Source organism: Heterodontus francisci, chromosome 1 (assembly GCF_036365525.1).
Source record: "Heterodontus francisci isolate sHetFra1 chromosome 1, sHetFra1.hap1, whole genome shotgun sequence".
In the NCBI taxonomy this organism is placed as follows: Eukaryota; Metazoa; Chordata; class Chondrichthyes; order Heterodontiformes; family Heterodontidae; genus Heterodontus; species Heterodontus francisci.
The window spans coordinates 233284132-233817660 of record NC_090371.1 but is presented as its reverse complement, the minus strand read 5'-3'; the positions used below and the strand labels follow the sequence as shown (position 1 = coordinate 233817660).

General features: G+C 46.2%; 1 protein-coding gene and 1 pseudogene across 19 annotated transcripts; one reads left to right on the top strand and one right to left on the bottom strand.

The window, feature by feature from the left end:
• Window positions 1–38292: 38292 nt before the first annotated feature.
• Window positions 38293–39427, top strand: LOC137371607 (neuropeptide Y receptor type 2-like; annotated as a pseudogene).
• A 72870-nt stretch (window positions 39428–112297) lies between these two features.
• Window positions 112298–462730, bottom strand: map9 (microtubule-associated protein 9). 19 transcript variants are annotated; one of them, XR_010975969.1, is made up of 20 exons: window positions 462540–462730; window positions 451639–451766; window positions 436546–436764; window positions 434993–435056; window positions 427406–427520; window positions 410715–410812; window positions 399091–399175; window positions 368602–368943; window positions 359461–359675; window positions 334797–334920; window positions 285966–285995; window positions 269700–269950; window positions 241295–241374; window positions 216544–216787; window positions 187341–187430; window positions 170911–171075; window positions 154164–154309; window positions 122826–122961; window positions 121789–122154; window positions 112528–112606 (listed from the first exon to the last, which is right to left on the bottom strand). XR_010975969.1 is itself a non-coding variant. In XM_068042247.1 (15 exons), the coding sequence occupies exons 1-15, from the start codon at window positions 448767–448769 to the stop codon at window positions 112484–112486; spliced, it is 2169 nt and encodes a 722-aa protein (XP_067898348.1). In that variant the 5' UTR covers window positions 448770–448813; the 3' UTR covers window positions 112298–112483. The 19 variants fall into 19 exon arrangements, 1 of the variants encoding a protein (XP_067898348.1); XR_010975968.1 differs by lacking the exon at window positions 427406–427520; XR_010975972.1 differs by lacking the exon at window positions 436546–436764.
• Window positions 462731–533529: the final 70799 nt, after the last annotated feature.

The window sequence follows — 533529 nt, the reverse complement described above, 5'->3', positions numbered from 1 at the left end:
GTACTCAATACCCCGTCCGATGAAGGAAAGCATGCCGTATGCCTTCTTGACCACTCGATTGACCTGCGTTGCCACCTTCAGGGAACAATGGACCTGAACACCCAAATCTCTCTGTACATCAATTTTCCCCAGGACTTTTCCACTTACTGTATAGTTCACTCTTGAATTGGATCTTCCAAAATGCATCACCTCGCATTTGCCCTGATTGAACTCCATCTGCCATTTCTCTGCCCAACTCTCCAATCTGTCTATATTCTGCTTTTTTCTCTGACAGTCCCCTTCACTATCTGCTACTCCACCAATCTTAGTGTCGTCTGCAAACTTGCTGATCAGACCACCTATATTTTCCTTATTTGTTTTTATTCTCTGTTGTGAATTTAGAGCAGAGGGGATGGAAGCTTGGGCAGCTGCATGCTCCTCTTGCAGGATGTGGGAGGTAAGGGTCACCACTTGTGTCCCTGCTGACTTCACCTGTGAGAAGTGCACCCAACTCCAGCTCCTCACAGACCGCGTTAGGGAACTGGAGCTGGATGAACTTCGGATCATGGGGGAGGCTGAGGGGGTGATAGAGAGCAGTTATAGGGAAGTACTGACACCTAAGTCACAGGATAAAGGTAGTTGGGTGACCGTCAGGGGAGGGAAAGGGAATAGGCGCACAGTGCAGGGATCCCCTGTGGCCGTTCCCCTCAATAATAAGTATACCGTTTTGGATACGGTTGCGGGGGGGGGACCTACCAGAGGAAAGCCACAGCGGCCAGGTCTCTGGCACTGAGCCTGGCTCTGCGGCTCAGAAGGGAAGGGGGGAGGATAGTGACAGGAGATTCAATGGTTAGAGGAACAGACAGGAGATTCTGTGGTCGCGAACGTGACTCCCGGATGGTATGTTGCCTCCCGGGTGCCAGGGTCAGGGATGTCTCGGATCGAGTCTGCAGGATTCTTAAGGGGGAAGGGGAGCAGCCAGAAGTCGTGGTACACATCGGTACCAATGACATAGCTAGGAAAAGGGATGAGGACCTGAAAAGCGAATATAGGGAGTTAGGTTGGAAGCTAAAAGGCAGGACGAGCAGAATAGTAATCTCAGGATTGATACCGGTGCCACCGGTGCTAGTGAGGCTAGAAATAGAGAGCGAGTGCAGCTGAACACGTGGCTACAGAGCTGGTGTAGGAGGGAGGGCTTCAGTTATGTGCATCATTGGGATACCTTCTGGGGAAGGTGGGACCTGTACAAGAAGGACGGGTTGCATCTGAACTGGAGGGGCACCAATATCTTGGGTGGGAGGTTTGCTAGAGCTCTTCGGGAGGGTTTAAACTAGTTTGGCAGGGGGATGGGAACCGGAGCTACGGAACAGTAGATGGGGTAGCTGTTGAACAGGCAGGTACAGAGTGCAGAGAGTCTGTGAGGAAGGTTAGACAGTTGACAGGGCAAAGTTCCAGCCAGTATGATGGGTTGAAGTGTGTCTATTTTAACGCAAGAAGGGTCAGGAATAAAGGTGATGAACTTAGAGCATGGATCAGTACTTGGAGCTACGATGTTGTGGCCATTACGGAGACTTGGATATCACAGGGTCAGGAATGGATGTTGGATGTTCCGGGGTTTAGATGTTTCAAAAGGAATAGGGAGGGAGGTAAAAGAGGTGGGGGAGTGGCATTGCTAATCAGGGATAGTATCACAGCTGCAGAAAGGGAGGTCGTCGAGGAGGGTTTGTCTACTGAGTCATTATGGGTGGAAGTCAAACAGGAAAGGAGCAGTCACTTTATTGGGAGTTTTCCATAGACCCCCCAATAGCAACAGAGACACGGAGGAACAGATTGGGAGGCAGATTTTGGAAAGGTGCAGAAGTAACAGGGTTGTTGTCATGGGTGACTTCAAGTTCCCTAATAGTGATTGGAACCTCCTTAGTGCAAATAATTTGGATGGAGCAGTTTTTGTCAGGTGTGTCCAGGAAGGTTTCCTGCCTCAATATGTAGATAGGCCGACTAGAGGGGAGGCTATGTTGGATTTGGTGCTTGGCAACGAACCAGGCCAGGTGGCAGATCTCTCGGTGGGAGAGCATTTCGGTGATAGTGATCACAACTCCCTGACCTTTACTATAGTCATGGAGAGGGACAGGAGCAGACGGGATGGGAAAATATTTAATTGGGGGAGGGGGAATTACAATGCCATTAGGCAGGAACTGGGGAGCATAAATTGGGAACAGATGTTCTCAGGGAAATGTATGACAGAAATGTGGAGGTTGTTTAGGGAGCACTTGCTGCGACTGTTGGATAGGTTTGTCCCGATGAGGCAAGGAAGGGATGGTAGGGTGAAGGAACCTTGGATGACAAGAGATGTGGAACAGCTAGTCAAGAGGAAGAAGGAAGCTTACTTAAGGTTGAGGAAGCAAGGATCAGACAGGGCTCTAGAGGGTTACAAGGTAGCCAGGAAGGAACTGAAGAATGGACTTAAGAGAGCTAGAAGGGGACATGAAAAAGTCTTGGCGGGTAGGATTAAGGAAAATCCCAAGGCGTTCTACGCTTATGTGAGGAACAAGAGGATGGCCAGAGTGAGGATAGGGCCGATCAGGGATAGTGGAGGAAACTTGTGCCTGGAGTCAGAGGAGGTGGGGAGGTACTTAATGAATACTTTGCTTCAGTATTCACTAGTGAGAGGGACCTGGTGGTTTGTGAGGACAGCGTGAAACAGGCCGATATGCTCGAACAGGTTGATGTTAAGAGGGAGGATGTGCTGGAAATTTTGAAAGACATGAGGACAGCTAAGTCCCCGGGGCCAGACGGGATATACCCAAGGATATTAAGGAAAGCAAGGGAAGAGATTGCCGCGCCTTTGGCGATGATCTTTGCGTCCTCACTGTCCACTGGAGTAGTACCAGATGATTGGAGGGTGGCAAATGTTACTCCCTTGTTCAAGAAATGGAATAGGGATAACCCTGGGAATTATAGACCAGTCAGTCTTACGTCGGTAGTGGGTAAATTATTGGAGAGGATTCTGAGAGACAGGATTTATGATTATTTGGAAAAGCATAGCTTGATTAGAGCTTGTGAGGGGCAGGTCATGCCTCACAAGCCTTATCGACTTCTTTGAAGATGTGATAAAACACATTGATGAAGGAAGGGCAGTGGATGTGGTGTATATGGATTTTAGCAAGACCTTTGATTAGGTTTCCCATGGTAGGCTCATTCAGAAAGTAAGGAGGCATGGGATGCAGGGAACGTTGGCTGTCTGGATACAGAATTGGCTGGCCCATAGAAGACAGAGGGTGGTAGTAGATGGAAAGTATTCAGCCTGGAGCTCGGTAACCAGTGGTGTTCCGCAGGGATCTGTTCTGGGACCTCTGCTCTTTGTGATTTTTATAAATGACTTGGATGAGGAAGTGGAAGGCTGGGACTGACGCATGAGGAGAGATTAAGTCAGTCAGGATTACATTTGCAGGAGTTCAGAAGAGTGAGGGGGGATCTCATAGAAACCTATAAAATTCTAACAGGACTTGACAGGGTAGATGCAGGAAGGATGTTCCCAATGGTGTGGGAGTCCAGAACCAGGGGTCATAGTCTAAGGATACGGGGTAAACCTTTCAGGACTGAGATGAGGAGAAATTTCTTCACCCAGACAATGGTGAGCCTGTCCAATCAGTGTAAATTAATAATTTTGGAAAGTTGAACTTCAGAAGTCAAGTACACACAGGGAAATTCCATGTGCACATTCAGACAACTGAATTAATTTCAAGCCAAATAAGATTTAGTTTCGTTTAGTTTAGAGATACAGCACTGAAACAGGCCCTTCGGCCCACCGAGTCTGTGCCGACCATCAACCACCCATTTATACTAATCCTACACTAATTCCATATTCCTACCACATCTCCACCTGTCCCTATATTTCCCTGCCACCTACCTATACTCGGGGCAATTGCTAATGGCCAATTTACCTATCAACCTGCAAGTCTTTGGCATGTGGGAGGAAACCGGAGCACCCGGAGGAAACCCACGCAGACACAGGGCGAACTTGCAAACTCCACACAGGTCGTACCCAGAATTGAACACGGGTCGCTGGAGCTGTGAGGCTGTGGTGCTAACCACTGCGCCACTGTGCTAATGATAATTGATGCTAGATCAATTGTTAATTGTATAACTGAAATTGACAGATATTTGTTAGCCAAACATATCAAGGGATATTGGCCGTCGGTGGATTTTTGGTGCTAGGTCACGGATTAGCCGTGATCTCATTGAATGGCTAAAGGGGCATACTCACAATGTTCACGCCAATGTTTCATAATAATTCACAATGGTAAAAAGGACAAGAGGTTTGTTTTTAGCTATGACTAGATTTTTGATGTGCTCCTCAAAATCAATAAGGATCTTGAAATGATGAGGTTAAGCGTTCATAGATTTATTAACTATAGGAAGATAGGAAAGATAGGAATATACCTTTAGCCATTCAATGAGATCACGGCTAACCCGTAACCAAGCACCACATATCCAACGTCGGCCAATATCCCTTGATATGTTTGGCTAACCAATATCTGTCAATTTCAGTTATAAAATTAACAATTGATCTAGCACCAATTACCGTTTGCAGCAGAAAGTTCCAAATTTCTACCACTCTTTGCATGAAAAGTGCAGAAATAAAATCATGCTGCCTTTTGGCATAAAGATTTTAACATACCTGCAGCGCTGACTGTGAAAAGAAAACAAAGCCAGCTATCGCACAACAGACCCATGTAGATTTTGAGTCAATTCAAAGAAACTTTGCCAAATTGAAAAGTAAATAATCAATTTAAATCTCAAATCACAGAGACATGAATTAGTAATTGTGGGTGGAACTTTCAAAACTTAGTCCTTGCCAAAATGGTGAAACCTATTCAAATCTCCAGCGGGCTTTGCTCAACCATGGCATTAGCATCCCACTTCCTCAATTCGAATCATAGAAAGTTTAAAGCACAGAAAGAGGCCACTTGGCCCATCATGTCTGTGCCAGCTGAAAAACGATCCACCTCTTCTAATCCCATCTTCCAGCATTTGGGCCGTAGCCCTGCAGATTGTGGCACTTAAGGTGCATATCCAGACTCCTTTTGAATGAGTTGAGGGTCTCTGCCTCAACTACCCTTTCTGGCTGTGAGTTCCAGACGATCACCACCCTCTGGGTGAAAAGATTTTTCCTCATCTCCCCTCTAATTGTTCTACTAATCACTTTAAATCTATGTCCCCTCGTCACTGACCTCTCTGCCAAGGTGAATCGACCCTTCAGCTCCACTCTATCCAGGCCCCTCAAAATTTTGTGCATTTCAACCAGATCTCCCCTCAGCCTTCTCTGTTCCAAGGAGAACGATCCCAGCCTCATAGCTGCATTTTTCCAGTCGTAGCATCATCCTCGTAAATCTCATCTGTACCCTCTGTAGTGCAATTACATCCATTCTGTAATGAGGTGAACAGAACGGCGCACAGTACTCAAATTGTGGCCTAACCAATGAGTTATACAGTTCCAGCGTAACCTCCCTGCTCTTGTATTCTATCCTTCGGCTAATAAAGGAAAGGATTCCATATGCCTTCTTACCACCTGATCAACCTGTCCTGCTAGCTTCAGGGATCTGTGGACATTCACTCCAAGGTCCCTTACTTCCTCTACACTTCTCAGTATTTTCCCATTAATTATGTATTCCTTTGCCTTGTTTGACCTCCCAAAATGCATCACCTCACATTTCTCCAAGTTGATTTCCATTTGCCACTTTTCTGCCCATCTGACCAGACCATCAATATCTTCCTGCAGCCTACAGCTATCCACCTCGCTATCTATCACACGGCCAATCTTTGTGTCATCTGCAAACTTCTTGATCATGCCCCCTACATTTAGTCCAAATCGTTAATATACACCACAAAAAGCAGGGGACTCAGTGCTGAGCCCTGCAGAACGCCACTGCAAACAGCCCTCCAGTCGCTAAAACAGCTGTCAACAAGTACCCTTTGTTTCCTGCCACTGAGCCAATTTTGTATCCACCCTGCTACATTTCCCTTGATCCCATGGGATTTTATTTTTTTAACCAGTCTGCCACGTGGGACCTTGTCAAAAGTCTTGCTAAAATCCATGTGGACCACATCAACTGCACTACCCTCATCCATCTTCCTTATTACTTCTTCAAAAAATTCAATCATGTTTGTCAAACAATGTCTTCCCTTAACAAATCCGTGCTGACTGTCCTTGATTACCTGTGACTTTCTAAGTGACAGTTTATCCTGTCTCTCAGAATACATTCCAATAATGGAATAGTTAGACTGAGTGGCCTGTAATTATTCAGTCTATCTTTCGCTCCCTTTTTAAACAGAGGCACAATGTTAGCAATTCTTCAATCATCCAGCACCACACCGATATCCAGTGAGGACTGGAAAATGATAGTCAGACCTCTGCTATTTCCTCTCTTGTTCCTTTTAACAGCCTAGGATACATTTCATCTGGCCCTGGTGATTTATCATCTTTCAAGGATGTTAATTCCATTAATACATCATCTCTCTCTATGTTTATCACATCCAATACTTCACATTCTTCCTCCTTAACTACAATATCTGCATCGTCCCCCTCTTTTGTGAAGACAGACGCAAAGTATTCATTAAGAACCATACCAACATCTTCCGCTCCTTCACATAGGTTACCTTTTTGGTCTTTTATGGGCCCTACTCTCTCCTTAGTTATCCTTTTACTTTTAATGTATTGATAAAACATCTTTGGGTTCACCTTGATTTTGCTTGCCAATATTCTTTCATGCCTTCTCTTTGTTTTCCTAATTTTCTTTTTTATTTCACCCCTCCACTTTCTATACTCTTCTCGGCTTTCTGTAGTATTGAGTTCTGAGTGTTGGACATAAGCTTTCCTTTTCTGCCTTATCTTACCCTGCAGGCTCCTTGACATCCATGGGGCTCTAGATTTGCCCACCTCACCCTTTTCTTTGTGGGAACACGTTTACCCTGAACCCCTTGAATCTCCCCTTTGAATGCCTCCCACTATTCTGACACTGATTTACCTTCAAGTAGCTTTTTCCAGTCCACTTTCGCTAAATCGCTTCTCAGTTTAGTAAAATTGGCCTTGCCCCAATTCTTGTTCTATTCTCTGTCCTTTTCCATAATTATGTTAAAACCGACTGAATTATGATCTCTACTACCAAAATGCTCTCCCACTGCCACTCCTTCCACCTGCCCATCTTCATTTCCTAAAACTAAGTCTAAAATTGCAGCCTCTCTTGTTGGACTTGCTACATACTGGCCAAAAAACTTCTCCTGAATGCACCTCAAGAATTCTGCTCCCTCAATTCCTTTCACACTAAAACTATCCCAATTAATATTGGGGTAATTAAAATCCCCTACTATTACTGCCCTATTGTTCTTGCATTTCTCAGAGATTTGCCTACATATCTGCTCTGCTACCTCCCTCTGACTGTTTGGGGATCTGTAGTACACTCCCAGCAGTGTGAATGCCCCTTTTATATTCGTTAGCTCAATCCCTATGGCCTTATTTGATAAACCTTCCAAAATATTATCCCTCCTCACAGCTATAATAGTTTCCTTGACCAAAATTGCCACTTCCCCTCCTTTTTTATCTCCTTCCCTATCGCGTCTGAAAATCCTGCAACCAGGAAAGTTGAGCTACCATTCTTATCCCTCCCAAAGCCATGTTTCTGTAAAAGCTATGATATCATACTGCCACGTATCTATTTGTGCCCCCAGCTCATCTGCTTTATTTGTTATACTCCTTGCATTGAAGTAGAAAGCCTTGACCACTGCCAAACTTTTTTTTTTATCTTCTAAGCTAAAATTTAGGATGCGTAGGATGGGGAAGGAAACTGCAGGGGATGGGCACAATCGAAATGTGGAGCTTATTCAAGGAGAGCTGCTGCGTGTCCTTGATAAGTATGTACCTGTCAGGCAGGGAGGAAGTTGTCGAGCGAGGAAGCCGTGGTTTACTAAAGAAGTTGAAGAGCTTGTCAAGCGGAAGAAGAAGGCTTATGTTAGGATGAGACGTGAAGGCTCAGTTAGGGCGCTTGAGAGTTACAAGCTAGCCAGGAAGGATCTAAAGGGAGAGATAAGAAGAGCAAGGAGAGGACACGAGAAGACATTGGCGGATAGGATCAAAGAAAACCCTAAGGCTTTCTATAGGTATATCAGGAATAAAAGAATGACTAGAGATAGGTTAGGGCCAATCAAGGATAGTAGTGGGAAGTTGTGTGTGGAATCGGAGGAGATAGGGGAAGTGTTAAATGAATATTTTTCGTCAGTATTTACAGTGGAGAAAGAAAATGTTGTCGAGGAGAATACTGAGATACAGACTACTAGGCTAGATGGGATTGAGGTTCACAAGGAGGAGGTGTTAGCAATTTTGGAAAGTGTGAAAATAGATAAGTCTCCTGGGCCAGATGGGATTTATCCTAGGATTCTCTGGGAAGCCAGGAAGGAGATTGCAGAGCCTTTGTCCTTGATCTTTATGTCGTCATTGTCGACAGGAATAGTGCCGGAAGACTGGAGGATAGCAAATGTTGTCCCCTTGTTCAAGAAGGGGAGTAGAGACAGCCCTGGTAATTATAGACCTGTGAGCCTTACTTCGGTTGTGGGTAAAATGTTGGAAAAGGTTATAAGAGATAGGATTTATAATCATCTTGAAAAGAATAAGTTCATTAGAGATAGTCAGCACGGTTTTGTGAAGGGTAGGTCGTGCCTCACAAACCTTATTGAGTTTTTTGACAAGGTGACCAAACAGGTGGATGAGGGTAAAGCCGTGGATGTGGTCTATATGGATTTCAGTAAGGCGTTTGATAAAGTTCCCCACGGTAGGCTATTGCAGGAAATACAGAAGTATGGGATTGAAGGTGAATTAGTGCTTTGGATCAGAAATTGGCTAGCTGAAAGAAGACAGAGGGTGGTGGTTGATGGTAAATGTTCATCCTGGAGTATAGTTTCTAGTGGTGTACCGCAAGGATCTGTTTTGGGGCCACTGCTGTTTGTCATTTTTATAAATGACCTGGATGAGGGTGTAGAAGGGTGGGTTAGTAAATTTGCGGATGACACTAAGGTCGGTGGAGTTGTGGATAGTGCCGAAGGATGTTGTAGGTTACAGAGGGACATAGATAGGCTGCAGAGCTGGGCTGAGAGATGGCAAATGGAGTTTAATGCGGAAAAGTGTGAGGTGATTCACTTCGGAAGGAGTAACAGGATTGCAGAATACTGGGCTAATGGGAAGATTCTTGGTAGTGTAGATGAGCAGAGAGATCTTGGTGTCCAGGTACATAAATCCCTGAAAGTTGCCACCCAGGTTAATAGAGCTGTTAAGAAGGCATATGGTGTGTTAGCTTTTATTAGTAGGGGGATCGAGTTTAGGAGCCACGAGGTCATGCTGCAGCTGTACAGAACTCTGGTGCGGCCGCACCTGGAGTATTGCGTGCAGTTCTGGTCACCGCATTATAGGAAGGATGTGGAAGCTTTGGAAAAGGTGCAGAGGAGATTTACTAGGATGTTGCCTGGTATGGAGGGAAGGTCTTACGAGGAAAGGCTGAGGGACTTGAGGTTGTTTTCGTTAGAGAGAAGGAGGAGAAGAGGTGACTTAATAGACATATAAGATAATCAGAGGGTTGGACAGGGTGGATCGTGAGAGCCTTTTTCCTCGGATGGTGATGGCAAACACGAGGGGACAGAGCTTTAAGTTGAGGGGTGATAGATATAGGACATATGTCAGAGGTAGTTTCTTTACACAGAGAGTAGTAGGGGCGTAGAACGCCCTGCCTGCAACAGTAGTAGACTCGCCAACTTTAAGGGCATTTAAGTGGTCATTGGATAGACATATGGATGAAAATGGAATAGTGTAGGTCAGACGGTTTCACAGGTCGGCGCAACATCGAGGGCTGAAGGGCCTGTACTGCGCTGTAATGTTCTATCAGCCTTGTTTCCTCTGTCTTCCAGACTCATCCATTAATTTTCCACCTTCCATTTTAATTTCTGATTTTGTCCCAGCTGAGTCTACCCTCAGGTCCCGAACCCCCTGCCAAACTAGTTTAAACCCTCCCCAACAGCACTCGCAAAACGTCCCGCAATGAACTCAGTCCCGGCTCTGTTCAGGTGCAACCCATCTGGCCTGTAAAGGTCCCATCTCCCCCAGAGCCAGTCCCAAGTCCCAGGAATCTGAAGCCCTCCCTCCTGCACCATCTTTCCAGCCATGCATTCATCTGTCTTATCCTTCTATTTCTATACTCACTTGTGCTCACTCCGGAGTGATCCGGAGGTTACTACTTTTGAAGTCTTGCTTACTAATTTCTTATCTAGCTCCCTAAATTCTGACTGCAAGACCACATCCCTCTTTCTACCTATGTCGCTGGACCATGTTAATCTACATTTATCCAAGTGACTGTTAATGTTCTCCTTACTTATTGTTTCTAAAAGATTTCCCATCACCTCGGTTAAAATTACTGACCTGTAATTGCTGGGCTTATCCTTATACCCTTGTTGAACAAAGGTGTAACATTTGCAATTCTCCAGTCCTCTGGCACCATCCCTGTATCTAAGCAGAATTGGAAGATTATGGCCAGTGCCTCTGCAGTTTCCACTCTTACTCAGTATCCTTTGATGCATTTTATGGGATCCTGATGACTTATCAACTTTATCAATTTTTTTTATTTTATTACTTTAATAAATCAGCAATTTAAAATAGATAAACCAATTAATATAACTAAAATAACTGATTCATTTCAAAAAACTCAGTAACTAATCAAATAAATAAATAATAGATAAACATCGCAGGTGGTGTGCCATAAACTGCAGCATGTGGGAGTTTGTGGAAAGCATTGCTGTCCCAGGGAACAATGTTTAAGGTAATCTGCAGCTTGAGGCACTTCAGCTCAAAGTTGTTTACTGGAATATGAGCTGCAGGCATATAGCAGGGCAGAAGGGAGGTGAATAGTTACCTGGACACTTTATTCCAGGAGGCAGTTACACACCTTGGGCTGAATTTTGCCGGCCCCTCGATGGCGTGGGATGCAGTGCAGGGGCCAGTAATATGCTGCAGGGAGAGGCCCGCCTCAACCCGCGATGTCGCAAAAGGTCTCTCCCCTCAACACATTACCAGCGGCGGCGGCTGGACCTCGGTGCGGCCTCCCTGCCGCACGGCGGCGGCACCACAATTAATATCTGGTAAAGAGTACTTACCTTTGCTGATTATGCAGCCCGCCGCCTCTCCACTGACACTTCCAGATTTTTCACTGAATGGCCGGCCGTCACTTGCCGTCCCGTTCACGAATTAAAAAGCCGGCGGGTCCTCAGAGGCAGAAGTTGTTGCCAGCAAAGGTAAGTTCTGTTATTCAGGGATTTCACTCTGCATTACAGAAGGGAGGAGGGAGGGGGCATATTCAGGGGTCTAACTGTGCATTCCTAAAGGGATGAGGGAGGTGGGGGGGGTGGGGATACACAGGGGTCTAACTCTGCATTCTGAAAGGGAGGGGGTCTGGGATTGCTGGAGGGAAAGCTGTACAGGCATGAAGGAAGGTACCGTGTACCATCCCTCCATTAACAGTGTACATTCTGTGTTTGTGAGGGGGCAGTGGCACACTAGGCACCTGTGTGAGGGGAGGGTGCCAGAAAGGGCAGGAGCATTAAGGCTATATGGATGGAGGGGGCAATTGATTCAGCTGGTAGGATCTTGATGTGGTCATGCTGTGCCACTCGGAGTGGTGGCCAAGATGTGAAATGCCATGGCACATCACACAGTTGATCCAGGAAAGCAGCTGATGTGCCCATTAACACCAATCCATACCCTGCTAGGAATCTTCGAAAACATGCAGGCTTCAACTTTATTTATCACATGGAAATAGGTATGGCTCAACCTACATTGTGTGATCCTCTGCACATGAGGATCCGTATGCGCCAGAGGCAATACCAACAGGCAGGTGCGATCCACGTACAGGCCCCCAGTCGCAAGCAGCAGCTCCCAAGGGGAGCTCGCCATTACGTTTGCCATGCATCTACAGGCCCCATATGACATGCCATCAGATGTTAGTGCACCAGTGTCAGAGGAGATTGAGCACATAGAGAGGGTGGTGACACGTCTCTGTGCCCTGCTCAAGGATGACCTGCAACCCATGGGCTCCAGTGGACATCCCATGCCTTTGTTCCTCATAGTGGCAGCGTTTCTCAAACCTGATGCCTCTGCAGCTTTTTAGGGGCCCACCAGAGACCTTTGTGAGGGTCACACAATCAGCAGTGCACCGCTGCATCAGCGAGGTCACCAATGCCCTGCACCGGAGGGCCAGTGAGTATGTCCGCTTCAGGACGAACTCTCACAGCCAGGCCCAGAGGGCCATTGGTTCTGGCTCCATTGCCGAAGAACCATAGGTTGTAATGTTCATAGACTGCACTCATGTGGCCATCAGGCCTACTGCTAGCCAACACCTGCAGACGTCACCATTAAAGGAGCCCTTTCAATCTAGGTGAAGCTGGTATGTGAACACTGCAGATGCTTGTAGTGAATGTGTGACTGCTTCTCAGGCAGCTGCCATGACACCTGGCTCTTGCACCAGTCCAGGCCGCCACCACTGTTCACTGAACTGGCTCAGATGGAGGGCTGGTTTCTTGGAGATAAGGGCTATCCTTTACAGACATGGCTCCCGACACCAGTGAGAGACTCCACCACTGCTGCAGAGGAGACATACAACACCAGCACTGAACTACATGAGCCACCATTGAGTAGGAGGTCAGCATGCTGAAAAAGCGCATCCAATGCCTGGATGGATAGGGTGATGCCCTGTACCATGGGCCGAAAAGGCCAGCTCCTTTCTTTGCTGCTCTGCACAACTACGCACCCAATAGGGGCCAGCCTGGCATGATGAGGAGAGACATAGAACATAGAACAGTACAGCACAGCACAGTACAGGCCCTTCAGCCCACGATGTTGTGCCGAACCTTTAATCTACTCTAAGATCAAACTACCTTCATTCTACTATCATCCATGTACCTATCCAAGAGTCGCTTAAATGTCCCTAATGTATCTGCTTCTACTACCACCGCTGGCAGTGCATTCCACGCACCCACCACTCTCTGTGTAAAGAACCTACCTCTGACATCTCCCTAAACCTTCCTCCAATCACCTTAAAATTATGCCCCCGGTGATAGCCCTTTCCGCCCTGGGAAAAAGTCTCTGGCTATCCACTCTATCTATGCCACTCATCATCTTGTACACCTCTATCAAGTCACCTCTCATCCTTCTTCGCTCCAATGAGAAAAGCCCTAGCTCCCTCAACCTTTCTTCATAAGACATGCCCTCCAGTCCAGGCAGCATCCTGGTAAATCTCCTCTGCACCCTCTCTAAAGCTTCCACATCCTTCCTATAATGAGGCGACCAGAACTGAACACAATATTCCAAGTGTGGTCTAACCAGGGCTTTAGAGATGCAGCATAATCTCGCGGCTCTTAAACTCAATCCCCCTGTTAATGAAAGCCAACACACCATACGCCTTCTTAACAACCTTATCAACTTGGGTGGCAACTTTGAGGGATCGATGGACGTGGACCCCAAGATCCCTCTGCTCCTCCACACTGCGAAGAATCCTGTCTTTAAGCCTGTATTCTGCATTCAAATTCGACCTTCCAAATGAATCACTTCACACTTTTCCAGGTTGAACTCCATCTGCCACTTCTCAACCCAGATCTGCATCCTGTCAATGTCCCATTGCAACCTACAACAGCCTTCCACACTATCCACAACTCCAGCAACCTTTGTGTCATCGGCAAACTTACTAACCCAGCCTTCCACTTCCTCATCCAAGTCATTTATAAAAATCACAAAGAGCAGAGGTCCCAGAACAGATCCCTGTGGAACACCACTGGTCACCGAGCTCCAGGCTGAATACTTTCCATCTTCTACCACCCTCTGTCTTCTATGGGCCAGCCAATTCTGTATCCAGACAGCCAACTTTCCCTGTATCCCATGCCTCCTTACTTTCTGAATGAGCCTACCATGGGAAACCTTATCAAACGCCTTGCTAAAATCCATATACACCACATCCACTGCTCTTCCTTCATCAATGTGTTTTGTCACATCCTCATAGAATTCAATAAGGCTCGTGAGGCATGACCTGCCCCTCACAAAGCCATGCTGACTATCTCTAATCAAACTATGCTTTTCCAAATAATCATAAATCCTGTCTCTCAGAATCCTCTCCAATAATTTGCACACCACCGACGTAAGGCTGACTGGTCTGTAATTCCCAGGGTTATCCCTATTCCCTTTCTTGAACAAGGAATAACATTTGCCACCCTCCAATCATCTGGTACTACTCCAGTGGACAGTGAGGACGCAAAGATCATCGCCAAAGGCGCGGCAATCTCTTTCGTGGCTTCCTGTAAAACCTTGGGTATATCCCGTCTGGCCCCGGGGACTTATCTATCCTCATGTCTTTCAAAATTTCCAGCACATCCTCCTTCTTAACATCAACCTGTTCGAGCAAATCGGCCTGTTTCACGCTGTCCTCACAAACGATAAAGTCCCTCTCACTAGTGAATACTGAAGCAAAGTATTCATTAAGGACCTCCCCTACCTCCTCCATCTCCAGGCACAAGTTCCCTCCACTATCCCTGATGGGCCCTACCCTCACTCTGGCCATCCTCTTGTTCCTCACATAAGTGTAGAACGCCTTGGGATTTTCCTTAATTCATGTCCCCTTCTGGCTCTCCTAAGTCCATTCTACAGTTCCTTCCTGGCTACCTTGTAACCCTCTAGAGCCCTGTCTGATCCTTGCTTCCTCAACCTTAAGTTAGCTTCCTTCTTCCTCTTAACTAGCCGTTCCACATCTCTTGTCATCCAAAGTTCCTTCACCCTACCATCCCTTCCTTGCCTCATCGGGACAAACCTATCCAGCAGTCGCAGCAAGTGCTCCCTAAACAACCTCCATATTTCTGTTGTGCATTTCCCTGAGAACATCTGTTCCCAATTTAAGCTCCCCAGTTCCTGCCTAATAGCATTGTAATTCCCCCTCCCCCAATTAATTATTTTCCCATCCCGTCTGCTCCTGTCCCTCTCCATGACTATATTAAAGGTCAGGGAGTTGTGATCACTATCACCGAAATGCTCTCCCACCGAGAGATCTGCCACCTGGCCTGGTTCGTTGCCAAGCACCAAATCCAACATAGCCTCCCCTCTAGTCGGCCTATCTACATATTGAGTCAGGAAACCTTCCTGGACACACCTGACAAAAACTGCTCCATCCAAATTATTTGCACTAAGGAGGTTCCAATCAATAATCATGTCACCCATGACAACAACCCTGTTACTTCTGCACCTTTCCAAAATCTGCCTCCCAATCTGTTCCTCCGTGTCTCTGTTGCTATTGGGGGGTCTATAGAAAACTCCCAATAAAGTGACTGCTCCTTTCCTGTTTCTGACTTCCACCCATACTGACTCAGTAGACAAACCCTCCTCGACGACCTCCCTTTCTGCAGCTGTGATACTATCCCTGATTAGCAATGCCACTCCCCCACCTCTTTTACCTCCCTCCCTATTCCTTTTGAAACATCTAAACCCCGGAACATCCAACATCCATTCCTGCCCCTGTGATATCCAAGTCTCCGTAATGGCCACAACATCGTAGCTCCAAGTACTGATCCATGCTCTAGGTTCATCACCCTTATTCCTGACACTTCTTGCGTTAAAATAGACACACTTCAACCCATCATACTGGCTGCAACTTTGCCCTGTCAACTGTCTAACCTTCCTCACAACTCTCTGCACTCTGTATCTGCCTGTTCAACAGCTACCCCATCAGCTGATCCGTAGCTCCGGTTCCCATCCCCCTGCCAAACTAGTTTAAACCCTCCCGAAGAGCTCTAGCAAATCTCCCGCCCAGGATATTGGTGCCCCTCCTGTTCAGATGCAACCCGTCCTTCTTGTACAGGTCCCACCTTCCCCAGAAGGTATCCCAATGATCCACATATCTGAAGACCTCCCTCCTACACCAGCTCTGTAGCCACGTGTTTACGGAGATGTGGTTGCAAAGTGATCAAGTTTGGGAACTACAGAGTGCAGTAGGATATTTGAAGAGATTGGCAAAATAGAAAAGGAGGAGGTAGTCAAAGATAGGATAACGACAATAGAATGTTATCTCAGAAAATCAATAAGTAGAATCAGTTTGGGTGGAGCTAAGAAACAACAAGGGACAGAAAACATTGGTGGGAGTAGTTTATCGACCCCCAACAGTTGTTTAGTGTTGGATAGAGCATAAATTAGGAAATTAAAGGTGCATGTAATAGGGGTAATACAATCATCATGGGGGCCTTTAATCTTGATATCGATTGGGCAACCAAATTTGCAGTAGCATTGTGAAGGACAAGTTCATGGAATGTATACAAGATAATTTCCCAGATCAGTATGTTGAGGAACCAACCAGGGAACATGCTACTTTGGATTTAGTATTGTTTAATGAGATAATAATAACCTTGGAGTAAAGTGGCCTGTCAGGAAGAGTACACATAATATGATAAAATTTTATGTTGAGTTTGAATGTGATTTAGTTAAGTCTAAAACTAGAGTCTTAAATCTTAATAAAGCAAACTACGTAGGTATAAGGGGTTGGCTAAGGTAGATTGGGAAACTATGTTAAAAGACATGGCAGCAGTCAAGCAATGGCTAGCATTTAAAGAATTAATACATAATGGGGCGGCACAGTGGCGCAGTGGTTAGCACCGCAGCCTCACAGCTCCAGCGACCCGGGTTCAGTGTGGAGTTTGCAAGTTCTCCCTGTGTCTGCGTGGGTTTCCTCCGGGTGCTCCGGTTTCCTCCCACGTGCCAAAGACTTGCAGGTTGATAGGTTAATTGGCCATTATAAATTGCCCCTAGTATAGGTAGGTGGTAGGGAAATCTAGGGACAGGTGGGGATGTGGTAGGAATATGGGATTAGTCTGGGATTAGTATAAATGGGTGGCTGATGGTCGGCACAGACTCGGTGGGCCGAAGGGCCTGTTTCAGTGCTGTATCTCTAAACTAAACTAAACATAATTTGTTACAAATATACATTCCCTTAAGGCACAAAATTTCCACAGAAAAAGTGGTTCAATTGTGGCTAACAAGAAAAATTAAAGATCGTATTAGATCAAAAGAAGGGGCTTATAATGGTGCCAAAAAGAGTAGTAAGCCTAAGAATTGGCAAGATTTTAGAATTCAGCAAAGGAAGGCCAAGAAATTGATAAGTTGATTGAGTGGTAGGCGACAGAGAGTGGGAATAATGGATATGTACTCCGATTGGCAGGAAGTGACTAGTGGTGTCCCGCAGGGATCTATGTTGGGGCCTCAATTATTCATATTATTTATTTACGACTTGGATGATTGCATAGTAAGTCATATATCCAAATTTGCTGATGATACAAAGTTAGGTGGCATTGTTGACAGTCTAGATGATAGCATAAAATTGCAAAGAGATATTGACAGACTAGGTGAGTGGGCAAAACTGTGGCAGATGGATTTCAATGCAGGCAAGTGTGAGATTATCCATTTTGGACCAAAAAAGGATAGAGTAGGGTACTTCCTAAATGGGACGAGATTGAATACAGTGGATGTCCAAAGAGACTTGGGGGTTCAGGTTCATAGATCTTTAAAATGCCATGAGCAAGTGAAGAAAATAGTCAAAAAGGCTAATGGAATGCTAGCCTTTACATCTAGAGGATTGGAGTACAAAGACACAGAAGTTATGCTGCAGCTGTACAAAACCCTGGTTAGAGCCCACTTGGAGTAATGTGAGCAGTTATGGGCAGCACACCTTAGGAAGGATATATTGGCTTTGGAGGGGGTGCAACGTAGGTTTACAAGAATGATACCTGGACTACAGGGGTTAAGTTACGAGGAGAGATTACAGAAATTAGGCCTGTTTTCGCTAGAATTTAAAAGGTTAAGAGGTGATCTGATCGAAGTCTTCAAGATATTAACAGGAAAAGACAGGCTAGATAAAGATAAACTATTTCCACTGGTTGGAGATTCTAAAACTAGGGGGCATAGTCTAAAAATTAGGACCAGACCGTTCAGGAGAGATGTTAGGAAGTACTTCTTCACGCAAAGGGTGGTAGAGGTTTGGAACTCTCTCCCACAAACAGCAGTTGAAGCTAGAACAGTTGTTAATTTTAAATCTGAGATAGATAGATTTTTGTTAAGCAAAGATATTCAGGGATATGGGCCAAAGGCAGGTATATGGAGTTCGGCCACGGATCAGTCATGATCTCATTGAATGGCAGGACAGGCTCAAGGGGCTGAATGGTCTACTCCTGTTCCTATCTTCCTATGTTCCCACAAGTAGAGACAATTTTTTAAAAATTCATTCATGGGATGTGGGCGTCGCTGGCCAGGCCAGCATTTATTGCCCATCCCTATTTGCCCTTGAGATGATGGTGGTGAGCTGCCTTCTTGAACCGCTGCAGTCCATTTGGGGTAGGTTAACCCACAGTGCTGTTAGGAAGCGAGTTCCAGGATTTTGACCGAGCGACGATGAAGAAACGGCAATATAGTTCCAAGTCAGGATGGTGTGTGACTTGGAGGGGAACTGCAGGTGGTGCTGAATCCATGCATTTGTTGCCCTTGTCCTTCTAGTTGGTAGAGGTTGCGGGTTTGGAAGGTGCTGTCTAAGGAGCCTTGGTGCATTGCTGCAGTGCATCTTGGAGATGGTACACACTGCTGCCACTGTGCGCAGTGGTAGAGGGAGTGAATGTTTGTATTTGGGGTGCCAATCAAGCGGGCTGCTTTGTCCTGGATGGTGTCGAACTTCTTGAGTGTTGTTGGAGCTGCACCCATCCAGGCAAATGGAGAGAATTCCATCACACTCCTGACTTGTGCCTTGTAGATGGTGGACAGGCTTTGGGGAGTCAGGAGGTAAGTTACTCGCCTCAGGATTCCTAGCCTCTGTCCTGCACTTGTAGCCACGGTATTTATATGGCTACTCCAGTTCAGTTTCTGGTCAATGGTAGCCCCTATAATGTTGATAGTGGGGAATTCAGCAATGGTAATGCCATTGAATGTCAAGAGGAGATGGTTAGATTCTCTCTTGTTGGAGATGGTCATTGCCTGGCACTTGTGGGGCGCGAATGTTACTTGCCACCTCTCAGCCCAAGCCTGGATATTGTCCAGGTCTTGCTGCATTTCTACACAGACTGCTTCAGCATCTGAGGAGTCACGAATGGTGCTGAACATTGTGCAATCATCAGCGAACATCCCCACTTCTGACCTTATGATTGAAGGAAGGTCATTGATGAAGCAGCTGAAGATGGTTGGGCCTCGGACACTACCCTGAGGAACTCCTGCAGTGATGTCCTGGCGCTCAGATGATTGACCTCCAACACCACAACCATCTTCCTTTGTGCTAGGTATGACTCCAGCCAGCAGAGGGTTTTCCCCCGATTCCCATTGACCTCAGTTTTGCTAGGGCTCCTTGATGCCATACTCAGTCCAATGCTGCCTTGATGTCAAGGGCAGTCACTCTCACCTCACCTCTTGAGTTCAGCTCTTTTGTCCATATTTGAACCAAGTCTGTAATGCTGTCAGGAGCTGAGTGGCCCGGGCAGAACCCAAACTGAGCGTCACTGAGCAGGTTATTGCTAAGCAAGTGCTGCTTGATGGCACTGTTGATGACACCTTCCATCACTTTACTGATGATTGAGAGTAGGCTGATGGGATGGTAATTGGTCGGGTTGGACCTGTCCTGCTTTTTGTGTACAGGACATACCTGGGCAATTTTCCACATTGCAGGGTAAATGCCAGTGTTGTAGCTGAACTGGAACAGCTTGGCTAGGGGCGCGGCAAGTTCTGGAGCACGGGTCTTCAGTACTATTGCCGGAATATTGTCAGGGCCCATAGCTTTTGCAGTATCCAATGCCTTCAGTCGTTTCTTGATATCACGCGGAGTGAATCGAATTGGCTGAAGTCTGGCATCTCTGATGCTGGGGACTTCAGGAGGAGGCCGAGATGGATCATCACTCAGCACTTCTGGCTGAAGATTGTTGCAAATGCTTCAGCCTTATCTTTCGCACTGATGTGCTGGGCTCCCCCATCATTGAGGATGGGGATATTTGTGGAGCCACCTCCTCCAGTTAGTTGTTTAATTGTCCACCACCATTCACGGCTGGATGTGGCAGGACTGCAGAGCTTACATCTGATCCGTTGGTTATGGGATCGCTTAGCTCTGGCTATCGCATGCTGCTTACGCAGATTGGCACGCAGATAGTACTGTGTTGCAGCTTCACCAGGTTCACACCTCATTTTTAGCTATGCCTGGCATGCCCTCCTGCACTTTTCATTGAACCAGGGTTGGTCTTCTGGCTTGATGGTAATGGTAAAGTGGGGGATATGCCGGGCCATGAGGTTACAGATTGTGGTTGAGTACAATTCTGCTGCTGCTAATGGCCCACAGCGCCTCATGGATGCCCAGTTTTGCATTGCTAGCTCTGTTCGAAATCTATCCCATTTAGCACGGTGGTAGTTGCACACAACACGATGGAGGATATCCTCAATGTGAAGGCGGAACTTCATCTCCACAAGGACTGTGCGGTGGTCGCTCCTACCAATACTGTCATGGACAGATGCACCTGCGGCAGGCAGATTGGTGAGGACGAGGTCAAGTAGGTTTTCCCCTCTTGTTGGTTCCCTCACCACCTGCCGCATACCCAGTCTAGCAGATATGTCCTTTAGGACTCGGCCAGCCCGGTCAGTAGTGGTGCTACTGAGTCACTCTTGGTGATGGACATTGAAGTCCCCCACCCAGAGTACATTTTGTGCCCTCGCCACGCTCAGTGCTTCCTCCAAGTGCTGTTCAACATGGAGGAGTACTGACTCATCAGCTGAGGGAGGGCAGTATGTGGTAATCAACAGGAGGTTTCCTTGTCCATGTTTGATCTGATGCCATGAGACTTCATGGGGTCCAGAGTCAATGTTAAGGACTCCCAGGGCAATTCCCTCCCTACTGTATACCACTGTGCCACCACCTCTGGTGGGCCTGTCCTGCTGGTGGGACAGGACATACCCGGGGATGGTGATGGCAGTGTCTGGGACATTGTAAGGTATGATTCCGTGAGTATGACTATGTCAGGCTGTTGCTTGACTAGTCTGTGGGACAGCTCTCCCAACTTTGGCACAAGCCCCCAGATGTTAGTAAGGAGGACTTTGCAGGGTCGACAGGGCTGGGTTTGCCGTTGTCGTTTCCGGTGCCTAGGTCGATGCCGGGTGGTCTGTCCGGTTTCATTCCTTTTTATTGACTTCGTAGCGGTTAGATACAACTGAGTGGCTTGCTAGGCCATTTCAGAGGCATGGAAGAGTCAACCACATTGCTGTGGGTCTGGAGTCACATATAGGACAGACCAGGTAAGGACAGCAGATTTCCTTCCCTAAAGGACATTTGTGAACCAGAAGGATGTGGAGGCTTTGGAGAGGGTAGAGAAGAAGTTTACCAGGATGTTGCCTGGTCTGGAGGGTATTAGCTATGAGGAGAGGTTGGATAAACTCAGATTGTTTTCACTGGAACGACAGAGCTGGAGAGGCGACGTGATAGAGGTTTACAAAGTTATGAGTGGCATGGACAGAGTGGATAGTCAGAAGCTTTTACCCAGGGTGGAAGAGTCAATTATTAGGGGACATAGATTTAAGGTGTGAGGGGCAAAGTTTAGAGATGTGCGAGGCAAGTTCTTTACACAGAGGGTGGTGAGTGCCTGGAACTTGCTGCCGGGGGAGGTGCTGGAAGCAGGTACGATAGCGACGTTGAAGAGGCATCTTGACAAATACATGAATAGGATGGGAATAGAGGGATACGGACCCCGGAAGTGCAGAAGGTTTTAGTTTAGACAGGCATCAAGATTGGTGCCAGCTTGGAGGGTTGAATGGCTTGGTCCTGTGCTGTGCTGTTCTTTGTTCTTTTGTAACTAGTAAGGTAACAGGGAAGTAACATGAGACCGTGACATTTCTTTGTGAGATGGCGGCAGTGGATGTTGCCTCAAACTGCCTTGGTGGCCATCCAGTGTCGATCGCTCTAAAGGTGACCATCGCCCTTAACTTTATGCATGTAGCTCTTTCCACGCTTCGACGGCAGACTTGTGCGGAGTCTCCCAAGCAGCTGCGCACCACTGCATAAAGGTTGTGACGATGCACTGTTCAGACGTGTGAACAATTTCATTAGTTTCAAAACGGACAACACCAGCCAGGCTGAAAGAGCAAGAGGATTCAGCGCAATGGTTCAGGGCGTGATGGACTGTACGCATGTGGCAATTAGATCACCAGCAGGTCATTCAGGGGAATTCATCATCTGAAAAGGCTTCCATTCATTGAACGTTCAGCTTGTATGCGATCATCGCAAGAGAATCATGCAGGTTTGTGCACGGTACCCAGGGAGTTGCCACAATGCTTACATTCTCAGAAACTCTCAGGTGTCTGCTCTTTTCAGTCCCCCGGACAGACTGGAAGGTTGGATACTTGGTGACAGGGATTATCCTGTGAAGACGTGGCTGATGACACCTGTGAGAATCCCAAGGGGTCATGCTGAGGAACGCTTTAATGAGAGCCATGCAGCCACCAGAGTGACAATCGAACAAATGGTTGGCCTGCTTCGGATGAGATTTAAGTGTCTGGACCGCTCAGCTGGAGCACTGCAGTACGCGCCAGCCTGGGTATCCAGAAATATTGTCATTTGCTGTGCCTTGCATAACCTGAAGATGGAAAGGGGAGACGCCGTTGAGGAGGTCCAAGGTAACCGTGAGGCGTCATCAAATGAAGATGGAGTTTCTGATGAGGACGATGGGCAACACCCACACGATGGCAAGGGAGAGGAAGCAGAACGTCCTCTGGAATTAAGAGCAAGAGAGACCCGGGATGCCCTCATAGGCAAGCGTTTCTCCTGAGAGGATCGCTCCATGCAAAGATTTCACATTGTGGCATGCACTGAGCCATTGTGGGATTGCGAGAGGGGAAAGACACGCACATCCAAGGGAAGTGATCATCAGATGAACAACAACATCATGTCACGATGAACCCAACCCAAGTGTGTGACATCATATATAACCGCTTCAGCAGCGCAACGATGTCCAATGCTACCTCATGGATGACATATGCAAAGTTAAATGTTCAAAGCATAAATTTATTTACAGTGATCTGATGTCCAATTCAAATAAATAATCGGAAGGTAACCCAGTGAACCAGGAAATGTTAGTGATTTCTTAAAATGTTTGCGGATGATCTTCCATGTGGATGATCCCTTGCCACCAGACTCACCAGAGGCAGGTGGCTGATCGTGCTGCCGCCCTGCTCTTGATGACTTTCGCGGACGTCCTCTGCCTGCTCATGGCCATGTAAGCCGCGGCATATCAGGGTGCTCATGAGAAATATCAGGTGCACACTCTAACATCTTGAGAGTTTGCAGTTGACATGTCACTAGCGGAGAGAGCAAGGGGCTGCGTGATGCATCAGGAGCGTCCTGAGAGGAGCTCCTATGTGCTATCGGCTGCTGCCCCTGTGCCCTCCTGAGGCTGGACTGTTCCTCAAAGCTGACCTCAGAGGGATGAGCAACCTCGGCCTGCCACATGCGCATCTGAGTTTGCGCCATCTGAGATGGCCTGGTCCAGGGAGGCTACACTCCCCCTGAGATCACAGATGGCTTCCAGTACTGGCTCCTCTGCTGCAGCCGCCAATCTGTCAACAGAGGATGCCAGATGGATAAATGCCTGAGAGTTTGCAGCTGACATGCCGTGGATGGAAGTTTCCAGAGTATGTGCTATGGCTCGCAGCGTCACTGGCACTCTGCCAGATGTTCATGCACCACATGTTGAACCTGCAACGTCTCCCGCCAAACGGATGCTCTGAGAGGCACGTCATCAGCTTGCGGTTCTGCACTGTCCTGGCCTCCCCCATTCCTCCAAGTGTGTGAGGCATCGGCCAGTTCTGCCTCTGGTGGCTGGTCCGGCGACTGTGCTGTGCTAACACCCGGAAGTGACTTTGTCTCCGTGGAAACAGTTAATCCCAACCGTGGTGGAAGTCTCTGCGTTGGTGCTTGGTGAGGTGCGATGATGTGACGATGCACCCTCTGAGGCGATCTCCTCATCCTCAGAGGTAGACTATTGAGCCCCCGAGACCCCTCCTGGCCGCTGATGTGTTTCACCTGCAGAGAAAATCAAATTGATCAGCACCACAGATTTAAGCACATGTCCCTTACTGCAGTTTTCCCACATTTGTGGGAATCAACTTTTATTAGCACACCTCAGTACATGAGACAATTACCACTTCAACTGCCCCACCAAACCGCCACCCCGCCCCCCCCCCCCCCCACACTCTCCCACCACATTATGGATCACTCACTCTGACGACTCTGAAGGGAGAGGGTGAACAGTCAGAGGTTGTGGTACACATTGGTACCAATGACATAGGTAGAAAGAGGGATGAGGTCCTGCAACAAGAATTTAGGGAGCTAGGTAGCTGATTAAAAAGCAGGACCTCAAAGGTTGTAATCTCTGGATTACTCCCAGTACCACATGCTAGTGAGTAGAGGAATAGGAGGATAGAGCAGATGAATGCGTGGCTGAGGAGGTGGTGCAGGAGGGAAGACTTTAGTTTCCTGTATCACTGGGTCTGTTTCTGGCAAAGTTGGGACCTGTACAAGTTGGGCAGGTTGCACCTGAACCGGAACGGGACGAACATCCTTGCTGGGAGGTTTGCTAGTACTGTTGGGTGGTGGGGGGGGGGGGGGGGTTTAAATGAATTTGCCAGGAGGATGGGATACAGAGTAGAGTTACAGTAGGGGTGATGCACAGTCAAATATAGAAGACAAAATGAGTCAGTCTGAAAGGCAGAGCAAATATACACCTGTTCAGGTACAAGTGAAAAATGCAATGCTGGTTGCATCTATTTTAATGCAAGGAGTCTTACTCGTAAGGCAGATGAATTGAGGGCATTGATTCGCGCATGGCATTATGATATTATTGCTATCACAGCAACATGGTTGAGGGAGGGGCAGGACTGGCAGCTCAATATTCAAGGGTATAGAATCATCAGGCATGACACACAGAATGGTGGGTATCTGGAATGAGCTGCCTGAGGAGGTGATGGAGGCAGGAACAGTAGCGACATTTAAGAGGCATCTGGACAGGTACTTGAATGAGCAAGGCATAGAGGGATATGGAATTAATGCAGGCAGGTGGGATTAGTATAGATAGGCATTATGGTCGGCATGGAAGCGGTGGGCTGAAGGGCCTATTTCTATGCTGTACGACTCTATGACGGGGGAGGGGGTAAAAGAGGAGGTGTCATTGCACTGTTGATCAAGGTGTCAATTACTGCAGTAAGGAGGGATGATAACTTAGAAGGATCCTCAAATGAAGCCATATGGGTAGAGCTCAAAAACAAAAAGGGGGCAATCACTTGGCTGGGAGTGCACTACAGGCCGCCAAACAGTCAGGGAGGGTTAAAGGAGCAAATATGTTGGCAAATTTCAGAGAGGTGTAAAAATAAAAGGGTAATAATAGTAGGGGATTTCAACATCCCCAATATCAACTGGGATAGTCTTTATGCAAAAGGCTTAAAGGGGGCGGAATTCTTAAAATGCATACAGGAGAGCTTTTTGAGCCAGTACGTAGATAGTTCTACAAGAGAAGGGGCAGTACTGGACCTAATCCTAGGGAATGAAGCCGGACAAATGGTAGAAGTGTCAGTGGGGGAACATTTCGGGGATAATGACCATAACTCTGTAAGATTTAAGGTAGTTATGGAAAAGGACAAAGATGGACCTTAAAGGTACTGAATTGGGGGAAGGTCGATTTTAAGACTGGGAGCAGCTACTTGTAGGAAAGTGGACATCAGATCAGTGGGAGTCATTCAAAGAGGAAATAGTGAGAGTTCAGAGCCAACATGTACCCATTAAGCTGAAGGGTAGGACCAACAAGTCCAGGGAACCCTGGATGTCAAGGGATATGGAGGATTGTATCAGTAAAAAAAGAGGCTTATGGCAGATTCAGAGTGCTGAAAACAGTGGAGGCACGACAGGAGTATAGAAAATGTAGGGGGGTTACTTAAAAAAGTAATTAGGAGAGTGAAGAGGGGACATAAAAAAACACTGGCGGGCAAGATAAAGAAAAATCCAAAGGTGTTTTATAAGTATATTAAGGGCAAGAGGATAACCAGGGAAGGAGTAGGGCCCATTGGGGACCAAAGTGGCAATCTGTATATGGACCCGGAGGACAGAGGTGAGGTTTTAAATGATTACTTTTCAAGCAGGGATGTCTTGCTGCAATTATACAGGGCCTTGGTGAGGCTACACCTGGAATATTGTGTGCAGTTTTGGTCTCCTTATCTGAGGAAGGATGTTCTTGCTATCGAGGGAATGCAGCGAAGGTTTACCAGACTGATTCCTGGGATAGCGGGACTGACATATGAGGAGAGATTGAGTCAGTTAGGATTATATTCGCTGGAGTTCAGAAGAGTGAGGAGGGATCTCATAGAAACCTATAAAATTCTAACAGGACTTGACAGGGAAGATGCAGGAAGGATGTTCCCGATGGAGGCGAGTTCAGAACCAGGGGTCATAGTCTAAGGATACGGGGTAAACCTTTCAGGCCTGAGATGAGGAGAAATGTCTTCACCCAGAGAGTGGTGAGCCTGTAGAATTCGCTACCACAGAAAGCAGTTGAGGCCAAAACATGGAATGTTTTCAAAAAGGAGTTAGATATAGCTCTTGGTTCTAAAGGGATCAAAGGGTATGGGGCGAAAGCCCGAACAGGCTACTAAGTTGGATGATCAGCCGTGATAATAATGAATGGCGGAGCAGACTCGAAGGACCGAATGGCCTACTGCTCCTATTTTCTATGTAAGCATCTGTCTGTGTTCACGACGGAGAAGGACAATGTAGGTATAGAGGTCAGGGAGGGGGATTGTGATGAACTTGAACATATTAGCATTGAAAGGGAGGAAGTATTAGCTGTTTTAGTGGGCTTAAAAGTGGATAAATCCCCAGGCCCAGATGAGATGTATGCCAGGCTGTTATGTGAGGCAAGGGAGAAGATTGCAGGGCCTCTGACACAAATTTTCAAATCCTCTCTGACCACAGGAGAGGTACCAGAGGATTGGAGGACAGCGAATGTGGTACCATCATTTAAGAAGGATAGCAGGGATAAATCAGGTAATTACAGGCAGGTGAGTCTGACATCAGTGGTGGGGAAAATATTGGAAAAAATTCTGAGGGATAGGATTAATTTCCACTTGGAGAGGCAGGGATTGATCAGGGATAGTCAGCATGGCTTTGTCAGGGAGAGATCGTGTCTGACTAACTTGTTTAAGAAGGGTGGTAAGGATAATCCAGGAAATTATAGGCCGGTGAGCCTTACGTCAATGGTAGGGAAACTATTAGAGAGGATTCTTCGGGACAGGATTTACTCCCATTTGGAAACAAACAAACTTATTAGCGAGAGACAGCATGTTGTTGTGAAGGGGAGGTCGTGTCTTACTAATTTGATTGAGTTTTTTGAGGAAGTGACGAAGATGATTGATGAGGGAAGGGCGGTGGATGTTGTCTATACGGACTTTAGTACAGCCTTTGACAAGGTCCCGCATGGCAGACTGGTGCAAAAGGTGAAGTCACACGGGATCAGAGGTGAGCTGGCAAGATGGATACAGAACTGGCTCAGTCACAGAAGACAGAGGGTAACAGTGGATGGGTGTTTTTCTGAATGGAGGGATGTGACTCGTGGTGTTCCGCAGGGATCAGTGCTGGGACCTTTGCTGTTTGTAGTATATATAAATGATTTGGAGAAAAATGTAGCTGGTCTGATTAGTAAGTTTGCGGACGACACAAAGGTTGGTGGAGTTTCAGATAATGATGAGGATTGTCAGAGGATACAGCAGGATATAGATCAGTTGGAGACTTGGGCGGAGAAATGGCAGATGGAGTTTAACCCGGACAAATGTGAGGTAATGCATTTTGGAAGGTCTAATGCAGGTGGGAAGTATACAGTAAATGGCAGAACCCTTAGGAGTATTGACAGGCAGAGAGCTCTGGGCGTACAGGTCCACAGGTCACTGAAAGTGGCAACGCAGGTGGATAAGGTCGTCAAGAAGGCATACGGCATGCTTGCCTTCATCGGTCGGGGCATAGAGTATAAAAATTGGCAAGTCATGTTGCAGCTGCACAGAACCTTAGTTAGGCCACACTTAGAATATTGCGTGCAATTCTGGTCGCCACAGTACCAGAAGGACGTGGAGGCTTTGGAGAGGGTACAGAGGAGGTTTACCAGGATGTTGCCTGGTCTGGAGGGCATTAGCTATGAGGAGAGGTTGGAAAAACTCGGATTGTTTTCACTGGAAAGACGGAGGTGGAGGGGGGACATGATAAAGGTTTACAAAGTTATGAGCGGCATGGACAGAGTGGATAGTCAGAAGCTTTTTCCCAGGGTGGAAGAGTCAGTTACTAGGGGACATAGGTTTAAGGTGCGAGGGGCAAAGTTTACAGGGGATGTGAGAGGCACGTCTTTTACACAGAGGGTGGTGAGTGCCTGGAACTTGCTGCCAGGGGAGGTGGTAGAAGCAGATACGATAACGACATTTAAGAGACATCTTGACAAATATATGAATAGGAATGGAATAGAGGGATATGGGCCCAGGAAGTGCAGAAGGTGTTAGTTTAGGCAGGCATCAAGATCGGCGCAGGCTTGGAGGGCCGAATGGTCTGTTCCTGTGCTGTACTGTTCTTCTTTGATTGAATTTTTTGAGGCGGTGATGAAATATGTAGATGAGGGTAAAGCAGTTGATGTAGCCTATATGGACTTCAGTTCTTTTGGGCCTCCTTATCTCGAGAGACAATGGATACGCGCCTGGAGGTGGTCAGTGGTTTGTGAAGCAGCGCCTGGAGTGGCTATAAAGGCCAATTCTGGAGTGACAGGCTCTTCCACAGGTGCTGCAGAGAAATTTGTTTGTTGGGGCTGTTGCACAGTTGGCTCTCCCCTTGCGCCTCTGTCTTTTTTCCTGCCAACTACTAAGTCTCTTCGACTCGCCACAATTTAGCCCTGTCTTTATGGCTGCCCGCCAGCTCTGGCGAATGCTGGCAACCGACTCCCACGACTTGTGATCAATGTCACACGATTTCATGTCGCGTTTGCAGACGTCTTTATAACGGAGACATGGACGGCCGGTGGGTCTGATACCAGTGGCGAGCTCGCTGTACAATGTGTCTTTGGGGATCCTGCCATCTTCCATGCGGCTCACATGGCCAAGCCATCTCAAGCGCCGCTGACTCAGTAGTGTGTATAAGCTTGTTTAGTGTGAGTCAGCGGCGCTTGGGACTTCAGTAAGGCTTTTGATAAGGTCCTGCATGGGAGATTGGTTAAGAAGGTAACAGCCCATGGGATCCAGGGAAATTTGATCGAAAATTGCCTTAGTGGCAGGAGGCAATGGTCGAGGGTTGTTTTTGTGAATGGAAGCCTGTGACCAGTGGTGTACCACAGGGATCAGTGCTGAGACCCCTGCTGTTTGTAATTTTTTTATTGTATTGATACAGCACTGAAACAGGCCCTTCAGCCCACTGAGTCTGTGCCGACCAACAACCACCCATTTATACTAACTCTGCAGTAATCCCATATTCTCTACCACCTTCCTACACTAGGGGCAATTTACCTCTCAACCTGCAAGTCTTTGGCTTAATGATTTAGACGTGAATATAGGAGGTATGATCAGTAAGTTCGCAGATGACACAAAAATTGGTGGTGTCGTAAACAGTGAGGAGGAAAGCCTTAGATTACAGGACGATTTAGATGACCTGGTAAGATGGGGAGAACTGTGGCAAATGGAATTTAATCCTGAGAAGTGTGAGGGGATGCATTTTGGGAGGACTAACAAAGCAAAGGATGGTCGGAACCTAGGAAGTACAGAAGGTCAGAGGGACCTTGGTGTACTTGTCCATAGATCACTGAAGGCAGCAGCACAGGTAGATAAGGTGCTTAGGAAAGCATATGGGATACTTGCCTTTATTAACTGAGGCCTAGAATATAGAGCAGGGAGGTTATGATGGAGCTTTATAAAACGCTAGTTAGGCCACAGCTGGAATACTGTGTACAGTTCTGGGCACCACACTATAGGAAGGATGTGATTGCACTGGAGAGGTTGCAGAGGAGATTCACCAGGATGTTGCCTGGGCTGGAGCATTTCAGCTGTGAAGAGAGACTGAAAAGGTCAGGATTGTTTTCCTTGGAACAGAGAAGGTTGAGGGGGAACAGATTGAGGTATACAAAATTCTGAGGGGCATTGATAGGTTAGATAGGAAGAAACATTTTCCCTTAGTGGAGGGGTCAATAACCAGGGGGCATAGATTTAAGGTAAGGTGCAGGAGGTTTAGGGGGGATTTGAGGAACATTTTTTTTACCCAGAGGGTGGTTGGAATCTGGAACGCACTGCCTCAAGAGGTGGTAGAGGCAGGAACCATCACTACATTTAAGAAGTATTTAGATGAGCACTTGAAACGTCACAGCATACAAGGCTACGGGCCAAGTGCTGGAAAATGGGATTAGAATAGTTAGGTGCTTGATGGCCGGCACAGACACGATGGGCCGAAGGGCCTGTTTCTGTCCTGTATAACTCTATGACTCTATGACTCGGGCCGCCAACCTCGTCATCTGGCACGGCACGTCCTTTGTCCTCCCCTGCCAGCATCAAGGCATCCTCCTCCATTCTTGTCAGGTATGTGTGATTGCCATGGCTACCACTGGTCTGGGACCTCTCTCAGGCATTGTGAGCCCTCTTCTCCTATTTAAACAAGCACACCTAGTTAAGATATATGATTTGGTATCTCACACCCTCACCCATTGGGTTTGTTGTTCCATTTCAGTGCTACTGCAATGCAGTGCCCAATTTAAACACGATTGGATCACCATGCATCCCAGACCTGCCCATCCTGCATCCCAATACAGTGCAACAGGCAAGGATTGCTCATTGCTGGTTTCGACCTTGCATTGTTAGGACAGACTGACCCTTCCCTGACATATTCACAATGAGATTAATGAGGAGTACCCCTTACCCGGGCAGAGCGAAGCAGGTCATTGAGCCGCTTGCGGCACTGGAGCCATGTCCTCTGTAACACACAGCAACCTCCGGCCAGGCCCTTTTGGTCACTTCTGCGGGCCTTCTTCGGCCATCAGCATTGAATAATATGTCACGCCTCGCCTCCACCGCCTGGAGGAGGACCTGCAGAGATTTCTCTGAGAATCTGGGGGCTGTGGTGAACCTTCTCCCCTCCATCACTCTGGATTCCTTCTGCAACTGTTTTCCCCTTTCCTGCCCCTGGGCACTGTCAGTCTTCCTTCACTCTTGACTTTCCAGTCAGTTGGTCCCCTCAGCAGTTACATTCACAACTCCTCCTCCGATGTATTCCCCTGAGCGGCTGCTCCACTGTAATGCTGTATGCCTTTTTAAAGGGCTGACATTGGTCTGCCCCCAAATCCACTAAGTCAGCCGGCTGCGCGCGCCGTGTCAGGTGTTGAATACGCCGAGGGGCCGCTAATTGGCTACCCCACGCGTGATACCGGTGGGCGGGCGGCACGGAGCGGATTCGGTTTACTCGTCCGCTTCCGACCCGGCCGCCACGGAGTCACCAGGAGCCGGAAAATTCCGGCTAATAGGTTATTGCACAACATTAGGACTCATGGAATAAATGGGACATTTCCAGGTTGGCAGGCTGTAACAAAAAGAGTACCACAAGGATCAGTATATGGGCCTGAACCATTTACAATCTACATTAATGACTTATATAAGGGGACTAAGTGTAACGTATCCAAGTTTGCTGACAATGCAAAGTTAGTTCGGAAAGTAAGCAATGAGGAGGACGCAAAAAGTCTGCAGAGGGATATAGACAGGTTGGGTGGGTGGGCAAGAACATGGCAGATGGAATACAATATGGTGAAGTGTGAAGTTATCCACTTTGGTAGGAAAATTTAAAAAGCAGAATATTTTTTGAATGGTGAAAGATGAAGGAATGTTTGCCCTTGTACATGAATCACAGAAAGTTAACATGCAGATACAGCAAGCAATTAGGAAGACAACTGTTGTGTTAGCTTTTGTTACAAAGGGATTGCAGTCTAAGAGTAAAGAAGTCTTACAACAATAATGCAGGGCATTGGTGACGCCACACTTTGAGTATTATGTACAGATTTGGTTTCCTTACTTAAGGAAGGACATACTTGTCCTAGAGGAAGTGCAACGAAAATTCACTAGACTGGTTCCTGAGATGAAGGAATTGTTCTCCGAGGAGAGTAGACCAGACCTACATTCCCTGGAATTTAGAAGAATGCGAGGTAATCTAATTGAAACATATAAAATAAACAGGCTTATTAGGGTAGATGCTGAGAAAATGTTTTCCTTGCCTGGAAGATCTAGAACATGGGGTCACAGTCTCAGAATAATGTGTCAGCCATTTAGGACTGAGCTGTGGAGAAATCGCTTCACTCAACAGATGTGAATCTTTGTAATTCTTTACCCCAGAAAGCTGTGAATGCTCAGTCCGAAAGTATATTCAAGACATAGGCTGATAGATTTTTGAGTACAAAGGGAATTAAGGGATATGGGAAGGTGGAGTTGTGGTAGAAGATCAGCCATGATCTTATTGAATGGCAGAACAGACTCAAATGGCTAAACAGCCTACTCCTAATCCTATTTCTTATGTTCTTTTGAGGGAAATTGTAGAGCAGCAGTGGGAAATAGTTGAGGTGAGAGGGACTACCCTTGACATCAAGGCAGCATTTAACCGAGTATGGCATCAAGAAGCCCTAGCAAAACTGGAGTCAATGGGAATCAGGGGGAAAACTCTGCTGGTTGGAGTCATATCTAGCGCAAAGGAAGATGGTTGTTGGAGGTCAATCATCTCTGCTCCGGGACATCACAGCAGGAGTTCCTCAGGGTAGTGTCCTAGGCCCGACCATCTTCAGCTGCTTCATCAATGACCTTCCTTCAATCAAAAGATCAGAAGTGGGGATGTTCGCTGAAAATTACACAATGTTCAGCACCATTTGCGACTCCTCAAATACTGAAGCTTTCCGTGTAGACTTTGGAGAGGGTACAGAAGAGGTTTACCAGGATGTTGCCTGGTCGGGAGGGCATTAGCTATGAGGAGAGGTTGGATAAACTCGGATTGTTTTCACTGGAACGACGGAGGTGGAGGGGCGACATGATAGATGTTTACAAAGTTATGAGTGGCATGGGCGGAGTGGATAGTCAGAAGCTTTTTCCCAGGGTCAGTTACTGGGGGACATAGGTTTAAGGTGCTAAGGGCAAAGTTTAGAGGGGATGTGCAAGGCAAGTTCTTTACACAGAGGGAGGTGAGTGCCTGGAACTTGCTGCCAGGGGAGGTGGTGAAAACAGGTACGATAGCGACGTTTAAGAGGCATCTTGGCAAATACATGAATAGGATGGGAATAGAGGGATACGGTCCCCAGAAGTGCAGAAGGTTTTAGTTTAGAGAGGCATCAAGATCGGCGCAGGCTTGGAGGGCCGAATGGCCTGTTCCTGTGCTCTACTGTTCTTAGTAACATGGAAGATGAATTTGTAGAGTGCATCAGGGATTGTTACTTAGAGCAATTTATTGCAGAGCCTACCCAGGATCAGGCTATTTTAGATCTAGTAATGTGTAATGAGGTAGGATTAATAAGAGATATCATAGTTAAGGATCCTCGAGGGGTTAGCAATCACAACATGGTAGAATTTCAAATTCAGTTTGACAGCATGCAACCCGGGTCTCAAACCAGTGTCCTCAACTTAAACAAGGGCAATTATTGAGGCATGAAGAAAGAGTTGTCTCAAGAGGGCTGGGGAAATAGACTAAGGGGAAGGTCAGTGGATGAGCAGTGGCAGACATTTAAGCAGATATTTCGTAACGCTCAGCAGAAATCTATCCCGGTCAAAAAGAAGGACTAGATGAGAAGGATGAACCACCCATGGTTAACAAAGATGGTCAAGGAGAGTATCCAATCAAAAACTAAAGAATGCAAAGCGGCGAAAACTAGTGTTAGGCCAGAGGATTGGGATTTCTTTAGGAACCAGCAGCGGATGACTAAAAAGCTAATAAAGAGGGAGAAAATTGATTATGAAAGTAAATTGGCAAGAAATATAAAAACATCAGGAATATATAAAAAGAAAGAGCGTAGCTGAAGTGAGCCTGGGACCCTTGGAGGATGCGACTGGAGAATTGATAATGGGGAACAGGGAAATGGCTGATAATTTAAACCAATATTTTGCATCGGTCTTCACGGTGGAGGACATGATAAACATCCCACAGATATCAGAAAAGCAAGGAGCTAATGGGAGGAAAGATCTTGCAACAGTCTCTATCACGAGGGACAAAGTATTTGACAAACTAATGGGACTAAAGGCAGACAAGTCGCCAGGACCTGATGGCCCGCATCCAAGGGTTTTAAAGGAAGTGGCTGCACAGATTGTGGAGGCATTGGTCGAAATGTTGCAGAACTCACTGGATTCTGGGAAGGTCCCAACGGATTGGGAAACCGCTAATGTGATGCCCCTGTTCAAGAAAGGAAGGAGACAAAAAGCAGGAAACCATAGGCCAGTCAGCCTAACATCGGTCGTTGGGAAAATGCTAGAGTCCATTATTAAGGAAGAAATTTAGAAAAGCTTAACGCAGAGTCAACATGGTTTTCTGAAAGGGAAATCATGTTTGACAAATTTGCTAGAGTTCTTTGAGGATATAACAAGCAGAGTTGATAAAGGGGAACAGGTAGATGTAGTGTATTTGGATTTCCAGAAGGCATTCGATAAGGTGTCACATAAAAAATTATTGCACAAGATAGGAGCTCACGTATTGGGGGTAATGTATTAGCATGGATTAAGGATTGGTTATCTCACAGAAGACAGAGTGTTGGGATTAATGGGTCTTTTTCAAGTTGGAAAGACATAACTAGTGGAGTGCAACAAGGATCAGTCTGAGGGCCTCAATTATTTACTATCTATATTAATGACTTGGAGGAGGGGGTAGAGTGTAATATATCCAAATTTGCTGACGATACAAAAATAGGTGGGAGGGCATGTTGTGATAAGGAATAAGGAATTTGCAAGGGGAGAGATAGGTTGAGTGAGTTGGTCAAAAACTTGGCAGATGGAGTTTAATGTAGAAAACTGTGAGGTCATGCAATTTGGTAGGAAGAATCAAAAAGCAGACTATTATTTAAATGGAGAGCGACTCCAAAAAAGTTCAGCACAGAGGGATCTGTGTGTTCTTGTGTATGAAACACAAAAGGTTAGCATGCAGGTGCATCAAGTAATTAAGAAGGCAAATGGAATTTTAGCCTTTATTGCCCGGGGGTTGGAGCTTAAAAATGGGGAAGTCTTGTTACAACTGTACAGGGTGTTGGTGAGGCTGCACCTGGAGTACTGTGTACAGTTTTGGTCCCCGTATTTAAGAAAGGATATACTGGCATTGGAGGCAGTTCAAAAGAGATTCATTCGGCTGATTCCTGGGATGAAGGGGTTGACTTATCAAGAACAGCTAAACTGATTAGGTCTTTATTCATTAGAGTTTAGAAGAATGAGGGGTGATCTTATTGAAATGTACAAGATTCTGAGGGAGCTTGACAGGCTGAGAAGATGTTTCCACTAGTGGGGGAATCTTGAACAAGGGGGCATAGTTATAGAATAAGGGGTCACTCATTTAAAACTGAGATGCAAAGGAATTCTTCTCTCAGAGGGTAGTGAATGTCTGGAATTCTTTACCCCAGAGAGTTTTGGAGGCTAGATCAGTGAAGGTATTTAAGGAGGAGGGAGATAGATCTTTGAAATATCGGGGAGTTGAGGGCTATGAGGAGCTGGCACGAAAGAGGAGTTGAGGTCTGGGGCAGATCAGCCATGATCTTATTGAATGGTGGGGCAGGCTTGAGGCTTGAATGGCCTACCCCTGCTCCTATTTCTTATGTTCTTATGTAACCTCCTCCAGCTCCACAACCCTTCAAGATACCTGTGCTCATCTAATTCTGGCCTCTTGAGCAGCCCGATTTTAATGGCTCCACCATTGGTGGCTGTCCTTCAGTTGCCTTGGCCCTAAGCTCTGGAATTCTCTCCCGAAACCTCTCCCCACTCTACCTCTCTTTCTTTCTTTAAGACCCTCCTTAGAAACTACCTCTTTGATGAAGCTTTTGGACCATTTGCCCAAATATCTCCTTACATGGCTCAGTGTATAATTTTGCTTTATAATGCCCCTGTGAAGTGCCTTGGAACATTTTACTATGTTGAAGGCACTATATAAATACAAGTAGTTGTTGTTTGATTCCCACAGCTACCTCCACAGCACTTCCTTATTCTGTTTCCTGTAGGAACTCTATTCCATTCTTCCAGTTTCTCCCTCTGTTGTTATTGTTGATCTGGAATGTACTGCCTGAAAGAGTGAATGAAGTAAATTCAATAATAACTTTCAAAACGGAATTGGATAAATAATTGAAGGAGAAAACTTTTGCAGGGCTATGGGGAAAGGACAGCAGAATGGGCCTATTTCGATAGCTCGTTCAAATAGCCTACATTCACCGTGGGCCGAATGATTCGATAGGTTACCTAGGTGGAACAATTTACGTTACAGTGCAATTCGCAGTCGAAATTAGCTCAAAGCTGATCGTTCGTTATCTATGTTTGCTGTTAAAATTTTTCAGCTTGTCTTACTTGAACTTCTTCAGTAAATATCGTGACGAACGTCCTGCCGCCAGCGTTGGATATCAGTGCACAGCTCGCCACAGTTCTTAACATGTAGAATGCAACACATCACGGCGCTAAGCAAACTGCACTCACTCTCAACATCGTCGCTTTCCGTCAAGGGTTCAGGTCAGTTTACGTACAAAATACGCGATGCTTTATGTAACCTTTTTTTAATTTCTTCTATTTTCATCATTTTATCATAGTTTTACATTCATTTCGGTCTCACTTGCCTTCAATTTGTGTTTCTTTAAGATTCTCTAACGTGTTATGTGCTCGACTTCTGTAGTTCGGTACATTCACTTTGTGCCTCAGATCTTATATCCATTCATATCTTATCAAATCTATGCTGGTGTATTGATTATTATTTCCACATGTCGCAATATGTGTTAAGTCCTTCGGTTGTGATTTTGCCTTAACTTGACAGTGTATTTCACACCCTCCATTTCACACCCTATAACAGTAATTTCTTTCCTGCTGTATGCAGTAATTTACTCCAGAAATCGCGAGCGGTTGGCGGTCAAGACCTGCTGTTCACAGCAATTTGTATTAATCAATCTGCAGCATTGTTGTTAAGTCGCTCAATGTTTACAATGGACTGACATGATAGTTTGCAAACTTCAACTCTGCGGTGTAAATATTTCAGTACTATAGCCATGTGACGTGTTTAACCAAGAGGACAAAATTCAAGTCATGCTACTCATGGAAGCCACATTTACAGAAGCGAGAGAAGTAAACAAAATCGCAGGCTACAGGATCTCTGTCCTTTTCTCGGTTTTTGTTACTTTGGAACATTTTATTTTGTTTTCCAAACGTCACACACCCAGAAACGTTACGGTATTAAAAATACCGGAGTGAAATGATTTGGAAATAAATCTCACAGGCTTTCCGTTCAGTTCCTTATTGTTCAATACTTTCGATGCCTATCCCGCTCCTGCTGCACATCAATCACATGTGATATGATTTAAACAATAACACCAGTATCCCTGTTATTTGAAACACATTTCTGCAATATATTAGGTGTTACTGAGATATAAGAAAATAACAAGCTTGAGATGATTCAGAACATAGAAGGGACGCATCCAGTCATTCAAAACGTTGATTTTCGTATTTATATATTTGTTTACATTTAGATTTTGTTGATTCCAGGTCATAGAAGTCACTGCCAGTGACTTATGATCCACTAGTGTTCCCACCGTGTCCTTACCAGCGTTGTAATCTGATCCAACTGAAAGGGTCAAAGAGGATTAAAGAATAGTTGAATTGGATTTATATTCTTTTAACAGGACAGAGCTTTATTCGCCAAATATATAACCTTTTCAACAATAATGTTACATAGGTAGCATTAGTCAGGTACTACAGCAAAAGCAACATACTGCGGATATTCGAAATGTGAAATGAAAACAGAAAATACTGGAACCTGTCTGGCAGCACCTGCGGAAACAGAAACGGAACTCAATAATGAAAGGTCATTGAACTGAAACGTTAACTCTGTTTCTGTCTTCATAGATGCTGCCAGACCTGCTGAATATTTCCAGAGTCAGGTACTGATATGTTTATTTTTGGTTTACTTTTAGAGAAAATTAAAGAGTGAACATCTGAAATGCATAGTAAAAATGGGCTCTTTAGAATAAGAAAGTAGGGCCAACATAACGAAGAGAGAGCAGGAAGCAGAAATGGATCTAAAGGATGGGGAAGACGACATAGTCCTACCATTTAAAAAGCTGTATCCTGCTGACTTCTCCATTAATGACAGCACTAAATTACTTGGGGTGCAAATAACTCTCATCGTAGCCTCCTGTTGCATCATCGTCTTAGGGGTTGTGGGTAATTCACTGGTAATATATGTCGTCATCAAATATAAAAATATGGGAGCAGTGACCAACTTCTTTATTGCAAACCTTGCAGTGGCTGACTTAATGGTGAACACGTTGCCTTTTACACTGGTGTACACCCTACTGGGTGAATGGAAGTTCAGGCCAATCTTGTGTCACCTGCCCAAGCTCTCAGTGTCCACGTATCTACAACAACTCTCACTGTCATCGCCCTGGACAGACAGCGATGCATCGTCTATCACCTAGAAAGCAAAATCTTTATCATCATAAGTATCACCTTGTTCGCTAGCGCAGCTTTGGCTTGCCCTCAAGCTATCTTCGGAGAGTACTCAGAGGTAGAACTTGACGATCTAAAATTGCAAGTATGTTCAGAAAAGTGGTCTAATGGCAACGACAGTGATGGGACCCTTTACAGCGTCTCCATGTTACTCTTGCAGTACGTGCTACCCCTGGTGATTATATACTTATGCTTACATTAGGATCTGGACCAAACTAAAAAAACATGTCAGTCCGGGAGGAGGAAACGAACGGCACTGTAGGAGAAGAAAAAGAACCAAAATGCTGGTGATGGTGGTCATTGCCGTTTCACGTATTTCAGCTTGCAATTGACATTGACAAGAAAGTTTTAGCTCTAAAAGAGTACAAATTACTATACACCATATTTCATATGATAGCCATGTGTTCCACCTTTGTCAATCCACTCGTCTATGGGTGGATGAATACAAACTACCAGAACTCATTCCTCACAGTGTTCAAGTGTGAGCAGGGAGTTGACTCCATTCATCCGGAAGGTATAGAAAAATTCAAAACCAAAGAATGTACAGAGTTGAAGAAAAACATGGAGGCAAAAATCTGCCTATCGCCCCCAATACCCAGTTTAATTAATCCAACCAGTCAACCACTGAGTATTTCATAGCACAATATGAACTTTCATCGTCCAGCATCTGATGAGCACTAATTTCCTAGTCTCTTTTCAGACAATTCTTTTGGGCCTCCTTATCTCGAGAGACAATGGATACGCGCCTGGAGGTGGTCAGTGGTTTGTGAAGCAGCGCCTGGAGTGGCTATAAAGGCCAATTCTGGAGTGACAGGCTCTTCCACAGGTGCTGCAGAGAAATTTGTTTGTTGGGGCTGTTGCACAGTTGGCTCTCCCCTTGCGCCTCTGTCTTTTTTCCTGCCAACTACTAAGTCTCTTCGACTCGCCACAATTTAGCCCTGTCTTTATGGCTGCCCGCCAGCTCTGGCGAATGCTGGCAACTGACTCCCACGACTTGTGATCAATGTCACACGATTTCATGTCGCGTTTGCAGACGTCTTTATAACGGAGACATGGACGGCCGGTGGGTCTGATACCAGTGGCGAGCTCGCTGTACAATGTGTCTTTGGGGATCCTGCCATCTTCCATGCGGCTCACATGGCCAAGCCATCTCAAGCGCCGCTGACTCAGTAGTGTGTATAAGCTGGGGATGTTGGCCGCTTCAAGGACTTCTGTGTTGGAGATATAGTCCTGCCACCTGATGCCAAGTATTCTCCGAAGGCAGCGAAGATGGAATGAATTGAGACGTCGCTCTTGGCTGGCATACGTTGTCCAGGCCTCGCTGCCGTAGAGCAAGGTACTGAGGACACAGGCCTGATACACTCGGACTTTTGTGTTCCGTGTCAGTGCGCCATTTTCCCACACTCTCTTGGCCAGTCTGAACATAGCAGTGGAAGCCTTACCCATGCGCTTGTTGATTTCTGCATCTAGAGACAGGTTACTGGTGATAGTTGAGCCTAGGTAGGTGAACTCTTGAACCACTTCCAGAGCGTGGTCGCCAATATTGATGGATGGAGCATTTCTGACATCCTGCCCCATGATGTTCGTTTTCTTGAGGCTGATGGTTAGGCCAAATTCATTGCAGGCAGACGCAAACCTGTCGATGAGACTCTGCAGGCATTCTTCAGTGTGAGATGTTAAAGCAGCATCGTCAGCAAAGAGGAGTTCTCTGATGAGGACTTTCCGTACTTTGGACTTCGCTCTTAGACGGGCAAGGTTGAACAACCTGCCCCCTGATCTTGTGTGGAGGAAAATTCCTTCTTCAGAGGATTTGAACGCATGTGAAAGCAGCAGGGAGAAGAAAATCCCAAAAAGTGTGGGTGCGAGAACACAGCCCTGTTTCACACCACTCAGGATAGGAAAGGGCTCTGATGAGGAGCCACCATGTTGAATTGTGCCTTTCATATTGTCATGGAATGAGGTGATGATACTTAGTAGCTTTGGTGGACATCCGATCTTTTCTAGTAGTCTGAAGAGACCACGTCTGCTGACGAGGTCAAAGGCTTTGGTGAGATCAATGAAAGCAATGTAGAGGGGCATCTGTTGTTCACGGCATTTCTCCTGTATCTGACGAAGGGAGAACAGCATGTCAATAGTCGATCTCTCTGCACGAAAGCCACACTGTGCCTCAGGGTAGACGCGCTCGGCCAGCTTCTGGAGCCTGTTCAGAGCGACTCGAGCAAAGACTTTCCCCACTATGCTGAGCAGGGAGATTCCACGGTAGTTGTTGCAGTCACCGCGGTCACCTTTGTTTTTATAGAGGGTGATGATGTTGGCATCGCGCATGTCCTGGGGTACTGCTCCCTCGTCCCAGCACAGGCATAGCAGTTCATGTAGTGCTGAGAGTATAGCAGGCTTGGCACTCTTGATTATTTCAGGGGTAATGCTGTCCTTCCCAGGGGCTTTTCCGCTGGCTAGGGAATCAATGGCATCACTGAGTTCCGATTTGGTTGGCTGTATGTCCAGCTCATCCATGACTGGTAGAGGCTGGGCTGCATTGAGGGCAGTCTCAGTGACAGCATTCTCCCTGGAGTACAGTTCTAGGTAGTGCTCAACCCAGCGGTCCATCTGTTTGCGTTTGTCAGTGATTATGTCCCCCGATTTAGATTTGAGGGGGGTGATCTTCTTGATGGTTGGCCCAAGAGCTCTCTTCATGCCATCATACATTCCTCTGATGTTTCCGGTGTCTGAGGCCAGCTGAATATGACTGCATAGGTGTTGCCAGTAGTCGTTTGCGCAACGCCTAGCTGTTCTTTGTGCAGTACTTCTGGCTGCTTTAAGTGCTGCGGATGTTAAATCGCTGGGGGCTTTCTTGTAGTTCAAAAGTGCAATGCGCTTAGCGGCTATGACAGGTTCCAGCTCTTCATTATGAGATTGAAACCAGTCTGCATTTCTCTTCGCACTTTTGCCGTAGGTGGTCAAAGCTGACTCATAGATGGCGTCTCTGATGTGGGCCCACTTGGTCTCAGCATCCCCTGTGGGAGTGTTTTGAAGGGCTGTTACAAGTGAATTTAGAAATTTTTGTAACAGCTGTGGGTGAGAAATTCTGCTCGTGTTGATGCGCGGGTGGCCCTTCTGCTTGGAATGATGCAACTTCTTTGGTCTGAGTCTAACCTTGCTGCACACCAGGGAGTGGTCGGTGTCGCAGTCCGCACTGTGGAAGCTGCGTGTGATTTGAACACTGTTTAAGGCGGCTCGCCTTGTGACAATGAGGTCTAGCTGGTGCCAACGACGTGATCTTGGGTGCCTCCATGAAACCTGGTGACAGGGTTTAGTGTGAAAGAACGAGTTGGTGATGCAGAGGTTATGATAGGTACACAACTCAAGCAGTCTCTGCCCGTTCTCATTCATCCTTCCAACGCCATAGCGCCCAAGGCAGGAGGGCCATGAGTCATGGTCGGCCCCAACCCTGGCATTAAAGTCCCCCAGCAGGAATAGGTGTTCGGTGTTGGGGATGCTGCTAATGATGTTATGGAGTTGTTCATAGAACTGGTCTTTAGCTTCAGGTGCGGAACAGAGTGTTGGAGCATAGATGCTGAGTAGGTGTACTGGACCAGAGGTGGTGAGCAGTCGGATGGACAGTATGCGTTCCGAGCCATTTGAGGGAGGCTCTATCATGCTGAGCAAGGAGTTTCTGATGGCGAAGCCCACACCATGCTGTCTTGGTTCTTCAGGATCCCTGCCCTGCCAGAAGAAGGTGTAGTCTTGCTCTGCTAGAGAGCCACTCGCGGGGAGGCGAGTCTCCTGAAGTGCTGCAATGTCCACATTGAGTCTACTGAGCTCGTTGTTAATGATGGCGGTCTTCCGAGAATCGTTGATTTGTGTAAGGTCTTCCGACAGGCCAGGACACATAGTTCTGACGTTCCAGCTTGCAAAGCGAAGGGCTGGTACCTTCTTTCCTTTTTTCATGTTGTTTGGTGCGGTGTATCAGTCCACCTTTCGGGCAATGACCCTGAGCTCCAAGCACCCATTGAAGCAGGCAGACTGTGGCGGGACAGAACCTTATTGACCGGGGGCTGCCCGGTTTGAGGCGGGCGGTAGCTGTCCAGTGAGGTGCAATGACCTCTCCCACCGACAAAGGCAACCCGTGGCGCCCAGTTTCTACGCCAATTTATCTGGACTTATAACCCGTAACTGCTGCCTTCCGTGTTGTTTCAGTCGCTGTGAGGCAACTATGGAGTGACCTCTCCATGGCGCATGCCTGGGCAAATTTATGGAGGTTGAGAGTTGCCCAGTCGTCAAAACCCCCCTCTCGGCCTTTCTGGTGGGGTCCAAAGGAGTGCAGGACACGACGTTTGGCACCAGTATGGCTGCAGGAACTGCCGGAAACATGCCAAAGGTGACACATGACCGCCTACGGGGTTCCGCTCCGGATTTTCTGTTAGGGTTTACTCCCTTAGCCTTGGACTCTCCCGAGACGCCCACAAGGCAGTGGGGTTGTTGGGGCCCCTACACAGGTGTAGGATGGTGCCGGTGGGAGGAGGGGATGCAAGGGGGAGGGGTAGAGGGAGGGGGTGGGGGGGGTGCAGGGGAAGGGGGTGCGGGGTGAAGATGGTGCGAGGGGGGGGGCGGGCTGGGACGGGGTTGTGAGGGGGTGAGCTGAGAGGGTGGAGCAGGGAAGGGGACGGGGGTGGGGGGGGTGGAAGGGGGGTAAAAGGGGGGGGGAGGGGGGGGTGGAATCTGGTGCAGGTAATAAGCCATTTCCTCAGTGCCCACCATCGACGTCCGGAAAGCTCATCCACGTCCTTCGGGAGGTGAAGCATCATTTGGCAGACTTAGAGGTGATTACATTTGCTAAGGGTTTTTTTTTGCAGTGGTTTAAATAAAGGCATGCAGCATTGCCGACAGTGCGCTGCAGATGCTCTCCGAGCCATCTCCCGCGGGCGCTTTGAAGTTGCGGCCGGGGGGGCCGTTCGTGGATGTTTTGGGTGTTCGGGGCACCTTTTCACAGGACTTGTCTCGGGTCCCGCAGCTCCTTCTTCACCTCAATGGACTTACCGCATGCCGTGGCTGCAGACACTCTGGACTGTGAAGACAGCAGGATCGGAGATTAAAGTATCGGCAGCTGTTCTCGTCAGTTTCATCCGGATCAATTTCATTGAGAAAACAAAGAGCAGGTGTGGCTGGGGGAGGGCAGTGGGCCCAGGTAACATACACTAAACTAACTGTTAACTTTTAGATAGGGCTAAAATGAACTGATTTAAAGAGCCAGGGGAATTTAAACTGTTTAAGAGGGCAGATTGGGGGAGAAAACGTTAGGGATGGGAGCAGATGGCCATGGATAGAGTTGAACAGCAAGGGAGCTTCCTAGGGAGCTTCCAGCCCAGGAGCCATCTTGAAAATATATATATATGAAAATATATATATAGAGGCAGAATTTAAGTGGGTTTTTAGGCGTAGGGCCGTAAAATCAGGAGGGAAGGCGTGAGGTGGATGGTGGCGGTGGTGGAGTGTCCATTTTATCTGCGGTGCGGTAAGTTGGGGACCACCTTCCCATTCAGAGACCAACTGATGCCCTTAAATGTGCCTCTTCCTGCCACAACTGGTATTTTACCTGTAGCAGGGGGTCCTTTTGCCACGTTTGGAGACTGCTCAGTAAAAGCTGGTGGCCTCCCTGTGGGCTTGGGGATCCCTTCTGATTGTGCACCCTGTGGCCCACGGAGAGCGCCCCCCATCCCCATGGCAAGGCCTGCCGCCACCAACGACCCCTTTCCCCCACCTGGCCAGGGTCCACCTGACTTCTGATAGGACTGACCCCACTTACCTGAGTTCTGGGGCGGCGTCCAAACTGCTTCTCTGGCCTGATTGCAGTCCCAGAAGTGGCCACTGCTCCCAGTAGTGCTGCTGGGACTTAAGAGCTGCCAGCTCTCTGAATGGCCAGCAGCTCTTGGAGGTGGCTCTTCTCACCTCCAAGAACCCACCCCCCCTCCAGGCAGTTAATTGCCTAAGGGGCATAGAATCGTGTCAGGGTCGGGACATCGCTGTTGGCACTAAATTCAGCCCTTGTGTCGGAAAACCTTGACCATTAACAATCATAGTCGACAGTAAATTTCAGTACTAGCTTCTAGTGAGCATACAGCATGGATACCCCATACTTGACCATGAAATTCAGCTTAGTGATCAATGGTGAATAATTAGTATGTGGGGGGAATAAGGTGTACTCAAAATTTTCACAAAATGTATATTTGACAAAATCTGGCTAGTGCTGCACTAAGAAATAGATCTTTTATTACATATCTCAGATTTCAGAGCACTTCTGAATGCTTAGTGTAATATTTCCAATTTACCTACTTAAGTTTTAGAGATACAGCACTGAAACAGGCCCTTCGGCCCACCGAGTCTGTACCGACCATCAACCACCCATTTATACTAATCCTGCACTAATTCCATATCCCTACCACATCCCCATCTGTCCCTATATTTCCCTACCAGCTACCTATACTAGGGGCAATTTATAATGGCCAATTTACCTACCAACCTGCAAGTCTTTTTTTGGCTGTGGGAGGAAACCGGAACACCCAGAGAAAACCCACACCGACACAGGGAGAACTTGCAAACTCCACACAGGCAGTACCCAGAATTGAACCCAGGTCGCTGGAGCTGTGAGGCTGCGGTGCTAACCACTGCGCCATTGTGCCGCCCCTAACTAATGTGACTTGGCCAGTGTCAATGTGACTTTTGCAAAAGTAAACAAGGTTAGTTAGAATATGCTACATTGTATTATTGTATAATTGTGTAACTGTTGCAGCACATACTGGTGGCTAATTTCAGTATCTTTTTTTTTGAAAACCTAAAGGACTTGAAAGTCTATACCATAGAAATGAAAATACCCAATGTGCTTGTGTCTTTTGTGAAGGACAGATTACTATACCACATTAACTGTAATTTCTTGTCACAAATGTTTTTATTTAAAATGAAATATTATTTGATATGTCATGCAAATGATCTGAAACATTTTTAAAGAAGTGTTTAAATATCTTGGATGTGAAGCATGAACACCATTGTGATGTTGAATATGTGTGAAGCATCGCATACTTATTTCTGATGTCAAGCTGTTTATAATCGAGATCACAAAAGTAGCATTTATATTTAATGTATAGAATATATGTATTTGCTATTTTTGCATGGTGATCTGTAATAATTAGAGCAATGCTCTCAGACACACACAAAATGCTATAACTCCTAAAGGGGCGGCACAGTGGCGCAGTGGTTAGCACCACAGCCTCACAGCTCCAGCGACCCGGGTTCAATTCTGGGTACTGCCTGTGCGGAGTTTGCAAGTTCTCCCTGTGTCTGCGTGGGTTTCCTCCGGGTGCTCCGGTTTCCTCCCACAAGCCAAAAGACTTGCAGGTTGATAGGTAAATTGGCCCTAGTACAGGTAGGTGGTAGGGAAATATAGGGACAGGTGGGGATGTGGTAGGAATATGGGATTAGTGTAGGATTGGTATAAATGGGTGGTTAATGGTCGGCACAGACTTGGTGGGCCAAAAAATGCAAAGGATCTGAGTTCATAAAATCCATGCTTAATTACTATTGTGAAATTTGGTGTGGTTTTGTTACCCGTCATAAGAAATCACTAGAATTCATTATTTCCCCTATAGGTTATTATTTAGTAATGATAATGTTTCATCAGTTTCCAAGAGATATAATGCAAATGAGAGCCAGGCTGAATATAGAAGGCTCAGAAGGGAAGTGAAAATTCAAATAAGATAAGCAAAGAGAGAGTATGAAAAGAGACTGGCAGCTAACAGAAAAAGGGAATCCTAAAGTCTTCTAAAGGATATAAATAGTAAAAGGTTTTAAAAGGAAGAAGGAAGATTAGGGACCAAAAAGGGCATTTACTCATGGAGACAGGGGGTATGTTTGACATTAAACAAATACTTTGCATCTGTCTTTACCAAGGAAGAAGATGCTGTGCAGGTCATGGTGAAAAAGGAGGGAATTCAGATACCTGAAGGGTTAAAATTGATAAAGAGGAGGTATTGGATGTCTGTACTTAAATTTGATAATGCACCAGGATTGAATGCAATCCAAGGTCTGCATCCAAGGATACTGAGAGAAATGAGAGTGGAAGTCGTGGAGATATTGGCCATTATTTTCCAGTCTTCCTTAGACTCAGGAGTGGTGCCAAGGAGTGGAGGATTGCAAATGTTACATCCTTGTTCAAAAAAGGGTGTAAAGATAGGCCCAGCAAACACAGATCAGTCAGTTTAGCCACGGTTGAGGGCAAGCTTCCAAAATTTTTACAATAATTTGGGACCAAATTAATAGTCACTTGGACAAATGTGGGTTAATTAAGGAAAGCCAACACAGATTTATGAAGGGCAACTAGTGTTTAACCTCAATGGAGGGGAAGCTTCTGGAAACAATAATTTGGGACCAAATTAATAGTAATTTGGGCAAATGTGGGTAAATTAAGAAACGCCAGCACAGACTTAGGAAGGGCAAATAGTGTTTAACTAACTTGCTGGAGTTTTTGGATGAGGTAACAGAAAGGGTTGTTGAGGGTCATGCTGTTGATGTGGTGTACATTGACTTCCAAAAGGAATTGATAAAGTGCCACACAACAGACTTGTGTGCAAATTACAGCTCATGGAATAAAAGGGACAGTAGCAACATGGATACGAAATTAGCTGAGTGACAGGAAACAGACAGTAATGATTGAAGGATGTTTCTCGGACTGGAGGAAGGTTTATAGTGCAGTTCCCCAAGTGTCAGTGTTAGGACCCTTGCTCTTCCTGATACATATTAATGGCCTAGACTTTGGTGTACAGGGCACAGTTTCAAAATTTGTGGATGATAGAAAACTTGGAAGCATTGTGAACTGTGAGGAGGATAGTGTAGATCTTCAAAAGGTTGGTCGAATGGGCAGAGATGTGGCAGATGAAATTTAATGCTGAGAAGCCTGAAGTAATTCATTTTGGCAGGAAGAACGTGAAGAGACATATATATAAAATAAAGGGTGCAATTCTAAAGGGGGTGTAGGAGCAGATGGAAGGACAGGTTGAGAGTGTATACTGCAACCTAGATTTATTTATAGGGTCAAAGAGTACAAAAGCAAGGAAGTTATGTTAAACTTGTATAGAGCACTAGTTTAACCTCAACTGGAGTAGAACAAAGAACAAAGAACAAAGATAATTACAGCACAGGAACAGGCCCTTCAGCCCTCCAAGCCTGCGCCGATCCAGATCCTCTCTCTAAACATGTCGCCTATTTTCTAAGGTTCTGTATCTCTTTTCTTCCTGCCCATTCATGTATCTGTCTAGATACATCTTAAAAGACTCCATCGTGCCCGCGTCTACCACCTCCGCTGGCAACGCGTTCCAGGTGCCCACCACCCTCTGCGTAAAGAACTTTCCACGCATATCCCCCCTAAACATTTCCCCTTTCACTTTGAACTCGTGTCCTCTAGTAATTGAAACCCCCACTCTGGGAAAAAGCCTCTTGCTGTCCACCCTGTCTATACCTCTCATGATTTTGTACACCTCAATCAGGTCTCCCCTCAACCTCCGTCTTTCTAATGAAAATAATCCTAATCTACTCAACCTCTCTTCATAGCTAGCGCCCTCCATACCAGGCAACATCCTGGTGAACCTCCTCTGCACCCTCTCCAAAGCATCCACATCCTTTTGATAATGTGGCGACCAGAACTGTACGCAGTATTCCAAATGTGGCCGAACCAAAGTCCTATACAACTGTAACATGACCTGCCAACTCTTGTACTCAATGCCCCGTCCGATGAAGGAAAGCATGCCGTATGCCTTCTTGACCACTCTATTTACCTGCGTTGCCACCTTCAGGGAACAGTGGACCTGAACACCCAAATCTCTCTGGACATCAATTTTCCCCATTTACTGTGTAGTTCACTCTTGAATTGGATCTTCCAAAATGCATCACCTCGCATTTGCCCTGATTGAACTCCATCTGCCATTTCTCTGCCCAACTCTCTAATCTATCTATATTCTGCTGTATTCTCTGACAGTCCCCTTCACTATCTGCTACTCCACCAATCTTAGTGTCGTCTGCAAACTTGCTAATCAGTCCACCTATACTTTCCTCCAAATCATTAATGTATATCACAAACAACAGTGGTCCCAGCACGGATCCCTGTGGAACACCACTGGTCACACGTCTCCATTTTGAGAAACTCCCTTCCACTGCTACTCTCTGTCTCCTGTTGCCCAGCCAGTTCTTTATCCATCTAGCTAGTACACCTTGGACCCCAAGCGCCTTCACTTTCTCCATCAGCCTGCCATGGGGAACCATATCAAACGCCTTACTGAAGTCCATGTATATGACATCGACAGCCCTTCCCTCATCAATCAACTTTGTCACTTCCTCAAAGAATTCTATTAAGTTGGTAAGACATGACCTTCCCTGCACAAAACCATGTTGCCTATCACTGATGAGCCCATTTTCTTCCAAATGGGAATAGATCCTATCCCTCAGTATCTTCTCCAGCAGCTTCCCTACCACTGACGTCAGGCTCACCGGTCTATAATTACCTGGATTATCCCTGCTACCCTTCTTAAACAAGGGGACAACATTAGCAATTCTCCAGTCCTCCGGGACCTCACCCGTGTTTAAGGATGCTGCAAAGATATCTGTTAAGGCCCCAGCTATTTCCTCTCTCGCTTCCCTCAGTAACCTGGGATAGATCCCATCCGGACCTGGGGACTTGTCCACCTTAATGCCCTTTAGAATACCCAACACTTCCTCCCTCCTTATGCCGACTTGACCTAGAGTAATCAAACATCTGTTCCTAACCTCAACATCCGTCATGTCCCTCTCCTTGGTGAATACCGATGCAAAGTACTCGTTTAGAATCTCACCCAGAGTACTGAGTCTACTTCTGGACTCTACACTTTAGGAAAAATGTGAAGGCATCAGAGAGAGAGTACAGAAAAAATTCACAGGAATGGTTCCTCAGATGATGAACTTCAGTTACATAGATAGATTGGAGAAGTTGAGACTGTTTTCCTTGTAGAAGATAAGGATGAGAGGAGTTTTGACAGAGGTATTCAAAATCATGAGGGGTCTGGACAGAGTAGATAGGGAAAAATTGTTCTCATTGGTGGAAGGTTGAGAACCAGAGGCCATAGATTTAAGGAAATTGGCAAAAGAAGCAATGCGACATGAGGAAAAACATTTTCATACACCAAATGATTAGGATCTGGAATACACTGCCGAAGAATGTGGTGGAGGCAGGTTCAATCGAGGGATCCAAGAGGCAATTGGATTGTTAGCTGAAAAGAATGAATGTGCAGGGTTACAAGGAGAAAGCGGGTGACTGACACAAGGTAAATTGCTCTGTCGGAAAGCCAGTGCAGACACGACGTGCCAAATGGTCTACTTCTGTGCTGTAACAATTCTGTGAAGAGATTCAGATAAAAGGGCTGATGAAAGGCCATCGACCTGAAACATTAGCTCTGTTTTTCTCTCCACTGATGCTGCCTGCTCTGTTGAGTATTTCCAGCATTTTATGTTTTTATTTTATAATTGTAAGTGTTGTTGCCTACCAAATCTATGCCTATCATTCCGATAGCTCCCACTTTGAATCTCTCCAATCGGATTTCCTTGTCTGCCAGAACACTGAAATGGCTTTAAAAAAATCATAAATGACATCTTCTGTAAATCATAGGATTGTCATGCAAAGCCCCCACCTGCCAAGACTGAGGCACACATTATTTTGCCACATGACCAAAAACTTAAAATTGCAAGCCCTGACTGGAAGGACATTTGCATATTACCAGACAATGTTGAAACAATGGGGACGCAGTAATTGCTTCCCCAATACACAGAAGTGGTCAAGCCAGTTTTAGTCACATGACTAGCTGGCTGGAGTTTTCGAATTTGAACTTCCAACAAAAGATTTGAACTCAGAACGCCGTGTGCTCATAGACTGAGAGCACCTCCTCTCCCGTCTGCCTACCTTCATCTCTTCCCACGGAACTGAATCTTGTTAAAACATGTGAAACTCAAAGAAAGAAAGGTTTCTGATGTGAACAAGATTTAACCAAGACTACTGGGCCCCAACGAAACACAAGACCATATCTTCAACCAAGGACTACAGCGAACTTGAGAAACAGTAACAAGGCGGCACAGTGGCACAGTGGTTAGCACTGCAGCCACACAGCTCCAGCGACCCGGGTTCAATTCTGGGTACTGCCTGTGTGGAGTTTGCAAGTTCTCCCTGTGTCTGCGTGGGTTTTCTCCGGGTGCTCCGGTTTCCTCCCACAAGCCAAAAGACTTGCAGGTTGGTAGGTAAATTGGCCAATATAAATTGCCCCTAGTATAGGTAGGTGGTAGGGAAATATAGTGACAGGTGGGGATGTGGTAGGAATATGGGATTAGTGTAGGATTAGTATAGATGGGTGGTTGATGGTCGGCACAGACTCGGTGGGCTGAAGGGCCTGTTTCAGTGCTGTATCTCTAAAAAAAAAAGATATTGCCTCAAACTGTTCTACTTATCTTTTCTTCTGCTCTGTTCTAGAAGAGGGCGGCACAGTGGCGCAGTGGTTAGCACCGCAGCCTCAAAGCTCCAGCGACCCGGGTTCAATTCTGGGTACTGCCTGTGTGGAGTTTGCAAGTTCTCCCTGTGTCTGCGTGGGTTTCCTCCAGGTGCTCCGGTTTCCTCCCACAAGCCAAAGACTTGCAGGTTGATAGGTAAATTGGCCATTAGCAATTGCCCCGAGTATAGGTAGGGAAATATAGGGACAGGTGGGGATGTGGTGGGAATATGGAATTAGTGCAGGATTAGTATAAATGGGTGGTTGATGGTCAGCACAGACTCGGTGGGCCGAAGGGCCTGTTTCAGTACTGTATCTCTAAACTAAACTAAACTAAACTAAAACTAAAAAACAAAGAACAGTACAGCACAGGAACAGGCCATTCGGCCCTCCAAGCCTGCACCGATCTTGATGCCTGCCGAAACTAACACCTTCTGCACTTCCGGGGCCCATATCCCTCTATTCCCTTCCTATTCATATATTTGTCAATATGTCTCTTAAACGTCGCTATCGTATCTGCTTCCACCACCTCCCCTGTCAGCAAGTTCCAGGCACTCACCACCCTCTGTGTAAAAAAACTTGCCTCGCACATCCCCTCTGAACTTTGCCCCTCGCACCTTAAACCTATGTCTCCTAGTAACTGACTCTTCCACCCTGGGAAAAAGCCTCTGACTATCCACTCTGTCCATGCCGCTCATAACTTTGTAAACCTCTATCATGTCGCCCCTCCACCTCCGTCGTTCCAGTGAAAACAATCCGAATATTTACAACCTCTCCTCATAGCTAATGCCCTCCAGACCAGGCAACATCCTGGTAAACCTCCTCTGTACCCACTCCAAAGCCTCCACGTCTTTCTGGTAGTGTGGCGACCGGAATTGCACGCAATATTCTAAGTGTGGCCTAACTAAGGTTCTGTGCAGCTGCAACATGACTTGCCAATTGTTATACTCTATGCCCCGACCGATGAAGGCAAGCATGCCGTATGCCTTCTTGACTACCTTATCCACCTGCGTTGCCACTTTGTGACCTGTGGACCTGTACACCCAGATCTCTCTGCCTGTCAATACTCCTAAGGGTTCTGCCATTTACTGTATACTTCCCACTTGCATTAGACCTTCCAAAATGCATTACCTCACATTTGTCCGGATTAAATTCCATCTGCCATTTCTCCGCCCAAGTCTCCAACCGATCTATATCCTGCTGTATCCTCTGACAATCCTCATCATTATCCGCAACTCCACCAACCTTTGTGTCGTCTGCAAACTTACTAATCAGACCAGCTACATTTTCCTCCAAATCATTTATATATACTACAAACAGCAAAGGTCCCAGCACTGATCCCTGCGGAACACCACTAGTCACATCCCTCCATTCAGAAAAACACCCATCTACTGTTACCCTCTGTCTTCTGTGACTGAGCCAGTTCTGTCCCTATCTGCATGTTTATATCATGTGTGGCTGCTAGCATGGGCACATCGTATATCTGTGGGCATGCACCGTATTAGAGTTTAAGTTTAAGGTTTAATAAATTTCATCTTTCTTCTTTAAACCAAGGATAGCCTGTTTGTGCTCATTTCTTTGCCTTATAATTGGAAAGTGGTGAACAAGAGTTCACAAAGGGGGTGCTCAAAACACAGTGTGTTTAAAATTAAACCCTGCTCCAATCAGACCAGGTAAAGACATCAAAAGACCCCCAAACACATTTCTCGTTTGGTCGTAACAAAAATTGGGTGCTAGCATCCGGATTGTTACCCACAGACAAACAAGTTAAATTGGAAGTGGAAAGACAAATTGCTCCCAATCAAAAAGAGCAAAGATTTATTCCAGATTTTCTTGTGGTTGTGTGTGATTGCGTACCAACATATCTGTAACTGAAACGAGTAGCTCTCCAAGCCAAGTTGAAGTAACTTGGGATAAGTTAAAAGTACTATCTACGGAGGAGTTGAGGAAAATGGCTGAGCAGCGTGGCACTGTACATGGCAAGGCCGGGAAGTCTGAACTCCTAAGGCCCACCATTTTTCCCTTGAATCTGAAAAAGTAGAAACAGGCTTAGAAGCAGAATCTGGCAGGGTAGTGTTCGCAAGGATACAACTGGAACACAGGAAACTTGAATTAGAGGAAAGAGATAGAGAGAGAGGCAGGAGAGGGAGAAAGAAAGAGCCTTTCAAAAGGAATGTGAAGAAAGAGAAAGACAGGAGAAGGAATTGGAGAGAGAGGAGAGACAGAGAGAGAGAGAGAGGGCAGAGAGAGGACAGAGTGAGAGATAGGCCAGAGAGAGAGGGGGCAGCAAGGGCAGAGAAAGAGAGAGCAAAAAGAGGGGCCAAGAGAGGGGCAGAGCGAGAGGGAGGGGGCAGAGCGAGAGGGAGGGGGCAGAGAAAGAGAGAGGGGGCAGAGAAAGAGAGAGGGGGCAGAGCGACAGAGGGCAAAAAGAGAGAGAGGCAAGAGAGAGGGGCAGAGAGTGTGAGGGGGCAGAGAGAGAGTGCAAGGGGGCAAAGAGAGAGAAAGGGGTGCAGAGAGAGAGGGGAGGCAGAGCGACAGAGGGAGGGCAGAGAAAGAGGGCACAGAGAGAGTGCACAGACAGAGAGAGAGACAGGGCAGAAAGAGAGAGAGACAGGGCAGAAAGAGAGAGAGACAGGGCAGAAAGAGAGAGAGCAGAGAGAGAGGGGGCCGAGAGGGCAGAGAGAGCGAGAGAGAGGGCACAGAGAGAGAGAGAGACGGCGCAGAGAGAGAGAGCAGAGAGGAAGAGAAAGGGGGGACAGAGAGAGTGCACAGGGAGAGAGGGCAGAAAGAGCGACAGAGACAGTGCAAAGAGAGAGGGGGCGCAGAGAGAGAGAGGGCAGAGGAAAGAGAGGGCAGGGGAAGAGAGGGCAGAGAACGAGGGGCAGAGAGAGAGGGCAGAGAGAGAGGGAGCAGAGAGAGAGAGAGGAGGGGCAGAGAAAGAGAGAGGGGCAAAGAAAGAGAGAGAGAGGGGATAAAGAGAGAGAGGGGGGCAGCAAATAGAGAGGGAGAGGGGGCAGAGAGAGGAGCATAGGGCGAGAGAAGGAGAGTGGGCAAAAAGAGCGAGACGGGGACAGAGAGAGAGGACAGAGTGAGAGGGCAGAGAGAGAGAGCAGAGAGACAGAGATGGTGGGGGGGGGTGGGGAGAAAGAGGGGGAGGCAGGGAGGGAGAGGGCAGAAAGAGAGGGCAGAAAGAGAGGGCAGAGAGAGAGAGCAGAGAGAGAGGGGCAGGCAGTGAGAGAGAGGGGCAGGCAGTGAGAGGGAGGGGCAGGCAGTGAGAGGGAGGGGCAGGCAGGGAGAGGGAGGGGCAGGCAGGGAGAGAGAGTGGGCAGAGAGAGTGAGGTGGGCAGAGGGTGAGGGGGCCGAGAGAGAGGGGGAGCAGAGAGAGGTGAGAGAGTCGGAGGGCAAAGGGAGAGTGAGGGCAAAGAGAGGGGGCATTGAGAGAGAGGGCAGAGAGACTGGGCACGGAGAAGGAGAAAGGGCAGAGATGGGAGAGAGAGACAAGGCAGAGAAAGAAAAGGCACAGAGAGAGGGTGCAGAGAGAGATTCAGGGGGCAGAGAGAGCAGAGAGCGGGCTGAGAGAGAGGGCTGAGAGAGAGGTCAAAGAGAGAGAGGGCAGAGAGAGATGGCAGAGGGAGAGACAGAGGACAGGGAGAGAGGACACAGAGAGAGATGAAAGGGAGAGATGGCAGAGAGAGGGGGCAGAGAGAGACAGCAGAGAAAGGGCACAGAGAGACTGCAGAGAGAGGGCAGAGAGATCGAGCGAGGGGGGCAGAGAGAGCAAGAGAGAGAAGGGGCATTGAGAGAGGGGAGAAGGGGGCAGAAGGAGTGAGAGATGAGGCAGAGAGAGAACAGAGTGAGAGTGAGAGAGAGAACAGAGTGAGAGAGAGGGCAGAGAGAGAGAAAGAGATGGCAGAGAGAGAGAAAGAGATGGCAGAGAGAGAGATAGCAGGGGAGGCAAAGAGAGAGGGGGCACAGAGAGAGAAAGTGGGCAGAGAGAGGACAGAGAGTGAGGGGGCAGAGAGAGAGAACAGAGAGAGAAGGCAGAGTAAAGGGCCAGAGAGTGAGGGGGCAGAGAGAGTGAGGGGGCAGAGAGTGAGGGGGCAGAGAGATAGAGAGGGAGAGGGGGCAGAGAGAAGGGGCATAAGGAGAGAGAAGCAGAGGGGGGCAGAAGGAGCGAGAGAGGGGGCAGAGAGAGAGGACAGAGTGAGAGAGAGGGAGAAATGGGAGAGAGAGAGAGAGAGAGATGGTGGGGGGGGGGAGGGGACAGAGAGAGAGGGGGAAGAGAGAGATAAAGGGGGCAGAGAGAGAGCGCAGAGTGAGAGGGCAGCAAGAGAGAGGGCAGAGAGAGCAGACAGAGAAGGGCAGAGAGAGAGTGGGCACAGAGAGTGAGGGGGTAGAGAGAGGGGCGGCAGAGTGATGGGGCATAGGGAGAGAAAAGGAGAGATGGGGAGAAGGAGCAAGAGAGGGTGCAGAGAGACAGGACAAAATGAGAAAGAGAAATGGCAGAGAGAGAGAGAGAGAGATGGGAGGGTCAGAGAGAGAGGGGGTGCAGAGAGAGACAAAGAGATGGCAGAGACAGAGATAGCAGGGGAGGCAAAGAGAGGGGGGGCACAGAGAGAGAAAGTGGGCAGAGAGAGGGCAGAGAGTGAGGGGACAGAGAGAGAGGGCAGAGAGAGAAGGCAGAGTAAAGGGGCAGAGGGAGAGGGGGCAGAGAGATAGAGAGGTAGAGGGGGCAGAGAGAAGGGGCATAGGGAGAGAGAAGGAGAGGGAGGCAGAAGGAGCGAGAGAGAGGGCAGAGAGAGAGAGGGCAGAGGGGGGGCAGAGAGAGTGAGAAAGGGAGCAGAGAGAGAGGGGGCAGAGAGTGAGGGCGGAGGGATAGTGCAGAGAGACGGGGGCAGAGAGAGGGCACAGAGAGAGGTCAAAAGAGAACACAGAGAGGGAGAGAGAGAGAGGGCAGTGAAAGAGAGGACAGAGAGAGAGAGGGCAGAGAGAGAAGGCCAAGAGAGAATGCAGAGAGGGAGAGAGAGAGGGCAGAGAGAGAAGGCAGAGTAAAGGGGCAGAGGGAGAGGGGGCAGAGAGAGTGAGGGGGCAGAGAGAAGGGGCATAGGGAGAGAGAAGGAGAGGGAGGCAGAAGGAGCGAGAGAGGGGGAGAAATGGGACAGAGAGAGAGAGATGGTGGGGGGGGGGGTGCAGAAAGAGAGGGGGAAGAGAGAGATAAAGGGGGCAGAGAGAGAGGGCAGAGTGAGAGGGCAGCAAGAGAGAGCAGAGAGAGAGCAGACAGAGAAGGGACAAGGAGAGAGGGGCAGAGAGAGAGAGAGTGAGCACAGAGAGTGAGGGGGTAGAGAGATAGAGAGGGGGCAGAGAGAAGGGGCATAGGGAGAGAAAAGGAGAGATGGGGAGAAGGAGCAAGAGTGGGTGCAGAGAGAGAGGACAAAATGAGAAAGAGAAATGGCAGAGAGAGAGAGAGAGATGGGGGGGGGGTGCAGAAAGAGAGGGGGTGCAGAGAGAGAGAAATGAGGCAGGGAGAGAGAGGGCAGCAAGAGACAGGGGCCTGGAGAGAGAGGGAGGGGCAGTGAGTGAGAGAGAGTAGGCACAGAGTGAAGGGGGCAGAGAGTGAGGGAGGAGTGGAGAGATAGAGAGAGAGGGGCCAGAGAGAGCGAGAGAGAGTGGGCATATAGAGAGAAGGAGAGGGGGCAGAAGGAGCGAAAGAGGGGGCAGAAGGAGCGAAAGAGGAGGCAGAAAGAGAGAGGACAGATAGAGGGGGCAGAGAGAGTGAGAAAGGGAGCAGAGAGAGAGGGGACAGAGAGTGAGGGCGGAGGGATAGTGCAGAGAGAGACAGGGGGCAGAGAGAGGGCAGAGAGAGATGGCAGAGAGAGGAGGGCACAGAGAGATAAAGGAGGCATAGAGAGAGGGCATAGAGAGGGGACAGAGGGAGGGGCAGAGAGAGAGAGTGGGCACAGAGAGTGAGGGGGGCAAAGTGACAGAGAAAGAGGGAAGAGAGAGAGAGATGGCAGAGAGAGAGAGATAAAGGGGGCAGAGAGACAGGGCAAAGAGAGAGGTCAAAAGAGAACACAGAGAGGGAGAGAGAGAGAGGGCAGTGAAAGAGAGGACAGAGAGAGAGAGGGCAGAGAGAGAAGGCCAAGAGAGAATGCAGAGAGGGAGAGAGAGAGGGCAGTGAAAGAGAGGGCAGAGAGAGAGTGCAGATAGAGAGGGTAGAGAGAGAGAGGGTAGAGGGAGCAGAGACAGAGGGGGCAGAGACAGAAGGCAGAGAGAGTGAGGGGTAAGAAAGCGAACAGGCAAGGGGAGAGGGGCAGAGAGAGTGAGGGAGCATAGAGAGAGGGGGGAGAGAGAGAACAGGCAAGGAGAGAGGGGCAGAGAGAGTGAGAAAGGGAGCAGAGAGAGAGGGCGGAGGGAGAGTGCAGAGAGAGACAGAGGGCAGAGAGAGAGGGCATAGGGAGAGAGAAGCAGAGGGGGGCAGAAGGAGCGAGAGAGGGGGCAGAGAGAGAGGACGGAGTGAGAGAGAGGGAGAAATGGGAGAGAGAGAGAGAGATGGTGGGGGTGCAGGGAGAGAGGGGGAAGAGAGAGATAAAAGGGGCAGAGAGAGAGCGCAGAGTGAGAGGGCAGAGAGAGAAGAGGCAAGGAGAGAGGGGCAGGGAGAGAGGGCACAGAGAGTGAGGGGGTAGAGAGAGGGGCGGCAGAGTGATGGGGCATAGGGAGAGAAAAGGAGAGATGGGGAGAAGGAGCAAGAGAGGGTGCAGAGAGACAGGACAAAATGAGAAAGAGAAATGGCAGAGAGAGAGATAGCAGGGGAGGCAAAGAGAGGGGGGGCACAGAGAGAGAAAGTGGGAAGAGAGAGGGCAGAGAGTGAGGCGACATAGAGAGAGAGGGCAGAGAGAGAAGGCAGAGTAAAGGGGCAGAGGGAGAGGGGGCAGAGAGAGTGAGGGGGCAGAGAGAAGGGGCATAGGGAGAGAGAAGGAGAGGGAGGCAGAAGGAGCGAGAGAGGGGGCAGAGAGAGAGAGAGGACAGAGTGAGAGAGAGGGAGAAATGGGACAGAGAGAGAGAGATTGTGGGGGGGGGGGTGCAGAGAGAGAGGGGAAAGAGAGAGATAAAGGGGGCAGAGAGAGAGGGCAGCAAGAGAGAGCAGAGAGCAGACAGAGAAGGGACAAGGAGAGAGGGGCAGAGAGAGAGAGAGTGAGCACAGAGAGTGAGGGGGTAGAGAGATAGAGAGGGGGCAGAGAGAAGGGGCATAGGGAGAGAAAAGGAGAGATGGGGAGAAGGAGCAAGAGTGGGTGCAGAGAGAGAGGACAAAATGAGAAAGAGAAATGGCAGAGAGAGAGAGAGAGAGATGAGGAGGGGTGCAGAAAGAGAGGGGGGGCAGAGAGAGAGAAATGAGGCAGGGAGAGAGAGGGCAGCAAGAGACAGGGGCCTGGAGAGAGAGAGATGAGGAGGGGTGCAGAAAGAGAGGGGGGGCAGAGAGAGAGAAATGAGGCAGGGAGAGAGAGAGGGCAGCAAGAGACAGGGGCCTGGAGAGAGAGGGAGGGGCAGTGAGTGAGAAAGAGTAGGCACAGAGTGAAGGGGGCAGAGAGTGAGGGAGGAGTGGAGAGATAGAGAGAGGGGCCAGAGAGAGCGAGAGAGAGAGTGGGCATATAGAGAGGAGGAGAGGGGGCAGAAGGAGCGAAAGAGGAGGCAGAAAGAGAGAGGACAGATAGAGGGGGCAGAGAGAGTGAGAAAGGGAGCAGAGAGAGAGGGGACAGAGAGTGAGGGCGGAGGGATAGTGCAGAGACAGACAGGGGGCAGAGAGAGGGCAAAGAGAGAGGGCAGAGTGAGAGGGGACAGAGGGAGGGGCAGAGAGAGAAAGTGGGCACAGAGAGTGAGGGGGGCAGAGTGACAGAGAAAGAAGGAAGAGAGAGAGAGATGGCAGAGAGAGAGATAAAGGGGGCAGAGAGACAGGGCAAAGAGAGAGGTCAAAAGAGAACACAGAGAGGGAGGGCAGTGAAAGAGAGGACAGAGAGAGAGAGGGCAGAGAGAGAAGGCCAGGAGAGAATGCAGAGAGGGAGAGAGAGAGGGCAGTGAAAGAGAGGGCAGAGAGAGAGTGCAGATAGAGAGGGCAGAGAGAGAGGGTAGAGGGAGCAGAGACAGAGTGGGCAGAGACAGAGTGGGCAGAGACAGAGTGGGCAGAGACAGAGTGGGCAGAGACAGAGGGCAGAGACAGAGGGCAGAGAGAGTGAGGGGTAAGAAAGAGAACAGGCAAGGGGAGAGGGGCAGAGAGAGTGAGGGAGCAGAGACAGAGGGGGCAGAGAGAGAACAGGCAAGGAGAGAGGGGAAGAGAGAGTGAGAAAGGGAGCAGAGAGAGAGGGCGGAGGGAGAGTGCAGAGAGAGAGAGATGGCAGAGAGAGAGGTGAGAGAGAGGGGGCAGACAGAGAGAAAGGGGGCAGAGAGCGAGCAGACAGAGGGCGGAGAGAGAGTGCAGAGAGAGAGTGCAGAGAGAGAGTGCAGAGAGAGAGGGCCGAGAGTGAGGGCCGAGAGTGAGGGCCGAGAGTGAGGGCCGAGAGTGAGGGCCGAGAGTGAGGGCCGAGAGTGAGGGCCGAGAGTGAGGGCCGAGAGTGAGGGCCGAGAGAGAGGGCCGAGAGAGAGGGCCGAGAGAGAGGGCCGAGAGAGAGGGCCGAGAGAGAGGGCACAGAGAGAGAGAGATGACAGAGAGAGAGGCACAGAGAGAGATAAAAGGGGCCGAGAGAGAGGGCCGAGAGAGAGGGCCGAGAGAGAGGGCCGAGAGAGAGAGATGACAGAGAGAGAGGCACAGAGAGAGATAAAAGGGGCAGAGAGAGAGTGCAGAGTGAGAGAGGTTAGAGTGAGAGGGGGAAGAGTGCGAGAGTGAGGGGGCAGAGAGATAGAGAGGGAGAGGGGGCAGAGAGAGGAGCATAGGGCGAGAGAAGGAGAGTGGGCAAAAAGAGCGAGGCGGGGACAGAGAGAGAGGACAGAGTGAGAGGGCAGAGAGAGAGAGCAGAGAGACAGAGATGGTGGCGGGGGGGAGAAAGAGGGGGAGGCAGGGAGGGAGAGGGCAGAGAGAGAGAGCAGAGAGAGAGGGGGCAGAGAGAGAGGGAGGGGCAGGCAGTGAGAGGGAGGGGCAGGCAGGGAGAGAGAGTGGGCAGAGAGAGTGAGGTGGGCAGAGGGTGAGGGGGCCGAGAGAGAGGGGGAGCAGAGAGAGGTGAGAGAGACGGAGGGCAAAGGGAGAGTGAGGGCAAAGAGAGGGGGCATTGAGAGAGAGGGCAGAGAGACTGGGCACAGAGGAAGAGAAAGGGCAGAGATGGGAGAGAGAGACAAGGCAGAGAAAGAAAAGGCACAGAGAGAGGGTGCAGAGAGAGATTCAGGGGGCAGGGAGAGCAGAGAGCGGGCTGAGAGAGAGGGCTGAGAGAGAGGTCAAAGAGAGAGAGGGCAGAGAGAGATGGCAGAGGGAGAGACAGAGGACAGGGAGAGAGGGCACAGAGAGAGATGAAAGGGAGAGATGGCAGAGAGAGGGGGCAGAGAGAGACTGCAGAGAAAGGGGGCAGAGAGAGATGGCAGAGAAAGGGGGCAGAGAGACTGCAGAGAGAGGGCAGAGAGATCGAGCGAGAGGGGGCAGAGAGAGCAAGAGAGAGAAGGGGCATTGAGAGAGGGGAGAAGGGGGCAGAAGGAACAAGAAATGAGGCAGAGAGAGAACAGAGTGAGAGAGAGAACAGAGTGAGAGAGAGGGCAGAGAGAGAGAAAGAGATGGCAGAGAGAGAGATAGCAGGGGAGGCAAAGATAGAGGGGGCACAGAGAGAGAAAGTGGGCAGAGAGAGGACAGAGAGTGAGGGGGCAGAGAGAGAGAGCAGAGAGAGAAGGCAGAGTAAAGGGCCAGAGAGAGAGGGGGCAGAGAGATAGAGAGGGAGGGGGGCAGAAGGAGTGAGAGAGGGGGCAGAGAGAGAGGACAGAGTGAGAGAGAGGGAGAAATGGGAGAGAGAGAGATGGTGGGGGGGCAGAGAGAGAGGGGGAAGAGAGAGTTAAAGGGGGCAGAGAGAGAGCGCAGAGTGAGAGGGCAGCAAGAGAGAGGGCAGAGAGAGCAGACAGAGAAGGGCAGAGAGAGAGTGGGCACAGAGAGTGAGGGGGTAGAGAGAGGGGCGGCAGAGTGATGGGCCATAGGGAGAGAAAAGGAGAGATGGGGAGAAGGAGCAAGAGAGGGTGCAGAGAGACAGGACAAAATGAGAAAGAGAAATGGCAGAGAGAGAGAGAGAATGGGAGGGTCAGAGAGAGAGGGGGGGGCAGAAAGAGACAAAGAGATGGCAGAGACAGAGATAGCAGGGGAGGCAAAGAGAGGGGGGGCACAGAGAGAGAAAGTGGGCAGAGAGAGGGCAGAGAGTGAGGGGACAGAGAGAGAAGGCAGAGTAAAGGGGCAGAGGGAGAGGGGGCAGAGAGAGTGAGGGGGCAGAGAGATAGAGAGGGAGAGGGGGCAGAGAGAAGGGGCATAGGGAGAGAGAAGGAGAGGGAGGCAGAAGGAGCGAGAGAGGGGGCAGAGAGAGAGAGAGAGGTCAGAGTGAGAGAGAGGGAGAAATGGGACAGAGAGAGAGAGATGGGGGGGGGGCAGAGAGAGAGGGGGAAGAGAGAGATAAAGGGGGCAGAGAGAGAGGGCAGAGTGAGAGGGCAGCAAGAGAGAGCAGAGAGAGAGCAGACAGAGAAGGGACAAGGAGAGAGGGGCAGAGAGAGAGAGTGAGCACAGAGAGTGAGGGGGTAGAGAGATAGAGAGGGGGCAGAGAGAAGGGGCATAGGGAGAGCAAAGGAGAGATGGGGAGAAGGAGCAAGAGTGGGTGCAGAGAGAGAGGACAAAATGAGAAAGAGAAATGGCAGAGAGAGAGAGAGAGAGATGAGGGGGGTGCAGAAAGAGAGGGGGGGGCAGAGAGAGAGAAATGAGGCAGGGAGAGAGAGGGCAGCAAGAGACAGGGGCCTGGAGAGACAGGGAGGGTCAGTGAGTGAGAGAGAGTAGGCACAGAGTGAAGGGGGCAGAGAGTGAGGGAGGAGTGGAGAGATAGAGAGAGAGGGGCCAGAGAGAGCGAGAGAGTGAGTGGGCATATAGAGAGAAGGAGAGGGGGCAGAAGGAGCGAAAGAGGAGGCAGAAAGAGAGAGGACAGATAGAGGGCAGAGGGGGTGCAGAGAGAGTGAGAAAGGGAGCAGAGAGAGAGGGGGCAGAGAGTGAGGGCGGAGGGATAGGGCAGAGAGAGAGATGGCAGAGAGAGGAGGGCACAGAGAGATAAAGGGGGCATAGAGAGAGGGCAGAGTGAGAGGGGACAGAGGGAGGGGCAGAGAGAGAGAGTGGGCACAGAGAGTGAGGGGGGCAGAGTGACAGAGAAAGAGGGAAGAGAGAGAGAGATGGCAGAGAGAGAGATAAAGGGAGCAGAGAGACAGGGCAAAGAGAGAGGTCAAAAGAGAACACAGAGAGGGAGAGAGAGAGGGCAGTGAAAGAGAGGACAGAGAGAGAGAGGGCAGAGAGAGAAGGCCAAGAGAGAATGCAGAGAGGGAGAGAGAGAGGGCAGTGAAAGAGAGGGCAGAGAGAGAGGGCAGAGAGAGAGTGCAGATAGAGAGGGCAGAGAGAGAGGGCAGAGAGAGAGGGCAGAGAGAGAGGGCAGAGAGAGAGAGGGTAGAGGGAGCAGAGACAGAGGGCAGAGAGAGCGAGGGGTAAGAAAGAGAACAGGCAAGGGGAGAGGGGCAGAGAGAGTGAGGGAGCAGAGAGAGAGAGGGGGCAGAGAGAGAACAGGCAAGGAGAGGGGGGCAGAGAGAGTGAGAAAGGGAGCAGAGAGAGAGGGCGGAGGGAGAGTGCAGAGAGACAGAGGGCAGAGAGAGAGGGCAGAGAGAGAGATGGCAGAGAGAGGAGGGCAGAGAGAAGGAGAGGGGGCAGAAGGAGCGAGACGGGGGCAGACACAGAGAGGACAGAGTGAGAGAGACAGAGAAATGGCAGAGAAAGAGATGGCGGGGGCGGAGAGAGGGGGGCAGAGAGAGAGAAATGGGGCAGTGAGAGAGGGCAGAGAGAGGGGCACAGAGAGTGAGGGGGACAGAGGGTGAGGGATGGGCAGAGAGATAGAGAGAGGGGCAGAGAGAGAGGAGAGAGAGTGGGCATAGAGAGAGAAGGAGAGGAGGCAGAAGGAGCGAAGGAGGGGGCAGAAAGAGAGAGGACAGATACTGAGGGGAGAGAGGGGGGGCAGAGAGAGACAAAGGGGGCAGAGAGAGAGGGTAGAGAGAGAAAAAGGGGGCAGAGAGAGAGGGCAGAGTGAGAGGGGACAGAGGGAGGGGCAGAGAGAAAGAGTGGGCCCAGAGAGTGAGGGGGGCAGAGAGTGAGGGGGAGTGGGGGAAGAGAGCGAGAGAGAGTGGGCACAGAGAGTAAGGGGGGCATAGAGTGAGGGAGGAGTGGAGAGATAGTGAGAGGGGGCAGAGAGAGCGACAGAGAGAGGGGAGGGTGAGAGGGGACAGAGGGAGGGGCAAAGAGTGAGAGGGCAGAGAATGAGGGGGCAGAGAGTGAGGGGGCAGAGAGATAGAGAGGGAGAGGGGCAGAGAGAAATGGCATAGGCAGAGAAAAGGAGAGGGGGCAGAAGAAGCGAGAGAAGGTGCAGAGAGAGAGAGGACAGAGTGAGAGAGAGAGAAATGGGAGAGAGAAAGAGATGGCGGGGGGTGGAGTGAGAGAAATGGGGCAGTGATGGAGGGCAGGGAGAGAGAGGGAGGGGGCACAGAGAGTGAGGGAGGGGCAGAGAGATGGGGGGGTGCCAGAGAGAGTGAGAGAGAGTGGGCATAGAGAGAGACGGAGAGGCTGCAGAAGGAGCGAAGGAGGGGGCAGAAAGAGAGAGGACAGAGAGAGAAGGCAGTTTGATTGGGCAGAGAGAGAGGGCAGAGAGAGAGAGCAGAGAGAGAAGGGGCAAGGAGAGAGGGGCAGAGAGAGAGTGTGCACTGAGAATGAGGGGCAGAGAGATAGAGAGGGAGAGGGGCAGAGAGAAGGGGCATAGGGAGAGAAAAGGAGAGGGGGCAGAAGGAGCGAGAGAAGGTGCAGAGAGAGGACAGAGTGAGAGAAGGAGAAATGGCAGAGAGAGAGATAGCGGGGGGGGGTGCAGAGAGAGGGGGCAAAGAGAGAGAAATGGGGCAGGGGAGAGAGGGAGGGGGCAGAGAGCGAGAGAGTGTGGGCACAGAGAATGAGGGGCGCAGAGAGTGAGGGAGGAGCGGAGAGATAGAGAGAGAGGGGGCAGAGAGAGCGCGAGAGAGACAGTGGGCATAGAGAGAGGAGAGGAGGCAGAAGGAGCGAAGGAGGGGGCAGAAAGAGAGAGAGGCCAGAGAGAGAGGGCAGAGAGAGACAGAGGGCAGAGGGAGAATGCAGAGAGGTGGGCAGAGAGAGATAAAGGGGGCAGAGAGAGAGCAGAGAGAAGGGGCAGAGAGAGAGAGTGGGTACAGAGAGTGAGGGGGCAGAGAATGAGGGGGCAGAGTGATGGAGAGGGAGAGGGGCAGAGAGAAGGGGCATAGGCAGAGAAAAGGAGAGGGGGCAGAAGGAGCGAGAGAGGGTGCAGAGAGAGAGGACAGAGTGAGAGAGAGAGAAATGGGAGAGAGAAAGAGATGGCGGGGGGCGGAGTGAGAGAAATGGGGCAGTGATGGAGGGCAGAGAGAGAGGGCAGCAAGAGAGAGGGGCAGGGAGAGAGGGCAGCGAGAGACAGGGGCAGGGAGAGAGGGAGGGGGCAGAGAGCGAGAGAGAATGGGCACAGAGAGTGAGGGAGGAGCGGAGAGACAGAGAGAGGGGGCAGAGAGAGCGAGAGAGAGAGTGGGCATAGAGAGAGAAGGAGAGGAGGCAGAAGGAGCAAAGGAGGGGACAGAAAGAGAGAGGACAGAGGGGGGCAGAGAGAGAGAGAAACGGGGCAGAAAGAGAGGGCAGAGAGAGAGGGCAGAGAGAAAGTGCAGAGAGAGACAGAGGGCAGAGAGAGAGCACAGAGAGAGGGGGCAGAGAGAGAGGGCAGAGTGAGAGGGGACAGAGGGAGGGGCAGAGAGAGAGAGTGGGCACAGAGAGTGAGGGGGGCAGAGAGACAGAGAAAGAGGGAAGAGAGAGAGAGATGGCAGAGAGAGAGATAAAGGGGGCAGAGAGAGAGGGCAAAGAGAGAGGTCAAAAGAGAACACAGAGAGGGAGAGAGAGAGAGGGCAGTGAAAGAGAGGGCAGAGACAGAGGGCAGAGACAGAGGGCAGAGACAGAGGGCAGAGACAGAGGGCAGAGAGAGTGAGGGGTAAGAAAGAGAACAGGCAAGGGGAGAGGGGCAGAGAGAGTGAGGGAGCAGAGAGAGAGGGGGCAGAGAGAGAACAGACAAGGAGAGAGGGGCAGAGAGCGTGAGAAAGGGAGCAGAGAGAGAGGGCGGAGGGAGAGTGCAGAGAGAGACAGAGGGCAGAGAGAGAGGTCAGAGAGAGAGATGGCAGTGAGAGGAGGGCAGAGAGAAGGAGAGGGGGCAGAAGGAGCGAGACGGGGGCAGACACAGAAAGGACAGAGTGAGAGAGACAGAGAAATGGCAGAGAAAGAGATGGCGGGGGGCGGAGAGAGGGGGCAGAGAGAGAGAACTGGGGCAGTGAGAGAGGGCAGAGAGAGGGGCACAGAGAGTGAGGGGGACAGAGAGTGAGGGATGGGCAGAGAGACAGAGAGAGGGGCAGGGAGAGCGAAGGAGAGAGAGTGGGCATAGAGAGAGGAGAGGAGGCAGAAGGAGTGAAGGAGGGGGCAGAAAGAGAGAGGACAGATACTGAGGGGAGAGAGGGGGGGGGCAGAGAGAGACAAAGGGGGCAGAGAGAGAGGGTAGAGAGAGAAAAAGGGGGCAGAGAGAGAGGGCAGAGTGAGAGGGGACAGAGGGAGGGGCAGAGAGAAAGAGTGGGCCCAAAGAGTGAGGGGGGCAGAGAGTGAGGGGGCAGAGAGTGAGGGGGAGTGGGGGAAGAGAGCGAGAGAGAGTGGGCACAGAGAGTAAGGGGGGCATAGAGTGAGGGAGGAGTGGAGAGATAGAGAGGGGGCAGAGAGAGCGACAGAGAGAGGGGAGAGTGAGAGGGGACAGAGGGAGGAGCAAAGAGTGAGGGGGTAGAGAATGAGGGGGCAGAGAGTGAGGGGGCAGAGAGATAGAGAGGGAGAGGGGCAGAGAGAAACGGCATAGGCAGAGAAAAGGAGAGGGGGCAGAAGGAGCGAGAGAAGGTGCAGAGAGAGAGAGGACAGAGTGAGAGAGAGAGAAATGGGAGAGAGAAAGAGATGGCGGGGGGTGGAGTGAGAGAAATGGGGCAGTGATGGAGGGCAGAGAGAGAGGGCAGGGAGAGAGAGGGAGGGGGCACAGAGAGTGAGGGAGGGGCAGAGAGATGGGGGGGGGGGGCCAGAGAGAGTGAGAGAGAGTGGGCATCGAGAGAGACGGAGAGGCTGCAGAAGGAGCGAAGGAGGGGGCAGAAAGAAAGAGGACAGAGAGAGAAGGCAGTTTGATTGGGCAGAGAGAGAGGGCAGAGAGAGAGAGCAGAGAGAGAAGGGGCAAGGAGAGAGAGGCAGAGAGAGAGTGTGCACTGAGAGTGAGGGGCAGAGAGTGAGGGGGCAGAGAGTGAGGGGGCAGAGAGATAGAGAGGGAGAGGGGCAGAGAGAAGGGGCATAGGGAGAGAAAAGGAGAGGGGGCAGAAGGAGCGAGAGAAGGTGCAGAGAGAGGACAGAGTGAGAGAAGGAGAAATGGCAGAGAGAGAGATAGTGGGGGGTGCAGAGAGAGGGGGCAAAGAGAGAGAAATGGGGCAGTGAGAGAAAGGGGCAGGGGAGAGAGGGAGGGGGCAGAGAGCGAGAGAGAGTGGGCACAGAGAATGAGGGGCGCAGAGAGTGAGGGAGGAGCGGAGAGAGAGAGAGAGAGGGGACAGAGAGAGAGAGAAACGGGGCAGAAAGAGAGGGCAGAGAGAGAGGGCAGAGAGAAAGTGCAGAGAGAGACAGAGGGCAGAGAGAGAGCACAGAGAGAGGGGGCAGAGAGAGGGCAGATGAGAGGGGACAGAGGGAGGGGCAGAGAGAGAGTGGGCACAGAGAGTGAGCGGGCAGAGAGTGAGGGGATAGAGAGGGAGAGGGGGCAGAGAGGAGGGGCATAGGGATAGAGAAGGAGAGGGGGCAGAAGGAGTGAGACAGGGGCAGAGACAGAGAGGACAGAGTGAGAGAGAGAGAAATGGTGGGAGGGTGGAGAGAGAGAGATGAGGCAGAGAGAGAGAGAGAAATGGGGCAGAGAGAGAGAGAAATGGGGCAGAGAGAGAGAGAAATGGGGCAGAGAGGGGGGCAGGGAGAGAGATGGCACAGAGAGTAAGTGGGAGAGAGAGTGAGGGAGGGGAAGAGAGATGGAGAGATGGGGGGCAGAGAAAGTGAGAGAGAGTGGGCATCGAGAGAGGAAAGGGGGCAGAAGGAGCGAAGGAGAGGCAGAAAGAGAGCAGAGAGAGAAGGCAGAGAGAGAGCAGAGAGAGAAGGGGCAGGGAGAGTGGGGCAGAGAGAGAGAATGGGCACAGAGAGTGAGTGGGCAGAGAGACAGAGAGGGAGAGGGGGCAGAGAGAAGGGGCATAGGGAGAGAAAAGAAGAGGGGACAGAAGGAGCGAGAGAGGGTACAGAGAGAGAGGACAGTGAGAGAGAGAGAAATGGCAGAGAGAGCGAGATGGCGAGGGGGCACAAAGAGAGAGGGGGGCAGAGAGAGAGGGTAGAGAGAGAGTGCAGCAAGAGAGAGGGAGGGGGCAGAGAGAGAGAGAGGGAGGGGGCAGAGAGAGAGAGGGAGGGGGCAGAGAGAGAGAGAAATGGGGCAGAGAGAGAGAGAAATGGGGCAGAGAGAGAGGGGGCAGGGAGAGAGATGGCACAGAGAGTGAGTGGGAGAGAGAGTGAGGGAGGGGAAGAGAGATGGAGAGATGGGGGGCAGAGAAAGTGAGAGAGAGTGGGCATCGAGAGAGGAGAGGGGGCAGAAGGAGCGAAGGAGAGGCAGAAAGAGAGCAGAGAGAGAGAAGGCAGAGAGAGAGGACAGAGAGAGAGAGCAGAGAGAGAAGGGGCAGGGAGAGTGGGGCAGAGAGAGAGAATGGGCACAGAGAGTGAGTGGGCAGAGAGATAGAGAGGGAGAGGGGGCAGAGAGAAGGGGCATAGGGAGAGAAAAGAAGAGGGGACAGAAGGAGCGAGAGAGGGTACAGAGAGAGAGGACAGTGAGAGAGAGAGAAATGGCAGAGAGAGCGAGATGGCGAGGGGGCACAAAGAGAGAGGGGGGCAGAGAGAGAGGGTAGAGAGAGAGGGCAGCAAGAGAGAGGGAGGGGGCAGAGAGCGAGAGAGAGTGGGCACAGAGAGTGAGGGGGCAGAGAGAGAGCGGGTGAGGGGACCGAGAGAGAGGTGTGAGAGAGTGGGCAGAGAGAGTGTGCACAGAGAAAGAGAAAGGGCAGAGAGAGGGGGAGAGAGACAAGGCAGAGAAAGAGAAGGTGCAGAGGGAGGGCAGAGAGAGATTGAAGGTGCAGAGGGAGGGCAAAGAGAGATTGAAGGGGCAGAGAGAGCAGAGAGAGTGGGCTGAGAGAGAGAGATGGCGCAGAGTGGGCAGAGAGAGAGAAAGTGGGGAGTAGAGAGTGAGAGGCAGTGAGTGAGAGATGGGGCAGAGAGAGGGGACAGAGAGAGAGGGCAGAGCGATATGGCAGAGAGAGAGGGCAGAGAGAGGGCAGATAGAGGGAGAGAGATGGCAGAGTGAGAGAGAGGGCAGATAGAGGAGGCAGAGAGGGGGGAACAGAGAGAAAGTGATGGCAGAGAGAGAGATGGCAGAGGGAGAGACAGAGGATAGGGAGAGAGGACACAGAGAGTGCACAGAGTGACGGGGAAGGGAGAGAGTGCACAGAGTGAGGGGGAAGGGAGAGAGTTTTGGTGACTGCAGCTTTGACAGTAGCGAAGGTGCGAGAGCGAGCTTACAGCTAGGAAGTCAATTTCAGTGGAAGTTTAAAAGTTAATTCCCTTTTGTTTTCGGAGGACCAGGGTACTGCTGGTTTTGGTGACTGCAGCTTTGACAGCAGCGAAGGTGCGAGAGTGAGCTTACAGCTGGGAAGTCAATTTCAGTGGAAGTTTAAAAGTTAATTCCCTTTTGTTTTCGGAGGACCAGGGGACTGCTGGTAGATTTGTTGGGAATTTAGTATAGTGGGAATGGAGGTTAAGGCAGTTGTATGTTCCTCCTGCAGAATGTGGGAGGTAAGGGTCGCCAAGACTGTCCCTGCTGACTGCATCTGCGGGAAGTGCACCCAACTCCAGCTCCTCGAGAACCGCGTTAGGGAACTGGAGCTGGAGCTGGATGAACTTCGGATCATTCGGGAGGCGGAGGGGGTTATTGAGAGGAGTTATGGGGAGGTAGTCACACCTCAGGTAAAAGAAGTAGGCAGATGGGTTACCATCAGGGGAAGGAGAAGGAACCAGCAGGCAGTGCAGGGATCCCCTGTGGCCGTTTCCCTCAACAACAGGTATACCGTTTTGGATACTATTGCGGGGGACGACTTACCAGGGGGAAGCAATTGGGTATAGGTATCTGGCACAGAGTCTGTCCCTGTTGCTCAGAAGGGAAGGGGGAAGAGGAGCAGAGCATTAGTCATTAGGGACTCCATAGTTAGGGGAACAGATAGGAGGTTCTGTGGGAACGAGAGAGACTCATGGTTGGTATGTTGCCTCCCAGGTGCCAGGGTTCGTGACGTTTCGGATCGTGATTTTGGGATCCTTAAGGGGGAGGGGGAGCAGCCCCAAGTCGTGGTCCACATAGGCACCAATGACATAGGTAGGAAGAGAGATAGGGATTTAAGACAGAAATTCAGGGAGCTAGGGTGGAAGCTTAGAGCGAGAACAAACAGAGTTGTTATCTCTGGGTTGTTGCCCGTGCCACGTGATAGCGAAGCGAGGAATAGGGAGAGAGAGGAGTTGAACACGTGGCTGCAGGGATGGTGCAGGAGGGAGGGTTTTGGTTTCCTGGATAATTGGGGCTCTTTCTGGGGTAGGTGGGACCTCTACAAACAGGATGGTCTTCACCTGAACCAGAGGGGTACCAATATCCTGGGGGGGAGATTTGCTAGTGCTCTTCGGGGGGGTTTAAACTAATCCAGCAGGGGAATGGGAACCGAAAATGTAGTGCCAGTGTACAGGATGTTGAAAGTAGTGAGGTCAGGGATAAGGTTACAAGGACGCAAGAGGGCACTGGCAAGCAAGAACCTGGTTTAAAGTGTGTCTACTTCAACGCCAGGAGCATCCGGAATAAGGTGGGTGAGCTTGCAGCATGGGTTGGTACCTGGGATCTCGATGTAGTGGCCATTTCGGAGACATGGGTAGAGCAGAGGCAGGAATGGATGTTGCAGGTTCCTGGATTTAGATGTTTCAGTAAGAACAGAGAAGATGGTAAAAGAGGGTGTGGCATTGTTAATCAAGGAGAGTATTACAGTGACAGAAAGGACGTTTGAGGACTCGTCTACTGAGGTAGTATGGGCCGAGGTTAGAAACAGGAGAGGTGAGATCACCCTGTTGGGAGTCTTTTATAGACCTCCAAATAGTTCCAGAGATGTAGAGGAAAGGATAGCGAAGATGATTCTCGACAGGGACGAGAGTAACAGGGTAGTTGTTAGGGGGACTTTAAACTTTCCAAATATCGACTGGAAATACTATAGTTCGAGTACTTTAGATGGGTCAGTTTTTGTCCAGTGTGTGCAGGAGGGTTTTCTGACACAGTATGTAGACAGGCCAACCACATTGGATTTGGTACTGGGCAATGAACCCGGCCAGGTGTTAGATTTAGATGTAGGTGAGCACTTTGGTGATAGTGATCACAATTCGGTTAGGTTTACCTTAGCGATGGGCAGGGACAGGTATATACCGCAGGGCAAAAATTATAGCTGGGGGAAAGGAAATTATGATGCGATTAGGCAAGATTTAGGATGCGTAGGATGGGGAAGGAAACTGCAGGGGATGGGAACAATCGAAATGTGGAGCTTATTCAAGGAGCAGCTACTGCGTGTCCTTGATAAGTATGTACCTGTCAGGCAGGGAGGAAGTTGTCGAGCGAAGGAGCCGTGGTTTACGAAAGAAGTTGAAGCACTTGTCAAGAGAAAGAAGAAGGCTTATGTTAGGATGAGACGTGAAGGCTCAGTTAGGGCGCTTCAGAGTTACAAGCAAGCCAGGAAGGATCTAAAGGGAGAGTTAAGAAGAGCAAGGAGAGGACACGAGAAGTCATTGGCGGATAGGATCAGGGAAAACCCTAAGGCTTTCTCTTGGTATATCAGGAATAAAAGAGTGACTAGAGTTAGATTAGGGCCAATCAAGGATAGTAGTGGGAAGTTGTGTGTGGAATCAGAGGAGGTAGGGGAAGTGTTAACTGAATATTTTGCGTCAGTATTTACAGTAGAGAAAGAAAATGTTGTCGAGGAGAATACTGAGATTCAGGCTACTAGGCTAGATGGGATTGAGGTTCACAAGGAGGAGGTGTTAGCAATTTTGGAAAGTGTGAAAATAGATAAGTCCCCTGGGCCAGATGGGATTTATCCTAGGATTCTCTGGGAAGCTAGGGAGGAGATTGCAGAGCCTTTGTCCTTGATCTTTATGTCGTCATTGTCGACAGGAATAGTGCCGGAAGACTGGAGGATAGCAAATGTTGTCCCCTTGTTCAAGAAGGGGAGTAGAGACAGCCCTGGTAATTATAGACCTGTGAGCCTTACTTCGGTTGTGGGTAAAATGTTGGAAAAGGTTATAAGAAACAGGATTTATAATCATCTTGAAAAGAATAAGTTCATTATCGATAGTCAGCACGGTTTTGTGACGGGTAGGTCGTGCCTCACAAACCTTATTGAGTTTTTCGAGAAGGTGACCAAACAGGTGGATGAGGGTAAAGCAGTGGATGTGGTGTATATGGATTTCAGTAAGGCGTTTGATAAGGTTCCCCACGGTAGGCTATTGCAGAAAATACGGAAGTATGGGGTTGAAGGTGATTTAGAGCTTTGGATCAGAAATTGGCTAGCTGAAAGAAGACAGAGGGTGGTGGTTGATGGCAAATGTTTCATCCTGGAGTTTAGTTACTAGTGGTGTACCGCAAGGATCTGTTTTGGGGCCACTGCTGTTTGTCATTTTTATAAATGACCTGGAAGAGGGTGTAGAAGGGTGGGTTAGTAAATTTGCGGATGACACGAAGGTCGGTGGAGTTGTGGATAGCGCCGAAGGATGTTGTCGGGTTCAGAGGGACATAGATAGGCTGCAGAGCTGGGCTGAGAGATAGCAAATGGAGTTTAATGCGGATAAGTGCGAGGTGATTCACTTTGGAAGGAGTAACAGGAATGCAGAGTACTGGGCTAATGGGAAGATTCTTGGTAGTGTAGATGAACAGAGAGATCTTGGTGTCCAGGTGCATAAATCCCTGAAGGTTGCTACCCAGGTTAATAGGGCTGTTAAGAAGGCATATGGTGTGTTAGCTTTTATTAGTAGGGGGATCGAGTTTCGGAGCCACGAGGGCATGCTGCAGCTGTACAAAACTCTGGTGAGACCGCACCTGGAGTATTGCGTGCAGTTCTGGTCACCGCATTATAGGAAGGATGTGGAAGCTATGGAAAGGGTGCAGAGGAGATTTACTAGGATGTTGCCTGGTATGGAGGGAAGGTCTTACGAGGAAAGGCTGAGGGACTTGAGGTTGTTTTCGTTGGAGAGGAGGAGGAGGAGAGGTGACTTAATAGAGACATATAAGATAATCAGAGGGTTAGATAGGGTGGATAGTGAGAGTCTTTTTCCTCGGATGGTGATGGCAAACACGAGGGGACATAGCTTTAAGTTGAGGGGTGATAGATATAGGACAGATGTGAGAGGTAGTTTCTTTACTCAGAGAGTAGCAGGGGCGTGGAACGCCCTGCCTGCAACAGTAGTAGACTCGCCAACTTTAAGGGCATTTAAGTGGTCATTGGATAGACATATGGATGAAAATGGAATAGTGTAGGTCAGATGGTTTCGCAGGTCGGCGCAACATCGAGGGCCGAAGGGCCTGTACTGCGCTGTAATGTTCTAATTCTAACTCTAATTCTAAAAAAAGGTGCAAAGAGAGAGATGGCAGAGAGAGACTGCAGAGAGAGGGCAGAGAGACCGAGAGAGAGAAGGGGCATAGGGAGAGAAGGCACAGAGAGAGGGCAGAGAGACAGGCGCAGAGAGAGAGGGGGCAGAGAGAGCAAGAGAGAGAAGGGAAATAGAGAGAGACAAGGAGAGCAGGGCAGAAGGAGCGAGCAATGGGGCAGAGAGAGAGGGCAGAGACAGGGGGGAGAGTGACAGAGAAAGAGGGAAGAGAGAGAGAGAGATGGCAGAGAGAGAGATAAAGGAGGCAGAGAGGGCAAAGAGAGAGGTCCATAAAGAACACAGAGAGGGAGAGAGAGAGAGGGCAGTGAAAGAGAGGACAGAGAGAGAGGGTTGAGAAGGCAGAGACAGAGGGGGCAGAGAGAGTGAGGGGGCAGAAAGAGAACTGGCAAGGAGACAGGGGCAGAGAGAGTGAGGGGGCAGAGAGAGTGAGGGGGCAGAGAGATGGGGAGGGGGCAGAGAGAAGGGGCATAGGGTGAGAAAAGGAGAGGGGGCAGAAGGAGAGAGAGAGAAATGGCAGAGAGAGAGAGTTGCCGGGGGGGGCAGAGAGAGAGGGTAGCGAGAGAGAGGGGTAGGGAGAGAGAGGGAGGGGCAGTGAGCGCGAGAGTGTGGGCACAGAGAGTGAGGGGGCAAAGATCATAAGAACTAGGAGCAGGAGTAGGCCGTCCGGCCCCTCGAGCCTGCTCCGCCATTCAATAAGATCATGGCTGATCTTTTCGTGGACTCAGATCCACTTACCCGCGCTCTCACCGTATCCCTTAATTCCTTTATTGTTCAAAAAGATATCTACCTTAGCTTTAAAAACTTTTACTGAAGTAGAGTCAACTACTTCACTGGGCAAGGAATTCCATAGATTAACAACCCTCTGGGTGAAGAAGTTCCTTCTCAATTCAGTCCTAAATCTGCTCCCTCTAATCTTGAGGCTATGCCCTCTTGTCCTAGCTTCACCTGCCAGTGGAAACATCCTCTCTACTTGTATCTTATCTATTCCCTTCATAATTTTATATGTTTCTATAAGATCCCCCCTCATTCTTCTGAATTACAATGAATATAATCCCAATCTACACAGTCTCTCCTCATAAACCAACCCCCTCAACTCCGGAATCAACCTAGTGAACCTCCTCTGCACCCCCTCCAGTGCCAGTACATCCTTTCTCAAGTAAGGAGACCAAAACTGCACACAGTACTCCAGGTGCGGCCTCACCAGTACCTTATACAGCTGCAACATAACCTCTCTGCTTTTAAACTCAATCCCTTTAGCAATGAAGGACAAAATTCCATTTGCCTTCCTAATTACTTGCTGCACCTGCAGACCAACCTTCTGCGATTCATGCACAAGGACACCCAGGTCCCTCTGCATAGCAGCATGCTGCAACTTTTTACCATTCAAGTAATAATCCTTTTTACTGTTACTCCTACCGAAATGAATGACTTCACATTTATTAACATTGTATTCCATCTGCCAGACCTTTGCCCACTCACTCAATGTATCTATGTTCCTCTGCAAAGTTTCACAGTCAGCTGCACACTTTGCTCTGCCACTCATCTTAGTGTCATCTGCAAACTTTGACACCCTACACGTGGTCCCCAACTCCAAATCATCTATATAAATTGTAAATAATTGCGGTCCCAACACCGATCCCTGAGGCACACCACCAGTGACTGATTGCCAGCCAGAATAGCACTCATTTAACCCCACTCTCTGCTTCCTGTTAGTCAACCAATCCTCTATCCATGCTAATACTTTACCCCTAACGCCATGCATCCTTATCTTATGCAGCAGCCTCTTGTGCGGCACCTTGTCGAAGGCTTTTTGGAAATCTAGGTACACCACATCCACTGGGTCCCCATTGTCCACCTTGCTCATAATGTCATCATAGAATTCCAAAAGATTTGTCAAGCATGACCTGCCCTTCATGAACCCATGCTGCGTCTGCCCAACGGGACAATTTCTATCGAGATGCCCAGCTATTTCTTCCTTGATAATAGACTCAAGCATCTTCCCCACTACAGAGGTTCAGCTAACCGGTCTATAATTCCCCATCTTTTGTCTACCTCCCTTTTTAAACAGCGGCGTCACATCTGCTGTTTTCCAATCTGCTGGGACTACCCCAGAGTCCAGCGAATTTTGGAAAATTACCGCCAGTGCACCTGCTATTTCTCTTTTAGTACCCTGGGATGCATTCCATCAGGGCCAGGAAACCTGATTGAGGTGTACAAAATCATGAGAGGTATAGACAGGGTGGATAGCAAGAAGCTTTTTCCCAGAGTGGGGGATTCAATTACTAGGGGTCACGAGTTCAAAGTGAGAGGGGAACAGTTTAGGGGGGATATGCGTGGAAAGTTCTTTACGCAGAGGGTGGTGGGTGCCTGGAACGCGTTGCCAGCGGAGGTGGTAGACGCGGGCATGATAGCATCTTTTGAGATGTATCTAGACAGATACATGAATGGGCAGGAAGCAAAGAGATACAGACCCTTAGAAAATAGGCGACATGTTTAGATAGAGGATCTGGATCGGCGCAGGCTTGGAGGGCTGAAGGGCCTGTTCCTGTGCTGTAATTTTCTTTGTTCTTTGTTTGTTCTTAGCTCCATTAGCTTGCCCAACACTACCTCTTCCGTGGTAATGATTGTTTCTAGGTCCTCACCTACGTTCGTCTCTGTCAATTACTGGCATGTTATTAGTGTCCTCCACTGTGAAGACCGATACAAAATACCTGTTCAATGCCTCGACCATTTCATCATATTTCTCATGTTCTATCTTACTTTTCTTTATAGCTCTTTTTGTGGCTTTCTGTTGACCTTTAAAGTTTTCCCAATCTTCTAGTTTCATGCTGTTTTTGGCCACTTTGTATGCCTTCTCTTTCAATTTGATAGCCTCCCTTATTTCCTTAGACACCCATGGCAGATTACCCCTTTTCTTCCAGTCCTTCCTTTTCACTGGAATATACTTTTGCTGAGCACTTTGAAAAATTGCTTTGAAAGTCCTCCACTGCTCGTCAACTGCCCCACCATAAAATCTTTGTTTCCAATCTACTTTAGCCAAGTCCTCCCTCATTCTATTGTCGTCCCCCTTGTTCAAGCGCAGGACCCTGGTATTGGATTTTATCTTCACACTCTCCATCTGTATTCTAAATTCAACCATACTGTGATCACTCCTTCCAAGAGGATCCCTAACTATGAGGTCATTAATTATTCCTGTCTCATTACACAGGACTAGATCTCGGATAGCTTGCTCCCTCGTCGGTTCCATTACATACTGTTCAAGAAAACTATCACGGATACACTCAACAAACTCCTCCTCAAGGCTACCCTGACTGAGCTGGTTCAACCAATCTACATGTAGATTAAAATCCCCCATGATAATTGCCGTACCATTTTTACAGGCATTAGTTATTTCTTTGTTTATTGCCCGCCTCAATGTGATGTTATTATTTGGTGGCCTATAGACTACGCCTATCAATGACTTTTTCTTCTTAGAGTTTCTAATTTCCACCCAAATAGATTCAACCTCATTCTCCATAGAACCTATATCATCGCTCAGCACTGCCCTGATATCGTCCTTGAATATCAGAGCTTACCTTCCTGTCTGTCCTTCCGAATAGTCTGGTACCCCTGGATATTTAACTCCCAGTCATGACCAACCTGTAACCATGTCTCTGTAATGGCTACCAAAGAGATAGAGAGGGAGAGGGGCAGAGAGAAGGGGCATATGGGGAGAGGAGGTGAGGTGGCAGAAGGAGCGAGACGGAGGCAGAGACAGAGAGGACAGAGTGAGAGAGAGAGAAATGGCAGAGAGAAAGAGATGGCGGAGGGGGCAGAGAGAGAGAGAAATGGGGCAGGGAGAGAGAGTGAGGGGGACAGAGAGTGAGAGGGGGACAGAGAGTGAGAGAGGGACAGAGAGATAGAGAGAGAGGGGGACAGAGAGAGTGAGAGAGAGTGGGCATAGAGAGAGGAGAGGGGGCAGAAGTAGCGTAGGAGAGGGCAGAAAGAGAGAGGGCTGAGAGAGAGAAAGGGGCAGAGAGAGGACAGAGCGAGAAGGGGCAGGGAGAGAGCGAGTGGGCACAGTGAGGGGGCAGAGATATAGAGAGGGAGAGGGGGCATAGGGATAGAAAAGGAAAGGGTGGCACAAGGAGCGAGAGAGGGTGCAGAGAGAGAAGACAGAGTGAGAAAGAGAGAAATGGCAGAGAGAGAGATGGCGGGAGTGTGCAGAGAGAGGGGGGGCAGAGAGAAATGGAGCAGAGAGAGAGGGCAGCGAGAAAGGGGGGCAGGGAGTGGGATAGGGCAGCGAGAAAGGGGGGCAGGGAGTGGGAGGGGGCAGAGAGCGAGAGAGAGTGGGCACAGAGAGTTAGGGGCGCAGAGAGTGAGGGAGGAGCGGAGAGACAGAGAGAGGGGGCAGAGAGAGCGAGAGAGACAGTGGGTATAGAGAGAGAAGGAGAGGGGGCTGAAGGAGCGAAGGAGGGGGCAGAAAGAGAGAGGAGAGAGAGGGCAGTGAGCGAGTGCAGAGAGACAGAGGGCAGAGAGAGAGATGGCAGAGCGAGGGGGCAGAGGCAGAGTGGGGTGGAGAGAGATAAAGGGGGCAGAGAGAGAAGGCAGAGAGAGAGGGCAGAGTGAGAGGGGACAGAGTGAGAGGGGCAGAGAGAATGAGGGGGGCAGAGAATGAGGGGGGCAGAGAATGAGGGGGGCAGAGAATGAGGGGGGCAGAGAATGAGGGGGGCAGAGAGTGAGGGGATAGAGAGGGAGAGGGGGCAGAGAGAAGGGGTATAGGGAGAGAGGAGGAGAGGAGGAGAGGGGGCAGAAGGAGCGAGGCGGGGGCAGAAAGAGAGAGGATAAAGTGGGAGAGAGAGAGAAATGGCAGACAGAAAGAGATGGCGGGGGCGGAGAAAGAGGGCACAGAGAGGGGGCAGACAGAGAGGTGACAGAGAGAGAGGGCAGAGAGAGAGTGCAGAGAGACAGAGGGCAGAGAGAGAGAGATGGCAGAGCGAGGGGGGGCAGAGGCAGAGTGGGGCAAAGAGAGATAAAGGGGGCAGAGAGAGAGGGCAGAGTGAGAGGGGACAGAGAGAGGGGCAGAGAATGAAGGGGCAGAGAGAGAGAGCAGAGAGAGATGGCAGAGAGAGAGGGCGGAGAGAGAGGGCGGAGAGAGAGGGCGGAGAGAGAAAGACGGCAGAGGGAGGCGGGCAGAGAGACAGGGGGCAGAGAGAGATAAAGCGGGCAGAGAGAGAGAGAAAGGGGCAGAGAGAGGACGGAGTGAGAGAGAGGGCAGAGAGAGGGATAGAGATGGCAGAGAGAGAGAGATGGCAGGGGGGGGCAGAGAGAGAAGAGGGGGCAGAGAGAGGGGGCAGAGAGATGGAGCAGAGAGAGAGGGGGCAGAGAGACAGGGGCAGGGAGTGAGAGGGAGGGGGCAGAGAGCGAGGGAGCGAGTGGGCACAGAGAGTGAGGGGGCAGAGATAGAGAGGGTGAGGGGGCTGAGAGAGAGGCAGAACAGAGAGAGGTGAGAGAGAGCGAGGGCAAAGAGAGAGTGAGGGGGCAGAGAGAGCAAAGAGAGCAGGCTGAGAGAACAAGGGCAAAGAGAGAGGGCAGAGAGAGGGGGGAGAGAGAGAGAGAGAAAGGGGGCAAAGAGAGAGAAGACAGAGAGAGGGGAGTAGAGAGTAAGAGGCAGTGAGTGAGAGAGAGGGCAGTGAGTGAGAGAGAGGGCAGAGAAAGAAAGAGGGCAGAGAAAGAAAGTGGCCAGAGAGAGGGAGAGAGAGTGCAGAGCAATAGGGCTGAGTTGGGGCAGAGACTGAGAGATGGCAGAGAGAGATGGCAGATGGATGGGGGGGGAAAGAGAGAGATGGCAGAGGGAGGGGGGGGAGAGAGAGATGGCGGGGGGGGGAGAGAGAGAGAGATGGCGGGTGGGGAGAGAGAGAGATGGCGGGGAGGGGGGGAGAGAGAGAGATGGCGGGGAGGGGGGGAGAGAGAGAGATGGCGGGGGGGAGAGAGAGAGATGGCAGGGGGGGAGAGAGATGGCAGGGGGGGAGAGAGAGAGATGGAGGGGGGGAGAGAGAGAGATGGCGGGGGGGAGAGAGAGAGATGGCGGGGGGGAGAGAGAGAGATGGCGGGGGGGAGAGAGAGAGATGGCGGGGGGAGAGAGAGAGATGGCGGGGGGAGAGAGAGAGATGGCGGGGGGAGAGAGAGAGATGGCGGGGGGGAGAGAGAGAGATGGCGGGGGGGAGAGAGAGAGATGGCGGGGGGGAGAGAGAGAGATGGCGGGGGGGGAGAGAGAGAGATGGCGGGGGGAGAGAGAGATGGCGGGGGGAGAGAGAGATGGCGGGGGGAGAGAGAGAGATGGCGGGGGGAGAGAGAGAGATGGCGGGGGGAGAGAGAGAGATGGCGGGGGGAGAGAGAGAGATGGCGGGGGGAGAGAGAGAGATGGCGGGGGGAGAGAGAGAGATGGCGGGGGGAGAGAGAGAGATGGCGGGGGGAGAGAGAGAGATGGCGGGGGGAGAGAGAGAGATGGCGGGGGGAGAGAGAGAGATGGCGGGGGGAGAGAGAGAGATGGCGGGGGGAGAGAGAGAGATGGCGGGGGGAGAGAGAGAGATGGCGGGGGGGGGAGAGAGAGAGAGATGGCGGGGGGGGGAGAGAGAGAGAGATGGCGGGGGGGGGAGAGAGAGAGATGGCGGGGGGGAGAGAGAGAGATGGCGGGGGGGGAGAGAGAGAGATGGCGGGGGGGGGAGAGAGAGAGATGGCGGGGGGGAGAGAGAGAGATGGCGGGGGGGGGAGAGAGAGAGATGGTGGGGGGGGGAGAGAGAGAGATGGTGGGGGGGGAGAGAGAGAGATGGTGGGGGGGGGGAGAGAGAGAGATGGTGGGGGGGGGAGAGAGAGAGATGGTGGGGGGGGGAGAGAGAGAGATGGTGGGGGGGGAGAGAGAGAGATGGTGGGGGGGAGAGAGAGAGATGGTGGGGGGGAGAGAGAGAGATGGCGGGGGGGGGGGAGAGAGAGAGATGGCGGGGGGGAGAGAGAGAGAGAGATGGCGCGGGGGGAGAGAGAGAGAGAGATGGCGCGGGGGGAGCGAGAGAGATGGCGCAGGGGGAGAGAGAGAGATGGCGGGGGGCGGAGAGAGAGAGATGGCGGGGGGCGGAGAGAGTGAGATGGCAGGGGGCGGAGAGAGATGGCGGGGCGGGAGAGAGAGAGATGGCGGGGCGGGGGCGAGATTGATGGCGGGGGGGAGAGATAGGTGGCGGGGGGGGGGAGAGATAGATGGCGGGGGGGAGAGATAGATGGCGGGGGGGGGAGAGATAGATGGCGGGGGGGCAGAGATAGATTAGATTAGATTAGATTAGATTTACAGCACTGAAACAGGCCCTTCGGCCCACCGAGTCTGTGCCGAACATCAACCACCCATTTATACTAATCCTATATTCCTACCAAACATCCCCACCTGTCCCTATATTTCCCTACCACCTACCTATACTAGTGACAATTTATAATGGCCAATTTACCTATCAACCTGCAAGTCTTTTGGCTTGTGGGAGGAAACCGGAGCACCCGGAGAAAATCCACGCAGACACAGGGAGAACTTGCAGGGGGGGCGAGAGAGTGATGGCGGGGGGACGAGAGATAGATGGCAGGGGGGGGGAGGGAGAAAGAGAGGGGGAGAGAAAGAGAGGGGGGGAGAAAGAGAGGAGAAAGAGAGGGGCCAGAGAGGGCTGAGGGAGAGAGAGAGAGGGGCAGAGAGAGAGAGAGGGAGATAAATGGGGCAGAGAGAGTGAGAAAGGTGGCAGAGAGAGAGAGGGAGATAAATGGGGCAGAGAGAGAAAGGGGCAGAGAGAGGAATGGAGGGAGAAAGACAGGGCAAAGAGTGAGAAAGCAGAGATGCGGGGCAGAGAGAGAGAGAGTGTAGAGAGAGGGCGGAGAGAGATTCAGTGAGAGAGGGCACAGAGTGGGAGGAAGGTGGCAAAGAGAGGGCAGAGAGGGAGAGAGAGGAGAGGGAGAGAGAGAGAGGGCAGAGAGTGAGAGAGAGAGGGGAGAGAGAGAGAGAGAGAGGGCAGAGAGAGAGACGGCGCAGAGAGGGAGAGAGAGAGAGAGGGCAGAGAGGGGGCAGAGAGAGAGAGAGAGAGAGCAGAGAGAGAGACGGCGCAGAGAGAGAGACCAGAGTGAGGGCAGAAAGAGAGAGAGCAGAGAGAGAGGCAGGGGGTAGAGAGCGAGAGAGAGAGATAGTGGGCAGGCAGAGAGAGTGGGGAAGGGGGCTGAGAGAGAGAAAACAGAGAGTGTGTGCAAAGAGCGAGAGAGTGGGGCAGAGAGAGAGAGCAGAGAGAAAGACAGGGCAGAGAGAGTGGGGAGGGATAGAGAGAGAGAGGCAGGAGGTAGAGAGCGAGAGAGAGGAGGGCAGAGAGAAAGAGGGCGAGGCAGCAGAGAGAGAGAGAACAGAGTCAGAGAGAGACAGTAGAGTGAGGGCAGAGATAGAATGCAGAGTGGGAGACAGAGGGCAGTGAGAGAGAGGAAAGTAAGAGAGAAGGCAGTGAGTGATGGCAGAGAGAGTGAGGGGGCAAAGAGATAGAGAAGGAGAGGGGGCAAAGAGATAGAGAAGGAGAAGGGGCATAGAGAGAGGAGAGAAGGCAGAGAGCGGACAGAGTGAGAGAGAGGGGGTAGAGAGAGAGGGCAGAGACAGAGAGAAAGGGGCGGAGAGACAGGGCAGAGAGAGAGAAAGGGGGCAGAGAGAGAGAAAGGGGGCAGAGAGAGAGAAAGGAGGCAGAGAGAGAGAAAGGAGGCAGAGAGAGAGAGAGAGAGAGAGAAAGACAGGGCAAAGAGAGAGAGAGGGCAAAGAGAGAGAGAGAGGGCACAGAGAAAGAGGGCAGAGTGACACGGGAGAGAGAGGGGAGAGAGAACGAGGGCAGAAAGAGAAGAAAGCGAGGGCACAGTGAGAGAGAGAGAGGGGATGGGCAGAGAGAGTGGGGGAGGGGGCTGAGAGAGAAAACAGAGTGAGAGAGAGAGGGCAGAGAGAGAGCGCGGTGAAAGGGGGCAGAGAGAGAGAGGGAGGGCAGAGAGAGAGAGAGAGAGAGGGAGGGCAGAGAGAGAGTGAAGGCAGAAACAGAGGGGCAGACAGAGAGTGAGCGGGAGCAGAGAGAGAGAGAGAGAGGGGCAGCGAGAGAGGCAGGGGGTAGAGAGCGAGAGAGATAGTGGGCAGGCAGAGAGAGGAGACAGAGAGAGAGGGCGAGCGGCAGAGAGAGAGAGAACAGAGAGTGAGAGAGGGCGGAGAGAGACAGTACAGAGAGAGGGCAGCGATAGAATGCAGAGTGGGAGAGAGGGAGGGCAGTGAGAGAGAGGGCAGAGAGAGTGAAAGGGGCAGAGAGAGAGAGAGAAAGCAGGAGAGAGAGAGGAGACGGCAGAGTGAGAGGGGCAGAGAGACAGAGAGGGATGGGGGCAGAGAGAAGGGGCATAGAGAGAGAGAAGGAGAGGACGCAGAAGGAGCAAGAGAGGGGGCAGAGAGAGAGGACAGAGTAAGAGAGAGGGAGAAATGGGAGAGAGAGATGGTGGGGGGGTAGAGAGAGAGGGGGAAGAGAGAGATAAAGGGGGCAGAGAGAGAGAGGATGGAGAGAGAGACAGAGTGCAGAGAGAGAGAGAGAGAGATGGCAGAGAGAGGGGGCAGAGAGAGAGAGGACAGAGTGAGAGAGAGGGAGAAATGGGAGAGAGAGATGGTGGGGGGGGGTAGAGAGAGAGGGGGAAGAGAGAGATAAAGGGGGCAGAGAGAGAGAGGATGGAGAGAGAGACAGAGTGCAGAGAGAGAGAGAGATGGCAGAGAGAGGGGGCAGAGAGAGAGAGAGAGAGAAAGGGGTCAGATATAGAGAGAAAGGAGCAGAGAGAGAGGGAGAGAGCGCCGAGAGAGAGGGGGAATAGAGAGAGGCGAGAGTGAGGGAGGGCAAAGAGAAAGGGAAAGGGCAGAGTGAGAGGGAGAGAGACAGGGCAGAGAAAGAGAAGGCGCAGAGAGAGATTGAGGGGGCAGAGAGAGCAGAGAGTGAGGGGTAGAGAGAGGGAGGGGCAGAGAGGGAGGGCTGAACGAGAGAGGGCAGAGTGAGAAAAGGTAGAGAGGGTAGAGAGGGTAGAGAGAGCGAGAGAGAGGGAGGGGGCAGAGAGAGAGAGAGCGAGGGTTTGGGGGGCCAGAGAGAGAGAGAGGCGCCCAGGGAGAGAGAGAGAAGATATAGACAGAGAGAGAGAGGGACAGAGAGAGAGAGGGGGGCAGAGAGAGAGGGGGGCAGAGAGAGAGAGAGTGAGAGGGGGCAGAGAGAGGGATAGAGCGGGCAGAGAGTGTGAGCGGGGCAGAGGGAGAGAGGGAGAGGGTAAAGAGAAAGAGGGGCAGATAGAGTGAGAGAGGGGACAGAAAGAGAGAGAAGGGGCAGTGAGAGGGCAAAGAGAGAGAAGGGACAGTGAGAGGGCAAAGAGAGAGAGGGGACAGACAGAGAGGGCGAGGGCAGAGAGACAGAGAGAGAGAGAGATGGCAGAGTGAGAGGGGGCAGAGGGAGAAGGGGGTGGCGAGAGAGAGATGGGCAGAGAGATAGTGAGAGGGAGCATAAAGAGAGAGGGCAGAGGGAGAGAGAAGGGGCAGAGAGAGCAAGAGAATGGGGGCCGAGAGAGAGTGAGTGAGTGGGGGCAGAGAGAGATGGGTGCAGAGAGAGGGAGAGGAGGCAGAGAGAGAGCGAGAAGAGGCAGAGAGAGGGGGAGGCGGCAGAGACAGAGCAAGAGGTGGCAGAGAGAGAGAAGGGGTCAGAGAGAGAGAGAGCGAAGGGGAGGGGGCAGAGAGAGAGGTGACAGAGAGAGAGGGCAAAGAGAGAGGGCAAAGAGAGAGGGCAGAGAGAGTGAAGGGGCAGAAGGACAGGGGGCAGAGAGAGAGGGCATTGAGAGAGAGGGCAGAGAGAGAGAGCAGAGAGAGAGTGAGCGCAGAGAGGGCTGAGAGAGAGGAGAAAGAGAGAGCAGAGGGAGAGTGAGAAAGAAAAAGCAGAGAGTGAGAGAGCAGAGCGTGAGAGAGTGGGGGGCAGACAGAGCGAGAGAGAGAGGGGCGAGACAGCGGGGGCAGAGAGAGAGAGAGAGAGGGTAGAGAGAGAGAGATTGGGGGCAGAAAGAGGGGTGGCAGAGAGAGGGGAGAGAGAGGGCAGAGAGAGAGGGCAGAGAGAGAATGCAGAGAGGGAGAGAGAGAGCAGAGAGAGGGGGCAGAGAGAGAGGGGGCAGAGAGAGAAAGAGATGGAGCAGAGAGAGAAAGGGGGCAAAGAGAGAGAGAGATGGCAGAGAGAGAGGGGGCAGAGAGAGGGGGGTCAGAGAGAGAGAGACGGGGGTGGCGAGAGAGAGATGGGCGGAGAGATAGTGAGAGGGGGCATAGAGAGAGAGGGCAGAGGGAGAGAGAGAGAGAAGGGCAAAGAGAGAGAGAAGGGGGGCAGAGAGAGAGAAGGGGGGGCAGAGAGAGATGGGACAGAAAGAGAAATGGGCTAGAGAGAGAGGGGGGAGGGGGCAGAGAGAGAGAGGGGACAGAGTGAGCGAGACAGAGAGGAGGCAGACAGAGAGAGGGGGCAGACATTACACAATGTTCAGCACCATTCGTGACTCCTCAGATACTGAAGCAGTCCATGTAGAAATGCAGCAAGACCTGGAAAATATCCAGACATGGGCTGATAAGTGGCCAGTAACATTCGTGCCAGGCAATGACCATCTCCAACAAGAGAGAATCTAACCATCTCCCCTTGACATTCAACGGCATTACCATCGCTGAATCCCCCCTATCAACATCCTAGGGGTTGCCATTGACCAGAAACTGAATAGTAGTCGCCATATAAATACCGTGGCTACAAGAAAAGGTCAGAGGCTGGGAATCCTGAAGCGAGTAACTCACCTCCTGACTCCCCAAAGCCTGTCCACCATCTACAAGGCACAAGTCAGGAGTGTGATGGAATACTCTCCACTTGCCTGGATGGGTGCAGCTCCAACAACACTCAAGAAGCTTGACACCATCTAGAACAAAGCAGCCCGCTTGATTGGCACCCTATCTGCAAACATTCACTCCCTCCACCACCGACGCACAGTGGCAGCAGTGTGTACCATCTACAAGATGCACTGCAGCAATGCACCAAGGCTCCTTAGCCAGCACCTTCCAAACCTGCGACCTCTGCCAACTAGAAGAACAAGGGCAGCAAATACACGGGAACACCACCACCTGCAAGTTCCCCTCCAAGTCACACACCATCCTGACTTGGAACTATATCGCCGTTCCTTCACTGTTGCTGGGTCAAATCCTGGAACTCCCTTCCTAATAGCACTGTGGGTATACCTATCCTAAATGGACTGCAGCGGTTCAAGAAGGCAGCTCACCACCACCTTCTCAAGGGCAATTAGGGATGGGCAATAAATGCTGGCCTGGCCAGTGATGCCTACATCCCATGACTGAATAAAAAAAAAGACAGAGAGAGGGGGCGACAGAGAGAGGGGGCAGAGGGGGGAAGGGGCAGTAAGGGAGAGTGAGAAGTGGCAGAGAGAGAGAGGGGCAGGGGAAAGCGAGAGGGGGCAGAGAGAGGAGACAGAGAAAGAGGGCAGTTAAGGATTGGAGAGAGGGCAGAGAGAGTGGAGAGAGAGGGGGGGCAGAAAGAGAGAGGGGGGCAGAAAGAGAGAGGGGGAGGGCAGAGGGAGAGAGAGTGGGTTAAGAGAGAGGGGGCAGAGAGAGAGCGGGGAAGGGGGCAGAGAGAGAGGTGACAGAGACAGAGAGGGGCAAAGAGAGAGGGGCAAAGAGAGAGGGGCAAAGAGAGAGAGGGGGCAGAGAGAGAGAGGGGGCAGAGAGAGAGCGAGGGCAGAGAGAGAGCGAGGGCAGAAAGAGAGTGCGAGCAGAGAGGGCTGAGAGAGATGAGAGCGAGCAGAGGGTGAGTGAGAGAGAAAAAGCAGAGAGTGAGAGAGAGAGGGCAGAGCGTGAGAGTGTGGGGGGCAGACAGAGCGAGAGAGAGGGGCAAGAGAGCGGGGGCAGAAAGAGAGCGATGGTAGAGAGAGAGAGATTGGGGGCAGAGAGAGAGAGGGCAGAGAGAGAGGGCGGAGAGAGAATGCAGAGAGGGAGAGAGAGAGCAGAGAGGGAGAGAGAGGGCGGAGTGAGAGTGCGGAGAGGGGGGGCAGAGTGGGAGAGAGAGGGCAGTGAGAGAGAGAGAGGGCAGAGAGGGGGGCAGAGAGGGAGACAGAGCAGAGAGAGAAAGGGGGCAGAGAGAGGGCGGAGAAAGAGGGCAGATAGAGAGAGAGAGATGGCAGTGAGTGAGATGGCAGAGTGGGGGCAGAGAGAGAGGGGGCAGAGAGAGAGAGAGAGAAAGTGTCAGAGAGAGGGCAGATTGGACGCAGAGCGAGAAAGGTGGCAGAGAGAGAGGGCGTCGAGAGAGGGCGGAGAGAAACAGCAGAGAGGGCAGAGAGGGAACAGAGAGAGGGAGAGAGAAAGGGCATTGAGAGAGAGGACAGTTAGAGAGGGCAGAGAGAGAGAGAAAGTGGGCAGAGAGAGCAGTGAGAGAGAGGGGACGGAGAGAGAGGGCAGAGAGAGAGAGAGGTGGCAGAGAGAGGGGGGAGAAAGAGATAAATGGAGCAGAGAGAGAGCGGCAGAGAGAGGGCAGAGAGAGAGAGGGCGGAGAGTGAGGGCAGACAGAAAGAGAGAGATGGCAGTGAGTGAGGTGGCAGAGGGGGCAGACAAAGAGAGAAAGGGGGCAGAGAGAGAGGGCACAGAGAGGGCAGAGAGAGAGGGCAGACAGAGAGAGAGAGATGGCAGTGAGTGAGGTGGCAGAGGGGGGCAGAGAGAGAGGGCGGAGAGGGCAGAGAGAGAGAGTGCACAAAGAGAGAGGGCAGGGGGTAGAGAGCGGGAGAGAGATAGTGGGCAGAGAGAGTGGGGGAGGGGGCTGAGAGAGAGAGAACAGAGCAAGAGAGAGAGTGCAGAGAGCGAGAGAGAGGGCAGAGAAAGGGAGCAGAGAGAGAGACAGGGCAGAGACAAGAGAGAGAGAAGGAAGAGACAGAGGGAGAGAGGGGAGAGAGAAGGAGGGCAGAGATAGAGAGAGAGGTGGGGGGCAGAGTGAGAGGCAGGGGGTAGAGAGCAAGAGAGAGAGATAGTGGGCAGAGAGGGTGGAGAGAGGGGGGCAGAGAGAGAGAGGGCAGAGAGAGAGCGAGGGCAGAAAGAGAGCGAGGGCAGAAAGAGAGCGAGGGCAGAAAGAGAGTGCGAGCAGAGAGGGCTGAGAGAGATGAGAGCGAGCAGAGGGTGAGTGAGAGAGAAAAAGCAGAGAGTGAGAGAGAGAGGGCAGAGCGTGAGAGAGTGGGGGGCAGACAGAGCGAGAGAGAGGGGCAAGAGAGTGGGGGCAGAGAGAGAGCAAGGGTAGAGAGAGAGAGATTGGGGGCAGAGAGAGAGAGGGCAGAGAGAGAGGGCGGAGAGAGAATGCAGAGAGGGAGAGAGAGGGCGGAGAGGGGGGGCAGAGAGAGAGAGGGCAGGGTGGGAGAGAGAGGGCAATGAGAGAGAGAGAGGGCAGAGTGAGAGGGCAGAGAGGGAGACGGAGCAGAGAGAGAAAGGCGGCAGAGAGAGGGCAGAGAGAGGGCAGAGTGGGGCAGAGAGAGAGAGGGCGAAGAGGGCAGATAGAGAGAGAGAGAGATGGCAGTGAGTGAGATGGCAGAGTGGGGGCAGAGAGAGAGAGAGAAAGGGTCAGAGAGAGGGCAGATTGGACGCAGAGCGTGAAAGGTGGCAGAGAGAGAGGGCGTCGAGAGAGGGCGGAGAGAGACAGCAGAGAGATGGCAGAGAGGGAACAGAGAGAGGGAGAGAGAAAGGGCATTGAGAGAGAGGACAGTTAGAGAGGGCAGAGAGAGAGAGAAAGTGGGCAGAGAGAGCAGTGAGAGAGAGGGGACGGAGAGAGAGGGCAGAGAGAGGGGGGGAGAAAGAGAGGCCGCAGAGAGAGATAAATGGAGCAGAGAGGGAGTGGCAGAGAGAGGGCAGAGAGAGAGAGGGCGGAGAGTGAGGGCAGACAGAGAGAGAGAGATGGCAGTGAGTGAGGTGGCAGAGGGGGCAGACAAAGAGAGAAAGGGGGCAGAGAGAGAGGGCAGAGAGAGCAGAGAGGGCGGAGAGAGAGGGCAGACAGAGGGAGAGAGATGGCAGTGAGTGAGGTGGCAGAGAGAGAGGGCGGAGAGGGCAGAGAGAGAGAGTGCACAGAGAAGGCAGAGAGAGAGGCAGGGGGTAGAGAGCGGGAGAGAGATAGGGGGTAGAGAGCGGGAGAGAGATAGTGGGCAGAGAGAGTGGGGGAGGGGGCTGAGAGAGAGAGAACAGAGCAAGAGAGAGAGTGCAGAGAGCGAGAGAGAGTGCAGAGAGCGAGAGAGAGGGCAGAGAAAGGGAGCAGAGAGAGAGACAGGGCAGAGACAAGAGAGAGAGAAGGAAGAGACAGAGGGAGAGAGGGGAGAGAGAAGGAGGGCAGAGATAGAGAGAGAGGTGGGGGGCAGAGTGAGAGGCAGGGGGTAGAGAGCAAGAGAGAGAGATAGTGGGCAGAGAGGGTGGAGAGAGGGGGGCAGAGAGAGAGAGGGCAGAGAGAGAGCGAGGGCAGAAAGAGAGCGAGGGCAGAAAGAGAGCGAGGGCAGAAAGAGAGTGCGAGCAGAGAGGGCTGAGAGAGATGAGAGCGAGCAGAGGGTGAGTGAGAGAGAAAAAGCAGAGAGTGAGAGAGAGAGGGCAGAGCGTGAGAGAGTGGGGGGCAGACAGAGCGAGAGAGAGGGGCAAGAGAGCGGGGGCAGAGAGAGAGCGAGGGTAGAGAGAGAGAGATTGGGGGCAGAGAGAGAGAGGGCAGAAAGAGAGGTCAGAGACAGGGCAGAGAGAGAGGGCGGAGAGAGAATGCAGAGAGGGAGAGAGAGGGCGGAGAGGGGGGGCAGAGAGAGAGAGGGCAGGGTGGGAGAGAGAGGGCAATGAGAGAGAGAGAGGGCAGAGAGGGAGATGGAGCAGAGAGAGAAAGGCGGCAGAGAGAGGGCAGAGAGAGGGCAGAGTGGGGCAGAGTGGGGCAGAGAGAGAGAGGGCGAAGAAAGAGGGCAGATAGAGAGAGAGAGAGATGGCAGTGAGTGAGATGGCAGAGTGGGGGCAGAGAGAGAGGGGGCAGAGAGAGAGAGAGAAAGGGTCAGAGAGAGGGCAGATTGGACGCAGAGCGTGAAAGGTGGCAGAGAGAGAGGGCGGAGAGAGACAGCAGAGAGATGGCAGAGAGGGAACAGAGAGAGGGAGAGAGAAAGGGCATTGAGAGAGAGGACAGTTAGAGAGGGCAGAGAGAGAGAGAAAGTGGGCAGAGAGAGCAGTGAGAGAGAGGGGACGGAGAGAGAGGGCAGAGAGAGGGGGGAGAAAGAGAGGCCGCAGAGAGAGATAAATGGAGCAGAGAGGGAGTGGCAGAGAGAGGGCAGAGAGAGAGAGGGCGGAGAGTGAGGGCAGAGAGAGAGAGGGCGGAGAGTGAGGTGGCAGAGGGGGGCAGACAAAGAGAGAAAGGGGGCAGAGAGAGAGGGCAGAGAGAGCAGAGAGGGCGGAGAGAGAGGGCAGACAGAGGGAGAGAGATGGCAGTGAGTGAGGTGGCAGAGGGGGGCAGAGAGAGAGGGCGGAGAGGGCAGAGAGAGAGAGTGCACAGAGAGCGGGAGAGAGATAGGGGGTAGAGAGCGGGAGAGAGATAGTGGGCAGAGAGAGTGGGGGAGGGGGCTGAGAGAGAGAGAACAGAGCAAGAGAGAGAGTGCAGAGAGCGAGAGAGAGTGCAGAGAGCGAGAGAGAGGGCAGAGAAAGGGAGCAGAGAGAGAGACAGGGCAGAGACAAGAGAGAGAGAAGGAAGAGACAGAGGGAGAGAGGGGAGAGAGAAGGAGGGCAGAGATAGAGAGAGAGGTGGGGGGCAGAGTGAGAGGCAGAGGGTAGAGAGCAAGAGAGAGAGAGATAGTGGGCAGAGAGAGAGGGCGGAGAGAGAGGGGCAGAGAGAGATGGCAGAAAGAGGGGCAGACAGAGAGAGAAGGAGGGCAGAGATAGAGAGAGAGGTGGGGGGCAGAGTGAGAGGCAGAGGGTAGAGAGCAAGAGAGAGAGAGATAGTGGGCAGAGAGAGAGGGCGGAGAGGGGCAGAGAGAGATGGCAGAAAGAGGGGCAGACAGAGAGAGAAAGGGGGTAGAGAGAGGCAACAGAGTGAGCAGGGGCAGAGAGAGAGAGAGAGAGAAGGGGGCAGAGAGGACAGAGAGAGGGGGGTCAGAGAGAGGGGGGTCAGAGAGAGGGAGGAGAGGGAGGGCAGAGAGAGAGGAGGGCAGAGAGAGAGGGAGGGCAAAGAGAGAAAGGGGGCAGAGAAAGGGGGCAGAGTGAGCAGGGGCAGAGAGAGCAAGAGAGAGATAGTGGGCAGAGAGGGGGCAGCGAGTGAGAGAGAGGGTGGAGAGAGACAGTAGAGAGAGGGGGCAGAGATAGAACACAGAGAGGGAGAGAGCAGAGAGAGATGGCAGAAAGAGGGGCAGACAGAGAGAGAAAGGGGGTAGAGAGAGGGAGAGAGGGCAGTGAGAGAGAGGGCAGTGAGAGAGAGGGCAGTGATAGAGAGGACAGTGAGAGAGAGGACAGAGAGAGAGGGTAGAGGGCAGAGAGAGGGAGCAGAGTGAGAGAGAAAGGGAGCAGAGTGAGGGAGAAAGGGAGCAGAGTGAGAGAGAAAGGGGACAGAGAGAGAGAGAGGGCGGCAAGAGAGGGCAGAGACAGAGAGGGGCAGGAAGAGGGGGGGCACAGAACAAAGAGAACAAAGAACAAAGAAAATGACAGCACAGGAACAGGCCCTTCGGCCCTCCAAGCCTACGCCAATCCAAATCCTCTATCTAAACCTGTCGCCTATTTTCTAAGGGTCTGTATCTCTTTACTTCCTGCCCATTCATGTATCTGTCTAGATACATCTTAAAAGACGCCATCGTGCCTGCGTCTACCACCTCCGCTGGTAACGCGTTCCATGCAACCACCACCCTCTGCGTAAAGAACTTTCCACGCATATCCCCCCTAAACTTTTCCCCTTTCACTTTGAACTTGTGTCCCCTTGTAATTGAATCCCCCACTCTGGGAAAAAGCTTCTTGCTATCCACCCTGTCTATACCTCTCATGATTTTGTACACCTCAATCAGGTCCCCCCTCAACCTCCGTCTTTCTAATGAAAATAATCCTAATCTACTCAACCTCTCTTCATAGCTAGCGCCCTCCATACCAGGCAACATCCTGGTGAACCTCCTCTGCACCCTCTCCAAAGCATCCACATCCTTTTGGTAATGTGGCGACCAGAACTGCACGCAGTATTCCAAATGTGGCAGAACCAAAGTCCTATACAACTGTAACATGACCTGCCAACTCTTGTACTCAATACCCCATCCGATGAAGGAAAGAATGCCGTATGCCTTCTTGACCACTCGATTGACCTGCGTTGCCACCTTCAGGGAACAATGGACCTGAACACCCAAATCTCTCTGTACATCAATTTTCCCCAGGACTTTTCCATTTCCTGTATAGTTCACTCTTGAATTGGATCTTCCAAAATGCATCACCTCGCATTTGCCCTGATTGAACTCCATCTGCCATTTCTCTGCCCAACTCTCCAGTCTATCTATATTCTGCTGTATTCTCTGACAGTCCCCTTCACTATCTGCTACTCCACCAATCTTAGTGTCGTCTGCAAACTTGCTAATCAGACCACCTATACTTTCCTCCAAATCATTTATGTATATCACAAACAACAGTGGTCCCAGCACGGATCCCTGTGGAACACCACTGGTCACACGTCTCCATTTTGAGAAACTCCCTTCCGCTGCTACTCTCTGTCTCCTGTTGCCCAGCCAGTTCTTTATCCATCCAGCCAGTACACCTTGGACACCATGCGCCTTCACTTTCTCCATCAGCCTACCATGGGGAACCTTATCAAACGCCTTACTGAAGTCCATGTATATGACATCTACAGCCTTTCCCTCATCAATCAACTTTGTCACTTCCTCAAAGAATTCTATTAAGTTGGTAAGACATGACCTTCCCTGCACAAAACCATGTTGCCTATCACTGATAAGCCCATTTTCTTCCAGATGGGAATAGATCCTATCCCGCAGTATCTTCTCCAGCAGCTTCCCTACCACTGACGTCAGGCTCACCGGTCTATAATTACCTGGATTTTCCCTGCTACCCTTAAGCAAGGGGACAACATTAGCAATTCTCCAGTCCTCCGGGACCTCACCCGTGTTTGAGGATGCTGCAAAGATATCTGTTAAGGCCCCAACTATTTCCTCTCTCGCTTCCCACAGTAACCTGGGATAGATCCCATCCGGACCTGGGGACTTGTCCACCTTAATGCCTTTTAGAATACCCAACACTTCCTCCCTCCTTATGCCGACTTGACCGAGAGTAATCAAACATCTGTCCCTAACCTCAACATCCGTCATGTCCCTCTTCTCGGTGAATACCGATGCAAAGTACTCGTTTAGAATCTCACCCATTTTCTCTGACTCCACGCATAACTTTCCTCCTCTGTCCTTGAGTGGGCCAATCCTTTCTCTAGTTACCCTCTTGCTCCTTATATATGAATAAAAGGCTTTGGGATTTTCCTTAACCCTGTTTGCTAAAGATATTTCATGACCCCTTTTAGCCCTCTTAATTCCTCGTTTCAGATTGCGCCTACAATCCCAATATTCTTTCAAAGCTTCGTCTTTCTTCAGCCGCCTAGAACTTATGTATGCTTCCTTTTTCCTCTTAGCTAGTCTCACAATTTCACCTGTCATCCATGGTTCCCTAATCTTGCCATTTCTACCCCTCATTTTCACAGGAACATGTCTCTCCTGCACGCTAATCAACCTCTCTTTAAAAGCCTCCCACATATCAAAAGTGGATTTACCTTCAAACAGCTGCTTCCAATCTACATTCCCCAGCTCCTGCCGAATTTTGGTCGAGTTGGCCTTCCCCCAAGTTAGCACTCTTCCTTTAGGACCACTCTCGTCTTTGTCCATGAGTATTCTAAAACTTACGGAATTGTGATCACTATTCCCAAAGTAGTCCCCTACTGAAACGTCAACCACCTGGCCCGGCTCATTTCCCAACACCAGGTCCAGTATGGCCCCTTCCCGAGTTGGACTATTTACATACTGCTCTAGAAAACCCTCCTGGATGCTCCTTACAAATTCTGCTCCATCTAGACCTCTAACACTAAGTGATTCCCAGTCAATGTTGGGAAAATTAAAATCTCCTATCACGACCACCCTGTTGCTCCTACATCTTTCCATAATCTGTTTACATAGTTGTACCTCTATCTCACGCTCGCTGTTGGGAGGCCTGTAGTACAGCCCCAACATTGTTACCGCACCCTTCCTATTTCTGAGTTCTGCCCATATTGCCTCACAGCTCGAGTCCTCCATAGTGCCTTCCTTCAGCACAGCTGTGATATCCTCTTTGACCAGTAATGCAACTCCTCCACCCCTTTTACCTCCCTCTCTATCCCGCCTGAAGCATCGGTATCCTGGGATATTTAGTTGCCAATCATGCCCTTCCCTTAACCAAGTCTCAGTAATAGCAATAACATCATACTCCCAGGTACTAATCCAAGCCCTAAGTTCATCTGCCTTACCTACTACACTTCTTGCATTAAAACAAATACACCTCAGACCACCAGTCCCTTTGCTTGCAGACAGGGAGTGGGGGTCAGAGAGAGAGGCAAGGAGGGGGGTCAGAGTGGCAGGGAGCGGGGGCAGAGAGAGAGATGGCAGGGGAGGCAGAGAGAGAGATGACGGGAGGCAGAGGGGGCAGTGAGAGAGAGAAAGGGGGCAGAGAGAGGGAGAGAGTGCTGAGAGAGAGGGGGAACAGAGAGTGGTGAGAGAGAGGGAGGGCAAAGAGAGAAAGAGGGCATTGAGAAAGAGAGGGCAGAGAGAGTGGGCACTGAGAGAGAGAGAGACAGGGCAGAGAAAGAGAAGGCACAGAGAGAAGGCAGAGGAAGTGCAGAGAGAGATTGAGGGGGCAGAGAGAGCAGAGAGAGAGGGCAGAGAGAGGGAGGGGGAGAGAGAGGGGGCAGAGAGAGGGGGCAGAGAGAGAGGGCAGAGTGAGAAAAGGCAGAGAGAGAGGGCAGAGAGAGCGAGAGAGGGGGAGCGGACAGAGAGAGAGAGGGGGGCCCATGAAGAGAAAGAGAAGAGGGAGACAGAGAGAGAGAGCGGAGGCCGACACAGAGAGGGGGGGGGGGCAGAGAGAAAGAGGGGGGCAGTGAGAGAGGGGGGAAGTGAGAGAGAGAGAGAGAGTGTGAGGGGGCAGAGAGAAAGAGGGGCAGAGAGAGAGATAGAGGGGGCAGAGAGAGTGAGCGGGGCAGAGGGAGAGAGCAAAGAGAGAGGGGCAGATAGAGTGAGAGATAGGGCAAAGAGAGAGAGGACCAGACAGAGAGGGTGAGGGCAGAGAGAGAGTGAGAAAGAGATGGCAGGGAGAGAGGGGGCAGAGAGAGAGGGGGCAGAGAGAGCAGGATCAGAGAAAGAGACAGGAGTGGCGAGAGAGAGAGAGATGGGCAGAGAGATAGTGAGAGGGGGCATAGAGGGAGAGAGAGAAAGAAAGGCAGAGAGAGAGAGAAGGGGCAGAGAGAGCAAGAGAGAAGGGGGCCGAGAAAGAGCAAGGAGGGGGGGCAGAGAAAGACAGGGGGCAGAGACAGGGAGGGGGGCAGAGAGAGAGAGAGAGAGACAGAGAGAGAGAGAGACGGGGCAGAGACAGGGGCTGCAGAGAGAGGGGAGGCAGAGAGTGAGCGAGAAGAGGCAGAGAGAGGGGGAGGGGGCAGAGAGTGAGCGAGAAGAGGCAGAGAGAGGGGGAGGGGGCAGAGAGAGAGCGAGAAGAGGCAGAAAGAGGGGGAGGGGCAGAGAGTGAGCGAGAGGTGGCAGAGAGAGAGAAGGCGTCAGAGAGAGAGAGAAGGGGGCAGAGAGAGAGAGAGCGAGGGGAAAGAAAGAAAGAGAGGGGCTAGATAGAAAGAGGGGGAGGGGACAGATAAAGAGGGGGGGGGTGCAATGTGAGCGAGACAGGGAGAAGGCATAGAGAGAGAGAAATGAAGCAGACAGAGAGAGGGGGGCAGAGAGAGGGGGGGGGGCAGCAAGAGAGAGAGAGATGGGGCAGAGAGAGTGAGAAGTGGCAGAGGGAGAGCAAGAGGGGGCAGAGAGAGGAGGCAGAGAGAGGGCCAAGGGAGAGGAGAGAGGAGGCAGAGAGAGAGGGCAGAGAGGGAAAGAGAACAGAGAGAGAGGGCAGAGAGAGAGGAGAGAGAGGTGGCAGAGATAGAGAGAGGGATGGGGTAGAGAGAGATGGGGTAGAGAGAGAGGGGGCAGAGAGAGAGCGGGGAAGGGGGCAGAGAGAGAGGGAGGGCAAAGAGAGAGAGGGCAGAGAGAGAGCGAGGGGGCAGAGAGCGAGGGGGCAGAGAGCGAGGGGGCAGAGAGCGAGGGGGCAGAGGGGGAGAGAGAGAAAGAAAGGCAAAGAGAGAGAGAAGGGGCAGAGAGAGCAAGAGAGAGGGGGGCTGAGAAAGACAGGGGGCAGAGACAGGGCGGGGGGCAGAGAGAGAGAGATGGTGCAGAGACAGGGGCTGCAGAGAGAGGGGAGGCAGACAGTGAGCAATAAGAGGCAGAGAGAGGGGGAGGGGGCAGAGAGAGAGAGCGAGAAGAGGCAGAGAGAGGGGGAGGGGCAGAGAGTGAGCGAGAGGTGGCAGAGAGAGAGAAGGCATCAGAGAGAGAGAAGGGGGCAGAGAGAGAGAGCAAGGGGGCAGAGAGAGAGCGAGGGGAAAGAAAGAAAGAGAGGGGCTAGATAGAAAGAGGGGGAGGGGGCAGATAAAGAGAGGTGGGGGGGCAATGTGAGCGAGACAGGGAGAAGGCATAGAGAGAGAGAAATGAGGCAGACAGAGAGAAGGGGCGACTAAGAGAGGGGGGCAGAGAGAGGGGCAGAGGGAGAGCGAGAGGGGGCAGAGAGAGGAGGCAGAGAGAGAGTGCAGAGAGAGGGCCAAGAGAGAGGAGAGAGGGGGGTAGAGAGAGAGCGAGAGGGGGCAGAGAGAAGGGGCAGAGAGGGAAAGAGAACAGAGAGAGAGGGCAGAGAGAGAGGAGAGAGAGGTGGCAGAGAGAGAGAGAGAGGGATGGGGTAGAGAGAGAGGGGGCAGAGAGAGAGGGGGCAGAGAGAGAGGTGAGAGAGAGAGCGAGGGCAAAGAGAGAGGGCAGAGAGAGAGAGAGGGCAGAGAGAGAGCGAGGGGGCAGAGAGAGGGGTAGAGAGAGAGGGCAGAGAGACAGCGAGGGTAGAGAGAGAGTGAAGGCAGAGAGAGAGGGCAGAGACAGAGGAGAGAGAGAGCAGAGGGAGAGTGAGAGAGAAAATGCAGAGAGAGAGAGAGGGCAGAGAGTGAGAGAGGGCAGAGAGAGACGGGGCCGAGAGCGTGAGAGAGTGGGGGTCAGAGAGAGGGGCGAGAGAGCCAGCGCAGAGAGAGCGGGGGCAGAGAGAGAGAGCGAGGGTAGAGAGAGAGATTGGGGGCAGAAAGAGGGATGGCAGAGAGAGAGAGGGAGGGGCACAGCAAGAGAGGGAGAGGGAGAGAGGGGCAGAGAGAGAGGGAGAGGTGGAGAGAGGGAGAGTGGGGCGGGACGAGAGAGAGGGGGGCTAGAGAGGAGGAGAGGGAGGCTGTGGGCAGAGCGACGGGGAAGGGCAGAGAGAGGGAGGGGGGATGTGGGGCAAGGGACAGGGGGGGGCCAGAGAGATAGAGAGAAAGGGGCAGAACGAGTGGGAAGAGAAAGTTAGGGTGCAGACAGAGAGAATGGGGCAGGGAGAGAGGGGCGAGAGAGAGTGGGCAGAGAGAAAGAGAGGAAGGAGAGTGAGAGAGGGGCAGACAGGGAGAGTGAGAGTGAGGGGCAGACAGGGTGAGGGGGTCAGTGAGAAAGGAGCAAAGAACAAAAGAACAAAGAAAATCACAGCACAGGAACAGGCCCTTCGGCCCTCCAAGCCTACGCCGATCCAAATCCTCTATCTAAACCTGTCGCCTATTTTCTAAGGGTCTGTATCTCTTTACTTCCTGCCCATTCATGTATCTGTCTAGATACATCTTAAAAGACGCTATCGTGCCCGCGTCTACCACCTCCGCTGGCAACACGTTCCAGGCACCCACCACCCTCTGCGTAAAGAACTTTCCACGCATATCCCCCCTAAACTTTTCCCCTTTCACTTTGAACTCGTGTCCCCCAGTAATTGAATCCCCCACTCTGGGAAAAAGCTTCTTGCTATCCACCCTGTCTATACCTCTCATGATTTTGTACACCTCTATCAGGTCCCCCCTCAACCTCCGTCTTTCTAATGAAAATAATCCTAATCTACTCAACCTCTCTTCATAGCTAGCGCCCTCCATACCAGGCAACATCCTGGTGAACCGCCTCTGCACCCTCTCCAAAGCATCCACATCCTTTTGGTAATGTGGCGACCAGAACTGCACGCAGTATTCCAAATGTGGCCGAACCAAAGTCCTATACAACTGTAACATGACCTGCCAACTCTTGTACTCAATACCCCGTCCGATGAAGGAAAGCATGCCATATGCCTTCTTGACCACTCTATTGACCTGCGTTGCCACCTTCAGGGAACAATGGACCTGAACACCCAAATCTCTCTGTACATCAATTTTCCCCAGGACTTTTCCATTTCCTGTATAGTTCACTCTTGAATTAGATCTTCCAAAATGCATCACCTCGCATTTGCCCTGATTGAACTCCATCTGCCATTTCTCTGCCCAACTCTCCAATCTATCTATATTCTGCTGTATTCTCTGACAGTCCCCTTCACTATCTGCTACTCCACCAATCTTAGTGTCGTCTGCAAACTTGCTAATCACTCCACCTATACTTTCCTCCAAATCATTAATGTATATCACAAACAACAGTGGTCCCAGCACGGATCCCTGTGGAACACCACTGGTCACACGTCTCCATTTTGAGAAACTCCCTTCCACTGCTACTCTCTGTCTCCTGTTGCCCAGCCAGTTCTTTATCCATCAGGCTCGTACACCTTGGACCCCATGCGCCTTCACTTTCTCCATCAGCCTGCCATGGGGAACCTGATCAAACGCCTTACTGAAGTCCATGTATATGACATCGACAGCCCTTCCCTCATCAATCAACTTTGTCACTTCCTCAAAGAATTCTATTAAGTTGGTAAGACATGACCTTCCCTGTTGCCTATCACTGATAAGCCCATTTTCTTCCAAATGGGAATAGATCCTATCCCTCAGTATATTCTCCAGCAGCTTCCCTACCACTGACGTCAGGCTCACCGGTCTATAATTACCTGGATTATCCCTGCTACACTTCTTAAACAAGGGGACAACATTAGCAATTCTCCATTCCTCCGGGACCTCACCCGTGTTTAAGGATGCTGCAAAGATATCTGTTAAGACCCCAGCTGTTTCCTCTCTCGCTTCCCTCAGTAACCTGGGATAGATCCCATCCGGACCTGGGGACTTGTCCACCTTAATGCCTTTTTGAATACCCAACACTTCCTCCTTCCTTATGCCGACTTTACCTAGAGTAATCAAACATCTGTCCCTAACCTCGACATCCGTCATGTCCCTCTCCTCAGTGAATACCGATGCAAAGTACTCATTTAGAATCTCACCCATTTTCTCTGACTCCACGCATAACGTTCCTCCTTTGTCCTTGAGTGGGCCAATCCTTTCTCTAGTTACCCTCTTGCTCCTTATATATGAGGAAAAGGCTTTGGGATTTTCCTTAACCCTGTTTGCTAAAGATATTTCATGACCCCGTTTAGCCCTCTTAATTCCTCGTTTCAGATTGCGCCTACATTCCCGATATTCTTTCAAAGCTTCGTCTTTCTTCAGCCGCCTAGACCTTATGTGTGCTTCCTTTTTCCTCTTAGCTAGTCTCACAATTTCACCTGTCATCCATGGTTCCCTAATCTTGCCATTTCTACCCCTCATTTTCACAGGAACATGTCTCTCCTGCACGCTAATCAACCTCTCTTTAAAAGCCTCCCACATATCAAATGTGGATTTACCTTCAAACAGCTGCTCCCAATCTACATTCCTCAGCTCCTGCCGAATTTTGGTATAGTTGGCCTTCCCCCAATTTAGCACTCTTCCTTTCGGACCACTCTCGTCTTTGTCCATGAGTATTCTAAAACTTACGGAATTGTGATCACTATTCCCAAAGTAGTCCCCTACTGAAACGTCAACCACCTGGCCCGGCTCATTCCGCAACACCAGGTCCAGTATGGCCCCTTCCCGAGTTGGACTATTTACATACTGCTCTAGAAAACCCTCCTGGATGCTCCCTACAAATTCTGCTCCATCTAGACCTCTAACACTAAGTGAATCCCAGTCAATGTTGGGAAAATTAAAATCTCCTATCACCACCACCCTGTTGCTCCTACAGCTTTGCATAATCTGTTTACATATTTGTACCTCTATCTCACGCTCGCTGTTGGGAGGCCTGTAGTACAGCCCCAACATTGTTACCGCACCCTTCCTATTTCTGAGTTCTGCCCATATTGCCTCACAGCTCGAGTCCTCCATAGTGCCTTCCTTCAGCACAGCTCTTTGACCAGTAATGCAACTCCTCCACCCCTTTTACCTCCCTCTCTATCCCGCCTGAAGCATCGGTATCCTGGGATATTTAGTTGCCAATCATGCCCTTCCCTTAACCAAGTCTCAGTAATAGCAATAACATCATACTCCCAGGTACTAATCCAAGCCCTAAGTTCACCTGCCTTACCTACTACACTTAGATTAGAGATACAGCACTGAAACAGGCCCTTCGGCCCACCGAGTCTGTGCCGAACATCAACCACCCATTTATACTAATCCTGCACTAATCCCATATTCCTACCAAACATCCCCACCTGTCCCTATATTCCCCTACCACCTACCTATACTAGTGACAATTTATAATGGCCAATTTACCTATCAACCTGCAAGTCTTTTGGCTTGTGGGAGGAAACCGGAGCACCCGGAGAAAACCCACGCAGACACAGGGAGAACTTGCAAACTCCACACAGGCAGTACCCGGAATCGAACCCGGGTCCCTGGAGCTGTGAGGCTGCGGTGCTAACCACTGCGCCACTGTGCCGCCCTCTCTTGCATTAAAACAAATACACCTCAGACCACCAGTCCCTTTGCTTGCAGACAAGGAGTGGGGGTCAGAGAGAGAGGCAAGGAGGGGGGTCAGAGTGGCAGGGAGTGGGGTCAGAGAGAGAGGCAGGGAGGGGAGCAGAGAGACACAGGGAAGAGGAGCGGAGAGAGATGGGGCAGAGAGAAAGAGAGAGGGGTGTGCAGAGGGAGGGGGCAGAGGGAGTAAGAAAGAGGGGTGTGGGGCAGAGGGAGAGGGGTTTGGGGCAGAAGGACAGAGAGGGGGACAGAGAGAGACAGAGGGAGCAGAGTGAGTGGGGGGCGAAAGAGACAGTGTGAGCAGAGAGAGGTCGCAGAGAGATGTGAGACAGGGAAGGGGCCATAGAGAGAGAGAGATGATGGACATGGAGAGAAATAGGGGAACAGAGAGAGAGGACACAGAGTGGGGGCTTGACAGAGATTAGGGACGACACAGAGGGCAGGATGACACATACATTTTGGGGGGGAATGACACACTGAGAAGGGATTGACAGAGTGGGGAGGAAAAAATCCAGAATGGGGGGATGATGGGGGAACAACAGAAGGGATTTGCAGTGAAGGGAGCCCAGAAAGGGGGAGAAAGTCAGACAGAGAGGAAGAGAGAGCGATCAAGATCACTCTGGACTGATGGACATTTATTCGGAATACTCCGCATTGCTACAAGAAGTGTGCAGATAGACACTGACTCTTGTGCAAGCGGAAACATGTCAGGTATCTCACTCAATCAGTGTCCAACAGTCCAACATAGTGAAGAGAAAGTAAGTCAATAAATTAGTCTTCTCATTTAAAGGGTCTTCACAAAAATGCACATTTGTATTGTTTTGATGAATAGTCAGATTAATTTTTAATGCCTTTATCTTTCTGACATTGTCTCACCGGCTCCCTATATAAAGCAAAAATTGCAATGTGGCCCCCTACATAAAAAAGGTTGGACAAACCTGGTGTCATGTGTCAATCCTCTATCACTGCGCTTTGATTTGTAAGGACATTTGTTGACTGTTGGAATTAACGGGGCAAGAATGGATAGTTCCTGAAAACTGACGTAATGATCACATGCTTCCTACTCTTCCTTCTGAGGTCATTGCCATATCCATTGTGGCAAGAGCTGTGCTCTTGTGATTTTCAGATTCTGGAAAATGCAGCACGGCACCAGAAATTGGAACTTGAATGCGGGAGGGCTCCTCCACAATTGTGTCTTAAGCACCAAATCGCAGCTCAGTGATGTTTCTTGTGGTAGCGTGGGCGCAATGGGGGCTGGTGATGGGTTGTGGAGGGAGACATCAGCCAGGTTTAAAATGGATAGCCATTATTGTCCAGCATGAATCCTCTGTCTTGACGGTGTGGCCAAAAGATTGCTGAAATAGCCATCTGGCACAGGTGAAAGCATCATGCTGCTGCTAGGGTAACAGACATGTACCAGCATGATGAGCTGGGTGTAGTTGCTCACCAGTAGCGCATTGAGCCAAAGTAAACTTCGCAGCACCAATACGTCTCAGTATTGAGAGGCAGTTCTCACAAAGCCACCTCTCCTGGCATGCAGCCTCTGTCGCCTCCCAGATGCGGCACTGGATGGCAAACCTTGTAAACTGTGGTACTGGTGCCCTTGTGCAGCTGAATGCATGTTTATATGAGGGTTGTAACTCAATCATCAAGATCTGAAGAGGCAGCGCTGTCATCACAACAGCATTAGGTTCTGACTGATGACATGATCTGCCTATTCTGCATACACACGGGCCAAACTTGGAGCACCTACTCTCCTGTCTGGCTCCATGCTAGAGGTGGGTAGAAGCGGCATGAGCGTCACTGTGTTTCTAAACTGGCGCCATAGCCTGAAGTACTGCCGCTACAGTACTTGTGCCCTTTACCTATTGAGTCAAACATAACATGATGCGATCATAGGTGCCTGATTTCTTGATATTAAGCATGACTCCAGAGTTCCAACACCACAGCCAGCTAAATCGCAACAGGAAGGAAGGGAGAGAACTGGCCATGAATCGTGAATGCAGCAGCAAGGAGTGGGGTCTCTGTAACACAAGCAGGAATTGGTGAAAATTTCTGAATGTGATCTCATAGGAGGTGTGGTGCTCAAAGAGGCCTTTTCTTTCAATTTGATATTATCCGTAACTTCTTTAGTTAGCCACAGATGGTGCATCCTTCTCATAGTCTTTCTTTCTCAATGGAATATATCTTTGAGAGTTAGGAAATATCTCCTTAAGTGTCTGCCACTGTTTTTCGACTCTTACCTTTTAACCTATTTTTCCAGTCCACTGTAGCCAACTATATCTTTATTTCCTTGCAATTGCCTTTATTTAAGTTTAAGACACTAGTTTCAAATCCAAATTTCTCACCTTCAAACTGATAGAACATAATTGTGAAATTCTAAGAATATGTACTGTGTTGTGATTCATTTATCCATGCACATCTGTCAATCAAGTGCCTTTTGAAATTTTGCTGCCATATCTTATACACCATTGTCAGGCAAACCTCCCACCTGCCAAGACTGAGGCACACATGATTTCGCCAGATGAACATTAAAACTTAAAATTGCAAGCCCCTGACCAGAAGACATTCCCACGGTATCCGACAGTGTTGGATCAAGGGACAAAGCCCCTGACTCATTCAACCAACAATGAACTTTTGATTACCATACGTTGAAAGTGGGTGGAGCTAACATTCCAGGGACTGCTAAGGTACAATCCACAAACCTTGCAGGAGAGAGACAGTTCGATATAAGGAGCTAGTCACATGATTAACCTGCTAGGCAACCTGGGAGTTTTTTTGAATTTGAACTCCCAACAAAGGAATTGGAACGGGAACCAAATGTAGTATTTCCAAGTTCGCAGATGACACAAAACTAGGTGGGAATGCGTGTTGTAAGGAAGATGCAAAGCGACTTCAAGAGGATTTGGATAGATTTAGTGAGTGGGCAAGAACATGGCAGATGGAATATAACGTGGAAAAATCTGAGGTTATCCACTTTGGTAGGAGGAATAGATGTGCAGAGTATTTTTTAAATGGTAAGAGATTAGAAAGTGTAGATGTACAAAGCGACCTGGGTGTCGTTGTCAATAAGTCACAGAAAGCTAACATGCAGGTGCAGCACGCAACGAGGAAGGCTAATGGTCTGTTAGCCTTTATCTCAAGAGGATTTGAGTACAGGAGAAGTGAAGTCTTGCTTCAATTGTACAGAACCTTGGTTAGACCGCACTTGGCGTACTGTGTGCAGTTTTGGTCCCCTTATCTTAGGAAGGATATTATTGCCATAGAGGGAGGGCAATGAAGGTTCACCAGACTTGTTCCCGGGATGGTGGGACTGTCCTATGAAGAGAGATTGGGGAAACTGGGCCTGTCTTGTCTAGAGTTTTAAAGAATGAGAGGGGATCTCATTGAAACCTACAAAATACTTAAAGGGGATAGACAGGGTAGATGCAGCTAAGATGTGTACCCTGGTTGGGGAGTCTGGAACAAGGGGAAACAATTTCAAAATAAGCGGGAAGTCACTTAGGATAGAGATGAGGAGAAATTTCTTTACTCAGAGGGTTGTGAATCTTTGGAATTCTCTACCCCAGAGGGCTGTTGAAGCCCAGTCATTGAGTATGTTTAAAGCAGAGAGTCAGTCAGACCACCCAACCTGCGAAGGATGAGGCACATTAATTTTGTCATATGAACATTGATTTAAAAACTGTTGTTGAAGTGAAGAAAGGACTTGTGTAAAAAAGAAATCACCTGGCCCTTGGCTGGAAAGACATTTGCATATTAACAGACAGTGCTTGTGGAGACAAAGGGGTTACTTCCCTTATCCAATTTAACTCACAATGGACTTTGAGCACCAGACATTGAAGGTGAGTGAGCTCAAATTTCAGGATGACTGCTGGATGGCCGAATCCACAAACAAATATGGTCAGACAAGCTGGTCACGTGACTAGCCTGCTTGGTAACCTGTTTTTCTGAATTGTACAAAGATTTTGAACAGAGTGTCTGTTTACACCTGGACTGAACAAAGAAAATTACAGCACAGGAACAGGCCCTTCGGCCCTCCAAGCCTGCGCCGATCCAGATCCTCTATCTAAAATACCTCTCCTGGCTGGCTCGCCACAGCCTCTCCTATCTGCTCCCATCTCTTTCTCACGGAACTCCGAATCCACTGAAGACACATGACCCCCAAGAGAGAAAAGTCTCCGACAGCGAACAAGGTTTAAGAAGAATACTGGGCCCCAAAGAAAAGCAAGATCTACCTACAATCAAGAATTCTACAGTGAGCTTGAAGATCCGTAACAAAAACCCTCTTCAAAGATTGCCTCAAATATTCGGCTCTGTCCTGTCCGTATCAGGAGTGTGTATCGCATATGCATGCTAGCACTAACTGAATTAGAGTTTAAGTTTAATAACTTTCAACCTTTCTTCTTTAAACCTAAGAAAACCTGTTTCTGCTGGTTTCTTTGCCAAAGTAGTAGTCTCGCCGATGAGATAGTGGAGGTTAAAGCAAGCAAGTCCAGTAGGCAGGCCGGGCAGGGGCATGACAGGGAGCGTGGAAGGTTTGGTAGGCTAAACTGCATTTACTTTAATGCAAGAAGCCTTACAGGTAAGGCAGATGAACTCAGAGCATGGATCGGTACATGGGATTGTGATATTATAGCTATTACGGAAACATGGTTGAGGGATGGGCAGGACTGGCAGCTCAATGTTCCGGGGTACCGATGCTTCCGGTGTGACACAGCTGGATGTAAGAGAGGAGGGGGATTTGCACTATTGAATAGGGAGGACATCACGGCAGTACTTAGAGAGGATATCCCAGGGGGAATGTCCAGCGAGGCCGTATGGGTAGAACTTAGAAATAAGAAAGGGGTGATCACTTTGATGGGATTATACTATAGGCCCCCCAATAGTCAGAGGAAATTGGAGGAGCATATATGTAGGGAAATCACAGATAGGTGCAGGAATTATAGGGTTGTAACAGTAGGTGATTTTAACTTCCCTAATATTGACTGGGACTGCATTAGTGCTAAGGGATCAGATGGGGAAGAATTTGTTAAGCGTGTCCAGGATAGTTTTCTGAAGCTGTATGTGGATGGCCCTACTAGAGAAGGGGCTACACTCGACCTCGTCTTAGGAAATGAGGCTGGGCAGGTGGTTGATGTGTCAGTGGGGGAAGCACTTTGGGACCAGTGACCATAACTCTATTAGCTTCAAGATAGTTATGGAAAAGGATAGGACTGGTCCTCAGGTTGAAGTCCTAAATTGGGGGAAGGCTAATTTCGATGGCATCAGATAAGAACTCTCAAAAGTTGAATGGGAGAGGCTGTTTACAGATAAAGGGACGTCTGGCAAGTGGGAGGCTTTTAAAAGCGAGATAGGAAGAGTTCAGGGCCGGCATGTTCCTGTTAGATAGAAGGGCAAGGCTGGCAAGTTTAGGGAACCTTGGCTGATGAGGGATATTGAGGATCTGGTCAGGACAAAGAAGGAGACATATGTCAGGTATAGGCAGCTGGGATCAAGCGAGTCCCTCGAGGAGTACAGGGGATGTAGGAGTACACTTAAGAAGGAAATTAGGAGGGCAAAAAGGGGCCATGAGATTTCCCTGGCAGATAGGATAAAGGAGAATCCTAAAAGATATTTAAGTATATTAAGAGTAAAAGGGTAGCTGGGGAGAGAGTAGGTCCCCTTAAGGATCAGTGTGGTAATCTATGTGTGGAGCCACGGGAAATGGGCGAGGTCTTAAATGAATACTTCTCATTTGTATTTACCATGGAGAAGGTCATGGAAGCTAGTGAGTTCAAGGGAGGGAACAGTGATATCCTGGAGCATATCAACATTACAAAGGAGGAGGTGTTGGTGGTTTTGAAGTGCATTAAGGTGGATAAATCCCCAAGCCTGACCAGGTGTATCTTAAGATGCTATGGGAAGCAAGGGAGGAGATTGCTGGGGCCCTGGCAGAGATTCTTGTATCATCGTTAGCCACGGGTAAGGTACCGGAAGACAAGAGGACAGCTAATGTTGTGCCTTTATTCAAGAAGGGCAGCAGGGTTACGGTGAGCCTTACATCAGTGGTGGGAAAGTTATTGGAAGGGATTCTGAAAGACAGGATTTACATGCATTTGGAAAGGCAAGGTCTGATTAGGGATAGTCAGCATGGCTTTGTGCGTGGGAAATCATGTCTCACGAATTTGATTTGAGTTTTTTGAGGTGACCAAGAGGATTGACGAGGACAGGGCGATGGACGTTGTCTGCATGGACTTTAGCAAGGCCTTTGAAATGGTCCCGCATGGTAGGCTGGTCCAGAAGGTTTGAACATATGGGATCCAGGGCGAGCTAGCCAATTGGATACAAAATTGGCTTGGTGACAGGAGTCAGAGGGTGGTGGTGGAGGGTTGTTTTTCAGATTGGAGGCCGGTGACCAGTGGTGGGCCCTCTGTTGTTTGTCATACATATTAATGACTTGGATGTGAATGTAGGGGGCATGATTAGTAAGTTTGCAGATGACACCAAAATTGGTGGTCGAGAGGACAGTGAAGAAGGTTGTCTCGGGTTACAACAGGATATAGATCAACTGGGAAAGTGGGCAAGGGATGGGCAAATGGAATTTAATGCAGACAAGTGCGAAGTGATGCATTTTGGAAAGTTAAACCAGGGCAGGACATATACAGTGCAGGGCCCTGGGAGTCTTCTTGTGCAGAGACCTTGGGGTGCAAGTGCATAGTTCCCTGAAAGTGGCAACACAGGGAGACAGGGTGGTGAAGAAGGCATATGGCACGCTTGCCTTCATCGGCCGAGGCACTGAGTACAAGCATTGGGACATCATGTTGGTTAGGCCGCATTTGGAGTACCGTGTGCAGTTCTGGTCGCCGCACTACAGGACACATGTGATTAAGCTAGAGAGGTTGCAGAAAAGGGTGGCAGAACTGGAGGGGCACCAATATCCTGGGAGGGAGGTTTGCTAGCGCTCTTCGGAAGGGTTTAAACTAGTTTGGCAGGGGGATGGGAACCGGAGCTAGGGATCAGTGGATGGGGTAGCTGTTGAACAGGCAGATACAGAGTGCAGAGAATCTGTGAGGAAGGTTAGACAGTTGACAGGGCAAAGTTCCAGCCAGTATGATAGGTTGAAGTGTGTCTATTTTAACGCAAGAAGTGTCAGGAATAAGGGTGATGAACTTAGAACATGGATCAGTACTTGGAGCTACGATGTTGTGGCCATTACGGAGACTTGGATATCACAGGGGCAGGAATGGATGTTGGATGTTCCGGGGTTTAGATGTTTCAAAAGGAATAGGGAGGGAGGTAAAAGAGGTGGGGGAGTGGCATTGCTAATCAGGGATAGTATCACAGCTGCAGAAAGGGAGGTCGTCGAGGAGGGTTTGTCTACTGAGTCATTGTGGGTGGAAGTCAGAAACAGGAAAAGAGCAGTCACTTTATTGGGAGATTTCTATAGACCCCCCAATAGCAACAGATACACGGAGGAACAGATTGGGAGGCAGATTGTGGGAAGGTGCAGAAGTAACAGGGTTGTTGTCATGGGTGACTTCAACTTCCCTAATATTGATTGGAACCTCCTTAGTGCAAATAGTTTGGATGGAGCAGTTTTTGTCAGGTGTGTGCAGGAAGGTTTCCTGACTCAATATGTAGATAGGCCGACTAGAGGGGAGGCTATGTTGGATTTGGTGCTTGGCAACGAACCAGGCCAGGTGGCAGATCCCTTGGTAGGAGAGCATTTTGGTGATAGTGATCACAACTCCCTGACTTTTACTATAGTCATGGAGAGGGACAGGAGCAGACGGGATGGGAAAATATTTAATTGGGGGAGGGGAAATTACAATGCTATTCGGCAGGAACTGGACAGCATAAATTGGGATCAGATATTCTCAGGGAAATGTACGACAGAAATGTGGAGGTTGTTTAGGGAGCACTTGCTGCGACTGTTGGATAGGTTTGTCCCGATGAGGCAAGGAAGGGATGGTAGGGTGAAGGAACCTTGGATGACAAGAGATGTGGAACAGCTAGTCAAGAGGAAGAAGGAAGCTAACTTAAGGTTGAGGAAGCAAGGATCAGACAGGGCTCTAGAGGGTTACAAGGTAGCCAGGAAGGAACTGAAGAATGGACTTAGGAGAGCTCGAAGGGGACATGAAAAAGTCTTGGCGGGTAGGATTAAGGAAAATCCCAAGGCGTTCTACACTTATGTGAGGAACAAGAGGATGGCCAGAGTGAGGGTAGGGCCGATCAGGGATAGTGGAGGGAACTTGTGCCTGGAGTCGGAGGAGGTAGGGGAGGTCCTAAATGAATACTTTGCTTCAGTATTCACCAGTGAGAGGGACCTGGTCATTTGTGAGGACAGCATGAAACAGGCTGATATGCTCGAACAGGTTGATGTTAAGAGGGAGGATGTGCCCAGGGCCAGATGGGATATACCCAAGGATATTACGGGAAGCGAGGGAAGAGATTGCCGCACCTTTGGTGATGATCTTTGCGTCCTCACTGTCCACTGGAGTAGTACCAGATGATTGGAGGGTGGCAAATGTTATTCCCTTGTTCAAGAAAGGTTTAGTTTAGAGATACAGCACTGAAACAGGCCCTTCGGCCCACCGAGTCTGTGCCAACCATCAACCACCCATTTATACTAATCCTACACTAATCCCATATTCCTATCACATCCCCACTTGTCCCTATATATTTCCCTACCACCTACCTATACTAGGGGCAATTTATAATGGCCAATTAACCTATCAACCTGCAAGTCTTTGGCATGTGGGAGGAAACCAGAGCACCTGGAGGAAACCCACGCAGACACAGGGAGAAGTTTAGTTTAGATTAGTTTAGAGATACAGCACTGAAACAGGCCCTTCGGCCCACCGAGTCTGTGCCGACCATCAACCACCCATTTATACTAATCCTACACTAATCCCATATTCCTACCACATCCTCACCTGTCCCTATATTTCCCAACCACCTACCTATACTAGGGGCAATTTATAATGGCCAATTTACCTATCAACCTGCAAGTCTTTGGCATGTGGGAGGAAACCGGAGCACCCGGAGGAAACCCACACAGGCAGTACCCAGTATTGAACCCGGGTCGCTGGAGCTGTGAGGCTGCAGTGCTAACCACTGCGCCACTGTGGAGAACTTGCAAACTCCGCACAGGCAGTACCCAGAATCGAACCCGGGTCCCTGGAGCTGTGAGGCTGTGGTGCTAATAGGGAATACCCTGGGAATTATAGACCAGTCAGTCTTACATCGGTAGTGGGCAAATTATTGGAGAGGATTCTGAGAGACAGGATTTATGATGATTTGGAAAAGCATAGTTTGATTAGAGATAGTCAGCATGGCTTTGTGAGGTGCAGGTCATGCCTCACAAGCCTTATTGAATTCTTTGAAGATGTGACAAAACACGTTGATGAGGAAGAACAGTGGATGTGGTGTATATGGATTTTAGCAAGGCGTTTGATAAGGTTCCCCATGGTAGGCTCATTCAGAAAGTAAGGAGGCATGGGATACAGGGAAAGTTGGCAGTCTGGATACAGAATTGGCTGGCCCATAGAAGACAGAGGGTGGTAGAAGATGGAAAGTATTCAGCATGGAGCTCGGTGACCAGTGGTGTTCCGCAGGGATCTGTTCTGGGACCTCTGCTCTTTGTGATTTTTATAAATGACTTGGATGAGGAAGTGGAAGGCTGGGTTAGCAAGTTTGCCGATGACACGAAGGTTGCTGGAGTTGTGGATAATGTGGAAGGCTGTTGTAGGTTGCAACGGGACAACGGGACATTGACAGGATGCAGAGCTGGGCTGAGAAGTGGCAGATGGAGTTCAACCTGGAAAAGTGTGAAGTGATTCATTTTGGAAGGTCGAATGTGAATGCAGAATACAGGCTTAAAGACAGGATTCTTGGTAGTGTGGAGGAACAGAGGGATCTTGGGGTCCATGTCCATAGATGGCTCAAAGTTGCCACCCAAGTTTTTTTTTAGAGATACAGCACTGAAACAGGCCCTTCGGCCCTCCGAGTCTGTGCCGACCATCAACCACCCATTTATACTATAATAAAAACAAGAAATGCTGGAACCACTCAGCAGGTCTGGCAGCATCTGTGAAAAGAGAAGCAGAGTTAAAGTTTCAGGTCAGTGACCCTTCATCGGAACGGCCATTTATACTAATAGTACACTAATCCCATATTCCTACCACATCCCCACCTGTCCCTATATTTCCCTACCACTTATCTATACTAGGGGCAATTTATAATGGCCAATTTACCTACCAACCTGCAAGTCTTTGGCTTGTGCGAGGAAACCGGAGCACCCAGAGAAAACCCACGGGGAGAACTTGCAAACTCCACACAGGCAGTACCCAGAATTGAACCCAGGTCGCTGGAGCTGTGAGGCTGCGGTGCTAACCACTGCGCCACTGTGAAGTTGATAGGGTTGTTAAGAAAGCGTATGGTGTGTTGGCTTTCATTAACAGGGGGATTGAGTTTAAGAGCCGCGAGGTTATGCTGCAGCTCTATAAAGCCCTGGTTAGACCACACTTGGAATATTGTGTTCAGTTCTGGTCGCCTCATTATCGGAAGGATGTGGAAGCTTTAGAGAGGGTGCAGAGGAGATTTACAGGATGCTGCCTGGACTGGAGGGCATGTCTTCCGAAGAAAGGTTGAGGGAGCTAGGGCTTTTCTCACTGGAGCGAAGAAGGATGAGAGGTGACTTGATAGAGGGGTACAAGGCATAGATAGAGTGGACAGCCAGAGACTTTTTCCCAGGGCGGAAAGGGCTAAAACCAGGGGGCATAATTTTAAGGTGATTGGAGGAAGGTTTCGGGGAGATGTCAGAGGTAGGTTCTTTACACAGAGAGTGGTGGGTGCGTGGAATGCACTGCCAGCAGTGGTAGTGGAAGCAGATACATTAGGGACATTGAGCGACTCTTGGATAGGTACATGGATGATCGTAGCATGAAGGGTATGTAGGTAGTTTGATCCTAGAGTAGGTTAAAGGTTCGGCACAACATCGTGGGCCGAAGGGCCTGTACTGTGCTGTACTGTTCTATGTTCTGAAAGATTCACAAGGATGTTGCCTAGTTTGGAGGGCTCGAGTTATAAAAAGAGATTGGAGCGGCAGGATTTGTTTTCCCTGGAGCGAATGAGGCTGAGAGGGGACATGATAGAGGTATATAAAATTATGAGAGGCATAGATAGGGTAGATAGCCAGAGTCTGTTTCCCATGGTAGTGGTGACTAAAACTAGAGGGCATAGATTTAAGGTGAGAGGGAGGAGGTTTAAAGGGGATCAAAGGGGTAAATTTTTCACACAAAGAATAGTGGGTGTTTGGAATGAGCTGCCAGAGGAACTGGTGGAGGCAGGAACAGTAGCAACACTTAAGAGGCACCTGGACAGGTACTTGAATGAGAAAGGCATAGAGGGATATGGAATTAATGCAGGCAGGTGGGATTACAATGGATAGGCATTATTGTCAGCATGGACGTGGTGGGCCGAAGGGCCTGTTGCTATGCTGTCCGACTCTATAATTGAAAAGCAGTGGACAAGGATTCACCAAGGAGAAGCTAAAAACACGATGTGTTTCAAATTAAACCCTGTTACGGTAAGCCCAGGTGAAGGTTGAAAGGGAACCCCTTTCTAAATGCAAATGACATAAGGGGATGTGAGGGTAGTGTGAGAAAAAGGTATTGAAGTGATGCCTTTTCAGCCATGATCATATTGAATGGTGAGGCAGGCTCGAAAGGCTGAATGGCCTCCACCTGCTCCTATGTTCCTACAGAAATCACAAATTTTTGATTTAAATTTGGAAAATAAATGCTCAGTAATTATATACATATTTGAAAACTGCTTTATACACTTTTTATTTGATAAAATATGATGACACTCCATAATAACAGATTATTCTAAGCAAATATTTTCCACATAAATGTTTTTGGTTAAAAGTTACAGATCAAAATTTACTCTATTCATCTAGTTCCCCAAAGCAAAACTTAAAAGTTTATTCACCACTGATGTGTAGTATTCATTTTCCAAATGGTATTGTTTTATTAGGGGGGCTCCAGGGAGGTAGTGGCACATCATGCTGAAAAATGCTCCTGATTTTCCTTTGCTCCTTTTCACACTTTTTCTGCTTTTCTTTCTCTTCCTGTAAACAGCACAACATTAAGAAATCAGCTTTTGTTAAGATTAATATTCAAATTATAATTGCTCAAATCAGGCAAATGCAATGGTAATCGCCAATGTTTTCCACCACTCATGGAAAAAAGGTAGGACCAAGTAGGCGAGGTTTAAAAAACAGGTTGGCATGAGTATAAGAGAGAATTTCCTTTTATTTTGTGCTGCAACCACGGCGGGAACAATGCACTGTCAATTCAGTCCCGTTACTCCACAGGCCACAGCATATTATCCAGTTTTCACACCCAATCGCAAAACAGGTAAATTGGGGCGGCACAGTGGCGCAGTGGTTAGCATCGCAGCCTCACAGCTCCAGCGACCCGGGTTCGATTCTGGGTACTGCCTGTGTGGAGTTTGCACGTTCTCCCTGTGTCTGCGTGGGTTTCCTCCGGGTGCTCCGGTTTCCTCCCACATGCCAAAGACTTGCTGGTTGATTGGTTAATTGGCCATTATAAATTGCCACTAGTTTAGGTAGGTGGTAGGGGAATTTCGGGACAGGTGGGGATGTGGTAGGTGGGGATGTGGTAGGGATATGGGATTAGTGTAGGATTGGTATAAATGGGTGGTTGATGGTCAGCACAGACTCGGTGGGCCGAAGGGCCTGTTTCAGTGCTGTATCTCTAAACTAAACCATGGCCATCTGCTCCCATCCCTAACGTTTTCTCCCCCAATCTGCCCTCTTAAACTGTTTAAATTCCCCTGGCTCTTTAAATCAGTTCATTTTAGCCCTATCTAAAAGTTAACAGTTAGTTTAGTGTATGTTACCTGGGCCCACTGCCCTCCCCCAGCCACACCTGCTCTTTGTTTTCTCAATGAAATTGATCCGGATGAAACTGACGAGAACAGCTGCCGATACTTCAATCTCCGATCCTGCTGTCTTCACAGTCCAGAGTGTCTGCAGCCACGGCATGCGGTAAGTCCATTGAGGTGAAGAAGGAGCTGCGGGACCCGAGAGAAGTCCTGTGAAAAGGTGCCCCGAACACCCAAAACATCCACGAACGGCCCCCCCGGCCGCAACTTCAAAGCGCCCGCGGGAGATGGCTCGGAGAGCATCTGCAGCGCACTGTCGGCAATGCTGCATGCCTTTATTTAAACCACTGCAAAAAAAAACCCTTAGCAAATGTAATCACCTCTAAGTCTGCCAAATGATGCTTCACCTCCCGAAGGACGTGGATGAGCTTTCCGGACGTCGATGGCGGGCACTGAGGAAATGGCTTATTACCTGCACCAGATTCCACCCCCCCTCCCCCCCCTTTACCCCCCTTCCACCCCCCTCCCCTTCCCTGCTCCACCCTCTCAGCTCACCCCCTCACAACCCCGTCCCAGCCCGCCCCCCCCTCGCACCATCTTCACCCCGCACCCCCTTCCCCTGCACCCCCCCCTCCTCCCTCTACCCCTCCCCTCCTCCCTCTACCCCTCCCCCTTGCATCCCCTCCTCCCACCGGCACCATCCTACACCTGTGTAGGGGCCCCAACAACCCCACTGCCTTGTGGGCGTCTCGGGAGAGACCAAGGCTAAGGGAGTAAACCCTAACAGAAAATCCGGAGCGGAACCTCGTAGGCGGTCATGTGTCACCTTTGGCATGTTTCCGGCAGTTCCTGCAGCCATACTGGTGCCAAACGTCGTGTCCTGCACTCCTTTGGACCCCACCAGAAAGGCCGAGAGGGGGGTTTTGACGACTGGGCAACTCTCAACCTCCATAAATTTGCCCAGGCATGCGCCGGCGCGTATCCATTGTCTCTCGAGATAAGGAGGCCCAAAGAAGAAGAAGAAGGTATAAATGGGTGGTTGATGGTCAGCACAGACTCGGTGGGCCGAAGGGCCTGTTTCAGTGCTGTATCTCTAAACTAAACGCACTAATAATCCCAGAATGAAACAGACCAAACCAGGTATCTTTAGACAACAAATTAACTATTTATTACAAAAATAATTATTAAACACTATTAAGATGAACTTATGTCTAAAGACCTCATTTATATATAAAGATTATAGAAAGACGGTAAAGGAATGATTGTATGGAATGTTTATGTACGAATATATGAATTAGGAGCAGGAGTTGGCCACTCGCCCCTTCATGCCTGCTCCGCCATTCAATAAGTTCATGGCTGAACTGATGACTCCACAGTTCCACCCACCCCCGATAACACCCCCTTGCTTACCAAGAATCTATCTACCTCTGCCTTAAAAATATTCAAAGACTCTGCTTCCACCGTCTTTTGAGGAAGAGAATTCCAAAGAAGCACGACCCTCTGAGAGAAAAAAATTCTCCTCAACTCTGTCTTAAATGGGCGATCCATGATTTTTAAACAGTGACCCCTCATTCTAGATTCTCCAACAAGTAGAAACATCCTTTCCACATCCACCCTGTCAAGACCCCTCAGGATCTTATATGTTTCAATCAAGTTGCCTCTTACTCTTCCAAATTCCAGCGGATACAAGCCTAGCCTGTCCAATTTTTCCTCATAAGACAGTCCGTCCATTCCAGGTATTAGTCCAGTAAACCTTCTCTGTACTGCCTCCAACGCATTTACATCCTTCCTTAAATAAGGAGACCAGTACTGTACACAGTACTCCAGATGTGGTCTCACCAATGCCCTGTATAGCTGAAGCATAACCTCCCTACTTTTGTATTCAATTCCCCTTGTGATAAACGATAACATTCTATGCGCTTTCCTAATTACATGCAGGGAGGTAGAGTGAAAGCAGGGAATTGTAGACCAGTCAGCCTGACGTCGGTAGTGGGGAAAATTCTAGAGTCCATTATCAAAGATTTTATAGCAGAGCACTTGGAGAACAGTGTCAGCATGGATTTACGAAAGGGAAATCATGCTTGACAAATCTACTAGAATTCTTCGAGGATGTAACTAGTAGAGTTGATGAGGGGGAGCCAGTGGGTGTGGTTTATTTGGACTTTCAGAAGGCTTTCGACAAAGTCCCACATAAGAGTTTAGCGTGTAAAAATTAAAGCACAAGGGATTAGGGGTTGTGTATTGCGATGGATAGAAAATTGGTTGGCAGACAGGAAACAAGAGTAGGGATAGATGGGTCTTTTTCTGAATGGCAGGCAGTGACCAGTGGGGTACCACCGGGATCGGTGCTAGGACTCCAGCTTTCACAATATATATTAATGATTTAGATGAGGGAACTAAATGTAATATCTCCAAATTTGCTGATGACACAAAACTGGGCGGGAGGGTGAGTTGTGAGGAGGATGCAGAAAGGCTTCAGGGTGATTTGGACAAGTTGAGTGAGTGGGCTAATGCATGGCAGATGCAGTATAATGTGGATAAATGTGAGGTTACCCACTTTGGTAGCAAAAACAGGAAGGCAGATTATTATCGGAATGGCTATAAACTGAGAGAGGGGAATATGTAACGAGACCTGGATGTTCTCGTACACCTTCACTGAAGGTAAGCATGCAGGTCCAACAGGTGGTAAAAAAGGCAAATGGTATGTTGGCCTTCATAGCAAGAGGATTCGAGTACAGGAGCAGGGATGTCTTGCTGCAATTATACAGGGCCTTGGTGAGGCCACACCTGGAATATTGTGTGCAGTTTTGGTCTCCTTATCTGAGGAAGGATGTTCTTGCTATAGAGGAGTGCAGCGAAGGTTTACCAGACTGATTCATGGGATGGCGGGACTGACGTATGAGAAGAAATTGAGCCGGTTAGGATTATATTCGCTGCAGTTCAGAAGAGTGAGGGGGGAGTCTCATAGAAACCTATAAAATTCTAACAAGACTTGGCAGGAAGGATGTTCCCGATGGTGGGGGAGTCCAGAACCAGGGGTCATAATCTAAGGATATGGGGTAAACCTTTCAGGACTGAGATGAGGAGAAATTTCTTCACCCAGAGAGTGGTGAACCTGTGGAATTCGCTACCACAGAAAGCAGTTGAGGCCAAAACATTGTATGTTTTCAAGAAGGAGTTAGATATAGCTCTTGGGGCGAAAGGGATCAAAGGATAGGGGGTGAAGGTGGGAACAGGTTACTGAGTTGGATGATCAGCCATGATCATCATGAATGGCGGAGCAGGCTCGAAGGGCCAAATGGCCTACTCCTGCTCCTTTGTTCTATGTTTCTATTAACCTTTTGCGATTCATGCACTAGGACACCTAGATCCCTCTGCACCTCAGAGCTCTGCAATCTCTCACCATTTAGATAATATGCTTCTTTTTATTCTTCCTGCCAAAGTGGACAATTTCCCACTTTCCCACATTATACTCCATTTGCCAGATTTTTGCCTACTTACTTAACCTATCTATATCCCTTTGTAGCCTCCTTATGTCCTCTTCACAGGTTACTTTCCTACCTATCTTTGTGTCATTAGCAAATTTAGCAACCATACCTTCGGTCCCTTCATCTAAGTCATTTATATAAATTGCAAAATTTGTGGCCCCAGCACAGATCCCTGTGGCACACCACTCATTACATCTTGCCAACCAGAAAATGCCTGCTCTCTGTTTCCTTTTAGCTAGCCAATTTGCTGTCCATGCCAATACAGCATGAGTTTTTATTTTCTGCAATAACCTTTGATGTGGCACCTTACACCTTATCAAATGCCTTCTGGAAATCTAAGTACAATACATCCACCGGTTTCCCTTTATCCACAGTACATCTAGCTCTCTCAAAGAACTCCAATAAATTGGTTAAACATGATTTCCCTTTCACAAAACCATGTTGACTCTGCCCGATTCCCTTTAATTTTTCTAAATGCCCTGCTATAATGTCTTTCATAATAGCTTCTAACATGTTCCCTAAGACAGATGTTGAGCTAACTGGCCTGTAGTTTCCTGCTTTCTGCCTCCCTCCCTTTTTGAATAAAGGAGTTACATCCACTATTTTCCAATCTAACGGAACCTTCCCCGAATCTAGGGAATTTTGGGAAATTAAAACTATCCCATCAACTATCTCACTAGCCACAGGACCCAGGGACTTGTTAGCCTACAGCTCCAACAATTTGTTCAGTACCACTTCCCTGGTGATTGTAATTTTCTTGAGTTCCTCGCTCCCTTCCATTTCCTAACTTACAGCTAATACTGGGATGTTACTTGTATCCTCAATAGTGAAGACTGATGCAAAATATCTGTTCACTTCAACTGCCATCTCCTTATTATCCATTATTACTTCCCCGAACTCACTTTCTATAAGACCATCGCTCACTTGGTTAACTCTTTTCTTTTTTAAATATCTATAGAAAGTCTTTATATTTTTAGCTAACTTTCTCTTATATTCTAATTTTACCTTTCTTATCAAACTTTTAGTCATTCTTTGCTGTTTTTTATATTCTGTCCAATCTTCTGACCTGCCTCCCATCTTTGTGCAATTATAGGCTTTTTCTTCAAGTTTGATACTTTCTTTAACTGTTTTAGTAAACCACAGATGGCGGGTCCCATCCTTGGAATTTTTCTTTGTCATTGAAATGTATCTATTCTGTGTATTCTGAAATATCCGCTAGATGTCTGCCACTGCATCTCTATTGCCCTATCCCTTAACCTGATTTGCCAGTTCACTTTAGCTAGCTCTGCTTTCATGCCCTTATAATTGCTCTTATTTAAGTTTAAAATACTACTCTTGGACCCACTCGTCTCTCCCTCAAACTGAAGGTAAAATTGAATCAAATTATGATCGCTGCTACCTCGGGGCACCTTAACTATGAGGTCATTAATTAATCCTATCTCGTTGCACAATACCAGGTCTAGTATAGCCTGCTCTCTGGTTGGCTCCAGAACATACTGTTCCAAGAAATTATCCCAAAAACATTCTGTGTACTCCTCATCTAGGCTATCTCTGCCCATCTGATTTTTCCAGTCTATTTGTAGGTTAAAATCCCCCATAATTATCACTACTTTTCTGACGAGCTGCCATTATTTCTTCCTTTATACCCCATCCTACAGTGTGGTTAATGTTAGGTGACCTGTACAACACTCCCACAAGTGACTTCTTGCCTTTTTCTCATTTTTAGCCAAACTGTTTCTACGTCCTGGTTTCCTGAACCTAGGTCATCCCTCTCTATTGCACTAATACCATCATTAATTAACAGAGCTTCCTGTCCATCCTAAATGCCATATACCCTTCAATATTCAGGCCCCAATGTATGTCGTCCTGCAGCGGCTATCAGATCGTGCTTATTTATTTCTATTTGCACTCTCTGCTCATCTGTTTTGCTTCGAATGTTACGTGCATTCAGATACAGAGCCTTTAGTTTTGTCCTTTTATTATTTTTGTAACCTCTAGCCTTATCTGTTGATTTACTCTTAGATTTGTACACTCTGTCCCTTCCTGTCACAGTCAGTTTACCATTTCCCATGTTAATATCTTTCTCTCTTGCCTGTCTCTACTCATTGATTTACCTTATCTTCACAAATTTGATCCCTTGCCCCCACTATTCAGTTTAAAACCCTTTCTACTTTCTTAGTTATGCAGCTCGCTAGAACAGCTCAGGTGTAGACCGTCCCAACGGTACAGCCACCACTTTCCCCAGTACTGGTGCCAGTGCCCCACAAACTGGAACCCACTTCTACCATACCACTCTTTGAGCCACGCATTAATTTCTCTAATCTTACTTGCCCTATGCCAATTTGCACGTTATTTATTTTATTTAGAGATACAGCACTGAAACAGGCCCTTCAACCCACTAAGTCTGTGCCAACCAACAACCACCCATTTATACTAATCCTAGATTAATCCCATATTCCCTACCATATCCCCACCATTCTCCTACCACCTACCTACACTCGGGGCAATTTACAATGGCCAATTTACCTATCAACCTGCAAGTCTTTGGCTGTGGGAGGAAACCAGAGCACCCAGCGGAAACTCACACGGTCACAGGGAGAACTTGCAAACTCCGCACAGGCAGTACCCAGAACTGAACCCGGGTTACTGGAGCTGTGAGGCTGCGGTGCTAACCTCTGCACCACTGTGCCACCCTGTGTTTAGTTTAGAGATACAGCACTGAAACAGGCCCTTCGACCCACCGAGTCTGTGCCGACCATCAACCACCCATTTATACTAATCCTACACTAATCGGATGAAACTGACGAGAACAGCTGCCGATACTTTAATCTCCGATCCTGCTGTCTTCACAGTCCAGAGTGTCTGCAGCCACGGCATGCGGTAAGTCCATTGAGGTGAAGAAGGAGCTGCGGGACCCGAGAGAAGTCCTGTGAAAAGGTGCCCCGAACACCCAAAACATCCACGAACGGCCCCCCCGGCCGCAACTTCAAAGCGCCCGCGGGAGATGGCTCGGAGAGCATCTGCAGCGCACTGTCGGCAATGCTGCATGCCTTTATTTAAACCACTGCAAAAAAAAACCCTTAGCAAATGTAATCACCTCTAAGTCTGCCAAATGATGCTTCACCTCCCGAAGGACGTGGATGAGCTTTCCGGACGTCGATGGCGGGCACTGAGGAAATGGCTGATTACCTGCACCAGATTCCACCCCCCCTCCCCCCCCCCTTTACCCCCCTTCCACCCCCCTCCCCTTCCCTGCTCCACCCTCTCAGCTCACCCCCTCACAACCCCGTCCCAGCCCGCCCCCCCCTCGCACCATCTTCACCCCGCACCCCCTTCCCCTGCACCCCCCCCTCCTCCCTCTACCCCTCCCCCTTGCATCCCCTCCTCCCACCGGCACCATCCTACACCTGTGTAGGGGCCCCAACAACCCCACTGCCTTGTGGGCGTCTCGGGAGAGACCAAGGCTCAGGGAGTAAACCCTAACAGAAAATCCGGAGCGGAACCTCGTAGGCGGTCATGTGTCACCTTTGGCATGTTTCCGGCAGTTCCTGCAGCCATACTGGTGCCAAACGTCGTGTCCTGCACTCCTTTGGACCCCACCAGAAAGGCCGAGAGGGGGGTTTTGACGACTGGGCAACTCTCAACCTCCATAAATTTGCCCAGGCATGCGCCGGCGCGTATCCATTGTCTCTCGAGATAAGGAGGCCCAAAGAAGAAGACACTAATCCCATATTCCTACCACATCCCCACCTGTCCCTATATTTCCCTAGCACCTACCTACACTAGGGGCAATTTATAATGGCCAATTAACCTATCAACCTGCAAGTCTTTGGCTTGTGGGAGGAAACAGGAGCACCCGGAGGAAACCCACGCAAACACAGGGAGAACTTGCAAACTCTACACAGGCAGTACCCAGAATTGAACCCGGGTCGCTGAAGCTGTGAGGCTGCGGTGCTGACCACTGCGCCGCCTCTCAGATAATAATCCAGAGATCATTACATTTGAGGTTCTGCTTTTTAATTTGGCACCTAGTTCCTCAAACTGACTATGCAGAACCTCTTTCTTTGTCCTGCCTGTGTCATTGGTGTCTACATGAACCTTGCCGACTGGATCCTCCCCCTCCCACTGTAAGTTCCTCTCTAGCCCTGAGCAGATGTCCTGGACTCTCGCTCTTTGTTACAGAGAGTAGTGTCAATCCCCCTAACACTATTGCCCCCTACTACCACAACATTCCTTTTTCTCCCTCCACTTGAATGGCTTCCTGTACCATGGTGTCATGGTCAGGTTGCTCATCCACCCTGCAGCTCCCACTCTCATCCAAACAAGCTGAAAGAACCTCAAAGCTGTTGGACAATCGCAAAGGCTGAGGCTCCTGCATTCCTGCCCTCTGGATCCCCTTAACTGCCTCAGCTGCAGCCACACTCTCCTGTCCCTGACCAAATCAGAAGACGCTATCCTAAGACCGCCTCTTGGTACAAAATGTCCAGGTAACTTTCCTCCTCCCTGATGTGTTGCAGTGTCTGCAGCTCACACTCCAGTTTAATGACTCTGAGCCGAATCCCTTCGAGTCGCAAACACTTACTGCAGATGTGTTTGCCCTGGGTCACATTGGCATCCAGTTCATTCCCACATGCTGCAGCCATGACACATCACCTGTCCTGCCATACTTAATGTATTTTAATTAACTATTTAATTATTTTATTAAATCATTTATTTTATTTTCCTTTTTTTATATATTTTATTAAGCTTACCACTAGTTCCTTTACTATTTTAAACGTTAGGATTAGAATGGACCTTAATCACTTATCAGATAGTCCACCAAACAGGTAGCTTCTTCCCAAATCAATCACCTACCTGCTTGCCTGTGATGTTTGATTTAAATTAAATTAAATTAAAAGCTTACCTGTCTACTCACCCTGACAGCTCTCTGTTTCCCTGCTCTCACTGTTGATTGTGACGTCACTCTAATGTCACTTTTCGATTTTTCCCTGCTCCGCTCCTGCCGTGCTCTCTCTCTCTCTCACTCTGTCTGTTTCTGGCCTCCGACTCATAGCTTTTGGCGCGCTTTTTAAACCTCCGCTCCCGTGGTGCTCTCTCTCTCTCTCGCTCTGTCTGTCTCCGGCCTCCGACTCTGGGCTTTTGGCGTGCTTTTTAGATCTTCGCTCCCGCCGTGCTCTCTCTCTCGCTGTCTGTCTGTCTCTGGCCTCCGACTCTGGGCTTTCGGCGTACTTTTTAAACTTCTGCTCCTGTCATGCTCTCTCTCGCTCTGTCTGTCTCTGGTCTAAAGTTGAACATTAAATCCAAGATTAAAAAATAAGAAAAAAATAGTCTTGCCTCTGTGTCAGAAGGTCATGGGTTCAAGCATAATCTAGAATGACACTCCAGTGCAGTACTGAGGGAATGTTGCACTGTTGAAGTGGATGAGATGTTAAAGTAAAGCCTTTACTGCTCTCTCAGGTGGATGTAAAAGGGCAATATTTATGCCTCAATCAACATCACTAATACAGATTATATGGTCATTATCTCACTGCTGAGTGTGGAAGATTGGTGCATGTAAATTGGCTATCGCGTTTCCTGCATTACAACAGTACAAAGTGCCTTGAGATGTCATGAGGCTGTGAAAGGTGCTATATAAATACAAGTCTTTTTTTCTTACGTACTAGTCACACATCATCCTGACTTGGAACTATATTGCCTTTCCTTCACTGTCACTGGGTCAACATTCTGGAACTCCCTCCCTAACAGCACTGTTGGTATACCTACCCCACATGGACTACAGTGGTTCAAAAATGCAGCTCACCACCACCTTCTCAAGCACAATTAGGGATGGGCAATAAATGCTGGCCTTGCCAGCGATGCCCACATCCCATATGAATGAATAAAAATATTGAACTGAATTGGAGCTTTTTAAACTTTCTTCAAAATCTTTCCAGTATACACTCCAACTCTTACCAGCCACTTCTCATATGTTGTTGATGCCATCTCTTCTCTCTCGTATTTCATGTACTCTTCTTCAGTTTTCTTCTTCTGCTTTTCCTTTGCATTTTCCTTCATCTTTTGCTTCAATGCTACTTCTTTCTTTGCATTCCTTACATTGTCACAAAACATTGCAGAACAAATGATTAAAAACAGAAAATTATTGAAATACTCAGCAGGTCTGACAGCATCTGTGGGGAGAGAAATAGAGCGAATGTTTCAGGTCGATGACTACATATAATGAACAAAAGTTATAATTATAAACAAAGATTATATGAATGGGAAAATCAGTTTTGGCAGGCTGAAGAAAAAGGATCTATTCAGTTACTTCTTGTTACAGACACAAAGAAGAACAGATAACCATAGCAATTTGCAGAACTTGGCTCCACACCAGTTGGAGACCTACGTAACTTGACTACATTGAAGACTCTGAAAGAAAACAAATGAGGTCTCAATCAGTCTTGATGTTATACTTAAAGAAACCTGTTGTTGGCAAGCAACTGACCCAGAGGTGTCATGCCAAAATAACAGGACCAAAATCCCAACCCACAGCTCACTTTCTACCTGGATTCAGCCCTCCAGATTGCTTCTGGATTTCCTGACATGAACATGAAAGAAAACCATGTGCGAAAACTGTGTCTATCAAATATTGTATGATTGCCTTTAAGAGTAATGTCCATTTATAATCTTAGTATGTCAATGAGCTAAGTACCAGGGTGCAGTCATGTGACTCAGAGCCAGTCATTCTGCAACTGTAATACCTGGAGGCAGGTTTTGTAAATAGTTAGTTCTGTACTATGAATAATAGTTAGATTCTTAATCATTCTTAATATTTGGGATCTTCAGCAACCTAGATTCCACGCATCTCATTTATGTTACATCAGACAACATAAAAGAACTCATTACATCAAGATCTTTAAGAACAAAGAACAAAGAAAATTACAGCACAGGAACAGGCCCTTCTGCCCTCCAAGCCTGTGCCGATCCAGATCCTCTATCTAAACATGTTGCCTATTTTCTAAGGGTCTGTATCTCTTTGCTTCCTGCCCATTCATGTATCTGTCTAGATACATCTTAAAAGACGCTATCGTGCCCGCGTCCACCACCTCCGCTGGCAACGCGTTCCAGGCACCCACCACCCTCTGCGTAAAGAACTTTCCATGCATATCCCCCCTAAACTTTTCCCCTCTCACTTTGAACTCCTAACCCCCAGTAATTGAATCCCCCACTCTGGGAAAAAGCTTCTTGCTATCCACCCTGTCTATACCTCTCATGATTTTGTACACCTCAATCAGGTCCCCCCTCAACCTCCGTCTTTCTAATGAAAATAATCCTAATCTACTCAATCTCTCTTCATAGCTAGCGCCCTCCATACCAGGCAACATCCTGGTGAACCTCCTCTGCACCCTCTCCAAAGCATCCACATCCTTTTGGTAATGTGGCGACCAGAACTGCACGCAGTATTCCAAATGTGGCCGAACCAAAGTCTTATACAACTGTAACATGACCTGCCGACCCTTGTACTCAATACCCCGTCCGCTGAAGGAAAGCATGCCGTATGCCTTCTTGACCACTCTATTGACCTGCGTTGCCACCTTCAGGGAACAATGGACCTGAACACCTAAATCTCTCTGTACATCAATTTTCCCCAGGACTTTTCCATTTACTGTATAGTTCACTCTTGAATTGGATCTTCCAAAATGCATCACCTCGCATTTGCCCTGATTGAACTCCATCTGCCATTTCTCTGCCCAACTCTCCAGTCTATCTATATTCTGCTGTATTCTCTGACAGTCCCCTTCACTATCTGCTACTCCACCAATCTTAGTGTCGTCTGCAAACTTGCTAATCAGACCACCTATACTTTCCTCCAAATCATTTATGTATATCACAAACAACAGTGGTCCCAGCACGGATCCCTGTGGAACACCACTGGTCACACGTCTCCATTTTGAGAAACTCCCTTCCACTGCTACTCTCTGTCTCCTGTTGCCCAGCCAGTTCTTTATCCATCTAGCTAGTACACCTTGGACCCCATTCGCCTTCACTTTCTCCATCAGCCTACCATGGGGAACCTTATCAAACGCCTTACTGAAGTCCATGTATATGACATCTACAGCCCTTCCCTCATCAATCAACTTTGTCACTTCCTCAAAGAATTCTATTAAGTTGGTAAGACATGACCTTCCCTGCACAAAACCATGTTGCCCATCACTGATAAGCCCATTTTCTTCCAAATGGGAATAGATCCTATCCCTCAGTATATTCTCCAGCAGCTTCCCTACCACTGACGTCAGGCTCACCGGTCTATAATTACCTGGATTATCCCTGCTACCCTTCTTAAACAAGGGGACATTAGCAATTCTCCATTCCTCCGGGACCTCACCCGTATTTAAGGATGCTGCAAAGATATCTGTTAAGGCCCCAGCTATTTCCTCTCTCGCTTCCCACAGTAACCTGGGATAGATCCCATCCGGACCTGGGGACTTGTCCACCTTAATGCCTTTTAGAATACCCAACACTTCCTCACTCCTTATGCCAACTTGACCTAGAGTAATCAAACATCTGTTCCTAACCTCAACATCCTTCATGTCCCTCTCCTCGGTGAATACCGATGCAAAGTACTCGTTTAGAATCTCACCCATTTTCTCTGACTCCATGCATAACTTTCCTCCTTTGTCCTTGAGTGGGCCAATCCTTTCTCTAGTTACCCTCTTGCTCCTTATATATGAATAAAAGGCTTTGGGATTTTCCTTAACCCTGTTTGCTAAAGATATTTCATGACCCCTTTTAGCCCTCTTAATTCCTCGTTTCAGATTGGTCCTACATTCCCGATATTCTTTCAAAGCTTCGTCTTTCTTCAGCCACCTAGACCTTATGTATGCTTCCCTTTTCCTCTTAGCTAGTCTCACAATTTCACCTGTCATCCATGGTCAGTCACATGACCACCTGCTGGCTAACTAGGGGAGTTTTAAACTGGAAAAACAGAATTTGAACTCAGAACGCCGTGTGCTCCTGGAACTGAAGCAAAGATTACCTCCTCTCCTGTCTTCCCTCATCTCACTCTCATCAGCTTCGGAAACCATTGAAGACACGTAAACTCAAAGCGAGAAAAGTCTCCTATGTGAATGATGTTTAAGAAGAATACTGGGCCCCAACGAAACACAAGACCATATCTTCAATCAAGAACTACAGTGAGCTCGAAGCACAGCAACAAGATATTGCCTCAAACTGTTCCACTTTTTTCTTCTCTTTTCTGTCCCTATCTGCATGTGTATATCGCGTGTGCATGTTAGTGTGGGCTCGTCGTATATCCGTAGGCGTTAACCGTATTAGCATTTAAGTAAGTTTAATGAATTTCACTTTTCTTCTTTAAACTAAAGAAAGCCTGTTTGTGCTCATTTCTTTGCCTTATAATTGGAAAGCTGTGAACAAGAATTCACAAATGGGGAGCTCAAAAAACAGTGTGTTTAAAATTAAACCCTGTTACAATAAGACCAGGTGAAGATAGTGACAGACCCCTTGGCACCTTTCTCACCTGGTCGTAACAATTAGTCTAAAAATACCTTTGTTTTCCAATAAGGTATGCATTGTGGGGGGGGGGCAGATTTTTTTTTTACTGATGTTCTAAATTCAAAATTGTGCTTGAACTGAAGATGTTATTTAATTGTAATGCTTTTTTTCCAGTATATCATTAATTATTGCTTTCTTGACAAATTTCAGTTTTATGCCTGAAATTTCTTTTGGAAAAAGAAACCATTAAGTTAAAATTAAATTGCGTGGAGCTCAAAAGGCATTTCCCCAAATTAAAGAATATCACACTAACCTTTTTATCGCTACATAGCCAAGTGGTAAAAACATACATATATAAAACTATTTATCAGAAAATTAGTAACTATAAAAGTTGTGAAAAAGTAGATGTGACAGCGATAATAATTTCCTCCCCTTGAATTTTACAGCATAGAAAAAGACCAATCCGCACCTGTGTTGGTTCTCTGAAAGGGCTATCCACAGTCCCATTTCGTGTTCTTTCTTCAGGCACTGTTAACTTTGAAAAGTTTTCTTACATTTATTCCCCTTCCTTTTAAAAGTTATTTTACTTTCACTGCTCCTCTGATAGGGTATTCCATTTCCAAACAACTCTCTATGATAAAAAACTCATAACCTCGCCCTTCGCTCTTTTGATCTTGAACTTAATTTTATGACCTGTAGTTAGTGGCATATCAATAAGTTGAAACAGTTTGTCCCTATTTAACTTACAAAAGCATCTCAATTTTAAATACCTCTATCTGATTTCCTCCTAACCTTTTCTGTTCGACTGAAAAAAGACTCAACAGTTTTCCTTATAACTATATTCTCTATTCACTACATCACCTTGGTGAATCTCTTCGAAGCCCTCTCCATGGCCTTGACATTCTACCTAGTGTGCCCAAAACTGGACCCAACAGGGCTGAATCTGTGTTGCCAAGCCTCTGATTTTTTTTATCTGTGAACTTTAATGGATGAAAAAACATGCATGATTCACCTGCCATTTCCAATAATGCATTTCTTGATCGCACAGCTCCCTACTGGGTGCACTGGAGTGTGTAACTGGTCCTATTATTCAAACTGTGGTGTAATCAATGACTACACGGCACAGTGGCGCAGTGGTTAGCACCGCAGCCTCACAGCTCCAGGGACCCGGGTTCGATTCTGGGTACTGCCTGTGTGGAGTTTGCAAGTTCTCCCTGTGTCTGCGTGGGTTTTCTCCGGGTGCTCCGGTTTCCTCCCACAAGCCAAAAGACTTGCAGGTTGATAGGTAAATTGGCCATTATAAATTGTCACTAGTATAGGTAGGTGGTAGGGAAATATAGGGACAGGTGGGGATGTTTGGTAGGAATATGGGATTAGTATAAATGGGTGGTTGATGTTCGGCACAGACTCGGAGGGCCGAAGGGCCTGTTTCAGTGCTGTATCTCTAATCTAATCTAATCTAGTATAGATTTAACATTACTCCTTTGCCTTTGTACTTGATGACCATTACCCTAATGATTAATATGGAAATATATATATATATATATATATATATAAAATATATATATATAAAGCTATTTTTCTCATTTTAACAGAAATTTTAATTAAAAAGTCAGGGTTGTCCAGAAATTCTACTATCCACGACATTCTAAGCTGCGGTACATAACTGGACTCTGTGAATATTTCCCAAAATTAAGTACAGTATTACAGAATAATATGCAGGCAATGGCATTAATTTATGAAAAGTAATCTGTTCAGAAACCGGGATTGGAACAATGTAAAGCAGGTCTGGAGCAGTGTGAAGCAGGCCAGGACTGGATCAGTGTGAAGCAGATTGGGAGCAGTGAGAAGGAAACTGGGATTGGAGCTGTGTGAAGCAGACCGGGATTGGAGCAATGTGAAGCAAGTAAGGAGTAGTGTGAAGCAAGTTAGGATCACTGTGAAGCAGGTCAGGAGCAGTGTGAAGCAGGTCGGGAGCGGTGTGAAGCAGATCAGTATCGGAGCAGTGTGAAGCAGACTGGGAATATTGTGAAGCAGATTGTGATTGGGGCAGTGTAAAGCAGACAGGGATCACTGTGAAGCAGGTTGGGAGCAGGGTGTAGCAGACTGGGATTGGGGCAGTGCGAAACAGCCTGGGATTAGTGTGAAGCAGTCAGGATCACTGTGAAGCAGCTCAGGATCACTGTGAAGCAGATCAGGGATCACTGTGAAGCAGATCAGGGATCACTGTGAAGCAGATCAGGGATCACTGTGAAGCAGATCAGGGATCACTGTAGGGCTGGAAGGCTAGGAACAGACAAAGCACTTGAGGAATATAAAGACAGTAGGAAGGAATTTAAGCAAGGAGTTAGGAGGGCTAAAAGGGGTCATGAAAAGTTATTGGCAAACAGGATTAAGGAAAATCCCAAGACTTTTTATACATATATAAAGAGCAAGAGGGTAACCAGGGAAAGGGTTGGCCCACTCAAGGACAGAGATGGGAATCTATGTGTGGAGCCAGAGGAAATGGGCGAGGTGCTAAATGAGTACTTTGCAGCAGTTTTCACCAAAGAGAAGGACTTGGTGGATGATGAGCCTAGGGAAGGGAGTGCAGATAGTTTCAGTCATCTCATTATCAAAAAGGAGGAGGTGTTGGGTGTCTTGCAAAGCATTAAGGTAGATAAGTCCCCAGGGCCTGATGGGATCTACCCTAGAATACTGAGGGAGGAAAGGGAGGAAATTGCTGGGGCCTTGACAGAAATCTTTGCATCTTCATTGGCTACAGGTGAGGTCCCAGAGGACTGGAGAATAGCCAATGTTGTTCCTTTGTTTAAGAAGGGTGGCAAGGATAATCCAGGAAATTATAGGCCGGTGAGCCTTACGTCAGTGGTAGGGAAACTATTAGAGAGGATTATTCGGGACAGGATTTACTCCCATTTGGAAACAAACTAACTTATTAGCGAGAGACAGCATGGTTTTGTGAAGGGGGGGTCGTGTCTTACTAATTTGATTGAGTTTATTGAGGAAGTGACGAAGATGATTGATGAAGGAAGGGCAGTGGATGTAATCTATATGGACTTTAGTAAAGCCTTTGACAAGGTCCCGCATGGCAGACTGGTACAAAAGGTGAAGTCACACGGATCAGAGGTGAACTGGCAAGGTGGATACAGAACTGGCTCGGTCATAGAAGACAGAGTGGATGGGTGTTTTTCTGAATGGAGGGATGTGACTAGTGGTGTTCCGCAGGGATCAGTGCTGGGACCTTTGCTGTTTGTAGTATATATAAATGATTTGGAGGAAAATGTAGCTGGTCTGATTAGTAAGTTTGCGGACGACACAAAGGTTGGTGGAGTTGCGGATAGTGATGAGGATTGTCAGAGGATACAGCAGGATATAGATTGGTTGGAGACTTGGGCGGAGAAATGGCAGATGGAGTTTAATCCGGACAAATGTGAGGTAATGCATTTTGGAAGGTCTACTGCAGGTGGGAGGTATACAGTAAATGGCAGAACCCTTAGGAGTATTGACAGGCAGAGAGATCTGGGCGTACAGGTCCACAGGTCACTGAAAGTGGCAACGCAGGTGGATAAGGTAGTCAAGAAAGCATACGGCATGCTTGCCTTCATCGGTCGGGGCATAGAGTATAAAAATTAGCAAGTAATGTTGCAGCTGTACAGAACCTTAGTTAGGCCACACTTAGAATATTGCGTGCAATTCTGTTCCCCACACTACCAGAAGGATGTGGAGGCTTTGGAGAGGGTACAGAAGAGGTTTACCAGGATGTTACCTGGTCTGGAGGGCATTAGCTATGAGGAGAGGTTGGAAAAACTCGGATTGTTTTCACTGGAACGACGGAGGTGGAGGGGCGACATGATAGAGGTTTACAAATTTATCAGCGGCATGGACAGAGTGGATAGTCAGAAGCTTTTTCCCAGGGTGGAAGAGTCAGTTACTAGGGGACATAGGGTTAAGGTGCGAGAGGCAAAGTTTCGAGGGGATGTGCGAGGCAAGTTTTTTACACAGAGGGTGGTGAGTGCCTGGAACTTGCTGCCAGGGGAGGTGGTGGAAGCAGATACGATAGCGATGTTTAAGAGACATCTTGACAAATACATGAATAGGAAGGGAATGGAGGGATATGGTCCCCGGAAGTGCAGAAGGTGCTAGTTTAGGCAGGCATCAAGATCGGCGCAGACTTGGAGGGCCGAATGGCCTGTTCCTGTGCTGTACAGTTTAGATTAGATTAGAGATACAGCACTGAAACAGGCCCTTCGGCCCACCGAGTCTGTGCCGAACATCAACCACCCATTTTATACTAATGCTACACTAATCCCATATTCCCAACAAACATCCCCACCTGTCCCTATATTTCCCTACCACCTACCTATACTAGTGACAATTTATAATGGCCAATTTACCTATCAACCTGCAAGGCTTGTGGGAGGAAACCGGAGCACCCGGAGAAAACCCACGCAGACACAGGGAGAACTTGCAAACTCCACACAGGCAGTACCCGGAATCGAACCCGGGTCCCTGGAGCTGTGAGGCTGCGGTGCTAACCACTGCGCCACTGTGCCGCCCAAAGTTCTTTATTCTTTGTTCACTGTATAGCAGACCGGGATTGGGACAGTGTGAAACAGGCTGGGATGAGTGTGAAGCAGATCAGGATGAGTGTGAAGCAGATCAGGAGTACTGTGAAGCAGACCGGGATTGGGAGCAGTGTGAAACAGAACGGGATTGGAACGGCGTGAAATGGATTGGCATCACTGTGAAGCAGGTCAGGATCACTGTGAAGCAGATTGAGTGCAGCCGAAAACAGACTGGGATTGAGAGCAGTGTGAAGCAGATCGAGATTGGAATAGTGTAAAGCAGTTTGGGATCAGGGCAGCATGAAGCAGACTGGGATTGGAGCAGTGGGAAGCAGACCAAGATCGGAGCAGGGTGAAGCAGGTCAGGATTGGAGCAGTGTGAAGCAGACCGGGATTGGAGCAGTGGGAAGCAGACCAGGATTGGAGCACTGTGAAACATATTTGGAGAACTGCGAAGCATTCAGAGATTGGAGCAGTGTGAAGCAGTCTGAGTTCAGAGCAGGTGAAGTAGCACAAAATTAAGTTGGAGTTCTGCTTTGACATAGTGTTTAAGTCGGGAATTTGGTGAGTGAGTGTGGGAATTCAGTGCACTGAGGGAAGAGTGCTGTTCTCGTCTTTTGCAGAACAAGATGTGGTCCGGGAGAGGGAGCAGGACACAGCGACACCTGAGAATTTAAGTCCAGTGGCATTAAATAGGTAAGCAGGCAGGTGATTGGTTGATGAGTTTTAAGATTTCTTTTATTTTCTCTAAATTGGGACAGTAGTTTGAGCTAGTACTGGGGAGATAAAATTTACAGGTTAACTGATTAAACTACTCAATATTACTACAGATTGAATGATATTTCTAACCCTGAACGCCTAATTAACTAAATAAAATACAATAAAGATGGCAGGGCAGGTGATGTGTTGCAGCTGTAGTATGTGGGAGTTGGTGGACACCAGTTTGATCCACAGCAACTACATCTGCAGCCTGAGGAGCTTCAGCTCAGAGATGATGAGCTGGAGTCTGAGCTTCAGACACTGCTACGCATCAGGGAGGAAGAAAGTTACCTGGACACTTTGTTCCAGGAGGAAGTCATACCCTTAGGTTAAACATGTCAGATTTGGTTCGTGGTCAGGGACAGGAGGATGTGACTCTGAGTGAGGCAGGTAAGGGGATCCAGAAGGTAGCACTGGAGAAGGTTAGACATTCTTGTAGTCTGTGTGAACGAGAGCAGGACTGCAGGGAGGATGAGCAAACTGACCACACCAAAGTGGTGCAGGGGGCCATTCAAGTGGAGAGAGTTAAAAGGAATGTAGTATTAATTGTGGACAGTATAGTTAGGGGGATAGATGCTGTTCTCAGCAGCCAAGAGTCTGAGTCCCAAAGGCTGGTGCCAGGATAAAGGACATCTCCTCAGGGCTGGAGAGGAACTTGGAGTGGGAGGGGAAGGATCCAGTTATCATGGCCCACGTAGGTGCCAAAGACATCGGTTGGACTAAGAAAGAGGTTCTGCGAGGGGAATATAAGCACCTAGGGGCTAAATTAAAAAGCAGAACAACAAAGGTAATAGTCTCTGGATTAGAACCTGAGCCATGAGCAAATTGACATAGGGTAAATAAGATCAGAGAGTGTCTCAAAGATTGGTGTGGGAGAAATGGGTTTTGATTCATTGGGCACCAGCACCAGTCTTGGGGAAAGAGGGAGCTGTACCATTGGGATGGCCTTCACCAGAACTGCGCTGGGACCAGTGTCCTGTTGAATTGTTTAGTTTAGAGATGCAGCACTGAAACAGGCCCTTCGGCCCACCGAGTCTGTGCCGACCATCAACCACCCATTTATACTAATCCTACACTAATCCCATATCCCTACCAAACATCCCCACCTGTCCCTATATTTCCCTACCACCTACCTATACTAGTGGCAATTTATAATGACCAATTTACCTACCAACCTGCAAGTCTTTTGGCTTGTGGGAGGAAACGGGAGCACCCGGAGAAAACCCACGCAGACACAGGGAGAACTTGCAAACTCAGGCAGTACCCAGAATTGAACCCAGGTCGCTGGAGCTGTGAGGCTGCAGTGCTAACCACTGCGCCACTGTGTATAATCAGGGTGGTAGGGAGGGCTTTAAACTAAATAGTGGGGGGAGGGTTCACATGAAGGGAGATTTGGAAAGTTAACAAGAAAAGACAAGACAATAGTGCAGGGTAGCAATATGGGTAATGATAAAGAGACTGACAGGAAGGGACAGAGCACACAAATGTAAGAGTGCAAAGCAAATAGGGTCAGACTAGAAAATTTGGTAAAAAGGCAAAATTAACTCCTCTTTATATATTTGTAACAATATGGATATCATGATATCATATCATGATATGATATGATAGCCATTACAAAGACATGGTTGAGGAGTGACCAAGGCTGGGAACTGAATATTAAAGGGTATTTGACATTTAGGAAGGTTGAGTAGAAAGGAGATAGGGTAGCTCTGTTAATAAAGGATGAGATCAGTACAGTTGTGAGAAATTATCTTGGCTCAGAAGATCACGTTTGGGTGGAGATAAGAAATAGCAAGGGAAAGAAGTCACTGGTGGGAGAAGTTTATAGGCCACCTAAATAGTAGTAATAATATAAACCAAGAAATAATGAGGGCTGATAAGAATGGTACTGCAATAATCATGGGTGATTTTAAAAATCGACTGGACAAATCAAATTAGCAAAGGTAGCCTTAAGGATGAGTTCCTGGAGTGTATTCGGGACAGTTTCTTTGAACTGCAGGTTCTGGACCCAACTGGAGAACAGGATATTTTAGACCTGGTAATGTGTAATGAGACAGGATTAATTAATTATCTTACAGTAAGGCATCCTCTATCATAACATGATAGAATTTCATATTCAGTTTGAGGGTGAGAAACCTGGGTGTGAAACTAGTGTCTTAAACTTAAACTACACAGGTATGACAACAGAGTTAGCGATACTAGACTGTGAAAATAGGTTAAAAGGTAACACGGTAGATAAGCAGTGGCAGACATTTAAGGAGATATTTCTTAACTCTAAACAAAGATATATTCCATTGATAAAGAAGGATGCACCATCCATGACTAACTAAGGAAGTTAAGAATGGTATAAAATTGAAAGAAAAGGTGTACAATGCTGTGAAGATTAGTGATAGGCCAGAAGAATGGAACAATTTTAGAAACCTGCAAAGGATGACTAAAAGAAAGTGGGAGGAATGAGAATATGAGAGTATACTAGCAAGAAATATAAAAACAGCCAGTAAGAGCTTTCACTTGGTCCCTCGGAGGATGAGACTGGGAATTTAATATTCAGAAACAAGGCAATGGCAGAGATTTTGAACAAATATTTTGTGTCTGTCTTCATAGAAGACAGAAAAAAAAACTTAAGAGTAGAAAATTAAGGGGCAAAAGAGAAGGAGGAACTTAAAACAATGGCTAGAGAAAAAGTGCTAGGAAAACTCCTTTCAATTGGTTCTCCCCAGAGCTATTTCAGATGAGGTGAAAGATGAGGTGTGTATATGCAATCCAGGTCATGTGACTCCAATTTGTCTGTGGTACAGGTGTCCGTGTTCTTGTAGTTCAGTTTAAAAGTTGACTTTTAGTCTTCATTGTTCCTCCAATTCATTGTTTATTTCATTACAGCTCCTTCCGAGCACGACACCTTCCCACAAAAGGGAAAAAATGAAATTCCTTGGTATTTCATTTTTTGTTGTTTCGTGTTTTTTCCAGAAAGAAGAAAAGTAAGACAGCACACATTGTACACATTCATCCCATGCACTCCTCAGGCTTTTAGTCAGGATTTTGGTACAGGCTTTTTGGTTGTACTAAGTGGTATATTCTAGACAAAACATCTGCTGTATAATGTTGTTCCTCCCAGCAACTTTCAGGTCGAATGGCTGGAGAAGTAAGCTCCACTGAAACAGTCAGGCATTAACTTTGAATTTTTCCAGGAATGTTAGGGGGTTGTGGTCATGTAATTTGAATTTCTCTGAGTCCATTATTGGCATAGACTTTGAAATATTGAAGGGCTAGTAGCAGGCTTAATTCTTCCAATTCCATTGTGGAATATTTTGTTTGATTTTTTTTTTGAGAAATAGCCACTTGGCCTTTCAAGGTCTGAATCATCATCTTGGAGTAAAATTGCTCCCACTCCGACATCACTGGCATCAATAGACATCTTAAAGGGCTTGTTGAAATTTTGGGCTGCCAATCTGGGTCATTTGTTAAGATTGCCTTCAACTTTTTGAAAGCTATCTGACCACACCACTTTTACACTTTTCTTTAACAATTCAATTAAAGGTGCAGCTAGAGGTGCTGAAATTTGGAACAAATTTTCAGTAAAATCCACACATTCCCAGGAAATGCATTATTTCCCTCTTTGTTTTGGGAATGGGGAAATCTACCAGGGCCTGCACTTTTGCTGCTCTTGGCAGCACCCGACCTTGGCTGACAATGTGACCTAAATAGCTTAGTGAACTCACTCTTTGCTAAATTGGCCACTGGATGAGCTCTCTGTAAATCCTTAAAGAGTTTCCTTAAATGGTGCAGCTGGTCTTCCCAGGTATCACTGTAAACTAACAGGTCATCCAGGTAGACAACACAGTTGTTTTGAACTAGCTACTACCTGGTTCATGAGTCTTTGGAAAGTTGCTGGGTTGTTCTTTAAACCAATGGCATTACTTTACATTGGGATAAGCCATTGAGTGGTCATCTGGACTTGCCAATATGCTTTCAATAAGTCAATTTTACTAATGTAGGTGCTGCTTCCTACTCAGTGTATGCAGTTCTCAATACAGGGGATTGGATCTGACTCTGTTTGGGTTACTGCATTAATTTTGTGGTAATCAATGCAAAGTCTGGTTGATTTGTCAGGTTTCGGTACCAGTACAATAGGGGAGTTCCAACTGCTTTGGTTGGGTTCAATTAAATTGTTGTCCAGCGTTTCTGTTCAGACCTGAGCCAATGTGTCAGGACTCAAATTGTTTTATTGGTGGAGAATCTCCTACATCGACATTGTGTATTGTTAAGGTTGTGCAACCCTGTTTATCCCCGCAAATTTCCTCAAACTCCCTGAGCAGTGTTGCTGGATCCTGTCTCTGCTGGTCAGAAAGATAGTTGAAAATGGTTTCCAATTTCCTTAATATTTCTGTATTTTCCAATTTTATGGTGAGGGGGCTTCAATTTGAGAATTTTCTGGGTTCTGTTCCTTGCTTAGTTCGTCTTCATTAGGACTGTCTTCCTCAACTGCTCTTACTGTTTGACATACACTTACTGGTCTATCTGGTTCCTGACTGTGGTATTGTTTTAGTACAATGATGTGGCACAATCTTTGCTATTTTCGCCACTCTGGGATATTAGTTAATTAATTCACATCACTGACGTTTTCCCCTATACTGTATGGGCCACTGAATCTGGCTTTTAGAGCTTCACCTTACAGTAGAATTAGAATTAGTACATTACAGCGCAGTACAGGCCCTTCGGCCCTCGATGTTGCGCCGACCTGTGAAACCATCTGACCTACACTATTCCATTTTCATCCATATGTCTATCCAATGACCACTTAAATGCCCTTAAAGTTGGCGAGTCTACTACTGCTGCAGGCAGGGCGTTTCATGCCCCTACTACTCTCTGAGTAAAGAAACTACCTCTGACATCTGTCCTATATCTATCACCCCTCAACTTAAAGCTATGTCCCCTCGTGTTTGCCATCACCATCCGAGGAAAAAGACTCTCACTATCCACCCTATCTAACCCTCTGATTATCTTATATGTCTCTATTAAGTCACCTCTCCTCCTCCTTCTCTCCAACGAAAACAACCTCAAGTCCCTCAGCCTTTCCTCGTAAGACCTTCCCTCCATACCAGGCAACATCCGAGTAAATCTCCTCTGCACCCTTTCCATAGCTTCCACATCCTTCCTATAATGCGGTGACCAGAACTGCACGCAATACTCCAGGTGCGGTCTCACCAGAGTTTTGTACAGCTGCAGCATGACCTCGTGGCACCGAAACTCGATCCCCCTACTAATAAAAGCTAACACACCATATGCCTTCTTAACAGCCCTATTAACCTGGGTAGCAACCTTCAGGGATTTATGCACCTGGACACCGAGATCTCTCTGTTCATCGACACTACCAAGAATCTTCCCATTAGCCCAGTACTCTGCATTCCTGTTACTCCTTCCAAAGTGAATCACCTCACACTTTTCCGCATTAAACTCCATTTGCCATCTCTCAGCCCAGCTCTGCAGCCTATCTATGTCCCTCTGTACCCGACAACATCCTTCGGCACTATCCACAACTCCACCGACCTTAGTGTCATCCGCAAATTTACTAACCCACCCTTCTACACCCTCTTCCAGGTCACTTATCAAAATGACAAACAGCAGTGGCCCCAAAACAGATCCTTGCGGTACACCACTAGTAACTAAACTCCAGGATGAACATTTGCCATCAACCACCACCCTCTGTCTTCTTTCAGTTAGCCAATTTCTGATCCAAAGCTCTAAATCATCTTCAACCCCATACTTCCGTATTTTCTGCAATAGCCTACCGTGGGGAACCTTATCAAATGCCTTACTGAAATCCATATACACCACATCCACTGCTTTACCCTCATCCACCTGTTTGGTCACCTTCTCGAAAAACTCAATAAGGTTTGTGAGGCACGACCTACCCGTCACAAAACCGTGCTGACTATCGCTAATGAACTTATTCTTTTCAAGATGATTATAAATCCTGTCTCTTATAACCTTTTCCAACATTTTACCCACAACCGAAGTAAGGCTCACAGGTCTATAATTACCAGGGCTGTCTCTACTCCCCTTCTTGAACAAGGGGACAACATTTGCTATCCTCCAGTCTTCCAGCACTATTCCTGTCGACAATGACGACATAAAGATCAAGGACAAAGGCTCTGCAATCTCCTCCCTAGCTTCCCAGAGAATCCGAGGATAAATCCCATCTGGCCCAGGGGACTTATCTATTTTCACACTTTCCAAAATTGCTAACACCTCCTCCTTGTGAACCTCAATCCCATCTAGCCTTGTAGACTGAATCTCATGATTCTCCTCGACAACATTTTCTTTCTCTACTGTAAATACTGACGCAAAATATTCATTTAACGCTTCCCCCATCTCCTCTGATTCCACACACAACTTCCCACTACTATCCTTGATTGGCCCTAATCTAACTCTAGTCATTCTTTTATTCCTGATATACCTAAAGAAAGCCTTAGGGTTTTCCCTGATCCTATCCGCCAATGACTTCTCGTGTCCTCTCCTTGCTCTTCTTAGCTCTCCCTTTAGATCCTTCCTGGCTAGCTTGTAACTCTCAAGCGCCCTAACTGAGCCTTCACATCTCATCCTAACATAAGCCTTCTTCTTCCTCTTGACAAGCGCTTCAACTTCTTTAGTAAACCACGGCTCCCTCGCTCGACAACTTCCTCCCTGCCTCACAGGTACATACTTATCAAGGACATGCAGTAGCTGCTCCTTGAATAAGCTCCACATTTCGATTGTTCCCATCCCCTGCAGTTTCCTTCCCCATCCTAAATCTTGCCTAATCGCATCATAATTTCCTTTCCCCCAGCTATAATTTTTGCCCTGCGGTATATACCTGTCCCTGCCCATCGCTAAGGTAAACCTAACCGAATTGTGATCACTATCACCAAAGTGCTCACCTACATCTAAATCTAACACCTGGCCGGGTTCATTACCCAGTACCAAATCCAATGTGGCATTGCCCCTGGTTGGCCTGTCTACATACTGTGTCAGAAAACCCTCCTGCACACACTGGACAAAAACTGACTCATCTAAAGTACTCGAACTATAGTATTTCCAGTCGATATTTGGAAAGTTAAAGTCCCCCATAACAACTACCCTGTTACTCTCGCCCCTGTCGAGAATCATCTTCGCTATCCTTTCCTCTACATCTCTGGAACTATTTGGAGGTCTATAAAAGACTCCCAACAGGGTAACCTCACCTCTCCTGTTTCTAACCTCGGCCCATACTACCTCAGTAGACGAGTCCTCAAACGTCCTTTCTGTCACTGTAATACTCTCCTTGATTAACAATGCCACACCCCCCCCTCTTTTACCATCTTCTCTGTTCTTACTGAAACATCTAAATCCCGGAACCTGCAACATCCATTCCTGCCCCTGCTCTACCCATGTCTCCGAAATGGCCACTACATCGAGATCCCAGGTACCAACCCATGCTGCAGGCTCACCCACCTTATTCCGGATGCTCCTGGCGTTGAAGTAGACACACTTTAAACCAGGTTCTTGCTTGCCAGTGCCCTCTTGCGTCCTTGTAACCTTATCCCTGACCTCACTACTCTCAACATCCTATACACTGGCACTACAATTTAGGTTCCCATTCCCCTGCTGAATTAGTTTAAACCCCCCCGAAGAGCACTAGCAAATCTCCCCCCCAGGATATTGGTACCCCTCTGGTTCAGGTGAAGACCATCCTGTTTGTAGAGGTCCCACCTACCCCAGAAAGAGCCCCAATTATCCAGGAAACCAAAACCCTCCCTCCTGCACCATCCCTGCAGCCACGTGTTCAACTCCTCTCTCTCCCTATTCCTCGCTTCGCTAGCACGTGGCACGGGCAACAACCCAGAGATAACAATTCTGTTTGTTCTCGCTCTTAGCTTCCACCCGAGCTCCCTGAATTTCTGTCTTAAATCCCCATCTCTCTTCCTACCTATGTCGTTGGTGCCTATGTGGACCACGACTTGGGGCTGCTCCCCCTCCCCCTTAAGGATCCCAAAAACACGATCCGAGACATCACGAACCCTGGCACCTGGGAGGCAACATACCAACCGTGAGTCTCTCTCGTTCCCACAGAACCTCCTATCTGTAAAAGTGCTAGAACCTGGACCCCTGGTTTAAATTCTTAGGCTGCAGCTTTTTTGTCTGCCTGCCTTTTCATGGTCTGCTGAGATACTTTCAGATGTTCTTCAGCTGCAGCACTGGCTTTAAAAAGTCTCTCTCAAAAAGTGAACACGCAATTTAGTAGTGAGGTTTCCTCCCTTTAATCCAGGAATTTTTCTTTAACCAATTTCAGGGGGCCTCTCACCTCCTGTCCAAAAAACAGTTCACATCGGCTGAAGCCTGCGGGTTCATTTGGTAAATCTTTGGTAGTGAATAGCAAGAAAGCTATTCCTGGGGGCAATCACAGCAATATGCCCTTATCATGGTTTTCAGGGTTTGATGGTACTGTTCCAGAGACCCTTGAGATTCTGGGTGGTATGCTGAAGATTTCAGTTGGTCAATACCAAGGCTATGCACTACTTCTTGGAATGTTTAGGACATGAAATTAGTTTTTTTTAAATTTTTTTATTTCAGAGAAACAGCACTGAAACAGGCCCTTCGGCCCACCGGGTCTGTGCCGACCAACAACCACCCATTTATACTAACCCTACAGTAATCCCATATTCCCTACCTACACTAGGGGCAATTTACAACAGCCAATTTACCTATCACTTGCAAGTCTTTGGCTGTGGGAGGAAACCGGAGCACCCGGCGAAAACTCACGCGGTCACAGGGAGAACTTGCAAACTCCGCACAGGCAGTACCCAGAATCGAACCCGGGTCCCTGGAGCTGTGAGGCTGCGGTGCTAACCACCGCGCCACTGTGCCGCCCATTGTGCCACTGTGGCGCCCATTCCTCAATTGGACTGAATTTCTGGGGGAAAACCATGTGAAAAATTGGATCAGCCCTTCAACTACGGCTTTGGCAGTAATCTTTCTTCAGGCTGTGACTTCTGGGAATTGGGTGGTCATATCCATGCCAGTTAGGAGGAATTGGTAATCTGTTCTAGTTTTAGGTAAAGGTCCCACACAATCTACCATAACTCTGGTGAAGATTTCCTCGAAAGCAGAGATAGCGATTAGTGGAGCAGGTTTGATTGTGGGTTGTTCTTTCCCAACAAACCTGGCAGGTATGGCAGGTCTGGCAAAATTTAACCACGTCCTTGTGGATTTGAAACCTGTAAAAGTGTCATCTTATCTGTGCCTGGATCTTTCTGATACCCACGTGCCCAGTCATAGGAATTTCATGGATAATCCTGATATTTATGGAGCGCTATAATTTGGTGGACCACTGCAGGGCCGCTGCGGGCGTCTTCATTTTGTCATTATTATTCAATTTTTGAAGTAATAACATTTATGCATTTTCTCTGCCTCAGAATAGGCTGTCTGCTCGATTCTTTTTAACTCAGGGTCTGCCTGCTGGGCTTCAATTAAAGAAGATGTGTCTGCGTGGGTTTCCTCCGGATGCTCCGGTTTCCTCCCACATGCCAAAGACTTGCAGGTTGATAGGTTAATTGGCCATTATAAATTGCCCCTAGTATAGGTAGGTGGTAGGGAAATATCGGGACAGGTGGGGATGTGGTAGGAATATGGGATTAGTGTAGGATTAGTATAAATGGATGGTTGATGGTCGGCACAGACTCGGTGGGCCGAAGGGCCTGTTTCAGTGCTGTATCTCTAAACTAAACTAAAGATTTACTGTATACTTTCTTCTCTTCCCCTGAATCTCCAAAAAATGTTTCAGCCAGCCAGACCTCAGGGTCAACTGGCTGAATTACTGGTTCAGCTTGCTCTGTTGGAACTTGCTTAGCTGTGGACCTAGTTACTGCACAGTCAAGGAATATTTGAGGGACTTCTTCCTTTATTTGTCCTGTCTCCTTGGCCTCATTTGGCTGGTCTAAGACCACTGGGGCTGCTACCACTTTACCTCCAGCCAAATCATTTCCTAGCAGCAAATCTATTCTGGCCACAGGCAAACTATGAAAAATCCCTGGTCCAGATACTATGTAACACTGCAGATGGACCCAATACAAGGGCACTGACATGTATCCTCCTTCAAAGCCTCTTACCAGAACCTTGAGTGAGTTCTGTGGTGGAAAGGATTGAGTGGCCCCTGTATTTCAGAGCAGCGCAATGATCTGCATATCTCATTTAGAGGGGTATGAGAAGACCTTTCCCTTTAAAACAAAATCCTGATCACCTTCAGGAAGCTTTTCTACTTCTGCCACATCTAGGGTGATATTCTTTGAGGGGTCCATTACTGTGGTTAGGGTCACAGCCTTGTCTGGCTTGCTGCCTGCTTGGGCATCCTTTTCTAGGTTAGCTCTGTGAACGCCTACAAACGTTATTGGCTTTGCTTTAACTCCCAGCAGTTGGCTTTCACATGCCCTATTTTACTGCAATGGGAAAACACAGGTCTTGGAAAACATTCCTGTTTGGAAGGCTCCTTGCTTTCTCACTTTTGGTTCCCTTTTCACTAGCACCCCATCTTTTAACATTATCCCACTTTCTGTCGTTCCCAGACCTCTGGGAACTATTATGAAAAGGATTTATAAGTCAGCTCATAATTGTCTGCCACTGCAGCAGCTTCACATACCCTTGCAATTCTTTGCTCTCAATGTGAGTCTTTATATTAAGCGGGCTGCAATTTTTAAATTCTTCTGGTAAAATCTCTTCTCTCAAATTTTCATAGAGAGCCTAACTTGAGAGATCGGATCCAGCAATTGATAGCCATGTATTTAACTCTTTCAAATTTAATAACGATTTGGGCAGGTCTTTTCCTAGCATTTCAAAACTGTTGCTGATTGGCTTTGGAGACAAAGAACAAAGAACAATACAGCACAGGAACAGGCCATTCGGCCCTTCAAGCCTGCGCCGATCTTGATGCCTGCCTAAACTAATACCTTCTGCACTTCCGGGGCCCATAGTCCTCTATTCCCTTCCTATTCATGTATTTGTCAAGATGGCTCTTAAACGTCGCTATCGTATCTGCTTTCACCACCTCCCCTGGCAGCAAGTTCCAGGCACTCATCTCCCTCTGTGTAAAAAACTTGCCTCGCACATCCCCTCTAACCTTTGCCCCTCGCACCTTCAACCTATGTCCCCTGGTAACTGACTCATCCACCCTGGGAAAAAGCTTCTGACTATCCACTCTGTCCATCCGCTCATAACTTTGTAAACCTCTATCATGTTGCCCCTCCACGTCCGTCGTTCCAGTGAAAACAATCCGAGTTTTTCCAACCTCTCCTCATAGCTAATGCCCTCCAGACCAGGCAACATCCTGGTAAACCTCCTCTGTACCCTCTCCAAAGCCTCCACATCCTTCTGGTAGTGTGGCGACCAGAATTGCACGCAATATTCTAAGTGTGGCCTAACTAAGGTTCTGTACAGCTGCAACATGACTTGCCAATTTTTATACTCCATGCCCTGACCGATGAAGGCAAGCATGCCATATGCCTTCTTGACTACCTTATGCACCTGCGTTGCCACTTTCAATGACCTGTGGACCTGTACGCCCAGATCTCTCTGCCTGTCAATACTCCTAAGGGTTCTGCCATTTACTGTATACCTCCCACCTGCATTAGACCTTCCAAAATGCATTACCTCACATTTGTCCGGATTAAACTCCATCTGCCATTTCTCCACCCAAGTCTCCAACCGATCTATATCCTGCTGTATCTTCCGATAATCCTCATCACTATCCGCAACTCCACCAACCTTTGTGTCGTCCGCAAACTTACTAATCAGACCAGCTACATTTTCCTCCAAATCATTTATATAGACTAAAAGAGCAAAGGTCCCAGCACTGATCCCTGCAGAACACCACTAGTCACATCCCTCCATTCAGAAAAGCACACTTCCACTGCTACCCTCTGTCTTCTATGACCGAGCCTGTTCTGTATCCATCTTGCCAGCTCACCTCTGATCCCGTGTGACTTCACCTTTTGTACCAGTCTGCCATGAGACACCTTGTCAAAGGCTTTACTGAAGTCCATATAGATAACATCCACTGCCCTTCCTTCATCAATCATCTTTGTCACTTCCTCAAAAAACTCAATCAAATTAGTGAGACATGACCTCCCCTTCACAAAACCATGCTGCCTCTCGCTAATAGGTTTGTTTGTTTCCAAATGGGAGTAAATCCTGTCCGAAGAATCCTCTCTAATAATTTCTCTACCACTGATGTAAGGCTCACCAGCCTATAATTTCCTGGGTTATCCTTGCTACCCTTCTTAAACAAAGGAACAACATTGGCTATTCTCCAGTCCTCTGGGACCTCACATGTTGCCAATGAGGATGCAAAGATTTCTGTCAAGGCCCCAGCAATTTCTTCCCTTGCCTCCCTTAGTATTCTGGGGTAGATCCCATCAGGCCCTGGGGTCCTATCTACCTTAATGCTTTGCAAGACACCCAACACCTTCTCCTTTTTGATAATGAGATGACTGAGACTATCTACACTCCCTTCCCTAGGCTCATCATCCACCAAGTCCTTCTCTTTGGTGAATACTGATGCAAAGTACTCATTTAGTACCTCGCCCATTTCCTCTGACTCCACACATAGATTCCCATCTCTGTCCTTGAGCGGGCCAACCCTTTCCCTAGTTACCCTCTTGCTCTTTACATATGTATAAAAAGCCTTGGGATTATATTTAATCCTGTTTGCCAATGACTTTTCATGACCCCTTTTAGCCAACCTGACTCCTTGCTTAAGTTCCTTTCTACTGTCTTTATATTCCTCAAAGGATTTGTCTGTTCCTAGCCTTCCAGCCCTTACGAATGCTTCCTTTTCCTTTTTGACTGGGCTCACAATATCCCGCGTTATCCAAGGTTCCCGAAACTTGCCAAACTTATCCTTCATCCTCACAGGAACATGCTGGTCCTGGATTCTAATCAACTGACTTTGAAAGACTCCCACATGTCAGATGTTGATTTACCCTCAAACAGCCGCCCCCAATCTAAATTCTTCAGTTCCTGCCTAATAAAGTTATAATTAGCCTTCCCCCAATTTAGCACATTCACCCGAGGACTACTCTTATCCTTATCCACAAGTACCTTAAAACTTATGGAATTATGGTCACTGTTCCGAAATGCTCCCCAACTGAAACTTCGACCACCTGGCCGGGCTCATTCCCCAATCCCAGGTCCAGTACAGCAGCCCCATCCCTAGTTGGACTATCTGCATATTGTTTCAAGAAGCCCTCTTGGATGCTCCTTACAAATTCTGCCCCATCTCAGCCCCTAGCACTAAGTGAGTCCCACCACTACAACCCTGTTACCTTCGTTTAACAGTTGACGTTTATTTTTCATTATTCCTAAAATTCATTGTTTGTTTATTTTAACACTGCTCCTTCTAAGCATGACACTATATTAATGAGTTGGATGAAGGGACCAAATGTATTGTAGCCAAATTTGCTAATGATACGAAGATAGGTAGGAAAACAAGTTGGAAGGAGGCGACAAAGTCTGCAATGGAACATCGATAGGTTAAGTGAATGGGAAAAAATTTGGCAGATGGAGCATGATGTGGAAAAAAAGATGAAGTTATCCACTTTGGCAGGAAGAATTGAAATATGGAATATTATTTAAATGGAGAGAGACTGAAGAATGCTATAGAGCAGGGTTGTCCAACGTGTGGCCCTTGGGCCAAGATCGGGCCCATCAAATGTTTCCATCCGGAGCACGGATGTAAACTATTCCCGGGGCCGTTCCCCATCCTACCGTGACTGGAGATGCAAAATTTCCCTTTGTCTTCTTCTTACAGAGCGGCCTTTTTAAAAACATTGCGCTGTCAGTTTCACAGCTGACAGATGCTGACATCAGGAACAGACGTTTCCCAACAGACTCGGGTTTTCCAGTGGGTTCTGACTTATTTTTAAAAGCGGGAAGACAGAACAAGACATACACACACACATGCATACGCACAGACAGCACGGGGAGAGTGGGGAGAGAGATCAAGGTCTCTCCTGACAGATGGACTTAGTTTTAGGAAATGAAGATGGGCAGGTGGAAGGAGTGGAAGTGGTCGAGCATTTTGGTGATAGTGATCATAATTCAGTCAGGTTTTTTTTCAGTTTTTTAAGTAAACAAATTGAGTCCTAACAACGCAGCTGGCCACTGACGTCATCAGGCTGCACCAAGGTGCGCACACGCGCAGACGGGCTCCTGCTCTCTGCGCGTGCGCTGCGTTCCGACTTGCCAGGACATGATAGCACACGCGCCGATGACGTCAACGCGTGACGTGTGCATCTTCGGGCAATGTGCCTGGTCGGCCTCTGCGCATGCGCTTCAGGCGTACAGCAATGCAACGCCAATGGATATTCACGCATGCGTCAACCGTTGGATATTCACGCATGCGTCAAGCTTCAGTGTGAGTTTCTGAAAGTGGAAGGAGGAGAGGTTTCGTCGAGCATTTTCTGGCATTTTATCGCGATTATTTAGCCATTTTGGAGATTTCAGTCTGCTTCATTTTTATTAGAAAGAGGAGATTGCACCAAGGTAAGTTGCTCTGCTGTTGTAAGTTGCTCTGAAAACATTTCCATTGTCTGTGGCATTACATGTACACAGTAATCACTTTCATTAGAGAATTACAATAGAAAACCATTGTGACATCACTCCCAATCACCATCTTTACTTGCCCCCCATCCCTCATTAGCATGGAGCTGTGGAGTTGTCTATTTAATCCGCACTTGAAAGTAGTTTGGTTTATTTCTGTGTCTGAAATTGAGTTTGAAGCTGGTTGAGGAGAAGAAGAAAGCAGCTTCTAAGAAGGCGCCAAGAAAACCTTAAATAAACCAAAGTGATTACTGACAATGCAGCCAGCAGCTTACATCAGCCGACAGCACCAATCTGGTTCCTACCCTATGCGCATCGCTGCGTTCCGCAGTGCCAGGACTGGTTGGCGCATGCGCAGATGACGTCATCGCGTAATGTGGGCAGATGGGGGGATCTGGGCCGGAGAGAGCAGGGAAGATGGATACAGAACTGGCCCGGTCATTGAATGTAGCAGTGCTTTTCTGAATGGAGGGCTGTGACTAGCGGTGTTCTGCAGGGATCAGTGCTGGGACCTTTGCTGTTTGTAGTATATATAAATGATTTGGAGGAAAATGTAGCTGGTCTGATTAGTAAGTTTGCGGTCGACACAAAGGTTGGTGGAGTTGCGGATAGTGATGAAGATTGTCAGAAGATACAGCAGGATATAGATCGGTTGCAGACCTGGGCAGAGACATGGCAGATGGAGTTTAATCCAGACAAATGTGAGGCAATGCATTTTGGAAGGTCTAATACAGGTGGAAAGTATACAGTAAATGGCAGAACCCTTAGGAGTATTGACAGGCAGAGAGATCTGGGCGCACAGGTCCACAGATCACTGAAAGTGGCAACGCAGGTGGATAAGGTAGTCAAGAAGGCATACGGCATGCTTGCCTTCATCGGTCGGGGCATAGAGTATAAAAATTGGCAAGTCATGCTGCAGCTGTACAGTACCTTAGTTAGGCCACACTTGGAATATTGTGTACAATTCTGGTCGCCACACTACCAAAAGGATGTGGAGGCTTTGGAGAGGGTACAGAAGAATACAGGATGTTGACTGGCCTGGAGGGTATTAGCTATGAGAGGTTGGATAAAGTCGGATTGTTTTCACTGGAACGACGGAGGTGGAGGGGCGACATGATAGAGGTTTACAAAGTTATGAGTGGCATGGACAGAGTGGATAGTCAGAAGCTTTTGCGCAGGGTGTAAGAGTCAGATACCAGGGGACATAGGTTTAAGGTGAGAGGGGCAAAGTTTAGAGGGGATGTGCGAGGCATGTTCTTTACACAGAGGGTGGTGAGTGCCTGGAACTTGCTGCCGGGGGAGGTGGTGGAAGCAGGTACGATAGCAAAGTTTAAGAGGCATCTTGACAAATACATGAATAAGATGGGAATAGAGGGATACGGACCCCAGGAGTCCAGAAGGTTTTAGTTTAGACAGGCATCATGATCGGCGCAGGCTTGGAGGGCCGAATGGCCTGTTCCTGTGCTGTACTGTTCTTTGGGTGGGGGGAGAGGGGGTCTGGGGAGCAGGTAGAGAGTGGGTGCGGGGAGAGCGCGGCCAAAGACCTTGCTGGTGGCGGGTGTGCTCTCCTCCTTCCCCCCGCCGCCTGCTCCCGACCCCTGCCGCCCGCCCACTCGCTCACAGCCCCCGGCCCGCTCGCCACACCCCCGACCGCTGGCTCACCGACCCACCCGCTCGTCACTGCACACCCGCCCTCTCCCTCCCCTCCACAGTTCTCTCGCTCCCTCCCCTCTCCGGCCCACTTGCTCCTTCCCCTCTTCGGCCCACTTGCTCCCTCCCCTCTACGGCCCGCTCGCTCGCTCCCTCCCCTTCCCGGCCCGCTCGCTCCCTCCCCTCCCTCCGGCCATTGTGTTTAGGTTACCATGGTGTGATTATTTGATTATTTGAGCAGCGCCGTCTTTAGTCCTGGCAGCTGTCTGACGTCTCAGACTGTGACGTATTTGTGGCACAGGTTGCATTTGTGCATGTGTCATTGCAGTGCCACCTAGTGGTGGCATTGTCAGCAACGCAGCCTTATGTCAAAGGACAGAGGTAGAACAGGAGTGCGTGTTTTCAACTGGGGCAAGGCCAATTTTACTAAACTGAGGAGTGATTTCGCGAAAATGGACTGGAAACAGCTACTTGAAGGTAAATCTGTGTCGGAACAGTGGGAGGTATTCAAAGGGGAGATTCAAGGGGTTCACAACAAACAAAGAAAAAGGGTGAGACAGCCAAATCTAGAACCCCATGGATGTCAAGAAACTTACAGGGTAAGATAAGGCAGGAAAGGAAGCTCATATCCGACACTGAGAACTCCATACTCCAGAAAGACGAGAGGAGTATAGAAAGTGGAGGGGTGAAATCAAAAAGGAAATTAGGAAGTAAAGAGAGGGCATGAAAGAATATTGGCAAGCAAAATCAAGGTGAACCCAAAGATGTTTTATCAATACATTAAGAGTAAGACGATAACTAAGGAGAGAGTAGGGCTCATAAAAGACCAAAAATGTAACCTATGCGTAGGGCGGAAGATGTTGGTCTGGTTCTTAATGAATACTTTGCGTCTGACTTCACAAAAGAGGGGGACGATGCCGATTTTGTAGTTAAGGAGGAGGAATGTGAAGTATTGGATGTGATAAATATAGGGAGAGGGGAAGTATTAATGGGATTAGCATCCTTGAAAGTCGATAAATCACCAGGGCCAGATGAAATGTATGGCTATTAAAAAAAGCATGAGAGGAAATAGCAGATGGTCTGACCATCATTTTCCAGTCCTCATTGGACACAGGTGTCGTGCAGGAGGATTGGAGAACTGTTAACGTTGCATCTCTGTTTAAAAAAAGGAGCGACGGATAGACTAAATAATTACAGGCCACTCAGTCTAACCTCAGTAGTGGGCAAAATATTGGAATCTATTCTGAGAGACAGGATAAACTGTCACTTAGAAAGGCACAGGTTAATTAAAGATTTGTTAAGGGAAGATCTTGTTTGACCAACTTGATCGAATTTTTTCAAGAAATAACAAGGAAGATAAATAAGGGTCGGGCAGTTGATGTGGTCTACATGGACTTTCGCAAGGCTTTTGACAAGGTCCCACATGGCAGACTGGTTAAAAAAAATAAAGTCCCATGGGATCCAGGGAAATGCAGCAAGGTGTATACAAAATTGGCTCAGTGGCAGGAAACAAAGGGTAATTGTTAATGGATGTTTTAGCGACTGGAGGGCTGTTTCCAGTGGCGTTTTGCAGGGCTTAGTACTGGGTCCCCTGCTTTTTGTGGTATATATTAACGATTCGGACGTAAATGTAGGGGTCATGATCAAGAAGTTTGCAGATGACACAAAGATTGGGCGGCACAGTGGCAAGCACCACAGCCTCACAGTTCCAGTGACCCGGGTTCAATTCTGGGTACTGCCTGTGTGGAGTTTGCAAGTTCTCCCTGTGTCTGTGTGGTTTTCGCCGGGTGCTCTGGTTTCCTCCCACCGCCAAAAGGCTTGCAGGTTGATAGGTAAATTGGCCAGTATAAATTGCCCCTAGTATAGGTAGGTGGTAGGGGAATATAGGGACAAGTGGGGATGTGGTAGGAATATGGGATTAGTGTAGGATTAGTATAAATGGGTGGTTGATGGTCGGCACAGACTCGGTGGGCCGAAGGGCTTGTTTCAGTGCTGTATCTCTAAATAAAATAAAATAAAAAATAAAAAATTGGCTTGAAGGTAGCAGGACAGGTTGATAAGGTGGTTAAGAAGGCATATGAAAACCTTTCCTTTACTAGCCAAGGTACAGAATATAAGAGCAGGGAGATTATGCTGGAACTGATTAACTTATTAGCTAGGCCACAACTTGAGTACTGTGTGCAGTTCTGGTCACCTCATTACAGAAAGGATGTAATTGCACGAGAGAGGGTACAGAGGAGATTTACAAGGATTTTGCCAGGACTGGGAAAATGCAGCTATGCGGAAAGATTGGATAGGCTGGGGTTGTTCTCCTTGGAACAGAGAAGGCTGAGGGAGATCTGATTGAAATGTACAAAATTTTGAGGGGCCTGGAGAGAGTGGAGGTGAAGAGTCTATTCACCATAGCAGAGAGGTCAGTGACGAGGGGGCATAGATTGAAAGCAATTTGTAGAAAAATTAGAGGTGAGATGAGAACCAAGAACAAAGAACAGTACAGCACAGAAACAGGCCATTCGGCCCTCCAAGCCTGCGCTGATCTTGATGCCTGCCTAAACTAACACCTTCTGCACTTCCGGGGCCCATATCCCTCTATTCCCTTCCTATTCATGTATTTGTCAAGATGGCTCTTAAACGTCGCTATCGTATCTGCTTCCACCACCTCCCTGGCAGCAAGTTCCAGGCACTCATCACCCTCTGTGTAAAATACTTGCCTTGCACATCCCCTCTAAACTTTGCCCCTCGCACCTTAAACCTATGTCCCCTAGTAACTGACTCTTCCACCCTGGGAAAAAGCTTCTGACTATCCACTCTGTCCATGCCGCTTATTACTTTGTAAACCTCTATCATGTCGCCCCTTCACCTCCGTCGTTCCAGTGAAAACAATCCGAGTTTTTCCAACCTCTCCTCATAGCTAATTCCCTCCAGACCAGGCAACATCTTGGTAAACCTCCTCTGTACCCTCTCCAAAGCCTCCACGTCCTTCTGGTAGTGTGGCGACCAGAATTGCACGCAATATTCTAAGTGTGGCCTAACTAAGGTTCTGCACAGCTGCAACATGACTTGCCAATTTTTATACTCTATGCCCCGACCGATGAAGGCAAGCATGCTGTATGCCTTCTTGACTACCTTATCCACCTGCATTGCCACTTTCAGTGACCTGTGGACCTGTACGCCCAGGTCTCTCTGCCTGTCAATACTCCTAAGGGTTCTACCATTTACTGTATACTTCCCACCTGCATTAGACCTTCCAAAATGCATTACCTCACATTTGTCCGGATTAAACTCCATCTGCCATTTCTCCGCCCAAGTCTCCAACTGATTTATATCCTGCTGTATCCTCTAACAATCCTCATCATTATCCGCAACTCCACCAACCTTTGTGTCGTCCGCAAACTTACTAATCAGACCAGCTACATTTTCCTCCAAATCATTTATATATACTACAAACAGCAAAGGTCCCAGCACTGATCCCTGCAGAACACCACTAGTCACATCCCTCCATTCATAAAAACACCCATCCACTGATACCCTCTGTCTTCTATGACCGAGCCTGTTCTGTATCCATCTTGCCAGCTCACCTCTGATCCTGTGTGACTTCACCTTTTGTACCAGTCTGCCATGCGGGAACTTGTCAAAGGCTTTACTAAAGTCCATATAGATAACATCCACTGCCCTTCCTTCATCAATCATCTTCGTCACTTCCTCAAAAAACTCAATCAAATTAGTAAGACACGACCTCCTCTTCACAAAACCATGCTGTCTCTCGCTAATAAGTTTGTTTGTTTCCAGATGGGAGTAAATCCTGTCCCGAATAATCCTCTCTAATAGTTTCCCTACCACTGACGTAAGGCTCACCGGCCTATAATTTCCTGGAATATCCTTGCCACCCTTCTTAAACAAAGGAACAACATTGGCTATTCTCCAGTCCTCTGGGACCTCACCTGTAGCCAATGAGGATGCAAAGATTTCTGTCAAGGCCCCAGCAATTTCGTCCCTTGCCTCCCTCAGTATTCTAGGGTAGATCCCATCAGGCCCTGGGGACCTATCTACCTTAAAGCTTTGCAAGACACCCAACACCTCCTCCTTTTTGATAATGAGATGACTGAGACTATCTGCACTCCCTTCCCTAGGCTCATCATCCACAAAGTCCTTCTCTTTGGTGAATACTGATGCAAAGTACTCATTTAGCACCACGCCCATTTCCTCTGGCTCCACACATAGATTCCCATCTCTGTCCTTGAGTGGGCCAACCCTTGCCTGATAACCCTCTTGCTCTTTATATACGTATAAAAAGCCTTGGGATTTTCCTTAATCCTGTTTGCCAATGACTTTTCATGACCCTTTTTAGCCCTCCTAACTCCTTGCTAAAGTTCCTTCCTACTGTCTTTATATTCCTCAAGTGCTTCGTCTGTTCCTAGCATTCCAGCCCTTCCAAATGCTTCCTTTTTCTTTTTGACTAGGCTCACAATATCCCGCATTATCTAAGCTTCCTGAAACTTGCCAAACTTGTCTTTCTTCCTCACAGGAACATGCTGGTCCTGGATTCTAATCAGCTGACATTTGAAAGACTCCCACATGTCAAAGAAAAACAAAGAACAAACAAAGAACAGGCCATTCGGCCCTCCAAGCCTGCGCCGATCTTGATGCCTGCCTAAACTAAAACCTTCTACACTTCCAGTGTCCGTATATCTCTATTCCCATCTTATTCATTTATTTGTCAAGATGCCTCTTAAACGTCTCTATGGTACCTGCTTCCACCACCTCCCATGTCAGATGTTGATTTACCCTCAAACAGCCGCCCCCAATCTAAATTCTTCAGTTCCTGCCTAATATTGTTATAATTAGCCTTCCCCCAATTTAGCACCTTCACCCGAGGACTACTCTTATCCTTATCCACAAGTACCTTAGACCCCTCTGAGGTGTCATCCCGCAGTACAGCTGTGATATTCTCCTTAACCAGTAATGCAACTCCCCCACCCCTTTTACATCCCCCTCTATCCCGCCTGAAGCTTCTAAATCCTGGAACATTTAGCTGCCAATCCTGCCCTTCCCTCAACTAAGTCTCTGTAATAGCAACATCATCATATTTCCAAGTACTAATCCAAGCTCTAAGTTCATCTGCCTTACCTGTTATACTACTCGCATTGAAACAAATGCACTTCAGACCACCAGTCCTGTGAGGAAAAACGTTTTCACCCAGAGAGTGGTGGGGGTCTGGAACTCACTGCCTGAAAGGGTAGTTGAGGCAGAAACCCTTAAGTCATCTAAAAGGAATCTGGATATGCACCTCAAATGCCGCAACCTGCGGGGCTGTGAACCAAATTCTGGAAGGTGCAATTAGAATAGGTGGATCGTGTTTCAGCCGGCACAGACACGATGGGCCAAGTGACCTCTTTATGTGCCTTAAACTTTCTATGATTCTATGATCTATCCAGAATACTCAGCATCACTATATCAAGTGTGCGGGCAGAGATTGAGTACTTATGCAAGCAAAAACAATGCTAGGTATGTCACTAAATCAGTTTTCAACATTGTAACGAGAAAGTAGTCAATAAATTAGTCTTCTCATTTAAAGCTTCTTCACAAAAATGCACGTTTGTTGTTTTTATTAGTAAGATAAATTTTTAATGCCTTTCCCTTTCGAAATTTGCTCACTGGCCCCCTCGGGCCGAGTAAAAATCGTTCCGCGGCCCTCCGCCTGGAAAGGTTGGACAACCCTGGTACAGAGGGATCTGGGATTTCTCGTACATGAATTACAAAAGTTTAGCATGCACATTTAGCATGCAATTAGGAAGGCAAATGGAATGTTGGCCTTTACTGCAAGGAGGATGGAGTATCAGAGTCGGGCAGTCTTGCTACAACTGCACAGGACATTGGTGAGACCACACCTAGAAAAAGACATCTCCCATTTAAGACAAAGATGAGGAGAAATTTTTTCTCTCAGGGGGTTGTTAATCTTTGGAATTCTCTACCCAAGAAAGCAGTGGAGGCTGGGTCATTGAATATATTCAAGGCTGTGTTAGACAGATTTTTTATCTACAAGCGAGTAGAGGGTTATGGGGCCAGGCAGGAAAGTAGAGTTAAGGCCACAATCAGAGAAGACATGATCTTATTAAATAGTGGAGCAGCTTACTACTGCTGCTATTGTTTATGGTCTAATGTGCATCTGCAGTGCACTATTGTACAATTTTAATATAGCACGAGGACATAATTTGCCTACCATTTTACAAATGCTGCAACATTTTCTTCTTTCTTTTCAGTTACTTGTTCCTTTTCCTTACTTTTCTTCTCTTTTTCAATTTGTTTTTGCTTCTTAAGTATTTCTGTTAGACGCATTTCCTTTTCTTCTTTCCATTTCTCAAATGCCTAATGGAGAAAGGATGATTAGTTACATTTCGGTTTGTGTAACTACTATATTAAGACATTTCTGGTTAGTCCTGTATGGCTACATAAAGATAAAAATGGTTTGGAAAAAGATTAATTTCCCCATTTGGGCAGCACAGTGGCGCAGTGGTTAGCACTGCAGCCTCATAGCTCCAGCGACCTGGGTTCAATTCTGGGTCCTGCCTGTGCGGAGTTTGCAAGTTCTTCCTGTGACTGTGTGGGTTTTCGCCGGGTGCTCCGGTTTCCTCCCACAGCCAAAGACTTGCAGGTTGATAGGTAAATTGGCCATTATAAATTGCCCCGAGTATAGGTAGGTGGTAGGGGAAGGTGGGGATGTGGTAGGAATATGGGATTAATGTAGGATTAGTATAAATGGGTGGTTGATGGTCGGCACAGACTCGGTGGGCTGAAGGGCCTGTTTCAGTGCTGTATCTGTAAATAAATTGTGTTACATATTTATGAACAAGCAAGTACTAGTGTCTTCTGAGGACCAGATACAATTTTCAGTCATATTTAATACAGGAATTAAAATTTTGAAACAATGGGCAAAATTTAATGGAACTGACCTGCTTCCAGCAAGGGGGATGGGGTGGTGGTGGTCCCCACAGCTGGTCAGGAACCCATTTGCTAGGGAAGTAGGCTTTGTCTTGGCTGTTTAACTCAGCATCCTGCCTGTATAAATTGCCCCTAGTATAGGTAGGTGATAGGGAAATATAGGGACAGGTGGGGATGTGGTAGGAATATGGGATTAGTGTAGGATTAGTATAAATGGGTGGTTGATGGTCGGCACAGACTCGGTGGGCTGAAGGGCCTGTTTCAGTGCTGTATCTCTAAACTAAACTGTAGGTTTCCCGACCAATCACAGAGTGTGGGAGTGATAACGATTTGCATATGTCAATGGCAGGATTTCTAGTTTCGGGACTCTGGTGGGGTCAAAATGGCTGAATTCTACAGTGATTCTTCAGACTTCAAACACAGGAATGAAAAGGAGACATGGGAGCCTGCCCTCTCCCTGCCTCGGTTTTCTAATTCTTCCTTGGAGATCCTGCTGTGGAATGTGAGGGAATGCAGTGAAGTTTTGTTTCCCGTGGATGGGAGAAAGAGGCCAGCCTCTCAAACCAAGCAGGAGTGGACATAAGTGGCCGAAGAAGTGAGCAGCAGGTGTGTGGTCCTTCGAACCTGAGTATAGTGCCCCGGGAGGTTCAATGAGAGTTGCAAAGGTGACTGGCATTCCACTCAGGTGACATACCCCACACTTGGACTTCCCTAGCATTCTCTTGCACAGCACTCTGTTGACTAACACAGCTTGCAGCTCCACTCATTTCTCTCTGTCTTGTGGCACCTCCTCATATCCTCATCTGAACAGCCAACAGACACTCACCCTAATCTTTGTGCCACCTCAGACCCATGCCTCACAGTTACCCTGCACAGATGTTGTCATTCTATCCTTTCCTCACATTCCATTTCTCACACTCACAATTCTGTTTTCTCACCTTCCTGGAGAAGAAATCACATAACTCCAGTGACAGCCACCCTAACCACTGCAGAGAAGGCAGCCATGGAGATCAGCAGGGTGGTGGAGTGCATGGCTATTGGCGATAGAAAGATGGGGGTCTCCCAAATTAGAAATCGCACTACCAATTGGCACATAACAGTCTCTAATTTAGGAGGAGATGATGGCATAGTGATAATGTCACTGGACTAGTAATCCAGAGGATAAAAACAAAATAATGCAGATGCTGGTTAAGTGGACAATTAATAGTCACTTAAAGGCTTCTTCCCACTGCCACTGGTATTTTACCAGCGGCAGACAGCCACATCGACAGCTGAGGAGGCCGCCCAGCAATACCTGGGGGCCTGCTTGCAGACTGGGGGGTGGTGCCCTCTTGATTGTGCACCCTGCGCCCCAAAAAGGACCCCCAGCAGTACGGGCCACCCTGCTAAAAATACACCCCTGCTCTGCCCTCCGATCCATAGTCGTCCTTGCCAGGGCCTAGCCGATTGTCCCCGGCGAGGCCAGACACCCCCTTAGATCTTTGAAGGCCGACATCTATGTTGCTCCTCACGCTGGGTGAAGTCCCAGCAGTGACTGCCAATGGCGCTGTTGGGACTTAAGAGCTGATGGCCCACTGATTGGCTGGCCGCTTTTGGAAACAGGACTTTCTGCCTCAGAGGAGCAGAAGCCCAGACTTCTTCCAATTAAGGGCCTAGGCCACACAAAATAGAAGCGTGGCTTCCAACCCGGTAGAGGCAAGCACACCCTCGACTTTTCATTTGGTGGGCAGGGCCGGTGCCTCCTCATGAAATACCCACCAGTGGATGCACTGGTTGTAATCTTCCAAAATTCCCTAGACTCTGGAAAGGTCCCAGTGTATTAGAAAGCCACAAATGTAACACCTCTGTTCAAGAAAGTAAGGAGATAGAAAGCAGGAAGCTACGCGCCAGTTAACCTAATATCTATCATTGGGAAAATGTTCGAATTCATCATGAAGGAAGTAGTAGCAGGTTGTTTGGAAAAACAATGCCAACATGGTATTGTAAAAGGAAAATCGTGTTTGACAAACTTATTAGAGTTTGCTGAGGATGTAACAAGCAGGGTGGATGAAGGGGAACCAGTAGATGTACTTGAATTTTCAAAAGACATTTGATCAGGTGCCACATAAAAGGTTACTGTACAAGATAAGAGCTCATTGCATTGGGGGTAATATGGATAGAGGTCTGGCTAACGAGCAGGAAACAGAGTTGGAATAAATGGGTCATTTTCAGGTTGGCAAACTGTACTAGTGAGGTGCCCCAGGGATCATTGCTGGGGCCTCAACTATTTACAATCTATATTAATGACTTGGATGAAGAGTCTGAGTGTATTATTGACAAATTTGCTGATAATACAAAGATAGGTAGGAAAGCAAGCTGTGAGTAGGCCACAAAGTCTGCAGAGATATTGATAGGTTGAAAATGGGCAAAAATTTGGCAGATGGAGTATAATGTAGGAAAATGTGAGGTTATCGGCTTTGGCAGGAAGAATAGAAAAAAGCAGTATATCATTTAAATGGAGAGAGACGACAAAATTCTGCAGTATAGAAGGATCTTGTACATGAATCACCAAATGTTAGCATGAACATAGAGGAAAGAATTAGGAAGGCAAATGGAATGTTGGGCTTTATTGCAAGGGGGATGGTGGGTAAAAGTAGAGAAGTCTCGCTACAACTGTACAGGACATTGGTGAGACCACACCTTTTTTAAATTCATTCATGGGATGTGGGCTTCGCTGGTTAAGCCAATCCCTAATTGCTCTTGAGAAGGTGGTAATTGATTGAGCTTGGCATCAAGGAGCCCTAGCAAACTGGAGTCAATGGGAATTGGGGGAAAACTCTCCGCAGGTTAATGTCATACCTAGCACAAAGGAAGATGGCTGTGGAGGTTGGAGGTCAATCATCTCACCTCCAGGACATCACTGCAGGGGTTCCTCAAGGTAGTGTCCTCAGCCCAACCATCTTCAGCTGCTTCATCAATGACCTTCCTTCAATCATAAGGTCAGAAGTGGGGATGTTCGTTAATGATTGCACAATGTTCAGTATTGGTGACCCCTCAGGTACTGAAGCAGTCAATGTAGAAATGCAGCAATATTCAGGCTTGAGCTGATAAGTAACATTCGCACCATACAAGTGCCAGGTAATGACCATCTCCAGCAAGAATCTAACCATCTCCCCTTGACATTCAATGGCATTACGATCGGTTAAACCCCCACTATTAACATTCTGTGGGTTTACCATTGACCAGAAACTGAACTGGAGTAGCCATATAAATACCGTGGCTACAAGAGCAGATCAGAGGCTAGGAATCCTGTGGTGAGTAACTCACAAAGCCTGTCCATCTAGAAGGCACAAGTCAGGAGTGTGATGGAATACTCTTCACTTGTCTGGATGGGTGTAGCTTCAACACTCAGAAGTTCGACACCATCAAGGACAAAGCAGCCTGCTTGATTGGCACTCCATTTACAAACATTCACTCCCTCCACCACCAATGCACAATGGCAGCAGTGTGTACCATCTCCAAGATGCACTGCAGCAATGCACCAAGGCTCCTTAGACAGCACCCTTCCAAAGCCGCAACCTCTACTCCCTAGAAGGACAAGGGCAGATGCATGGGAACACAAGTTCCCCTCCAAGCCACACACCATCCTGCCGTTCTTTCACTGTTGTTTGGTCAAAAGTCTGGAACTCCCTTCCTAACAACACTGTGGAAGTACCTACCCGACATGGACTGCAGCGGTTCAAGAAGGCAGCTCGCCACCACCTTCTCGAGGGCACTTAGGGATGGGCAATAAATGCCAGTGATGCCCACACCCTATGAATGAATTAAAAAAAGGGAGAATTTAAAACTCGGGGCCAGAGCTTCAACATAAAGGGTCTCCCATTTAAGACGGAGATGAAGAGGAATTTCTTCTTTCAGGGGTCGTTAATGTTTGGACCTCAAGGCTGATAGATTTTTGATCTACAAGGGAGTTCAGTGTTGTGGGAGCAGGCAGCAAAGTGACGTTAAGGCCATAATCAGATCAGCCTGGTGGAGTAGGCTTGAGGGCCAAATGGTCCACTTCTGCTCTTATTTCCTATGTTCTAATTGTTCTTATGTAATCAGACGCAGCAGGCAACCAAGTGCTTGCTTGCCCTAAACAATGGGCTGCATACTCAATTAACTGGATGGAAGAAAGCCTGGCCTTGGCCATTTGAAACCTAACTGAAGTGCAATGGATTGCTCTCAACCTCTTGGCTGGCAAGGAAGTGAGAGTGGGTCATGTGATGGAAGATGGAGAAAGGGGACATGGAAGTTGGGCCTCTAGATAAGAGCTTCCACTGATCATCCCTTGCCCCCTGCCCTTCAAACATAGCCCTCCATGCTGCCTGCTGCCCCGATGACCAATCCTGCCTCTGCATAGGTGAGGATGGTGTAGTCTTTGGTGTGGACTTTGGGGCCCCCAAAACCCAGAGTACGGACACCACAGGTTTCTTAGCGGACTGAGCAGGGGAGCAAGCAGCCTGCCTCTAGTTTTGCTGAAGACACAGGGGTAGCAAACACAATAACTTTTATTTAACCAGCGCCTTTAAGGCAATCCTTTAAAACATCCCAAGGCAGTTCATAAAGGCATGATTAAAAAAAAGATTCTGAGCCACATAAGGAGATATTAGGGCAGATGACCAGTAGCTTGGTCAAAGAGGAAGGCTTTAAGGTGTGTATTAAAGGAGGAAAGCAAGGTAGAGAAACAGAGAGCTTTAAAGGACAACATCAAGTTTATAGTGGGTAGAATTTTTTTTTATTCATTCACGGGATGTCGGCATCACTGGTTAGGCCATAATTTATTGCCCATCCCTAATTGCTCTTGAGAAAATGGTGGTGAGCTGCCTTCTTGAACCGCTGCACTCCTTGGAGTGTAGGTACACCAACAGTTTGGAAGGTCGCAAGTGTCACCCCACTATTTAAGAAGGGAGGGCGAGAGAAAACAGGGAATTACAGACCTGTTAGTCTTACATCAGTCGTTGGGAAAATGCTAGAATCTAGAGTCATAGAGTCGTACAGCATACAAACAGGCCCTTCGGCCCACCGCGTCCATGCCGACCATAATGCCTATCTATACTAATCCCACCTGCCTGCATTAATTCCATATCCCTCTATGCCTTGCTCATTCAAGTAACCCGTCCAGATGCCTCTTAAATGTCGCTACTGTTTCTGCCTCCACCACCTCCTCAGGCAGCTCATTCCAGATACCCACTATTCTTTGTGTGAAAAATTTACCCCTTTGATCCCCTTTAAACCTCCTCTCTCTTACCTTAAATCTATGCCCTCTAGTTTTAGTCAACCCTACCATGGGAAACAGACTCTCGCTATCTACCCCATCTATGCCTCTCATAATTCTATATACCTCTATCATGTCCCCTCTCAGCCTCCTTCGCTTCAGGGAAAACAGACCCAGCCTATCCAATCTCTTTTTATAACTCAAGCCCTCCAAACCAGGCAACATCCTTGTGAATCTTTTCTGCACCCTCTCTAGCTTAATCACATCTTTGATCTGATCCGTTTGTTGTGTGATCACTTAATCTTGTCTAAAGTAGGCTGCTTCTGCTGTTTTGTATGCATGTAGCAGTGTTGTAGCTTCAGCAGGCTGACACCTCGTTTTGAGGTATGCCTAGTGCTGCTCGTGGCATGCTGTCTTGCACTCTTCATTGAACCAGGTTGTTCCCCCAGCTTGATGGTAATGGTACAGTGCGGGATATGACGGGCCATGAAGTTATGGTTTAATACAATTCTGCTGCTGCTGATGGCCCACAATGTCTCATTGATGCCCAGTTTTGAGTTGCTGGATCTGTTTGACATCTATTCCATTTAGCACGTTGGTAGTACCACACAACACGATGGAGGGTGCCCTGAATGGGAAGACAGGACTTCATCTCTACAAGGACTGTGCAGTGGTCAGATGTATCTGTGACAGGTAGATTAGTAAGGTCAAGGTCAAGTAGGTTTTTCCCTCTTGTTGGTTCCCTCACCACGTGCCGCAGACGGCAGGTATGTCCTTTCGGACATGGCCAGCTCGGTCAGGAGTATAACTACCGAGCCACTAAGTGATGGACATTGGGAGAATGTGGGAGGCTGACCAGTAGTGCATTAGAAAAATCAATTCCAGAGGTAATAGGCATGCATGAGGATTTCAGGAACAGAACAGCTGAGGTAAGGGCAGAGTCAGGCGATGTTAGAGGTGGAAATAGGTGGTCTTCGTGACGGTGGGGATATGTGGTTGAAAACTTATCCTGGGGTCAAATATGGCTGGTTCAGCCTCTGACAGTTTCGAAGGAAAGGGATGAAATCGGTGACAAGGGAGCAGATTTTGTGGTGGGGACTGAAGCCAATGGCTTTATTCTTTCCAATACTTAATAGTAGGAAACTTCTGCTCATCCAGTACTGCATGTCAGACAAACCGTCTACCATTTTAGAGACAGTGAAAGGATTGAGAAAAATGGTGCTGAGTTGAAGCTAGGAGTCATCAGCGTACATGGGGAAACTGATATTGTGTTTTTGGATGATGTTGCCGAGGAGCAGTATGTAGATGAGAAAAAGGAAAGATCCAAGGATAGAGCCTTCGGGGACACCAGAGGTAACTGTATGGGGATAGGAAGATAAGCCATTGATGGGAATTCTCTGGCTATGATTAGACAGATAAGTGTGAAACCAGGCAAATGCAGTCCACCCAGCTGGATGATGGTGGAGAGGTGTTGGAGGTCGATGGTATGATCAACGGTGCCAAAGGCTGTAAACAGGTCAAGAAGGACAAGAATGGATAGTCACATTTGTGACATTGATGGGAGCTGTTTCGGTACTGCGGCAGGGCAGAAACCTGATTGAGGGATTCAAACATGGAGTTCTGGGAAAGATGGGCCTGGATTTGGGATGTGACAGCACTTTCAAGGACTTTGGAGAGGAAAGGGAGTTGGAGATGGGGTGGTAGTTTGCAAGTACGGAAGGGTCAAGCAGTTTTTGAGGAGAGGGTGATGCCAGCAGATTAGAAGGATGGACAGAACCTGAGGAGACAGAACAGTTAACAGTGTTAGCTAAAATGGGAGCCAGGATGGAAAGTTAGGTGATCAGTAGTTTAAGGAAATAGGATTGAGAGAGTCTCATGGGCAAGATGGGAAGTTTTTTTGATGAGGTAACAGAGAGGGGTGAAGGAGGTAATATGGTTGATGTGGTGTAATTGGACTTTTAAAAGGCATTTGATAAAGTGCCACATAACAGGCTTTTCAGCAAAGTTAGAGCCCATGAAATAAAAGGGATAGTAGCAGCCAGGATATGAAATTGGCTGAGTGACAGGAAACAGAGAGTGGTTGTGAATGGTTGTTTTTCAGACTGGAGGGAGGTATATTGTGGGGTTCCGCAGGGGTTGGTGTGAGGACCAAGACTTGGGTGTACAAGGCACAATTTAAAAATTTGCAGATGACACAAAACCGGGAAATGTTGTGAAATGTGAGGGCAATAGTGATAAACTTCAAGAGGAAATAGGATGGTGCAATGGGTGGACAAGTGGCAGATGAAATTTAATGCAGAGAAATGCATTAAATTCATTTTGATAGGAAGGACAGAGAGAGGCAATATAAATTAAAGGGTACAATTCTAAAGTGGGTGCAGGAGCAGAGGCACCTGCATAAATCATTGAAGCTGGCAGGGCAGGTTGAGAAAGTGCATATAGGCAGGATCCTGGGCTTTATAAATAGGTACAAAAACAAATAAATTATTACAAACTGGTATAAACCACTGGTTTGGCCTCAACTGGAATATCCTATCTAGTCTGGGCACCACACTTTAGGAAAGATGTAAAGACATGAGAAAGGGTACAGAAAAGATTGATGAGAATGGTTCCAGGGATGGGGAAATTCAGTTATGTGAATAGGTTGGAGAAGCCTGTTCTCCTTGGAGAAGAGAAGATTAAGAGGAAATTTGATAGCAGTGTTCAACATCATGAGAGTAGATACAGAAGAACTGTTCCCATTGGATGAAGGATCCAAAAGCAGAGAACACTGATTTAAGGTGATTAGCAAAAGAAGCAACGGCGACATGAAGAAAAACTTTTTTACGCAGTGAGTGGTTAGGGGATCTGGAATGCACTGCCTGAGAGTGTGGTGGAGGCAGATTCAATCAAAGCCTTCAAAAGAGAATTGTATAATTATCTGAAAAGAAAAAAAATCTGCAGGGCTATGGGGAAAAGGCGGAGGAGTGGGATTAAGTGAGTTGCTGTTGCAGAGAGCTGGCTGAATGGCCTCCTTCTGTGCTGTAACCATTCTATGATTCTATGAGCTTGTGGAGGGCTTGAGGGGAGATAGGAGAGAAACTAGAGAAGGAAACAAATTCAGGGTTAGGGCTGGAGTAAGCTTCAAAGGAAGTCTGGCCTGGTGGACTAGGAGAAGGGAGGAAAGTGACAGAGGCAGTTGATCAGATGGTCTCAATCCTGCTGACAAAGAAATCCATGAACACCTTGCATTGGTTGTTGAAGGTGAGGTTGAACGAGACGAGGGAGAGACGTTTAGGAAGACGGCTTGCAGTACAGAAAAGAAGCTGCTGTTTATCTTTGCATTACATGTAGAGATAATTAGAAAAGCAAAGACTTTTTAGTTGCAAGTTTCCATTGTCCATTCATCTCCATTATTGACAACTGCAATTGACATTAGCCTTCAGGGGAATTGTATGACCAGAACAGGAGGCAAATAAAGGGTGTGAATGGGATGGAGGGATTTCTGACTGTGGGAATGATTTGTGTTGGTGTTTGCAGGGTGTTGGATGGGGGTGGGGGGGTAGCGGTGACAGTGGAAACAGTGGGGTGCAGCATTGTTTTGCCATAAAGCTTCACTCACTCAGGTTAACTGAATAGGGCCTGGATGAGTTTGTTGCAGGCTTCTCTGGATGCTGGTGAGCAGCTGCAAGCACCTTGGCCACATCAGGCAACCCCTCATCCTGTTCCTTCTCCTCCTTTTTTCATTCATGCATGGGATGTGGATGTTGCCGGCAAGGCCAACTTTTATTTCCCATCCCTAATTGCCTGAGAAGGTGGTGGTGAGCTGCCTTCTTGAACCGCTGCAGTCCACGTGGTGTAGGTACATCTACAGTGCTGTTAGGGAGGGAGTTCCAGGTTTTTGACCCAGTGATACTGAAATCAAGTATTTCCAAATCCAAGTGTGATTTAGAGGGGAACTTGCAGGTGTTGGTGTTCCCATGTGCCTGCTGCCCTTGTTCCTCCGGGTGGTAGAGGTTGTGGGTTTGGAAGATGCTATCGAAGAATCCTTGATGAGTTGCTGCAATGCAACTTGTAGATGGTACACATTGCAGCCATGGTGGGCCTGGGCTGGAGGGAGTAAATGTTTAAAGTGGTGGATGAGGTACTGATCAAGCAGGCTGCTTTGTCCTCGATGGTGCCAAACTTCCTGAGTGTTTTTGTAGCAGCAGTCTTCCAGGAAAGCATATTCCATCATACTCCTGACTTGTCTCTTGTAGATGGTGGTCAGGCTTTAGGAAGTCAGGAGGTGAGATATTTGCCACAGAATTTCCAATCTCTGACCTGTATTTATGTGGCTGGTGCAATTAAGTTTCTGGTCAATGGTGTCCCGCAGGATATTGATGGTGGGGATTCAGCAATAGTAATGCTGTTGAAGGTCAAGGCAAAGTGGCTAGGTTTTTTTGTTGGAGATGGCCATTGCCTGGCACAAGTGTGGAGCAAATGTTACAAGCCACTTATGAGCCCAAGCCTGAATGTTGTCCAGGTCTTGCTGCATGCCAGCATGGACTGCTTCATTATCCGAGGAACTGTGAATAGAACTGAACAGTGCGCAATCATCAGCGAACATCCTTATTTCAGACATTCTGATGGATAGAAGGATAGATGAAGCCGCTGAAGATGATTGGGTCTAGGACAGTACTTTGAGGAATTCCTTAAGCGACGTCTTGGGACTGAGATGACTGACCTGGAACAATTACAACCATCTTCCTTTGTACCAGGCATGACTACAGCCAGTGCAGTTTTCTCCCTTATTCCCACTGACTTTATTTTTACTAGGGCTCCTTGATGCTACACTTGGTTAAAATCAACAAATGGCTTTGGAAGGCAGAGGAAACAAAGGCTAGAAAATAGACAACAAGGGAGTTTGACACTGCTATATGGTATATTCTTCAATGCAAGAAGTCGAGAGAATAAGGCCGATGAGCTGAGAGCAGAAAATGACAATTGGGAGTATGATATTGTAGCTATTACTGAGACATTACTGAAAGAAGGGCAGGAACAGCAGCTCAAGGTTCCTGGTTACAGAGTTTTCAGACAAGATAGAGAGGGAGATAATAAAGGAGGGGGGGAGGTCGCAATATTGATCAAAGAAACAATTATAGTCGTGAGGAGGGATGATATGGTAGAGAGATCATCAAATGAGGCCATATGGGTTGAACTGAAGAGCAAAAAGGAGCAATCGCACTACTGGGTGTGTACTATAGACCCCAAACATTCAGAGGGAGATAGAAGAGCAAATCTGGAGGCAAATCTCTGAGTAGTGCAAAAACAATACGGCAGTCATAGTGGGGGATTTCAATTCACCTCATATTAACTGGGATAGAATTAACGTGAAAAGTACAGAGGGAGAAGAATTCTTAAGATGCATTTAGTCAATGCGTAGCAAGCCCAACAGGAAAGAGGGTGGCTCTGGACTTAGTTTTAGGGAATGATGCTGGGAAGGTTGTGGATAGTGCCGAAGGATATTGTAGGGTACAGAGGGACATAGATAGGCTGCAGAGCTGGGCTGAGAGATGGCAAATCGAGTTTAATGCGGAAAAGTGCGAGGTGATTCACTTTGGAAGGAGTAACAGGAATGCAGAGTACTGGGCTAATGGGAAGATTCTTGGTAGTGTAGATGAACAGAGAGATCTTGGTGTCCAGGTGCATAAATCCCTGAAGGTTGCTACCCAGGTTAATAGGGCTGTTAAGAAGGCATATGGTGTGTTAGCTTTTATTAGTAGGGGGATCGAGTTTCGGAGCCACGAGGTCATGCTGCAGCTGTACAAAACTCTGGTGAGACCGCACCTGGAGTATTGCGTGCAGTTCTGGTCACCGCATTATAGGAAGGATGTGGAAGCTATGGAAAGGGTGCAAAGGAGATTTACTAGGATGTTGCCTGGTATGGAGGGAAGGTCTTACGAGGAAAGGCTGAGGGACTTGAGGTTGTTTTCGTTGGAGAGAAGGAGGAGGAGAGGTGACATAATAGAGACATATAAGATAATCAGAGGGTTGAATAGGGTGGATAGTGAGAGTCTTTTTCCTCGGATGGTGATGGCAAACACGAGGGGACATAGCTTTAAGTTGAGGGGTGATAGATATAGGACAGATGTCAGAGGTAGTTTCTTTACACAGACAGTAGTAGGGGCGTGGAACGCCCTGCCTGCAACAGTAGTAGACTCGCCAACTTTAAGGGCATTTAAGTGGTCATTGGATAGACATATGGATGAAAATGGAATAGTGTAGGTCAGATGGTTTCACAGGTCGGCGCAACATCGAGGGCCGAAGGGCCTGTACTGCGCTGTAATGTTCTAATTCTAATTCTAATTCTAAAAAGGTGGAAGGGGAACATTTTGGTGGAAATGATCATAATACAATTAGATTTAGAGTGGTTATGAAAAGCGGCAAAGATAGAACAGGAATAAAATTTCTCAATGGGGCAAATCTAATTTTACTAAGCTAAGATGTGATTTAGGTAAAGTGTACTGGAAACAGCTACTTGAAGGTAAATCAGTGGCAAGCATTCAAGGAAGAGGTAGCTAGGGTTCAGAGCAAGCATATTTCCTTCAAGGAAAGGGTGGGACTAACAAATTCAGAGTCCCCTGGATGTCAAGGGGCTTAAAGGAGAGGATAAAGAAAAAAAGGGAAGTTTACAACAGATACTGATGACTCAATACTGCAGATTAAAAAGAAAATTAGGAAAGCAAAGAGAGCATGAAAAAAATATTGGCATGTAAAATCAAGAAAAACGCAACGATTTTTTATAAATACATAAAGAGCAAGAGGATACTAAAGAAAGAGTAGGGCCTATTAAGTGTCAAAGGAGTAACTTGTGTTTGGAGACGGAGGACATTGGTTTATTTCTTAATGAATACTTTACATCTGTTTTCACAAAAGGGATGATATAGACATTGCAATCAGGGAGGGCGAGTGTGAAATATTAGATGGAATTAACATAGTGAGAGAGGAAGTGTTAAGGGGTTTGACATCTTTGAAAGTGGATAACTCCCCAGGCCCAGATGAAATGGTCTGGAAGGTATTAGCTATAGAACATAGAACAGCCCACGATGTTGTGCCGAACCTTTAACCTACTCTAAGATCAAACTAACTACCTACCCTTCATTCTACTATCATCCATGTACCTATCCAAGAGTCGCTTAAATGCCCCTAATGTATCTGCTTCTACTACCACCGCTGGCAGCGCATTCCACGCACCCACCACTCTCTGTGCAAAGAACCTACCTCTGACATCTCCCCGAAACCTTCCTCCAATCACCTCAAAATTATGCCCCCTGGTGATAGCCCTTTCCACCCTGGGAAAAAGTCTCTGGCTATCCACTCTATCTGTGCCTCTCATCATCTTGTACCCCTCGATCAAGTCACCTCTCATCCTTCTTCGCTCCAATGAGAAAAGCCCTAGCTCCCTCAATCTTTCTTCGTAGGACATGCCCTCCAATCCAGGCAGCATCCTGGTAAATCTCCTCTGCACCCTCTCTAAAGCTTCCACATCCTTCCTATAATGAGGCGACCAGAACTGAACACAATATTCCAAGTGTGGTCGAACCAGGGCCTTATAGAGCTGCAGCATAACCTCGCGGCTCTTAAACTCAATCCCCCTGTTAATGAAAGCCAACACACCATACGCTTTCTTAACAACCCTATCAACTTGGGTGGCAACTTTGAGGGATCTATGGACATGGAACCCAAGATCCCTCTGTTCCTCCACACTACCATGAATCCTGTCTTTAAGCCTGTATTCCGCATTCAAATTCGACCTTCCAAAATTAATCACTTCACACTTTTCCAGGTTGAACTCCATCTGCCACTTCTCAGCCCAGCTCTGCATCCTGTCAATGTCCCGTTGCAACCTACAACAGCCTTCCACACTATCCACAACTCCAGCAACCTTCGTGTCATCGGCAAACTTGCTAACCCAGCCTTCCACTTCCTCATCCAAGTCATTTATAAAAATCACAAAGAGCAGAGGTCCCAGAACAGATCCTTGTGGAACACCACTGGTCACCGAGCTCCATGCTGAATACTTTCCATCTACTACCACCCTCTGACTTCTATGGGCCAGCCAATTTCGTATCCAGACAGCCAACTTTCCCTGAATCCCATGCCTCCTTACTTTCCGAATGAGCCTACCATGGGGAACCTTATCAAACACCTTGTTAAAAATCCATATACACCACATCCACTGCTCTTCCTTCATCAATGTGTTTTGTCACATCTTCAAAGAATTCAATAAGGCTTGTGAGGCATGACCTGCCCCTTACAAAGCCATGCTGACTGTCTCTAATCAAACCATGCTTTTCCAAATAATCATAAATCCTGTCTCTCAGAATCCTCTCCAATAATTTGCCCACTACCGACGTAAGACTGACTGGTCTATAATTCCCAGGATTATCCCTATTCCCTTTCTTGAACAAGGGAACAACATTTGCCACCCTCCAATCATCCGGCACTACTCCAGTGGACAGTGAAGACGCAAAGATCATCGCCAAAGGCGCAGCAATCTCTTCCCTCGCTTCCCGTAATATCCTTGGGTATATCCCGTCTGGCCCCGGGGACTTATCTGTCCTCATATCATTCAAACTTTCCAGCACATCCTCCCTCTTAACCTCAACCTATACGAGCATATCAGCCTGTTGCACGCTGTCCGCACAAACGACCAGGTCCCTCTCACTAGTGAATACTGAAGCAAAGTATTCATTTAGGACCTCCCCCACCTCCTCCGACTCCAGGCACAAGTTCCCTCCACTATCCTTGGATTGTTTTCACTGGAACGACGGAGGTGGAGGGGCGACATGATAGAGGTTTACAAAGTTATGAGCGACATGGACAGAGTGGATAGTCAGAAGCTTTTTCCCAGGGTGGAAGAGTCAGTTATTAGGGAACATACGTTTAAGGTACGAGGGGCAAAGTTTAGAGGGAATGGGCGAGGCAAGTTCTTTACACAGAAGGTGGTGAGTGCCTGGAACTTGCTGCCAGGGAGGTGGTGGAAGCAGGTACGATAGCGACATTTTAGAGGCATCTTGACAAATACATGAATAGGATGGGAATAGAGGAATACGGACCCCGTAAGCACAGAAGGTTTTAGTTTAGACAGGCATCAAGATCGGCGCAGGCTTGGAGGGCCGAATGGCCTGTTCTTGTGCTGTACTGTTCTTTGTTCTTTGTATCCTAGGCTGTTAAGGGAGTCACGAAAAGAAATAGTAAAGACTCTAACCATCATTCTCCAATCCTCTCTCACTGCAAGTATGGTGCCAGAAGACTGGAGGACAGCTAACGTTTAAAAAGGGAGAAAGGGTTCGACTGAGTAATTACAGGCCAGTCAGCCTAACCTCGGTGGAGGAAAAATTATTGGAAAAAGTTCTGATGGACAAGGTAAATCTTTATTTAGAAAGATGAGGATTAATCAAAGATAGTCAGCACAGATTTGTTAAGGAAAGGTCGTGTCTGACTAACATGGTTGAATTGTTTGAGGAAGTAACAAGAGGGGTGGATGAGGCTAATGAATTTGATGTATTGCATATGGATTTTAGCAAGGCTTTTGATCAGGTCCCACATATGGCAGACTGGTCACAAAAGTAAAAGCCCACAGGATTCAAGGCAAAGTGGGAAATTGGATTTAAAATTGGCTCAGAGGCAGGAACCAAAAGGCAATGGCCAATGGGTGTTTTTGAGACTGGAAGGATGTTTCCAGGGGGTTCCGCAAGGCCCAATACAAGACTTGCTTTTTTGTAGTATATATCAATGATTTGGACTTGAATGTGGGGGTTATGATTAAGAAGTTTGCAGACGATACAAAAATCGGCTGTGTGGTTGATAATGAAGAAGAAAGCTGTAGACTGTCGGAAGATATCAATGGACAATCAGGTAGGCGGAACAGTGGCAAATGGAGTTCAATCCGGAGAATTGTGAGGTAATGCATTTGGGGAAGGCAAACAAAGCAAGGGAATACACAATAAATGCTAGGATACTGAAAACTGTAGAGGAACAGAGAGACTGCATGTCCACAGATCCCTGAAGGTGGCTGCATGGGTAGAACAAGGCATATGGAATACTTGCCTTTTATTAGCAGAGGCATAGAATAAAAGAGCTGTGAGGAAATGTTAGAACTGTATAAAACACAAGTTAGGCCACAGTTGGAGTACTGCAGGCTGTTCTGGTCATCACACTGTAGGAAAGCTGTGAAATGACTTCCAAAAAGTTGGAAACACTTGGAAAGCAGTGAAAGCACGCTCTCAGAACCAGTCCTGTAGGCACAAGCCTTTCACATAAACAGGGCAGCAGCTATGCAGTTTCACTTTTTAAAGGCTTTTGAGCCCTTCAGTTTAGAGTCAAAGAGAGATACAACACCAAAACAGGCCCTTCGACCCAACGAGTCCGCCCGTCCAGCAACCACCCATTTATACTAATCCTACATTAATCCCATTTTTCCCTCTCACATCCCCACCTTCCCTCAATTCTAATTAATCAGTGACTCTTCACTGTGCTCTCGCCTTGTTGACCCTGGCAAGTTTCACACAGCTCAGGAAACCCATGTGCTGGGTTTCATAAAGGCACAATTAATTGGCTATTTGCATATTTAAATTATTGACCCGACAGCGCCACAGGGCTTCCTGCAAGCCTCCATAGGTGCCTCAGTAAAAGCCTGAAGTTTTCTGATACACCAGCATTTTTCGGGGATTTAACCCGCTGCCCACACAAGAACCTGCACCGCCCCCTTGGCAGTTAAAATTCTTCCCAATATGCTTTATAATGTATCTAAACAAATATTTCTCACTGCCTTTTTTGCTACTTCCTTCCGCTGCTCGTTCTCTGCTTCTGCTTGTTGCTTTTTCTTTTCCTCTTCTTTCTTCTTGCAAAAGGTTTCTTTAAGCATGTCATTTTTCCTTGCCTTCCAGGCCTCAAATGAAGCCTTTGCTTCTTTTTTGCTTTCAATCTTCTCCTTTAAAAAGAAACAAAGAAACCCTTGGCTAAAACATTCAGACATTAGAGATAACAGAATTTTTAAAAAATGTAATTAAATCAAAAAAATTATTGCAAATGATTTCAAACATGATTTCCCAACTAACATTCCCTGTGACCACTGATCTTCATAGGAGCCCCTGAACAGGTAAGAGCCCCGTGATTAATGAATTTTGTATTTACTCTACATCTCTGCACTTTGTTTATTTTCCTTCCAATTTTCTTCCCTTCTGCCTCTTTCCTTGAAGGCTGTGGTGCAGTTTCATGGGTGGCAGCAGCCTTTCAAGCCCTCTCCTTCTCTAATGAAAGGTCACAGACCTGAAATGTAAACTCTGTTTTTCTCTCCACAGATGCTGCCTGACCTGCTGAGTATTTCCAGCATTTTCTGTTTTTATTCCTTGCATTTTCATCATGTGTAAATCTTGACAATGAACGTCAAAAACTATTTGAGTATGGAAGCATTGAAGCAAGATTTGATGCTGTCTTCATCTGACATTCACACATGTGCAATTCTGGCAAGGGGGATATAAATCAGGAGTGAAAATCCTGGCAGATTTTTTCCCTTTCTAGCCTAGGGACAATGTAGCAGGTATTCTTTGTGTAACAGAGTCAGAGAGGGCTGATTTTTCTTATTCATTTATGGCAAGTGGGCAACACTGATAAGGCCAGCATTTATTGCCCATCCCTAATTGCCTTTGAGAAGGTGGTGGTGAGCAACCTTCTTGACCTGCTACATTCTGAGGGGTGAAGATACTCATACAGTACTCTTAGGTAAGGAATTGCAGGATTTTGACCCAAATATTCTGAAGAAATGGCAATATATTTCCAAGTCAGGCTAATATGTGACTTGGAGGGGAACCTGCAGGTGATGGTGTTCCTGCCTGCTGCCCTTGTCCTTCCTGGTGGTAGAGGCCAAAGGTTTGGGAGGTGCTGTCGGAGAAGCCATGGCGAGATGCTACACAAGCAGACACGGTGCATCACTGGTAGAGGGAGTGAATGTTTTAGGCGATGGATGAAGAGCTAATCAACCAGCTGCTTTGTCCTGGATAGTATTAAGCTTCTTTTCAGGCGAGTGCAGAGTATTCCATCACATCTCTAACTTTTGGGAGTTAGGATGTGAGTCACTCGCTGATGAATACCCGACTGCTGATCCACTCATGTAGAACAATATTTATGCAGTTGGTCCAGTTACATTTCTAGTCAATGATGACCCTCAGGATGTTGATTGCAGGGTCTTCGGTGAAGGTAATGCTGTTGTATTCAACAGGAGGTGATGTTATGACTGAGGTGGGAGGAGTACGCTGTTAATTCAGCCCCACTTCTCCACAGGTTACAGCATATCAGTAAATTTTTGCCACTTGCCGAAACAGCCAATTAGATATTCTATTTGTTCCCAGCATACCAACCAGATTTCTTTAATCAACAACAAAATTAACCATTTATTACTAAACCAATTCTTAACCAATAATGAAGTAAATCTATATGGGAATTGAGATATTTAAGCTCCTTATTTTCCCTAGCCCTCATGCACATGCACATACATTAAGAGCATTTAAGTGGTCATTGGATAGACATATGGATGAAAATGGAATAGTGTAGGTCAGATGGTTTCACAGGTCGGCGCAACATCGAGGGCCGAAGGGCCTGCACTGTGCTGTAATGTTCTAATTCTAATTCTAATACATCCAAAAAACGGTTAACTGGGAAAAAAAGGGATTTTGTTTTACAGCTGTTTCATAGGAATGAAAGGAATTTAAAAAAACTTCGACTGTCATGATCTGGTAGGAAGTTTTTCGGTTTGGCGAGCTGTCCCAAAGTCGAATCGTTGGATGCCATTCGAAGTCTTTCCATGCGAGGTGAAATTAATAGTCTGTGATGGGTAGGCGTTCAATAAATGTCAACGGTAGAAGGCTTCAAATAGGTCTTCCATCAGGGGTGTAGCAACAAGCATTTTCTTAGGTCTTACAGCAGCAGTATAGCAGTAAAAGATTTCTTCAAATATTCAGAATTTCTTAAAAAAAATAGGAGGCAACAGGAACCACACTTGATGCAGGGATTCTTTACAGAGAGGTAACACTGGGTCTTCTTCTGATCTCCAAGCAGATCAAAATCAAATTTCAATTGCCTGCTGTTGTTCAAACACACTGGCTTTTAAAGTTCAAAACTGAAACCAAAACTTCAATAAACAAGTCACATGCCCAGTCATAAATCTCTCCTGTTTTTCAAAGGATAGCTCTGAGGTCAAACCCCCTGCTAATTTCCTTGAAATTACCTGCTTTCTAGTCCTTGTTTACAAGTTCAACTTTTGTTGAACTTGCTTTCAAAACATCCATAAAGTTCAGCTATTTCCAGATGTCTCAATGTCCACTGAAACCCTGTTCAGTTTTTTAAAAACACAGAAACCTAAGTTTAAATACAAAAAAATACTGCCCTTGGCAAAATGAAATGCCATTTTTGAATGCGTTTCATTACAACGTAATAAAAACAGAAGTTGAAAACATTTCAAACACATTCTCACACTCATTCCCCCCCCCCCCCCCCACCTATTCACTTTACTGGTAGTTAACACAATTTTGCCTTGTGCCATCTTTAACAAAGTTAAATTCATGACAAAGCATTGTGATAACATTATTTTTTCCTGAAATATGAACAATCTTTAAGTAATAAGGCTGTAACAGTATACTCTATCAGAATATTCTAGCATTCTATGTTTTAAATGTTTCCATCAAGGTTATTCAAATCAGCCAATTGCAACTTTCCAAACATAGCCTCCCAGTTGTTTCATATGTTCCTTCCAAGTGTCCCTTCAGCACTTCAGCAAGGTAAACTGCACAATTAGGAACGGGTTCACTCGTCTCTGAGAGGTTTTTCGTGTACCATTAACCTGTATAGTATCAATTGACACTGAAAAAAGCCATCCAGTGTGACAGAAGCTGATATTTCTTTAGCTTGGGTTGTTAAAAGAACTTTCCAGTATCCCTTTAACAAATCTATCTTTGTAAGAAACATGACATTGCCCATTCTGTCAATACAGTCTTCCAAGCGAGGAACTGGGTAGGAGTCTGTCTTTGTTACTGCATTAATTTTTATGTCATCTATGCAACATCTGGTTGACCTGTCAGGTTTAGGCAGTAATACTGTTGGTGAGCTCCAGCTGCTTTGACTAGGTTCAATTAAGCTGTTTTCCAAAATGTATTGGATTTCTGCTTTTACTTGGGCCTGTTTGTTTGGACTTAAATGGTAAGGATGCTGTTTGATAGGAACGGATTCCCCTACATCCACATCATGTGTGGCGAAGGTTGTACATCCTGGCTTATCCTTACAATGCTGTGAGTAGCCTTGTTAGGTCTTCTCATTGTTCTGCATCTAAATACGAAAGCATGGTGTCCAATCTTCCTAGCCATTCCTTGTTAGCTAACCGGATAGTAGGAGACTCAATTTGAGAATTGTCTAGGCCTCCTTCTGCCTCATCCTCACTATCCCTTTCATACTTAACTGTCCCTATTACCTGACATACCTGTACTTGCTTATCCTCCTCACTGCGATAACATTGCGTTAACATATTGATATGACACAGTTGACTCTTTTTCTGGCAATCTGGGGTATCAATCAAATAATTTACCTTACCAATTTTTTGACCACTTTATATGGACCACTGAACTGTGCTTTTAATGGTTCACCCTGTAAAGGTAATAATACTGACACTTCATCCCTTGGTTAAAATATTCGTGTCTTAGCATGCTTTTCTGCCCATTTTTTCATAGTAGTTTGGGATGCTTTAAGCCACATTGCAAGCTTTCATGAGCTTTTCCTGGAACACGGATACATCGTCCAGTACAGAAGATTCACCCCTCTGTTCTAAAAACCCTTCTTTGATTAGTTTTAGAGGACTTTTTATCTCATGTCCGTAAACTAATTCAAAAGGACTAAAATATGTAGCCTCATTCAGTGAATCTCCAGTAGCAAATAAAAGAAAGTCTAGCCCTTTATCCCAACCATGGGGATATTCATGACATTATGCCGTCATCATTGTTTTGAGAGTTTCATGGTACCTTTCTAAAGCTCCCTCTGTCCATGGGTGATATGCTGAAGACTTTAACTGTTTGATACGCAAATTACCCATAATTTCTTGAAATATCTTGGACATAAAATTGGAACCTTGATCCGATTGAACTTCAATTGGTAATCCATATCTAGTAAAGAATTGGGTTAACTTCTCTACTACTACACAAGCAGTAATTGTCCTCAAGGGTATGGCCTCTGGGAATCGAGGTGCCATATCCATGACAAGGAGTATATATTGGTGTCCCGCTTTTGTTTTCAGCAAGGGTCCTACACAGTCTACCAATAGAACAAAGAACAAAGAACAGTGCAGCACAGGAACAGGCTATTCGGCCCTCCAAGCCAGCGCCGATCTTGATGCCTGCCTAAGCTAACACCTTCTGCACTTCCGGGGCCCATATCCCTCTATTCCCTTCCTATTCATGTATTTGTCAAGACGTCTCTTAAAAGTCGCTATTGTATCTGCTTTCACCACCTCCCCTGGCAGCAAGTTCCAGGCATTCACCACCCTCTGTGGAAAAAACTTGCCTCGCACATCCCCTCTAAACTTTGCCCCTCGCACCTTAAACCTATGTCCCCTAGTAACTGACTCTTCCACCCTGGGAAAAAGCTTCTGTCTATCCACTCTGTCCATGCCACTCATAACTTTGTAAACCTCTATCATGTCGCCCCTCCACCTCCGTCGTTCCAGTGAAAACAATCCGAGTTTTTCCAACCTCTCCTCATAGCTAATGCCCTCCAGACCAGGCAACATCCTGGTAGACCTCCTCTGTACCCGCTCCAAAGCCTCCACGTCCTTCTTGTAGTGTGGCGACCAGAATTGCACGCACCATTCTAAGTATGGCCTAACTAAGGTTCTGTACAGCTGCAACATGACTTGCCAATTTTTATACTCTATGCCCCGACCGATGAAGGCAAGCATGCCGTATGCCTTCTTGACTACCTTATCTACCTGCGTTGCCACTTTCAGTGACCTGTGGACCTGTACGCCCAAATCTCTCTGCCTGTCAATACTCCGAAGGGTTCTGCCATTCACTGCGTGCCTCCCACCTGCATTAGACATTCCAAAATGCATTACCTCACATTTGTCTGGATTAAACTCCATCTGCCATTTCTCCGCCCAAGTCTCCAACCGATCGAAATCCTGCTGTATCCTCTGACAATCCTCATCATTATCCACAATTCCACCAACCTTTGTGTCGTCCGCAAACTTACTAATCAGACCAGCTACATTTTCCTCCAAATCATTTATATATACTACAAACAGCAAAGGTCCCAGCACTGATCCCTGTGGAACACCACTAGTCACATTCCTCCATTCAGAAAAACACCCATCCACTGATACCCTCTGTCTTCTATGACCGAGCCAGTTCTGTATCCATCTTGCCAGCTCACCTCTGATCCCATGTGACTTCACCTTTTGTACCAGTCTGCCATGAGACACCTTGTCAAAGGCTTTACTAAAGTCCACATAGATAACATCCACTGCCCTTCCTTCATCAATCATCTTCGTCACTTCCTCCAAAAACTCAATCAAATTAGTGAGACACGACCTCCCCTTCACAAAACCATGCTGTCTCTCGCTAATAAATTTGTTTGTTTCCAAATGGGAGTAAATCCTGTCCCGAAGAATCCTCTCTAATAGTTTCCCTACCACTGACGGAAGGCTCACCGACCTATAATTTCCTGGATTATCCTTACCACTCTTCTTAAACAAAAGAACAACATTGGCTATTCTTCAGTCCTCTGGGACCTCACCTGTAGCTAATGAGGATGCAAAGATATCTGTCAAGGCCCCAGCAATTTCTTCCCTTGCCTCCCTCAGTATTCTAGGGTAGATCCCATCAGGCCCTGGGGACTTATTTACCTTAATGCTTTGCAAGACACCCAACACCTCCTTCTTTTTGATAATGAGATGACTGAGACTATCTACACTCCCTTCCCTCGGCTCATCATCCACAAAGTCCTTCTCTTTGCTGAATACTGATGCAAAGTACTCATTTAGCACCTCGCCCATTTCCTCTGGCTCCACATATAGATTCCCATCTCTGTGCTTGAGTGGGCCAACCCTTTCCCTGGTTACCCTCTTGCTCTTTATAGATGTATAAAAAGCCTTGGGATTTTCCTTAATCCTGTTTGCCAATGACTTTTCATGACCCCTTTTAGCCCTCCTAACTCCTTGCTTAAGTTCCTTCCTACTGTCTTTATATTCCTCAAGTGCTTCGTCTGTTCCTATCCTTCCAGCCCTTACAAATGCTTCCTTTTATCTTTTTGACAATATCCCGTGTTATCCAAGCTTCCCGAAACTTGCCAAACTTGTCTTTCTTCCTCACAGGAACAGGTCCTGGATTCTAATCAGCTGACGTTTGAAAGACTCCCACATGTCAGATGTTGATTTACCCTCAAACAGCCGCCCCCAATCTAAATTCTTCAGTTCCTGCCTAATATTGTTATAATTAGCCTTCCCCCAATTCAGCACCTTCACCCGAGGACTACTCTTATCCTTATCCACAAGTACCTTAAAACAATACCCTACTAAATGGTTCTCCAATAACTGGTATGGGAATTAGGGGTGTCAGCTTTATGGTTTTGTGGTTTTCTCGCAATCTGGTACGCATGGCATGTTTTACAAAACTGCACCATGTCCATGTTCTGCACCATCAGCATGTTGTGCTGTGATTGGAGAAGATTTGTTAAACATCTCATTTGGATTATCTAAATCCCCAAGGAAAGTTTCAGATATTTGGCTATCTGTCTGTGGGGCCAATTTTACCTCCAACAATGGAACTTCTTTAGCCATTGCTCAGGTTACTACACAAGGAAATATTCCTGGATCCTTTTTCTGTAATTGTTCTGTTTCTTTAACTGCACTTGGTTTCTCTGTGACTACAGGAGAAACTGATACTTTTGCTCCAGCCAAATTATTCCCTAGGAGTGGGTCAATCCTATCTACCGGCAAACTATGGACAACTCCCAGACATTAGATCACATTCTCAGTGCACTTGATACAAAGGTACGGTATATACTCCCCACCAATACCATTAACTAAAACTTTAGCATTCAGCGTGCTATCTGGAGGAAATGTAACGCCTTTCCCCAGCAAATGAGTTTCAGTTGTTCCTGTATCCCAAAGTATAACTATAGATTTGCTTGCCTCACTTGAGGGATATGGAGTTACTTTTCCTTTCCAGAAGAATTCTCTATAACAAGAATTCCTCCGGGTGCTCTGGTTTCCTCCCACATGCCAAAGACTTGCAGGTTGATAGGTAAATTGGCCATTAGAAATTGCCCCTAGTATAGGTAGGTGGTAGGGAAATATCGGGACAGGTGGGGATGTGGTAGGAATCTGGAATTAGTGTAGGATTAGTATAAATGGGTGGTTGATGGTTGGCACAGACTCGGTGGGCCGAAGGGCCTGTTTCAGTGCTGTATCTCTAAATAAATAAAATTTAAAAAAAATAACTGTCAGGGATCTTATCCTGAACCTCTCTACTCACATTGGTTTTTATATCTGGTTTTACAGCCATCAATGCTACAACCTGATCTGCTGTACTCTCAGTCAGAGCCCCTTTCTCTGCATTAGCTTTGTGTACCCCAACAAGTCCCTTGGGTCTCCCTCTCAATTTCCAGCATTCTGACGAAGATGACCCATCTTGTGACACTGATAACACTTTGGCTTGTGGACCACATTTCCACCCTCAGCACCTTCTTTTCTGGCCTGAGGTGGAGAGCCTGGGGCATTCCCAACTATCCCCAGCTACTTGCCTTCCTTTCACTCTCCCACCTTCTATCCTTCTCGGGTTTGTGGGGAGACGGACAGAGGGTTTGGGCTTATACACAAGCTCAAAATCATCAGTGATTCCTGCTGCTTGTCTGACTCTTGAAACCTCTTGGTTTTCTACATGAGTTCTCACTATTGGAGGGCGTGAATTTTTAAATTCTTCCAGGAGAATCAGTTCTCTGAGGTTCTCATACATGGCTTCCATCTTTACTGCCTGCATCCAGTGATCAAAATTAATTTGCTTTACCCTCTTAAATTCTACATAGGTCTGCCCAGCCAATCTCCGGAGTTCCAAAACTTATGTCGGTAAATTTCAGGGACTAACACATATGCAGTGAGAATAGCCTTTTTTGCCATCTCATAATCAGCAGAAGCCACTTCAGAAAGCATGGCATAAACTTCATGAGCTCTACCCATCAACCTGCTTTGCATAAGCTGTGTCCAGCTTTCCTTTGGCCATTTCATTTGTTTGGTTATTTTTTCAAAAGAAATGAAAAATGCCTCGACGTCCCTTTCTTCAAACTTAGGGAGAGCTTGTATAAATTTAAACAGCTTTTTGCTGTATCCTGGGCTGGATTCAGATTCTTCCTGAACAGAATTTTCCTTGGAGTCAAGACCACTCCTTTATCTTAGTTCCATCTTTCTTAATTTGAATTCCCTTGCTTCTCTTTCACTTTCTCTTTGAAGTGCTCTCTCTGCCTTTCCTCTTTTACAAATTCAAGTTTTTTCAATTGTTTTTCCTGTTGAAGCTCCAGTTGCCTCATCTGTAACTGAAGTTTGGCTAATTCAACTGCATTACCCTCTAATTTACTGTCCTCTTCTTTCAATTTCAAATGTTGGGCTTCAATTATCTCTGCTTTTTTAGCACCCGATTTCAATCCTAACCCCAATTGTCCTGCCAAATCTTTGAGTTTAACCTTAGTTAAGATTCCAAAGTCACATTCTCCTTCCCCAGAAAAGGGCGGCACAGTGGCGCAGTGGTTAGCACCGCAGCCTCACAGCTCCAGGGACCCGGGTTCGATTCCGGGTACTGCCTGTGTGGAGTTTGCAAGTTCTCCCTGTGTCTGCGTGGGTTTTCTCCGGGTGCTCCGGTTTCCTCCCACAAGCCAAAAGACTTGCAGGTTGATAGGTAAATTGGCCATTATAAATTGTCACTAGTATAGGTAGGTGGTAGGGAAATATAGGGACAGGTGGGGATGTTTGGTAGGAATATGGGATTAGTGTAGGATTAGTATAAATGGGTGGTTGATGTTCGGCACAGACTTGGTGGGCCGAAGGGCCTGTTTCAGTGCTGTATCTCTAATCTAATCTAATCTAAAAGTTTTAACAACTGCTACCAATATTCTGGTGGTATAGACTTTACCCTATTGCACAAGAAACCCGGTTCTTTTATTTTCCTCTTTCAATTATTATTCTCCATCAATTAAACGTTATCAGCATTGGATTTAAGCCCAACAAAAGCCCCCAATTAATATGTTACGACCGAGGCAGGAGGAGTGCACTGCTAATTCAGTCCCACTTCTCCACATGTCACAAAATATCAACACATTTTTCCCATGTACCGAAACAGCCAATTAGATATTCTATTTGTCCCCAGGATAAAGCACACCAACCAGGTTTCTTTAATCAACAACAAATTAGCCGTTTATTATGAAACCACGTTTTAACCAATAATCCATATACGAATTGAGATATTAAAGCTCCTTATTTTCCCTAGCCCTCATGCATCTAAAAACTGGTTAACCAGGAAATAAAAGGGATTTTGGTTTTCAGCTGTTTCATAGGAATGAAAGGAATAAAAAAAACTTAGACTTTCATGATCTGGAAGGAAGTTCTTTGATTTAATGAGGTATCCCAAAGTCGAATAGTTTGATGCCATTCGAAGTCTTTCCAGGCGAGGTTGATGAACAGTCTGTGATGGGTAGGTGTTCAAAGGACTTCAATGGTAGAAGGGCTCACATTGGTCTTCCATCAGAGGTGTAGCAACCAGGATATTCTTAGGTCTTACAGCAGCAGTATAGCAGTAAAAGATTTCTTCAAATATTCAGGATTTCTTAAAAAATAGGAGGCAATAGGAACCACACTTGACGCAGGGATTCTTTACAGAGAGGTAACACATTTTCTGGGTCTTCTTCTGATCTCCAGGCAAATTAAAATCAAATTTCAATTGCCTGCTGTTGTCCAAACACACTGGCTTTTAAAGTTCAAATAGAAACCAAAACCTTCGATAAACAAGTCACATGCCCAGTCATAAATTCTCTGTTGTCACTCAAAGGATAGCTCTGAGGTCAAACTCCCCTGCTGATTTCCTTGAAATTACCTGCTTTCCAGTCCTTGTTTACAAGTTCAGCTTTTGCTGAACTTCCTTTCAAAACATCCATAAAGTTCAGCTGTTTCCAGATGTCTCAATGTCCACTGAAATCCTTTTCAGCTTTTTAAAAAACAGAGAATCCCAAGTTTTAATATAAAAAAAGTCCTCATAACAGTGATTAAACTCTTCTTCGAGATAAACATTGCCTAGCACTAGAGTCTGCTGCAAATGTTACTTACCGTTTACCAGCCCAAGCCTGAATGTTGTCCAGGCCTTGCTGCATGTGGGCACAGATTGCTTCATTATCTGAGGATTACGAATGGTACTGAATACTGTGCAATCATCAGCCAACATCTTCCCTTCTGACCTTATGATGGAGAGAAAGCTATTGATGAAGCAGCTGAAGATGTTTGACACTGTCCTGAGGAACATCTGCAGCGATGTCCTGGGGCTGAGATGATTGGCCTTCAACAACCACAACCGTCTTCCTTTGTACTAGGTATGACTCCAACAGTGGAAATTTTTCTCCCCATTTCCATTGATCTCAATTTTGTTAGGGATTCCTGATGCCACACAAGGTCAAATGCTGCCTTGCTGTCAAGGGCAATCACTCTCACCTCACCCCTGGAATTCAACTCTTTTGTTCATGTTTGTACCAAGGCTGGAATGAGCTCTGAAGCCAAATTGTCCTGACAGAATCCAAACTGAGCATCGATGAGCAGGTTATTGCTGAGTAGGTGCCACTTGATAGCACTGTTGACAAAACTTTCCATTACTTTGCAGATGATTGAGAGAAGACTGATGGGATGATAAATAGCTGGAACTCTCACCTCACCTTTGGAATTCAGCACTTTTGCTCATAATTGGACAAAAACTGCAATCAGGTCGGGAGCCAAGAGGTCTTTGCAGAACCCAAATTGTGCACTGTTATGTAGGCTATTAGCGAGTATGTGCCACTTGATAGCACTGTCAATGACACTTTCCACCACTTTGCTGATGATTGAGAGTAGACTGATGGGGCGATGATTGGCCGGATTGGATTTATCCTGTGCTGAGCCGTTTCTTGATATCATTTGGAGTAAAGCAAATTGGCTGAAGACTAGCTTCTGTGAATGTGGGGACCTCAGGTGGAGGCTGAGATGGATCATCCATTTGGCACATCTGGCTGAAGATGGTTGCAAATGTTTCCACCTTGTCCTTTGCACTCACATGCTGCGTTCTGCCATCATTGAGGATGGGGATTGTCCTGAAGCCTCCACCCCCCATTAGTTGTTCAATTGCTCACCACCATTTACGACTGCATGTGGGAGGATGTGCAGAGTTTTAATCTGATTTCTTGGTTGTGACATTGCTTAGCTCTGTCTAGAGCATGAATGTAGGCCTGTGTTGTACCTTCACCGGTTGGCATCTCATTTTGGGTACACCTGGTGCTGCTCCTGGCATGCTCTTCTGCATCCTCATTCAAACTCTGGCTTAACTCTAATGGCAGATGAAAGATATGCTGGCCCAGTTGTTGCTGCTGACCCATAATGTGAGCATATGAATTAGGAGCAGGAGTAGACCACTCGGCCCCTGGAGCCTGCTCCACCATTCAACAAGATCATGGATGATCTGATTGTAACCTCAACTCCACATTCCCACCTTCCCCATAACCTTTCACCCTCTTGCTTATCAAGAATCTATCTACCTCTGCCTTAAAAATATTCAAAGACTCTACTTCCACCGCCTTTTGAGGAAGAGTTCCAAAGACTCATGAATTACAGAGAAAATCTTTTTCCTCATCTCTGTCTTAAATGAGTGACTCCTTATTTTTAAACAGCGAGCCCTAGTTCCAGATTCTCCCACAAGATTCAGCCTCATGGATGCCCATTTTGAGCTGCTAGACCTGTTCTGCATCTATCCCTTTTTGTATAGCAATAGTGCCACACAATGCGATGGAGGGTGTCCTCAATATGATTGTGGGATTTTGTCTCCATAAAGACTGTGTGGTGGTCATCCTACCAATACTGTCATGGACAAATGCATCTGCAACAGGTAGATTGGTGAGGAGGAGGTCAAGAAAGTTTTTCCCTAGTGTTGCTTCACTCAGCACCTGCTGCAGGCTCAGTCTAGTAGATATGTCCTTTAGGATTTGATCAATTCCATCAGTAGTGGTGCTATCGAGCCACTCTCGGTGATGAACTTTGTAACCTCCCCACCCAGAGTACTTTCTGTGCCCTCAGTACATATTCCAAGTGCTGTCCAATAGGAGGAGTACTGGTTCATCAGCTGAGGGAAGGCAGCAGTACGTTTTCTTGCCCAATGGCTTGTCCTGATGCAATTTCTTGAAAGGTCATCAACCTGAAATATTAACTCTGTTTCTCTTGCCACAGATGCTGCCCGAACTGCTGAGTATTTCTAGCATTTTCTGTTTTTATTTCAGATGTTCAGCATCCACAGTATTTTACTTTTATATCAGTAATCCAGACCTAGTCCAGTAACATAACCACATGCTGATATGTGAACCATAGGCTTTTGAGATCTTGAGAGCTGCTATAGGCAGGAAAAGGACAGTCAAATGAAAGATAGGTTTGATTTCGAATCAAAAAGGATATCTCATGGAGGCAGAGGGCATGACTGCGTACTAAATGAGTACTTTGATTTGTATTCACTAAAGAAAAGGTGCTGTCAATGTCATAGTAAAGGAGAAGGTAATAGAGAAATTGGATAGGATTAAAGTAGATAAATAGCTGGGGGGGGGGGGGGGGGGGGGCAGTGAAATTAAAATGTTGGCAGTGTTCAATATAGAAAACACACCTGGTTCTAAGGAGGTGTACTCTAGGTTGCTGAGGGAAGTGAGGGTGGATATTGCAGAGCCTTTGGCCACAATCTTACAGCCCTCTTTAGATATGCGAGTGGTGCCAGAGGACTGCAGAATAGCAGATGCTACACCTCATCCAAGAAAGGGGAGAGGGATAAACATGGTAATTACAGGCCAATATACCCAATGTTGGTGGTGGAGAAACATTTAGAGACATTAGTTCAGGACCAAATTAATTGGAACTTGGAAAACTATGAGTTGATAAATGAAAGCCAGCATGGATTTGTTAAAGGCAAATCACGTTTGACTAACTTGAGTCCTTTGATGAAATAACAGGGAGGGTTGATAAAGGTAGTGTGTTGTTGATACTATGTTTGTGGACTTGCAAAATGTATTTGATAAAGCACCATATAATAGATTTGCTAGCAAAATTGAAGCCCATGGGGTTAAAAGGGCACTAGCAGCCTGGATACAGAACTGGCTAAGAGACGGGAAGCAGAGAGTAGTGGAGGATTGATTTTTTTCAGTCTGGAGGGAAGTGTGCAGTGACGTCCACTAGGGATCGATATGGGACCACTATTTTTCTTGACATACATTAACGATGTAAATGTTGGTAAACATAAAGTTTGTAGGTGACATGAAACTCAGAAATGTAGTGAACTGTGAGGAGGATAGAACTGACTTCATGACACCATACACAGACTGCTGAAATGGGCAGACACATGCCAGGTGAAATTTAACACAGAAACATCTGAAGTGATTTATTTTGTTCAGATGAATGATCAGAGGCAATATATATTAAATGGTTCAATTTTAAAGGGGGTGCAGGAACAGAGAAGCTGAGGCCATCTGTACAGAAGTCTTTAAAGAACCAGTTCAACAGCCTGTTAAAATGGCATATGGGATCCTTAGCTTCTTAAAGCAGAAATAGAGTACACTGGTTAGGCCCTAACTAATTCTGGGCACCACACCTTAGGAAGGATGTTAGTGCTGTAGCAAGGGCACTGAGGAGATTTACTCGAATGGTACCAGAGATGAAAGACTTTATTTACTTAGAGATATGTGAGAAACTATGGTTGTTCTCTGTAGAACAGGGAAGGTTAAGGGGAGATTTGATAGAGGTGTTCAAAATCTTTAAGGGTTTTGATAGACTAAATAAGGAGAAGCTGTTTGCAGTTGCAGAATGGTCGGTAACCAAAGGTCACAGATTTAAGTGAATTAGCAAAAGAACTAGAGGTGACATGAGGCAAGAAAATTATGTAGAAAGTTATGATCTGGAATGCACTGCCAGAAAGGGTAATGGAAGCAGATTCAATGAAAACTTTAAAAAGGGAGTTGAATGATTACTTGGAAGGAAAAAAAAATGCAGGGGAATAGGAAAAAATCAAGGAAGTGGGACGAATTGGATAGCTGTTATAATTTCTAGCACAGGTACAATGGGCCGAGTGGCCTCCTTCTGTGCTTTATGATGCTCTGATTCAATGATTTTTTTTCTTTTCTTCTTTGGCCTCCTTATCTCGAGAGACAATGGATAAGCGCCTGGAGGTGGTCAGTGGTTTGTGAAGCAGCGCCTGGAGTGGCTATAAAGGCCAATTCTAGAGTGACAGGCTCTTCCACAGGTGCTGCAGAGAAATTTGTTTGTCGGGGCTGTTACACAGTTGGCTCTCCCCTTGCGCCTCTGTCTTTTTTCCTGCCAACTACTAAGTCTCTTCGACTCGCCACACTTTAGCCCCGCTTTTATGGCTGCCCGCCAGCTCTGGCGAACACTGGCAACTGACTCCCACGACTTGTGATCAATGTCACAGGATTTCATGTCGCGTTTGCAGACGTCTTTAAAGCAGAGACATGGACGGCCGGTGGGTCTGATACCAGTGGCGAGCTCGCTGTACAATGTGTCTTTGGGGATCCTGCCATCTTCCATGCGGCTCACATGGCCAAGCCATCTCAAGCGCCGTTGACTCAGTAGTGTGTATAAGCTGGGGATGTTGGCCGCCTCGAGGACTTCTGTGTTGGAGATACGGTCCTGCCACCTGATGCCAAGTATTCTCCGGAGGCAGCGAAGATGGAATGAATTGAGACTTCGCTCTTGGCTGACATACGTTGTCCAGGCCTCGCTGCCATAGAGTAAGGTACTGAGGACACAGGCCTGATACACTCGGACTTTTATGTTCCGTGTCAGTGTGCCATTTTCCCACACTCTCTTGGCCAGTCTGGACATAGCAGTGGAAGCCTTTCCCATGCGCTTGTTGATTTCTGCATCTAGAGACAGGTTACTGATGATAGTTGAGCCTAGATAGGTGAACCCTTGAACCACTTCCAGAGCGTGGTCGCCAATATTGATGGATGGAGCATTTCTGAAGCCCTGCCCCATGATGTTCATTTTCTTGAGGTTGATGGTTAGGCCAGATTCATTGCAGGCAGCCGCAAACCTGTCGATGAGACTCTGCAGGCACTCTTCAGTGTGAGATGTTAAAGCAGCATCGTCAGCAAAGAGGAGTTCCCTGATGAGGACTTTCCGTACTTTGGACTTCGCTCTTAGACGGGCAAGGTTGAACGACCTGCCCCCTGATCTTGTGTGGAGGAAAATTCCTTCTTCAGAGGACTTGAACACATGTGAAAGCAGCAGGGAGAAGAAAATCTCAAAAAGTGTGGGTGCGAGAACACAGCCCTGTTTCATGCCACTCAGGATAGGAAAGGACTATGATTAAGAGGGTATAAAATGTCAGAATGATCATAAAGAACGAGAGAGACTATAAATACTGGAAAGTAATTTCTTTTCATTGCTGCACTTAAAACCATAACATCTGTGGGTGAATAAACTTCACTTGATTTAAGGTCTCATCTAATTAACGACTGGATCCTGAGCCTGATTCACCATGTGACTTTTATAATCACCAAAAGATGTTAGTCAATTGGTTATATTGTTGAAGCAGATCAATGCTATAAAATGGATGGAGGTGGGATCACCTTTTAATGAAGCTGTGCTTACTGAAAGTTAATTTAAATAACATTTAGAAATTCTCATCTCGAATACTGTCATTTCTCATATGTAATGCACTTTGCTTAACATGGAAAATGGGATTAAAATCCATATTTCACCTTATATTTGAACATTTTTTGCAGGCATGATAAAGTAAGTTGTAAAACATTACAGTGAACCATTTTCAGAATTGTTAAATTTGAATAATTTACTAGTCCCATACATTTCAAAATTTAACAAGCTAAAGTTATCAAAGCAACAAATTTATGAGGGTAAATGTATACTGAAACATTGAAGACAAATAGGGAAACCTGCTCTCTCCTCTCATTTTCCTGCTGTTCTTTCAGTATTTGTTTATTTTGTTCTTCATGAAGAATTTGTTTTTTCTTTTCTAGCCACACCTATGAGACATAAATAAACACATATATATTGTTGGTAATCACAATCATTCAACATTCCAACAGATTCATAGTTCCTGTGTAAAGGTCCATCTTATTCTAATAAAAGGAATATTTAGAGCGATGAGGATTGGACTGAATGCTTCATCAAAGGCAGAACACAAGGGCCAGGCAATGACCATCTCAAACAAGAGAGAATATAACCATCTCCCCTTGATGTTCAATGGCATTACCATCACTGAACCCTGCACTGTCAACATCCTGGGGATTACCATTGACCAAAAACTGAACTGGACCAGCCGCATAAATACCGTGGCTACAAGTGCAGGTGACAAGCTAGGAATTCTGCGGTGAGTAACTCACCACCTGACTCCCCAAAGACTGTTCACCATCTACAAGACACAAGTCAGGAGTGTGATGGAATACTCTCCACTTGCCAGGATGGGTGCAGCTCCAACAACACTCAAGAAGTTCAACACCATTCAGGACAAAGCAGCGCGCTTGATTGGTACCCCATCCACCACCTTCAACAAAGAACAAAGAACAGTACAGCACAGGAACAGGCCATTCGGCCCTCCAAGCCTGCGCCGATCAAATTCACTCCCGTCACAGCAATGCACAGTGGCAACATATGAACATGCAAATTAGGAGCAGGAGTAGGCCACTCGGCCCCTTGAGTCTGCTTCGCCATTCAACAAGATCATGGCTAATGTGATTGTAACCTCAACTCCACATTCCTGCCTACCCCCAATAACCTTTCATTCCGTTGTTTATCAAGAATCTATCTACCTCTGCCTTAAAAATATTCAGACACTGCTTCCACCGCCTCTTGAGGAAGAGTTCCAAAGACCCACGACCCTCTGAGAGAAAATAATTCTCCTCATTTCTGGCTTAAATAGGCTACCCCTTATTTTTAAACAGTGACCCCTAGTTCTAGATTCTCCCGCAAAAGGAAACATCCTTTCCATGGATCTTATGTCGTACTTTTATGCCCCAAAGAGAGAAGGCTGGTGGCGGGGGTTGGGGGGGGGGGGGGGGGGGGCGTAACATGGAGTGGGAGGCTGGGGGGGGGGGGGTCCCTTCCCCACCTGCTCTCCTCTGCTGTCAATTTACGCGGGGCAGCAGCGGCAAGAAACAGCCAGCCCGCCCCAGGCAATCAAGGCCTTTAACTGGCCAATTAATGGTAATTTAAGGGCCTCCGCCCACCGCCACGGGGATTTTGTGGTTGGCTAGCAAGCGGCTGAGGCCTCAGAAAAGCTGCCTGATAAAGCTAGTCGGCCTTCTGGCAGCCATCCAGATCGGACACCTTGTGCCCCATGGAGGGCCTCCCCTGAAGTTCCAACCTCCCCCAAAAACCAACACGTCCCCCTAACCAACTCCACTTGCCTCGCCAGGCCCGGGTGAGGCCCCAAAATTACTTCTTTTCCAGTGCCGTCTATCATCTTCATCCTGAAGCTGGGTTGCAGACCCAGCAGTGGCCACCACACCCAGTGGCGCTGCTGGGACTAAGAGCTGCAGATTGGCCAGAAGCTCCATTAGACAGGACTTCCGGCCTCAATCATGTGGAAGTCCCACCCATGACCATTTAAGGGGCTGGGGACCGTAAAATCCAGTCTGGATCCCTAGGCCTGGCAGAGGTGGGATCGCCACTGACTTCTCGGCCAGTGGACGGTTCCCCCCAGCGCACCATAAAATCCAGCTGTATATGTTTCAACAAGTTGCCTCTTACTCTTCTAATCTTTCCTCATAAGACAACACGCCCATTCCTGGAATTAGTCTAGTAAACCTTCTCTGAACTGCTTCCAACACATTTACATCCTTCCTGAAATAAGGAGATTAGTACTGAACACAATACTCCTGATGTGGTCTTACCTATGCCCTGTATAACTGAAGCAGAACTTCCCTACTTTGGTATTCAATTTCCCTCACAATAAACGATAACATTCTATTAGCTTTCCTAATTACTTGCTGTACCTGCATACTAACCTTGTGCGATTCATGCACTAGGATACCCAGATCCCTCTGCATCTCACACCTCTGCAATCTCTCACCATCTAGATATTCTTCCTTCCAAAATGGGCAATTTCACATTTTCCCACATTATACTCCATTTGCCAGATCTTTGCCCAATCACTTAACCTATCTATATATACCTTTGTAACCTCCTTATGTCCTCTTCACAACTTATTTTCCTATCTTTGGGTCATCAGCAAATTTAGCAACCATACCTTCGGTCCCTTCATCCAAGACATTTACATAAATTGTAAAAGATGGAGGCCCCAGCACTGATCCCTGTGGCCCACCACTCGTTACATCTTGCCAACCAGAAAATGACACATTTTTACCTACTCTCTGTTTCCTGTTAGCTAATCAATCTTCTATCCACACCAATATGTTACCCCCTACACCATGAGCTTTTATTTCCACAATAATCTTTGATGTGGCATTTTATCAAATGCCTTCTGGAAATCTAAGTACAGTACATCCACTGGTTCCCCTTTATCCGCAGCATATGTTACTTCTTCAAAGAACTCAAATAAATTGGTTAAACCCTTTCACAAAACCATGTTGACTCTGCCTGATTACCTTGAATTTTTCTAAGTGCCCTGCGATAATGTCTTTAACAATAGCTTCTAACATTTTCCCTATGACAGATGTTAAGCTAACTGACCTGTAGTTTCCTGCTTTCTGTTTCCCTCCCTTTTTGAATAAAGGAGTTACATTGGCTATTTTCCAATCTAATGGAACCTTCCCCGAATCTAGGGAAGTTTGGAAAATTAAAACTAACGCATCAACTATCTCACTAGCCATTTCTTTTAAGACCCTGGGATGAAGTCCATCAGGACCTGGGGACTTGTCAGCCCGCAGTTCCAACAATTTTCTCAATGCCACTTCCCTGGTAATTGTAATTTTCTTGAGTTTCTCCCTCCCTTCCATTTCCTGATTCACAGCTATTTCTGGGATGTTGAAGACTAATGCAGAATACCTGTTCAATTCATCTCCCATCTCCTTATTATCCATTATTAATTCCCCGGACTCACTTTCTATAGGACCAATGCTCACTTTGTTAACTCTTTTTAAAATATCGATAGAAACACTTGCTATCTGTTTTTATATTTCTAGCCAGCTTCCTCTTGAACTCTAATTTTTCCCTCCTTATTAATCTTTTAGTCTTTCTTCATTTTTTTAATGTTCTGTCCAATCTTCTGACTTGCCACCCATCTTTGAGTAATTATATGCTTTTTCTTTACGCTTAATACTACCTTTAACTTTTTAAGTTAACCATGGATGGTAGATCCGCACCATGTAATTTTTCTTTCACATTGGAATGCATCTATTCTGTGTATTCTGAAATATCCCCTTAAATGTTTGCCACTGAACCTCTATTGACGTACCCCTTAACCTACTTTACCAGTTCACTTTAGCGAGCTCTGGTTTCATGCCCTCATAATTGCCCTTATTTAAGTTTAAAATACTAGTCTTAGACCCACTCTTCTCTCCCTCAAGCTGAAAGTAAAATTCAATCATATCATGGTCACTGTTGCCGAGGGGTGTCTCCGCTATGAGGTCATTAATTAAGCCTATCTCGTTGCACAATACCAGGTCGAGTATAGCCTGTTCTCTGGTTGGCTGCAGAATGTGCTGTTCTAAGAAACTATCACGAAAACATTCTATGAACTCCTCAATTAGGCTACCTTTGCCCATCTGATTTTTCCAGTCTATATGCAGATTAAAATCCCCCATGACTTTTGCCATACCTTTCTGACAAGCTCCCATTATTTCTTCTTTTATACCCCATCCTACCATGTGGTTACTGTTAGGGGGCTTGTACACCACTCCCACAAGTGACTTCTTCCCTTTATCATTACTCATCTCTACCAAAACTGCTTCTACATCCTGGTTTCTTAAACTTAGGGATCCCTCTCTATTGTGCTAATATCATCATTAATTAAAAGAGACACCCCTCCACCTTTTCCTAGTTTCCAGTCCTTCTTAAATGTCATGTACCCTTCACTATTCAGGTCCCAATCTACGTCATCCTGCAGCCATGTCTCTTTAATAGCTATTAGATCATACTTATTTATTTCTATTTGCACTATCAGTTCATCTGTTTTGTTTCAAATGCGATGTGCATTCAGATACAGAGCCTTAAGTTTTGTCCTTTTATTATTTTTGTAACCTCTCGCTTTATCTGCTGATGCACTCTTAGATTTGTAATTGCTGTCCCGTCTTGTCACAGTCTGTTTATCATTTCCCATATTAATACCTCTCTCTCTTGCCTTGTCTCTACTCTTTGATTTACCACATCTTCCCAAATTTGATCCCTTGCCCCCACTATCTAGTTTAAAAGCCTCTCTACTTCCCTAGTTATGTGGCTCTCTCAAACATTGGTCTGAGCACAGTTCAGGTGAAGAGTGTCCCAAATGTACAGCCCCAACTTTCCCTAGTACTGGTGCCAATGCCCCAGGAACTGGACCCACTTCTACCATACCAGTCTTTGAGCCATGCATTAATTTTTCTAATCTTATTTGCCCTATGCCAATTTGCATGTGGCTCAGGTAATAATCTGGGACAGAATTGTATTTGGGTGTCGCGCTTCGCGGTGGCGCCCTTTGAGCTTGGTGGGGTGCCCGCATTCAGCGGCCACCGAGGAGCCCCTGCGATATTTTGCACAGCAGCTCATTTAAATAGTGCGGGTGCAGCGCTCGCCCCCGATGACGTGTAGGGGCAGATTCGGCGTTCCCGGTCATGGTGTCCGGCGCCACTGCGCAGGTGTGGCGCCATTTTCAAAGGGCTTTAAGGCCTTACAATTAATTTAAATTTTTAAATGGAAAACATAAAAAAGGCAAATGTTGGCCTTCATAGCAAGAGGATTTGAGTACAGGAGCAGGGATATCTTGCTGCAATTATACAGGGCCTTGGTCAGGCCACACCTGGAATATTGTGCGCACACCTGAAATATTTGGTCTCCTTATTTATTTTTTATTTAGAGATACAGCACTGAAACAGGCCCTTCGGCCCACCGACTACACTAATCCCATATTCCTACCATATCCCCACCTGTCCCTATATTTCCCTACCACCTACCTATACTAGGGGCAATTTATGATGGCCAATTTACCTATCAACCTGCAAGTCTTTGGTGGTGGGAGGAAACCGGAGCACCCGGCGAAAACCCACGCAGACACAGGGAGAACTTGCAAACTCCGCACAGACAGTACCCAGAATTCAACCCGGGTCGCTGGAGCTGTGAGGCTGCGGTGCTAACCACTATCTGAAGAAGGATGTTCTTGCTATAAAGGGAGTGCAGCAAAGGTTTACCAGACTGATTCCTGGGATGCGGGACTGACGTATGAGGAGAGATTGAGTCCGTTAGGATTATATTCGCTGGAGTTGAGAAGAGTGAGGGGGTGGGGGGGGGGATCTCATAGAAACAGTGGCGCAGTGGTTAGCACCGCAGCCTCGCAGCTCCAGCGACCCGGGTTCAATTCCGGGTACTGCCTGTGTGGAGTTTGCAAGTTCTCCCTGTGTCTGCGTGGGTTTCCTCTGGGTGCTCCGGTTTCCTCCCACATGCCAAAGACTTGCAGGTTGATAGGTAAATTGGCCATTAGAAATTGCCCCTAGTATAGGTAGGTGGTAGGGAAAATATAGGGACAGGTGGGGATGTGGTAGGAATATAGAATTAGTGTAGGATTAGTATAGATGGGTGGTTGATGGTCGGCACAGACTCGGTGGGCCGAAGGGCCTGTTTCAGTGCTGTATCTCTAAACTAAACTAAACTAAACTAAACTAAACTAAACCTATCAAATTCTAACAGGAATTGACAGGGTAGATGCAGGAAGGATGTTCCCGATAGTGGGGGAGTCCAGAACCAGGGGTCATAGTCTAAGGATACGGGGTAAACCTTTCAGGACCAAGATGAGGAAAAATTTCTTCACCCAGAGATTGGTGAGCTTGTGGAATTCGCTACCACAGAGAGCAGTTGAGGCCAAAACATTGTATGTTTTCAAGAAGGAGTTCGATATAGCTCTTGGGGCGAAAGGGATCAAAGGATATGGGGGGAAAGCAGGAACAGGTTACTGAGTTGGATAATCAACCATGATAATAATGAATGGCGGAGCAGGCTCGAAGGGCTGAATGGCCTACTCCTGCTCCTATTTTCTGTGTTTCTATGTTTCTAATATTGATTTTTATTAAATATGAAATTACGTGATCTCGGCCCTTCCCCAATTGCTCGAAATGACCATCAATTGATATTTCAGATACCCGAACTTTCCCCTCCAACCTTCAATCTTTTGCCCTTCAACCCCTTCCCACCATCCCCACATCCAATAAAAATTGATTTCCCTAGTCCTGCACCTGTCCCACCCTGACATTTTTATTACACCTCCCTCCCCACCAGGTTTCGAAGGCCAAACGGAGGCTGTAAAATCGGTGTGGGACCAGAGGTAAGTTAATTTGAATATAATTACTGTTGATTTAAATATGCAGATGAAGAACCCACTGCCAGGCAGTGGGGGAGTCTGCATCGAGGTCCCCCCGCCAACGGTAATACGCAGTGGGCCCTTCTCAACATCGCAAGTCGAGATGGGCCTTTCCCCACAACATTTTACCGAACCCGTGGCGTCGAGACGACGGTAAAATTAAGCCCCCAGTGTGAACCATCTACAAGATGCACTGCAGCAACTCACCAAGACTCCTTTGACTGCACCTTCCAAATCTGCGATCTCTACCACCTAGAAGGACAAGGGCAGTAGATGCATGATAACATCACCACCTGCAAGTCCCTTCCAAGCCAAACACTATTCTTACTTGGAACTTTATTGCCATTCCTTCACTGTCACTGAATCAAAATCCTGGAACTCCCTTCCTAACAGCACTGTTGGTATACCTACACCACCAAGGACTTGCAGTGGTTCAAGAAGGCAGTTCACCACCACCTTCCCAAGGGCATTTAGGGATGGGCAATAAATGCTGGCCTAGCCAGTGGCGCCCACATCCCATGAATGAAGTAAAAAAAAAAGGAAGCTAAAGGAATCTAGTGTTGCTCGGCCAAAAATGGTTAAATAGAAAACTAAAATCATTGATTGCAGGTTAGTTGTTGGGATGGGGAACAGTGATGCGGGGACTACAGGTTCTAGTATATATTGTGATTAATTATACATATTGATAGTTGTGTAAATAGCAACCACATGGATTTCAAATGACAATTTTAAGACTTTATTAAAAAATGCTTTGCCACTAGTTGCAACAGGATGCCTTGGAACAACTTTGATCCTATCTTATGTTTAGGTTACTTATTTTAATTAGTTTTCTTTGAGAAATATTTTGTTGGTGCTTTACCGTCTGCTCTTCATGGTACAAATAAATATCCCCATAAGGTGTTCAATATTTCAAGAATGGGCATGCATGTGAAGGCAGTGTTGATCTAGTTTTGAAATATGAGATGAAAATTACAAAAGGTTAATGTTAGAAAATAGCTCTGTGGTTGGCTTTCTGTTGAAGTCGGGGGAGGAATCGGTTATGGGTTGCCTTGCATCGTGGGAGAGGATACATCTTTCTTTAACCTCGGATCCAATGTCTCACCCACTTGTGAAGCTCCAAGAGTAGAGTGGCAGCAACCAGCAATGCCAAGAACAAACAAACAAAGAACAGTAGTGCACAGGAACAGGCCATTCGGCCCTCCAAGCCTGCGCCAATCTTGATGCCTGCCTAAACTAAAACCTTCTGCACTTCCGGGGTCCGTATCCCTCTATTCCCATCCTATTCATGTATTTGTCAAGATGCCTCATAAACGTCTAGAACATAGAACAGTACAGCACAGTACAGGCCCTTCGGCCCACGATGTTGTGCCGAACCTATTAAGATCAAACTAACTACCTACCCTTCATTCGACTATCATCCATGTACCTATCCAAGAGTCGCTTAAATGCCCCTAATGTATCTGCTTCTACTACCACCGCTGGCAGCGCATTCCACGCACCCACTATGGTGCCTGCTTCCACCACCTCCCCCGGCAACAAGTTCCAGGCACTCACCACCCTCTGTGTAAAGAACTTGCCTCGCACATCCCCTCTAACCTTTGCCCCTCTCACCTTAAACCTATGTCCCCCAGTAACTGACTCTTCCACCCTGCGAAAAAGCTTCTGACTATCCACTCAGTCCATGCCGCTTATAACTTTGTAAACCTTCATCATGTCGCCCCTCCATCTCCGTCGTTCCAGGGAAAAGAATCCGAATTTATCCAACCTCTCCTCATAGCTAATGCCCTCCAGACCAGGCAACATCCTGGTAAACCTCTTCTGTACCCTCTCCAAAGCCTCCACGTCCTTCTGGTAGTGTGGCGACCAGAATTGCACGCAATATTCTAAGTGTGGCCTAAGCTGCAGCATGACTTGCCAATTTTTATACTTAATGCCCCGACCGATGAAGGCAAGCATGCTGATGCCTTCTTGACTACCTTATCCACCTGCGATGCCACTTTCAGTGACCTGTGGACCTGTACGCCCAGATCTCTCTGCCTGTCAATACTCCTAAGGGTTCTGCCATTTACTGTATACTTCCCACCTGCATTAGACCTTCCAAAATGCATTACCTCACATTTGTCCGGATTAAACTCCATCTCCCATTTCTCCGCCCAAGTCTCCAACCGATCTATATCCTGCTGCATCCTCTGACAATCCTCATAACTGTCCGCAACTCCACCAACCTTTGTGTCGTCTGCAAACTTACTAATCAGACCAGCTACATTTTCCTCCAAATCATTTATATTGACTAAAAGAGCAAAGGTCCCAGCACTGATCCCTGCGGAACACCACTAGTCACATCCCTCCATTCAGAAAAGCACCCTTCCACTGCTACCCTCTGTCTTCTATGACAGAGCCAGTTCTGTATCCATCTTGCCAGCTCCCCTCTGAACCCATGTGACTTCACCTTTTATATCAGTCTGCCATAAGGGACCTTGTCAAAGGTTTTACTGAAGTCCATATAGATAACATCCACTGCCCTTCCTTCATCAATCATCTTCGTCACTTCAATCAAATTAGTGAGACATGACCTCCCCTTCACAAAACCATGCTGCCTCTCGCTAATAAGTCCATTTGTTTCCAAATGGGAGGGCCTACCCATGCCAGAGCGTGTAGCAGACTCGCCTCGACTGCTTCCAAATGTCCTTCCTATAGTGTGGTGACCAGAACTGTCCACAGTACTCCAGCTGTGGCATAACAAGCGTTTTATACAGCTCCATCATAACCTCCCTGCTCTTATATTCTATGCCTCGGCTAATAAAAGCAGGTATGCCTGTGCTGCTACCTATGTGCTGTGATCTATGGACAAGTACACCAAAGTCGCTCTGACCCTCTGTACTTCCTCAGGTCCTACCATCCATTCTTTATTCCCTTGCCTTGTTAGTCTTCCAAAAATGCATCACCTCATGCTTCTCAGGATTAAATTCTATTTGCCACTGCTCCACCCATCTTATCAGCCCATGTATATCATCCTGTAATCTAAAGCTTTCCTTCTCACTATTTATGACTCCACCAATTTTTGTGTCATCTGCGAGCTTACTGATCATACCTCCTATATTTACGTCTAAATCATTAATGCACACTACAAACAGCAAGGGTCCCAGCACCGATCCCTGCGGTACACCACTGGTCACAGGCTTCCACTCACAAAAACAACCCTCGACCATCACCCTCTGCCTCCTGCCACTAAGCCAATTTTGGATCCAATTTGCCAAATTGCCCTGGATCCCATGGGTTCTTACCTTCTTAACCAATCTCCTATGCGGGACCTTATCAAAAGCCTTGCTGAAGTCCATGTAGACTACATCAACTGCCTTACCCTCATTGACACATCTAGTCACCTCCTCAAAAAATTCAATCAAGTTTGTTAGACACGATCTCCCCCTGGCAAAGCCATGCTGACTATCCCTGATTAATCCCTGCCTCTCCAAGTAGAGATTAATTCTGTCCCTCAGAATTTTTCCAATAGTTTCCCTACCACTGATGTTAGACTCACCGGCCTGTAATTACCTGGTTTGTCCCTGCTACCCTTCATGAATAATGACAACACATTTGCTGTCCTCCAGTCCTCTGGTACCTCTCCTGTGGCCAGAGAGGATTTGAAAATTTATGTCAGAGTTCCTGCTATCTCCTCCCTTAGCTCACATAACAGCCTGGGATACATCTCATCTGGGCCTGGGGATATATCCACTTTTAAGCCTGCTGAAGCAGCTAATACTTCCTCCCTTTCAATGCTAATTTGTTCAAGTATATCACAATCCCCCTCCCTGATCTCTACACCTACATCGTCCTTTTCCATAGTGAACACAGATGAAAAGTAATCATTTCAAACCTCACCTATGTCCTCCGGCTCCACTCACAGATTGCCACTTTGGTCCCTAATGGGCTCTTTCCCTGGTTATCCTCTTGCCTTTAATTTACTTATAAAACGCCTTGGGATTTTCCTTTATCTTGCCCGCCAGTGTTTTTTCATGTCTCCTCCAGGCTCTCCTGATTATTTTTTTTTTTTTTAAGTACCCCCCTATACTCCTCTAGGGCCTCCGCTGTTTTCAGCCCTATGAATCTGCCATAAGCCTCCTTTTTTTTCCTGATCCAATCCTCTATATCCCTTGACATTCAGGGTTCCCTGGACTTGTTGGTCCTACCCTTCACCTTTACGGGAACATGTTGGCCCTGAACTCTCATTATTTCCTTTTTGAATGACTCCCACTGATGTGATGTAGACTTTCCTTCAAGTAGCTGCTCCCAGTCCACTTTGGCCAGATCCTGTTTTATCATATCGAAATCAGCCTTCCCCCAATTCAGTACTTTTATTTCCGGTCCCTCATTGTCCTTTTCCATAACTACCTTAAATCTTACCGAGTTATGATCACTATCCCCGAAATGCCCCCCCACTGACACTTCTACCACTTTTCCGGCTGCATTCCCTAGGATTAGGTCCAGTACCGCCCTTCTCTTGTAGGACTTTCCACGTGCTGGCTCAAAAAGCTCTCCCTGACTGTTTGGAGGCCTGTAGTTAGGTTTTTTTTTTAAGAGATACAGCACTGAAACAGGCCCTTCGGCCCACTGAGTCTGTGCCGACCATCAACCACCCATTTATACTAATCCTATACTAATTCCATATTCCTACCACATCCCCACCAGTCCCTATATTTCCCTCCCACCTACCTATCCTAGGGGTAATTTATAATGGCCAATTTGCCTATCAACCTGCAAGTCTTTGGCATGTGGGAGGAAACCGGAGCACCCGGAGGAAACCCACGCAGACACAGGGAGAACTTGCAAACTCCACACAGGCAGTACCTGGAATTGAACCCGGATCGCTGGAGCTGCGAGGCTGCGGAGCTAACCACTGCGCCGCATCAAAAGGTTGGAAGCTAAAAGTAAGGACGAGCAGAATAGTAATCTCAGGATTGATACCGGTGCCACGTGCTAGTGAGGCAAGAAACCGAGAGCGAGTGCAGCTGAACACGTGGCTACAGAGCTGGTGTAGGAGGGAGGGCTTCAGGTATGTGGATCATTGGGATACCTTCTGGGGAAGGTGGGACCTGTACAAGAAGGACGGGTTGCATCTGAACTGGAGGGGCACCAATATCCTGGGTGGGAGGTTTGCTAGAGCTCTTCGGGAGGCTTTAAACTAGTTTGGCAGGGGGATGGAAACAGGAGCTACGGATCACTGGATGGGGTAGCTGTTGAACAGGCAGATACAGAGTGCAGAGAGTCTGTGAGGAAGGTTAGACAGTTGACAGGGCAAAGTTGCAGCCAGTATGATGGGTTGAAGTGTGTCTATTTTAACGCAGTGTGGAGGAACAGAGGGATCTTGGGGTCCACGTCCATAGATCCCTCAAAGCTGCCACCCAAGTTGATAGGTTTGTTAAGAAGGCGTATGGGGTGTTGGCTTTCATTAACAGGGGGATTGAGTTTAAGAGCCACGAGGTTATGCTGCAGCTCTATAAAGCCCTGGTTAGACCATACTTGGAATATTGTGTTCAGTTCTGGTCGCCTCATTATAGGAAGGATGTGGAAGCTTTCGAGTGGGTGCAGAGGAGGATGCTGCCTGGACTGGAGGGCATGTCTTACGAAGAAAGGTTGAGGGAGCTAGGGCTTTTCTCATTGGAATGAAGAAGGATGAGAGGTGACTTGATAGAGGTGTACAAGATGATGAGAGGCATAGATAGAGTGGATAGCCAGAAACTTTTTCCCAGGGTGGAAAGGGCTATCACCAGGGGGCATAATTTTAAGGTGATTGGAGGAAGGTTTCGGGGAGATGTCAGAGGTAGGTTCTTTACACAGAGAGTGGTGGGTGCGTGGAATGTGCTGCCAGCGGTGGTAGTAGAAGCAGATACATTAGGGACATTTAAGCGACTCTTGGATAGGTACATGGATGATAGTAGAATGAAGGGTATGTAGTTACTTAGATCTTAGAGTAGGTTAAAGGTTCGGCACAACATCGTGGGCCGAAGGGCCTGTACTGTGCTGTACTGTTCTATGTAGTACACTCCCAGCCAAGTGATTGCCCCCTTTTTTGTTTTTAAGTTCTGCCCAAATGAAGGGGAGTTGCACAATACAATGGCAACAACTCAAAAACAATTTCAATCCATTAGCAGTCTTCCTCAAGGCTGGAGGCTAGGAGATTAAAAAGAAGCAGTCAACAATGAAGGAAAAACAATCTAGAAGCAGGTATGATTTGCAGATAAAAAGCCTTGCATTTACGCAGCGTTTCGTATTGACCTCCAGACATCTCAAAGTGCTTTACTGTAAATTAAGTACTGTTGAAGTGTAACATTGTAACATAGGAATTGCCAAATGCTAGAGCAACTTTGTCCAATGGCTGCTAAAGTCAAAGTGATGCTGCAAGAGGTGATTGTGAGGAGGGTTGCCCTCTGTAGTACTAGCCCCAATAGGTCAGTAATATAACATGCCTGCAAAAGGTACAGGCTAGTAACCCAAGGGCATAGTTCAAGATCATAATGAAAGAAACACATTTAGAGGGTTGGAGAATATTTTTTATGCAGAGGGTTGTTAGGATATGGAATGCCTTAATAGAGACAATGGTGGAAGCAGAAACCATTATAATGGCTTTTAAAAGAAAGAAAAATTAATAAATAATTGAAAATTTTAAAAAACAGTATGCGGTAAGGACAAGGAAATAACAGGAATAAGTAGATAGCTCTTTTAGAGAGTTTGCATAGGCATGATGGGCTGACTGACTTTTTCTTGTGCTGCAAAATTTCATAAGTTTCAGACCACATCTGACCATTACTGTTCCTGCATATGCCAGTTCTGTTGAGCATGGTAGCTGCAAATGTCCTTGCAGCAAAAACCACAACTTTGCATCTGCCTCTCTGTTGATCCAGACCTTAAGCAGATGGTTTCCTATGGTAAATATCCCAGATCTGAAACAATGGTTGGTGGCATCTTTGTGGGATCTTGTAATTGAAAGTCAGGAAAGGGCAGACTTACTAAATAGCCACTTTGTATTGGACTTCACAGTTGAGGATGAGGATAAAGTACAAGAGATACAACTAGACTATACTACCTGGTGCTTAAGTGGCTGGACTGTCCACAGAAGGAAGGAAAGAAGAAAAAGAGGAGAGCATTTTGAAAGAGAGAGGGAGGGCAAATAAGAGAGATATAATCAGAAACAGGTCGGAAAGGACATATTTTCTAATTTACTGAAAGCAATGCCATAACAATATATTAAAATTTTGGAGGTGGTAATACTTTAATAATTCCATTTCCATTACATTGATATCACAGAAATTTGCAGCATGGAAGGAGGCCATTCGGCCCATTGTGTCCACGCCAGCCAACAAGGAGCCATCCAGCCAATCCCACTTTCCAGCTCTTAGTCCGTAGCCTTATAGGTTACAGTACTTAAAGTGCATATCCAAGTACTTTTTAAATGTTATTAGGGTTTCTGCCTCTACCACCCCCTCAGGCAGTGAGTTCCAGATCCCACCACCCTCTGGGTGAAAAGATTTCCCCTCAAATCCCCCTAAACTTCCTACCTCTTACCCTAAATCTATGCCCCCGGGTTATGGACCGCTCAGCCAAGAGGAATATCTAGACCACTCTACCTAGACCCCTCATAATTTTATGCAGTTCCAAAGAAAACAACCCTAACCAATCCAATATTTCCTCAGAACTAAAATTTTCCACTCCACGCAACATCCTCATCAATCTCCTCTGTACCCTCTCTAATGCAATCACATCCTTCTTATAGTGCGGTGACCAGAAATGCATGCGGTACTCAAGCTGTGGCCTAACTAGTGTTTTATACCGTTCCAGCATAACCTCCCAGCTCTATGTTCTATGCCTCAGCTACTAAAGATAAGTACCCTATATTCTTTCTTGACCACTTTATCAACTTGCCCAGCCGCCTTCTGTGGACATGCACTCCAAGGTCCCTCTGTTCCTCTGTGCTTCTCAGTATCCTCTCATTTATTGTGTACTCCCTTTTCTGAGAGTCATAGAGTTATACAGCACAGAAACAGGCTCTTCGGCCCATTGTGTCTGTGCCGGCCATCCAGCATCCAACTATTCTAATCCCATATTCCTGCACTTGGCCTTGTATGCTATGGCGTTTCAAGTGCTCATCTAAATACTTCTTAAATGTTGTGAGGGTTCCTGCCTCCACCACCTCTTCAGGCAGTGCGTTCCAGATTCCAACCACCCTCTGGGTGAAAACATTTTTCCTCAAATCCCCCCTAAACTTCCTGCCCCTTACCCTAAATCTATGTCCCCTGGTTCTTGACCTCTCCACTAAGGGAAAAAGTTTCTTCCTATCTAACTTATCAATGCCCCTCATAATCTTGTAGACTTCAATCATGTCCCCCCTCAGCTTTCTCTGCTCCAAGGAAAACAACCCTAGCCTTTTCAGTCTCTTCATAGCTGAAATGCTCCAGCCCGGGCAACATCCTGGTAAATCTCCTCTGCACCCTCTCCTGTGCAATCACATCCTTCCTATGCTGTGGTGACCAGAACTGTCCACAGTACTCCAGCTGTGGCCTAACTAGCATTTTATACAGTTCCATCATAACCTCCCTGCTCTTATATTCTGTGCCTCGGCTAATAAAGGCAAGTATCCCATATGCTTTCCTCACCACCTTATCAACTGTGCTGCTGCCTTCAGTGATCTAAGGACAAGTACACCAAGGTCCTTCTGACCTTCTGTACTTCCTAGGATCCTACCATCCATTCCCTTGCCTTGTTAGTCCTCCCAAAATGCATTACCTCACATTTTTCAGGATTAAATTCCATTTGCCACTGCTCCGCCCATCTATATCTCCCTGTAATCTAAGGATTTACTCCTCACTATTTACAACACCACCAATTTTCGTGTCATCTGCGAACTTACTGATCATACCTCCTATATTCAATTCCAAATCATTAATGGACACTACAAACAACAAGGGTCCCAGCACCAATCCCTGTGGTACACCACTGGTCACAGGCTTCCAATCGCGAAACCAGCCCTCGACCATTACCCTCTGCCTCCTGCCACTAAGCCAATTTTGGATCCAATTTGCCAAATTGCCCTGGATCCCATGGGCTCTTACCTTCTTAACCAATCTCCTATGTGAGACCTTATCAAAAGCCTTACTGAAATCCATGTATACTACATCTACTGCTTTACCCTCATCGACACAGCTAGTCACCACCTCGAAAAATTCAATCTAGTTAGTTCGACATGATCTCCCCCGACAAAGCCATGCTGACTATCCCTGATTAATCCCTGCCTCTCAGAATTTTTTCTAATATTTTCCCAACCACTGATGTCAGACTCACCACTTTGTAATTACCTGGTTTATCCCTACTACCCTTCTTGAATAATGGCACCACTTTCTCTGTCCTCCAGTCCTCTCTGTGGCCAGAGAGGATTTGAAAATTTGTGTCAAAGCCCCTGCTATCTCCTCCCTTGCCTCACATAACAGCCTGGGATACATCTCATCTGGGCCTGGGGATTTATCCACTTTTAAGCCTGCTGAAGCAGCTAATACTTCCTCCCTTTCAATGCTAATATGTTCAAGTATATCACAATCCCCCTCCCTGATCTCTACACCTACATCGTCCTTCTCTATAGTGAACACCGATGAAAAGTAATCATTTCAAACCTCACCTATGTCCTCCGGCTCCACACAAAGATTGCCACGTTGATCACTAATGGGCCCTACTCTTTCCCTGGTTATCCTCTTACCCTTAATATACTTATCAAACGCCTTGGGATTTTCCTTTGTCTTGCCCGCCAGTGTTTTTTCATGTCTCCTCTTCGCTCTCCGAATGACTTTTTTAAGTGCCACCCTACACTTTCTATACTCCTCCGCTGTTTTCAGCGCTTGGGATCTGCCGTAAGCCTCCTTTTTTTTCCTGATCCAATCCTCTATATCCCTTGACATCCAGGGTCCCCTGGGCTTGTTAGTCCTACCCTTCACCTTAACGGGTACATGTTGGCTCTGAACTCTCACAATTTCCTCTTTGAATGATATCCACTGATGTGATGTTGACTTTCCTACAACTAGCTGTCCCAGTCCACTTTGGCCAGATTCTGTTTTATCATATCGAAATTGGCCTTCCCCCAATCCAGTACCTTTATTTCTGGTCCATCTTTGTCCTTTTCCATAACTACCTTAAATCTTACAGAGTTATGGTCACTATCCCCGAAATGCGCCCCCACTGACACTTCTACCACTTTTCCGGCTTCATTCCCCAGGATTAGGTCTAGTACTGCCCCTTCTCTTGTAGGACTTTCTACAGACTGGCTCAAAAAGCTCTCCTGTATGCATTTTAAGAATTCTGCCCCTTTTAAGCCTTTTGTACTAAGACTATCCTAGTTAATATTGAGGAAGTTGAAATCCCCTATTATTATTACCCTATTATTTTTACACTTCTCAGAAATTTGTCGACATATCTGCTCCTCTATCTCTCCCTGACTGTTTGGAGGCCTGTAGTATGCACCCAGCAAAGTGATTGCCCCCTTTTTGTTTTTAAGTTCTGCCCAAATGGCCTCATTTGAGGAACTTTCTAAAATATCATCCCTCCTTACTGCAGTAATTGACTCATAGATCAACAGTGCAATGCCACCTCCTCTTTTATCTTTCCCCAAATGCATTATCTCACACTCCTCTGGACTGAACTCCATTTGCCACCGTTATGCCCACCTGACTAGTCCATTGATGTTTTCCTGCAGTCTACGACTTTCTTATTCATTATCAACCACACAGCCAATTTTTGTATCGCCTGCAAACTTCTTAATCAAACCCCTTACATTCAAGTCTAATATACACCACAAAAATCAAGGGATCTAAAACTGAGCCCTGCAGGCACCCACTGGAAACCGCCTTCTAATCATAAAAACACTCCTTGCTTCCTGCCTCAGAGCCAATTTTGGATCCAACTTGCCACTTTGCCTTGGATCCCAAGGGCTTTTACTTTCGTGACCAGTGTGCCATATATGGCACCTTATCAAAAGTTTTGCTAAAATCCATATTCACCACATCAAATGCATTACCCTCATCCACCCTCCTTGTTACCTCCTCAAAAATTCAATCATATTAGTCAGACTTGTCCTTCTCTTAATAACCCCATACTGACTGTCTTTGATTAATCTATGTCCTTCTAAATGAAGGTTTATCCTGTCCCTCAGAATTTTTCGAATAATTTTCCCACCAGTGAGGCGAGGGGGACTGGCCTTGAATTAATTGGTCTATTCCTTTCTCCCCTTTTAAACAATGGGGAGAATGTTAGCTATCCTCCAGTCCACTGGTACCATACCTGTAGCCAGACAGGATACAAAAATGATGGTCAAAGCCATATTTCTTCTCTTGCTTCCCTTGACAGCCATTTTGGCCAGGCCCGGGGATTTGTCCACTTTCAAAGATGTTAAACTCCTTAATACTTCCTCGCTCATTTTGTTAATTTCATCTAATATTTCACACTCGTCCCTGATTGCAATGTCTGTATCATCTGTATCAATTGGTAACACTATAATGGTAATGTCAGGAAATATCAGGAAAGGATGAAACTGGCAGGGTCTCTTTTCTCTGGGGAAAAGGAGGCTGAGGGTTGACCTAATAGAGATCTTCCTAATGATGAAAGGCTTTAATAGAGTGGATACAGACAGAACGTTTCCACTTCTGGGGAAGAGCATAACTAGAGGCCATCAGTATAAGATAGTCACCAAAAAATCGAATCGGGAATTCAGAAGAAATATTTTTACCCAAAGACTGGTGAGAAGGTGGAACTCAATACCACAGGCACTAGTTGAAACGAATAGTATAAATACATTTAAGGGGCAGCCAGACAAGCATATGAGGGTGAAGGGAATAGAGGGTTACAATGATAGTTTTATATGAGGAAAGATGAGGGGAGACCCGAATACAGCATAAACACCTGCATGGACTGGTTGAGTCAAATGGCCTGTTTCTGTACTGTACATCCGACGCAATCCTGTGTAATGTCTGATATTCCAACCTGCTTCAAAGGTGCTGCTGTAACATCTCTACATCTGTTACAATGAAACAGTTCAAAGGCACAGGATGAAATTGTATGCTCTCCCCCATGGTGGATTTGGAGGTGGGGAGAGCATAAAATCGGATAGGATGGTGGGGGGGGGGGGCTGTTCCCGCCACCATCCTGCGTCCGTGGAAATTTAGTGCAGGGCGGGAAGGCCTGTGAATGGTCACCAATTGAGGCCCTTAACTGGGCAATTAACTGCCAATTAAGGGCCTCTTCCTGCCGCAGCTGCAATTACCCAAGCGGCGGGTGGCCCTGTCACTGCACGGGAAGCGCAGTAGGAGAAACTGCTTCCCGGCTCCGGGGCGTTGGGATGGATTCCTCGTTAAATGGCACTTAGTGTCTGAATGAGGGACCTGGCAATGGGAAAGTGGGGGCCTGTTGAGGGTTAATGGTCGACATTCCCGCCACCAGGATAAAATTCCCCCCATACATTTCCTCCATCTGTCAGCAATAACACAGAAGATTCACAAGTACATTTTTCTAATTCCCTTGTGTGAGAATAAGAAATACTGAAATGTTGTTTCTACAGCTTGTGGAAAATTACCAAGAAGTCATTTCTACACAACATAATGAAATCACTGAAAAAGAGAACTGATAAGGGTATGTAAGTAAAGACCTTGAGACAGTACAGCAGTTAAAAATTGTGCTTAGGCAGAGAAAAGAGAAACAGCAAGAGTTAGAACAAAGGATGTAGTGAATAAGAAACTGCCCCACTAAGATAAAGGCTGACAGCTGCAAGTTAAAACACACAATGGAGAGCCAAATAAGGTAAAACAACAACAAGAGTTAGGGGCTAGAAAGTTAGAGTAGGGGGAGAAGTAAACAGAGGAGGAGACTGTAGCAACTATTGGATAGGTTAGTGTCATAATATGTTATAACCAATAATGTAAACTAAAGGCGTGGAAAAATGGATTTGTATTGTATAAACATGAACTGAATATGTTGATCGGTGTGCCTGCTTGTAGGACACCCGATCTTGCAAGAACGTTAAATAAACTTACTTATTCAGAGTTTGACTTGGTGTAAATTATTATTAAGTGGGCTATGTTTCTCACAATTGGGGGCTCGTCCGGGATCTCTTCATCATTGCCGGGACTGCGGCCGACGACAGACGAGAAGACGCGTCCCGTTAATTTAAAAACGGTCTTGTTTCTCTCGTCGGTAGCGGACCCGAGTAATCGACTGAAAACGATCCTAGGGAAGTCACTCTGAACGAGTATTTAGTGCGGCAGGTACACACGTGAAGTCAGGCAACTCTGTGCACGGACCAAGGTAAGAAAAACGACTTTTAAGTATTATCTTGGTGACTTATGGTTAACTGTAGGATAAGAGCTTCTAAGTACTAAAAGTCCTTGAGGAGTGAATTTTACAGTCCTGCAGTATAAGACCCTTCAGCTAGGAGGTGAGTACTGTATGGTATAAGACCCTTCAGTTAGGAGGTGAGTACCGTAAGGTATAAGACCCTTCAGCTAGGAGGTGAATACCGTAGGGTACAAGACCCTTCAGTTAGGAGGTGAATACTGTGGGGCAGTATAAGGCCCTTCATCTAGGAGGTGAGTACTGTATGGTATAAGACCCAAAGTCCTTGAGGAGTGAATTTTATAGTCCTGCAGTATAAGACCCTTCAGCTAGGAGGTGAATACCGTAAGGTATAATACCCTTCAGTTAGGAGGTGAATACTGGTTAACTGTAGGATAAGACCTTCTAAGTACTAAAAGACTGTAGGATAAGACCTTCTAAGTACTAAAAGTCCTTGAGGAGTGAATTTTACAGTCCTGCAGCATAAGACCCTTCAGCTAGGAGGTGAGTACTGTATGGTATAAGACCCTTCAGTTAGGAGGTGAATACTGTCGGGTATAAGACCCTTCAGCTAGGAGGTGAATACCGTAGGGTACAAGACCCTTCAGTTAGGAGGTGAATACTGTCGGGTATAAGACCCTTCAGCTAGGAGGTGAATACCGTAAGGTATAAGACCCTTCAGCTAGGAGGTGAATACCGTAGGGTACAAGACCCTTCAGTTTACCATGGGAAATAAATCGTCTAAAAAGGAAGACGATGGGAGACAAGGAAAGTCTGCCGGCAACATCCCTCCAGAAAGTCCATTGGGACGGATGTTGGAGTATTGGGATTTAGAGTCAAAAACCAAGGAGAAAAAGACCCAAATATGATCTAAGGACAGCAAGAAGGACCACCCCTAAACCCGACGATAACGACGACGATAGAGACAGAGAGTCTCCTAAGACAATGATGCCCTTGAGAGAGGTACCAATAGGAAATAATGAAATTGGATTTGTTAGTGCACCATTAACGTCAGGAGAGGTAAGAGCATTTAAAAAGGAAATGAAAGTCCTCATAGAAGACCCCTGAAAATTTGGGAAAGAGAAAACCCTCCCGGGGTAGGGGGAAAACGAACCAGCCGAACAAAAATACCCTAATCAAGACCCGCAGTGGCAGAACAATAACGTCGGCCATAGGGGCCAGATGAAAGACCTTAGAAATCTGATAGTAAAAGGCATTAGGGAATCTGTCCCAAAATCACAAAATTTGAATAAGGCCTTCGATGTAAGACAGGAAAAGGATGAGACTCCCTCAAATTTCTTACAGAGATTACGGGACACAATGAGGAAATATTCAGGTTTCGATCCAGAAGACCCGGTTGCCCAAGGACTCCTTCGAGTCCATTTTGTAACAAAATCATGGCCAGACATCCAAAAGAAAATTCAAAAGATAGATGGATGGAGTGAAAAACAATTGGACGAACTGCTCAGAGAAGCGCAGAAAGTTTTCGTTAATAGAGATGAAGCCAGAGAAAAACAGTGAAGCTTAAATGAGATGGTAATTGTACAAGTGTTCCACCCTTTTATGTTGTAAACAAGTAGTTGAAGCCCCTGCAAAACTTATGCCTTTACAGAGTTACCGCAGGCCCCTCTTATGGCACAAGCAGGCGGCGTATTGAGTGCGACCCCTCTGGGTGTTGAAGGCTGTTTCTAGACAAATAGAGACCATTAAAGGCACCTAGGTGGGATCAAAGGATTGATTTTTTAAAAGACCGCAATTGTTGACAACGCGATCGGTAGGTGCCGCTGTTTTGGCACATGCGCAAATACAGCATGTGCCACGAAAACGTCACTGCTTGCGACTGTAGCAGCTGCCAGGACTAAAGATGGCGCTGCTCAAAGAATCACAGAGATGAAACCTGACAAACACGTGGCAGAATACAATGGCCAGAGTGAGAGAGTGGAGCGGGCTGGGGAGAGCAGCGCGGGGGCTGGGGACAGCAGCACGGGGGCCCGGGAGAGCAGCGCGGGGGCCGGGGACAGCAGCGCGGGGGCCGGGGACAGCAGCGCGGGGGCCGGGGACAGCAGCGCGGGGAGACCAGCGGTAGCGGTGCCGGGGGGCGAGGGGAGGGAGAGGGAGGAGAATGAGGGAGGGGGGGAGAAAGAGGGAGAGGGAGGGGTAAGGAAGGGGGAGGGGGAGAAAGAGGGGGGAGAAAGAGGGAGCGGGGAGAAAGAGGGAGGGGGAGGGGGGAGGGAGAGGGAGAGAAAGAGGGAGAGAGAGGGGGAGGGGGGAGGGAGAGAGCTGGGGGAGAGGGCGGAAGGGGAGAGAGTGGGGGGGGGGAGCAGCGGAACGGAAGAGGAGCGCCTTTTTCTGTGCATGCGCCATAAACACAACAGCAAAAGACTTACTGGCCAGTCCCTGGACCCGGTGACACCAAGGTCTTCGCACGCTCGCTCCCAGCGGCTCTCTGCGGCCTCTCGCTTCCGGCCCTCTCCATTCAGCCGTTCCCTCCAGCTGCGGATGCCCAATCCAGTTGCTTTCTCTACTCCTCCACAGTACTTCAGGCACTGCAACTGTTTGGTCCCTGCATTTTGCATGCTCCCTCTCCCCGCTCTCCCCACCCCTCCCCCTCTTCACCCACCCCTCCCTCTACCCCCCCACCATAGTTGAATATCTGAAGTGCAGTTGCAAAGTCGGGGAAATAGCATGCAAAACAAAACCTCAACAATTCTGTGTTTAATTATTGAAAAGTTTTATTAAGTTCATTAAGTATCCGAGGAACTGCTGTGCATGGATACATGAGTGTTGTGTCCAGCATTCCCGTTAGACAGACAGGCCGAGTCTCTGCTATGCACAGCTAAAGAGGTTGTTCCTGGAGAGCCTTGTGGTGAATGAACGCTTGGCTCTCTATTCCATTACTGTATTGTCCATGTGAAGAAGGCAAAGTCACAAGAGTCTGAGCTCAGTCTATTCTTGGTGCATGTTCCCCAAGCGCATCCCAATGTGCATTCCCAATTCATCCATAAATGCAATGTTCCTTTCCACGTCGTGATGAGCTCCGCAGCATGATCTAGTTGCCTTCGTTGCTTGAATGCTGACCTTAAGTCTCAAGGATTGTTTTCTCGACGGCATGTTTTACATGAAAAGAAATAAAGCAAATCAGAGTCAGAGCTTGCCTCCCTCCATCCACTGAAATTACTGTTGTGCACACCTTTTTAAGTTCTGCAGTGAAGGCACCAATTGATAACGTCGCCAATGAAGCACTTATTACCCACCTCAGATGCAGGAATCAGCACATCCTTGCATCCTCTCCCTCACTGCCACCTTTGCTTGAATGCCGTCCTTAAGTGTCAAGGATTGTTTTCTCAAGGGCACGTTTTACATGAAAGAAAATAAGGAAAGAACATCAGTGTCAGAGCTTCCCTCCCTCCAATGAAATTACTGTTGAGCATGCTTTGTGTTCTGCGGTAAAGGCATGTACTGATAACACCGCCAATGAATCACTTAGTACCCACCTCAGCTGTAGGAGGCAGGATGATGTTACTGCCCCTATCTCGTGATGGTTCAATGCTGCTCTCAGGGAAAACATGAATGATGTGAGGGTGCTGGAAAAGAAGCACATTTCTTTTGGGCTATGAACATAAAGCTGTCCATTTAGCCCAGCAGTTCCCTGCCAGTGGTTATGTTACTCGTGCGTCTTTCCACCCATTCCCATTTAATCCTGCCTACTACTATCACCAGTTGTGTTCACAGCAAGAGCATTCACATTTCTGCTACCACTGGACACGGCATGCTTGTTTCTTTTAGTGCTCAGTCTCTTCTTGCTGAATGTTCCCCAAGTGCTTGACCCCTTTGGACGCCCTCTCTGCTTGACAGGCAGCAACTGGCAATTGCGGAGTCTCACAAGGCTCTGCATGGTTGTTTCAACGTCGGATGGGGAAACAGGTGGCTGTGTGTCCATGAGCACTGCCCTGATGGGTGTAGGAGCAGGTAACTGTGTGCCCATGAGCACTGCCCTGATGGGTGTAGGAGCAGGTAACTGTGTGCCCATGTGCACTGCTCTGATGGGTGTAGGAGCAGGTAACTGTGTGTCCATGTGCACTGCCCTGATGGGTGTAGGAGCAGGTGACTGTGTAACTGAGCAGCAAGGAGAGGGTACCGCAGGTAGGGGAAGTGGAGATTTGAACAGGCAGGCATATGTATGGTCCATCAGATCATTAGGCCAGGGGGTGAGACGCTCAGGATCCAGGGTTTGTGACACGTGACTGATGTCCAGCGCGCGGCCACCTCCATCCGAAGGTGCTTCCGGGCAATTGTTGGGCATAGTAAATGGCTCCATCTCATCAGCCAGTCCTTGCTGCCAGCGGAGAGTCTGTTGCCGCAGCCAGTCCAGTCTCCTCATGAATGCTGCCGTTCCACTCTGCAGAACGGCCTGTTGTAGCTGGTACAATTGATCTGAAAGCAAGCGGTATTTTTCATTGTGGCTGAGGGGCCTTGGCTGTTCATCTGTAATCACAATGGCAGCAGCCATGCCTGTCGTCGTTGGTGTCTGAGATGCACGCCAGCGACAATTGGGGGCGAGCCTGTCCAAAGGCAGACCCAGATGCCTCTGCACAACAACAGCATGTTTGCAGGGCAACAAAGTCTGAATGGAGAAGATGCAGCTGCAGGTAGCCTGGCCATCATGTATCTGCAGTGTGTACTGTTTGGCGCCAGAAATCACAGTCACTGTGCCTTCATCCTGCCACATGCGGTGGCCCAGACAATGGAAATGTTTTCAGAGCAACTCACAACAGGGACTGGAGAACATGCGGTGGCCCAGACAATGGAAGTGTTTTCAGAGCAACTCACAACAGGGACTGGAGAACATGCGGTGGCCCAGACAATGGAAATGTTTTCTGAGCAACTCACAACAGGGACTGGAGAACATGCGGTGGCCCAGACAATGGAAATGTTTTCAGAGCAACTCACAACAGGGACTGGAGAACATGCGGTGGCCCAGCCAATGGAAATGTTTTCAGAGCAACTCACAACAGGGACTGGAGAACATGCGGTGGCCCAGACAATGGAAATGTTTTCTGAGCAACTCACAACAGGGACTGGAGAACATGCAGTGGCCCAGCCAACAGAAATGTTTTCTGAGCAACTCACAACAGGGACTGGAGAACATGCGGTGGCCCAGCCAATGGAAATGTTTTCAGAGCAACTCACAACAGGGACTGGAGAACATGCGGTGGCCCAGACAATGGAAATGTTTTCACAGCAACTTACAAAGGCAGAGCAACTTACCTTGGAACAATCTCCTGTGTCAAATAAAAATGAAGCAAGTCTCCAAAACGAATTAATAATTCAGATAAAATGCGAGAAAATGCCCGACGAAACCTCCCCTCCTTCCACTTTCAAAAAGTCGCGCCGGAGCTTTGACGCATGCGCAGAGGCCAAACTGGCGCGTCGGCGAGGAAGACCAAATAACGCGATGACGTCATCTGCGCAAGCGCACAACGGTCCTGGCAGGTCGGACCGCAGCGCATGCGCAGTGATGAGGAGACGGTGTGCGCATGCGCGTACTGTGTAATCTGCGCATGCGCAAAGCGGTCCTGGTAAGCCGGACCGCAGCGCATGCGCGGGGGCTTGAGACCGTCTGCATATGTGCGCACCGCGGCGCATCCTGATGACATGTCCGATGAAGTAGCGTTGTCATGAATTACTTTGTTTTTAAAAATGTTTTGAAGAATCAAAAGGGGGACTGTGAGAACAGAATTTAGATTTTAGAAATTTTAAGAACAGAATTACATGGGAACATTTAAGATGAAACAATTAATCAGTCATGTATTGCTAACAAGCTTCATAACTTCAGGGCTGCAGAGGCAACTTGGCCTTGCAGCTGGTACAGCGAGAGAGAGAGAGAGAGACACACATTGTACTTCAACAGCACTCTTCTTATCACCCAGACATGACAATCCCAGGGGAAAGTTAGAATGAAAAACATACCGACCAGGCTAATACACGCCCCCTTGTTAGAGGGTGGCTCAGCCTACCCTTCTGATTCAGCAGTTGCTGAGTTTTTTATATTTGCTTTAATATTATACTGTTTAAATGTTATTTGAGTAAATAGATCCACATAATCCTAGTGAATATCAGTAGAGAGAAGGTTATCATAGAATGATAAAAGGGGGGAATGTGGAAGTGAGCAGAAAGGCACGGCACTGGTACTTGAAACAAGGGTACCCTGGACCAAATGTTTACCTATAGCGATACTCAGAATTCGGACAGCCCCTAGAAAAGATGTGGGACTGTCCCCCTATGAAATGCTATTCGGATTACCCTATATGGGAACCAGGGGCGAGATGCCAACCTTAGAAACTAAAGATTCGTTTCTAAAGAACTATATACTGGCGTTGTCTTCCTCATTGTCATTCCTCAGGAAGCAAGGCCTGTTAGCACAGACCCCACCTCTCGAATTTGCAGTACACAAGATCCAACCAGGAGATTGGGTTCTGGTGAAATCGTGGAAAGAGACTAAACTACAACCGAACTGGGAAGGACCATACCAGACTCTCCTAACCACTGAAACAGCCATAAGAACGGCAGAAAGAGGTTGGACCCACTACACAAGAATCAAGGGGCCGGTACAACCCCCCCGGCCGAGGAAGGAACTTGGACAACCGAATTAACAGGACCATTGAAACTAAAGCTAAAAAGACTTTGAGTAACGAACTTTTTTTTATATAGCGGCGCGAGCGCGGAAATACTGTCTGTAATATTGTGTGCCTTCTCTCTTTCTCTTCATAAGTAGCCAGGAGATAAAATGGGTTGGATGTTTTTGTATGCAGTATTAGTCATCCCAGTAATGGGAAAAATAACAATGTGGGACGGAACTGCCGGGGACAACGGTACACGAATTGAAATCCCCAGGAGCCAGGACCCTCAGGTGGTAGAAGTAGACTTATGTTTCCTAATCCCATGTGGGGGCATACATAACCAAAGAAATTATTATGTGGAGTCCCTCCATTATTATGGGGATGGACGACTAACAGGAGACCCACTCCCACCGATTATATCCATTCACCAGAGCCCCATAAAACCAGGCCCAGATTGTCCAGATAAGGAATGCAACCCTATTTGACGATAAAAAGAACCGAGTGGACAGAAACGCCTGGTGGAATATCCATCCAACGCCAGCGGAATGGCTCAATAACAGAAGAACGACAAATCAAAAATACCCACTTCCAATTCGACAACAAGGTGTTTGGAGTAACAGTTAGAGAAGGGAAAAAGAAAGGTGAATTAAAATGTTGTTTTCAGGTAACAATAGATAAGACTGGTAAACCATCTAACAAACTAAAAGGGACCTCTCATAACGATCCTAACATAGTAAAAATAATAGAGGTAAAGGACCTGAGAAATACAATTGAGATAGAAACCGGTTACGGGGACACAAATGCCTGGGTAGAATGGATAAAATATACTGTAAAAAGTTTGAACAAAAACAATTGCTATGCTTGTGCATCTGGTAGACCGATAGCTCAAGTAGTACCTTTCCCGCTGGGGTGGGAGCATGACCGAAAGGGCATGGAATGCATGTTAGCCCTATATCAGGATAAGACGGCTTGGGGTATTCAAACTTGCATATCCTTGTCAATAATGTTCCCTCCCCTAGAGAAAAAAGATTCAAGGACTCCCCCTTCATTTTTAGCCACCAGTGTGAATCACACATCATGCGTAAGTCGACACGGTGCGGAGCTAACCAGAAGTATGGGAGAGTTGAAGTCATGCATAGAGACTGAGGACGTAACTGGAAGAGTCAGGGGAGGGAACTACTCATCATTGAATGTCCCCAGAGTGGATTTATGGTGGTATTGCGGAGGAAAAATCCTGAGACAGACCCTACCCTCCCAGTGGAAGGGGACGTGCGCAATTGTTCAATTGGCAATACCATTCACCTTGGCATTTGAGAAAAAAAAGATAATAACGAGGGAAAGGGGTAAAAGGGAAGCGATAGCGAATTCTTTTGACGACCAGGTATACATGGATTTCATAGGGGTCCCAAGAGGGGTACCTGATGAATTCAAGGCCCGAAACCAAATAACCGCCGGTTTCGAGTCTTTGTTTTGGTGGGTCACGATTAACAAAAATGTAGATTGGATAAATTATATTTAAAACAACCAACAAAGATTTATAAATTATACTAGAGATGCGGTAAAAGGTATAGCTGAACAATTAGATGCCACTAGTAGAATGGCTTGGGAAAATCGACTGGCTCTAGATATGATCTTAGCAGAAAAAGGAGGTGTGTGTATAATGTTAGGAGGGAAATGTTGCACATTTATCCCAAATAACACAGCACCCGATGGTTCAATCACCCGAGCACTGCAAGGGTTAACAACCTTAGCAGAAGAGATGGCCGAAAATTCAGGAGCAGACACTTCCCTGACGGGGTGGCTTGAATCCTGGTTTGGAAAATGGAAAGGCATGATAATCTCGGTTTTTACCTCCCTGATCACGGTTGTCGGAATACTAATAGCCATCGGGTATTGTATTATTCCTTGTGTAAGAGGGCTGACACAGCGATTGATTGAGACAGCTTTGACGAAGCAGATGTCAATACAAAGAGGCCAGGAAGAGAGTATGTACCTGTTAGGTAATGACAAAGTGGATAGTATCAACGGAAATACAGACATTGAAAAGGCGCTGAAATAATGCTCAGAGAATTTGAGAGGACATATGAGAACCCTCCGCAGTATGTAGAAAACAACAAGGATTAAGTAAAAGAAAAGGGGGAATTGTGAGAATAAGAAATACTGAAATGTTGTTTCTACAGCTTGTGGAAAATTACCAAGAAGTCATTTCTACACAACATAATGAAATCACTGAAAAAGAGAACTGATAAGGGTATGTAAGTAAAGACCTTGAGACAGTACAGCAGTTAAAAATTGTGCTTAGGCAGAGAAAAGAGAAACAGCAAGAGTTAGAACAAAGGATGTAGTGAATAAGAAACTGCCCCACTAAGATAAAGGCTGACAGCTGCAAGTTAAAACACACAATGGAGAGCCAAATAAGGTAAAACAACAACAAGAGTTAGGGGCTAGAAAGTTAGAGTAGGGGGAGAAGTAAACAGAGGAGGAGACTGTAGCAACTATCGGATAGGTTAGTGTCATAATATGTTATAACCAATAATGTAAACTAAAGGCGTGGAAAAATGGATTTGTATTGTATAAACATGAACTGAATATGTTGATCGGTGTGCCTGCTTGTAGGACACCCGATCTTGCAAGAACGTTAAATAAACTTACTTCTTCAGAGTTTGACTTGGTGTAAATTATTATTAAGTGGGCTATGTTTCTCACACTTGCATCGATCACCTGATAAACGGACGCTCTGATTGTGTCTGCAGTTTCAGGGTTAAAGGTTGCATTTCCGGAAGACTTTGTGTCCAAGATTTTTAATGTCCCCAAGTACCGAGGTTCTGCTGTTCTGGGACGTGGGCTTTTTCCAACAGAAGGTCTATCTAAGGTCTGTATTGCAGAACTCAGAGGCCTGTGAAAAAAATATAAATATTAATTTACTGTAATATACAAGTGCATGTCACATGGACCACAGACACGCTTTAAGGTTATGCAACTCAAGATATGAATGAACAATCTGGTGTTACACACATCGGAGGTGCAGCGGTACAACATTCACACAATGACCATGAAGAGTTATGACAAAATGGACTTTGTCTTTAAAAAATTAACCTTTATTTTTAAAAAGTGAACAATGGTCCAAAATAGCTGTTGAAGAGAAGTGGATTAACCTGTTGTACATTTAAATTGCCTGGCAAAGACAAAGGGTAAATCTTCAAAGCCAAGAGGTGATAATAAAACCCATCTCATACATATTGGGCTGAATTTCATTAGCGCGCTGTAAATCGCAGCGGTGCACTTTGAAGTCAGTGGTCTTCAGGCACAGATGCGTCATCGCTGATTCTCCACGATATTTCACGTTGCGCTCATTTAAATAGAGGGGGTGGAGCGACTGCCACCGATGACGTAGCAGGGGCCGCCGCTCCAAACCCGGCAATGGCGTCCAGCACCACAACACAGGCGCCTGCACCATTTTTAAAGGGCTTCAAGCCCTTAAATGAAAGTTACATTTTTAACGTCATATTAAGGTGATTGTTGTTAAAAAAAATTAAATGAAAGCTGGAGGCCCTTTCCCATCCCCCCGCCCTCACCCCCAATGTTTGCTTTCTGGGCCTTTATCACCAAAAGTATCTTTATTCATGATCCGAACTTCTCCTCCCAAACCTCGTAACATTTGCCCTTTAATCCCTTCCCACCATCCCCACAGTCAATACCAAGTGTTTTCCCCACTCCCCCCTTCCTGCCCTGATAATTTCACTCCTCCCCCTCCCTACCAGTGTTATGCCTCGGAACTCCAAACGGAGTAAATAGCATGTACAAAGCATGGGAGTTCTGGCTTGTGGCCAGAACATTGGCACGGGACAGCTGCCCGGATAAGGTAAGTTGATATGCATCTTTTTAACTTAATTTTAACATTGAAATGAAGGCCCCTCCGCCGAGTGGCGGGGGGTGGGGGGGCCGCACTGAGACCTCGCTGCCGCCGGTAAAATGTGGCTGGGCCTTCACAACATTGGGGATCGTGGTGGGCTTCTCCCGGAAGAATTTTCCCGGCCCCCCTGCTACGACCCCTGATGCCGGAGGCCTCATAAAATTCAGCTCATCATAGAAACATTCCAGAATTGAATGTCTTCTTCGAAAGAGGTTGACGTAGCCATGTCTTGGGCCATTGCGCGATGGGAATGAAACCAGAATGTCTCTTAACAGGAGGTGAGAAGTGAAAATTTGATCTATAAAAAAAGACAGCCAGAAGGAGAGTGAGAGAGAGAGAGACTGACCCAGAAGGTGAAGCTACTTGTAACTACTGGCATTCCAGAAAACCAGAAACCACACGCCCTGCTGGAAATAAATCTGACATCTACATCATACAACAGACAGAGAGCTAGAAATGACCCACAATCTTCAACAGAACCTTCAATCAAGAGAGAAATTTCCAATCATCACAGACTTGCAACCCACTATAACTCGAGTCTCAAGAGAATTCAATAGATTTATCGTAACCCCCCGCTAGAACCCACCTATCTCTTTCCCTTCTATATCTGTTTCTTATGTGTATGCGCACGAGTGAATGGGTGGGTGAATGCAGTTACCACAATTTCGTGATAAGGCGTTTTGATCAATGAACAAATGACTTTCTGTTTTTTTACAACCTACAAGAAAATCTGTCGCTGTGTATTTAATTGAAAAATAAAACACATGGGCTAAACTCTTTATAATACACTTGCCGCAGTCAGGTGGGAAGTTGAACAGTGGGAACCACCCACATCACGCCACGTGGCCGCAACACTGAAATGAATTAAAAATAAAAATAGGAAGTGCTGGAAATACTCGGCAGGCTTGCAGCATTTGTGGAGAGAGAAACAGAGGTAATGCTTCAGGTCTGTGATCTTTCATCTGAGCAGAAATGTCCTCCAATTAAATACTGGGAAGACAGAAGCCATTATTTTTGGTCCTCACTCTCAACTCCAATCACTGGTTACCCACTACATCCCTCACCCTGGCAACAGTCTGGGACTAAACCAGTCTATTTGCAACCTTGATGGCACAGCGGCACAGTGGTTAGCACCGCAGCCTCACAGCTCCAGCGACCTGGGTTCAATTCTGGGTACTGCCTGTGTGGAGTTTGCAAGTTCTCCCTGTGTCTGCGTGGGTTTCCTCCGGGTGCTCCGGTTTCCTCCCACAAGCCAAAAGACTTGCAGGTTGATAGGTAAATTGGCCATTATAAATTGCCCCTAGTGTAGGTAGGTGGTAGGGAAATATAGGGACAGGTGGGGATGTGGTAGGAATATGGGATTAGTGTAGGATTAGTATAAAATGGGTGGTTGATGGTCGGCACAGACTCGGTGGGCCGAAGGGCCTGTTTCAGTGCTGCAGCTCTAAAAAAATATATATTTGACTGAGATGAATTTCAAACCATATCATTAAAATGCCTATTTCCATCTCTGTAACAACTTTGACTTTGCCCTGTCTCAGTTCATCTGCTACTGAAACTCTCATTCTTCCTTTGTTAGCTCTGGACTTGACTACTGCAATGCACTCCTGGCTGGCCTCCGACATTCTACTCTCCATAAACTGGAGGTCATCCAAAACTCTGCTGACAGTGTAGTAATCTGCACCCAAGTCCAGTTCATCTAACACCCCTGTGCTCACTGGCCCAGCTTGCCAAGCCAAGCAACGTCTTCATTTTAAAATGATCATCCCTGTTTTCAAATTCCTCCATGGCCTCGCCCTCCCTATCTCTGTAATCTTCTCCAGTCCCAAAAAACCACACAGATTTCTGTACTCATCTAACTCTGGCCTCTTCAGCATTCCTGATTTTAATCACTCCACCATTGGCGGCCACGCTGTCATTTCCCTCGACTTTTAAGCTCTGAAATACCCTCCCTACACCTCTCCACCTCACTTCCCTACCTCTCTGATCTAATATCTGCTTATGTGGCTCGGTGTCATACTTGGTTTTATAATGCTGCTGTGAAGTGTCTTGGAATGTTTTGTTACGTCAATGGTACTATATACTATCATTGAGTCATTACGGCATATATGGAGTGAGTTCCAGGTCCTTCCCACTTGCTGCGCAAAAAAGTTTTTCCTCACATCCCCCTTGCATCTCTTGCCCAACCACGTAAGTCTGTGTCCCTTAGTCCGACCATCGACTAATGGGAACAGCTTTTATTTTGTCAACCTTATCTAAACCTGTCATAATCTTGTACATCCCTGTCAAATTTCCCCTCAATCTCCTTTGCTCCAAGAACAACCCCAGCTTCACCAACCTAGCCTTGTAGCTGAAATCCCTCATCCCTGGAACCATTCTGGTAAATCTCCTCTGCACCCTCTCAAGGACCTTCATATCCTTCCTATTGTGTGGTGACCAGAACTAGATGCAATACTCTAGTTGTGGCCTAACCAGAGCTTGAGAAAGGTTCAGCATAACTTCCTTGCTTTTGTACTCAGTGCCTCTATTTATGAAGCACATAATCCCATGCTTTGCTAACCACTCTCTCAATATGTCCTGCCACCTTCAAAGATCGATTCACATGAACCCCCAGGTCCCTCTGTCACTGAACGCTCTTTCGAACTGTACCGTTAAGTCTATATTACCTCTCCCTATCCCTTCTGCCAAAATGCATCACCTCACACTTCTCTGCATTAAATGCCATTTGTCTGCCCATACTGCTAACCTATCTATGTCCTTTTGCAGCCAATTGGTATCATCGTCACTGCTTGCCACACCTCCAAATTTGGTATTATCTGCAAATTTTCAACGTTTCCTCTGTATTCCAATATCCAAGTCATTTATATATAAATCAAAAAACAGTAGTCCTTGCCCCGACACTTGGGGACACCACTGTCTACCATCTACCAGCCTGAAAAACAACCATTTACCACAACTCGCTGTTTTCTGGCCTTAGGCCAATTTTTTTAAATCAAAGCTGACACTGACCCTGCCAATCCACGAGCTTCAATTTTGTTAACTAACCTTTTATCTTTGACAAATTCTTTCTTAAAATTCATCTGGACAACATCCATTGCATTCCTTTCATCAATCTTTTCTGTAACTTCATCAAAAAATTAAATTAGATAATCAAGCACAATCTGCCTTTTCCAAATCTGTGCTGGCTCCCCTTGAAACTTCTCCAATGCCTGTTGATTTTTTGCCTGATTATTGTTTCTCAAACTTTACCCACCACTGATGTTAAACTGACCAGCCTGTAGTTACCAGGAATGTCCTTACACCCTTTCTTGACTAAGTGTGTCACATTTACCATTCTGCAATCCTCTTGCACCTCCCCGATATCGAGGGAAGACTACAGAATTATATAAATATAAGTTGTTGTGGTTGTTGATGTTGTAAATAGTTCCCTGTTCAGGTACTGCCCCTCTCCCTTTCAAATGTGTCGGCATCACCTCTTACTCAAAAAATTCAAGCTTGAACCTCTGCCCTTGAAAACTCAAACTTCCATTCCCTCTTCACAGTCCTTGAACCTGTTATTGCATCCCAAATCTGTGCCCAACTTTCCCACACTCTTTGAATTTCTACAAATAGTTTTCCTTTCCTGCTACAGCATTGAAAAGGCCCTAATCAAAGTCACAAATGACATCCTTTGTGATTGCGGCCATGGTACACTATCCCTCCTCATCCTTCTCAACCAGTCTGCAGCCTTTGACATGGTTGACCACACCATCTTCATCCAAAGCCTCTGCATTGTTATCCAACTGAGTTGGACTGTCCTAATCTGGTTCCACACTTACCTATCCAATTATATAGAATTTGTGAACGATACAGCACAGAAAGAGGCCAATCAGCCTATTATTCTTGTACCGGCTCTTTGAAAGAGCTATCCATTTAGTCCTATACCTGCCCTTAAACATAGGTTTAAGGTGAGAGGGGCAAAGTTTAGAGGGGATGTGCGAGGCAAGTTCTTTACACAGAGGGTGGCGAGTGCCTGGAACCTGCTGCCAGGGGAGGTGGTGGAAGCAGGTATGATAGCGACGTTTAAGAGGCATCTTGACAACTACATGAATAGGATGGGAATAGAGGGATACGGTCCCCGGAAGTGCAGAAGGTTTAGGTTTAGGCAGGCATCAAGATCGGCGCAGGCTTGGAGGGCCGAATGGCCTGTTCCTGTGCTGTACTGTTCTTTGTTCTTTATCATACTGAATATTTTTCCTCTTCACGTCTTTAACCAATTCCCTTTTGAAAATTATTATTGAATTTTTTCATTCTTACATGGGATGTTGGCGTCGCTGGCTAGGCCAGCATTTATTACCCATCCCGAATTGCCCTTGAGAAGGTGGTGGTGAGCTGCCGTCTTGAACCACTGTAGTCTATGTGGTGTAGGTATACCCAGGGTGCTGTTAGGAAGGGAGTTCCAGGATTTTGACCCAGCAACAGTGAAGGAAGGGTATAGTTCCAAATCAGGATGGTGTGTGGCTTGGAGGGGAACTTGCAGCTGGTGGTGTTCCCATGCATCTGCTGCACTTGTCCTTCTAGGTGGTAGACGTCACAGGTTTGGAAGGTGCTGTCGAAGGAACCTTGGTGTGTTGCTGCAGTGCACCTTGCATATGGTACACACCGCTTCCACTGTGCGTCGATAGTGCAGGGAGTGAATGTTGAAGATGGTGGATGGGGTGCCAATCAAGCAGGCTGCTTTGTCCTGAATGGTGTCGAGCTGCTTGAGTGTTGTTGGAGCTGCATTCAACCAGGCAAGTGAACAGAATTCCATCACACTCCTGACTTGTGACTGGTAGATGGTGGACAAGGTTTTGAGGAGTCAGGAGGTGAGTTACATGCTGCAGAATTCCCAGCCTCTGACCTGCTCTTGCAGCTACAGTACTAAAATGGCTAGTCTGGTTCAGTTTCTGGTCAACGGTAACCCCCAGGATGTTGATAGTGGGGGATTCAGCGATGGTAATGCCATTGAACGTGGTTGGATTTTCTATCGTTGGAGATGGTCATTGCCTGGCACGAATATAACATGTCACTTATCAGCCCAAGCCTGAATGTTGTGCAGGTCTTGCTGCAAATGGACTCAGACTCATTCAGTATCTGCGGAGTTGCAAATGGAGCTGAACAATGTAATTATCAGTGAACAACCCCACTTCTGACCTTACGATGGAAGGAATGTCATTGATGAAGCAGCTGAAGAGAGCTGGGCCGAGGATACTAACCTGAGGAACTCCTACAGTGATGTCCTGGGACTGAGATGATTGGCCTCCAACAACCACAACCATCTTCCCTTGAGGTAGGTATGACTCCAACTAGTGGAGAGCTTTCCCCGCACCCCCCCACCCCCACATCCCCTGAATGTTGTCAGGGCCTCTAGCCTTTGCAGTATCCAGTGCCTTCAACTGTTTCTTGATATCTAGTTTGGCAGGGGGATGGGAACCGGAGCTACGGATCAGTGGATGGGGTAGCTGTTGAACAGGCAGATACAGAGTGCAGAGAGCCTGTGAGGAAGATTAGACAGTTGACAGGGCAAAGTTGCAGCCAGTATGATGGGTTGAAGTGTGTCTATTTTAACGCAAGAAGTGTCAGGAATAAGGGTGATGAACCTAGAGCATGGATCAGTACTTGGAGCTACGATGTTGTGGCCATTACGGAAACTTGGATATCACAGGGTCAGGAATGGATGTTGGATGTTCCGGGGTTTAGATGTTTCAAAAGGAATAGGGAGGGAGGTAAAAGAGGTGGGGGAGTGGCATTGCTAATCAGGGATAGTATCACAGCTGCAGAAAGGGAGGTCGTCGAGGTGGGTTTGTCTACTGAGTCAGTATGGGTGGAAGTCAGAAACAGGAAAGGAGCAGTCACTTTATTGGGAGTTTTCTATAGACCCCCCAATAGCAACAGAGACACGGAGGAACAGATTGGGAGGCAGATTTTGGAAAGGTGCAGAAGTAACAGGGTTGTTGTCATGGGTGACATGATTATTGATTGAAACCTCCTTAGTGCAAATAGTTTGGATGGAGCAGATTTTGTCAGGTGTGTCCAGGAAGGTGTCCTGACTCAATACGTAGATAGGCCGACTAGAGGGGAGGCTATGTTGGATTTGGTGCTTGGCAACGAACCAGGCCAGGTGGCAGATCTCTTGGTAGGAGAGCATTTTGGTGATAGTGATCACAACTCCCTGACCTTTACTATAGTCATGGAGAGGGACAGAGGCAGACGGGATGGGAAAATATTTAATTGGGGGAGGGGGAATTACAATGCTATTAGGCAGGAACTGGGGAGCTTAAATTGGGAACAGATGTTCTCAGGGAAATGCACGACAGAAATGTGGAGGTTGTTGAGGGAGCACTTGCTGCGACTGCTGGATAGCTTTGTCCCGATGAGGCAAGGAAGGGATGGTAGGGTGAGGGAACCTTGGATGACAAGAGATGTGGAACAGCTAGTCAAGAGGAAGAAGGAAGCTAACTTAAGGTTGAGGAAGCAAGGATCAGACAGGGCTCCAGAGGGTTACAAGGTAGCCAGGAAGGAACTGAAGAATGGACTTAGGAGAGCTAGAAGGGGACATGAAAAAGTCTTGGCGGGTAGGATTAAGGAAAATCCCAAGGCGTTCTGCACTTATGTGAGGAACAAGAGGATGGCCAGAGTGAGGGTCGGGCCGATCAGGGATAATGGAGGGAACTTGTGCCTGGAGTTGGAGGAGGTAGGGGAGGTCCTTAATGAATACTTTGCTTCAGTATTCACTAGTGAGAGGGACCTGGTGGTTTGTGAGGACAGCGTGAAACAGGCCGATATGCTCGAACAGGTTGATGTTAAGAAGGAGGATGTGCTGGAAATTTTGAAAGACATGAGGTTAGATAAGTCCCTGGGGCCTGACGGGATATACCCAAGGTTATTACGGGAAGCGAGGGAAGAGGTTGCCGCGCCTTTGGCGATGATCTTTGTGTCCTCACTGTCCATTGGAGTAGTACCAGATGATTGGAGGGTGGCAAATGTTATTCCCTTGTTCAAGAAAGGGAATAGGGATAACCCTGGGAATTACAGACCAGTCAGCCTTACGTCGGTGGTGGGCAAATTATTGGAGAGGATTCTGAGAGACAGGATTTATGATTATTTGGAAAAGCATAGTTTGATTAGAGATAGTCAGCATGGCTTTGTGAGGGGCAGGTCATGCCTCACGAGCCTTATTGAATTCTTTGAGGATGTGACAAAACACATTGATGAAGGAAGAGCAGTGGATGTGGTGTATATAGATTTTAGCAAGGCGTTTGATAAGGTTTCCCATGGTAGGCTCAGTCAGAAAGTAAGGAGGCATGGGATACAGGGAAAGTTGGCTGTCTGGATACAGAGTTGGCTGGCCCATAGAAGTCAGAGGGTGGTAGAAGATGGAAAGTATTCAGCCTGGAGCTCGGTGACCAGTGGTGTTCCACAGGGATCTGTTCTGGGACCTTTGCACTTTGTGATTTTTATAAATTACTTGGATGAGGAAGTGGAAGGCTGGGTTAGCAAGTTTGCCGATGACACGAAGGTTGCTGGAGTAGTGGATAGTGTGGAGGGCTGTTGTAGGTTGCAACGGGACATTGACAGGATGCAGAGCTGGGCTGAGAAGTGGCAGATGGAGTTCAACCTGGAAAAGTGTGAAGTGATTCATTTTGGAAGGTCGAATTTGAATGCAGAATACAGGCTTAAAGACAAGACTCTTGGCAGTGTGGAGGAACAGAGGGATCTTGGGGTCCACGTCCATAGATCCCTCAAATTTACCACCCAAGTTGATAGGGTTGTTAAGAAAGCGTATGGTGTGTTGGATTTCATTAACAGGGGGATTGAGTTTAAGAGCCACGAGGTTATGCTGCAGCTCTATAAAGCCCTGGTTAGACCACACTTGGAATATTGTGTTCAGTTCTGGTCGCCTCATTACAGGAAGGATGTGGAAGCTTTAGAGAGGGTGCAGAGGAGATTTACCAGGATGTTGCCTGGACTGGAGGGCATGTCTTACGAAGAAAGGTTGAGGGAGCTAGGGATTTTCTCATTGGAGCGAAGAAGGATGAGAGGTGACTTGATAGAGGGGTACAAGATGATGAGAGGCATAGATAGAGTGGATAGCCAGAGACTTTTTCCCAGGGTGAAAGGGCCATCACCAGGGGGCATAATTTTAAGGTGATTGGAGGAAGGTTTCGAGGAGATGTCAGAGGTAGGTTCTTTACACAGAGAGTGGTGGGTGCGTGGAATGCACTGCCAGCAGTGGTAGTAGAAGCAGATACATTAGGGACATTTAAGCGACTCTTGGATAGGTACATGGATGATAGTAGTATAAAGGGTATGTAGGTAGTTTGATCCTAAAGTAGGTTAAAGGTTCGGCACAACATCGTGGGCCGAAGGGCCTGTACTGTGCTGTACTGTTCTATGTTCTATATCATGTGTAGTGAATCGAATTGGCCGAAGCCTGGCATTTGTGATGCTGGTGACTGCAGGAGGCAGCTGAGATGGATCATCCATTCAGCACTTCTGGCTGACGATGGTTGCAAATTTAGATTTAGAGATACAGCACTGAAACAGGCCCTTCAGCCCACCGAGTCTGTGCCGACCATTAACCACCCAGTTATACTAATCCTACATTAATCCCATATTCCTACCACATCCTCACCCAGAATTGAACCCGGGTCGCTGGAGCTGTGAGGCTGCAGTGTTAACCACTGCGCCGCCCAAATGCTTCAGCATTTTCTTTTGCACTGATGTGCTAGACTTCCCCATCATTGAGGATGGGATATTTGTGGAGCCTCCTGCTCCTGCTGGTTGTTTAATTGTGCACCACCATTAATGACTGGATGTGAAGGGACTGCAGAGCTTGGATCTGATCCATTGGTTGTAGGGCATCGCTTAGCTCTGTCTATTGCATGCTGCGTCTGCTCTTTGGCATGCATGTAGTTCTGTGTTGTAGTTTCACCAGGTTGACACGTCATTTTTTGGTAGGCCTGTTGCTGCTCCATACATGCCCTCCTGCACTCTTCACTGAACCAGGGTCAATCCACCATCCACCGGCTTGATGGTAATAGTAGAGGGGGGGATATGCCGGGCCATGAGGTTACAGATTGTGGTTGAGTACAATTCTGCTGCTGCTGACGGCCCACAGCGCCTCATGGGTGTCCAGTTTTGAGTTGCTAGATTTATTCAAAATATATCCATTCAGCACAGTGATAGTGTCACACAGCACGAAGGAGGGTATCCTCAATGGGAAGACAGGACTTCGTCTTCAACAGGACTGTGTGGTGGTCATTCAAAGAACAGTACAGCACAGGAACAGGCCATTCGGCCCTCCAAGCCTGCGCCGATTTTAATGCCTGTCTAAACTAAAACCTTTTGCACTTCCGGGGACTGTATCCCTCTATTCCCATCCGATTCATCTATTTGTCAAGATGCCTCTTAAACCTCGCTATCGTACCTGCTTCCACCACCTCCCCCGGCAGCAAGTTCCAGGCACTCACCACCCTCTGTGTAAAGAAGTTGCCTCGCAAATCTCCTCTAAACTTTGCTCCTCGCACCTTAAAGCTATGTCCCCTAGTAACTGACTATTCCACCCTGGGAAAAAGCTTCTGACTATCCACTCTGTCCATGTCACTCATAACTTTGTAAACCTCTATCATGTGCTGTATCTCTAAACTAAATGTCACCCCTCCACCACCGTCGTTCCAGTGAAAACAATCCGAGTTTATCCAAACTCTCCTCACAGCTAAGACCCTCCAGACCAGGTAACATCCTGGTAAACCTCTTCTGTACCCTCTCCAAAGCCTCCACATCCTTCTGGTAGTGTGCCGACCAGAACTGCACGCAATATTCTTAGTGTGGCCTAATCAAGATTCCGTACAGCTGCAGCACGACTTGATAATTTTTATACTCTATGCCCCGACCGACGAAGGCAAGCATGCCGTATGCCTTCTTGACTACCTTATCCATCTGCGTTGCCACTTTCAGTGATCTGTGGACCTGTACGCCCAGATCTCTCTGCCTGTCAATACTCCTAAGGGTTCTGCCATTTACTGTATACCTCCCACCTGTATTAGACCTTCCAAAATGCATTACCTCACATTTGTCCGGATTAAACTCCATCTGCCATTTCTCCGCCCAAGTTTCCAACCGATCTATATCCTGCTGTATCCTCTGACAATCCTCATCACTATCCGCAACTCCACCAACCTTTGTGTCGTCCGCAAACTTACTAATCAGACCAGCTACATTTTCCTCCAAATCATTTATATATAACACAAACAGCAAAGGTCCCAGCACTGATCCCTGCGGAACACCACTAGTCACAGCCCTCCATTCAGAAAAGCACCCTTCCACTGCTACCCTCTGTCTTCTATGACCGAGCCAGTTCTGTATCCATCTTGCCAGCTCACCTCTGATCCTGTGTGACTTTACCTTTTGTACCAGTCTGCCATGAGGGACCTTGTCAAAGGAAGCAAAGAGATACAGACCCTGAGAAAATAGGCGACATGTTTAGATAGAGGATCTGGATCGGCGCAGGCTTGGAGGGCCGAAGGGCCTGTTCCTGTGCTGTAATTTTCTTTGTTCTTTGTTCTTTACTGAAGTCCATGTAGACAACATCTACTGCCCTTCCTTCATCAATCATCTTCGTCACTTCCTCAAAAAACTCAATCAAGTTAGTGAGACACGACCTCCCCTTCACAAAACCATGCTGCCTCTCGCTAATAAGTTCATTTGTTTCCAAATGGGAGTAAATCATGTCCTAAAGAATCCTCTCTAATAATTTCCCTACCACTGATGTAAGGCTCACCGGCCTATAATTTCTTGGATTATCCTTGCTACTCTTCTTAAACGAAGGGACAACATTAGCTATTCTCCAGTCCTCTGCGACCTCACCTGTAGCCAATGAGGATGCAAAGATTTCTGTCAAGGCCCCAGCAATTTCCTCCTTTGCCTCCCTCAGTATTCTGGGGTCGATCCCATCAGGCCCTGGGGACTTATCTACCTTAATGCTTTGCAAGAGGCCCAACACCTCCTCCTTTTTGATAACGACATGACTCAGACTATTACACGCCCTTCCCTAGTCTCATCATTCACCAAGTCCTTCTTTTTGGTGAATACTGATGCAGAGTTCTCATTTAGTACCTCGCCCATTTCCTCTGGCTCCATGCATAGATTCCCTTCTCTATCCTTGAGTGGGCCAACCCTTTCCCTGGCAACCCTCTTGCTCTTTATATACGTATAAAAAGCCTTGGAATTCTCCTTAATCTTGTTTGCCAATGACTTTTCATGACTCCTTGCTTAATTTCCTTCCTACTTTCTTTATATTCCTCAAGTGTTTCGTCTGTTCCCAGCCTTCTAGCCCTTACGAATGCTTCCTTTTTCTTTTTGATGAGGCTCACAATATCCCTCATTATCCAAGGTTCCCGAAACTTGCCAAACTTATCCTTCTTCCTCACAGGAACATGCCGTTCCTGGATCCTAATCAACTGACGTTTGAAGGACTTCCACATGTCAGATGTTGATTTAATACTGTTATGGACAGATGCATCTGAGACATGTAGATTGGTGATGATGACGTCAAGTAGGTTTTTTCCTCTTGTTGGCTCCCTCACCACCTGCCACAGACCCAATCTAGCTGCTATGTCATTTAGGACTCCGCCAGCTTGGTCAGTAGTGGTGCTGCCAAGCCACCCTTTGTGATGGACACTGAAGTCCATCTGTCCACTGAAGTCACTGAAGGGGCGGCACAGTGGCGCAGTGGTTAGCACCGCAGCCTCACAGGGTTCAATTCCAGGTACTGCCTGTGTGGAGTTTGCAAGTTCTCCCTGTGTCTGCGTGGGTTTCCTCCCACATGCCAAAGACTTGCAGGTTGATAGGTAAATTTGCCATTATAAATTGCCCCTAGTATAGGTAGGTGGTAGGGGAATATAGGAAAGGTGGGGACGTGGTAGGAATATGGGATTAGTGTAGGATTAGTATAAGTGGGTGGTTGATGGTCGGCACAGACTTGGTGGGCCGAAGGGCCTGTTTCAGTGCTGTATCTCTAAATAAATAAATAAAGTCCCTCACACAGAGTATATTCTGTGCCCTTGCCACCCTCAGTGCTTCTTCCATATGGTGTTCATCATGGAGGAGTACTGATTCATCAGCTGAAGGGGTGGGGGGCGCGGTATGTGATAATCAGCAGGAGGTTTCTGTGCCCATGTTTGACCAGATGCCAAGAGACCTCATGGGGTCCAGAGTCAATGTTGAGGACTCCCAGGGCAACTACCTCCTGACTGTATCGCACTGTGTTGCCACCTCTGGTGGGTCTGTCTTATCGGTGGGATAGGACATAGCCAGGGACGGTGATGATGGTGCCTGGGACACTGTCTGTAAGGCATGATTCTGTGAGTATGACTATGTCAGGTTGTTGCTTAACTAGTCTGTGGGTCAGCTATCCCAATTTTGGCACAATCCCCCAGATGTTAGTAAGGAGGACTTTGCAGGGTCAACAGGGTGTGCTGCTGTCATTTCTGGTCGATGCCAGGTATTCTGTCTGGTTTCATTCCTTTTAGACTTTTCTCCAGTGGTTTGGTGCAACTGAGTGACTTGCTAGGCCTTTTCAGAGGGCATTTAAGAGTCAATCACGCTGCTATGGGTCTGGAGTCACATGTACACCAGACCTGGTAGGATGGCAGATTTCCTTCCCTAAAGGACATTAGTGAACCAGATGGGTTCATAATGACAATCGATAATAGTTTCTTGGTTACCATTACTGAGAGTAGCTTTTTTTAATTCCAGATTTTTTATTCATTGAATTTGAATTCCACCAGCTGCCATGGTGGAGATATGAACCCCTGTCCCCACAGCATTAGCCTAGGCCTCTGGATTGCTAGTCCAGTGACATTACCACTATGCCATCGCTTCCACCACCCTTTCCGAAAGTGCTTTCCAGATCATGACAACTCACTGTGTAAAAAAGAAAATCTCCTCAAGTCACCTCTGTTTCTTTTGCTAATTACTTTGAATCTGTGTCCACTGTTTACCAATCTGTCTGTCACTGGAAATAGAGAAGATCAGGAAAAACTATCAAAGCCCCTCATTAGCTTGAACAAGTCCAATTAATTTCCTCTAAGCCTTCACCGCTCTCTCCAGACAACTGAAATCCCTGATCCCTTTCTAGTAAATCACCTCTAAGGCCACCATCTCTAAGGTCTTGACGTCCTTTCTAAAGTGTGGTGCCCAGAATTGAACACCATTTAACTCTGTGTAAGTCAGGGTTGTCCAACATACAGCCTGTGCGCCAGCATCTGATCTGCCAAAGGTTTCCATCCGGCCTGCGGGTGTAAACTGTACCCGGGACCATTTCTCATCCTCGCCAGGGGTCCGTGACCGGAGATGAGAAATTTCCCTTTGTCAGATTGACTTTTAAAAAACATTGCACAACAGTTTCAGAGCTGACAGATCCTGACATCGGGAACAGCAGTTTCTGAACTTCGGACAGATTTGGGGTTTTCCAGAAGGCTTTTAAAAAAACTCCGAGTCTGTCCGAAGTTCAGAAACTACTGTTCCAGATGTCGGGATCTGTCAGCTGTGATACTGACTTGAGATTTTAAAAAAAAACTGATCAACCATCTGCTAAGCGTTCCTGCTCTCGGCAACTGACAGAGCAAGAGATAGAGAGAAGGGGGGACAGAGAGAGAAGGGGGGAGAGAGAGAGAGAGAACTGGGGACAGAGAGACAGAGAGAAAGGGGAACAGAGGGAGAGGGAGGAGGGAACAAAGAGAGAGAGAGAAAGGGGGTCAGAGAGAGGGAGGGGAAAGAGGAGAGAGAAAGGGGACAGAGACTGAGAAAGGGGGACAGAGTGAGAGAGAGCAGAGAGAAAGAAAGGGGGACAGACAGCGAGAGAGGTAGGGGCAGAGAGAGACAGGGGTTGCTGAGAGAGAGGAGCCAGAGAGAGGGAAAGGGGGACTGAGAGGGGGAAAGGGGGACAGAGAGAGGGAGAGAGAGCAGAGGGCTGCCGGGGGTGGGGGGGGATGGGGGGTGGGTTTGGTGGTGTTGCAGAGAGAGGGAGAGAGAGTGATCAAGATCTCTCCTGACAGAACGACATCTATCTGCATCACTACAAGTGTGCAGGTAAGCAATGACTACTTGTGCAAGCAATAAAAATGCCAGGTATCGCACTAAATCAGTGCCCAATATACTGACCAGTAAGTAAGTCAATAAGTTAGTCTTCTCATTTAAAGCTTCTTCACAAAAATGCACCTTTGCTGTTGTTTTGATTAATAGTAAGATAAATTTTAATGCCTTTATCTTTCCGGAATTGTCTCACCGCATCCCTGCACCCCCCCGCCAACACCCCCCCCCCCATGTAAGACAAAAATCGTAATGTGGCCCCCAAGTGTAAAGGTTGGACAACCCTGGTGTCAGTGAATGGGTGTTGAGTGAGTTTAAATCTAGCCTATCCTTGCAGAGGTCTAACCAGTGAGTCCAATCAGAGAGAGGGAGAGAGAGCAGAGGGCGGGATTGCGGATAGATGACATTCTGTCAGGAGAGATGTTGATCGCTCTCTCTCCCTCTTTCTGTGCACCCCTCCCCACCCCCCGCCCACTGCTCTCTCTCCCTCTCTCTGTCCTTCTTTCCCTCTCTCTGCCCCCTCTCTCTCAGCTAACTTCCTTGCTTTTCTACTCTATTCCTCTATTTATAAAGCCAAGCATCCCGCATGCTTTAGTAACAGTCTTATCAACTTGAACTGTCACCTTTAAAGATTTGTATATATGAACCTCAGGTATCTCAGTTCCTACACCCTGTTAAAATACCTCTGGGAGGGAAAGGAAGAGCTTCAAAAACTAGGGTGTAGGAACTGAGATGCCTGGGGTTCATATGTACAAACTAGAGCCCCCAGATGGCTCGACAGATTGAGATTAACATGAAACAGAAAAAGGAGGTTTATGAGAAATGTTAGGTTAATAATATGGGAGAGAATCAAGAGTGCATACGGTAAGTGTAAAGTGAAATAAAAAAGCGTACGAGAATAGGTTAGTGAATGGAGGACTCTGATGTCTTTAATAAACATGTGGATAGCAAAAGGGAAGGTGGAGTCAATTAAGGGCCTATTCTGCCTTGCCTCATTTTCCCCTCCAAAATGCACCACCAGATTCTCTGCCTTAAAATTCATCTGCCATGTGTCTGCTCATTTCACTATCTCCTGAGGTCTGTTATTACCTCCTCATTTTCAAGCTTTGTGTCACCGGCAAACTTTGATTGATGCCATTTATGCCCAAGTCTAGGTCATAATTATATATGAAAAAGAGCAATTGTCTGAGTACTGATGACTGGGGGACGACACAGTATTTTTCTCTCCATCTGAAAAACAATTGTTCACCACTTCTCTCTGCTTTCTGTCTCATAGCCAATTTCATAATAATGCTGCCCCTTTAATCCCACGGGTTTCAATTTTGTATATCAATCCTATTATGTGACACTTTATCAAACATCTTTTGAAATGCTATAGGCAGCATCAACTGCATTACCTCCATCAACTCAATCAAATACAATTTGCCATTAACAAGTTAACTGAGCTTTATTAACCAATATTCTTCAAAGTGACAATACATTTTGTCCTGGATTATGGTCTCTAGAAGCTTCCACACCACCAATGTTAGGTTGACCGGCATGTTGTTACATGGTTTTTTGAACAGAGCTGTAACATTTGCATCCCTCCAATCCTCCTTTCATCCTATGCAATTTCTCTGCCCCCTCCCTCTTTCACTGCAACACTGGTAGCATCCTCTTTAGTGAAGTCAGATGCAAAGTACTCAGAGTACATCAGCCATGCTCTCTGCCTCCACAAGTTTGTTTTAGGCCCTTAATTGACTCCACCTTCCCTTTGGATACCCTTTTGCTATCCACATGTTTATTAAAGACATCAGAGTTCTCCATTATGTTATTCACTGATCTATTTTCATACACTTTTTTATTTCCTTTTTCACTTATATTTTTATTTTATTTTTATATTTTAGAGATACAGCACTGAAACAGGCCCTTCGGCCCACTGAGTCCGTGCCGACCAACAACCACCCATTTATACTAACCCGACAGTAATCCCATATTCCCTATCACTTCCCTACACTAGGGGCAATTTATAACGGCCAATTTACCTAGCACCTGCAAGACTTTTGGATGTGGGAGGAAACCGGAGCACCCGGCGAAAACCCACGCAGACACAGGGAGAACTTGCAAACTCCGCACAGGCAGTACCCAGAATCGAACCCGGGTCCCTGGAGCTGTGAGGCTGTGGTGCTAACCACTGCGCCGCCCACTGTGTATCTTCTGCACTCTTGATTCTCTCCCATATTATCAACCTGACATTTATCATAAACCTCCTTTTTCTGTTTCATGTTAATCTCAATCTGTTGAGTCATCCGGGGGCTCTAGTTTTTGAAGCTCTTCCGTTCCCTTCACAAGCTATGTGGCTAGTCTGCCTCAGGTGGATTGGAAACAAAGATTGGCATGTAGGTAAATGTGCAATGGGAGGGCTTCAAGTAAAGTTATTTTGAGTACAGACGAGGCACATTCCTATGAGGGGGAACACAACTCCTTCCCCAACTTGGAAAACCTGTCCCAGTCAAAATCAGGGCCAAAGAAACAAATAGACACCAAACCAAGGAAAGTTACTGAGAACTATACGGAGAAAACAAAATGGATGTGTAGCAGAAAAATATAGAAAGATTTAGAGCACAGGAGGGAATATAAATAACAGGAAGGGAAAGACAATTTGTTCTCATTTTTCTTCTGGAACAAAGGCACATGATTTCATGTGTTATATAATGAATTGTTTTCATTTCCATCATATTAAATTTTTAATTAAAAATTAATATGCAATGCAAGTATGATGTTCCAAGTCATAAAAAATACATTGTACAGTCGTTTAATTTATTACACTGGTGTGATAGCTCTGTGTCTAGTGCTTCAGTTATATACCAATTAAAATGCCAAAATTATGCATCAAAACAGCTATTGCAGCTGCAATCAGCAAATCGGTTTCATAATTAGCTGAACGTACTGCCTTGTTATTATAGTGATACATGGGTGAATTTCCTTCATGCTTCTTCAGTACCTTAACCTTGGAGGAAGCATTGAGCCGGATTTTAATTGTGGGCTGGTTTTCAGTGTGCGAGTAGCATTGTGGGTTAGAAACTCAATCGCTCCTCCTGGCCTTTATTTAAATCCCAATTACTAACTTCCTACCTGTGGGAAGTTTGCAAGAAGCAATGGAAAATAACAAAGCATGGGGGCAACCTGCTTAGCTCAGGCTGCCAGAGTCATCCCATTAGGAAGGGGAGGGCGAACCTAAGGCACTGCTGCTCCTCTGGGCTCCACAAGTAAAGTTAAAAATGGTGGCTTTTTTGGGCCTCTTCTATCTACTAGCTTCCACCCTACTAAATTGGCATGGTAGAAAGCTTATTGTGGCTTCCCACTCAGCCACTGAGTTAAAAGTTCAGTCCAGTCCTGATGACATCATTGGGACCAAACATGTATATGTCAAAAATGACTCTGGTGTCTTTGGGTGAGTGTTCATGTCACCTGCTTAATTGAACATGAAAAAAGTGGGAAACATTTGCTCCTTTTGCCTCCAAAGTGGGTAAGTAACCAGGGTAATATTAAGAACATAAGAAACAGAAGTCTGCTCTGCCATGATCTGTGGCAGGAATGTCAAGGAACTGGATAGTGTTATCAGGAAGGAACAAAGACGGTCCAATTAAAGGAGATATCTGTTCAAATTAATGAACAACAGGACCTTGAGAAATCCTACAAGAGTGAGATAACACAGAACATAATGATCTGATAACATCTTCTACAAAACACCTTTATCTGGAAGTTGGCTCAACGGATGAGACTTGCAACCACTCCACAACCCCCAACTGTTGCAGCTGTTCTTCACATGATGGAAAATTACTGAATGAAGCCAAATAAGATGGATGGCATCAGGGTGGACTTTCTCAAACAAAGGGGTCAGCATGTGGTTGGACATTTGGCCTAAGACAAATACCAATTTGACAATAAGCCACTTGTCAAGATGATGTCTTTCCCCTCCCTAAAATTAAGGGATAAAAGAAACTGTTAGAGAAACTTTGATGTTGCAACCGGAGGGGAAGGAGTGACTTTGTCAGTCACTAGGAAACTACAACCAATGTGAAGAAGTGATTGTATGTATCCCACTTGCTTCACATTTCGGGAATAAATAAGTAGTCCACAGTCGGGTAGAGCATTGTATTGCATGATTTTAAGATCTCAGGAGTGACTGAATAAAGTTTGATATCTGACTCAGTGGAGTGTATTCCACTTTTCCTGTTATTATTATATTATTCCATTACCCAAACCAGAATAAGCAGACTAAAAAGTTCTACAGTTAATGACAAACTAGATGGAACATGAGTAAGGAATAATAGTGCAATCAAATCTTAACAGGAAAACTATGGATGAGTTAGTCATTAAATATGTTGTAAGGAAGTTGCCTCTAAAAGAGAGGCGAGTCCAGACCATTATAGATGGTATGGGGCTGTGTATGGGGCTGATCAGTGGAAGCAGGGATCCACTTGCAGGCCAGGAATAGTCACAAAATATGTGACAGGAAGTTTACCCTCAGGTATGGGTTAATCCCAGGGACTGTGTGTCTGCTTGGTTACAAAGTATGTGACAGGGAATATATCCCTCTGGGAGGGATGGGTACTCTCTGGTTAATAGCATACCAGAGACAGGTTAAAAATGATAAGGATTTCCATACCGGGTGTGATAGAAATAGACAACATCTAAAGTAGGGTGGACATGGGGATCCACGGGCCATCTCGAAAGGATGGTTAGGATTAAAAGAATTAAGTTAAAAGGGCCCACGGCAAAACTAAAACCTGCTGTGAAAAAAATGGTGCAGTTACTGTATATGTGAATGCTGCGTGGGAATTCCTGATCTGCGAATGACAGCATTTCTTTTCTTTGAAGGTTTGTTTTAAAAAAATCTGCCAACTTCACTGTACTGTGCGCAGAACTAAAAGTTGTTTAACCCTTTGTGGTCTTGTCTTGGATGTTGTTTTAAGTTTGTCGAATGTTCTATATGTATACACACTCATCTTACTGGTCAGATTTTGAACTGGTTGTAGCTTTAAATTTTTCTTTGGGTCCAAGACTTAGGATTGGCACAAAACTTGGCACTTTTGAGTATATAACTCATTACAGGGATCAATATTTCAAAGTTACATAGAAATATGTAAGTTTGAATGTGTTTGTTGAGTGTTTTCATTTCAATTTAAGATTGTGCACCCAGAAATGGGATATAAAAACATTTTAAGTTAAAGATGGTCTTGTGGATTTAAGTTGATTAAAATTTAGTTTTGCAAAGGCACGAAGAGTTTGTTTAAAAAAATAAGCTTCAGCCTTGAAACTATGTTCGCTAAGAAGTCAGGTGGAAATCCAATTTGAAATATTCAAAACACTTTGCTTGAAACTAGTTTATGCTTTTTTGCAGTGGAAATTAGGACACTTCTTACTGACTGTTTTTTCCAAATGAGGTTAAGTAGCAAACATCAGAAATTGAAAATTGGTTTAAGGGGGTGGAAAGGATAAATAAAGGAGTTATTGTAAAGACTCTGTCCCCTTTTCTACTGTTAATGAATGTGTTGTCTCTTTAAGAAGCTGGTGGTACCATCTTAGGGCTCACAAGCTATGGGAAGCTCCACCCTGTTTAACACTTTATGGTGTAAGAACGTTGAAGATTTTATTTAACTGTGAAAGCTAACTTTTTCTTTAGTTTTATTAGTGACTTGGAAGGTGCCTGAAAAAAAATTATCTAATTTATATTTTCCTCTTAACGCACGTGCTGTGCTCTGTGTTTATTTCAGAAATATTGGTTTGAATTAAATTGGAAGTATTAAGATTAACTAACTTGTTAAGCTGTGAAAACTCGAATTTCATTGGGGCCACAGTAAAATTCTGGTTATTAAGGTATGTGGGGTCTTTAGATCTGAACTTTAGACTTTCACATGTAAAATTGGCAGTATTGAATTTATGAATGTTCAATAATGTGAATTGAAATTTGAGGTGATTCTGGTTATTTATTCATCTTGGTTGTACCATAAAAATCTTAGGAAATCTCTTACAAGAAGTGCTAAAAAGTTTGGAAACAACTGGAGTTTAATCTAAAATGCCGCCTGCCCTGATGAGAATCTTTTTCCTTTGAAATATGTTACTAATGGTTTTTGTTGTTTTCAATTCTTAAGGATAAAAAAAATGTGCAAGTTCAAAAAGGTACCAAATCATGGAAAGATGGTTTTAAAATGCTGTTTGATTTGTCTTCAATCAGGAAAAAAAATTACATGAAGTGACGCAATTGCGTGCAAATGGAGATTTTCCTCCACCCTTGCAAACCAGCAGAGAGGTTAATCCGTTTTGCTGACAGCTGTTTTTTAAAAATTTAATTTACCACACAACCTTTGCACTGCTGAGTGTATGATTGGACAAATTAACCCATTGGGTTCCTGGGCAGAGCCACAATAGATTCTTTGTTTCTTTAACAGGTGATGACGGTTTCCAGCCACATGAGTACTGACACCACAGCAAGAAATTTAGCAGCTTAAAGAATTTAAAAACTTATCTGCAGACATCAAGAGACAGATTTTCAAAGCCCACTGGGAGTGGCAGTAGGTGCGTGCTTGATTTGAAGATCGCCATCTTGGAGACTGGCAGTGGGTTCTGCCGCCGGCGGAACGCAAAGTTATTTTTAAAGGGATATCAGAAGGGAGGGAACGGCAAGTCCGCACACCTCCAATTAATTGGTTGTTGATCTCACTAACAGGCTCGCCAGCAGCAGTTTGGAATTTTAAGTGGCAGGGCGCAGGTAAAATGCCATGTCTGGACCAAGGCAGGGTTTAGAAGATGCGAACTATGTAGCGGGCCATGAGACTATGCGAAGGGCTGATTAATATAATGCAGAAGCCCAAAATAAAGCTCAATTGCTCCAAAGGTGCCACAGAGTAGCCACTGCTGGAGCTGTAAGACTTGATTTTCTCAGTGGTGAATGGTAGGAATCTGGTGAGGGATTTGAAGCTGCTGGCATCACATGGACAGCTGGTGTTGACAGGGGAAGGCCTAGTGAATGAATGAATGAACTCCAGCTGAGGGAGTTCAGATGAGAACAGGCTGTTCTGACATTGGATAGAAGAGCCAAGACGAGCTTCAGCAGATGCCACCTCCTGGCAGCAGGAGCCCAGAGGAGCTCAGCAAGGGAGCTGCAAAGGGAAGAAGGCTCTACCCTAGACATCGGGTGTACCTCCCAAGAGTCAGCTATGTGAAAATGACAGAGTGCTAGTGTCGTGGAAGGCTAGACCTATGCAGACAGATGGTCTTGTACCTTTGTGCTCTTAAGTACAATGACCTGAGGCCTCACAGCCCTCATGGCAGTTCCTTACCTGCAGCCGTCAAGGGCACTGTTGCCTTGAATTTTATGCAACCAGGTCATTCCAGGGATCATCTGCTGACCAAGATGGCATCTCACAGTCAGCAGCTCATCATGCATCAGGCCATAGATGCCATATTCTGGAGAGTGGGGGGCTACATCCACTTTTGACACAAATGGGCCAGCGCAGGCAGAGAGGGCTTTTGGCTTTGCCACTGTTGATGGATTCCCTCAGGTTCAAGGGGTCATCAACTGCATCCATATCGCCTTCAAGACACCGACAGACCAGCCAGTCAGATTCCTTAATAGAATGGGCTACCACTCATTGAATGTCCAGCTGATCTGTGATCACAGGAAGAAAATCTTGCAGGTCTGTGCCTGGTTCCTGGACAGCTGTCATGATTCCTTTATCCTGTAGCAGTTCCAGGTGCTGTACCTTTTCAGCTCCACATCCAGACTCCATGGGTGGCTGCTGGGCAATTAGGGTTAACCCCTGAAGGGGTGGCTCCTTTTGCTCAATCAAAACCCAGACATCGATGGAGAGAGGCACTGCAACCAGAGACATCTCCTAATATGGGCCTGCACTGAACAGGAACTCCACCTGGAGTGTCCCGTATCATGGTCGTCTGCTGTGCCTTCCACAACATGACACTGCAAAAATGCCTGAGATGGATGAAGAGGAGGAGCTGGAACATCACTCCACCTTGGAGGAGGACCCGGAGGAGGAAGAGGAGGAGGAAGGGATCACTCAAGAGGTGGCCTTGCCCAGGCAGCACAGGATGCCTGTTAACACCATTGCAGACCTCAGGGTGAACTTCAGGCTGGCATGGCAGCAAGGGCCATGTTGATTCAGCAGTGCTTCACCTAATTGCCCATGAACCCTAAACTGACCTTGCAGCATAGTTATCGTACTGTTATGACCCTTAACTGCGAGGTCCCTTGCTAGCCATGTGCATGGGAATTGAAAGTTCCTGTGCCAACATTCTCCAACATTATAACATGCACATAACATTCCCAGGACCCCATGTCCCTGCCATCTGCTCAACCATGTTACGTCCCCCTTCTGAGATGGCACTTCAAAACACACCCGTCAGAGTGATGCCATAAAAAGTTATATTGTGAGGCAAACAAAGTAACAGACAGATGGATAACTAATGAAAGAATAGGGCCCATACAGGACCAAAAAAGTCAGCTATCTGTTGGGACAGAAGATGTTGGTATGAATCTTAATGAATACTTTGCACCTGTCTTCATAAAAGAGGGGGCGATGCAGATATTGCAGTTAAGGAAGAGGAGTATTGCATGTGATAAACAGAGAGAGAGAGGAAGTATTAATGGGATTAGCACCCTTGAAAGTGGATATATCACCTAAGCTGGATGACATGTACCCCAGGCTATTAAAAGAAGCCAGGAAGGAAATAGCAGATGCTCTGACCATCATTTCCAGTCCTCACTTGGTACAGGTGTAGTGCTGGAGGATTGGAGACTGCTAACATTGTACCTTTGTTTATAAAAGGAGCAAGCAACAGGCTATGTTATGGAGGTGGAAATAGTGATGTTGCAGATATGTGGTTGAAAGCTCATCTTGGAGTCAAAAACGACCATGGTTGCAAACAGTCTGGTTCATTATCGGGGAGAGGGATGGTGTCAATGGTGAGGGAGTGCAGTTTCTGGCAGGGACTGAAGACGATGGCTTCAGCCTTGCCATATTTAATTGGAGGAAATTTGTGTTCATTAGTGGATGTCAGACAAGCAATCTGACAATTTAGAGACAGTGGAGGGGTCAAAAGAGGTGATGGTAAGGTAAATCTGGGCACTCCAACGTACATATGGAAACTGACGCATTTTCAGATGATGTCACGGAGGGGCAGCATGCAGATAAGAAACTGGGTGGGGGACAAGGATAGATCCCTAGGGGACACCAGAGATAATTGTGTGAAAATGAAGCCATTGCTGGTGATTTTATGGCTACAATTAGATAGATAAGAATGGAATGGAATCCACCCAGCTGGATGATGGTGTGACCAACTAAGTCAAAGCATGAAAATAATTTTTTTCATTACCTGTTACTTATTGATTTCCGAGATGATTCTGTCTTTTGACTGTTGCTTCCATTCCGTACCATATTAGATTGGTCTTTTTCCTGTCACGTACAACAGTAAATAGTTTCAGTTCTAAAGCAGCTTTATTTATGTACCATGCATTAAAATTATCATATGAGAATATGTAGATACAACAAAAGATGGAAATTTGACTGAACAATCATTTGAATTATCTGTTGCTTCGTCAAGCATTACATTTAAAAAACACAGGTGATTTTGTAACTCTAAACTCTCAGAGCAGGAATTTCCTTCCGGGGCAGGGAAATGGATTTCAGGACTGTTTCTGGGTACCGATCTTGCCCCTGGGGGAAGCAGTTAGCACCCCTGATTTTCAATGGGATGGACTGTTAATTGGCTGGAGGGTGGATTTGGCAGCCAATTAGCAGAGGCGGAGCGAGAACGGAGAGGGACCGAAAAAGAGCGGGCTTGATTTAAACCCATAATGGCAGCCCTTAATATGACTGCCGTTTTACAGATTTATTGCTGGAATAGACACAGAGCAGGAAAGGCAGAGGGCTGGAACCCAGGACAGAACTGATCCTTGCTTTGTGGATACCAATCTGGAGGTCCTTCTGGTGGTAGTGAGGGAGAGGAAGAAGGTCCTCTTTCTGGAGGGTGGCAAGAGATGGCTATCCTTTCAGAACAAGGAGGCCTGGAGAGAGGTGATGGAGACAGTGAGCAGATGGAATGTGGTCCGGAGGAAGCAGTTCCAGTGCTGGAAGAGGTTCAATTATTTGTTCTGGCAAGATAAGTACAATGCCATACCCTCATGACATGCCTCTGGGTCTTAACACTCCAGCAGACAGACCAGCTGAGGAACCTGAGGGCGCTTGCCACTTCTGAACATGGGAGGAATGTGTGACAGTGAGAACTCTGAGAAAATGTGCATCCTTCATTGGTGAGGAGTTCCAGACCATGCTGTTCCTCCTGGGTCATAGGGGCTCAGCTGAAAAGAGCCTGAACCAGATGATCCTTGACGTCAATGACATCCTTTTTTATAGAAAGTTTAAAGCACAGAAAGAGGCCACTTGGCCCATCATGTCTGTGCTGGCCGAAAATGATCCACCTTCCTGCCCTGCAGATTATGGCACTTGAGGTGCACATCCAGACTCCTTCTGAATGAGTTGAGGGTTTCTGCTTCAACTACCCTTACAGGCAGTGAGTTCCAGACCCACACCACCTTCTGGGTGAAAAAGGTTTTCCTCAGCTCCCCTCTAATTTTTCTCAATCACTTTAAATCCATGCCCCTTCGTCACTGAACTCTCTGCTAACCTGAATAGACCCTTCACCTCCACTCTATCCAGGCCCCTCAAAATTTTGTACATTTCAATCAGATCTCCCCTCAGCCTTCTGTGTTCCAAGGAGAACAACCCCAGCCTATCCAATCATTCCTCATAGTTGCATTTTTCCAGTCCTGGCAACATCCCCGTAAATCTCCTCTGTATCTTCTCTAGTGCAATTACATCCTTTCTGTAACGAGGGGACCAGAACCACACACACTACTCAAGTGGTGGCCTAACCAATGAGTTATACAGTTCCAGCATAACCTCCCTGCTTTTATATTCTATACCTCGGCTAATAAAGGAAAGGATTCCATATGCCTTTTTAACCACCTTATTGACCTGTCCTGCTCCCTTCAGGGATCTGTGGACATTCACTCCAAGGTTCCTCACTTCCTCTACACTTCTCAGTATTTTCCCATTAATCATGTATTCCTTTGCCTTGTTTGACCTCCCCAAATGCATCACCCCACATTTCTCCAGGTTGAATTCCATTTGCCACTTTTCTGCCCATCTGACCAGACCATCAATATCTTCCAGCAGCCTACAGCTATTCCCCTCGCTATCTACCACACAGCCAATCTTTGTGTCGTCTGAAACCTTCTTTTTTTTTTAAGAGATACAGCACTGAAACAGGTCCTTCGGCCCACCAAGTCTGCGCCGACCAGCAACCAGGCATCTATACTAATCCTACATTAATCCCATATTCCCTACCACATCCCCACCATTCTCCTACCATCGACCTACACTAGGGGCAATTTACAATGGCCAATTTACCTATCAACCTGCAAGTTTTTGGCTGTGGGAGGAAACCGGAGCACCCGGCAGAAACCCACGCGGTCAGAGAGAGAACTTGCAAACTCCGCACAGGCAGTACCCAGAACTGAACCCGGGTCTCTGGAGCTGTGAGGCTGCGGTGCTAACCACTGTGCCACCCAATGATGATGCCCCCTACATTTACATCCAAATTATTAATATATATTACAAAAAGCAGGAAACCCAGTACCGAGCCCTGCAGAACGCCACTGAAAACAGCCCTCCAGTCACTAAAACAACTGTCACCCTTTGTTTCCTGCCACTGAACCAATTTTGTATCCGAAGAAGGGTCACTGACCCGAAACGTTAACTCTGCTTCTCTTTCCACAGATGCTGCCAGACCTGCTGAGTGATTCCAGCATTTCTTGTTTTTGTTTCAGATTTCCAGCATCCGCAGTATTTTGCTTTTATATTTGTATCCACTTTTGTTGCATTTCCCTAGATCCCATGGGATATTATTTTTTTAACCAGTCGGACCTTGTCAAAAGCCTTGCTAAAGTCCATGTAGACCACATCAACTGCACTACCCTCATCCTTCCTTGTTACTTCTTCCAAAAATTTGATCAAGTTGGTCAAACAAGATCTTCCCTTAACAAATCCATACTGATTATCCTTGATTAACCTGTGCCTTTCTAAATGACAGTTTATCCTGTCTCTCAGAATAGGTTCCAATAATTTGCCCACGCTGAAGTTAGACTGAGTGGCCAGTAATTATTCGGTCTATCCTTCGCTCCCTTTTTAAAGAGGCACAACGTTAGCAGTTCTCCAATCCTCTGGCACCACACCTGTATCCAGTGAGGACTGGAAACTGCAATTTCCTCTCTTGCTTCTTCTAACATTTCATCTGGCCCTGGTAATTTATCAACTTTCAAGGATGCTAATCCTATTAATACTTTCTCTCTCCCTATTTTTATCACATCCAATACTTCACACTCCTCCTCAACTACAATATTTGCATAGTTCCCCCTCTTTTGTGAAGACAGACGCAAAGTATTCATTAAGAACCATACCAACATCTTCTGTCCCTTGATGAGACCCTTGAGCCACATGCCAGGCCCTACGACCTCTCTGCACAGCCAGGGAACCTCTGTGTTCTGCATCTTCCTCCTCCTTCTCCACTGCCTGCTCCTCCTCTTTCTCCAATGAGCAGTGTCCATCTAGCGCTTCACCCTCCTCAAGGTCCACACCTCTCTGGAGACCCATGTATGGAGAGCACAGTAGACTATCACAATGCACGAGACCCTTTCAGCAGTAAACTGCATGGGTGCCAGGCCCCAGAACTGCATCTTCAGAAGCCCAATGGTCTGCTCAGTTGTTGTTGTAGTGAGCTTGGGTTGTAGCGTCTCTGCCTCAGTCTCGGAGTCTCGTAGAGGGGTGATTAGCTCTCTCTTCAAGGGATACTCCCAGTCCCCTTGAATCCATCCATGGAGTTTGGGGAAGGAATGAAGAGCTGCGGCAGCTTGGACTGGCAGAAGAAGAAGGAGCCATGGCAGCTGCCAGGAACGTGAATGCACAGATGCAGGAAGCTCTTGCTGTGTTCACAGACCAGTTGAATGTTGAGTGAGTAGAAGCCCTTCCTGTTGATTAATTTCACTGGGCGGTCAGTCGATACCTTGATGTCCACATTGGTACACTGATGATATCCAGCACCTGGGGGAATCCAAAGATACAGGCGAAACCCACTGCCCTTCGTGCCTGGAGGCCCCATCTGTCTGGAATTGAATGCACAGTCCAGCTCTCGCAAAAAGAGCTTCATTGCTAGAAGTCAACAGGGTCTGCTGCTGCACTTTTGAAGGAGCCAGTGGCAAGGAAGTTCAAGGTCACAGTGACTTTTACAGCTACAGGCAGGGCATGGCAAGCAGTACTGCGAGGTGTGCGGTTTTCTGTGATGAGGGCACAAAGCTCTGTGACTATCTACCTGGAGAGTCGCAGTCTCCTGCGGCACTGGTTTCCGGTCATCTCAAGTTTATGCTGTGGGTATGGCCTCCGCTGCTCTCATGCCCCTGGTCCCTCTCCTCTGCACTCCTGTGCTGTTGGGGCAGCCATGATTGACAGCCTGCTGTGTATCTGCCTCCATGCACCTGGTCTGCCCCAGACCCAACTTGGAACCCGTGTGCTTCCACCAATATCTCAACATATCCCTCAACAAATGCCCCTAAATGAGCTCTTTAACAATCTTAATTAGATTTATTAAGAAATCCAGCAGTGTTTCATAGTCACCCACAACCCCCCGCCTCTGCCCTGGTGAAAACGACTGGTGCCAGGAACAGCGCTGGGAAATTGGAATGCCAGCCGCAATTATGTTATTCTTATATTACTCGTGGTGAGACCAGCAGATCATGCTGCAGAGAGGGGCAAAACACAGATCATCAGAGTAGTGTAGTAAGGAGAGAAAGGCACTGATTACCTGTGGGGACCAGTGACGGGCAGCACTGATTACGTTGGGGAGCAGTGAGGGGGCACTGATTATCTATGGGGAGCAGTGAAAGGGGGAATACTGATTACCTATGGGGAGCAGTGAGAGGGGCACTGGTTACAGATGGGGAGCATTGAAGGGGGCACTGATTACCTGTGGAGAGCGGTGAGGGGCCCCTGATTACATGTGGGGAGTACTGAAGGGGGGGGCACTCATTATTTGTGGGGAGCAGTGAGCGGGGCCACAGATTACATGTGGGGAGCTGTGAGAGAGAGGGGGAAGGGGGGTGAGAGAGGTGAGTGGGGAGAGGGGGAGGGGAGTGAGAGAAGAGGAGAGGGAGAGGGAGAAGGGGATGGGGAATAGGGGGGAAGGGGTGGGGGAGAGAGAGGGAAGAGGGAGGGAGAAAGAAGGGGAGGGGAGAGGGAGAGATGGGGGGGGATGGAGGGGGAGAGGGGGGATGAGAGAGGGAAAAGGGGAGTGGGGCGGGAAGAGGAGAGAGAGAGGTGGAAGGGGAGAGGGGGAAGCAGGGTAGAGGGGGAGAGGGGAGAGATATAAAGGGGGAGAGAGGTGGAGAGAGAGGGGGCAGGGGACAAAGGGTGGAGAGGGAAGGGGCAGAGCTAGGGGGAGAGAGGGAGGAGGGTAGGGGGAGGGACACGGGTGTAGAGGGGGTGAGAGACACAAGGGAAGAGAGGGGGACACAGAGGGGAGGTGAGAGGGTGTGGAGGGGGGAGGAACACTGGGAGAGAGTGGGACACAGAGAGGGGAGAGAGAGGGGAACACAGGGAAGAATGATGGGCACAGAAAAGGCGTAAGGGAGAGGCATGGGCACAGAGGAGAGAGGGAGAGGAGTGAAAGATAGACACGGAGAGGGGAGAGGGATGGAGAGAGAGAAAGAGATCAAGATCACTCCTGACACATGGACATCTATCCGAATTCTTCTCATTGCTATATCAAGTGTTCAGGCAGACGTTGACTACTTAGGCAAGCAAAATCAGTGCCAGGTATATCATTAAATAGGAAAAAAATGGATTGTGTTTTGATGGCATTAGCTTGGCTATACACATTATATACAGATTAATTGTCCCCATGTCCGTGGCTGAGTCAATAACTTTGTCAAATGTCCATGGTGCAACATGTTGGTGCATATCGCTGATCCTGTGAGGAGCAGTCGGGGGGGCATGGCACACTAACTGTGGGGAGCAGTGAGGAGGGGCACTGATTACCCTGTGGGGAGCAGTGAGGAGGCGGCAATGATTACCTGTGGGGACCGGTGAAGGGAGGCACTGATTACCTGTGGGGAACAGTGACTGAAGGCACTGATTACCTGTGGGGAGCAGTGAGGAGGCGGCACTGACTACCTGTGGGGACCAGTGATGGGAGGCACTGATTAACTGTGGGAAGAAGTGAGGGGAAGCAAGAATTACCTGTGGGGAGTAGTGAGGGGAGGCACTGATTATCTGTCGTGAGCAATGAATGGGGCACCAATTATCTGTTTAGAGCAGTGAGTGGAGGTATTGATTACCAGTGGGGAACAGTTAATAGGGGATCTGACTAACTGTGGGGAGCAGTAAGGGGCGGGGGGAGGGGGGGCGAGTGGTGGCACTGGCTACCTCTGGGGAGCAGTGAGGAGAGGGCTCTGATTAGCTGTGGGGAGCAATAAGCAGGGTCATTTAATACTTGGGAAAAGACATGAGGGGGCGCTGACCACTGACTGTGGGGATTTGTGAGGGGATCCCTGATTACCTGTGGAGAGCAGTGAGCAGAGGCCACTGATTAGCTGGGGGAGCAGTGAGAGTAGATACTGAAAATTCATTCATGGGATGTGAGCATCGCAGGAAATTCCAGCATTTGTTGCTCATCCCGAACAGCCCTTGTGAAGGTGCTGGTGAGTGGCCTTCCTGAACCGCTGAGGTTCATGTGGTGTAGGTACTTCCACAGTGCTATTAGGGAGGGAGTTCCAGGTTTTTGATCCAGCAACAGTGAAGGAACAGTGGCATAGTCTCAAGTTAGGATAGTGTGTGACTTGGAAGGGAACTTGCAGTTGGTGTTGTTCCTATTATGTCTGATGCTTTTGTTTTTCTAGGTAGATGTCTTGGCTTTGGAAGGGGCCTCTTGGCGAGTTTCTGCAGTGCATCTTGAAGACGTTAACACTGCTGGCACCGTGTACCCATGGTGAAGGGAGTGAAAGCTTATGGTGGTGGAAAGGGTATCAATCAAGTGGGCTGATTTGTCCTGGATGGTGTTGAGTTTCTTGAGTGTTGTTGCAGCTGCGCTCATCCAGGTAAGTGGAGAGCATTCTATCACACTCCTGACTTGTACCTTGTAGATGGTGAACAGTCTTTGGGGACTCAGGAGTTATTCGCTGCAGAATTCCCAGCCTCTGACCTGCTTTTGAGCCACAATATTTACATGGTTCGTCCAGTTAAGTTTCTGGTCAATGGCAACCCCCAGAATGCTGATGCGGATTTCAGCAATGGTAGTGCTGTTGAACATCAAGGGGAGATGATTAGTTTCTCTCTTGTTGCAGATCGGCATTGGCTGGTACTTGTGTGGCACAAATGCTACTTGCCACTTTACAGAATCGCAAATTTGCTACAGTGCAGAAGGAGGCCATTCGGCCCATCATGTCCACACGGCTCTCAAAAAGAGAAATTCACTCAGTTCCATTTAGCTGCCATCTCCACATAACCCTGCACATTCTTCTTTTTCACATAACAGTCTAATTCCCTTTTGAATGTTTCAATTGAACCTGCCTCCACCACATTCTCAGGCAGCACATTCCAAACCTCTGCGTGAAAAGGTTTTCCTCGTGTCACTTTTGCTTCTCTTACCAAATACTTTAAATCTGTGCCCTCTTGTTCTCGATCCTTTCATGAGTGGGAACAGTTTCTCTCTATCTACTCTGTCCAGACCCCTCAAGATTTTGAATCAAATCCCTCTCAGCCTTCTATTCTCCAAGGAAAACAGTCCTAATTTCTCCAATCGATCTTCATAACTGAAGTTCCTCAACCCTGGAACCATTCTCCTGAATCTTTTCTGTACTCTCTCCAATGCCCTCATGCCCTTTCCAAAGTGCGACGTCCAGAACTGGATGCAATACTCCAGCTGAGGCCGAACTAGTGTCTTAGACAAGTTCAACATAACTTCCTTGCTCTTGTACTCTATGCCCCTATTAATAAAGCTCAGGGTACTGTGTGCTTTATTAACCACTCTCTCAACCTGTCCTGCCACCTTCAATGATGTAAGCACATATACATGCAGGTCCCTATGTCCTGCACCCCCTTTAGGATTGTACCCTTTATTTTATATTGTCTCTCCATGTTCTTCCTACCAAAATCAATCATTTCACATTTCCCTGCATTGAACTTCATCTGCCACCTGTCTGCTCATTCCACCAACTTGTCTGTGTCTTTTGGAGTTCTACATTATCCTCCTCACAGTTTACAGTGTTTCTAAGTTTTGTATCATCCGCAAACTTTGGAATTGTGCCCTGTACACCAAGGTCTAGGTCATTAATATATATCAGAAAAAGCAAGGGTCTTTGTTTCCTGTCACTCAGCCAATTTTGTATCCATGTTGCTACCATCCCTTTTATTCCATGAGCTATAAGTTTGCTCACAAGTCTGTTGTGTGGCACTGTATCAAACGCCTTTGAAAGTCCATGTACACCACATCAACAGCATTGCCTTCATCAACCCTCTCTGTTAGCTCCTCAAAAAAACTCCAACAAGTTAGTTAAACATGATTTTTCCTTAAGAAAGCCATGCTGGCTTTCCTTAATTAACCTGCATTTGTCCATGTGACTATTAATTTTGTCCTGAAATATATTTTCTCGAAGTTTTCCCACCAGTGAAGTTAAACAGACTGGCCTGTAGTTGCTGGGCTTATCTTTCCACCCTTTTTATGAACAAGGGTGCAATGTTTGCAATTCTCCAGTCCTCTGGCACCATCAACGAGTCTGAGGAAGACTGAAAAAGTATGGCCAGTGTCTCTGTGATTTCCACCCTCACTTCCCTCAGTAGCCTTGGATGCATCTCATCTGGTCCTGTCGCTTTATCCTCTTTAAGTACAGACAGCCTATCTAATAAATCCTCTTCATCAATTTTAAACCCCTCTGGTGTCAGACTTACCTCCTCTTTCACCCTTGCCTGTGTTGTATCTTCTTCCTTGGTAAAGACAGATGCGAAGTATTCATTTAATACCTCAGCTATGCCCTCTGCCTCCATGTGTAAATCCCCTTTATGGTCCCTAATCGGCCTTTTTACTATTTATATGTCTATTTAAAACTTTGGGATTTCCTTCAATGCTAGCTGCCAGTCTCTTTTCATGCTCACTCTTTGCTTCTCTTATTTGCTTTTTCACTTTCCCTCTGGACCTTCTGTTTGGTTCTCAATAGTATTTTCTATCTGGCATCTGTTTTAAGCACACTATTTCTTCTTTATCTTAATCTCTACCGTTTTGTCATCCAGGGAGCTCTGGATTTGTTTGCCCTACCTTTCGAGGGAACATACTTTGACTGTGCCCAAACTATCTCTTCTTTGAAGGTAGCCCATTGTTTAGTTACTGGTTTTCCTGCCAACCTTTGACTCTAATTTATTCGCCCCAGCTCCATTCTTACCCCAGTGAAGTTGGCCTTCCCCCAGTTAATTATTCTTACCCTGGATTGCTCTTTGTCCTTTTCCATAGTCAGCCTGAACCTTATGATACAATGATCATTGTCCCCTAAATGCTCTCCTATTTATACTTGATCCACTTGGCCCACCTCATTCCGAAGAACCTGGTCTAGCAGTGCCTCCTTTCTTGTTGGAATAGCAACAGACTGCTGTAGAAAATTTTGCTGAATACACTCTCGGAACTCTTGCACCTTTACATTCCTACTATCCCAGTCTATGTTTGCATAATTAAACTCCTCCATTATAACTACCCTATAATTTTTCCACTTCTCTAACTTCCTTGCAAATTTGTTCCTCCACGTCCTTCCCACTAGCTGGGGGCCGATAGACAACACCAAGCAATGTAACTGCACCTTTTTTGTTCCTTAGCTCTGGCCAAATCGATTCTGTCCTCCACTCCTCTGGGACATCCTTTTTCTCCAGCACTGCAATACTCTCCTTAATCAATACCGCCACCCCTCCCCTTTTTTCCCTTTCCTATTTTTCCTTAACACCTTGTATCCAGGAATATTTAACACCCAGTCCTGCCCTTCTATGAGCCAGGTCTCTGTTACAGCCACAACATCATATTTCCACATGGCAATCTGCACCTGTACCTCCCCAACCTTATTAACCATACTTCGGGCATTCACATCCATGCACAATATCCCAGATTGAGACTTTATTACTTTCTCCCTACTCTGACCCCACCTAATAACTTAATATTCCCTACTGTAGTGCTTCTGTGCACCTTGGTATTCCTCTCTGATATTTGTTCCTGGTATGCACAACCCTGACAAGTTACCAATTTTGCTTCCCTCCAATCTGAGCTCCATCACAAGATCCCATCCCCCTGACAATTTAGTTTAAACACTCCCCAACAGAACTAGCAAATCTCCCTGAGGATATTAGTCCCAGTTCTGCTGAGATGCAACCCATCCATCTTGTACAAGTCCCATCTGCCCCAGAACCGGTCCCAATGCATCAGAAATCTGATGCCCGCCCTCCTCCACCAGTTCTCCACATGTTCAATCGCTCAATTCTCCTATTCCTATGCTCACTCACATGAGGGACTGGGGTAATCCTGAGATTACTGCTTTTGAGGTCCTGCTTTTTAATCTCCTTCCCAGCTCCCTAAAATCTGCTTTCAGGATCTCATCCCCCTTCCTACCTACGTCATTGGTGCCAACGTGGACCACGACCTCTGGCTGTTCACCCTGCCCCAGAAGAATGTCCTGTAGCCATTCCGTGACATCCTTGACCCAAGCACCAGGGAGGCAACACACCATCCTGGAGTTACGTCTACGGCTTTAGCAAATGTCTATCTGTTCCCCAAACAAATTAATCCTCTGTCACAAGAACAGAAGAAATAGGAGCAGAAGTAGAACAAATGGCCCATCGAGCCTGCTCCACCATTCAATACAATCATGGCTGATTTGGGCTACAATTCCACTTTCCTGCCGCATTCTATATCCCTTGATTCCCTGCGAGACCAAAAAACTATCTATCCCAGCCTTAAATGTAGTCAATGATGGAATATCCACAACCCTCTGGGGTAGAGAATTCCAAAGAGTCACAACCCCTTGAGTTAAGTAATTTCTCCTCATCTCAGTCCTGAATGATTGACCCCTTATATCCTGAGACTGTGTCCCTGTGTTCTAGATTCCCTGACCAGTGGGAACTATCTCTCAGCTTTTACCCTATCAGGCCCTTTCAGAATCTTGTATGTCTCAATTAGATCGCCTCTCATTCTTCGAAACTCCAGAGAATATAGGCCCAATTTACTCAGCCTCTCATCCAAGAGGATTTTCAAGGGCAGGGCGATGGACATTGTCCACATGGACTTTAGCAAGGCCATTGACAAGGTCCCGCATGGTAGGCTGATCCAGAAGGTTTGAACACATAGGATCCAGGGTGAGCTAGCAAATTGGATACAAAATTGGCTTGGTGATAGGAGGCAGAGGGTGGTAGTGGTAGTGGAGGGTTGTTTTTCAGATTGGAGGCCGGTGACCAGTGGTGTGCCGCAGGGATCGGTGCTGGGCCCTCTGTTGTTTGTCATATATATTAATGACTTGGATGTGGAGGGGATGGAAGCTAGGGCAGTTGCATGCTCCTCTTGCAGGATGTGGGAGGTAAGGGTCACCACTCGTGTCCCTGCTGACTTCACCTGTGAGAAGTACACCCAACTCCAGCTCCTCACAGACCGCGTTAGGGAACTGGAGCTGGATGAACTTCGGATCATTCAGGAGGCTGAAGGGGTGATAGAGAGCAGTTATAGGGAAGTAGTGACACCTAAGTTACAGGATAAAGGTAGCTGGGTGACCGTCAGGGGAGGGAAAGGGAATAGGCGCACAGTGCAGGGATCCCCTGTGGCCGTTCCCCTCAATAATAAGTATACCGTATTGGATACGGTTGGGGGGGGGGAACCTACCAGGAAAAAGCCACAGCGGCCAGGTCTCTGGCACTGAGCCTGGCTCTGTGGCTCAGATGGGAAGGGGGGAGAATAGGAGAGCGATAGTGATAGGAGATTCAATGGTTAGAGGAACAGACAGCAGATTCTGTGGTCGCGAACGAGACTCCCGGATGGTATGTTGCCTCCCGGGTGCCAGGGTCAGGGATGTCTCGGACCGAGTCTACAGGATTCTTAAGGGGGAGGGGGAGCAGCCAGAAGTCATGGTACACATCAGTACCAATGACATAGCTAGGAAAAGGGATGAGGACCTGAAAAGTGAATATAGGGAGTTAGGTTGGAAGCTAAAAGGCAGGACGAGCAGAGCAGTAATCTCAGGATTGACACCGGTGCCACGTGCTAGTGAGGCTAGAAACAGAGAGCGAGTGCAGCTGAACATGTGGCTACACAGCTGGTGTAGGAGAGAGGGCTTCAGATATGTGGATCATTGAGATACCTTCTGGGGAAGGTGGAGCCTGTACAAGAAGGACGGGTTGCATCTGAACTGGAGGGGCACCAATATCCTGGGCGGGAGGTTGGCTAGAGCTCTTCGGGAGGGTTTAAACTAGTTTGGCAGGGGGATGGGAACCGGAGCTACGGATCAGTGGATGGGGTAACTGTTGAACAGGCAGATACAGAGTGCAGAGAGTCTGTGACGAAGGTTAAACAGTTGACAGGGCAAAGTTGCAGCCAGTATGGTGGGTTGAAGTGTGTCTATTTTAACGCAAGAAGTGTCAGGAATAAGGGTGATGAACTTAGAGCATGGATCAGTACTTGGAGCTACGATGTTGTGGCCATTACGGAGACTTGGATATCACAGGAGCAGGAATGGATGTTGGATGCTCTGGGGTTGAGATGTTTCAAAAGGAATAGGGAGGGAGGTAAAAGAGGTGGGGGAGTGGCATTGCTAATCAGGGATAGTACCACAGCTGCAGAAAGGGAGGTCGTCGAGGTGGGTTTGTCTACTGAGTCAGTATGGGTGGAAGTCAGAAACAGGAAAGGAGCAGTCACTTTATTGGGAGTTTTCTATAGGCTCCCCAATAGCAACAGAGACACGGAGGAACAGATTGGGAGGCAAATTTTGGAAAGGTGCAGAAGTAACAGGGTTGTTGTCATAGGTGACTTCAACTTCCCAAATATTGATTGGAACGTCCTTCGTGCAAATAGTTTGGATGGAGCAGATTTTGTCAGGTGTGTCCAGGAAGGTTTCCTGACTCAATATGTCGATAGGCCGACGAGAGAGGAGGCGATGTTGGATTTGGTGCTTGATTAGATTAGAATTAGAACATTACAGCGCAGTACAGGCCCTTCGGCCCTCGATGTTGCGCCGAGCTGTGAAACCATCTGACCTACACTATTCCATTTTCATCCATGTGTCTATCCAATGTCCACTTAAATGCCCTTAAAGTAGGCGAATCTACTACTGCTGCAAGCAGGGCATTCCATGCCCTTACTACTCTCTGAGTAAAGAAACTACCTCTCACACATCTGTCCTAAATCTATCACCCCTCAACTTGAAGCTATGTCCCCTCGTGTTTGCCATCACCATCCGAGGAAAAAGACGCTCACTATCCACCCTATCTAACCCTCTGATTATCTTATATGTCTCTATTAAGTCACCTCTCCTCCTCCTTCTCTCCAACGAAAACAACCTCAAGTCCCTCAGCCTTTCCTCGTAAGACCTTCCCTCCATACCAGGCAACATCCTAGTAAATCTCCTCTGCACCCTTTCCATAGCTTCCACATCCTTTCCATAATGCGGTGACCAGAACTGCACGCAATACTCCAGGTGCGGTCTCACCAGAGTTTTGTACAGCTGCAGCATGACCTCGTGGCTCCGAAACTCGACCCCCCTACTAATAAAAGCTAACACACCATATGCCTTCTTAACAGCCCTATTAACCTGGTTAGCAACCTTCAGGGATTTATGCACCTGGACACCAAGATCTCTCTGCTCATCTACACTACCAAGAATCTTCCCATTTGCCCAGTACTCTGCATTCCTGTTACTCCTTCCAAAGTGAATCACCTCACACTTTTCCGCATTAAACTCCATTTGCCATCTCTCAGCCCAGCTCTGCAGCCTATCTATGTCCCTCTGTACCCTACAACATCCTTCGGCACTATCCACAACTCCACCGACCTTCGTGTCATCTGCAAATTTACTAACCCACCCTTCTGCACCCTCTTCCAGGTCATTTATAAAAATGACAAACAGCAATGGCCCCAAAACAGATCCTTGCGGTACACCACTAGTAACTAAACTCCAGGATGAACATTTGCCATCAACCACCACCCTCTGTCTTCTTTCAGCTCGCCAATTTCTGATCCAAAGCTCTAAATCACCTTCAACCCCATACTTCCGTATTTTCTGCAATAGCCTACCGTGGGGAACCTTATCAAACGCCTTACTGAAATCCATATACACCACATCCACTGCTTTACCCTCATCCACCTGTTTGGTCACCTTCTCGAAAAACTCAATAAGGTTTGTGAGGCACGACCTACCCGTCACAAAACCGTGCTGACTATCTCTAATGTACTTATTCTTTTCAAGATGATTATAAATCCTGTCTCTTATAACATTTTCCAACATTTTACCCACAACCGAAGTTAGGCTCACAGGTCTATAATTACCAGGGCTGTCTCTACTCCCCTTCTTGAACAAGGGGACAACATTTGCAATCCTCCAGTCTTCCGGCACTATTCCTGTCGACAATGACGACATAAAGATCAAGGACAAAGGCTCTGCAATCTCCTCCCTAGCTTCCCAGAGAATCCTAGGATAAATCCCATCTGGCCCAGGGGACTTATCTATTTTCACACTTTCCAAAATTGCTAACACCTCCTCCTTGTGAACCTCAATCCCATCTAGCCTCGTAGCCTGAATCTCAGTATTCTCAACAACATTTTCTTTCTCTACTGTAAATACTGACGCAAAATATTCATTTAACACTTCCCCTATCTCCTCTGATTCCACACACAACTTCCCACTACTATCCTTGATTGGCCCTAATCTAACTCGAGTCATTCTTTTATTCCTGATATACCTATAGAAAGCCTTAGGGTTTTCCCTGATCCGATCCACCAATGACTTCTCGTGTCCTCTCCTTGCTCTTCTTAGCTCTCCCTTTAGATCCTTCCTGGCTAGCTTGTCGCTCTCAAGCGCCCTAACTGAGCCTTCACGTCTCATCCTAACATAAGCCTTCTTCTTCCTCTTGACAAGCGCTTCAACTTCTTTAGTAAACCACGGCTCCCTCGCACGACAACTTCCTCCCTGCCTCACAGGTACATACTTATCAAGGACACGCAGTAGCTGCTCCTTGAATAAGCTCCACATTTCGATTGTTCCCATCCCCTGCAGTTTCCTTCCCCATCCTACGCATCCTAAATCTTGCCTAATCGCATCATAATTTCCTTTCCCCCAGTTATAATTCTTGCCCTGCTGTATATACCTGTCCCTGCCCATCGCTAAGGTAAACCTAACCGAATTGTGATCACTGTCACCAAAGTGCTCACCTACATCTAAATCTAACACCTGGCCGGGCTCATTTCCCAGTACCAAATCCAATGTGGCATCGCCCCTGGTTGGCCTGTCTACATACTGTGTCAGAAAACCCTCCTGCACACACTGGACAAAAACTGACCCATCTAAAGTACTCGAACTATAGTATTTCCAGTCGATATTTGGAAAGTTAAAGTCCCCCATAACAACTACCCTGTTACTCTCACCCCTGTCGAGAATCATCTTCGCTATCCTTTCCTCTACATCTCTGGAACTATTCGGAGGTCTATAAAAGACTCCCAACAGGGTAACCTCACCTCTCCTGTTTCTAACCTCAGCCCATACTACCTCAGTAGACGAGTCCTCAAACGTCCTTTCTGTCGCTGTAATACTCTCCTTGATTAACAATGCCACACCCCCCCCTCTTTTACCATCTTCTCTGTTCTTACTGAAACATCTAAATCCCGGAATCTGCAACATCCATTCCTGCCCCTGCTCTACCCATGTCTCCGAAATGGCCACTACATCGAGATCCCAGGTACCAACCCATGCTGCAAGCTCACCCACCTTATTCCGGATGCTCCTGGCGTTGAAATACACACACTTTAAACCAGGTTCTTGCTTGCCAGTGCCCTCTTGCGTCCTTGTAACCATATCCCTGACCTCACTACTCTCAACATCCTGTACACTGGCACTACAATTTGGGTTCCCATTCCCCTGCTGAATTAGTTTAAACCCCCCCGAAGAGCACTAGCAAACCTCCCCCCCAGGATATTGGTACCCCTCTGGTTCAGGTGAAGACCATCCTGTTTGTAGAGATCCCAGAAAGAGCCCCAATTATCCAGGAAACCAAATCCCTCCCTCCTGCACCATCCCTGCAGCCACGTGTTCATCTCCTCTCTCTCCCTATTCCTCGCTTCACTATCACGTGGCACGGGCAACAACCCAGAGATAACAACTCTGTTTGTTCTTGCTCTAAGCTTCCACCCTAGCTCCCTAAATTTCTGTCTTAAATCCCCATCTCTCTTGCTACCTATGTCGTTGGTGCCTATGTGGACCACGACTTGGGGCTGCTCCCCCTCCCCATTAAGGATCCCAAAAACATGATCCGAGACATCACGAACCCTGGCACCTGGGAGGCAACATACCAACCGTGAGTCTCTCTCGTTCCCACAGAACCTCCTATCTGTTCCCCTAACTATGGAGTCCCCAATGACTAATGTTCTGCTCCTCTTCCCCCTTCCCTTCTGAGCAACAGGGACAGACTCTGTGCCAGATATCTGTACCCCATTGCTTACCCCTGGTAAGTCATCCCCCGCAACAGTATCCAAAACGGTATACCTGTTGTTGAGGGAAACAGCCACAGGGGATCCCTGCACTGCCTGCTGGTTCCCTCTCCTTCCCCTGACGGTAACCCATCTACCTACTTCTTTTACCTGAGGTGTGACTACCTCCCCATAACTCCTCTCAATAACCTCCTCCGCCTCCCGAATGATCCGAAGTTCATCCAGCTCCAGCTCCAGTTCCCTAACGCGGTTCTCGAGGAGCTGGAGTTGGGTGCACTTCCCACAGATACAGTCAGCAGGGACACTCTTGGCGACCCTTACCTCCCACATTCTGCAGGAGGAACATACAACTGCCTTAACCTCCATTCCCACTATTCCAAATTCCCAACAAATCTACTGAACAACAAAAAAAACAACAAAAAGTCAAAACTTGTTAGGTTAGCAATCCAACGGACAGAACTTCCCAAATAAAAAGCTTACCTTATCAACACACCAGAGTCCTTTTTTTTTGGTTAGAGGAGGAGGGTGGGTGGGAGACACTACGCGTGTAGTGTCTCGGGTACAGCCACCACACAAATATATACCTTTTTCCTTACCCAGCAGTCCCCTGGTCCTCCGAAAACAAAAGGGAATTCACTTTTAAACTTACGCTGAAATTGACTTCCCAGCTGTAAGCCCGTTCACGCACCTCCGTTGCTATCCAAGCTGCAGTCACCGAAACTAAAAGAAAGAGATTCTAAACCACACAAATATATACCTTTTTCCTTACCCAGCAGTCCCCTGGTCCTCCGAAAACAAAAGGGAATTCACTTTTAAACTTACGCTGAAATTGACTTCCCAGCTGTAAGCCCGTTCACGCACCTCCGTTGCTATCCAAGCTGCAGTCACCGAAACTAAAAGAAAGAGATTCTAAACCACACAAATATATACCTTTTTCCTTACCCAGCAGTCCCCTGGTCCTCCGAAAACAAAAGGGAATTCACTTTTAAACTTACGCTGAAATTGACTTCCCAGCTGTAAGCCCGTTCACGCACCTCCGTTGCTATCCAAGCTGCAGTCACCGAAACTAAAAGAAAGAGATTCTAAACCACACAAATATATACCTTTTTCCTTACCCAGCAGTCCCCTGGTCCTCCGAAAACAAAAGGGAATTCACTTTTAAACTTACGCTGAAATTGACTTCCCAGCTGTAAGCCCGTTCACGCACCTCCGTTGCTATCCAAGCTGCAGTCACCGAAACTAAAAAGGAACGAATCAGGCCAGGTGGCAGATCTCTCGGTGGGAGAGCATTTCGGTGATAGTGATCACAACTCCCTGACCTTTACTATAGTCATGGAGAGGGATAGGAGCAGACGGGATGGGAAAATATTTAATTGGGGGAGGGGGAATTACAATGCTATTAGGCAGGAACTGGGGAGCTTAAATTGGGAACAGATGTTCTCAGGGAAATGCACGACAGAAATGTGGAGGTTGTTTAGGGAGCACTTGCTGCGACTGCTGGATAGGTTTGTCCCGATGAGGCAAGGAAGGGATGGTAGGGTGAAGGAACCTTGGAAGACAAGAGATGTGGAACAGCTAGTCAAGAGGAAGAAGGAAGCTTACTTAAGGTTGAGGAAGCAAGGATCATAAAGGGCTTTGGAGGGTTACAAGGTAGCCAGGAAGGAACTGAAGAATGGACTTAGGAGAGCTGGAAGGGGACAGAAAAAGTCTTGGCGGGTAGGATGAAGGAAAATCCCAAGGCGTTCTACACTTATGTGAGGAACAAGAGGATGGCCAGAGTGAGGGTAGGGCCGATCAGGGATAGTGGAGGGAACTTGTGCCTGGAGTCGGAGGAGGTAGAGGAGGTCCTTAATGAATACTTTGCTTCAGAATTCACTAGTGAGAGGGACCTTGTCGTTTGTGAGGACAGCGTGAAACAGGCCGATATGCTCGAACAGGTTGATGTTAAGAAGGAGGATGTGCTGGAAATTTTGAAAGACATGAGGATAGATAGGTCCCCGGGGCCAGATGGGATATACCCAAGGTTTTACGGGATGCGAGGGAAGAGATTGTCGCGCCTTTGGCGATGATCTTTGCATCTTCACTGTCCACTGGAGTAGTACCAGATGATTGGAGGGTGGCAAATGTTATTCCCTTGTTCAAGAAAGGGAATAGGGATAACCCTGGGAATTACAGACAAGTCAGCCTTACGTCGGTGGTGGGCAAATTATTGGAGAGGATTCTGAGAGACAGGATTTATGATTATTTGGAAAAGCATAGTTTGATTAGAGATAGTCAGCATGGCTTTGTGAGGGGCAGGTCATGCCTCACGAGCCTTATTGAATTCTTTGAGGATGTGACAAAACACATTGATGAAGGAAGAGCAGTGGATGTGGTGTATATGGATTTTAGCAAGGCGTTTGATAAGGTTTCCCATGGTAGGCTCAGTCAGAAAGTAAGGAGGCATGGGATACAGGGAAAGTTGGCTGTCTGGATACAGAGTTGGCTGGCCCATAGAAGTCAGAGGGTGTTAGAAGATGGAAAGTATTCAGCCTGGAGCTCGGTGACCAGTGGTGTTCCACAGGGATCTGTTCTGAGACCTCTGCTCTTTGTGATTTTTATAAATGACTTGGATGAGGAAGTGGAAGGCTGGGTTAGCAAGTTTGCCGATGACACGAAGGTTGCTGGAGTTGTGGATAGTGTGGAGGGCTGTTGTAGGTTGCAACGGGACATTGACAGGATGCAGAGCTGGGCTGAGAAGTGGCAGATGGAGTTCAACCTGGAAAAGTGTGAAGTGATTCATTATGGAAGGTCGAATTTGAATGCAGAATACAGGCTTAAAGATAAGACTCTTGGCAGTGTGGAGGAACAGAGGGATCTTGGGATCCACGTCCACATGGTGGGTGCGTGGAATGCACTGCCAGCGGTGGTAGTAGAAGCAGATACATTAGGGACATTTAAGCGACTCTTGGATAGGTACATGGATGATTGTAGAATGAAGGGTATGTATGTAGTTTGATCTTAGAGTAGGTTAAAGGTTCGGCACAACATCGTGGGCCGAAGGGCCTGTACTGTGCTGTACTGTTCTATGTAGTACACTCCCAGCCAAGTGATTGCCCCCTTTTTTGTTTTTAAGTTCTACCCAATTAAAGAGGAGTTGCACAATACAATGGCTTTATTAATAGGGGCACGATGTTGTGCCGAACCTTTAACCTACTCTAAGATCAAACTACCTACATACCCTTCAGGAGTTTAATCCGGACAAATGTGAGGTAATGCATTTTGGAAGGTCTAATGCAGGTGGGAGGAAGACAGTAAATGGCAGAACCCTTAGGAGTATTGACAGGCAGAGAGATCTGGGCGTACAGATCCACAGGTCACTGAAAGTGGCAACGCAGGTGGATAAGGTAGTCAAGAAGGCATACGGCATGCTTGCCTTCATCGGTCGGGGCATAGAGTATAAAAATTGGCAAGTCATGTTGCAGCTGTACAGTACCTAAGTTAGGCCACACTTAGAATATTGCGTGCAATTCTGGTCGCCACACTACCAGAAGGACGTGGAGGCTTTGGAGAGGGTACAGAGGAGGTTTACCAGGATGTTTGCCTGGTCTGGTGGGCATTAGCTATGAGGAGAGGTTGGAAAAACCCGGATTGCTTTCACTGGAACGACGGAGGTGGAGGGGCGACATGATAGAGGTTTACAAAGTTATGAGTGGCATGGACAGAGTGGATAGTCAGAAGCTTTTTCCCAGGGTGGAAGAGTCAGTTACTAGGGGACATAGGTTTAAGGTGCGAGGGGCAAAATTTAGAGGGGATGTGTGAGGCAAGTTTTTCACAGAGGGTGGTGAGTGCCTGGAACTTGCTGCCAGGGGATGTGGTGGAAGCAGATACAATAGCGACGTTTAAGAGACATCTTGACAAATATATGAATAGGAAGGGAATAGAGGGATATGGACCCCGGAAGTGCAGAAGGTGTTAGTTTCGGCAGGCATCAAGATCGGCGCAGGCTTGAAAGGCCGAATGGCCTGTTCCTGTGCTGTACTGTTCTTTGTTCTTTACAGACTATTCATGATAAGTAGAATAGCTTACCAGTTACTCACCAACCAGCTTCTTCCACTGCACCGAAGCAAGAACCAAATACTGGAGGAGTAAAAAAAGGAGCAGCTCCTCCTCCCTTCATCGAACTTGCCACTCACCAAACCCGAATCTCCGCACTCCGCTTGCAATCTACACACCATTTGCAGGCTGCACCTAAACCTCTGATTTTATACTTTTTGATGCTTAAACTGCAGCAACCAAACTGGACTGGTCAGTGACTTAACTAATCAGCTCTATGCTGTACAGTTTGTTAATGCCTGCCTAAGGCTGGAAGAAACTTACTTTACTTTCTCATCCCTACTTTATTTTCTTAACCCTACTTTGTCTTGTTACGACCAGGTGAGAAAGGTGTCTAGGGGTCTGTTACTGTCTTCACCTGGTCTTATTGTAACAGGGTTTAATTTTAAACACACAGTGTTTTGAGCTTCCACTTTGTGTATCCTTGTTCACAGCTTTCCAATTATGAGGCAAAGAAATGAGCACACAAGGTTTTGTTAAGTTTAAAGAGTGAAATTTATTAAACCTTAAACTCTAGTATTGTTAACGCCTACGGATATACAATACGGATAGGGACAGAAAGGCAGAAGAAAAATAAAATGGAGAGGTTTGAGGCAGTCTCTAAAGGGAGTTTCTTGTTACTATTTCTGTGTTTCCAGCTCCCCGTCGAGTCCTTCATTGTAGACAGTTCTTACTTTTCGTTGGGGCCCAGTATTCTTCTTAAACCTTGTTCACTGTTGGAGACTTTTCTCTCTTGGTGTTCATGTCTTCAATGGTTTCTGATGCTGGTGAGAGCGAGATGACAGCAGACAGGAGAGAGGTCTTCTCAGTCCAGGAGAAAAGTGCCTTCTGATTTCAAAAAACCAACATCCGGCTCGTCATGTGACTAAACTTTGCTTCCCCAATACACAGAAGTGGTCAGACCAGTTTTAGTCACACGACTAGCTGGGCTGTTGGTTTTTTGAACTTGTTCCAACACTGTCTGTTACTATGCAAATGTCTTTCCAGTCAGGGCTTGCAATTTTAACTTTTAATATTCATGTGGCGAAATAATGTGTGCCTCAATCTTGGCAGATGGGGGGGTGGGGGGGGGGGGGGGTTGCCTGACAATCTGGAGGGTAAATCCCAGTTAAATGCTAACTGTAGGTCAGAGTTTAAGAAAGATACTCACCAAACTCGAATCTCCACACTCTGTTTGCAATCTGCACGCCGTTTCTACCAGCCTAAGCCTGAATTTCGACCAGGTCTTGCTGTATGTGGGCACGGACTACATCAGTATCTGAGGATTTGTGAATGTACTGAACACTGTGTAATGACCTTGTGATGGAGGGAAGGTCATTGATGAAGCAGCTGAAGATAGTTGGGACGAGGACACTACCCTCAGGAACTGTTGCAGAAATGCCCTAGGGCTGAGCTGACTGGCCTCCAACAATCACAACCATCTTCCTTTGTATTAGGTATGACTCCAGCTGGTGAAGATTTTTCTCCTGATCCCCATAGACAGTAATGTTGTTAGGGTGCCACACTCGGTCATACGCTGCCTTGACCTCATCTCTGGAATTCAGCTCTTTTGTCCAAGTGTGGACCAAGGCTGCAATTAGGTCCAGAGCCGAATAGCCCTGGCGGAACCCAAACTGAGCATCAGTGAGCAGGTTATTTATAAGTAAGGGCTGCTTGATAGTACTGTGCTGACGAGGGGGAGCAGGGATCATCTGTGGGGTGCAATAAATGGGGGCACTGATCATCTGTGGGGAACAGTGAGGAAAGACACTGCTAACCTGCGGGGAACACTAATTATCAGTGAGGAACAGTGAGAGAGGGCATGGATCATCTCTGGGGGGGCAGTAAGGAGGGTCACTCATCATCGGGGGGAGCAATGAAGGGGGGTCATTGATTGTCTGTGGGCAGCAATGAGGCATGGAGCACTGATCATCTGCAGGGAGCAATGAGGGGCAGTGCACCTATCAGCGAGAGATTGCAGTGAGGGGAAAGGGCACCCTATCTGTGGAGGGGGAGCACGAATCCTCTGTGGGGAGCAATGAGGCATGGAGCACTGGTTATATGTGGGGAGCAATGAGTGGGCACACTGACCATCCAGACGTTGCAATGAGGGTGGGAGGTGCACTGATCATATAAAAAAGGCAAGATAGAAACATAGAAAATTTACAAACACAGAAGAGGTCATTTGACATATCATGGCGGCACAGTGGGCGGCACAGTGGTTAGCACCGCAGCCTCACAGCTCCAGCAACCCGGGTTCAATTCTGGGTACTGCCTGTGTGGAGTTTGCATGTTCTCCCTGTGTCTGCGTGGGTTTCCTCCGGGTGCTCCGGTTTCCTCCCACATGACAAAGACTTGGCCATTAATTGGCCATTATAAATTGCCCCTAGTATAGGTAGGTGGTAGGGAAATATAGGAACAGGTGGGGATGTGGTAGGAATATGGGATTAGTGCAGGATTAGTATAAATGGGTGGTTGATGGTCGGCACAGACTCGGTGGGCTGAAGGGCCTGTTTCAGTGCTGTATAAGAACAAAGAAAATTACATCAAAGGAACAGGCCCTTCAGCCCTCCAAGCCTGCGCCGATCCAGATCCTCTATCTAAACATGTCGCCTATTTTCTAAGGGTCTGTATCTCTTTTCTTACTGCCCATTCATGTATCTGTCTAGATACATCTTAAAAGACGCCATCGTGCCCGCATCTACCACCTCCGCTGGCAACGCGTTCCAGGCACCCACCACCCTCTGCGTAAAGAACTTTCCACGCATATCCCCCCTAAACTTTTCCCCTTTCACTTTGGACTCGTGTCCTCTAGTAATTGAATCCCCCACTCTGGGAAAAAGCCTCTTGCTATCCACCCTGTCTATACCTCTCATGATTTTGTATACCTCAATCAGGTCCCCCCTCAACCTCCGTCCTTCTAATGAAAATAATCCTAATCTACTCAACCTCTCTTCATAGCTAGCGCCCTCCATACCAGGCAACATCCTGGTGAACCTCCTCTGCACCCTCTCCAAAGCATCCACATCCTTTTGGTAATGTGGCGACCAGAACTGCACGCAGTATTCCAAATGTGGCCGAACCAAAGTCCTATACAACTGTAACATGACCTGCCAACTCTTGTACTCAATACCCCGTCCGATGAAGGAAAGCATGCCGTATGCCTTCTTGACCACTCTATTTACCTGCGTTGCCACCCTCAGGGAACAGTGGACCTGAACACCCAAATCTCTCTGGACATCAATTTTCCCCAAGACTTTTCCATTTACTGTATAGTTCACTCTTGAATTGGATCTTCCAAAATGCATCACCTCGCATTTTCCCTGATTGAACTCCATCTGCCATTTCTCTGCCCAACTCTCCAATCTATCTATATTCTGCTGTATCTCTAAACTAAACATGTCTGTCAGACAGAAAAGAGCTATCCAGCCTAATCTCCCTTTCCAACTCTTGGTCCATAGCCTTATATGTTATGGCACTTCAAGTAAATAATCCAAGTGTTTTTTAATGGATGAGGGCTTCTGCCTCTAGAATCCTTTCAGACAGTGAGTTCCAGATCCCCACCATCCTCTGGGTGAAAAAAATTCTCCTCAACTCCCTTCTAAATCTTTCTACCAATTACTTCAATTCTATACCCCTGGTTACTGACCTCTCTGCTAAGTGAAATAGGTCCTTTCTATCCACCCTATCTAGGTCCCTCATAATTTTGTACAGCTCAATTAAATCACCCCACAGCCTCCTCTTCTCCAGGGGAGGTGGTGGAAGCAGATACAATAGCTACGTTTAAGAGACATCTTGACAAATATATGAATAGGAAGGGAATGGAGGGATATGGGCCCCGGAGGTGCAGAAGGTGTTCGTTTAGGCAGGCATCAAGATCGGCGCAGGCTTGGAGGGCCGAATGGCCTGTTGCTGTGCTGTACTGTTCTTTGTTCTAAAGCAAAATACTGCAGAATCTGAAATAAAAACAGCAAGTGCTGGAAATACTCAACAGATCAGGCAGCATCTGTGGATTGAGACAGAGTTAACGTTTCAGATCTGTGTACCTTTCATCAGAACTTTGTGTTTTTATTACTCAGTCTATCCCTTCCTCACCTTTTAAACAATGGCAGAATGTTAGCAGTCCTCCAGCACCACAATTCTAGCCAGAGAGGATTGGAAAGTGATGGTCAGAGCCTCCACTATTTCCTCCCTTGCTTTTCTTAGCAGCCTGAGATACAATTCATCTGGAACTGACGTTTTATCTACTTCCAGAGATGCTAAACTCCTTAATATTTCCTCTCTCACTATGTTTACCCCATCCAATATTTCACAGTCGCCCTTAACTACAAAATCTGCATCTCCCCTCTCATTTATGAAGACAGACCCAAAGTATTCGTTAAGAACCGAGCCCCCATCTTCTACCTCCACACACAGTTTCCCTTTTTAGTCTCTAATAGGCCCTACTCTTTCCATTGTAATCCTCTTGCTCTTTATGTATTGATAAAACATCTTTAGGTCCTTGATTTTTTATTGACAATATTTTTTTTAACACCCTCTCTTCGCATGCCTCATTTTCTTTTTAATTTCACCCGTGGACATCCTGTACTCCTCTTGACTTTCTGCAGCACTCAGCTCTTGGTACAAGCTTCCCTTTTTTGTGTTATCCTACCCTGTAAGCCCTTTGACATATGGGATGGGGGTGGTGGTGTGGTCTAGATTTGGGAGACCCACCTATTTTCTTTCTCGGAACATATTTGTTCTGAACCCTTTGTATTTCATTTTTGAATGCTACCATTGCTTTGACCGTGATTTATTTTCAAGTAGTTTCCACTCTAGTTTTGCCAAATGACAGCTCAGATTAATAAAATTGGCCTACCACCAATTTAAAGTTTTACTCTGTCCTTTTCCATATTTACACCAAATCCAAGTGAATTACGATCACTACCAGCAAAATCTTCTCCCACAAATACCCTTTCCACCTGCCCAACCACATTCCCTAAAAATGAGTCCATACCCCTTCTCTTGTCATACTTGCTCTGTACCAGTTAGAACAGTTCTCCTGAATGTCAAGCTGACATTCCTGCCCTACTTTAAATCATGTGTCAGTAAAGCTGTGATATCATATTTCGAAGTGTTTATCGGTGTCCTCAGCTCATCTGCATTATGCACTCAACTTCTTGCATTGAAGTATATACCATTAATCAATGAACACTCCTTTGTTGTCTACTTTCTGGCCTTTGTTTCCTCTGCCTTCCATGCTTGCTTACAAATGTTCTGCCTTCCCTTTCCAGCTTTGCTTCTTTCCCATCTGAATCTCTTCTCTCATTCCCATTCCACTGTCAAACTAGTTTAAATCCTCCTCAACAGCAGAAGCAAACCTCCCCGCCATGATATTGGACCTACCTGTGTCGAGGGGAAATCCAGCTTGTACAGATCCCACTTCCCCCAGAACCAGTCACAATGCCCCAGAAATCTGAAACTCTCCCTCCTGTTCCATCTCTCCAGCCACCCATTCATCTGAAATATCCTCCTCTTTCTGTACTCACTAACACATGGCACCAAGAGTAATATGGAAATGACTAGTTTTCAGGACCTGATTTTTATTTCTTTCGTAGCTCCCTAAAATCTACATCTGTAGGGAGCAGTGAGGGTGGGTGTGGTGTGTGTGGCGGGGAGGGAAGGTCAGAACTGATCACCTGTAGGGAGCAGTGAGGGAAAAGTATTGATCACCTATAGGGAGCAGTGAGAGGGGATCACTGTGGACAGCAGTGAGTGGGAAGCACCGATTTGCTGTAGGGAGCAATGAGGGCAGAGCACTGATCATCCATGCGGCACAGTAAGGGGGGAATACAGATTGTTTCTTGGGAGCAATGGGGAAGGGGATATTGATCACGCAGAGGGGGAGCAGTGAGGTGGGGGGGGAGGGGGGTCATTGAACATCTGTGGGGAGCAGTCAGGGTGGGCATTGATCACCTGTAGGGAGCAGTGATTGGTGGGAGCACTCATCATCTGTAGGAAGCAGTGAGGGTGAAGATAATCTGTGAAAAGCAAAGACAGGGTAGCAGTGATCATCCAGACGGAGCAGTGAAGATAACACTGTTCATCTTTGAGGAGCAATGAGGAAAAAGTGAAAAGTGAAAAACAATAAATTACTGGTATGGTAGGGTTTTCTTCAGTTTAATGTGAAGACTCTCACACTTCCTGCAGGCCTGAGTGCAGGCCACTACAGAAAAAAAATCAAGGGGTAATCTGGATTTACCACCCAACGACTGGATATCTACTACCCCTAAAAGATGATTTTGATCTTGTGGTGTCATGACACCAAAATGTCACCTATATGGGCGGCACAGTGGCGCAGTGGTTAGCACTGCAGCCTCACAGCTCCAGGGACCCGGGTTCGATTCTGGGTACTGCCTGTGTGGAGTTTGCAAGTTCTCCCTGTTTCTGCGTGGGTTTTCTCCGGGTGCTCCGGTTTCCTCCCACAAGCCAAAAGACTTGCAGGTTGGTAGGTAAATTGACCATTATAAATTGTCACTAGTATAGGTAGGTGGTAGGACAGGTGGGGATGTTTGGTAGGAATATGGGATTAGTGTAGGATTAGTATAAATGGGTGGTTGATGGTCGGCACAGACTCGGTGGGCCGAAGGGCCTGTTTCAGTGCTGTATCTCTAATCTAATCTAAATCTAATCATGACCATTTTCCTCCCCAGAGGAACCGACATTCATCAGCAACACTGTGGAGATGGTAAGGCATTGGGTTGCTTTAATTTGAAAAATAAAATGATTGCAACGTATAGATAACTCTTTTTTTTGGTCATTCTTGCAGCTTTGATAAAATATTGATCCAGGAGGAAGTAGGTCTTGGTATGGTGTTTTTACATTACAGGATCAGACAACAAAATGCTTGTAGGCAATGTCCCCTCTAACCTTTTCTTGTTGTACGCAGCCTATTCATGTAAGCATGCAGAACCTTTTAAATTTTCTTTGAGCGGCTGTGTACACATGGTACCTTAAAGGGCACGGCTTGTGTGTGGCCTGCGTGGCAACTTCCAGGTCGCTGCATAGAGGGAACATTGCTTATAGGCCTCTCTGACAGGTGCATTCCTTATAATAAGCATCACAGTTTTTAGGGAGCTTATAGAGTTATAGATACTCAGAAATGGTGATCTACAACTAAACCAAAAAGCTAAGGAAACTGGTTTCTGTAATGTAAATGTGAGGATTCTATCCTTGTTACCCTTGTAACACTAATAAACAGTTGGATTTTAACACTGAATAGTGGAGCCCAATGAAGCTGGCAACCTGGTGAAAACAAAAAATGGAGACCGCTACAATAAAGGTACAAGGGGGTCATTTTTGCCTTCATCACTTGGGCAATAAACTAGTGAAGTAGATTACTATCCATTAGAGAGTCCACCTGATTTTTATTATCTTTGATTATAATGGAATTAACAATTGTCTGTGTTCGAAACTGGTCAAGTTTGCACTTCACTGGTTTATCACCCAAGTGGTGAAGGTGAAAAATTACCCCCGCTATCCCTGACCAATGTACAAGTAATTATAAGTAAGACAGATTTACCATCTCAGTTTTGTCTTTTGAAGGTAAAACCAGACATTTAATAAAGGGGAGAAGATTGCTCCAGGTAGCTGTCTTGAGATGCTCTCAACTGAGACTCTTTTGAGCTTGGCCCAAGAAATGAAAGCTAACTTAGCATTTTAATGGTATAAACATAAATTCTGATGTGAATTTCCTGATGAAAATATCCTTGATAGCATACATAAAAATGAGGTTTATTTTATGAGAAAAGTGTAATTTTAAACAGTGTGATATTGGTAAAAATATGATAGGCAGTAATTTGTAAAGTATCATTGCAATTTTAAGGGCATAGCATTTGAAAATAATTACCTTGGGTTTTAAAGAATTCTTCTGTAAATGTTCTCTTATGGCATGATCAGTGGCACATTGCACCATGCATTGGTTGGATTTAAGAGATGAAGATTCCCAACTATCTCCATCAGCTTCTTCCTGTGAGAATTGCTCTGTTTTTTTTGTGTTCATTTCATCTATTGTGTTTCCGCCATTATTATCTTTAATTAACTCCTTGGTGGATGATTTCTTTTCACTGCTTTTACTGTTGGTACCACTGTCTGTGAGATCTGTATCAAACATAATTATGATAAAATTACCAATAAGCTTAATAAATACATCAGTTAGCTATTGGCAGAATGTTCAACTAACAATTGTTGTTTCTCCCGAGAAGTACACGTCAGCTTTTAACATAACAACCTTTGCATGCCCAGTGACACTTTCATTTTGAAGCTTTCAAGACTATGCCAGGATTTTACCTTTTAGAAAAAGGTTTGCCAGTTCTGATGAAAGGCCACAGACCTGAAACGTTAACTCTGTTTCTCTCTCCACATATGCTGCCAGACCTGCTGAGTATTTCCAGCACTTTCTATTTTTATTTCAGATTTCCAGCATAGTATTTTGCTATTATTAGATTTGACATTACTTGATTAGTGCTCACAAAACCATTATCTGTAGTTTAAATGCAACGTTACTTGCTTTAAATGCAATCAATGATATGTCATCACTTGTGTAGTTTTAGGGTTAAGTATTAATGTTAGAGAGGTTGCAGAGAAGATTTACCAGAATGATGGGAGTGACATCAGATCGATAAGGCCCAAAAATGGACACAGGGATCGTGATTTGTGATTAACCAGTGCCCGTTACTTCTGATGCAGGCAACATGCAAATCTTGTGCTGCCTCCTCATTTACATGATTGCAGTGTGTAGCCAGTGCTAGGCATGTTGCGGAGTGGCTGGACACCTGTGCAGGGGGTGCAAAATCATGAGAGGCTAGCATGAGTTCAAGCTAAGCTCTATTATTTGAAGCTAGCCTGTACCTCTTAAAGTGGAGGTGCATTTTGACTGAAGTAGGTGCTGGAAGTCATTCTAGAAGTGGCTAAACCTGGGAAAGAATGGTACAATATAGCAGAGAGAGGACTGCAAGGTTCTCCAATACAGCACTGGAGGCCTTGGTGTAAGAGGTGGACAGGAGAATCGATGTCTTCTAACCACAGAGTATTAGGAGATCCTGCAAGCAGACATTGTGAAGGCAGTGAGACCAAACAGCCACTATGATCAACGCCAGCAATCAAGCCCCGAGGACCTGGATGCAGTAGCATAAGAAGTTGAATGACCTCACAAAAGTGATCTAGGTCATGACTGGTTCTTCAAATACCATATCAATTGTGCCACTACCCTGAACCACTGCTCAATGCACCACAACCCTCACTCACCTACCAACAATCTCTTATGAATGACACATGCTTCACATTCAAAGCTGCATCTCACCCTCACATAATTATAATAAATAAATGAGTTCTGATGAAAGGTCACTGACCTGAAACGTTAACTCTGCTGCTCTGTCCATGGATGCTGCCAGACCTGCTGAGTATTTACAGCACTTTCTGTTTTTATTTCAGATTTCCAGCATCTGCAGTATTTTGCTTTCATTTTACTCACATAATTAAGATTGCTGCAAGTCTCATATATGTATCTCCCAGCTTGCACACATTGCAAGTTATTCAACCATGAAGGCCACATCACCCAAAGATATTGCACCGCACTCACTGACACACTTCACTCTCTCTTGCGGGACAAGGTGGTGCACAATTGCAGGCAAAGCACCCAACCAGCAGGAGACAGCATCGAAGATGGTGATGTGCTCACACCTAATCCTCCTTCACAAATTCCACTCCTTCCTCATCCCACTATCTCTTCTGAACTAAAAGCTCCAGATCTTGCTTTTCCCCAACTCATCCACACATGCAACCCTACCCTTGTGCCTTTCTTCTTTCAGATACCCAAGAATTACAACAGGTCAGGCAGTGGTGCAGGACTAAGAAGTGGATGAGGAGGAAGAGATTAATGGTGAAGAAATATTGTCACTCGCTCTCACACTTGCAGCCACCAGCTCAGGTACTAACATTGTGTGTACTTTAGAAGATAGCTTAGAGGTGAAATCTGTAATGACATATGGGGCAGCAGCAGCCTACAGCCAAGGCAGGGGACAAAGGGAGCACAGCTGCCAGCTTGCCGGAGAACAAGATCGCACATGACTTCTGCTGCAGAGGACCCAGATCAAGACTTTGATGGGCCGATGTATAGAAAAAAGATGGGTATGCATACAGAAATCCTCCTAGCTGCATTGCAGTATTTTCAGAAAGTCTGGGGTCAATGTCCAGGAGCATGGAGGAATCTGGCACTAACCAACTGACATCCTTTCATATCTTCTCTTTTCCTTCAAGAATTAGCAAGTATTTGGCCAAATAATTTTTTTTTGTCCTTTTTTTGTAACAGAGCTCTGCAGAGGATTTGTATGTGGGGAATTTAAAAAGGGAACTTGTATATTTCAATCTGCATGTTAATGCTTTGCTTCGTTACTGGATAAGTCTTGTTTTATAATAAGCTGATAGTTTTGTTGTTTATTAAAGAAATCTGGTTGGCATATTTTATTCTGGAATAAAGAGTATATAATTGACTGTATCGGTAACTGGGTAAATATATGTTGTGACCTGTGGAGAAGTCGAACTAGAAAAGTGACTGCACTCCTCCGGCCTCAGTCGTAACAACTAAGATTGCCAATTTCCATCTTAATAGCACACAACTCTGCATTTGTCACAGTTCTTCAGCTGCTGAAACCCTCATCCATGCTTTTGTTACCTCTAGACTTGTCTATTACAACACACTCTTGGTTGGCTTCCCACATTCTACACTCCATAAACTTGAGGTTATCCAAAACTTTACTGCCTGTGTCCTTACTTGCAGCAAGGCCATTCATCCATCACCCATATACTCGTTGACCTACATTGGCTCCCAGTCAAGCAACACCTCAATTTTAGTAGTCTCATCCCTGTTTTCAAATCCCTTTGTGGCCTTTGTAATCTCCTCCAGCCCTCCAACCCTTCGAGATGGGCGGTTGATGGTCGGCGCGGACTCAGTGGGCCGAAGGGCCTGTTGCGGTGCTGTATCTCTCTATGACTCTATGAGATACCAGCTCCTCTAATTCTGGCCTCTTGAGCATCCCGCTTTTAATCGCTCCACAATTGGTGTTTTCAGCTGCCTAAGTTTGCAATTCCCTCTCTAAACATCTCTACCTCACTTTCCTCCTTTAAGGTGCTCCTTACTTTTTTGACCAAGCTTTTGACCATATGCCCAAGAATTGCTTTATGTGGCTTGCTGTCAAATTTTGCTTCATATCGCACCTGTAAAGCAACTTAAGATGTTTTATTATGTTGTAAGTGCTATATAAATAAAAGTTATTGTTGTTTGACTCCCACAGCTACCTCGACTGCACTTAGTCACCATTTCCTGAAAAGACTCTATTCCATTCTCCCAGTTTCTTTGTCACATCTCTTCTGATGATGCACCCTCCCATACCAACGCCACCGAAATGTCTTCCCTTTTCCTCCACTGAGGATCCTCCACCATAGTTGATAGAGCTCTTGTCCGTTTCCATTTCCCGCATTTCTGCTCTCACCCTTCCCCACATTCACAATAGAGTTCGCCTTGTCCTCACCTGCCATCCCACCACCTCCATATTCAAAGAAGAACAAAGAACAGGACAGCACAGGAACAGGCCATTTGGCCCTCCAAGCCTGCGTAGATCTTGATGCCTGCCTAAACTAAAACCTTCTGCACTTCCGGGGACCATATCCCTCTATTCCCATCCTATTCATGTATTTGTAAAGATGCCTCTTAAATGTCGCCATCGTACCTGCTTCCACCACCTACCCCGGGAGCAAGTTCCAGGCACTCCCCACCCTCTGTGTAAAGAACTTGCCACGCACATCCCCTCTCAACTTTGCCCCTCGCACCTTAAACCTATGTCCCCTAGTAACTGACTCTTCCACCCTGGGAAAAAGCTTCTGACTATCCACTCTGTCCATGCCACTCATAACTTTGTAAACCTCTATCATGTCGCCCCTCCACCTCTGTCATTCCAGTGAAAACAATCCGAGTTTATCCAACCTCTCCTCATAGCTAATGCCCTCCAGACCAGGCAACATCCTGGTAAACCTCTTCTGTACCCTCTCCAAAGCCTCCACGTCCTTCTGGTAGTGTGGCGATCAGAATTGCACGCAATATTCTAAGTGTGGCCAAACTAAAGGCCTGTACAGCTGCAGCACGAACAAAGAACAAAGAAAATTATAGCACAGGAACAGGCCCTTCGGCCCTCCAAGCCTGCGCCGATCCAGATCCTCCACCTAAACATGTCGCCTATTTTCTAAGGGTCTGTATCTCTTTGCTTCCTGCCCATTCATGTATCTGTCTAGATACATCTTAAAAGACGCTATCGTGTTCGCATCTACCACCTCCGCTGGCAACGCGTTCCAGGCACCCACCACCCTCTGCGTAAAGAACTTTCCACGCATATCCCCCCTAAGCAGAGGAGATTTACTAGGATGTTGCCTGGTATGGAGGGAAGGTCTTACGAGGAAAGGCTGAGGGACTTGAGGTTGTTTTCATTGGAGAGAAGGAGGAGGAGAGGTGACTTAATAGAGATATATAAGATAATCAGTGGGTTAGATAGGGTGGATAGTGAGAGTCTTTTTCCTCGGATGGTGATGGCAAACACGAGGGGACATAGCTTTAAGTTGAGGGGTGATAGATATAGGACAGATGTTAGAGGTAGTTTCTTTACTCAGAGAGTAGTAGGGGCGTGGAATGCTCTGCCTGCAACAGTAGCAGACTCGCCAACTTTAAGGGCATTTAAGTGGTCATTGGATAGACATATGGATGAAAATGGAATAGTGTCGGTCAGATGGTTTCACAGGTCGGTGCAACATCGAGGGCCGAAGGGCCTGTACTGTGCTGTAATGTTCTAAAATTCTAAAAAACATCTAAACTTTTCCCCTCTCACTGTGAACTCGTGACCCCTAGTATTTGAATCCCCCACTCTGGGAAAAAGCTTCTTGCTATCCACCCTGTCTATACCTCTCATGATTTTGTACACTTCAATCAGGTCCCCCCTCAACCTCCGCCTTTCTAATGAAAATAATCCTAATCTACTCAACCTCTCTTCATAGCTAGCGCCCTCCATACCAGGCAACATCCTGGTGAACCTCCTCTGCACCCTCTCCAAAGCATCCACATCCTTTTGGTAATGTGGCGACCAGAACTGCACGCAGTATTCCAAATGTGGCCGAACCAAAGTCCTATACAACTGTAACATGACCTGCCAACTCTTGTACTCAATACCCCGTCCGATGAAAGAAAGTATGCCGTATGCCTTCTTGACCACTCTATTTACCTGCGTTGCCACCTTCAGGGAAGAATGGACCTGAACACCCAAATCTCTCTGTACATCAATTTTCCCCAGGACTTTTCCATTTACTGTCTAGTTCACTCTTGAATTGGATCTTCCAAAATGCATCACCTCGCATTTGCCCTGATTGAACTCCATCTGCCATTTCTCTGCCCAACTCTCCAATCTATCTATATTGGTTATCTATCTACCCAGGTTAATAGGGCTGTTAAGAAGGCATATGGTGTGTTAGCATTTATTAGTAGGGGGATCGAGTTTCGGAGCCACGAGGTCATGCTGCAGCTGTACAAAACTCTGGTGAGGCCGCACCTGGAGTATTGCGTGCAGTTCTGGTCACCGCATTATAGGAAGGATGTGGAAGCTTTGGAAAGGGTGCAGAGGAGATTTACTAGGATGTTGCCTGGTATGGAGGGAAGGTCTTACGAGGAAAGGCTGAGGGACTTGAGGTTGTTTTCGTTAGAGAGGAGGAGGAGGAGAGGTGACTTAATAGAGACATATAAGATAATCAGAGGGTTAGATAGGGTGGATAGTGAGAGTCTTTTTCCTCGGATGGTGATGGCAAACACGAGGGGACATAGCTTTAAGTTGAGGGGAGATAGATATAGGACAGATGTTAGAGGTAGTTTCTTTACTCAGAGAGTAGTCGGGGCGTGGAACGCCCTGCCTGCAACAGTAGGAGACTCGCCAACTTCAAGGGCATTTAAGTGGTCATTGGATAGACATATGGATGAAAATGGAATAGTGTAGGTCAGATGGTTCCACAGGTCGGCGCAACATCGAGGGCCGAAGGGCCTGTACTGCGCTGTAATGTTCTAATTCTAATTTTCTGCTGTATTCTCTGACAGTCCCCTTCACTATCTGCTACTCCACCAATCTTAGTGTCGTCTGCAAACTTGCTAATCAGACCACCTATACTTTCCTCCAAATCATTTATGTTTATCACAAACAACAGTGGTCCCAGCACGGATCCCTGTGGAACACCACTGGTCACACGTCTCCATTTTGAGAAACTCCCTTCCACTGCTCCTCTCTGTCTCCTGTTGCCCAGCCAGTTCTTTATCCATCTAGCTAGTACACCCTGGATCCCATGCGACTTCACTTTCTCCATCAGCCTACCATGGGGAATCTTATACTAATCCTACACTAATTCCATATTCCTACCACATCCCCACCTGTCCCCTATATTTCCCTACCACCTAGCTATACGAGGGGCAATTTATAATGGCCAATTTACCTATCAACCTGCAAGTCTTTGGCATGTGGGAGGAAACCGGAGCACCCGGAGGAAACCCACGCAGACACAGGGAGAACTTGCAAACTCCACACAGGCAGTACCCACCTGTATACTTCCCAAATGCATTAGACCTTCCAAAATGCATTACCACACATTTGTCCGGATTAAACTCCATCTGCCATTTCTCCGTCCAAGTCTCCAACCGATTCATTTTCTGTTGTATCCTCTGACAATCCTCATCACTATCCGCAACTCCACCAACCTTTGTGTCGTCCGCAAACTTACTAATCAGACCAGCTACATTTTCCTCCAAATCATTTATTTACACTACAAACAGAAAAGGTCCCAGCACTGATCCCTGCGGAACACCACTAGTCACATCCCTCCATTCAGAAAAGCACCCTTCCACTGCTACCCTCTGTCTTCTATGACCGAGCCAGTTCTGTATCCATCTTGCCAGCTCCCCTCTGATCCCATGTGACTTCACCTTTTGTATCAGTCTGCCATGAGGGACCTTTTCAAAGTCTTTGCTGAAGTCCATATAGATAACATCCACTGCCCTTCCTTCATGACCATGGCTGATCATCCAACTCAGTAACCTGTTCCCACTTTCTCCCCATATTCTTTGATCCCTTTTGCTCCAAGAGCTATATCTAACTCCTTGAAAACATACAATGTTTTGGCCTCAACTGCTTTCTGTGGTAGCCAATTCCACAGGCTCACCACTCTCTGGGTGAAGTAATTTCTCCTCATCTCAGTCCTGAAAGGTTTACCCCGTATCCTTAGACTGTCACCCCTGGTTCTGGGTTTCCCCACCATCGGGAACATCGTGCATCTACCCTGTCAAGTCCTGTTAGAATTTTCTAGGTTTCTATGAGATCCCCCCTCACTTTTCTGAACTCCAGCGAATATAATCCTAACTGACTCAATCTCTGCTCATACATCAGTCCCGCCATCCCAGGAATCAGTCTGGTAAACCATCGCTGCACTCCCTCTAGAGCAAGAACATCCTTCCTCAGATAAGGAGACCAAAATTGCACACAATATTCCAGGTGTGGCCTCACCAAGGCCCTGTATAATTGCAGCAAGACATCCCTGCTCCTGTACTCGAATCCTCTTGCTATGAAGGCCAACATACCATTTGTCTTTTTTACCGCTTGTTGCACCTGTTTTAGTTAACCACGGATGGCGGGTCCCACCCTTGGAATTTTTCTTTCTCATTGAAATGTTTCTATTCTGTGTATTCCGAAATATCCCCTTAAATGTCTGCCACTGTAATTGTCTTGACCTATCCCTTAACATGATTTACCAGTTCACCTTAGCTGGCTTTGCTTTCATGCCCTCATAATTGCCCTTATTTAAGTTTAAAATACTCGTCTTGGACGCACTCTTCTCTCCCTCAAACTGAATGTAAAATTCAATCATATTATGATCGCTGCTACCTAGGGCTGCCTTAACTATGATGTCATTAATTAATCCTATCTCGTTGCACAATACCAGGTATAGTATAGCCTGCTCTCTGGTTGGCTGCAGAACGTATTGTTCCAAGAATTTATCCCAAAAGCATTCTATGCACTCCTCATCTAGGCTACCTCTGCCCAACTGATTTTTCAAGTCTATATGTAGAGTCAGAGAGTCATTCAGCACAGAAACATGACCTTCGGCCCATCGTGTCTGTGCTGGCCATCAAGCACCTAACTATTCTGATCCCATTTTCCAGCACTTGGCCCATTGCCTTGTATGCTATGGCGTTTCAAGTGCTCATCTAAATACTTCTTAAATGTTCCTGCCTCTACCACCCCTTCAGGCAGTGCATTCCAGATTCCAACCACCCTCTGGGTGAAAAGATTTTTCCTCAAATCCCCTCTAAACCTCCTGCCACTTACCTTAAATCTTTTCCCCCTGGTTATTGACCCCTCCGCTAAGGAAAAAGGTTTCTTCCTCTCTAATCTATCAATGCCCCTCATAATTTTGTATACCTCAATCATGTCCCCCCTCAGCCTTCTCTGCTCCAAGGAAAACAACCCTAGCCTTTTCAGTCTCTCTTCATAGCTGAAAGCTCCAGCCCAGGCAACATCCTGATGAATCTCCTCTGCATCCTCTCCAGTGCAATCACATCCTTCCTATAGTGTGGTGCCCAGAACCGAACACAGTACTCTAGCTGTGGCCTAACTAGCATTTTATACAGCTCCATCATAACCTCCCGGCTCTTATATTCTATGCCTCGGCTAATTAAGGCATGATCCCATATGCCTTCCTAACCACCTTATCTACCTGTGCTGCTGCCTTCTGTGATCTATGGACAAGTACACCAAGGTCCCTCCGACCTTCTGTGCTTCCTAGGGTCCTGCCATCCATTGTATATTCCCTCGCCTTGTTAGTCCTCCCAAAATGCATCGCCTCAAACTTCTCAGGATTACATTCCATTTGCCACCGCTCCGCCCATCTTACCAGCCCATCTGTATCGTCCTGTAACCTAAGGCTTTCCTCCTCACTATTTACGCCACCACCAATTTTCGTGTCATCTGCGAACTTAAAATTGGTTAAGTAGGTTAAAATCCCCCATAATTATCACTGACCACTTAAGGGCCTTGATTGGCCTGGGGTGGGCAGGCCATTTATCGCCACCGCCACCCTGCGTAAAATGGCAGCAAAGGTGGGATCGGGTCGGGAAGGGCCCCCTAAGCTCCATTTTACACCCCCCACCCTCGCCACCATCCCGCTCTTTAGGGAGGCGTAAAATTCCAGCCCTCATGATATTGAACACCTCTATCAAATCTCCTCTCATCCTTCTCTAAGGAGAACAACCCCAACTTCTCCAATCTATCCACATAACTGAAGTCTCTCATCCCTGGAAGCGTTTGCAGAAATCTTTTCTGCATCCTCACATCCTTCTTAAAATGGTGCCCAGAATTGGACACAAAGTCCAATTGAAGCTGAACCAGCATGTTATGAAGGTTCATCATAACTTATTTACTTTTGTACACCATGTCTCCATTTATAAAGCCCAGGATCCCATATTCTTGTTTAACCACTTAATTAACATGCCTTGCCACATTTAACGATTTGTGCAAATCAGTTCCCAAGTCTCACTGATCTTGCACCTCCTTTAGAATTGTGCCCTTCAGTTTACATTGCCTCTCCTCATTCTTCCGACAAAAATGTATCACTTCATTAGAATTAGAACATTACAGCGCAGTACAGGCCCTTCGGCCCTCGATGTTGCGCCGACCTGTGAAACCATCTGACCTACACTATTCCATTTTCATCCATATGTCTATTCATTCTTCTGTGCAATAAATTTAATCTGCCACATGTATGCCCATTCCACCAGCCTGTTCTCTTGAAGTCCATTACTATCCTCAGTTCACAATTCATCCAAGTTTTGTGTCATCTGCAAATTTTGAAATTGTGCCCTGTACACCCAAGTCTAAGTCATTAATATAGATCAAGAAAAACAGAGTGGTCTTAATACCCCACTATATACCTTCCTCCAGTCTGAAAAATAACATTCACTATACTCTGTTTCCTGTCACTGGACTTTAACCTTGCTGACAAGCCTATTCTATAACACTTTATCAAGCACCCTTTGGAAGTCTGTGTACATCACATCAATCACATTACCCTCATCAACCAGTTCTGCTGCCTCATTAAAAAACTCAGTGAAGTTGGGTAACCATGATTTTCTGTTAACAAATCCATGCTGGCTTTCCTTAATTAATCCAAACTTGTCCAAGTTTTTTGAACCAGGGTGCTAGATTTGCAGTTCTCCAGTCCTCTGGCACTAACCCCATATCCAAGGAGGATTGGAAGATTATAGCCAGTACTTCGCAATTTACATCCTTACTAACCTCAGCATCCTTGAATGCATCCCATCCGGTCATGTTGACTTATCCATTTTAAGTACATCCAGCCTTTCTAATATCTCCTCTTTATCAATTGTTAGTCCATCCAGTATCTCAGCTACCTCCTCTATCACTATGACTTTGGCAGCATCTTCTTGCTTGGTAAAGACAGATGCAAAGGACACTTTCCAAACCTGCGACCTCTACCACCAGAAGAGCCAGGGCAGCAGACGCATAGGAATATCACTATCTGCCAGTTCCATCCAAGTCACACACCATCTGACTTGGAAGTATATTGCAGCTTATGCACTGTCGCTGGGTCAAAATCCTGGAACTCCCTCCCTAACAACACTTTTGAGTGTACCTACACCACATGATCTGCAACAGTCCACCTTCTCAAGGGCAATAAATGCTGGACTTGCCAGTGACACTCAGATCCCAAGAATGAATAAAAGAAATTCATTTAGTACCTCTGCCTCCATGCATGGATCCCCTTTTTGGAACCCTAATCCGTCCCCACCCTCTTACTACTCCTTTACTATTTATATTCCTGTAGAAGGCCTTTTATGTTAGCTGACATTCTCTGCTCATACTCATTCTTTGCCTCTCTTATTTCCTTTTCCACTTCCATTCTGAATTTTTTATATTCAGCCTGGTTTCCCATTGAACTATCAATCTGACATTTGTTGTTTTGGGCCCTACCAAATTCATGGCTGTGAAAAATGTGTCACGGGCCATGAAATTTTGAGTCCTCCGTGAAATTGGCCATTTTGTGAACTTTGCGTGTTTCACTGATTGATACAAGGCTGAACTCACTGATTGCTGGTCATGTTGTGAACATTGTGCACTTTCTTGATCGATACAAGGCTCACCTCGCTGATTGCTGGGCATATTGCGAACATCATGTATTTTATTGATTGACAAAAGGCTCAACTCGTTGAAAGGTAGATGTGGGAGGAATTCTGGTGCAATTTTGAGAGCACCACATGGCCATACGAATTAGCAGCATAAGTAGGCCATTCAACCATTTAATAAGATCATTGCTGATCTGTTTCTGTCCCAAATTTCACACTCCCATCTAACCCCAATAATCTTTGATTCCTTTGTCCAACCAGAATCTATCTACCTCTGCCTTAAAAATATTCAATGCCCCGCTTCCACCACCTTCTGAGGGATAGAATTCCAAAGTCGCACAACCCTCTGAGCGAAAAAATTTCTCCTCTACTCTATCCGAAAAGGGCGACCCCTAATTTTAAAACAGTGCCCCATAGTTCTGGACTCACCCACAAGAACAAAGAACAAAGAAAATTACAGCACAGGAACAGGCCCTTCGGCCCTCCAAGCCTGCGCCGATCCAGATCCTCTATCTAAACCTGTCGCCTATTTTCTAAGGGCCTGTATCTCTTTGCTTCCTGCCCATTCATGTATCTGTCTAGATACATCTTAAAAGACGCTATCGTGCCCGCGTCCACCACCTCCGCTGGCAACGCGTTCCAGGCACCCACCACCCTCTGCGTAAAGAACTTTCCACGCATATCCCCCCTAAACTTTACCCCTCTCACTTTGAACTCGTGACCCCTAGTAATTGAATCCCCCACTCTGGGAAAAAGCTTCTTGCTATCCACCCTGTCTATACCTCTCATGATTTTGTACACCTCAATCAGGTCCCCCCTCAACCTCCGTCTTTCTAATGAAAATAATCCAAATCTGCTCAACCTCTCTTCATAGCTAGCGCCCTCCATACCAGGCAACATCCTGGTGAACCTCCTCTGCACCCTCTCCAAAGCATCTACATCCTTTTGGTAATGTGGCGACCAGAACTGCATGCAGTATTCCAAATGTAGCCGAACCAAAGTCTTATACAAGTGTAACATGACCTGCCAACGCTTGTACTCAATACCCCGTCCGATGAAGGAAAACATGCCGTATGCCTTCTTGACCACTCTATTGACCTGCGTTGCCACCTTCAGGGAACAATGGACCTGAACACCCAAATCTCTCTGTACATCAATTTTCCCCAGGACTTTTCCATTTACTGTATTGGATTGGATCCAATTGGATCTTGAATTGGATCTTCCAAAATGCATCACCTCGCAATTGCCCTGATTGAACTCCATCTGCCATTTCTCTGCCCAACTCTCCAATCTATTTATATTCTGCTGTATTCTCTGACAGTCCCCTTCACTATCTGCTACTCCACCAATCTTAGTGTCGTCTGCAAACTTGCTAATCAGACCACCTATACTTTCCTCCAAATCATTTATGTAAATCACAAACAACAGTGGTCCCAGCACGGATCCCTGTGGAACACCACTGGTCACACGTCTCCATTTTGAGAAACTCCCTTCCACTGCTACTCTCTGTTCCCTGTTGCCCAGCCAGTTCTTTATCCATCTAGCTAGTACACCCTGGACCCCATGCGACTTCACTTTCTCCATCAGCCTACCATGGGGAACCTTATCAAACGCCTTACTGAAGTACATGTATATGACATCTGCAGCCCTTCCCTCATCAATCAACTTTGTCACTTCCTCAAAGAATTCTATTAAGTTGGTAAGACATGATCTTCCCTGCACAAAACCATGTTGCCTATCACTGATAAGCCCATTTTCTTCCAAATGGGAATAGATCCTATCCCTCAGTATCTTCTCCAGCAGCTTCCCTGCTACTGACGTCAGGCTCACCGGTCTATAATTACCTGGATTTTCCCTGCTACCCTCCTTAAACAAGGGGACAACATTAGCAATTCTCCAGTCCTCCGGGACCTCACCCGTGTTTAAGGAAGTTGCAAAGATATCTGTTAAGGCCCCAGCTATTTCCTCTCTCGCTTCCCTCAGTAACTTGGGATAGATCCCATCCGGACCTGGGGACTTGTCCACCTTAATGCCTTTTAGAATACCCAACACTTCCTCCCTCCTTATGCCGACTTGACCTAGAGTAATCAAACATCTGTCCCTAACCTCAACATCCGTCATGTCCCTCTCCTCGGTGAATACCGATGCAAAGTATTCGTTTAGAATCTCACCCATTTTCTCTGACTCCATGCATAACTTTCCTCCTCTGTCCTTGAGTGGGCCAATCCTTTCTCTAGTTCCCCTCTTTCTCCTTATATATGAATAAAAGGCTTTGGGATTTTCCTTAACCCTGTTTGCTAAAGATATTTCATGACCCCTTTCCGCGCTCTTAATTCCTCGTTGCAGATTGCGCCTACAATCCCGATATTCGTTCAAAGCTTCGTCTTTCTTCAGCCTCCTAGACCTTATGTATGCTTCCTTTTTCCTCTTAGCTAGTCTCACAATTTCACCTGTCATCCATGGTTCCCTAATCTTGCCATTTCTATCCCTCATTTTCACAGGAACATGTCTCTCCTGCACGCTAATCAACCTCTCTTTAAAAGCCTCCCACATATCAAATGTGGATTTCCCTTCAAACAGCTGCTCCCAATCTACATTCCCCAGCTCCTGCCGAATTTTGGTATAGTTGGCCTTCCCCCAATTTAGCACTCTTCCTTTGGGACCACTCTCGTCTTCGTCCATGAGTATTCTAAAACTTACGGAATTGTGATCACTATTCCCAAAGTAGTCCCCTACTGAAACTTCAACCACCTGGCCGGGCTCATTCCCCAACACCAGGTCCAGTATGGCCCCATCCCGAGTTGGACTATTTACATTCTGCTCTCGAAAACCCTCCTGGATGCTCCTGACAAATTCTGCTCCATCTAGACCTCTAACACTAAGTGAATCCCAGTCAATGTTGGGAAAATTAAAATCTCCTATCACCACCACCCTGTTGCTCCTACATCTTTCCATAATCTGTTTACATATTTGTACCTCTATCTCACGCTCGCTGTTGGGAGGCCTGTAGTACAGCCCCAACATTGTTACCGCACCCTTCCTATTTCTGAGTTCTGCCCATATTGCCTCACTGCTCAAGTCCTCCATAGTGCCCTCCTTCAGCACAGCTGTGATATCCTCTTGGACCAGTACTGCAACTCCTCCACCCCTTTTACCTCCCTCTCTATCCCGCCTGAAGCATCGATATCCTGGGATATTTAGTTGCCAATCATGCCCTTCCCTCAACCAAGTCTCAGTAATAGCAATAACATCATACTCCCAGGTACTAATCCAGGCCCTAAGTTCATCTGCCTTACCTACTACACTTCTTGCATTAAAACAAATGCACCTCAGACCACCAGTCCCTTTGCATTCATCATCTGCTCCCTGTCTACTCTTTCCCTTAGTCACGCTGACTTCATTATCTAGTTCCCTACAGGCTTTAGTTACTACCTCCTTACTGTCCACTGACCTCATTTGGTTCCCATCCCCTGCCACATTAGTTTAAACCCTCCCCAACAGCGTTAGCAAAAGCACCCCCAAGGACATTGGTTCCAGCCCGGCCCAGGTGTAGACCATCCAATTTGTAATAGTCCCACCTCCCCCAGAACCGGTCCCAATGTCCCAAAAATCTGAACCCCTCCCTCCTGCACCATCTCTCAAGCCACGCATTCATCCTGACTATTCTTTCATTTCTACTCTGACTATCACATGGCACTGGTAGCAATCCTGAGATTACTACCTCTGAGGTCCTACTTTTTAACATGGCTCCTAACTCCCTAAATTCTGCTTGTAGGGACCTCATCCCGTTTTTTTACCTATATCATTGGCGCCTATGTGCACAACGACAACTGGCTGTTCACCCTCCCCTTCCAGAATGTTCTGCAGCCGATCTGACACTTCCCTGACCCGTGCACCTGGGAGGCAACATACCATTCGGGAGTCTCGTTTTCGACCACAGAACCGCCTATCTACTCCCCTTACAATCGAATCCCCGATGACGTTTGCCCTTCCACTCTTTTTGCCGCCCTTCCGAACAGCAGAGCCAGCCACGGTGCCATGAACCTGGCTACTGCTGCCTTCCCCTGGTGAGCCATCTCCCTCAACAGTATCCAAAACGGTATACCTGTTTTGGAGGGAGATGACCGCAGTGGACACCTGCGCTGCCTTCCTGCTCTTTCTCTGCCTTTTGGTCACCCATTCCCTTTCACCCTCAGCAATCCTGATCTGCGGTGACCAATTCGCTAAACGTGCTATCCACGACCTCCTCAGCATCGCGGATGCTCCAAAGTGAGTCCATCCGCAGCTCCAGAGCTGTCATGCGGTCTAACAAGAGCTGCAGCTGGACACACTTCCTGCACGTGAAGGAGTCAGGGACATCAGCCGTGTCCCTGAGCTCCCACATTGAGCAAGAGGAGCATAACACGGGTCTGAGATCTCCTGCCATTTTCAATCTTAAGCTTAAGTTAGTCTTAACTTGGATAAACGAAAAAGGAACGAAAAGTTTTTACCAATCACACGAAAAAAAAAATAGAAAAAGCCTTACCTTATCTGCACACCACCGAGTCCTTTTTTTTGGTTAGAGGAGGAGGGCGGGTGGGAGACACTACAGGTGTGGTGTCTCGGGTTCAACCGCTGCCCAAATATATAGGACTTACTTACCCAGCTGCCACCTCGCTCTCCCTGTCGCCGCTGCAAAAAGAAACCGCCAAAACAAAAAGGTAAGTTTATATAAGTTGTAAACTCACTGACCCAGCTGCCACTCCCCCGTCGCCGCTGCAAAAAGAAACCGCCAAAACAAAAAGGTAAGTTTATATAAGTTGTAAACTCACTTACCCAGCTGCCACCTCGCTCTCCCTGTTGCCGCTGCAAAAAGAAACCGCCAAAACAAAAAGGTAAGTTTATATAAATTGTAAACTCACTTACCCAACTGCCACCTCGCTCTCCCTGTCGCCGCTGCAAAAAGAAACTGATCTTAAAGGTTGGAAATCAAAGCACATTCTAGCATTTCTGAAAGTTAGTTGAAGAGGAAATGAAGAGTGGGTGTATGTGGAGCTGAATTGGCATTGATAAGTTCCTTAGTGGGATACCTCAAAGATCAGTGCTGTTTAGAATGTACATAAATAACATTGAAGTGAGGACAAAAACAAAATGCTCCAAGTTTGGAGATGAAACCAAACTAGGAAGCATGCCACACAACCAGAGATAGGCTGATTTCTGGAACATGGACAGATTTGGGAGCCTACTGAGTGGCAGATGTCATTTAATTTTAACATTTGCAAAGTCATACTTTTGGGATAGGAGACTAAACAACTGGAGTCCAAAATGGCATGATTTTTCTGGTATGGGCACCAGAATTTGAGACACTGTTAAAACATTCTGGAGTCAAATATGTTCCAAAATATACTCTTCCAGAAATCTTGGCATTTACAGCAGAACTGCACCTAATTTGACTTTAGCCGATAGAAGAGGGATCAGTTAATGTATGACTTGTCAAACTAGAAAGTGTTTGTGTTCACAAATTTTATCTGAAATATTATCTTTGACTGAAGCAATTGGAAAAATCATTAAGCTTTCAAGCTGGGAAATATTTTTGTTTCCATTCTTCTGTTGTGGAGCACTTACCACGGAGTTCACCATGGCTACTCCCAAATATGTCCTTATGATGGAGACATAAGAATTGAGATGCAAGCAGTATAAATCTACACCAAAGGAGAAGACCAACTAAGAGTTCCTCTTCTATCAGAATTGATAGATCATGCTGCTTCCACAAGAATGCATCAGAAGAGATTTGCTTAAGAAGGCAACATTGTATTAAAGGGGTTTAAAAGGAACTTTATGTCTCATTGCAACCTGACTTCCAAAAATCCTTTCAAACACAAATAAAATGCATACCTTGGAACATGGGACTTTATAGCAACAAAAGGCTATAGTGTTATTTAGGTGACATAAATAAAACAGGTGCTACATTTTTTTCCACTATCCCTATCCTACTGTGCTGTTCTTAAAGCTATCCTGATACTCCGCTGAGGTATTACCTAATGGCCAGGTGTACCAGTGATGTTTGTTTGCGCTGAGGTATCTTGAGCCTCTTGGGACTAAGGTAAGCCTCGTCTTGGGGCTTCCGAGATCCTAGAGAACATCTAAACAGGTGCTTGGGCAGACTGGTCATGTATCTTGACATCTGCAGAAGCAAGCATCTAAGAAGGCCGGTGGAAATGTGCATGTGAACTGTTAGCAGGACAGAAAACAGCGTCATGTAGCCAAACCACTTATCTTGGATCTGAGTACTGACTGATCAGGAGAGGGCAGAGTTAAAAAAAAATGCTTGCATTTATATGGCAGCTTTCACCACCTCAGGACGTCCCAAAGCACCCCAGATTAGAGTAGTCACAGTCAGAATATAATGTGACAGTAGTGGTTAGATCTTGCAAACCTTGAAAAGTGACAGCCCAAATCTCTAATGACCCCCTAAGGCTTGAAGGCCAGTGGTCAAAGCATCCATATGGGATGCACTGGCTTGTCTGGAAGCTTCTCCATTAGAGCTGACAGATTCAGTTGTTCCTCATGTGGCCCTTTAAGGTAGGTAGTGCTGCATGTCAAAATTTTCTTTGATAATGGTACTGATGATGAAATTAGACACTATTGTGTTTCCTACCAACTGTCTCAGGTCCTCAGGGACCATCCTTTATTTCCACATGTAAGGAGGCATGGGATTCAGGGAAAGTTGGCTGTCTGAATACAAAATTGGCTGGCCCATAGAAGTCAGAGGGTGGTAGTAGATGGAAAGTATTCAGCATGGATCTCGGTGACCAGTGGTGTTCCACAAGGATCTGTTCTGGGACCTCTGCTCTTTGTGATTTTTATAAATGACTTGGATGAGGAAGTGGAAGGCTGGGTTAGCAAGTTTGCCGATGACACGAAGGTTGCTGGAGTTGTGGATAGTGTGGAAGGCTGTTGTAGGTTGCAACAGGATTGACAGGATGCAGAGCTGGGCTGAGAAGTGGCAGATGGAGTTCAACCTGGAAAAGTGTGAAGTGATTCATTTTGGAAGGTCGAATTTGAGTGCGGAATACAGGCTTAAAGACAGGATTCTTGGCAGTGTGGAGGAACAGAGGGATCTTGGGGTCCATGTCCATAGATCGCTCAAAGTTGCCACCCAAGTTGATAGGGTTGTTAAGGCGGCGTATGGTGTGTTGGCTTTCATTAACAGGGGAATTGAGTTTAAGAGCCGCGAGGTTATGCTGCAGCTCTATAAGGCACTGATTCGACCACACTTGGAATATTGTGTTCAGTTCTGGTCGCCTCATTATCGGAAGGATGTGGAATCTTTAGAGTGGGTGCAGAGGAGATTTACCAGGATGCTGCCTGGACTGGAGGGCATGTCCTACGAAGAAAGATTGAGGGAGCTAGGGCTTTTCTCATTGGAGCGAAGAAGGATGAGAGGTGACTTGATCGAGGGGTACAAGATGATGAGAGGCATAGATAGAGTGGATAACCAGAGACTTTTTCCCAGGGTGGAAAGGGCTAGCACCAGGGGGCATAATTCTAAGGTGATTGGAGGAAGGTTTCGGGGAGATGTCAGAGGTAGGTTCTTTACACAGAGTGGTGGGTGCGTGGAATGCGCTGCCAGCGGTGGTAGTAGAAGCAGATACATTAGGGGCATTTAAGCAACTCTTGGATAGGTACATGGATGATAGTAGAATGAAGGGTATATAGGTAGTTTGATCCTAGAGTAGGTTAAAGGTTCGGCACAACATCGTGGGCCGAAGGGCCTGTACTGTGCTGTACTGTTCTACGTTCTAAGTAGGATATTAATCCAACAGCCTTTTTAGAACAGATTCAAAGATCTAAGCCCGAAGCCTATACAGTCAGGGTCTGAATTCTGCGGATCCTCTGTTCCCCACTAGGAGATATCATGCACAACTCTGACTTCCCAGGCAGCCTAGTGTGCTGGGTTTCGCTCAATGAAAAACCCTTACTAGCACTATATACATCCCTCTCGAGCACAGTGAGCTAACAAATGAGGAAAAGCAACAAAAATAAAGAAACTGCAACTAAATAGGTAGCTTAATGGCTGCTTGTGGGATTGTTCTTCCTGCACTGTAAAAGTGCCACTGTGGCATCCCTTCACAAAGTGTGAATGCCCATATCCCCAGCTCCACAGGATATACAGGTACTCCTTGAAGTTTGGACCCCCTTGCTTTGATTTGCTCAGGTTGCCTACTTGCGACAGAGTTGTCATTTCCCTTTAAGCTGCAAGTAACATTTGCGCCACACAAGTGCCAGGCAATGACCATCTCCAACAAGAGAGAATCTAACCATCTCCCCTTGACATTCAATGGCATTACCATCGCTGAATCCCCCACTATCAACATCCTAGGGGCTACCATTGACCAGAAACTGAACTGGAGTAGTCATATAAATACCGTGGCTGCAAGAGCAGGTCAGAGGCTAGGAATCCTGCGGCGAGTAACTCACCTCCTGACTCCCCAAAGCCTGACCACCATCTACACGGCACAAGTCAGGAGTGTGATGGAATACTCTCCACTTGCCTGGATGGGTGCAGCTCCAACACTCAAGAAGCTCGACACCATCCAGAATAAAGCAGCCCGCTTGATTGGCACCCTATCCACAAACATTCACTCCCTCCATCACCAACGCACAGTGGCAGCAGTGTGTACCATCTACAAGATACACTGCAGCAATGCACCAAGGCTCCTTAGACAGCACCTTTCAAACCCGCGACCTCTTACCACCTCAAAGCACAAGAGCAGCAGACGCATGGGAACATCACCACCTGCAAGTTCCCGTCCAAGTCACACACCATCCTGACTTGGAACTATATCGCTGCTCCTTCACTGTCGCTGGGTCAAAATCCTGGAACTCCCTCCCAAACAACAAAGTGGGTGTACCTACCTCACATGGATTGCAGCGGTTCAAGAAGGCAGCTCACCACCACCTTCTCAAGGGCAATTAGGAATGGGCAATAAATGCTGGCATAGCCAGTGACGCCCACATCCCATGAATGAATTAAAAAAAAAGTGAAAAGCTTGAGCACAAAAATCTACCTGCTAGGGGGTAAGGAGACCACAGAGGCAGCTGCTGCACAGCATGGGGGAGGAGATCGTGTGGGATGTCACAGCCAGCAGCCCTGACCCCAGGACATGGCTCCAGTACCACAAGAAATTTAATGAATTGACAAGAGTGGACAAGGCAAGATTCCATTTCGCAAACACTTTTTAATTACTGTACCACCACCACCGCCAAAATCACAACTTCAACACAGTTCATGTAACTATGCACTGACATTACAAACCCCACACTACTGCATCTATCACATGCACTACTCATTCCTCAGGCACACTTCACAGCTCTTCAACCATGTGAGGTATCACACACATAAATACACCTATCAATACACTCATTCACAACCACCATTCTTTCGCAACCACATCTCCATGAGATCACTCCCCTTGAGGAAATAGTGCTGGTCATGATCGGGAGGGTAATGGGAGATGCTTTGGCCAGAGGCAGAGCAGGGAGCATATCGCCTACAGGCATGTGGCCACTCCAGCTTCCTTACAGATGCACAACTATCCCTGACCCCTATTCACCCAAAGCTCCTCACTCCCAAGCTCCATCTGGTCTCATCACACACATCCTTCTATAGTGGCCACAAACTCTGCACCCTAACCCTTCTAGCTTTATCACTGCAAGCTCCCAGGAGTGAGCTCCATCTTGCCCCGTGCCACGGAGAAAGTTCACAATGAACAACAGTCATCTAGCACTCACCTGCCCCTCCTCTTCTAGGATGAACAGAAATATGAGAGGGAGGAAGAATGCACTGCATTGATGCCTACCACTGTGCAGGCACCAACTCAGAGACCGGCACTACATATAGCTTAGAAGAGAGATCCTCACAGTAGGACACACCAGGCACTACCGGGCAGTAGCCACGCAGGATGGAAGGCATACCACAGGTGCCACTTTTCTGGGGGGCAAGGCCATATACTAGTTCTGTTATACAGGAGTCAGATGAGGACCTTGCAGGGCCAAGCTTCAGAAGAAGTCTGTTGGCTGTGAAAAATAAATGTTTGGTGCAATGAATAGACTGCCTAAAAGCCTATGGATTGTGGCTAGGGGGATGGAGGAGTCCACCTCCAGAGCCACCTCTACCTGAGTCCATGACTTAATGCAGAGCTTGGAACCCATGCTCTCCAGCGTGGAGAGGCTGGTCAATTCCAGCCAAAAACCTGTGCAGCCCAATATCATGCAGCATTTGATGACTGAGTTTGCAGTTTCAAGTGCAGTCATTTCAGCTTCCTTGGAATGCCAAATTGCTGCAATGGAAGATCACATAGCTGCCATTATGGCCCTGGGCTCCTCGACTCAGCATCGGGTCTCTGACACTTTGAGACCTGTCTTCCACCAGTGCACTGGGTGGGCTGAAGAGAGGTCCCGAGCAGTGGGAATCATGGAGCAAGATCCTAATGGCCTCTCTCTGAATACCAGTATCGCTGTTCCCTCCCCTGCCACTAAACCATTGCCTTTGCCTGGCAACTAGGCGGACTAAACTGCTGATGCCCATGCTGAGCTGGTGCAGTCTGAGGTGGGACCATCACTGCCCACAGTCCTTCGAGGGCATCCCAGGAGGACATTGGAACCTCTTCAGATTTGCACCTCATAGAAGCACTAGCACTGACATCTAGCCACTAAGTGTAAGCGCCAGGGTGAAAAGTTGAATATTTATCAGTGCTGTTGGTTGTGCCATGTTTACATCCTTTTTCATGCATATAAACAGTGATGATGGTAATTGGCTACTGGTTGAATTGATGGTCTTTTTTATGACGAACAGGTTGAAAGAAATGAATGCAGATGATGAACTGCCTGTTACATCCTAAGTCGTGGAAGGTACATCATGCAGGGCTCTGAAGCATATTTTTCAAAAGCACTCTTCAATTAGATGGTGGCAAGTGCTGCACCCTAGATGCGGTTTATCTACCTGAATGCCCTGGTGCTCCCCTATCCCCTTCCACTTCATCCTCACCTTGACTCTCTGCCACAACTGTTGATGGATTGACAAGCATGCAGCAAATCACCAATAAACTGGACACCCTCTCGGCCGAGTACCGCAGGACACCTCCAGACCGGTTAACGCATCTAAATCTCTGGGTTTGAAGACGCCAGTGGTCTGCTCAATGATATTCGTTGTGGCTGAATGCTTCTCATTGTGTAAATCCTCAGTTGGTGTCCGAGGTTTTCTCAGGGAAGCTATGAGTCATTTTTAAAAAATTCATTGATGGGATGTAGGCGTCGCTGCCCAGGCCAGCATTCATTGCCCATCCCTAATTGCCCATGAGAAGGTGGTGGTGAGCTTATTGAACCGCTGCAGTCCAATTGAGGTAGGTACATCCAAAGTGTTGTTAGAAAGGGAGTTCCAGGATTTTGACCCAGTGACAGTGAAGGACCGGCAATATAGTTCCAAGTCAGGATACTTTGTGGCTTGGAGGGGAACTTGCAGGTGATGGTACGCCCATGCATCTGCTGCCCTTGTCCTTCTAGGTGGCAGAGGTCACAGGTTTGCAAGGTGCTGTCTAAGGACCCTTGGTACAATGCTGTAGTGCATCTTGTAGATGGTACACACTACTATCATTGTGCATCGGTGGTGCAGGGAGTGAATGTTTGTGCATGGAGTGCCAATCAAATATGCTGCATTGTTCTGGATGGTGTCGAGCATCTTGAGTGTTGTTGGAGCACTTGCGCCTTGTAGATGGTGGACAGGCTTTGGGGAGTCAGGAGGTGAGTTACGCGCCACAGAATTCAGAGAACCATAGAAAGAATCATAGAAAGTTTAAAGCGCAGAAAGAGGCCACTTAGCCCATCATGTCTGTGATGGCCGAAAAACAATCCACCTACTCTAATCCCACCTTCCAGTATTTGGTCCGTAACCCTGCAGATTACGGCACTTGAGATGCACATACAGACTCCTTCTGAATGAGTTGAGGGTCTCTGCTTCAACTAACCTTTCAGGCAGTGAGTTCCAGACCCACACCACCCTCTGGGTAAAAAAGGTTTTCCTCATCTCCCCTCTAATTTTTCTACCTATCACTTTAAATCTATGCCCCCTTGTCACTGACCTCTCTGCTAACCTGAATAGACCCTTCACCTCCATTCTATCTAGGCCCCTCAAAATTTTGTACATTTCAATCATATCTCCCCTCAGCCTTCTCTGTTCCAAGGAGAACAACCCCAGCCGATCCAATCTTTCCTCATAGCTGCATTTTTCCAGTCCTGGCAACATCCTCGTAAATCTCCTCTGTACCCTCTCTCATGCAATTACATCCTTTCTAATGTTGAGGTGACCAGAACTGCACACAGTACTCAAGTGGTGGCCTAACCAATGAGTTATACAGTTCCAGCATAACCTCCCTGCTCTTGTATTCTATACCTCAGCTAATAAAAGAAAGGATTCCATATGCCTTCTTAACCACCTTATCAACCTGTCCTGCTACCTTCAGGGATCTGTGGACGTTCACTCCAAGGTCCCTCACTTCCTCTACACTTCTCAGTATTTTCCCATTAATCATGTATTCCTTTGCCTTGTTTGACCTCCCCAAATGCATCACCTCACACCTCTCAAATTGAATTCCATTTGCCACTTTTCTGCCCATCTGACCAGACCATCAATATCTTCCAGCAGCCTACAGCTATTCTCCTCGCTATCTACCACACTGCCAGTCTTTGTGTTGTCTGCAACCTTCTTTATCATGCCCCCTACATTTACATCCAAATCGTTAATATATACCACAAAAAGAGGGGACCCAGTATTAGGTCCTGCGGATTCCTAGCCTCTGACCTGCTCTCATAGTCACGGTATTTATATGGCTACACCAGTTCATTTTCGGGTCAATGCTAACCCGCAGGATGTCGGTAGTGGGGGATTCGGCGATCGTAATGCCGAGGGGAGATGGTTAGATTCTCTCTTGTTGAAGATGGTCATTGCCTGGAACTTGCGTGGTGCCAATGTTAAAAAAAAAGTCATGTCACCTAGTAGCCAGCCATGCACATTGTGTTAGGATTCAGATCTGTGGGATGGATGACTGTCACATTACAAACACATCATGGCAGCTCCCTGGATAGTAGGCATTCACCTGCATGATGTGCTGCCAGTGGTCACAGGAGGTTGAGGGGGGACCTGATTGAGGTGTACAAAATCATGAGAGGTATAGACAGGGTAGATAGCAAGAAGCTTTTTCCCAAAATGGGGGATTCAATTACTAGGGGTTACGAGTTCAAAGTGAGAGGGGAAAAGTTTAGGGGGGATATGCGTGGAAAGTTCTTTACGCAGAGGGTGGTGGGTGCCTGGAATGCATTGCCAGCGGAGGTGGTAGACGCGGGCACGATAGCGTCTTTTAAGATGTATCTAGACAGATACATGAGTGGGCAGGAAGCAAAGAGATACAGACCCTTAGAAAATAGGCGACAGGTTTAGATAGAGGATCTGGATCAGCGCAGGCTTGGAGGGCCGAAGGGCCTGTTCCTGTGCTGTAATTTTCTTTGTTCTTGTTCTTTTGTTCTTTGTACATATTGAGGGAACGGAATAGCTTCCTGTCCTGAACACCTCAGAGTTTAAATGGGGGGCTTGCATGGGCACATGTGTGCATGTTTGCTAGACCATGGGGAATCCTGCAATTCTGTTGAATCCCAGAGTTTTCTGCCTTTGATCTTGTCTGGCGATAGGGAATGATATATAGGCATTCCTCATTGTATAGAGCTACAGTGACCTCCCTTATGCAGAAGTGTGTAGAGAATTATAATATGTGATTAATATCACCCCTGGCAGCCTGGAAGGGTCCAGTAACATAACAGTTAAGTGCTACTGTGATCTTGATTGCCACAGGCAATGGGGCCTGACTGTATTGCGACATGCAGCCTTTGTTTTATAAGGTCACAGATATCTGTAATGACCTCCTCATGCACTGGTCATTGGCCATGTGCTCTCTGAAACCCTGGGTGAACAGGCCCCCTGCTGAGAGCTCTCCTCGTCCTCCTGCCCCTCTCCCCTGCAGCAGCTAGTGCTGCTCTGTTTGGCCTCATCTCCTTCTCTAGTCTCTTGTGCAGACCAAGGGGATCTCGAGCAAGATGCCCATGACCAAGCACTCCATTTCTCCTGGTGACTCCAACAAAGCTTCCAGTAAGGTAGAACAGCACAGCACTCACTCTTTTTAGTGAAGTCCTGAGAGATTGTCACCCCCATGGACTTTACAAGGCTTCTAAAGTAGGTTAAATTTAAATTTCACTTTTCTGCACTACTTAGCAACACAAGACAACCATTTTCTATGGCAGCGATTTTCATCCAGCATGAATGACTATGCCTCTAATGATGGAAATAGGATATATGGCAGCACTACATCATTACCACATCATTTAGGTACTCCCAACCATTTCAGAGCAGTTCGTCTGGAATCAACCAGACATTGTGGCATAAAAGCAGTGGCCTTGAAAACTGGTGGGTCCCTGTCCTATTCTTCTGCCACCTGCTAGAATACTGCCCAACTTTCAAGCAGCAGTTGCACGAAAATACAAAAAAAAAGTCCAAATGCTGGAAATCTGAAATGGGCACAAACATTGCTTGTTCAGCAGCTTGGCAACATCTGTACAGCAGATGGTTAATATTTCTGGCGCATACCCCACTTCAGAACTAAAACTAAAAAACAGCAAACAACTGAAAAAGGGCAGGGGAGAAAAGGAAATGTTAAAATAGATACTCCAATTGCTGAGAAAATGTTAACTGGTTGAATGATCTGCAAATTTCTTCATAGGAAGCTAGGAATCTGTTAAATGATATAAAAACATAACTGAGGCAATTAAAAGGCATTAGTAGAATAAAAGGTACAAATAAATAAGGTCACAAAGTCTGAGATGGATTAATAAATGACAGCCAACACAGATATGTTAAAAGTAAATGGTGTCTGAAAAACTTACTTGAGTTCTTCAGTGTAATAACTGAAAGGGTTGATGAAGGTACTGTTATTGATGTGCATATGGACTTTCAAAAGATCATAATAGACTTGTTCGAAAAATTGAACCTTATTAGAGGACTGTGGATATGAAATTGGCCAAGAGACAGAATGTAGAGAGTAGCGATGAAGTGATGCATTTTGGAAGGAAGAATGAGAGGCCATCTGGACAAAATCTAACAATTTCAAATTGGGTACAGAAACAGAGGGACCTGGGAGTGTACATTCTCACACCTGCAAAGGTGGACAGGACCAGCTGATTTGCTTGTGGAGAAAGAATACAGAAATCATAGCTTTATCAATAGAACTATAGAGTATAAAAGCAAGGAAGCTATGCTGAAGCTTTAGAAATCACTGGTTAGGCCGCAGTTGGAGTGTTGCGTCCAATTCTGGGCACCACATTTTAGGAATGATGTCAAGGCCTTGGAGAGGGTACAGTGGAGATTTAGTAGAATAGTACCAGGGATGAAGGATTTCAGTTATACAGAGACACTGAAGAAGCTGGGATTGTTATGTTCAGAACAAACATTAAAATTATATTTCATAGAGATGTTTCAAAATTATGATGGGTTTTGCAACGGCAGAAAGGGAGAAACTGTTCCCATTGCCAGAAGAGTCGATAATCAGAGGATAAAGATTTAAGATAATTGGCAAAAGAAGTAGAGGAGCAATGAAGAGTCCTTTCCTTACACAATGAGTTTTTATGACAGTAACACAGGAATGGAAGCCGGCCATTTAAGCCCCTTATGCCTGTTCCACCATTCAGTGAGATCAGGGCTGATCTGTGGCCTAACTCCATATACTCACCTTTGTCCCATTTCCCTTAATACTTTAAGTTAACAAGAAATCTATCAATCTCAGGTTTTAAACTTACAATTGATTGAACATCAATTTCTCGTTTGTGGAAGAGAGTTCCAAATTTCTACCACCCTGGTCTGTAGAAGTGTTTCCCAATTTCACTCCTGAAATGTCTGGTTCTAATTTTTAGTGTATTCCCCCTAGCCCTAGACTTCCCAACCAGCGGAAATAGTTTCTCTCTATCTGGCTTATCTGTTCCCCTCATTATCTTGAAAACTTTGATCAAATCACCCCTTAGTCTTTTAAATTCAAAGGAATACAAACGCTTGTTTGTGTAACAGAAGTAAAATACTATGGATGCTGGAAATCTGAAATAAAAACAGAAAATACTCAAGAAGTCTATCTGGCAGTATCTGTGGAGATAGAAAAAGAGTTAACAATTCAGGTCGATGACCTTTCACCTGAGGAAATCAGGGCTTTGTACATCTGTAGCATGGCTTGTATTCCTTTATGTTCTATTCCTCTAGATATGGCCAGCATTCCATTAGCCTGGATGATTATTTTCTGTATCAGTTCATTACTTTTTAATCATCAATGTATTTGGACTCCTAAGTCTCTTTGGATCTCTGCTGTTTCTAGCTTTTCACCATTTAGAAAGTACTCAGTTCTATCTCTTTTTACCCACAAAATGGATGACCTCACATTTGCTTGCAATGAAATCCATTTACCACAAATTTGCCCTTTCACTTAACCTATTAGTAGCTCTCTACGATTTTATGCTTCTATCTCCACTGCTTACAATGCTGCCAATCTTTGCGCTGTCAGCCAACTTGGATATGTAACTTTCCATCTTACCATCTAAGTCATTAATAAATAGCGTGAATAGCTGAAGTCCCAACACAGATCCTTGCGGAACATCTCCAGTCATATCCTGCCAATTAGAGTACCTGGCCATTATCCCTAATCTCTGGGATAAAATTTTGTCTGCTCCCGTTTTCAGGTGCAGGGATATCGATTTACGATCTACCTGTGCCCAATCCCATTGAGGCATGTGGCCCACAAACATCGTGTTGCCTCTCTACCTCATTCCTGCTGTCCCATTTGCCCAATTGTAGCATTCAGTCGAGCGTGACCTGCGCTGCCGATTGGCTGAACACTTAACAGGTAACCTAGCTAGCAGATGTTGCAGCTTGCCTCCAGCTGTTAAAGGCAGCCTGCTCCACGTAAAGGGCAGCTACACTCATTAGAAGGAAGTTTCTTCTGACTGCCTGAAGTGGAATTCGCTGCAAGCGAAAGTAAAAAAATGCAGCACCAGGGAAGAGAGAGGGCTTCCAGATTTATGAATGTGATGCTGGATGCCTTAGTGATGGAGATCAACAGGAAGAGAGAGGCCATGTTTCCATGAGGGCCAAAAGTCCCTCATGGAATAGTTTCCCAAGAGAATGGAGGCAGATAGCAAGGGTCCCAGAGTCTGACCCCAAAGACCTGGCGGCAGTGCCACAAGAAGTGTAATGACCTCACGTGGTGGTCAAGGTCAGTGAATGCATCCTTCAAGAACATCTCATACCCACCACATTAACAATCTCGCAAGCTATTCAAAATGAACCTCACCCCTATCTGCAGTCCATAACAGTCAAGACTCAGATCTAACATAATTTTTTTTTTTTTATTTAGAAATACAGCACTAAAACAGGCCCTTCGGCCCACCGAGTCTGTGCCGACCATCAACCACCCATTTATACTAATCCGACATTAATCCCGTTACCCTCTCACATCCCCACCTTCCCCCTACCACCTACCTATACTAGGGGCAATGTATAATGGCCAATTTACCTATCAACCTGCAAGTCTTTGGCTGTGGGAGGAAACCGGAGCACCCGCCAAAAATCCACGCGGTCACAGGGAGAACTTGCAAACTCCGCACAGGCAGTACCCAGAATCGAACCCGGGTCGCTGGAGCTGTGAGGCTGCGGTGCTAACCACTGCGCCGCCCACCTCACCATCTTGAACCTTCCAATGATGCCAGCCTTACACCTATGTTCTGCAGCCCCTATATACCGCCAACTATTCAGCTTTGGCAGGAACATCAAGCAAAAACAGTGCAGCATAATTATTGTCATTCTTCTCTCTGTCTTGCAGGACCAGATGGCACAAAACTGACAGGAGCAGAGCAGATGCAGTGGGAGACAAGCATACCAACGGTCGCTAAGCCCTACAGAGAAGATGGTGCTCCACATCATGGCTATGACAGCCTGTTGTAACCAGCGTCGTCAAGAACACTGAGTATGATAGCATGTTCCTGACTTATGCCCCTTCTCAACTCCCACCTCACCCTCATCCTGCAGAAGTGCAAGCTACTGATGGTGTGGCCAGGGATCTCTTGATTTCTACCCAAGTCCCGTTCCCTCATCCTGGGGAGGATTTTTAGGACCCATCAGGGGCAGGAACAGAGGCAGGCAGGCACTGAAAATTACTGCACCAACTGCCTTCTGGTTTCACATTGCCGTTCCTGCCACCAGCGACTTTCATCAGATCAGGGGTGAAGCTGGTCCCGGAAACCTGTTCGATTCATCATTAAGGCCAATTAAGCTAGTTAAGAAGCTTGTTGAGAACTCATAGAGGGCCAGTTTGGGATTTTGGCGGGGTGCACAGGTTACACACTGGGTCAGGAGCAGATCAGGTGCATGGAGGCGGCAACACAGCGGGCAGCCAGTCGTGAACGCCCCCTGAAATTAGCTGGCCTGATAAAAGGGAGAATGGCTGAAAGGGGCACAGGTTCTGGCGAGAGTAGTCAAAATGCGGTTGAGCAGTGCAGGTCATCACCTTCCTGGCATTATGGAATCATAAAAGAAAAGGGTAAGGCTTCTGGACAGAACTGGGAGTTCAGCTGAGTGCAAGTAAGGCAACAGCTGGTAATGGGAGCATGACTCTCAGATTTGAGTCTAGTGAGGATGAGGAGCATTATCATCTGCAGGACAGGCAGAGCCACAGGCATGAAGAGGGCAGAAGACGACATGGAGGCCACACCCTCAGCAATAGGATCTACTGCTGAAAACAGAGCCACCTTGTGATGTCGGAGAACCAGCACCGCAGGAGACAGCGACTGTCCTGGCAGATGGTCACCTCTTGGTGGAAGACCTCCCACCTTGCAGCACTGTTTTCCAAATTTTGCCAGTAGCTGTCAAAGTCACTGTGCCCTTGAACTTCTTCGCCACTGCCTCCTTCCAAGAATCAGTTGTGGACCTTGGTGTTTTCTTGTAAACAGCCACACACCCCTGAATCTCACAGGTCAGAAATGCCTTTTTTGCGAGAGCTGGACAGTACATTCAGTTTCAGATAGATGGGGCCTTGCAGGCATAAAGGGCACTGAGTTTCACCTCCATCCCTGGATTCTTCCAAGTGAAGGGCGTGATCAACTACAGCCATGTAGCCATCAAGGCACCTAGTGACAGTCCAGTGAAAATCATCAACAGGAAGGGCTTCCACTCCCCTAAACATTCAGCTGGTCTGCGACCACAATAACAGCTTCCTGCATCTGTGAGTTCACCTTACTGGCAGCTACCTTCATCCTCCAGCAGTCCAGGATGCCGTATTTCTTCATTCCACCACCCAAACTGCATGTATTTATTCTAGGGGACAAGGAATATCCCTTGAAGAGATGGCTCTTCATGAAATCCCGAGACGGAGCACAGAGGCACTACAACCGCAGCAATTTGTTCACAAGGACCACCATCGAGCTACCATTGGAATTCTGAAGTTGCGGTTGCGGTTCCGGTCCCTGGACAGTTGGGTGGTGCCCTGTTGCACATTCCTGTCGTACATTCCTGCAACAGTTTTGCGCATTGTGGTGGTCTGCTGCACTCTCTATAACATGGCCCTCCAGAAAGGTGTGGACATGAAGAGGGTGATGCACTGGAATGACACACTCATCGAAGGAAGAGAAGGAACAGGACAAGGATGTGGAGGGAGGAAGAGGAAGATGCAGAGGACAGGGGTGCCCTGGCTACACAGGGAGGACTGGAGGGTCTCATCAGGATGCCATCTGATCCAGGAACGTTTCAGCTGAGCCCTTGTAACCCATGAAGACAGCATGTTCTGGATCTCACTTTGAGCTGTAGGTGAGAACATTTCCATTGAGGACACAGCCTGGAATAGATCCACTCTTGAATGATGCACATCGGTCCAGAGGTCTCACTGTCCCTCTTCAATCTTGTTTCCCTTCATCACCTCATTCCTCTTTTCACGTTTCGCCATTAAAGAATGGAACCTTACACATCTGGCATCGTGTCACTACTGACATAGTGTTAGAAGAAAGAAAAAGTGCATATTTACAGGTGAGGCAAACTCCAGTGACCCAGTGACTCGTGCTCTACACGAGGTGGTGGCCTCCACTCTCAGCCACTTATATGCAGTGTTCCCCTCGTGGCCTTGAAGCAGGTGGAGACAGCCTGCTGACTTGTCTCTGCTTGCGCCTAGGACCCAGATGGTGATCGCCTTCATTATGGAGGTGCCCGTGGGAGGCAGCCTCCGACACTAGGCCGTGCTGCAAAGATGGTCCCTCAGCCAAGGAGGCTGATGATGATGGTAGCACCCTGTGAGTGGAGGTTCCCTCATCCTCCTTGCTGCCTCCCTCAACACTTGACTGGTGCTCCGGGTGGCTGGAGGGGAGCACTAGTTGGGGCACACTGGCATTCATTCCAAACATCTCTGTGCCATGCTTTCTGTGCATGTCAGTGTGCTTATCCTGCATCCTGAGTGCTGCCTCTCCAGGAGGTTGGCCACTCTCTCAATGGAGGACCTCATGCAGTCAAAGCCCTGAGCCAGGGTCATGCTCATGAGCTGATTGGACCTCTTCATTCTCAGTCCATGACTGTGCACTACCTCAGGGAACTCCAACATGTGGGAACACATCTGTTGCTGCAGGTCTAAGTACTGCCTCCTTTGTTGTGATTCCCGAAGCCCTACATGTGTGCCTGGCTCTGCCGATCCTCCATCCTCTGAGAGGGCTGCCCACAGCTGCCTTAGCCTCTCTTACCTCCTCTTGCTCACTTGTGACAAAATCATCACCAGTGCCATCGGATCTATGCACGTGTGAGGACCAATGAGCTAACTGTATCTGAGCTGATAGAGGGCCCGTTTGTAAGATGTGACATTGCTTCCTCTGATATCTCTGATGCCAGCGCTTGCAGACACAGGAATCCGCCCTTCCCCTTCGATGTCAGAACATGTCGGAGACACAAGAAATGATGTATGTATGTAAAAAGGAAAAGATTAGCAAAGACAATGTGGGTCCATTGCAGGCAGAGACAGGAGAATTTATAATGAGGAATAAGGGAATGGCAGAGAAAATAAACAAATACTTTGTGTCTGCCTTCATGGAGGAAGAGGGGGGAGGCAGTGGCGTAGTGAAAATGCCATTGGTCTAGCAGGCTAGTGCTCTGGGCACATGGGTTTGAATCCCACCGTATAGCAGATGGTGACAATTGAATTCAATTTATAAATCTGGAATTAAAAAGCTAGTCTAATGGTGACCATGAAACCATTGTCGATTGTTGTAAAAACCCATCTAGTTCACTAATGTCCTTTAGGGGAGGAAATCTGCCGTAATTAACTGGTCTGGCCCACATGTGACTCCAGACCCACAGCAACATGGTTGACTCTTAAATGCCCTCTGAAATGGCCTAGCAAGCGACTCAGTTCAAGGGCAATTAGGGATGGGCCAGCAACGCCCACATCCCATGAACAAATAAAAAATACAAAAAACCTCCCAGAAATAGTAGAGAACCAAGGGTCCAGTGAGAATGGGGAACTGAAGGAAATAAGTATCACCAAAAAAGTAGTACTGGAGAAATTAATGGGACTGAAATTTGGTAAACCACCTGAACCTGATGATGTGCATACCAAAGTGTTGAAAGAGGTGGCTGTAGAGATAGTGGTTGCATTGATGGTCATCTTTCAAAATTCTATAGATTCTGGAACGGTTCCTGCAGATTGGAAGGCAGCAAATTACACAAAGTTCAGCACCATTCGCGATTCCTCAGATACTGAAGCAGTCCATGTAGAAATGCAATATCCAGGCTTGGGCTAATAAATGGCAAGTAACATTCACGTCACACAAGTGCCAGGCAATGACCATCTCCAAGAATAGAGAATCTAACCATCTTCCTTTGACTTCCCAAAGACTGTCCACCATCTACACGGCAAAAGTGTGATGAAATACTCTCCACTTGCCTGGATAGGTGCAACTCCAACAATGCTCAAGAAGCTCAACACCATTCAGGACAAAGCAACCTGCTTGACTGTCACCCCGTCCAAAACATTTACACCCTTCACCACCAATGCACAGTGGCAGCAGTGTGTACCATCTACAAGATGAATTGCAACAACGTACCAAGGCAACACCTTCCAAACTTGCGAACTCGACCACCTAGGACAAGGGGAGCAGATACGCGGGAACACTGCCACCTGCAAGTTCCGCTGCAAGCCACACATTGTCCTGACTTGGAACAATATCGCCGTTCCTTCACTGCCGCTGGGTCAAAATCCTGGAACTCCCTTCCTAATAGCACTGTGGGTGTACCTAACCCACATGTACTGCAGCGGTTCAAGAAGGCAGCTCACCACCATGTTCCCGTGCGCAATTAGGGATGGGCAATAAATGCTGGCCTGGCCAAGCCTACATCCCATGAAATTAATAAAAAAAATGTAACCCCACCATTTAAGAATGGAGGGAGAGAGAAAACGGGGAACTACAGGCAGTTAGCTTGACCTCAGTGCTGGGGAAAATGCTAGAATCTATTATAAACGATGTGATAACTGGACACTTAGTAAATAATGGTCAGATTGGGAAGAGTCAACATGGATTTCTGAAAGGGAAATCATGTTTGACAAACCTGTTGGAGCTATTGAGGCTGTAACTAGCAGAATAGATACGGGGAAACCAGTGGATGTGGTGTATTTGGATTTTCAGAAGTCTTTCCATAAGGTCCCACACAAGAGGTTAGTAAACAAAATGAGAGCACATGGAATTGGGGATAATATTATGGCATGGATTGAGAATTGGTTAACAGAGAGAAAACAGAGAGCAGAATTAATGGGACATTCTCAGGTTGGCAGGCAGTGTGCAACTTCGGTTCAGAGTTCCTGAGCTGGAGTCTGAGCTGCAGACATTGCGGGGCATCAGCGAGGGGGAATATTATCTGGATACTTTGTACCAGGAGGCAATCGCACCCCTTAGGTTGAGTAGAACTTTAGAGTTGGTCAATGGTCAAGGACAGGAGGGTGTGACTGTGAGTCTGGCAGGTACTGGGATGCAGGGTGCAGTGATGGAGTAGCATCAGCCCTCGACTTTGACCAACAGATACAAGGTACTTGCTACCTGTGGTGATGAGAACAAGGACTGCAGGGGGATGGGCAAACTGACCACAGCACCATGGTATAGGAAGTCATTCAAGTGGGGCTACTGAAAAGAAAGTTGGTAGTGATAAGGGACAGTATAATCAGGTAGACAGATACTGTTCTCTGCAGCTGTGACCAGTATTTCCAAAGGTTGTGTGCCTGCCCAGTGCATCTCCTTGCAGCAGGAGAAAAACTTGAGGCCGGTTCTTGTGCTGATCCCGATGGCTGGTCTCGTGACGGGGAGGCCAGAGATTCGGGGAAGAATTGCCCGCCACGGAACTCAATGCTGGTATTCCCGGTTCCAATTCTCACAGGGGTGGGCCAGGCTGTCGCTGACTTTCCCGCATAGAGGCCAATTGAGGCGCTTAAGTGGCATACTGATGGCCAATTAAGCGTCTCTTCCCGCCACCGCTAAGATCTTACAAGGAAACATAGAAAATAGGAGGAGTAGGCCATTCGGCCCTTCGAGCCTGCTCTGCCATTCATTATGATCATGGCTGATCATCCAACTCCTGTTCCAGTTTTCTCCCCATACCCTTTGATCCCTTTAGACCGAAGAGCTATATCTAACTCCTTCTTGAAAACATACAATGTTTTGGCCTCAACTGCTTTCTGTGGTAGTGAATTCCACAGGCTCACCATTCTCTGGATGAAGAAATTTCTCATCTCAGTCCTGAAAGGTTTAATCCGTATCCTTAGACTATGACCTCTGGTTCTGGACTCCCACACCATCGGGAACATCCTTACTGCATCTACCCTGTCAAGTCCGATTAGAATTTCATAGGTTTCTATGAGATCCCTCTCACTCTTCTGAACTCCAGAGAATATAATCCTAACCGACACAATCTCTCCTCATACGTCAGTCCTGCCATCCTAGGAATCAGTCTGGTAAACCTTCGCTGCAATCCCTCTATAGCAAGAACATCCTTCTTCAGATAAGGAGACCAAAATTGCACACCAATATTCCAGGTGTGGCCTCACCAAGGCCCTGTATAATTGCAGCAAGACATCCCTGCTCCTGTACTCGAATCCTATTGCTATGAAAGCCAACATATCATTTGCCTTTTTTACCGCCTGTTGGACCTGCATGCTTACCTTCAGCGACTGGTATACAAGAACACCCAGGTCTCGTTGCATATTACCCTCTCTCAGTTTATAGCTGTTCAGATCTGCCTTCTTGTTTTTGCTACCAAAGTGGATAACCTCACATTTATCCACATTATACTGCATCTGCCCTGCTTTTGGCCACTCACTCAACTTGCCCAAATCACCCTGAAGCCTCTCTGCATCCTCCTCACAACTCACCCTCCCACCCAGTTTTGTGTCATCTGCAAATTTGGAGATATTACATTTAGTTCCGTCATCTAAATCATTAATATATATTGTGAATAGCTGGGGTCCTAGCACCCCACTAGTCAATGCCTGCCATTCAGAAAAAGACCCATTTATCCCTACTCTTCGTTTCCTGTCTGCCAACCAGGGGAGGCGGTGGCGTAGTGGTATTGTCACTGGACTAGTAACCCAGAGACCCAGGGTATTGCTCTGGGGACATGGGTTCAAATCCCACCACAGCAGATGGTGGAATTTGAATTCAAATAATAAATCTGGAATTAAAAAAGCTAGTCTAATGATGGCCATGAAACCATTGTCGATTGTTGTAAAAACCCATCTGGTTCACAAATGTCCTTTAGGGAAGGAAATCTGCTGTCCTTACCTGGTCTGGCCTACATGTGACTCCAGACCCACAGCAATGTGGTTAACTCTTACATGCCCTCTGAAATGGCCTAGCAAGCCACTCAGTTGTTTCTAACCGCTAGCGCTGTGGGTGTACCTACCCCACATGGACTGCAGCAGTTAAAGAAGGCAGCTCACCGCCACCTTCTCAAGGGCAATTAGGGATGGGCAATAAATGCTGGCCTGGCCAGCGACGTCCAATTCCCATGAATGAATTTTTTAAAAATCCATCGCAATACACTACCCCCAATCCCATGCGCTTTAATTTTACACGCTTTGTAGGACTTTGTTGAAAGCATTCGAGAAGTCCAAATAAACCACATCCACTGGCTCCCCCTCATCAACTCTACTAGTTACATCCCCGAAGATTTCTAGTAGATTTGTCAAGCATGATTTCCCTTTCGTAAATCCATGCTGACATTGCCCGATTTCACCACTGTTCTCAAAGTGCTCTGCTATAAAATCTTTGATAATGGACTCTGGAATTTTCCCCACTACTGACGTCAGGCTGACTGGTCTATAATTCCCTGCTTTCTCTCTACCTCCCTTTTTAAATCGTGGGGTTACATTAGCTACCCTCCAATCTGTAGGAACTGTTCCAGACTCTATAGAAACTTGGAAGATGACCACCAATACATCCACTATTTCTAGGGCCACTTCCTTAAGTACTCTGGCATGCACACCATCAGGCCCTGGGGACTTATCGGCCTTCAATCCCATCAATTTCCCCAACTTAATAGAATTCTTTTAGAATTCTTTGAGGAAGTGACAAAGTTGACTGATGAGGGAAGGGCTGTAGATGTCATATACATGGACTTCAGTAAGGCGTTTGATAAGGTTCCCCATGGTAGGCTGATGGAGAAAGTGAAGTCGCATGGGGTCCAGGGTGTACTAGCTAGATGGATAAAGAACTGGCTGGGCAACAGGAGACAGACAGTAGCAGTGGAAGAGAGTTTCTCAAAATGGAGACGTGTAACCAGTGGTGTTCCACAGGGATCCGTGCTGGGACCACTGTTATTTGTGATATACATAAATGATTTGGAGGAAAGTATAGGTGGTCTGATTAGCAAGTTTGCAGAAGACACTAAGATTGGTGGAGTAGCAGATAGTGAAGGGGCCTGTCAGAGAATACAGCAGAATATAAATAGATTGGAGAGTTGGGCAGAGAAATGGCAGATGGAGTTCAATCAGGGCAAATGCGAGGTGATGCATTTTGGAAGATCCAATTCAAGAGTGAATTATACAGTAAATGGAAAAGTCCTGGGGAAAATTGATGTACAGAGAGATTTGGGTGTTCAGGTCCATTGTTCCCTGAAGGTGGCAGCGCAGGTCAATAGAGTGGTCAAGAAGGCATACGGCATGCTTTCCTTCAGCGGACGGGGTATTGAGTACAAGGGTCGGCAGGTCATGTTCCAGTTGTATAAGACTTTGGTTCGGCCACATTTGGAATACTGCGTGCAGTTCTGGTCGCCACATTACCAAAAGGATGTAGATGCTTTGGAGAGGGTGCAGAGGAGGTTCACCAGGATGTTGCCTGGTATGGAGGGCGCTAGCTATGAAGAGAGGTTGAGCAGATTCGGATTATTTTCATTAGAAAGACGGAGGTTGAGGGGGGACCTGATTGAGGTGTACAAAATCATGAGAGGAAAAGACAGGGTGGATAGCAAGAAGCTTTTTCCCAGAGTGGGGGATTCAATTACTAGGGGTCACGAGTTCAAAGTGAGAGGGGAAAAGTTTAGATTAGAGATACAGCACTGAAACAGGCCCTTCGGCCCACCGAGTCTGTGCCGAACATCAACCACCCATTTATACTAATCCTACACCAATCCCATATTCCTACCAAGCATCCCCACCTGTCCCTATATTTCCCTACCACCTACCTATACTAGTGACAATTTATAATGGCCAATTTACCTATCAACCTGCAAGTCTTTTGGCTTGTGGGAGGAAACCGGAGCACCCGGAGAAAACCCACGCAGACACAGGGAGAACTTGCAAACTCCACACAGGCAGTACCCGGAATCGAACCCGGGTCCCTGGAGCTGTGAGGCTGCGGTGCTAACCACTGCGCCACTGTGCCGCCTATATGCGTGGAAAGATCTTTACGCAGAGGGTGGTGGGTGCCTGGAACGCATTGCCAGCGGAGGTGGTAGACGCGGGCACGATAGTGTCTTTTAAGATGTATCTAGACAGATACATGAATGGGCAGGAAGCAAAGAGATACAGACCCTTAGAAAATAGGCGACATGTTTAGATAGAGGATCTGGATCGGCACAGGCTTGGAGGGCCGAAGGGCCTGTTCCTGTGCTGTAATTTTCTTTGTTCTTTGTTCAACACCATTTCTCTAATAATACGGATTTCCTTCAGTTCCTCTCTCTCTCTAAGCCCTGTGTTCCCCAACATTTCTGGTATGATATTTGTGTCCTCCTTTGTGAAGACAGAACCAAAGTATGCATTTAGTTGGTCAGCCATTTCTTTGTTCCCCATAATAAATTCCCCTGTTTCTGACTGTAAGGACTGTTTTCACCAATCTTTTTCTCTTCACATACCTATAGAAGCTTTTACAGACAGTTTTTATGTTCCCCGCAAGCTTGCTCTCGTACTCTATTTTCCCCTTCTTAATCAATCCCTTGGTCCTCCTTTGCCGAATTCTAAACTGCTCCCAATCCTCAGGTCTGTTGTTTTTTTTCTGACAGACTTATATGCCTCTTCCTTGGATCTAATGCTATCTCTAATTTCCCATGTAAGCCATGGTTTGGCTACCTTCCCCGTTTTATTTTTGTGCCAATCCGTCATAGCCAACTTGCACCTCATACCTTCGTAGTTTCCTTTACTAAGATTCAGGACCCTAGTTTCAGAATCAACTAAGTCACTCTCCATCTTGATGAAGAATTCTATCGTATTATGGTCGCTCATCCCCAAGGGGTCTCCTACCACTAGATTGTCAATTTTATTCCTCGATCATTACACAACACCCAGTCTAGGTTGGCCTGTTCTCTAGTTGGTTCCTCAAAGTATTGGTCCAGAAAACCATCCCATATGCACTCCAAGAATTCCTCCTCTGTGGTATTGTGACTAATTTGATTTGTCCAATCTATATGCAGATTAAAATCACCCATAATTACAGATGTTCCTCTTTTCGCACACTTCTCTAATTTCCTGTTTAATGCCATTCCCAACATCACCACGACAGTTTGGGGGTCTACATACAACCCCCCACTGACGCTTTTTGCCCCTTTGTGTTTCGCAGCTCTACCCAAACAGATTCCACATCATCAGAGCTAATAGCTTTCCTCACTAGTGCGTTAATTTCCTCTTTAACCAGCAATGCAACTCCACGGCCTTTTGCTTTTTGTCTGTCCTTCCTAAATACTGAATACCCCTGGATGTTCATTTCCCACCCCTGGTCACCTTGCAGCCATGTCTCTGCAATCCCGACTATATCATACCCATTTCCATCTATTTGCACGATTAATTCATCCACTTTATTGCGAATGCTCTGCACAAAGACTTAAGGCTTGTCTTTTTAACATTACTTGCCCCCTTTCCACTATTTTTCACTGTGGCCCTGTTTGATTCTGGCCCTTGATTTCTCTGCCTATCACTTTTCTTATTTCCCCTTACTGTCTTTTGTTCTTGTCTTTGATTCCCCCTCCTCTGACTCCTTGCAAAGGTTCCCATCCCCCTGCCATTTTAGTTTAAACCCTCCCCGACCGCTCTAGCAAATAATCCTTCTCGGACATCAGTCCCAGTCCTGCCCAGGTGTAACCATCCAGTTTGTACTGGTCCTATCTCCCCCAGATCCGGTCCCAATGTCCCAGGAATCTAAAACCCTCCTCCTCACACCATCGCTTCAGCCACGTATTCATCCAAGATATCCTGCTTTTTCCACTCTGACTAGCACATGGCACTGGTAGTCATCCTGAGATCACTACCTTTGAGGTCCTGCTTGGGGTCACCCATTCCCTTCCAGCCTGTAGAGTCTGAGCCTGCGGTATGACCACCTCTCTATACGTGCTATCCACGATACTGTCCGCCTCGTGCATGTTCCACAGTGTTCCCAGCTGCCGCTCCAGCTCTGAAACCCAGGCTTCCAGGAGCTGCAGCTGGAGACACTTCCTGCACACATGCCGGTCTCGGGCACTGGAAATGTCCCCGGCTTCCAACATGGTGCACGAGGAGCACACCACAGCTTTGAGCTCTCCTGCCATGAACTTTTAAATTAAACCTTTTGGAAGATCTTAATATCAAATAGTATCTTTCCTGGTCCACGTTACTTCAGAACTCCCAAAAACAAACACTACTTACTATATATGAAAATAAACTGTAGACCTTTCTTACCTTAGAAACTTACCCAGCTATTTAGGGCTATTCCCTAACAGCAGTGACTCAACAACCAATCACCTTGCAGCTTTCCTGTGATGTCACTGTTGGCTCTTTTTTCCTTCTTTTTTCAAAACTTCGGCGCGCTGGAAGCGGTCTGACTGCTCTCCGCTCCTGAAGGTAAGTGGCAGCAGGGGCTTCTGCCACACAGGGAGGATGCCTTGTAAAATGATGCGCCGTTCCTGCGGGCTTGGGGGTGGGGGGGTGGGTGTCCCTCCTTCGTGCACAATTTGTGGCCCACAGAGGACTCCAGCCTGGGAATAAATATACCCCCGGGAGCCCCCTTCTCTTGGTCTGAATGTCCACGCTCCTTTTGGACTGGCCCCGGCAACCCCACCTCACCAACCTCTTCTCTGGGATTTCACCGCTGGGCCTGGGTCCAAGGCCTCTGCACTACCAGCAGTGGTCACCACTTCCGTTGGCACGGAAGATATGGCTGAGCTGCCGGCCCTGTGATTGGGCGACAGCTCTTAGCAACAAGATCCCCGTCCCTATAAAGTCTTGAAAGGGAAGGGGATACCATCTCCTTAAACTTTGACCTCAAAAGACCAGAGGATCATTCCAGGGGGCCGGGAAAATGCAGAGGCAGGGTGTCCCCGCCTTTTTGGCCCAGTGACAGGAGCTGCACCTCCTGCTCAACATCCAGCCCTTGGAGTGGGAGTAGGAGGACCAATGTAGGAACCAACAGAATAGGAAGAACTAGGAATGATGTGCTGTTGACAGAATTTGAGAAGTTAGGGTCCAAAATTAAACACAGGACTTCAAAGATAATTGTCGCTGGATTGTTACAAAGACCAAAAAAACAAAGAACAGTACAGCACAGGAACAGGCCATTTGGCCCTCCAAGCCTGCGCAGATCTTGATGCCTGCCTAAACTAAAACCTTCTGCACTTCCAGGGACCATATCCCTCTATTCCCATCCTATTCATGTATTTGTCAAGATGCCTCTTAACTGTCGCCATCGTACCTGCTTCCACCACCTACCCCGGGAGCAAGTTCCAGGCACTCCCCACCCTCTGTGTAAAGAACTTGCCACGCACATCCCCTCTCAACTTTGCCCCTCGCACCTTAAACCTATGTCCCCCAGTAACTGAATCTTCCACCCTGGGAAAAAGCTTCTGACTATCCACTCTGTCCATGCCACTCAGAACTTTGTAAACCTCATGTCGCCCCTCCACCTCCGTCGTTCCAGTGAAAACAATCCGAATTTATCCAACCTCTCCTCATAGCTAATGCCCTCCAGACCAGGCAACATCCTGGTAAACCTCTTCTGTACCCTCTCCAAAGCCTCCACGTCCTTCTGGTAGTGTGGCGACCAGAATTGCATGCAATATTCTAAGTGTGGCCTAACTAAAGTTCTGTGCAACTGCAGCATGACTTGCCAATTTTTATACTCTATGCCCCGACCGATGAAGGCAAGCATGCCGTATGCCTTCTTGACTACCTTATCCACCTGCGTTGCCACTTTCAGTGATCTGTGGACCTGTACGCCCAGATCTCTCTGCCTGTCAATACTCCTAATGGTTCTGCAGTTTACTGTATACTTCCCACCTGCATTAGACCTTCCAAAATGCATTACCTCACATTTGTCCGGATTAAACTCCATCTGCCATTTCTCCGCCCAAGTCTCCAACCAATCTATATCCTGCTGTATCCTCTGACAATCCTCATCACTATCCGCAACTCCACCAACCTTCGTGTCGTCCGCAAACTTACTAATCAGACCAGCTACATTTTCCTCCAAGTCATTTATATATACCACAAACAGCAAAGGTCCCAGCACTGATCGCTGCGGAACACCACTAGTCACATCCCTCCATTCAGAAAAGCACCTTTCCACTGCTACCCTCTGTCTTCTATGACAGAGCCAGTTCTGTATCCATCTTGCCAGCTCCCCTCTGATCCCGTGTGACTTCACCTTTTGTACCAGTCTGCCATGAGGGACCTTGTCAAAGGCTTTACTGAAGTCCATATAGATATGGAAGAAGGGTCACTGACCCGAAACGTTAACTCTGCTTCTCTTTTCACAGATGCTGCCAGACCTGCTGAGTGGTTCCAGCATTTCTTGTTTTTATTTCAGATTTCCAGCATACGCAGTATTTTGCGTTTATCCAAATAGATAACATCCACTGCCCTTCCTTCATAAATCTTCTTTGTCAGTTCCTCAAAAAACTCAATCAAATTACTGAGGCACGACCTCCCCTTCACAAAATTCGCTAATAAGTTCGTTTGTTTCCAAATGGGAGCAAATCCTGTCCCGAAGAATCGTCTCTAATAATTTCCCTACCACTGACGTAAGGCTCACCAGCCTATAACTTCCTGGATTATCCTTGCTACCCTTCTGAAACAAAGGAACAACATTGGCTATTCTCCAGTCCTCTGGGACCTCACCTGTAGCCAATGAGGATGCAAAGATTTCTGTCAAGGTCCCAGCAATTTCTTCCCTTGCCTCCATCTTCATGCTTTGCAAGACACCCAACACCTTCTCCTTTTTAATAATGAGATGACTGAGACTATCTACACTCGCCTCCCTAGGCTCATCATCCACCAAGTCCTTCTCTTTGGTGAATACTGATGCAAAGTACTCATTTAGTACCTCGCCCATTTCCTCTGGCTCCACACATGGATCCCCTTCGATGTCCTTGAGCGGGCAACCCTTTCCCTGGTTACCCTCTTGCTCTTTATATATGTATAAAAAGCCTTGGGATTTCCCTTAATCCGTTTTTTTAGAATTAGAACATTACAGCGCAGTACAGGCCCTTCAGCCATCGATGTTGCGCCGACCTGTGAAACCATCTGACCTACACTATTCCATTTTCATCCATATGTCTATCCAATGACCACTTAAATGCCCTTAACGTTGGCGAGTCTACTACTGCTGCAGGCAGGGCATTCCACGCCCCTACTACTCTCTGAGTAAAGAAACTACCTCTGACATCTGTCTTATATCTATCGCCCCTCAACTTAAAGCTATGTCCCCTCGTGTTTGCCATCACCATCCGAGGAAAAAGACTCTCACTATCCACCCTATCTAACCCTCTGATTATCTTATATGTCTCTATTAAGTCACCTCTCCTCCTCCTTCTCTCCAACGAAAACAACCTCAAGTCCCTCAGCCTTTCCTCGTAAGACCTTCCCTCCATACCAGGCAACATCCTAGTAAATCTCCTCTGCACCCTTTCCAAAGCTTCCACATCCTTCCTATAATGCGGTGACCAGAACTGCACGCAATACTCCAGGTGCGGTCTCACCAGAGTTTTGTACAGCTGCAGCATGACCTCGTGGCTCCGAAACTCGATCCCCCTACTAATAAAAGCTAACACACCATATACCTTCTTAACAGCCCTATTAACCTGGGTAGCAACCTTCAGGGATTTATGTACCTGGACACCAAGATCTCTCTGTTCATCTACACTACCAGGAATCTTCCCATTAACCCAGTACTCTGCATTCCTGTTTCTCCTTCCAAAGTGAATCACCTCGCACTTCTCCGCATTAAACTCCATTTGCCATCTCTCAGCCCAGCTCTGCAGCCTATCTATGTCCCTCTGTACCCTACAACATCCTTCGGCACTATCCACAACTCCACCGACCTTCGTGTCATCCACAAATTTACTAACCCACCCTTCTGCACCCTCTTCCAGGTCATTTATAAAAATGACAAACAGCAGTGGCCCCAAAACAGATCCTTGCGGTACACCACTAGTAACTAAACTCCAGGATGAACATTTGCCATCAACCACCACCCTCTGTCTTCTTTCAGCTAGCCAATTTCTGATCCAAAGCTCTCAATCACCTTCAACCCCATACTTCCGTATTTTCTGCAATAGCCTACCGTGGGGAACCTTATCAAACGCCTTACTGAAATCCATATACACCACATCCACTGCTTTACCCTCATCCACCTGTTTGGTCACCTTCTCGAAAAACTCAATAAGGTTTGTGAGGCACGACCTACCCGTCACAAAACCGTGCTGACTATCGCTAATGAACTTATTCTTTTCAAGATGATTATAAATCCTGTCTCTTATAACCTTTTCCAACATTTTACCCACAACCGAAGTAAGGCTCACAGGTCTATAATTACCAGGGTTGTCTCTACTCCCCTTCTTGAACAAGGGGACATTTGCTATCCTCCAGTCTTCCGGCACTATTCCTGTCGACAATGTCGACAATGACTTTTCATGACCCCTTTTAGCCCTCCTGACTCCTTGCTTATGTTCCTTCCTAATGTTCTATTAAAGGAGAATGATGGGGTATAGATTAAATTGTCCTTGACAGAGGACAAAGGATCGGCACAACATTGTGGGCCGAAGGGCCTGTTCTGTGCTGTATGTTCTATGTTCTACTGTCTTTATATTCCTGAAGGGATTCGTCTGTGCCCAGTCTTCCAGCCCTTACGAATGCTTCCTTTTTCTTTTTGTTTAGGCTCACAATATCCCACGTTATCCAAGGTTCCCGAAACTTGTCAAACTTATCCTTCTTCCTCACAGGAACATGCTGGTCCTGGATTCTAATCAACTGACGGTTGAAAGACCCCCACATGTCAGATGTTGATTTACCCTCAAACAGCTGCCCCCAATCTAAATTCTTCAGTTCCTGCCTAATATTGTTAAAATTAGCCTTCCCCCAATTTAGCACCTTCACCCGAGGACTACTCTTATCCTTATCCACAAGTACCTTAAAACTTATGGAATTATGGTCACTGTTCCCGAAATGCACCCCCTACTGAAACTTCGACCACCTGGCCGGGCTCATTCCCCAATACCAGGTCCAGAATGGCTCCATCCCTAGTTGGACTATCTACATACTGTTTCAAGAAGCCCTCCTGGATGCTCCTCACAAATTCTGCCCCATCCAAACCCCTAGCACTAAGTGAGTCCCAGTCAATATTGGGGAAGTTAAAATCACCCACCACTACAACCCTGTTACCTTTACATCTTTCCAAAACCTGTCTACATATCTGCTCCTCTACCTCCCGCTGGCTGTTGGGAGGCCTGTAGTAAACCCCCAACATTGTGACTGCACACTTCCTATTCCTGGAAGTCCCTCCCAAACACTGAGTGTGCATACACCACATGGACTGCAATGGTTCAAGAAGGTGGCTCATCACTTCCTCATCACAGGTTCAAGGTGGAGCTGCATAAGCTACTTTCATGCCGCTGTGTGGCAGCTGGGAAATGCAGATCAAAGGCAAAAAGTTCAAGGTAGCATAGATTACCTGCAGAGTGTTCCAAATCACCTCTAAATCAGAGACAGCGCACTCTCAGAACAAGACCTGTGAGCACTTAGACAAAGAAGCAGCTGTCCTGGATCCTTATTTAAAGGCTTTCTTGCCTGTCAATTTCACAGCCCTGTTAATTCCCACTGAACCTTGTTGACCCTGGTGAGTTTTACACAGCCCGGGAAACCCAAGTGCTGGCAGTGAGAGCCAGAATGCAGGGTTAAACCTTCAGTCAACTGGATTGGGAGGCCTGCAGAAAACCTCCAACATTGTGACTGCACCCTTCCTATTCCTGAGCTCCACCCATATTGCCTCACTGCATGACCCCTCCGAGGTGTCCTCCCGCAGTACAGCTGTGATATTCTCCTTAACAATTAATGCAAGTCCCCCACCCCTTTTACATCCCCCTCTATCCCGCCTGAAGCTTCTAAGTCCTGGAACATTTAGCTGCCAATCCTGTCCTTCCCTCAACCAAGTCTCTGTAATAGCAACAACATCATAGTTCCAAGTACTAATCCAAGCTCTAAATTCATCTGCCTTACCTGTTATACTTCTCGCATTAAACAAATGCACTTCAGACCACCAGTCCCGCTGTGCTCCGCAACATCTCCCTGCTGCTCTTCCTCTTAGTCTTACTGGCCTTATTTACTAGTTCCCCCGCAGTTATTTCACTTGCTGTCCTACTGCTCTGGCTCCCACCCCCCGCCACACTAGTTTAAACCCTCCCGAGTGACGCTAGCAAACCTCGCAGCCAGGATGTTTGTGCCCCTCCAGTTTTTTTTTATAGAGATACAGCACTGAAACAGGCCCTTCGGCCCACCGAGTCTGTGCCGACCATCAACCACCCATCTGTACTAATCCTGCACTAATCCCATATTCCTACCACATCCCCACCTGTCCCTATATTTCCCTACCACCTACCTATACTAGTCGCAATTTATAATGGCCAATTTACCTACCTATGCAACCCGTCCTTCTTGTACAGGTCCAATCTGTCCCTGAAGAGATCCCAATGGTCCAGATATCTGAAACCCTCCCACCAGCTGTTCAGCCACGTGTTTAGCTGCACTATCTTCCTATTTCTAGCCTCACTGGCATGTGGCACAGGGAGTAATCTTGAGATTACAACCCTAGAGGTACTGTCTTTTAACTTTCTACCTAACTCCCGAAACTCCCCCTGCAGGACCTCGTCACTCTTCCTGCCTATGTCGTTGGTACCGGTGTGTACCACAACCTCTGGCTGTTCACCATCCCCCTTCAGAATGCCCCCTGTCCGTTCAGAGACATCCTTGACCCTGGCACCAGGGAGGCAACATTCCATCCTGGAGTCTCTTTCACATCCAAAGAAGCGCCTATCTGTGCCCCTGACTATAGAGTCCCCTATAACTATTGCTCTTCTGTGCTTTGTCCCTCCCTGCTGAACAACAGTGCCAGCCGTGGTGCCACTGCTCTGGCTGCTGCTGTTTTCCCGATAGGCCATCCCCCCCCAACAGTATCCAAAACGGTATACTTGTTAGAGAGGGGGATAGCCACAGGGGATTCCTGCACTGACTGCCTGCCCCTTCTAGCGGTTACCCATCTATCTGCCTGCACCTTGGGTGTAACCACTTCTCTAAAACTCCTGTCTATGACGCTTTCTGCCACCTGCATGCTCCTAAGTGCATCCAGTTGCCGCTCCAACCAATCCATGCGGTCTGTGAGGAGCTGCAACTGGGTCCACTTCCTGCAGACGTAGTCGTCCGGAACGCTGGAAGCGTCATGGACCTCCCACATCTCACAGGTGGAGCACTTCACCCCTCTAACTGACATTTCTAGCACTAATTAATAAATTAATTTAAAATAAATACTTATTAAATCCTTACTAAATTGTTATAATTAACTATATGTTCCCTAGTGCTGGATTCCTATTATAAATATTAAATGCTAACTAAATACAGTAATCTCCTCCCTCTGGTTTAGTTACTCTACTTATTAATTAGTTAATTAAGGTTTTAATCAATTTTTATCAATGTTTTATTTTTAAATTCAGTAAAAATTCCCTGCCAGCCAATCAGGTCACAGCTTTCCTGTGACGTCACTTTCAGTTTTTTTTAACCAGAGATAAGTTTTTTCTACTTACCGGTCTGGAGCTCCGCCCTCCGAGTCTTCTCCCAGTCAGCTGTGCTCTTTGGAAGCTCTCGGCTCTCCTCACTCTGAGGACAGTAGGAAATTAAAGGAGCTCCTCGCTCCCTCCTCACCGAACTTCTTCAGTTACCAAACTTCCACTATAGCACTCTAATGCAACCCAAGTCAGCACTCTAGTGCAAACCAAGTCAGCACTGTAAGATGGCCCACTTTTATACTGTCTGACTCTATCCCCTGAAAACTGGTTTAAGCCAATTCTCTAATTACCAAGGTGCAGCTGCAAGCAGAGCCTGAGTGAACCCTGTTTAAAGCTGGTCTAAAACTCACCTTCTCCCACCCTAACAGCAACTGTTAAGTTAATCTGCTAAATAAAAGACAGATTAGATTTAAGATAAAATTAACCCTTAATTATCGTCAGTTACCAAACTTCCACTATAGCACTCTAATGCAACCCAAGTCAGCGCTCCAGTGCAAACAAAGTCAGCACTGTAAGATGGCCCACACAGGTTACCTGAGCACACATTAATTGGAATAGGGTCAAATAGATTAGAGAATTAAACATATGGATCAAAGGGTGGTGTGGGAAGAAGGGGTATTGATTCATGGGGCACTGGTACCAGAAGTGGGGAAAGAGGCAGCCATTATGTTGGGTTGGGTTTCATTTAGGAACATCGGAGCAGGAGTAGGCCACTCAGCCCATCGAGCCTGCCCCACCATTCAATATGATCATGGCTGATCTTCTATTTCAATGCCTTTTTCCCACACTATCCTCATATCCCCACATGTCATTTGTATTTAGATATCTGTCAATATTTGCTTTCAACATACTCAATGACTGAGCATCCACAGCATTCTGGGGTACAGAATTCCAAAGATTCACAACCCTCTGAGTAAAGAATTTTCTCCTCATCTCTGTCCTCAGTGGCTTCCCCTTATTTTGAAATTGTGTCCCCTGGTTCTAGACTCCCCAACCAGGGGAAACATCTTAGCTGCATCTTCCCTGTCTATCCCTTTAAATATTTTGTAGGTTTCAATGAGATCACCTCTTATTCTGCGAAACTCTAGAGAATACAGGCCCAGTTTCCCCAATCTCTCTTCATAGGACAGTCCTGCCATCCCGGGAACAGGTCTGGTGAACCCTCCTTTAAGCCAGGCTGGGATCAGTGTCCTGGCAAATCGTATAACTAGGGTTGTGTATAGGGACTTTAAAAATGTGGGCTGGGGGAGGGGGGTGTGGACGTTAGGTGAATGGAGATTTAAAAACCTAAAACGCAAAGTTGAAGCAATAGAGCAGTGGAGCAATTTGGGTCAAGATAAGCAGAGTATAACAGGAAGGAAAACAGAGTTTAATGGTAATAGAACATCAGCAAATAAGGTACATACAAAAATTTGTAGCAAAAAAGTAAAATTAAAGGCTCTTTATCTAAATGAGTGAAGCACTCCTATAATAAGACAGATGAACTAGTGGCACAAATAGAGATAAATGATTTTAGATTTAATTTGTCATTACAGAAACATGGAGCGAAATTTAGTGAGCCCATCGCCAGTCTCGGCAGCCGACATGGAAAATGAGTGCCATTCCTGCTAGTCACGTGGGCAGCCGGCCCACCATGATCAGGCGGCGGCGGCAGCCACTTCACATAATGGAGGTGCGGGGCCTGGCAAATCACGCAGCGTGGTGGGATGCTAGATGCCGAATGTGGCGTCGGATGACTCCAGAATAGATGGTGGTGCCATATTTAAAGCCCAGCCAGCCCTCCTTGCATTGCTTCCTTGCAGTCATTTTCAGTGCTCTTTGGTGAAGCTGTTGTAGTTGTGACACATGGACCTCCCACCGCTGCGGAATCGGATCCAGCAGGATGGCAGAGGTGAGACCGCAGTCAGAAGAAGCACCAAGCCAAGACTCTCCTGCACCTTTCACCAGTGCAGATATTTTCACCTCAGTGGGTTTCCGCTCAGCTATAGAATAAGGGTCTCAAGCTGAGTCTCATGCGCCTGAGCAGCAAGCTGAGGCTGAGACAGCCAAGGGCTCTGACTGTCAGAAGACTGTGGGTGGGGAGGTCAATGCTGAGCCCCAGACTCGTGACGAGCTTTTGCCGTAGACAGCACAAGGCATGCTGGAGTCGCAGAGAGAGGTAAGGCAACATCTGGCAGAGATGCCAAAGGCAATGCACAGCCATGAGGGAACAATGTTCCCAAGGTTTAGCAATGCCTCCCTCGAGATTCTCCTTTCGGCTGCAAGGAAATAGCAGGAGCTCCTCTTCCTCAGCAATGGCAAGAAGAGGTCCTCCCGCCTAACCAAGTAAGCCTGGATGGAGATTGCTGAGGAGGTTAGAAGCAGTCATCTCTCAAGCATGGGTACAGTGCCACAAGACGATCAATGACCTCCTTCGTTCTGCCAAGGTGGCTGCTCCATACCTCTCCAGGAGGAACCGGGGCATGGGGAGGGAACTACCACAATGGTGATAATAGAGGGGGTTAAGCACCAACTCATCCTGATAGATGTATGCATAAGCCACAGGTCATCCCCATTAACTCCCGTCTGAGTGGACGGGAGCATTGGCTACATTTGATACCCGCTGTAGGGGATGAGGGGGCTGCCACTAGCAGAACTGTCATGCCGATCTCTCTGCGAAATATGACTACCTCCCTCTTTCCACTTGCAGAAACAAGATGGCTCATAACAGCAGGGAGATATCCTGGACTGGCAGAGGAATCTCAGATCTTCAGCCTCTCTCCACAGCTGGGAAGGAGGCACTAGAGTTAGCAGGGACCTAGGACAGCTGCTCAATATCTGATGGAGAGACTGGAGTCTCTGCGCAAGACAATGACGATTGTTTTCCATGGACATACAGTTCAGTTCTGGAGACCCACATCACGCATGGTTGGCATGAAGAGATATGCACAGCCTAACCAACATGCTGTGTTCTCTCATGCAGGTCAGCGTCTGCTGGACACTCCTGCAGAAGGGGAACATAATTCCACCTCTGAGGAGGAACCACAGTCAGAAGATGCACCACACCAAGAAGCTCCTGCACCTTTCACCAGTGCAGATTTTTTCACCTCAATGGGTTTCTACTCAGCTGTAGCATCAGGGTTACGAGGTAGTGAGAGCATCGCACATGCACCTGAGCAGCTAGCTGAGGCCTCCGAATGTCAGAAGACTGTAGGTGGCGAGGCCTATGCTGAGCTCCAGGCTCATGACAAAGCTTCTGCTGTCAACAGCGCAAGGCATGCTGGAACTGCAAAGAGAGATAAAGCAAAATCTGGCGGAGATGCCAGAAGCAATGTACAGCCATGAGTGAACAACGGAGGAGTCCATCCATGCCATGAGTGATGCCATGTCTCAGGCATGTGAGCACATGGCTTCCTCCATTGAGAGTTTGGCGACCCTCATGGGGAGCCAGAATCCACAAATGTGCAGAGACTTGCACACCATTGCCTTGGCAATGAACTCACCAGTTGCAAGTTGATGGAATGGAAGCCATTCCTATTGAAGGCGGCGGTTGGCTGGTCCATTGGAGCTTTGCTGGTCACATGCACGCAACCTATCACACCTTGCACCGGGGGAAACCAACAATGGCCCCGAATCCAGTGGCCCTCTTGGCCTGACTGTCAGGGTCGTGGTCACCTCCTTGATCCAACAGTGGGGTGCTGCCTGGGAGACCCCCACAGATGTCCCCGGTGGTTCATAGGAACAGTGGAGATCTCCTCTCATAAGACAATCCCACCATTCCAGGGATTAGACTGCGAACCTCCATTGTACTCCCTCTATGGCAAGTATATGCTTCCTTTGATGAGAAGATCAAAATGGTACACAATACTCCAGCTGCAGTCTCACCAAGGCTCTATACAATTACAGCAATACTTCTTTATTCCTGTACTCAAAATCCTTGCACTGAAGGCCAACATACCATACCTTCCTAACTGCTTGCTGCACCTGCATGCTAGTTTTGAGCGACTTATGATCCAAATGCATAAAAGTTCAGTGTCATGTGATCATCAGGGCCAATGGCATAGGGTGACCACCAAACCCCACAGATTTTTTTTTTAATTCATTCATGGGATCTCTAATTGCCCTTGAGAAGGGGGTGGGGAGCTGCCTTCTTGAACCGCTGCCGTCCATTTGGGGTAGGTATACCCACAGTGCTGTTAGGAAGGGAGTTCCAGGATTTTGACCCAAAATTGCAACTCATCCTGCAGAACGGCGCATAAGTCAGTGATGGACTGCCTGAAGAGCCATAGTCTTCGCTACAATACTGCTCGGACATTTAGTTTAGTTTAGTTTAGTTTAGAGATACAACACTGAAACAGGCCCTTCGGCCCACCAAGTCTGTGCCGACCATCAACCACCCATTTATACTAATCCTACATTCCTATCACATCCCCACCTGTCCCTATATATTTCCCTACCACCTACCTATACTAGGGGCAATTTATAATGGCCAATTAACCTATCAACCAGCAAGTCTTTGGCATGTGGGAGGAAACCGGAGCACCCGGAGAAAACCCACACAGACACAGGGAGAACTTGCAAACTCCGCACAGGCAGTACCCAGAATCGAACCTGGGTCCCTGGAGCTGTGAGGCTGCAGTGCTAACCACTGCGCCACTGTGCCGCCCTAAATTTGGAGGTAGCTGATTCAAATCCGGTACACTCTCAGGCGCAGGTGGGCCCTTCTTGACATGGCTGGCTGCTACTGTTCCTTTCATCGTGGAGCTTCACGGGCACCACAACTTCCTCCAGGCCATCCCTATGCCAGAGATGCTGCATCATGCCACAGGGGTCTAAAAAGACAGGGTGTATGAGACCATTCCAGTTTATAAGTGGGCCTCCAGAGTGCTGTCAACTCAGAGACAACCCTACTTGGCATCTGTGCTATTGCTACTTCTCCCAGTAGACTCCCAGATGGCTCTCAGTGTCCACCCTTGATGATAGCCAACCCGGTCATCCAGCAATATGGGCACCCAAACGTTTTGGCCAGCCGATACAGTCACCCAAACCCAAGCCTCACCCCACCTCAGCCCCCCCCCACCACCTGCAGACCACCTGAGACCCTACTCACCTGGTACTCCTATCCGAAATTGTGCTCACCGGTAGTCCTATTTGAGACCCTGCTCACATGGTAATTCCACATGAGACCAAGTCCCCCCTTGCAGGGCCCAGGTCACCCATCCACAACACTGTAGGCCTCCGCACTCCACTCTTCCCCGCTTTAGTACTGGTGATGGCTGCCTACCCGTCGCAGCACTGAGGCCTCACCTCGGTGCCGCCAACTTTCAACGGTTGGGGATATGAAGCCATGTGAGGGCTGCCCGTCCTCCATTTAATTTCATTGAATTGCAATGAATTACATGCTTATGTATTAAAAGTGTTCTACATTTTAAATTGCATTCCTGCCATGTCAGGGTGGCGACGCCGCTTTGGTGCTTTCCCGCCGCTGATTACATTCAGAACCAACATCATGATATCGGATTTCTGGGCAGACGTGTCCAACGCAATTCACCGGCAACCCCACGCCTCCATTTCCGCTCCAAATGGCCACACTAAATTCAGCCCATGGTTACAAAGTGACTAAAGGGCCTGTTTCAGTGCTGTATCTCTAAATAAAAATAAAATAAAATTTAGATTTGAGGGAGACGATCTGCTTGATAGTTGGCCCAAAAGCTCTCTTAATGCCATCGTACATTCCTCTGATGTTTCCAGTGTCAGCGGCCAGCTGAATATGACTGCATAGGTGTTGCCAGTCGTCATCTGCGCAGCGCCTGGCTGTTCTTTGTGCAGCGCTTCTGGCTGCTTTAAGCGCTATGGGTGTTACCTCGCTGGGGGCTTTCTTGTAGTTCAGCAGTGCAATGTGCTCAGCGGCTATGACAGGTTCCAGCTCTTCAAAGTGAAATTCTGCTTCACATGTTTGCCATAGATGCTCATTGCTGAGTCATAGATGGCGTGTCTGATATGGCCCCACTTGGTCTCTGCATCTCCTGTAGGAGTGTTTTCAAGGGCTTTTTCAAGTGAATTTAGAAACTTATGTAACAGCTGTGAATGAGAAATTCTGCTAGTGTTGATGCGTAGGCGGCCCTTCTGCTTGGAGTGATGCAGCTTCTTTGGTTTGAGTCTATCCTTGCTGCACACCAGGGAGTGGTCGGTGGCGCAGTCTGCACTGTGGAAGCTGCGTGTGATTTGAACGCTGTTTAAAGAGGCTCGCCTTATGATGATGAGGTCCAGCTGGTGCCAACGACGTGATCTTGGGAGCCTCCAAGAAACCGGGTGACAAGGTTTAGTATGAAAGAACGAGTTAGTGATGCAGAGGTACACAACTCAAGCAGACTACTGGAAAGGATCGGATGTCCATCAAAGCTACTAAGTACCATCACCTCATTCCATGACAATGTGAAAGGCACAATTCAGCATAGCGGCGCCTCATCAGACCCCTTTCCCATCTTGAGTGGCGTGAAACAGGGCTGTGCTCTCGCACCTACACTATTTGGGATCTTCTTCTCCCTGCTGCTCTCACATGCGTTCAAGGCTTCAGAAGAAGGAATTTTCCTCCACACAAGATCAGATGGCAGGTTGTTCAACCTTGCCTATCTAAGAGCGAAGACCAAAGTACAGAAAGTCCTCATCAGGGAACTCCTCTTTGCTGATGATGCTGCATTAACATCTCACACTGAAGAGTGTCTGCAGAGACTCATCAACAGGATTGCGGCTGCCTGCAACGAATTTGGCCTAACCATCAGCCTCAAGAAAACGAACATCATGGGACAGGACGTGAGAAATGCTCCACCCATCAATACGCTCCACGCTCTGGAAGTGGTTCAAGAGTTCACCTATCCAGGCTCAACTATCACCAGTAATCTGTCTCTAGATGCAGAAATCAACAAGCGTATGGGAAAGGCTTCCACTGCTATGTCCAGACTGGCCAAGAGTGTGGGAAAATGGCGCACTGACACGGAACACAAAGGTCCGAGTGTATCAAGCCTGTGTCCTCAGTACCTTGCTCTACGGCAGCAAGGCCTGGACAACATATGTCAGCCAAGAGCGACATCTCAATTCATTCCATCTTCGTTGCCTCCGGAGAATCCTTGGCATCAGGTGGCAGGACTGTATCTCCAACAAAGAAGTCCTCGAGGCGGCCAAAATCCCCCGCATATACACCCTACTGAGCCAGGGGCGCTTGAGATGGCTTGGCCATGTGAGCTGCATGGAAGATGGCAGGATCCCCAAGGACACATTGTACAGTGAGCTCGTCACTGGTATCAGACCCACCGACCGTCCATGTCTCCGCTTTAAGGACATCTGCAAACGCGACATGAAGTCCTGTGACATTGATCACAAGTTGTGGGAGTCAGTTGCCAGTGATCGCCAGAGCTGGCAGGCAGCTATAAAGGCGGGGCTAAAGTGTGGCGAGTCGAAGAGACTTAGCAGTTGGCAGGAAAAAAGAAAGAAGCGCAAGGGGAGAGCCAACTGTGTAACAGCCCCGACAACCAATTTTATCTGCAGCATCTGTGCAAATGTCTGTCACTCTAGAATTGGCCTTTATAGCCATTCCAGGCAGTGCTTCACAAACCAATGACCACCTCCAGGCACTTACCCATTGTCTCTCGAGACAAGGAGGCCAAAGAAGAACAGGGAGTGCAACAAAGGTTCACCAGACTTGGTCCCGGGATGGTGGGACTGTCCTATGAGAAGAGATTGGGGAAAGTGGGCCTGTATTCTCAAGAGTTTCGAAGAATGAGAGGTGATCTGAGAGGTGATCTCATTGAAACCTACAAAATACTTAAAGGGATAGACAAGGTAGATGCAGCTAAGATGCTTCCCCTGGTTGGGGTCCCTAGAACCAAGGGACACAATTTCAAAATAAGGGGAAAGCCACTTAGAGTCACACAGAGTCATACAGTCATAGAGAGATACAGCACTGAAACAGGCCCTTCAGCCCGAGTCTGTGCCGACCAACAACCACCCATTTATACTAATCCTACATTAATCCCATATTCCCTACCACATCCCCACCATTCTCCCACCACCTACCTACACTAGGGGCAATTTACAATGGCCAATTTACCTATCAACAGAGATGAGGAGAAATTTCTTTATTCAAAGGGTTGTGAATCTTTGGAATTCTCTACCCCAGAGAGCTATGGAAGCTCAGTCATTGAGTATGTTTAAAGCAGAGATTGGCAGATTTCTAAATATAAATCACATAAGGGGATATGAGGACAGTGTGGGAAAAAGGCATTAAAGTGGATGATCAGCCATGATCATTTTGAACGGCGGGGCAAGCTCAATGGGCTGAATGGCCTACTGCTGCTCCTATGTTCCTTTGTATTGGAAAGAGAGGATGCCTTGAGGTGATGAGGACAGAACCCATTTGGTTAGAGCTGAGATGCAAAAGAGGATGATCATGCTATTGGGTGGTAATCTGCAGTCCTCCAAATAGTGACAAGAGAGGGAGAGAGATAGAGGAGCAAATCTGCAGGGAAATCAGAGATGTACACGAACTAGACTAGTGACATTAGAGTTCTGTAGTTACCCAAGTATCGATTGGGATAATTTTATAATAAAGGGTAATGAGGGGCCTGGAATTTATGAAATGTGTTCAGGAGAACTTCCTTGACCAGTGTGTTTTTGGTCCAATTAGGAAGGAGGCATTACTGGATCTGGTGCTGTAGAATGAGGTGGGTGAGGTGGGCCAAGTGGACCAAGTGTCTGTGTGGGAACTCTTGGGTAAGAGAGATCATTACATCATAAGGTTTAAATTAGTAATGAAGAGCAAGGAACAATCTAAATTGGAGGAGGACTAACTTCGATGGGATGAGAAGGTAGCTAGCCAGCGTAACATGGAACCAAAGACTGACAGGAAAAACTGAAATGGAAGACTAGGCGATCTTTAAGCTGAAACCTAGGTACATTCCAACAAGAGCAAAAGGTAGGGGAGCCAAAGCCCAACCTCATTGGATTGCGAGGATGTTAGAGTTAGAGAATGTGATGAAACAAAAAAAGAGGGTGCATGATGCGCATCAGGGGAACTTTTCAAGTGAGAACCAGGCCAAATACAACAAGTTGAGAGGGGAACTGAAGAGGAAAATAAGACTGGCAAAGAGAGAATATGAGAATAGAATGGTAGTTAACATAAGAGGAACCCAAAAATGTTCTACCAGCATGTAAATAGTAAGCAGGTAGTAAGAGGCGGGGTGGGGTCTGTAAGGGACAAAGAAGATGATATCTGCTTTGAGGTGCAGGGCAAGGCTAGAACACTTAGTGAGTACTTTGTATTGGTATTTACTAAGGAAGAGAATGCTGATAAAATATCAGTAGAAATGAAGATGGTAGAGGAAATGGGTGGGGTGAAAATTGATACGCAGGATGTACTAGAAAGGCGTACAATGGTCCGGATGGCATGCACCCCAGGTTGCTAAAGGAAGTGGAGATGGAGATAGCGGAAGGGCTTGCATAATCCTCCAATATTCCCCGATACTGGGGAGGTGCCAGAGGATTGCAGAGTGGTAAATGTGACACCCATATTCAACAAAAGGCTGTCAAGATTTTCCTAGTAATTACAAGCTAGTACATTTAATATCAGTGGTGGGTAAGGTTTTGGAAACAATGAGGGAAAATATCAACGCACACTTAAGAGAGGTTCGAATTAATTGAGAATAGCCAGCATGGATTTGTAAAGGCAGATCATGCTTGACTAATCTAATTGAGTTGTTTGATGAAGTAACAGAGAAAGTTGCTGAAGGGAATGCAGTGGATGTTGTTGATATGAATTTTAAGAAAGCATCTGATAAGGTACCCTATAAAAGGCTGGTTAACAAAATTGTGGCCATGGAATAGGAGGGTCAGTGTCCAAGTGGATAAAAAATCGGCTTAAGGACATAAAACAGTGAGTCATAGTAAATGATTGTTTTTCAGACGGGAGATAGTAGACAGTGGTTTTCCCCAAACGGTCAGCTTTTGGACCACTGCTTTTTTTGCTATTTATAAATAACTTGGATCTTGGAATAAATAGTAGAATCTCAAAATTTGCTGATGCCACCAAACTTGGAGATGCACCCAACAGTGAGGATGAAATGAACCGCCTGTAACAGGACATCGATAAGCTAGCAGAATAGGCAGAGAGGTGGCAGATGAAATTTAATACTATCAAGTTTGAGGTGCATTTTGGCAGAAGGAATAGGGAGAGGCAATATATATTTAATGGCATAGTTCTAAACAGTGTGCAGGAACAGAGACATCCGGTGGTTCATGTGCATAGATCTTTGAAGGTGGCAGCTCAAGTTTATGCAGCATGAAAGATGGGAGGCTAACAAGGGCATCAGTAAGTGCTTTAGAAAAATATAAACTGAAGTAGGACAGAGTAGGATGATATTACAAAGGTAGATGTAGGCAGTCTCGGTGATTTAGTTTTAGATTTAGAGATACAGCACTGAAACAGGCCCTTCGGCCCACTGAGTCTGTGCCGACCATCAACCACCCATTTATACTAATCCTACACTAATCCCACATTCCTACCACATCCCCACCTGTCCCTATATTTCCCTACCACCTACCTATTCTAGGGGCAATTTATAATGGACAATATACCTACCAAACTGCAAGTCCTTTGGCTGTGGGAGGAAACCGGAGCACCCGGAGAAAATCCACGCAGGCACAGGGAGAACTTGCAAACTCCACATAGGCAGTACCCAGAATTGAACCCGGGTCGCTGGAGCTGTGAGGCTGCGGTGCTAACCACTGCGCCGCTGTGCCGCCCTAAGTGGAATGGATATGGGGTCAGAAGTTCATCTCAGGGTCAAATAGGTCACAGTAAAATTGTCCAAGTCAGTGCAAAGAGCACCTTAGTTTTGAACTACTTAACTGAATATTTAAACAGGCAAACCAATTGAATTAATTATTTTGAATAGTTCCTTTGCAGTCTTTTGGTTCATATAAAGTGAATTCTTCTGAGAAGGAACATAATCCCTATTGATTATAGTCAAATTCAGAATGATGTAGGTGTTCCTGCGTACCAATTTCAGTGTTCGGGCTGTGTCCTGTGTAATTAGGTCAAAATCATAGCTAAACGGAATAACAGAAATGCCCTAATCTTGTACTTCTCGCACTTTTTGATCCAGTCTATTCCATAGAAAAGCCAATCTGAGACTAAAGCAATTATTTGTGCACCTAATAATCCTAATCTGCTCAACCTCTCTTCATAGCTAGCGCCCTCCATACCAGGCAACATCCTGGTGAATCTCCTCTGCACCCTCTCCAAAGCATCCACATCCTTTTGGTAATGTGGCGACCAGAACTGCACGCAGTATTCCAAATGTGGCCGAACCAAAGTCCTATACAACTGTAACATGACCTGCCAACTCTTGTACTCAATACCCTGTCCGATGAAGGAAAGCATGCCGTATGCCTTCTTGACCACTCCATTGACCTGCGTTGCCAGCTTCAGGGAACAATGGACCTGAACACCCAAATCTCTCTGTACATCAATTTTCCCCAGGACTTTTCCATTTACTGTCTAGTTCACTCTTGAATTGGATCTTCCAAAATGCATCACCTCGCATTTGCCCTGATTGAACTCCATCTGCCATTTCTCTGCCCAACTCTCCAGTCGATCTATATTCTGCTGTATTCTCTGACAGTCCCCTTCACTATCTGCTACTCCACCAATCTTAGTGTCGTCTGCAAACTTGCTAATCAGACCACCTATACTTTCCTCCAAATCATTTATGTATATCACAAACAACAGTGGTCCCAGTACGGATCCCTGTGGAACACCACTGGTCACACGCCTCCACTTTGAGAAACTCCCTTCCACTGCTACTCTCTGTCTCCTGTTGCCCAGCCAGTTCTTTATCCATCTAGCTAGTACACCTTGGACCCCATGCGCCTTCACTTTCTCCATCAGCCTACCATGGGGAACCTTATCAAACGCCTTACTGAAGTCCATGTATATGACATCTACAGCCCTTCCCTCATCAATCAACTTTGTCACTTCCTCAAAGAATTCTATTAAGTTGGTAAGACATGACCTTCCCTGCACAAAACCATGTTGCCTATCACTGATAAGCCCATTTTCTTCCAGATGGGAATAGACCCTATCCCTCAGTATCTTCTCCAGCAGCTTCCCTACCACTGACGTCAGGCTCACCGGTCTATAATTACCTGGATTATCCCTGCTACCCTTCTTAAACAAGGGGACAACATAAGCAATTCTCCAGTCCTCCGGGACCTCACCCGTGTTTAAGGATGTTGCAAAGATATCTGTTAAGGCCCCAACTATTTCCTCTCTCGCTTCCCACAGAAACCTGGGATAGATTCCATCCGGACCTGGGGACTTGTCCACCTTAATGCCTTTTAGAATACCCAACACTTCCTCCCTCCTTATGCCGACTTGACCTAGAGTAATCAAACATCTGTCCCTAACCTCAACATCCGTCATGTCCCTCTCCTCGGTGAATACCGATGCAAAGTACTCGTTTAGAATCTCACCCATTTTCTCTGACTCCACGCATAACTTTCCTCCTTTGTCCTTGAGTGGACCAATCCTTTCTCTAGTTACCCTCTTGCTCCTTATATATGAATAAAAGGCTTTGGGATTTTCCTTAACCCTGTTTGCTAAAGATATTTCATGACCCCTTTTAGCTCTCTTAATTCCTCGTTTCAGATTGTGCCTACAAGCCCGATATTCTTTCAAAGCTTCGTCTTTCTTCAGCCGCCTAGACCTTATGTATGCTTCCTTTTTCCTCTTAGCTAGTCTCACAATTTCACCTGTCATCCATGGTTCCCTAATCTTGCCATTTCTACCCCTCATTTTCACAGGAACATGTCTCTCCTGCACGCTAATCAACCTCTTTTTAAAAGCCTCCCACATATCACATGTGGATTTACCTTCAAACAGCTGCTCCCAATCTACATTTCCCAACTCCTGCCGAATTTTGGTATTGTTGGCCTTCCCCCAATTTAGCACTCTTCCTTCAGGACCACTCTCGTCTTTGTCCATGAGTATTCTAAAACTTACGGAATTGTGATCACTATTCCCAAAGTAGTCCCCTACTGAAACGTCAACCACCTGGCCCGGCTCATTTCCCAACACCAGGTCCAGTATGGCCCCTTCCCGAGTTGGACTATTTACATACTGCTCCAGAAAACCCTCCTGGATGCTCCTTACAAATTCTGCTCCATCTAGACCTCTAACACTAAGTGAATCCCAGTCAATGTTGGGAAAATTAAAATCTCCTACCACCACCACCCTGTTGCTCCTACAGCTTTCCATAATCTGTTTACATATTTGTACCTCTATCTCACGCTCGCTGTTGGGAGGCCTGTAGTACAGCCCCAACATTGTTACCGCACCCTTCCTATTTGAGTTCTGCCCATAATGCCTCACAGCCCGTGTCCTCCATAGTGCCTTCCTTCAGCACAGCTGTGATATCCTCTTTGACCAGTAATGCAACTCCTCCACCCCTTTTACCTCCCTCTCTATCCCGCCTGAAGCATCGGTATCCTGGGATATTTAGTTGCCAATCATGCCCTTCCCTTAACCAAGTCTCAGTAATAGCAATAACATCATACTCCCAGGTACTAATCCAAGCCCTAAGTTCATCTGCCTTACCTACTACACTTCTTGCATTAAAACAAATACACCTCAGACCACAAGTCCCTTTGCTTTCATCATCTGCTCCCTGCCTACTCTTTCCCTTAGTCACGCTGACTTCATTATCTAGTTCCTTACAGGCTTTAGTTACTACATCCTTACTCTCTACTGACCTCATTTGGTTCCCATCCCCCTGCCACATTAGTTTAAACCCTCCCCAACAGCGTTAGCAAAAGCATCCCCAAGGACATTGGTTCCAGTCCAGCCCAGGTGTAGACCGTCCAATTTGTAATAGTCCCACCTCCCCCAGAACCGGTCCCAATGTCCCAAAAATCTGAACCCCTCCCTCCTGCACCATCTCTCAAGCCACGCATTCATCCTGACTATTCTTTCATTTCTACTCTGACTATCACGTGGCACTGGTAGCAACCCTGAGATTACTACCTCTGAGGTCCTACTTTTTAACTTGGCTCCTAACTCCCTAAATTCTGCTTGTAGGACCTCATCCCGTTTTTTACCTATATCATTGGTGCCTATGTGCACAACGACAACTGGCTGTTCACCCTCCCCCTTCAGAATGCTCTGCAGCCGATCTGAGACATCCCTGACCCGTGCACCTGGGAGGCAACATACCATTCGGGAGTCTCGTTTTCGACCACAGAACCGCCTATCTACTCCCCTTACAATCGAATCCCCTATGACTATAGCCCTTCCACGCTTTTTCCCGCCCTTCTGAACAGCAGAGCCAGCCACGGTGCCATGAACCTGGCTACTGCTGCCTTCCCCTGGTGAGCCATCTCCCTCAACAGTATCCAAAACGGTATACCTGTTGTGGAGGGAGATGACCGCAGGGGACACCTGCGCTGCCTTCCTGCTCTTTCTCTGCCTTTTGGTCACCCATTCCCTTTCTCCCTCAGCAATCCTAATCTGCGGTGTGACCAATTCGCTAAACGTGCTATCCACTACCTCCTCAGCATCGCGGATGCTTCAAAGTGAGTCCATCCGCAGCTCCAGAGCCGTCATGCGGTCTAACAAGAGCTGCAGCTGAACACACTTCCTGCACGTGAAGGAGCCAGGGACATCAGCCATGTCCCTGAGCTCCCACATTGAGCAAGAGGAGCATGTCACGGGTCTGAGATCTCCTGCCATTTTTAATCTTAAGCTTAAACTTAGTTAAATGAAAAAGGAACAAAAAGTTTTTTACCAATCACACGATTAAAAAAAAGAGAAATAGAAAAAGCCTTACCTTATCTACACACCACCGAGTCCTTTTTTTTTGGTTAGAGGAGGAGGGCGGGTGGGAGACACTACAGGTGTAGTGTCTCGGGTTCAGAAACGGCCCAAATATATAGGGTTTTACTTACCCAGCAGCCCCCTGGTCTCCGCCGAAAACAAAAGGAAATTAAGTTTACTTTAAACTGACCTTCCCAGCTGCTCACTCGCTCGCACTCTCTGCTCCCGAAAAAGCTGCTGAATTTGATCTAGAAAATCCACTCAGTTGCATCAAACCAAGAAGGGCCTGGCACCAATGGTCAAAGGATCGCACAGAGGGGAACAGCAAAGTGTAGAAATGGAGTTGTTACAAGAGATTCCATAGTTATGGGGGCAGACAGGCATTTCTATAACCATTATCATGAGTCCTGCATGGTGTGGTGTCTCCCTGGTGCCAGGGTAAAGCACAACATGGAGAGGGTGCAGAATATTCTGAAAAAAGGGAGCACGGCAGAAGCTGAGGGATAAGTCAGAACCAATGACATGGAAAAGGCAGGTATTGAGGTCCTACGGTCAGACTTTAAGGAGCTAGGAGCAAAGTTAAAAAGCAGGACCTGAAAGGTAGTAATCCCTGGATTACTCCCAGTGTCACATGCTAGCAAGAATAGAATTAGGAAGATAGGGAGAATCAATGCATGCAGTAGGAGGGAAGGCTTCAGCTTCTTGGGGCATTGGAACCAGTTCTGGGGCAAAAGGCACCTATTCAAAAGGGAAAGGTTGCACTTCAACAGGACTGAGACCAAGATCCTTGTGGGGAGGTTCACCAGTGTGGTTGGAGAGGGTTTAAACTAAATTGGCAGGGTGAGTGGAAAGAGGTGGCGGGGTGCCAGCATATAAAAGTATAAAAGAGAAATAAAGTGCATAAAGCAGTGAGAGTGTAGGATAGTACTCGAAAAGGAAGCAGTAACATATTAGATAGGAGCAGACGAAGAAGGACTATGAGGAATACAAAGACATGTTTAGAATGCATGTATAAAAATGGACGAAGAGTGGTCAATAAGGTTAACAGCCAAAAGCACAAATAGCCATGTGGGAACATAATGTAGTGGTAAGGACAAAAACATGGCTTAAAAATGGTGAGATTGGGTGCTTAATGTTCAAGAATATAGAATGTTCAGAAAAGACGGGAAGGAAAAACTGAGATGGTGTGGCAGTCCTGATTTGGGAAGACATTGTTGTACTGGAAAGAGAGGATGTCTTGAGGGGGCAAAGACAGAATATATTTGGTTACAGTTGAGAAGCAAAAATGCTCCTACTACAGGACCTCCAAATAGTGACAGATAGAGGAGAAAATCTGCAGGGAAATCGCAGCGATGTGCAAGAACTATAAAGTTGAGATATTGAGGGACTTTAATTACCCAAATATTAATTGGGATAATGTTAGAGTAAAATTTCTGAATGTGTTCAGGAGAACATCCTTGGCCAGTATGTTCTCAGTCCAACTAGGAAGGAGGCATTGCAGGATGTGGTGTTGAGGAATGAGGTGGACCAAGTGGGAACACTTGGTTAAGAGTCATCATCGTATCATAAGGTTAGATTAGTAATGGAGAAGAGCAAGGAACAACCTAAAGTAGAACTTCTAAATTGGAAGACGGCTGACTTCAATAGGATGAGAGGGAATAAAAGAAACACAAGAGGGATGTGAGGAAGAACTTTTTTATGCAGCGAGTGGTAATGACCTGGAACACTCTGTCTATGAGGGTGGTGGGAGCGGAGACGATCAATGATTTCAAAAGGAGCAGGGGAATACAACTGACTGACAAAGAGAGCTGGCATGGACTCAATCAGCTGAATGGTTTCCTTCTGGGCTGTGAAGACTTTATAACTCTACAATGTGGAGGTTTAAGAAGACTCACCAATACCTTCTCAAGGTGAAATAATGATCAGCAATGAATGCCGACATTACCAACAATGCCCAGGCCCTGAGAGATAATTCTTTTAAAATTACAGTTATGGAAGACAAATCTGAAAGGTAGAATTTCCATAGTGGGGGCTCTCCATCCTCCCACCATAGTTTTGACAGAAGCTCCTGAAAAAATGGCATTAACACCCATTTACAATGTTTCTCTTGGGTTTCTATGCATCTTCCACCGAAGCAATGGCAGCAGCTCAGAAGGAAGTCCATGGACATTCTAGACGATATGGAAAGGCTGAGATGATACAACAATTCTTAAGGTAACACAAATACAGTACTTTATCCGCATTAACCAACCTTTTGTTGGAGATTTCACTCGTGCTTGAATAGAGTCTGCAGATCTGTCATTAGTTAATGATGGCACGCTCCTACTGATGATTAACGATGAGGCTTTTGACAGATAACTGGTTGGTCTTGGATACTTCATATAGAGGAAAAAGTATACAAATTACACAAGGTGTAATCTAAGTAGGTGAACAAATAAGCTGTAAAATCACTCATAGAAACAAACAAACCCAAAATTTTACATTTTTGCATTACAACCTGAAAAGAACATAAAGATTTAAAATTTAAGATTGGCTATGCTGACTAGGATTGCACCCAAATATGACTTTAAACTGAAGAGTATAGCAATTTAAATATGCGATCCACTCAATCTATCCCTTTGAAACAACATACTGAAAATTCAACTTATTTCCTTCATAAACAAGGAAAAGATGTGGAGATAGAATGAAGGAATGAAGGATTGACCAAAAAAATGCAAATAAAATATTCTTGACATTCTCATACTTTTCCTCCCTTTCACTGCTTTCTGACAAAACTTTAGCAGCAGTTTGAAAATTCAATTTTCAATTTCATCTTGCTTTCAAAGCACAACAGTTCAACTTTTTGCAACTTACAATACAAATTTTCACTGGTTTATAAGTCTCACTGGTTCACAATTCCCCACCTGTGCATAAATTATTTCCAAGAGTATAAAAGTACAACCCACAAAATAAATGTTATAGTACTTCATAATGAAATCAAATGTACATAGCATTAAATTTGTTTTAACATTAAACTGATTACAGACTATTTTGGGGCCTAACTTTTAACACAGTTTACTCTTACTGGGACAGTACTCAAACTGCACTATGTATTCATTTAAATCAAACAAAAGTAAAATACTTTCCAAAGTTTCTACATATATTATTTTTACCAATCATTTTCTCTTGGATTTGAAATAACGCCAATAAACATATCCATGAGGCTGAAAACAATTAACTAGTTGTCTGTAACAAAGGAACATTAGAAACAGGAGGATGCTGTTCAGTCCCTCAAGCCTGGCCTGCCATTCAATTAGATCCCACTTTACCCACTTTTACTCACATCCCTGGATGCCTATACCGAACAAAAATCTATCCATCTCAGTCTTGAAAGCTTCAGCTGTTCTACCATTCACAGCTTTTTGGAAGAGAGAGCCCCAGATTTCTAGTACTAGAAGCATGTGTGTTGGCGCACTTGTATATTTCTTCTCTTTATATGTGAACTTCATCAATCTAATTTAATTACAGCATTATGTATGTCAATTTACACATTGGTACCCATATTACTTTCACTGTATTTTGTGGAATGGGATTGCTCTTTAACAAACCCCACTAGGCTACATAGATCATGACAACTGATGCTTTCCTATCATAGCAAGTATTTAAAACTGATTGACAGTTGGTTTTGTTCTTAATAATAATTATTAATAACAAATGTTTCACCTCTGGGAAAGTTTAAAGTCTCAGTGGAATGAATAGAGGGAAATCAGCTCTTTATTTATATTAATGGCAACCACAAAATTGCTGTTACTGAAAAAATTTATAATTACTGGAATTCACTAGTCTGAACAGAAGTAAGTGATAAATTAGCAAGTTTTTATTTGTAATTCTATGAAAACAGAATTACAGAAAAATGCTTTTCAAAAAAGTGGAGCTGGGTAGCTAGACCAGTTTTAATAGGAATTTAGTGACAGGACATTATTGAGCATGATTATATATTGGGGCTGAGGTTCCTTTGCCCAATACCACTTGACCGTTGAACACAGCAAACTGGAGTGGCAGAGAGAAAATTGGAGTGGAGACCTATGGCAGTGGCCCCACATGCGCTTGATGCACATTTCCAGGGTTATATCCAGTTCGACATTACAGTGCCTCCCAATTCATTTTCCACAGATTTCACAAGGCAGTTCCTTGCCATTCAACAGCCCATGAAAACTGGGAATGATTGGTTGAAGGCCATCCCTTCAGATTAGGATAAGCTCCATTTACATCAAGAAAGACTACATTTTTGATTATTTGGTGCAGCAAGGCTGTGGTGATGGAAATCACTTGGTGTTTGCTTCTAATGGCAGTGAAAGATTAAATTATGTGGTCCCAGGGAAACAATGTAAAATTGCAGCCATTACGGTTTCACATCTTCAGATCCATATGGACAACTCTTCAGTTCCAGACAAGGTTCCCACACTAGGGACTGAATTTTATCAGCCCATTGCTGGTCCCGGCGGAGCACCAGATGAGGATGGCATCGCCACGTCACTTTTGTGGCCAGCTGACCACGAGCATGCGGTGGCTAGCCCATTTGAATGGAGGAGGCCCGGGGCCCGTTCCCTTGGAGGACAGGGGTAAGTGATGAGACGCTAATGGGGTCATCAGCTGAGACAAACCCAGGTGCTGGCGCATATTTAAAACGCTGCCAGCCCTGCTTGAACTGCTGCTTCACTTGGTGAGTTTGCTGCTGTTTTGTCATTGTGCTGCTGATAGGAGGCCCTGTGCTCCTATGCTGCTGGACCCCCTTGCTTGAAGACCCTGTGCAGCTGACCCGCTGGATAGAGTCCTTATGCTGCTGACTCCCGTAGCTGGAGTTCCTGTGCTGCTGACCTTACTGGCTAGAGTCCCTGTCCTGCTAACTGCCCCCTGGCTGGAGTCCCTGTGCTGCTGCCCCACCCCGGTTGGAGTCCCTGTGCTGCTGATCCCCCCCTGGCTGGGATTCCCTGTCCTGCTGATCCTGCTAGCTAGAGACCCTCGGCTATTGTTGTACTGACCAAGGCCTCATAAGGCCAGGAGTTGACCGGGAGCCAAGAGGGACCATGTCAGGTGGAAGAAACCAGGTGGCCCCGCGGTTCAGCGATGCTTCCCTGTGATTTCCCCTTCAGGCTATGGGAAATGAAGGAACTTCTCTTTCCAAGGGACGACAGGAAGATACCCTCCCAACCTAACCAAGCAAGCCTGGATGGAGATCACAGAGGAGGTCATCAGCCATGGGGTCACCTTCCAAAACTGGTTCCAGTGCCGCAAGAAAGTCAATGACCTCCTTCACTCCACCAAGGTGAGTCCTCCATATCCATCTCAGCTTTGGGGCTTGCATGTGACCACGCGAGAGGGAGTATGACATGGTCAGGGAGCAGCTGCAAAGGGGGGGACAAGGGACTGCAGCAAAATCAGATCATTTAGGTGTATGGCTGCATCTCCAAGACAGTCGGCCTTCTGTCCTAGCTTGCCCCCTGCATGCCTCTTGAGAGTGGACCTGTGAAGGAGGCATTCGCAGCCCCATCAGGGGCTGCCACCAGAACAAGTGTCCTGCTGGTCTCCGTGGGAAGGCTAACATTATCCCTGTTTCTGCTTATATGAGAAAATGGCTCAGAACACTAGGGAAAGGGTGAAGACTGGTGGTGGGATCCCGGACATCCGTGAAATTGCCCCGCTAGACGAGGAGGCCCAGGGCGGCTATTCCACAGCGTCCACCCAAGAAAGTGATGAGGTACTGTGTTCCTGTGCCCACCATCGCCCTTCTGGAGAAAAACATTACGCATGGTTAGATCCATTTAGCAGAATCCCTAAGTGTATTTTCTCATGCAAGTCGTGGCACCCAGGAGAGATTATCGTCTGCCGGTGCAGCTGGAATCCCATCATCCTTCACCAGCGCAGATATTCATGTTGGTGGGTATAAGCTCGGGCTTAGATGCAGGGTCACAAGTCAGTGAGAGCATCACACATGTGTCCGAGCAGCTGATGGAGGCCGTGACAGGCGAGGCCACTGACAGTTGGAGGATTGTGGGAAGCCTAGCCCATGCTGAGCCCAAGCTGATGACAAGCCCCTGGTGTCGGCAGAACAGGAAATGATGGAGTTGCAGAGAGAAGTAAGGCAACATCTAGCAGAGCTGCCAGAGGCAATACGCAGTTATGTGGGGACAAAGAACAACAAAGAACCAAGAACAGTGCAGCACAGCAACAGGCCATTCGGCCCTCCAAGCCTGCGCTGATCTTGATGCCTGCCTAAACTAACACCTTCTGCACATCCAGGGCCCATATCCCTCTATTCCCTTCCTATTCATGTATTTGTCAAGATGTCTCTTAAACGTCGCTATCGTATCTGCTTCCACCACCTCCCCTGGCAGCAAGCTCCAGGCACTCACCACACTCTGTGTAAAAAACTTGCCACGCACAGCCCTCTAAACTTTGCCCCTCGCACCTTAAACCTATGTCCCCTAGTAACTGACTCTTCCACCCTGGGAAAAAGCTTCTGACTATCCACTCTGTCCATGCCGCTCATAACTTTGTAAACCTCTATCATGTCGCCCCTCCACCTCCGTCGTTCCAGTGAAAACAATCCGAGTTTTTACAACTTCTCCTCATAGCTAATGCCCTCCAGACCTCACCTGTAGCCAATGAGGATGCAAAGATTTCTGTCAAGGCCCCAGCAATTTCTTCCCTTGCCTCCCTCAGTATTCTAGGGTAGATTCCATCAGGCCCTGGGGACTTATCTACCTTAATGTTTTGCAAGACACCCAACACCTCCTTCTTTTTGATAATGAGATGACTGAGACTATCTACACTCCCTTCCCTAGGCTCATCATCCACCAAGTCCTTCTCTTTGCTGAATACTGATGCAAAGTACTCATTTAGCACCTCGCCCATTTCCTCTGGCTCCACATATAGATTCCCATCTCTGTGCTTGAGTGGGCCAACCCTTTCCCTGGTTACCCTCTTGCTCTTTATAGATGTATAAAAAGCCTTGGGATTTTCCTTAATCCTGTTTGCCAATGACTTTTCATGACCCCTTTTAGCCCGCCTAACTCCTTGCTTAAGTTCCTTCCAACTGTCTTTATATTCCTCAAGTGCTTCGCCTGTTCCTAGCCTTCCAGCCCTTACGAATGCTTCCTTTTTCTTTTTGACTAGGCTCACAATATCCCATGTTATCCAAGCTTCCCGAAATTTGCCAAACTTGTCTTTCTTCCTCACAGGAACGTGCTGGTCCTGGATTCTAATCAGCTGACATTTGAAAAACTTCCACGTCAGATGTTGACTTACCCTCAAACAGCCGCCCCCAATCTAAATTCTTCAGTTCCTGCCTAATATTGTTATAAATAGCCTTCTCCCAATTTAGCACCTTCACCCGAGGACTACTCTTATCCTTATCCACAAGTACCTTGAAACTTATGGAATTATGGTCACTGCTCCCGAAATGCTCCCCCACTGAAACTTCGACCACCTGGCCGGGCTCATTCCCCAATACCAGGTCCAGAATGGCCCCATCTCTAGTTGGACTATCTACATACTGTTTCAAGAAGCCCTCCTGGATGCTCCTCACAAATTCTGCCCCATCCAAGCCCCGAGCACTAAGTGAGTCCCAGTCAATATAGGGGAAGTTAAAATCACCCACCACCACAACCCTGTTACCTTTAAATCTTTCCAAAGGAGGAGTTCAACCATTGAATCATAGAAAGTTTAAGGCACACAAAGAGGTCACTTGGCCCATCGTGTCTGTGCCAGCCGATAAATGATCCACCTATTCCAATCCCATCTTCCAGCATTTGGTCTGTAGCCCTGCAGATTACAGCACTTGAGGTGCACATCAAGACTCCTTTTGAATGAGTTGAGGGTCTCTATCTCAACTACCCTTTCAGGCAATGAGTTCCAGACCCCCACCACCCTCTGGGTGAAAAATATTTCCTCATCTCCCCTCTAATTTTTCTACCAATCACTTTAAATCTATGCCCCCTCGTCACTGACCTATCTGCTGTGATGAATAGACCCTTCACCTCCACTCTATCCAGGGCCCTCAAAATTTTGCACATCTCAATCAAATCTCCCCTCAGCCTTCTCTGTTCCAAGGAGAACAACCCCAGCCTATCCAATCTTTCCTCATAGCTGCATTTTTCCAGTCTTGGCAACAGCCTCATAAATCTGCTCTGTACCCTCTCTAGTGCAATTACATCCTTTCTGTAATGAGGTGACCAGAACTACACACAGTACTCAAGTTATGGCCTAACCAATGAGTTATACAGTTCCAGCATAATCTCCCTGCTTTTATATTCTATACCTTGGCTAATAAAGGAAAGGATTCCATATGCCTTCTTAACCACCTTATCGACCTGTCCTGAAACCATAAGGGATCTGTGGACATTCACTCCAAGGTCTCTCACCTCCTCTACACTTCTCAGTATTTTCCCACTTATCGTGTATTCCTTTGCCTTGTTTGACTCCCCAAATGCACCACCTCACACTTCTCCGGGTTGAATTCCAATTGCCACTTTTCTGCCCATCTGACCAGACCATCAACATTTTCCTGCAGCCTACAGCAATTCTCCTCGCTATCTACTACACGGCCAATCTTTGTGTCGTCTGCAAACTTCTTGATGATGCCCCACACATTTACGTGCAAATCGTTGCCATCTACCACAAAAAGCAGGGGATCCAGTGTTGAGCCCTGCGGAATGCCACTGGAAACAGCCCTCCTGTCTCTAAAAAACCCATCAACAATTACCCTTTGTTTCCTGCCACTGAGCCAATTTTGTGTCCACCTTGCTGCATTTCCCTGGATCCCATGGAATTTTTTTTTTTAACCAGTCTGCCATGTGGGACCTTGTCAAAAGCCTTGCTAAAATCCATGTAGACCACATCAACTGCACTACCCTCATCTACCTTCCTTGTTACTTCTTCAAAAAATTTGATCAAGTTGGTCAAACAAGATCTTCCCTTAACAAATCCATGCTGACTACCCTTGATTAACCTGTGTCTTTCTAAGTGACAGTCTATCCATTAATTTGCCCACTACTGAGGTTAGACTGACTGGCCTGTAATTATTTGGTCTATCCTTCACTCCCTTTTAGAAACACAGAAAATAGAAGTAGGAGTAGGCCATTCGGCCCTTCGAGCCGACTCTGCCATTCAATACGATCATGGCTGATCAGCCAAACTCAGTGCCCTGTTCCCGCTTTCTCCCTGTATCCCTTGATCCCCTTAGCCCTAAGAATCAACAGAGGTACAACGTTAGCAGTTCTCCAATCCTCCAGCACCACACCTGTATCCAGTGAGGACTGGAAAATGATGGTCAGATCCTCTGCTATTTCCTCTCTTGCTTCTTTTAACAGCCGAGGGTACATTTCATCTGGCCCTGCTGATTTATCAACTTTCAAGGATGCTAGTCCCATTAATACTTCCTCTCTCCCTATGTTTATCACATTCAATATTTCACACTCCTCCTCCTTAACTACCATATCTGCATCGTCCCCCTCTTTTGTGAAGACAAATGCAAAGTATTCATTAAGAACCACACCAACATCTTCCGCCCCTACACATCGGTTACCTTTTTGGTCTTTTATGCGCCCTATTCTCTCCTTAGTTATCCTCCTACCCTTAATATATTGATGAAACATCTTTGGGTGCACCTTGATTTTGCTTGCCAATATTCTTTCATGCCATCTCTTTGTTTTCTAATTTCCTTTTTGATTTCACCCCTCCACTTTCTATAATCCTCTCGGCTTTCTGTACTATTGAGTTCTCGGTGTCAGACATAAGCTTTCCTTTTCTGCCTTACCTTATCCTGTAGGCACCTTGACATTCATGGGGCTCTAGATTTGGCTGTCTCACCATTTTTCTTTGTGTGATCATGTTTACTCTGAACCCCTTGAATCTCCCCTTTGAATGCCTCCCACTGTTCTTACACTGATTTACCTTCAAGTAGCTGTTTCCAGTCCACTTTCGCGAAATCACTCCTCAGTTTAGTAAAATTGGCCATGCCGCAATTGAGAACTCCAACTCCTGTTCTATCTCTGTCCTTTACCATAATTATGTTAAAACTGACTGAATAATGATCTTCTTCTTCTTTGGCCTCCTTGTCTCGAGAGACAATGGGCAAGCGCCGAGAAGTGGTCAGTGATTTGTGGAGCAGCGCCTGGAGTGGCTATTAAGGCCAATTCTAGAGGGACAGTCTATTCCACAGGCGCTGCAGATAAAATTGGTTGTCGGGGCTGTTACAAAGTTGGCTCTCTCCTTGCACTTCTGTCTTTTTTCCTGCCAACTGCTAAGTCTCTTCAACTCGCCACTCTTTAGCCCTGCCTTTATGGCTGTCCGCCAGCTCTGGCAATCACTGGCAACTGACTCCCACGACTTGTGGTCAATGTCACAGGACTTCATGTCGCGTTTGCAGACATCTTTAAAGCAGAGACATGGACGGCCGGTGAGTCGGATACCAGTGACGAGCTTGCTGTACAATGCGTCCTTGGGGAACCTGCCATCTACCATGCAGCTCACACGGCCAAGCCATCTCGAGCGCCGCTGGCTCAGTCGGGTGTATATGCAGGGGATGTTGGCCACCTCGAGGACTTCTGCGTTGGAGATTTTAGATTTAGATATTACAGCACTGAAACAGGCCCTTCGGCCCACCGAGTCTGTGCCGACCATTAACCACCCATTTATGCTAATCCTACACTAATACCATATTCCTACCACATCCTTACCTGTCCCTATATTCCCCTACCACCTACCTATACTAGAGGCAATTTATAATGGCCAATTCACCGATCAACCTGCAAGTCTTTTGGCTGTGGGAGGAAACCGGAGCACCCGGAGGAAACCCACGCAGACACAGGGAGAACTTGCAAACTCCACACAGGCAGTACCCAGAATTGAACCCGGGTCGCTGGAGCTGTGAGGGTGCGGTGCTAACCACTGCGCCGCCATTTGATGCCAAGGATTCTCCGGAGGCAGTGAAGATGGAATGAGTGGAGACGTCGCTCTTGGCTGACATACGTTGTCCAAGCCTCGCTGCCGTAGAGCAAGGTACTGAGGACACAGGCTTGAAACACTCGGACTTTTGTATTCCGTGTCAATGCGCTACCTTCCCACACTCTCTTGGCCAGTCTGGACATAGCAGCGGAAGCCTTTCCCATGCGCTTGTTGATTTCTGCATCGAGAGACAGGTTACTGGTGATAGTTGAGCCTAGGTAAGTGAATGCTTGAACCACTTCCAGAGCGTGGTCGCCGATATTTTTGGATGGAGCATTTCTCACGTCCTGTCCCATGATGTTCGTTTTCTTGAGGCTGACGGTTAGGCCAAATTAGGGCGGCACAGTGGTTAGCACCGCTGCCTCACAGCTCCTGGGACCCGGGTTCAATTCTGGGTACTGCCTGTGTGGGGTTTGCAAGTTCTCCCTGTGTCTGCGTGGGTTTCCTCCAGGTGCTCCGGTTTCCTCCCACCGACAAAGACTTGCAGGTTGATAGGTAAATTGGCCATTGTAAATTGCCCCAGTGTAGGTAGGTGGTAGGGAATATGGGATTACTGTCGGGTTAGTATAAATGGGTGGTTCTTGGTCGGCACAGACTTGCTGGGCCGAAGGGCCTGTTTCAGTGCTGTATCTCTAAATAAATAAATAAAATAAATAAATAAATTCGTTGCAGGCAGCCGTAACCCTGTCGATGAGTCTCTGCAGGCACTGTTCTGTGTGGGATGTTAATGCAGCATCGTCAGCAAAGAGGAGTTCCCTGATGAGGACTTTCTGTACTTTGGACTTCGCTCTAAGACGGGGCAAGGTTGAAAAACCTGCCATCTGATCTTGTGTGGAGGAAAATTCTTTCTTCTGAAGACTTGAACGCAAGTGAGAGCAGCAATGAGAAGAAGATCACAAACAGTGTAGGTGCGAGAACACAGCCCTGTTTCACACCACTCAGGATAGGAAAGGGGTCTGATGAGGCACAGCTATGCTGAATTGTGCCTTTCATATTATCATGGAACGAGGTGATGATACTTAGTAGCTTTGGTGGACATTTGATCTTTGCTAGTAGTCTGAAGAGACCATGTCTGCTGACGTGGTCAAAGGCTTTGGTGAGATCTATGAAAGCAACGTAGAGGGGCATCTATTGTTCGCGGCATTTCTCCTGTTGCTGGAGAATGATGCATGAAGCATGTCTGCTCGAAAGCCGCACTGTGCCTCAGGGTAGACACGCTCAGCCAGCTTCAGGAGTCTGTTTAAATTGACTTGACCGAAGACATTCCCCACTATGCTGAGCAGGGAGATTCCATGATAGTTGTTGCAGTCACCGCAGTCACCCTTGTTCTTATAGAGCGTGATGATATTGGCAACGCGTATGTCCTGTGGTACTGCTCCCTCATCCCAGCACAGGCCAAGCAGTTCGTGGAGTGCTGAGAGTATAGCAGGCTTGGCACTCTTGATTATTTCAGGAGTGATGCCGTCATTTCCAGGGGCTTCAATGGAATCACTGAGTTCCGATTTTGTTGGCTGTTCGTCCAGCTCATCCATGACTGGCAGAGACTGGGCTGCATTGAGGGCGATTTCAGTGACAACATTCTAACTACTCTGTCAGTACGTCCTGCCACCTTGAAAGATCTATGCACATTTGGGAGCAGCTGTTTGAAGGTAAATCCACTTTTGATATGTGGGAGGCTTTTAAAGAGAGGTTGATTAGCGTGCAGGAGAGACATGTTCCTGTCAAAATGAGGGGTAGAAATGGCAAGATTAGGGAACCATGGATGACAGGTGAAATTGTGAGACTAGCTAAGAGGAAAAAGGAAGCACACATAAGGTCTAGGCGGCTGAAGAAAGACGAAGCTTTGAAAGAATATCGGGATTGTAGGCGCAATCTGAAACGAGGAATTAAGAGGGCTAAAAGGGGTCATGAAATATCTTTAGCAAACAGGGTTAAGGAAAATCCCAAAGCCTTTTATTCATATATAAGGAGCAAGAGGGTAACTAGAGAAAGGATTGGCCCACTCAAGGACAGAGGAGGAAAGTTATGCGTGGAGTCAGAGAAAATGGGTGAGATTCTAAACGAGTACTTTGCATCGGTATTCACCAAGGAGAGGGACATGACGGATGTTGAGGTTAGGGACAGATGTTTGATTACTCTAGGTCAAGTCGGCATAAGGAGGGAGGAAGTGTTGGGTATTCTAAAAGGCATTAAGGTGGACAAGTCCCCAGGTCCGGATGGGATCTATCCCAGGTTTCTGTGGGAAGCGAGAGAGGAAATAGTTGGGGCCTTAACAGATATCTTTGCAACATCCTTAAACACGGGTGAGGTCCCGGAGGACTGGAGAATTGCTAATGTTGTCCCCTTGCCTAAGAAGGGTAGCAGGGAAAATCCAGGTAATTATAGACCGGTGAGCCTGACGTCAGTGGTAGGGAAGCTGCTGGAGAAGATACTGAGGGATAGGATCTATTCCCATCTGGAAGAAAATGGGCTTATCAGTGATCGGCAACAGGGAAGGTCATGTCTTACCAACTTAATAGAATTCTTTGAGGAAGTGACAAAGTTGATTGATGAGGGAAGGGCTGTCGATGTCATATACATGGACTTCAGTAAGGCGTTTCAAAGGTTCCCCATGGTAGGCTGATGGAGAAAGTGAAGGCGCATGGGGTCCAAGGTGTACTAGCTAGATGGATAAAGAACTGGCTGGGCAACAGGAGACAGAGAGTAGCAGTGGAAGGGAGTTTCTCAAAATGGAGACGTGTGACCAGTGGTGTTCCACAGGGATCCGTGCTGGGACCACTGTTGTTTGTGATATACATAAATGATTTGGAGGAAAGTATAGGTGGTCTGATTAGCAAGTTTGCAGACGACACTAAGATTGGTGGAGTAGCAGATACTGAAGGGGACTGTCAGAGAATACAGCAGAATATAGATCGACTGGAGAGTTGGGCAGAGAAATGGCAGATGGAGTTCAATCAGGGCAAATGCGAGGTGATGCATTTTGGAAGCTCCAATTCAAGAGTGAACTATACAGTAAATGGAAAAGTCCTGGGGAAAACTGATGTACAGAGAGATTTGGGTGTTCAGGTCCATTGTTCCCTGAAGGTGGCAACGCAGGTCAATAGAGTGGTCAAGAAGGCATACGGCATGCTTTCCTTCATCGGACGGGGTATTGAGTACAAGAGTTGGCAGGTCATGTTACAGTTGTATAGGACTATGGTTCGGCCACATTTGGAATACTGCGTGCAGTTCTGGTCGCCACATTACCAAAAGGATGTGGATGCTTTGGAGAGGGTGCAGAGGAGATTCACCAGGATGTTGCCTGGTATGGAGGGCGCTAGCTATGAAGAGAGGTTGAGTAGATTAGGATTATTTTCATTAGAAAGACGGAGGTTGAGGGGGGACCTGATTGAGGTGTACAAAATCATGAGAGGTATAGACAGGGTGGATAGCAAGAAGATTTTTCCCAGAGTGGGGGATTTAATTACAAGGGGACACGAGTTCAAAGTTAAAGGAGAAAAGTTTAGGGGGGATATGCGTAGAAAGTTCTTTACGCAGAGGGTGGTGGTTGCATGGAACGCGTTACCAGCGGAGGTGGTAGACGCAGGCACGATAGCGTCTTTTAAGATGTATCTAGACAGATACATGAATGGGCAGGAAGTAAAGAGATACAGACCCTTAGAAAATAGGCGACAGGTTTAGATAGAGGATTTGGATCGGCGTAGGCTTGGAGGGCCGAAGGGCCTGTTCCTGTGCTGTAATTTTCTTTGTTCTTTGAAACCCCTCAGATCCCTCTGTATCTGCATACTCTTTAAAGCTGTGCCATTAAGTCTACACTGCCTCGCCCTATCCCTTTTGCCAAAATGCATTACAAAGAACAATACAGCACAGGAACAGGCCATTCGGCCCTCCAAGCCTGCGCCGATCATGATGCCTGCCTAAACTAAAACCTTCTGCATTTCCGGGGACTGTATCCCTCTATTTCCATCCTATTCATGTATTTGTCAAGATGCCTCTTAAATGTCGCTATCGTACCTGCTTCCACCACCTCCCCGGGCAGCAAGTTCCAGGCACTCACCACCCTCTGTGTAAAGAACTTGCCTCGCACATCCCCTCTAAACTTTGCCCCTCGCATCTTAAATCTATGTCCCCTAGTCACTGACTCTTCCACCCTGGGAAAAAGCTTCTGACTATCCACTCTGTCCATGCCACTCATAACTTTGTAAACCTCTATCATGTCACCCCTCCACCTCCGTCGTTCCAGTGAAAACAATCCATGTTTATCCAACCTCTCCTCATAGCTAATACCCTCCTGATCAGGCAACATCCTGGTAAATAAAAGCAAAATACTGCGGATGCTGGAAATCTGAAACAAAAACAAGAAATGCTGGAGTCACTCAGCAGGTCTGGCAGCATCTGTGGAAAGAGAAGCAGAGTTAACGTTTCGGGTCAGTGACCCTTCTTCGGAACTGACAAATATTAGAAAAGTCACAGATGATAAACAAGTGAGGTGGGGGTGGGGCAAGAGATAACAAAGGAGAAGGTGCAGATTGGACCGGGCCACATAGCTGACCAAAAGGTCACGGAGAAAAGGCAAACAATATGTTGATGGTGTGTTGAAAGACACAGGGTCCACAAGCAGGACCCTGAGCTCCCGGTTGCTTGCCATTTCAACACTCCCCCCTGCTCTCATGCTCACATCTCTGTCCTGGGATTGCTGCAGTGTTCCAGTGAACATCAACGCAAGCTCGAGGAACAGCATCTCATCTACCGATTAGGCACACTACAGCCTGCCGGACTGAACATTGAGCTCAATAATTTCAGAGCATGACAGCCCCCCATTTTACTTTCATTTTCAGTTATTTTTTTTCCTTTTTTTTTACATTCCTTTTTACATTTTTTACAATTTTTTTTGCATTTATTTCATTTCATCTTCGTTTGTTCAGTTTGCTTACCCACTGTTTTTTTCAGGTTGTTTTTCTTCAGGTTTGCACTTGCTGCTGTTCAATATTCAGTGTATTCACACCTAATCTGTACTAATGCTTTGTCTTTCAACACACCATCAACATATTGTTTGCCTTTTCTCCGTGACCTTTTGGTCAGCTATGTGGCCCGGTCCAATCTGCACCTTCTCCTTTGTTATCTCTTGCCCCACCCCCACCTCACTTGTTTATCATCTGTGACTTTTCTAATATTTGTCAGTTCCGAAGAAGGGTCACTGACCCGAAACGTTAACTCTGCTTCTCTTTCCACAGATGCTGCCAGACCTGCTGAGTGACTCCAGCATTTCTTGTTTTTGTAACATCCTGGTAAACCTCTTCTGTACCCTCTCCAAAGCCTCCACGTCCTTCTGGTAGTGCAGCGACCAGAATTGCACGCAATATTCTAAGTGTGGCCTAACTAAGGTTCTGTACCGCTGCAGCATGACTTGCCAATTTTTATAGTCTATGCAACGACCGATGAAGGCAAGCATGCCGTATGCCTTCTTGACTACCTTATCCACATCTGTTGCCACTTTCAGTGACCTGTGGACCTGTAGCCCAGATCTCTCTGCCTGTCAATACTCCTAAGGGTTCTGCCATTTACTGTATACTTCCCACCTGTATTAGATCTTCCAAAATGCATTACCTCACACTTCTCCGGATTAAACTCCATCTGCCATTTCTCCGCCCAAGTCTCCAACCGATCTATGTCCTGCTGTATCCTCTGACAATCCTCATCACTATCCGCAACTCCACCAACCTTTGTGTTGTCCGCAAACTTAGTAATCAGACCAGCTACATTTTCCTCCAAATCATTTATATATATATACTACAAACAGCAAAGGTCCCGGCACTGATCCCTACCGAACACCACTAGTCACAGCCCTCCATTCAGAAAAGCACCCTTCCACTGCTCTATACGGCTCACCTCACACTTCTCTATATTAAATTCCATCTCTCACTTGTCTGCCCGTTCTGCTAGCCTAGTTGAGATTAACTGGTATCATCCTCACTGTTTCATTCCTCCAAGTTTGGTAACATAGGCAAATTTTGATATTTTACTCTGTACTCCAATGTCGTCCTTAAGTCAATTTTGTATCTTTGCTGACACTGGCACTCCAATTCCATGAGCCTCAATTTTGTTAATCAACCTTTTATGTGGTACTTTGTCAAACACTTTCATAAAATCCATTATATTCCCTTCATCAACTTTCTCTGTTACTTCATCAAAAAATTCAATTACATTCGTCAAGCACAATCTACCTCAAACCACTCCAACGTCCTGTTGACTTTTTCCCTGATTATTTTTTCTTCAACCTTACCCACCACTGATGTTACTCTAACTGGCCTGTAGTTACTTTCTTGAATAAGAGTGTCACATTTGCCACTCTCCAATCCTCTGGGACCTCCCCCACATCTAGGGAAGATCGGAAGATTATGGCAAGCCCTTCTGCTAATTCCACTTCCACTTCCTTTAGCAACCTCGGATGCAAGCCATCCGAACCAGGCGACATACCCGCTCTAAGCATAGTCAGCTTTTCCAGTACATCCTTCCTATCAATTTTCAGCTTATGCCTATTTAAAAAGAGTGCATATAGTATATTGATTGCATTAGCTTCTTCTTTGTGAAAGTAATTAGAATATTTAAACTTTTAGCTATTACCAGGTATCTCCCCATTCTTCCATATTAATTATTCTCACAAAAGGGACTTGCTTTAGGACAATTGGCTGAGTCAGTGACAATGAAGAGTTGTACCTGATAAGTTAACCTGTCTCTTGCAAATGGTGAGTGGCTGTTGAGTTTTATTTTCTGCTTTTATTTCAAATATCCAACACCCATGTACTTAATTTTCATTTACAAACATTGCTGCATAAATTCCATTTTAGCACCCATAGGAACACGAGCCTGTTCTGCGATCCAGTAAGATCATGGCAGATCTGCATCCTAACTTCATCCACCTGCCTTGGCTCCATATCACTTAATACGGTTGGCTAGCAAAAATCTATTGATCTCAGATTTAAAATTATTAATTCAGCTAAGATTTATTGCGTTTTTTGTTTCTTTCCGTCTCTACTGAATGGCCTGGCTCTGATTGTTCTAGAGCAGGGCTGTCTAACCTTTTCGGGTGGAGGGCCGCATTACGATTTTTGCTTGGCCCGGGGGTGGGGGGGGGAGCCAGTGAGCAAATTTTGAAAGATAAAGGCATTAAAAATGTATCTTACCAATAAAGACAGCAACAAATGTGCATTTTTGTGAAGAAGCTTTAAATGAGAAGACTAATATATTGACTTACTTTCTCGTCACTATATTGAAAACTGATTTCGTGACATACCTGGCATTGTTTTTGCTTGCATTAGTAGTCAATCTCTGCCCGCACACTTGATGTAGCAATACAGTGTCTCTGTCCTCCACTAGCTCTGTGCCCCCGCCATCTCTCTCTGCGCCCCCTCTATGTTCCCCCTTCTCTCTCTGTTTCCGCCTCTCTGTTTTCCCCCCTCTCTCTGTTCCCCCACCCCTCTCTCTCTCTCTCTCTCTCTCTCTGTGTCCCCCCCTCCCTCTCTCTGACAGTTGCAGGGAGCAGGAGTACTCAGCACAGCAGCTTTGTGATTGTTCAATTTGTTTAAAAACATTGTGCTGAGTTTCACAGCACTTCCCAACATCGGACATATTCAGAGTTTTCCAGCAGGCTTTTAAAGAAAAGTCGGAAAACCCCGAATCTGTCCAGTGTTGTGAAGCACGTTTCTGCTTCAGCAACCATCAGCTGTGAAACTGACTTGCGACGTTTTTTTAAAAGGCTGCTCTGCAAGAAGGAGACAATGGGAAATTTTCCATTTCCAGTCACAGAGCCCTGGCGAGAATGAGGAACGGCCCAGGGTACAGTTTACACTGGCGGGCCGGATGGAAACCTTTGGCAAGCCAGATACTGGCCCGCAGGCTGTATGTTGGACAACCCTGTTCTAGAGTCCCCACCAGCAGAAAGTGTTTTGCTCTCCCAACATTTCCTTGCAAAATCCTAAAAACTCAAATTCCTTCGCAGCCTTCTTTATTTCAGGGAATATAAGCCTAGTTTACATAATCCCTCCTCATAATTTAATACTTAAAGCCCCAGTAACATACCAGTGAATATGCAGTGCACTTCTTTCAAGGCCAATATGTCCTATCTACTGTGCTTTCCTATCTACTGTGCTAAGCTATGAATTGTACACAATACTCACAATCCATCTTTGCTGCATCCGGAGAATCCTTGGCATCAGGTGGCAGGACCGTATCTCCAACACAGAAGTCCTCAAGGCAGCCAACATCCCCCGCAGATACACCCTACTGAGCCAGCGGCGCTTGAGATGGCTTAGCCATGTGAGCCGCATGGAAGATGACAGGATTCCCAAGAACACATTGTTCAGCGAGCTCGTCACTGGTATCAGACTCACCGGTCGTCCATGTCTTCGCTTTAAAGACGTCTGCAAACGCGACATGAAGTTCTGTGACATTGATCACAAGTTGTGGGAGTCAGTTGCCAGCGTTCGCCAGAGCTGGCGGGCAGCCATAAAGGCGGGGCTAAAGTGTGGCGAGTCGAAGAGACTTAGCAGTTGGCAGGAAAAAAGACAGAAGCGCAAGGGGAGAGCCAACTGTGTAACAGCCCCGACAACCAATTTTATCTGCAGCACCTATGGAAGAGTCTGTCACTCTAGAATTGGCCTTTATCGCCACTCCAGACGCTGCTCCACAAACCACTGACCACCTCCAGGCGCATACCCATTGTCTCTCGAGACAAGGAGGCCAAAGAAGAAGAATGTCCGACCTACTGTGCAAAGCTATGAATTGTACACAATACTCCAGATTTGGAGTAACAAATTTTTGTATTCTAACCTCGAGACATAAAAGACGAACATTTCATTAACCTTTTTAAATAGATTTTGTTCCTGCCTGCTACATTCGAATGGTCTGTGCACACAGACCCCGAAATCTCTTTGGACCTCCACTGCACCTAGATTTTCACCATTTAAAAATACACAGACCTGTCCTTTTCCAGTCCAAAATGGATGACCTTACACTAGCTGCATTAACATCCATCTGTCACAGTTTTTCCCACTCAATTAATCTAGTAATGTAATTTTACGCACCTGTCTATACAACGTACTATGCCACCTATCTTGGTATCATCATCAAACTTGTTTCTCTATTTTGTTACATAAGTCATTAATATTATGAATAAATATAGGAAGGCCCCAGCACAGATTCTTGTGGCGCAGTCACTTGCTTCCAATTCAAGTACACACTGTCATGCAGACCCCCACCTGCCAAGAATAAGGCACATTATTTTTGCCACATGGACATTAAATTTCAAATTGTTGCTGGGAAGAAGAGAAGGCCTGTGACAAGGGGTTGCCAGGCCCTGGCTGGAAAGACACATTTGCATATTAACAGGCAGTGCTTGTAGACAAAGGAGCTATTCCCTGCTCCAATTCAATCCACAAACAGACGTGGTCAGACCAATTAGTCAGATGTTTGAACTGACAGCCTGCTGAAAGCAGAATGCTCCTGGATTGAAGCAGACCTCCTCTCCTGTCTGCTTGCTCCCATCTCTTTCTTACAAGCCTCTGAATCCACGAAAGACACATGAACCCCAAGAGAGAAAAGTCTCCGACAGCGAACAAGGTTTAAGAATAATACTGGGCCCCAACGAAAAGCAAGATCTACCTCCAATCAAGGGCTCTACCGCGAGCTTGAAGCATAGTAACAAAAAAACCCTCTTCAGAGATTTCCTCAAACTTTTCCACTTTATTTTTCTTCTGCTCTTTCTGTCCCTATCCGCATGTGTGTATCGCATATGCATGCTAGCATGGGTGTGTCGTGTATCCGTAGGCTTTAACCGATTTAGAGCTTAAGTTTAAATTTAATAAATTTCATTTTTCTTCTTTAAACCAGAGAAAATCTGTTGTGCTGGTTTCTTTGCCTTATAATTGGAAAGCAGTGAACGAGGATTCACCAAGGGGGAGCTAAAAACACAGTGTGTTTAAAATTAAACCGTTACAGCAATACCAGGTAAAGGCTGAAAGGGAATCATTTTCTCACCTGGTCGCAACAGAAATTTGGGTGCTAGCGTCCAGAATTGACCCACAAACGAGAGAAATTGGAAATGGGAAGTCAAATTCTTCCCAAGCAAAAAAAGAGCACGATTTTAATACAGGTGCTTGTGGTTGTGTGTGATTGAATACCAACATGTCTGCAACTGAAGGTAGTAGCTCTCCAAGCCAGGGTGAAGTAACTTGGGATAAGTTAAAAGCACTGTCTACGGAGGAGTTGAGGAAAATGGCTGAGCAGTGTGGGATCACTGTACATTGCATGGCCAGGAAGTCTGAAGCCCTAAGGCTAGTGGCCAACCACTTTTCCCTTGAAACAGGTTAGAAGCAGACTCCAACAGGGTATTGTTAGCAAAGATACAATTGGAACAGAGGAAAATTGAATTAGAGGAGAGGGAGAAAGAAAGAGCCTTCCAGAAGGAACATGAAGAAAATAAAAGGCAGGAGAGAGAGACAGGATATTCCAGAAAGAATGCAAAGAAAAAGAGTTGAAGTGGCTTGAGTTAACTAGGCGGGGCGACAGAGGAACCCCAGTGAAAACACGGCCAATATGGAGGAGCATAATTCAGGGCTGGGTAAAGAATTGTTAAAACTAGCTCATCTAATCCCAAAAATCAATGAGGAAGATGTGGAGCCATTTTTTTGTGTCCTTTGAGAAACTGGCAAGGCAGCTAAAATGGCCTGCTATGACCTGGTGTCATTTACTACAAAGCAAGCTAACTGGAAAAGTCCACGAGGTTTATTCCCTGTTGCAGATGAGAGTTCATCAAATTATGAACTGACCAAAAATGCTATCCTCAAAGCCTATCGCCAAAAGTTTAGAACCCTCAAGAAGCAAGCTAATCAAACTTATCTGGAGTTTGAAAGAATTAAGCAGCTGGCTTTTAACCACTGGCTTAGGGACCTTAAAGTAACTTAGCTATGAGAATCACAGGGGAGTAGTTCTTTCAGGACATAAGAACTAGGAGCAGGAGTAGGCAATTCAGCTCCTTGAGCCTGCTCCGCCATTCAATATGATCATGGCAGATCTCATCTCGGCCTCAACCCCACTTTCCTGCCCGTTCTCCATAACGCTTCAACCCACTTTGAATTAAAAATCTGTCTATCTCCTCCTTAAATATTCCCAATGACCCGGCATCCACCGCACTCTGGGGTAGTGAATTCCACAGATTCACGACCCTTTGAGAGAAATAATTTCTCCTCATCTCTGTTTTAAATCTGCTACCCCTTATCCTAAAACTATGACCTCTCATTCTAGATTGCCCCACAGGAGCCCACCCCCCCCATCCTGTCTATGTCTACTTTGTCAATCCCCTGATGATTAATCTTATATACCTCAATTTGATCTCCTCTCATTCTTCTAAACTCTAGAGAGTAAAAGCCGAAACTGCTCAATCTCTCTTCATAAGACAAGCCCCCCATCTCTGGAATCAATCTAGTGAACCTCCTCTGAACTACCTCCAATGCAACTACATCCATTCTCAAGTAAGGGGACCAAAACGGTACGCAATATTCTAGGTGCGGTCTCACTAATGCCTTGTACAGTTGCAGCAACACTTCCCTACTTTTATCCTCGATTCCTTTAGCAATAAATGCCAAAATTCCATTTGCCTTCCTTATCACCTGCTGTACCTGCAAACTAGTTTTCTGCGATTCATGCATGAGGACTCGCAGATCCCTCTGCACCAAAGCACTTTGAAGTTTCTCTCCATTTAGATAATAATTTGCCTTTCTATTCTTCCGACTAAAATGGATAACCTCACATTATCCATGTTAAAATCCATCTGCCAAAGAGGAATTTAAACACTCTCTCCCAGTCTCAATAAAGACCCATGTAGAGGAGCAGCGGGTTTAGAGAGCCCATCAAGCAGCCGTTCTAGCTGATGAGTTTGCTTTAATTTATAAGTCAACATCCCAGGGAAGAACCTTCACTAATCACCACCACAAACCTGAAAAGGACAAAAGGTGGGAAAGCAGTCCTGGGAGAGAAAGGAAAGCAGGAGAGACAGGGGGCCCTCCTCAAGCCAAAAGGAAGGTGCTATGAGCAAGTTTGAGACCTGTGTGCTTCCATTGTAATAAAGCAGGGCATTTAAAAGCTGACTGTTGGAAACTAAAGGGAAAACCGGTCGGGTTAATCAGGGCACACCCCATCAATGAAGACGGGATCCTGATGGAAAGCGCAGAACAAGCTGTGGCTTTAACCAAAGTAAGAGTGAGACACAGGAAGCTTATGGCTGCAAGTGCAGGAAAATTTAATGGGATTCCTGAAGGTTATCAAGGTTTTGTGTCCGAAGGGAAAGTAACCCCATACCCTTCGAGTATGCAAGCAAGCCCATAGTAATTCTCAGGGACACCGGGGCCACGAGATCCCTTTTATTGGGAAAAGGCTTGACATTTCCCCCAGAGAGTGCAGTGAACCCCAGAATGGTGGTGAATGGTATTGGAGGGCAGTGTATGCCTGTACCTGCACACCGAATGTACCTGGAGTGCAACCTAGTTTTTAGACTGGTGACCGTAGGGATTGCCCCTAGTGTGCCTGTGGATGGGGTTGACCTGCTCCTAGGTAATGATCTGGCAGGGGTGAAGGTGGCAGTTCCCCACCGCAAGCAGTCAGAGAGACAGGGCAGTGGCAGGAGACAGACCCTTGCAGTTTCCGTGAATGTATAGTGGATCAGGCCATGATCAAACCAACTCCCCGAGAGGAGACTGCATTGGCCCTGCAGGCAGATAAGAACATAAGCAATCGGAGCAGGAGTCAGCCATTCGGCCCCTCAAGCCTTCCCTACCATTCAATAAGATCATGGCTGATCTGCCCCAGACCTCAACCCCTCTTTCGTGCCAGCTCCTCATAGCCCTCAACTCCCCGATATTTCAAAAATCTATCTCCTCTTTAAATAGGCAGTGATCTAGCCTCCACAAATCTCTGGGGTAGAGAATTCCAGACATTCACTACCCTCTGAGAGAAGAAATTCCTTCGCATCTCAGTTTTAAATGAGTATTCCCTTATTTTGTAACTATGTACCCTTGTTCAAGATTCCCCCACATCTTATCAACACCTACCCTGTCAAAGCCCCCTGAGAATCTTGTACGTTTTAATAAGATCACCCCTCATTCTTCTAAACTCTAATGAATAAAGCCCTAATCTGTTGAGCCATTCTTGATAAGTCAACCCTGTTCATCCCAAGAATCAGCCTAGTGAAACAAAAACAAGAAATGCTGGAATCACTCAGCAGGTCTGGCAGCATCTGTGGAAAGAGAAGCAGAGTTAACGTTTCGGGTCAGTGACCCTTCTTCGGAACTGGCCTAGTGAATCTCTTTTGAACTGCCTCCAATGCCACGCTACCCTTTCTTAAATACGGGGACCAAAACTGTACACAGTACTCCAGGTGCGGCCTCACCAACACTCTGTACAGTTGTAACAAGATTTCCCTATTTTTAAACTCCAACCCCCTAGCAATAAAGGCCAAAATTCTATTTGCCTTCTTAATTAATTGCTGCACCTGCATGTTAACTTTTTGTGTTTCATGCACAACAACACCCAGATCCCTCTGTGCTGCATTTTTTTGGAGTCTCTCTGCATTTAAATAATAGTCATAAAGAGATCCAGCACTGAAACAGGCCCTTCGGCCCACCAAGTCCGTGCCGACCATCAACCACCCATCCACACTAATCCTACATTAATCCCATTTGTTCCTCTCACATCCCCACCTTCCCTCAATTCTCCTACCACCTACTTAAACTATATCTGCTTTTTGATTCTTCCTACCAAAGTGCATGACCTCACAGTTTCCTACATTAAACTCCATCTGCCAAGTTTTTGCCCACTCACTCAACCTATCTATATCTCCTTGCAGATTCCTTATGTCATCATCACAACATGCCCTCACACCTATTTTTGTATCGTTAGCAAATTTGGATATAATACACTCTGTCCCCTCCTCCAAGTCATTAATATAGATAGTAAATAATTGAGGCCCTAGGACTGATCCTTGTGGCACTCCACTAGTTACATCTTTTCAACCTGAAAAAGACCCATTAGTCCCGACTCTCTGTCTTCTGTGAGTTAACCAATCCTCAGTCCATGCTAAATACATTACCTCCAGTACCGTGAGCTCCTATCTTGTGCAATAACCTTTTATGTGACACCTTATCGAATGCCTTCTGGAAATCCAAATATACTACATCTACTAGTTCCCCTTTAACAACTCTGCTTGTTATATCCTCAAAAAACTCCAGCAAGTTTGTCAAACATGATTTCCCTTTCACAAAAGCATGTTGACTCTGTTTGATTGCATTAAGCTTTTCTAACTGTCCTGCTATTTCTTCCTTAATAATGGACTCTAGCATTTTCCCAATGACCGATGTCAGGCTGACTGGCCTTTGGTTTCCTGCTTTTTGTCTCCTTCTGTTCTTGAACAGGGGCGTCACATTAGCAGTTTTCCAATCCGCTGGGATCCTCCCAGAATCCAGACAATTCTGGAATATTTCGACCAATGCCTCCACTAACTCTGCAGCCACTTTCTTTGAAACCCTTGGATGCAGGCCATGGATAGATGACCATGAGGTCTGCCTCTCCGAGACTTTCTTTGGAAAGTTAGGAGACCCAGGGAATTAATTAAATGGATTTTCCCTAGCTGAGGCTCAGCGAGCTGACCCAGTATTGTGAGAGCTAGCACAGGCTGCCCAGTCTGAAGGTGAAGCACAGAGGGTCTCTGATTGCTCCTATTTAGAAAATGAGGTACTGATGAGGAAATTGAGTTCTCCTCACAGACCTGAGAGCAAGGCGTGGGCAGTAGTTCACCAGTTTGTGGTGCCGCAGAGGTACCAGAGAAAAATATTAAGAAGGGCCCACGAGACTACAATGGCTGTACATGCTGGCATACGACAGACCAAAGCCCACAGAAGACAACAGTTTGACTGGCCGAAACTCGACAAAGATGCCCAACCAGTTTGGGCAGAAAGTCTATTTGCTTCTGGACTGAGAAGATGTCTCTCCTATCTGCTCCCATCTCTTTCTCACAAGCCTCTGAATCCACTGAAGACACATAAACTCCAACAGACAAAAGTCTCTGACAGCGAACAAGGTTTAAGGAGAATACAGGGCCCCAACGAAAAGCAAGATCTACAATCAAGGACTCTACAGTGAGCTTGAAGATCCGTAACAAAAAGTCTTCAGATATTGCCTCAAACTTTTCCACTTTATTTTTCTTCTGCTCTTTCTGTCCCTATCTGCTTGTGTCTATCGTGTATGCATGCTAGCATGGGCGCATCATGTATCCATAGGCGTTAACAGATTTCGAGTTTAAGTTTAATAAATTTCACTTTCCTTCTTCAAACCTGCAAGTCTTTGGCTGTGGGAGGAAACCGGAGCACCCACGTGGTCACAGGGAGAACTTGCAAACTCGGCACAGGCAGAATCCAGAACTGAACCCGGGTCTCTGGAGCTGTGAGGCTGCGGTGCTAACCACTGCGCCACTGTGCCGCCCCATAATTACTGCCACAAAAAATTAAATCATGTTGTTAGACATGACCTACCCATTAAAAATCCATGTTGGCTCTATTTTATACCAACCATTTTAGATGGATCTGTCAAATCAACAACTAATCAAAATACACGGTGTCCAATTTTACAAGTGCACAAAGGCAACAGTGAATCTTGCCTACTGGCAGCATGAATTTGAAATTTTGTACATATTGTTCATGACTGGTTTGCAAAATCATGGCAGAGCAAACCAAATTCTTGATTTAAGCTGCAGGTGGGCAAGACTCCCTCTTGACAACATGAACCAGTAAAATTACCCCCACCCCTTACCAATTCCAATCTAGAATTGGAATTCAGCACACATAAGGGAAAATAAACAATGCAACACTATTTGCTCACATTACCTCAGGACTGGGACTTCTGGAATGCATTTTTGGTTCTAACAGTGTGTGTTCATTGACAGCTGAGTAAAGTTTGGAGTATGAGGCTGAGAGTCTGTTGTAAGATTTCTCCTGCTGCTTCTCCAATTCATTTTCCTGCACATTTTGCTTTTTCAGAATATACTGGCGAGGTTTTGGTTTTGGAGATTCATCCAGAAGAGAACTCTTTGTTTCCTCTCCTTGAAACAGCAAAGAACAAGAACAAATTGTACAGTCAGTGTTTTTTCCTGTTGTGCTTCAGGACAGATTAACATCATATAGCTATGAAGGCTGAAGGGTTGAACCCTGACAGGGGCGGGCTATGTTGGGTAGTGGGGTGCTGGTGGCGGAGTTTCTGTCAGGAAATAGTTTTGACTCCATAACCTGCTTAGTTTTGCTTTTACAGGTTCCCCCTCTGAATATCAGCCTGATTGCTGGGCTTGGCTTCCAGTCGAGTAGGGAGAACTCTGGAGCAGCCGCGGGTAAGATGCCTGCTGCTGTTAGTGGAAGCCTGGTTTCGAGGAATGGAGTTGGTCTAATCCCTGACCTGAGTGTGGGGGCTGGTGGTGAGGGGGAGGGCTCAACTTCTCCCCGAAGCTGTCCCCACCTCCCTTCAGCTGCCACGTTTCCTGAGACCTGGATAATCAAAAACTCGGCCGGCCACAGTTAAATCTGAAAAAGTAGTTTAAATCAGAGGCTAACAGCCTCAGTAAAATACTTAATTGGCTAACCTGTCTCTTAGGAGCAGGTTGGTTGCCGAATCCATGTTTGTTAAACCCAGAAGTAGGTGGGTTAAAGGCAGTTGAGATCAGGTTTGAGATTTTCAAAGTGTATTATCTCCCTGGAGACAGACCACCAATTTTTGGATGTTAAGATTCAGTTCATGAATCATCTGGTTGATTTCTACTCATGGTGTTGCTCATGGTGAGTTGGAAGATACACTATTTTACAACATAAAGGCATTATTTCATGTAATGCACAAATAGGATCAATGATTGGTGGTGATGTTTTAGCACGTTAAAGGTGTTGTTGTGCTGTTTGGAATTCTGAACTGAATTCAAATCTGTTCTTAGTGCATAGTATTCTTGGATTTTTAGCAGTATTTTACAGTACTGGGCGGTGGTCCTACACTTTGGCAGACTGAGGGGACAGTACTGCGATTTTGCATTCCTGTGGATAGGGTGTTGGGATTTGGCAGCATGGTCTATGGTTTGGCACCACTGTTGAGACAGAAGCTGTGATCTGGAAGAATTGGGGATTAGGGTGGGGGGTGGGGGTGCGGTGCGGGTGGCGGTGCTGTAGTTGCGGAATGTGGGGTTTTGCCTACTGGTGCATTTCAAAGGTCTGTGGGAGAAAGGGGAAGAAAATTGGTGGAAAGATTGGAATCTGGCAGCGCACCACTGGCTTGGAACTTTCAAAGTACATTTTTGCAAAAATTGAGTTAATTGCTTTGAAATTGAATCCTGGAAAAATACTGTTTTATTTTAAATATATACCACAATTGCCTAAATAAATAGTCCTTCCCATTTATGTCAAAATTATATTGACAAAAATGTGAAGTCCTAGTTCCTTCTCTGAACACTAATAGCAAGTCAACATGAGTGAGTGTTGTATATGATGTGGACGTCTGACATTTAGAGATTAGAGGGATACAGCACTGAATGGGCGGCACAGTGGCGCAGTGGTTAGCACCGCAGCCTCACAGCTCCAGCGACCCGGCTTCGATTCCGGGTACTGCCTGTGTGGAGTTTGCAAGTTCTCCCTGTGTCTGCGTGGGTTTTCTCCAGGTGCTCCGGTTTCCTCCCACAAGCCAAAAGACTTGCAGGTTGATAGGTAAATTGGCCATTATAAATTGTCACTAGTATAGGTAGGTGGTAGGGAAATATAGAGACAGGTGGGGATGTTTGGTAGGAATATGGGATTAGTGTAGGATTAGTCTAAATGGGTGGTTGATGTTCGGCACAGACTCGGTGGGCCGAAGGGCCTGTTTCAGTGCTGTATCTCTAATCTAATCTAAATCTAATCTCGAAACAGGCCCTTCGGCCCACCGAGTCTGTGCCGACCAACAACCACCCATTTATACTAATCCTACATTAATCCCATATTCCCTACCACATCCCCACCATTCTCCTACCACCTACCAACACTAGAGGCTATTTACAATGGCCAATTTACCTATTAACCTGCAAGTCTTTGGCTGTGGGAGAAAACCGGAGCACCCGGCAGAAACCCAGGCAATCACAGGGAGAACTTGCAAACTCCTCACAGGCAGTACCCAGAACCGAACCCGGGTCGCTGGAGCTGCAAGGCTGCGGTGCTAAACACTGTGCTGCCCAATTAATTCACTAGTTATCTGGGGAGCCCCCATCTCTGATGGCAAGGCCGACCGAGATTTCACTGACTTCCAGTGTCTGCTTCTCTTTAATTGTTAGCTATGACGTGGCTAGAAGGTTCTCTGCCTCTCCTGTGCTCTCTTCTCCTGCAAGGAGAGAAAGAAGCGACCTATGAGAGTAGAGTCATAGAGTTATACAGCACAGAAACAGGGCCATCATGTCCTTGCCGGCCATCAAGCACCTAACTATTCTAATCCCACTTTCCAGCACTTGGCTTGTAGCCTTGTCTGCTATGGCATTTCAAGTGCTCATCTAAATACTTCTTAAATGTTCTGAGAGTTCCTCCCTCGACCACCTCTTCAGGCAGTGCGTTCCAGATTCCAACCACCTCTGGGTGGAAAAATCTTTCCTCAAATCCCCTCTAAACCTCCTGCCCCTTACCTTAAATCTATGCCCCCTGGTTCTTTACCCCTCTGCTAAGGGAGAAAGTTTCTTCCTATCTAACCTATCAAAGTCCCTCATAATTTTGTATACCTCAATATTGTCCCACCTCAGCCTTCTCTTCTCTAAGGAAAACACCCTAACCTTTTCAGTCTCTCTTCAGAGCTGAAATGCTCCAGCCCAGGCAACATCCTGGTGAATCTCCTCTGCATCCACTCCAGTACAATCACATCTTTCCTATAGTGTGATGCCCAGAACTGTACACAGTACTCCAGCTGTGGCCTAACTCGCATTTTATACAGCTCCATCATAATCTCCCTGCTCTTATATTCTGTGCCTCGGCTGATAAAGGCAAGTATCCCATTTGCCTTCCTAACCACCTTGTCTACCTGTGCTGCTGCCTTCAGTGATCTATGGACAAGTACTCCAAGATCCCTCTGACCTTCTGTACTTCCTAGGGTCCTACCATCCATTGTATATTCCCTTGCCTTGTTAGTCCTCCAAAATTGCATCACCTCATACTTCTCAGGATTAATGGCATGTGTTGAAAGGATGGATGAAGACTATCTGTTGGGGGTGACAGTAAGGGAGCAGTATGACATTGCAGGACGATAAGGACATAAGAATATAAGAAATAGGAGCAGGAGCAAGAGTAGGCCATTTGGCCCCTCAAGCCTTCCCCACCATTCAATAAGATCATGGCTGATCTGCCCCAGATAAAGAACAAAGAACAGTACAGCACAGAAACAGGCCACTCGGCCCTCCAAGCCTGCGCCGATCTTGATGTCTGTCGAAACTAAAACCTTCTGCACTTCCGGGACCGTATCCCTCTATTCCCATCCTATTCATGTATTTGTCAAGATGCCTCTTAAACGTTGCTATCGTACCTGCTTCCACCACCTCCCCCGGCAGCAAGTTCTAGGCACTCACCACCCTCTGTGTAAAGAACTTGCCTCGCACATCCCTTCTAAACTTTGCCCCTCACACCTTAAACCCATGTCCCCAAAAAATCTATCTACCTCCTCTTCAAAAACTTTCAGTGATCTAACCTCCACAACTCTCTGGGGTAGAGAATTCCAGACATTCACTACCCTCTGAGAGAAGAAATTCCTTCACATCTCAGTTTTAAATGAGTATCCCCTTATTCTGTAACTATGTCCCCTAGCTCGAGATTCCCCCACTCGTGGAAACATCTTCTCAACATCTACCCTGTCAAGCCCCCTCAGAATCTTGTACGTTCTGATGAAGGGTTAATGACCTGAAACGCCAACTCTGCTTTTCTCTCCACAGATGCTACGAGACCTGTTGAGAATTTCCAGCACTTATTGGTTTTATCCCCTCAGAATCTTGTACGTTTCAATAAGATCACCCGTCACTCTTCTAAAATCTAATGAATAAAGGCCTAACCTGTTTAGCCATTCTTGATAAGTCAACCCCTTCAACCCAGGAATCAGCCTCCAACGCCAGTCTATCCTTTCTTAAATAGGGGGACCAAAACTGTACACAGTATTCCAGGTGCGGCTTTACCAACACCCTGTACAGTTGTAACAAGACTCCCCTATTTTTAAACTCCAACCCCCTGGCAATAAAGGCCAAAATTCTATTTGCTTTCTGAATTACTTGCTGCACCTGCAGGCTAACTTTTTGTGTTTCATGCACAAAAACACCCAGATCCCTCTGTGCTGCACTTTTTTGAAGTCTCGCTCCATTTAAATAATATTCTGCCTTTTGATTCTTCCTACCAAAGTGCATGACCTTACACCTTCCTACATTAAACTCCAGTTTTTGCCCACTCACTCAACCTATCTATATCCCTTTGCAGATTCCTTATGTCATCATCACAACATGCCCTCACACCTATTTTTGTATCATCAGTAAATCTGGATATATAACACTCTGCCCCCTCCGCCAAATCATGAATACAGATAGCAAATAATTGAGGCCCCAGGACTGATCCTTGTGGCACTCCACTAGTTACATCTTTTCAACCTGAAAAAGCCCCATTCATCCCGACTCTCCGTCTTCTGTGAGTTAACCAATCCTCAATCCATGCTCATACATTACCCCCCAATACCGTGAGCTCCTATCTTGTGCAATAATCTTTTATATTGAACTTTATTGAATGCCTTCTGGAAATCTAAATACACTACATCTACTGGTTCCCTTTTATCAACTCTGCTTGTTATATCCTCAAAGAACTCCAGCAAATTTGTCAAACATGATTTCTCTTTCACAAAACCGTGTTGACTCTGTTTGATTGCTTTTAAGCTTTTCTAAATGTTCTGCTATTTCTTCCTTAATAATGGACTCTAGCATTTTCCCAGCAACCAATGTTAGGCTGACTGGCTTATAGTCTGCTGCTTTTTGTCTCCCTCCCTTCTTGAACAGGGGTGTCACATTAGTGGTTTTCCAGTCCGCTGGGATCCTCCCGGAATCCAATGAGTGCTGGAATATTTCAACCAATGCCTCCACTATCTCTGCAGCCACTTCCTTTAAAACCCTTGGATGCAGACCATCAGGTCCTGGCGACTTGTCTGCTTTTAGTCCCATTAGTTTGTCAAATACTTTTGTCCCTTGTGATAGAGACTGTTATTAGATCTTTCCTCCTATTAGCTCCTTGCTTATCTGATATCTGTGGCATGTTTCTTGTGTCCTCCACCCTGAAGACCGATGCAAAATATTGGTTTAAATTATCTGCCATTTCCCTGTTCCCCGTTATCAATTCTCCAGTTGCATCCTCCGAGGGTCCCACGCTCACTTTAGCTACTCTTTCTTTTTATATAACTGTAGAAGCTCTTGCTGTTTGTTTTTATATTTCTTGCCAATTTACTTTTGTGATCAATTTTCTCCCTCTTTATCAGCTTTTTCATCATCCGCTGCCGGTTCCTAAAAAATTCCCAATCCTCTGGTCTACCACTAGTTTTCGCTGCTTTGTACGCCTTAGTTTTTGATTGGATACTCTCCAGATTGGACCATCTTTGTTAACCACAGGTCGTTCCTCGTCTCGCCGAATCCTTCTTTTTGACGGGGATAAATTTTTGCTGAGCATTATGAAATATCTGCTTAAATGTCTGCCACTGCTCATCCACTGACCTTCCCCTTAATCTATTTTCCCAGCCCACTTTAGCCAACTCTTTCTTCATCCGAAGAAGGGTCACTGACCCGAAACGTTAACTCTGCTTCTCTTTCCACAGATGCTGCCAGACCTGCTGAGTGGTTCCAGCATTTCTTGTTTTTATTTCTTTCTTCATACCTCTGTAATTTCCCCTTGTTTAAGTTGAGGACACTGGTTTGAGACCTAAGTTGCTCGCCCTTAAACTGAATTTGAAATTCTACCATGTTGTGATCGCTACCCCCTAGAGATCCTTAACTATGATGTCTCTTATTAATCCTACCTCATTACACATTACTAGATCTAAAATAGCCTGTTCCCTGGTAGGTTCTGCAACGTATTGCTCTAAGTAACAATCCCTGATGCACTCTACAAATTTGTCTTCCTTGTTACCTCTGCCAAACTGATTTGTCCAGTCAATATGCAGATTAAAATTACCCATGACAATTGTAGTGCCCTTCTTACACGCCTCCGTTATTTCCCGATTTATACTTTGTCCTACAGTGAGGCATCTCTTCGGGGGCCTATAGATGACTCCCATCTGTGACTTCTTCCCCTTGCTATTCCTTATTTCCACCCAAACTGATTCCACATCACGATCTATTGCACCTATATCACTACTTACCACTGCACTGATACCTTCCTTTACTAACAAAGCTACCCCACTTCATAAGGGTGAGTATCTGTAGTGAAAGGTCAGATGAGGTTATAAGGAAATGCATAGACAGAAAAGGACGGGTGTACTTACAATGTAAGTTGGTATGAAGAGGGTCGTGCTGGAATAGGGTGATATGCATGTCAACACCTAGCTGAAGGTGCCATTTGCTCTCACCTTTCCTGCGGGAGGAGAGAGGGAGGGACAGAGGGAAGGAGGGAAGGAAAAGAAGGGGAAGGAGGAAGGAAAAGGAGGGAAGGAAGGGGAGGGAAAGAAAGGTTTACATTTATATAGCACCTTTCATGACCTCAGGATGACCCAAAGCGCTCTGCAGCAAATGAAGTACTTTTGAAGTGCAGTCATTGTTGTAATGTAGGAAACCAATGTGATAATCACCAGATAATCTATTTTTGTGATGTTGGTTGAGGGATAAATATAGGCCAGGATATCGGGGATAACTCTTTGAGATAGTGCTATGAGATAGAACACAGGCAGGAGCTCAGCTTAACGTCCTGTCTGAATGACTCCACCTTTGACAGTGTTGCACTGGAGTTAAACTAATTGGCTGGCAGCTGCTATGGCTGTCCTTACACCCTGTCCTGAATAAGGGTGTCACATTTGCAACTCTCCAATCCTCTTGCAACACATCCAGCAAAGCAGCACCCCCCCCCACCCCAGCATCTAAGGAAGGCTGGAAGTTTATGGCAAGCCCTTCTGCTATCTCCACTCCCCCATCTCCCTCAGCAACCTCGGATGCAAGCCACCTGGACTAGGTGACTTATCTGCTCTAAGCATAGCCAGCCTTTCCAGTACCTCCTCCCTCTCAATTTTTACCCTATCCATTGCCTCTACTCGCTCCGCTTCTACTTATATTTTGTCATATTCCTTTTCCTAAGTAAACACCGATACAAAGTACTCACTAAGTATTCTAGCCTTACCCTGCGCCTCTAAGCATAAATTACCCCTTTTGTCCTTAATAGGCCCCACTCCACCTCTTACTACTCGCTCACTATTTACGTCAGTAGAAGATTTTTGAGTTCCCTTTTATGTTGACTGCCATTCTATTCTCATATTCTCTCTTTGCCAGTCTTATATTCCTCTTAACATCCCCACTCAACTTACTGTATTTGGCCTGGTTCTCACTTGAAGAATTCATCTGACATGCATCATACATCCTTTTGTTTGTTTCATCATGATCTATCTCCATCGTCATCCAAGGAGCCCTGTTTTTGGTTCCTCTACCTTTCACCCCAGTTGAAATGTACCTAACCTGTACCTGAAGCATCTCTTCCTTGAAGATAAGTAATTATTCCGTTACAATTTTTTCCATCAGTCTTTGGTTCCATTTTAGCCTGGCAAGATCCCTTCTCGTTGCATTGAAATTAGCCCTCTTCAAATCCAGACATTCTGCTTTATATTGTTCCTTGCTTTTCTGCATTATAAGCCTTATCCCTATGATATGATGATCACTCTGACACAAATGGTTCCCCATAGACATTTGGTCCACTTGGCCCACCTCATTTCCCAGCAGTTATTTGATCATTTTAGTAATATGGAGACGAGAACCGTGGACAGTAAGGTTAGGAACATAAGAGCAGGAGTAGGCCATTCAGCCCATTGAACCTGCGCCGCCATTCATCCACTTCAGTGCCTTTTTCCCACACTATCCTCATATCCTTTTATTGGAACATTCATAGGTTCTATGTGAGTTTATCATAATCTCTTTGCTTTTCAATTCTATTCATCTAGAAATTAACCCCAGTACTTTGCTGGCAGTTTAACCTCGTTAACCTGTCTTGCTACTTTTAATGATTTGTGAATCTGTACCCCTAGATCCCGAAATCATAACTCACCCAAGTTGATAGGGTTGTTAAGAAGGCGTATGGTGTGTTGGCTTTCATTAACAGGGGGATTGAGTTTAAGAGCCACGAGGTTATGCTGCAGCTCTATAAGGCCCTGGTTCGACCACACTTGGAACATTGTGTTCAGTTCTGGTCGCCTCATTATAGGAAGGATGTGGAAGCTTTAGAGAGGGTGCAGAGGAGATTTACCAGGATGCTGCCTGGACTGGAGGGCATGTCTTACGAAGAAAGATTGAGGGAGCTAGGGCTTTTCTCATTGGAGCGAAGAAGGATGAGAGGTGACTTGATAGAGGGGTACAAGATGATGAGAGGCACAGATAGAGTGGATAGCCAAAGACTTTTTCCCAGGGTGGAAAGGGCTATCACCAGGGGGCATAATTTTAAGGTGATTGGAGGAAGGCTTCGGGGAGATGTCAGAGGTAGGTTCTTTACACAGAGAGTGGTGGGTGCATGGAATGCACTGCCAGCGGTGGTAGTAGAAGCAGATACATTAGGGACATTTAAGCGACTCTTGGATAGGTACATGGATGATAGTAGAATGAAGGGTAGGTAGTTAGTTTCATCTTAGAGTAGGTTAAAGGTTCGGCACAACATCGTGGGCCGAAGGGCCTGTACTGTGCTGTACTGTTCTATGTTCAACTGGATAGTGAGATTATTATGCACCCCACAAAACATTTTCACATCACAAAGAAAAACATATTCAGTGTACATAAAAACAGATACCCATAGATGGTACTCGGCTCATTCGGTGTTCTCTTGGTTGAGGGACAGGCATTTTTTTCTTCCCCCTACTGTCGTCATCATCCCATCTGTCACTCCTTATAGATTTTGGGAAAGGTGGTGGGCTCCAGTGACCATTCTTATGACGGTCTTCTACTGGTTTCTCTGTGGTATTGAAACTACCATCCAGTTCAGCATAATCTTTCCTTCTGTTCTTCATAAAGGAAACTCTTTTTGGTTTCTTATCATCATTTGAGAAAGTAAAATTATTCACTGTTTGATTCTTCTTCCCTGCTTTCCCAGACTCTGCAGTTTTCTTTGTGCTACTGAAACCCTTCATCAACTCTGAAAAGCAGCAAGATATTCATTGCAGATTAGATTTTAGGCATTAGTTTTTTTTTTACATTTTTGTAGCATTCGCCCTGGTTTATAAATAATAAAATGCTTCTTTCCCCAATGAATACATTTTCAAACTCACCATATTGTGGGTAACCTAATGATGAGACCATAATCCTCAAGACATGTCAGGCAGGAAAACCATTAAAAGGGTAAAAGCAAAATACTGCAGATGCTGGAAATCTAAAATAAAAACAAGAAATGCTGGAAATATTCAGCATCTGTGGAGAGAGAAGCAGAGTAAACGTTTCAGGTCAGGGACCTGATGAAGGGTCACTGGAAGGAATGCAGTCCAGACCACAACATCAATGGGTAAGGGACTGCACAGATAGGAACAGCAAAGTGAAGAAATGCAGTCATTACAGGAGATTCCACAGTCATTGGGACAGACAGGTCCTGGCGACTTGTCTGCCTTTAGTCCCATGAGTTGGTCAAATACTTAACAGTCATCATGAGTCCCACATGCTGTGTTGTCTCCCTGGTGCCAGGGTAAAGCACATCACAGAGAGGATGCACAATATTCTGCAGGGGGAGGGAGTAAGCCAGAGGTTGCGGTACGTGTTGGTATGAATGACATACAGAGAACAGGTATAGAGGTCCTACGGTCATATTTTCAGGACCCTTTCAGCGCGAATAAAATATGCATGTAAGCTAGCAGAAAATATAAAAACGGACTGTAAAAGCTTCTATAGGTTCATAAAAAGGAAACATTTGGCTAAGGCAAATCTGCGTCCATTACAGACAGAGAAGGGAGAATTTATAATGGGGAATAGAGAAATTGCAGAGAAGCTAAATGATTACTTTGTGACTATCTTCACTGAGGAAGATACAAGAAATTTCCCAGAAGTAGAGATTCAAGGGATTATGGGGAATGAGGAATTGAAAGAAATTAGTATTAGTAAGAAGGTTGTATTGAAGAAATTAATGGGGCTGAAGGCTGATAAGTCCCCAGGACCTGATGTTCTACATCCTAGGGTGTTGAAAGAGGTATCTATGGAGATAGTGGATGCATTGGTGATCATCTTCCAAAATTCTATAGATTCTGGAACAGTTCCTGCAGATTGGAAGGTCACAAATGCCAGCCCACTATTTCAGAAGGGAGGGAGAGAAAAAATAGGGAATTGCAGGCTTGTTACAGTCGTTGGGAAAATATATTTTTATTTATTTAGAGATACAGCACTGAAACAGGCCCTTCAGCCCACCGAGTCTGTGCCGACCAACAACCACCCATTTATACTAATCCTATATTAATCCCATATTCCCTACCACATCCCCACTATTCTCCTACCATTTACTTACACTAGGGGCAATTTACAATGGCCAATTTACCAATCAATCTGCAAGTCTTCGGCTGAGCGAGGAAACCGGAGCACCCGGCGAAAACCCACGCGGTCACACTGCAAACTCTGCACAGGCAGTACCCAGAATCGAACCCGGGTCGCTGGAGCTGTGAGGCTGCGGTGCTAACCAATGCGCCACCCTCAAGAGAATAACCAGTTAGCTAAGATTGTTGTAAATGATTATCTTTACTTTTATATTTATCACATGCCAGAATATGACCAATCCTGCATCATTTTGTTCCATAACAATGTCTCTTTAATGCTACGTCCAAAATTTGTGAAATAAAGTGTCACAAGGATTGGAATTAGCTTTGTGTAACTAGATCCATGATTTCCTGCTGGATTCATTTTTGGAGGAAAACGTTTCAAATTTATTAACTAATATTTGTAGCTATAATTAAAATGTTAGGTCCACTCTGTTTCACACCTCATTTCAAATAGGATGCAGATTATTTACAAAATAGAAAAATGGGATGAAACAAACTTGATAAATCATAATTTTATAGTTCATCTCATTTAACTTTTTAAATTGTGGCATGTTCGAATGCTTAAATGTATTACAGCTGTTTCTAAATATGGCATTTAATAGGTATTAACCTTTACCCTTGACTAAAATATTAGAATCTGTTGTAAAGGATGTGATCAATGGACACTTGGATAATAATGATCTGATTGGGCATCGTCAACATGGATTTATGAATGGGAAATCATGTTTGACAAACCTGTTGGGAGTTTTTTGAGGATGTTACTAACAGAATTAATAAAGGGGATACAGTGAACATGGTATACTTGGATTTTCAGAAGGCCTTTGATAAAGTCCCCCACAGGAGGTTGGCTAGCAAAATTAAAGCACATGGGATAGCAGGTAATGTACTGGCATGGATTAAGGATTAGTTAACTGGTAGAAAGCAAAGAGTAGGAATAAACAGGTCATTATCGCATTGGCAGGCTGTGACTAGTCAGGTACCGCAGGGATCAGGGCTTGGGCCCCAGCTGTTCACCATGTACATCAATGATTTGGATGTGGGGACCAAACGTAGTATTTCCAAGTTCGCGGATGACACAAAACTAGGTGGAAATGTGTGTTGTGAGGAAGATGCAAAGCGGCTTCAAGGGGATTTGGCAAGGCTTAGTGAGTGGGCAAGAACGTGGCAGATGGAATACAATGCGGAAAGATGTAAGGTTATCCACTTTGGTAGGAGGAACTGATGTGCGGAATTTTTCTCAAATGGTAAGAGATTAGAAAGTGCAGATGTATAAAGGGACCTGAGTGTCCTTGTCAATAAGTCATTGAGTGCAGGTTCAGCAAGCAATTAAGAAGGCTAATGGTATGTTAGCCTTTACTGCAAGAGGAATTGAATACAGGAGTAGTGAAGTCTTGCTTCAATTGTATAGAACCTTGCTTAGACCGCACCTGGAGTACTGTGTGTAGTTTTGGTCCCCTTACCTTAGGAAGGATATTATTGCCATAAAGGGAGTGCAATGAAGATTCACCAGACTTGTTCTCAGGATGGCGGGACTGTCCTATGAAGAGACATTGGGGAAATTGGGCCTGTATGCTCTAGATTTTTTTTGACGAATGAGAGGTGATCTCATCGAAACCTACAAAATACTTAAAGGGATAGGTGCAGGTAAAATGTTTCCTCTAGTTCGCAAGTCTAGACACAATTTCAAAATAAGGGGGAAGCCACTTAGGACAGAGATGAGGAGAAATTTCTTTACTCAAAGGATTGTGAATCTTTGGAATTCTCTACCCCAGAGGGCTATGGAAGCTCAGTCATTATGTTTAAAGCACAGATTGACAGATTTCTAAATCCCAATGACATAAAGGGATATGGGGATAGTGTGGGAAAAAGGCATTGAAGTGGATGATCAGCCATGATCGTAGTGAATGGCGGAGCAGGTTTGATGGGTTAAGCATCTCCTGCTTCTATGTTTCTAGAGAGGAGGTTAAAAAGTAGGACCTCGTAGGGAGTACAAAGAACAAAGAAAATTATAGCACAGGAACAGGCCCTTCGGCCCTCCAAGCCTACGCCGATCCAAATCCTCTATCTAAACCTGTCGCCTATTTTCTAAGGGACTGTATCTCTTTACTTCCTGCCCATTCATGTATCTGTCTAGATACATCTTAAAAGACGCTTTCGTGCCCGCGTCTACCACCTCCGCTGGCAATGCATTCCATGCACCCACCACCCTCTGCGTAAAGAACTTTCCACGCATATCCCCCCTAAACTTTTCCCCTTTCACTTTGAACTTGTGTCCCCTTGTAATTGAATCCCCCACTCTGGGAAAAAGCTTCTTGCTATCCACCCTGTCTATACCTCTCATGATTTTGTACACCTCAATCAGGTCCCCCCTCAACCTCCGTCTTTCTAATGAAAATAATCCTAATCTACTCAACCTCTCTTCATAGCTAGCGCCCTCCATACCAGGCAACATCCTGGTGAACCTCCTCTGCACCCTCTCCAAAGCATCTACATCCTTTTGGTAATGTGGCGACCAGAACTGCACGCAGTAGTCCAAATGTGGCCGAACCAAAGTCCTATACAGCTGCAACATGACCTGCCAACTCTTGTACTCAATACCCCGTCCGATGAAGGAAAGCATGCCGTATGCCTTCTTGACCACTCTATTGACCTGCGTTGCCAACTTCAGGGTGCCACCCTGCGTTGCCACCATCCAGAGTAATCTCTGGATTACTTCTAGTGCCACATGCTAGCGAAAGCAGAATGTGGAAGATATGGAGGATAAATACCTGACTTAGAAACATAGAAAATAGGAGCAGTAGGCCATTCGGCCCTTCTAGCCTGTTCCGCCATTCATTACAATCATGGCTTATCATCCAACTCAGTAACCTGTTCCCGCTTTCGCCCCATACCCTTTGATCCTTTAGACCCAACAGCTATATCTAACTCCTTCTTGAACACATACAATGTTTTGGCCTCAACTGCTTTCTGTAGCAGCAAATTCCACAGGCTCACCAGGCACTAGGTGAAAATATTTCTCCTCATCTCAGTCCTGAAAGGTTTACCCCGTATCCTTAAACTATGACCCCTGGTTCTGGACTCCCCCACCATCGGGAACATCCTTTCTGCATCTACCCTGTCAAGTCATTTTTTAGATTAGATTAGAGATACAGCACTGAAACAGGCCCTTCGGCCCACCGAGTCTGTGCCGAACATCAACCACCCATTTAGACTAATCCTACACTAATCCCATATTCCTACCAAACATCCCCACCTGTCCCTATATTTCCCTACCTCCTACCTATACTAGTGACAATTTATAATGGCCAATTTACCTATCAACCTGCAAGTCTTTTGGCTTGTGGGAGGAAACCGGAGCACCCGGAGAAAACCCACGCAGACACAGGGAGAACTTGCAAACTCCACACAGGCAGTACCCGGAATCGAACCCGGGTCCCTGGAGCTGTGAGGCTGCGGTGCTAACCACTGCGCCACTGTGCCGCCCTGTTAGAAATTTACAGGTTTCTATGAGATCCCCCCTCACTCTTCTGAACTCCAGCGAATATAATCATAACCGACTCAATCTCTCCTCATATGTCAATCCCGCCATCCCAGGAATCAGTCTGGTAAACCTTCGCTGCATTCCCTCTATAGCAAGAACATCCTTCCTCAGATAAGGAGACCAAAACTGCACAAAATATTCCAGGTGTGGCCTCACCAAGGCCCTGTATAATTGCAGCAAGACATACCTGCTCCTGTACGCAAATCCTCCAGCTATGAAGACCAACATACCATTTGCCTTTTTTACCGCCCGTTGCACCTGCATGCTTACCTTCAGCGACTGGTGTACGACAACATCCAGGTCTTGTTGCATATTTCCCTTTCTCAGTTTATAGCCGTCCAGATAATAATCTGCCTTCCTGTTTTTGCTACCAAAGTGGATAACTTCACATTTATCCACATTATACTGCATTTGCTATGCATTTGCCCACTCACTCAACTTGTCCAAATTACCCTGAAGCCTCTCTGCATCCTCCTCACAACTCACCCTCCCACCCAGTTGTGTCATATTCAAATTTGGAGATATTACATTTAGTTCCCTCATCTAAATCATTAATGTATATTGTGAATAGCTGGGGTCCTAGCTCCGATCCCTGTAGTACCCCACTAGTCACTGCCTGCCATTCGGAAAAAAATCCATTTATCCCTACTCTTTGTTTCCTGTCTGCCAACCAATTTTCTATTCATCGCAATACACTACCCCCAATCCCATGTGCTTTAAATTTACATGCTAATCTCTATGTGGGACTTGTCGAAGGCCTTCTGAAAGTCCAAATAAACCACATCCACTGGCTCCCCCTAATCAACTCTACGAGTTACATCCTCAAAGAATTCTAGTAGATTTGTCAAGCATCATTTCCCTTTCGTAAATCCATGCTGACTCTGCCTGATTCTACCACTGTTCTCCAAGTGCTCTGCTATAAAATCTTTGACAATGGACTCCAGAATTTTCCCCACTACCGACGTCAGACTGACTGGTCTATAATTCCCTGCTTTCTCTCTATCTCCCTTTTTAAATAGTGGGGTTACATTAACTACCCTCCAATCTGTAGGAACTGTTCCAGAGTCCATAGAATCTTGGAAGATAACCACCAATGCATCCACTATTTCTAGGGCCACTTCCTTAAGTACTCTGGGATGCATACCATCAGGCCCTGGGGATTTATCGCCCTTCAATCCCATCAATTTCCCCAACACCATTACTCTACTAATACTGATTTCCTTCAGTTCCTCTCTCTCAATAAGCCCTGTGTTTCCTAACATATCTGGTGTGATATTTGTGTCCTCCTTTGTGAAGACAGAACCAAAGTATGCATTTAGTTGGTCAGCCATTTCTTCGTTCCCCATAATAAATTCCCCTGTTTCTGACTGTAAGGGACCTACATTTGTAACTGTAGGTGTAACAGGTAGAGTAGCCAAAGTAAGAGAGCTCAGAACGCCTGGGAGAGGCAGCGAACTAAGGGAGTCCCTCTGTCATCGGCACCCTGACCGTTACGGAGGAGGACACACTGCACATTTAGCTAAAACTGATTTGAATGCAATGAGAATCAGGGATAGTATCACAGCTGCAGAAAGGGAGGTCGTCGAGGAGGGTTTGTCGACTGAGTCATTATGGGTGGAAGTCAGAAACAGGAAAGGAGCAGTCACTTTGTTGGGAGCTTTCTATAGACCCCCCAATAGCAACAGAGACATGGAGGAACAGATTGGGAGCCAGATTTTGGAAAGGTGCAGAAGTAACAGGGTTGTTGTCATGGGTGACTTCAACATCCCTAATATTGATTGGAACCTCCTTAGTGCAAATAGTTTGGATGGAGCAGTTTTTGTCAGATGTGGCCAGGAAGGTTTCCTGACTCAATATGTAGACAGGCCGACTAGAGGGGAGACGATGTTGGACTTGGTGCTTGGCAACAAACCAGGCCAGGTGGCAAATCTATCGGTGGGAGAGCATTTCGGTGATAGTGATCACAACTCCCTAACCTTTACTTTAGTCATGGAGAGGGACAGGAACAGACGGGATGGGAAAATATTTAATTGGGGGAGGGGGGAATTACAATGCTATTAGGCAGGAACTGGGGAGCATGAATTGGGAACAGGCGTTCTCAGGGAAATGCACGACAGAGATGTGGAGGTTCTTCAGGGAGCACTTGCTGCGACTGCTGGATAGGTTTGTCCCAATGAGGCAGGGAAGGGATGGTGGGGTGAAGGAACCTTTGATGACAAGAGATGTGGAACAGCTAGTCAAGAGGAAGAAGGAAGCTTACTTCAGGTTGGGGAAACAAGGATCAGACAGGGCTCTGGAGGGTTACAAGGTAGCCAGGAAGGAACTGAAGAATGGACTTAGGAGAGCCAGAAGGGGACATGAAAAAGTCTTGGCGGGTAGGATTAAGGAAAATCCCAAGGCGTTCTACACTTAAGTGAGGAACAAGAGGATGGCCAGAGTGAGGGTAGGGCCGATCAGGGATAGTGGAGGGAACTTGTGCCTGGAGTCGGAGGCGGTAGGGGAGGTCCGAAATGAATACTTTGCTTCAGTATTCACTCGTGAGAGGGACCTGGTTGTTTGTGAGGACAGCGTGGAACAGGCTGATATGCTCGAACCGGTTGAGGTTAAGAGGGAGGATGTGCTGGAAATTTTGAATGATATGAGGACAGATAAGTCCCCGGGGCCAGACGGGATAGAACATAGAACAGTACAGCACAGTACAGGCCCTTCGGACCACGATGTTGTGCCGAACCTTTAACCTACTCTAAGATCTAAGTAACTACCTACCCTTCATACTACTATCATCCATGTACCTATCCAAGAGTCGCTTAAATGCGCCTAATGTATCTGCTTCTACTACCACCGCTGGCAGCGCATTCCACGCACCCACCACTCTCTGTGTAAAGAACCCACCTCTGACATCTCCCCGAAACCTTCCTCCAATCACCTTAAAATTATGCCCCCTGGTGATAGCCCTTTCCACCCTGGGAAAAAGTCTCTGACTATCCACTCTATCTTTGCCTCTCATCATCTTGTACCCCTCTATCAAGTCACCTCTCATCCTTCTTCGCTCCAATGAGAAAAGCCCTAGCTCCCTCAATCTTTCTTCGTAGGACATGCCCTCCAGTCCAGGCAGCATCCTGGTAAATCTCCTCTGCACCCTATCTGAAGCCTCCACATCCTTCCGATAATGAGGCGACCAGAACTGAACACAATATTCCAAGTATGGTCTAACAAGGGCTTTATAGAGCTGCAGCATAACCTCGCGGCTCTTAAACTCAATCCCCCTGTTAATGAAAGCCAACACACCATACGCCTTAACAACCCTATCAACTCGGGTGGCAACTTTGAGCGATCTATGGACATGGACCCCAAGATCCCTCTGTTCCTCCACACTACCAAGAATCCTGTCTTTAAGCCTGTATTCCGCATTCAAATTCAACCTTCCAAAATGAATCACTTCACACTTTTCCAGGTTGAACTCCATCTGCCACTTCTCAGCCCAGCTCTGCATCCTGTCAATGTCCCGTTGCAACCTACAACAGCCTTCCACACTATCCACAACTCCAGCAACCTTCGTGTCATCGGCAAACTTGGGATATACCCATGGATATTCCGGGAAGCGAGGGAAGAGATTGCTGCGCCTTTGGTGATGATCTTTGCATCTTCACTGTCCACTGGAGTAGTACCAGATGATTGGAGGGTGGCAAATGTTGTTCCCTTGTTCAAGAAAGGGAATAGGGATAACCCTGGGAATTATAGACCAGTCAGTCTTACATCGGTAGTGGGCAAATTATTGGAGAGGATTCTGAGAGACAGGATTTATGATTATTTGGAAAAGCATGGTTTGATTAGAGACAGTCAGCATGGCTTTGTAACGGGCAGGTCATGCCTCACAAGCCTTACTGAATTCTTTGAGGATGTGACAAAACACATTGATGAAGGATGAGCAGTGGATGTGGTGTATATGGATTTTAGCAAGGCATTTGATAAGGTTCCCGATGGTAGGCTCATTCAGAAAGTAAGGAGGCATGGGATTCAGGGAAAGTTGGCTGTCTGGATACAAAATTGGCTGGCCCATAGAAGACAGAGGGTGGTTGTAGATGGAAAGTATTCAGCATGGAGCTCGGTGACCAGTGGTGTTCCACAAGGATCTGTTCTGGGACCTCTGCTCTTTGTGATTTTTATAAATGACTTGGATGAGGAAGTGGAAGGCTGGGTTAGCAAGTTTGCCGATGACACGAAGGTTACTGGAGTTGTGGATAGTGTGGAAGGCTGTTGTAGGTTGCAACGGGACATTGACAGGATGCAGAGCTGGGCTGAGAAGTGGCAGATGGAGTTCAACCTGGAAAAGTGTGAAGTAATTCATTTTGGAAGGTTGAATTTGAATGCAGAATACAGGCTTAAAGACAGGATTCTTGGTAGTGTGGAGGAACAGAGGGATCTTGGGGTCCATGTCCATAGATCGCTCAAAGTTGCCACCCAAGTTGATAGGGTTGTGAAGAAGGCGTATGGTGTGTTGGCTTTCATTAACAGGGGGATTGAGTTTAAGATCCGCGAGGTTATGCTGCAGCTCTAGAAGGCCCTGGTTCGACCACACTTGGAATATTGTGTTCAGTTCTAGTCGCCTCATTATAGGAAGGATGTGGAAGCTTTAGAGAGGGTGCAGAGGAGATTTACCAGGATGCTGCCCGGACTGGGGGGCATGTCCTACGAAGAAAGATTGAGGGAGCTGGGGCTTTTCTCATTGGAGCGAAGAAGGATGAGAGGTGACTTGATAGAGGGGTACAAGATGATGAGAGGCATAGATAGAGTGGATAGCCAGAGACTTTTTCCCAGGGTGGAAATGGCTATCACCAGGGGGCATAATTTTAAGGTGATTGGAGGAAGGTTTCGGGGAGATGTCAGAGGTAGGTTCTTTGCACAGAGAGTGGTGGGTGCGTGGAATGCGCTGCTAGCGGTGGTAGTAGAAGCAGATACATTAGGGGCATTTAGGCGACTCTTGGATAGGTACATGGATGATAGTAGAATGAAGGGTAGGTAGATAGTAGAATGAAGGGTAGGTAGTTAGTTTCATCTTAGAGTAGGTTAAAGGTTCGGCACAACATCATGGGCCGAAGGGCCTGTACTGTACTGTGCTATACTGTTCTATGTTCTATGAGACAGAGACCATCCAAAATAAACTGAGCAAGTATGTTAATAAGTAAACAGTGGAAGATCAGTGGAAGGTGCTCAGAAAAGAATTTAATATTGTAACGGAAACCCCACATGCCAACCGGAAAAATTAATTTCACCGTGTGGCACTTTGCCTGAGACCTTTGACTGGACATTGTTACAAATAACTTCTAAAAGAAAACAGAACTACTAGTAGCCAAGATGGTCACGAATTTGCACAAAGAAACTAAAGAATCCAACTGGAACTAAGGTGATCACCCTTTTAGCCAGAACAATGGGCCTACTCTCTGATTAAAAATTCCCTCGAATAGTTTTGTCAATGTTGATCAAAAGCCACCGACACCCATTGACTTTGAAAGAGCCAAACCCGCCCCCTTACCAAGTATGTCTGAACAGCCTTGAATTTCAAAGATCATTCCAGATGCTGTTTTGAACAAGAGCTGGTCACATCACATGGCTGCCCGTGTAACTCTGGGACTTTCGTGAAATGTGCCTCAGAGACTGTAACTGTAAGCCAGCAGGAGAACTGCAATCTCTCTCTTTCACCCTCTCTCCAGCAAAGACTCAGGGAGGCCTCAGCTCCAAGCCTACAGCCCAGCACAGCCAGCAACCCCGGGACACGGATAAAGCCACCTCTTCTGTCTTCCGGAACATGAGAACCAAGCCTGAACTGTGCATGTGGCCCAGCAAGGACTTCAAGTCTACAATTTCAACTAAGGACACTGGGACTAAACTTCAGTATTTAAATTCCATTTTTATTAAGGACCTCTCAACTCTCTTTTTCCCCTCCGTAATCTATTTGTGTGTGTGTGCCTCTCATTGGACTGAGTGTGGATGCGTTGCGTATTTTAGTACTTTTAATTGGTTTAGAGTGTTAAGGCTAATAAACCTACATCTTTCTTGTTTAAACTCAAGAAAACCTGTCCGATTAGTTCATTTGCAAATATATTAGAGTAACAGGATCAAGTGCTCACTGAGCTAGGTAAGTTAAATCACTGTGTTAAAAGAATAAACTCTGTTGCGGTCAAAACAGAGAAGGGGCGAAAGGGGAGCCTGAGGCCCCTTCCTCACCTGCTGTAACAATATGATAGAAAACCAGCTTATATCCCCAAAGGGCGACAGATCTACTTGCTTAAAAAAAAAGCCACAGGCAACTAAAGAGGCAAAAGGCAACATCAAATTAAAGAAAAAGCATTCAAAAATTCAAAAAGCATGGGAAATCCTTCCAAATGGGGTAATATACAAAGAACACCCAAGACCTTTTTTTATTCATTCGTGGGATGTGCGTGATGCTGGCTAGGCCAGCATTTTGTTGCCCATCCCTTATTACCCTCAAGGTGGTGGTGAGCTGCCTTGAACTGCTGCAGTCCTTCGGTGCAGGTACACCCACAGTACTGTTAGGAAGGAAGTTCCAGGATTTTGTCCCAGCAACAGTGAAGGCAGGGCAATTATGACAGCATGAAAATAGAGCTAGTTAAAGTGAATTGGCAAATTAGATTATTAAATTAGATTATGGGGAGGTGGCGGCGTAGTGGTAATGCCACTGGACTAGTAATCCAGAGGCCCTGGCTAATGCTCTGGGAACAGAAAATAAAAGCTCATGGTATAAGGGGTAACAGTTTGACATGGATAGAAGACTGGCTAGCTAACAGGAAACAGAGTCGGCATAAATGGGTCATTTTCTGGTTGGCAAGACGTAACAAATGGTGTGCCACAGGGATCAGTGCTGGGGCCTCAACCTGTTACAATTTATATAAATGGCTTGGATGAAGGGACCAAAGGTATGGTTGCTAAATTTGCTGATGACACAAAAATAGATAGGAAAGTCAAGCTGTGAAGAGGACTTAAGGAGGCTACAAAGGGGCGTTGTCCGAAAAAACACCTTCTCTTTGGTTATCTCTTGCCCCACCCCCGCTTCATTTGCTTAAAACCCATTATATTTCTTGCCTTTGCCAGTTCTTATGAAGGGTCACTGACCTGAAACATTAACTCTGCTTCTCTCTCCACAGATGCTGCCAGGCCTGCTGAGTATTTCCTGCATTTCTTGTTTTTTTTTTTAGAAACAAGCCCTTCTGCCCACCAAGTCTGTGCCGACCAGCAACCACCCATCTAAACTAATCCTACATTAATCCCATATTCCCTACCACATCCCCACCTATCCTACCATCCACCTACACTAGGGGCAATTTACAATGGCCAATTTACCTATCAACCTGCAAGTTTTTGGCTGTGGGCGGAAACCGGAGCACCCGGCGGAAAGCCACGCGGTCACAGGGAGAACTTGCGAACTCCGCACAGGCAGTACCCAGAACTGAACCCGGGTCTCTGGAGCTGTGAGGCTGCAGTGCTAACCACTGCACCTTTTATATAAGGGATATAGGTTAGCTGAGTGGGCAAAGATTTGGCAACTGGAGTATGATGTGGGAAAATGTGAAATTGTCCAATTTTGGCAACAAGAATAAAAGATTATCTAATTTGTGAGAGATTGCAGAGCTCTGAGATGCAGAGGGATCTGGGTGTCCGAGTGCATGAATTGCAAAATGTTAGTATTTACGCACAGCAATTAATTAAGGGAGCTGTAAATCAGGAAATGGAAGGGAGGGAAATTGAATACAAAAAGTTATGCTTCAGTTATATAGGGCACTGGTGAGACCACATCTGGAGTACTGTGTACAGTATTGGTCTCCTTATTTAAGGAAGATGTAAGTGCAGTTCAGAGAAGGTTTACTAAACTAATACCTGGAATGGGTGGACTGTCATATGAGGAAGGGTCGGACAGGCTAGGCTGGTGTTTAGAAAAGTAAGAGGCGACTTGACTGAAATATATAAGTTTTTGAGGGGTCAAGCAATTCGGAAGGCGAATGGTATTTTAGCCTTTATCATAAAAGGATGAGTACAGGAGTAGTGAAGTCTTGCTTCAACTGTACAGAACCTTGGTTAGACCACACTTGGAGTACTGTGTGCAGTTTTGGTCCCCTTACCTTAGGAAGGATATTATTGCCATAGAGGGAGTGCAAAAAAGGTTCACCAGTCGTGTTCCCGGGATGGCAGGACTGTCCTATGAAGAGAGATTGGGGAAACTGGGCCTGTATTCTCTAGAGTTTCAAAGAATGAGAGGTAATCTCATTGAAACCTACAGGGATAGACAGGGTAGATGCAGCTAAGATGTTTCCCCTGGCTGGGGAGTCTAGAACCAGTGGGCATAATTTCAAAATAAGGGGGAAGCCACTTCGGACAGGGATGAGGAAAAATTTCTTTACTCAGAGGGTTGTGAGTCTTTGGAACTCTCTAACCCAGAGGACTGTTGAGGCTCAGTCATTGAGTATGTTTAAAGCAGAGAGTGACAGATTTAAAAATACAAATGACATAAGGGGATATGAGGATAGTGTGGGAAAAAGGCATTGAAGCGGATTAATTAATTTAATTAGAGATACAGCACTGAAACAGGCCCTTCGGCCCACCAAGTCTGTGCCGACCATCAACCACCCATTTCTACTAATCCTACACTAATCCCATATTCCTACTAGATCCCCACCTGTCCCTATATTTCCCTACCACCTACTTATACTAGGGGCAATTTATAATAGCCAATTTACCTACCAACCTGCAAGTCTTTTGGCTGTGGAAGGAAACCGGAGAAAACCCACGCAGACACAGGGAGAACTTGCAAACTCCACACAGGCAGTACCCAGAATTGAACCCGGGTCGCTGGAGCTGTGAGGCTGCAGTGCTAACCACTGCGCCACTGTGCCGCCCCCATCAGCCATGATCATATTGAATGGCAGGGCAGGCTCGATGGGCTGAATGGCCTCCTCCTGCTCTTATGTTCCTATGTCTTAACAGGGTGGATGTAGAAAGGTTGTTTCCTTTTGTGGGAGAATCTAGAACTAGGGGTCACCCATTTAAGACAGATGAGAAGAAATGCTTTCTCTCAGAGGGTCATGAGTCTTTGGAACTCCCTTCCTCAAAAGGCGGTGGAAGCCGAGTCTTTGAATATTTTGACGGCAGATGTACATAGATTCTTGATAAGCTAGGTGCTGAAAAGTTATTGGGGATAGGGAGGAATGTGGAATTGAGGTTACAATCAGATCAGCCATGATTCTGTTGAATGGCCGAGAGGCCTACTCCTGCTCCTAAGTCATATGCTCGTATGGGATCAGATACCTCCTTGCCCTCTATAAGCCCCAGTCCAACTCTTACCCGCTACTATTTACATGCCAGTAGAAGATTTTTGACTTAACTTTTCTGTTAACTGCCATTCTATTCTCATATTCTCACTTTGCAAGTCTTATTTTCCTTTTCACTTCCCCTCTATAGTTATTGTATTTGGCCTGGTTCTCGCTTGAAGATTTCACCCGGCATGCATCCTTTTCTTTGTTTCATCATATTCTCGACCTCCCTCATTATCCAAGGAGCCCTGACTTGTTGGAATGTTATCTAGCCTGTACCTGAAACATCTCTTCCTTAAATATCACCCACCGTGCTGTTACTATTTTTCGTGTCGAGCTTCAGTTCCATTTCACCCTGGCTAGATCCCCTATCATCATATTGAAGTTAGTGCGCTTCCAATTTGGAATTCTACTTTAGATTGCTCCTTGCTCCTCTTCATTACTAATTGAAACTTTAAGATACGATGATCACTCCCACTGACACTTGGTCCACCTCATTTCCTAGCACCAACTCCAGCCATGCCTCATATTTAGGTGGACTGAGAACATACAGGAAGTTTTCCTGAACACATTTCAGAAATTCCTCTCCTTCCTTATCTTTTACTCTAACATTATCCCAATCATTATTTGGATAAAGTCCCCAATATCACCACTTTACAGTTCTTGCACATCTCTGTGATTTCCCTGCAGATTTGCTCCCTGATTTGTCTCCCACTATTTGGAGGCCTATAGATCAGGTTTTTTTATTTTTTTTATTTTAGAGATACAGCACTGAAACAGGCACTTCGGCCCCCCCGAGTCTGTGCCGACCATCAACCACCCATTTATACTAATCCTACATTGATCCCACATTACTACCACATCCCCACCTTCCCCAACCACCTATCTATACTAAGAGCAATTTATAATGGCCAATTTACCTATCAACCTGCAAGTCTTTGGCTGTGGGAAGAAACCGGAGCACCCGGCGAAAACCCACGCGGTCACAGGGAGAACTTGCAAACTCCGCACAGGCAGTACCCAGAATTGAACCCGGGTTGCTGGAGCTGTGAGGCTGCGGTGCTAACCACTGCGCCACTGTACCGCCAGATCCTCTTTTGATTCCCAACTTTAAACAAATGGATTCTGCCCTAGCCCCCTTAAGGACATCATCTCTCTCCAACATGGCAATGTCTTCCATAATCAGTATTGGTGTTTCATTTGGATGCAGAGCCTCAGATGAGTCCGTGTCAGGCATACCTGGTAGCTAGGTGAGCAGCTGCAGAGACCCTAGCCACATCGGGCTCCTCCTCCTCCAAAGATGCAGAATGGTCATCATCTTCCTCCTCCTTCAGCTCCAGTTCTCTCTGCAGAGCTATACTGTGCAAGGCTTCGCAGATCACCGTCACTCTAGACACCCCGATGATGTATGCTGAACAGCGCCCCAGGTCTGTCCAGACACCTAAACTGCATCTTCAGCAACCAATGGCTTGCTCAATGACCACTATTGTGCTCATGCAGCTTCCTTTCCTTGTACCTTTCCTGTACATCAGTGGTACAGCTCTTCAGAGTTGTCATCAGCCATGTCCTTAAAGGATACCCTTGTCTCTAAGAAGCCTCTGCTTGGAGTTACAAAGATCTGTGGGAGAGTCGACCGGCACAGAATGAGGGTATCACAGCAGTTTCCGACATATTCTGTACACTCATGCATGATAATCTTCCACTGGTTACATACCTGCTAAACATTAATGGAGTGGAATCCCTTTCAATTGACAAATTACACTGGTTGTTCAGAGGGCGCCTTGATTGATTGCCCGTAGGTGCAATATATATCCCAGGAACTGTGGGAATCCAACCAGAGCAGCAAATCTGAGGGCCCTCTAATTCTGACTTATCTAATCAGCAGCAAAGTGGATGTAATCGGCGGCCCTGACAAACAGGGCATCAGTCACCTGGGTGAAATCCTGAAGATGTCACCAACAGATTCCTGAAAATTCAGGGCCATGGTGACGTTGACTGCCATTAACACTATGTACCCACCTGGTCCATGAGGAAGAAAGTCTTGTCGCAGGAAGCTGAAGGAACCTCCAGAAGCACTGCTGTACAGTCATGTCCAGGAAGCTAATCTTCTGCATGTACACACAGTGTTTGGGATATTGCCTCCTGCGAGCTGCAGCTCTTTGCTCATCTGCTCTGTCCTGTGGTGAGGCAGGTGCCTGAGAAGGCAGCTCCTTCTGCTGCTCCTCTTGCTCCTCATCAAAGGTCCACTGTACAGCTGCATAAGCTTCTCCCACATTGTTGAGAAGGCTGACAGCTGGGAAGTGCAGGTTTAAGTGAAAGAAGTCCAAGGTAACAGAAACAACCTCCAGAAGTCTAAAGCAGTGAAAGCATACTCTCAAACAAATCACGTGAGCAAAAGCCTTTCATTTACGCAAAGAAGCAGCAGTCACAGCTCTATATATAAAGGCTTTCCAAGCCTGTCAATTACTCAATTGTCCAGCCCTGTGTTCTCTTCTTGTTAAACCAGGCGAGTTTCAGACAGCCTGGGAAACCTGTGTGCCAGCAATTAAAGCTAGGATCAAGAGTTAAAACTGCATCCAATTTGTTTTCTGCAGATTTAAATTCCAGACCTGCTGGTTCCACAGAAGTTTTCCGCATGTTTTGAAATGCGTTCCAGTTGAATGCAGAAGTCGGCTGGTTAGTCATAGTGTCATTACGGCACGGAAGGAGGACACTGGTCCATCAATTCCATGCTGGCTCTCCATACAGCAATCCAGTCAGGCCCATTCCCCACTCTACCTTTGTAGTCATGTAAGTTTATTTCCCTCAAGGGCCCACCCCATTTCCTTTTGATCATCTCCGCTTCCATCACGCTCGTAAGCAGCGAGTTCCAAGTCATTACAACTCGCTGCATAAAAAAATTCCTCCTCACATCCCCTCTGTGGGTGGTGTTTTATGCTATCCCCTGTGGCAAGGCTAGAGATGTGGAGGGTATTTAATTGGGCGGGACGGTGGCGGGTAGAGACCACCTTCCGACATCCATCCTGATTAAATCAATGGCAGGAAGGCCCACAGATGGCCTTCCAGCCCACCGCCAATTGTGGACCTTAAGGGCCTATTAAATCGCAATTAAGAGCCTCTTCCCCCCCACCACTGGTATTAACCCAGCAGCGGGCGAGCCTATCGCCACGCGGGGAGCACGACATGCTTGTGGTCTCCTGGGGGATAGTGGGGTAGTTCCCTTGTTCAAAGGCACTCACTGCCTGATAGAAGGACCCGGCATCGGAAAGGGAGGGCCTGTTGAGAGCCAGCCCCTGTCCTTGCTGCTGCTCCCCCACCCCCACGACAGCCCCCAACCCCCACCCCACGAAACCCCTCTGGCCATCCCTTACCTCTAGCCTGGGTTACTCCGCAATTCTGGGCTTCCAGTGGGTGTCGCTCATACAGCAGCCACTACCTCCCCAGTGGCGTTGCCAAGCAAAAGAGCAGTCGGTCTCTGATTGGCTAGCAGCACTCGGCAGGTGGGATGTCCTCCCCCCCCCCCCACCCAAGGTCCTGATCTGGAGGAAGGTTACCGGTGGCCTCTCAAGTGCCTGATTGGGGAAGGCCTGCCATATGACGAGCCAAAGGAGGTAACGCTGGTCTCTTGCTGGCTCTCCAGCCCTGTACCTCTTGCTCAAAAATTTAAATCTGTGTCCTCTAGTCCTTGTATGATCAGCCAACGGGAACAGCTTTTTTTCTCTACCTTATCTAAAGCTGTCATAATCTTGGACACAGACAGGCTGAAATTTTTGCTTCTTCAACACCATCCCCTCACATACCCCTCCCCATGATGCACCTGTACCCGTCCCTCCTTTGCAGGTTAAAATTACCCCCTTTGTGTCCTCCTCACAGCTTAATTTCCTACTTAGCATTATATTGTCAGCAAACTTGGATGCATTCACTTGGTTCCTTCATCTACGCCATAAATATAGACTGTAAATAACTGAGGCACCAAAACTGATCTTTGCGGTATCCCAGAGCCTACCAGCCTAAAAATGGCCTGTTTATTCCTGCTCCCTGTTTTCTGTCCTTCAGCCAATCCTCTGTTTACAGAAACATAGAAAATAGGACCAGGAGTAGGCCATTCGGCCCTTCGAGCCTGCTCCGCCATTCATTATGATCATGGCTGATCATCCACCTCAGTAGCCTATTCCGGCTTTCGCCCCATACCTTTTGATCCCATTAGACCCAAGAGCTATATCGAACTCCTTCCTGAAAACATACAATGTTTTGGCCTCAACTGCTTTCTGTGGTAGCGAATTCCACAGGTTCACCACTCACCAGGTGAAGAAAGTTCTTCTCATCTCAGTCCTGAAAGGTTTATCCCGTATCAAGAACAAAGAAGAAAGAAAATTACAGCACAGGAACAGGCCCTTCGGCCCTCCAAGCCCGCGCCAATCCAGATCCTCTATCTAAACCTGTCGCCTATTTTCTAAGGGTCTGTATCTCTTTGCTTCCTGCCCATTCATGTATCTGTCTAGATACATCTTAAAAGACGCTATCGTGCCCGCGTCTACCACCTCCGCTGGCAACGCGTTCCAGGCACCCACCACCCTCTGCGTAAAGAACTTTCCACGCATATCCCCCCTAAACATTTCCCCTCTCACTTTGAACTCGTGACCCCGAGTAATTGAATCCCCCACTCTGGGAAAAAGCTTCTTGCTATCCACCCTGTCTATACCTCTCATGATTTTGTACACCTCAATCAGGTCCCCCCTCAACCTCCGTCTTTCTAATGAAAATAATCCTAATCTACTCAACCTCTCTTCATAGCTAGCGCCCTCCATACCTGGCAACATCCTGGTGAACCTCCTCTGCACCCTCTCCAAAGCATCTACATCCTTTGGGGAATGTGGCGACCAGAACTGCACGCAGTATTCCAAATGTGACCAAACCAAAGTCTTATACAACTGTAACATGACCTGCCAACTCTTATACTCAATACCCTGTCCGATGAAGGAAAGCATGCCGTATGCCTTCTTGACCACTCTATTGACCTGCGTTGCCACCTTCAGGGAACAATGGACCTGAACACCCAAATCTCTCTGTACATCAATTTTCCCCAGGACTTTTCCATTTACTGTATAGTTCACTCTTGAATCGGATCTTCCAAAATGCATCACCTCGCATTTGCCCTGATTGAACTCCATCTGCCATTTCTCTGCCCAACTCTCCAACCTATCTATATTCTGCTGTATTCTCTGACAGTCCCCTTCACTATCTGCTACTCCACCAATCTTAGTGTCGTCTGCAAACTTGCTAATCAGACCACCTATACTTTCCTCCAAATCATTTATGTATATCACAAACAACAGTGGTCCCAGCACGGATCCCTGTGGAACACCACTGGTCACACATCTCCACTTTGAGAAACTCCCTTCCACTGCTACTCTCTGTCTCCTGTTGCCCAGCCAGTTCTTTATCCATCTAGCTAGTACACCCTGGACCCCATGCGACTTCACTTTCTCCATCAACCTACCATGGGGAACCTTATCAAACGCCTTACTGAAGTCCATGTATATGACATCTACAGCCCTTCCCTCATCAATCAACTTTGTCACTTCCTCAAAGAATTCTATTAAGTTGGTAAGACATGACCTTCCCTGCACAAAACCATGTTGCCGATCACTGATAAGCCCATTTTCTTCCAAATGGGAATAGATCCTATCCCTCAGTATCTTCTCCAGCAGCTTCCCTACCACTGACGTCAGACTCGCTGGTCTATAATTACCTGGATTATCCCTGCTACCCTTCTTAAACAAGGGGACAACATAAGCAATTCTCCAGTCCTCCGGGACCTCACCCGTGTTTAAGGATGCTGCAAAGATATCTGTTAAGGCCCCAGCTATTTCCTCTCTCGCTTCCCTCAGTAACCTGGGACAGATCCCATCCGGACCTGGGGACTTGTCCACCTTAATGCCTTTTAGAATACCCAACACTTCCTCCCTCCTTATGCCGACTTGACCTAGAGTAATCAAACATCCTTAGACTCTGACTCCTGGTTCTGGACTCCCCCACCATCGGGAACATCCTTCCTGCATCTACCCTGTCAAGTCCTGTTGATAGGTTTCTGTGAGATCCCCCCTCACTCTTCTCAACTCCAGCGAATATAACCCTAACTGACTCAATCTCTCCTCATACGTCAGTCCTGCCATCCCAGGAATCAGTCTGATAAACCTTCGCTGCACTCCCTCTATAGCAAGAGCATCCTTCCTCAGATAAGGAGACCAAAACTGCACACAATATTGCAGGTGTGGCCTCATCAAGGCCCTGTGTAATTGCAACAAGACATCCCTGCTCCTGTACTCAAATGCTCTCACTATGAAGGCCAACATACCATTTGCCTGCTTGCTTACCTTCAGCGACTGGTGTGCGAGAACACCCAGATCTCGTTGCATCTCAGTTTATAGCCATTCTGCCTTCCTGTTTTTGCTACCAAAGTGGATAACCTCACATTTATCCACATGATATTGCATCTGCCATGCATTAGCCCACTCACTCAACTTGTCCAAATCACCCTGAAGCCTCTCCGTATTCTCCTCACAATTCACCCTCCCATCCAGTTTTGTGTCATCTGCAAATTTGGAGATATTACATTTAGTTCCCTCATCTAAATCATTAATGTATATTGTGAATAGCTGGGGTCCCAGCACCGATCTCTGTGGTACCCCACTAGTCACTGCCTGCATTTCAGAAAAAGACCCATTGATCCCTACTCTTTGTTTCCTATCTGCCAACCAATTTTCTATCCATCGCAATACACTACCCCCAATCCCACGCGCTTTAATTTTACACGCTAATCTCTTATCTGGCTCCCCCTCATCAACTGTATTCGTTACATCCTCAAAGAATTCTAGTAGGTTTGTCAAGCATAATTTCCCTTTTGTAAATCCATGCTGACTCTGCCCGATTCTACCAATGTCCTCCAAGTGCTCTGCTAAAAAATCTTTGCTAATGGACTCTAGAATTTTCCCCACTACCGACGTCTGGCTGACTGGTCTATAATTCCCTGCTTTCTCTCTACCTCCCTTTTTAAATAGTGGGGTTACATTCGCTACCCTCCAATCTGTAGGAACTGTTCCAGAGTCTGTAGAATCTTGGAAGATGACCACCAATGCATCCACTATTTCTAGGGCCACTTCCTTAAGTACTCTGGGATGCATACCATCAGGCCCTGGGGATTTATTGGCCTTCAACCCCATCAATTTCCCCAACACCATTTCTCTACTAATACTGATTTCTTTCAGTTCCTCTATCTCACTAAGCCCTGTGCTCCCCAACATTTCTGGAATGGTATTTGTGTCCTCCTTTGTGAAGACAGAACCAAAGTATGCATTTAGTAAGTCAGCCATTTCTTTATTCCCCATAATAAATTTCCCTGTTTCTGACTGTAAGGGACCTGCATTTGTCTTCACATATCAATAGAAAGTTCTTCAGTTAGTTTTTATGTTCCCCGCAAGCTTGCTCTCGTAATCTATTTTCCCTTTCTTAACCAGAAATGCAACCTTTGCTTTTTGTCTGTCCTTCCTAAATACTGAATACCTATGGATGTTCATTCCCATCCCTGGTCAACTTGCAGCCATGTGTCCGTAATCCCGACTATATCATACCTGTTTACATCTATTTGCGCGATTAGTTCATCCACTTTATTGCGAATACTCCGAGCGTTAAGGCACAAAGTCTTAAGGCTTGTCTTTTTAACATTACTTGTCTCCTTCCCACTAGTTTTCACTGTGGCCCTGTTTGATTCAGGCCCTTGATTTCTCTGCCTATCACTTTTCTTATTCCCCTTACTGTCTTTTGTTCTGGTCTTTGATTCCCCCCTCTGACTCCTTGCAAAGGTTCCCATCCACCTTCCATTTTAGTTTAAACCCTCCCCAACCACTCTCGCAAATACTCCCCCCCAGGACATCAGTCCCGGTCATGTCCAGGAGTAACCCGTCCAGTTTGTACTGGTTACACCTCCCCCAGAACTGGTACCAATGTCCCAGGAATCTAAAATCCTCCCCCTCAGCAGCTTTTTCGGGAGCAGAGAGTGCGAGCGAGTGAGCAGCTGGGAAGGTCAGTTTAAAGTAAACTTAATTTCCTTTTCTTTTCGGCGGAGACCGGGGGCTGCTGGGTAGGTAAAACTCGATATATTTGGGCCGTTTAAAATAACTTGCCTTTCATTGCAGCAGCTTTTTCGGGAGCAGAGAATGCGAGCGAGTGAGCAGCTGGGAAGGTCAGTTTAAAGTAAACTTAATTTCCTTTTGTTTTCGGCGGAGACCAGGGGGCTGCTGGGGAAGTAAAACCCTATATATTTGGGCCGTTTCTGAACCCGAGACACCACACCTGTAGTGTCTCCCACCCGCCCTCCTCCTCTAACCAAAAAAAAAGGACTCGCTGGTGTGTAGATAAGGTAAGGCTTTTTCTATTTCTCTTTTTTGTTTTATCGTGTGATTGGTTAAAAACTTTTCGTTCCTTTTTCATTTAACTAAGTTTAAGTTTAAGATTAAAAATGGCAGGAGATCTCAGACCCGTGACATGCTCCTCTTGCTCAATGTGGGAGCTAAAGGACATGGCTGATGTCCTTGACTCCTTCACGTGCAGGAAGTGTGTCCAGCTGCAGCTCTTGTTAGACCGCATGACGGCTCTGGAGCTGCAGATGGACTCACTTTGGAGCATCCGCGATGCTGAGGAGGTCGTGGATAGCACGTTTAGCGAGTTGGTCACACCGCAGATTAGGATTGCTGAGGGAGAAAGGGAATGGGTGACCAAAAGGCAGAGAAAGAGCAGGAAGGCAGCGCAGGTGTCCCCTGCGGTCATCTCCCTCCACAACAGGTATACCTTTTTGGATACTGTTGAGGGAGATGGCTCACCAGGGGAAGGCAGCAGTAGCCAGGTTCATGGCACCGTGGATGGCTCTGCTGTTCGGAAAGGCGGGAAAAAGAGTGGAAGGGCTACAGTCATAGGGGGTTCGATTGTAAGGGGAGTAGATAGGCGGTTCTGTGGTCAAAAACGAGACTCCCGAATGGTATGTTACCTCCCAGGTGCACGGGTCAGGGATGTCTCAGATCGGCTGCAGAACATTCTGAAGGGGGAGGGCGAACAGCCAGTTGTCGTTGTGCACATGGGCACCAATGATATAGGTAAAAAACGGGATGAGGTCAGACAAGCAGAATTTAGGGAGTTAGGAGCCAAGTTAAAAAGTAGGACCTCAGAGGTAGTAATCTCAGGATTGCTACCAGTGCCACGTGATAGTTAGAGTAGAAATGAAAGAATAGTCAGGATGAATGCGTGGCTTGAGAGATGGTGCAGGAGGGAGGGGTTCAGATTTTTGGGACATTGGGACCGGTTCTGGGGGAGGTGGGACTATTACACATTGGACGGTCGACACCTGGGCCGGACTGGAACTAATGTCCTTGGGGGTGCTTTTGCTAACGCTGTTGGGGAGGGTTTAAACTAATGTGGTTGGGGGATGGGAACCAAATGAGGTCAGTGGAGAGTAAGGATGTAGTAACTAAAGCCTGTAAGGAACTAGATAATGAAGTAAGCGTGACTAAGGGAAAGAGTAGGCAGGGAGCAGATGATGAAAGCAAAGGGACTGGTGGTCTGAGGTATATTTGTTTTAATGCAAGAAGTGTAATAGGTAAGGCAGATGAACTTAGGGCTTGGATTAGTACCTGGGAGTATGATGTTATTGCTATTACTGAGACTTGGTTAAGGGAAGGGCATGATTGGCAATGAAATATCCCAGGATACCGATGCTTCAGGCGGGATAGAGAGGGAGGTAAAAGAGGTGGAGGAGTTGCATTGCTGGTCAAAGAGGATATCACAGCTGTGCTGAAGGAAGGCACGATGGAGGACTCGAGCTGTGAGGCAATATGGGCAGAACTCAGAAATAGGAAGGGTGCGGTAACAATGTTGGGGCTGTACTACAGGCCTCCCAACAGCAAGCGTGAGATAGAGGTACAAATATGTAAACAGATTGTGGAAAGCTGTAGGAGCAACAGGGTGGTGGTGATAGGAGATTTTAATTTTCCCAACATTGACTGGGATTCACTTAGTGTTAGAGGTCTAGATGGAGCAGAATTTGTCAGGAGCATCCAGGAGGGTTTTCGAGAGCAGAATGTAAATAGTCCAACTCGGGAAGGGGCCATACTGGACCTGGTGTTGGGGAATGAGCCGGGCCAGGTGGTTGACGTTTCAGTAGGGGACTACTTTGGGAATAGTGATCACAATTCCGTAAGTTTTAGAATACTCATGGACAAAGACGAGAGTGGTCCCAAAGGAAGAGTGCTAAATTGGGGGAAGGCCAACTATACCAAAATTCGGCAGGAGCTGGGGAATGTAGATTGGGCGCAGCTGTTTGAAGGTAAATCCACATTTGATATGTGGGAGGCTTTTAAAAAGAGGTTGATTAGCATGCAGGAGAGACATGTTCCTGTGAAAATGAGGGATAGAAATAGCAAGATTAGGGAACCATGGATGACAGGTGAAATTGTGAGACTAGCTAAGAGGAAAAAGGAAGCATCCATAAGTTCTAGGCGGCTGAAGAAAGACGAAGCTTTGAAAGAATATCGGGATTGTAGGCGCAATCTGAAACGAGGAATTAAGAGGGCTAAAAGGGGTCATGAAATATCTTTAGCAAACAGGTTTAAGGAAAATCCCAAAGCCTTTTATTCATATATAAGGAGCAAGAGGGTAACTAGAGAAAGGATTGGCCCACTCAAGGACAAAGGAGGAAAGTTATGCGTGGAGTCAGAGAAAATGGGTGAGATTCTAAATGAGTACTTTGCATCGGTATTCACCGAGGAGAGGGACATGACGGATGCTGAGGTTCGGGACAGATGTTTGATTACTCTAGGTCAAGTCAGTATAAGGAGGGAGGAAGTGTTGGGTATTCTAAAAGGCATTAAGGTGGACAAGTCCCCAGGTCCGGATGGGATCTATCCCACGTTACTGTGGGAAGCGAGAGAGGAAATAGTTGGGGCCTTAACAGATATCTTTGCAGCATCCTTAAACACGTGTGAGGTCCCGGAGGACTGGAGAATTGCTTATGTTGTCCCCTTGTTTAAGAAGGGTAGCAGGGATAATCCAGGTAATTATAGACCAGTGAGCCTGACGTCAGTGGTAGGGAAGCTGCTGGAGAAGATACTGAGGGATAGGATCTATTCCCATTTGGAAGAAAATGGTCTTATCAGTGATAGGCAACATGGTTTTGTGCAGGGAAGGTCATGTCTTACCAACTTAATAGAATTCTTTGAGGAAGTGACAAAGTTGATTGATGAGGGAAGGGCTGTAGATGTCGCATACATGGACTTCAGTAAGGCGTTCGATAAGGTTCCCCATGGTAGGCTGATGGAGAAAGTGAAGGCGCATAGGGTCCAAGGTGTACTAGCGAGATGGATAAAGAAATGGCTGGGCAACAGGAGACAGACAGTAGCAGTGGAAGGGAGTTTCTCAAAATGGAGATGTGTGACCAGTGGTGTTCCACAGGGATCCGTGCTGGGACCACTGTTGTTTGTGATATACATAAATGATTTGGAGGAAAGTATAGGTGGTCTGATTAGCAAGTTTGCAGACGACACTAAGATTGGTGGAGTAGCAGATAGTGAAGGGGACTGTCAGAGAATACAGCAGAATATAGATAGACTGGAGAGTTGGGCAGAGAAATGGCAGATGGAGTTCAATCAGGGCAAATGCGCGGTGATGCATTTTGGAAGATCCAATTCAAGAGTGAACTATACAGTAAATGGAAAAGTGCAAGGGAAAATTGATGTACAGAGAGATTTGGGTGTTCAGGTCCATTGTTCCCTGAAGGTGTACAAAATCATGAGAGGTATAGACAGGGTGGATTGCAAGAAGCTTTTTCCCAGAGTGGGGGATTCAATTACAAGGGGACACGAGTTCAAAGTGAAAGGGGAAAAGTTTAGGGGGGATATGCGTGGAAAGTTCTTTACGCAGAGGGTGGTGGGTGCATGGAACGCATTGCCAGCGGAGGTGGTAGACGCGGGCACGATAGTGTCTTTTAAGATGTATCTAGACAGATACATGAATGGGCAGGAAGTAAAGAGATACAGACCCTTAGAAAATAGGCGACAGGTTTAGATAGAGGATTTGGATCGGCGTCGGCTTGGAGGGCCGAAGGGCCTGTTCCTGTGCTGTAATTTTCTTTGTTCTTTGTTCTTCAGGTGGCAACGCAGGTCAATAGAGTGGTCAAGAAGGCATACGGCATGCTTTCCTTCATCGGACGGGGTATTGAGTACAAGAGTTGGCAGGTCATGTTACAGTTGTATAGGACTTTGGTTCGGCCACATTTGGAATACTGCGTGCAGTTCTGGTCGCCACATTACCAAAAGGATGTGGATGCTTTGGAGAGGGTGCAGAGGAGGTTCACCAGGATGTTGCCCGGTATGGAGGGCGCTAGCTGTGAAGAGAGGTTGAGTAGATTAGGATTATTTTCATTAGAAAGACGGAGGTTGAGGGGGGACCTGATTGAGGTGTACAAAATCATGAGAGGTATAGACAGGGTGGATAGCAAGAAGCTTTGGTGGATAGCAAGAAGCTTTTTCCCAGAATGGGGGATTCAATTACTGGGGGACACGAGTTCAAAGTGAAAGGGGAAAAGTTTAGGGGGGATATGCGTGGAAAGTTCTTTACGCAGAGGGTGGTGGGTGCATGGAACGCATTGCCAGCGGAGGTGGTAGACGCGGGCACGATAGCGTCTTTTAAGATGTATCTAGACAGATACATGAATGGGCAGGAAGTGAAGAGATACAGACCCTTAGAAAATAGGCGACAGGTTTAGATAGAGGACTTGGATTGGCGTAGGCTTGGAGGGCCGAAGGGCCTGTTCCTGTGCTGTAATTATCTTTGTTCTTTGTTCACACCATCTCTTCAGCCACGTATTCATCCGATATATCCTGCTATTTCTACTCTGACTAGCATGTGGCACCTTTGAGGTCCTACTTTTCAACTTACTTCCTAACTCCCTATATTCTGCTTTTGGGACCTCATCCTTTTTTTTAACCTATGTCGTTTGTACCAACGTGTACCATTACCACTGGCTGTTCACCCTCTCCCTTCAGAATGTCTTGTAACCATTCTGAGACATCCTTGACCCTTGTACCAGGAGGCAACAAAGCATCCTGGAATCTCTTTTGCAGCCACAGAAATGCTTATCTATTCCCCTTGCAATTGAATCCCCTATAACTATTGCATTCCCACACTTTTTGCTCCTCCCCTGTGCAGCAGAGCCAACTGTGGTGCAAAGAATTGGGCTGTTGCTGCTTTCCCCTCAGGGGCCATTCCCCCCAACCGTATCCAAAGCAGTATACCTGTTGTGCAGGGGAATAGTCACAGGAGATTCCTGAACTGCCTGCCTCGTCCTCTTGCTCTGCCTGGTGATCACCCATTCCCCTCTTGCCTGTGGGCTCTGAGCCTGCAGTGTGACCACCTCTCAATACGTGCTATCCACGATACTCTCTGCCTCGTGGATGCTCCACAGTGTCCCCAGCTGCCGCTCCAGCTCCGAAACTCGGGCTTCCAGGAGCTGCAGCTGGATACATTTCCTGCACACGTGCTGGTCCCGGGCAGTGGAAATGTTCCCGGCTTCCGACGTGGAGCACACCACAGCTTTGAGCTCTCCTGCCGTGACTTAACCCTGTAAATTAAATTAAACCATCTGTAAGATCTTAATGTCCAATAATATCAGCTACTCTCGGGCCCTTCTTCCCTGGTCCTCACTACTACAGAACTCCTTACTATATTTGAAATAAAGTTTAAACTTCTCTTACCTGAGATACTGACCCAGCTATTTAGAGCTATTCCCTAACAGCTGTGACTCACCAACCAATCACCTTGCAGCTCTCCTGTGACGTCACTGTTGGCTTTTTTTTTTCAAAACTCCGGCGCGCTGCTGCTGCACTTTTAAACTCTGCCGGTCTCACTCAGTCTCGCTCCTTCCCAATGCCGTGGGAAGTTTATGCTGCCTCCAACCCCAGGAGGCCTGAACTTGTGGCACCTTATTGAATGACTTCTGAAAATTCAAAGATGTTAACTGCACTGGGTCCCCCTTATCTACGCTGCTGGTAACATCCACAAAATACTCTAATAGATTTGTTAAACACGATTTCCCTTTTATAAAGCCATGTTAACTCATCCTAATCATATTATGATTGTCTAAGTGCCCTGTTACCACTTCCTTAATAATGAATTCCAGCATTTTTCCCAAGACTGATGTCAGGCTAACTGGCCTGCAGTTTCCCATTTATTCTCTCCTTCCTTTCTTGAACAGTGGTGTCACATTTGCTATCTTCCAAACCACTAGGACCGTTTCAAAATGTCAGGAATTTTGAAAGATCACAACCAGTGCATTCACTATCTCTGCAGCTCCCTCTTTTAGAGCCCTAGGATGCAGGCCATCGGGTCACGGGGATTTGTCAGCTTTCACTAACTTCTCCAGTATTTTTTATTTACTCATATTAATTACTTTAAGTTCTTCACCCTCACTGAACCCTTGGTTTTCCACTATTTCTCATATGTGTTTTGTCTGGGCAAGGCAATGTTAAACAAGTCACTCGAACTAACACACATGGGGCTTCAATTTAACATCTCAACCAAAGGACGACAGCTCTGATAATGCAACAGTCTCTCAGTGCTGCACAGAAGAATTAGCTTCAACTATGTATTCAAGAGTCCCGGAGTAGAGCTACAACAGTCTGACTCAGAGGCACTAAACCAAACTGACATAAGTATCTATTTCAATTTCAGAACAAGCATTTGAAGATCAAAGCATGAGAAATTTCAGGACCTTTTTCTCTCTCTAATGGGGTTACTTCTAGGTTTTGCATTCCTGATGCAAATTATCCCATACTGGAAGGACATGCTAGAATAGCATGCATTTACTCAGCCCCTGTTTGCTTTTCCACCCAATTGAACTCAAAAGCAGACTATGCCCCAGACTAAGGAAAAGAAAAGTCACTTAACGGGCTGGATTTTTCGGCAGCAAGCTTCAAAAATGGCAGGACGGATGCGCGAGATGTACTCTGCGGAGCCGCCGCAATGTTTAGCACGGCGGCTCATTTACATGGATGGGGCGAACCGCACCACCCCCCCCCCCCCCCACCGAAGACGTGGAGAGCGCGGGCACTCCGTCACCAGCAACTGTGTCTGGTGCCACTGTGCAGGCGCTGACACATTTTTAAAGGGCTTCAAGGCCTTATATTTAATTTACATTTTTAAGGGAACAGTCACGAAAAATTTAATTTGAAAAATGACTGAACACTTTATTGATTGCCCTCTGCCCCACAAAAAAACTTAACTTCTAATCCTGACCTTTCCCCTTGAACTTTATTCAGTTTAATCTTCAACCACTTGCCACCATCCCCTTCACCAATCGCAATAGTTTTCAACGAGGCCTCACCACTACCATTAATATGGGGCGAGGCCTTCCCAGCATTGAGGCCCATGGCAGGCCTCTCCCGGAAGTATTTTCCAGGTCACCCCGCCAGGACTCTCAACATCGGGGGCTTGTAAAATCTAGCCCAACATTGCTATCCAGGGACCCGTACCGAGAGTGGCCATGCACGGACATCAGATGAGGACCAATTGGTTTGGTTGAAATGTCATTGGCTGAGTAATCTGTTATACTTGATGTCTGGACTCACAAATGAAGAAGTACACGTTCACTGAGGTACTTACTGGCTACAGGCACATTATTGTTTTAAACTGTAACTCCTTTCTAGGATATACATTTGACATACTCTAGATTTGACTGAAGTTAAAGGAAGAAGCTAGTAAAGACTTACAAAGTTAACTTCAATTTATTTTCTTTTCGGATGCAACACAAAATTGCAACCAGTCAAATTATTACAATTTTATGGTAGGTAGCATGTTCTCACCATAATCATCAAAATCACGGAAGTAAATTTCTTCAACAGTGGATTCTTTTGCCACCCCGGTAGCAACTGTCCTGTGTAATTCATCCTGAATTGAAAATAGTATACAAAAGAATATCATTTTCTCTGTGGACAGGAATATATTGACTAATTAAATTAGCAAACAAAAAATGTCTTCCCTTTTGGGAGGGGATAGGGTGGTTAATATAATCTGTTTATCAAGGTTCCTAATGCAGATGTTGCCAGATCTGCTGAGTATTTATGGCACTTTCTGTTCTCATTTCAGAATTCCAGCATCTGCAGGATCTTGCTCTTATTTTCCTAGACAATTCTAGTGTCCAAAATTTCTAAGTATTACAGAAAAAGAAAATATATACCTTAGACTCCAATTCAGTAATTAAATAATACAATATATGCTTACATCTCTAGAACGGTTGTACATTACGAGGGCTCAATGCTGACATGCAAGCGGACGAAAAGCGATAATCCACTGGTCAAAAGTAGTCAAGTATTTTGCTCATGGATTTGGCACAAGCAGATTTCAGTTTTACTTGCTGAACAATCTTATAAGAGCTATGGCAGATCATAGTCAACATTATCTTGAAAACAATTAGTCAAAATCCATTAACTGCTGATTATTAATTATAAGTTCATGATACTAAAATAGAGGGTCAGAGGCCTGGTATTTCTCAGTCAAAACATGTAAAAGATTCAATAAAATTTCAGCGTCAGATTCATAATTTTGTGGGCAAGAATCCTAAAGCTGACAATACAGAATTAAAGAAAATGAAAAGATGAAAAGAAGAACAGAACTAAATGGTAGTTCAGATTGACACACTCAAAATCTGCGATCTTATTTTCATTACTAGCTGATTCCCTGTGATGTTGCGCACCCAACAGCCGAGGACCTGAAACATTTTTATGATGATCAGCTGTTAATTCGCTTATCCCTTTGAAGCCCCGATGCAAGTTCTCCCTACAAGTGTTAGAATAGTTGCATCCTGAAATTATTTGGAAGCCAATTTGTTGTTCTACTGGAATTTTCTCTAAATTAACTCCTCTCTTTTGGGAGAGGTCAGATTATCTGAAGATCAGGGGGAAAAAAAAGCAGGAAATATTGGTGAATGGCTGCTTTTAAGACTGAATGGAAGTATATAGTCATGTCCACCAGGGGTCAATATTAGGACATATATTAATGATCTGAGCTTGGCTAAAGGAAGATAGGAACAGGAGTAGACCATTCAGCCCCTCGAGCCTGTCCCGCCATTCAATGAGATCATGGCTGATCCGCGGCCTAACTCCATACACCTGCCTTTGGCCCATATCCCTTAATATCTTTGCTTCACAAAAATCTATCTATCTCAGATTTAAAATGAACAACTGTTCTAGCTTCAACTGCTGTTTGTGGGAGAGAGTTCCAAACCTCTACCACCCTTTGCGTGAAGAAGTGCTTCCCAACATCTCTCCTGAACAGTCTGGTCCTAAGTTTTAGACTATGCCCCCTAGTTTTAGAATCTCCAACCAGTGGAAATAGTTTTATCTTTATCTAGCCTGTCTTTTCCTGTTAATGTCTTGAAGACTTCGATCAGATCACCCCTTAACCTTCTAAATTCTAGCAAAAAGAGGCCTAATTTGTGTAATCTCTCCTCGTAACTTAACCCCTGTAGTCCAGGTATCATTCTTGTGAACTTACATTGCACTCCCTCCAAGGACAATATATCCTTCCTAAGGTGTGGTGCCCAGAACTGCTCACAGTACTCCAAGTGGAGTCTAACCAGGGTTTTGTACAGCTGCAGCATAACCTCTGTGTCTTTATACTCCAATCCTCTAGATATAAAGGCGAGCATTCCATTAGCCTTTTTGATTATTTTCTGCAATTGCTCATGGCATTTTAAAGATCTATTCACCTGAACCCCCAAGTCTCTTTGGACATCCACTGTACTTAACCCCTCCCATTTAGAAAGTACCCTGTTCTATCCTTTTTTGGTCCAAAATGGATAACCTCACACTTGCCAGCATTGAAATCCATCTGCCACAGTTTTGCCCACTCACCTGGCCTGTCAATATCTCTTTGCAATTTTATGCTATCATCTAGACTGTCTACAATGCCGCCTAACTTCGTATCATCAGGAAATTTGGATATATGACTTACTATGCCATCATCCAAGTCGTTAATGAATAAAGTGAATAATTGAGGCCCCAACACAGATCCCTGCAGGACACCACTTGTCACTTCCTGCCAATTGGAGTACTTACCCATTAGCCCCACTCTCTGTCGTCTACCACTCAACCAACTTCCTAACCATGTCAATAATTTGCCCTCAACTCCATGGGCTTCTACCTTAGTTAACAGTCTCTTATGTGGGACTCTATCAAATGCCTTCTGGAAGTCCATATAAATAACATCCATAGACATTCCCCTGTCCACTACCTTAGTCACCTCTTCAAAAAATTCAATGAGATTTGTCAGGCATGACCTTCCCGTCATGATTAGATTAGATTAGAGATACAGCACTGAAACAGGCCCTTCGGCCCACCGAGTCTGTGCCGACCATTAACTACCCATTTATACTAATCCTACACTAATCCCATATTCCTACCAAACATCCCCACCTGTCCCTATATTTCCCTACCACCTACCTATACTAGTGACAATTTATAATGGCCAATTTACCTATCAACCTGCAAGTCTTTTGGCTTGTGGGAGGAAACTGGAGCACCCGGAGAAAACCCACGCAGACACAGGGAGAACTTGCAAACTCCACACAGGCAGTACCCAGAATCGAACCCGGGTCCCTGAAGTTGTGAGGCTGCAGCGCTAACCACTGCGCCACTGTGCCGCCCACAGTCATGAATCCATACTGGCTGTTTCTGATTAACTGAAAGTTTTCTAGGTGTTCAGTCACCCTATCCTTGAGTATAGACTCCAGCAACTTGCCCACCACAGATGTCAGGCTAACTGGTCTGTAAATTCCTTGGTTTCCCCCTTTCACCTTTCTTAAAAAGTTGAGTGACATGTGCAAATTTCCAATCCAGAGGGACCACTCCTGAATCTAGGGAACTCTGAAAGACTATAGTTAGGGCATCTACAATGTGCTCCCCTACTTCCTTTAACACACTCGGATGGAAACTGTCAGGTCCTACGGATTTTTCACTCTTTAGTTCCATTAATTTCCTTGTTACTGACGGTTTACTTACATTAATTGTATTAAGTCCCTGTCCCGTATCGGCTATTAATTTTATCGGGACTTCCGGCAAGTTATCCTCCTTTTCAACTGTAAATACTGAGGCAAAGTAATTGTTCAACATGTCTGCCATTTCCCATTATCAATGACAATATCTCCATTTTCAGCTTTTAGTGGGCCTACATTGCTCTTGACCACCCACTTTCCCTTTATGTAACTATAAAATTTCTTCTTATTGATTTTGATGTCCCTTGCAAGTTTCCTTTCATAATCTCTTTTAGTAGCTCTTATAAGCTGCTTTATGACCCTTTGTTGGTCTTTGTATCGATCCCATTCGGCCGGATCTGTGCTGCATTTTGCATTTTTGTAAGCCCTTTCTTTTTGTTTTATGCCATCCCTAATCTCTTTAGTTGTCCGTGGCTGTTTTTTTTGCGAAGTGGAGCTTTTTCCTCTCAGGGGTAAAAACTCGCTCTGTATTTCGTTAAACGTTTCTTTAAATACTCTCCACTGTTCTTCAATCGTTTGACCCATTAACAGATCTACCCAGTTTACCTTGGACAGTCGCTGTACATAACGGGTGCATAATCGTAAAGTTTGCAGATGATACAAAACATTGAAGGGGATAGTACCAGACTTAGGAGAACACATTAACTGGGATAGTCTTAGTGCAAAAGGCTTAAAGGGGGCGGAATTCTTAAAGTGCGTACAGGAGAACTTTTATGAGCCAGCACATAGGAAGTCCTACAACAGAAGGGTCGCTACTGGACCTAATCCGAGGGAATGAAGGAAACAAGTGACAGATGTGTCAGTGGGGGAGCATTTCGGGGATAGTGACCATAACTCTAAGATTTAAGGTAGTTATGGAGAAGGACAAAGATGGACCGGAAATAAAGATACTGAATTGAGGGAAGGCCAATTTCAATATCAGAAAACAGGATCTGGCCAAAGTGGACTGGGAGCAGCTACTTGTAGGAAAGTTTACATTAGACCAGTGGGGGTCACTCAAAAAGGAAATAGCGAGAGTTCAGGGCCAAAACGTTCCCGTAAAGGTGAAGAATAGGATCAACAAGTCCAGGGAACCCTGGATGTCAAGGGATATAGAGGATTGGGTAACAGTCATAGCGTCATAGAGTTATACAGCACAGAAACAGGCCCTTCGGCCCACCGCGTCCGCGCCGGCCATCAAGCCTATCTATTCCAATCCCATTCTCCAGCATTTGGCCCGTAGCCTTGTATGCTATGACGTTTCAAGTGCTCATCTAAATACTTCTTAAACGTTGAAGGTTCCTGCCTCTATCACTCCTTCAGGCAGTGTGTTCCAGATTCCAACCACCCTCTGGGTGAAAATTGTTTTTCCTCAAATCCCCTCTAAACCTCCTGCCCTTAAATCTATGCCCCCTGGTTATTGACACCACCGCTAAGGGAAAAAGTTTTTTCCTATCTACCAGATCTATGCCCCTCATAATTCTGTATACCTCAATCAGGTCCCCCCTCAGCCTTCTCTGCTTGAAGGAAAACAACCCTAGCCTATCCAGTCTCTCTTCATAGCTGAAATGCTCCAGTCCAGGCAACATCCTGGTGAATCTCCTCTGCACCCTCTCCATTGCAATCACATCCTTCCGATAGTGTGGCAACCAAACCTGTACACAGTACTCCAGCTGTGGCTTAACTAGCGTTTTAAACAGCTCCATCATAACCTCCCTGCTCTTATATTCTATGCCTCAGTTAATAAAGGAAAGTATCCCATATGCCTTCTTAACCCTCGAGGAACAGCACCTCATTTACTGATTAGGCACGCTATAGCCTGCCAGACTGAACATGGAGTTCAATCATTTCAGAGCATGACGGGCCCACCTTTTTATTTTTATTTTTAGTTATTTTTTCTTTTATATTTTTTATTTGTTTATTTTATTTTAGTTTGTTTCTACTGTACCTACCCACTTTTTTTTTTTATGTTCATGCTCCATGACCTTCTGGTCAGCTATTCTCTGTGCTGTGTGGACAGAATAATATGGGGACATTTAAGGTGAAATAGTTAATCAATCATGTACTACTAACAAACTAACCTCGAAGTTGCAGAGACAGCTCATCAGAATTGACTTCATAGTTTCAGGGCTGCACAGACAGCTTATTAGTAGAAGTAGACTAACAAGCAAAAACTAACAGGACAGCTGCAGGCTGTATAGCAATCAGCCTAACGGTCCAAGGAGATAGGGGGATGAGAAACTGCTAGAGTAAGGAGGTGCAACAAATTGACAAGGCAGTACCCCAATCAGGCCATGTCACCAAGAAACTGCAGAGTTTGTAAACCAATTGGGAACATAAAGGGGGTGTCACTGATTTGTATGAAGAACTATAAGAAAGGCTTGATTTCCCTGTTCAGGCAGGAAAGGAGAGGAGAGAAGAGCCCAGGTGTTGTTGTTGTTTGCTTTGCTGATGATGTAACCAAGAAGTACTGCAATAAAGTTTCTTAAAGCTACAGTCGGACTTCGTCTCACTTTGTGTAACTAATGCGATCCAACAGAGTTCAATAATTTCAGAGCATGATGGGCCCCCTTTTTATTTTTATTTTTAGTTATTTTTTCTTTTATATTTTTTATTTGTTCATTTTATTTTAGTTTGTTTCTACTGTGCCTACCCACTTTTTTTTGTGTTCGTGCTCCATGACCTTCTGGTCAGCTATTCTCTGTGACCCTGTCCTATCAACACCTTCTCTTTTGTTATCTCTTGCCCCACCCCCACTTTAATTGCTTAAAACCTTTTATATTTCTGATATTTGCCAGTTCCAATGAAGGGTCACTGACCTGAAACATTAACTCTGTTTCTCTCTCCATAGATGCTGCCAGACGTGTTGAGTATTTCCAGCATTTCTTGTTTCTTGTTTTTATTGCCTTCCGAACCACCTTACCTGCCTGTGCTGCTGCCCTCAGTGATCTATGGACAAGTACACCAAGCTCCCTCTGACCCTCTGTACTTCCTAGGTTCCTACCATCCATTGTATATTCCCTTGCCTTGTTAGTCTTCCCAAAATGCATCACCTCACACTTCTCAGGATTAAATTCCATTTGCCACTGCTCTGCCCATCTTATCAGCCCATCCAGATCGTCCTGTAATCTAAGGCTTTCCTCCTCACTATTTACGACACCACCAATTTTCGTGTAATCTGCGAACTTACTGGCCATACCTCCTATATTCACGTCTAAATCATTAATGTACACTACAAACAGCGAGGGTCCCAGCAACAATCCCTGCAGTAAATCACTGGTCACAGGCTTCCAATTGCAAAACAACCCTCGACCATCACCCTCTGCCTCCTGCCACTAAGCCAATTTTGGATCCAATTTGCAAAATTGCCCTGGATCCCACTGCTCTTACTTTCTTGACCAATCTCCCATGCAGGACCTTATCAAAAGCCTACTGAAGTCCATGTAGACTACATCAACTGCTTTACCCTCATCAACACATCTAATCACCTCCTTGAAAAATTCAATCAAATTTGTTAGACATGATTTCCCCCTGACAAAGCAATACTGACTATCATTGATTGATCCCTGCCACTCCGAGTGGAGATTAATCCTGTCCCTCAGAATTTTTTCCAATAGTTTTCCTACCACTGATGTTAGACTGTAATTACCTGGTTTATCCCGACTACCATTCTTGGATAACGGTACCACATTCGCTGTCCTCCAATCCTCTGGCACTGCTCCTGTGGCCAGAGAGGATTTGAGAATTTGTGTCAAAGCCCCTGCTATCTCCTCCCTTGAGTCACATAACAGCATGGGATACATCTCATCTGGGCCTGGAGATTTATCCACTTTTAAGCCTGCTAAAATCACTAATGCTAATTTGTTCAAGTATATCACAATCCCTGATCTCTACACCTACACCGTCCTTCTCCATAGTGAACACAGATGAAAAGTCATCATTTAAAACCTCACCTACGTCCTCCAGCTCCACACACAGATTGCCACTTTGGTCCCTAATGGGCCTTACTCTTTCCCTGTTTATTCTCTTGCCCTTAACATACTTATAAAACGCCTTGGGATTTTCCTTTATCTTGCCTGCAAGTGTTTTTTCACGCCCCCTCTTCGCTCTCCTAATTACTTTTTTTTAAAGCACCCCCTTCACTTTCTATACTCCTCTAGGGCCTCCGCTGTTTTCTGCACTCTGAATATGCCATAAGCCTCCTTTTTTTCCCCTTATTTGAGTAATTTAAGGGAGTAAATTAGCGCAATTCATGGCAGAGCAGCTCGGAGTACTCCTCCTGTGCAATGTGGGAAGTCAGGAACACTTCCAGTGTCCAGGGCGAAGGGGTACAGATAGGCATTTCTGTGGCCGCAGAAGTGACTCCAAGATGGTATGTTGCCTCCCTGGTGCTAAGGTCAACGATGTCACGGGGCCTCTGCAGGACATTCTGAAGGGGGAGGGTGAACAGTCAGAGGTCATGTTCAGATTGGTCCCAACGACATAGGTAGAAAGAGAAATGAGGTCCTGCAACAAGACTTTAGGGAGTAGGTAACAGATTAAAAAGAAGGACCTCAAAGGTTGTAATCTCTGGATTATTCCCGGTGCCACGTGCTAATGAGTATAGGAATAGAAAGATACAGCAAATGAATGCGTGACTGAAGAGATGGTGCAGGAGGGAGGGTTCTGGTTTCCTGGATCACTGGGTCTGTTTCTGGCGAAGGTGGGATCTGTACAAGTCAGATGGGTTGCACTTGAACCGAAATAGGACCAGCATCCTTGCAGGGAGGTTTGCTAGTGCTGTTGGGAGGGGGTTTAAACTAATTTGGCAGGGGGATGGGATAGAGAGTGGGGGTACAGTCGGGGCTGATGCACAGCCAAATCCAGAAGAGAAACTAAGTCAGTCTGGAAGGCAGAGCAAATATAGACCTGTTAAGGCACAAGCGAATAATGCAAGGCAGGATTGTATCTATTTTAACACAAGTAGTCTTACAAGTAAGGCAGATGAATTGAGGGTGTTGATTAACACATGGGAATATGATATTATTGCTATCACGGAGACATGGTTGCGGGAAGGGCAGGACTGGCAACTTAATATTCCAGGATATAGAATCTTGAGACATGACAGGGAGCCGGCGGGGGGTGGGGGGGGGGGGGGGGGCGTGTAAAAGAGGAGGTGGCGTTGCACTATTGATCAAGGAGTCAATTACTGCAGTAAGGAGGGATGATATCTTAGAAAGTTCCTAAACTGAGGCCATATGGGTACAACTTAAAAGCAAAAAGGGGGCAATCACTTTGCTGGGAGTGTACTCCTCCGGGAGAGATAGAGGAGCAGATATGTAGGCAAATCTCAGAGAGTGTAAAAATAATAGGGCAATAATAGCAGGGGATTTCAACTTCCCCAATATTAATTGGGATTGGCTTGAAGAGGGCGAAATTCTTAAAGTGCATCCTGGAGAGCTTTCTGAGCCAGCACATAGAAAGTCCGACGAGAGAAGGGGTGGTATTAGAATTAGAACATTACAGCGCAGTACAGGCCCTTCGGCCCTCGATGTTGCGCCGACCTGTGAAACCATCTGATCGACACTATTCCATTTTCATCCATATGTCTATCCAATGACCACTTAAATGCCCTTAAAGTTGGCGAGTCTACTACTGTTGCAGGCAGGGCGTTCCACGCCCCTACTACTCTCTGAGTAAAGAAACTACCTCTGACATCTGCCCTATATCTATCACCCCTCAACTTAAAGTTATGTCCCCTCGTGTTTGCCATCACCATCCGAGGAAAAAGACTCTCACTATCCACCCTATCTAACCCTCTGATTATCTTATATGTCTCTATTAAGTCACCTCTCCTCCTCCTTCTCTCCAACGAAAACAACCTCAAGTCCCTCAGTCTTTCCTCGTAAGACCTTCCCTCCACACCAGGCAACATCCTAGTAAATCTCCTCTGCACCCTTTCCAAAGCTTCCACATCCTTCCTATAATGCGGTGACCAGAACTGCACGCAATACTCCAGGTGCGGTCTCACCAGAGTTTTGTACAGCTGCAGCATGACCTCGTGGCTCCGAAACTCGAACCCCCTACTAATAAAAGCTAACACACCATATGCCTTCTTAACAGCCCTATTAACCTGGGTAGCAACTTTCAGGGATTTATGTACCTGGACACCAAGATCTCTCTGTTCATCTACACTACCAAGAATCTTCCCATTAGCCCAGTACTCTGCATTCCTGTTACTCCTTCCAAAGTGAATTACCTCACACTTCTCCGCATTAAACTCCATTTGCCATCTCTCAGCCCAGCTCTGCAGCCTATCTATGTCCCTCTGTAACCTACAACATCCTTCGGCACTATCCACAACTCCACCGACCTTCGTGTCATCCGCAAATTTACTAACCCACCCTTCTACACCCTCTTCCAGGTCATTTATAAAAATGACAAACAGCAGCGGCCCCAAAACAGATCCTTGCGGTACACCACGAGTAACTAAACTCCAGGATGAACATTTGCCATCAACCACCACCCTCTGTCTTCTTTCAGCTATTGGACCTAATCTTAGGGAATGAAGCCAGACAAGTGGTAGAAGTGTCAGTTGGGGAGCATTTTGGGCATAGTGATCATAACCCTAAGATTTAAGGTAGTTACGGAAAAAGACAAGGATGGATTGGAAATAAAAGGACTGAACTGGTGGAAGGCGGATTTCAGTATGATAAAACAGGACTGGGAACAGCTACTTACAGGAAAATCTACATCAGACCAGTGGGAGTCATTCAAAAAGGAAATAGTGAGAGTTCAGGGCCAACATGTTCCCGTAAAGGTGAAGGGTAGGACCAATAAGTCAAGGGAACCCTGGATGTCAAGGGATATAGAGGATTGGATAGGGAAAAAAGGAGGCTTATGGCAGATTCAGAGGGCTGAAAACAGTGGAGGCCCTGGAAAGTGTAGGACGGTACTTAAAAAAAAGTAATTAGCAGAGCGATGAGGGGGCATGAAAAAACACTGGCGGGCAAGATAAAGGAAAATCCCAAGGCATTTTATAAGCATATTAAGGGCAAGAGGATAACCAGGGAAAGAGATCATGTCTAACAAATTTGATTGAATTTTTCGAGGAGGAGACTAGGTCTGTAGATGAGGGTAAAGCAGTTGATGCAGTCTACATGGACTTCAGTAAGGCTTTTGATAAGGTCCCGCATGGGAGATTGGTTAAGCAGGTAAGAGCCCATGGGATCCAGGACAATTTGGCAAGTTGGATCCAAAATTGGCTTAGTAGCAGGAGGCAGAGAGTGACGGTCGAGGGTGTTTTGCAATTGGAAGCCTGTGACCAGTAATGTACTGCTGTTTGTAGTGTACATTAATGATTTAGACGTGCAAAAAGGAGGCGTGATCAGTAAGTTCGCAGGTGACATGAAAATTGGTGGTGTCGTAAATAGTAAGGAGGAAAGCCTTAGATTATAGGATGATATAGATGGGCTGGTAAGATGGGCGGACCAGTGGCAAATGGAATTTAATCCTGAGAAGTGTGAGGTGATGCATTTTGGGAGGACTAACAAGACAAGGGAATATACAATGGATGGTATGACCCTAGGAAGTAGAGGACTTTGGTGTACTTGTTCATAGATCACTGAAGGCAACAGCACAGGTAAGTAAGGTGGTTAGGAAGGCATATGGGATACTTGCCTTTATTAGCTGAGGCATAGAATATAAGAGCAGGAAGGTTATGATGGAGATGTATAAAATGCTAGTTAGGCCACAGCTGGAGTACTGTACAGTTCTGGTCGCCACACTATAGGAAGGATGTGATTGCAATGGAGAGGGTACAGGGGAGCTTCACCAGGATGTTGCCTTGGCTGGAGCATTTCAGCTATGAAGAGAGACTGAATAGGCTAGGGTTATTTTCCTTAGAGCAGAGAAGGCTGAGGGGGGACCTGATTGAGGTATACAAAATTATATGGGGCATAAATAGGGTAGATAGAAAGAAATGTTTTCCTTTAGCAGAGGTGTCAATAACCAGGGGGCATAGATTTAAGGTAAAGGGCAGGAAGTTCAGAGGGGATTTGAAGAGAACAATTTTCACCCAGAGGGTGGTTGGAATCTGAAACACATTGCCTGAAGGGGTGGTGGAGGCAGGAACCCTCAACATTTAAGAAGTATTTATATGAGCACTTGAAACGCCATAGCATTAAAAGAGGCATACAATATAAAAGCAACAAAGTTATAGTAAATGGTTACAAGACACTGATTAGGCCCCCGCTGGTGTATTGTGTCCAATTTTGGGCACCACACTTTAGGACGAATGTCAAGGCCTTGGAAAGGATGCAGAGGAAATTTAGTAGAATAGTACATGGGTGAGGGACTTCAATTATGTGGAGAAACTAGAAAATCTGGGATTCTTCTTCTTAGAGCACGTAAAACTAAGGACAGATTCAATAAAAGCGGTCAAAATTTTTACAATTATGGAGCAATATAGTACCATACCTGAAATCTAGTTTGCTGAGAGACTTCAGGACATTTTGTGTCGGCTGAAGTGATACTAAAATTCTGTTCATCAGACATTTCTTCTACATTTACAAGGTCTATAAGAAACAAACGCAGAATTTTAATTCGATGCATCAAATACAAAAGCACGAAAAAGTTGTTTTTTCCAATTTTAAAACCATACTAAATATTGACAAACAATACAGTCAAGCTCATTCCCATTCCCAGCTGACACACACACACATTCCAACTTGTAAAGTATTTCCCCTCCTTACCCCTCTTTAGCTTATAAGTGCCGAATCAACTTTAGTGCCCCTGAACTGAACAAGAATCAAACTCCAGTTATGGGTGAGATTCTAAACGAGTACTTTGCATCGGTATTCACCGAGGAGAGGGATATGACGGATGTTGAGGTTAGGGACAGATGTTTGATTACACGAGGTCAAGTCGGCATAAGGAGGGAGGAAGTGTTGGGTATTCTAAAAGGCATTAAGGTGGACAAGTCCCCAGGTCCGGTTGGGATCTATCCCAGGTTAATGAGGGAAGCGAGAGAGGAAATAGCTGGGGCCTTAACAGATATCTTTGCAGCATCCTTAAACACGGGTGAGGTCCCGGAGGACTGGAGAATTGCTTATGTTGTCCCCTTGTTTAAGAAGGGTAGCATGGAAAATCCAGGTAATTATAGACCGGTGAGCCTGACATCAGTGGTAGGGAAGCTGCTGGAGAAGATACTGAGGGATAGGATCTATTCCCATTTGGAAGAAAATGGGCTTATCAGTGATAGGCAACATGGTTTTGTGCAGGGAAGGTCATGTCTTACCAACTTAATAGAATTCTTTGAGGAAGTGACAAAGTTGATTGATGAGGGAAGGGCTGTAGATGTCATATACATGGACTTCAGTAAGGCATTTGATAAGGTTCCCCATGGTAGGCTGATGGAGAAAGTGAAGGCGCATGGGGTACAAGGTGTACTAGCTAGATGGATAAAGAACTGGCTGGGCAACAGGAGACAGAGAGTAGCAGTGGAAGGAAGTTTCTCAAAATGGAGATGTGTGACCAGTGGTGTTCCACAGGGATCTGTGCTGGGACCACTGTTGTTTGTGATATACATAAATGATTTGGAGGAAAGTATAGGTGGTCTGATTAGCAAGTTTGCAGACGACACTAAGATTGGTGGAGTAGCAGATAGTGAAGGGGACTGTCAGAGAATACAGCAGAATATAGATAGACTGGAGAGTTGGGCAGAGAAGTGGCAGATGGAGTTCAATCAGGGCAAATGCGAGGTGATGCATTTTGGAAGATCCAATTCAAGAGTGAACTATACAGTAAATGGAAAAGTCCTGGGGAAAAATTGATGTACAGAGAGATTTGGGTGTTCAGGTCCATTGTTCCCTGAAGGTGGCAACGCAGGTCAATAGAGTGGTCAAGAAGGCATACGGCATTCTTTCCTTCATCGGATGGGGTATTGAGTACAAGAGTTGGCAGGTCATGTTACAGTTGTATAGGACTTTGGTTCGGCCACATTTGGAATACTGCGTGCAGTTCTGGTCGCCACATTACCAAAAGGATGTGGATGCTTTGGAGAGGGTGCAGAGGAGGTTCACCAGGATGTTGCCTGGTATGGAGGGCGCTAGCTATGAAGAGAGGTTGAGTAGATTAGGAGTATTTACATTAGAAAGACGGAGGTTGAGGGGGAACCTGATTGAGGTGTACAAAATCATGAGAGGTATAGACAGGGTGGATAGCAAGAAGCTTTTTCCCCCAGAGTGGGGGATTCAATTACTCGGGGTCACGAGTTCAAAGTGAGAGGGGAAAAGTTTAGGGGGGATATGCGTGGAAAGTTCTTTACGCAGAGGGTGGTGGGTGCCTGGAACGCGTTGTCAGCGGAGGTGGTAGACGCGGGCACGATAGTGTCTTTTAAGATGTATCTAGACAGATACATGAATGGGCAGGAAGCAAAGAGATACAGACCCTTAGAAAATAGGCGACATGTTTAGATAGAGGATCTGGATCGGCGCAGGCTTGGAGGGCCGAAGGGCCTGTTCCTGTGCTGTAATTTTCTTTGTTCTTTGTGATCTGTGTATCTCAATATCTTATCACAAAATGGTCAATTTCCTTATAATTGTTTAGCTCTGGCTTATTGAGAGCACTCGCACCTCTCATTTGAATCAAGGACAGACTTGAGCACAAAATCACTCCAGTGCAGTACTGAGGGTGTGCTGCACTGTCTGAGATGTTGTCTTTTGGATGATCTGTAAAATTGAGGCCTCATCTTCCCTCTCAGGTGAACATAAAAGATCCCACGGCACTATTTCAAAGAAGAGCAGGGGAGGTGTCCCAGTCAATATTCATTGCTCAACCGACATCACTAAAGCAGAGTATCTGATCATGATCACATTGCTGTTATCACGGGCCCTTGCTGTGTGCATTTCAAAGATGTTTACACCTCAGCAGAACTAGTTGGCTGTAAAGTGCTTTGGGACTTCCTGAGGTCGTGAAAAGCACTACATAGAGGCAAGCTTTTCTTTTCTTATAAGCCAGGAGGAGCGTTAGGTGAACGTCCTTTAATTCAAAATTCAAATTCACGAAGCTGGCAATTTGCTAATCTTCATATCTGAAGTGCAAACTACAAATTATTCTACACCTGAATGTTACGGCCGAGGCGGGAGCAATGCATTGTCAATTTAGTCCCATTACTCCACAGATCGCAGAATATTATTTAAAGTTTTCCCACCTAACTGGAAAACAACCAAATTAAACACTTTAGTAGCCCCCAGAATAAAAATAGACCAAACCAGGTATCTTTAGACAACAAATTAACTATTTATTAATAAACTAAACGTTAAACACTATTAAGATAAAATGATGTCTAAAGACCTTGTAACTTCTTATTTATTCTCCAGTGGTGCAGTGGTTAGCACCACAGCCTCACAGTTCCAGCGACCCGGGTTCGATTCTGGGTACTGCCTGTGCGGAGTTTGCAAGTTCTCCCTGTGACCGCGTGGGTTTTCGCCAGTTGCTCCAGTTTCCTCCCACAGCCAATGACTTGCAGGTTGATAGGTAAATTGGCCATTATAAATTGCTCCTAGTATAGGTAGGTTCTAGGGGAATTGTGGGGATGTGAGAGGGTAATGGGATTAATGTAGGATTATTATAAATGGGTGGTTGATGGTCGGCACAGACTCGGTGAGCCAAAGGGCCTGTTTCCGTGCTGTATCTCTAAATAAATAAAAAAAAATAAAATAAACTGCCCCAGTTACACACATACATTCAAAAACTAACGATTAAGCGGTTTCAAAAATGGTGTTTAAAAAAAATTAGCTGTTCCTTCAGAATAAATAAATAATTGGGTTATAAGTCTTTGTAAGTTACACTCCTAGTTGATGAGGTGTCCAGATTAGAACAATCAGACGCCACTCGAAGTCTCCACGTGGATTTGATGAACAGTCTCTACTTGATAGACATTCTTTCAGACACTTTGGCTACAGCATGCAACACACAATTCTTTCAACATGGAGTATAATAACAGGTCTATTGTATGAATTTTAAAATTGGTAGATTTCAGTCGAACTTTACTGCGAATTCCAGAAAACATAATCAGTCAAGAGAGTCAATCTTGAATCAAAGACTCTTAGATTGGAAGTAAAGCAAAGGAATGTTTGCTACCTCCAGCAATACAAATGTTCTCTTCAAAAGGAATATTTTTTCCTCTTAGGCAATTAGCACAGCTGTGGCTCATTGTAAAATTTCTGCTGAGAGAATTCTCTTCCTTCACTGGTGTCTTTCTCTCTCTGTGCAAACCAGTTGAAGCTGATTTTTACACACAGTCAAAAGTTACAGTTCACCATGAGAATCTCCACTCTCCTGCTGTGGCTTAGGGAACAGGTGCAGCTGTGGTACACTGTTCTCAGTCTTAAAGGCACACTGTTTTTAAACAGAATCTTAAAGGCACACCGTTTCAAACAAAGGAGAAGAAAACAGTTCCATGACACCTCTGCCCTTGGCGAAATGAAACACCATTCTTAAGATGCATTTCATCACAACACAAAAAATATAGAAGCTGGAAAAAAACCTCAAAATTGTTTCACATTCATGTCCCCATTCCGTCTACTGATAATGTAGGGATAAATAGAATTTTCTTTGTACCATCGCCATCCATATAACTTAACATGGTTAAATCCGTGACAAAACGTCGGCAATAACATTGTACATATTTCTGGGAAAAACAATTTTCAAAAAACAAGGCTGTAACAACAAACTCCATCTAAATATTCCAGCATTTCAGTTTTTAAATTTTTCCACAAACGTTAATGAGGTATTTATTTATTTTTTTTATTTAGAGATACAGCACTGAAACAGGCCCTTCGGCCCACCGAGTCTGTGCCGACCAACAACCACCCACTTATACCAACCCTACAGTAATCCCATATTCCCTATCACCTCCCTACACTAGGGGCAATTTACAATGGCCAATTTACCTATCACCTATGGTCAGTGTATATTAGTGTTTCTTTATAATCTTGGTAGACATATACTTCAAAATATTTGACAGCCAGCACAAGTCTGAATGTTTCTTTTCCACAGTGGAATACTTTTTTGATGGCCATTTAGTTTTCTTGAAAAGTATCCTGCTGGCTTCTCTATGCCCGATTCGTCATCCTACAATAGGACTGCGCCAATCCCCAGGTTGCTGACACGATTGCTATTTTAAAGGGTTTAGCAAAATCTGGAGCAGCCAACAGTGGTTCATCAGTTAAGATGCCTTTAGCTTTTCAAAAGCTGCCTGGCATTCATCTGATAATTTTTTGTAGAAAATCAGTTAATGGAGCAGCAACAGTACTAAAGTTCCGTACAAATTTCCTGTAAAAAACGCACATCCCCAAAAACCTCATGATTTCCCATTTAGCTTTAGAGATAGGGAACTCTACTAAGTCTGCCGTTTTGGGCAATACTTATCCTTGTCCCACTACGTGTCTGAGGTAAGTTACTCTTGCTTTTCCGAAGTCACTTTTTTCCAGATTTATCACGAAGTCCACTGCTTGCAGTTATTTAAACAGAATTTTCAGCTGATTTAAATGCTCTTGCCAAGTGTTACTGTATGTTAGCACATCATCGAGATACACTACACAGTTATGAACACTGGCTACCACCTGAGTGATTAATCTTTGAAAAGTGGCGGGAGCATTTTTTTTAGTCCAAATGGCACTGATAAAGACCGTCAGGTGTTACAAAAGCTGATACCTCTGTGGCTCGAGGAGTCAAAGGTACTTGCCAGTATCCCTTTAACAAGTCGCTCTTTAGAAGAAACCTAGCATTGCCTACTCTGTCGATACAGTCTTCTAAATACAGAATTGGGTAGGCATCTGTCTTCGTTGCTGCACTGACCTTTCTGCAGTCGAAAGAAAATCGGTTGATCCGTCAGATTTAGGTACTAGAACTATTGGTGAACTCCAGCTGCTTTGACTAGGTTTGATCAAATTGTTTTCCAGCATGTATTGGATTTCTGCTTTTACTTGGGCCTGTTTGTCCAGAGTTAAGCAGCAAGGATGTTGTTTTAAAGGAACGGTTCCCCCCACGCCCACATCACGTGTGGCTAAGGTTGCACATCCCGGCCTATCCCTAGAAACTCATTTAAATGTTGCGAAAATCCCAGCTAGGTCTTCACATTGTTTTTCCTGTAAGTGCAAAAGCATGTTGTCCAATTTTCCAAGCCATTCTGTATTCGCTAACCTAATAGTTGGAGGCTCAACCTGAGAATTGTCTCGGCTTTTTTCTGCCTCATCTTCACTATCCTTTTCCTTCTCAACAGTCCCCATTACTTGACATACCTGTACTGGTTTATCCTCCTCCCTGTGATAATATTGCTTTCACATACTGATGTGACATATCCGATTCTTCTTCCAGCGATCAGGGGTGTCAATTAAGTAATCTACCTTACCCACTCTTGTGATCACCCTATATGGGCCACTGAATCGTGCTTTTAATGGTTCCCCCTGTAATGGTAACATCACCGATACTTCATCTCCTGGTTCAAAAGTGTGTGCTTTTGCATTCTTTTCTGCCCATTTTTTCATATTGACTTTGGATGCTTTAAGGTGTTGCTGAGCCCTATAAAACTGCTTTCCGTTCTTTGTAAGGCCTGGCCAGTAATAAAAGCAAAATACTGCAGATGTTGGAAATCTGAAATAAAAACAAAAAATGCTGGCATTACTCAGCAGGTCTGGCAGCATCTGTGGAGAGAGAAGCAAAGTTGACGTTTCAGGTCTGCGACCTTTCATCAGAACCAGTAATAATGTTGGCTTATACGTGATTTAGTCATCCGAATTCCCCTATGTCCTGCAAAATGAATTTCATGTGCTAACCTTAATAATCCCTGGCGATATTTAGGTGGTACCACTATTTGTTTAACAACTGTCCAGTCTTTGTCCGCACATCTATGAGGCGGTCTCCATTTTGTCCTCAAAACACCATTTTCCCCACCTTCTGGAACTCCTTTCGCTACAGCTTCTGTCAGAGTCGTCTGTGCTATTCGGTATAACTCTTGATCAGTTTGCTGTGCTGCAACTATAGAAAATCTGTTAAACATCTCATTTGGATTATCTAAATCCCCAGATAAAATTTCAGATACTCAGCTATCTGTTTTTGGTGCCACTTTTGCCTCTGACAATAAATCCTGTAGAGTCATTGCTCGGGTGACGACACAGGCAGGAAATATTTCTGGGACTTGTTCCTGTAATTGCTGCGTTACCTTAACTTCACTTGGTTCCTCTGTAATTATACGAGAAACTGATACTTTTGATCCGGCCAAATTATGATTTTATTTATTCATTCATGGGATATGGGCGACGTTGGCCAGGCCAGCATTTATTGCCCATCCCTAATTGCCCTCGAGAACAAAGTAAATTACAGCACAGGAACAGGCCCTTCGGCCCTCCAAGCCTGCGCCGATCCAGATCCTCTATCTAAACATGTCGCCTATTTTCTAAGGGTCTGGATCTCTTTACTTCCTGCCCATTCATGTATCTGTCTAGATACATCTTAAAATACGCTATTGTGCCCGCGTCTACCACCTCCGCTGGCAACGCGTTCCAGGCACCCACCACCCTCTGCGTAAAGAGCTTTCCACGCATATCCCCCCTAAACTTTTCCCCTTTCACTTTGAACTCGTGACCCCTAGTAACTGAATCCCCCACTCTGGGAAAAAGCTTCTTGCTATCCAACCTGTCTATAACTCTCATGATTTTGTACACCTCAATCAGGTCCCCCCTCAACCTCCGTCTTTCTAATGAAAATAATCCTAATCTACTCAACCTCTCTTCATAACTTTAAGGGCATTTAAGTGGTCATTGGATAGACATATGGATGAAAATGGAATAGTGTAGGTCAGATGGTTTCACAGGTCGGCGCAACATCGAGGGCCGAAGGGCCTGTACTGCGCTGTAATGTTCTAATTCTAATAGCTAGCGCCCTCCATACCAGGCAACATCCTGATAAACCTCCTCTGCACCCTCTCCAAAGCATCCACATCCTTTTGGTAATGTGGCGACCAGAACTGCACGCAGTATTCCAAATGTGGCCCAACCAAAGTCCTATACAACTGTAACATGACCTGCCAACTCTTGTACTCAATACCCCGTCCGATGAAGGAAAGCATGCCGTATGCCTTCTTGACCACTCTATTGACCTGCGTTGCCACCTTCAGGGAACAATGGACCTGAACACCCAAATCTCTCTGTACATCAATTTTCCCCAGGACTGTTCCATTTACTGTATAGTTCACTCTTGAATTGGATCTTCCAAAATGCATCATCTCGCATTTGCCCTGATTGAACTCCATCTGCCATTTCTCTGCCCAACTCTCCAGTCTATCTATATTCTGCTGTATTCTCTGACAGTCCCCTTCATTATCTGCTACTCCACCAATCTTAGTGTCGTCTGCAAACTTGCTAATCAGACCACCTATACTTTCCTCCAAATCATTTATGTATATCACATACAACAGTGGTCCCAGCACGGATCCCTGTGGAACACCACTGGTCACACGTCTCCATTTTGAGAAACTCCCTTCCACTGCTACTCTCTGTCTCCTGTTGCCCAGCCAGTTCTTTATCCATCTAGCTAGTACACCTTGGACCCCATACGCCTTCACTTTCTCCATCAGCCTACCATGGGGAACCTTATCAAACGCCTTACTGAAGTCCATGTATATGACATCTACAGCCCTTCCCTCATCAATCAACTTTGTCCCTTCCTCAAAGAAGGTGGTGGTGAGCTGCCTTCTTGAACCGCTGCAGTCCATTTGGGGTAGGTATACCCACAGTGCTGTTAGGAAGGAAGTTCCAGGATTTTGACCCAGCGACAGTGAAGGAACGGTGATATAGTTCCAAGTCAGGATGGTGTGGGAGTTGGAGGGGAGCTTGCAGGTGGTGGTGTTCCCATGTATTTGCTGCCCTTGTCCTTCTAGTTGGGAGAGGGCGCAGGTTTGGAAGGTGCTGTCTAAGGAGTCTTGGTGCATTGCTGCAGTGCATCTTGTAGATGGTACACACTGCTGCCAATGTGCGTCGGTGGTGGAGGGAGTTAATGTTTGTAGATGGGGTGCCAATCAAGCGGGCGGCTTTGTCCTGGATGGTGTCGAGCTTCTTGAGTGTTGTTGGAGCTGCACCCATCCAGGCAAGTGGAGAGTATTCCATCACACTCCTGACTTGTGCCTTGCAGATGGTGGACAGGCTTTGGCAAGTCAGGAGGTGAGTTACTCTCCTAGCCTCTCACCTGCTCTTGAAGCCACGCTATTTATATGGCTACTCCAAATCAGTTTCTGGTCAATGGTAACCCCTCGGATGTTGATAGTGGGGGATTCAGCGATGGTAATGCTGTTGAATGTCAAGGGGAGATGGTTAGATTCTCTCTTGTTGGAGATGGTCATTGCCTGGCACTTGTGTGGCGCGAATGTTACTTGCCACTTATCAGCCCAAGCCTGGATATTGTCCAGGTCTTGCTGCATTTCTACACAAACTGCTTCAGCATCTGAGGAGTCACGAATGGTGCTGAACATTGTGCAATCATCAGCGAACATCCCCACTTCTGACCTTATGATTGAAGGAAGGTCATTGATGAAGCAGCTGAAGATTGTTGGGCCTAGGACACTACCGTGAGGAACTCCTGCAGTGATGTCCTGGAGCTCAGATGATTGACCTCCAACAACCACAACCATCTTCCTTTGCGGTAGGTATGACTCCAGCCAGCGGAAGGTTTTCCCCCTGATTCCCATTGACCTCAGTTTTGCTAGGCTCCTTGATGCCATACTCGGTCAAATGCTGTCTTGATGTCAAGGGCAGTCACTCTCATCTCACCTCTTGAGTTCAGCCCTTTTGTCCATGTTTGAACCAAGGCTGTAATGAGGTCAGGAGCTGAGTGGCCCTGGCAGAACCCAAACTGAGCGTCACTGAGCAGGTTATTGCTAAGCAAGTGCTGCTTGATGGCACTGTTGATGACACCTTCCATCACTTTACTGATGATAGAGAGTAGGCTGATGGGGCTGTAATTGGCTGGGTTGGATTTGTCCTGCTTTATGTGTACAGGACATACCTGGGCAATTTTCCACATTGCAGGGTAGATTCCAGTGTTGTAGCTGTACTGGAACAGCTTGCTCTATCCAGTGCCTTCAGTCGTTTCTTGATATCACACGGAGTGAATCGAATTGGCTGAAGTCTGGCATCTCTGATGCTAGGAACTTCAGGAGGAGGCCGAGATGGATCATCAACGCGGCACTTCTGGCTGAAGATTGTTGCAAATGCTTCAGCCTTATCTTTCGCACTGATGTGCTGGGCTCCCCCATCATTGAGGATGGGGATATATGTGGGGCCACCTCCTCCAGTTCGTTGTTTAATTGTCCACCACCATTCACGGCTGGATGTGGCAGGACTGCAGAGCTTACATCTGATCCGTTGGTTATGGGATCGCTTAGCTCTGTCTATCGCATGCTGCTTATGCAGTTTGGCATGCAAGTAGTCCTGGGTTGTAGCTTCACCAGGTTGACACCTCATTTTGAGGTATGCCTGGTGCTGCTCCTGGCATGCCCTCCTGCACTCTCCATTGAACCAGGGTTGGTCTCCTGGCTTGATGGTAATGGTAGGGTGGGGGATATGCCGGGCCATGAGGTTATAGATTGTGGTTGTGTACAATTCTGCTGCTGATGGCCCACAGAGCCTAATCGATGCCCAGTTTTGCATTGCTAGATCTGTTCAAAATCTATCGTATTTAGCACGGTGACAGTGCCACACAAAACGATTGACGGTATCCTCAAGTGAAGATGGGACTTCGTTTCCACAAGGACTGTGCGGTGGTCACTCCTACCAATACAGTCATGGACAGAAGCATCTTCAGCAGGCAGATTGGTGAGGACGAGGTCAAGTATGTTTTTCCCTCGTGTTGGTTCTCCCACCACCTGTCGCAGACCCAGTCTAGCAGCTATGTCCTTTAGGACACGGCCAGCTCAGTCATTAGTGTTGCTACTGAGCCACTCTTGGTGATGGACATTGAAGTCCCCCACCCAGAGTACATTTTGTGCCCTTGCCACCCTCAGTGGTGTTCAACATGGTGGAGCACTGAGTCATCAGCTGAGGGAGGGCGGTAGGTGGTAATCAGTAGGAGGTTACCTTGCCCATGTTTGACCTGATGCCATGAGACTTCATGGGGTCCGGAGTCGATGTTGAGGACTCCCAGGGCAACTCCCTCCCTACTGTATACCACTGTGCCACCACCTCTGCTGGGTCTGTCCTGCCGGTGGGACAGGACATACCCAGGGATAGTGATTGCGGTGTCGGGGACATTGTCTGTAAGGTATGATTCCGTGAGCATGACAATGTCAGGCTGTTGCTTGACTAGTCTGTGGGACAGCGCTCCCAACTTTGGCACAAGCCCCCAGATGTTAGTAAGGAGGACTTTGCAGAGTCGACAGGACTGGGTTTGCCGTTGTCGTTTCCGGTGCCTAGGTCGATGCCGGGTGGTCCGTCCGGTTTCATTACTTTTTATTAACTTCGTAGTGGTTAGGTACAACTGAGTGGCTTGCTAGGTCATTTCAGAGGGCATGTAAGAGTTAACCACATTGCTGTGGGTCTGGAGTCACATGTAGGCCAGACCAGGTAAGGACAGCAGATATTTCCTTCCCTAAAGGACATTAATGAACCAGATGGGTTTTTACAACAATCGACAATGGTTTCATGGCCATCATTAGACTAGCTTTTAATTCCAGATTTATTAATTAAATTCAAATTCCACCTTCTGCTGTGGTGGGATTCGAACCCATGTCCCCAGAGAAAGACCCTGGGTCTCTGGGTTACTAGTCCATTGATAATGCCACTACGCCACCGCCTACCCTCTCCTATTCCATCAATTCCATCTACTGATATTCTGTGGACAACTCCTGCAGTTACCATCCCAGATATTAAGTCACTCTCCAGAAGTACTTTATATAAAGGTACAGGTATATACTCCCCGCCAATTCAATTAACTAAAACTTTAGCGTTCAAGGCGCTCTCTGTTGGAAACGTTATACCTTTCCCCAGCAAGAGTGGTTGGGTTGTTCCTGTATCCCAGAGTATAATGAAAGGTTTTCCTGCCTCACTTAAAGGTTATGAAGTTACTTTCCCCTTTGACAAAAATTCAATACGACTTTCAAGTATCTTATTTTTAACCTCTACCCTCACTTTAGTTTTAGTATCTGGTTTTACAGCTGTCGGTAAAGCTATAGCCTGGTCTGCTACACTCTCAGTCAGAGTTTTTTCCTCTGCATTAGCTTTGTGTACCCCAACAAATCATATGGGTTTACCTTGCAATTTCCAGCACTCTGAACGAAGATGACTCATTTTGTGGCAATGATAACACTTCAGCTTGTGAACCTCACTTCTTCCCTCAGCAACTTTTTTTCTGGCCTGAGGAGGTGATCCTATGGCATTCCCAGCTGTTCCTTCTTGCCCCCGGCTACTTGCCTTCCTTTCACTCTCTCACTTTTTATCCTCCTTGGGTTTATGGGAGTGACGGACAAAAGGTTTTGGCTTATTCAGAAGCTCAAAATCATCAGCAATTTCCGCTGCTTGCCTGGCTTTCAAAACTTTCAGGTTATCTACACGAGTTCTCACTACTGAAGGAATTGAATTTTTAAACTTTTCCAAGAGAATCAATTCTCGAAGGTTCTCATATGTGGTTTCCATTGCTAATGCCCGTATCCAACCGTCAAAATTAATTTGCTACACCCTCTCAAATTCTACATACGTCTGCCCAGCCAATCTTTGTAAGTTCCGAAACTTCTGATGGTAAGCTTCAGGAACTCATATGCAGCGAGATACATGGCACAAACTTCATGAGCTCTGTCTATCAATCTGCTTTGCATAAGCAGTGTCCCAGCTTTCCTTCGGTCATTTCATCTATTTGGCTATCTTTTCAAAAGATATGAAAAACATCCCTTTCCTCAAACTTAGGAAGAGCTTGCATAAATTTAAACAGCTGAATTCAGATTCTTCCAGACCCAAATTTATCCTGGAGTCAAGACCACCCCTTTGTCTTAGTTCCATCTCTTTTAGCGTAAATTCCCTCTCTTCTCTTTCTCCCTCATGTGCTCTCTCTTTCTCCCTTTTCTTCAATGCAAGTTCAAGTTTTCTTAATTCTTTTTCAGCCTCAAGTTTTTTCATTTCTAACTAAATCCTAACCAATACCACTACATCACTTACTATCTTCTTGTTCCTCGTGTTCTTCTTCTCATTTTAAATGTTGGGATAACATGTCAATTATTTCTGCTTTTTTAGCACCTGATTTCAATTCTCACCCCAATTGTGCTGCCAATTCTTTTAGTTTATTCTTAGTTAAAGTTATGAAGATACTGAGGAACGCATTCTCCTTTCCCAGAAAAAACTGCTGCAACTGCTAATGCCATTCTGATGATATAGATTGTACCTTATTATACAAGAAACATACAAGAAATCTGGTTCCTTTTATTTATTTTTCCAAATTATTATTCCTCTTCTAATTCACGTAATTAGCAATAGATTTGGATCCCAATAATTCAGCACCCCAATTAATATGATCCCAGGCGCGAGAGCAATTAAAATGATGCCAGACGCAAGACCCCAATTTATATGTTATCCCAGAGGTGGGAGCAATGCACTGTCAATTTAGTCTCATTGCTCCACAGGTCGCAGCAAATTATTTAAAGTTTTCCCACCTAACTGGAAAACAGCCAAATTAAACACTTTAGGACCCCCCAGAATAAAAATAGACCAAACCAAGTATCTTTAGACAAATTAACTATTTATGAGTAAACAAAATCTTAAACATTAAGATAAATTTATGTCTAAAGACCTAATAACTTCTTATTTATTCTAACTCCCCCATTCACAGACATACATTCAAAAACTAAAGGCTAACCAGTTTTTAAAATGGTATCAAGAAAATTAGCTGTTTCTTAAGAATATATAAATATCTGGGTTATACATCTTTGTCAGTCACGCTCCTGGTAGATGAGGTGTCCAGATTAGAACAAACAGATGCCACTCGAAGTCTCCACGCAGATTTGATGATCATAATTCAGTCAGTTTTAACATAATGGAAAAGGACAGAGATAAAACAGGGGTTAGAGTTCTCAATTGGGGCATGGCCAATTTTACTAAACTGAGGAGTGATTTAGCGAAAGTGGACAGGAAACAGCTACTTCTTGAAGGTAAATCAGTGTCAGAACAGTGGCAGACATTCAAAGGGGAGGTTCAAGGGGTTCAGGGCAAACATGTTCCCACAAAGAAAAAGGGTGAGGTGGCCAAATCTAGAGCCCCATGGATGTCAAGCAGCCTACAGGGTAGGATAAAACAGAAAAGGAAAGCTTATGTCTGACACCGAGAACTCAATACTACAGAAAGCTGAGAGGAGTATAGAAAATGGAGGTGTGAAATCAAAAATGAAATTAGGAAAGCAAAGAAAGGCATGAAAGAATATTGGCAAGCAAAATCAAGGAGAACCCAAGAAAGGTCATGGAAGCTAGTGAGTTCAAGGGAGGGAACAGCGATATCCTGAAGCATATCAACATTACAAAGGAGGTGGTGTTGGAGGTTTTGATGCGCATTAAGGTGGATAAATCCCCAGGGCCTGACCAGGTGTATCGTCTGATACTATGGGAAGCAAGGGAGGAGATTGCTGGGGCCCTGGCAGAGATTTTTGTATCATCGTTAGCCACAGGTGAGGTACTGGAAGACTGGAGGATAGCTAATGTTGTGCCTTTATTTAAGAAGAGCAGCAGGGATAAGCCAGGGAACTACAGGCTCGTGTGCCTTAGATCAGTGGTGGGAAAGTTATTGGAAGGGATCCTAAGAGACAGGATTTATATGCATTTGGAAAGGCAAGGTCTGATTAGGAATAGTCAGCATGGCTTTGTGCTTGGGAAATCATGTCTCACGAATTTGATTGAGTTTTTTGAGGAGGTGACCAAGAGGATTGACGAGGGCAGGGCGATGGACATTGTCTATATGGACTTTAGCAAGGCCTTTGACAAGGTCCCGCATGGTGGGCTGGTCTAGAAGGTTCGAACACATGGGATCCAGGGTGAGCAAGCCAATTGGATACAAATTTGGCTTGGTGATAGGAGGCAGAGAGTGGTAGTGGAGGGTTGTTTTTCAGATTGGAGGCCGGTGACCAGTGGTGTGCCGCAGGGAACGGTGCTGGGCCCTCTGTTGTTTGTCATATATATTAATGACTTGGATGTGAATGTAAGGGGCATGATTAGTAAGTTTGCAGGTGACACCAAAATTGGTGGTATAGTGGACAGTGAAGAGGGTTGTCTGAGGTTACAACAGGATATAGATCAACTGGGAAAGTGAGCAAGGGAGTGGCAAATGAAATTTAATGCAGACAAGTGTGAAGTGATGCATTCTGCGAAGTTAAACCAGGGCAGGACATATACCGTGAATGGCAGGGCCCTGGGGATTGTTGTTGAGCAGAGAGACCTTGGGGTGCAAGTACATAGTTCCCTCAAAGTGGCAACACAAGTAGACAGGGTGGTGAAGAAGGCGTACGGCATGCTTGCCTTCATCGGCCAAGGCATTGAGTACAAGAGTTGGGATGTCATGTTATAGTTGTACATAACGTTGGTTAGACCGTATTTGAGGTACTGTGTGCAGTTCTGGTCGCCGTACTACAGGAAAAATTTGATTACCTAGAGAGGGTGCAGAAAAGATTCACAAGGATGTTGGTTGGTTTGGAAGGCTTGAGTCGTAAAGAGAGATTGGATAGGCTGGGTCTGTTTTCCCTGGAGTGAAGGAGGCTGAGAAGGGACATGATAGAGGTATATAAAATTAAGAGAGGCATAAATAGGGTAGATAGCCAGAGTCTGTTTCCCATGGTAGGGGTGACTAAAACTAGAGGGCATAGATTTAAGGTGAGAGGGAGGAGGTTTAAAGGGGATCAAAGGGGTAAATCTTTCACACAAAGAATAGTGGGTAACTGGAATGAGCTGCCAGAGGACGTGGTGGAGGCAGGAACAGGAGCAACATTTAAGAGGCATCTGGACAGGAACTTGAATGAGCAAGGCATAGAGGGATATGCAATTAATGCAGGCAGGTGGGATTAGTATAGATAGGCATTCTGGTCGGCATGGATGCGGTGGGCCGAAGGGCCTGTTTCTATGCTGTACGACTCTATGACTCTTTGATAGACATTTAAAGCACTTTGGCTGCAGCAGGCGTCATACAGTTCTTTCAACACGGAGTATAATAACAGGTCTATTATTTGGATTTTAAAATTGTTAGATTTCAGTTGAAACTTTACTGTGAATTCCAGAAAACACGATCAGTCACAATCAGCAAGTCAATCTTGAAGCAAAGACTCTTAGATTGGAAGTAAAGCAAACGAATTTTTGCTACCTCCAGCAACACGAATGTTCGCTTCAAAAAGTTATTTTTCTTCTTGGGGAATTAACACAGCCTGTGGCTCATTATATTATTTGTGCTGAGAGAATTCTCTTCCTTCAAGGCAAGCACACTTCGCAGGTGTCTCTCTCTCTAGTTCAAACCAGTTGAAGCTGGTTTTTACACACAGTCAAAGGTTACAGTACACCATGAGACCTCTCCACTCTCCTGCTGTGGCCTAGGGAACAGGTGCAACTGTGGTACAGCGTCTTAAAGGCATACCATTCAAACAGAGGAGAAAAAAACAGTTCTGTGACATGAAGTTATCTTGTCATTAATGTATCTGATATAGATATGAGAACCTGCTTCGACACTTAATGTGACATGCTTTGATTTGTATTTGCATTTTATTACAAATATACATACAGCAGCTAATGTTGTAATAGCTCAATGTAAATTCAAATTACAGCACTTCACCTTACAACTTTCCAGACTTAACAATGATTTCAACAGATTCCAATCATAACCATTGTGCCAATTCTTTTTCCAACTGCATGTGCTGGTTATGGTGCTGCTGTTACTTATTGCTCTACTACATCTATCATTTGTTTCTTTACTTGTCCTACTGCCACATCGTTTTGCCTTACACCATCATTCCTTTTGTAATTTAATCATTCCTGCCTTATAAAGACCTTCCCTGTAGGTTTTTTGCTCTCTTCCTGCTGTTCCTTTCTTTCCCTGCCTATGCACTCACTTAAAAAATGTTAAATCTCTAAATTCTTCCTCTTCTAATGAAAGGTCACTGACCTGAAACATGAACTCTGTCTGTCTGTCTCTCTCTAAATAGGTGCTGCCTGACATGTTGAGTATTTCCATCCTTTTCAGTTTTTATTTCAGATCTCCAGCATCTGCTGTGTTTTGGCTGTGGTATGGCAATAATAATATTAGTTTATAATTGAAATGTTATTCAAAGTCACAGTACAAAACAACTTGTGTATAGAGGCCCACTTATGAAGAATGATTTTAAGTAAAAATATCCAAATTATGCAATTCAGGAGCAATAAAATGTTACCCTGCACTTAAAATAAAAGAATAACTATGATAGAAACTAAACTTGGATATATAGAGTGTTATGAACACTGGACTTTGCAACATTATGATGTTTTAAAAACTGATTAAATGCTTAAGATGGAGTCAGAGTTCAGATGACCTCACATCAACTCTGCTTAAAGACAACTGGTTACCAGGATAACAGAGAACACAAATCAAAGTCTTTTTTTGAAAAGCAGGGGTACAGTGTCTGAAGAACAATGGGTTTCATCCTCCCAGACTTGCGGATCATAAAGAAGGAGTTGCTGCAGAGGTCATCCAAGATGATGCTAAGTTGCTGACTTAAACACTTTCACCACTTATTCCTCATCCTCTTCCAAAAATCCTTCCTCCCCACCAACCTGCACCCTCCATTTCCCTCATTCCTACCCTCCCTTTATGCTTTTGTGCTTTTAGATAGTCAAGAACTGCCAACTGCTCAGCCAATGTAGTCTCAAATGCTAGAGGCTTGTTTAGAGATCTTCATGTGGCGAGTGACCAGGCATGAGCAGGCTGCAGCCAAACCAAGGAGATAGAACTGCACACCTGCGAGCTCCCCAGAGGGTGGGGTTGCAGACAGGTTCTGCTGCAAGGGCTTCAGGCAAGGACCTCATTGGGGTGGGCTACAGCAAAATGCTGATGAACATTGCTATGAATGCTGAATTTTGTATTATGATTATATTTTAAAAACTGTGATCTTTAATGCAGTGACATCACACCTAGTATCTGGAAATCAGCCAGGGATCTTGGTTATGATACCAACAAGGAACCCAAATCAAAGACCCGTTTGAAATCAGACTTCAAGGTGGTAATACCTGAAGAACAATGGGTTTCGCTCTCCCAGACTCTCAGATCATAAACAAGGAGCCAAGGGTTCTGAAGGTGCAAACTCAGAGTTCAAATTTTTAACACTTGGAAACAAAGGATGGCCCAGTTTGTTCTCCTGTGGCCAGACATGTGGACACTGCATAATGAAAAAGACAAATGACTATTGACTTTTGCTTTTGGATAAATTCAACATACTTTCAGAAGTCTGGAGGCTGTAAGGAAGACCGGAAGACACAAAAATCAGCAGTGGCAGCCTCAGAAGAGAGAGAGAAAACATCAGCTCTCAGAACACTGATACAGTGCAAGGCTGTTAAGACTTGAACCCAATTTGAAAGCTGAGGTTTGCAGATGAAAAAGGGTCACCAGAGATTACCTTATTCATGGAAGTCCATGTCAAAAGTACATGGGAGAAGTGAGCAAAGAGGACATCGACTTTGAGAAAGACCAGGAGATCCAGCCCATTGCAACTAGGAAGAGTCTGGGTTGTTTAACTGCAAAGATATTGCTTCACTGAGGACACTGTTTAATGAATAAATGGGGTTTCAAGTGTTTTAATGAGTTCAAGGGAAATACCTTTCTCTGTAACTACTCTTCAGTTACTGTTGATTTTTAGTTTAGTTGTTGTAGTAAAAGTCTGAAAATGTGAAATCTTGTTGTGCACTTTTTATATTAGTCTGGGGCATTCATATCTTTTGGTCCAGGATACAAATTCAGAGGCTGTAACACAAGTTTACTGGAATTTTCCAGAGTTTGGGCAACCAAGATTTCACACTTGCATTGGCTGGTTTCAGTGGGAAATCAACATGAATACCGTTAATGTACAAGAATTTGTTAAGAGAGAAGATTTGACTCTCAGTAAATAGCAGCAATTGAGAAAGATTGATTCGATCATGACATGTGGGGGTTTGTATAAGCCCAGGGGGCCAGGAAAGCAGAGATAATCCAATAATTGGTTCCTTGTTTGAAGCTGGTGAAAGAAGAGGATGTTTCTGTTCGTGTTCAAGTGGAACTAGCCAAAATTGAGTTAGAGAATCTGAGTTTGGAAAGAGAAGAAAAGGAAAACATAAGCCAGCACAAAAAAAAAGAGAAAAGAGAAAGGATAGACAATTACATTTGACATGGGAAAACTTGAATTCAAAAGAGAAAAGGGAAGAAAAAGAAAGTGGAGAAGAAATGCGAAAAATGACATTACACTAAGAAGTGAGAATGGAAAAGGTCAAAGTCGATGAGTGCGCATTTGGGCGAAAATTGAGAATGACCCAGATGAAACTCCTCATAGTTTTGACTTGGCAATGAGTATTCACTTATTGTCTAAATTCAGTAAGAAAAGAGTTGAAATTTTGTGTCATTTGAAAAAATCGTTACCAAGTCGCAATGGCCAAAAGAAAATTGGATAATTTTATTACAAAGTGTGTTAGTGAGAAAAGCGTTGGAGGAAGAACCAAGTGACTATGAAATGGTTAAAGCTACAGTTGTCAAGATGTGTGAGTTGGTACCAGGGGCTTACAGAAAAAAATTCAAGAATTTAAAAAAGAAATAGAGCCAAACATTTATGGAATTTGCGAGAGAAGCAAATGGTGTTTTATCAGTGGTTAGGTCAATGAAGATTGAGCAAAGTTTTACGAGACCTAGAGAAGTAGAAAAATGGAAAAATTTAAAAAAATTAGTGACCCTCCTGTAATAAGGCCCTACCTGGAAGAACGTAACATTAGTAATATTAGGGATGCTGCAGCAATGACAGATGATTATGAATTGACCCACAAAAGCAGTTGCTAGAGTCCCCAGTTTGGGAACTTTCAGAGAATTTGGAGAGATAGGAAGGTTGATAATGAGAAGAGGTATGATTATAGTGAGTGAAAGGGTAAAGATGATGATACAGGCAATCCTCAGAGTAAGAAAGATAGTCAGGAGGCTAGGGTTGAGTCAAAAGGACCAACGTGTTAATTTTGAAATAAAAGAAAGCAGAAAACAAATAGGAATCCCGGAACTTATTAGCGAGAAGCAGCATGGTTTTTATTAGCGAGAGGCAGCATGGTTTTTATTAGCGAGAGGCAGCATGGTTTTGTGAAGGGGAGGTCGTGTCTCACTAACTTGTTTGAGTTTTTTGAAGAAGTGACGAAGATGAATGATGAAGGAAGGGCAGTGGATGTTGTCTTTATGGACTTCAGTAAAGCCTTTGACAAGGTCCCGCATGGCAGACTGGTACAAAAGGTGAAGTCACACGGGATCAGAGGTGAGCTGGCAAGATGGATGCAGCACTGGTTTGGTTATAGAAGACAGAGGGTAGCAGTGCTTTTCTGAATGGAGGACTGTGACTAGTGGTGTTCCGCAGGGATCAGTGCTGGGACCTTTTCTGTTTGTAGTATATATAAATGATTTGGAGGAAAATGTAGCTGGTCTGATTAGTAAGTTTGCGGACGACACAAAGGTTGGTGGAGTTGCGGATAGTGATGAGGATTGTCAGAGGATACAGCAGGATATAGATCGGTTGGAGACTTGGGCGGAGAAATGGCAGATGGAGTTTAATCCGGACAAATGTGAGGTAATGCTTTTTGGAATGTCTAATGCAGGTGGGAACTTTACAGTAAATGGCAGAACCCTTAGGAGTATTGACAGGCAGAGAGATCTGGGCGTACAAGTCCACAGGTCACGGAAAGTGGCAATGCAGATGGATAAGGTAGTCAAGAAGGCATATGGCATGCTTGCCTTCATCGGTCGGGGCATAGAGTATAAAAATTGGCAAGTCATGCTGCAGCTGTACAGAACTTTAGTTAGGCCACACTTAGAATATTGCGTGCAATTCTGGTCGCCACACTACCAGATGGACGTGGAGGCTTTGGAGAGGGTACAGAAGAGGTTTAACAGGATATTGCCTGGTCTGGAGGGCATTAGCTATGTGGAGTGGTTGGATAAACTCGGATTGTTTTCACTGGAACGACAGAGGTGGAGGGGCGACATGATAGAGGTTTACAAAGTTATGAGTGGCATGGACAGAGTGGATAGTCAGAAGCTTTTTCCCAGGGTGGAAGAGTCAGTTACTAGGGGACATAGATTTAAGGTGAGAGGGCAAAGTTTAGAGGGGATGTGCGAGGCAAGTTCTTTACACAGAGGGTGGTGAGTGCCTGGAACTTGCTGCCGGTGAAGGTGGTGGAAGCAGGTACGATAGCGACGTTGAAGAGGTATCTTGACAAATACATGAATAGGATGGGAATAGAGGGGTACGGTCCCCAGAAGTGCGAAAGGTTTTAGTTTAGGCAGGCATCAAGATCGACGCAGGCTTGGAGGGCCGAATGACCTGTTCCTGTGCTGTACTGGTCTTTGTTCTTGAAAGGCAAACTGGCGGCTGTGATAGGTGTACCGAAAACCTGATATTGTTGACAAGCCAGCGGTATTAGTAAGTTTGAATTGTTACGATCACCTGGTTCATGACTTGTATTCATTTTCCAGAGACATCTTTTAATTTGGGAATTGTATTTTTTGAATTCAAGACAAATGAAAGCACCCAGTTTAAGAAGCTGGCAAACACGCGTGGTTACAAATCAAAGGGTGGTTCATGTTTATTTAGTACGGTCATATTGGGAAGTGTAAAGACCCTACACGATAGGAACCTCTCTTAACTTGTTCATGGAGATGGTGTGTCTGCAGCTACCTCAATCAGGAGTTTAAATTATTCATATGATTTCAAATGATTTTTATGATATGAAGAGAAGATTTGGAGTTGGAAATCATTAGTTTAAATTGCTGTCTCGGACATCCCACATGTACCACATTATTATGGAGATAGATGATGCAGGGGATGTCTGTTGGTTTTTTGATCTGTTTGCTTGCTGACACAGTCAGTTCATTGGCTTTTGAAAAAGCAAGTTAGCTTTTGGAAATCAGTTGGACTTAGGAGCAAAGAAGCCATCAGGAACCAGGGGTGTTTCCATTTTGAGGCAGGCCCATGCTCAAGCTGGGAAGTCCAGATTCGGGAGGTGATCTCATACCTCAGAAGACAGCTGAAAAATTCAAGAAATCAAAGAATTTCTAAGAGTTGTGGTATACTTTGGATTGGTCCCAGGAGAAATGAACAAAACGTCAAGATCCTGTAACGTATAGAGAAATTTTTGGTGTGGAAGTCACAGTCGAACAGGAGTATCTGTTGAGATTTGGAGTTTGAAGTATACATCTTATGTCCTATTAAGATTTTAAGTTTAAAATACAAGTGTTTCCAAACTGTAGTGTTATTGAGTCGTACAGCATAGGAACAGGCCCTTCGGCCTACCGCGTCCATGCCGACCATAATGCCTATCTATACTAATCCCAGCTGCCTGCATTAATGTTGTCAGTAGTGTTTTGCTTTGTTTAACTCTTGTAAGGTTTTTGCTTAAAACGTGGAACCTTATGGTGTAATTCTTTCAGATGTAACTAAGAATTCGACTTTCTCGTTTTAAACATTAACGGTCCCTAACAGAATAGTGAGCAGACGTGTTCTCCCACATGTGCTGATGGATTAAAAGAACAAAGAAAATTACAGCACAGCAACAGGCCCTTCGGCCCTCCAAGCCTGCGCCGATCCAGATCCTCTATCTAAAGTCCCTGAAGATTACAGAAGTTTGTGTTCAGGGGTAAGGTATCCCCATATTCGTCAGGTGAGACAGGCAAGTCAATTGTGCTGCTTAGAGATATAGGGGCAACCTAGTCATTAATGGTAGCAAAGGATACTTTTCCCCCAGGTAGTTCAGTAACGTAGAAGTCATAGTGCGGGGTATCCATTCTATTGTATTGGTTAATTTGCAATTTGATCTAGTTACTGGTCTGATAACAGTGGGATTCGTTCCTGATTTGCAAACTGAAGGGGTGGGTTTGTTGCTGGGAAATGGCTTAGCTGGGGATAAGATATTGGTGTCTCCAGTACTTTCAGAAAAGCCAGCTGAGGTTGCTGAAACTGAACTTTAGCAGAAGGAATTTCCCAGAATACTTCCGGATTGTGTCGTGACTAGGTCCCAGGCTCATAGGGTTAAACAAGATGAGATAGACTCCGTAGTTATAAAGAACAAGCTGAATGTCTGGTTGGCTGAAACGTTTCTCAGGAATTGAGTAGCGAGGCTAAATTGTTTTGCAGATAGTCTTTGATTGAGGCACAACCGGCAGACCCCAAATTAAAGAAAATATCCCAAACCGCGTGTTCTGACACAGAGGCTGAGAAAATCCCTGAGTGCTGTTGTTAAGAATTACTTTCTAATGAGAAAGTGGAGACCTCCCCAGATGACCACTGAGGAGGACAGGGCTATAGTTCATCAGGTTGTTGTCCCCCGGATACCACAGTGCAATTTTGAGAATTGCCCACGTCATTCCAATGGCAGGACATGTAGGTATTCAAAAGACTCAGCCCAGGATAAGACAGCATTTTCATTGGCCAAGCTTGCGTAAAGGTGTGGTTGAATTTTGCAGAACTTGCCATGCATGTCAGGTAGTTGGGAAGCCACAGCCTTCGATTAAGACAGCCCCATTAATGTCAATACCTGTTTTTGACAAATCATTTAATAGGTTTTTTGTGGATTGTGTTAAACCCTTATCCACAACTAAGTCAGCTGACAGGTTTCTCCTAACCATCACAGATTTGCCCGCTCGGTTTCCAGAGGCAATACCCTTGAGAAAGATCACAGCGAAAGCTGTGAATGAGGGGTTAATTTAGTTTTTCACTCACTATGGATTGCCAAAAGAAATTCAGTCAGATCAAGGGATCAAATTTCATGCCAGGGATTTTTCAAGAGGTCACGTGTAATTTGGGAGGAGAACAGCGTAATTGTCTACTTAGCACCTGCAGGGGGTATCTGTTGGTTTTTGATCTGTATGCTTGCTGACACAGTCAGTTCACTGGCATTTGGACAAGGACCTACAGTCTCAAGGTGCTTTGGAAAGTTATCACCAAACCCTAAAGGGTATGATTAAGGCCTAATGTTTTGAGCATCCTCATGATTGAGATAAGGGGATACTATTTTTACTATTTGCCACCAGGGAAATGCCAAACGAATCCATTGGTTTCAGTCTATTTGTATTTGTCTATGGGCATGAGGTTAGGGGTCCCCTTAAACACACCGAGAGATTCACACCGAAGAGGAAGCTATCCTGTTAGATTATGTGTCAGAATTTTGAGAGAGACACTCAAGAGCTTGTGAGATGGCCTCTCAAGGTTTCTCAGCAAATGATGAAATCCCAAGCAAATAGTATCCTAAGGCACATAGTTTCCAACCTGGAGACAAGGTGCAAATTTTGTTGCCTTTGCCTGGGGAACCATTAAAAGCTAGGTTCAGTGGACATTACTTCATTGAGAGGAAACTTAGTGAGGTGAACTACTTGGTTAGTACCGCAGATAGATGGAAAAATCAAAGGGTGTGTCACGTGAAAATGTTGAAAAGATACTATAACCGTGAACATTGACAGCCACTAAATGCATGCTAAATGATAAGAAGATGAAGACAAGGATAGTGTTACCTTTAATGAACTGGGTGAAGGGGCAGAGACTGCGAACTCTCAGTTTGAACCCCACGCGGTGAAACTGGCAAACACAAAAGTGTTAGAAAGTTTACATACAGTTCTACACTATCTTTCTGAGCAACATAAAAAGACATAGTTGAGCTGCTAAAAGTTTAAAGCAGTATGTGCAGATACGCCAGGTTGAACTCCTCTGTCTCTTCATGGGGTTGATGTAGAGACAACTACACCCCAGTAAAACCCTTATCAACTCAATCCTGATAAATCGGCTCAGGTCAGAATATGTTAAAAAAATTATTTAATTGAACCCAGTCAAACTAGCTGGAGTTCTCCAGTTGTGCTGCTACCAAAGCCAGATAGTTCCAAAGATTTTGGATTATCGGAAAGTCACAGGAATAACTAAAACAAACTATTATCCAATTCCACAATTTGAGGTTTGTATTGACAGAGTGGGGAATTTAATTTTTATTAGCAAGGTTGACTTGCTGAAAGGATATTGGCAAGTCCCCTTGACCGACCAAGCTAAAGAAATGTCTGCCTTTGTGATCCCAGGTGACCTATTTCAGTGCAAGATCATGCTATTTGGTATAAAAAAATGCACTTGCCACATTTCAAAGATTGACTAACAAGGTGATTGCTGGACTAAGCAATTGTGTTGTCTACATTGATGATCTATTGGTATATAGTGATAATTGGGAGGATCATGTTGAACACTTGACGGCTCTGTTCAGCAAGTTAGAGAAAGCCAATTTGGTAACATACTTAGTGAAAAGCGAGTTTTCCAAGGCTCGGGTCACCTAATTGGGGCATGTCGTGGGTCAAGATCAACTGCTGCCTAGAGAAGTTAAGGTTCAGGCGATAATAGACTTGCCAGTCCGCAAGACAAAAAAGGAGATAGAGATGTGTGGGTTCCATCAGAAGTTCATTCCTAACTTGATAGTTACCCCACTGACGTATTTGTTAAAGAGTGTGAAGGTCCAGTGGATAGTATCTTGTGAAATGGCATATGAGAAATTAAAGGCCATTTTAATAAATAAACGTGTCCTTGTGACACCAAATTTTAGCAAGCCCTTTAAAGTATCTACTGATGCTAATGATGTGGAAGTAGGAACAGTGTTACTCAAGAATGATTATGCTGGTATTGAAAGATCAGTTACAGCTGTAAGAAACAAAATAAGTACCAAAAGAGGTAATCCACAATTGAAAAGGCGACTTTAGGTCTCATACTGGCTCTTCAACATTTTGAAATATACATTAATAATGGCCAAGGGGAAATAACCGTTTACATCGATTATAATTTATTAAGGTTTTTAGAGAACATCAAGACCAAGAACACCATTTACCCTAAGAATTGTACACATTACAGCAAACAGCAATGTAATTGCCAATGCTGTGTCCAGAATTTAACAAAAGGGTAGAATGGAACAAAATAACTCAGATATGAAAATAATGTTGTTACCTATGCAAAATGTAAACTATTAACAATGGAAAAGTTTACAATGTTATATGCTGATAACATTGTAGAAAAATCATTACTTTCGCAATTAACTTACTATTTTTAGGAGGTAGGTGTTATGAATGCTGGACTTTGTATGATGATTATGTTTGAAAGCAGACTACAAGGTTGTAACACCTGAAGAACAATGGGTTTCGCTCTCCCAGACTTTCAGATCGCAAATAGGGAGCCAGGGGCTCTGAAGGTGAAAACTCAAGTTGAGGTTTTTAACACTTGGAAACAATGGAAGGCCCGGGTTGTTCTTCTGTGGCCAGACCTGTGGAGTGTACATATTGAAAAAGGCAAATGACTATTGACTTTTGATTCTAGATAAATTCAACAGACTTTCAGAAGTCTGGAGGCTGTAAGGAAGACTGGAAGACACAAAGACCAACAATGGCAGCCTCTGAAGAGAGGGAGAGAGAGAGAGAGAGAGAGAGAGAGAGAGAGAGAGAGAGAGAGAGAGAGAGAGTGATAAAACATCTGCTCTCAGAGCATTGATACAGCGAAAGGCTGCTCAGAGTTAAACTCAATTCGAAATTTGAGGTTTGTGGAGGGGAAAAGACCAACGGAGTCACCAGAGATCACCTTATTCATGGACTCCCAAGTCAAAAGTGCTCAGAAGAAGTGAGCGAAGAGGACACTGACTTTGAGAAGAACTGGGAGATCCAATCCATTGCAACTGGGAGGAGTTTGGGAATTCTACTGCAAAGATATCAATTCAGAGGACACTGTGTAATGTATAAGTGTGGTGTAGGATTTTCAAGTGCTTTAATAAGTTAAAGGGAAATATCTTTCTCTGTAATTCAGTTTATTAGTGTTGGGGAGATTCGTGTATGTACATCATGGGATACTTGACATAAAACCAAAGCTACTAAAACTTGAGAAAAGCTCATCTGAGAGACACAATGAATCATATGAATAATCTAATCAAAAGGTAGACAAGGTGAGGGAGAAGTCACAGAGAATCACATGAATAATCTAATCAAGAGGTAGACGAGGTCAGGGGGAAGGGACAAGGGTCATATGATAATATGATTAAGGAAAGATGAGATCAGCGAAGAGAGTAAGATGGGAAGATGATGTAAATAAAGAAACAGCTTGTCAAGTAAACCTCCTGTAACTGTATAAATTGACTGCTCAGACATTGTACGAGTAGAATCCCTGCGATCATTCGTGAGAGTAGGACTTCTCCTTGCATACGTGTAATAAAGATCGCTCGTTTGAACAAAACATCCGACTCGCGAGGTGTTTTTGAGTACCAGGGCTAGCCTTCACCACTTACAAGCTACTTACAGTACAAAGTACTGTTTAGTTGATGTTGCTTTTTAGTTTAGTTGTTGTAGTGTAAGTCTTAAAACGTGAAATCTTGTGCGCTTCTTTAAATTGGTCTGTGGAGCTCATACGTTTTGTTTTAATGTTAACGGTCCCACTGAGGTCGTAACAACATGCACACCACGTACATTGGCAGGCCTGCCAAATAGTCTATTGTCACTAGTTAGGAGCATGGAGGCCTTCAGCTCTGCAGTAGCAGAGGGCATCATGCACAGCTTGGATTCCATCCTTTCCACAGTTGAAGCAGCGGGAACTTGTATGGCAACACTGCCAGACCGACCCATGATGGAACATCTGCTGGTTGCTGTCTCAGGTTCCACCACAGCACAAGCAGAGGTCTCCTGATGTATCTGTGTTGCAGTGGAAGCTCAGAGAGTGGCTGAGATCCCTGGCTGCTGACATGCAGTTTCAGACTAGTGCTTTCAAGGCTCAGACCACTGTCATTGTGGATGTGGAATTGAGTTCTGATGAAAGGCCACACAGACCTGAAATATTAACTCTGTTTCTCTCTCCCCAGATGCCATCAGACTGGCTGAGTATTTCCAGCATTTTATGTTTTTATTGCTGGATAGAGTTATTGAGTGAAGGTTTTTGCTGTTGGCCTTAATTGAGTGATGTTGATCAAGAGGACTTTGTGATGGGGAGTCTGAAATGGATGTACTGTTAGAGAACGGTGGATCTATGTTGGGGATGATGAAGTTCCTTTTAAGTGAAGTGAAGCCTCACAATGCCTCCCTCTCAGTCCATCCAGTGGCATGTGGTGCATATGGTCTCTTCCCTTTCTCCTCCTCCTCCGAGGTAGCCTCCAGATCTCAAGAGATAGTGGCCAGGCCCTCATAATTGTTAGGCTGTGGAGGATGCAGCACACCACCACAATGATGGACACCCTCTCGCGTGTATATGCGGGTGTGCAATCGAAGCAGCAAAACCTGTGCTTTAGGAGACCAATGCCTTGCGCCACCGTGTAGCAGGTGGATCCAGAATTTCACTTGAAGGCCCTCGAACCTCATGTGGTGAGATGGTAGAAGGGAGTCATGAGCTATGTGTGGAGTGGTAACCCTTCTCGCCAAGCAGCCATCCCTGTGGTGTGTCCTGGAGGCCCAAAGATGGTGGAAATTCATAAGATCATAAGAACTAGGAGCAGGAGTAGGCTGTCAGGCCCCTCGAGCCTGCTCCGCCATTCAATAAGATCATGGCTGATCTTTTCGTGGACTCAGATTCACTTACCCGCGCTCTCACCGTATCCCTTAATTCCTTTATTGTTCAAAAAGATATCGACCTTAGCTTTAAAAACTGAAGAAGCGTCAACTACTTCACTGGGCAAGGAATTCCATAGATTAACAAGCCTCTGGGTGAAGAAGTTCCTTCTCAATTCAGTCCGAAATCTGCTCCCTCTAATCTTGAGGCTATGTCCTCTTGTTCTAGCTTCACCTGCCAGTGGAAACATCCTCTCTACTTGTATCTTATCTATTCCCTTCATAATTTTATATGTTTCGATAAGATCCCCCCTCATTCTTCTGAATTACAATGAATATAATCCCAATCTACTCAGTCTCTCCTCATAAGCCAATCCCCTCAACTCCGGAATCAACCTAGTGAACCTCCTCTGCACCCCCTCCAGTGCCAGTACATCCTTTCTCAAGTAAGGAGACCAAAACTGCACACAGTACTCCAGGTGTGGCCTCACCAGTACCTTATACAGCTGCAACATAACCTCTCTGCTTTTAAACTCAATCCCTTTAGCAATGAAGGACAAAATTCCATTTGCCTTCCTAATTACTTGCTGTACCTGCAGACCAACCTTCTGCAATTCATGCACAAGGACACCCAGGTCCCTCTGCATAGCAGCATGCTGCAACTTTTTACCATTCAAGTAATAATCCTTTTTACTGTTACTCCTACCGAAATGAATGACTTCACATTTATTAACATTGTATTCCATCTGCCAGACCTTTGCCCACTCACTCAATGTATCTATGTTCCTCTGCAAAGTTTCACAGTCATCTGCACACTTTGCTCTGCCACTCATCTTCGTGTCATCTGCAAACTTTGACACCCTACACGTGGTCCCCAACTCCAAATCATCTATATAAATTGTAAATAATTGCGGTCCCAACACCGATCCCTGAGGCACACCACCAGTGACTGATTGCCAGCCAGAATAGCACTCATTTATCCCCACTCTCTGCTTCCTGTTAGTCAACCAATCCTCTATCCATGCTAATACTTTACCCCTAATGCCATGCATCCTTATCTTATGCAGCAGCCTCTTGTGCGGCACCTTGTCGAAGGCCTTTTGGAAATCTCGGTACACCACATCCACTGGGTCCCCATTGTCCACCTTGCTCGTAATGTCATCATAGAATTCCAAAAGATTTGTCAAGCATGACCTGCCCTTCATGAACCCATGCTGCGTCTGCCCAACGGGACAATTTCTATCGAGATGCCCTGCTATTTCTTCCTTGATAATAGACTCAAGCATCTTCCCCACGACAGAGGTTAAGCTAACCGGTCTATAACTCCCCATCTTTTGTCTACCTCCCTTTTTAAACAGTGCTGTCAGTTGCAGGGTAAAAGATTCGTGAGTGCTGCCAAGATGAATTTCTTGGTGTGGCCTCGCACCAAGTGCACATTGATTGAATGGTTGTGGTATCACTTCCCATTGATGTGGGGGGACCACAGAGTTATGCAGTAGGAACTCCCTGTACTATTGCCAAACCTGCTATCCTGACAAATCCAAATTCTCAGAGAGAAGAGGATGAAGTCCCCTCTCCTTCTGTAAAGTACCTCTGCACTGCATTGATACTTCTGTGGATAGTGAACTGCTCCCACCAGGAAGAATCCCTTTGTGTGGAAAGGACCACAGTGATCCTCGCCCTGGTTTGAGGCTCTAGGTTATCATGAAAGGTGGCACAACTCTATCACTCCTTCCTTTGCAAAGCAAAGCTTCCTGAGGCACTGCAATGCGAACTGATGCTCTCGAAATATTTCTTCGGGGTAGGGTCTTCTAAAAAACAACTCTTTATATTTATATAGCGCCTTTAATGTAATAAAATGCCCCCTGATACCTCACAGAAGCATTTTAAAGCAAAATTAGACTCTGCGTCACAGAGGGCCAAAAGTTGGTCCTTTAAGGAGCATTTAAAGGAAGAAAGAAAGGTAGAAAGTTGGAGAGATTTACAGAGAGAATTTCAGAGCTTAATGCCTAGGCAGCTGAAGCCATGGCCACCAATGGTGGAGCAATTAAAATCGGGACACTTAAGAGGCCAAAATTAGAGGAGTGCAGATAACTCAGAAGGTTGTGGGGCTGGCAGCAATTACAGAGATAGGGAGGGGCAAGGCCATGGAGAGATTTGAAAACAAGGATGAGAATTTTTAAATCAAGAGTTGTTTGACTGGTAGCCATGGAAGACAGGGACGAGGGGTGTTCAAGACGTGGTGTGAGTAAAGACATAGGCAGCAGAGATTTGGATTACCTCAAATTTATGGAGGGTAGAATGTGGGAGGCCAGCCAGGGATGCATTGGAATAGTCAAGTCTAGAGGTAACAAAGGAATGGATGAAAGTTTTAGCAGATGAACTGAGGCAGGGACCAAACTGCAGCAGGGACCAAGTTACAGAAGTGGAAATAAGCATTGTTACAGATGGCACAGTCATGTGGTTGAAAATGATTGCAGGGTCAAGTAAGACACCAAGGTTGCAAACAATTTGACTTAGTCTCAGACAGTTGCCAGAGAGGTGGATGGAGTTGTTAGGTAAGAAATGGATTTGGAGCAGAGACCAAAGACAATGGCTTCAGTCTTCCCAATATTTAATTGGAGGAAATTTCTATTCAACAGTACTGTAGGCTGGGTAAGCAATCTGATAATTTAGCAACAGTGGAGGAGTCGAGAGAGGTGGTGGAGGTAGAGCTGGGTGTTGTCAGCGTACATGTGGAAACGAACCGATGACTTTGGATAATGTTGCCGAGGGGTAGCATGCAGATGAGAAATCGGAGGGGGCCTAAGATGGAACCTTGGGCAACATCAGAGGTAACAGTGCAGGAGCAGGAAGAGAAGCAACTGCAAGTGATTCTCTGGCTACAATTAGATAGATAAGAATGGAACCAAATAAGTGCACTCCCACCCAGCAAAAACAACAGCGGAGAGGCGTTAGAGAAGGATGATGTGGTCCACCATGTCAAAAACGACAGACAGGTCGAAAAGAGCGAGGAGGGACAGTTTACCTTTGAGAGTGTCACATCAAAGTCACAAATGGCATCTCATAAGAGCCGTTTTGGTACTGTGACAAGGACGCCACCGCATAAACTTAGACTCAAGGAAGGAGCAATTATAATGTTGCTACAAAACTTGAATCCTAAACAAGGACTTTGTCGTGGAACAATATTGGTAGTTAACAAGCTGTTTTCTTCGATGATAGATGCTGAAATTATACAGGAAATTACATCAAGGAAACAATGTTTATTCCTCGAATAATATTGAGCCCAGATACAAACCTGCCTTTTCAACTCAGTTCCCAAACAGACTTTCATATTCTATGACGTTCTAAACAGGTCACAAGGCCAGACTCTAGACAAAATTTGCATTTATATTCCTAGGTCTATTTTTCACATGCATAGCTTTTTTTGTAGCTTTTTCCAGAGTTAATGTCTTTGGTGAAGGAACGACTAGAAATCCTGCATCTAAAGGACTGTTGCAACAAAGATACTAATTTAACCACAAATGTTTCGCAGGTCCGTTTTTTTCTTCATTTCATGGGATGTGGGCGTCACTGGCAAGGCCAGAATTTGTTGCCCATCCCTAATTGCCCTTGAGGTGGTAGCCGTAAGCTGCTTTCTTGATCTGCTGCAGTCCATCTCATGCGGGCACACTCCCAGTGCTGTTGGGGGGGGTGGGGTGGGGGAGTTCCAGGATTTTGATCCAGCGACAATGAAGGAACTGTGAGATATTTCCAAATCAGGATGGTGTGTGGCTTGGAGGGGAACTTGCAGATGGTGGTGTTCTCACGTGTCTCCTGCCCTTGTCCTTCTAGGCGGAAGAAACTGTGGGTTTGGAAAGTGCTATCAAAGGAGGCGTGGAGTTGCTGCAGTGCATCTTGAATATGTTATACATTGCTGCCACTGTGTGTAGGTGGTGGAGCCAGTGAATGTTTAAGGTGGTGGATGTGGTGCCAATCAAGTGGCTGCATTATCCTGGATGGTGTCAAGCTTCCAGAGTGTTGTTGAAGCTGCACGCATCCAGGCAAATGGAAAGTATTCCATCACATTCCTAACTTGTGCCTTGTAGCTAGCTGAGGGGCATTGGGGTGTCAGGTGGGTTACTTGCTGCAGAATTCCCAGCCTCCGACCTGCTCTTGTAGCCATCGTATTTACTTGGCTACTCCAGTTCAGTTTCTCATCAATGGTAGCCCCTAGGATATTGATAGTGGGGGATTCAGCAATGGTAATACCGTTGAATGTCAAGGAGAGATGATTAGATTCTCTCTTTTTGAAGATCATCATTGCCTGGCACTTGTGTAGCATGAATGTTACTTGCCACTTATCAGCCCAAACCTGAACGTTGTCCAGGTCTTGCAGCGTATGGACATGGACTGCTTCTATATCTGAAGAGTTGCAAATGGTACTGAACATTGTGTAATCATCAGCGAACATCTCCACTTCTGACCTAATGATGGAGGGGAGGACATTCATGAAGCAGCTGAAGATGTTTGGGCCTAGGACACTACCCTGAGGAACTCCTGCAGCAAAGTCCTGGAGGTGAGATGATTGTGCTAGGTTTCCCCCCAATTCCCATTGACTTTAATTTGGCGAGGGCTCTTTGATGTCACATTCGGTCAAATGATGCCTTGATATCAAGGGCAATCACTCTCATCTCACCTCTAGAGTTCAGGTTGTTTGTCCATGTTTGGACCAAGGCTATAATGAGGTCAGGAACCAAATGGCCCTGGCAGAACCCAAACTGAGCACCAGGGAGCAGGTTACTGCTGTTTAAGTGGTGCTTGATAGCAATGACGACGACACCTTCCATCACTTTCCTGTTAGTGCATAATGATACACAATCAAAAAGAGAGAGAATTGCATTTATATGGTGCTTTTCACGACCACCGGACATCTCGAAGTGCTTTACTGCCAAAGAAGTACTTTTGAAATGTATTCACTGGTGTAATGAAGGAAATGCAGTGCCAACCTGCGCACAGCAAGTTCCCACAAACAGCAATGTGATAAAGACCAATTTTTTTTGTGAGACAAAAGCGAAATACTGCAGATGCTGGGAATCAAACAAAAACAGAAAATGCTGGAAATACTCAGCAAGTCAGGCAGCATTTGTGGAGAGAAAAACTGAGTTAATGTTTCAGGCCTATAACCTTTCATTAGAACTGACAAAAGTTAAAAATGAATAGGTGAATAGGCTTTGAGCAAGTGAAGGGGGGGGGGGGTGCGGAAGAACAACAAAAGGGAAGGTCCATGATAGGGTGGAGGGCAGGGTAGATTAAATAACAAAAGGTTTAATTGTACGAAGCCAAGAGGAGTGGTAAAGAAATAAATGATGCGTCTGGATGAGGTGTGAATAGCAGGATAGCAGCCGTTCAAACACCTTCTTTGGCCTCCTTGTCTCGAGAGACAATGGATAAGCACCTAGAGGTGGTCAGTGGTTTGTGCAGCAGCGCCTGAAGTGGCTATAAAGGCCAATTCTAGAGTGACAGCCTCTTCCACAGGCGCTGCAGATAAAATTGGTTGTCGGGGCTGTTACACAGTTGGCTCTCCCCTTGCGCCTCTGTCTTTTTTCCTGCCAACTGCTAAGTCTCTTCGACTCGTCACTCTTTAGCCCCGCCTTTATGGCTGTCCGCCAGCTCTGGTGATCGCTGGCAACTGACTCCCACGACTTGTGATCAATGTCACAGGACTTCATGTCGCGTTTGCAGATGTCTTTAAAGCGGAGACATGGACAGCCGGTGGGTCTGATACCAGTTACGAGCTCGCTGTACAATGTGTCCTTGGGGATCCTGCCAACTTCCATGTGGCTCACATGGCTAAGCCATCTCAAGCGCCGCTGGCTCAGTAGGGTGTATATGCTGGGAATGTTGGCCGCCTCGAGGACTTCTGTGTTGGAGATACGGTCCTGCCACCTGATGCCAAGTATTCTCCAGAGGCAGCGAAGATAGAATGAATTGAGACTTCGCTCTTGGCTGACACACGTTGTCCAGGCCTCGCTGCCGCAGAGCAAGGTACTGAGGACACAGGCTTGATACACTCGGACTTTTGTGTTCTGTGTCAGTGCGCCATTTTCCCACACTCTCTTGGCCAGTTTGGACATAGCAGCGGACGCCTTTCCCATGTGCTTGTTGGTTTCTGCATCGAGAGACAGGTTACTGGTGATAGTTGAGCCTAGGTAGGTGAACTCTTGAACCACTTCCAGAGCGTGCTCACCGATATTGATGGTTGGAGCATTTCTGACATCCTGTCCCATGATGTTCGTTTTCTTGAGGCTGATGGTTAGGCCAAATTCATTGCAGGCAGCCGCAATCCTGTTGATGAGTCTCTGCAGACATTCTTCTGTGTGGGATGTTAATACAGCATCGTCAGCAAAGAGGAGTTCCCTGATAGGACCTTCCGTACTTTGGTCTTTGCTCTTAGATGGGAAAGGTTGAACAACCTGCCCCCTGATCTTGTGTGGAGGAAAATTCCTTCTTCTGAAGACTTGAATGCATGTGAGAGCAGCAGGGAGAAGATGATCCCAAACAGTGTAGGTGCGAGAACACAGCCCTGTTTCAAACCACATAGGATAGGAAAGGGGTGTGAATTGCAGGATAGCAGCCGTTCAAACACAAAATAACGGAATTAGGAAAGAAAGAGAGGAGGGGGAAGAAAAGGCGAACCAGCAAAAAAAAATGTAAAAATAAAAAATGGGGCCTGTGGTTATGATCTAAAATTACTGAACTCAACGTTGAGTCCAGAAAACTGTAAAGTGCCCAGTCGAAAGATGAGGTGCTGTTCCTTGAGATGGCATTGAGCTTAATTGAAACACTGCAGCAGGCCAAGGACAGAAAGGTCAATGTGGAAGCAAGGTAGAGAACTGAAATAACAAGCGACAAAAAGCAAAGGGTCGTGCTTGCGAACTGAACAGAGGTATTCAACAAAGCAGTCACTCAGACTACGTTTGGGCTCCCCAGTGTAGAGGAGATCTCAATGTAAGCAATGAATACAGTGTTGCATGGAAAGGTGTAGTAGGAGAGGGGAGACATGGCTGAAGATTGGACCAGGGCATTGCGGAGGGAACAATCCTTTGAATACTGAAAGGGGATGGGGAAGATGTGTTTGGTGGTGGAATCATGCTGGAGGTGGCAGAAAAGGTAGAGGATGATCCAATAATTATAGAGACTGATGGGTGGGAGAGGAGAAGAGGAACCCTATCATGGTTCTAGGAGGGAGGGAGAGGAAGAGGTGAGAGCAGAAGTGCATAAAATAGGTCAGACATGGTTGAGAGCCTGATCAACCATGGCAGGGAGTGAATCCTCGGTTGAGGAAAAAGGAAGACATATCAGAAGCACTGGTATGGAAGGTTGCATCATCCGAACAGATACGACTGAGACGGAGGGCTGAATTTTGTATTCCTGCTGCCGCATGGAACATGGCGGGCATCCCCCAAGGGACCCGCGCCAACGTGATTTCGTGGCGGGTGGCCATTGTACATATTCACAGCTGCCCTCCCAATCACTGTTCCCGGCATCACCTGAAGGAGCAGGTGGTGGCGCCATTTTTAAATGGCTGCCAGCCCTGCGAACAGTACACTAAAATACAGAGTTCATCCCTTCCCCCTCCCCCACTCATCACATTGCAGAGTTCACCCCTTCCCCACTCCACCCATCAGAATGCAGAGTTCACTCCTTCCCAATCTTGGTGGTGCCAGCTTTCCCTGGATGGGAAAGTAAAGGCGTGCGAGTGCCGCTCGTCGTGGAATTGAGGGGGAACAGGGCGAGGACCGGGAATTGAAGGCAAGTTCGCTGTGGTTTATATTTTAATTCAGGCAAATGTGTTATTTAAATATGCTAAGTCAGGTCCTGTCGCAGGAATTTTCAAAATGCCCCACAAAAAGAGAGGCAAAACTAGGATCCATGCCGGTACCCACAGCAACACTTCTTATTTGGAGGATGTGAGTGGAGTTGAAGGAGCTGTTGTTCAATGTGAGAACAAGTTCAGCCAAGTGGAGGAAGGTGGTGACAGAGGGAACTGGTTGGCCCTCCGTTCAAGAGAAGCAGAACGCTCTCAGACCATCCAACTGGGGGATGTAGAGTGATTGGATGTCTATAGTGAATAGAGATGGTGAGGGACAGAAAATTGAAAACTGTTGAAGTGACAGAGGGCATCGGAAAAGTCATGGATGTAGGTGGGAAGAGACTGGACAAGGAGAGTAAAAATAGAGTCAAGATAGGCAAAAATCGGTTCAGTGGTGCAGGAACAGGCTGAAACAATGGGTTTATCAGGGGAGTCCTGTTTGTGGATTTTGGGAAAGAGGTAGAAGCAGGCTGCTCATTGTTGGGTGACTTTAAGGTTGGAGGCCATGGAGGGAATATCTCCAGAGCAGATAAGGTCAGTGACAGTCCTGGATACAACGGCTTGATGTTCAGTAGGAGGGTCACAGTCCAGGGGGAGGCAGGAGGAAGTGTCAGAGATTTGGTGTTCAGCCTCTGCTAGGTAGAGGTCAGTACATAAAACAAATGCACCACCCTTGTCAGCAGGTTTGATGACAAATTAGGGTTGGACATGAGAGAACAGAGTGCTCCAAGTTCAGAGGGAGGCAGGTTAGAGCGAGTGAGGGAGCAGAGAGATTGAGATGGCCAATGTCACGCCGGCAGTTCTCAACGAAAAGATCGAAGGAAGGTGAGAGGCCAGAGGGAGGGGTCCAGAAGGAGGGAGAATATTGGTGACAGGTAAAAGGTTCTACTGCGTGGGGAGATGACCCCTGGCCAAAGAAGTGGGCAAGGAAGAAGTGCTCAGCATGATGCCGAGCTCAAAATTCAATGAAGTGGGGATGTAACTAAAAGAACTAAGACCTCTGCTGAGGACAGATCATTCAAAGTCAGAGAGGGAGGGTCAGAGGGCATTGTGAATACACAGCAAGGGGTGAGATTTGAAGAGATGGGGTAAGAGAGAAGGGGAGGGAAGAAGGATCCAGAGGGGTGGTGGTACTCATGAATTGTTGAAGCTTGTAAAACTGTGAACCATGACAGCTTTGAGATAGGATGAATTGGCATTGCTTAAGAAACATAGAAAATAGATTGGCATTGCTAAGAGAGAGGTCGAAAGTGTGCATGTGGCGAAGAATGGCATTGAGAGGGGATCTTAGGATGCAGCGAGAACAACGGCTCGAGGAATGTTGAATTTCTAAAAGATATCTGCAATTTCTGTTGGATTCCACATGGCAATGTTTGTGATGTTGACTGAGGGATAAACATTGGCCAGATACCAGGGATAACTCCCCTGCTCTTCTTCGAAATAGTGCTTTTATGTCCGTCTAAGAGGGCAGACCGGCCATGGTTTAACATCTCATCTGAAAGACCTCAGAGTGCAGCACTCCATCAGGATGGCACTGGAGTGTCAGCCTTGATTTTTGTGCTCAAGTCCTGAAGTGGGATTTGAACCCGAAACCTAGTGACTCGGAGGCAAGAGTGCGACCAACCGAGCCATGCTGGCCCTCCAGATATGTATAATCACTAGTAAAGCTCACATGGCTTTGCCCCAGTACTTGAAATGCAGAACCCAGTGAAAGTCTGAGATCACGATAAAATCAAAGGTTTCAAGTTTTGACAGTCCTCCTTCTCTCTCCTTGCAGAGGTTCCCCTCTCTGCCTTCTCCTCTGCTTGTCTTGCTTATGCTGCAGAGCAAGTGGCACTGCAAATATTGTCCCTTACCTCTGCAAGGCAATGTTGTTTTTTGCCTTTCTGTGGTCATCAAAAACTTTCAAATTCCTCCAGCAACTCACCACAGAACTTACACCAACTCGGCCGAAGCACAAGCAAGTCAAAGGCACCTCAGCTACAACCTGTTGAATGGCCCTTTAAATAGCCCCAGAAAAGGAGGCATCTTGCTTCATAGTACTTATTGTTTTAGGACTGAAGGAATTCGTTATCTGTACATTCGTTAACCAATATCCGTATCTTGGCGTTGCATCAGTCTCTTGACATCATGACTGAATAGGTTTAGCAATTTCGAGCACACGTAGGGGATGGACCTGCATACATACTACAGCTGAGTTGCGCTGTGCATTGAGCAGGAAGTGGCCAGCGGCACTTCCTACGCTGCAATTTTCAGTTAGGCCTTGAAGCAGTACTACGCGAATGAATTTCGCACCAATTGAGTAATAACAGTTTGGTTTTTACACAACTATTCTACAGTATTACATTAAGTGGTGAGCAATTAATACAACTGGTTTAACCTTCAGGAAGTCTTGCTCCAGTTGGCAAGACTGGAACCAGCATGGGTCACCGTTATGACAAACAGACATCCGACTGTCCCAGGACAGAAGGGAACAGGTTCTACCTGAGCTGCCTTGGGCGACACCTACACAATACATGACGTGTAGGTGCATGTGTGCTGAAGCCACATATTGAGGTGTTTCTAGGTAAAATGCCAAAGCAAAACATGCTGAGATACTTTGACCATTTAACCAATATTAAAATTTTCTAATGCTCTTCTTTTCCTCTCTCCTATTTAGTTTCTCAGCCTCAACCAACAATTCAAGTTCTCTCCCCACCTTCTCGCTCTCCTTCCGCCCCTCTTTCTGATCTGTTCCACTTAATGTGATTCTGTCTCTGTCTATCTTGCCCTCTCAGTTTTTAGGCATTGTTTATTCGCCAGCTTTATTTTAAGTTTTAACTTAAACTTTATTTTAATCTATTCAATCATGATGTCACTGGTGTCAAGCTTCAAAAGGAGAGCAAGAGAACATGTCAAGCAATATGCACCTAGCTTGCTAATTCTGACGCCATTGAGATTGGGGCTGAAGATTCCTTGGGTCAAACAAAATATCACATATAATGCGAGAATATTGACCATTACTAGTTGACGAGTTTCCTTGTATACAGCAAGCTAAGATGTTCTCTGGTATAAAAACAAGAAATGCTGGAAATACTCAGCAGGTCTGGCAGCCTCTGTGGCGAGAAAAGCAGAGTTAACGTTTCGGGTCAGTCACCCTTCTTCGGAACTCTGGTTCTAGCTAAACCTATTCAGTCATGTTCTCTGGTATACTAGCTGAGCTTACAGATAACAGGTTTTGTTTTGGAACAATCTGTATTGAGATTGCACATTCTAACAAACCTGCAAAACAGTTGGAGGCCAAGGAAATTAGGACATTGCATAAACAGCTGAGCATGGATCAGCTTGGTGGAATGAAAGAAAAATATTGTTGACTGCGCATAACCCAAGGTAGCTAAAATGGTTTAAAAGAGTGTCAGTTCCGTCCAAAAGTTAGATAACTAGAAGTCTCCTCGCCTTAATGGCAGCTCACAAAGGTGCAAGTCTGATTATCTTGGAACAGGTTGCATTAACTACTTGTCATTTTGCATTAGCACAACACTGCTTATGGTCAATGTTTAAAACTACTAGGGTCTGAAGCACATGAGGTTCCTGTTGCAGCATTAACAACTCATTGTTGCAACCATAAACACAGGAAATCAGTTAACACTGGCTCCGTCCATGCTAGTGTTAAGAGATTGACTGATCCCAATCTGAGTAATTCATGGAACAGTTCATGAGCGAGTTATAAACAATGCCAATCATTTAAGCAAATGTAGATCATAAGGGTGCATTTGGTTGCTTTTTTTTTTAGAGATACAGCACTGAAACAGGCCCTTCGGCCCACCAAGTCTGTGCCGACCATCACCCACCCATTTATACTAATCCTACACTAATCCCATATTCCTACCACATCCCCACCTGTCCCTATATTTCCCTACCACCTACCTATACTAGTGGCAATTTATAATGGCCAATTTACCTACCAACCTACAAGTCTTTTTGGCTTGTGGGAGGAAACCGGAGCACCCGGAGAAAACCCACGCAGACACAGGGAGAACTTGCAAACTCCACACAGGCAGTACCCAGAATTGAACCCGGGTTGCTGGAGCTGTGAGGCTGCGGTGCTAACCACTGCGCCGATTTGTGACAAATCTATAGATGATAGCCTACCCCACAAACAAAAGAAATATTATGAATGACGCGTGTACCAAAGAATTCATTGTTCTATAATCCAGCCATATGCAGAAAAAACATTCCACTTGTGCATCCCCTTGATTTAGTAAACAGAAAATATAGAACAGTTACATGAGTTGCTTATAGCACTAACCAAAGAGAAGCATTTAAAAAAGGAAAATTGGAAAACTATGCTTGCGCTCTGGCAAGGACAGCAAATTACAAAACTATGGAAACAACTAGAAGCAGAGATCTATCACAGCCAGAGGCTGGAAGTTCAATGAGACTAAAACAGAGTGATTGCATCAAAATTTTGAAAACCCAACTAGACCAAAAAACCAAAGAAATGCAACTTTAGCAACATGAGTAAATTATCTTTAAGCCGAAGGTACAAGGAAATCCAGAAAATTAGGAGCATATATAACGCTGAGCAAGAACAGCAGGAGGGTTTAAATAGGATGTTGGAACAAAAGGTGAGAAAATTGGGCAATGCATTATCATAAAGAATCCTGAATCAGTAACAAGAGGACAAACGCGGTATAGAACAAAAGGGAGACTATCTAAGAAAAGAGCGGAGCTGAGGAAAAGTTTAAAACAAAAGAAAGGCATTATGCATGCCATAACCACCAACCTCATTTACCCAAAAGATAACGGATACTGTTAACAAGCATGAGCACAACCGAGACAGGGATCAGGAGGACCAGGATCTGGAACGAGGATCTCCTGACATACACAAAACTCCACAAGTGGCGATGAGACCTATATGAGTAGTTAAAAAAAAATGACAGGTATTGACACAGGTGCTCTAACACTCCCTGGGCATTCCCCCGTGAAAGCGTGGAAGTTTGTTGACCGACAGATTTTTAGCAGTTTAACCCCCTCCAGTCCCACTCTTGTCTTTGATATGTCAAGAAAACCCTGTATGCCAAATGAGAGATATTAATCTCATCAGTTGGAAACTTATATTAGACTTAAAATGCGAAAAAAAATCCTACAGTAACTTTTTAAAAACTAGCAGCCAGGATGGCTACTGGAATTATCAGAAATACCAGGAGAATGAACTGGAGACAAAAAGTCTAACAAGAAGCCCAGGCAGGACAATGGCTTGCTCCAAGTGCTTGAATTACCTAAATTGTCTTCACTAGCCTGGCAGTCAAGGCAATCCTCAGACATTCACTTTGAAAGAGCCAAACCCCTCCAAGTGGGAATTAGCATCCTGGGGCATGTGGAACCTTGAATTTCATTAGAAGGTTCCAGAAGACCTCATTAGAAACAAAGGAGACTGAAAGAACCACGTGACCACCTGTTCGTCTCTGAAGAAATTGGGTGCTGTTACACAGACAAAGAGACAAGCAGTAACTGAGACTGCAGCAGCAGAGGAAGCCGTATACTTCCCTCTCGCCCCTGAAAATATCATGTTTGAAAACCGTCTGCGACTGGGGGACCCGCCAAGCCTACAGATTGCTACATCCAGCGAGCAGGGAGAGAGCCAACTACAATTTTGCTTTCAAGAAAACCCTGAGCAAAGTAAGTCAGCCAAAGTGCACTTTGACCAACCAAGGACTTCAAGAGTACAACTCCAGCAGGACAATTACCGAATCATCCAACTCAAGCTGTGTATTTAACTTTTATAATATTTGATATGAAGATCTTCCAAAAGGTTTAATTTAAAGGGTTAAATCATAACAGGAGAGCTCAAAGCCATGGTGTGCTCCTCGTGCTCTCTGTGGGAAGCCGGGAACAATTCCAGTGCCCGGGACCAGCACGTGTGCAGGAAGTATCTCCAGCTGCAGCTCCTGGAAGCCCGGATTTCGGAGCTGGAGCAGCAGCTGGGGACACTGTGGAGCATCCACGAGGCGGAGAGTATCGTGGATAGCACATATAGAGAGATGGTCACACCGCAGGCTCAGACCCAACAGGCAGGAAGGGAATGGGTGACCACCATGCAGAGCAAGAGGACTAGGCAGGCAGTTCAGGAATCTCCTGTGGCTATTCCCCTGTATAACAGATATACTGCTTTGGATACGGTTGGGGGGGAATGGCCTCTCAGGGGAAAGCAGCATCAGCCCAATTTGATGCACCATGGTTGGCTCTGCTGCACAGGGGAGGAGCAAAAAGTGTGGGAATGCAATAGTTATAGGGGATTCAATTGTAAGGAGAACAGATGAGTGTTTCAGTGGCCGCAAAAGAGACTCCAGGATGGTATGCTGTCTCCCTCGTGCTAGGGTCAAGGATGCCTCAGAGCAGTTACAGGACATTCTGAAGGGAGAGGGTGAACAGCCAATGGGCGTGGTACGCATTGCTACAAATGACGTAGGTAAAAAAAAAAGGATGCGATCCTAAAAGCAGAATATAGGGAGTTAGGAAGTAAGTTGAAAACTAGGACCTCAAAGGTAGTGATCTCAGGATTACTACCAGTGCCACGTGCTAGTTAGAGTAGAAATAGCAGGATATATCGGATGAATACGTGGCTGAAGAGATGGTGTGAGGGGGAGGGTTTCAGATTCCTGGGGCATTGGGAGCGGTTCTAGGGGAGGTGGAACCAGAACAAACTAGATGGGTTACATCTGGGCAGGACCAGGACTGATGTCCTAGGGGTAGTATTTGCTAGACTGGTTGGGGAAGGTTTAAACTAAAATGGCAGGTCTCAGAGGAGGGGGGAATCAAAGACGAGAACAAAAGACAGTAAGGGGAATAAGAAAAGCGATAGGCAGAGAAATCAAGGGCCAGAATCAAACAGGGCCACAGTGAAAACTAGTGGAAAGGGGCCGAGTAATGTTAAAAAGACGAGCCTTAAGGCTTTTTGCCTTAACGCACGGAGCATTCGCAATAAAATGGATGAATTAATCACGCAAATAGATGTAAACGGGTATGATATTGTGGCGATTACGGAGACATGGCTGCAAGGTGACCAGGGATGGGAAATGAACATCCGTGGGTATTCAGTATTTAGGAAGGGCAGACAAAAAGCAAAAGGCAGTGGAGTTGCATTGCTCGTTAAAGAGAAAATTAACGCAATAGTGAGGAAAGCTATTAGCTTTGGCGATGTGGAATCTGTATGGGTAGAGCTGAGAAACACTAAAGGGCAAAAAACATTAGTGGGGGTTGTATATAGACCACAAAACTGCAGTGGTGATGTTGGGAATGGCATTAAACAGGAAATTAGAGACGCATACGATAAAAGGAACATCTGTAATTATGAGTGACTTTAATCTGCATATAGATTGGGCAAATCAAATTAGTCACAATACCGTAGAGGAGGAATTCTTGGAGTGTAGATGGGATGGTTTCCTGGACCAATAGGTTGAGGAACCCACTAGAGAACAGGCCATCCTAGACTGGGTATTATGTAATGAGAGAGGAATAATTGACAATCTAGTTGTGCGAGACCCCTTGGGGATGAGAAACCATAATATGATAGAATTCTTCATCAAGATGGGGAGTGACATATTTGATTCTGAGACTAGGGTCCTGAATCTCAGTAAAGGAAACTACGAAGGTATGAGGCGCGAGTTGGCTATGATGGATTGGGAAACGTTACTTAAAGGGACGACGGTGGAAAGGCAATGGCAAACATTCAAAGAGCGCATGGATGAACTGCAACAATTGTTTATTCCTGTCTGGCGCAAAAGTAAAACGGGAAAGGTGGCCAAACCATGGCTTACAAGGGAAATTAGAGATAGCATTAGAACCAAGGAAGAGGCATATAAATTCGCCAGAAAAAACAACAGACCTGAGGATTGGGAGCAGCTTAGAATTCAGCAAAGCAGGACCAAGGGATTGATTGAGAAGGGGAAAATAGAGAACGAAAGCAAGCTTGCGGGGAACACAGAAATTGACTGTAAACGTTTCTATAGGTACGTGAAGAGAACAAGATTAGTGAAGACAAATGTAGGTCCCTTACAGTCAGAAACAGGGGAATTTATTATGGGGAACAAAGAAATGGCTGACCAACTAAATGCATACTTTAGTTCTGTCTTCACAAAGGAGGACACAAATATCATCCCAGAAATGTTGGGGAACATAGGGCTTAGTGAGAGAGAAGAACCGAAGGAAATCAGTATTAGTAGAGAAACGGTGTTGGGGAAATTGATGGGATTAAAGACCGATAAATCCCCAGGGCCTGATGGCCTGCATCCCAGGTTACTAAAGAAAGTGGCCCTAGAAATAGTGGATGCATTGGTGGTCATCTTCCAAGTTTCTATAGACCCTGGAACAGTTTCTACAGATTGGAGGGTGGCTATTGTAACCCCACTATTTAAAAAGAAGAGAAAGCAGGGAATTATAGACCAGTCAGCCTGACGTCAGTAAGTGGGGAAAATTCTAGAGTCCATTATCAAAGATTTTATAGCAGAGCACTTAGAGAACAGTGGTAGAATCGGACAGAGTCAGCATGGATTTACAAAAGGGAAATCATGCTTGACAAAACTACTAGAATTCTGAGAGGATGTAACTAGTAGAGTTGATGGGGGGGGGAGGGGGCGGGGTGTGGAGGTGGTTTATTTGGACTTTCAGAAGGCTTTCGACAAAGTCCCACATAAGAGATTAGCGTGTAAAATTAAAGCACATGGGATTGGGGGTAGTGTATTGCGATGGATAGAAAATCAGTTGGCAGACAGGAAACAAAGAGTAGGGATAAATGGGTCTTTTTCCGAATGGCAGGCAGTGACTAGTGGGGTACCGCAGGGATCAGTGCTAGGACCCCAGCTATTCACATTATATATTAATGATTTAGATGAGGGAACTAAATGCAATATATCCAAACTTGCAGATGACACAAAACTGGGTGGGAGGGTGAGTTGTGAGGAGGATGCAGAGGGGCTTCAGGGTGATTTGCACAAGTTGAGAGAGTGGGCTAATGCATGCCACATGCAGTATAATGTGGATAAATGTGAGGTTATCCACTTTGGTAGCAAAAATAGGAAGGCAGATTATCTGAACGGCTGTAAACTGAGAGAATATGCAACGTGACCTGGGTGTTCTCGTACACTAGTCGCTGAAGATGTAGAATTGAGCAGAACGGCATGGCCCTATGCGTAATGGGAAATATAGCCAAGTTAGGAATAGTAGCTTTGCTGAGCTTTGATTTTAAGTGGCAGAAACCACAATGAGATAGTTAAAAGTAAATGCTGAGAGTGTGAGATTGTGAAGATTAGCCAACACCGGTAATTGCAAAGACATCTGTTCTTTATGGCCTGAGTGTATGACTCCCTGTGGTTTGGAACAAATGGACTCATGTGAATCAAATGATATCCCTCCCTGTGTGAGTGATAAGGAGTGCTAGGCCCCTCTTATCTTCGTGAACTGCCACTACTTGATGTAGCTGCAGACTGCACGAAACAATCAGGAATGTAAACCTAATAGAGATAGCAGGATGCTTCGCAATTATAGCTGGGGGAAAGGAAATTATGATGCGATTAGGCAAGATTTAGGATGCGAAGAATGGGGAAGGAAACTGCAACCGATGGGAATAATCGAAATGTGGAGCTTATTCAAGGAGCAGCTACTGCGTGTCCTTGATAAGTATGTACCTGTCAGGCAGGGAGGAAGTTGTCGAGCGAGGGAACCGTGGTTTACTAAAGAAGTTGAAGCGCTTGTCAAGAGGAAGAAGAAAGCTTATGTCAGGATGAGACGTGAAGGCTCAGTTAGGGCGCTTGAGAGTTACAAGCTAGCCAGGAAGGATCTAAAGGGAGGGCTAAGAAGAGCAAGGAGAGGACACGAGAAGTCATTGGCGGATAGGATCAGGGAAAACCCTAAGGCTTTCTATAGGTATATCAGGAATAAAAGAATGACTAGAGTTAGATTAGGGCCAATCAAGGATAGTAGTGGGAAGTTGTGTGTGGAATCAGAGGAGATAGGGGAAGTGTTAAATGAATATTTTGCGTCAGTATTTACAGTAGAGAAAGAAAATGTTGTCGAGGAGAATACTGAGATTCAGGCTACTAGGCTAGATGGGATTGAGGTTCACAAGGAGGAGGTGTTATCAATTTTGGAAAGTGTGAAAATAGATAAGTCCCCTGGGCCAGATGGGATTTATCCTAGGATTCTCTGGGAAGCTAGGGAGGAGATTGCAGAACCTTTGTCCTTGATCTTTATGTCGTCATTGTCGACAGGAATAGTGCCGGAAGACTGGAGGATAGCAAATGTTGTCCCCTTGTTCAAGAAGGGGAGTAGAGACAGCCCTGGTGATTATAGACCTGTGAGCCTTACTTCGGTTGTGGGTAAAATGTTGGAAAAGGTTATAAGAGACAGGATTTATAATCATCTTGAAAAGAATAAGTTCATTAGAGATAGTCAGCACGGTTTTGTGACGGGTAGGTCGTGCCTCACAAACCTTATTGAGTTTTTCGAGAAGGTGACCAAACAGGTGGATGAGGGTAAAGCAGTGGATGTGGTGTATATGGATTTCAGTAAGGCGTTTGATAAGGTTCCCCACGGTAGGCTATTGCAGAAAATACGGAAGTATGGGGTTGAAGGTGATTTAGAGCTTTGGATCAGAAATTGGCTAGCTGAAAGAAGACAGAGGGTGGTGGTTGATGGCAAATGTTTCATCCTGGAGTTTAGTTACTAGTGGTGTACCGCAAGGATCTGTTTTGGGGCCACTGCTGTTTGTCATTTTTATAAATGACCTGGAAGAGGGTGTAGAAGGGTGGGTTAGTAAATTTGCAGATGACACTAAGGTCGGTGGAGTTGTGGATAGTGCCGAAGGATGTTGTAGGGTACAGAGGGACATAGACAGGCTGCAGAGCTGGGCTGAGAGATGGCAAATGGAGTTTAATGCGGAAAAGTGTGAGGTGATTCACTTTGGAAGGAGTAACAGGAATGCAGAGTACTGGGCTAATGGGAAGATTCTTGGTAGTGTAGATGAACAGAGAGATCTTGGTGTCCAGGTGCTTAAATCCCTGAAGGTTGCTACCCAGGTTAATAGGGCTGTTAAGAAGGCATATGGTGTGTCAGCTTTTATTAGTAGGGGGATCGAGTTTCGGAGCCACGAGGTCATGCTGCAGCTGTACAAAACTCTGGTGAGACCGCACCTGGAGTATTGCGTGCAGTTCTGGTCACCGCATTATAGGAAGGATGTGGAAGCCATGCAAAGGGTGCAGAGGAGATTTACTAGGATGTTGCCTGGTATGGAGGGAAGGTCTTACGAGGAAAGGCTGAGGGACTTGAGGTTGTTTTCGTTGGAGAGGAGGAGGAGGAGAGGTGACTTAATAGAGACATATAAGATAATCAGAGGGTTAGATAGGGTGGATAGTGAGCGTCTTTTTCCTCGGATGGTGATGGCAAACACGAGGGGACATAGCTTTAAGTTGAGGGGTGATAGATATAGGACAGATGTGGGAGGTAGTTTCTTTACTCAGAGAGTAGTAAGGGCGTGGAACGCCCTGCCTGCAACAGTAGTAGACTCGCCAACTTTAAGGGCATTTAAGTGGTCATTGGATAGACATGTGGATGAAAATGGAATAGTGTAGGTCAGATGGTTTCACAGGTCGGCGCAACATCGAGGGCCGAAGGGCCTGTACTGCGCTGTAATGTTCTAATTCTAATTACTTGTCACAAGGTAGAGACAGAACTCATGATCCATGTAGGGAGTGAGACCAGAATGGTTATTGATGATTCCTATGCTCTTGCTAATTAGCTTGCTTGTCCGCTTTCTTTTATCTTGCTGGTGCAAAACAATATTCTGTTAGTAACAAGTATGTATGGAGAATGGAGTGTATTGTTAACCTCAGTAACAGATGTACTGCATGTCACCACGTGGGTGAAGTCGAATTGTACCGCACTGATTGGTTGAACAAGAAGGTGTAGCATGAATCGTAATGTATAAACAGTAGTACCTGTATCAAAAAAACTTACTTACTCTGGTGAACCCGACAGACTCTGGTGGAGTCAGTGTCGTTGTATTAGAGTAAGTCAGCCGGCTAATAAAGTAATTGATTTTACCTACACATCCGACTCAGTATATTTACTGAACCAGACTGAAGGCAAAAAGAACTCAGATTTACAAAGGTAAGCATGCAGGTCCAACAGGCAGTAAAAAAGGCAAATGGTATGTTGGTCTTCATAGCAAGAGGATTCAAGTACAGGAGCAGAGATGTCTTGCTGCAGTGATACAGAGCCTTGGTGAGGGCACACCTGGAATATCTGAGGAAGGATGTTCTTGCTATCGAGGGAGTGCAGCGATGGTTTACCAGACTGATTCCTGGGATGGCGGGACTGATGTATGAGGAGAGATTGAGTCGGTTAGGATTATATTTACTGGAGTTCAGAAGAGTGAGGGGGGATCTCATAGAAACCTAGAAAATTCTAACAGGACTTGACAGGGTAGATGCAGGAAAGATGTTCCCGATGGTGGGGTAGTCCAGAACCAGGGGTCATCGGCTAAGGATACGGGGTAAACCTTTCAGGACTGAGATGAGGAGAAATTTCTTCACCCAGAGAGTGGTGAACCTGTGGAATTTGCTACCACAGAAAGCAGTTGAGGCGAAATCATTGTATGCTTTCAAGAAGGAGTTAGAGCTCTTGGGGTTAAAGGGATCAAAGGATATGGTGCAAAAGCGGGAACAGGTTACTGAGTTGGATGATCAGCATGATCATAATGAACGGCGGAGCAGGCTCGAAGGGCCTACTCCTGCTCCTATTTTCTATGTTTCTATTTCTTCTCGACTTTAATCCAATTGCCAGATCAAGTATTCCCTCGGTTGTGTGTGTGTGTGTGTGTGTGTGTGTGTGAGTGAGAGAGAGAGTGAGAGTGTGATTCTCGTGTGAATGTGTAGCGCAATCTTTTGTGTTTTTTAAAATCGGGTTAGAACGTTAAGTATAATAAACTTCCCTCTTTCTTGTTTAAACTAAAGAAAACCTGTTTGATTGGTTCTTTCACAATTACAGTAAAGGAAAAAGGTAAAAGACTCACGGAGGTGATAAGCACAACCACTGTTTAAAAAGTAATAAACCCTGTTGCAAGCAAAAGAGGAAGGGCAAGAGAGGGGAGCCTGAGACCCCCTCCTCACCTGACCATAACAGTTATCAAAACTGTTTTAAGCATTTTGAAAATGGGTTTTCTGTACATTAATGCTGTTTTACATTTAGTAATTGTTTGACGCGTTTTTTCGGGCCCACGATCGATTCTGCTGACCATCTGGGTCTTCATTCTCACAGAAATACCTCCAGCAGTGCATCCTCCAATATTCGACTCTTCAAATAGTTTAGAGTCATAGATTCTAGACTAATTCGTCCTCCACATTTTCTCCAAAACTGAACATAAGTTTGTCAATTCTCCATGATGACTCCACCCTACCTACATCAACTTTATCCCACCACGGGACCTCTGATTGTAACTCTGGATTTCCACCTATTGTCTCCTCTCTATTCCCCATTTACTACTAGGATATATCTTACTACGTAAACAGGCCTACGTAACTTGAGTTCCCGTGTCCCTTTATTTTCTTGCACATTTTGGCTGCTGCACCGAACCCGAGCCCTCACTTTCTATTTCCAGTTTACTCTCCCCTTTTTCACCCCTCGTAGACCCTTTCTCTTATCTTGTCATACCTCCTTTCATTTCTCTCCTCTGGGGTAACCTGCCCTTCCAAATCCCGACCCAATTTTTCTGTACTCCCTGACTTTCCTACTCTCCTATCACCATCCCAGTTTTGACTCCCTCTTAGATAAGCCTATAGCTTCCCTGTGTCTCTCGAGGCATCCTCTGAATGGCCCAACGAGGCACTCAACATTGTCTCCTTATGAGCAGCCATCCCAACAGCCCCATCCTGCACTCTTGCTAATCTGCTCACCAAGCACACCTGCTGGGGACTGATCTATCCTCTATCTAAACATGTTGCCTATTTTCTAAGGGTCTGTATCTCTTTGCTTCCTGCCCATTCATGTATCTGTCTAGATACATCTTAAAAGACGCTATCGTGCCCGCGTTTACCACCTCCACTGGCAACGCGTTCCAGGCACCCACCACCCTCTGCGTAAAGAACTTTCCATGCATATCCCCCCTAAACTTTTCTCCTTTCACTTTGAACTCGTGTCCCCTTGTAATTGAATCCCCCACTCTGGGAAAAAGCTTCTTGCTATCCACCCTGTCTATACCTCTCATGATTTTGTACACCTCAATCAGGTCCCCCCTCAACCTCCGTCTTTCTAATGAAAATAATCCTAATCTGCTCAACCTCTCTTCATAGCTAGCGCCCTCCATACCAGGCAACTTCCTGGTGAACCTCCTCTGCACCCTCTCCAAAGCATCTACATCCTTTTGGTAATGTGGCGACCAGAACTGCACGCAGTATTCCAAATGTGGCCGAACCAAAGTCTTATACAACTGTAACATGACCTGCCAACCCTTGTACTCAATACCCCGTCCGATGAAGGAAAGCATGCCGTATGCCTTCTTGACCACTCTATTGACCTGCGCTGCCACCTTCAGGGAACAATGGACCTGAACACCCAAATCTCTCTGTACATCAATTTTCCCCAGGACTTTTCCATTTACAGTATAATTCACTCTTGAGTTGGATCTTCCAAAATGCATCACCTCGCATTTGCCCTGATTGAACTCCATCTGCCATTTCTCTGCCCAACTCTCCAATCTATTTAAATTCTGCTGTATTCTCTGACAGTCCCCTTCACTATCTGCTACTCCACCAATCTTAGTGTCGTCTGCAAACTTGCTAATCAGACCACCTATACTTTCCTCCAAATCATTTATGTATATCACAAACAACAGTGGTCCCAGCACGGATCCCTGTGGAACACCACTGGTCACACGTCTCCATTTTGAGAAACTCCCTTCCACTGCTACTCTCTGTCTCCTGTTGCCCAGCCAGTTCTTTATCCATCTAGCTAGCACACCCTGGACCCCATGCGACTTCACTTTCTCCATCAGCCTACCATGGGGAACCTTATCAAAAGCCTTACTGAAGTCCATCTATATGTATATATATAGTCTGATCCCAAATCGGCACCACTACTCCTCAGACCTTTGAATTCCCTTTTATGTTAATCAATTTGAGCTTTTCAAAAGCACTTTGTTTTAATTAGATTACAGATAAATTGTTATTTCTGCAGTTTGTAAACGTATGGTCTTATTTTAAATCAATTTGAACATTTACAAAGAACTATGTTCTTAATTTAGTTGCAAGTCTGAGTCCTGCTTCTAAAATCGCCACTGGGCCAGCGAGAATGGGAAGACCAACAATTACCTCTGCCTCGACTACATCCCACAACATTTTCGGGCCAGTGTTTCCTTCCATTTAACAACATTATTGGGTCACTGCTTCCCTCCTGTTAAACTACAGCCTAACGCCATTTTTGGTCTAATGCTTCCCTCTGGTTTGACCACATCCCAACATAATCTTAGGGCCAGTGTTTCCCTCTGGTGTGATCACATCCCAAAACATACACTTATTCGGCTGAGTGTTTCGAACAAAATCATATAGTTCCTATATTTACGATTTTGTCAAAAGAAGCAATTCTCAGCAAAATATTTACCGTATCACTACACACAGCAACCGGTTAAATCCTTACCCCCGACTGCTTTAAGAACGGTACTGGCTCCGGCTCCGGCTCCGGCTCCGGCTCTGCCTCCGATCCCACAATAACTTACAGAGACAGCGATCCTGCAGTGATTCTCCCCCGTAACCAGGAAACTCGCAAACGCTAAACATTCCGTCAATCAAAGGCGGACGCTGCAGAACATCATGAGAGCAGAACGACCGACCAACTCCGCCTGCAGCACCACCTGGCGACTCTGCCTGCATGGCCACCTGACTACTCCACTTGCAGCAACCCCTCCCCGCTCCTCCTGCAACACCCCTTCCCACTCCACCTCCAGTGCCACCTGCCTACTCCTATCAGCAGCAGCATCTGCCCACACCCCCTGTTGTACTCCATCTGCAATGCCCACTTCACCTGCAGGGACACCTGTCCACTCCACCTGCTGCACCCCTTGCCTACTCCACCTGCAGTGCCACCTGCCAGTTCCGCCTGCAGCACCCCCTTCCTACTTTCAAGGGTGAGTGACTAGGGGGCATAGATTTAACGAAGGATTAGAGGGGAGATGAGGAACATTTTTTCGTCCAGAGGTGTTGGGGGTCTGGAATTCACTGCCTGAAAGGGTAGTTGAGGCAGAAACCCTCAACTCATTCAAAAGAAGTCTGGATATGCATCTCAAGTTCCGTAATCTGCAGGGCTATGGACCAAATGCTGGAAGGTGGAATTGGGTAGAACGTTTTTCGGCTGGCACAGACACGATTCTATAACTTTCTATGGTTCTACTTGAAGAGCTACCTGCCATACTCCACCTGCAGCACCACATGCCAACTTTGCCTACTCAGTCTGCAGCACCTTCTGTCTACTCAGGCTGAAGCACCATCTGCCTACTCTGCCTGTAGAGTCCCCAGCCTACTCCACCTGCAGCTCCACCTGCCTACTATGTCTGCAGCACCCTCCCGTACTCCACCTGTCGAGCCCCTGCACACTCCACCTGCGGTGCCATCTGTCTACTCTGCCTGCAACGCCACCTGCCATATTCCACCTGAAGTGCCATTGCCTACTCCACCGCAGCACCACCTGCCTACTCCATCTGTAGAGATGCTTGCCTACTCCAGCTGCAGCACCACCCGCCTACTCTGCCCACAGCTTTCCACTGCCAATCCACCTGTGAAGGGGGAGAAAAAAGACTGGACAGTGAACAAAGGAGAAGGCCTGTTGAACCACAAGCTGTCATGAGTGACAAAAACCAGACAAGCGTCAAAGTTTCAAGTTGGAATTAGAATTAGAACATTACAGCGCACTACAGGCCCTTCGGCCCTCGATGTTGCGCCGACCTGTGAAACCATCTGACCTACACTATTCCATTTTCATCCATATGTCTATCCAATGACCACTTAAATGCCCTTAAAGTTGGCGAGTCTACTACTGTTGCAGGCAGGGCGTTCCACGCCCCTACTACTCTCTGCGTAAAGAAACTATCTCTGACATCTGTCCTATATCTTTCACCCCTCAACTGAAAGCTATGTCCCCTCATGTTTGCCATCATCATCCGAGGAAAAAGACTCTCACGATCCACCCTATCTAACCCTCTGATTATCTTGTATGTCTCTATTAAGTCACCTCTCCTCCTCCTTCTCTCTAACGAAAACAACCCCAAGTCCCTCAGCCTTTCCTCGTAAGACCTTCCCTCCATACCAGGCAACATCCTAGTAAATCTCCTCTGCACCCTTTCCAAAGCTTCCACATCCTTCCTATAATGCGGTGACCAGAACTGCACGCAATACTCAAGGTGCGGCCTCACCAGAGTTTTGTCCAGCTGCATCATGACCTCGTGGCTCCGAAACTCGATCCCCCTACTAATAAAAGCTAACACACCATATGCCTTCTTAACAGCTCTATTAACCTGGGTGGCAACTTTCAGGGATTTATGTACCTGGACACCAAGATCTCTCTGCTCATCTATACTACCAAGAATCTTCCCATTAGCCCAGTACTCTGCATTGCTGTTACTCCTTCCAAAGTGAATCACCTCACACTTCTCTGCATTAAACTCCATTTGCCATCTCTCAGCCCAGCTCTGCAGCCTATCTATGTCCCTCTGTACCCTACAACACCCTTCGACACTATCCACAACTCCACCGACCTTAGTGTCATCCGCAAATTTACTAACCCACCCTTCTACACCCTCATCCAGGTCATTTATAAAAATGACAAACAGCAGTGGCCCCAAAACAGAACCTTGCGGTACACCACTAGTAACTAAACTCCAGGATGAACATTTGCCATCAACCACCACCCTCTGTCTTCTTTCAGCTAGCCAGTTTCTGATCCAAAGCTCTAAATCACCTTCAACCCCATACTTCCGTATTTTCTGCAATAGCCTACCGTGGGAACCTTATCAAACGCCTTACTGAAATCCATATACACCACATCCACGGCTTTACCCTCATCCACCTGTTTGGCCACCTTCTCGAAAAACTCAATAAGGTTTGTGAGGCACGATCTACCTTTCACAAAACCGTGCTGACTATCGCAAATGAACTTATTCTTTTCAAGATGATTATAAATCCTATCTCTTATAACCTTTTCCAACATTTTACCCACAACCGAAGTAAGGCTCACAGGTCTATAATTACCAGGGCTGTCTCTACTCCCCTTCTTGAACAAGGGGACAACATTTGCTATCCTCCAGTCTTCCGGCACTACTCCTGTCGACAATGACGACATAAAGATCAACAACAACGGCTCTGCAATCTCCTCCCTGGCTTCCCAGAGAATCCTAGGATAAATCCCATCTGGCCCAGGGGACTTATCTATTTTCACACTTTCCAAAATTGCTAACACCTCCTCCTTGTGAATCTCAATCCCATCTAGCCTAGTAGGCTGTATCTCAGTAATCTCCTCGACAACATTTTCTTTCTCTACTGTAAATACTGACGAAAAATATTCATTTAACGCTTCCCCTATCTCCTCTGATTCCACACACAACTTCCCACTACTATCCTTGATTGGCCCTGTTCTAACTCTAGTCATTCTTTTATTCCTGATATACCTATAGAAAGCCTTAGGGTTTTCTTTGATCCTATCCGCCAATGACTTCTCGTGTCCTCTCCTTGCTCTTCTTAGCCCTCCCTTTAGATCCTTCCTGGCTAGCTTGTAACTCTCAAGCGCCCTAACTGAGCCTTCACGTCTCATCCTAACATAAGCCGCCCTCTTCCTCTTGACAAGCGCTTCAACTTCTTGAGTAAACCACGGCTCCCTCGCTCGACAACTTCCTCCCTGCCTGACAGGTACATACTTATCAAGGACACGCAGTAGCTGCTCCTTGAATAAGCTCCACATTTCGTTTGTGCCCATCCCCTGCAGTTTCCTTCCCCATCCTACACATCCTAAATCTTGCCTAATCGCGTCATAATTTCCTTTCCCCCAGCTATAATTCTTGCCCTGCGGTATATACCTGTCCCTGCCCATCGCTAAGGTAAACCTAACCGAATTGTGATCACTATCGCCAAAGTGCTCACCTACATCTAAATCGAACACCTGGCCGGGTTCATTACCCAGTACCAAATCCAATGTGGCATCGCCCCTGGTTGGCCTGTCCACATACTGTGTCAGAAAACCCTCCTGCACACACTGGACAAAAACTGACCCATCTAAAGTACTCGAACTATAGTATTTCCAGTCAATAGTTGGAAAGTTAAAGTCCCCCATAACCACTACCCTGTTACTCTCGCTCCTGTCGAGAATCATCTTCGCTATCCTTTCCTCTACATCTCTGGAACTATTCAGAGGTCTATAGAAAACGCCCAACAGGGTGACCTCTCCTCTCCTGTTTCTAACCTCGGCCCATACTACCTCAGTAGACGAGTCCTCAAACGTCCTTTCTGCCGCTGTAATAACTTTCCTTGATTAACAATGCCACACCCCCCCCTCTTTTACCCTCTTCTCTGTTCTTAGTGAAACATCTAAATCCCGGAACCTGCAACATCCATTCCTGCCCCTGCTCTACCCATGTCTCCGAAATGGCCACAACATCAGGATCCCAGGTACCAACCCATGCTGCAAGCTCACCCACCTTATTCCGGATGCTCCTGGCGTTGAAGTAGACACACTTTAAACCAAGTTCTTGCTTGCCAGTGCCCTCTTGCGTCCCTGTAACCTTATCCCCTACCTCACTACTCTCAACAGCCTGTACACTGGAACTACAATTTAGGTTCCCATTCCCCTGCTGATTTAGTTTAGTGTTTGTGCCTTGCTAATGATTGGATAGTATATTGTATACCAGCTTAGAATGTAATAGGGTAGCCTAGCTAGGTACAAGTAGGCACAATTGGATGGAAATAAGAGAGTAAGAAGTGTAACCAATTGATTGGAAAATGCAAATGAACTGTTATCTGGAAAATGATATAAATGGTACTTTCTAACCACTCGGGGAGCTTGTACGCCATCTTATATGGGTACGGTCTCCCCTGCATATGCTTGCAATAAACTGGTGAACAAACAACTTGAGTCTCGTCTGGTCTGTTACGGAATCAGAGGGTGACTGAACTCCCGTTCAACCTGCATCGCCTCTGCACACTCCACCTGCCTACTCCACCTGCAGCGTCATCTGTCTACTCCGCCTGCAGTGCCACCTGCCAATCTGCCTGCAGCATCCCCTGCCCAATTCACCTGTCTTGCCCATGCACACTCCACCTGCAAAGCCACCTGCCTACTCCATCTGCACTGCCACCTGCCATACTCCACCTGAAGCGCCATCTGCTTAACTCTGCCTGCAGCGCCACCTGCTTTACTCCGCCTGCACTGTCCCCTACCAACTTCACTCACAGGGCCACAGTCTACTCCACCTACAGCACCACCTGTCGACAGTGCCTGCAGTGACCCCTGCCCAGTCCACCTGAAGCACTCACTTCACACTCCAGCTGCAGTGCCACCTGCCTACTCCACCTGCAGCACCCCCTTGTCTACTCCACCTGCAACACTGCCTGCCTACTCTACCTGCAGTGCCACCTGTCATACTCCATCGGCAGTGCCACTGGCCGACTCCACCTGCAATGCCACCTGACTACACTGCCTGCCCCACCTACTCTGCCTGCTGTACTCCACTTGCACAGCTACCTGCAGTGGTCAGTATGCTGCACCCTCTGCTTACTCCACTTGCAGTGCCACCTGCCTAGTCCACCTACAGTGCCACCTACCTACTCTGCTGCAGCGCGTCTGCCTACTCCATCTGCAGTGCCACCTACTGTACTCCACCTGCAGTGCCAGCAGTCTAATCTGCCTGCAGAACTACTTGCCTACAACACCTGCTGTGCCATTTGCCGACTCTGCCTGCAGTGCCACCTGCCATAATCTGCTGCAGGGCCATCTTCTTACTTTGCTGCAGTGCCACCTGTCCTGCCCCACCTACAGCGCCATCTGCCTACTTTGCCTAGTGCCACCTACTGTACTCCACCTGCAGCACCACTTGTCTACTCTACCTGCAGCACCATCTGCCTACTTCGCCTGTAGCACCTCCTGCCGTACTCCACCTGCAGGGCCCATACCCACTCTGCCAGTAGCACCACCTGCCTACTCTGCCTGCAGCGCCACTTGCTGTACTCCAGCTGCAGCACCACCTGCCTACTCCACCAGCTGCGCCCCCCTATCCACTCCTCCTGCAGCACCACCTACCTATTCCACCTGACGACTCCACCTGCGGCGCCACCTACCTTACTCCACCTACAGCACCACCTGCTATACTCAACCTGCATAACCAACTTGCTCTCTTGTGCCCGCCTACTGCAATACATATATGCAACTGCTCAACTGGAACAAAGCTACTTCAGTACATCCAGATGCAGTCTTTCACTTGAGGCACAGCTGCTGCATTTCACCCATGCAGTCACTCACCTTCAATAAAGCAATGTAACTACTCAGATGCAACGCAGCTTCCTCAATGTACCATATAGGCACTCAGCTGGAACAACGCAAACTAAATGCCTTGTGTTGCTGCTCACCCATGGCACAGCTGGCTCAACACTCTGATATAGCCATTCACAGGGAGCACTGCAAATTCAGTGCCCAGTGTAACCAATCACCTTGAGAACTGCTCCATCAATGTACCATGTAACCACTCACCTGGAGCTGTGCTGCCTCAATACATGCATGCACCGAACACCTGGAGCACTGCTCCCTCAATACACATACTTAACTGCTCACCTGATACACCACTACCTCAATATACCTCGAGCACCGCTGCCTCTTTGCCCCAAGTAACTCCTAATCAGAGCAGTGCTGCATCAATACACCCATGTAGCCTCAGTACGCCCATGCTGCCACTCACCCAGAGCATCGTTGCTTTATCGTCACACCCCTATAATTGCTCACCTGGACTTGTGCTGCCTCAATGCATCTTACCAAGGGCTCAACTGCCTCAATGCATCCATATGGCCACTCCCCTGGAGCATTGCTGCCTCATTGCCCTGTGTAACCATTTAACTGGAGCACTGCTGCCTCAATACACAACTGTGGAGCACTATTGCTACAATACACAATGCAGCAACCCTCAGGAAGCAAGCTAATCAAACCTATCTGGAGTTTGAAAGTAAGCAGCTGGCTTTTGACCAAAGACTGAGGGGTCTTAATGTACAGCTATGAGAATGTCAGAGAAGTGATTCTGTTAGAGGAATTTAGAGTCATAGAGTCATACAGCATAGAAACAGGCCCTTCGGCCCACTGCATCCATGCCAACCATAATGCCGATCTATACTAATGCCACCTGCCTGCATTAATTCCATATCCCTCTATGCCTTGCTCATTCAAGTACCTGTCCAGATGCCTCTTAAATGTTGCTGCTGTTCCTGCCTCCACCACCTCCACAGGCAGCTCATTCCAGATACCCACTATTCTTTGTGTGAAAAATGTACCCCTTTGATCCCCTTTAAACCTCCTCCCTCTCACCTTAAATCTATGCCCTCTAGTTTTAATCACCCCTACCATGGGAAACAGACTCTGGCTATCTACCCTATCTATGCCTCTCATACTTTTATATACCTCTATCATGTCCCTCTCAGCCTGCTTCGCTCCAGGGAAAACAGACCCAGCCTATCCAATCTCTCTTTATAACTCAAGCCCTCCAAACCAACCAACATCCTTGTGAATCTTTTCTGCACCCTCTCTAGCATAATCACATCTTTCCTGTAGTGCGGCGACCAGAACACTCTCTCCCACTCTACATAAAGACCCATGTAGAAGAGCAGCGGGTTCAAAGAGTACGGCAAGCAGACCGGTGAGCCTGACGTCAGTGGTAGGGAAGCTGCTGGAGAAGATACTGAGGGATAGGATCTATTCCCATTTGGAAGAAAACGGGCTTATCAGTGATAGGCAACATGGTTTTGTGCAGGGAAGGTCATGTCTTACCAACGTAATAGAATTCTTTGAGGAAGTGACAAAGTTGATTGATGAGGGAAGGGCTGTAGATGTCATATACATGGACTTCAGTAAGGCGTTTGATAAGGTTCCCCATGGTAGGCTGATGGAGAAAGTGAAGGCGCATGGGGTCCAGGGTGTACTAGCTAGATGGATAAAGAACTGGCTGGGCAACAGGAGACAGAGAGTAGCAGTGGAAGGGAGTTTCTCAAAATGGAGACGTGTGACCAGTGGTGTTCCACAGGGATCCGTGCTGGGACCACTGTTGTTTGTGATATACATAAATGATTTGGAGGAAAGTATAGTTGGTCTGATTAGCAAGTTTGCAGACGACACTAAGATTGGTGGAGTAGCAGATAGTGAAGGGGACTGTCAGAGAATACAGCAGAATATAGATAGACTGGAGAGTTGGGCAGAGAAATGGCAGATGGAGTTCAATCAGGGCAAATGCGAGGTGATGCATTTTGGAAGATCCAATTCAAGAGTGAACTATACAGTAAATGGAAAAGTCCTGGGGAAAATTGATGTACAGAGAGATTTGGGTGTTCAGGTCCATTGTTCCCTGAAGGTGGCAACGCAGGTCAATAGAGTGGTCAAGAAGGCATACGGCATGCTTTCCTTCATCGGACGGGGTATTGAGTACAAGAGTTGGCAGGTCATGTTACAGTTGTATAGGACTTTGGTTCGGCCACATTTGGAATACTGCGTGCAGTTCTGGTCGCCACATTACCAAAAGGATGTAGATGCTTTGGAGAGGGTGCAGAGGAGGTTCACCAGGATGTTGCCTGGTATGGAGGGCGCTAGCTATGAAGAGAGGTTGAGTAGATTAGGATTATTTTCATTAGAAAGACGGAGGTTGAGGGGGGACCTGATTGAGGTGTACAAAATCATGAGAGGTATAGACAGGGTGGATAGCAAGAAGCTTTTTCCCAGAGTGGGGGATTCAATTACAAGGGGACACGAGTTCAAAGTGAAAGGAGAAAAGTTTAGGGGGGATATGCGTGGAAAGTTCTTTACGCAGAGGGTGGTGGGTGCATGGAACGCGTTGTCAGCGGAGGTGGTAGACGCGGGCACGATAGCGTCTTTTACGATGTATCTAGACAGATACATGAATGGGCAGGAAGTAAAGAGATACAGACCCTTAGAAGTCATCTCATTATCAAAAAGGAGGAGGTGTTGGGTGTCTTGCAAAGCATTAAGGTAGATAAGTCCCCAGGGCCTGATGGGATCGACCCCAGAATACTGAGGGAGGCAAGGGAAGAAATTGCTGGGGCCTTGACAGAAATCTTTGCATCCTCATTGGCTACAGGTGAGGTCCCAGAGGACTGGAGAATAGCCAATGTTGTTCTTTTGTTTAAGAAGGGTAGCAAGGATAATCCAGGAAATTATAGGCTGGTGAGCCTTACGTCAGTGGTAGGGAAATTATTAGAGAGGATTCTTCGGGACAGGATTTACTCCCATTAGGAAACAAATGGACTTAATGGCGAGAGGCAGCATGGTTTTGTTAAGGGGAGGTCGTGTCTCAGTAATTTGATTGAGTTTTTTGCGGAAGTGACAAAGATGATTGATGAAGGAAGGACAGTGGATGTTATCTACATGGACTTCAGTAAAATCTTTGACAAGGTCCCTCATTGGCAGACTGAAAGAAAAGGTGAAGTCACATGGGATCAGAGGGGAGCTGGCAAGATGGATACAGAACTGGCTCGGTCATAGAAGACAGAGGGTAGCAGTGGAAGGGTGCTTTTCTGAATGGAGGGACGTGACTAGTGGTGTTCCGTAGGGATCAGTGCTGGGACCTTTGCTGTTTGTAGTATATATAAATGATTTGGAGGAAAATGTTGCTGGTCTGATTAGTAAGTTTGCGGACGACACAAAGGTTGGTGGAGTTGCGGACAGTGATGAGGATTGTCAGAAGATACAGCAGGATATAGATCGGTTGGAGACTTGGGCGGAGAAATGGCAGATGGAGTTTAATTCGGACAAATGTGAGGTAATGCATTTTGGAAGGTCTATTGCTGGTGGGAAGTATTCAGTAAATGGCAGAATCCTTTGGAGTATTGACAGACAGAGAGATCTGGGCGTACAGGTCCACAGGTCACTGAAAGTGGCAACGCAGGTGGATAAGGTAGTCAAGAAGGCGTACGGCATGCTTGCCTTATTCGGTCGTGGCATACAGTATAAAAATAGGCAAGTCATGCTGCAGCTGTACAGAACTTTAGTTAGGCCACACTTAGAATATTGCATGCAATTCTGGTCGCCGCACTACCAGAAGGACGTGGAGGCTTTGGAGAGGGCACAGAAGATGTTTACCAGGATGTTGCCTGGTCTGGAGGGCATTAACGATGAGGAGAGGCTGGAAAAACTCGGATTGTTTTCACTGGAACGACGGAGGTGGAGGGGCGACATGATAGAGGTTTACAAAGTTATGAGCGGCATGGACAGAATGGATAGTCAGAAGCTTTTTCCCACGGTAGAAGAGTCAGTTACTAGGGGACATAGGTTTAAGGTGAGAGGGGCAAAGTTTAGAGGGGATGTGCGAGGCAAGTTCTTTACACAGAGGGTGGTGAGTGCCTGGAACTTGTTGCCGGGGGAGGTGGTGGAAGCAGGTACCATAGAGACGTTTAAGAGGCATCTTGACAAATACATGAAGAGGAAGGGAATAGTGGGATACGGACCCCGGAAGTGCAGAAGGTTTTCGTTTAGGCAGGCATCAAGATCGGCGCAGGCTTGGAGGGCCGAATGGCATGTTCCTGTGCTGTCCTGTTCTTTGTTCTTTGTTCTTTGCAGCAGAGGGAGTCCCTGATTGCTGCTATTTAAAGGATGAGGTACTGTTGAAGAAATGGAGTTCTCCTCCCAGACCTGAGAGCAAGGAGTGGACAGTAGCTCACCAGTTAGTGGTGCCGCAAAGGCACCAGAGAGAAATATTAAGAAGGTGCCCACGAGACTACTGTGACTGTACATGCCAGTATATGAAAGACCAACGCCCACATAAGACAAAAAGTTTACTGGCCAAAACGCCACAAAGATGTGGTGGAGTACTGCAGGAGTTGCCACATGTGCCAGGTTGACAGCGAAACCTGCACCCCTAACTCTTGTACTGGTGTTAGGTGGACCCTCCAGCAGTGGGCTGATGAACTGTAAGTGACCCCTGACAAGAACAAAAGGGGACAGGCAAGGAGGCTGGCAAAATGTTAGATAGGGAAGGGGAAAAAGCGACAAAGACGGCAGGTTAAAGGAAGTCCGGGATGAATTCCGAATGAAAACCCCTACTGTCGGGTCAGCTGACCCCGAGAAATTGAAAAGTTAGACCCCACATCCTCCTATGTAAATGCAGACATGAGAAGTACCCCACCAGAGTTGATAACAGCATTTACAGGGACCTGCAGAGACAAATAAAGACCTCTCGGGGGCACAGAAACTGTTAGGGTGATGCCTCACTGAGTCAAAGTGTCACAGGGTAGTCTGCACAAATACCTGCAGGCAGGAATGTATCAGAGGACAAAAGGGAGATTAGTAAAGAATCCTTCCCGACAGACAGAAGAAAGAAAACCACCCATTACCCTGAAGTCAAAAGCCTTTGCATGACTTAGCAAAGTACTGAAAGAGAGTTCAGGATAGACCCGCCCACTACAGACTCTCCTGAGAAAAAAAGCATTCCAACTTAGGGCTAATTAAATCTAACCACCCGCCTCCCCCGCCCCACCCTTTTCAGACCACAGCAGGAGCAAAGACTCTAGGCAGTCATGGAAATGGGCACACTGAAGAAAAACCTCCCCAAAGAACCACATGTTTATTGGGATGCCAAAAAAGGGGTAGTTAAAGCAGCACTGGCACCAAGAGAAGGCAGGCTGTAATATGTTTTAGGATTTATGAATGAATGTGAATGAATGAAAGAGGGAGAGGTGCATGCATTTTTCCTGTATCTCATATTTTCTCTTTCGACCGTTTTTAATGAAATGTGCTTTTCTCAAATTGCATTTTAGTCTGCTGGGTATGGAGGTGTCATGCAGACCCCCACCTCCCAAGAATGAGGCATATTAATTTTGTCATATGAGTATTGATTTTAAACTATTGCTGGAAACGCAGGTGGATAAGGTAGTCAAGAAGGCATACGGCATGCTTGCCTTCATCGGTCGGGGCATAGAGTATAAAAATTGGCAAGTCATGTTGCAGCTGTACAGAACCTTAGTTAGGCCACACTTAGAATATTGCGTGCAATTCTGGTCGCCACACTACCAGAAGGACGTGGAGGCTTTGGAGAGGGTACAGAGGAGGTTTACCAGGATGTTGCCTGGTCTGGAGGGCATTAGCTATGAGGAGAGGTTGGAAAAACTCGGATTGTTTTCACTGGAACGACGGAGGTGGAGGGGCGACATGATAGAGGTTTACAAAGTTATGAGCGGCATGGACAGAGTGGATAGTCAGAAGCTTTTTCCCAGGGTGGAAGAGTCAGTTACTAGGGGACATAGGTTTAAGGTGAGAGGGGCAAAGTTTAGAGGGGATGTGCGAGGCAAGTTTTTTACACAGAGGGTGGTGAGTGCCTGGAACTTGCTGCCAGGGGAGGTGGTAGAAGCAGATACGATAGCGACATTTAAGAGACATCTTGACAAATATATGAATAGGAAGGGAATAGAGGGATATGGGCCCCGGCAGTGCAGAAGGTGTTAGTTTAGGCAGGCATCAAGATCGGCGCAGGCTTGGAGGGCCGAATGGCCTGTTCCTGTTCTTTGTTCTTTGGAGTGAAGAAATGACTTGTCTGAAGATCACCAGACACTGGGCTGAAAGGACATTTGCATACGAAGAGATGCTGCTTGTGGAGACAAAGGACTATTCCCTGCTCCATTTAACCCAAATGGATTTTGATCACCAGACATATAAGGTGTAAGGGAGAGCTTCCCAGAGACTGCTAAAGTGATACAATCCTCAAAGCCAGGACTGGTTAAACCAACTGGTCACATGACTATAATAAAAGCAAAATACTGCGGATGCTGGAAATCTGAAACAAAAACAAGAAATGCTGGATTCACTCAGCAGGTCTGGCAGCATCTGTGGAAAGAGAAGCAGAGTTAACGTTTGCACTTGCTGCTGTTCAATATTCAGTATATTCACACCTAATCTGTACTAATGCTTTGTCTTTCAACACACTATTAACATATTGTTTGCCTTTTCTCCGTGACCTTTTGGTCAGCTATGTGGCCTGGTCCAATCTGCACCTTCTCCTTTGTTATCTCTTGCCCAACCCCCACCTCACTTGTTTATAATCTGTGACTTTTCTAATATTTGTCAGTTCCGAAGAAGGGTCACTGACCCGAAACGTTAACTCTGCTTCTCTTTCCACAGATGCTGCCAGACCTGCTGAGTGAATCCAGCATTTCTTGTGTTTGTGTTTTGGTCACATGACTAACTGGCTAGTCCAGGTTTTTTGAACTAGCCACAGACAGTTTGAACTCAGAAAGACTGTTTGCTCCTGGACTAAGAAGACCTCTCCTGTGTGCTCCCATCTCTTTCTCCAAGCCTTCGGGCCACTGAGGACATGTGAACCTCAAGAGAGAAAAGTTTCCTACATCAAACAAGATTTAAAAAGAATACTGGGCCCCAACGAAAGCAAGACCTGCCTACAATCAAGGACTCTACAGTGAGTTTGAAGAATGGTAACCAAAACTATCTTCAGATATTGCCTCAAACATTTCCACTTTATTTTTTCTGCTCTTTCCTGTCTCTATCTGCATGTGTGTATCACGTATGCATGCTAGCATGGGTGCGTAGCATATCCGTAGGCGTTAACTGAATTAGAGTTTAAGTTTAATAGAGTTCAACCTTTCTTCTTTAAACCTAAGAAACCTGTTTGGCTGGTTTCTTTGACTTACAATTGGAAAGCAGTGAACAAGGATTCACTAAGGGGGAGCTAAAAAAAAATGGTGTGTTTAAAATAAAACCCTGTTACGGTAAGACCAGGTGAAGGCTGAGAGGGAATCCTGGACCCCTTTCTCACCTGGTTGTAACATGCACAAAAAACCCCAGGTCTCTCTGTTCCTGTATCCCCTTTAAAATTGTATCCTTTATTTTATGTTGCCTCTCCTCGTTCTTCCTACCAAAATATATCAATTCACACTTTTCTGTATTAAATTTCATCTGCCAGGTGTTGCCCATTCCATCAGCCTTACAGTTTATGATACTTCCAAGGTTAGTGTCATCATCAAGTTTTGAATTTATGCCATGCACACCCAAGTCTAGGTCATGAATATAGATCAAGAAAAGCGATGGTCATAACACCAAGCCCTGGGGAACCCCAGTTTATACCTTCCTCCAGTCCGAAAAATCACTGTTCACCACCTTCTGTTTCCTGTCGCTCAGCCAACTTTGTATTCATGCTGCCACTGTCCCTGTTATTCAATGGGTTTTAACTTTGCTGACAAGCCTGTTATGTGGCACTTTATCAAACACTTTTTGGAAGTCCATGTACACCACATCAACCATATTATCCTCATCAATCCTCTCTGTTATCTCTTCAAAAAACACAATCAAGTTAGTTAAGCACGATTTAACTTTAACAAATCCAAGTTGGCTTTTCTTAATTAATCCACATTTGTCCAAGTGAATGTTAGTTTTATCCTGGATTATCATTTCTAAAAGCATTCCCACCTCTGAGGTTAAACTGACTGGCCTGTAGTTGCTGGGCTTTGCATCTTTACATCTTTTTGTTTTCCCTTTATATGTAGTGTCTAAAGTGCAATTTCTTACCATTACTAAATTATCATCCCTTTCATTTTTCCGCCAGAGCCCTCCCCAACATTTATTTGTTTAAAGTCCTTGTGACTGTCCTATTTATTCTTTCTGCAAGGATGCTGGTCCCAGCCCTGTTTAGGTGGAGCCTGTCCCAATGGCACAGTTCCATCCTGTCTCAGTAATGCTGCCATTATCACATGAAATGGAACCCCTCTTTCCTACACCATTCCTTTTCCATGTGTTCACCTCAATTCATGCCAATATTCTCGTGGCTCAGCTAACAATCCAGAGGTTATAACTCTTCAGGTCCTGTTCTTTAATTTAGCTCCAAGTCCCTGGTACCCTCTGAACAGGACTACTTCCATACTCTTCCTAACATTGTTGGTCTCAACAAGTTCACAACGACAGGATTCCGCACCCCACCCCCCCACCCCACCCCCCGCCACCCCTCTCCATATCCTTTTGAACAAGTTCACAGATGTCCCTCACCTTGCACCAGATAAGCAACATACCATTTGGGACATAAAAACAAGAAATGCTGGAACCACTCAGCAGGTCTGGCAGCATCTGTGGAAAGAGAAGCAGAGTTAGCGTTTCGGGTCAGTGACCCTTCTTCGGAACTCTCAATCCTGTTTACAAAGGATGCTATCTGCCCACTAATTATTGAATCCCCTACAAATACCTCACTACGCTTCCCTTCCTCCTGCTTCAAGGTGCCATTGTTTACATTCTTGCTGTCCTTCAACAGTTACTATCCTTATTCTAACAGGTAGCAAGTACCTGTTGAATAGGATCAGTTTTTGTGGATTTTGTGGATCTTCATTCTCTATCTCAGCTGGGTTCCCCCGACTCTGCATACTATCAGTCACACCAACCCCGTTCTGAACTTACACGTCTCTACGATGTGTAACCGAAGTCTGCCACTGACCCTTTAATCCCATAAACTTTAATTTTGCTAACAATGTTTTTATGTAGTACTTTATCAAGCACTGTTTTAAAGTCAACAACACTTATTCAAACCGTTCCGTTACTTCATCAAATAACTCAATCAAAATAGTCAAACACAATTTGCTTTGAACAAATCCATGCTGACTTTCATTTACTCATAATTTTCCAAATGCCAAATAATTTTGTCCCAGATTATTGTCTCTAAAAGTTTCCCTACCATCAATGTTAGGCTGACTGGCTTGTAGTTGCCTGGTTTATCTCCTTTTTGAACTGGTATGCAACATTCACAGTACTCTGGCACCACTCACGTATCTAAGGAGCATTAGGAATACTGTGGCCAGAGCTTCCACAATTTCAATCCTTACTTCCCTCAAAGAACAAAGAACAAAGAACAAAGAAAATTACAGCACAGGAACAGGCCCTTCGGCCCTCCAAGCCTGCGCCGATCCAGATCCTCTATCTAAATATGACGCCTATTTTCTAAGGGTCTGTATCTCTTTACTTCTTGCCCATTCATGTATCTGTCTAGATACATCTTAAAATACGCTATCATGCCCGCGTCTACCACCTCCGCTGGCAACGCGTTCCAGGCACCCATCACCCTCTGCGTAAAGAACTTTCCACGCATATCCCCCCTAAACTTTTCCCCTTTCACTTTGAACTCGTGACCCCTAGTAATTGATTCCCCCACTCTGGGAAAAAGCTCCTTGCTATCCAACCTGTCCATACCCCTCAGCAACCTAGGATCCATCCCATCCAGAGAGGGTGACTTTGAGCATTACCAACTTTGTAAATACCTTCTCTTTATCAATTTGTGGCCTATTCATCTTCTCCTAGACTGTGACATTGGCAGCATCCTCTTCTTTTGCGAAGACTGATTCAAAGAACTCTTTTAGTACCTCACCAATGCCCATTTCCTCCACAAGAAGATCTCTTCAATTCCTAATCAGCCCCACCTTCCTTTGACTATTCTTTTACTATTTATATATTTCACAGGATCACAGAATTGTTACAGCACAGAAGGAGGCCTTCAGCGCATCATGTCTGCATCAGCACTCCGAATGAGCAATTCATCTGGTGCCATTCCCCTGCCTTCTCCCCATTGCCCTGCACATTCTTCCTTTTCCAATAACAGTCTAATTTCCTTTTGAATACTTTGATTGAACCTGCATCCACCATACTCTCAGGCAGTGCATTCCAGATCCTAACCATTCACTGCGTGAAAAAGTTTTTCCTCATATTCCTCAGAAGCAACTGCTTCTGTTGCCAATTACCTTAAATTTATGTCCTCTCATTCTTGATCCTTTCATGAGTGGAAACAGTTTCTCCCTATCTACTCTGTTCAGTCCCCTCATGATTTTGAATACCTCTATCAAATCTTCTCCAAAGAAAATAGTCCCAACTTCTCAAGTCTATGTTCATAACACAGGTTCCTCATCCCCGGAACCATCTTGTCAATATTTTCTACACTCTCTCCAATGCCTTCACATCTTTCTTAAGGTGCGGCACCCAGAAATGGACACAATACTCCAGCTGAGGCTGAACTAGTGTCTTACACACGTTCAACATAACCTCCTTGCTGTTGTACTCTATGCCCTTATTAATAAAACTTAGGATGCTGTATGCTTTATGAACCATGCAGTCAACCTGTCTTGCCACCGTCAATAGCTTATGTAAATGTGCACCCAGGTCCCTCTGATCCTGCACCCCTTTTAGAGTTGTACTTTTTATTTTATATTGCTTCTCCATGCTCTTCCTACCAAAACGAATCACTTCACATTTCTCCATGTTGAACCTCATATGCCACTTGTCCGCCCATTCCACCAACTTGTCTACGTCCTTATTTACTGTATATTTATAAAAGCTTTTGATTACCTTTTTATTTTACCTACTAATCTTTTCTCATACATTTGCCTAGCCCCTTTATTTCTTTCTTCAGTTCTCTTTTGTGTTGAATTATGCACCTGGCATTTATCATAAGCCTACTATTTCTGTTTACTCTTAATCTCTACATCTTTAGTCATCCAGGGAGCCCCGAGTTTACTACGGAGGTACCGGTATTGAATCCGGTAGCAACATCGTTAACTATTCCCCATTTTGTTCTATAAAGCTGATCCTGGCCTCAAAATCTAGTGACACCCATGGCATCAGCAGCCTGCTGCATTACAACCATCAAAAATGGCCAGACTTCCAAATGTAGCTCTCTTAAAAACTCATATCTTCAAGAGAAAACGATCAATTGCCAGTCTTATCTACACTTTCCTGACTTTCACTGGAAAATTCTAGGCTTCTTGGAAATTTCACACTGTATTAATTTAGCTGTTTGAATTTTAATTTCACCATTTGTTTATCTCCAGAATTCCTTTATTCGCTCTTGCATCAGCCAGATCTAATTGCCAATTCCCATTAATTGTAATTCTATTTCATTTTGAGCCCTGCAGAACCTTTACATTCAATATTCATAATTCCTTAAAATAGAACTCAAACATTTCTGTTTGATTCCAGGCATTACTAAATATTGTTTTTTTTTACCTTAGATGACATTTTAATTCCTTAAATAACTTGCCAAATTAAACTGGATTTTCGCATCTCAGATTATTCCAAATTCAAATAACAGTAAATTTTCCTTTGAATGCTTTAAATAACCACTCATATCAATTTAATTTTTTTTATCAATTCCAATTTCTTATGCGCAGACTTGATGATATTGCAGTTTTTTTTTGCATTAAAGACAGAAGTGCTTGAAACTATTTCTCCTTCTCAAGCACTTTGTCTCATTGATAAAGATAGCTGCAGCACGGTTAATTTCTTTGCTTGTCTCCAAGGGGGCGGAGCAAAGCATTCTCAGCTGCGTCGCTTTACGTAACCTTTTTTTCCTTATCGAAAAGAACTAAACTCCATTTTAAACTTTTTTTTTTAGTATCCTTAGGATTTTAAAACAACAAAATCTTTAGTAACATTATCAACTTCAAAGGAAACCATCTCCATTAGAGAAGACAGTATTTTAGATTAAACTCCAATTGTTTCCAAACTTTTAGCATCTTTTCTAAGAGATTTCTAGTCCAAGGATTTTATACGACCAAGATGATTCCAAATTCCGGTTCACGTCAATAAACATTGAAAAGTTTTGGTCAACTTAACAGGTTAGTTAACCTTAACAGTATTAATTTAATTCATAGAGTCATAGAGTCGTACAGCATAGAAACAGGCCCTTCGGCCCACCACGTCCATGCCGACCAGAATGCCTATCTATACTAATCCCACCTGCCTGCATTAATTCCATATCCCTCTATGCCTTGCACATTCAAGTACCTGTCCAGATGCCTCTTAAATGTTGCTACTGTTCCTGCCTCCACCACGTCCTCTGGCAGCTCATTTCAGATACCCACTATTCTTTGTGCAAAAAATGTATCCCTTTGATCCCCTTTAAACCTCCTCCTTCTCACCTTAAATCTGTGCCCTCTAGTTTTAGTCACCCCTACCATGGGAAACAGACTCTGGCAATCTACCCTATCTATGCCTCTCATAATTTTATATACCTCTATCATGTCCCCTCTCAGCCTCCTTCGCTCCAGGGAAAACAGACCCAGCCTCTTTATAACTCAATCTCTCTTTATAACTCAAGCTCTCCAAACCAGGCAACATCCTTGTGAATCTTTTCTGCACCCTCTCTAGCTTAATCACATCTTTCCTGTACTGTGGTGACCAGAACTACACACAGTACTCCAAGTGCGGCCTAACCAACATTATGTACAACTGTAACATGACGTCCCAACTCTTGTACTCAATGCCTCGGCCGATAAAGGCTTTCTTCACCACCCTGTCTACCTGTGTTGCAACTTTCAGGGAACTATGTACTTGCACCCCAAGGTCTCTCTGCTCAACAACATTCCCCAGGGCCCTGCCATTCACTGTATATGTCCTGCCTTAGTTCAGACCTATTAACTTATAATACTTATTAACTACACACAGAACAGAACAGCACATTCTTTTTTAAAAAAGTTATTTAACATTCTTATAACAAAAGACTTAACACAGCTTCTTACACAAACTTTAATCTTTCCCATATCTCCTTTACTTATCCTTCTTTTCACTGTCTTAATTGACACCAGTCTGCCCATAGATAATTCCCTGAGAGAGAGGGGACCTGGAGACACCTGTCCGCGTACAGATATCGCCCTGAGAGAGATGGAACAGAGAGACACAAGTCACTGTACAGATATCTCCCTGAGAGAGAGGAAACTTTGAGACACCACTCAGTGTACAGATATCTCCCTGGGAGGAAGAGGGACTGAGAGACAACGGTCACTGTACAGATATCTCACTTAGAAATAAGGGCCTGAGATACACCAGTCAGTATGCAGGTATGTCGCTGAAAGAGAGGGGACTGCCAGATACCAATCAGTGTACAGATATCTCTCTGGGACAGTGGGACTGAGAGACACCAGAAGATGTACAGATATTTCCCTCAGAAAGAGGAACTGAGAGGCACCAGTCAGTCCACAGATATCACCCTGAAAGAGAGGGGTATAGCGACAGCAGTCAGTGTACAGGTATCTCCATGGGAGGAACTGACTGATAAGCACTACTCAGTGTACAGATATCTCCCTGACAGTGAGAGACCAAGAGACACCTGTCAGTTTACAGATATCTCCCTGATATAGAGCAACTGAGAGACACCAGTCAGGGTAGAGATAACTCCCAGAGACAGAGGTTCTGCAAGACCCTAGTCAGTGTACAGATATCTCTCTGAGAGTGAGGGGCTTAGAGACACCAGCCAATTTTAAGATATCTCCCTGAGAGAGAGGGGACTGAGAAAGACTTGTCAGTATACAGTAAGCGCCCTGAGAGAGAGAAGGGACCAAGGGGCAACAGTCACTGTGCAGCTATCTCCCTGAGAGAGAGGGACCGAGAGACACCAGTCAGTGCACAGATATCTCCCTGAGAGAGGCACTGAGACACATGAGTCATTGTACTGATATCTCCCTAAGGGAGAGGGACTGAGAGACACCACCCAAGTTTTTAGGTATCCCACCTGAGAGAGAGGGGCCTGAGAGACACCAGTCACTGTACAGATAGCTCCCTGAGAGAGAGGGACTGAGTGACCAAGTTAGTGCACAGATATCTCCCGGAGAGAGAGCAACCGAGAAACACCAGCCAATTTTAAGATATCTCTCTGAGAGAGAGGGGACTGAGAAAGACCTGTCCATATACAGTAAGCTCCGTGAGAGAGAGAGAAGGGCCTGAGAGACACCACTCAGTGTACAGATATCTCCCTGAGAAAGAGAGAGACTGAGAGACACCAGTCACTGTACAGATATTCCCCTGAGAGAGAGGGACAATAAGACAGCAGTAACTGTGCGGCTATCTCCCTGAGATAGAGCCACTGAGAGACCCCAGTTAGATAGAGACAACGGGTGGCACAGTGGCGCAGTGGTTAGCACCACAGCCTCACAGCTCCAGCGACCTGGGTTCAGTTCTGGGTGCTGCCTGTGCGGAGTTTGCACGTTCTTCTTGTGACCATGAGGGTTTCCTCTGGGTGCTCTGGTTTCCTCCCACAGCCAATGACCTGCAGGTTGATAGGTAAATTGGCCATTGTAAATTGCCCCTAGTGTAGGTAGGTGGTAGGAGAATGGTGGGGATGTGGTAGGGAATATGGGATTAATGTAGGATTAGTATAAATGGGTGGTTGTTGGTCGGCACAGCCTCAGTGGGCCAAAGGGCCTGTTTCAGTGCTGTATCTCTAAATAAAAATAAAATAAAAACTCCCTGAGGAAGAGGGACTGAGAGACACATGTCAGTGTACAGATTTCTCCCTGAGAGAGAAGGACTGAGTGACCAAAGCCAATTTACAGTTATCCTCCTGACAACAAGTAACTGAGAGACACCAGTCAGTGTACAGATATCTTCCTGAGAAAGAGGGACTGTGAGATGCTCATCAGTGTACAGGTATCTCCCTGAGAGACAGGGGCTTAGAGACATCAGGCAAGTTACAGTTATCCTCCTGGCAATGAGGGACTGAGAGATATCAGTCAATGTGCAGATATTCCACTGAGAGAGAGTGAACTGAGAGACCAAGTCAGTGCACAGATATCTCCCTGAAAGAGAGGGACCAAGAGACACCAGCCAATATTAAACTATCTCCCTGAGAGAGAGAGGGGACTGAGAAAGACCTGTCAGTACACAGAAAGCCCTCTGTGGGAGAGAAGGGACTGAGAGACTCCAGTCAGTGTGCAGATATCTCCCTGCAATAGAGTGACTGACAGACGCTAGTCAGTGTACAGATATCTCCCTGCAATACAGTGACGAAAACACACCAGTGATTATACAGATAGCTCCCTGAGGGAGAGGGACTGAGAGGCACCAGTCAATGTACAGATATCTCCCTGAGAGAGTGGCTGAGAGACACCAGCCAAGTTACAGTAATCACCCTGACAAAGATGAACTGAGAGATACCAGTCAGTGTACAGATAGCTTTCTGAGTAGGAGGGACTGAGACACCAGTCACTGTAGAGATAACACCCTGAGGGAGATGGACTGAGAGATACCAGTCACTGTACCTGATATCTCCCTGAGACAAAGGGGACTGAGAAATTCCTGTCAGTATACAGACATGGGACTGAGAGACAGCAATCAGTGTAAAGATATCTCACTGAGAGAGACGGGACTGAGAAAGGCCCGTCAGTATATGGATATCTCTCTAACAAAGAGGGCCTGAGAGACACCAGCCAAGTTACAGTTATCCCCCTGACAAAGAGGAACTGGGAGACACCAGTCAGTGTACAGATCTCTCCCTGTGAGAGAGGGGGGCCTGAGGCATATATGTCAGTATACAGATATCCCCATGAGAGAAAGGGACTGAGAGACACCAGTCAGCATACTGATAACTCCCTGAGAGCGAGGGACTGAGAGACACATGTCAGTATACAGATATCCCCATGACAGAGACAGGACTGAGAGACAGCAGTGTACAGATATGTCCTTGAAAAAGTGGAATGAGAAATACCAGTAGGTGTACACAATTTCTCGGTGAGACAGAGAGGCTGACAGACGTCAGTCAGGGAGCAGATATCTCCCTGAGACAGGGGGACTGAGAGACACCTATCAGTATACAGCTCTCTCCCTGAGACGGAGGGACTGAGACACACTCGTCAGTGTATAGATATCTCCCTGGGAGGGACTATCTGATAAACACCAGTCAATGTATGGCTATCTCCCTGAGAGAGAGGGACTGAGATACACCAGTCAGTGTACAGATATCTCACTGAGAGTTTGTGGACTGAGAGTCCCAAGTAAGGGTACAGACTGGGTATAAAGTGGAGGTACACTGTCAGAGTAATGTAGAGAGAGCTCTGTGTTGTACCTGACATTGTCCTCGATGCTGACACTGCATATAAAGTTGAGGTAAGAACATAGGAAGGGGAGTGGAGAAGTTCACGTCACGGATCTGCTCCACCATTAGAGTCATTGAGTTATACAGCACAGAAACAGGCCCTTCAGCCCACCGTGTCCATGCCGGCCATCAAGCAACTATCTATTCTAATGTCATTTTTGCAGCACTTGGCCCGTAGCCTTGTATGCTATGGTGTTTCAAGTGCTCATCTAAATACTTCTTAAATGTTGTGAGGGTTCCTGACTCCACAACCCCCTTGGGTAGTGTGTTCCAGATTCCAACCACCCTCTAGGTGAAAACATATTTCCTCACATCCCCTCTAAACCTCCTCCCCCTTACCTTAACTTTGTGCCCCTTGGTTATTGATGCCTCCGCTATGGGAAAAAGTATTTTTCTATCTACCCTAGCTATTGCCCTCATAATTTTGTATACCTCAATCAGGTCCCACCTCAGCCTTCTTTGCTCTAAGGAAAACAACCCTAGCCTATCCAGTCTCTCTTCATAGCAGAAATACTCCAGCCCAGGCAACATCCTGGTGAATCTCCTCTGCACCCTCTCCAGTGCAATCACTTCCTTCCGATAGTGTGGCAACCAGAACTGTACACAGTACTCCAGCTGTGGCCTAACTAGCATTTTATACAGCTCCATCATAACCTCCCTGCTCTTATATTCTATGCCTCGACTAATAAAGGCAAGTATCCCATATGCCTTCGTAACCACCTTACCTACCTGTGCTGCTGCCATCAGTGATCTATGGACAGGTACACCAAGGTCCCTCTAACCTTCCTAGGGTCCTACCATCCATTGTCTATGCCCTTGCCTCCCAAAATACATTACCTCACACTTCTCAGGATTAAATTCCGTTTGCCACTGCTCTGCCCATCTTACCAGACCATCTATATCATCCTGAAACCTAAGGTTTTCCTCCTCACTATTTACGACACAACCAATTTTTGTGTGATCTGCGAACTTACTGATCATACCTCCTATATTCACATCTAAATCATTAATGTACACTACAAACAGCAAGGGTCCCAGCACTAATCGCTGCCGTACACCACTGGTCACAGGCTTCCATTCATAAAAACAACCATTGACCAGCACACACTGCCTCCTGCCATTAAGCCAATTTTGGATTCAATTTGCCAAATTGCCCTCAATCCCATGGGCTGTTACCTTCTTGAGCAATCCCCCTTGCGGGATCTTATCAAAAGTCTTACTGAAGTCCATGAAGGTTACATCAACTGCTGCACCCTCATCTACATACCTAGTCACCTCCTCAAAATATTCAATCCAATTTGTCAGACATGATCTTCACCTGATAAAGCCATGCTGCCTATCCTTGATTAATCCCTGCCTCTCCAAGTGGAGATTAATCCTGTCCCTCAGAATTTTTTCCAATAGTTTCCCTACCATTGATGTTAGACTCATCGGCCTGTAATTACCTGGTTTATCCTTACTATCCTTCTTGAATAATGGTATCATATTCTCTGTCCTCTAGTCCTCTGGCACCTCTCCTGTGGCCAGAGAGGATTTGAAAATTTGTGTCAGAGCCCCTGCAATCTCCTCCCTTGCCTCACACAGCAGCCTGGGATACATCTAATCTGGGCCTGGGAATTTATCCACTTTTAAGCCCACTAAAACTGCTACGATCTCCTCCCTTTCAATGCTAATTTGTTCAAGTATATCACAATCCCCATCCCTGATCTCTATACCTACAACGTCCTTCTCCATAGTGAACACAGATGAAAAGTAATCATTTAAACCCTCACCTACGTCCTCCGGCTCCACACACTGATTGCCACTTTGGTTCCTAATGGGCCCTACTCTTTCCCCAGTTATTCTCTTGCCCTTAATATACTTATAAAATGTCTTGGGATTTTCCTTTATCTTGCCCGCCAATGTTTTTTCATGTCGGCTCTCCTAATTAATTTTTTAAGTACCCCCTACACATTCATTGAGTTCCTGGCTGATTTGTATCCTAACTCCATTCACCTGTCTTTGCTCCATTGACCTTAATACCCTTGTTTTGTAAAAATCTATCAATTGCAGATTTAAATTACTTCTTGAGCCCGCATCTGCTATTTTTTGCAGGAGACATTTCCACACTATGATCAGAATTTGCATGAAGAACTGTTTCCTAATTTGTCTCCTTCGCATGGAGAGGCAGTAGAATCTAAATGGTGATATTCTGAGTGGGGTGCAAAAGCGGAGCTACATCGGGAATACAGACAAAAATCTTTTTATGTGACTGGTCAACTTGATAAAGGAGTTCAGAAAGCGTGAAGGATATTTGGTTTTGTAAATATAGTTAATCCATACAAATAAAAGCAAGAACTCATGCTAAATCTTTACACGTCACAAGGTCGACCTCAGCTGGAGTGTTATGAATAATTCTGGGCACCACACTGTCAGAAGGATGTCATGGCCTTGGAGAAGGTAATGGGGAGGTTGACAGCATGTTATTAGACATGAAGAAGATAGGAAATAGGAACAGGAGTAAACCATACAACACGTAGAGCTGCTCTACCATTCAATATGATCATGGCTGATCCTGGGCTTCACTTTCCTGTTTGCTCCCCATGTCCGTTGATTCCCTGAGACACCAAAATCTATCTCAACATTAAATATATTCAATAATGGGGCATCCACTATTCTCTGGGGTAAAGAATTCAAAGGATTCACATCGCTTTGCGCTTAAATATTTCTTCTCATCTCAGTCCTAAATGATCCTCCCCTTATCCCAGCCAGGGGAAACAATCTCTCTGTGTCTACCCTCTCAAGCCCCTTCAAAATCTTGTATGCTTCAATGAGATCACCTTTCATTCTTCTAAACTCCAGAAAATAAAGATCCAGTTTACTCAGTCTCTCATCACATGACAACCCTCTCATCCTAGGGATCAATCTAGTGAACATTCGCTGTAGTGCCTTCAATGACTTAAATATGGAGACCCAAACAGCGCACTGCATTCCAGGTGTTGTCTCATCAAAGCCATGTACAATTGTAGCAATACGTCTTTGGTCTTGTATTCCTAGCCCCTTGCAATAAAGGCAAATGTGCCATTTAATTTCGTAATTGCTTGCTGTACCAGCATGCTATCATTCTGTGTTCCTTGTGCGAGCACACCCAAGTCTCTCTGAACATCAACATTTAGAAGATTCATAATGTTTAAAAAATATTCTTCTCTTCTATACTTACGACTATAATGAATAACTGCACACTTCCCCCACATCATACTCCTTCTTCCAATTGTTGCCCACTCACTTAATCTGCTTCTTCCAGTTTGCAGCCTCTCTGTGTCTTCCTCACAGCTTGCATTTCTAATAACCTTTGTATCATCTGCAAATCTTAGATGCATTGCTCTCTGTCTCTTTGTCTAATTCATTAATATTCATTGTAAATGATGAGGTCCCAGTATTCACTGCTTGCCATCTTAAAATGCCCCGTTTATGCCTAATCATTACTTCCTGTCTGTTAACCAATCTCTATACTTGCTAATATATTGCCCCCAACTCCATAAGACCTTATCCTGCCTATAAACCTTCTGTTTGGAACCTTATCGAATGCCTTTTGGAAATCCAGGGAGACTAAACCTACTGCTTCCCCTTTATCAACCCTACTAGTTATATCCTCAAAGAAACTCTAATAAATTTGTCAAACAGGATTTCCCTTTAGGAAAACCATGTTGATTTGTTCTAATCATACTGTGCTTTTCTAAGTGCATGGTTAAGACTTCCTTAATAATAGATTCCAGCATTTTCCCAACGACTGCTAGTCGGCAGCTAACTGGCCTGTAGTTCCCTGTTTTCTCTCTTCCTTTCGTGAACAGGGATTTTACATTTGCTAACTTCCAATTTTCTGGGACCATTCCAGAATCCTGGGAATTTTTGAAAATCATAACCAGTGCATTGAATATCTCTCTTAGAACCCCAGGATGTTGGCCATCAGGCCTTGGAAATTTGTCAGATTTTAGTCCCTTGAGTTTCTCTTTTGATATTATTTACCTGAATTTTCTCTTTTCAGCCCTGAGATTACTCTCTATTTCTGGTATGCAACTTGTGTTTTCTGTTATGTAGACAGGCACCAAGTATTTGTTCAATGTCTCTGCCATTTCCTCATTTCCCCATAATAATTTCTCCTGTCTCTGCTTTTACGGGACCAATGTTTAGTTACTCTCTTCCTTTTTAACACTTGTAAAAGCTCTTACAATCTGCTTAAATATTCCTAGCTAGCTTACTGCCTTCTATTTTTTGCCCTTTTTTACACCTTTTTGGTTGCCCTTTGCTGTTTTCTAAAACATTCCGAATCCTCAGGCTTGCTTCTAGTCTTTGCAATTTTTTAAGCCTCTTTTAATCTAATACTCTGCTTAATGTCCTGAGTGAGCCAAGAATTCATCTTTCTTGTTGAGCGTTTATTTCTCAATGAAATGTATTTTTGTTCAACATGTTGAATGGTTTCTTTAAATGTTTCCCACGGTTTATTTACTGCCATACCTTTTACTCTACCTACCCAATCAACCTCATGCAGCTTTCTCCTCATACCTATCTAACTCGCTTTAATTTTTTTTGTGATTGGAGTATGTCACTTTCAAACTTAACATGAAATTCAGTTGCATTATGATCACTGTTTCTACTTGATGTTCTTCTGAGCCAAGTTAAGCCAAGCAGGCTTGGAGGGACGAATGGTCTGTTCCTGTGCTGTACTGTTCTTTGTTCTTTGTTCCTAAAGCCTTTATGTCATCCTTTAGTATCAGGACTACCCCTCCTCCTTGACCATCTGCCATTCTTTTTGAAATATTACTTACCCTGGAATATTTGTGACCATGTAGATTAGAGAATCTGGCATTGTTCTCTTTACAGCAAAGAAGATTAAGGTTAGATCTAATGGAGGTATTCAAAATGATGATGGGTTTGATAGAACAAGTAGAGAGAAACTATTTCTTCCATCATGACAAGGGACCGCTAACAAGAGGCTGTAGATATAAAATAATTGACAAAAGAACTGAGGAGTGAGATATTTCTTCATATGGTGGATTATTAAGTTTATTTATTTTATTTAGAGATACAGCACTGAAACAAGCCCTTCAGCCCACTGTGTCTGTGCCGACCAACAACCACCCATTTTTAATAATCCTACATTAACTCCATATTCTCTACCACATCCCCACCATTCTCCTACCACCTACCTACACTAAGGGCAATTTGAAATGGCCAATTTACCTATCAACCTGCATGTCTTTGACTATGGGAGGAAACGGGAGCACCCAGCGGAAACCCACGCAGACACAGGAAGAACTTGCAAATTCCACACAGGCAGAACCCAGAACTGAACCCAGGTCGCTGGAGCTGTGAGGTTGCGGTGCTAACCACTGCGCCACTGTAATATAATAGCTGAAGGTGTTAGGGAATCAGATTCCATAGGAATTTCAAAAGGCAATTGGACATGTACTTGAAGAGTTATCAGGAAAAAGGACTTATAGGGTTATCAGGAAAAAGGCAAAGGTATTACATTGATCAGCTCTTAGAAAGAGGCAGACCAGGCGTGAACTCCTTTTGTGCTGTAGGATTCTTATATTCCAGCCTCTAGATGTAAAAGCTAACATCCATTAAACTTTTTGATTTATGATTTGTGTCTGACACCTATGTTTTGTGACCTGTGTACCTGGATCTTTAATTCTCTGGATTGCCATTATTCCTAGCTTGTCACCATATATAAAAATACTCAGAATGAATCATTTTTATTCCAAAATAGACAGCCACACATTTTCCAGTTTTGAATTTCATCTGCCACAGATTTACCCACTAACTCAATCCATGAATATCTCCTTTTAATTTTATCCTCCCATCCACTCAAAATGCCATCAATCTTTTTGTGTCATTGGAAATCTTGGCTATGTGGCTCTCTATTGCATTATCTAGTTCATTATTAGATATAGTGAACAGTTGGGGCACCAACACAGATGCTTGTAGGACATCACTGATATGAATAAGTTGATAATAAACATGGGACTGACTGTACAAGCCATGTTCATGCCCAGTGAGACTGCACACCAGGAGCAGAGCCTGGTCATGTTACCTAGTGACACCCCCCAAGTGGGAGGGGCTCCAGCTGCTTTGTGACATCATCCTGGCTGCTGTGTTATTGGCGCATTTGTCATGTCACCTGGAGACAGGATTCTGCCCCTGGTTATGCCCCATCGGTGGGATGTCACTGTGGAGGAGATGCAGTGACAGCTGACACTGGGCCTGAATTTACTCCTGAGAAACAGGGTGAATAACAGAAAAATAATTGAATGAAACTCAGAAACTTCGGATTAAATATAATCATAGTGACAAAAAAAGTCCCACTGTATCCCAGTTACAGATTCTGGGATTAATCACAAGGTTCTGGGTTCAGGTCCCACTCCAGGACATGAACATAAAACTCCAGACTGACACTCCAGTGCAGTACTGAGGGAATGTAGTTTGCTGTTCCAGATGCTGGGAGTAATATGAATCATTTTCGTGTTGATAGATTCTTGGAGTGAGCAATATCTCAGGAGGGTGGAGGGAAAAAGATGAATGATTACCACACTAACTGGGCCTGGAGAAATGTCGCTGGTTTCACAGAGCAGATCTGCTGTGATCAAGACCCTCAGTGTCAGAGATGGGATAAAACGAGAGGCTTCAACAATGATTGGAAAGGTGAGGATGTTTACTGCAAATCCCATCAGTCCAGGATATTGATGATGTGAGTGTGTGACCAGCGACTGGGAGCATTTCAACATCTGTCACACCACTTGGCATTTCAGGCAAGCTGAGCGGAGAGGAACATGTTTATAAAACTTGTTCATACCCCACGTGGGAATGCTTCCCAAGTTAGATGTTGTGAGATTTTCATTCTGATTAGGCTTTGCTTCATTGGGTAGTGCTAAGGGAGCTGTATGGTGCAGTGAACACAAGCTGTATCTGAGTTGGTTAGGATTCATTGGGTCGTTTTAAGGGTGCTGTATGTTGCATTGATCACATGCTGTATCTGAATTGGTTATGATACATTGGGGAGTGTTAAGCTGTATGTTGTATTGAACCTTACAGACAATGTCCCAGACACCCCATCACTATTCCCAGGTATGTCCTGTCCCATTGGCAGGACAGAACCAGCAGAGGTGGCGGCACAATGGTATAAAGTCGGGTGGGAGATGCCCTGGGAGTCCTCACAATTGACTCTGGGCCCCATGAAGTGTCATGGCATCAGGTCAAACATGGGCAAGGAAACCTCCTGCTGATTACCACCTATTGCCATCCCTCAGCTGATGAATCAGTACTCCTCCATGTTGAACAGCACTTGGAGGAAGCACTGAGGGTGGCAAGGGTGCAGAATGTACTCTAGGTGGGGTGGGGGGGGGGGGGACTCTACCATTACCAACAAGCTGGGGGACCAACCCTGCTTCAATGAAAAGTGCAGGAGGGCATGCCAGGAGCAGCACCAGGCACACCTGAAAATGAGATGTCAACCTGGTGAAGCTACAACCCAGGACTACTTGCATACCAAATAGCGTAAGCAGCATGCGATGGACAGAGCTAAGCGATGCCATAACCAATGGATCAGATCTAAGCTCTGCAGTCCTGCTACATGCAGTCATGAATCGTGGTGGACAATTAAACAACTAACTGAAGGAGGTGGCTCCACAAATATCCCCATCCTCAATGATGGGGGAGCCCAGCACATCAGTGCAAAAGATAAGGCTGAAGCATTTGCAACAATCTTCAGCCAGGAGTGCCGAGTGGATGACCCATCTCGGCCTCCTCCTGAAGTCCCCAGCATCACAGATGCCAGTCTTCAGCCAATTTGATTCACTCCACGTGACATCAAGAAACGTTTGAAGGCACTGGATACTGCAAAGGCTATGGGCCCTGACAACATTCCAGCAATAGTACTGAAGACCTGTGCTCCAGAACTTGCTGAGCTTCTAGCCAAGCCATTCAAGTACAGCTACAACACTGGCATCTACCAGGCAATGTGGAAAATTGCCCAGGTATGTCCTGTACACAAAAAGCAGGACAAAATCAACCTGGCCAATTACCGCCCCATCAGTCGATGCTGGATCATCAGTAAAGTGATGGAAGGTGTCATCGACAGTATTATCAAGCGGCACTTGCTTAGCAATAATCTGCTCAGTGATGCTCAGTTTTTGTTCTGCCGGGGCCACCCAGCTCCTAACCTCATTGCAGCCTTGGTTCAAACATGAAAAAAAGATCTGAACTCAAGAGCCTTTGACATCAAAGCAGCATTTGACCAAGTATGGCATTAAAGAGCAATAGCAAAACTCCAGTGGGAATCACGGGGGTGGGGGGAAGTCTCTGCCGGTTGGAATCGTACCTAGCGCAAAGGAATATGGTTGTGGTTATTGGAGGTCAATCATCTCAGCTCCAGGATATCACTGCAGGAGTTCTTCAGGGTAGTGTTCCAGGTCCAACCATTTCAGCTGCTCCATCAATGACCTTCCTTCAATCAAAAGGTCAGAAGTGGGAATGTTTGCTGACGATTGCAGAATGTTCAGCAACATTCGTGACTCCTCAGATACTGAAGCAGTCCATGTAGAAATGCAACAAGACCTGGACAATATCCAGGTTTGGGTTGATAAGTGGCAAGTAACATACACAGCACACAAGTGCCAGGCAATGACCATTCAAACATGAGAGAATAAACAAAACAAAAGAACAAAGAAAATTACAGCACATGAACAGGCCCTTCGGCCCTCCAAGCCTACGCCGATCCAAATCCTCTATCTAAACCTGTCGCCTATTTTCTAAGGGTCTGTATCTCTTTACTTTCTGCCCATTCATGTATCTGTCTAGATACATCTTAAAAGACGCTATCGTGCCCGCGTCTACCACCTCCGCTGGTAATGCGTTCCATGCACCCACCACCCTTTGCGTAAAGAACTTTCCACGGATATCCCCCCTAAACTTTTCCCCTCTCACTTTGAACTCGTGTCCCCTTGTAATTGAATCCCCCACTCTGGGAAAAAGCTTCTTGCTATCCACCCTGTCTATACCTCTCATGATTTTGTACACCTCAATCAGGTCCCCCCTCAACCTCCGTCTTTCTAATGAAAATAATCCTAATCTACTCAACATCTCTTCATAACTAGCGCCCTCCACACCAGGCAACATCCTGGTGAACCTCCTCTGCACCCTCTCCAAAGCATCTACATCCTTTTGGTAATGTGGCGACCAGAACTGCACGCAGTATTCCAAATGTGGCCGAACCAAAGTCCTATACAACTGTAACATGACCTGCCAACTCTTGTACTCAATACCCCGTCCGATGAAGGAAAGCATGCCGTATGCCTTCTTGACCACTCTATTTGTGAGAATAAGAAATACTGAAATGTTGTTTCTACAGCTTGTGGAAAGTTACCAAGAAGTCATTTGTACACAACATAATGAAATCACTGAAAAAGAGAACTGATAAGGGTATGTAAGTAGAGACCTTAAGACAGTACATCACTGACATAGAGAACTGATAAGGGTATGTAAGTAAAGACCTTAAGACAGTACATCACTGACAAAGAGAACTGATAAGGGTATGTAAGTACAGACCTTGGGACAGTACATCACTTAAAAATTGTGCTTAGGCAGATAAAAGAGAAACAGCAAGAGTTAGAACAAAGGATGTAGTGAATAAGAAACTGCCCCACTAAGATAAAGGCTGACAGCTGCAAGTTAAAACACACAATGGAGAGCCAAATAAGGTAAAACAAAAACAAGAGTTAGGGGCTAGAAAGTTAGAGTAGGGGGAGAAGTAAACAGAGGAGGAGACTGTAGCAACCATAGGATAGGTTAGTGTCATAATACGTTATAACCAATAATGTAAAATAAAGGCGTGGACAAATGGATTTGTATTGTATAAACATGAACTGAATATGTTGATCGGTGTGCCTGCTTGTAGGACACCCGATCTTGCAAGAACGTTAAATAAACTTACTTCTTCAGAGTTTGACTTGGTGTAAATTATTATCAAGTGGGCTACGTTTCTCACAATTGGGGGCTCGTCCGGGATCTCTTCATCATTGCCGGGACCGCGGCCGACGACAGACGAGAAGGCGCGTCCCGTTAATTTGAAAACGGTCTCGTTTCTCTCGTTGGTAGCGGACCCGAGTAATTGACTGAAAACGATCCTAGGGAAGTCACGAGTATTTAGTGCGGCAGGTACACATGTGAAGTCAGGCAACTCCGTGCACGGACCAAGGTAAGAAAAACGACTTTTAAGTATTATCTTGGTGACTTATGGTTAACTGTAGGATAAGACCTTCTGAGTACCAAAAGTCCTTGAGGAGTGAATTTTACAGTCCTACAGTATAAGGCCCTTCAGCTAGGAGGTGAGTACTGTATGGTATAAGACCCTTCAGTTAGGAGGTGAATACCGTAAGGTATAAGACCCTTCAGTTAGGAGGTGAATACCGTGGGGTACAAGACCCTTCAGTTAGGAGGTGAATACTGTGGGGCAGTATAAGACCCTTCAGCTAGGAGGTGAGTACTGTATGGTATAAGACCCTTCAGTTAGGAGGTGAATACCGTAAGGTATAAGACCCTTCAGCTAGGAGGTGAATACCGTAGAGTACAAGACCCTTCAGTTAGGAGGTGAATACTGTGGGGCAGTATAAGACCCTTCAGCTAGGAGGTGAATACCGTAAGGTATAAGACCCTTCAGTTAGGAGGTGAATACTGGTTAACTGTAGGATAAGACCTTCTAAGTACTGCAGTACAAGACCCTTCAGCTAGGAGGTGAGTACCGTAGGGTACAAGACCCTTCAGTTAGGAGGTGAATGCTGTGGGGCAGTATAAGACCCTTCAGCTAGGAGGTGAGTACCGTAGGGTATAAGACCCTTCAGTTAGGAGGTGAATACCGTAAGGTATAAGACCCTTCAGCTAGGAGGTGAATACCGTAGGGTACAAGACCCTTCAGTTAGGAGGTGAATACTGTGGGGCAGTATAAGACCCTTAAGCTAGGAGGTGAGTACTGTATGGTATAAGACCCTTCAGTTAGGAGGTGAATACCGTAAGGTATAAGACCCTTCAGCTAGGAGGTGAATACCGTAGGGTACAAGACCCTTCAGCTAGGAGGTGAATACTGCCGGGTATAAGACCCTTCAGTTAGGAGGTGAATACCGTAAGGTATAAGACCCTTCAGCTAGGAGGTGAATACCGTAGGGTACAAGACCGTTCAGTTAACCATGGGAAATAAATCGTCTAAAAAGGAAGACGATGGGAGACAAGGAAAGTCTGCCGGCAACATCCCTCCAGAAAGTCCATTGGGACGGATGTTGGAGTATTGGGATTTAGAGTCAAAAACCAAGGAGAAAAAGACCCAAATATGATCTAAGGACAGCAAGAAGGACCACCCCTAAACCCGACGATAACGACGACGATAGAGATAGAGAGTCTCCTAAGACAATGATGCCCTTGAGAGAGGTACCAATAGGAAATAATGAAATTGGATTTGTTAGTGCACCATTAACGTCAGGAGAGGTAAGAGTGTTTAAAAAGGAAATGAAAGTCCTCGTCGAAGACCCCTGAAAATTTGGGAAAGAGAAAACCCTCCCGGGGTAGGGGGAAACGAACCAGCTGAACAAAAATACCCTAATCAAGACCCGCAGTGGCAGAACAATAATATCGGCCAGATGAAAGACCTTAGAAATCTGATAGTAAAAGGCATTGTTGTAAACAAGTAGTTGAAGCCCCTGCAAAACTTATGCCTTTACAGAGTTACCGCAGGCTCCTCTTATGGCACAAGCAGGCGACGTATTGAGTGCGACCCCTCTGGGTGTTGAAGGCTGTTTCTCGATAAATAGAGACCATTAAAGGCACCTAGGTGGGATCAAGGGATTGATTTTTAAAAATGTTTTGAAGAATCAAAGGGGGGACTGTGAGAACAGAATTTAGATTTTAGAATTTTTAAGAACAGAATTACATGGGAACATTTAAGATGAAACAATTAATCAGTCATGTATTGCTAACAAGCTAGCTTCAGTGCTGCAGGGAGGGACAGCTTATCAGAAATGACTTCATAACTTCAGGGCTGCAGAGGCAACTTGGCCTTGCAGCTGGTACAGCGAGAGAGAGAGAGAGAGAGAGAGAGAGACATTATACTTCAACAGCACTCTTCTTATCACCCAGACATGACGATCCTAGGGAAAAGTTAGAATGAAAAACATACCGACCAGGCTAATACACGCCCCCTTGTTAGAGGGTGGCTCAGCCTACCCTTCTGATTCAGCAGTTGCTGAGTTTTTTTATATTTGCTTTTATATTATACTGTTTAAATGTTATTTGAGTAAATAGATCCACATAATCCTAGTGAATATAAATAATCATATATAAGTTGATCAGTAGAGAGAGAAGGTTATCATAGAATGATAAAAGGGGGGAATGTGGAAGTGAGCAGAAAGGCATGGCACAATGCTTAATGGGAAATATAGCCAAGTTAGGAATAGTAGCTTTGATGAGCTTTGATTTTAAGTGGCAGAAACCACAATGAAATAGCTAAAAGGGATGGCCAGAGTGTGTGCAAGCTGTGGCAGCCACAGCACTTCAGACCAAGGAAGTCATTTTACCTCGAAGCTATTACAAGAAATAGTTAGGGGATTGGGAATCCAATGGGACTTCCATACCCCTTGGCACCCTCCCTCTTCAGGGCGGGTGGAAAGAATGAATCAGACCTTAAAGAAACACCTGTCCAAACTGATACTTGAAACAAGGTTACCCTGGACAAAATGTTTACCTATAGCGATACTCAGAATTCAGACAGCCCCTAGAAAAGATGTGGGACTGTCCCCCTATGAAATGCTATTTGGATTACCCGATATGGGAACCAGGGGCAAGATGCCAACCTTAGAAACTAAAGATTCGTTTCTAAAGAACTATATACTGGCGTTGTCTTCCTCATTGTCATTCCTCAGGAAGAAAGGCCTGTTAACACAGACACCACCTCTCGAATATGCAGTGCACAAGATCCAACCAGGAGATTGGGTTCTGGTGAAATCGTGGAAAGAGACTAAACTACAACTGAACTGGGAAAGACCATACCAGACTCTCCTAACCACTGAAACAGCCATAAGAACGGCAGAAAGAGGTTGGACCCACTACACAAGAATCAAGGGGCCGGTACAACCCCCGGCCGAGGAAGGAACTTGGACAACCGAATTAACAGAAGAACCATTGAAAATAAAGCTAAAAAGACTTTGAGTAACGAACTTTTTTTTATATAGCGGCGCGAGCGTGGAAATACTGTCTGTAATATTGTGTGCCTTTTCTCTCTCTCTTTCTTTTCGAAAGCAGCCAGGAAAACAGAACCAGATTAAAATGGGTTGGATGTTTTTGTATGTAGAATTAGTCATCCCAGTAATGGGAAAAATAACAATGTGGGACGGAACTGACGGGGACAACGGTACACAGATTCCATGGGCTACCCAAATTGAAATCCCCAAGAGCCAGGACCCTCAGGTGGTAGAAGTAGATTTATGTTTCCTAATCCCATGTGGGGGCATACATAACCAAAGAAATTATTATGTGGAGTCCCTCCATTATTATGGGGATGGACTACTAACAGGAGACCCACTCCCACCGATTATATCCATTCACCAGAGCCCCATAAAACCAGGCCCAGATTGTCCAGATAAGGAATGCAACCCTATATATTTGACAATAAAGAGAACCGAGTGGACAGAAACGACTGGTGGAATATCCATCCAACGCCATTGGAATGGCTCAATAACAGAAGAACGACAAATCAAAAGTACCCACTTCCAATTAGACAACAAGGTGTTTGGAGTAACAGTTAGAGAAGGGAAAAAGAAAGGTGAATTAAAATGTTGTTTTCAGGTAACAATAGATAAGACTGGTAAACCATCTAACAAACTAAAAGGGACCTCTCATAACGATCCTAACATAGTAAAAATAATAGAGGTAAAAGACTTGAGAAATACAATTGAGATAGAAACCGGTTACGGGGACACAAATGCCTGGGTAGAATGGATAAAATATACTGTAAAAAGTTTGAACAAAAACAATTGCTATGCTTGTGCATCTGGTAGACTGATAGCTCAAGTAGTACCTTTCCCGCTGGGGTGGGAGCGTGACCGAAAGGGCATGGAATGCATGTTAGCTCTATATCAGGATAAGACGGCTTGGGGTATTCAAACTTGCATATCCTTGTCAATAATGTTCCCTCCCCTAGAGAAAGAAGATTCAAGGACTCCCCCTTCATTTTTAGCCACCGGTGTGAATCACACATCATGCGTACGTCGACACGGTGCGGAGCTAACCAGAAATATGTGAGAGTTGAAGTCATGCATAGAGACTGAGGACGTAACTGGAAGAGTCAGGGGAGGGAACTACTCATCATTGATTGTTCCCAGAGCGGATTTATGGTGGTATTGCGGAGGAAAAATCCTGAGACAGACCCTACCCTCCTAGTGGAAGGGGACGTGAGCAATTGTTCAATTGGCAATACCATTCACCTTGGCATTTGAGAAACAAAAGATAATAACGAGGGAAAGGGGTAAAAGGGAAGCGATAGCGAACTCTTTTGACGACCAGGTACACATGGATTTCATAGGGGTCCCAAGAGGGGTACCTGATGAATTCAAGGCCCGAAACCAAATAACCGCCGGTTTCGAGTCTTTGTTTTGGTGGGTCACTATTAACAAAAATGTAGATTGGATAAATTATATTTATTACAACCAACAAAGATTTATAAATTATACTAGAGATGCGGTAAAAGGTATAGCTGAACAATTAGATGCCACTAGTAGAATGGCTTGGGAAAATCGACTGGCTCTAGATATGATCTTAGCAGAAAAAGGAGGTGTGTGTATAATGTTAGGAGGGAAATGTTGCACATTTATCCCAAATAACACAGCACCCGATGGTTCAATCACCCGAGCACTGCAAGGGTTAACAACTTTAGCAGAGGAGATGGCCGAAAATTCAGGAGCAGACACTTCCCTGACGGGGTGGCTTGAATCCTGGTTTGGAAAATGGAAAGGCATGATAATCTCGGTTTTTACCTCCCTGATCATGGTTGTCGGAATACTAATAGCCATCGGGTATTGTATTATTCCTTGTGTAAGAGGGCTGACACAGCGATTGATTGAGACAGCTTTGACGAAGCAGATGTCAATACAAAGAGGCCAGGAAGAGAGTATGTACCTGTTAGGTAATGACAAAGTGGATAGTATCAACGGAAATACAGACATTGAAAAGGCGGCTGAAATAATGCTCAGAGGATTTGAGAGGACATATGAGAACCCTCCGCAGTATGTAGAAAACAACAAGGATTAAGTAAAAGAAAAGGGGGAATTGTGAGAATAAGAAATACTGAAATGTTGTTTCTACAGCTTGTAGAAAGTTACCAAGAAGTCATTTGTACACAACATAATGAAATCACTGAAAAAGAGAACTGATAAGGGTATGTAAGTAGAGACCTTAAGACAGTACATCACTGACAAAGAGAACTGATAAGGGTATGTAAGTAAAGACCTTAAGACAGTACATCACTGACAAAGAGAACTGATAAGGGTATGTAAGTAAAGACCTTAAGACAGTACATCACTGAAAAAGAGAACTGATAAGGGTATGTAAGTACAGACCTTGGGACAGTACATCACTGAAAAATTGTGCTTAGGCAGATAAAAGAGAAACAGCAAGAGTTAGAACAAAGGATGTAGTGAATAAGAAACTGCCCCACTAAGATAAAGGCTGACAGCTGCAAGTTAAAACACACAATGGAGAGCCAAATAAGGTAAAACAAAAACAAGAGTTAGGGGCTAGAAAGTTAGAGTAGGGGGAGAAGTAAACAGAGGAGGAGACTGTAGCAACCATAGGATAGGTTAGTGTCATAATACGTTATAACCAATAATGTAAAATAAAGGCGTGGACAAATGGATTTGTATTGTATAAACATGAACTGAATATGTTGATCGGTGTGCCTGCTTGTAGGACACCCGATCTTGCAAGAACGTTCAATAAACTTACTTCTTCAGAGTTTGACTTGGTGTAAATTATTATCAAGGGGGCTACGTTTCTCACATATTGACCTGCGTTGCCACCTTCAGGGAACAATGGACCTGAACACCCAAATCTCTCTGTGCATCAATTTTCCCCAGGACTTTTCCATTTACTGTATAGTTCACTCTTGAATTGGATCTTCCAAAATGCATCACCTCGCATTTGCCCTGATTGAACTCCATCTGCCATTTCTCTGCCCAACTCTCCAGTCTATCTATATTCTGCTGTATTCTCTTGACAGTCCTCTTCACTATCTGCTGCTCCACCAATCTTAGTGTCGTCTGCAAACTTGCTAATCAGACCACCTATACTTTCCTCCAAATCATTTATGTATATCACAAACAACAGTGGTCCCAGCACGGATCCCTGTGGAACACCACTGGTCGCACGTCTCCATTTTGAGAAACTCCCTTCCACTGCTACTCTCTGTCTCCTGTTGCCCAGCCAGTTCTTTATCCATCTAGCTAGTACACCTTGGACCCCATGCGCCTGAACTTTCTCCATCAGCCTACCATGGGGAACCTTATCAAACGCCTTACTGAAGTCCATGTATATGACATCTACAGCCCTTCCCTCATCAATCAACTTTGTCACTTCCTTGAAGAATTCTATTAAGTTGGTAAGACATGACCTTCCCTGCACAAAACCATGTTGCCTATCACTGATAAGCCCATTTTCTTCCAGATGGGAATAGATCCTATCCCTCAGTATCTTCTCCAGCAGCTTCCCTACCACTGACGTCAGGCTCACCGATCTATAATTACCTGGATTTTCCCTGCTACCCTTCTTAAACAAGGACAACATTAGCAATTCTCCAGTCCTCCGGGACCTCACCCGTGTTTAAGGATGTTGCAAAGATATCTGTTAAGGCCCCAACTATTTCCTCTCTCGCTTCCCACAGTAACCTGGGATAGATCCCATCCGGACCTGGGGACTTGTCCACCTTAATGCCTTTTAGAATACCCAACACTTCCTCCCTCCTTATGCCGACTTGACCGAGAGTAATCAAACATCTGTCCCTAACCTCAACATCCGTCATGTCCCTCTCCTCGGTGAATACCGATGCAAAGGACTCATTTAGAATCTCACCCATTTTCTCTGACTCCACGCATAACTTTCCTCCTTTGTCCTTGAGTGGGCCAATCCTTTCTCTAGTTACCCTCTTGCTCCTTATATATGAATAAAAGGCTTTGGGATTTTCCTTAACCCTGTTTGCTAAAGATATTTCATGACCCCTTTTCGCCCTCTTAATTCCTCGTTTCAGATTGTGCCTACAATCCCGATATTCTTTCAAAGCTTCGTCTTTCTTCAGCCGCCTCGACCTTATGTGTGCTTCCTTTTTCCTCTCAGCTAGTCTCACAATTTCACCTGTCATCCATGGTTCCCTAATCTTGCCATTTCTACCCCTCATTTTCACAGGAACATGTCTCTCCTGCACGCTAATCAACCTCTCTTTAAAAGCCTCCCACATATCAAATGTGGATTTACCTTCAAACAGCTGCTCCCAATCTACATTCCCCAGCTCCTGCCGAATTTTGGTATAGTTGGCCTTCCCCCAATTTAGCACTCTTCCTTTGGGACCACTCTCGTCTTTGTCCATGAGTATTCTAAAACTTACGGAATTGTGATCACTATTCCCAAAGTAGTCCCCTACTGAAACGTCAACAACCTGGCCCGGCTCATTTCCCAACACCAGGTCCAGTATGGCCCCTTCCCGAGTTGGACTATTTACATACTGCTCTAGAAAACCCTCCTGGATGCTCCTTACAAATTCTGCTCCATCTAGACCTCTAACATTAAGTGAATCCCAGTCAATGTTGGGAAAATTAAAATCTCCTATCACCACCACCCTGTTGCTCCTACAGCTTCCCATAATCTGTTTACATATTTGTACCTCTATCTCACGCTCACTGTTGGGAGGCCTGTAGTACAGCCCCAACATTGTTACCGCACCCTTCCTATTTCTGAGTTCTGCCCATATTGCCTCACAGCTCGAGTCCTCCATAGTGCCTTCCTTCAGCACAGCTGTGATATCCTCTTTGACCAGTAATGCAACTCCTCCACCCCTTTTACCTCCCTCTCTATCCCGCCTGAAGCATCGGTATCCTGGGATATGCAGTTGCCAATCATGCCATTCCCTTAACCAAGTCTCAGTAATAGCAATAACATCATACTCCCAGGTACTAATCCAAGCCCTAAGTTCATCTGCCTTACCTACTACACTTCTTGCATTAAAACAAATACACCTCAGACCACCAGTCCCTTTGCTTTCATCATCTGCTCCCTGCCTACTCTTTCCCTTAGTCACGCTGACTTCATTATCTAGTTCCTTACAGGCTTTAGTTGCTACATCCTTACTCTCCACTGACCTCATTTGGTTCCCATCCCCCTGCCACATTAGTTTAAACCCTCCCCAACAGCGTTAGCAAAAGCACCCCCAACGACATTGATTCCAGTCCGGCCCAGGTGTAGACCGTCCAATTTGTAATAGTCCCACCTCCCCCAGAACCGGTCCCAATGTCCCAAAAATCTGAAACCCCTCCCTCCTGCACCATCTCTCAAGCCACGCATTCATCCTGACTATTCTTTCATTTCTACTCTGACTATCACATGGCACTGGTAGCAATCCTGAGATTACTACCTCTGAGGTCCTACTTTTTAACTTGGCTCCTAACTCCCTAAATTCTGCTTGTAGGACCTCATCCCGTTTTTTACCTATATCATTGGTGCCTATGTGCACAACGACAACTGGCTGTTCACCCTCCCCCTTCAGAATGTTCTGCAGCCGATCTGAGACATCCCTGACCCGTGCACCATCTCCCTTTAAATCCAATGGCTTTCCGGTCACTATCAACATACTGGGGGTTACCATTGAATAGAAACTGAACTGGAGGAGCCATATAAATACTATGGCTCCAAGAGCAGGTCAGAGGCGAGGAATACTGCAGGGAGGAACTGACCTCCTGACTCCCCAAAAGAGAAGGAATGAGAGATACCAGTCAGTGCACAGGTATCTCCTCAGACATTGGAACTGAGAGGCACAAATCATTGTACATCTACCTGCCTGGGAGAGAGTGACAGAGAAACACCAGTCAGTGTACAGATATCTCCATGAGAAAGAGGGACTGAGAGAAACCAATCAGTTCACAGATATTTCCCTGAGAAAGAGGGACTGAGAGATACTGGTCAGTGTACTTATAACTCCCTGAGAGAGAGGCGACTGAGAGTTTCCAGTCAGTGTACAGATACCTCCCTGGGACAGAAGGTCTGAATGACACCAGTCTGTGTACAGATATCTCACTGAGAGAGAAGGACTGAGATACATCAGTCAGTGCACAGATATCTCACTGAGACAAAGTGACTGAGAGACACCAGTCTGTGCACAAATCTCTCCCAAGAGGGAGAGAGACTGAGGGACACCAGTCACTGTACTGATGTCTCCCTCAGAATGAGGGACTGAGAGACACCAATCAGTGTACAGATATCTTCCTGAGAGATATGTGAATACAGGCAGCAGTAAGTGTACAGATATCTCCATGAGAGCGAGTGGGCTTGGAGACACCAGCCAGTGGACAGATAGCTCCCTGAGAGCGACAGAGACTGAGAGACTCAAGTCACCGTTCAGATATCTCCCTGAGAGAGAGGGACCGAAACACACCAGTCAGTGTGCAGGTATCTCTCCGAGACAGAAGGGACTGCCAGATACCAATCAGTGTACAGATACCTCTCTGGGACAGAGGGACTGAGAGACACCAGAAAATGTACAGATATTTCCCTCAGACAGAAGGACAGACAGGCACCAGTCAGTCCACTGACATCTCCCTGAAACAGGTACTGAGAGACACCAATCAGTTTACATATATCTCCTTGGGATGGACAGTCTGAGAGATACCAGCAAAGTTACAGGTATACCCCTGAGAAAGGGGGGACTGAGAGACATCAGTCAGTGTACAGATATCTCACTCGGAGGAAGGGGACTGAGAGACAGCAGTCATTGTACAGATATCTCCCTGTGAATGCTGCACTGAGAGACACCACTCAGTGTACAGCTATCAGCCTGAGAGAGAGGGGCTGATGGACACCAGTAAATGTATAGTTATCTCCCTGAGACAGAGTGACTGAGAGGCACCAGTCAGTGTGCAGATATCTCCCTGAGAGAGAGGGACTGCAAGACTCCAGTCATTGTACAGATGTCTCCCTGAGGCAGAGTGACTGAGATATACCATCCAAGTTACAGCTATCTCCCTGAAACAGAGGGACTGACAGACACCAATCACTGTACAGATAGCTCCGTTAGAGAGATGGACTGAGACACACCAGTCAGTGTACAGATAGCTCCCTGAGACTGACGACAGAGAGTCACCAGTCATGTTATAGATGTATCCCTGGGAGAGAGTGAGAGACAGCTGTCAGTCCACAGATATCTCCCTGAGAAAGAGGGACTGGGAGACACCAGTCTCTGTACAGATATCTCCCTGAGAGAGACTGTAAGACACCAGTCTCTGTACAGATATCCCGCTGAGAGAGACTGAGAGACACCAGTCAGTGTACAGATATCTCCCTGAGAGAGACTGGGAGACTCATGTCAGTGTACAGATATCCCCCTGAGAGAGACTGAGAGACACCAGTCACTGTACAGATATCCCCCTGAGAGAGAGGGAGAATAAGACAGCAGTAACTGTGCAGTTACTGAGATAGAGCCACTGAGAGACCCCAGTTAGAGAAAAAACAACTCCCTGAGGAAGAGGGACTGAGAGACACACATCAGTGTACTGATTGCCCCCTGAGAGAGAGGGACTGAGAGACACAAGCCAAGTTACAGTTATCCCCCTGACAACGAGTAACTGAGACACACCAGTCAGTGTATAGATATCTCTCTAAGAGACAGGGACTGAGAGACACAAGTCAGTGTACAGATATTTCTCTGAGAGAGGGAGAGACTGAGAGACACAGGCCAGTGTACAGATATCTTGCTGAGGGAGGGGGACTGAGAGACGGCCGTCAGTAAACAGATATCTCCCTGAGAGGGAGGGACAGAGAGACATCAGGCAAGTTACAGGTATCCCCCTAGCAATGAGGGAATGAGAGATATCAGTCTGTGTGCAGATATCTCCGTGAAGCAGAGGGGCTGAGAGACACCAATCAGTGTACAGATACGTCGCTGAGAAAGAGGAACTGAGACACCAGACACTGTAGAAATATTTCCCCTAGAGAGAAGTATTGAGAGACCAAGTCATTGTACCGACATCTCCTTGAGGAAGAGGGGCTGAGAGACACCGGTCAGTGTACAGATATCTCCATGGGAGGGACTGACTGAGAAACACCACTCAGTGAACAGATATCTCCCTGAGAGTGAGAGGCCGAGAGACACGTCAGTGTACAGATATCTCCCTGAGATAGAGCGACTAATCCGGACAAATGTGAGGTAATGCATTTTGGAAGATCTAATGCAGGTGGGAAGTATACAGTAAATGGCAGAACCCTTAGGAGTATTGACAGGCAGAGAGATCTGGGCGTACAGGTCCACAGGTCACTGAAAGTGGCAACGCAGGTGCATAAGGTAGTCAAGAAGGCATACAGCATGCTTGCCTTCATCGGTCAGGGCATGGAGTATAAAAATTGGCAAGTCATGCCGCAGCTGTACAGAACTTTAGTTAGGCCACACTTAGAATATTGCGTGCAATTCTGGTCGCCACACTACCAGAAGGACGTGGAGTCTTTGGAGAGGGTACAGAAGAGGTTTACCAGGATGTTGCCTGGTCTGGAGGGCATTAGCTATGAGGAGAGTTTGGATAAACTCGGATTGTTTTCACTGGAACGATGGAGCTGGAGGGGTGACATGATAGAGGTTTACAAAGTTATGAGTGGCAGGGACAGAGTGGATAGTCAGAAGCTTTTTCCCAGGGTGGAAGAGTCAGTTACTAGGGGACATAGGTTTAAGGTGAGAGGGGCAAAGTTTAGAGGGGATGTGCGAGGCAAGTTCTTTACACAGAGGGTGGTGAGTGCCTGGAACTTGTTGCCGGGGGAGGTTGTGGAAGCAGATACGATAGCGACGTTTAAGAGGCATCTTGACAAATACATGAATAGGATGGGAATAGAGGGGTACGGCCCCGGAAGTGAAGAAGGTTTTAGTTTAGACAGGCATCAAGATTGGCGCAGGCTTGGAGAGCCGAATGGCCTGTCCCTGTGCTGTACTGTTCTTAGTTCTTTGTTCTTTGACTGAGAGACACCAGTCAGGTTGAGATAACTCCCGGAGGCAGAGGGTTTTCGAGACCCTGGTCAGTGTACAGATATCTCTCTGAGAGAGAGGGCCTTAGAGACACCAGCCAATTTTAAGATATCTCCCAGAGAGTGGGGATGAAGAGACTCCAGTCACTCTACAGATATCTCTCTCAGGCAAAGAGACTGAGACACACCACCCAAGTTATAGATATCTCCTTGAGAGAGAGAGACAGAGAGACATCAGTGAATGTACAGTTATCTCCTTGAAAGAGAAGGACTGACAGACCACAGTCACTATACAAATAGCTCTGGACTGTGATACACCAGTCGCTGTACCTGATATCTCCCTGACCCAAGTTAGGTACCGATATCTCTCTGAGACAGAGTGACTGAGAGGCACCAGATAAGTTACAGGTATCTCCCTGAGAGAGAGGGGACTGAGATACACCAGTTAGTGTACAGATATCTCCCTAGGACAGCGTGAGAGACAGCTGTCAGAGTACAGATAGCTCCCTTAGAGACAGGAACTGAGAGACACCAGTCACTTTACAGATATATCCCTGAGGGGGAGGGAATGAGAGACACCAGTCGTTGCACAGATATCTCACTGAGAGACAAGGTCTGAGATACATCAGTCAGTGCACAAATATTACACTGTGAGAGAGAGAGACAGAGCGACACCAGTCATTGTACAAATATCTACCTGAGGGAGAGAGACACCAGTCAGTGTACAGATATCTCCCTGAGGGAGAGGGACTGAGAGAAACCAATCAGTATACAGATATCTCCCTGAGAGGGAGGGGACAGACAGACACCGGTCATTGTATTGATATCTCCCTGGGAGAGAGAGACTGAGAGACAGCAGTCAGTATTGGGCGGCACAGTGGCACAGTGGTTAGCACCGCAGCCTCACAGCTCCAGGGACCCGGGTTCAATTCTGGGAACTGCCTGTGCGGAGTTTGCAAGTTCTCCCTGTGTCTGCGTGGGTTTTCGCCGGGTGCTCCGGTTTCCTCCCACATCCAAAAGACTTGCAGGTGGTAGGTAAATTGGCCGTTGTAAATTGCCCCTAGTGTAGGGAGGTGATAGGGAATATGGGATTACTGTAGGGTTAGTATAAATGGGTGGTTGTTGGTCGGCACAGACTCGGTGGGCCGAAGGGCCTGTTTCAGTGCTGTATCTCTAAATAAAAAAAATAAATAAATAAAATAAAAGTATCCTTCTGAGAACGAGGGACTGAGAGACACATGTCAGTGTACAGCTAGCTCCCTGAGAGGAAGGGGACAGTCGGACACCAGTCATTGTATAGATATCTCCCTGGGAGAGAGAGATTGACAGACATGAGTCAGTATAATGGTATCCCCCTGAGTATGAGGGACTGAGAAGCACCAGTCAGTTTACAGATATATGCCTGGGAATGAGTGACTGTGAGACACCGTTCAGTGTACTTGACATCTCCCGTACAGAAGAGAGAGGGACTGAGACACACGGGTCCATGTACAGATATCTCCCTGAGGGAGAGGAACTGAGAAACACCAGTCAGTGTACAGATATCTCCCTAGAGGCAGAGAGATTGAGAGACACGGGTCAATGTATAAATATCTTCCTGAGAAAGAGGGACTGAGAAATACCAGTCAGTATACAGATATCTCCCTGAGGGAGAGGGACTGGGTGACACTAATCACTGTACAGATATATCTCTAACAAAGAGGGACTGAGAAACGCCAGTCATTGTATAGATATCTCCCTGGGAGAGAGAGATTGACTGACAAAAGTCAGTACAGTACTGAGCGGCACAGTGGCGCAGTGATTAGCACTGCAGCCTCAGAGCTCCAGCCACCCGGGTTCGATTCTGGGTACTGCCTGTGCGGAGTTTGCAAGTTCTCCCTGTGACCGCGTGGGTTTTCGCCGGGTGCTCTGGTTTCCTCCCACAGCCAAAGACTTGCAGGTTGATAGGTAAATTGGCCATTATAAATTGACCCTAGTATAGGTAGGTGGTAGGGGAATTGTGGGAATGTGAGAGGGTAATGGGATTAATGCAGGATTAGTATAAATGGGTGGTTGATGGTCGGCACAGACTCGGTGGGCCGAAGGGCCTGTTTCAGTGCTGTATCTCTAAATAAAATAAATAAATAAAATACATTGTATTTGTTTCTCCCTAAGAGAGAGGGACTGAGAGACAGCAGTCAGTGTGCAGAAATCTCCTTGAGAGAGAGGGATTGACCGTAACCAGTCATTGTACAGATATCTCCCTGAGAGAGGGAAAGACTGAGAGACACGATTCAGTGTACAGATATCTCCCTGAGATAAAGGGACTGAGAGATAACAGTTTGTGTGCAGAAATCTCCTTGAGAGAGAGGGACTGACCATAAATCTCCCTGGGAGAGAGACATTGATAGAGAGTCAGTATACAGGTATCCCCCTGAGAATGTGGGGCTGAGAGGCAGCCGGTCAGTTTACAGATATATCCTTGGGAGGGTGTGACTGGCAGACACATGTCAGTGTACAGATATTTTCCTGAAAGGTGGGTACTGAGAGACACCAGACACTGTGTAGATATTTCCCTGAGATAAAGGGACAGAGAGCCACCAGTCAGTGTACAGATATCTCCATGAGAGAGAGAGACTGAAAGACACCAGTCACTGTGCAGATACTCCCTGAGAGAGGGGGACTGAGAGACACCAGTCTGTGTCCAGATATTTTTGTGAGAGAGGGACAGAGAAAAAATGTCCTTGTATTGATATCTCCCTGAGAGAAAGGGACTGAGAGCTGCCAATCAGTATACAGATATCTCCCTGAGGGAGAGGAGCTGAGAGATACCAGGCTGTGTGCATATATCACGCTCAGAAAGAGGGACTGAGAGACACCAGTCAGTGTACAGATATTTCCCTGAGAGACAAGGTCTGAGAGTACCCGTCAGTGTACAGGTATCTCCCTCAGAGAGAGAAAGAGAGAGAGAGAGGACAAGGACACACTAGTCAGTGTACAGATATCTCCCTGAGAGACATGGTCTGAGATACACCAGTCAGTGTATGGGTGTTCAGGTCCATTGTTCCCTGAAGGTGGCAACGCAGGTCAATAGAGTGGTCAAGAAGGCATACGGCATGCTTTCCTTCATCGGACGGGGTATTGAGTACAAGAGTTGGCAGGTCATGTTACAGTTGTATAAGACTTTGGTTCGGCCACATTTGGAATACTGCGTGCAGTTCTGGTCGCCACATTACCAAAAGGATGTAAATGCTTTGGCGAGGGTGCAGAGGAGGTTCACCAGGATGTTGCCTGGTATGGAGGGTGCTAGCTATGAAGAGAGGTTGAGTAGATTAGGATTATTTTCATTAGAAAGACGGAGGTTGAGGGGGGACCTGATTGAGGTGTACAAAATCATGAGAGGTATAGACAGGGTGGATAGCAAGAAGCTTTTTCCCAGAGTGGGGGATTCAATTACTCGGGGTCACAAGTTAAAGTGAAAGGGGAAAGGTTTAGGGGGGATATGCGTGGAAAGTTCTTTACGCAGAGGGTGGTGGGTGCCTGGAACGCGTTGCCAGCGGAGGTGGTAGACACGGGCACGATAGCGTCTTTTAAGATGTATCTAGACAGATACATGAATGGGCAGGAAGCAAAGAGATACAGATCCTTAGAAAATAGGCGACAGGTTTAGATAGAGGATCTGGATCGGCGCAGGCTTGGAGGGCCAAAGGGCCTGTTCCTGTGCTGTAATTTTCTTTGTTCTTTGTTGTTCTTTGTACAAATATCTCCCTGAGAGAAAGGGACTGAGAGACTGAGGGCGGCACAGTGGCGCAGTGGTTAGCACCGCAGCCTCACAGCTCCAGCGACCTGGGTTCAGTTCTGGGTACTGCCTACGCAAAGTTTGCAAGTTCTCCCTGTGACTGCGTGGGTTTCCACTGGGTTTCCTCCCACAGCCAAAGACTTGCAGGTTGATAGGTAAAGTGGCCATTGTAAATTGCCCCTAGTGTAGGTAGGTGGTAGGAGAATTGTGGGGATGTGGTTGGGAATATTTATTTTTATGTGGTTAATGTAGGATTAGTATAAAATAGGTGGTTGTTGGTTAGCACAGACTTGGTGGGCTGAAGGGCCTGTTTCAGTGCTGTATCTCTAAATAAAATAAAATAAATAGTGTACAAATATCTCCCTGAGAGGGAAGGACTGAGGGACACCAGTCTGTGCACAAATATCTCCAAGAGAGAGGGACTGAGAGTCACCAGTCAGTGTACAGATAACTCCCTCACACAGAGGGAGGGACTGAGATACACCAGTCAGTGCACAGATATTTCCTTGAGAGGGAGGGGACAGACAGACACCAGTCATTGCATAGATATCTCCCAGGGATAGTGACTGAGGGACAACAGTCAGTATATGGGTCTACCCCTGAGAATGAAGGACTGACAGGCACTAGTCAGTTTACAGAAAAATCTGTGGGAGGCAGTGACTGAGTGGTACCAGTCAGTAGACAGATATCAGGCTTAGAGAGAAGAACTGAGAGACACCAGTTAGTGTACAGATATCTACCGGAGAGATAGGGACTGAGGGACACCATTCGGTGTACAAATATCTCCCTGAGAGTGAGGGAAGTGATAGAAACCATTCATTGTTAAGATATCTCCGTGAGGGAGAGGGGTTTTAGATACACCAGTCAGTGTACAGGTATGGGACTGAGAGACACCAGTTGGTGTACATATATCTCACTGAGAGAGATGGAACTGAGAGACAACATTCAGTATACCTGATTTCATCCTGAGAGAGGGGACTAAGAAACGCTGACAGCATACGTATATGTCCCTGAGAGAGCGGGATTTAGAGTCACCAATGACTGTACGGATATCTCCCTGAGAAAGAGGGACTGAGAGACCTCCGTCACTGTACAGATACCTCCCTTAGGCAGAGTGACTGAGACATTCCCACCATGTTAAAAATATCCCCCTGTGACAGAATGGACTGAGAAACACCAGTCAGTTTACAGATATCTCCCTGAGGGAGAGAGGAATAGAGACAGCAGTCAGTGTACTAATATGTCCCTGAGGGAGAGAGACTGAGACTCCAGTCTCTGCACAGATATCTCCCTGAGAGAGATAGACTGAGAGACAGCATTCAGTGTACAAATATCCCCCTGAGAATGAGGGACTGAGAGACACCAGATAGTGTAAAAGATATCTCCCTCGGACTGAGAGACACCAGTCACTGTACAGAATCTCCCTCGGGCAAGGGACTGAGAGACACCAGTAAGTGTAAAGATATCTCCCTCGGACTGAGAGACACCAGTCAGTGTACAAATATCTCCCTGTGAGAGAGGGGACTGAGAGACACCAGTCAGTGTAAAGATATCTCCCTCGGACAGAGGGACTGAGAAATACCAGTCAGTGTACAGATGTCTCCCTGAGAGAGAGGGGTTTGAGAGACTCCAGTCAGTGCACAGGTATCTCCCTGAGAGAGAGAGCGGGGACTGAGAGACACCTGTCAGTGTTCAGGCATATCCCTCAGAGAGAGAGGGGGCTGAGAGATACTATACACTGTACACTGACTGGTGTCGCTTAATCCCTCACTCTCCGGTAGATGTCTGTACACTGACTGGTGTCTCTCTGTCCCCTCTCACTCTCTCAGAGAGACACCAGTCAATGTACAGATACCTGCCTGAGAGAGAGGGGACTGAGAGACCTAAGTCAGTGTACAGATATCTCCCTGAGAGGGAGGGACTGAGAGACACTTATTAGTGTACAGACATCTCCCTGAGAGGGAGGGGAATAGAGACACCAGTCAATGGGCAGATTTCCCCTGTAATAGAGGGACTGAGAGACCCAGTCAGGGTACAGATATCGCTCTCAGGCAGAGTGACTGGGAGTCAGCAGTCAGTGTACAGATATCTCCCTGACAGAGATGGATTGAGAGGTACCCATCAGTGCACAGATATCTCCCTGATGAGAGGGACCGAGGACACCAGCCAAATTTATGACATCTCCCTGAGAGAGATGGACTGAGAAAAACCTGTCAGTATATAGCAAGCGCTCTGAGAGAGAGAAAGGACTGAGAGACATCAGTCAGTGTGCAGATATCTCCCTGAGAGAGAGGGAAATAGAGACAGCAGTCAGTGTGCAGATATCCGCCTGAGAGAGGGACTGAGAGACACTAATGAGTAGACAGCTATTTCCCTGAGAGAGCAGGCCTGACACACACCAGTCAGTGTACAGATATCTCCCTGAGGGAGAGAGACTGAGAGACTCCAGCCACCGCACAGATATCTCCCTGAGGCAGAGTGACTGAGATGTACCAATTAAGTTACAGCTATCTCCCTGAAAGAGAGGGACTGACAGACACCAATTTCTGTGCAGATAGCTCCGTGAGACAGATGGATGGAGATACACCAGTCACTGTACCTGATAGCTCCCTGAGACAGAGGGGACTGAGAGACACCGATCAGTGTACCTGATATCTCCCTGAGAGAGAGACGGAGAGACACCGATCAGTGTACCGAATAACTCCCTGAGGGAGAGACTGAGAGACATCAGTCAGTGTACAGATATCTTCCTGAGAGAGGGAGTGACTGAGAGACACCATTCATTGTACTTGATATCTCCCTGACAGAGAGACTGAGAGACACCAGTCAGTGTACAGATATCTCCCTGACAGAGATGGATTGAGAGGCACCCATCAGTGCACAGATATCTCTCTGAGAGAGAGGGACCGAGGACACCAGCCAAATTTATGACATCTCCCTGAGAGAGATGGAGATAAACCTGTCAGTATATAGCAAGCGCTCTGAGAGAGAGAAGGGACTGAGTGACACCAGTCAGTGTGCAGATATCTCCCTGAGAGAGAGGGAAATAGAGACAGCAGTCAGTGTGCAGATATCCGCCTGAGATAGGGACTGAGAGACACTAGTGAGTAGACAGCTATTTCCCTGAGAGAGCAGGCCTGAGACACACCAGACAGTGTACAGATATCACCCTGAGGGAGAGAGACTGAGAGACTCCAGCCACTGTATAGATATCTCCCTGAGGCACAGTGACTGAGATATACCAACCAAGTTACAGCTATCTCCCTGAAAGAGAGGGACTGACAGACACCAATTTCTGTGCAGATAGCTCCATAAGACAGATGGATGGAGATACACCAGTCACTGTACCTGATAGCTCCCCGAGACAGAGGGGACTGAGAGACACCGATCAGTGTACCTAATAACTCCCTGAGGGAGAGACTAAGAGACATCAGTCAGTGTACAGATATCTTCCTGAGAGAGGGAGTGATTGAGAGACACCATTCAATGTACTTAATATCTCCCTGACAGAGAGACTGAGAGACACCAGTCGGTGTACAGATATCTTCCTGAGACAGAGCGACTGAGAGACACCAGTCATGGTAGAGATAACTCACCGAGCGAGAGGGACTGAGAGACACCAGTCTGTTTACAGATATCTCCCTGAGAGAAAGGGACTAAGAGACACCAGTCACTGTACAAATATCTCGCTGAGAGAGAGGGCCGAGGACACCAGCCAATTTTATAATATCTCCCTGAGAGTGAGGGGACTGAGAAAGACCTGTCAGTATCAGTAAGCGCCCTGTGAGAGAGAAGGGACTGAAAGACACCAGTCTGTGGAGACATAGCTCCCTGAGAGAGAGAGAGAGAGAGAGAGAGAGAGAGATACCAGTCTCTGTACAGATATCTGTGTGAGAGAGAGAGGGACTGAGAGACACCAGTCCCTGTAAGATATCATAAGAACTAGGAGCAGGAGTAGGCCGTCCGGCCCCTCGAGCCTGCTCCGCCATTCAATAAGATCATGGCTGATCTTTTCGTGGACTCAGATCCACTTACCCGTGCTCTCACCGTATCCCTTAATTCCTTTATTGTTCAAAAAGATATCTACCTTAGCTTTAAAAACGTTTACTGAAAAAGCGTCAACTACTTCACTGGGCAAGGAATTCCATAGATTAACAACCCTCTGGGTGAAGAAGTTCCTTCTCAATTCAGTCCTAAATCTGCTCCCTCTAATCTTGAGGCTATGCCCTCTTGTCCTAGCTTCACCTTGCAGTGGAAACATCCTCTCTACTTGTACCTTATCTATTCCCTTCATAATTTTATATGTTTCTATAAGATCCCCCCTCATTCTTCTGAATTACAATGAATATAATCCCAATCTACTCAGTCTCTCCTCATAAGACAACCCCCTCAACTCCGGAATAAACCTAGTGAACCTCCTCTGCACCCTCTCCAGTGCCAGTACATCCTTTCTCAAGTAAGGAGACCAAAACTGCACGCAGTACTCCAGGTGCGACCTCACCAGTACCTTATACAGCTGCAACATAACCTCTCTGCTTTTAAACTCAATCCCTTTAGAAATGAAGGACAAAATTCCATTTGCCTTCCTAATTACTTGCTGCACCTGCAGACCAACCTTCTGCGATTCATGCACAAGGACACCCAGGTCCCTCTGCATAGCAGCATGCTGCAACTTTTTACCATTCAAGTAATAATCCTTTTTACTGTTACTCCTACCGAAATGAATGACTTCATATTTATTAACATTGTATTCAATCTGCCAGACCTTTGCCCACTCACTCAATGTATCTATGTTCCTCTGCAAAGTTTCACAGTCATCTGCACACTTTGCTCTGCCACTCATCTTAGTGTCATCTGCAAACTTTGACACCCTACACGTGGTCCCCAACTCCAAATCATCTATATAAATTGTAAATAATTGCGGTCCCAACACCAATCCCTGAGGCACACCACTAGTGACTGACTGCCAGCCAGAATAGCACTCATTTATCCCCACTCTCTGCTTCCTGTTAGTCAACCAATCCTCTATCCATGCTAATACTTTACCCCTAACGCCATGCATCCTTATCTTATGCAGCAGCCTCTTGTGCGGCACCTTGTTGAAGGCCTTTTGGAAATCTAGGTACACCACATCCACTGGGTCCCCATTGTCCACCTTGCTCGTAATGTCATCATAGAATTCCAAAAGATTTGTCAAGCATGACCTGCCCTTCATGAACCTATGCTGCGTCTGCCCAACGGGACAATTTCTATCGAGATGCCCTGCTATTTCTTCCTTGATAATAGACTCAAGCATCTTCCCCACTACAGAGGTTAAGCTAACCGGTGTATAATTCCCCATCTTTTGTCTACCTCCCTTTTTAAACAGTGGCGTCACATCTGCTGTTTTCCAATCTGCTGGGACTACCCCAGAGTCCAGCGAATTTTGGAAAATTACCGCCAGTGCACCTGCTATTTCTCCCGCCATCTCTTTTAGTACCCTGGGATGCATTCCATCAGGGCCAGGAGACTTATCAATCCTTAGCTCCATTAGCTTGCCCAACACTACCTCTTCCGTAATAATGATTGTTTCCAGATCCTCACCTACGTTCGTCTCTTTGTCAATTACTGGCATGTTATTAATGTCCTCCACTGTGAAGACCGATACAAAATACCTGTTCAATGCCTCGGCCATTTCATCATATCCCATAACTAAATTCCCCTTCTCATCCTCTAAAGGACCAACGTTTACTTTAGCCACTCTTTTTCGTTTTATATATTTATAGAAACTTTTGCTATCTGTCTTTATATTCTGTGCTAGTTTTTTCTCATGTTCTATCTTACTTTTCTTTATAGCTCTTTTTGTGTCTTTCTGTTGACCTTTAAAGTTTTCCCAAACTTCTAGTTTCATGCTGTTTTTGGCCACTTTGTATGCCTTCTCTTTCAATTTGATAGCCTCCCTTATTTCCTTAGACACCCATGGCAGATTACCCCTTTTCTTCCAGTCCTTCCTTTTCACTGGAATATACTTTTGCTGAGCACTTTGAAAAATTTCTCTGTGAGAGAGAGAGCGGGACTGAGAGACACCAGTCACTGTAAGATATCTCTGAGAGAGAGAGGGACTGAGAGACACCAGTCCCTGTAAGATATCTCTGTGAGAGAGAGAGGGACTGAGAGACACCAGTCCCTGTAAGATATCTCTGTGAGAGAGAGAGGGACTGAGAGACACCAGTCCCTGTAAGATATCTCTGTGAGAGAGAGAGGGACTGAGACCACGTGGGTTTTCGCCGGGTGCTCCGGTTTCCTCCCACCACCAAAGACTTGCAGGTGATAGGTAAATTGGCTATTGTAAATTGCCCCTAGTGTAGGTTGGTGGTAGGGAATATGGGATTACTGTAGGGTTAGTCTAAATGGGTGGTTGTTGGTCGGCACAGACTCGGTGGGCTGAAGGGCCTGTTTCAGTGCTGTATTTCTAAAAAAAAATATCTCTGTGAGAGAGAGGGGCTGAGGGACACCAATCAGTTTACAGATACCTCCATGGATGGTTTAACTGAGAATCACCAGTCAGCCCACAGTCATCCCCCTAAAAAAGAATAACTGAGAGACGCCAGTCAACATAGAGATAACTCACTGAGAGAGAGGAACTTTGAGACCCAAGTCACTGTAGAGATATCTCCTTGAGAGAAAGGGATTAAGAGACACTAGTCACTGTGCAGCTTTCTCCCTGAGATAGAGTGACAGAGAGACACCAGTCAGTACACATATATCTCCCTGAGAGATAGGGGAATAGAGATAGGGGAATAGAGACAGCAGTAAGCGTACAGATATCTCCCTGAGCGAGAGACGCTCAGAGACACTCGTCAGTGTACAGACATCTCCCAGAGAGTGAGGGGACTTAGAGACACAAGACATTTTGAAGATATCTTACTGAAGGAGTAATGTGACATGGAAGTATTCAATGAATGGCCTGACACTGGGAAGTTCCGAGGAACAAAGGGACCTTGGCGTGTTTGTCCATAGATCTCTGAAGGCAGAAGGGCAGGTTAATAGGGTGGTGAAAAAGGCATATGGGACACTTGCCTTTATCAATCGAGGCATAGATTACAGAAGCAGGGAGGTCATGTTGGAGTTGTACAGAACTTTGGCAAGGCCACAGCTGATGTACTGTGTGCAATTCTGGTCACCACATTATAGGAAGGATGTGATTGCATTGGAGGGGTTGCAGAGGCGATTCACCAGGATGTTGCCTGGGATGGAACATTTAAGCTATGAAGAAAAGTTGGATAGGCTTGGGTTGTTTTCGCTGGAGCAGGGAAGACTGAGGGGTGACCTGATAGAGGTGTACAAGATTATGAGGGGCATGGACAGGGTGGATAGGGAGCAGCTGTTCCCCTTCATTGAAGGGTCAGTTACAAGGGGTCACAAGTTTAAGGTGAGGGGCAGGAGGTTTAAGGGGGATTTGAGGAAGAACTTTTTTATCCAGAGGGTGGTGACAGTCTGGAATGCACTGTCTGGGAAGGTGGTAGAGGCGGGTTGCCTCACATCCTTTAAAAAGTACCTGGATGAGCACTTGGCACGACATAACATTCAAGGCTATGGGCCAAGTGCTGGCAAATGGGATTAGGAAGACAGGTCACGTGTCTTTAATGCATCGGTGCAGACTCGATGAGCCGAGGGGCCTCTTCTGCGCTGTATTATTCTGTGATTCTGTGATTCTGTGATTCTGTGAGAGAGAGGGACTGAGAGACACCAGCCAATTTTAAGATATCTGCCTGAGTGAGAGGGGAATGAGAAAGACCTGTCAGTATATAGATAGCTCCCTGAGAGACAGAGAGAGTGTCGGGTTCGGGTCGGGTGGGGTTGCATTTCCAAGTCCGGCGTTCGGGCTCGGGTCAGGTTGGGTCGGACATGCTCTACCACAGGTAAGTGGCTCCACTGTTAATGTAATTTTTTGACTGGAAAGTTGGTTTTGTTAGAGTTATTTTAAGCTTGTGCAGATCAGCAACAAAGTGAAAAAAGGAAGGTAAGTTAACTGATGGTTGGGTCGGGTCGAGTTGGGCGCGGGAAAAAATGGAAGGATTCGGGCTGGGTCGGGCTCGGGTCAGATGTGGCTCTGTCGGGCTCGGGTCTGTTTTTTTTTTTGCAGACCTGAGCAGGCCTTTACTGAGAGATGCCAGTCACTATACAGATATCTCCCTGAGAGAGAGGGACTTAGAGGCACCAGTCAGTGTCCAGATAACTCCCTGAGACAGATGACAGAGAGACACCAGTCAGGGTACAGATACATCCTGGGGATCAAGTGAGGGACAGCAGTCAGTCTACTGATATCTCCCTGAGAAAGACGGACTGGGAAACACGAGTCAGTGTACAGATAGCTCCCTGAGAGAGAGGGCTGAGAGTTGACAACATTGAAAATGCTGGTCCCTTTCATTAAACAGGGGCGGCACAGTGGCGCAGTGGTTAGCACTGCAACCTCACAGCTCCAGCGACCCAGGTTCAATTCTGGGTACTGCCTGTGTGGAGTTTGCAAGTTCTCCCTGTGTCTGCGTGGGTTTTCTCCGGGTGCTCCAGTTTCCTCCCACAAGCCTAAAGACTTGCAGGTTGGTAGGTAAATGGGCCATTATAAATTGCCCCTAGTCTAGGTAGGTAATAGGGAAATATATAGGGACAGGTGGGGATGTGGTAGGAATATGGGATTAGTGTAGGATTAGTATAAATGGGTGGTTGATGGTCGGCACAGACTCGGTGGGCCGAAGGGCCTGTTTCAGTGCTGTATCTCTAAACTAAAGGACTCATTTCAGTGTTAATAGATAGCCAGTAATGCTCATTATAATTTTACATTTAAGGGCTGGGTTTTTGGACAGTGGGGGTGTTGCCTCTGGACTGAGAGAAGGGAAGAGTGGGAACTGATAGTTGGACTGAAATATCAATTGACAATAAAACAGTTGTGGATCAGAGATTGTCATCGGCTTCCTCATTTTAGAACATTACAGCGCAGTACAGGCCCTTCGGCCCTCGATGTTGCGCCGACCTGTGAAACCATCTGACCTACACTATTCCATTTTCATCCATATGTCTATCCAATGACCACTTAAATGCCCTTAAAGTTGGCAAATCTACTACTGCTGCAGGCAGGGCGTTCCACGCCCTTACTACTCTCTGAGTAAAGAAACTACCTCTCACATCTGTCCTATATCTATCACCCCTCAACTTGAAGCTATGTCCCCTCGTGTTTGCCATCACCATCCGAGGAAAAAGACGCTCACTATCCACCCTATCTAACCCTCTGATTATCTTATATGTCTCTATTACGTCATCTCTCCTCCTCCTTCTCTCCAACGAAAACAACCTCAAGTCCCTCAGCCTTTCCTCGTAAGACCTTCCCTCCATACCAGGCAACATCCTAGTAAATCTCCTCTGCACCCTTTCCATAGCTTCCACATCCTTCCTATAATGCGGTGACCAGAACTGCACGCAATACTCCAGGTGCGGTCTCACCAGAGTTTTGTACAGCTGCAGCATGACCTCGTGGCTCCGAAACTCGATCCCCCTACTAATAAAAGCTGACACACCATATGTCTTCTTAACAGCCCAATTAACCTGGGTAGCAACCTTCAGGGATTTATGTATCTGGACACCAAGATCTCTCTGTTCATCTACACTACCAAGAATCTTCCCATTAGCCCAGTACTCTGCATTCCTGTTACTCCTTCCAAAGTGAATCACCTCGCACTTTGCCGCATTAAACTCCATTTGCCATCTCTCAGCCCAGCTCTGCAGCCTATCTATGTCCCTCTGTACCCTACAACATCCTTCGGCACTATCCACAACTCCACCGACCTTTGTGTCATCTGCAAATTTACTAACCCACCCTTCTACACCCTCTTCCAGGTCATTTATGGTGATTGGACATCTGCCTGTTTAACATGGTAGCAGAGGATTAACTTTGATTTCTTCAGGTGGGAATATAAATAAAAAACATAGTTTCTTTCTCTAAGCAAAGCAAAGCTCCTGGTGGCTTTCTGGGTGAAATGGCTGAGTCACGCTGCAGGCTCTCGAACTGTGATTTCCCACTGGCATTTTTGGAATTGGAACCATATGAACAATAGAAGAATCAAGTGGAAATGTGGACTCGGGTCACTTCCCACACCAAGAGGAAGCAAGGTATGGCCTTGGCTTTGTCTTTATCAGGGAAAAGTAAGATTAGCAATAAAGTATTTTTGGAACTGGACATTACTGACTTGGATACTGAAGAGGGATTGCAATTCTAATACAATTTATGAACAAATTTATAAAGGAGATGATTTGTTGGAAGCTGATGAGGCATGGTCGACCTTTGATAAATTTAAGAAGATGGACAATCAGTCCATGGAAGAATATGTCATGGAGTTTGATAGATTATATAACAGACTAAAAAAATTCAACCTAGAAATCGAGTCTGTGCTTGCGATCAAATTGTTAGATGGTGCACAATCTCTCATGGATAGGGGTTATTAATTTTGACAGGGGTTCAATTTCATGGTAAAGATTCTCTTTTTGAGCAAATGACTGCTGCTGTAAAGAATTGTTTGGGAAAACAGTGGTTTCCAGCTACCTTCTTGTCACAAATTGGAAATTCTGTGATGATACAGAGAATGGAGGACTCCATGATTACTGACTCAAAATCGACGGGGCCTAGTTGCAGGCACTTGCACAAAGAGAGAGTTGCTGGAAGACCTTTTGAGGTGGGTCGCACTTTTGCTAGATTTATGGATTGAAACAGAAGGCAAGGTTGGGATGATAGCCGAAAGCAAATGAATCCTAGAGATGTGCGGGGAGTGGTTAATAGGTGTTTTTGGTGTGAACCTAAGTATTACTATGCAAGCAATTGTCCCAGAACCAGGAATCGAGTATTTGAAGTAACTCATGAGATGGACAGTTCTGATGATGAATGTGGTAATGATGAACGACATGACAATATCATATTGGTGACCGAAAACTTGAGTCGGGCCATGAACATTTTTGTTGCCGATTCATTCAATTCTGCGATATTAGATAGTGGCTGTACCTCAATAGTGTGTGGAGTCAATTGGCTGAATTGTTACTTGGAATCCCTTGACAAGGCAGATAGAAGTAAAGTGAAAGAATATGAAAGCGCTACTTGCTTTAGGTTTGGAGACGATAATATGTTAACGTCTTTAAAGAGAGTGGTCCCCCCGTGTGAAGTAGCAGGGATGCGTCATTTCATCAGCACTGATGTGGTTCAGAGTGACATACCGCTGTTGCTGAGTAAATCTTCGATGAGAAAAGCAAAGATGAGTTTGGACATGGAGAATGACAATGGTAAAGCAGTAAATTTACAATTCACTGGATCAGGACATTATTGTATTCCGTTGAGGAAACCAAGTGTTTCTCGCCGAGAAGTTCATGAAGTATTATTGAACTCAGGAGACGAGTCTGGCTAACAAGAGGAGAATTATCTGTAAGTTGCACAGACAATTTGCCCATCCTTCATCTCAGAAGTTAAAGCTACTACTAAAGGATGCCGGAGTTGTGGATAAAGAATACGGCTCCCATGTTGAAAAATCACATCTCAACGTGACATATGTATTAAATATCGGACGACAACACCGTACCCGGTTGTGAGTGTCCCATTCGCTCAGGAATTTAATGAAGTGGTGGTTATGGACCTGAAAGTGTGGGACAGAGATCAAGGTATTTATCTGTTGCATTTTTTCGAATTGGCAACTAGGTTCAGCATATCTAAGATAATAAACAACAAAGACAAATGGACAATAATGGATTAAGTTATGGAAAAGTGGATTGGTGCAGGTCTTGGAACGCCGGCAAAATTTCTGACAGATACCGGAGGGGAATTTGCAAATGACGAGTTTAGGGACATATGTGAGAACTTAAATATTGTAGTTATGAACGCTGCTGCAGAAAGTCCATTCAGCAATGGCTTGTGTGAAAGAAATCATGCAATAGTTGATGAAATGTTGCACAAAATACCGGCAGATCAACCAAACTGCAAGCTACAAATGGCTCTGGCATGGGCAGTACATACAAAAAATTCTTTACAAATGGTGGGGGGGTGGTATAGCCCATACCAATTGGTATATGGCTGTAATTCAAAATTGCCTTCCGTACTATGTGACGATCCTCTGGCCCTGGAGGGAATGACTATTAGCTCTACTTTCTCCACTCAACAAAACGCGCTACATGACGACAGGAGAGCATTTATCAAAGCTGAAGCATCAGAAAAAATTCGGGGAGCATTAAGACATCGCATAAGATGGTCTAGGGAAGACTTTAGTTTTGGTGATCTTGTTTATTATAAGAGAGAAGGGCATAGGGAATGGAAAGATCCGGGAAAAGTCATCGGACGTGATGGGAAAATTCTAGTAATGCAACATGAGAATCAAACCATAAAAGCACATTGTTTCACGGGTAATAAGGATGCGTTATGAATTTTCGAACAAAGAGAACATGAGAGAAGGTGATGATCATGAGGCACCATGTACATTTTTTTTTCTTTATTCATTGGATGTGGGCGTTGCTGGCTAGGCCAGCATTTATTGCCCATCCCTAATTGCCCTTAAGTGGCTTGCTAGGCCATTTCAGAGGGCATGTAACGGTCAACCACATTGCTGTGGGTCTGGAGTCACATGTCGGCCAGACCAGGTAAGGACAGCAAATCCTTCCCTGAAGGACATTAGTGAACCAACAATCGACGATGGTTTCATGGCCATCATTAGACTAGCTTTTTAGTTCCAGATTTTTTATTAACTGAATTCAAATTCCAACTTCTGTTGTGGTGGGATTTGAACCCATGTCCCCAGAGCAATACCCTGGGTCTCCGGTTTACTAGTCCAGTAACAATACCACTATGCCACCACCTCCCCCCTAAGCATACCTACGCATTGTGATGGGAGTGAGATTTTCCAAGTAAGAATGTTGATGTAAAACTACATCTAACTCACCCTTTTCCATTGAGCCAGAGGGGCAGGATATGAGACCTCAAGAAATAGATACTGATACACGTACTGATTCTGAAGAACAAAAAGAAGCCATCTCATCCAGGGATCAGTTGCCCAAAGGTATGTTCCCAGGTGGTGTATCGGCCAGCAGGGCCCGATAGCTGGAGGGAGGCTACGATAGTTGGACGGGCAGGGAAGTCTATTGGCAAATACAAAAATTGGTTAAATGTCCAAGAAGATGGACAAGAAGTGAAAGCCATGGATTGGAAAACAGGAGTACATGGATGGAGAATGAGAAATCGTAGCTCGAGTTCAGGTAATGATTCAGGAGATGCATTTGGGAGGAGGAAAAGATCATATACAGGACCTCTAGTAGACATTTTAACAGGGGTAATCCAGAGAGAGCTCAACGTAAGGGAGGATGCAGCCTGATGAGGCGTAGGTGTAGCCTGGATAGTGGAGAACCTTCTCAGGTTAGGGTCAGAAACAGAAGTCCCCGTAATCATGAAGTGTTTGTAGCCGCTAATAGGTTTGAAGATAGGGCAATAAGAGAGGCAAAACTGAGAGAGTTAAAGAGTTGGAAAGAATTTGGGGTATAGTCAGAGGTTGTGGATAGGGGCCAATCTGCTCTATCAACAGATGGATCTGTACAGAAAAAGTCCTACCAGATGGGACCTATAAGGCCAAGGCTCGGTTGGTGGCCAGAAGTTTTGAGGAGTGCTTGGGGATAAAGATATCAGGGTAGACTCTCCCACAGCAGGAAAGGTGATTTTGAGTGCCTTTTTGGCCATTTTAGCAACCTATTCTTGGGGGTGCAAGTCCATAGATATCAAAGCGGCTTTCCTTCAGGGTGACCTGCTGCAGAGGGAAGTGTTTCTCCAGCCTCCGAAGGAAGCATCAGACATAAGGAAGGTCTGGAAGTTGAATAAGTGTGTTTATGGGTTGAATGATGCTTCCTGGTATGGTATTTTTCGGTGAGGGCAGTTCGGTTACAGTTAGGGTGTTCACAACTGAAGGCGGACCCTGTAATGTTTTATTGACACTATAATGGAAACTTTCGGGTATCTTTATGATGCATGTGGACGATTTTTGTGGGGTGGTACTCATGAATTTGAAAAGAATGTTATTCATCGAATTATGGAGGAATTTAAAATTGGCAGTCAAGTGTCTGGGGCTTTTAAATATGTGGGTTTAGAGATAAAACAGGGTGAGTTGGATGTTGTTTTACATCAACATTCTTATTTGGAAAATATCACTCCCATCACAATTGGTCACTCCAGATCAGGACAGAAAGACGCAGCTGCGTCCAAGGATGAAATGGAACAGTTGAGGAGTCTTGTCAGACAGCTCAATTGGTTAGCCATACAGACGAGACCAGATGCAAGTTTTGATGTGCGAGAACTTAGTCTTGTGATGAAACATCTTAAGGTTGAAGACATCCTGAGAGCGAACAGAACTTAAAAAAAATAAAAATAGAGAAGTGTATGCTGAAGTTACCTGCTTTGGGTGATCCCAAAAATATGAAATGAATCATATTTAGTGATGCCTTGCATGCAAAACTTGATGACGGATTTTCTAGAGCAGGGGGGCGTTGTGATATTCCTTGTGGGAGAGAATGGGAAAAGTTGCTCATTAGCATGGGAGGCCAAGAAAATAAGAAGAGTGGTGAAGAGCACACTAGCCACTGAAATTCTTGCACTTCTGGATGCTGTTGATATGGCGTTATATTTGTCCAAGATCTTGGAAGAAATGTTATATAAAAGAGAGACTGATAGGACAATACCAATTGAATGTTACATAGATAATCGATCCCTGTGGGATAATGTACATTTGACAAAAAGCATAAATGAAAAGAGGCTGAGGATAGACATAGCCAGTTTAAAGCAAATGTTGGAAAGGAAAGAAATCTGCAAGCTATGGGTAAATACGAGTCATCAACTATCAGACTGTTTCACGAAGAGGGATGGCTCCGCTGAAAAGTTGTTGATGGTTCGAGAACAAAGATATCTCGCTATGTAACGTTTGGGAATCTGAATTTTTTTCATATGTGAATATGTTTTTTTCTGAAAAGCAAAGGAATCTGACAATATTGAAAATGCTGGTCCCTTTAATGAAACAGGATTCATTTCAGTGTTAATAGAGAGCTGTTGGCGCATTTTTGCATTTAAGGGCTAGGTTTTGCGCAGTGAGGGAGTTGCCTCTGGACTGAGAGTTCGTCCAGAAGGGAAGAGTGGGAACTGATATTTGGACTGAACTATGAATTGACAATAAAACAGTTGTGGATCAGAGACTGTCATCAGCTTCCTCATTTTGGTGAGTGAACATCTGCCTGTTTAACAAGAGACACCAGTCGTGAACAGATGATATCTCCCTGACAAAGAGGAACTGAGAGATACCAGCCAGTGTACACATACCTCTCAGAAAAAGAGGGACTGAGACACCAGTCACTGCAGAGATCACGCCCTGAGAGAGATGGACTGAGAGACACCAGTCAATGTATGGCTATCTCCCTGAGAGAGAGGGACAGAGAGACATCAGTCAGTGCACAGATATCTCCCTGAGAAAGAGATACTGAGAGACATCAGCCAAGTTAAAGTTATCACCCTGACAAAGAGGAACTGGGAGACCTCAGTCATTGTACAGATACCTTGCTGAAAAACAGGGACTGAGACACCAGTCAGTGTACAGATATCTCCCCGAGAAAGAGGGACTGAGAGACACCAGTCAATGTATGGCTATCTCCCTGAGAGAGAGGGACTGAGATACTTCAGTCAGTGTACAGATATCTCACTGAGAGTTTGTGGACTGAGAGACCCAAGTAAGGGTACAGACTGGGTATAAATGGGGGTACACTGTCAGAGTAATGTAGGAGAACTCTGTATTGTACCTGACAAAGAACAAAGAACAAAGAACAGTACAGCACAGGAACAGGCCATTCGGCCCTCCAAGCCTGCGCTGATCTTGATGCCTGCCTAAACTAAAACCTTCTGCACTTTCGGGGACCGTATCCCTCTATTCCCATCCTATTCATGTATTTGTCACGATGCCTCTTAAATGTCACTATCATACCTGCTTCCACAACCTCCCCCGGCAGCAAGTTCCAGGCACTCACCACCCTCTGTGTAAAGGACTTGCCTCGCACATCCCCTCTAAACTTTGCCCCTCTCACCTTAAACCTATGTCCCCTAGTAACTGACTCTTCCACCCTGGGAAAATGCTTCTGACTATCCACTTTGTCCATGCCGCTCATAACTTTGTAAACCTCTATCATGTCGCTCCTCCACCTCCGTCGTTCCAGTGAAAATAATCCGAGTTTATCCAACCTCTCCTCATAGCTAATGCTCTCCAGACCAGGCAACATCCTGGTAAACCTCTTCTGTACCCTCTCCAAAGCCTCCACGTCCTTCTGGTAGTGTGGCGACCAGAATTGCACGCAATATTCTAAGTGTGGCCTAACTAAAGTTCTGCACAGCTGCAGCATGACTTGCCAATTTTTATACTCTATGCCCCGACCGATGAAGGCAAGCATGCCGTATGCCTTCTTGACTACCTTATCCACCTGCATTGCCACTTTCAGTGACCTGTGGACCTGTACGCACAGATCTCTCTGCCTGTCAATACTCCTAAGGGTTCTGCCATTTACTGTATACTTCCCACCTGCATTAGACTTCCAAAATGCATTACCTCACATTTTTCCGTATTAACTCCATCTGCCATTTCTCCGCCCAAGTCTCCAATCGATCTATATCCTCTGACAATCCTCATCACGATCCGCAACTCCACCAACCTTTGTTTCGTCCGCAAACTTACTAATCAGACCAGCTACATTTTCCTCCAAATCATTTACATATACTACAAACAGCAAAGGTCCATGCACTCATCCCTGCGGAACACCACTAGTCACATCCCTGCATTCAGAAAAACACCCTTCCACTGCTACCCTCTGTTTTCTATGACTGAGCCAGTTCTGTATCCATCTTGCCAGCTCACCTCTGATCCCGTGTGATTTCACCTTTTGTACCAGTCTGCCATGAGGGACCTTGTCAACGGCTTTACTGAAGTCCATATAGATAACATCCACTGCCCTTCCTTCATCAATCATCTTTGTCACTTCCTCAAAAAACTCAATCAAATTAGTGAGACACGACCTCCCCTTCACAAAACCTTGCTGCCTCTTGCTAATAGGTTTGTTTGTTTCCAAATGGGAGTAAATCCTGTCCCGAATAATCCTCTCTAATAATTTCCCTACCACTGACGTAAGGCTCACCAGCCTATAATTTCCTGGATTGTCCTTGCCACCCTTCTTAAACAAAGGAACAACATTGGCTATTCTCCAGTCCTCTGGGACTTCACCTGTAGCCAATGAGGATGCAAAGATTTCTGTCAAGGCCCCACCAATTTCTTCCCTTGCCTCCCTCAGTATTCTGGGGTAGATCCCATCAGACCCTGAGGACTTATCTACCTTAATGCTTTGCAAGACACCCAACACCTCCTCCTTTTTGATAATGAGATGACTGAGACTATCTACATTCCCTTCCCTAGGCTCATCATCCACCAAGTCCTTCGCTTTGGTAAATACTGATGCAAAGTACTCATTTAGTACCTCGCCCATTTCCTCTGGCTCCACATGTAGATTCCTTTCTCTTTCCTTGAGTGGGCCAACCCTTTCCCTAGTTAACCTCTTGCTCTTTATATACGAATAAAAAGCCTTGGGATTTTCCTTAATCCTGTTTGCCAATGGCTTTTCATGACCCATTTTAGCCCTCCTGACTGCTTGCTTAAGTTCCTTCCTACTGTCTTTATATTCCTCAAGGGATTCGTCTGTTCCTAGCTTCCAGCCCTTACGAATGCTTCCTTTTTCTTTTTGACTAGGCTCACAATATCCCGCGTTATCCAAGGTTCCCAAAACTTGCCAAACTTATCCTTCTTCCTCACAGGAACATGCTGGTCCTGGATTCTAATCAACTGACGTTTGAAAGACTCCCACATGTCAGATGTTTATTTACCCTCAAACAACCGCCCCCAATCTAAATTCTTCAGTTCCTGCCTAATATTATTATAATTAGCCTTCCCCCAATTTAGCACCTTCACCCGAGGACTACTCTTATCCTTATCCACAAGTACCTTAAAATTTACGGAATTATGGTCACTGCTCCCGAAATGCTCCCCCACTGAAACTTCGACCACCTGGCCAGGCTCATTCCCCAATACCAGGTCCAGTACAGCCCCATCCCTAGTTGGACTATCTACATATTGTTTCAAGAAGCCCTCCTGGATGCTCCTTACAAATTCTGCCCCATCCAAGCCCTTAGTACTAAGTGAGTCCCAGTCAATATAGGGGAAGTTAAAATCACCCACCACTGCAACCCTGTTACCTTTACATCTTTCCAAAATCTGTCTACATATCTGCTCCTTTCCCTCCCGCTGGCTGTTGGGAGGCCTGTAGAAAACCCTCAACATAGTGACTGCACCCTTCCTATTCCTGAGCTCCATCCATATTACCTCACTGCACGACCCCTCCAAGGTGTCCTCCCGCAGTACAGCTGTGATATTGTCCTTAACAAGTAATGCAACACCCCCACCCCTTTTACATCCCCCTCTATCCCACCTGAAGCTTCTAAATCCTGGAACATTTAGTTGCCAATCCTGTCCTTCCCTCAACCAAGTCTCTGTAATAGCAACAACATCATAGTTCCAAGTACTAATCCAAGCTCTAAATTCATCTGCCTTACCTGTTATATTTCTCGCATTGAAACAAATGCACTTCAGACCACCAGTCCCGTTGTGCTCAGCAACATCTCCCTGCCTGCTCTTTCACTCAGTCTTACTGGCCTTATTTACTAGTTCCCCCTCATTTATTTCACTTGCTGTCCTACTGCTCTGGTTCCCACCCCCCTGCCACACTAGTTTAAACCCTCCCGAGTGACGCTAGCAAACCTTGCAGCCAGGATATTTGTGCCCCTCCAGTTTAGATGCAACCCGTCCTTCTTGTGCAGGTCCCATCTGTCCCTGAAGAGATCCCAATGGTCCAGATGTCTGAAACCCTCCCTTCTACACCAGCTGTTCAGCCATGTGTTTAGCTGCACTATCCTCCTGTTTCTAGCCTCACTGGCACGTGGCACAGGGAGTAATCCCGAGATTACAACCCTAGAGGTCCTGTCTTTTAACTTTCTATAACCTAACTCCCTAAACTCCCCCTGCAGGACCTCGTCACTCTTCGTGCCTATGTCATTGGTACCGAAGTGTACCACAACCTCTGGCTGTTCACCCTCCCCCTTCAGAATGCCCCCTGTCTGTTCAGACACATCCTTGACCCTGGCACCAGGGAGGCAACATACCATCCTGGAGTCTCTTTCACATCCACAGAAATGCCTATCTGTGCCCCTGACTATAGAGTCCCCTATAATTATTGTTCCTCTGCGCTTTGTCCCTCCCTGCTGAACAACAGTGCCAGCCGTGGTGCCACTGCTCTGGCTGCAGCTGTTTTCCCCTGATAGGCCATCCCCCCCAACAGTATCCAAAACGGTATACTTGTTAAAGAGGGGGATAGCCTCAGGGTATTCCTGCACTGACTGCCTGCCCCTTCTAGCAGTCACCCATCTATCTGCCTGCACCTTGGGTGTAACCACTTCTCTGAAACTCCTGTCTATGACACTTTCTGCCACCTGCATGCTCCTAAGTGCATCCAGTTGCTGCTCCAAACGATCCATGCGGTCTGTGAGGAGCTGCAACTGGGTCCACTTCCTGCAGACGTAGTCGTCCGGAACGCTGGAAGCGTCATGGACCTCCCACATCTCACAGGTGGAGCACTTCACCCCTCTAACTGACATTTCTAGCACTAAGTAATAAATTAATTTAAAATAAATAAATACTTATTAAATCCTTACTAAATTGTTGTAATTAACTATATGGTCCCTAGTGCTAGATTCCTACTATAAATATTAAGTGCTAAGTAAATACAGTAATTTCCTCCCTCTGGTTTAGTTACTCTCTTTAGTAGTTAGTTAATTAGGGTTTTAATCAATTTTTATCAATGTTTTATTTTCAAATTCAGTAAAAAAAACTTCCCTACCAGCCAATCAGGTCACAGCTTTCCTGTGACGTCACTTTCAGGATTTTTTACCAGAGGTAAGTTTTTTTATACTTACCGGTCTGGAACTCCGCCCTCCGAGTCTTCTCCCAGTCATCTGTGCTCTTTGGAAGCTCATGGCTCCCCTCACTCTGAGGACAGGTAGGAAATAAAGGAGCTCCTCGCTCCCTCCTTACCAAACTTCCGCTCTAGCACTCTAATGCAACCCAAGTCAGCACTGTAAGATGGCTCACTTTTATACTGACTGACTCTAGCCCCCTGAAAACTGGTTTAATCCAGTTATCTAACTAACAATGTGCAGCTGCAAGCAGAGCCTGAGTGAACCCTGTTTAAAGCTGGTCTAAAACTCACCTTCTCCAACCCTAACAGCAACTGACATTGTTCTCGATGCTGACACTGCATATAAAGTTGAGCTATGAACATCGGAACGGGAGTGGGTCATTTCAGGCCGCAGATGTGCTTCACCATTAGAGTCATAGAGTTATACAGCACAGAAACAGGCCCTTTGGCCCACCGTGCCCGCACCGGCCATCAAGCACCTATCTATTTTAATCACATTTTTGTAGCACTTGGCCCATAGCCTTGTATGCTATGGCATTTCAAGTGATCATCTAACTACTTGTTAAATGTTGTGAGGGGCCCCTATCACCCTCTCAGGCAGTGTGTTCCAGATTCTAACCACCCTCTGGGTGAAAAAAATTTCTCTCAAATCCCCTCTATACCTCCTGCCCCTTACCGTAAATCTATGCCTGCTGGTTATTGACACCTCCGTTAAGTGAAAAATGTTTCTTCCTATCTACCCTATCTCTGCCCCACATAAATTTGTATACTTCACTCAGGTCCTCCCTCAGCCTTCTCTGCTCGAAGGAAAACAACCCTAGCCTATCCAGTCTCTCTTCATAGCTGAAATGCTCCAGCCCTGGCAACATCCTGGTGAATCTCCTCTGCACCCTCTCCAGTGCAATCACATCCTTCCTATAGTGTGGCGACCATAACTGTACACAGTACTGCAGCTGTGGCCTAACTGGCATTTTATACAGCTCCATCATAACCTCCCTGCTCCTATATTCTATGCCTCAGCTAATAAAGGCAAATATCCCATATGCCTTCCTAACCACCTTATCTACCTGTGCTGCTGCCTACAGTGATCTATGGATCTAAGGTCCCTCTGACCCTCTGTACTTACTAGGGTCCTACCATCCATTGTATATTCCCTTGCCTTGTTAGTCCTCCCAAAGTGCATCACCTCCCACTTCTCAGGATTAAATTCCATTTGCCACTGCTCTGCACATCTTACCAGCCCATCTATATTGTCCTGTAATCTAAGGCTTTCCTCCTCACTATTTACTATACCACCAATTTTCGTGCCATTTGTGAACTTACTGGCCATACCTCCTATATTCACGTCTAAATCATTAATGTACACTACAAACAGCAAGGGTCCCAGCACCGATCCATGCCATACACCACTGGTCACAGGCTTTCATTCGCAAAAGCAACCCTCGACCATCACCTTCTGCCATTAAGCCAATTTTTGATCCAATTTGCCAAATTGCCCTTAATCCCATGGGCTCTTACCTTCTTGAGCAATCTCCCTTGCGGGACCCTATCAATAGTCTTTCTGAAGTCCATGTAGGCTACATCAACTGCTGTACCCTCATCTATATACCTAGTCACCTCCTCGAAATATTCAATCAAATTTGTTAGACATGATCTTCCCCTGACAAAGCCATGCTGACTATTCTTGATTAATCCTTGCCTCTCCAAGTGGAGATTAATCCTGTCCCTCAGAATTTTTTCCAATAGTTTCCCGACCACTGATGTTAGACTCACCACCCTATAATTACCTGGTTTATCCCTACGACCCATCTTGAATAATGGTACCACATTCGCTGTCCTCCAGTCCTTTGGCACCTCTCCTGTGGCCAGAGAGGATTTGAAAATTTGTGTCAGAGCCCCTGCAATCTCCTCCCTTGCCTCACATACCAGCCTGGGATACATCTCATCTGGGCTTGGGGATTTATTCACTTTTAAGCCCACTAACACTGCGACTACCTCCTCCCTTTCAATGTTAATTTGTTCAAGTATATCACAATCCCCATCCCTGATCGCGACACCTGCATTGCCCTTCTCCAAAGTGAACTCCAAAGTAAAACCTCACCTATGTCCTCTGGCTCCACACACTGATTGCCTCTTGGTCCCTAATGGGTCCTACTCTTACCCTACTTCTATACTTATAAAATGGCTCGGGATTTTCTGTTATCTTGACCGCCAGTGTTTTTTCATGCCCCCTCTTCACTCTCCCAATTACTTCTTAAAGTACCCACCCCCTACACATTCATTGAGATCCTGGCTAATTTGTATCCTAATTCCATTCACCTGTCTTTGCTCCATTGACCTTAATAACCTTGTTTAGTAAAAATCTATCAAGTGCAGATTTAAATTATTTCTTGAGATGG

Coding starts and splice junctions, on each gene's coding strand:
- map9 (XM_068042247.1), bottom strand. CDS start 448,769: ATGACCACAGAAAGGCAAAAAACAACATTGCCTTGCAGAG. Junction 359,676..368,601: donor GAGCCGAGTACCATCTATGG/GTATCTGTTTTT, acceptor TGCTGTTTCAAG/GAGAGGAAACAAAGAGTTCT. Junction 269,951..285,965: donor GAGAGCGAGGTGGCAGTTGG/GTAAGTGAGTTT, acceptor TGTTTGATACAG/ATCTCACAGACAGTGGTACC.